Consider the following 576,716-nt stretch of genomic DNA (forward strand, 5'->3'; position numbering starts at 1 on the left):
GGGTAAATGTTGCTGGACTTCTGATCCCAATATGTAGCAGAGTTTTGAAATTTTGGTGTACATCACAATTATCTATGCACCTTTAAAAAATATATAGGCTGGGGCTTCCCTGGTGGCGCAGTGGTTGAGAGTCTGCCTGCCGATGCAGGGGACACAGGTTCGTGCCCTGGTCCGGGAAGATCCCACATGCCGCGGAGCGGCTGGGCCCGTGAGCCATGGCTGCTGAGCCTGTGCGTCCGGAGCCTGTGCTCTGCAACGGGGGAGGCCACAGCGGTGAGAGGCCCGCGTACCACAAAAAAATAAAAAGTAAAAAAATATAGGCTATAGATAGGGTCTCAAACCAGACCTCCAGAATCAGTTTCTGCCAGTGGAACTGGCATGTGTGAATTTTCAATAAGTTTCATAAGTATTTCTGATGTTCAGGAAGGGTTGAAACCTGAGTTTCCATGCCTTCCCTTGTAGTGGCCTCAGGGACAGGGAATCCTGACTCCATGCTTTGCTCTTGACGGTAGGAAAAGCAGATCTGGAACTTAGAAGCCTGGATACGTATGAGTGCTGAGGCTGCCTCTGCTGAGGATGTGCATAGAAAAGGAAAGCCGGGGTCCAAATATTGGAGAATACCTTCAGTGGTGGACCTCAGAGGAGAAAGCTTGCTGGGGAAGAAGACGAAGAAAAGACAATGGAAGTTGAAGAGAGCTCTATCTTACTCATTTCAGGAGAGTGGATTCTTCAGGGCGTATGCTACAGGAGGATGAGCACCCAGCAAAGGCAGTTGAACTTGGTGATCAAGAGGTTATCAGAGATGTTCAAGAGAGAAAATCATAATGGGGATAGAAGTTAGATTGCAGAGGTCAAAGGCCACTCTTCTCAACCCTCCTTAAGGAGATTTAAAACCAAAGGAATTTCTGATCCCCAGCCCGGATGTACTAAACTGGGATTTCCAGAAGAGAGGGCTGAACATCTGTCATCTGAATTTTTAGAAAGCTACACAGGGCATTTGGTAGTAAAGCCAGAGTCCAGGGGCCGGGAAGGAAGCAGAATGTAAGGAGTAGGGGCAGGAATATAGACCACTCTTCCAAAATGGTGGTAGGGAAGGGGGAAAAAACCAGATGGCAGAGAATGAGAGGTAGGTAGAGTGGGTAGAAGAAAACTTTTTGTGCTTTTGTACTTTCCCTGGAAGGAATCGAGCATGTTTGAAGGGCAAGAGTGGTTAAGACCAAGAGTTTACAGGAGCAACTAAGAAAGGGTAAATGAAGTTCTTGAGAAAATAGCATCAAAACCTAGCTTGGGGGGCGTGGGGGTGGGGAAGGTTAGATCAACACCGGATTCTTGTTTCATTGCGAAAATGAGCTGAGGGGAACCCTTAGGAGCCAGAGAAGTAATTGGTCCTTACCTGAGACTTTTGTCTTCACCTGTTTGAATGTTGCGTTTCAGTGTAAAGTCTTCAATCCACATCGTAGCATGGAAATGATGGACCACTGTCAGGCTTGAACGAGCTAAATGGGCCAGAAGGGGTGATGCTAAAGGAGTTCAGGAAAACCTGAGAAAGTTAACTCTTAGTCATTTCACAGGTTTATGGAAATGGTGATTAGGGAGAGTTTAAGCTTCTGTAGACTTTCAGGTCTACTAACAAGTTCCAAAGCTTCTATAATTCTCCACAAAGATGGACATTGATTCTGAACAATGATTTTTCATCACATTGGAGTGCTGAGCAGCACTTATTTATGGTCTCAAAGAAAGTTACCATTTGCCTCTAAAATGATCGAGTTTTCATTTCAGTGGAGTCTCCTTTCTCCTGCATTAAACGCCAGGAAATGCCGGGGTGCTGTGTATTCAGCCCGTATTGCAAGTAAATCATGAAAACTCTGGCAAACATAACTTACAGCTGTCAGCTGGCTTATTCTCAATGAATGGTTCTTTGGCAGTATGTGTTTAGGCTGGTGACAATGAGTACAAAGAATGGGATCGAATTTTAACACATGTCCTGCACAGACCCTAGCTTATTTCACCTGGCTACTTGTTCAATCGATTTTTCTAGGTGCAGCAAACATAAGAGTTCAAAGAAAATAATCTAACTATGAAGAAGTGATTTCTCACAAAAGATAGGGCAATGTGGCTGCTTCTTGTCACTGTGTTCACATCTACTCTTTTCTGCTCTTTGCGGGGGAGTGGGGTGGCGGCAATCATGCATACCACCCCTTTAATTGTATCAAGAATCTGTTAAGGGACTAAGAAATGCAGGTGAGCTTATTTAAACTAATGATTTCAGAATTAGGCCTAAATAGTTAATTTTGTTAGATTCTCTTCTCTTTCGTTCAACAGTTGGATTTTTTTCTAAGATAAAGTTAATATCCACCGGGCCCTTAAAAATATGTGAAATGGACACATAATTTACTTGTTGACTTTATGGTGTTTCTGAAACAAAGGTCCAGGAGAGAGAACTCAGAGAATTTCTCCCTGCTGCTTACGTTCGCTGCTGAGAACTGGGTAAGGCTTGTTACCACTACCTCCTGTGACAGGACGGCCTGTTTAAACTCGAGTCGGTGCATCTGCTCTACAGTAATGCCAAGGGATTCATGTGTGGTTATTTTAGATGCTACTCTTGTAAGAAGTCGCTTGTCCTCCAAATTTTGAAGACGTTATTGCTCAATTCGAAATAATTTTTACAAGTTCACTTATTTATATCATTTATTTATTCTGCCAACAAATTGAGTACCCTCTGCAACGTGCCATGCACCAAATGAATGAAAGAGATCCCGACTGCTGGGAAATCACTATCTAGTAGAGCAAGCTGACTTGTAAATGACACCAGCTTAATAATTAGTACTTTAGAAGTATTTGAATATTAGGCATGTTTGAATGGAGACCTACACTGTCCATGCTGGTGTGGCCGTTTAAGATGGGATTGCTTATCTCTGAAGATCAATCAGGAAGCCTGAAAAACTCTTTGAAAGGAAGTGCATTCACCTGTGAAGCAACTCATAAGCCCCGCCTCCCCCTCGCTCAAACCAGAGGGCAACGTCACGACGCAGGAACGTCTTTCTTAAGAAGCTGCCTCACCCTACTTGACCATCACTTCAGGTCTTTCCCTGTGATACGTCGCTTCAGTTTCAGTGGGAGAGGATTTCCGTGGTCAAACGCTCGTGGTAGGGTGAGTTTCCTTGGGTAAAAACCTGAGCCCTACAAATATCCAAAGTGAGGAACTGTGTCAGGAGGAGTACTCCATCCAGAGATTTATTTTGTTTCCTTCAACAGCCAAAGTGGCTTCTGAAGATCAATATGCCCTTTGTATTGCTGCCAAAAGCAAGCAAAAGTGCCAAATCATAAACTGTCTTCGGAGGAATAACTACAGGAAAGCCGGCCAGGCCCGAGGCAGCTGTCTGGCAGCCCGGCTGCTAGGAACCCGCCGCCCTTTGGAGCCGTAAGTCTTCACCTTGTCACCCCCGGGGTGACTTGGCCTCCCGGGCATCACGCGCAGGTGAGTGCCTTCAGAGGTGCAAGCTAGGGAGCCTCTCTGACCTGGTGACTCGGGTCACACGCTTGAGTAAGAATTTAAATATGCCGAAAAGCAAATAGTGTTCTCACTTTGAATTTCATTTCCCCGGGGGAGAAATGGGCCCCAGCCTGTTACCATCCTTTCCAGAACTGCTGGAGCGGGTCTGGTGGCTTTTCGAGGTTTCAGAGAAGGTACAGGGGGTCCCGGCAGTGGCAGAGATGTCAAATCCATGAGAGTGATTTGAAGCTTCTTTTGCAAGTAGCTAAATATGGTCTTCCATGAAGCAAATGACATTAAAATACTTTTCCGTGGGCATGCAGGTGGGGAGGAAAGGGAGGAGAGAAGCAGAAGCCTATCTCTCGTGAAAAGAAAACCAAGTCAACTATTTTAGCTCTCAGAATGTCCTCGAAAGAAACCAGGGTGATTTGCTGGATTTTGATAGAAATCTTAAGGAAAGTAGTGGATAGCTGGCATTGAAGTAATTGAAACAAACTTTAGAGTGGGCTAAATAACTTCTGTGAACAACCCCAGGGAACTGTTTTGCAACCAAAAAAGTTGTGTGACGTATGGCTTAAGTCTCTGAAAGGACAAACCTAGAAGTACAATCTCTGTTCTCACTTTGGGACCAGGTTAGCGTTGCTACTGGACTGGGGGTAAGTGGTGTGGAATGTGGTTTGGGCCCATCTTTCAGCTGTGTTAAATGAACCTTCTGGATTGGCATATCAGTGAAATAGAGGGGGTCTTGGATTTCCATGGTAAAGAATTTGTTTCAGCTGCTGCTTATTCATTCATTTATGTACTACCTAGTTAACTGTCTCCTACGTGCAAAGCACTGGGCTAGGTGAAAAAATCACCGTGAATAAAAGATCACAATCTGTGACCTTAAGGTCCCAACACCAAGTTGGTAGGAGACCAATGAGTGCAGTTGATGAGGAAATCAGGTGGTCTGGAACACAATGGGAAGAGCTTATTTGTCTTCAATAACTTATATTTTATCAGTAAAAGTTATTTACTGAGAATGAGGTGGAAATGGTTGGCCATTTGAGGAGCACTTGAAAGATTTGGAAAGGCCACAGTGAGAAAGGTGATAGGGTGGTGATCACCAAGGAATCTCAGAGCTGCCTAGTGGTGGAGAGGGCAGGTGCTATCAATAGGTAGCACTAATTATTTTTGAGATCAGCCTGAACCTTTCTCATAAAACTGCTCCGTGGCAAATAATGACCGGGAACACATAAGGAAGTCCTGTGGGCTGGAGGCCATTGAAGATGGTTGTCCCCAAAACAGGATGCTTCCGTCTTCTTAAGGGAAGATAACTCAGGAAACACGGTTTGGGGAATAATTTCCAGGCTTGCCAAGGGCAAAAAAGAGGTAAAAATGAACTAAGAAAAAGTCACTAGTGATGAGTCAACATCACAGAGATGAGAATAAGAACATAATCTTTCAGTGCACCACTGAGGCAGCAGAATATAGCAGAATTGTTGGGGGTTGTTGTAACTCTACGTTTAACCAAAATGTTTCCGAAGTGGCAGTACCATTTTACACCTGAACCAGCAATGTAGGAGGGCTCCAGTTTTACCACATTCTCATCAACACTTGTTAATTCCAGCCATCCTAGTGGGTAGGAAGTGCTATTTCATTGTGGGCTTTCATTTGCATTTCCCTTATGGTTACTGATGTTGAGCATCTTTTCACATTGTTAGCCATTGGTATATTTTCTTTGAAGAAATGTCTATTTTGATACTTTACCCACTTTTAGCTAGGTTATTTGTCTTTTCTTACTGAGTTGTAAGCGTTCTTTAAGTAGTCTAGATACAGTTCCTTATCAGATAAATGGCTTGCAAATATTTTCTCCCATTCTGTGGGTTCTTTTTTCATTTTCTTGGTTTCCTCTAAAGCACAAAAGTTTTAAATTTTGATTAAATCCAATTTACCTATTTTTTCTTATTGCTGGTTTTTGCTGTTTTATCTAAGAAATCATTGCCTAACCCAAGGTCATGTAAATACTCTTATGTGTTTTTTTTTAAGAATTTAATAGCTGTGGTTCTTAACATTTTGGTCTGTGATCCATTCTGAGTTAATTTTTGTGTATGGTGTGAGGTAGGGGTCCAACTTCATACTTTTGCATGTGGATATCCAGTTGTCCCAGCACAATTTGTTGGAAAGAACATTTCTTTCGCCCACTGAATTGTCTTGGCAATTTTGTCAAAAATCAATTGACCCTAAATGTAAGGGTATATTTCTGAACTTTAAATTGATCTATATGTCTGTCCTTATACTAGCATCACACAATCTTTACTGTAGCTTCATAGTAACTTTTGAATAGGAACTTTGGGAATTCAAATTTTCCAACTTTTGCCTATTATGGGCCCCTTGCATTTCCAAATGAATTCTAGGATCAGCTTTCCAATGTCCGCAGAAAAGTCAGCTGGGATTTTGATAGGGATTTTGCTGATGCTCTAAATCAACCTGGGAAGTATTGACATCTTAACAATAATAAGTCCTCTCTCTGATCCATGAGCATGAGATGTCTTTCCATTTATTTAAGTCTTTTTGAATTTCTTTCAACAATTCCCTGTAGTTTTCAGAGTATAATTTTTACACTTTATTTGTTAAATTTATTCCTATGTATTTTACCCTTTTAATGATACTGTAAATAGAATTATTTTCTTTAATTTTGGATTGTTCATTGCTAATGTATAGAAATACAATTGATTTTTGTGTATCAATCTTGTACTCTGCAGTCTTGCTGAACTCATTTATTCCTTTTAATAGATTTCAGTGGCTTCTTTAGAATTTTTCTACACACAAGATTATGTGGTCTGCAAAGAGAGAGTGTTTTACTGCTTCCTTTCTAATCTGGATACCTTTTATTTCATTTTCTTACCTAATTGCCCTGGTTAGAACCTCCGGTAAGATGTTGAATCAAAGTGGCAAAAATGGACATCCTTGTCTTGTTCCTAATTTAGGGATAAAAAATTCAGTCTTTAATCATTAAGTATTATATTAGCTGTGGGTTTTTGTAGGTGCTTTTTATCAGGTTGAAGAAGTTTCCTTTGATTCCTAGTTTGTTGAGTGTTTTCATCACAAGAGACATTGAATTGTCTGCATGACATGCACGCTTGTCTGCATGATCATGTGACTTGTCTTTTATTTTATTGGTATGGTATGGTATATTGGTATGGTATATTAAGTATACCATATATTAAGTATATATTAAGTAAATTGATATTCCAATGTTAAACTAACCGTGCATTCGTGGGATAAATCCCACTTGGTTGTAATTTATAATCCTTTATTTCTGGATCTGGTTTGCTAGCATTTTGTTAAGGATCTTGGCATCTGTATTCATAAGCGAATGGCTTGTTTTTTCCTGTGATGGCTTTGTCTGATTTGGTGTCTAGACTACGTAAAGAACTCTTACAGCTCAATAATAAAGGACAACCCACCTAAAAATGGGTAAAGGATCCAAATAGACATTTCTCCAAGGAAAATATACAAATGGCTGATAAGAACATGAAGATGCTCAGTAGCCATCAGGCAAATACAACTCAAAACAGTGAGATAACACTTGACACCCACTAGGATAGCTAGAATCAAAAAGTGTTGGTGACAATGTGGTGAACGTTTAGAGTGGCATTATAAGAGCCCCAAAGTAGAAACAACTCAAATTTCTGTTAGCTGCTGAATGGATAGATGAAATGTGGTATGCCCATACATTGGAATATTAATCCTCAATGTAAAGGAATAAAGTACTAATACATGCTACAAATTGGTTGAACTTGGAAAACATTATTTTAAGGGCACAGGAGACCACATGTTATACAATTCCATTTATATGATAGGTCCAGAATGGGCACATCTATAGAGACAGAAAGTGGATCAGTGGTTGCCTAGGGCTGTGAGGTGGGGGATGGGGGGGGAGAGGATTGTGGGGAAATAGGGAGTAATTGCTAATGGAGACAGCTTTTTATTTATTTATTGTTTGGTGAAAATGTTCTAAAATTGGTTGCATAACTTTGAATATGTGAATAGACTAAAAGACATTGAATTTTACGCCTTAATTCACATACCATACAATTTACCCCTTTATCTCAATAAAATGGTTTTGTGTATATATAAAAATTGATTCTGTGACCTAGACATCGTGCCAAGTCTTTCACATCCATTACATTGTTTAACGGTGACAGCAACCCTGTTAGCGGGGAATATTATTACCATTTTACAAATGAAAAACACTGAGGCTTAGAGAGGTTAAGTAACTTGTCCCAGGTCATATACCTTGTAAGTAACAGATTAAAGCGGGCAGTGTGCTTGTGAAGCCCAAAATTAACCATGGATCTCTTGTAGCTGAGGAGACATCTTATTTTAGTCCAACTTAACCTCTATCTACTGCGTTTTTTTCCATCCTTGGTCATACTCTTTGTATCAGCATAGGGAAAGAAAAATGGAGGCTAAAAGCTATTTAAATACTGTGAATAGCCTTTTAAATTTGTACCTAGTAAAGAAGAAACAGAATGATCGATGCCAGCTATTTAAGACGACAGCTTAACTCTGTGTTTTTTCTGTGTAGACACATTCTTCAAGAGAATTCACGTATGTGAACATTTTTAAAAAAAGACTGGAGAGAAGAGCTAGTTTCAGACACTGATTTGTTCTGCAGCAAATTAAGGCAGGGGAATAAGGCTCTCTTTTCCTTTCCTAAAACTCTTGCCATCTGGTTCTCAGTGTCCCTTTAACATAGTTTTCAGGCTGTGAAATTCTGTACATCTTTATGAGCTCAAGAATTGACCTTTGAGAGGGAAGTCTTATTTTATTATGCTGACACCACACATCATAACTCTTATTTTGCTTGGAGATCTCATTCACTGTCATCACCAACATGTGCAACAAGAGATACGTCATGTTTATGGCTAGAATATTCCTTTTATTTCCAGTTATAGTTTTCCCATAAAATCGCGACTAAAAATAATCTCCATGTGGTCATTGAATGTTATTGCTTGGAACAGAAACGCTAAAACAATTTGCTTATTTAGGATCCTGGGTGTTTCCCAACATTTTGAAGCACCTCAATCCTCCACGAAATATCCTTTCAGCCAGAGCAGTAGTGATGTAAGTCTGCGGCTTTTCTTTTCATGTATATTATGGGATTGTGTTAGCTGCATAATAGATTTGGTACCCCTCCCACGTGTATTGGAGTACACTGGGTAAATAATTCTATTTTCATTCTTCTCTCCTAGATATTTTATAGCTATGATGGACGTTCTTTCAGGAATTGTTCATTAAAAAATAAAATTTCCCAGTGGTAAAAGGCAGGGCCTGCACATTGTACTGAGATCCAGAAACTACTTGTATGCATCTTCAAACTTAGATTTTGTCTTCTACCTATCATCTTTTTCTATATGTACAAGTTCCCTCTTGAACTGGGTAAGCAGGCTGGGAGGGAGACCTTGCCCCAGCAGACCAAGGGCAGAGAAACAGAGGGTCCTTGGAGAATCCTCAAGGTCAAGCCCTGGGAACAAAATCCAAAGGGTTGGTGGTGGGGTGGGGGAGGGAAGCTTGCAGAGGAAGAAGCAGAAAACAAAGTCCAGTAGGGAAGAGCCTGGCAGAACTAACGGGATAGGGGCAGAGGAAGGAGTGATTTCCATAAATGCAGGCGACTGTCTAAAACTTGGTACTTGTGATCTGATGCAGTGAAATGAACATGGCTCTGGATTCAAATCTTGCTTAGTAAACTAGCTCAAATAAGTGATTTTACCCCTCTGCACCTGAGCTTCTCATCTATTAAATGTGTATCTTCATGATCACATCAACACCATTACAATAACTGTCTCTTCCCAAATACCTCTAATATGCTATTTTACATAGATAATTGTGTTTAATCATCCATACAGCCCAATGAGCTATGTTTTATTATCCCCATCTTGCAGATGGGGGAAACCAAAGCTCAGAAGTTTTAATTTGTTCAAAGTCCTTTCCTACAGCTGGAAAGTAATAGAAACAGGATTTTAATCCAAGTCTTTTGGACTCCATCGTCCCTTAGACCACTAGATTGGAATGACCTGGAACACGTGTAACCAGAGAAATCCTAGACTCAACTGTAGAGATGCATTAGCATCTCTGGGGATGGGGCCCAGAATCGTGCATTTGAACTCACCTCTTAGGCGACCATTATGCTCTCCATAAAAGTACTTGCTGCTCAAGGTGGGATCTGTGGTCCAGGACCAGCAGCATCAGCATCACCTGGGAGCTTGTTAGAAATGTAAATTCTCAGTCCCTATCCCAGCCCTGCTGAATTAGAATCTGCTTAGAGCGAACAGGATCCCCAGGTGATTCATGTGCATGTAGGTTCAGTGAAGCCTGTTCTACAGGGTTGTTGTGAGGATTAAAGATACTAAAGTGTCTGCCATGTCAAAAGTACCCTTTGTTACCATTCCCTTTTTTGATTGAATAGAAGGTAGTGTTCTGGGAGGGCCTACAAATATAGGGTTAGGGTAAATATCTGTTTTGCTCTCGCCTTCCTTTTGGGTCTGTGCCCAGTGCTGTTAGGTGGTTTTCCAGTATCTCCCACCCATCCTTCCTTTCCTGAAAGCGTATCATGCTGTACTTCCTCTACCTACCCTTTGGTATGGAGTCAGAAGGTATGGGTTTGACTCTCGGCTTGGCCAATTACTGTCTGTGACCTTGGGAAAATCAATTAACATGTTTGACCCTCAATTTTTTCAATTATAAAAAGAGGATGAGGAGGGTGAAAATACTACATTTTATCACACTAAAACCTAAGAGTTAGTCCTATCTGCCACTATCGTTAGGGCATCAACTGGTGACGTAAGCACGAAACATAGGAAGAGAAGAAAAGTATTAGAATCTGTATTTTCTTCTAAGTTTTAAACACTTCAACCTTTAAATTTATTACTCATCTGTTTTAATGACAAAAACCTGCTTTTAGAAACAGTAGAAATAATCTACAAAAAAAATAAGTTTAGATCTAAATTCACAAAACTTAAAATTTGGCCAGAATCTTTAGGAAATTGTGCCATCCAAATTCGTGACTTTTATGGTAGTAGAAACAACAATTAAGTGACTGTTTAAAATGATGGATTACGCTTCAAGATAAGTAAGGAGTAATAAGGAGGAGTAAGACTTGGAGATGAACTTCCTCTCCACAAATACATCAGAAATACATCTACATGTGGAACAACTCCTACAGAACACCTACTGAATGCTGGCAGAAGACCTCAGACCTCCCAAAAGGCAAGAAACTCCCCACGTACCTGGGTAGGGCAAGAGAAAAAAGAAAAAACAGACAAAAGAATAGGGACGGGACCTGCCCCTCTGGGAGGGAGCTGTGAAGGAGGAAAAGTTCTCACACACTAGGAAGCCCCTTCACTGGTGGAAATGGGGAGTGGGTGGGGAAGGAAGCTTTGGAGCCACAGAGGAGAGCGCAGCAACAGGGGTGCGGGGGGGCAAAGCGGAGAGATTCCCACACAGAGGATCGGTGCCGACCGGCACTCACTAGCCGGAGAGGCTTGTCTGCTCCCCCGCCGGGGCGGGCGGGACTGGGAGCTGAGGCTCGGGCTTTGGTCGGAGCGCAGGGAGAGGACTGGGGTTGGCTGCGTGAACACAGCCTGCAGGGGGTTAGTGCACCACGGCTAGCCGGGAGGGAGTCTGGGAAAAAGTCTGGACCTGCCAAAGAGGCAAGAGACTTTTTCTTCCCTCTTTGTTTCCTGGTGCGAGAGGAGAGAGGATTAAGAGCACTGCTTAAAGGAGCTCCAGAAACGGGCGCGAGCCGCGGCTAAAAGCGCGGACTCCAGAGACGGGCATGAGACGCTAAGGCTGCTGCTGCCGCCACCCAGAAGCCTGTGTGCGAGCACAGGTCACTATCCACACCCCTCTTCCGGGGAGCCTGTGCAGCCCGCCACTGCCAGGGTCCCGTGATCCAGGGACAACTTCCCCGGGAGAACGCACTGCGCGCCTCAGGCTAGTGCAACGTCCCGCACTCCGTGCCCCTCCCTCCCCCCCGGCCTGAGTGAGCCAGAGCCCCAGAATCAGCGGCTCCTTTAACCCGGTCCTGTCCGAGCAAAGAGCAGACGCCCTCAGGCGACCTACACGCAGAGGCGGGGCCAAATCCAAAGCTGAGCCCCGGGAGCTGTGAGAACAAGAGAAAGGGAAATCTCTCCCAGCAGCCTCAGGAGCAGCGGATTAAAGCTTCACAATCAACTTGATGTACCTGCATCTGTGGAATACCTGGATAGACAAGGATTGATCCCAAAATTGAGGCAGTAGACTTTGGAAGCAGCTGTAGACTTGGGGGTTTTTTGTATGTGACTGACTAGTTTCTGATTTTTATGTTTATCTTAGTATAGTTTTTAGCACTTGCTATCATTGGTGGATTTGTTTTCTGGTTTGGTGGCTCTCTTCTTTTTTTATTACTTTTTTATTTTAATAATTTTTAAAATTTTAATAACTATTTTTTAGTTTATTTTTTCTTTTTTTTCTCCCTTTTCTTCTGAGCCATGTAGTTGACAGGGTCCTGGTGCTCCGGCAGGGTGTCAGGCCTGAGCCTGTGAGGTGGGAAAGCCATGTTCAGGACATTGGACCACCAGAGACCTCCCGGCCCCATGTAATGAAAATCGACGAGCGCTCTCCCAGAGATCTCCGTCTCAACGCTAAGACCCAGCTCCACTCAACGACCGGCAAGCTCTGGTGCTGGACACCCTATGCCAAACAACTAGCAAGGCAGGAACACAACCCCACCCATTAGCAGAGAGGCTGCCTAAAATCATAAATTCACAGACACCCCAAAACACATCACCAGACGCAGTCCTACCCAACAAAAAGACAAGATCCAGCCTTATGCGCCAGAACACAGGCACAAGTCCCCTCCATCAAGAAGCCTACACAGCCCACTGAACCAACCTTACCCACTGGGGGCAGACACCAAAAACAACTGCAACTACGAACCTGCATCCTGTGAAAAGGAGACCCCCCAAATACAATAAGTTAAGCAAAAGAAGACAGAAATACGCAGCAGATGAAGGAGCAAAGTAAAACCCCCCCAGACCAAACAAATGAAGAGGAAATAGGCAGTCTACCTGAAAAAGAATTCAGAGTAATGATAGGAGAGATGATCCAAAATCTTGGAAATAGAATGAAGAAAATACAAGAAATATTTAACAAGGATCTAGAAGAACTAAAGAGCAAACAAACAATGATGAACAACACAATAAATAAAATTAAAAATTCTCTAGTAGGAATCAATAGCAAAATAACTGAGGCAGAAGAACAGATAAGTAACCTGGAAGATAAAATAGTGGAAATAACTACTGCAGAGCAGAATAAAGAAAAAAGAATGAAAAGAATTGAGGACAGTCTCAGAGACCTCTGGGACAACATTCAGTGCACCAACCTTAAAATTATAGGGGTCACACATATTTGACCTATAAATATCAATTAAGTCCAACTTGTTAAATGTGTCATGTAAAGCTTGTGTTTCCTTATTTTCATTTTGGATGATCTGTCCATTGGTGAAAGTGGGGTGGTAAAGTCCCCTACTACGAATGTGTTACTGTCAATTTCCCCTTTTATGGCTGCTAGCATTTGCCTTATATATTGAGGTGCCCCTATGTTGGGTGCATAAATATTTACAATTGTTATATCTTCTTCTTGGATCGATCCTTTGATCGTGATGTAGTGTCCTTCTTTGTCTTTTGTAATAGTCTTTATTTTAAAGTCTATTTTTTCTGATATGAGAATTGCTACTCCAGCATTTCTATTTGCATGGAATATCTTTTCCCATCCCCTCACTTTCAGTCTGTGTGTGTCCCTAGGTCTTGAAGTGGGTCTCTTGTAGACAGCATATATACAGATCTTGTTGTTGTATACATTCAGCCAGGCTATGTGTTTTGTTTGGAGCATTTAATCCGTTTACATTTAAGGTAATTATTGATATGTATGTTCCTATTCCCATTTTCTTAATTGTTTTGGGTTTGTTTTGTAGGTCTTTTCCTTCTCTTGTGTTTCCTGCGTAGAAAAGTTCCTTCAGCATTTGTTGTAAAGCTGGTTTGGTGGTGCTGAATTCTCTTAACTTTAGCTTGTCTGTAAAGGTTTTAATTTCTCCATCTAATCTGAATGAGATCCTTGCTGGGTAGAGTAATCTTGGTTGTAGGTTTTTCCCTTTCATCACTTTAATTATGTCCTGCCACTCCCTTCTGGCTTGCAGAGTTTCTGAGAAAGATCAGCTGTTAACCTTATGGGGATTTTCTGGTATGTTATTTGTTGCTTTTCCCTTGCTGCTTTTCATATTTTTTTCTTTGTATTTAATTTTTGACAGTTTGATTAATATGTGTCTTTGCATGTTTCTCCTTGGATTTATTCTGTGTGGGACTCTGTGCTTCCTGGACTTGATTGACAATTTTCTTTCCCATATTAGGGAAGTGTTCAACTATAATTTTGAACTCAAATCAGTAGAATTAGAAATGAAAAAGGAGAAGTAACAACTGACCCTGAAAAATACAAAGAATCATGAGAGGTTACTACAACCAACTATATGCCAATAAAATGGACACCCTGGAAGAAATGGACAAATTCTTAGAAATGCACAAAGTTCTGAGCCTGAACCAGGAAGAAATCGAAAATATAAACAGACCAATCACAAGCACTGAAATTGAAACTGTGATTAAAAATCTTCCAACAAACAAAAGCCCAGGATGAGATGGCTTCACAGGTGAATTCTATCAAACATTTAGAGGAGAGCTAACGCCTATCCTTCTCAAACTCTTCCCAAATATAGCAGAGGGAGGAACACTCAAACTCATACTGTGAAGCCACCATCACCCTGATACCATAAGCAGACAAAGATGTCACAAAAAAGAAAACTACAGGCCAATATCACTGATGAACAAAGATGCAAAAATCCTCCACAAAATACTAGCAAACAGAATCCTATAGCACACTAAAAGGAACATACACCATGATCAAGTGGGATTTATCCCAGGAATGCAAGGATTCTTCAATATACGCAAATCAATTAATGTGATACATCATATTAACAAATTGAAGGATAAAAACCATATGATAATCTCAATAGATGCAGAAAAAGCTTTTGACAAAATTCAACAACCATTTATGATAAAAACCCCTCCAGAAAGTAGGCATAGAGGGAACTTTCCTCAACATAATAAAGGCCATATAAGACAAACCCACAGCCAACATTGTCCTCAATGGTGAAACACTAAAACCACTTCCACTAAGATCAGGAGCAAGACAAGGTTGCCCACTCTCACCACTATTATTCAACATAGTTTTGGAAGTTTTAGCCACAGCAATCAGAAGAAAAAGAAAAGGAATCCAAATTGGAAAAGAGGAAGTAAAACTGTCACTGTTTGCAGATGACATGATTCTATACCTAGAGAATCCTAAAGACGCTACCAGAAAACTACTAGAGCTAATCAATGAATTTGGTAAAGTATCAGGATACAAAATTCACAGAAATCTCTTACATTCCTATACACTAATGATGAAAAATCTGAAAGAGAAATTAAGGAAACACTCCCATTTACCACTGCAACAAAAAGAATAAAATACCTAGGAATAAACCTACCTAAGGAGACAAAAGACCTGTATGCAGAAAACTAGAAGACACTGATGAAAGAAATTAAAGATGATACAAAGAGATGGAGAGATATACCATGTTCTTGGATTGGAAGAATCAACATTATGAAAATGACTGTACTACCCAAAGCAATCTACAGATTCAATGCAATCCCTATCAAACTACCAATGGCATTTTCCACAGAACTGGAACAAAAAATTTCACAATTTATATGGAAACACCAAAGACCCCAAATAGCCAAAGCAATCTTGAGGGAAAAAGTGGAGCTGGGGGATTCAGGTTCCCTGTCTTCAGACTCTGCTACAAACCTACAGTGATTAAGACAGTATGGTACTGGCACAAAAACAGAAAGATAGATCAGTGGAACAGGATAGGAAACCCAGAGATAAACCCACACACATATGGTCACCTTATCTTTGATAAAGGAGGCAAGAATATATAATGGAGAAAAGAGAGCCTCTTCAATAAGTGGTGCTGGGAAACTGGGCAGGTATATGTAAAAGAATGAAATTAGAACACTCCCTAACCCCATACACAAAAATAAACTCCAAGTGGATTAAAGACCTAAATGTAAGGCCAGACACTATAAAACTCTTAGAGGAAATCGTAGGCAGAACACTCTATGACATACATCACAGCAAGATCCTTTTTGAACCACCTCCTAGGGAAATGGAAATAAAAACAAAAATAAACGGGATCTAATGAAACTTAAAAGCTTTTGCACAGCAAAGGAAACCATAAACAAGATGAAAAGACAACCTTCAGAATGGGAGAAAATATTTGCAAATGAAACAACCGACAAAGGATTAATCTCCAAAGTATACCAGCAGCTCATGCAGCTCAATACCAAAAAAACAACTCAATCCAAAACTGGGCAGAAGATCTAAATAGACATTTTTCCAAAGAAGATATACAGATTGCCAACAAACACATGAAAGGATGCTCAACATTACTAATCATTAGAGAAATGCAAATCAAAAGTGCAGTGAGGTATCACCTCACACCAGTTAGAATGGGCATCATCAAAAAATCTACAAACAGTAAATGCTGGAGAGGGTGTGGAGAAAAGGGAACCCTCTTGCACTGTTGGTGGGAATGTAAATTGATACAGCCACTGTGGAGAACAGTATGGAGGTTCCTTAAAAAACTACAAATAGAACTACCATATGGTCCAGCAATCCGACTACTGGGCCTATACCCTGAGAAAACCATAATTCAAAAAGAGTCATGTACCACAATGTTCATTGCAGCTCTATTTACAGTAGCCAGGACATGGAAGCAACCTAAGTGTCCATTGACAGATGAATGGGTAAAGAAAATGTGGCACATATATACAATGGAATATTACTCAGCCATAAAGGAAACGAAATTGAGTTGTTTGTAATGAAGTAGATGGACCTTGAGTCTGTCATACAGAGTGAAGTAAGTCAGAATGAGAAAAATACCGTATGCTAACACACATATATGGAATCTAAAAAAGAATGGTTCTGAAGAACCTAGCGGCAGGACGGGAATAAAGATGCAGACATAGAGAATGGACTTGAGGACATGGGGGAGGCGGCAGGTTAAGCTGGGACGAAGTGAGAGAGTGGCGTGGACATATATACACTACCAAATATAAAATAGATAGCTAGTGGGAAGCAGCCGCATAGCACAGGGAGATCAGCTCGATGCTCTGTGACCACCTAGAGAGGTGGGATAGGGAAGGTGGGAGGGATACTCGAGGGAGGGGATATGGGGATATATGTATACATATAGTTGCTTCACTTTTTTGTACAGCAGAAACTAACACAACATTGTAAAGCAGTTATTTTCTAATAACATTGTTTAAAAAATAAAAAATTAATAAAATGATGCCAATCTAGTTACTGGATGTGTTTTATTTTAATTGGTATAATTGTTTTGCAGAAAGTTCTGCTTAATGTTATGTTTTTAAGTATAAACATCTCTCTTAATGCATGTTGAATAACTCCCTGTGGTACAATGTATGCATTAATTCATTAGTTCCAACATTAACTGGGTCACAGCTAACAATTGTCTACTGAAATTCAACTCAGTCAGTTACTAGAGGTGCGTTTTGGGGTTGTTTTACCTTAGGAAGGACAATAGGAAGTTGCATTACTCTCAAGGTGTGCTTAGCTGGTTTTTTTTTTTTTTTTTTAATGGTCTTTTCAGTGCCTTTTGCATGATACTCTTGGCTTTGGGTGGTATTTTGAGGAAGAGCTTGGCCCCGTCTGTATACATGGCCCAGTTCCCTTCTCTCTGGAGTACGCTTTTTTAGACAACTGTCTCCTGGAGCTTTTAAAGTTCACCTCTTCAAGGAGGCCTTCGTGGGCCACGGTACTGGGGTAGTTCTTCTTCTTTACATCTTCTCAGCACCCCTATTTCCTCTCTCTGAACTGCTTCATTGTAGTTTCTTAGGGTCAATGCTCCCTGGATCAGTGCTTCTGCAGGGGCTATTTGGCAACATCTGTAGGCAGTTTTGCTTGCCAAACCAGTGGCGTTGCTACTGGAATGTAGGAGGTAGAAGACGGGGATGTTGCCAAACCCTCTACACTGTACAGAACCGGCGGCTCACCCCAGCAAAGAGTTATCCAACCCCAAACGTCATAGCACTGACGTTGCTCCAGGTTGATTTGCCATCCCCAGAAGGACCCTGCCTTGGCCAAGCCTGCTTCGGCACCTCTGTTAACCTAGCATGCAAACAATCTCTAGGAAATAAGAATGATTCAACAAGTGTTTGTAGAATTACTTTTAATTGATTGGAGGAACGCATGAATGAAAAAGGATAGCAACTTTTCGTTTCGTACAGTGTTAAAACATGCAGGTCTGCTTTTAACCATAAGTATTGGTATGAGGGAAGAGCATATCAAGTTCACTGCTGCACTCTGCTTTTCAAACTTGGGTTGACAATAATGGAGCATTAGAAAAATGCATTGTTCGTGCAGTCTTGTGTATGAAAAAACATAACCTAAGATGAAGCAAGATCACTGAGCTGTGAACCTGACCACTGTGTTAACTTTTCCATCCTCTGCGTTGCTTATATAAACTGTGAACTGCGTGGCACCGTCAGCCTACATTGTGGTCCCTTGTGAAATACCCCATAAGGCAGGCATGTGCTCTAGGGGGTATTGTTGAGAATTTTGCTTATTATGTGACATAGTGCTTCTTATTAAGGGTTCATGGGAGAAACTGCCCTCTTGTTTCTACTGTGCTTCTGACTTGTTTTTGTCTTAGAAATGCTGTGAATTACAGAATTGACCGTTTCATTTGTGGCATTGGCTACTAAGAAGCTTAAGTATAAATTTATGGCTCATTTTCTTCAAGTGTATAGGGTATTACGGTACGCTAATCTCACCCCGGCTATCTTCTTTCTTTACATTTCTTTTCACTAAGGTTTTTATCCCCCCCTTCTCCCTCCCTTCCTTCTTTCCTTTCTTCCTGCCATGCTAACTGTGTCTTATAAAAAGTGTTTTTTCTTCAAAAGGGACATTTTGAGACATAATTTCTTTAATCTGTAAGTATCTGAGTGCTTATTTTATTACAGCTGTAGCTTTTTGACAAAGAAATTTACAGTATGCCTTGGACACACAAAACTTAATCAAAATGGTCATCATGAGTAGAGACAACCAGTATTTCTATCAGCTTAAGAGCAAAATGCATTCATGGCACTCTTCACTTGCTGTTTCTGGACCCAAGTCCCAGAAAGCATCCAAGGGATGCCCTGGAGATATCTAAGAGATGGAGGGAGAGGAGCGCTAGGTCTGCAGTAATCAAATTGTCTCACAAGTAATGCGGCCAGTTTCCTTTCTACTTAGTGCATATCACGGCTTGGCACACACTTTAACTCGTTCCTAACCTTTTGAGGTTTTGTTCAGTTCAGCTGGTTTGGCTGTCCCGTACTTAGGCTCGATGGGAGCGGGCCCTTTGCTAGTGGGGCCTCTCTAGCTCTCTCAGCCTTGGTTAAAAAAGTCATTACTATTGAAGAATAATGGATTTTTAAAATTCATCCCATTCCCTGTAAATTTGGGGATGGGGATGAGGTCTGGGACTGACAAGGATAAACAAACACTTACTTGTAATCTAACCACTGAGAGGCAGTGACTACTAACATTCTGATAAAATCTAGCCTTTTCTCCTACGTGTAAGGATCCATATGGTTTTTTTTGTTTTTTTTTTGTTTTTTTTTTTTTTTTTTGCGGTACGCGGGCCTCTCACTGCTGTGGCCTCTCCCGTTGCGGAGCACAGGCTCCGGACGCGCAGCCCCAGCGGCCATGGCTCACGGGCCCAGCCGCTCCGCGGCACGTGGGGTTCTCCCGAACCGGGGCACGAACCCGCGTCCCCCGCATCGGCAGGCGGACTCTCAACCACTGTTGCCACCAGGGAAGCCCGATCCATATGTTTTTTAATGAAAATGGGATGTTATATATATTCCTTTGCAACTGTTGGTGTTCTCTTGTTTGTAGTGGTATTATCTTTCCATGTCAATGAACGTTGTTCTACAGTTTTATGTTTGGTGGCTGGATGGTATTCTGTTGTGTGGATATATCATAGTTTATTAACCAATCTGAAATAGACATTTAAGTTGTTTCCATTGTAAATACTATTAAAGTATGGTGTGTGTGTGTGTGTGTGTGTATGTATGTACACACATGCTTTTTAAACAGCTTGATTCTGTGATGCAAAGTCAAAACATTTCATAACTTCAATTTAAAGTTTACTTGAGACAGAAATACAGAATTGGTCCCGATGCAGACTGACACAGCAGCGTGATTTTATAATATACATTAGTATTAATACCAGTTGAATACTCCTTCTGTATATTTAGTCGGAGAAATAATTACAAGTTGTTTAAGAAAATTAAACAATGTGGACAGCCTAATTCATCTGTGTATATAGCATACACCTGTCTAGGCTAGGTGCATAAAGTAAGTGCTAAATCTTAATTTAAAACATGAGTGTTGTTTCTTATAGACCAAGAATTTCAGAGAGGCATTTTTCCTTTTCAAGAAGAAGGTAGGGTAAATATCTTTGAGATTGAATTTCAGTGAGCAAATTGTTGATCACAATTAATCTGCCACTTTCAGGGCAGAACAGCCCAATCTTCTTTCGTATTAAAGAACTACGAGGACTATTTTATCTTCACAAATTACGGAAAAAGAGGTAGAGATAAAAGAGAAGGGGAGGGAAAAGACAGACAGATCCCCGCAGACCCCCCTGATTTACAGGTGGGATTCAAAAGTCCTGCTGTGTGAAAAAGGCACCATTATGAAGGAACTCTCCTCAAATTACTCAGAAACAACCCAAAAGGACTAGGGTCGAGCACAGCCTTTCAGTATTGTTGCACTGCTGCAGCAAATTGAATTCACTCAGGCTAACTTCATGCTAAGCCTCACTTCAAAAATGTTTTCTTGCCTGTGCCTCCCCTACCCCCCTACTTCCGGCCCCCCAACCAAATGAACTGGTTACCCTGGAAACAAGGGAAGGAAAAAAAAATAAGTGCGGTGTTCGTAAACAGCATAGCTAAAATAAAATAGAGGAACATTCCAGGCGACTCTGCTGCTATCTTGGTTTGGGGGGTCAGTTTTCTGCTTTGTAACATTTGGTAAATATCTTCTTATGTTCTAGCATAGTGTTAAATAAGAATGTAGGAATCAGAAAGCATCGTTTTAAATGAAAGGGCTGCCTACTGAATGGGAGGAGATATTTGCAAAAGCTATATCCGATAAGGGGTTAATACTGAATAGATAAAGGCACCTGGACTGTGGACATTAATTAGGTAATAATAATCAGGAGAGAAGGGAAATAAAACATTTCCTACTTTTTTAGGTAAAATTTATATTGGTGACTTCAGGAAAGGCAGATTAATTGAATAAAAATATCTGTTTATTTTTTATTTTATCATTTTATCCTTTATTCAGAGATCTTATCATTTGTAAGGTCTTTAGTATAAGCCAGACACTATTTTATGTGATTTAAATTAACACCACATCAAAAAAAAAAAAGCATTGTCTTGACGCTATGGAAAGATTGGATTTTTAAAAAGTTTTATTGGAGTCTAGTTGATTTACAGTGTGTTTCAGGTATACAGCAAAGTGAATCAGTTTTACATATACATATATCTAGTTTTTTTTTTAGATTCTTTTCCCATGTAGGTCATTACAGAGTATTGAGAAGAGACCAGACAGAAAGATTGGATTTTGACGGACACATGAGTTAGTCTGAATGGGTTTTAAGACCAGGTGTGAAAAAAATTTCCCCCAAACATCCAGGAGCTCAGGAAGGACCGTTTCTACCCCGTGCTGAGATTTGTAAGCAAAGGCTCTGGGAGGTTCGTCTTGTTGGGGTCTTTACTACTGTGGATTTGCAACGGGAGAGTGAGGTCAACATAAGGGCCTCGTTCTGGAAGCTCTGAGTCATTCTGTCTGCCCTCTGCTGTACCTTTTCAACTTTAGTAGCATTTTCCCCGCAGGGAGATGCTTACAACTATGTATCTTTACCCAGGAGTGGGTGCAGTGGTGGCTGTCATGGCACCTGAACAGCTCCCACTGTCCTTCCATCTCTGACCCTGTCCTTACTGCTGGAGAAATCTGGCCTTTTATAGCACATGCTAGTAAGACCATCAAGCAGATGTCAGTTGTTTTTGGATGACACTAAGATGTGGTATGTAAACGGGGCATACCATGAAGGGAACTTCGCTGTCAGACTCATTAAAAAAATTTTTTAAATTGAAGTATAGTTGATTTACATTGTGTTAATTTCAGGTGTACAGCAAAGCGATTCAGTTATTTATATATATACTTTTTTCAGCTTCTTTTCCATTCTAGGTTATTACAAGGTATTGACTGTAGCTCCCTGTGCTACACGGTAGCTCCTTGTTGTTGATTTTATATACAGTTGTGTGTATCTGTTAACCCCAAACTCCTAGTTTAACCCCGTCCCCACCTTTGGGGACCATAAGTTTCTTTTCTATGTCTGTGAGTCTATTTCTCTTTTGTAAATAAGTTCACTTTTATCATATTTTAGATTCCACATGTAAGTGATATCATATGATATTTGTCTTTGTCTGATTTATTTAGTATGATAATCTCTAGGTCCATCGTCAGACTATTTGTAAATTGTCTTTCTGTACGCTCTTTAGTATTAGAGTGGCTTTCGGCAAAGCTATCAAACCATTCTGACTTTACCGAAGAGGCAAATCTATGTTCAATACAAAACCAAAGGAAAAAGTCTCTCTGTCACATCCTTCTGACCTGCAGTTGACGCCAGCTTTTTTTCGGTGTCTCAAATGGAGGGAAATGACCTGAAGGAAAAGTGTTTGAAGACTGCTGTGTGTGTCTTTGTCTGTGTACTATGTGTGTATGTGTTATCTGTCCCAGGCCCCAGGGCAGGACCGGCTTTCCTGTGCCGGGAGCTCGGGCTTCTGCTGGAAAGCAGGTACACAAAGCCTTCTTTAACTTGTGTGCCGTAAGCGGTGAGATGAAAAACGCCCACTGATGGTTAACAGATCTGTCCCTAAGACGCCACTCCTCAGAACACGGCATTTGTTGACTCTGGGCGAAGCTTTTAGTATTTTCGGTGTCTTAAGAAATTTTGGACAGTAGCCCTTCTCTGGATGGTCATATTCCTGAGCCAGAAATGTCAGTTACCGGTTTTCTTTCTTCATCTGTTCATTAAGCCTTTTGTATATTTTCTCTCTGATTCCCAGGAATTAGTGATGACATGTGTAATTTTCATATCATTAAACTTCCTTAAAGGGGTAAAGCTGTAGTCGTTAGCAATTCTCCACTTTGTAAGGTTTCAAAGATCTGAACCAGGACGGTTCTTTATAAATGAAGTAAGCCCACAAGCTTCATTCCAAAAAGCTCATTCGAGGCAATAATTTTATCCATAACAACTTGTTAGAACAAATGAAATTGTTCTATGTGGGTTTCCTGTCTTCTGATCCATCTGCGAATGATGGCTCTATGGGGAATCTTCTTACCTCTGTTAGGGTAATGAGAAAACAAGTTGTTGGAAGGCAGAAAGCCATGAGCTAGGAATGAGCCTGGGCAAATCCGCAGAGCAAGTGATCACTTTGGGATAAATAAGTTGCAGGAAAGGAGACTCACCGGAACCCTCGTTCCGCTGGGCTGTCAGATGATGTGTCTCTGATTGTTTTCCTAGATGCCTCCACGAGCTCTGAATCTCAGCCTTTGGGCCCAGGAGGGTCTTTCCTGGTCCATTTTTGTGCCCCAGTTGAATTGCCTGTTCTGTGGCTCCCCAGAGGCCCATATTCCCTGTAGAGTCTAATCTTCACGTAGAGCTCTCAAACAGCTCTATTCTCTCTAGACCAGGGGTCCCCACTTCTCGGGCCGCAGACCCATACCGGTCCGCAGCCCGTTAGGAACCGGGTTGCACAGCAGGAGGTGAACAGTGAGCTAGCGCGGCTTCATCTGCCGCTCCCGGTCGCTCGCATTACCGCCTGAGCCATCCCCGCCCCCAACCCTGGTCCGTGGAAAAATTGGCTTCCATGAAACCAGTCCCTGGTGCCAAAAAGGTTGGGGACCGCTGCTCTAGAGGACGGTGGATCGGAGTCTCACCAGCATCTGCCTGTGTAGTTTGGAGCCACAGGGTGGCCTGAAATGGGCTTGTTTTGGAACCTGACATTGTGTGTTTTAGAGAAGTTTCTGAATTGTTCTCTGATTGAGACCCATCCTCAAAGAGAGATCGACAGATTTAGTATGAAATTGCATAGGGATCTGATTAGTGAAAATATCCCACTCCACTGTTTTTCGCTAAGTTCTTTGTGTCAGAATCTAATTCACACTGTATATACCTTTTCTTGTTCAGTAGGGACTATTTTCACTTCTTGGATGAAGGAACTGAGGCTTAGAAAGGTTGTCGCTTGCCCAAGCTTCCTTAGCTGGGATGGGAAGTCCATCCTGCCCACCCGTGCAACCCTGTGCATTCTTTTTTGTTTGTTTGTTTGTTCTTGTTTTTTTGGTGGTACGCGGGCCTCTCACTGTTCTGGCCTCTCCCGTTGCGGAGCACAGGCTCCAGACGCACAGGCTCAGAGGCCATGGCTCACAGGCCCAGCTGCTCCGCGGCATGTGGGATCTTCCCGGACCGGGGCACGAACCCGTGTCCCCTACATCGGCAGGTGGACTCTCAACCACTGCGCCACCGGGGAAGCCCCCTGTGCATTCTTTCTCCGGGTTATGCTGCCTCTGTTCCACGGTAGACCGCCCAAACCACTTTTCATCTATGACTTCCTGCAGTCCTGTCCTCCACAATGCTCATCTTGCAAGACCCCAACCCTGGATTTGCCATCCTGCTCCCAAAAGGGGGAAACTGATATCTGAGGGGGGGGAAAACAAACTATAAAACTATGCAGGGCTTCCCTGGTGGCGCAGTGGTTGAGAGTCCGCCTGCCAATGCAGGGGACACGGGTTCGAGCCCTGGTCTGGGAAGATCCCACATGCCGCGGAGCGGCTGGGCCCGTGAGCCACAGCTGCTGAGCCTGCGCGTCTGGAGCCTGTGCTCCGCAACAGGAGAGGCCGCGACAGTGAGAGGCCCGCTCACCGCGATGAAGAGTGGCCCCCGCTCGCTGCAACTAGAGAAAGCCCACGCACAGAAACGAAGACCCAACATAGCCAAAAATAAATAAATAAAATTAAAAAAATAAACCCAAACAACTATGCAGGTCAGTACCACTAAGATTCCTTCTCCCCACCTCAGCTGGACCCTCTGCATTACCCATCAATACTTTCAGAGATCCTTGGCCAGTTTCCACTCCCCACACAGAGGAATTCCAAACCATCACCACTCTCCTCCAGCCCCCCTTTTCACCTCTGAACTCAACAAAGCCTCAAACTTCTGGGAGAAACTGAGTCCACCAGAAAAATTCACCCACTTTACTTACAAGGTGACTTATAGCCACATCAATCCTTACCTTTGTATTGCCGGTTTCCAGGTACCAATTTCAGGCTGGGGTCAAACTTGTTAGCTGGGTAGCTGATGACATAACTTTATTCCCCATCAGATAGACCATGTTGATCTAACTGAGCTATTAGCCAGTTTTCTCTGATGCACTGGGGAAAAAAACCCTGTTAGCTGGATTGGACCTGTTATCTGGACCTTGTGAAACCCCTCACATCCTCCTGTTTCTTTTGGGACCTTGTTCCATTAATCAAACTCCCTCAATTCCTCTACCTTTTATTCTTTCACTCTTTTCACATGTCTTCCCCTCAGCCTAAAATAAGCTCGTGTCTTACCCAATCTAAACCGCGAATCAAGCTTAAAAAATCCAACCCTCTAACGACCATCAAGTCTCTCTTTTTGCACAACTACTCGAAGAATAATCTATTTGGTTGGTCATCGGCATCTTCTTTCTCCATTCTTTCACCCATAAGATTTGGTTTTTGTTACCACTCGTTCTTACCTGTTCTTACTAATCAGGATGCAACCAGGCAAAAATGAACAACTTCAGTGATTTGTGACAAAGAAAATATAAAGCAGGAAAATTGATTAGGTGGGTGGTAGAGTAACTGAGAAACCAGACAGAGGATGGTGTGGTGTCCCAGAGGTGGCCACAGCTGGAAGCTACTCCCACACTTGGAATGGAGGGACAAAGTAAAGATGGTGCTCTCAGACCCTGGCCGGCAGATGACCCTAGGAGGCATGACCCTTGGATTGGTTGGCTTGTCCTGTGGCAGCTGAAGACGTGAAGGGGATTCAGCCCACGTAGTGCCAGACACGCTATCCACAGCAGAGAGGAGAAGCAGAAATACCTGACCTCTCTGTTCCTTTCGTCTTTTAATCTCTCATCCATGCCAACCATTGACTATGCTCAGCCCAGCTGGAGACCAGCTGACATTGGAGCCTGCAAAGTGCAGCCTGCAGGTCCAGACATCTGGAACACAGAGTGAGGGGAAGGGTAAGAGGGGAGCTAAAGGCCGACAGATCCAGCACCAGCACGTCATGCAAGGACAACGGTGACTTTCTAGGTGCCAAATCGAGTGGGATTTTAGTTTTCCTATTATTGGAAATTTCCTAATTACACCGGTGATTACTCCCTCCTGGGAATTCTCCACTTTCTTGGCTTCCAAGAGACACGGTATCCTCATTCCATTCTGTCTGTTCCTATAGACTGTACCCCCATAGCTACCACTTAAATATCGGTGTTCTCCAGGATATGGTTGTTCATCCTCAAGGTCTTAACTCCCATGTGGATTCTAATAATTTTAAGATATGTATCTCTAGCCCAGACCTCTCTCATAAAATACAGATCTGTGTTGCCAACTCCCTGCCCCCACAGCTGCTTCAAGTTTAACAAGAACAGAATCAAGCTCATCTTTCTCCCAAATTTCTTATTTCATTCCCCTCTGTTTGCTGTCTCACCCAATGGATTGATTCACTACCCATCTGTTAAAAATGGTGAGTGGTCTGAGATTTTACCCTACTTATAAGCTAACAGACGTGCCTGACAGTTTCATGGGTGCTGGCAGATGACACAAGTCTCCTGGGTGAGAGACAAAGGACTTTTTTTTTTTTTTTTTTTTTGCGGTATGCGGACCTCTTACTGCTGTGGCCTCTCCCGTTGCGGAGCACAGGCTCCGGATGCGCAGGCTCAGCGGCCATGGCTCACGGGCCCAGCCGCTCCGCGGCATGTGGGATCTTCCCGGGCCAGGGCACGAACCCATGTCCCCTGCATTGGCAGGCGGACTCTCAACCACTGTGCCACCAGGGAAGCCCCGAGACAAAGGACTTTTTTACTCAGGGCACAGTAAGCGGCATGAGCTTCATGACTGTGTAGGTTTCCCTCGCCCCGCAAGACCCCCAGGGATGACACGGAGTAATCCAGGTGGATGCCGTGCACAAGTTGGGTTTGCATCACTGCTGAGGAACAGGGGGGCTTAGGACCCCCCAGCCTTTCAGAATGATCTGCAAGCAAGCCTGCACAACCTGTACCCCAGAGGGAGACATTATCTTAGCTAGACTGGACGGTAAAAACATCTGCTCTTTGCTCTGGGAGGCGGAGACTAAAAGTCTGGACAAAGGAGGGGCTCTCTCTTCTATGAGGAAATTGCTACTTCTTTTTCTATGCCTTGCTTTCCTTGTGACTTGTGTTTCCCTTACCCTTTGGTTTCTTGTCCATCTGAGCTCTACTCATCCTTCAGGGCTTTGCTGCCTGCCCTGCCACCCATCTACCTGTGTGATAGCTTTTCCTTCCTCAGCAATCCTAAGAAATTCCATATGTTTCTTTATTTTTGGTGTTTCTCATATGACCTGTTTGCCTTCTCATCCAGCTGTGAGTGCCTGGAGGGGCCATGTCTGATGTCTCTGTAGCCTTGTGTAGTCGGGCATCCAGTGGAGCTCAGTGTCATCTAATGATCTTCTAGACAGTTCGTTATGCTTCTTCCACAGCAATTCCTCTCTTTTGAACAATCAAACATTAGTTCTTGTTTCTTCTAAAATGGTCTAGGATGCTGAGGTTACCACATCAGTGTTTCTAGGATCGGTTGACATCACAGAAGCACCAAACTGGGAGGGCAACTTTATTTAATGAGACAGTTAAGATAACATGTAACATAGCCATTACTTTTTTTTTTTCCCCCCCCGGAGTACCTATTATTCCTAGTGTGCTAACGCTAGGTGGAACATCTCCCGTACTTCCCTAAAGAGAGAAAGTTAGTCCCAACCTTTCACCTGGTTTTGGTTATTTTACTTTCCTGTCAATAATTTTGAAACATGTACCCATTTTTATTACATGGATGTAAAAGAGTGAGTTTGGAGTAACCTGTCTTTAATCAAATTTGGATGACATTTCAGGAGATTTTGCAGTTGGCAAGAAGAGAACCTGGCAAACGCACATGCACCGACATTTCAAAATGGCATCAGTCCCACTTTTTATTCCTTGAGCAGAGTTCAAAGTTGGTCAGGCTTCCTTCCATTTCTGTAAATTCTGGAAATTCCAAAATTATTTTGCTCTAACCTCATTGGAAAAACCATGTAATGACTTTCCTAATGAATTGATAACCAGTCAAATATTTTGTCATGCATTTCACATAAAAAGATAAATCCCACCCACTGGAGGATTGATGGAGGAAAAGCATGAAACCACACTAAATCCCAACAATGGTGACTTTTATGGAATTGCTTTAGGTTTTATAGGAATCTGAAATCAATCTGTTATTCATAAAGCACATTACCTGGGTTTTTTTAAATATAATCATTCGGATGATATATATTAGGCAGAGCTTTTGAGTCAAGTTCCTGGAAAATTGCTTGATTACTGTTAAAACTGATTAAAACTAAGTTTTTTTTTAACCAAGAAGAAAAGTAAGAAATGAAATTTTTTTATGCTTCATAGTCTGGAGATATGAGCTGTTAAAACCATATCTTTAAAAAAGATAGTGAAAAATCCTACATGTGGCGGAATTGTCATCGTTTAGTATATAGATATTAAGCCTTTGCCAATGAAAGGCCATGCAAAGTTTAAGCCAAATCTTGAAGTCTGTCCCAAACTGGGTCTGTGTTATAGGTGCCAATTAATGAGTGAAACTTTAAAAAAATTTGTCATTTATCATTTATTTTTGGCTGAGTTGGGTCTTCACTGCTGCACGTGGCCTTTCTCTAGTTGCGGCGCACGGGCTTCTCATCGCAGTGGCTTCTCGTTGCGGAGCGCGGGCTCTATGCGCGTGAGCTTCAGTAGTTGTGGCACGTGGGCTCAGTAGTTGTGGCTCGCGGGGTCTAGAGTGCAGGCTCAGTAGTTGTGGCACACGGGCTTAGTTGCGCTGCAGCACGTGGGGTCTTCCAGGACCAGGGATCGAATCTGTGTCCCCTGCACTGGCAGGTGGATTCTTAACCACTGCACCACCAGGGAAGTCCCTAATGAGTGAAACTTTAGGTTGCTTAGGTGTTTCTGTGTATTCAGTACAACACAATTTAGGTGAATCTTTTTTTCCTGACAACTAGTGAATAGATTACATTGAGATTTTTGTTTGATTTCCTCGTACACAAATAAATAAGTTGTATACCTTTCACAACATCCTAGATATACTAGCTATTTGCTGTGACCAGTGCTTGTCACCCTAAGTCATCCTATAAATAGTGTGTTAAATTCCTTAAGACAGCTCTGTGAATGAATGAGAGGAAGAAGGAGCAAAGAGAGGGTGGGATGAAGAGGAGGGTGGTACATGCCATGGCCATCTGAGGGAGAGGCAGCCAGTCGAGACCATTTTGCTTTCTGGACTTCTACACGGGTATGAAAAATAATTCTTCTGACTTTTATCTTCGCTGGAAAAAGCCATACGTGCTTTTTGTAGAAAATATAGTTTGTAGAAAACAAAACTGAAAAAAGTGCAGTCTTTGTTTCCTTTAAAATAATCTTGAAAGGAAAAGTATTTTTTGTCACCTCACTATATGTTCCAAGGTCCTGGTTATCTCAGTTGACTCTGTCCTTAGGGACAGGCGTGCATAGCTTCAGTTTCCTTGGCGGGGTGGTTTGTTTTCAGGCCACAATAGCTGAGAAGCTATTTTGAAAATGCGCAGTATTAATCACTAGGGAGACTTAACTCAGAGAATCCGTAATGCATAAAAACTAATCATTACCATTTCTTTTTTTTTTTTTTTTTGCGGTACATGGGTCTCTCACTGTTGTGGCCTCTCCCGTTGCGGAGCACAGGCTCCGGACGCACAGGCTCAGCGGCCATGGCTCACGGGCCCAGCCGCTCCGTGGCATGTGGGATCTTCCCGGGCCGGGGCACGAACCCGCGTCCCCTGCATCAGCAGGCAGACTCTCAACCACTGCGCCACCAGGGAAGCCCTACCATTTCTTAAAGAAACACTGCAAAGACCCCTTTGATAGTGGATAAATAGTTTAATCCCAAGCTATAAAAAAAAGATAGTATATTATCTTCAGCGATTTACATAATGGACTAAGGCTTTACTCCTTCTTTTATATGTCTGTCTGCAAAATTTGCTGTCACATAAAGCCAGTTCAACGGAAGACTCCCCCTAGACATTTTACCTGCAATTAAGGTAGTTACCTCTATATGTGTGCTAGAATTTCCCCAAGTGTGGCCAGATGAGGGACTTAATACAGGCCCTGATAGTAAATATTTAATCATTTATTATAATTAGAAGCTCAGAGATACTATACAGATACAGCCCAGGAATTAAAGAAACACAAATATTAAGGTACAAATCAGTTTATTTTTTCATCTATAGCTGTGTAATTAAGAGTCAAGCTTGGGTTCTAGTCATGGTTTCTTGCCAAGTACTTGAAGTTCTCATGCTAATTACTATTCTGTAGTTTGGCTGATTTTTTTTTTTTTTAATTCTACTCATTGATATCAGCTCACTAGTCTCTTTGTGTCTAAGAGGATGGCTATCTATAGTAAGTGGCTTCTCCTCTCTGTCTTTTTTTTTCCCTCCCTAAAACTAAAAATATGGATTCTGTGATTATCCTTCCAGCCAATAATTATCCATGTTTATTTAGGGTATACTTCTAACATACTCTTTCTTCTTCGACAGTATTCAATTCGTGTCGAATAACTGACTCACTTAGTTCCTGTTGTTTTTTTGTTTTCTAATAGCCCTTCTTTCTGTTTACTGAATCTGCTTTATTTTTTAAAGGGTCTCTATCTCTCTATCCATCCATCCATCCACCCACATACATCCCCCTTTGTTTTTTTGTGTTTTTTTGCGGTACGCGGGCCTCTCCCTATTGTGGCCTCTCCCTTTGCAGAGCACAGGCTCCGGACGCGCAGGCTCAGCGGCCATGGCTCACGGGCCTAGCCGCTCCGCGGCATGTGGCATCTTCCCGGACCGGGGCACAAACCCGTGTCCCCTGCATCGGCAGGCGGACTCTCAATCACTACACCACCAGGGAAGCCCCACCCCACCCCTTTCGTTTTAAATGAACTCTTAAAAGGAGTATGATATTTTTAACTTGAAAGTTAAGAAATACAAGCTGAATTTAAGTCAAATGGTAGCTTACTTATGACAAATTAACCCCTGCCTCATACTTTCAAGCAAAGTATGACACAGATATTTAATGTTTCAAAACAAGAAAGTAACATTCTTATAAATGATTTTCTAGTTAGTAACAAATCTGACACGTTTTGATTCGTAGGGAATCTGATAGGATCCAAGGGTAAAAATAGCACTTTTGTTACGTAAATGACAGACTCAAACATTGGACTTTGATTTGAAGGAAGTAGAAATTTGGAATTTTTTTAAAGGGTTTGAGATCAGCAAGTCAGAGAATAAAGTGATTTAGGAGGGAAAAATGACAGCAAAACGGTGATTGTTTCAAAGACAAGTGATACGTACTAAAGGAAAATTCTAGTTCTCGGAAGAAAAAAGAATTCAGCCCAGAGCCCCAGGAATAGCAAAAACACGAATGTGTCGGACAGTTGTACCTGGCATAGGGCAAGATCAGAATGTGTAATCACTTGCCATGAAAGTAAGCAAATCTATCTGTCCTTGAAAAGAATATTGATCGAGTGAAGGTACGGAGTACTACAGGTTGAGCTGAATCACTGTTTTCTTCTGTAATCATGCAACATTGCTTTTAAAAATTCCAATGAAGGGCTGAATGTAGATTTGACAGGTTGGAATCTGCTCCTGTGCTGGGAATTATTAGAGGTATGCCTAACCGGTACATACCAGTACACACTCATTACAACACAGTGTACGTAATTGTTTAGGTCATCATTACCTCTAGAAGAATGCATAATTTGTTAATAATGCATGTTAATAAATATGCAACACATATATAATGTACATATGCATTCACATGCATAATATAAAAACGTATACGGACCATAGTATCTAGGACCTGTCAGTATTTGTACCTTCCAGAAGGTGAAAGTTCTTCAGTAAACTGCATTTCAGTAATTCACTTATGTTTAAAACAAAAGAACGTTTGCTTTTAGATATTGCATTTTTATGTTTATCATCTGGCACAAAGCTAGCTTTTTTCCAACCTGACTTGGGCACCATAGAGCGATCTGACCTGCATGTCACAGCTTCTTGTCTTCCCTCATCCGGAGGCGTCCCGTGGCTCTGTGTCGGGAAGCTGAGGTGGCCCCGGCCAATGGCTTTTCCTATTGCCAGCTAATCCCAGATTATCTGTGGATCCAAAAGAGAGCAGTTGGAGAAATGGAATCCTTCCAACTCCCAAGGCTGGTGCCATTCATCATTTCCTAAAACCATTTAATACTTAGCACCCAGAAAATTGTCCATTAAATTATGACAGCAAAGTAATTCCATACCCTCTCTTTCCAGCCACTTTAGCCCTGGACTTAGTCATTGGCACAGTCGAACATAAAATCAGATAGTCTGGGACACATGAAAAACAACAACAGTTCTGTGAAGATGACGCTCCTTGTCACTTCTCGAAATGGACATTTCTAACAACGATAAGGAAATCTCTCTGACAGGCAACTCAAGGAAATGTAAAGTGACAACAACGATACCAGTTCATTTTTTACACCTCCATTTAATGCTGGCCCAATATTACGTGAGAATTAATGGCTTTAACATCGGAATACCTACAGACACAAGCTCTTCTTTGAAAGCCAGTGACTCCTGACTCTCCCTCAGATTCAATTTTTATTTCTGAGCCCTGGAGAAAAGAGGGCTTCTTAGCCCTTCCAGAGTTCTAGGCTCACTTTATTTATGTGTTAATGCCAAATCTTTATACTGTAGGCTGCTATGTCCACCATTCTAACGTGCTTCTGTTTACTTTTGTACTGGGGATTGAAGGAAAACTTAGGATCCATTTCTGAAAGTTATCTGGTCAGCATATGTCTTCTGAGAACACGCTCACATCAGTGGAAGAAAGAACACTTTGCCTTTGATTTTTCATGCTAAAGGAGAGCTAGTTGGTCTGAAAAGATCATTTCCTCCACCCAGTGCCTGGTAAAGAGGAAACCAGTTGATCTGATTTAATCATTGTCAGTTGGTGAAGACATCACAAATGGATAAAACCTACAGAGATATCTAGAGCAGCGTTAAAAACAATAGGCTTGTGTTTCTCTGTAATGTTCTCCTATATATAAGTAATAAGGTATATTACTAAGGAGTATAGGGCGTGTATGCGGGGTGGGGGAATAAGAAAAAAATGATCCTAAATTATAAATTCAAGATTTTCGAAAAAAACAATAGGAGAAGAATAGGAATTGGGATTTACTTAGATTTTGCAATGGTCATCCTCAGATTTGTGCTGGATGTTCTGTCATCCTGGCTATATCATTCTGTTCAAGTACAAATAGCTGGGTCAGCTAAGACTGCTGCTTGTACAGTAGAACCAGGGGAGTTGCCCAAGATGCTACGCCAGTTCACAGACAAGTTAAAACAAGTTTGCATATAAAATGAGAAACCATAACTAATTAACACCAGGCAGGTGGCCTTGATGGAAATTTAAAATCCAACCCGGGTCAGCAGGGAATACAAACTTGGCAGATGAAACTGTAACTGAAATGATCCCCCCAAGACCCGCCAAGTGAGCCTTGAGTCAACAGCCCTTCGAAAAAGCTTCCCGTGCCAGTCATTTCTGGGAAGATAGAGCCAAGGACAAATGACTGTAAATCTTAAAATGAGCACGATCACATTAAGACCTCAGGGCCTCCGCCCCCGCTCCCCCAGCCTCCCTGCGTTCACGCGGAGTTTTCTTAAATGCCAGCATCATTTTGTGAGAGCAGAAGTGGGACCAGCCTAGAGGCTGCTCCCCACGCACTTATGTATTAATAGCAGGGAGGACAGTGTGGGGAGGGGCAGGGGAAGCTTTCAGCAAAGGAGAGGGTGTGAGGTTTTGCTGGAATTAGCTGGAGTGGAGAGGGAGGAACTATTTAGACTCCTGTTGAGTGCCAGAGCAAAATCAGATACCAGTAAGGACTGAACTCTCGGAGTAACAGCCAGAATAGCTGAAGTGTTGGGAGTGAAAAATAATTTTACTGCCATGTGATGGGCAAGAGAAGGAAGGCTGAGAAGGTGAGGATGAAATACAGAAGTAGAGAGAAGGGGTCTGAGGTGTGATTTCTATCACAAGGCCATGATGAGATGACTCAGCGATGGATTCCTGCTTTGCTTTCTTTTCCTCCCCGAGGGACACGTAAAATGCTGGGATGTCAATGCTGGAGGGGCCCTTAGAGATGATCCCGTTCACGGCCCTCAGTTTATAGCCGAAGAAGCTGTGGCCTGGAGGGGAAGTGTCTCACCCAAGGCCACGGTGAATTCTTCAGCAGAGCTGTCTGGAAACCCGAGACTTGAGTCTTTCCGTTTGTTGCCCTTTCTATTCAAGAGGAGCGAATGCTTTTACTGCTCCCTGTTCATTCGCTTTATTGATTAATTTCAAAGGCAAACAGAGATTCTGAAGAGAACTGGAGCTTGGGTAGCAATCAAAACAATACATGGATCATTCCCTGTGAACCGATATTAATTTGAAATTGGTGGGTTTTAAGGGGTCAGCACTGTTCTGAACTGAGCAGGGGCTTGGTGGAAAAACTACCCTCAGTAAGATTTTACTTTTTCCGATTCTGAAAACAATCGGTACACTTACTTGAGGAACTGAAAATACAAGACTGCTTCTTAGAAGCATCACTTATACTCTTACTACCGAGAAATAACCACTGCTAATATTTTGCTGTTTCCTTCCAGGTTTTTCTAACATATTACATTTATAAAAATTAAGATCATCATAGAATTTTTTAAAAATCAACTTTATTGGGTTAAAATTTACATATACTAAACTCATTTTTAGGGAAAATGTTGAGGTTCTGACAAGTGCAATTCAAGCCCCCTTGGCGCCTCGTTGCCTGTCGTCTTGCGCACAGCTGTGCCAGCCCTAGGAGCCTTCATTTCTCTCCTGGTCTCTGTCTCGGGCTCTGTCTGTGTCTCTCTGGCTGTCTGTGTCTGTCTCTTTCTGTGTCTCCAGTCCTCCAGATTCTCAACGTATTCATGTAGGGAAATCACGGACACTCCCTATCCCTCCTTTATTTTAATCCAGAGGTCCCTCTGCGTGGGCTAGTGGAGGAGTATACTGGAGAGGAGGAAGAAAGAGGCCCGATTATTTCCAACTAAAGATGTTATTTAGGTATTTTGCTTATCAAAGGACAGTTTTGCTCCCTAAATGGAAGTCGGATTCTCTGTTACCCTATGAGAATAATTTAGATATTTTCAGTATTTAGTCTTTTCGTCCAAGAAATCGGTATGTTTCACCAAGGTTTTATTTCTGTTGTTGGTTTTTTTTTGTTTTTTTTTTTTGCCCTAGAAACAGCCATTTCTTAATTCCCTTTTCTTCTGAGTCACTGTTCTCACCTTAATACCGTTACAGGTGCCCATCCAGTGGTAATACTGACGTTCGTGATGATATTTAGAATCTAGTGCTTGTAACACATCACATCACTTAATTCCCTCAGCACCTGTGTGAGATGAGCCTCGTCATTCTCATTTTGAAGTCGAGGTTATTATAGCTGGTAATAGTTACCAGCTATTTTGTCCTTATTTTGTTATTAATATATTTATAGACACACTAAGCAAATATTTTTGGTTTTTTCTTTCTCTTTCCCTCTTACCATCTATCATAAACATTATTAATAATGATGAACATTATAGCACAGTGTTTCAGTAACAGGACATCAGAGGAGAAGTATGAACTTTCCCCAAGAATTGGCATTCTCTTCTGGGGAAAGGGTTGGTGTGTTTTCAGTTATATGAAGGTTAGTCGCACTGTGGTAGGCGGAGGTATGGCTTTGTTATTCTCCTTATTTGGAGATTATGATTTTAAGAGACAGGTGCCCAGTGGACAAGGGATGGACTGTTATGGTCTTTTGATGAGTCCACTGGGCTAGGCTATCACTCCATTATTCAATCAAACGCCGATCTTGGTGTTACTGTGAAGGTGTTTTGTAGATGTGATTAAAGACCATAATCAGTTGACTTTTCTGAGGGAGATTGTCCTGAATAGTCTGGGTGGGCCTGATTCAATCAGTTGAAAGACCTGAAGAGCAGAGATGAGGGCTCTCTGAAGAAGAATTTTGCCTGTGACTTTATTAAGTTTTGTGAATAACTTACTGTATAGAATGAGGGAATGTGAGATTTTCAGGATTTTACCTAACTTGACATTAAAGTTACTCGTGTGTATGGAATTCAAGTTTTTTTCACTAACTTCCCTATAAATAACCACAGGGGCTTTCCTACCCCATGTGTCGAGACTTTCATTGATATAGTTCCTTGAGAAGGTATTCCTCAATTCATTAGACTGAAGGGGACTCTAAGTTTTAAAAAGGGGGGATATGAGGGATCTCCTGCTCTCAAAAGGCTTTCTAGAAAATTGTTGGGGAAGAGGCTTTTCACTGAAAGCTGGGAGGCTGAGTACTTCAGTGGTTAAGGAATGGATGCTCAACTAATCAGATGCAGTGCCCCCTCTATGAAAGAAAGGCACAATTTTTTACATTACATTTGCCATCTTGAAATGAGATTCACTGATAATATAACCAACCACACACACATTAAAAAAAAACAATAATAATATAATACCCTAACTAGGATGTAGCTGAAACTAAAGGAAAGCCATGTACAATAAAATAACACCTGTTTCTGAATGTGTTTGGGCATGGCTATGAGCAAAGAGTTCATGAAGGAGTCTGATGTTTGCCTAGTCATAGAGTTCCTGTCAATGGCACAGGTGCAAATGCAAACTGGAAAGACAAATTACACTGGTGGCTTGGTTGTCATGAGGAGTGATGCAACTGGTGATGTGGTTTTCTGATACAGCGAACAATTCTTGGTGGACTTCAGAACAAAGTTAATTACAATTTTTCCCTCAATTTACATGGCGGTTGCATTTCAGGAAACATAATGGGATCTTAAGATAGTGCAAAAGTACTTTCTTTGTATATAAAATTGGGTCATGTTCCAGGCTCAGAACGTTATAATAGGTTTTTATAAGCTCCGGGGAGCAGAGAATTTCGTTCACCCAGGACCCCTGAAAGAGGGGCTAGCACGCATTTAGCTTATATTTGCATGAATGTCTGAAAGTTTATCAGCTCCATGAAATTAGGAGGGACATTTGAGGATCACGCAGGATGAGGGACAATTCTCTGCTGTGCAGGACCACCCCACACCCTGCAGGACAGCTAGCATCCATCGCCCTTGCTCTCTAAAGCCAATAGTGTTTCTAATCGTTGCGAGAACCCCAAAAGCCACCACCACAAATTTCCAAATTGCCCCTTTGGGTGATACTGTTGAGAACCACAGAATTAAGTAACGATGTGGGTATGGCGTCTGTCCACCAGATGCCAGGGAAAACCCACTCACAGAAGCGATGCCTGAGCCAATGGCAATGGGGAAGCCCTGTTACAGGGACTGTCTGCTTTGAAGTATGTGCACGACAGCGTGGATATGGCACTGAGGGAAAAGTCAAAGCTTTGGAAAGGGGTGTGTGATGTGGGGCACAGCCATCACCAGCTCACAAGGACCTTTGTGCGAATTACAGAAGGGTCCCCTCTCTGGGCAGACCAGTTAGGATAAGGGCTCAGTCTGATCGCTGTTAAGAGCGTATGGAAGCCACATGGCCTGGCATGTGGAACTCTGCTTGGAAATCAGGTGCCTCTCCTGACCTTTTGGCCCAAGCATCCTTTTTATAGGACCCGACTTGGACTCGCCTTGCTGGATTTCCACATGAGAGAGAAGTCAAGTGTCAAGAGCAAAAGATAAGCCAATCATGGTGTTGAGAAGAGGACTAAAGGGATTAAGACATGAACAAGAAAGCACAGGTGAAAAGAGGATACATTTAATGAAATCTACCAACAAGTTGAGGGCGTCATCCCCTCATACTTTGTGTCATAAAGCTGGGTTATACTGGTGGCTTAGTCTATGTGGAATTCTTTGTGGAAGTTTGGAGCATGGATAATTGGTGCCCTTTGGGGTGATGAAGTCTTGAGGTGTTTGTCAGAATTCTACTAGCTAAATGTACAGTTAAATTGACATGTACCAGGAAATCTACTTACAGTGTTCAGTGGTGTATATATTTTGTGGGAAGAGTTATTCTTGACTAGGAAATCAAACTCCAAGAATCAAAGGGCCTTCCTGGGGAGAAGGAAACCAGAGAAGGTCTTTAAGGACATTTCCTTAAGGCCACCACAGAACCCATTGGCCTGCCCTGCCTTATGCCAAAATGTGCCCCGCGCTTTTGTGGCCCCTGACTGCTCACAGCCTCAGAATTCTCCCTCAACTTGACAAGCGTAGAGAAACGTGGACAGGTTCTTATTCTTTGTCTCTGGTTTGTTGATGCTCCATGTGGATCAGCCCCTTTGTTTGAACTGTTCATTTCATTGTCAATTTGTTTCATTTCCTTATGATTTTGTTAGCGGGACGATGTCTCATGTCATAGGTGGCCCACAAGGAGACACCCCAGTACCACCAGGAGGCCTTCTCCCAAACATACATAGGGTGGGTACATCAGTAAGGATAGGCTAAGTCATGCTGTGTAAAAAATAAAGTTGAAAATCTCAATGGCGTAACAGAGCAAATCTTATTTTTTGTTCACACAATGTCCCCTGCAGACCCAATCCAGTTCTCCAGGGAAGTGAGGGTTTAGGACTCTCGGCTACTTCCATCTCCTGACACCTCCATCTCCTCCTGTTCGTTGATCACCGTGGCATGGAAGAGAGTTATGGAGTGTCTTGACACAGCAATTTAATGTTTTAGCCCAGAAATGTGATATGTCACTTCTGCTTGCACCTAATTAGTTAGATTTGGGGGAATTGTCTTCCTGTGCCCAGGAGAGAAGAACCTAGTATGAGTGAGCACTAGGGACGAACTAATACCTGCTATAGATACCATAGCAGGTGTATTAGTTTGCTAAGGCTGCAATAACAAAATGTCCTAGACTGGGTGACTTCAACAGCAGAAGTTAACTTTTCCCACATTTCTTGAAGTTAGAAGTCCAAGATCAAGGTGTCATCAGATTTGTTTTCTACTGAGGCCTCATTATGTTTTCCCAAATTGCAGGGCACAGCTGACCTTTGGGTTTGTCCTCATTTGTACAAGTGGGATGCCTCCATTATGTTATTTGATGATGGCTGGTTGGACCGAGTCATACTAAAGAAGGACCTGGATGTAGGCTCTAGTCATGTCCTTAGAGACTATGGGTAGATTTTGGCAAAAACTGAAGATGGGGTAATACTGTTTTTCCTGTCTTCCTGCTTCTGCCATCAGCAACCTTTTCCAATTTTTTTGTGCTTCTCTCTTCCAGTGTTTAAAAAAGTGGGTTCATTCTTGTCCTACTCCCACAAGGAGGTGTATTTTTTCCCTAATGGGTTCCCTCACCACGGAATTTTAATACCACAGATATACTCTATATCTGTTTATTTACCTTATGTATATCTGTGATTTATACAAAAAAGAGTAAGGTGTTTTTTTTCATCCCCCAAGAGCCAATTTTTGCCCTCTTTGTCTCCATTGAAAATCCATGTTCTAGGGCCAACTGGATGAAAGAAAGCTTGTCCAGGAGTTGGTCTAAATTAGCGAGTGGAATGGCCAGCCCAGTGCTGTCTTCTGCAGACTTGAGATGTCAGCCAGGCACTCATATTGTGGCCCTGCACTGGTGCACAGATCACCCTGTAGCAGAAGGTCCACCTTTCACATATTTAGTGAAACAGAGCAGGGATTCATCATGTTCCAGCCTCTGGCAACCTTAAGAAGGATTTGCAAAATTCCTTCTTCTGAAATTCATTAGCTTCATGCCCCAGAGTGTGGTCGCCTCTGGCCCTTCAGGAGCGGGTGGTTTATTTGAGAGCGATATTAATGAGTGGTCGCAGCCATTCTGGGCTGCATTTATCCACATAAATGGATAAATTTATTTTATTTTTTTTCTCATGGTTTCCATCAGGAAGAGCTCTCATTACGTTTAACTAGCTTAAGCAGCAATTTCAATATTAACTCCTCATCAAATGGCTCTAGAGCCTCAACCGTGGCTAGTCGATGCCTAAAGCAATGTGGGATTCTAAACACACGGTCATCAAATTGCTTGTATATGTTTTCCTGAAGGAACCCATCCAGGAGCAAGGCTGCAACCCTTTATTCTTTTGCCTCAGCTTGTATCAGCTTCCTCACACTCTGTGATCTCTTCAGAAAGCTTGCTCTCCGAGGTCCTCACAAGGTCCTTGACCTGTACTCTGAAGCTCCGAGTGGGTCACTTAGTGTACTCTCATGTCAGTACTTCCGCCCCACTGGTGGCATCGGGATCTCCTAAAGGAAGCAGCCAGTTAGTGGGCTGGTGGATCAGGGACAGGAACCTTTCCTGAGGTCTGGATGGACTGGTGTCCTTACCGGTGTGGTGGGACAACACAGCATTGAGACTGTCTCTGCCACGATGTGTGGAATACCTGGGCTCTGGTTCAAATCCCTGTTCTACCACACCCTGTGAGACCTTCGAAATTACTTAATTTTTCTCTGCCTCAGTTCCCTCATCTGAAAATGGGGAAAGAATAGAAGCTACGTCACATGGGATGTTGTGAGGATTCAGTGAGTTAACACACGGGAAGCGTTTAAACTATGGTCTGGTACCTACTGAAGTGCTTGGTAGATTTTGGCTGCTATTCCTACCACCTACTATGATGATGCTTCTGCTACCCCTGCTGTCCTTCCCAAACCTTGTGAGTGTTCCTTCGTCCATGTATGGGGGATGGGAGGTATCTTTTGAGCATGTTTCTCTCCTTTAACTGTAGCTGTGACATTATGGATCCTCACCCTACTCATCTAAGTAAACAAAATAATAACTCAGAAGCATATATGTATTTGTCTCATTAAATTCTTGTTGCAGTTGCATTGTATATAGATCTTTGGTATCAGTTGTAACCTGAAATTAGATTGGAAACTCCATCAGGTCTGTCATTCATTCATCAAACATTACTGTGTGCCACTCCTATCACAGTGGGGATAGAAGACTGAGTCAGGCAGTCCCCCCTCATCAAGGAGCTTATGGTCATAAGACAGAATAATGTGTAGGTAAAAATAATTTTAATAATAATAATAATAGACATTTGCTCCTTGGCAGGCTGTGCTGAGCACTTTTCCATTTGTTTCTTAACTGACTTCTGAAAACAGTCTACAGCACAGGGAGGCAGAGGTCCTGGAGTTTAAGTAGTAAGTGAAAAAGTGAAGAATTAAACCTTGGTCCTTCTGACTTCCGAGCCTGTGGTATGCCCATTCATGACACGAGCCATGAGACAGTGTCACAAGGCTGCTTGGGGGTTCAGAGGAAGGAGAAGTCACTTCTAGCTGGTGTGTTTGTGGTGCAGGTGTGCTTACAAGGAAGGTGTGGTGGCAAAGGTAGCTTTTTAACAGTTCTTGCCTGGGACTGGTGGGTGGAATTTATCAATACATGGGAAAGAAGCATCCTATGAAGGGCCAGAATAGAAGCGCTAGACACTACCGTGAAGCTGGTCATTTCCAGGGCCCTGTATATAATTTGTTTTGACCAAAATAAAGGATATGAGCAGGGAAAGTCCAGCTGGAGACATCTTAGGTCCAGACTCCATAAGGCCTTGAATGCCACATAAAGAGTTTGCTTTTTTTTTCCTCACTAGGGTAGTCTGGGAGAGTAGAGAGATCCCCAGCCATCAGATTGGATGCCACTGCCTGTGAACAGTAACGTGACCACTTACCAGTCAGCTGGGGAGCATGCCTCAAACTCTCTGATCTTCAGTTTTCTTGCTGATGACCTCAGTAAGGGATTATTCATGCTTGTTTGCGGAATGGATGAAGGGACTACCTCATCCTACCTCATATTTTATCATTGTGAGAATGACAATAACCAAGGCAAAGCACAAGCTTAGCAGTCAGTACCTGGCAGCTACCATCGTTAATAAGTAGAGATGTGTCCTTGAGGTTGTTAGGCAATGGGGTGGCATCGGTAGAGGTTTTTAGGCGATTTCTCTAGCACATGCGTCTGTGAGGAAGAGGAACTACTGCAAGTGGGGCGCTCAGCAGGAAGCCACTGAGTAATGCAACGGAGAGAGAATGAGAACCTGAATGGAGGTGCCTGATATGAGGCCCTTGGTGTGTCAGGGGCGGGGTCAGTGCTGTTGGTTGCCTGTGGGTGACCAAGAATCCGCCCAGGAAGCCTCTGTGTCATAGTGTATCAGGGTACCCCCAGCTATTTCCTCAGTCCTTTTTAACCCATGGGATGTTTGCAGTAACGTAGGGTGAAGCTTCAAGACAGAACCTAGTTCTAGATGACTCTGACTTCCGTGCATTGAATGCCTCTGCCTTCGTACCCTGCCTCACGTTATGCCAATGAGCTTCAGCATAGCAGCTTCTCCAGCTTCGTTTCTCTAATTCAACGGAAGCCACGTCACTGTTGTGACTCGGTGTTTATAGCCTGGGAAAAATCATATGAATATGTCAAATCCAGTAATAGCCAGTAACTAGGACCAAATGGATCCCCTCAAAAAATAAAGAGTTTACCTTAGCACTTTGTTGATTTCTATATAACCAAGCTACCGTGCAGCCTGCGCCTTCCCACTTTATGAGTACTGCCCATGAGGGTTGCATATTTCTCATAAGAATGAATTCCAAATAATTATTTAGATTTACTATATAAATGCATCTTTGTTGTTCATGTTGTGCCTTGGCCACTGCATTTCTCTTTGAGTCTGGGACTGGCCTCTACCACTTGAACTGTTTTTTTTTTTTTTTTTCCGTGACTCAGTCACATGAACCTCTTTTGGCAAAAGCAAGAAGGAGGTTTGTAGGACAGGCTCTGTGAGCCCACCAGACGATGGAGGACACCTCGGCCAGTGAGAGGTCAGCCCTGTTTCATGACAAGGCATGAAATATCAACAGCTGGGATTTTTGTTCCTTAACCAAGTCAGAAGGAGGTGAGGCATGTTAAGACAGGGTTTTCTTTTTCTTCCTTCCTTCCTTCCTCTTTCTTTTTTTTTTTTTTTTTTAGATTATTTTTGATGTGGACCATTTTTAAAGTTTTTATTGAATTTGTTACAATATTGCTTCTGTTTTATGTTTTTCTGGTTTTTTTTGGCCATGTGGCATGTGGGATCTTAGCTCCCCCACCAGGGATTGAACCCACGCCCCCTGCATGGGCAGGCGAAGTCTTAACCACTGGACTGCCAGGGAAGTCCCTCTTTTTTTTTTTTTAAAGAAGACTGGGAATGTAGAAAAGCAGCAGCTTGGACAGATAGGAGGGAAGAATCATAAACATATCCCAGTAAGTCGGGGTCCTGACTTCCCTGCTGGAGCACTGCTCTGACAGCACTGGGATTACTGTAGCTGAAACCACTTGCATGTTATCTCAGAATCTGCAAACTCCGAAGGAAGCTAAAAGATTCCCTGAGTCTGCTACAACCGTGTGTTCAGTATCCCAGCCTCTCGTTAGGTCTCCTTCTGATCATGAGTTTTATTTGTTGGTTTACTGTTGTATTATCAACACTGACCACTGTAATCAACACCCGACACGTAGAGGTGTTGAGTCAAAGTTTTTATTTTGTAAAAAATTTTTATTGGAGTAGAGTTGATTTACAGTGTTGTGTTAGCTTCGGGTATACAGCAAAGTGAATCAGTTACACACATACGTACATTCACTCTTTTTTAGATTCTTTTCCCATGTAAGCCATTATGGAGTATTGAGTAGAGTTCCCTGTGCTCTACAGCAGGTCCTTCAAAGTTTTTAAAGTAAAAATTCCCAATGCTTGGACTCTTGTCTCGTTTCTCATGACCAAACCCTGTCCTCATACTCTGGTCCAGCGCTGAGTTCTCTGGCTTCTTACCCTGGCTTTGCTGTGGTCCATTCTTTGATTCCTTGGATTCACCACATCCTCTGGGACTCAAATCCTGCCGCCCCAGTGGTCTCCCTAGAGCCTGAAGTTCTTCTGCCTCTGAAGCACCTTTCCTCTGGCTGTTACAGATTGTTTTGCCACCAGCTCTCCTCTTCCTGCCTGCTCTCCAGACCCCTCCTCACACACCCACCTGCCATGTGGAAGCCCCTCCCTCTTCTCCACCACTGGGACCCTCTTCTTAGCTGCCCTGAGGGGTGGGGCTGTCTAACCTCTGACTCTGGCTTTTTCCACCCAGCCCATCCCCCCACTGACCATGACCTGATTTAGCAGTTACCTTAAAATCTGTGGAAGGCAGCTGGACCTGGGGAGATGGGTGACCAACAAATGCCAGACCTTTTGATGAAAAAGATTTATCTGTGACTTCCAAGAGGAAGAGAAATAAGAGAAAATTCTAAATCCTTACTACACGACCTTTTCAGAACATGTGCTGTGGGTCCCTAGTAGTGAGTATACTGTGATAGTCCCTAATCTGACCAGAATTAGTATTCAGGGATGCAGTTAAAGGAGGTTCCTATTCTTCTTTCCTCAGTACTCACCCTACGCAGCAGGACAATATCTGAGGATAACTTTCAATCTCTTAGTTGAGGAAATAGATAAAAGCCCTGGAAGGAAGCACCAAAGTTTGACTTTTTCTCCCTTGTACCATCTCTCCAACTGACAAAGGATAAAGCATCCAATACTTCTCACCGAGCCCCAGGATGACAGAGGAAGCTGATTAACATGGCCCTTTGGGTTGGTAACAAGGATCTGGAGAGCTAACCCAGCATGGCAGGGGATAGGCTGAGTTTCATGCTTTGACCCGGAAATTGCACCCCTAATTGGGCACACAGTTGCACTTTCATGCCATTTAAACACTTTAAAGAACCCGTACTCAAGACAGAAGGCTACTGTGTGTTTTCGTGAGGGTGCAGTCAGGGAGTAAAGAATGCAGGGGCTCTTTAAGCATAATTAGGCATTTAATCGCACGGCTAGGCTTCACCGATGGTTTTGCACACACATTTGATTATGATTCACTTGAATACATCCCACCGATGATTGTCTTCCATTTCTCTACAAAGAAAATTAGGAAAATATTTGAAACATTTCATTCTTAAGCCTTATTTCTTTAGTTTCTTTTTAGTTCTGACTTCCCTTCAAGTTTCTAGAGAGTTAAAACAACCACCACCGCAGGGAATTCCACATCTGACTCTTATAAAGCACATAAAACAGAATGTACATAACTGTGGGTAGTTTGCAATTAGAGCATAAGTATAGTACAAATGTGGTGTCTCTCATCTACCAAGAGCCCCCTTCTTGTTCTCTACCCATATTTTCAGATTGAGAAATCAAGGCATTGGACTCAAATCTTTGACCTAAGTCACTGAGTAGCAGAGACGGTTTGGGAATATAAATTGCCCTTGGCATCATGTTCTTGTCTGTCATCAAGCCAAGAGACCAGTGTAATGTGTTTTACTCCGTTCTTCAATTGTACATGTAAGGCAGTAAACAATGGCTAACCTCTGAGACTTGGGTTATACAGAAATACGGACTTGGATATTTTGGTCCAGTTTCTTTTTCATACCCGTCTCCTTGGTCACAGCACCAGAAAAATTCAAATGAAGACTTTGGAAATGGACGCATCTGTTTCCTTCATCCTTTCTGCCTTCATATTTTTGAGTACTTTGGGAATTTTTGCTTTTAGTCCAATTGTATGTTCCATACTTTTTAAATTGACATGTTCCATTGACCGAAAGCCACTTGAGTTGTGTTTGCTACACGTACACCACTGGCTGCTGCCTCTCCTGGTTTTTTATAACTCGGCCATCCTCAGAGCATTCTCTAAGGAGCCATCTTTAACCTAGTTTTGGCTTAATCTGACTTTGGCTTACCGCAGTAGTCAAGAATGTGTCACCCAGAGCAGACGTCAACCGAATAGAAGATCTTGAGAGGTGGTTAGAGTATGTCTGAACCACCGCCATGAATCTAGGGCTATTCAGTCGTTATTGCATATTCATCAGAGGTGGATTTATACTGCCTAGATAACAAATGCTTAATGGTAATATTAAACGTTGAGTTCTAATCTCTTCTCATTGAGAAATAAGTGAAAACTCAGCCAGATACAGCTGGCTTGTCAGGTTCTTAACAGGAAGCGTGTATGGGAATCACGAGCATGGGGGTGGTGGGCTCCTTCAGAATATGGAGATACAGGCCCTCGGAATCAGAGATTCCACACTGGGGCCAAAGCCTATATATTTGCAAAACGTTCCTTAGTGATTCTGATGCTTTGCTGTGGAGAAGCGTAAGGTGGGGAGAATAGTCTCTGTTCTGGTCCTTCCTGAAATATATTGTCTCTTGCCAGGGTGTTAGGTTGGGAGTCATGGAATTTGAAGACTTGAGTTCAGTTGGGGACTGCACAATTTGTTGTGTGAGCTTGGGCCCCAATGTCCTTACCTGTAAAGATGATACGGTCATAGGATCTGTTGAGATAAGAGAGGAGGTATGGGCTTCCCTGGTGGCGCAGTGGTTGGGAGTCCGCCTGCCGATGCAGGGGGACACGGGTTCGTGCCCCGGTCCGGGAGGATCCCACATGCCGCGGAACGGCTTGGGCCAGTGAGCCATGGCCGCTGGGCCTGCGCGTCCGGAGCCTGTGCTCCGCAGCGGGAGAGGCCACAGCGGTGAGAGGCCTGCGTACCGCAAAAAAAAAAAAAAAAAAAAAAAAAAAAAAAAAGTGAGGAGGTATGCTTAGCCGTGTGTCTGGTACCTACCAGCCATGAGTAGGGCTCGTCAAATGGACTCTTCCCGTCATTATCCTGACAAATTCATGCCCCACACATCTTGTCCATTGTCCTGTATTGGAGTGGTCAAAGTTTTGTATCAGGGTCCTTATTATAGTTTGCGGAGAAGTGCCATACCTTATTCCTAATAAACAATGTGAGAGTAATAAAAAATCATAACTTCCCTCAAATATGCTCTGTGCATTGCCTGCTGGTGCTTTTATTCTTTGCCCCAGCTCTCTGCCTACTCTAACCTCAGCATTGTTTGGCCAGCCTCGTAAGGGGAATAACTTCCCAACGGGTCTGGGCAGAAAGTGGATTCTCCCACTGGGAAGAGGCATGGTCATCCTAAAACTGCCTGTGGGACATCATCCTATAGGATGAAGGGTCAGTGAAGTTGACCATGTCATGTCAGTGAACACACTGCCCTGTGTGTGGGTGTTTGGGTCTCAACGTTTTGTTTCCCAGCTATATTGTCAGTTCCCCAAGGACAGCCTTCCCCTGTCCAGGCCTTCACGGAGCTCTGGGAACAGGGAATGTGTGTGCCAGGCAGCCCCCCTGGCAGAGGCATGGCTTGTTTATCATTCTGGTTTAAATTGCCTCTTTTATGTACCAGTATTTATACGTATAACAAATGGGGACTGGCTAATTATGTGGTTCTTAGTAGGAGTTGAGTCTCTGCTGGAACCAGCCCAATCTCTGCCCACTATTTATAGCCTTCATATGTCCCAAATTTTCCAGTTCTGATTTCAAATATTCTATCCCACTGTCTCCAGAAGTATACTTAATGCTCGTCAGACCACATGTCAGTTTATGGTTGAGAAATATAGTCACAGTACTATAACTGCCACGCCAAGCACCATATTTTCTGACTGTTAGATTGGAATCCTGCCTTTTCAAAACAAATTGGACATACTTAGGAAGTGTAAAAAAAAACCAAAAATCTTCTTCAAATATTCTTGGTAAGCAATTGACTCGAGGCCTCACCTAAAAACCGTGCAGATCTGAGATTATATGGCTATATAATAATAAAGAGCTTGATGACAATTGTCCTTGAGAGAGTACCTTTCACAGAGAACATGACCGATAGATAGAATAAACAAACAGATTGAATGATGATACAGAGATTTTCTTCTTACTGTAAACTACAGAACTCCGATCTGAGTGGGTTGTGTTTCTTCCCAGTCATACATGCAGGCAGAACTTTTTGCTGTATTAAGTGAGAAAGGGGCAGACTTCTAACGCTGTTTGGTCCCTTCTTTGTACTGGGCAAGATGCTAGGCCCTTTATCTTACTTAACCCTCTGAAGAGCGCCAGGGCACAGGTAGCATAATCTTCATGTCACAGATGGGAGAATAAAGACTCAGATTAAGGGGCTTGCTTGGGACACTCACGGGGTTAGAACCAGAGCTCAGGCCGGTGTGACTACAAAGTCTCTTTATAAATCAGAGCTTCTCACGTTACTCTTCATTTTCCCCAGAACGATAATAGATGAAATTTAACTGAAATCATATCCCATCAGCCCCAAGCTCCCCATTATGTTAAGAGATATTTGCCAATGTAGCCAGCATGATAAACGTGCCCTTGCTTTTGTCACAGCTTCCTATCTTGTGTGTCAATGCTGGGATGGATGTCTGTGTTTTGGGGGGCATACATGGGTGGGAGTGTTTGGAGGCCATGTGGAGAGATTGTCTTATCCAGGCTTGTGCCTTATCTGTGCTGAAGTCCTCTGGTGACTCTGCATGGCTGGACCTAATCTTAAAACCTGGTCTTTTCAGCGGCACATAACCACGCCCTAGTCAATGGGACTACTTCCACGTGTCTCAGAAACCAAGGGACAGCTTCTTACCCAATGTCTCCTTACCCCACATATCCCAACAGATAGCGCTAATAGAATCAGTACAGAATGGCAGCTGCTGGCTCTAGGAAACCGAAAGCCTTTTCAGATATGGTCACCTCTGTTCAGTCTATGGAAAATGATTTCAATAAAATGTTTAGAAGTCTAAAGATGTGGGGTGCAGCTTCTGTAAGAGGAATGGCTCTAGGGCCTAGAACGGTGCCTGATCCAAAGTTGATGCTAAGTAAATATTGTTGAGTAAATGAATGACTTAAGAACTCAATGACTCTCTTTCAAAATTTATTATGGAGGAGTCCATAGACCATTGCAGCATCTCATGAACTGGCAGTCATGATGCCCAAGGCAGAGAAGAGTCTTGATTAATCCCTTGTTGGGTATAGCCAGAGGTGGTTCATTTTCAGAGGTCCCTGGATGCCACAGGGAGCATGCTATCTGTGAAACCCAGATATCCCAGCACTTAGCAGGGTCCTGACATTTAAGAGGCAGGTCATAGTATCAAGACAGTATCTGGGGCTTCCCTGGGGGGCGCAGTGGTTGAGAGTCCGCCTGCCGGTGCAGGGGACGCGGGTTCATGCCCCGGTCCGGGAAGATCCCACATGCCGCGGAGCGTCTGGGCCCGTGAGCCATGGCCGCTGAGCCTGCGCGTCCGGAGCCTGTGCTCCGCAACGGGAGAGGCCACAACAGTGAGAGGCCCGCGTACCGCAAAATAAATAAATAAATAAATAAAGGCAGTATCTGAACCGTAGGTTAGCAATGGCTAAGAGTGTGAATTGTAATTCTGTTCTTGATTATGGGATATCCATAATTAGAAAAATTATCTATTAAAAAAATACTGCTTTAGACTTAGCTGTTGAGAGAGCCAAGACAACATGCGATCTTCCCAGCTACAATGATCACCTTATTGATGTTGCTGGAAGCTTTGCGTTATGAATAATTTTCTACCACCTCCCTCTGAGGATGCACTGAAGTGGCTTCTTGAGAAAACACTGGTAGGATTGAATGCTTATGAGTTTGAAGCTGCTGGAACACTCTAAACAAAGTAAGTTACCATTAGATAATCCAGAAGATTCTTGGAGAAACTGGGGCTGCATCTGGATTCAGCTGTTACATCTTTTCATTTTAAAACTAAAAGTATGCCTGCCTCTGGGGAAGTAAAAGAAGAATTTGAGCATAAAGTCCAATGAAATGGCCTCCAATCAGTCAGATATACTTGAGGTACTGCGCTGTTTATTTTAGCAGGAAAAAAGCAAACATATAGGGGCTTGTGGCCGTTTTTCTTCGCTGAACTGTAAGATAGATTATTTGAAGAAAGAAGAGGATCACAAGTTCTCGCCTTTCCAATATGGCTGAAAAACCATATTCGAATTGGATTGGAAACCCTTTCCACCACATGGCATTGTGCTGGTAAACTTTGGAGTGAATTCCTGCCCAGAAGACTGAGACTCCAGGCTTCACCAGTTATGGCAAAGACTGGAATTAAAAAAAAAAAAAAAATGGAGGCAGCATCCTGTTTTTATTTGCTCTGTATTTGGTAGGGCAGGATATATTTTAAACATCAGTTTGCTTTAAATGATACAAATGAACTTATTTACGAAACAGAAACAGACTCGCAGATCTTGAAATCAAATTTATGGTTACCAAAGGGGAAACGTGGGGGGAATTGATAAATTAGGAGATTGGGATTAACATATACACACTCCTATATATAAAATAGATAACTAATAAGGACCTACTGTATAGCACAGGGAACTCTACTCAATATTCTGTAATAACCTATATGGGAAAAGAATCTGAAAAAGAATGGAGATACACACACACACACACACACACACACACACACATATATATATAACTGATTCACTTTGCTGTATACCTGAAACGAACACAACATTGTAAGTCAGCTGCACTCCAACAAAAACTTAAAAAAAAAATCACTTTGCTAGAGTGAAAAATGAGGGTTTGTGGATTAACTCTTAATAGAAGCGAATTAAACTTTCCCCTTTACTTCCTGGAGGGTGGCTCCCGCCACAAGATGAAGAAGTGATCGTAATACCATGGGTCGGGCTTGACAGCTGCTAAGGGTAGATACTGTTTGGTTCTACACCCAGAGGTCTCACATAGAGGCAGTCACAGGATGGAGTTCCCTCCTGCTGGTAAACTACTATTCCATCTGGCAAGGAGGTTAGAAAGAAAGAGGGAAGTGGAGGGTGAGTACCAAGGAGGTGGGGTTATGTGTGCCGAGCTGCACTGTGCACTGGCCAGTGTCCCTTCTAAAATGGGCACCATCAGGCTCCCTGTTCTGCGTCAGTCATTTCCATCACTCTCCAATCCACCACAAGCCCAGAGTTTGAGGGTAAGGAAGACAGATGAACAAGGAATGGAAAACATGAATGTTTAAAGGGAAATTTATAACAAAATTGGTCTGGCTTTGTAAAAGGGACTGAACAATGATTGAATGATTTGACTGAGTTTCCTGAAAACTGAATTTCCTATCACCAAATTTCTTTTTTCCTCACCTTTAATAATATTTTGTAGCTGTTGTATAGACACACGTGACAAATTGCCTAAAATTGTATTTCTTTTTCTAAATTTCATTCAACGATGCCTCATTCAGTGATGCCACTATTCAGTGTAAGATTTATAAAACGTGGACCTTGTTTGAACTTGAAATGTGGGCTTTTTGATACTGATGATCCGATGGGTCCCATTTTGGATTATTAAACAAAAACAATTTTTTTTTTCTCATCTGGAGACACCAGCTGCAGATTTAAAACACCATGTGATGTTTGTAGCGTCCAAAAGGAGTTTGTTGGAAAATGACAAAGTTAGGTGATAGCTCAGCAGAGTGCCTAGGAGGCAGTTGGCGCTCAGTCAGCGTTTGTGGGATGAGTGAGTGAATGGCCAGGAGCATTTAGCATTCATTTAGGGGCTAAGCACATCAATACTCTTGACACAGCTATGGAACTCAATCAACTGGTGGCCTGAGGGAACACTTTACCGGTTACAATTTGTTATTGATACAACTCACGGACAGATGCTCATTAGAAGACAGGGAATTAATGAGGCCGAGGATCTCTGTTGAATGCCTCTAGGGGCCAGTTATCTTTGTTCTGTTCCAAGGCTGCATCCACAACCCATAACCTTTGCCAGCTGTCACACACCAGGGCATGCTCTTTGTCACACAGAGGCCCAGAAAGGAGATTGTGAGCAGATTAGCTCAGACCCATTACCATGTAAGAGGAATAAAACTACAGGCGTGCGCTCTTCAGAGAGGGCAGTTGCAAGAATTGAGTGAACGGAGAACAGTCTGTTTTGGAGCCGACAGGACCGAGGCTGTCACCACATGTTGCGGTTGTGTGTGTACGGTGCCTGGGCATGGTTGGCCGTAGACAACCTAGCCACATTTGCTGAACATGGCGTCGTTCCAAAGCCCTGACTCTAGCCAAAAGCTCAACACACGGAATTCAAAATGGACTTGGGCGTATTACTACCACTTACCCCTTCCAGAACCCCCCCCCTTTTGCTAAACCTATATATTTCGGATGATTCCAGCATTACCTAGTAACATTCTTGGAATAGTGGACTAGTATGTATATTTTCTTCCTGGCAAGCCTCACCTTGATCTGCATTATCATTTAGACCCCATCTGAAAACACCATTCATTTAAATAAGCAATAGAGACTGAAATAAAATTCCATTCACGCTTAACTCTCCGATGTGGTTTGGAAATGCTTTCTTCTTCAGCCAGTCTTATGTTACATGCTGGATGGTCTTTTCTTTGACCACCTCATAAAAAAGGGCTCATAAATACTTTTCATGTGTTATTTAAACTAGCAGTACTCCCCGAGGCACTACACTCCTATTTTTTTTTAAATCCTTTGTGTATTTCTAAAGCATTTCTAAACCAGTAGCAGAGGTAAAAGCATATTCTAACTTAAGAGGACCACGGTTCTATCACTATCGGGCCACAGATTTCCTTTACTGATAAAAAGAATTTACTTCTCAGCAAAATGCTGCCTGAGTTATATACTTTCTTTCTAAAAATAATCCTGTGTGAGCTCTAAGTGCCAAAGTTAGAATATATGTTTTTTTTGTTTTGTTTTGTTTTTTTGTGGTACGCGGGCCTCTCACTGTTGTGGCCTCTTCCATTGCGGAGCACAGGCTCCGGACGCGCAGGCTCAGCGGCCGTGGCTCACGGGCCCAGCCGCTCCGCGGCATGTGGGATCTTCCCGGACCGGGGCACGAACCCGTGTCCCCTGCATCGGCAGGCGGACTCTCAACCACTGCGCCACCAGGGAAGCCCTGAATATATGTTTCTTAATGCTCAGAATTGTGACTTTTTAGCACAAGGATGTCCTAGGATGTTCTGATAAACAAGAGCTTTATTCTCTCATAACGATCTATTAACTTCTATCTTCTCTGCCTCCTTATTCAGAAAAGTTGATGTTGCCTGGTGTACAGGCTCATTATGCTATGTGTGGCATGATCTTGACTTGGAGCTGAAATGGTCCATCTCCCCTTTCTAGCAGGTTAGCACTTCACTACCTTTCTAGGCCGGCACTTCACGGGTGCCCTGACTCACACATGTTTCTTTTCCCTCAAGTATCGTAGCTCTTGTATTTTCACTATGCTTGTCCTTCCAACTCTGAAATAAATTTTGGTTGGCTGTACTGCTGCATCCAACTACAATGATCTTCATCTCAAGTTGACGTGAATCCGCCATTGCTCCCTACGCCTTACTCAGGTCATAGAATTGTAGTATCTATTAGGGTTAGAATGGGACTGACGGACCATCAGTCCTCCTTCCCTCAAGTACAGGAAACGAAGCAAGGAAATCCTTCCTTCAGTAGTCCACACGGATACCCCTTTAGTATTTGTTTCCATCACTTTAAGAACAAGTCGTTTTCAGCTTTGCACGCTGTACCCTTATTGCTCAAACTGTAAGACATTCTAAATGTGGATTCTGCCTTCAACCCTCCGTTGGCACTTACTTACAAAGCTTACGAACTCAGTGGAACGTCGTGTACGTAATTTTGCTAGATTCCTTAAGGGTTTCAAAAATGTCAGCTCTAATGCTTCTAACTGCCTTATTTACAATCATACTTCTTCAGACTACATATTTCAACCCATATGAACTGATATGACTTCTTGACAAAATTCAAGGACCCATATTTCCGGTTGCCTCTTGGTCATCTCTACCTGGATTAATTTTTCTTTTGTTCACTTAGCAGATCTTTATTGATACGTTCCAGACATTATGCTAGGCACTGGTGGTTCAGATGTGAACCAGAGAACATCCCTGCCCTCTTAGAGTTGATATCTGAAGGGGTGGTTAGACAACAAATATATAACGTGCCCCATAGGTTCCTCAAACAAAATGTGCTTAGATGTTAACCTTTAAGCTTACTTCCTTTTTAAACGAACTCTTCACCCCCTGAAATCCTACATCAGTGCTTCTCAAAGTGCGTTCCCCAGAGTAGCAGCGGATCTGAGAACTCGTTACTGGGTTTGAACTTTGGGAAGTGGAGCCTAGAAATCTATGTTAATAAGCCCTCTAGGTGATTCTGATGCACGTTCAAGTTTGAGAACCTTTGTCTACAGGGAATCACTATATAGCAGTCCCTCGATATCCATGGGGGACTGGTTCCAGGACACCTGTGGATACCAAAATCCGCGGATGCTCAAGTCTCTTATATAAAGTGGTGCAGTACAGTCAGTTCCCCACATCCACAGATTCCATGGTTGGCTGAATCCACAGATGCAGAGCCCATGGCTGTGGAGGGCAAACGCTATAGCCTCTCAAATTAGAAATGCCATAGCCCCCTTGATTTCTCAGTCACTTTTTCTTCTCCAGTCACAAAGTCTTGTTAATTCTCCCTAAGAAATTGCTTCTTCCAGGTTTTAAATTCAGAAATTTCTCCTGCCATGAGAATCTGCTAGGTTTTAAATTCAGACCCTTATGTCTTGCCTGGTGGCAAGACTTCCTAACTGGCTTCTTAACCCTCACTTACTTTCTCATCCAATGCATCCTGCACACAGCCGACAGAGTTATCTTCCTGGGTTAAAAAAGAAAAATCTTGTCCTGCAAAACAGCAGAGATGGAACACAAATTCCTGTTGGCTTCTTGTTACCTTCTGGATAAAATTTAAACTAAGTGAGACACACACAGGTCCTGAAATTTGAATGGAACTGATCTCACAGCCTTGCCTATGCACCCTTTGTGCTTATTCCCTGATTTTCCCTAACCCCTGAATACGCCACCTCTCCATCCCCTTTTGTGTTTGTCTCTTGGTTGTGACTACACAGTCACCACATCCCCTCCTATCCCACAGTCCTGTCCCTGTCTTTTTCAGCTGGTAGAATTCTACTTTCCTTCCAAAACTAGACCAAAGGTCACCTCCTCTGTGAAGCCCTCTTTAACTTCTCTTGGGAGAGTTCCTTGCTCCCCTAACTCCCCACAGCACTTTGTTCATACCTAGCACAGAGATGTTCGGTGACCGTTTTGATAAATGAGAATGTGAGACACAGGCGCTATATGCTTTTTCCAAGGTCACACAGCTCGACGATAGCAGAGTCAAGAATGAACCAGGTTCTCTTGGCTACTAATCCAGGGTAATATCTTCTGTGTTTCAAAGCACCTGTTTGGTGTGTTGAGTGGTGGGGTACTGGGCAGTATTTCTTTAGACACTACTAGTGAAATCCAGGAGATTCTTCCTAATCCCACTTAAAGTGGGAGCTTTTGTCTTTGCTCAGTTGAGAGCTGGGGAAACTTGACCATTTTATGCTGCTGGAGTCTCCTGCTGAATTCCCGTACTCTCAAGATTCTCTTACAACATCTGGCCACTTTACAGGGCATTTCATGGAGCAAATCAATTAACATTTAAAAAAAAAAAAAAAGTTGGGGCTGAGAGAAAGAAAGAAAATATTTGAATGGTAGCATAGCACTCTCCAAATTCCTGAACTGGGATGGCTGACTTGCACCAAACCTTGTAACTAATCACTTCTACATAACACAACTTATTCTTAAACAAAATGTAAACATTTTATTTTCCAATTTAGATCATCAGATTCTTTGGACCATGGACAAATCATAGACATTATTTAATACGAGTACTCTTAGCTGTACCACTAATTTATCCTCTCTCTGGCAGTGGGGTCTGAGATCAAGACTGTGGGTTGAGAAATTACATTTAGCCGTTAAGACCCCAGGGGGTGGTTCTTTCGAGATGTAGTCATTGGATTCTGGCTAAACAGTGCGGGGGAATCTTGGCAGCGGCTCCTGCAATCACTTGAACAGTGCTTGATGTACTGAAAACATAGAAGCTATTTCTACTTGTGGAGTTAAATCCTGGTAAATTCACTTCAAATAGTTCAAATTGGTTGCTCCCATAGAGACTCACTGGTTGTACACACACACACACGATTGTGAAGTCGCTCATTTATCTCTATTTTGAACATGTAAACACCACAAGACACTGATATAGCTAAAGTACCTAGAACAGTGCTTGACACATAGTAGGTGTTCCATATATAGGTTGTCAAATTAATAAAGGAGTGTTATTAAAGAACAGTGTTGATGCTCTAATGGTCTGTTAACCTAGTGTAGTCCCCCTTTGATAAATTCTGTGATATTTTGGAAAGAACCTAATTGCTCTGATTTGAAGAAGTCCTCATCTGCAACGAAAGAGGAGAGCCCTTCTCTTACGGGGCCCGTGTAAGAATAAATGACATTTACAATGTGGCTCAATCAATAGTTAGCAGTTCTATGGAAATCGGCGTATTTAACTTGACTCTGTTTCTTTATTAAATGGGGCTTAACATGTCTGGCTTAGGACTCTCCCAGGGTCCAATAAGTCATAAACGTGACCGTACTTACTAAGTTGCAAATGTGAGGCGCTGTCGTCACACGCCTCTGCTGAGAGTTGACAAGCTGATGCCCTTCCCAGGCACTTACTCTGACCAAGGTGAAGATCGTTAAACAATATGACTTTGAGATCACAAGGTTTGCCTTGTCTTTATTCTCCTCTCAAACATAATGAAATGAATTTACTATTAAGTACCTTTAAAACAAAATTAAACGGTCTTCACTATCACTTAACTGATAGAAACAATGCTGAGAGTAAAGGAGCTGTGAAAGATCCAGTCCCCTCCAAGTATTCCAGTTAATGGGGAAGGGTTTCCCTTCTTTTATCCTCTCGGGGAACCTCTTGGGATGAGGCTTTTCCATCTAGTTATTTAACACACTGTTTTCCCAGTCCCTCCCCACCAGGCTCCCCCTGCCCCAGACATACACACACACACACACACACACACACACACACACACACACACACACACACAGATACTGAAGTGATACAGGCTTCAGACTTTGTTTTCTCTTTCTCCTTTCCCTAAGTCTTTTCCCATGCTGTGGATGGTAACGGGCTATAATCTGTTGAAAATGGGAACATAGCAATAACTCCAACAGGGAGCCTCACAAGTTTGAAAAATTGAGCCAAGCTGCATGATTTTCTAAACATTCCATCCCATTAATACCTTGTGGGTCTACAGGGACCTTCATCTAAATCTCTCCAAACACTTGCCCCAGTTTGGTTAATCCTCATTGTAGCCATAGTGAGACATTCCCACATGATGGAGGGGCCATGAATGAAGCCCCCCTTGGCCAGGAAGCTGCTCAGGAACCCGGGTGAGAAAAGGAAGCTTCTACCTTGAGCTCCGCTGTCTCTCAGCCCACGCAGGCATGGCCAGCAAAGCCGTGCAGCAGGACATGGGGAGAAGACAAGGAAGTTTGTTTCAAATCAAAATAAACTTTCAAATGGAACAAGAAACATATTGCTTTATTTTTCATAGCTGGAAGATTCTGTATTTGCCAAACGATGGAATCAAAAGGCTCTGTCTATAGTCAACTACTCTCTGTGGCCCCTGCCTGGAATTTTCCCCATGACCAAATTAATTATTAATAACGTTATTCAATAAACATTTACTGAACACATTCCAGGCACTTGCCCTAGGTATTAGAAAAAAATAAATGTGGGCAAAACTGTACCCCTTGCCCTAAAGGAATTTGCTGTGTAATAACAGAGAGACAAATAGACAAATTATTAAAATAACATGGGAGTAATTTACATGCACCACACACGTGCTTATGAATTCTTTCTTCAATCTTAAAAAACAACTTCTTTCAGGAAGCCTTCCCTGAATGTTCTCCACCTAAAATTATTCCCCTGACTTGCCCTAGGCTTCTATCTGTGCTTCCACTGTGGTTCTTCTGTCTTCTTACCTTGCATTACGTATGGTTATGTGCATACATTATCCCCTTAGTAATCTAAGTCTCTTGAGTAACTTGTGCACAACAGCCACTTAATAAATGTGAGTTGAATGAATGGATAAGGAACAAGTCAAGGGCTTCCCTGGTGGCGCAGTGGTTGAGAGTCCGCCTGCCGATGCAGGGGACACGGGTTCGAGCCCTGGTCCGGGAGGATCCCACATGCCGCGGAGCAACTAGGCCCGTGGGCCACAACTGCTGAGCCTGCGCGTCTGGAGCCTGTGCTCCGCAACAAGAGAGGCCGCGACAGTGAGACGCCCATGCACCGCGATGAAGAGTGGCCCCCACTCGCCGCAACTAGAGAAAACCCTCACACAGAAACAAAGAACCAACACACCCAAAAATAAATAAATAAATTTAAAAGAAAGAACAAGTCAAGACTTGGCCAATAACATAAGAGATGTTATACTTTAAAACAGAGCAATATAAATCTTTGTTCATCTCCTACACTGTTGATAGGAATGTAAATTTGTGCAGCCACTATGGAAAACAGTATGGAAGTTCCTCAGTAAACTAAAAATAGAGTTACCATATGATCCGGCCATCCTGCTCCTGGGCGTACATCCAGAAAAGATGGAAACTCTAATCCGAAAAGATACACGCACCCCTATGTTCATAGCAGCACTATTCACAATAGCCAAGACATGAAACAACCTAAATGTCCATCAACAGGTGAATGGATAAAGATGTGGTACATATATACACTAGGATACTACTCAGCCATAAAAAGAATGAAACAATGCCATTTGCAGCAACGTGGCTGGACCTAAAGATGATCACACTAAGTGAAGCAAGTCAGACAGAGAAAGACAAATACCATATGATATCGCTTATATTGTGGAATCTGAAATATGATACAAATGAACTTATCTGCAAAACAGGAACAGACTCACAGAGAAAACAAACTTATGGTTACCAAAAAGGAAAGGGGGTGGGGAGGGATAAATTACGATCTCGGGATTAGCAGATACAAACTACTACATATAATATAGGTAAACAACAAGGACCTACTGTATAACACATGGAACAGTAATTGATATCCTGTAATAAACCATAATGGGAAAGAATATGAAATATATATAACTGAATTACTTTACTGCACACCTGAAGCTAGTACAACATTGTAAATCAACTATACTTAAATAAAAAAATCTTTGTTCAATAAATATCTCTAGTAGCTGGTCCAGTGTAGACAGGGAGGGAGAGAGTGAAGAAGAGAGGGAAGGAGGAAGGACAAAAGGAAAGAAGTCTACATATGGACGATCTATAGGGAGTTTTTGACTAGATTAGTGAGAATTTTAAGGCAGTACAACCGATTAAAATGGATTTTTGTTCTTATAATTCACTTCAGCAGATAAACTGAACAACAAATGATGGGATTCCCAACTCATTCAAAGCTCAAATATCAACCCATATTTTGTGTGTGTGTGTGATTCCTATTTTTTTTTTTTTTTTTTCGGTACATGGGCCTCTCACTGTTGTGGCCTCTCCCGTTGCGGAGCACAGGCTCCGGACGCGCAGGCTCAGCGGCCATGGCTCACGGGCCCAGCCGCTCCACGGCATGTGGAACCTTCCCGGACCGGGGCACGACCCCGTGTCCCCTGCATCGGCAGGTGGACTCTCAACCACTGCGCCACCAGGGAAGCCCCCTATTCCTTTTTTGATATGACAAACTTAAAAGAGAAAAGCTTATGCCCTATATGCTTTCCTGTTGAAAATCAGTATCTGGTGAGTAAACTAGGGCTACTTTTAACTTTCTAAGGGTAAGTCTTTGGTGCTACATGAGTCAATCTGGATCCAAGTAAATTTGGAGGAGAACTTGTAAATAACACAAAAAGATATGAGGCACAGTCGAAATCACAAAACTGTATATATGAAGCAGAAAAGCTGAGACGTGCAGATAAAAATAGGCATAAGGAACCATGTTAATTGCTGGGAAATACCCAGCAGGATCCAGGTGTACAAATAAATGCTGGAGCCTAAGTGTATGGGTGATGACATAACATTAGCCATAATAGAATAGGCATGTGAGAAAAAAGTGTCCATTCATTTTTTTGGAGCTCCTTCCAGGTCTGGAAGCATGCTTACATAAAGCTTAGTAACCAACTGTTTCATTTTCCTTCGATGGATGCAGGACACATTTGGAACATAGAGCTGTGGCCGCCTACTCTGCTGGGCTCTTCTCATCTTACCAGGCTGGGGGGGGAGGCGGCTTTGTAATGGGGTTTTGGCCTGGTGGACTCGTGGACCAGACTGGGGAGAAGATGGGCTGCATTTCCCTGCGGGGAGGACGGTTGGAGCTACTTCGTCCGTATACTACTGGGATTCCCTTTCAAGGAATATCTTGGACTCAACTGTCTTTTTCCTGATGGATCATGTTTTGGATCATCGTTTACCAAGGATATAATCACGGGCTGTTAACATTTTTTTGGACTTTGATTTGGCCGGTAACGACAATGTTTCTGGAAACCTGTTTTCATTTACTTTCATTTCCTCTTTCCTGTTAAGCACATCACTGGGCTAGAAGAGCAGAACCTCAGATTTTTGGAACTCTTTGTGTTTGGTGCTGTTCTTTGATTCACCCTGGGAGAAGCCTGAGACACACTTCTGACTTGTATGGTTCCCTCCACGGGAAAGCCAGAATCCACACCCCGACCTGCCTGAGGTGGGTAGCACAAGCATGGAGACAATAGTCATTTCATACTATCGTAACATTACATAAGTCATTTCCTTCCCTTCTAGAATGTGAAGGGATATATGAGAAGCAAAGAAAAACTCATATTTTCCACAGGCCTCCAATTACCCTTTCATCTGCCCCCAAATATGGAGGGTGATGTTAAAACCTTGTGTGAGAATCTGGCAGGGTTTTGTATGTTCATGTTGTCTCTGGTCCGGTTTCTAAAACCATTCTGGTGATTTGGAAGATTTGCCAGCAAGGGCTGGTTGTTCCACAGAAGTTGTCGGTTTAATTCTTAGTGGTTTTCCGCGGTTGGTTTGGTGTTGCTTTTAAAGAATACAAAACATGCACGGCAGGATTCCTGCTTACTCCTTTTTGGCAAGTGTGTTTGCCATCCATGTGACAAACAAATTAGTGGCATCTTTGGAAAACACAGGAAATTTATGACATGAGAAAAACATGATACAAAGGAAAGAAGAAAAGTCTGAGGGAGTGAAACTCCTTCTCAGCCGCATAACCCTGTGAACCTGATGGGAGATAGCTTTTCTGTTGCCACCAAACAGCAGGTAAAAAGGACTGATTTCACTTTATCCATTCATCTAACAAACATCTTTGGAGCACCCGCTATGTGACAGCACTATTCTTACACTAATGATACGCAGAAAGCCCTGAGACATAGTGTGGGTTTGGTTCCAGACCATTGCAATAAAGCAAATATCACAATAAAGCGAGTCACACGAATTTTTAAATCTCCTAGTGCGTGTAAAAGCTGTATGTATGCTAGACTGTAGTGAGTGTGCAGTAGCATTATATCTGAAAAACGTGTATGTCTTAATTAAAAACATGCTTTCCTGCTAACCATCATCTGAGCCTTCAGCGACTCATAATCTCTTTGCAATAGTGACATGAACGATCATTGATCACCGTAACGAATATAACCGGAATAAAAAGCTTCGAAATATTGCAAGAATTGCCAAAATGTGACGGAGACATGAAGTGATCAAATGCTGTTGGTAAAACAGTGCCAACAGTGCTTGATGCAGGGTGGCGACAAATCCTCAATTTGTAACAAATGCAGTCTCTGCGAAGCGCGATAAAGCAAAGCACGGTATAACAAGGTGTGCTTGTAGAAGTTAAAAAAAAAAACAACAAAAGAAACTAGTGCTGTCCTGAAACTTCGTGTGGTGAAATCATGCAACAGTGAGGCAGTGTTCAATTTGAATAGAAACATGTTAGTGTCACTCGGCCTCCTTTTCAAAAGCCACCGTGAAAATAACTGGAGACTGATATGGTTTTTAAAAGAAAAAAAAAAAATGACAGTGACATGATGACCAATATCCCTTTTATTCTCTTCGACTTAAAAGCTGAGATCTTGCAGAATAGCTTCTGGAAGAGGCGGAATGGATGATGATGATAAAAATAAAGTGTGGAGGAGATAAAGCACAGGCTGTGCACGTGGCAGCATTTTTTCCGGGGAAGGATTTCTTGGTCCAGGCAGGTGTGGGCTTCCATCCCTCAATGTGCCAGCTGGACCACTCTTAGCAAGTCTTGGCCCTGAGAGTTTGTTCCCATCAGTGGGCTTTTGCTGTCCTGACAGACGTGCTCCATGCAAAAGCTTATCCCTGGCCAAAGGTAGGTGGGATACAGTCAAGCTCACCAGCTTCCGCCGCCCGCCTTCTCCCAGTGCCCTTGCTCACCACCATGCCCTCCATAAACCCTGCATCAAACCGATAAGCCCATGCATGGTCATCAGACTCTGGCTATCTGTAGACCACTGACAAAGTGATGAAAACATCTGGTGCTCACTGACAACATGAGTGGCAGATACCGCCTGGAGCAGCGAAGGATCGGAGAGCAGCTGGGCTTTGTAAATAGCTTCTCTCAGTATCCCCATCTCCCGGCCCCAAACAAGAAAAATAAAAATTAATGGACGCACACACGCTCGCAGTTTTTTCCTCTTTTTTCACCATCTGATAGATATTGGGACAGCTTTCATGTCCCATATACTTGCCAACCAGCTATTGCAGTGCTGATGATGTGTTGAAGAAAGATGGCTGGAATAGAATGAATTTGACATAAATACCAATAAACGCGACCCCTCCTTCCATAACATTATTCAGCAGAGAGAAGAGTTAATGCCATCTTTCCCAGCCTGATGCCCGAGTCAAAAATGATCACTAATTGGAATTTTTCAGTGGATCGAAACAGTCAACATCAAGCTTGTGCAAATGCCTTTTAATATCTAATTTCCCATCTCGATCATAAGGAAGTAGAGTCCTATCAATTCTTTTCCACCAGGAAAAAAGTTTCTCCTCATAAAGGAAGCGGGAAGTAGTTAAAAAGGAAAAAAAAAAAAACAACAAAACCCTTAAATAGCACACAATCCCTTTTTTCCTATTGAGAAAAAATCAAGTTCTCAGCTTGTTAAGTAACTTATAAATACAGAAGTTTTCTGGTTCTTCTCTCTTGGTGGCAGAGTGTCACTTTGAAGTCAGCCTCACTGTTGAGTGGGCTGGACATTGAGCTGATGAGATTTTACTGTTTTGAACAGCTGGTCAAATTGGAGGCCCCTGGAGCCTAAAGGCAACTGCTGATTTACAAGGATCCTGTAATATACGCAGCCGTGGCCGATGCTTTTGTTGTTGACTTAGGCTGGAGCAAAGGTGTAGATTTTGTGATGCCGTAAAAAACGTCAAGCAATTGATTTGAGAATATGTAATTCCTACAGGTAGCCCCTGCTAGGAGCCAGCATCTCGTGTGGCTCGTATTGGAGAATATTTTAGGAAGGTTTGGGTGTTCAATGTGGCCATACGTTTTCGAGGAGGCAGCTTGGGATGAATTGGCTGTTTACAGCTGGGTGGAGATGGAAAGAAGCCTTTGAAAATTCGAACTCCCTCCTCCTCTCCCTTCCTTGTTACTAAGGATGTCAAAGCAAATTCCAGAACTCATATCATGTTACCTCTACATCTGTGTACCTCGAAAAAATATAGACGTGTTCTTCAGAACATAAACATCATAATACTTTGCTATCATCTAAGACCTAGTCCATCTTGATTTTTTTTTTTTTTTGTCTTGGAAGTATCTTTTAAAATTAGTTTGTTCACCCCCGGGTCCAAACAAGGTCACACATTATCATTTGGTTGTTAAACCTCTTTGTCCAAAATAGTCTCCCCTCAGGCAGGTACTTTTATCCCCATTTACAGTCAGGAAAACGGAGGCTGCAGAGAATCCACAGAGAATGAGGGGAAACAGTGGTCTCTCAGAACGCAAATCTGTTCCTACACTGCTTCCCTCTTTTTCCTGGCAAAATCATTCTTCCTGTTGAGCTCGGGTTGATTTCTCTGAGTACCTTCCTTTCCACCTTACTATCTGATCCTAATTGCGCCTTAGGAGAAGCTCAGAAGCTCAGAGTTCAGCTCATACTGCTTTCCTGTTCCACGTGTCTGTAGCTTTTTCCTGAATTATTTCAGAAGAAAGAGTGGCCGAATCACAAAAGTTGTGCAGTGCGCCCTCGAGTCTGGAGGTGAGGTGCTGCTGTTTCCCTTGGTAGTTTCTAGAATTCTTCTGAGTGCTCTAGTCAGCTCCCCGGCTCTTTGTGGGAGAAGTGAAGGCTGCAGATAAGGAGAGAAATAAGGCAGGTTTATTTCTCTATTCTTTTAAAGAGTTAGAGCTTCAGTATTTAAGCCAGTAACTAGTCTAGGTGGGTATCAGGGACAGAATTTGTAAATTGTGTTTTCACTAGTACAAGTCCAGAAAATAGAACTTCCTTTCAGGTAGCAGCGAGAGTACAGAGGGGGAGCCCCTGCTGGTCCCCTCGCCTTGGTGGGGCGGTGGGATCAAAGGAAAACACAGGAAACATTTCACACATCCATAAAACCTAGGCTTTACCTCTCTTCATCTGGACCAGCATTCCATCTCTCCCAGAGGCAACCCTACCCCAGTCCCACCCTCAGCCGTGTCCTCGCATCCTGCCAAGAAGCGGTGGTTTGTTTGAAACCCCAGTGCCGGGTCTACCTTTGCTGCTGCCGCCTCTGGGGCTCCTCCGCTGATGCGCTCATTTCCCCTCAAGGCTCCCACCCCTCGTCCCTCCTGATGCTGAGCCCTGCCGTTGCCCCCATGCTGTGGCACGTTGCCCTTTGAACTTGCTGCGTGCTTTTACACCAAACAGGCCTGAGTTAGAGTCACCGGTCAGCCACTTACTCCCCATAGGATCTTGTACAAGCCCCTCCATCATTCCGGTCCTGCTGTAACTGCTTTCTGATGACAAACCCAGGATGGGAAGATCTAGCCCCTTGGGTTAGGACAGCTAGCCCTTTCTGATTTTTAGTCTCAATTGTCTTCGGGAAACTTTGGTATAAAATTATTTCCTTCGTTTTTTTTTTTCCTTTTTATCTTTCCAGAGTACTATTCTAAGTAATATTCTAAGTCTCTAGTTAATGGTATTTCTTTGTAATGACCACAGTTTTATTTAGGTGACCTAAAACACTAATTTCTCCATGTAAAATCTGACACTTCTTCTGTTTACCCCCCAAATATCCCTCTCTTGAGTTGCCATGAAGTCGTTATTTATTTTTATTATATTCCACATGGTCTCTTTTGAACCCTGCTTTTCTTATATTCTTATGTTAGGTGTGTGTGTTTCATTTCTCTTACTGGGCTGTGAGTCCTCTGGAGCAGGGTCTTATCTTAAAAAGTCTTGAACCAAAGCTCCCACCCACCTCAGAGTACCTAACAAAGTACTTCAAGCCCATAAAGTATTCGGTGCACGTTTATTAATGAATCTCTGATTCCTCAAGCACACTTTGGGAGCAGAGTGGTATTGATTTCCACTTAATCTCTAGATTTGAGTCTCATGCTAGTTTGGGAGAAGGGATGAAAGAGGAAGGTTGGAAATAGTTGGACAATTACCTGCCTCTCCACCATTCTAAGGCATCTTACTAGCTTATTTCATTCCCTTGTCTTGTTGACTAAATGTTTGTCTCCTGGGTTTCTTCTTCAATAGGTAATAAACATGGACGTACCTATTAAAAAAAGCCAGCTCCGTTTAGTCGTGAATGTCATGTACTCTTTTAAGATCTCAAGTCAGTATAAGCTCAGAACCAAATGTTTTTGGGGAAATCTCTGTATGGATCAGTTGTTGGTACCTATGGTGCCTACCTAGGAAGGTATTTCCTTGGTCTTAAACAGAGACTGTTGTAAGCAGTTCTAGAGAGCAAAACTGAGGTCTCTGCTGCACCCGAGAGTCCATTTTTGCTGAGTTTCCTTCCAGTCTTGTTGGGGTGAACTTGGGTGTGAGAGGTTAAAAGAGTGACTCTTCCATGAGAAAAGTTAACTAAGGTATTGACTTACCTTGATTTGAGTGTTCATGGGCCCCTCCCCACTGCTCCACATCAGGAGTCAGGGGGCTTCCCATGGCTAGGCTTGCCCCAGGACAGAAGGTCTAGAAATCCTCTGACAAGTTACCGGCAGACCCTGGGGGACCTGATTGAGCGCTGCTTGAAAGTGGCTACACAGAGTTAGCCAAACGGTGAGATTAGGGTGCAGTCCTCCAGACTGCCAAGTCTGCCCAAGACCCTGCAAGGAGTTACGATCTAACAACAGAGTTGGAGGGCACAGTCTCACTTCTGACACCAACAGCAAGTTTGGGGGGCACGTCCTTCAATCACCTTCAAGTTTGATAATTTGATAGAAGAACTCATGGAACTCACTGAAAGGTATTATACTCACAGCTGTGGTTTATTATGGGCAGAGGATACAGACCAGAATTAGTCAAAGGAAGAGGTGCATAGAGCAGAGTCTGGGAACGTCCAAACACAAAGCTTCCATCATCCTCAAGGACGTGTTACCCTTGGGCATCAACATGTGACAGTATACATGGAATATTGCCAACCAGGGAGGTTCACCTAAACTTCAGTGTCCAGCGCTTTTACTGGGGCTTCATTACGTAGATATGATTGATTGATTGCCCAGGTCATTGATCTCAGTCTTCAGGTCAACTGCATGATCTAAAGCCTTCACTCAGAAGTACGTGTTTGGTCTCTTTCAGGTGGCCAGGTCCCACCTCAGACTATTGTATATGGCTGGCCCTACCCTAACATCTGGTGTGGCCGGCTTTCTCCCTAAGCAAAGACCCTCCTATCAGGTACGACACTGATTCCCTCCCAGAGCCTGAGGGCAAAGGCCAGACCTCTCATTGGACAAGTCCACCTTCTTTACCAGACAGTGACTTAGCAGGTCTTTTTACTATGCCCAGCTCTTCAACCTCTGGAGCTCTTTTCCTGGCAAATCAATTAAAATAAACCAGCAAAGTTGTTACTCTGTAACACTTCCCTTTAACCCTTGGACCCAAACATCATCACTTGCCAGATTAATGTATATGACGTTGTATTAATTCACCTAGCACAGTATGTAATACAAAGTTGGCATTCAGTAGACCAGAAGTTCTAGTCTGTGAACCCCCTGAAATCATATGTAAAATTTTGCAAGTATGTTTACATTTGGGTTTGGGTGGGGGAATCATGGTTCAAATGTTTCATCAGATTTCAAAGAGGTCTGTGTTCCATAAAAGTTGGAGCCCTCCTGGCCTAGATAAAAGTGAATTCTCTCCCCACACATCACCACTGCTGGACTATTTCTTCATGAGCTCTTGGAATTTTGTTTGCTAAGAAAAGCGGGCACAGAGGAGACAGCGCCTGGTCTGGCAGTGTAAGGGCAGTTTTGCTATCTTGGTTTACAAGGCCTCTTGGGTTAATTCTAGAAGCATCAAAGCAAGCGTTTCTTCTGTCTTTCCTGTGCTCTGCAGGCCAAGAGTTTCTTGTGCTAAAATAAATAACTGGCAGTTTCATTAGACTCCACAGAAGGAAGGAAGAAGTTTATGTTTCATACCTTTTATATTATATAACAACATTACTATGCAAACTTCAATTCTTCAATCTGTTTAGTTTATTTAAACTTAAAAAACAGTACTAATGCTATAAACAGAATAAACCACATCCAATCCTGAGCATCTACAATGAGCATGCAGCCAGTAATATAGTCTCTGAAATAATAAACCACTTACCCTTGATGGCCAGGAGAGATAGATAGATACAGATATCTCTATATATCACCTTTAGGTTTTATTAAACTACAGCTGGCTCGGGGGTGGGGAGAGGTTCTACTTGTTTTAAACTATAGAAAAAAGCCCCATACACTTTACTTTGCACCCCTCGAAGCTCTTATATAATCATGGAAATTATGACGTGTTTGTGCCAGCCAGCGCTCAATCTTGTTTTACTTTGTGTAGAAATTTGAAGTCTGATCATAAAGAAGATATCTGTTTATTTGCAGTTTGTTCTGTTCAGTTCTTAAAATATCTTGATTTTTTGTCAGACAAGGAAATAAGTATTTGATGCTCTGTAATCCTGATTCATTCAGAGGCATTGAGTGCTGCCCAGCACGTGACTCAGTAATATATTCTGAGGAGGATACATATGACATGATTACCCTTGAAATGCTCACAGTTTAGTGGGGAAGATTAGTGGTTCCCAACACTCACAGCGTTTTACTACAGTTAATTGATTTACATGTTTTTGTTGTGGACGGTTTCAAAATCCCAATTACTTTTTTTGTTGTTGCAGAAATAGAAAAATCTATCCTAAAATTCATATGGAATCTCAGGGGATACCAAATAGCCCCCAGAAATCTTGGGGACAAAAAGAATAAAGTTGGAGGTCTTACACTTCCTGATTTCAAAACTTAATACAAACCTAAATTAATCAAAACAGCATGGCACTGGCATAAAGACAGAAGTATAGACAAATGGAATAGAATAGAGAGCCCAGAAATGAACCCTCACATATATAGTCAAATGATTTTCAACAAGGGTGTCAAGACCATTCGGTGGAGAAAGGGTAGTCTTTTCAACAAATGGACTGGAGAACCTGGATATCCACATGCAAAAGAATGAAGCTGGACCCTTACCTCACACCATACACAAAAATTAACTCAAAGTGGATCAAAACATTAACGCTAAGACTATAAAACTCTTAGAAGAAAGCAGAGGAAAAAACTTCACGACGTTGGGTGTGGCAATGAGACTGTGTTTTATGTTCCGGTACAGAAGAGCAGTCAAGTTGGGGGCTAGAGTCAGAGAGCTGGGCTCAAACCCAAGACCACCACTCCCTACCGGTGTGATTTTAAGCACATTGCCTACCCTCTCTAGGTCTCAGCTTTCTCATCTGTAAAAAGATGACAGTCATGGAACAATGGTGGGAATTAGATAAATTAATGCATGTAATTAATCAATGCTGGTGTCTGGCATACAGCTTATTATCAGCCACTCCTATCCATTTGGGGGAAGTGGGAGGCGACATAAGACAGTAGTTAAGTTGGGTAGGATTTGAAGTCATGTTTTATAGGTTCATATCCTAGTTCTATCTTTTACCACCTCTGTGACTTTGGGCAAATGCTTTACATTTCTGTAACTGAGGCTTTTTAAAAAAAAATTCTGAACGATGGAATTAGTAATAGTACTCAAAGTTGTAAGGATCAAATGCAATAATCCCCTTGTCCAGCTCTTAGAAAAGTAGCTAACACTCTCCAGTGTTAGTTCTTACAGCTGCTACAGTGCTCGGTACAGTATTGGACAGATAGTACGCGCTCATATAATGAACCATCGTGCTGCCCTAAACAAAGGCTTTTAGGAAGTGCTTAATGACATGGGTAAATAGTAATCATAAACTGTCAGGAAAAACAGCATAAAAAGTTGAATATGCAGTTTGATCTCAACTATGTAAGAATAAAAGCAGAATAAAAGTTTAAAAGTAACTTGTTGAACTATTAACGGTGGTCATTCCTGAGATGGAAAAGTCATGCATGGGTTTATTGTTTCTTTATGTTTTTGTGGACTTTTCAGAATTTCTACCATGAGCATGTACTTTGGCCATTGGAAGTACTAAAACGCAGTGAAATTAGCTGGAAAGAGGCATAGCAGTCCACACTGTCTACTGCCACTTGGCACACTGGCTTCTAGGAGTAGCTCCCAATAACCGGAAGAGTACGAAGACCGTGGCCTTGAGGAAGTGGGATCGTTGTGTGTGTGTGTGCTTGTGCACGTGGGTTTTGTCTCCCAGAGAGCCTGAAATATCCTTGAGGGCATAGACTCTTTGCCAGCCAATCCCCCAGGCTTTCCTTCTAATCCAGGGTCTAGCATAGATGTCCAGGGTCTACGCACTTATAGTCACTGAATACATCGTGAACCAGGAAATGGTATTGGTGGTGGAAGGAGAGGTTCAAGCCAAGGCTGCAGTGGCAGGGGGCTGACCTGCCTGCATGACCCAGTGTTCCTCTACCCCACAGACTGGGCAGGCAGAAGAGAAAGTAGAGATCATGGCAAATCAGAAAACTTCACCCCTTGGATTGGGCATGGCCCTCAAAACACTCAGCTTCAGGGGAGAAATTCTCTCTTTGCTGAGTACATGGTGTTTGAGCCAAATCTTGCCAAATGTAGTGATTAGAAAATAGGGAAATTTTTATTTTAAAATTTAAAAAGCTTTGAAATTATTTTAGCTATATCATTTTCTCATTGGAAACTTCAGAAAATAAAGACATTATCAAGAAGTTAGAATGCTTCAAAATTCCACCACTCAGAGATTACCACTGTATATATTGGTATGTATTAGTCTCTGTCTTTTACAGTGTGTGCTGTCTGTATCTTGACTTTTTTTTCTTGATGAGACAATATATTGTGGACAGCTTTCTATGACTGTAGGTATAGCCCTATATAATTTGTTTAATGGTTGCACAGCATTTCATTGCATAGATGTACTTCAATTTTTAAAAATCAATTCTAACATGTCCTGTGTGTTGGAGATGCAATGGCCAAAACAGACATGGTGCTTGCCCTCATGGGACTGAGGGGTTAGAGTGGACTTCAGACGATCAGACCCACACAAATAAAGTATGGTAAGTGTGATTTGGGGGTAGAAGGTTCTCTTACAGCACAGAGGCAGAAGTCCCCAGCTTACAGGCACATTTAAGTATAATTCCTAGTACCTCTATATTTGTCGTTAAGCATTCATTTTTTTCTTTTATTGAGGTATAATTGACACATTACAAGCAGACCTCAAAGATATTGCGGGTTTGGTTTCAGACCACTGCAATAAAGGAAATATCACAATAAAGCGAGTCACGTGAACTTTTTGGTTTCCCAGTGCATATAAAAGTTATGTGTACACTATACAATAGTCTTAAGTATGCAATAGCATTATGTCTAAAAAAGACAGTGTACGTGCCTTAATTTACAAATACTTTACTGCTAAAAAATGCTAACCATCATCTGAGTCTTCAAGTCATAAGCTTTTTGCTAGGGGAGGGTCTTGCCTCCATGTTGACGGCGGCTGACTGATCAAGGTGGTGGTTACCGAAGGTTAGGGTGGCTGTGGCGACATCTTAAAATAACGATGAAGTTTGCCCCATCGATTGACTCATCCTTTCAGGAAAGATTGTAGCCTGCAGTGCTGTTTGATGGTATTTTACCCACAACAGAACTTCTTTCAAAATTGGAGTCCAGCCCCTCAAACCCTGCAGCTGCTTTATCAACTAAGTTTATGTCATATTCGACATCCCTTGTTGTCATTTCAACAATCTTCACAGCATCTTCACCAGGAGCAGATTTCATCTCAAGCAACCACTTCCTTTGCTCAGCCAGAAGAAGCAACCCCTCATCTGTTAAAGCTTTATCATGAGGTGGCAGCAACTCAGCCACATCTTCAGACTCCACCTCTAATTCTCGTTCTCTCGCTATTTCTGCGGCATCTGCAATTGCTTCCTCTGCTGAAGTCTTGAACCCCTCAAAGTCATCCATGAGAGTGGGAATCAGCTTCTCCCAAACTCCAGTTAATCGTGATACTTTGACCTCTTCTTGTGAATCACAAATGTTCTTTATGGCGTCTAGGATGGTGGATCCTTTCCAGAAGGTTTTCAGTTTACTTTGCCCAGATCCATCAGAGGAATCACTATCTATGGAAGCTATAACCTTACAAAATGCATCTCTTAAACAATAAGACTTAAAAGTCAGAATTACTCCTTGGTCCATGGGCTGTAGAATGGATGTTGTGTTATCAGGCATGAAAAAACATGAATCTTGTACATTTCTATTAGAAATGTACACTGTCAATGAGCAGTCATACTTTGAAAGGAATCTTTTTTCTGAGCAGTGAGTCTCAACAGTGAGCTTAAAATATTCAGTAACCATGTTGTAAACAGATGTGCTGTCATCCAGGCTTTGTTGTTGCATTTATAGAGTACAGGCAGAGTATATTGAGCATAATTCTTAAGGGCCTTAGGATTTTTGGAATGGTAAGTGAGCATTGGCTTCAACTTCAAGTCACCAGCTGCATTAGCCCATAACAAGAGAGTCAGCCTGTCCTTCGAAGCTCTGAAGCATCGACTTCTCCTCTCTAGCTATGAAAGTCCTAGATGGCATGTTCTTCCAAAATAAGGCTGTTCTATCTACATTGAAAATCTGTTGTGCAGTGTGGCCACCTTCATAAATTATCTTAGCTAAATATCTTAGCTAAGTATCTTCTGGGTACCTCACTGCAGCTTCTACATCAGCACTTGCTGCTTCACCTTATACTTTTATGTTTTGGAGATGGTTTCTTTCCTTAAACCTCATGAACCAACCTCTGCTATCTGTAAACTTTTCTTTTGCAGCTTTCTCACCTCTTTAAGCTTTTATAGAATTGAAGAGAATTAGGGTCTTGCTCTGGATTAGACTTTGGCTTGAGGGAATGTTGTAGCTGGTTTGATCTTCTATCCAGACTACTAAAACTTTCTCCATATCAGCAATAAGGCTGTTTTGCTTTCTTATTTGGGTGTTCACTGAAGTCACACTTTTAATTTTCTTCAAGAATTTTCCCTGGGGCTTCCCTGGTGGCACAGTGGTTGAGAGTCCACCTGCCGATGCAGGGGACATGGGTTCGTGCCCCAGTCTGGCAAGATCCCACATGTCTTGGCTTTCAATATGCCTTCCTCATGAAGTTTAATCATTTCTAGCTTTTGATTTAAAGTGAGAGACATGTGACTCATCCTTTTATTTGAACACTTAGAGGCTATTGTACAGTTATAAATTGGCCTAATTTCTCAAAAAAGAAAAAATTGGCCTAATTTCAGTATTGTTATGTCTCAGGGCATAGGGAGGCCCCAGGAGAGGGAGAGAGATGGGGGAACGGCCAGTCAATAGGGCAGTCAGAACACACATAACATGTATTAAGTTTGTTGTCTTATATGGCCATGATTTGTGGCACCCCAAAGCAATTACAGTAGTAACATCAGAGATCACTGATCACAGATAACCATAACAAATATAATAATAGCAAAAAAATTATTGTAAGAATTACCAAAATGTGATACAGAAACCTGAAGTGAGGAAATGCTGTTCAGAAAGTGGTGTCAATAGACTTGTTTGAGGCAGGGCTGCCACAAAACTTCAGTTTGTAAAAAAAATGCAATTATCTGTGAGGCACAATAAAATGAAATACAATAAAACAAGGTATGTCTGTATATTAGGTTTTTTTTTTTTTTTTTGGTACGCGGGCCTCTCACTGTTGTGGCCTCTCCCATTGCAGAGCACAGGCTCTGGATGCGCAGGCTCAGCAGCCATGGATCACGGGCTCAGCCGCTCCACGGCATGTGGGATCTTCCCGGACCCGGGCACGAACCCGCGTCTCTTGCGTCGGCAGGCGGACTCTCAACCACTGTGCCACCAGGGAAGCCTCTGTATGTTAGTTTTAGGTGTAAAACATAATGATTCGGTATTTGTATATATTGCAAAGCGATCACAACGGTAAGTCTGGTTGGTATCCAACACCACACATAGTTACAAATTTATTTTTCTTGTGATGAGAACTTTTAAGAACTACTCACTTAGCATCTTTCAAAGGTGTGATAAAGTATTATTAAATAGAGCCATCATGCTCTACATTGCTCCCCATAACTTATTTATTTTATAACTGGAAATTTGTACCTTTTGATCCCTTCCCCTATTTCACCCACCCCGAACCCCTGCTGCTGGCAACTGACAATCTATTATTTGTATCTATGAGTTTGGTTGTATTTTTAGTTTTTTGGGGTGTTCGGGGAGGTGGGGGATTCAACACATAAGTAAAATCGTAGTGTATTTGTCTTTCTCTTTCTGACTTATTTTACAAAGCATAATGCCCTCAAGGTACATTCATATTGTTGAAAATGACACAATTTCATTCTTTTTTATGGCTGAATAATATTCCATTGTGTATATATACCATATTTTCTTTATCCATTCACCCATTAATGGACATTTAGGTTGTTTCCATGTCTTGTATTGCAAATAATGCTATAAGGAGCATAGCTTTTCTAATTAGTATTTTTTATTTTCTTCAAATAAATACCCAGAAGTTGAATGCTGGATCATGTGGTAATTCTATTTTTAACTTTTTGAGGAACTTCCATACTGTTTTCCATAGTAGCTGCACCAATTTAAATTCCCACAAACAGTGTACAGGGGTTCCTTTTTCTCCACATCCTAACACTTGTTATTGTCATTTTTGATGACAGTCATTCTGACAGGTGTGATATCTCATTGTGGTTTTGATTTATATTTCCCTGATGATTAGTGATGTTGAGAACCTTTTCTTGTACCTGTTGGCCAACTGTATGTCTTCTTTGGAAAAATGTCTATTCAGATTCTCTGCGCGTTTTTTTTTTTTTTTAAAGTAATTAATTTATTTTTGCTGTGTTGCGTCTTCATTTCTGTGCGAGGGCTTTCCCCAGTTGTGGCAAGCGGGGGCCACTCTTCATCACGGTGCGTGGGCCTCTCACTATCACGGCCTCTCTTGTTGCGGAGCACAGGCTCCAGACGCGCAGGCTCAGTAGTTGTGGCTCACGGGCCCAGTTGCTCTGCGGCCTGTAGGATCCTCCCAGACCAGGGCTCGAACCCATGTCCCCTGCATTATCAGGCAGATTCCCAACCACTGTCCCACCAGGGAAGCCCTCTGCTCGTTTTTAAAATCAGATTTTTTTTTTTTTTTTTTTTTTTTTTTGCTATTGAGTTGTGAGTTCTTTACATACTTTGGATATTAACCCATTATTAGATATATAATTTGCAGTTATTATCTCCCACCAGTACGTTGCCTTTTCATTCTGTTGATGGTTTCCTTTGCTGTGCAGAAGCTTTTTAATTTGATGTAGTCCCCCTTGTTATTTTTTATTTCATTGTCTTAGCTTTTGATGCCAAATCCAAAAGATCATCGCCGAGACTGATGTCAAGAAGCATACCACCTATGTTTTCTTCTAGAAGTTTTATCATTTCAGCTCTTACATTCAAGTCTTTAATCCATTTTGAGGTACTTTTCATGTATGGTATAAGGTAGTAGTCCAGTTTCATTGTTTTGCATGTGGCTGTCCAGTTTTCCCAAAACTGCTTGTTGAAGAGGCTGTCTTTTCCCCATTGTATATTTTTTGCCTCCTTTGTTATAGATTAATTGCCCATATATGTGTGGGTTCATTTCTGGGTTCTCTATTCTGTTCCATTGATCTATGGTGTTTTTAACACCAGTACCATATTGTTTTGATTATTATAGCTTTGTAATATAGTTTTAAATCAGGGAGCATGATGCCTCCAGCTTTGTTCTTCTATCTCAAGATTGCTTTGGCTATTCAGGATCTTTTGTGTTTCCATACAAATGTTTTGGAATCATTCTATTTCTGTGAAAAATGTCAGTGGAATTCTTATAGGGATTGCATTGAATCTGTATATTGCTTTGGGTAGTATGGACATTTTAACAGTATTCTTACAGTCAATGAGCATAGAATATCTTTCCATTTCTTTGTATCATCTTCATTTTCTTTCATAAGTGTCTCACAGTTTTCAGTGTACAGGTCTTTCACCTCCTTGATTAAATTTATTCCTAAATATTTAATTTTTTTTTGTTGCAGTTGTAAATAGGATTGTTTTCTAGTGTTGATTTGCTCGTGGGTGGGACCGGTTCCTGACACAGCTGGCTCTGGGGTGTCCCAGAGCTTGTGCTGTCCTGCTGGTGAGGAGCTGGGTCCCAGGGTGGCTGGCTGAGGAGTCCAGTGTATCTTGGAGTTGGTGTTGGCCCACTGATGGCCTGGAGGCAGGTGGTCCTGGGGCTGGTATTGGCCTGCTGTTGTGTTGTCTGGGTCCTGTGTTGGTCTGAGGTGTCCCAGTACTGGTGCAGACAGACTGGTATGGGGGGAGGACTGGGTCCTCCCAGCTAACAAGCTAGAGGGAGGATGCTAATAGAGCAGTTGCCAGAACCAGTGTCTTTGTGGTAGTGTTCTTGGGGCTCATCTTCCTGGTGCAGGAACCCTGGGCTGGGGAGCCTGATGTGGAACTTGTACTCCTCATTCCTTGGTGAGAAACTATGCAATTATAATTTTCCTCCTGTTTGCGGGTCTCCCACCCAGTGGTATGGCTCTCGACAGTACTGCATCTCCTCCCCTCCTACTTGTGTTGTTGTGGTTCCTTCTTTATATTTTTAGTTGTAGCAGGTCTTTTCTAGTACATTCTGGTGTTTCTCATCAATAGTTGTTCTGTATATAGTTGTAATTTTGGTGTGCCCATGAGAGGAGGTGAGCTTAGGGTCTTCCTGCTCTGCTGTCTTGGCCATAACTCATAACGTCTACTCTTTAATTTCTGATTTTATTTATTTGAGCCCTATCTTTCTCTCTCTCTCTCTTTTGGTGAGTCTAGCTAAAGCTTTGTCAGTTTTATTTATCTTTTTAAAGAACAGCTGTTAGTTTTATTCATCTTTTCTCTTGTGTTTTTAGTTTCTATTTCATTTATTTCTGCTCTGATTTTTGTTTTTACCTTCCTTCTACTAACTTTGGTCATCATTTGTTTTTCTAGTGCTTCAAAGTGCAAAATTAGATTGCTTACTTGAGATTTTTTCTTGATGTAGGCATTTATCACTATGAACTTTCCTCTTAGAACTGCTTTTGCTGCATTTGATATGCTTTGATATATATTTTTATGTGGACCATTTTTAAAGCCTTTATTGAATTTGTTACAATATTGCTTCTGCTTTATGTTTTGGTTTTTTGGCCCCAGGGCATGTGGAATCCTAGCTCCCTGACCAGGGACTGAACCTGCACCCCCTGCACTGGAAGGCAAAGTCTTAACCACTGGACTGCCAGGGAAGTCCCACTTTGATATATTTTTATTTTCCATTGTCTCAAGGTTTTTTAAAATTTATCTTTCAATTTCTGCTTTGGTCCGTTGGTTGTTCGGTAGCTTGTTTCTTCTCCACATATTTATGAATTTTCCAGGTTTCTTCTTGTAATTGATTTCGAGTTTTATACCATTGTGGTTGGAGAAGATGTCTGATATGATATCAGTTGTCTTAAATTTATTAAGGCTTGTTTTGTGCCTAACACATGATCTCTCCTGGACAGTGTTCCATGTGTACTTGAGGAGAATGTGTATTCTGTTGCTTTTGAGTGAAATGTTCTGTGTATATCTGTTGAGTCTATCTGCTCTAATATGTTGTTTAAGGCCAATGTTTCCTTACTGATTTTCTGTCTGGGTGACCTATCCATTGATGTAAGTGGGGTATTAAAATCCCCTACTATGGGCTTCCCTGGTGGCGCAGTGGTTGAGAGTCCGCCTGCCGATGCAGGGGACACGGGTTCGTGCCCCGGTCCAGGAAGATCCCACATGCCATGGCAGCGGCTGGGCCCGTGAGCCATGGCCGCTGAGCCTGCGCGTCCGGAGCCTGTGCTCCACAATGGGAGAGGCCACAGCAGTGAGAGGCCCACGTATCGCAAAAAAAAAAAAAAAAAAAAAAAAATCCCCTACTATTGTTGTTTTGCCATCTTTTTCTCTCTTTATGTCTGTTAATATTTGCTTTATATATTTAGGTCCTCCTGTGTTGGGTGCATAAATATGTACGAATGTTATATTCTCTTATTGGATTGACCCTTTATCATTATGTAATGCCCTTCTTTGTCTCTTATTACAGTCTTTGTTTTAAAGTCTATTTGTCTGGTATAAGTAGAGCTATCCCAGCTTTCTTCTGGTTTCCATTAGTATGGAATATCTTTTTCCATCCCTGCACTTTTAGTCTATGTGTATCCTTACATATGAAGCAAGTATAGTTGGGTCTTGTTTTCTCTTAATCCATTCAACCATCCTATATCTTTTGACTGGAGAATTTAGTCTATTTATATTTAAAGCAGTTATTGATAGGGATGCACTTATTGCCATTTTGTTCATTGTTTTCTGGCTGTTTTGTAGTTCCTCTCTCTTCCTTTCTTCTTCTCTCTCTCTTTCTTTTATGATTTGGTGACTTCCTTTAGTGGTATGGTTAGATTCTTTTCTCTTTATCTTTTGTGTATCTAATATAGGTTTTTGCTTTGTGGTTACCATGAGGCTTACATGTAACAACTTATATTTACAACAGTCTATTTCAAGTTGATAACAAATTTGAACACGTTCTAAGGCTTTTCATTTTTACTCTCCCTTACCACATTTTATATTTTTGATGTCACATTTTACATCTTTTTTTATCTTGTGTATTCCTAGCTAATTATTGGAGTTATAGTTATTTTACTACTTTTGTTTTTTAACCTTCATATTAGCTTTATAAATGACTAATTCATTACTTTACTATATATTTAACTTTACCATTGAGATTTACACTTTCATAGGTTTTCTTGTTGTGAATTAGCACCCTTTCTTTTCTGCTTAAAGAAGTCCATTTAACATTTCTTGTAAGGCCAGTTTAGTGGTAATGAATTTCTTTAGCTTTCGATTATCTGGAAATTCTCTCTCCTTCAATTCTGAATGACAGATTTGCTGTGTAGACTATTCTTGTTTGGGAGTTTTTTCTTTCAGCATTTTGATATGTTGTGCCACTCCCTCTGGCCTGTAAAATTTCAGCTGAAAACTCTACTGATAGTCTTATGGGGGTTCCCTTGTATGAAACAAGTTATTTTTCTCTTTCTGTTTTTAAGATTCTGTCTTAAACTTTTGACATTTTAATTATAATGTGTCTTGGTGTGGGTCTCTTTGAGTTCACCTCTGTGAAACTCTCTGGGCTTCCTGGAGCTGGATGTCTGTTTCCTTCCCCAGATTAGGGAAGTTTTCAGCCATTATTTCTGCAAATAAGTTTTCTGCCCCTCTCTCTCTCTTTTCCTTTTCTGGTACCCCTATTATGTGAATGTTAGTCTGCTTGATGCTGTCCTTTAAGTCCCTTAAACTATCTTCACTTTTTTATTTTTTTCATTCTTTTTTCTTTCTGCTGCTCTAACTGGGTGATTTCCACTGCCCTGTCTTCAAGTTCACTGATAATTTCTTCTGATTCATTTGGACTGCTGTTGAACTGCTCTAGTGTATTTTTCAGTTCATTATTATATTATTCAGCTCTTTGACTTCTATCACTGGTACTTTCTTATATTTTCTACCTCTTTTTAAAAGTTCTCACGGTGTTCATCCATTCTTCTTCCGATGTTTATGACCATTATTTTCAACTCATTATCAGGGAAATTACTAACCTCTGTTTCATTAAGGTATTTTTTCCTGAGGTTTTATCTTGTGGAATATATTCCTCTGTTCCGTCATTTTGCTTTACTCTGTGTTGGTTTCTATGCATTAGATGAAAGAGCCACCTCTCCCAGTCTTGAAGGTTTAGCCTTGTGTAGGAGATACATCTTATCATTCAACCCTGCTCTAGCTGTTAGTTGTCTCTCAAAGCTTTGTAATTGTCTAAGAGGCCTATTTTATTTTTAGTGGCTCCCAGTAGTTGAGGGTGCTCCAAGACCTATATCAGTGATCTGAAAGGGAAGATCTTAGCACTGAGATTCAGAGTGATTGGAAGCCTGAACTTCAGGCGACAGCTTTTAAAGTATGCAAATATATATAGTCCTGTGGGACCACAGGTGTAAGCTCCACTGGCCACCAGTGCCAGGCAATCTGGAAATGTCCCTTAGGTGACAGCTGCAAAAATTTGGGCTCCAGATGAGTGTATAAGTGCCTTTCTGGGAGATACTGGTAAGTTGTACTGAGGCAGAGGGAGAGTGCAAAGATGGTGTCCACTGGCCTATGTCTCCTGAGAGCACCTCCATCAGCCTCTAGATGTGTGCCAAACCTGAAGTCTGCCCCTCAGATTGAAGTTCTAGAACAAGCAAGTAGGCTTCATTTACAGAAAGACTGGGGTTGTGTTTCTGTCTACTGTCTGTGCAGTGCACTGGGGGTGGTAGCGAAGAACTGACTCTCCAGTTGTTACCGTCCTGTGGGATCTAGGAACACAAGCCCACCTGGCCACCAGAACCAAGTGATCAAGGGGTATCCCCTGGGTGGAAGCAGCAAAAACCATGGTACCAGATGTGTATAAAAGCTCCCCTCTAGGAGACACTGGTGCTCTGGAGCATAGCAGAGGGAGAGCACAAAGATACCATCCATCCTCTCCAAGATCTTTGGAAGGGATTACAGTCAGCCCTTAGATGTGTGTTTAATTAGAAGCCTATCCCTCAGGCTGCAGCTATGATGATAAGATAATAGGCTTCTTTCATAGAAAGACTGAGCTCCTTGGTCTGTTGCTTTTTACTGTGCCTGGGGGTGGGGTGGTGGTAGCCATTTAGGAACTTAAGGCTACAGTCCTATGGAGCCCCACTGGTCTCCAGAGCCAGACAATGTAGAGGTTCGCCTGGTGGCAGCCATAAAAATCAGGGCACCAGACAAGTATAAGCTCCTTCTGGAAGATACTGGTGAGCTGGAGTGAGGTGAGCTGGAGAGGGCAGAAAGATTGTGTCCATGGTCCTCCGTTTCCTGAGGGCATCTCTGTAGGCCTCAAGATGAGTGCCAAACCAGAAGCCTGCCCCTCAGGCCAAAACTTCTGGACAAGTTAAAGGCCTCTTTCACAGAAAGACTGGGGACCAGTTTCCATCGGCTACCTGTACAGTGCCCTGGGGGCATTAGTCTGCCAAGCGCCGTGCTCTGGAGCGTGGCAGAGGGAGAGCACCAAAATGGTACCAGCCAGCAGACCCCTAGACATGCATTCAATCAGATGTCTACTTCTCAGACTGATACTTTAAGATTTGCAAATATCTTCTGGAGGGGAGCTTTTATATGCATCTGGTACCCCGGTTTTCACATCTGGTGCCCAAATTTTAGGGGCTGCTGCCCAGGGAATGCCACTTGATCACCTGGCTCTGAATCCTGGATCCCACAGGACTGTAACAGTTGGAGAGACAGTTCTTGGGCTGCCATTGCTCCGAGCCCTTTGGTGGGTAAGTCTACACGTGAGCCCTTTAAGAGCTGTTTCTCAGATGGCTATAGCCTGTGGGTCTCATGGGCAGAGGCCCCATTGGTTTTCAAGGCTAGATTCAGGTCTTAGAAGTTGGGGTGCCCACTGTGGGGTTCAAACCCTTTGGTCCTCAGGGAGGTACTTCAGGTTTCGAATTCCCACAATTGTGGGCTGCTGTGTCGGGGATGGGGTTTATGGAGAGATTGTGTCCCAGCCTCTCCTACTTGCTTTCATGGGGGCCTTCTCTCACCTGATGTGTAGGAGTTGCTCAGCCAGTTTTTAGGGTTTTTTTCAGAGGGAGTTGTTCCACATGTACTGTAGATTCAGGGTGTCCACGGGAAGACGTGAGTTTAGGCTCCTCCTATGTTGCTATCTTGAACCAGAAGGCAAGCATTCATTTTTATGCTCTGACCATGATTAGCCCAGCCAGGTAATTATATATTTTTGCTCCCCATTGCATCCTTAGCTGTATTATCCCTAATACAACTTCTGGTGAATAAATGATGAAGAATATTTCTCTGAATAAATCCCCAGAAGTGGAATTTTATAGCAGCTTATTTAATTGAAATATAAGATACTACTGTATTTAATATGTAGAAGACATCAAAGAAAAATGCAACAATGGATTAGAGTTTTCGGGGTAACATAAAAATATGCCTGTTGATCTACACTATAAATCAATAGCACCGTCAACTGATAACTTCTGAAGGTTTACCATGTGATGGGCTGGATGCTCTGATGGTATAGGAAATGAGGCACTCTTCCTGCTCCAAGAAGTTTAAAATGCTGGGTAGGGGGTTAAGAAATATATATATGAGAACCAACTACTGTTTTGCAAGGCAACGGATAGTACTAAATAAATGGTATAAAGAGTATCTTCCTCAGTAATCAGAGGAGTGCAGCGTGATCCAGCTGTGCAGGTGCTGTCAAAGTTTTACAGAGAGGCTGCACTTCCACTAGTATTAACTCTCTCTTTCATGTCAGTCACTCTGGTGGTATGGGAAGGTATCGCGTTATTGTTTTATCATTTCTTTGACAACCAATGAAGTTGAGCAACTTTGTCTATCTTTAATCAGCCAGTTGGATATCCTCTTATATGGAGTGTCTGTTCCAATCTTTTAAAAAATCTTGTATTTTTTTGGTCTTTTCCATATTGATTTGTAAGAGTTCTTTATATATTCATTTTATGAGTACTTTGTCAGATGTATGTGCTGCAAATCTCTTTTCCCACTGTGGCTTGCCCTTTCATTCTCTCTCTTTTTGTAAAATTTTTATTGAAATTGTAAATTTGATTTACAATGTTGTGTTAAGTTAATGTATTGTTTACAATACATTGTAAGTTTGATTTACAGTGTTGTGTTAAGTTCTGCTGTTCACCAAAGTGATTCAGTTATATGCTCTTTCATTCTCTTAATGGTGTATTTTGATGAGCAGACATCTTAAGTTTAATTTAGTCCAAGTTATCATTTTAAAAATGGTTAATAATTCTTTTGTCCTATTAATAAATCTTTCTGAAGTTCATAAAGCTATTTTTTATATGTATTTTTCTAATATCTGTATTACATTTGGATCTACTGTCTTTCAGGATTTTATTTTTGTGTATGGTGAGAGGTAGGGTCAAGATTCATTTTTTATCCAAATGGAAATAAAATAGATAGGCACCATTTATTGAAAAGGCCATCTTTACTGTACGTACTGTCCTAGTCATCAGTGAAAGAATATATGCAGTTCTATTTTTTATTCTTTTCCATTTTTCCTTGTTTATTCTAGGGCCAATATCACACTAATTGCTATAGCTTTGTGATTGGTTTTGACATCTACTAGTATAAGTCTTCCTGCTCTGTTTAGTTTAAGGAATCAGCTTGTGTGTTTTCTCTCTCTTTGTAATATTCAGTCTTCTAATTTATGAACATGGTGCATCCTTCCATTTATTTAAGACTTCTTCAATTTCTGTCAACAATATTCCTTAGCTTTTAGATTTTCGTTGCAATTAGATAACACACAATTTGATGTTTAGCTTTTACTTTTTGGGTCTAAGGGCTGGCAAATCTTAGAAATACCTGTAGAGTTTTTAAATAATATGGAAATCCAGATCCTACCTCAGAACTACTGCAGCAGTCTCTCTGGCAGCAGAGCTCTGAGAGTCTCAAAAGCCTTCCAGATTTCACAATACTTTTGGTGGAAGTGTAAAAATTAGTGCAGTTTTTTTTGCATAATAATTTGGCAAATTTTCTTGCATTAAATAGTCATACCTGTTGAGCTTGCACTTAAATATCTAGGAAGTTAAATTATATGAATTATTTGTGCACATTTATAAATACCCATATAAACGAATGTTTATTACAGCATAGTTTGTAAAGGGAAAAGATAGCAAACTCCCTCAGTTTCTATCAGTGGAAGAGGTATGCTACTCACATATAGTGGAATACTAGGCAGCTGTGGGAAGTGAGGAACTAGATTTATAAATACTGAAATGGAAAGATATCTAAGATAGTTGAAATTGTAAAATATCAAGAAGCAGGAAATTATGTAAAATAAGCCAGTATGTACATACCTATGCATGCACACATTACACACAAATGTGCAGACACATATAGGCAGTCACATGACTGTATCCTCTGGGGAATCTGAAGCTTTCCTGCTTCCCGTCATCCCTCTCTCCTTAAGTTCTATAACTGAGCAGTAGTGCAGTCAGTGATTCAGAGTCAAAGTACATGAAACCCAGGATGATTCTAAGTGGAAATAGTTGGGGGTTTTGCCTGTGAAGTAGTCAGTGCTGGCAGGCAGGAGTCCAGTGGCATGAATTCCTAAGAGTTTGTGAGGGAAACGATGGTTCATTGTATGTTCATGTGGCGGTAGGTTGAGAACAAAAAATCCTTTTACAATTTTACATATTTCTCCATTTCTGATAAGTAGGCATGCTTATATTACATAAACTTTTGTTTTCCATGTTAATGTTTTTTAAGTATACCATTCAGTGGCATTAAGTACATTAAAATAGCGTGCGACCATTAGCACTGTCCATCTCTCGAACTTTTTCATCATCCCGAACAGAAACTGTACTCATTAAACAATAACTGGCCATTTCTCTCTGCCCTCAGCCCATGGTAGCCTCTATTTTACTTTCTGTCTCTATGAATTTGCTTATTCTAGGTCCCTCATACAAGGTTAGAATCATACAATATTTGTCTCTTGGTGTCTGACTTCTTTCACTTAGCATAATGTTGTTTAGGTTAAACCATGTTGTAGCATGTACAGAAACATTTAAAAATATTTAAAAGATCATAAATGTGAAAAAAATTCCCAAGTTCATTTTGGTACATGGCCACATTGGGTACCACTGAATGACATGACTTTCCAAAGTATGACTGATGCTGTCACTTGAGTCCGTTTGCCCTCCAGGCTCCTACCTGAGGCCAATAATCTTCCCAAAGGCCCGGCTTAGAGATCAGTTCCTCCAGGAAGTCTTCCTAGACATTCCAGCCAGAAATCTTTTCCGTTATCTGCATGTTTTAAACTATGCCCACTGTCATATTTTAATCCATCTACAGAATTTAAAATTTGGAGCCAGAATTTACAAAGTTTGAGATTCCCACAACCATTTCCTCGCCCCCCCGCACCCCCCCCCGCCCCACCATATCAGGATATCTGGCTTCTCTTGAAATCTGGAAAACCTGACACCCTGAGCCAGCATTCCTTCGTGGCAACAACTGGGTAGAGCTGAGAGGCAGCTGTCAGCTTCGTAGAGCCCTGCTCTCTTCTGACCATCCCCACCTCTTCCCTCCGAGGATGAATGCCTAGGGCTCATTGCAGTATACTTTTTTGCATGTTTTTCTTCTAGTGTAGGAAAACTTTTCTGAACTGTCACTATCAAATCAGAAGAAGGTTTTGTTGTTGTTGTTTTTAAATGAGAGGGCCCTGGGATTTCTATAATAGGTCTGAATCCCTCACCCACTTATATTACTTGCTGGCCCCTGTTGTCATTTGAGTTTGCAACCTTTGGTGAAATGAACTCTGGGCATTGGTGTGCAGAGCACATCTCTCTTGCCCTTCTATGAATTTCTCGCAGTAGGTAGAAAGCACTCCGTGAATGGTTATACATGACCATCCTATGTCATGCTTAATTTTTATAGCAATTTTGAGGCTCAATTTCTGAAACTGTTTTAGACATCATGCACTTTCCCCCCAGCTTTGCTCTTCTTTCTTTTTCCATCTGTGAAACTCCCACCTGTTCCTCAGTACAGATTAAATGTTACATTCTCCTAGGAATCTCCCCAGAGCACTCATCTCTCCAGTGACCCCTGCGCCCAAGGCCTCCAGTTCATTCTGATCCTTACCGTTCAAGCCCAAATCACCCAACGCTGCCTTTATCGCAGCAGCCCACCCTGACTCCACCCTGGGGAACATGAACTTCTCGGGACCCAGACCCTGTCAGCACCTTGCACCGGGCTGGGTGTACAGGGGGTCTTGAGTACATGTTGAAAGGTGACGTGTCAAAGGGAACTATTTTTTCAGCATCTCATTTTCTTTAAAGCCTGTTGTTGATGTCAGGCTGTTTGGAGCAGTCTGTTGTTTTTCCTGATTCCTGCATTTCCCTTTGTTTTTCATGGAACACGTAGCACTGATTTCCTGTAAGGCTTTGCAAATAAATATCAAGGTCAGGGGCTGGAAGCCTTGCTGGAGCTCTCATGGCACCTTTAGATTCCACTGGGCCAAGAAATGCTTTCAACCCCAGAGGGCAGAAGTTTTTCAAAACAAGACTGTTCCACTAAGGGCGTGTGCTTCCTCTATCAGTGCAGGCCCCCGCCCGCTTGCATTTTAACTACTTTGAGAAGAATGGAAGTTCTGCAAAACCTTTGGTATTTTTGAACCACTGAGTAGGCTAGGTGATGGGGCCTGCGGTGATTTCTCAGTGAGAGGTTGGTACAGACAGGAACATGGGGGGAGGCGGTGAAAGAGGCCCTTTCTGAAGAGCCAGCGGAGGGGCAGGGCCGCCTCCGCTCAGAGCCCCTCTCCCCTTCCTCCTCCGCATGCTCACCGGGACTTTGATCCCTGCGACTTCAGGGGGCCCCTGTCCAGGCCGCCTGCACGTCAGGGCTAGGGCAAGTACGGGGGGATCCTGTTCAGTGGTTTCGTTCTTTTTAACGTCCAAGTTGACACAACAAATCCTCCCTCCCTCCTCCTTCATACGCTGTCTTGATTTTCCTTCTCTTTCTTTCCTTTCTTTTCTTCTCTTCATCGTCGACGCTTTGCCATCCATCTGAGATGGGTGGCGTGCTTGTAAATGCAAGGGACACAGTCAAAGGGGTTTTGCATGGAAGGGCCTTGGAGAGGCCTCTGGGTGCCTGTTTCGTCTCTCCAAGGATGCAGCGTCCCTTAAAGGGAGGTGCGAGGAGTGAGCGTTCGGGGGACCCTCGTCCTCCTGCAGATACTGTTACCCGAAAACTAGGTTTGCCTCCTGGGGGGTGTTGAGCCAATAGATACAACCAAGCCAAAGACGGGGAGAAGGAAGGGTTTATCATTCCTTGCAGCCAGTAAGGAGAACCTTAGGGGTCTTTCCCAAAGCAGTGTCTCCCCAGAAGCAAAACTGGGGAGCTTTTAAGCTAAGGGTCCATGTATATTCATGAAGGGGCTTGAGCAGAGGAGAATTCAGCATAAAATTGGGACAAAGGTCGACAGAATCCGAACTTGAGTTGACTGAAGTCGGGAGGGTCAACTTCATCATTCTGTCCTCCCCAGGGTGGGGACCTTAGACCCTGCAGAACGCAGAGGTGTATTATTCTGTGTATCCCCTGAGGAGGCAGGAGGACTCTGCTTTGTCACTGCATATTGCTCGGCTGGCTTTTCTCTCTTCCTGCATTCCTTTGTTCCCTAAAGCTCATTGATTACTGAGACCTGTTCAAGGGCCAGCATGTGGCCAGGCTTAGATCACAAAATGCTGAGGCCAACATGGTTCCTCTTATGTCAAGAAAGCCATTCCTGGTTCTCTTTCTTCGGGGACCCCATAACCTGTCTGCTTACAGCACTAAAAAGGTCCTGTCCCCTGCCCCCTGCCCCCGAGCCCATCTCCAGGTTATGTTTTTGGAGGGTGATAGGAAGGGCCTCCTTGATAAGGAGTGATAAGGTGTGCCTCTGGGACACCTGCGAAATGGGTTCCATGTTTCTATCCCCAGGGCTGCCCTAGGACAGACCCTTCTTACATCTCACTTGGGTTACTGCAGCCGGCAGTTATTAAATATTTCTCTCTCTCATTGATCCGGAAGAGGATGAGGAACCTAGGAGCCTATCAGCATCTTATTCTTTTATCTCATCTAGGTCGATGAAAATGTCGTCCCCTCAATGAGACCTGTTTCCCCAGCCAACATTCATTGCTGTCCCCTCTGGGCTTCTATCATAAGTTAAAATTCTTTGCAACATTTGTCCCCCTAGATTTCCAGTGTCCTGGTCATCCAGTGAGGACCTCGTCACATCTGCCTTTTCTCACATTCTCTTTGTTTCCCCACTAGATGGCCAATCCCCTGGGGACACCCCTGACAGCAGGCAGAACTCTTTACTCACAGGAGGAGCCCCCTAGATGCTTGAATGGAATCGAGTTGGGGGTCATAAGGATTTCCGCATGGCCAACCGGGAATCGGAATGGCTTGGAAGGGAAAGGCCAGGATCTGGGAACTCACACTCCACACATGGCCCAGCCTTGCTGGGAGTTGCCGTGAACGGAGGTCTTTCCCATACCTGGTTGGCCCAAAGCAATGGTTCTTTACCTTGACTGCTGCTGGAGCCCCAACCTAGACAAATTCAATTAGAATCTGTAGAGAGGGGCTCAGGGAGTTTTCAAGGCACCCAGGCCATTTCAACGGGCAGCCCATTGAGGACCACTGACGGAAGGATATGAGAGCTTGAGGGGGCCTCCTCTCTTAGGGAGTTTCCCAGAGGTCCCTGCAGAGTCCTGCCAAATGGGGTGGCAGACAGAGGGAGGAGGTGGGGGGAGGAGGTGGACAGCACCAACATGGGAAACACGAGGTAGCTTATCTCCTTTCCCACCTCTGGGTCCTGGGGCTTTATGTCAAGCCACGAGACAAGGTGGGGCAGGCCACGGAGTGCTGGGAGCAGCAGAGAGGAGTGAAGAAAATCCATTTTCAGGATGGTCAGTCTAGCTATGGTCCCAGGCAGCCAAGTCCCCAAGTCAGACCAGCCGACAAACCCAGCCCAGGGCCACCAGGCGGTGTGTAGCTGCACACGCACTAACTCTGGGCACACTTGGTCCCCCCATCAGAGAGTTCTCTCGGAAGGGCTTCCCTCTGGCAGGGCATCCGTTTTTCTTCTGTTGCCAATAAAAATCCCCGGCGCTGTTTTTTCTCCTTCGCTTCCTTCTATTGCTTCTGACAGAGTTTGCCAGTTAGCTGAGGTCAGGATTTCCTTTTTACAAACAACCTGCTTTCAGTCAGTGGAGCCAAAGGTTTCCTAAATTACAGACCCTTTCATTTCTTCTGCCACAAGTTCGCCTGTCAGTTTGGATAATTGCACAGAACGGAGAGAAATGGAAACGTTTCTGAGAGACACTGAAAGAAAGAAGTGCTGTTGCTAACTGTCTCCTTTTGGATTGTCAGAAAACCATCCTGAGTGGGATGGACAGGGCGACGTGAGTCAGCTGAAGCTTCTGTAGCTGCAGAAAGAGAGTGTTGGGGGTCCCAGGGTCTGGAAGGAAATTTCTTACAGGTCTTAAATGAACACAGGCTGTCCGCGGCAGCATCTCCACATTGTGTTAAGCAAATGGCTTCCTTTATAGTCACTCGAATTGGGGAACACCCAAGCCCTTATCCAAATGTTTTGAAAAGCAACTTTTAAAAGTTATTACAGAATGTATGTGCATTGGACATGTGTAAATGCTGATTGGAAGACAAATTTTAAACCAGTCTCTGGAAGGATGACAGAATTGAGGTGCTGAGGTTTACAACCCAAAGCATTCAGACATCATTGGACAATTGTACCAACGGTGGACAGGATGCCAAATACACCTTGAAAATGGAAAGCCCTGGTGTGGAGCCAGGGAGCCCGGGGCAAAGCCAACTTCTGTTGACCTGAGAGCCCATGATCTTTTCATGATTCTGTGTTGTATCCAAGCGTCGCCTGGGGTTATGACTCTGCCTGATTTGGCTGTGACCTCTTGGACAGAGCATTTAACCTGAGTTTTGTAATCGGTGTAATAAAAGGGGCTCCGCTAGACACTCCTTAGGGCTAACATCTAAGTCTAGTTTAATGTGGAATCGTGGCCCCAGTGAAGGGTCCCAGGCTGTTTGTGCTATAATGCAGGAGGCTGAATGCAACCTGTTTCTATCCTCTTATCTTTCTCCTGTGAAAGAGGAATAGCCATGCTCGTGGGTAATAAAAGCACTAAGCCTGAAGTTTTACTTGGAAGTGAAGGACAGTTCACGCCCTCACCCCTCCCTCTCCTGGCCACTCTGACCCACACTCCCTGCGCTCCTATAGTCCTGTGGCCTTTCTTCCCTTCTCACCTTCCCTCTCGGCCTCTCTCCTGTGCTCCCCTTCTCCCCACTCTGCTCAGGCCAACTCTAGCCGGCAGGGCTCAGCTTCGGGGCGGCGTTTCCCGCCTGCCCAGGCTGCCCTGCTCTCCCCACCTCTCACGCCAGCAGGACCACTCACGGAAGCCTCCTTTATCATTGTGATTCTTTTTTAATAGCCACCATCCCAGTGCTTGAGGTCAGAAACTAGATGGCCTTTTTCATCCCGTTTCCTAGACTAGGTCAGAAAAATGCAGTCCCCTTGTAAATGGTCTGTGCCGTCAAAGGGCTGGTTCTTAAGTTGGGGAGAAAAAAAAAGTCTGAATACTTAGCATAGTAATGGGCAGCATTAAAAAATATGCCAAGCAGTGTCCCAAACACTTTACACATATTAACTTCCTTGGTCCTCATAATAACGGTCTGAAGTAGGTATTATTGTTATTCCCATTTTACAGGTGAGGAAACTAAGGCACAGGGAAGTTAAACAACTTGGCTAACTAAAATGGGAAGCTGGGATTCGAACCCAGGCAGTCTGCCTGCTGAGGCCAGGCTCTTAACCACTAGGTGTACTATCTCACAGTGCGGAGGAGACCCCTCACTCTGGGGGTGTCCAGACTCCTCTTGCGTCTCACTGCTCCCCCCATTCAACCCATTAGCCAAGTGCTGTCCTTGCTGTCACTAAAAATAAATCCAGGTGTCCTTTTCCCCACCCTAATCTGAATCTGGCTGTTGTTCTCCTGGACTGTCCTACTGGCCTGATGACTCGTTGCCCCACTTCTTCTCTCACCCTTCTTTAGCCCATCCTCCACCCAGCAGCCAGAGTGGTCATTCCAAAGTGTGTGTCAGATTGGGTCACAACCCTGTGTAGACCCCTCAGCGGCCATTTAGAATAGCGTCCAAATCCTTCACCAAGACTTTCCCCGTCTCCATTCCTTTCCCAGATCATCTCTTCTTGGACCCATGAGTGTGATTTTTCACTCCTAAAAGACAGTAAATAGAAGTCTTCTCCTCTGAGGACCTTTGCCTATATCTTCTGCCCCTCATCTTCACGTGCTGCCTGCTTCTTAGCAAATGGTCTCAGTTCACATGTCTCAGTCCATCCTTTCCAGGGAAGCCCTGTCACCTACCCATATTCCCTGTTTTAATTTTCCACAAAGAATGTTTCCAACTGAATGCATCTTATTCACTCATTCATTCAGTAATTCATTTGTCTGTTCCCACCTACTCTGATGTAAACTCCATCCTCGTGAGCAGAGACCTCTTATCCTCAGCATCTCGGACAGCGGTGGGGGCCTGGCGAGCCTTTATTTAAGGGAGTAGTCTGGACGGCCAGTAAGACTATGGACATTGGGTGAGAGAAGTTCAAGAGAAGGTGCTAACACTGTGCGCCATGGTGGGAAAGAAGGTTCTACAGAGGTGAGGGCTCTGGAGCTGGACACGGTTTGGGTGGATTAAAGGTGGAGGAAGTCATTGATGGCAATGGGAGAGCTCTGAGCAGAGATTTGGCGGGGATGCTTACGGGCTGTTTGGCCCATTAAACAGCCCAGTCTATATGTACTGAAGGTTTGTTCCTAAGACTAACGAGAGACAACATTGGGAAGAAAGTAGAGGCTGTACTTGGAAACTCTAGAATGGCAGGTAGAGAAATTTGGGCTCTAATCTATGGTTGAAGGGGAGCCCTTTAAGCATTTTGGCCAGAGTGGGGGGTCACGTTAGAAGTGGCGCTTTAGAAAATCCATCTTTTGACGGTATGCTCTCCATTTTGCCTGTTTTCCATACTTTCTTCACCTGAGACCTAAAAGTCCCTCTGCTCCCCACCCCTGCCTCTCTTTACAGACATTCCCCAAACTTTTCATTCTCGGGTGTCTGAACATGCGCACACACTTCCTTAGTGCGTGCTTGTGAAAAACGAACATCCTGGGCCTGATAAATGAGTCCGACCACTGCATGTTTGATGGTCACGTGTTTGTATGTATGAATGTTGTGTTTCTAAGCTTAAATCCCAGGAGGAAGCAAGTTGTGCTGTTTTATAGCTCTTTGTCAGTGATTAATCTGGCCAAATCTTAGCGGTGTATGTTGCGGGCGTTCTTTATAGATGAAGCTCATTTCTGTTGCTGTCCCTTGGGTATTTAAGTGGCTAAATCTATGCTCTGGCATCCAAGACACTTGATGCTGAATTCTGTTCTATACCAGATAAGTCTGAGCGGAGGTCTAGTTTATATATTTTCGGAGGAAGTAAAGAGCTTTTCCATTCATCTGTTCTTACAGTGATCAAAGAAACAGCTGTAATTTTTCTAGCTTAGCCCTCTCAAGGACTGATAAAGCCATTCCTACAGTTGCTCTGTACAACTTCCTTTTGTTGGACTATGAGTTTTCTAATGCAACCAAGATCCTGCTATTTCTTAGAACCAAGAGATGAAGAAAATACCGACAAGTCAAGGAGCTTACAGTACTTCACAAATCAGTTTTATTAATTTAAACACAAATTGAATGAAGAAAAATTCTGTACACAGTTGTGGACACAACACAACACACCTTTATACAGTAAGGGTAAGATAAACTTTGTCTTTTCAGTCTGCAGAGTACAAAAATGTAAAATGGAAAGGCTGAAAAATTGTCGACTTCTGTTTGCTTCAAGCAAAAGAGGAAAAACAAACTGAATTCAATGATTAAACGATTTTGAGAAATTCACAACTGACTAATTCTAGCAGCAACATGAAACTTCAGAAAAGGATAGAGCAGCTCTTTAGCTACTTTGGGTCAAAGCTGGTGTTATTTTTTTCCCCCAATATATACTATTAAAGAAAATTCATCCAAAAAGTAATTTCATGACAATGGAAGGCTTTAGATGAGAGAAACTAGTGTCTAGATAAACTGATGGATCCCTTTTGGAGAAACTTTATTAGGGTATTACAAAGGTGACAAATTTTATTTCCCAGGTTTATGCTTGTCATATAATACAGAATGGGGGTGAAGAGTAGCATAATTTTCTTGGTGATGATGACCGGGCTGTGTCCCCTGCTGGCAATGAACTTTCCTGGGAGGCTGGGGTGGGAGGTGAGTGTGGAGGAAAACAGAAGGAATGTGAATGTAGGAAGTAATACGAAGTTTTGCTGATTTCCAGATACGTGGTAATGTCCTTCCTTAAATATCATCTGAGCACATGAAAACTTTGCTAGTGTCCAACTCATGAACCATTTCATTAATAAAATATATCCATCATCTACATTCTTTCTGTGGGACGAAGCGTTTGAATAATCTTTTTCCAAGTAGTTACATATACTACATTAGGGTTGAAAATGAAAAAGTGAGGTTTTAAGAGGGCTTTTTTCCCCAAAATTATTTAAGACAGACACTGCTGTGTTCTTTTACCAAGGCCCTCCTAACAAACAGCATATAAAAAGAACTGATGGGAAAAAAAATTGGAAAACAAAATCTTATTGACACTTGACATCCATGCTTTTGGTCTTGACAACATGAGCTTAAAAAAAAAAATTCATTATCTACATATTTATACCCAGTACTTCGAGAAGGCACTGCACGTCTGTGCATATCCTGCCTCATACTTCACTATCAAGGCATTGCTACCTTTCAATATCATTTTCCTAAACAATATGTAAAAGAATCATCCATTATTACAAATTTACACCCAAAATTCTTTCTGTACATGATTGTCTCAGTGATGTACATATTATACGTTTAAATTAGACATATTTTAAACTACTTTGCAATGTGCTAAAATTCAAAGTACTTGCTGTGTCATGAGGCCAAAGCCTTCAGTCGCTTCTCTCATCATGCTACTGTCTCTTCAGTTATTTGATGTCAAAAAAGTCTGTTCGCATGAATTGTATGGTTCCTGAATTATACCTCGATAAAGCTGGTTTTTTTTTTTTTTTTTTTTTTTTAAGAAGTCTGTTCATAAATAAGTAGAGATGTACAGATGACCCTGGGCATGAGACACCAAAAAAGTAAACCTTTACAAGAAAATCCCCCCACTGGTAATCAGGAAACCCATTTCAGTCTTTGTTGTGCAATCAAGTTTGCTGTACTGGAGAAGCTGTTTAGGTCACACTGAAGATGCTAAAAACGTAAAGCGCCTGCGGGTCCTTTCTTCACAGGTTCGAACCATGTAGTTAATGTGGCCAAGACACGTTACACTGTGCTAGAACATTCTCATGGCTTATTTGCATTGGATTCACAGTACTAGAGTCAACAGCTGTTCTGAAGAAAGGGATGTGGTCCTTCATTTACCACAAGGGCAGAGGCGAGGACCCACAGCAGCTGGGCATCAAAATGTTGAAATCGCTAGTTTGGAGTCCGGCGCCGACTCGGGACTCAGCCTGCTGGATGTGTCCCTGGTCACAGGGCGGTTGTGTGGTTTCAAAGTGCTAGGGGGCTGTTACAGGTACTCCAGTTCCAAGGCATGATGTAGGGCCATGAGGTCCGAGTGACTGGAGACCCTCCAGAAGGGCATGGCGTGCTGCAAAGGGGCAGACAACGTGGTGAAGACAGAGAACACTCCCAGCACAGGCCCTAAAAGGCTGCGTTGGCAATCCAACATGCTGCCCACACCCCCTTATTCAGTACCGTGAAAACTGCCAGTTAAGATCTCAACATCACATCTGTTTAAAACACAAATTCAAACTTAATCCTCCCCTAAGAATACTGGACTGCATTTTAAAATGTAATTCAGGAGTCTGTTTCTTTTAAGAAGGTGATGGGTATTTCTTAAGCAGACCTACACTGCGACTTGAATGCCGATTTCAAGCTTCAAATAAAATCCAGTAGCTATGAACAAAACCTTGTCAAACATTTGCCTTTCCAAATCTGGATCCAGTGCATTTTTCATGCTGCAAGTTTAAGCGGTTTTCCTTAGTTGGTAGTATTTTATGTTTTGCAAAACTTAATTTTACTCCTGTAAGAAGCAACTTTTTTTTTCATTTTTTGCATTGACCCTGAAACAGGTTTACCATATGGGAAATTTTAACTGAGCATCTAAGATAGTTTTTTGGTTTTTTTGGTGGTAGTTTAAAACATCTAGAAATCTAAATGATGGGCATGTTTGTGAAACACCTGAATTAACCAGAGACAAGAAAAGCAGCACACACACACACAAAAAAGGTTACATCGTCCATGAGGGATAAAAACATGATTATAAACTTTACGGCTCAAAAAGCACTATACTAAGTATTTATGTATCAGCAAATTCTTTTTCTTGGTAAGAGAAAGATAATCATCACAGTTCAGAGAACACAATTCTATTAAGCCCACAGAAAACATTTTGGGTTTTTTCTACGCAAAAAATAATGTGAAGGCCTGAGTATAATTTGCAATTATAGGTCTAGGGAATTTTTAAACAATTCACACTATTAGGAGAAGATGGCATGAAAGCAAACAGAATTTAGAACAGAGGAGTTTTTTGGGGCGACTGTCTGTAAGTGACAGTAGGAGCTACTATTTTTGTGCAGATCATATAGCTGTTATCCTGGGGATGCAAACTATTGTTACTTATTAACAAGTAATCTGCTAAAAACATATACCACAGTCCAATATCATATGTAGACCTTTCTGGATTCTATACTATTTTGGAGTATCTCTATCTTTGTTATCCTTCAATAACTGTCCAGAACCAAGTACTAGAGATTTCTTTTAAAAAATTTATGATGTTCCACTTGGCAATTTTAGATCATAAAAGTAGACTGTACTATTTTGCATTCATTCATTAGTGATTTTTCGCATTCACAGGCATGGTGTAGAAGACATCCCCGGCCCACCCTCTCACAGTCTGTGGGTGAGTAGCAGAAATGAACAACATAACTGATTCACTTTGTTATAAAGCAGAAACTAACACACCATTGTAAAGCAATTATACTCTAATAAAGATGTAAAAAAAAAAAAAAGTTACAGTAAAAATACAAAAAAAGAGAAATGAACAACAACCATGAATGTTCACCTAAAAGGAATAGGCGGGGGTAATTCCCTTTGCCTGGGGAACTGGGAGAGACACTGGTAAGAGGAGGTAATAGTTGAGCTAGTTATGAAAGGCTGATCATTCAGAAGAGCACTGTAATGTCTCTGTGCGTGTGAAGGGGGCTGGGGCAGAGGACAAAGGAGAAGTTCATTGTTAGAATACTGGCTGTGTGAGAGAAAGACAGGGCTGTGACATTACCGGCTGTAGGAACCAAGTGGTGCAGGACCTGGTTAGCCCTGTTAAAGAGTTTATTAATAATAATGATAGTTATGATTAACATTTACTAGTGACTAATTAGTCACTAGTGACTAATTAGGGGAGTCAAACGTGTTAACAAGTAATTAGAACTAATATTGCAAAATAACATTTTCCCTAACTAAGCACGTACTGATGTGAAGCTTTTATGGATCTACAAGAGCTTCCCAGGGCAACTGGGTGCAAAGTAAACAATTTTTTTTCCTGAATCAATGTTTAGTGTGGAATATTTCTTATATGAAGACAGAGAGAGATGGTGGCAAAAGAGGAAAAGAAAAGCAGGTTCTAGAATGAGGAGACCTGGGTTATACTCTCAACTCTGACTTTTGTCATGATTCAAAGTCATGTTACTAATCTCCCTGGAGCCCCAGTTTGTTTATTTGCAAAATAAGGGTTTAGGGGAAATGACTCAGGGTTGCTTCTCGGTTTAATAAAGTCTATAAACTTTTTCATTAAAATATTCTATTACTTGTACAGCTCTGTAGCTACAGATTTGTAAAGTAATATACATACATATGATCCTACTGCCAAGAACCAGCAGGCAAGACATATCTGCTGAAACTATTTCATTACAATGTAAGGCAGTGTGGGACTAAGAATCAAATTGACCTTGCCAGAGAAATGAAGTAAGAAAAATAAATAAAAGCATCAGAATTGGAAAGGGAGAAGTAAAACTATTTGCAGATGACATGATTTTATATATAGAAAATCCTAAAGACTCCAAGAAAAAAACTGTTAGATCTAATCAATGAATTCAGTAAAGTTGCAGGATACAAAAGTCAGCATTTTTACACACTAAGAACAAATGATCTGATAATAAAGTGATTCCATTTACAATAAAGCATCAAAAACAATAAAATACTTAAAAAGTGAAGGATTTCTACACTGAAAATTATAAGACATGGATGAAAGAAATTGAAGAAGACACAAATAATAAATGGAAAGGTATCTCATGTTCATGGATTAGAAGAATTAATATTGTTAAAATGCCATCTACGGATTCAGTGTGATCTCTGTCGAAATTCCAATGGTGTTCTTTTACAGAAGTAGAAAAAACAATCCTAAAATGTATACAGAACTAAAAGACCCCAAATTGCCAAAGCAATCCTGAGAAAGAACAAAGTGGGAGGCAACACACTTCCTGATTTCAAGCTATATTATAAATGTATGGTAATCAAAACAGTATGGTACGGGCATGAAAACAAACACATGGAAAATGGAACAGAATCAAGAGCCCAGAAATAAACCCATGTATATATGCTAAACTAATATTTTACAAGGGAGCCAAGAATACTCACTGGAGAAAAGACAGTCTCTTCAATAAATGTTGCTGGGAATACTGGCTATTCACATGTATAAGAATGCAACGATTAACTTGAAAAGGACTAAAGACTTAAATGTAAGACCAGAAACCATAAAACTCCTATATGAAAACACTGAAAAAAATGTTTGGCTCCTTGACATCAGCCTTGGCAATTATTTTTTGGATATGACACCTAAAGCAAAAGCAACAAAATAAAAAATAAACATGTGGACTATATCAAACTAAAAAGCTTTTGCACAGCAAAAGAAACATTTGACAAAACGAAAAAAACAACCTATGGAGTGAGAAAAAAATGTTTGTAAGCCATATATCTGATGAGGGGTTAATACCATACAACTCAATAGCAAAACAAAAATAATCCAATTTAAAAATTGGGCAGAGGACCTGAATAGACATTTTTGTAAAGAAGATATACAAATGGCCAACAGGTACATGAAGAGGTGCTCACCATCACTTCTCAGGGAAATGCAAATCAAAACCACAATGAGATACCAGCTCACGCCTGTTAGAATGGCCTTCATCAAAAAGTTAAGAGGTAACAAATGCTGATGAGGATGTAGAGAAAAGGGAGCCCTTACGCACTGTTGGTCAGAATGTAAATTGGTACAACCACTGTGGAAAAGTGTATGGCAGTTCCTCAAAAAATTGAAAACAGAACTACCCCATGATTAGACAGTCTCACTTCTGGATATATACATGCCCAAAGGAAATGAAAACACTATGTTAAAGAGATATATCTGCACCCTCATGTTCATGGCAGCACTATTTACAATAGCCAAGACATGGAAGCAACCAAGGTGTCCACTGACAGATGAATGGATAAAGGCATTGTGATATATACATGATTGAATATTATTCAGCCATAAAAAAGAAGGAAATCCTGCCATTTGGGACAACATGGACAGACGCTGAGGGCATTATGCTAAGTGAAATAAGTCACATGAAGACAAATATTGTATGATCTCACTTATGTGTGGAAGCTAAAAAAACCAAAAAAACCGGAAGTCATGGAAAAGGAGATTAGATTTGTGGTTACCAGAGGCAAAGGGTGGGGGAGGGGAAATTGGATGAAGGTGGCCAAAAGATACACATTTCCAGTTATAAGATAAACAAGTACTGGGGCTGTAACATACAACATGATGACTATAGTTAACACTGCTGTATGATATATGTGAAAGCTAAGAGTAGTAGATCCTAAGAGTTCCCATCACAAGAAAAAAAATTTTTTTTGTATCTATAGGAGATGATGGATGTCCAAAAAACTTATTGTGGTAATTATTTCACGGTATATGTTTCACAGTATATGTAAGTCAAGTCATTAGGCTGTACACCCTTAAACTTATACAGTGCTGGATGCCAATTATATCTCAAGAAAACAAAGAATCAAAATGATATATTCAGAGAGAACTCAGCGGTAAGCTGGAGAGGGTAAATTGGGCCTGTATTGACTTTGAGAAATGGGCAAATTTGGTTAGGAAGATGGAGAGGGATGGGACTCCCAGTCAGGAGATGGTACGTGACAAAGGTGGGAGGCACAGAGTACTCAGTGTGGAGGAGATGGGGCTGGAATGGTGTGTTCATAACAAACACTAATAAGAAAGGAGATATTTTTTCCAGGTAGAAGTATGTTATGCAATGTAATGAGGCACTAAAGGAAGGATGGACTGGAGGTGTGGCTGGCTGGTAGCAGAGAAACTAGGCCAAGGAACAGTGGGAATGGAGTGGGTGCAACGGATGGGAGACACACTGTAAAGACGGATGGGAGACACACTGTAAAGACAGAGTTCTTGCTAATGGGGGATGGTTTGGAGGTAGAGAACACCAAAGCAAATCTGAGTGGGCGAACTGGTTTGGGACAGTAGAATTCATCTGCTGATATGCAGGTGGATGAAATGGGATACCTACATGGAGAGAGTCCATCAGGTAACTAGAGCCAGGGGACTAAAACACAGCTAAACCACAAATCTTAACAACAGTGATAGCCTAAACTGATGGGTATATGATTAGTTTATCAAGATTAGCATATATTGAGAGAAGTGGGCACCAAGACCTAAATCTTGGGAAGTAGCACACGTTTTGGGATCATTAGAACCAAAATATTCCCTAATGATAAAATAAGGACACATCCTTTGTTCCTCTTGCCCACATGTGCAGCTTTCCAAATCCCCTTCTGCCAACTTTCCTCCTTGTCTGGTATTTTGCATTTATCCCTTCTGGGTATACATAAGATCAGTAATATAAAAAGCTGGGTGTGTGGACACATGTAATTTGAATATTGCTGAATTATTAAAAATGTATTAAGAAAATGTTTCAAAACCATAAAAGCACATAACCTTTGCCCCAGGTATTGCACTTCTAGGAATTTATCCCACAGATATACTTGCCCACGCATGAACCACATAAAGACCACTCACGGCAGAACTGTTTATAATAATAAACACTGGCAACCACTGAAATGTTAAGCCCCAGGGGACTCGTTAAACTACAACATATCAAGGTAATGGAATTGTGATGCGGCCATTTATAAGAATTAGAGATGCAGAGCTCCATGTACTGATATGGAATAACTACCAGGATATATATTAAGTGAAAAAAGCAGGCACGGAAAAAAAAAGTGTATAGTTACCATTTGTATAAGAAATAAAGAACAGATCTGTGCTTTCCTATGCATATATTATCTCTAGAAAATTTGCATATGGAGGTACAAATACTTCTCAAATTGTAAATAAAGAGATATTCTGAGAACTCATGAAGCTTACTGCACAGCTTTGCTCTTTGACTATTTGTATATCTGTGTCTCCTCTGGACAGGAGTGAGCTCTTTAAGAGTAAAGATGAAATCCAATTTAAGACCTGGCATACAGTATGTGCTCATTAAGTTAAATGAACGTAATGGCTTTAGAGTAATAAAATTCTGTACTCAGTAATCCCTATGTCTCACTTAAATAAAACTAAAAGCAAAAACTTGCATTAAAAATGTTCTTTTAGAAAAAGAAGTTCTTATTTTTCTCCTAAATAAACTCACAATCAAGCATTATTAAGCAGATTCTCAGATTCATCTTGGTTTTCAGCAAGTTTTGGAATGCACATTGAAAATGGACATTTTTTGATGAAGCGTTTGTCATTATGCAGAATAATGGTGCTTGCCATCCCCCCTTCCCTCCATGTTATTCACAAGAGATTCATTTTAAGTAATTCTCTAAAAAGTAAAGTCAGAGTTATAAAAAAGGCTGTTTCTACTCTAGAAACCAAAACTGCTGTCAGTGTGCAGAAGACTATTATTTACATTTTGATTTTTAAAAAAATCATACATAGGCCTAATTATTTTCACTTGAGGAATGTTGTATTAGGGAAACAAAAAATTTTATGGTTAAAAAAAATAAGCATGGCAGATTTTGACAACAAAGACGTATATCAAAGAAAGATATCCGCCAGTAGTGAGATGGCTTCTCTGAATGGTCTTTCTAGGAACAAAGAGGTGCTCAGAGAAAACTCTTACAAGAGACCTTTTTAGAATTTGTCCATTTCTTCTAGGGTGAAAAAGGGAAAGCATTTCCTCTAAGACCAGGAACAAGACAAGGATGTCTAGTCTCACCCCTATTATTCAACACAGTCTTGGAAGTCCTAGCCACAGCAATCACAGAAGAAAAAGAAATAAAAGGAATCCAAATTGGAAAAGAAGAAGTAAAACTGTCACTGTTTGCAGATGACATGATACTACTATACATAGAAAACCCTAAAGATGCTACCAGAAAACTACTAGAGCTCATCAATGAATTTGGTAAAGTTGCAGGATACAAAATTAATACACAGAAATCTCTTGCATTCCTATATGCTAACAATGAAAGGTCAGAAAGAGAAATCAAGGCAACAATCCCATTTACCATCACATCAAAAAGAATAAAATACATAGGAATAAACCTACATAAGGAGGCAAAAGACCTGTACTCAGAAAACTGTAAGATACTGATGAAAGCTATCAAAGATGACACCAACAGATGGAGAGATATACCATGTTCTTGGATTGGAAAAATCAACATTGTGAAAATGACTCTACTGCCCCAAGCAATCTACAGATTCAATGCAATCCCTATCAAATTACCAATGGTATTTTTCACAGAACTAGAACAACAATTTTTACAATTTCTATGGAAACACAAAAGACCCCGAATAGCCAAAGCAATGTTGAGAATGAAAAACGGAGCTGGAGGAATCAGGCTCCCTGACTTCAGACTATACTACAAAGCTACAGTAATCAAGACAGTATGGCACTGGCACAAAAACAGAAACACAGATCAATGGAACAAGATAGAAAGCCCAGAGATAAACCCACATACCTATGGTCCCCTAATCTATGACAAAGGAGGCAAGAATATACAATGGAGCAGACAGTCTCTTCAATAAGTGGTGCTGGGAAAACTGGACAGCTACATGTAAAAGAATGAAGTTAGAACAATCCCTAACACCATACACAAAAATAAACTCAGAATGGATTAAAGACCTAAATATAAGACTGGACACTATAAAACTCTTAGAGGAAAACGTAGGCAGAACACTCCTGGACATAAATAGCAGCAAGATCTTTTCCGACCCACCTCCTAGAGAAATGGAAATAAAAATAAACAAATGGGACCTAATTAAACTTAGAAGCTTTTGCACAGCAAAGGAAACCATAAACAAGACGAAAACACAACCCTCAGAATGGGAGAAAATATTTGCAAACAAAACAACTGACAGGGCATTAATCTCCAAAATATACAAATAGCTCATGCAGCTCAATATCAAAAAAACAACCCAATTAAAAAATGGGCAGAAGACTTAAATAGACATTTCTCCAAAGATGACATACAAATGGCCAACTAACATGAAAAGATGCTCAACATCACTAATTATTAGAGAAATGCAAATCAAAACTACAGTGAGGTATCACCTCACACCTGTGGGAATGGCCACCATCAAAAAAATCTATAAACAATAAATGCTGGAGAGGGTGTGGACAAAAGGGAACCCTCTTGCACTGTTGGTGGGAATGTATACTGGTGCAGCCACTATGGAGAACAATATGGAGGTTCCTTAAAAAACTAAAAATAGAACTACCATATGATCCAGCAATCCCACTCCTGGGCATATATCCAGAGACAACCATAATCTGAAAGGATACGGGCACCCCAACGTTCACAGCAGCACTATTTACAATAGCCAGGACATGGAAGCAACCTAAATGTCCATTAAAGGAGGAACAGAAAAAAATGTGGTACATACAATGGAATATCAGTCATAGAAAAGAACAAAATAATGCCATTTGCAGCAACAATGGATGGACCTAGAGACTGTCACACTGAGTGAAGTAAGTCAAACAGAGAAAGACAAGTATCATATATCGCTTATATGTTGATTCTAGAAAAAGGGTACAAATGAACTTATCTACAAAACAGAAATAGAGTACAGATATAGAAAACAAAGTTATGGTTATCAGGGGGTAAGTGGTGGGGGAGGGATAAATTGGAAGATTGGGATTGACATAAACACAGTACTATATATAAGATAGATAATAACTAAGTAAGGACCTACTGTATATAGCACAGGGAACTTCACTGTGTATAGCACAGGGAACTTCACTCGATATTATGTAATGGCCTATATGGGAAAAGAAAAGAGTCTAAAAAAGAGTTGATATATGTATATGTATAACAGATTCACTTTCTGTACACCTGAAACTAATACAACATTGTAAATCAACTATACTCCCATAAAAATTTTGAAAAAAGATCTTTTTAGAATAACGTTGTTTTTTTAAAAAACAAAGGTATTTCTAACCTTTTCTCTTTGAAGGGTTTTTTTTTTTTTAATGATATGGATTATAGAATTAGATAAAATTACTGATGAAACTCCTGGGACTGTATTGCTAAAGAGAACAAAGGTGACAGAGCAGACTTCAACTGACCATAACAAAACAGGTAACTGGCAGAATACTTACTAGTTTTCATTTCCGGGCTTAAAAAAATAACTACCTCTAGCAAAAGAACATTATTTAGGGAGATGAAAGACATCTCTACAGGCAAGAGAGGAGAGTGTTGTATTAGATTTTTTAAAGGACACAGGAAATGAAGAGAGGCAGCTAAATGGTTAAAATTGATTTAGAAGAAATGCAAAATGTTTTGATTCACTGTTTGTGGTTCACTGTTAGTTTTATTTAATCTGAAATGCTTGTGAACCAAATTATAAACTAGAATTAATGATTTTTTAAATTTTAATCATGAGTGTAAAATTGGGAGAAAGAGAACACAACATAGTTCTATCTACCTCCCCAAAGGAAAGAAACAGTGCACACTATATTCCAACAATTAAAAAAAAGCATTAAAATGCTTTTTTTGTAAATCAAATCATATTTAAGATATGTAAGTAAAGTCAGTAATTTGAAGGAACTTTGCTGAATCTCACAGATATAATTGGCTTCAAATCCTAGTTTGGTGACTTTCTAGCTGTGTGAGCTTGGCCAAAGTATTTACCTTCCTGTGCCTCAGTCTCCTCATCTATAAAAGAGGTCTGAGGGCTCCTGCCTCATAGAATTGTTGTGAGGATTTAGGAAGTGCCTAAAAGAGGTTCTGGGACATAATAAGGGCTTTATAACTGATAGTAAGGGATAACAACCATCTCTTTATTTCTTTAGCTTGAATTTTCATATAGAGTTTGCTAAATTGTAGTCTTCCCTTAAATTAAATATTAAATATTCTCTATTTCTATGCAGAACCCCACACATTAAATATACTCATGCACTAAGTACTGCTGTTTAAATACTAGTTAACCTAGAAAGGCTAGACAGACTATAAGAAAGGAATGGTCAATTTGTCCCTCAGGATGACAGATTTATGACATCTGAATCATATGCACAGTTATTAGGAATCTGACTCTTTCTGAAAAATCTGTACACTTTACAAACACACATAAAGTTCTTACAACTCCTGGTTACAGTTTCATTAGAGTTCCCATGCTGGTAGCTCTCAAGGTGCAAAGAGTTCCTTTGTAACAGAGAGTACTGGACTGATTACATACACTCATCCCAAGAAATCAGAACAGAAAGCTGAAGCTACAAGCATTCATTTACAGTCAAAAAATTTAAAGAGGATGTTCGTCGTAGGCAGCTGCCTATTTCTTTTTGGTATAGGTGTGTGCGTTTGTCCTGAATAGAAAGAATAACATGTCCGAAGACAAACAGTGGAAATAAATTTAACTGTTCTTCAAAGAGAGCAAATACTCAGTACTGTTACTACTTTCAATTCTAACATCAAATCACGAATTCCTTTACTCTTCCCATCTTGTGTTCACCCACACAAATATCTAAGAAACATACTTGTGTTCTTTGAATTTTAGGTCATCACTTTCATAAACATTCTTCTGTCTACCACAAGCTAGAAAGCCACATTTTGGCAACCTTCTCTTAAAATTAAAATATTTTGGTGAGTACTAGGTGGAGAAGGACCAGCTTGGAAGGCAGATGGACACACCTTGGCCCTGGGCCATACTGGCATGAAATGCTGCTCTTCAATTCTGTGATGCTCAGAGGTGCAAATCTATTCCATGTTCCCATAGCCACTAGGAGGTCCTGTCTAGAAATGGCAGGGGATTCCAGAGGCTTTCTCAGGAAAAAGATTTGAGTCTGGATGTGCACCAAATATTCTCTTTAACTCTCCAGGGTTGAGTTTTGGGTACTCTGTTTAGTCTGGGAAAGATTTCTCTTTATGAAGACAGCCCAAAGGGCTAACAGATGTACCTAATGACAATGGTGGTTGGCCACTGGTGAAGCTGGAACACAGCATTAGTGCTTAGATGGCAAATACCGCTTAGAATCAAGCTTTAAAAAAATGTGTGTGGGTTTCTACCAGCACCGAACACACGTGGGGAGACTGGGCACATTGTGTATCTATGGGTGTAAGTGAAATCTATTATTTATAGAATTAGGGTCAGCTTCTATGCTTTTACTGGAATTCAGAGGCACTGAAGGTGAATTAAGTATTCTTGGACTCTATAAGGAGGCTGGCCACGTGCCATGCTTAATGCTGCATCTATGGGCTGGTGCCATTTCTGGAGTATACTGGAATATTCCAGAAGAGCTTGCCTCCTTTATGGAAAAGTGACTTCTATGAGTGAGTGTATGGGGAAGAGAAGAAAAAAATTATTCTATTGGTTAATCTCATAAAATAATTAATGCTCTTCAATTTAAGAAATATTAGTGCAGGGCTGTGCCAAGATTTAGGGAACTGTAAAAAAAAAAAAAAAAAAATGAAGACAGAGTCTCAAACAGCAATCAAGCAAAATAAGATCCCTACATCTCAGGAGCTCACACTTTACTGCTGAAACAGGCACATGTGCAAATAATTAATAATAATAGCTACCATTTGTTGCATACTTCATATGTATCAGGCTCTGTTTTATACCTGAACTAAATCTAATCCTTAAAATAGCCAATGAGCTAGGTGCTGCTATAATCTCCACGTACAGTTACGGAAAGAGAATGGTAAAGTAACTTTTTCAAAGTCACAGAACGGGTAAATGGTAGAGCTGTCATTCAAACCCAGGGTATCTGGCTCAAGAATCCAAGTTATTTACCAGAGCTTCTGCAATTAAAGTATAAGTGGTGCTACTATAACTGAGTTCGTATAAACAAAGGAAATAGAAAAGGTGGTATGTAAACTGGATTTTGAAAAATGAGTGAGACAATGACAGTAGGGCACTGGGAAGAGGAGCATTCCAGGCACAACAGCAGCAGGAAGGAGGTGCTGGGCGTGGCCAAAGGAGGGTAAGCAGACCAACGTGCCTACGTTGTTTCTAGATTGTGAAGACCCTGAGTGCCAGGCTAAGGAATGTGGCTCCTTCCTCCTTCCCCCTCTTTAAAATACAATAAAGGACATTCATGAGAAAGCTTTTGCTACGGGAAATGACAGAATCACACTTGCAGGGATGCAGAAGAATAAAAAGAAGTATCATGGGCAAACGGGGAGTCAAGGGACCTGCTCCTTTCCTCCTTTTCGAGCATCCCCAAAAGAGGCAAAGCATTGACCTCGTGATCAAAAGAAGGCACCGTACTCTAGGGCAGAAAATAGTTTTGCAAGCCAGCTCTGATTAGCTCCTAGAATCTTTCTGAACTGATGTCTGGAAGGTTCTTAGGCTGCATCCTGGCTCAGGTAACGGACGTCTAATCACCTGGCGATGTCTGCCATGGGTGCAGAAAGCGGCAGGAGCAGGCATGTGTGCTGTCTCTGTTCCGGATGATGGCTGCAGAACTAAGCCTCCTTTTCTGTTCCCCAAGTCTACTTTCTGTGAAGACCAACCGTCCATGACCCCCGAGCTTGTGAATACCACTCTTCAAAGAGCTCGCTTCAATAATGACTTAATTCTACTCTGCGCTTGGTCAGCGCTTATGGTTCAGAACACATTCATAATCTGTTTCAGAGAAATGGCATGTGTTTAAATGATCCGGTTCTGAAGATTCTGAGGAGTAAGAAAAATTAAAGGGCACAAGAGGCACCAAGGAGGAACACTCACCTTTTTCGCCCCTTGTTCCTCTTCCACACCGTCTCCTATGACAACATACACCACTTTTCTTCCAAACCTCTGAATTATCCTCTCAAAACAGCTTTCCTTTCCTAATGAACAAAAGTACATTGTGAAAAAATGTAAAGTTTGAGTAAGTCAGCACTCTAGGGCTTAAACTTTTTATATAAAATGCTTTTTCCATGCTCCTGATCCAAGTCTATCGTACTTGTGCAAACTAGGAAAAGAGTGCTTTTATATGCCGTTTGGGGAGCATGTAGAACAGCACAATACAGCAAAAACTGTAAATGAACGACCCATGTGGTGTCCTGTCCCTTGGGAATGGACAATTTTAGTACTTTCTCTCCCCCAAGACTCATTTATTAAAAAGTAGAATCTAGATCTCAGTAGAGCATTTGGTGGAAAAAGTATTGTTTGGAAATAGTACTTTTCCCCCTACAAGCTGAGACTAAATGAAAGCATGCCATTCTGGCAAAATATTTTAACTTGACTTAAAAAATGTTTCATGATCTATCAAACTCTGAATACAGTATCTGATCGAAAGACTGTTGACAAGGATGAACAAAACCGAAGGATTGGTTTTGTTACGGGAAGAGAAATCCAACACTGGACTTAGTTTATCCCTTCATTTTCAGGTTGGGATGCTCTTTGAATGAAAGACACCCTCCCCCGACCCAGGCCTAATGCGTTGACCTGAAATATTCTTGGAAAACTGTTTCTGAAATGAATGTCAGGTAATTTGGCGCCCTACAAGAGAGAGCGTGCTTACCTGGCCCAGACACCTAATGCTCAGTAAAGCGCTTTCCTAGAGGAAAAGTGGGATAAAGGTAACAGGATACCTGTACCTATCTATTATCTTTCCCATGTCAAGACTTAGTTTAGGCGCCCGTGGCAGCTACACTGTAGGCACGTCCCTGTAGTTAATGCGGCCATTGTTGCTTCTTGGAGCAGGAACTGGGGTTCCAAGTCCTGGGCTGCCAATAAGGTCATTTTAATGGACAATGGGACAGTTTATAGGTTTCAAATGTGAATGGCTGAACGGGGCCTGTACCTCTTTCAAATAAGGATCAGATATACACACGAACAAATTGCTTGTTTGCTTAAACAAATGTCTGCTTTATATTTGTATTTTGCACTAAAATCTCTAGTTTGCATCTGACAGAATGAAATAAGGCCAGCCTTCTTCAAAGGATGTCATTTCAGTGCTTCTTCAGTTGCCCACTAACCTGTGAAATATTAAATCACCTTGAGAAACAAATACAAAGGATGGTTTTCACTGCAAAAAATATGTAACCAAACAGTCAGATGTCATGAAACTTTCTTTCCCCGCTTAGAGGGAAATGTTTATGTGGCTTTGTAAAGTTTCCTTTTTGTGGAAAAAAGGAAGGTAAACTCAATGTTATTTAAAAGTAAGTCCCCAACCTTTCTGGCACCAGGGATTGGTTTCATGGAAGACCATTTTTCCGTGGACCGAGGGGGTGGGGGTGGGGGGTGGTCAGGGGCCGGGAGATGGGGATGGTTCAGGCAGCAACCCCAGCAATGCTTTGCTCCCCCTTCCGCCGCTCAGCTCCTGCCGGTCGTGTGGGGCGGGGAACCCTGGCCTACGAGGAAAATTCCTGGTGGTTTTCTGCATTGATCCCCAAATTAGATCTCATTTGATGGCAAAACTCGTAGCAACTTACAGGAGTTTCAATCCCTACTTTTTTTTTTATTAAAAATATCATGGAAAAGTGATTCTACCTATGGTTTTGAGATCGTTTCTACCACCGTACAATTTTTAAATCAAATTTTTATTCTAGACTGAAAACAATTAAAGAAGTCCAATATGGCAAACAAAATGCCCATTAAAAAAATACTTTCTTGATTGTTATTGTAACTTCCTATTATCCTCGCATTTTCAAATTATTTGGGATTAAAGTTCAATGTGCGTGACGTGTAATACGCTAATTGTTCTTTTCTTCTGGGAAGTTAAGTGCTATCCCTTCTGTATTATATGCTCATTTGGAATATGTTCTTTCTTTCATGTGCTGATAAACCTTTCCCTCGGATCCTTGTTTACAAAACACAATGATTCCTCTTTACTGATACAGATAGAATAAAGACCTGAGTTCGTGGAAACTGATTGCTATTTTATATGACACCATATAAAAATTCAAGTTCTACTGGGCTACTAGGAATTCTATTTGGTATACTCCTTTCGTTTTATAAGTATTTTCCAGTATTCTCTCCTTGGCCCTTCTCAGGAGGCATCAGTCATTCTCAAACTCCAACTATTTCCAACTTGACAGGGCTATCTGAATATCCCATAGGTTTTTCAAACTCACATTGGTAAGATCAAACCCTTATTATCTTTGCCATCAAACCTGATTTCCCCATCAGCTAACAGTGTCACTGCTGACCCAGTTGCCTAAAAGAAACCTCTGTGTCAGCCTTCTTCTGAATAAACAACCATTTATTCACCCATTTCATTCAACACTGACTGAGTACCTACCATGTGCTGGGCCCTGTAGCCACCATGATGAGTGAGATGGACAGACTCAGTTATCAAGGAGGCTATGGACAAATAACTGAACAAGCAATTTTTTAGTGACAATTTAGTAAGTTCTTTGAAGGAGAAGTGCAAGCCAAATAGATAGGGGTTCTGTTTTGCACCTTTTTCTTTAGCCAGAAACAACCTTCTTTCCACCTACCAGGATACTCATCCTCCTTTCCTAGGACTCACTTACATAACATTCATCTCATTAGGGCAACATACGAGGCCACTTCTGATAAGACCCAAGTCTACCTTTCCAGCAACAGCTTCCCATGGGCATTGCATATTAATCACCCGGGACGACTCACAAGTCCCTCAGCAGGGAACACATTTTAATTCCTCCGTCACTTTGCTCTCACTAGCCATCTGCCTAGTAAACTCTTATTTACCCTTCTCTACCCAGCTCAAATGTCATATCTTCCCTTTACTCTTAACTGACACGTGCCCTCTGCTGCCTCCTGGGTGGGAGTGAATGCTCTCCCATTGAAGTACACATTTGGGCACTTAGTGGTAGGACCCCTTAGGCTGTGGAAGGGAGTCTGCTGGACCTTGGAATCAGAGAGATCTACTTTGACCTTAACTTTACCAGCTGTTAACTTGAACAATTAAGTCTCTGCGCTTTAGTTTTCTCAGCTGAAAAATGGAAAGGCTTCAAAGACTGACTTTAATATGTAAAATGTTTAGTACAATTCTTGATAAATGCTTATTTACATACTACTTTGTCATATTATAGTTATTTTGATGTCTGCTTCCCCTGCTAGAGATAATGAACTCCCTAAGGAAAGAGCCATGTCTTCTTTTCATCCCGACTTCTGTCTTGTCTTGGTTTATATCTTAACTAAATTTCCCATTAGTCTTCTTTCCCAACTACATTTCCTTCTTGCAAGAATTTTTTTGATCCCCATAACAAAAATGGGAACTCAGTCATTTACACATGTTGTAAAATAAGGTGAAGAAAATAGTTCCAGTAATAATAATTTATTATTAGAGTTGTTTAATTAAAGCTGCTATGGGTTATTTAATTTCTACTTTGTATATTTCTATACAACGACTTGTTTAAGTTTATAAAATATTTTCATTGATGTTGCCTAAGAGAATAAAAATAAGATAATAATCTAGAAGTGATTCTAAGTTGCCTATAGCTAAAACGCGTAGGTTTTAATGTTCGCCAGTAAAGTAACATTTTCTGAGTTCAACTACATGGATTGTGCTTTATACTTCTCTTGATATCTAAAGCCAGTTTTGACAATAAAATGGGTTAAATCACTCTTCTAGTTTTCTGATATTCAGCATTCTGAAAAAAGTGGTCCTGTTTATCGCCTTTCATTGTTACTAGCCTGAAAGCAAAGGGTTGACTGTTAAATAAATTAATTAAAAAGCAGCTTACCAATTTTAGTGGCACTGTAAATATTTTCTATGGGAAACACAATCCCTAATCCATACAGCAGGACTTTCGCCAATGCTGGGATAAGCTGAGTAGTTGTTACTAAAATATTCACACAGTTCGTCCTGTGAGAATACAAAGAAAAAAAAAAAAAAGACAGTTGAAAATGAAATCTCCAAAACGAACATGCACAGCTTGTTTTCAGGCAAAGGCACTTTGTATGAAGTGACCTGGGGAGAACTTACCGGGAGTGAATGAGTGTGAGAGCTTTCAGGGCCAGTGTCAACCAGGAGTCTGTCAGGGCTTCAATCTCGGCCCTCAGCTGCAACCAGGCTTCCCTCTTAGCTGGACCAAGCAGACCTGTGGATTTAAAAGCACATGAACTACTTCCTCACTAACGTGTCTCATCAACTTTATAAACAGTAAACACTTAAAACTACTCGAATACTACCCTCAAGCTTCATAATATACTAAGCAATTTTTCACGTTATCATTCATTTGACAAATATTTAGCACTGTGGGGAACATCTATTGGTTTTGCATTCCTAGCATCCTTCTTCTGGCTACAGACGTCATCTCTTCTTTTGGGGGAGCCTACTCTCCCCCATCCTCCAACCGCGAAGATTGAGCAGAGCAGACCCTACCCTCTGGCTCCCAGAATAGCCATATGTCCTCAGCTTGGCTAGTGAAAGGCTGTTTTGGAACTTTTGCTCAATCTATTGGGAAAGACACTTTCCACCCCATGGAGGTGCTAGACTGGTAGCATGTAAGACTGGGTCTACTGGTAGGCACGTTTGCCACCTTTTGGGAGGCGGTAATTTTCCAAAGGAAATTACAGGCCAAAGATTACTGATTGCATCATCTGAGCATCTGGATTTAGCCATGCCAGAAACCAACACCACCTAAACTTTTCATTAGGTCAACATGTTCCTTTTCATACCAAAGCCATTTTGAACCACAATCAAAAGATCCAAGCTAATGCAAACATCTACCCGGTAGAAGGAGCTTTATGATTCGTTTTAAGTCCTTTAGGCAGGAGGTCAAGAAACTTACTCCAGGTCACACCATTACTAAGGAATGGAGCGAGGACTAGACTAGCCTGGCCGGGGCAGCTGGCTCTAGTCTGTTACTTCTGTCACTCAGTCACAGCAGAATAATCACTGGTTAGATGAAACGGCTCTCAAAAACAGCTATTCTATCCAAAAAAGTGTGATGTAAAAGTGTGTGGTACTTTGAGCATCTTATCAAGACTATCTTAACTAACCCAGTAACCTACTGGTGATAGTCACTTGCCTCCAACATTATTTTTGTAGGTATTGTAGATCTCTTTTACTCGTCTGTAACGGAAGGCCAACTTTCTCATCCAGTCTACACCGCCACGCACACCGGTTGCCAAGCATAAATTAGCGCTGGTTGCCGCAGCAGGAAAGCCATCTGTTCCAAAGTTATATGTGCTATTTAGATGCAAGAAAAGCCCAAAGTTAACCAAACAGAAACTTCATCTTAATAAGCTGAGCAAGTAAGCTATAACATGGAGCCCATCACTTCCCATTCATGGGCTCACCTTAGGTCTTGTCCATTGTCATCCGAAGAGACATCATCTATATGAACTTGGTCACATTCCTAAAATGCAATGAAAATGATACACGTTAATTTTCAAAAAGCATCTACATTTATCTACATTTTTTGGAGGGGGGAAAATCCACACAAGCCTGTTTAAAAAAAAAAAAGCCCCAACACTGTAATTGGAGTGTTTTCCAACCACGGCAATCAGTAGGTGGCAGTCTAGTTAAATTGACATTTTTACCTACTTCGGGTCCTTTTACACTATAAGAAACGAGGAATGTCATTAAGGACTACTGTTATTCGGGTTCAGAAAACACATTTTTGTGTTTAGAAAGGAAAGTGATTGATTGAAAACAATTAGCATATGTGTTTCATAAACCTCAGGTACCTGAAGACATCGTGCTGCTCCGAGCTGATTCAGTCAATGCCGAAGCGTAACTGAAACCAGACATTTCGGTAAATCTAACATGCTAGAAAAATTAAACCTGATGCTAACTGCCAATGAAATTATGACCTCTGATTGCTGTCGAGCCACACACCAACACAGCCTGAGGCCAGCGTGTGGAGGAGCCCAGACTAGAAAATCTGTTACTGGTTTGCCATTGATTTGAGAGATGCAAGTTTTATTCTGTGTGTGTGTGTGTGTGTGTGTGTGTGCGCGCGTGCGTGCGTGTGCGTGTGCGTGTAGGAAAAAAGCATGGGAGACTTCACAACCTAAATAAAAATAATCAAACCACGAGGTGTTTTTTTTTTTACTGTTTTTAAAACTTTTAAACTTTTTTTTACCTGTTTCACTATTATTACATATTCATTTTAAATATCGGATTGATGAGTTGATTATAGAATAATACGAGTTGAACAGACCTGATTTTAAAATCCCAATCCATGTGTAAAGTGTTTAGAATAGGTGTAACTGTGGGTTAAAGCTCAGTTGGACGGGTTCATGTTGATACACCTGCTCACATATAAGCACGCCCACATCTTACTGCTGTGTCCCCAGCCCCCAGCATCATTGTGGGAAGAGCAGACACTCAGTAAACGTTTGTTGAACAAATGAAGGCAAACTAATTTGGAGACAGACACGGTCCCTAGTCCAGAAACGAGTAACACACACTTGGCACGCTTTAATGTTTTGTTATGATTCTCCTCTTGGCAGTCAGCCTCCAGGTACCCCCAGAGGCCGTTCTGACACTTATTTCCATTAAAAGTTTTCGTTAAAAAATTTTTAAAAGAAAATTTCAGGCGTGCATCCTGTATTTTAAAAATGTTCTTCAGACTAAAGCTCTGGTTATCTTCCCTATAGAGTTAATTTTATAGAATCTAGCCTGTCTGTCCCTCTAATGCTTCACATCCAATGTATAACAAGATGCCATAGGTAAGCACCACAGGAATAGAAGGTGTATTTTTATGTTGCTGGTTCCTTCTGAACAAATTCTTTTCTCTCCATGGATTTGTGAGGAAAAGAGCAGGAGATAGAAGTGGAAAGAAACTCAAACCAGCTGTTCCTTAACAGAATTAAAATCCTGACCCCCCAACCTCTTCTTTCTAAAGCATCTATTTTCCAGGCAACCCTCTCCCAGCAAGCAGCAAGTTCCAAGGAGGAAAGGACTTTGACCTTGTAACCCTCCCCTGCTCTCCCGAGGTCCGTAACCCCAGATAAGAAAAAAAAAAAAGAATAAAAGTCTAGGAGGCCTCACAGGCAGGACTGTGAATTTAACATTTAAAAAAACAGGTCATTCCTGCAAAACATGTTTGGAAACTTCTCAGAGTTATTCATTATACATAATTCGGAGGGTGAAAGATGAATGATAGTTGTGTTTTTTCAACAACGTACTTATTCTGGGTTTAAAGAATTACTAAATCGTGACTTTCTGCTATCTAGCCATTTATCTAGCCAGAAATACAAAAATGACGCTGTTGGTAAACTACTCTTTTAGGGTGCGTGGTTAGTTACAACACAAACAAATGCAGAAAAGTGTACTCCCCGCAAACAAACAAAAACCCTAAAGCCTTAGCGCCGCAGTGGAGGATTTTTCTCTCTTGGGAGAGAGAACGGAGAGGAGGAGGAAGTTGAGAAATTAGAAGAGGAAAAGATATGTTAAAGAGAATTTAATTCAAGGAATCAACGGTGACCTAAAGTTACTTGGTTAATTCTAGGGGTGGGAGGAATTCTTTGCAAAAACAGGGTGTTAAGAGGCTTTTCTTAAGCTAACGCTCTTGAAAATCTCCATTACTAACAGAGCAGCCGTTATCTTCTAATGACTGTTGATGACTCTACGGTGGCTATTGTCCATCCACATCCTGTATTTGTTTTCTCCTGCCAGCTTTCCTTAAGACTTTTTGTTCCCAGGCTGAGGCCCTCATTTGAAGTATTGTTCAATATCTCGGTTCTCGCTAAGTGTCAACAGCTTCCAGCTTTTTTAACTGCAGGTAACCAAACTCACTTCACAGTGATTTGATTAAAGCAAAGTTTGGTGTGGTGGCAACAAGGAAATCCAGCTAAAAGCTGGAGAATTTTTGTAGAACAATTTTAATCAAAATAGATTTAAAAAGTCAAGAGCATTTTTTGAAAGAGCCTCGTTAGCACTTTTAGGAATTAAAACATCGTTAAAATGTCTATGTCAAATGTGTTTTTGGAATGGGTGCTCATTTTCCTTAACAATAGACAAGTACTGTGTCGCACAGACTTGGAATTGATAAGCTACATATTAAAGATGCATCCCCGCGGAGTCTCTGTATGAGTTTACAAATAATGGTATAAATGTCTTGGGAAACAAGCTATGTATTTAAAAAATTTTTAATGAGAAACTATAATATTATTTTTGATGCTTACCTATGAAAAACTTTAATTCCTTAAAGAATGGAGAGCATTAAGATACTGAAAGATCATTTCATTTCCCAGCAGAGCCCTGTTACGTGTGAACTTGTGCTAAGTGTCTTCACCCTCAAATTAGAAACTGCAGTTCCCTACATTCTGATATCCTGCAGTTGTCTCCTCTGTGGGGATGAGGCTCCCCTTCTCCCACTTTTCAGAAGCCATCTAGCTTTTTGTTTGTCTTCCTAAGAGCCTAATTTGAGGTTTTCATTTTTGCTTTCCAAATTTGGTTGCTTTTAGTTTCCAAAGTCGTCATAAACCGAGACAGTTCGGTAACTGAGGGAGGGAGCAGAGGGGGCTCTGCACCCACTGAAACAACAACAGCAACAAAGTTTAAATCCCCCACTGGTAGACACAGAAGACAATAATGGAAGCTTTCTGTATTTTCACGTGCCAAAATATATCCCTACAAGCCCTAATCTAATGCTTAATACGCAGAGTGCAGATATATAGAATTCCACAAGAAAATACGTTTTTATTCCTAAATGCTGAAAATGTACTTTTGAAATAAACTTCCAAAAAGTATGTGATAGGATTTTAAGGAGCATGTCATTACCGAATCCAAGTCTTGGGGTGGCATCCACGTGGGGGGCTCCCACTGCCAGCTCAGCCAATTTAGCGTATTTCACGCATTAATCAGTCCTACTGAGACCTGAGATGCCTAAGGGACCCCTAGCATATATGGGTGTCAGGCTTGGGGTCTCACTTGCGGACACAGAGTAGTGATTTTCTGGACTCCTGGCAGACTTTGCACTCAATACCCATCCAAGCAGGCTAATGGGTGCCTTGGATTAAAAAGGTGACCATTTATTTATTCACGTGTCTGATTATTTATTAAGGGGTGACTGTTCTGGGTATCGTTCTAGATGCTAAGGATACACCACTTAACGCAAAAATCCTTACCATCTTGGAACTAACATTCTAGTCGGGAGAGACACCCGAACAAGAAAATATGCAAAATGTACAATCAGACAGTAATAAGTGCTAAGGAGAAAAAATACAGCAGGTGAGGGGAATATGCAAGGCTGTGGTGGTATCTGGGGAAAGAGCTTTGCAGGCCAAGGAAAGAGCACGTTCAAAGGCCCTGAGGCAGGAAGGGGAAGAGTTACATGGGCCAGCAGGTGACAAGTGAGGAGCTGGCTCTGCCTTGGAAGTAGCATCAAGTTATCAGTCCCTGCCCTCAAGGCACCTACAGTTTAGCAGGAGGGCCAGAAGTTAATTTAACCAGCTATACATGTGCTAAGTTAATTACACTCGTGGTAAACACTGCAGAACCTCCCCGGAATCCAAAGGACTATCCTCTCGGAGAAAAGGGAACCCTCCTGCACTGTTGGTGGGAATGTAAGTTGGTACAGCCACTACGGAGAACAGTATGGAGGTTCCTCAGAAAACTAAAAATAGAACTACCATATGATCCAGCAATCCCACTCCTGGGAATATACCTGGACAATACTATAATTCAAAAAGATACATGTGCCCCTATGTTCATAGCAGCACTGTTCACAATAGCCAAAACATGGAAACAACCTAAATGTCCATCGACAGATTAATGGATAAGGAAGGTGTGGTACATATATACAATGGAATACTACTCAGCCATAAAAAAGAATGGAATAATGCCATTTTCAGCAACATGAATGCAACTAGAAATTGTCACCCTAAATGAAGTCAGAAAGAGAAGGACAAATATATGATATCACTCATATGTGGAACCTAAAGTATGGCACAAATGAACCTATCTACAAATGAACACAGGCAGACTCACAGACATGGAGAACAGACTTGTGGTTGCCCGGGGTTGGGGGCGGGGGAGGGAGAGGGCTGGATTGGGAGTTTGGGTTGGTAGATACAAACTTACGTTTGGAATGGATAGACAACAAGGTCCTAATGTATAGCACAGGGAACTATATTGTATATCCTGTGATCAAACATAATGGAAAAGAGCATAAAAAAAGAATGTATAGATGTACACGTTTCCCCAAAAAAAAATAAATAAAAACAAGGGACTATCCTCTTGCTGAATGGTGGAATTCTGTTTAGTCCAAGAGGGTTGCAGAGCTCTGAAAAACTGAAATTATAGTTTGCTAGATCAGAGAGGGACAGCCTGGCCCACTGTTTATTCTGGTTGCTTTTGTGATTAAAGTAATCAAATACAGACATACATGGTGGACAGCTAGAGGTGGTTCACAATCGCTGAAGCTGCGGTAACAGAAACAAAACATAGCTTTTTGATCCCAGACTGTCAACGCCGGTCCTCTACTTCTGAATGGCTGTGGGGTGGAGTAGGGGAAGGTGTCGCTTTTGGGGCAAGCCATCCTCCTCTCTAGGAAATACCCTAGACTTAGAGATGCAAAGGGACTCTGTACAGTTAGTGAGCAGGTCCCAGAGGTGAGGGGGAAGGTTCTTGGACATAGTTTCTTTTACCCTCCAAATTATAGATGTGAGAATTAATGTGGGACTGGAGAGGGATCAAGAGGCGGGCAAAGAGTTATTTGTTGTTCATGGCTTCCCAAAGGGATGTCAAAATCAGTATTTTTGCGTAAAGCTCTGTGTCACGTCAATCCTAAAGGAATATATAATTAACATTTTTAGTTAACCAGTTTTCACATATACCCACATCTCACAAAGAGATTCCAAGGAAGAGTCAGGCCAGCGCTGGGCACAGTTGTGATTAACCTTCACTAGGAAAATTTCACAATACCGAGTTAGATATTGCTACCGAATTAGATATTGCTAACGCATTTGGCCCACTGTTGCCATCCTGAGCTCAGTCCCTCCCTTTTCAGAAGTCCTAAAGCACCAGGGACGCACCATCCGTTGACATTCGGTTACCAAAGTGTCCCGTGTTGACACTTCGTGTCCCGCAAAGAGCGTATTCCTCCTTCCCTCAAAGTGACGGTGAGTGACTCTGAGTCGTTTCTTATACTTCTGTGGAGTTCCTGCAGAGGCAGGCCCACGGTTTCTCTTATACAGACTCCTATTTCTTGTTGAGTTGAATTACTGTTATTTGTGTAGAACACAAAATAGTATTTAATGTTATAACCCATTTTATAGATGCAAATAAATGAAGATTCAGAAAAGTTAAATAACCTAAGTGCTGAGACACTTATACAGGTCTTTGACCCCCATTCACTGTTTCTTCCCGGGATCCCTGGATTTCACACAGTGTAGACAGGTGGCCACGACCTGGGCCACTGGCGCCTCGCCCGTTGTTTCACGTTTAGGGGACCCCTGCTCCAGGATGCATCCTACCCTTCGTCTGCCCCACGCCCACCTGGGTCCAGAGTTTGTCACCACAGCCCCTCTCCCAGCCCGGAGCTCGGGATGTGAGTCCTCCATTCTCCAGTTCAAGCCCCGCCCCTTCATCTCTCCACCATGCCTCCAAATGGCACTCCAGAGAGAAACTTCCGGAAGGAGCGCCATCATGGGAACTGGGGTGGAGGGGACAGGGCACAATGGTAGGCAGTGAGAGCGTAGGTGTTAGTGTGACTTTGACACGTCCTCATAGGAGCCTTGAAGCCAGGAACAAGGATTTTGGCCACAGTCACGGTAGAGTTGAATGAGGGCAGTTGGCAACGATCAGGGAGGCGTGAGATTGAGCCTACAGGTGCTGGCCTACAGGCTCTGTTCTACCTGAGAGCCTCCTAGGAGCATCCTTTAGATAAACACCACAAACCAAATGACCAAAGTTTACCCTCGCCTGGCTTCCCTTTATGTTCCATGGCTTGTGCTTCACAGAGCGGTAAAATAAATAAAATTAGCAAGCTTCAGCTACTCCCGGCCCTCAGCCCAGGCATCTCAGCACTCGTGGGGCTGGATTATAAAATGTTCACATGCGTGGCTGGGGAAAACTGCCAACGTGTGAAGCAGAATTGAATACCAGGGACTTAAGAGATGCACAGGGACTCTGTGCAGTTAGTGAGCAGGTCCCAGAGGTGAGAGGGAAGGTTGGGAGCGGAAGCAAGCCACATGGGTACCGTCTCACGGCCAGGCGGCAAAGGCACAGTCTCTCTCAGAACTCTGGTTGCACTGTTATTCTGCCTTTTTGGTCCCTTCTGTCATTATTTTTGGCACTGCAACTCAAGCTGACCTTTTTCTGATCCGTCATCATCTCTGGCCTTCCAGGGCCGGGCCACAGACATGTTCTTTTGGACCAAGCCCCGGGAATAACTCCGATTTTGTGCAGGGGCTCATATGCAAAATATTAAGTTATGGCAGAATTTTTCTGCAAATATTTATTCTGCTTTGATACCATAGTGGTTGGACTTTTCCCCCCAAGCCTTTCACTTGTGCCATAATTATGTAAAAATACACCATACCATTCACATTCATTTAGGAAAATTAATAAAAAGAATTAAGACAGTTACAATGGGTCCTATTATCTGTGCCAAGCACCGTGACGTCATCGCCAGGATGTTGAGGCGTTTATACCCCCGAATCCGACACTAGAAACATAAACTCCAAATAAACCTGCAGGCTTTGAATAAACAGAGACACTTAGAAGACTTTGAGGCAGCCTGCATATTATGAAAGGGAACAATATAAAATTCTAAAAACACGTCTTTGGAGAAGTCGAGTTACAGAAGCCCTGATTCTGCTGACTGGAGCGGTATTTGCTCCATTTCCCAAATTTACCATGAGAAAACGGACACCTTACTGCCGACTAATTGTATCAATAACTTTCTTTACAAAGTAAAGAAGGAAGGAAGAAAGAGTCACCGGAGAACGAGCTATTTTCATTGTCTACATCAGCGAACGTACTGAGACCCCCTGGAGTTGGTGAAGGCCAAGGAAAGGACGGCTGGGTTCTTTCTCCCCATGTCTGTCATCAAGCAGTTACATCCACTGCTCTGACCTCCCCCCCTTCAACAATACAGATACTTGCTTGATACCTTAGACATCTACAAGTTACTAGGAAGTTTTCCTTTTATTCCTAAACATGAAAATGTTTAATTATACAGAGTACAGGAGTATTTCTAGTACTTTAGAGACAACTCATACAAATTGTCTGAAAGCTTTATTTTAACAAGTGATCAGCAGTGCTTGAAAATGTTAAAAAAAAAAAAAAAAAAAAAAAGACTCCCCCGCCCTGACCTGTGGATCTGCCCACACTATCCTCTTTCTCATAGAAAATCTAAATTGTACTGATGGCATTACGGGGTGACCAGTATTTGAGTGACACAGGTTTTAAGGGAGTGATTTCCATGGCGGCTTTTGGAAATAACTCCCGACTGCCTAGATATTTGCATAGCTTTGTTGGAAAAATAAGGTGAAATGGGTCATCCCTAGAGATTTTCTGTTATTCAGAAGTTTTATGTAGGGGGAAGGAGTGGTCAACAAACAAGTTAATTAATGACAAAGATGTGAAGAATCCTGCTTCTAATTCACTGACAATTAGAGTCAGCGCTTTGAGCTCGGTGGTTAAGAAATTCTGTCTGTACTGTACAGCACAGGGAACTATATTCAACATCTTGTAATAACCTATAATGGAAAAGAATCTGAAAAAATATATATGTATAACTGAGTCACTTTGCTATACACCTGAAACTAACGCAACATTGTAAATCAATTATATACTTCAATTAAAAAAAGAAAAATTCTGTCTGAGAGTAAATTCGCAGAAACCAGGGTTTTACTTGCATATTTCGCTCTTTTGCTTTAAAAAGGAGGCTGTCTGATCAACATGCTGTGTATTTAGACTTACTGATGGGAAATAATATGCTTGTAGTGTGCTTTCTATAGGTGTGTCCAAACCCTCACTGCACTTTCAAATGGATGCAATGAAAAGCCATAGAACTGCTGCGTCCCTGTGCCCCTCACCATGGACTGGCGGCAAGCCTGCAGCGCGGGCCACCTGGGAAGAAGGGTATCCGGGTTGCAGCCCGGTGACTCTGGCGCTCAGCGGCAGGACCTGTCATGCCTGTCTGGGGTGCTCCTTGTGACCTGCCGATTGCCTGTGCTACCCCACTACAATGCTTCCTTGCAAAAGAAAAGGGTGCAGGTTACCCAGGGCTAAGGCACGGGAGATGAGGAACAAAGGGAGTTTTTGAAATCATTCTGTTTGACAGTTTGGGAAACACCAAGTTAAGGAATTAAAATATAGCTGGACAAATTTATCTTCACATTCCCACTTTAAACTCAGCACAGCATCAGTGCCAATGCGTATTTTAAGTCAATGTTTAAATATCCCTATCTGTTTTGATAGGAATAGGATGACACAACTATAGAAGCCAGTAGGAAAAAAATAAAAACAGAATTTTGAATCTTAGAAACCGATAAGAGGAATTTTAACAACTATTTTTAAGATCTGGTAGTAAGATGCAACTTGTGGAGACACGTGCTGTTTTTAATTATTGTTTCTTACTTAGAAAAACAGTATTTTAATATATTTAATGTTACCATACCCTGTAGGGATTATATAAACGAGAGAGATATTTTACTAGAATCATGTTTACTTTAGCTAGGAGACCTAGGTACCTGTATTCAAAACCCAAGATTTGAATTACAGCAGTTTCAACAAAGGCAAGATATTAACTATTTCAATCTCATTCTGTTTAGATGAATATTCATAAAACATTTAGAGAATAAAATCTTTACTGAAAGTACCTGGAGATGGCATATTAAGGCAAAAGATAAAGGGCTTAGGCTACGTTTTCGTATATGTACGGAGTTATACTAAATATTTAAGATCACTAAATAAAAATTACAGGACTCTCAAGCTTCTTATTAACAATAATTAAAGAAAAGATGAGAGCGCCTTTTTAAATTTGTAATATTTTCTTATAATATTAATTCCTTTAAAAATGTGCTTATTAAAAGTAAGATGTCATAATACCACTGCAGCACGCAGAAGAATCCCAAAGGAATTACATGAAGCTGGTTCCTTCTTAGAGAGCGGTACAGCGTTAATAAATATGTCAGTTTCACTCTGCTTGGAGTTCCTTCTTTCTAACCATGAATACCTTCTTTACCTCATGGTTATATTAAATATATTTGTCTTTATTTACACCCTCCACCTTAGGGTGAGGAAAAGAAAGGCTTACTAATGAAAGCCAGAAAGAACTGAAAATGAGCTTTTAAAATAAAATGGGCTTATTTAAAATCGTTCAACAGTGTATCTCTAAAAGTAGTGGAATCATTTAATTGATAATTATGGCACATTATTACATTTGATCAAACGATATCAACACATAACTTTCTTTACTTTTTAAAAAATACACAATGAATAAAAAAAATAAAGTGAATAAAAAGCACAGAGTGAATGAAAAGGTATACAGTGAATGCCTAATATCTAATGCTACAAGATCCATCTTTTTTTGTTGAAGTTATGTTTTGTGCAACAGCACAAACTATATTTCAGTGCATTCTATACCCCTACCACATGATACTATACATAAAAAGTTTTGGCCCAAATACACAGCTTCATTTATCATTCAGCTAATACAAGAAGATATGGCATTTTACACATTTGCAGAGAAATCAGTGAAAATGTTTCATACCTTCAAATACAAAAATAGGGCAGTGCATCAGTGTTTGATATGTCAAATTGTATTATACAGCTTTTCATTAAAAGATCATACATATTTTTAATTATATCACGTAACTTAAAATCAAGTAGTAAGATAAAAGACTACAGGCTGACAAGGTACAAAATAATAATTCAGAGCCTTAAAAAAAAGGACAACTCAGCACGTATCTAATATAAATGTCATTCTTTGGAATGTCAGGACTACTCTTAAGAATAAGACATTGATTTATTGCTGAACTGATTTCTCCGTTTTCAGTGGGTTTGCCCATCATTTTGCAAACATAATTTGTCATTGGCCACAGTGTTCTTTGTAATTCCTGTTGCCTTTCTTTTAGATCTATTATTCCTGCTGAGAGTATCTACCAAAGAAGATTTTTTCACAGTGACACCAGCTCTAGTCTTGCTGTGAATAACCATATTCTCATAAAAATCATTCTTTTTATGGCAAACTTGCTGCTAGAAGCATGGAAACATACCCAAACCAGGAAACCTTTTATACTTTTCTGTAATCACTTTCTTTTAACCTTCACTGCCATTTGAAGAAAATTAATCACATGCTAATATATTCACAAAGCATTTAATTAGATGTTTTCATTTACATGGAATATTTCTGTTTTGATCACACATAAACCAATGAACTAAAGCTGTAATAATTAAACAGGTCATATTATAAGAGAGCTCTTTTTTTCTGAAATAATTTTTCACTCTAAAATTCAATATTTGCGACAAACAGAAGTTCCAGTTTATTACCGTTCATGTCTATCGGTTCCTCTTTATTGAACTGCAAACCATGTCAGGACAATTTTTAAGGACATATTTCAATGTAATTGATTTTTTAAGTGACTCTTTTTTGCAGGGGTGAGGAGTAAAATTTGAAACTTTAAAAGAGATCAATTTATTAATTTTAGTTAACATTTATCATATAGCCAGATGACTTTATAATGGTAAAAAAGAATCAGTTTTGTATAAAAGAATGTGTAGCTCGGAATAACATCTTTAGTTCATAAGCGAATAAAAATTCTCCAGGCTGATTTCCTCTGTTGTATAATTATTGCTGACTCCAGAGAGAAAAGTAGGCAGAAACGGACATAGGCACTTAAAAAAAAAAAAAGTTTCCCCATGAGCTTCAGGAAGGTTCCATCATCACCTTCCCTCACTGTCAGCCCCTCATGGGGGGAGTGAGGACCTCAGAGGAGGCCACTTTCCTACTCAAAAAGTTCTCTCCTCTCTTCCAAGTATCAGTGAGTCTGAAATTCCACCCGTGGAAATCATCCCTTTTCAATCTTCTTTTATAAGACAAAGACTTCTGGTAAGGGTAAATGACTTAAGCTCCATTACTTTGGTGTGAACTGTCCTATCTGGTAAGTTTCCTCCAGCATGGGGGCTCTGGTGTGCCCCAAACCAATGGGTGTCAGTAGGGGAGGGGGGAGGGGCAAGTGCCTGAAAACTAAGGAAAAATCTTGTTCATACTCATAGTCTCACTCCCTACAAAACCACCCCTTTTCCCATGAATTATATGTTTCAAGCCACAAAGACTATATTTTGGTTGTTTATATATTATTCAGGAAAACAGTATATTATACACCATTAATATAGCATTAATATGATCTATGTTACCTCTGGAAAAAATATCTTTAGAAAATATATAGGACACACAGTCTGTATTCTTTCATTCATTTTGTCATGTATTCAACTAATAATGACTGACCACCTATTTATATACCAGGCACCAAGCACACGAAGATAAACGAGATGCAGAAAATTCCAGTAATCCTTTATAAACATGGGGAGGGGCTGGAGAGAGAGGCTTTAAGTGAGTGTCACTATGATCTTTCTCTCAGAGAAGGAACTAGAATTCTCACAAAGCTACAAGAATGGAACGTGGGATTCATCATGCTTCTCGCCCTTCTCCTTTCAACCCAGCCTGTGCGTTAATCACCTTCAGATATAGTTTTCTCAAAGAAGGTTTTGCTCTCCCGGGAAACACGATGGGAGGGCGGGTGGAAATCCTCCAGTTAATCCACTATGGAGGATTAGCTTCTTGGGGGCAGGTAATACATTTCACTTCTGTTTCTGTCTGTCTCTGCCTTTTAACCAGAAGGTGATCAATAGATGCTTTGGAAAAATTAAATTAGAAATACGTTATATATTCCAATGCAAATGGGCATTCAAGGGCTTCAATAATGAGACTTAACCTTGCCTATCCAATGCTGTCTGTCTCTCCCTCATAGCCCATCTGGAGGAGGCACATGCCCCTCGCAGGCCAGCCTCAATCAGCCTGGCCTCCACTTCCCTCTTTCGCCAGATAACGGTTGTGTCTATTGCTTGCTGGAATGTCTTCTCTCTCCTTTCTCTCCTGTCAAGGCAAGATTCCTCTGGCAAGCTTTTTATTATTATTATTATTTGACCAATAAAATTGATGGATTCTTTTCTTTCTCAACCCTGATGTATGCTCTGGAGCTCACTGTCTGGATAACAGAAGCAACAATCATTAAGAGCCACTATGTGTCAGGCACGTATACTGCACGCTACGTCCAATCCTCCCTTAAACTCTATATTTGATGGATAAGGAAATGAAGGCTTACACAGATCTGTGTACCCCACCAGGTAATAAATGCTTTGAAGGAAGAGAGAGCTTTTTATGGGTCTTTTTCTCCCTATTTGTATTCTAAGTAGAACCTTATTCCCGCCTGTTCCTTTTCTGTGTGGACCGAGCACATGGACGATACTGAAGGAAACCTTCCAGATTACCTGGCTGCCAGAATTTAATATGAAAAAATGGGGCAACCCAACCAGAAATTAGTTGCTAACATTACTGCATTTTGTCATTGCAGTGTTAAAAATTTAGTAGTTTTATGAAAATAAATTTATTATTTTATCTGATTATAAATGATACATATTCATGTAGAGAACGCATGCAAAACACAAAAATATATAAAACAATAAACTTCAATTCCATCCCTCAGAAGGAGCCAGTCTTAAAATCCTTCCATTGTTCTTCCTGGTCCTACTCACTCAATTATCCAACGTGCTTCATGTTTTTCGTAGAGCTTTAATTTTGGCACGGGATACACACCCAAAAAGCCGGTAGAACCAGATACACGTTTTGTAGCTACTTTCCCCTCCACTCAACAATATGGAATAAACATCTTCTAATATCAATTAATCATCTGTATTGTCTTTTAAATTGCTGTATACTATTCCACGTTATGCATGTCTCATATTTCTTCTAACCAAGCAATGGCTGATAGTTTCTAATATTTTCTTAATTCCCTAATATTTAAGTAGGGCAACAACTGTCAATCTTCCTTACAATTCCATTTTAAGCATCTAAAATAATTAATATTTAATTATTAATTAAATTAATTACTCATTAATATTTAAGCATTTTTGTGCATAAAACAGTCATCACTTGATAAATGTTTAAGTGAGTGACCACGCTGATGAACAAGCTTAGACAGATTCATGACATTGATTTATCTCTTTAGGCTACATTATACTTTTCCTTACGTGATATTTTTAATCACTCAAATCTCTGAGCCTTGTTCACTATATACCTTCTGCTTAGAACATTCTTCTCTAAAGCCCACCCCACACAGCTGTTTATTCCTGTTGATCCTTTGTGACAGTTTCAACAGTCACCCTCATCTTTCTGAGTACTCCTTACTCTGAGCTTACGTGACTTTAAGCACCTTGAGAACATGACTTTCATCTTGTTTACTATCATCCCTAAAAAGTTTTACAAAATTCATTTGTTTCTTAACTCAAATATAAAGTTTAAAAATTTTCTCCTGGATTCTGGAAAAGCCCTTGTCGATTTCCTTAAGGCCTTGGCCAATTATGGGGTATGACTTCTGCTTACGACCATTTGAATAGGTATGTGACTGAAAGTAGAGTGAATTATTCATTTCTGTCATTTTGAATTCAAGTAATTTTCCTTATATTTTAAAGAAAGTAAAGGTTATAATTACTACTTTAAAAGAGAAAATATTATTTTGCCGCACCTCTACATGTTCTTATTATATACATGCTAAATACTGTCTTTCAACTGTTAATGTTCCAAGCTACTTACTTTTCGCTTAGTAGAAACATCTTATCTGCAAGTCCAGGGGGACTGCACTAGTATGTGTTTAAAACAAACAATTCCCACCAATTAAAAGGGATGGTATCTTGGATCTAAGAGGTCCCTTTAGCTTTTTGACAAAACACCAATACTAGAAGATACTTCTTAGGCCATTATTTTCGAAGAGACAAACAAAATCACCAAATACTGTTGATCAGAAACTGCATCCTCTCCGCCTGCCCCGGCCCTCTACCTGCCTCACAAAGGAGTCGCGCACAGTTAGCAGCAAGAAGAATCCAGGATTGAGAAAGTTTTTACTTAGAAATGCTGTTAGCATACTGGCCTGGCTGAGCCCAGATAGAGGCTCTATTGTAACTGCCCCGAAACGGGAGAAGACTCCAGGGACCACAACTTAAGCACATTTTGGGGAAGTTGAAGTTACAGGCTTTCTCTTGCACTCGTCAATTTTTTTTTTTTTAAAAAGAATTTTTTTCTCTACTAAGCAAACTTCCTATGAAGGTAAGCGAGTAAAATCTCCCAGATTGAAGATTACTGAGCACCTGTCAAGATGAAGAATCTAAACAGAAAGTCTGTCACAGGTGACACCAACAGGTCAATTTCTCAGGATTTTAAAATAAACTGACAGCCATCGGCCAATTACGTGAAAGCTGAAGTGGCATTTCTATTTGGCAAGAAGGAAAGGCACCCCTGAATACTGAGGCCCAGCGCCGTGCACCAGGCATTGGCTGGGGCTCCAGATAATCCTCTCTCCTAACTGCACTGTACCCCTGGGCCACCTCTGACGCTTGCCGGGGTTGATGGGTGAAGGTCGAGCATTAGTTTTAAGCGAGACCTGAACTTGCGTCACGTCCAAAGAAGCGTTCGCTCGTTCCTCAGACCACGCTGCCTCCCAGTGGCTTCATCCACAGAATAAGGCCAATATTTTATAATAACGATAAATGGAATATAACCTTTAAAACTGTGAATCACTATGTTGTACACCTGACACTTACATATTATTGTAAGTCAATTATACCTCAATAGAAAAATAATCAAAAAAGAGACTATGGTAAAACGAGGAAGATAGTTTCACAGGCAGGTCAATTATCAGTTTGCTAGAACGACCACTTTTGCTTTACATACGTTATTTAAGTTTCTGAACAGGGAATCAACAAACATTTAGGTTCTGTGTTTCCAAACAAAAATCTCACAAAGAGATCCCTGCTCTGAGATAACGTTTATCATTCAATACATTCTTCCTGAGAAATCGTAACCAATTTTATGGGTGTTGACTTCAAGCTCAATTCTCTCTTCTGAGCTTCAGACCCGCATACACTGGGGCTTGCTGTAGTTCGCCTGATGTCCAACACGCACTTCAAATTCAGCATCTCAAAATCGAATCTAGCATCTTCCTTCCAAAGCCAGCTAGTTGTTCTGGGTTTTCTATGTCTACCTTATTGTTCAGGCCGGAAAGTAAGATTCTTGTTTCCCAGCCCATTACATCAAATCTTTTCTCCCATGCTCTCTAGACGACTTTCTTAAGAGCTTTCCCATCTGCCCCCGTATTCTGTTCCTACAAACGAACCCTGGTGATTCCTAACCTATCTTACTGACACCTCTGACTTCACAATACAATTCATCTCCATAGCAATGCTAAACATTCCTTAGTGATTACCCTTGGCATTCAACATGACATTCAACTTCCTTAGCAGAGTGTACAAAGCCTCTCATGATCCGGCTTCGGTCTCCCTTTCTGTCTTCTTTATCTCACAACTGCTCTACATGTGCTCTGAGCTTTATATCTACTCAAACTGTTCCCAACTGCCATGCTCTCTCACACCAAACGTTACGTCATGGGGAAGTCGTATCTCCTGTCCTCTCTGCCTTGCCACCTCTCTCCCAGGCTGGGTTAGCCACCCTGCCTTTGGACTCTATTAAGATTCTTACGTGTCTCTGTCACTGTGGAGATATACTGTGCTCTGTTTTCTTTTTTTTTTTTTTTTCGGTACGCAGGCCTCTCACCGTTGCGGCCCCTTCCGTTGCGGAGCACAGGCTCCAGACGCGCAGGCCCAGCGGCCATGGCTCACGGGCCCAGCCGCTCCGCGGCATGTGGGATCTTCCCGGACCGGGGCACGAACCCGCGTCCCCTGCATCGGCAGGCGGACGCTCAACCACTGCGCCACCAGGGAAGCCCTCTGTTTTCTTGCTTTTCTATCTTCACCCCCCATCGTGGCTCTTTGAGGGCAGTGAATATATTTCATCTCTTCTCCTCAATGCCTAGCATAGTGTCCAGAATGGAGTAAGCATGAGTAACTTTATAGCACTGTAGCTCCTTTTCTGTGCAGTGTAGATACAGGCAACTAAAATATTTTTGTCTACTCAACAATAGGAATTTACAAGCACATGTCTGTCTGTCCATTATCTATCTGACAACCTATCTACCTACCCATCTACCTCCAAACCTTTCCAAGACAGATTTTAGCTTGCTTGGTGACCACTAACAGTAGAGTAAGATGTAGTGAGAAACAAAGCTAACAAATAATCCATTAGAGAAAACACGTTCGTTATTGGGGTCTGCTGTATGACAATAGTATGTGACAGCACCAACATGCCACTACTTCCTTTATGTTGTTGCAGAGAAATAGCCAGGTCATGGGACATGGCTAGAGAGGTTTGTGCAATGATATTTGGGATCAGAAACCCCTGTTCCCACCTTAGCTTTACCATCACCTAACCAAGTGGCTTTGGGCAAAAATCGCTTCGCTTCAACTGTCCACACACGTACACTGGAGATAAGAAGACTGAGTTCCCAGTGCTGACGGAGAGTCAAAGTCAATGCTCTGTACTGATGTGAGAAGAGTTTCCCTAAAGCCTGCTGCCCTTCTCCCTCCTATATCGCTTTGTACACAGCAAGGCTCTGCTCCACGCTGTAGACACCACCAGCAAGATCCAGGAGCCACCCTTCAGACACGAAGCAGGAAGAAGACAAGGAAAGGACAACTTACTAGCACAATCCATGGCCATGAAGCCAGCATCCTCGTTTTCCATGAAGGGACAGCACAGGGTGAGGGAAGCCAGATACAGTAGCTATTTAACTGCCCGAAGGAAACCTCCGCTCTTGGAACTGGGGGTGGGAGGAGCATGTGAATGAGGAAAGAACAAAAGGAGTACAGTACACTGCCTGGAACCATCTGCATTTGCAAACTGAACACCGGCAGAATTTCTGTTGTTTTTCTCGTGTGATTTCTGTTGGAATTCTACACGGGAATTTTGGCGCCAAACCACTTATTATTTCACGTGCTTCATTTCCTAGCCACTCCCTAAGTCACCCCCTCTTCTTGCTCCATGGCCCTACTCTCCAGTGTTTTGCATCAAAGATACTCGATAAAGAGTAATAGCAGATTGGACTTCCTTAGTGCCTCCTGTGGGCTGGAGCTAGTTCTATGCACTTAACAGGTATTCGCGTCTTGAGTCTTCACCCTGACCCTAGGAGGTGGGTACTATCACCATCCAACTTTACAGATGAGAAATTGAGGCACAGAGGGGTCCCTCAAGAATTAATGAACTTGTGACTTTAACCTCCAGTACCCCTAGAATTGTAAGATAACACACCACATAAATATAGGGCTTTGAGTTAAGTCGGAATAGTTGGTCATGATTATTCAACAACTTTCTTATTATAAGAAATGTTAACTATAGAAAAGAAAAAATATAAAGAAAACGTATCGTTTAGCTCATGGTAGCGCTTTCCCACTATCCAGAGGTAAATCCCTTTTTTACTGTAGAAATTATTTATTTTTTGTAACACTTTTAATGTGGAAACTCTTTTTATCTTCTTTTGGATGTATGCACCTTTTTAGAAAAACCTTAAATTGGATCTACACTGAATATCATTTTATATTGTACCTCTTGCACGTCCATGGTGTTTTGCCACTAAGGACTTTGAAAATATGACTTAAAAAAGGATAATATCGGGGCTTCCCTGGTGGCGCAGTGGTTGAGAGTCCGCCTGCCGATGCAGGGGACGCGGGTTCGTGCCCCGGTCCGGGAAGATCCCACATGCCGCGGAGCGGCTGGGCCCGTGAGCCATGGCCGCTGAGCCTGCGCGTCTGCAGCCTGTGCTGCGCGACGGGAGAGGCCACAACAGTGAGAGGCTCGCGTACCCCAAAAAAAAAAAAAAAAAAAAAAAAAGGATAATATCAAAGTTTAACCTCTTGGACAATTTCAGTTATTTTTAGGATTTGTGATCAGTCATTTACTTTTAGAAAGTTAATGTTTGCAAATTGTAAAAAGAGTAGGGTTCATTGTAGACTATTACTTTCAAAAATTTGGAAAAAATTAAAAAGACATAGGAGAGCCTTCCGTGTAACCAAATCTGGTGTTAGTACTTAGACTTCAAGTGGACGAGTCACGGTGCCTGCTCTCAAGGGACTGCCTGGGGGTGGGGTGCAGGTGTAGAAAGAGGTAGACAGAAAATCATAAGATATTACGGGAGGTATTTTTACAGTGAGAACAGCCTCCTCTCCCACTATGGTACCCCAGCTGCCTGCCTGCATCTGTACACCTGCAGAGTCTGCCTGCCTTCTTACTGAAGCCCAACCCTGTACCCGGTGTCCTGAATCCCATCCTCTCCTGCAACCCAAGGACTTCACTCCTTCCGCTGCTCCCTCCCTTTGCCACACCTTGTATCATCTCTACTGGATCATTCCCCCGACACCCAAACATGTCTAAATATCTTCTATTTTAACACTAACCCACCACCCCTCCCCCCCACACACACCTTGATCCTATGACCCTCTCCACATCCTACCCATCTCTTTGCATTTTGTCATTGTGGAAACTCTCAATCAATCTTTCCTGTTTTCACGGTGTCAACCCTCATCCTCTTTTCAACCCACTCCCATTGGGCTTAAGTCTTCCGCTTCACTGAAACGGCGCTTACCAGGGTCATTACCAGCCAACATTCTTGGCAAATCCAACAGCTACTCGACACAGTAGTGCAACCCCCTCATTCCTGAAACACTATTCCCTAGATTTCTGTGATGCCTTGTACTTTCCCACCTACTTCACTGTCTACTCCTTACCATTCTCCCTTGCAGGTTCTTCTTTCTTCGTCCTGTTTCTAAGTGTTTGATGCCCAGTCTTATGCCCGCTTCTCAATTTCCTCTTTCCCCTATGAGATGTTTTATCTCATGCCTATATGATTCCCAAAACTGTATCTTCACATTTGCCTCTCTCCTCTGAGTTCCAAACCTAAATGTACATAATCTCTTGACCTGAAGGTTGAATAGATATTTCAAACTTAATATGCTCCATGAAAAATATTTGAGGACAGCTCTTCCCCCAACCTCGCCACCCCAAAGCGCTCTTTGTCATCTCAGATAACGTGACCACCCATCCAGTTGCTCAGGTCAAAACCTAGTGGCCATCCTTGATTCTGCTTTCCTTCTCCTCCCACATCTGACCCATTAGCAGATTCTGCCGGTGCTTCCACCAAATTATACTGTAAATCCTGCAACTTCACACCACGTCCAGAACTGCTACATCCTCAGCCCAAAGCAACCGTCTCCTAACTGGTCTCATTGAGTCCAGTTCCTCATATGATAACCAGTCTATAGTAAACACTAGTCTATCATATTCATGCGTAAAACTCGCCAATGGCTTCCCATTGCAACTAGAAAAATTTCCAACTTCTTTACCACAGTCTACAAGGCCCTTCATGATCTGGACGCTGTCACTTTTCCCCCATTCACTCTGCCCCAACCAAACGAAGCTCTTGTTTATTTCTTGAAGGAGCAAACTGCATTCCTACCTCAGGGCCTTTGCACAGGCCATTCCCCTTCCAGAATGACTTCCTGCTGTTCCAGCTGCTTCCTCCCAACTTCCTGGTTTCTTCACAAATGTCCTCTTTTCAGAGACACCTGTTCCTGAATATTTCAGCTAAAGATGTCCCACTCTCAGCTAAAGATGCCCCATCTCAGCTAAAGAGCCCTAATCCCTTAAATTACACTCTGATTTTCTTCCTAGCACTTATCTCTACCTGAAATTATTTTATTTACATAGTGTTTATTTCCTACTTCCCCTCCACGAAGAGGGTAACCTTCACTCAATTATCGCTGCATCCTCAGCATCCAGAATTGTGCCTGGCACTTAATAGTTAATAAATATAGGGCTTCCCTGGTGGCGCAGTGGTTGAGAGTCCGCCTGCCGATGCAGGGGACACGGGTTCATGCCCCGGTCTGGGAAGATCCCACATGTCGCGGAGCGGCTGGGCCCATGAGCCATGGCCGCTGAGCCTGCGCGTCCGGAGCCCGTGCTCCGCAACGGGAGAGGCCCACGTACCGCAAAAAAAAAAAAAAAAAAAAAAAAAAAGAGAGAAAGTTAATAAATATATATTGACTATTGAATGAAGGGCAGAAGGTATAAAGAGTTTACGCAATGCTATAAGCGTCTCAGTTTTGAAGCACAACAGAGACACAGCATTTATAACCCCATCATCCAGACTAGCAACATTATAGTGTATTCACCTCCAGTTATTTTTAATATGTCATAAATGCTAAAATCAGAATTATACAGTACAATTTATTCTGTAGACTGCTTATTTTTTTTTTTTTTTTTTTTTTTTTTTTTTTTTTTGCGGTACGCGGGCCTCTCACTGTTGTGGCCTCTCCCACTGCGGAGCACAGGCTCCAGACGCGCAGGCTCAGCGGCCATGGCTCACGGGCCCAGCCGCTCCACGGCATGTGGGATCTTCCCGGACCGGGGCACGAACCTGTATCCCCTGCATCGGCAGGCGGACTCTCAACCACTGCGCCACCAGGGAAGCCCTAGACTGCTTATTTTTAAAGTTACATAATGGTAGCTTTTAAAACTGTATTTTCCTCCAGTTTCTTAATATGCCACACTTTTTAAAAAAATTAATAAACCTTATTTTTTAGAGAAGTATTAGGTTTATAGCAAAACTGACCAGAAAATACAGAGATTATTCATATACCCCCTGCTCCTACACACGCATAACCTCCCCTCGTATTGACATCTCACATTAGAGCGGTACATTTCTTACAACCAATAAACGTATATTGACACACCATCACCACCCAAAGTCCATAGTTGACGTTAGGGTTCACTCTTGGTGTAGTACATTCTATGGGTTTGCGCAAATGTCTCATGACATGTAGCCACCATTGTAGTATCACATAGAATAGTTCCACTGCCCTAAAAATCTTTGGTGCTCCAACTAATTCATCCCTCTCATCCCCAACCCCTGGCAGCCAGCTGATCCACAGTTGTGCCTTTCCCAGAATGTCAAATAGTTGGTCTCATAGTATGTAGCCTTTTCAGATAATACACCATAAATTTTAACATTAAGGCTACACTGTACTGAACAGTCTGTTTTTAAAACTTGAAATGGACCACGAATATTTTCCCTATATTTAATAAGCAGTCTGAAAACAATTTTCAATGAGGATGTATCATTTATCACTATTCATCTATTTTAGGATATTTAAAATAGTTCTATATTTTAGTGGTAAAAAACACCATGTGGGAGATATATGGGGTTGAGTGGACTTCTAGACAGCACTGGCCCTGAGTCACTTGTCTAAGCCACTCAGCTGTGTGGCCTTAGACAAGTTTTGTTTTACCAACTCTAAGCTTCTCTTGGCTATTCTATAAAATGGAGATAATAACAGTGCTCTTATCATAGAAATATCAGGCTATTAAGTGGAATAACGTATGTAAAGCACTTAGGACAAGTGTTCGATAAATGTTCATTAATATTGTATCAATTCTCTGCCTATAACTGTTTTCTTAGAAGTTAAAAGTGAAATTACTGAGTAAAAGGATCCATACATTAAGGTTCTGAATACATATTATCAAGCTACTTTTCTCAAAACGTGTACCAATTTCTATCCTTATCAGTAATGTACACAAGTGTTCCTCCTACTGCACTGTAGACCATATTACTGATTTTAAAGCTTTGCCAATTTGATGGGCAAGAGGCTGAACACTTACTCTCTAACATTTCTGATTACTAGAGGTGAAATCCAACATTTTCTTTTCTATGTGTTGAAAATTTGAATGCTTTTCTCTTATGAATTATCTGTTCATGTCCTTTGTTAATTTCTTTAGGTTTTTCTTAATGAGTTGCAATAATATTGATTATTTTATTGGTTAGAAATAGCTTTGTCTTTTAATATTATCTATGGCTTTCAAAAAACAGTGTTTGTTTTCTTCCCTGACTACAAAAGAAATTAGTATATATGTTATAAAGAATTTGGAATACACAGACAAGTACAAATAAGAAAATAAAACCTGGGATCTCAGATAGAAATAACATTAAAATTCTAGAGTACCTCTTTCCATCTGTTTTTCGTTCCTCCATTTATTTATTATTTAACATGTACTTACTGGGTGCCTTCTATGGGCCCAGCACTGTGCTAGAGAAACAGTAGTGCCTATATTTTACATAGGGTATATAATTTTTTAACAGAATCGAGAGCAAACTATGTCTGTGTGTATAGTCCTCAAAAAGGTATATATTATAGCTCAATGAATTTTCACAAATGGAACACAGTCATGTAACCAGCTCCTGGGACAAGAAATGAAACACGATCAGAATTCCATAATTTGGAAATATTTATAAATAGTTGCCTTTGTCTTTGACAAGTAAAAATTCCTAGATGTGCAATTAGCACAAATGGTATCAATCTTTTTAGGCTCTGCTTACTGCCAAATGGCTATCCAAACGTTTATTTCCTGTAGGCAATGTGAGATCTCCTTTTGATCTACCTATATTTTCTCCTTGATTTTTACTCTTTCACATTTTAACTCTGTAATTTACCTATTTCTGTATATAAATTGAATAATCCACTCCTTCACTGGTTCGTTTGTCTGGTTTCATTTAACACATATACAAAATTTTTCTACAAGTTGGGTCTGTGTCTGAGCTCTCTCTTCTCCCTGTAGTCCAATGTCAAAGCCGTGCCAACATAAATCTTCATATTATTGTCGAATTATAAAACATTTAATATTTGGTTGAGCTGGGTGCTCACTATTACTACTTTCTGTCCAAAACTTCTAGGTATTTTTGCCTATTTATCCTTCAAATGGACCTTACAACAATTTTGTCATATTACAGAAAAGAAAAGGAATGGAAGAAATCTCATTTATTCAAATCTTCCTTTAGATCCTTCAGTAGGATGTCAAAGTTTTATTCATATATTTCCTATAAACACTTCTTATATAGGTTACTCCTTATCTTTCCCTTTAATCTTTTTTTTTGTGTTATAGTTACTGCAGTTACTTAAAAATTATAATTTAATTAAATTTTCTACATGGGTGGCTAGAAGAAGGCTATTGATTTTTTAATTTAATTCTACAGTCTTTTACTTTTCTGAAGCCCACTGTAAATTCTAAAACAATTCCTGGAGATTCTCTTCAGTTTTCTATGTATATCAAATATTATGCAAAAAAACAATAATTTTAATCTTTCATTTCATTTCTTTCATATCTTACTGCGCTGCTCCAAATTCCTAGAACAATGCAGACTAATAGTAGTGACACAGGACATTCTTATTTTGTTTCCATCTTTATGACAATTTGCCTCTATTATTTTATTGCTAAGTACAACGTTGGCTGTTGGTAAAAGGAAAATATCTTTTATTATGTTAAACAGCCACATATTTTGACTCCTAACTTTCTGGTAAACATCCGACAAGGAAGTCTTGGAATACAGGTTTATGTTTCTATTTTTTTGCTTCAGATAAAATAAAGATGATAGAATCTTGTGAGAAATGATGAGACAGGAAGAACACATATACTTATTCATGAGTAACAATAATGGATAAAGTATGGGTATTGCTTCATTTTGATCACCAGTTACAATGTAGTTAAATTCAATACATATGTATTTTGTCTAATAATCATTAGCTGCTTGCAAACTTATTTTGCCTCCTAAACTGAGGGCTTTGGTGTTACTCTTACTAAGAAAATAGATGAGGTCAAGCAACCCATCTTAAAACAGAAAGGCAAGGTCAAGTCCATTGTCTTCCATGGGAAAGGACACAGAAATTGATCTTCTATCTGAGACAACAGATAAGAATTTAATCTAACAAATACTCATTAATGGTCAACATGTATAGGGCAATATTCTAGGTGTTATGAAGGATGTTACTAGGATTAAAAAAAAAATGGAATCCTTTATGTTTGCTAAATTTATCAGAAGAAAATTAAATACATATACAAAAGCCTACGTCCAGAGCTGAAAATGACAAGTGGCATACACACGCCTACGGGTACATTTATGTTTAGGCCCACACACTTTCATAGAGTTGTTTCTTGGCTGTGACATGCACTGAAAGAAGAAAACAGCTCAAGCTCTTCCAGAAGTGTCTTCTTTACAAGCACCTATGGAACCAGAGCATCCCGCGTCTACAAAGAAGCTTGACCCTGGGCATCAGAGTTCATTCTTGTTTAGCAACAAAGCACTTTCTAGGTGAATTATACGTTTCCACTCAAAAAGTCAACTTCTCGATTAGGTTACAACTTTTCCACTTTGGGAAGCACAAGCATTAGGTCACTACAGAACGCTTCGCTTGAGATCAAAGCTACTTAGCATTGGCATGACTGACATTCTGAAGGAAGATTTTTTCCTAGCTGAAAATCAATTTATAAACAAGATATATTAAAATGATTAACAGACGATAACCTAAGTTTTAGACTTATAACATATTATTGCAAATTTAAAGACTGAATGAAACCAAGGGGCAAACTAATTTCTTTGCTTTATAAGAAAGCTCATTATAGCTTACTTGCTTTAAATTATGGCATTACTTGGAGACTGTCCATGGTGCCTTTCCTTGGCCTTTGACTCATCAAACCCAGCTCTACTGAGACCAGAACCTTTGGTCCCAGGCCTTTTCTAAAGAGAAAATGTGAAAACAAGGAGCTACAAGAGTAGGTGATTGAAAATCAAACCTGGGACAGGAGTCTACATATCAAAGGCCCAAGAAAGGGCTGGGGTATTCACATTGTAAAGCTTGACACCAAAGAATCCTCTGGTCTGTCCCAACTAACCAACATACTGGGAGCGTGAAGGAGAAAGCTGTAGCACAGCTTCACACTTGACTAGGCGAACGTGGTGTGTACAACCCAGAAGACAAGAGGCGGGGTCCCTGCTACTTCCCAACCCTGACCCCTGTGGCCTGAGAGCAGAGACTCTTGGAGGTTACCATGTTGATAACATCAGTTAGGATGGCAACCATAACGCCAGTGAGATGATATTACTTAACACCAGACAGAAAGAGAACATTCGACATCAGCTTGTGCCTTATTTTTCTTTAGACTCATATTAATCTTGATGAAATATCGTCCTTTAATTGTGGAAAAATCCAGCAGAAGAATCGACAAAAGGCAAGTTAAACTGAAATGTTATCATATTCAGAAGGTCGATCACCTTTCAATAAAAATCCAACAGAAAGAGCTCTTTCTCCATTCAGTCAGAAAGAGACAGACTTTACTAAAGAAGCTGGAAAAAACCCTCCAATTTCATACTGTCATTCATAAAAAATGACTTCCATAATAAGCATCGTCGGATTGCACACGGAGACCTCTTGGTAAAATGATACGCAGGGTGTTAGTCAGACTTGGAAATAGGAAAGCCAGGAGTGCATGGAACTCAAGTCTAAACCCTTCTCTGGGTGGGGGGGAAATATTATTTCCTCTGATAATTGTGTCTCCCTGTCACTCATGGTCCTTCACATGTCAGACATTTTTAATGGTTCGAAAAACCAGCTTTCTCCTTTTTATTTATTTTTTCCTGAAGTGTCAACAGAATTAAATTGTGATTGCTTTTATTAAAAACTCTCACTAACTGAGCTGACAAATAAGACTTTTAAAACTGAAAACTTTTTTATGTCTTAAAATAGTGACGATACTTCTAAATTACTTTAAAACCATATCGAAAATTTCCTAAAAAATACCCTAATAACCATTTTAAGCAAATACTTTGATAACACAAGAACTGTTACTGGAATCTCCTCACGTAGTGTATTTCATTATTGAGAATCTCTTTTAAGCCACAGCTTGAACTAACCAAATTAGACAGAGTAGCTGGCAAAAAGTTAAGATTTTAAAAGAAAATGAGGCTTAAGTCAACAATGCGAGTTCAGAAATCACACTTCAAGCTGACCAACAGCTTGTTAATCTCCTTGAAATTACCTGTACTCTAGATCTTCAAAAGCTAAAAACATGTAATTAAAATATATTAAAATATTCATGTCCTTTACCACAGTACATTGCTAATTGGCATGTGAAACCAAGCATTACCACATCATTTTTGCCTGATGAGACAATTTTGGTTTTCTAAAGGGTATTAAGCTAATACATTTATTTTTGCCAGGAAATAATTTTACTCTATTTTGAAAGAAACTAATATTTGCAATGACCAGTCTCAGGTTTGCTGAATTACAAAAATATAAAATGAAGGATTGAAATAAGTATAAAAACCAATGTATTTTTTAAATATTCCACAAATCTAAAGCAAGTAAATAATTTCCGAAGCCAGAGACTAAGTGAATCTTTCATTTATACTTTTGCTTTATATTATTTGCAAGTAAAATAAAATCAATTTTGGGAAGGTTACAAGCTTAAATAATTTTTCACTATTGATTTTTACATTCGGTTGAATTATTCCTTCATTCTCTTTTCTACTTTACTTATAAGAAAGAGTCCTCATGCCAAGAGGAAAATCTGATATTTCAATATCTGTGTGGATCCCTAGTTCTTCTTTTTTTTTTTTAATTTGGGCTTATGAAAAAACTACATCCACTACAAACCTAAACTAGAACTTTTAATATTTACTTTTATTTCAGACCTTCTCTATATAGTTCAGTGTGAATAATGTTAGGAAACAAATAAAAATCTGGCTATATTATATCCAAACTGAGTTAGGAAGCTTTTCTGTCTATATTATACCAAGTTAACTACTTTGCCTAACTTCTCACTTTTTACCACATAGTTTTGGCACTGTACAGTCAAGCTTTGTCATTTTTAAGAGGGTAGAGTTTAAAAACAATAGAAAATTACTGCTAATTTCTTCTTGATGGATGCTATTAACACCTATTAACATCAGTAAGAGTAACAGGTTTGAACCCAAGACACTATCAGCCTGGTCTGTGTCGTTGGAAACAACCGAAACTTAGGAAAGGAATTCTAACATATTAGTAAAATATGGAATTTTCTGGTGCTGTTCTCTTATGAAGGGAATCACAACCATAAGGCAGAAACAGCTTTTGAAAAGAAGTATGATTATTAAGCTTTTAGAAAGGCAATTCTGAACTTGTCACTCACTTGGAATATTTCCACCTTAAAAAATAGTAATGCCTTACATGTAATTTCCTTAAGGAAAGCAAACACTTTAAAATGCAAAAAAAAAAAAAAAAAAAAAATTCTGTATTTCACCCTAAGTGTAAAAATAAATATTTCACTAAGGAATGGGGGAAAAATGAAGCACATTTAAATAATTTCATTGCACTGGAAGTTGCCAATTCGTCTGTGAGTAGTTTCATTGCAGATGAAAAGAAATCAAAATACAGGACAGATGTTGAACAAACCGCATTTAAGTTCTGTCACACACTGGCATTTTTCAAATGATTTTGGCTCATCTATGAAATAAGGTGCATTTTGCTTGATTTTGAAAAGGGGAAACATAAGGAAATATTTAAAGGCCAATTGCTGCCAATTAACTTTGATCAGTAAAAGTTCTATTTGAATCTTTCAGATTCTTCTGCTGTCTGAAATAACATACATTTATAAAATCTAGGAAAACAACAACTTGATGATTAATGCCTGTTGGCAGCCCTACCACAAGCTTGCTTAATAGCAGGATTTAAATAAACAACTATCTCTATTATGAAGGGAGTGAAATGTAGTTACAGGCATATTTTCTCATAATGGAGCTATGAAAACCAATATTCTTTATTCTTAAAAATGCTTCTGGGGCTTCCTTGGTGGCGCAGTGGTTAAGAATCCGCCTGCCAATGCAGGGGACACGGGTTCGAGCCCTGGTCCGGGAAGATCCCACATGCTGCGGAGCAACTAAGCCCGTGCACCACAACTACTGAGCCTGCGCTCTAGAGCCCGTGAGCCACAACTACAGAGCCCACGTGCCACAACTACTGAAGCCCGCGCGCCTAGAGCCCGTGCTCCGCAACAAGAGAAGCCACTGCAATGAGAAGCCTGCGCACCGCAACGGAGAGTAGCCCCCCCCCACCCCGGCTCACCGCAGCTAGAGAAAGACCGCGCCCAGCAACGAAGACCCAACACAGCCAAAAATAAATTAATTAAAAAAAAAAAAAAAGCTTCTAACCAAGATCAGCATGTTTGTCATTGCCCGTAACACACTGTATCATCTTACAAAAGTTTCCCCCCAGATTATAAAGGACAAATAAAATCATCAGCAGTTTGACATAAGGAATTCTGGCAACCCAAAGAGCAGAGGCCTGACTAAAATGTTATACGACCAATTGGGCCAGCCAGACAGAAAAGAATCTGACCCAATACGGTAAGAGTCTGACATGGACAGCATATGACAGGATCACAAATTCTGTTGGATTCTAAAGGTAACCCATCTCAACAGTGATTATGTAACTGAGAAATCTGTAGCTTCTGATAATCAACACAGTTTAATATAAAACATTCTTGACATCAACTTTTAATCCCTATCAATAATCATGTGGAATCGAACTTTGAAATACAGCAGCCAAAGTACGACCATATAATCAATAATTACTTTATCTCCTTATTCCAATTATATATTCAAAAAATAATATCCCATCGTTATTTTAGGACCAATCACCTATTTCCAAACATGCAACATGAAGAGTATATAAAATAATCAGAACTTACCTCCAAGTCGTTAAAAAATAGATGTGTGTCTGCCAAGTTGAAAATCATTTCTTCCATTCGTAGTCCAAGGGAAACTGAAGTAGGTGGATCCTAAAAGAAGAATTTTACAGGTCAAGAACATACATACTTCAGGGTACAGGAAATACAGTGTCATGCTGAGAGGGAGTTAGCATCGGGAAAGAACAAAAGGCTTGGGTTCCAGCTGCTTTTAGAGTGCGTGGTTTATTCTGTATTTGAACTTCAGTGACTCATTTTGTTTAAAAAGTACCTCTAAGGTTGTTGGTATTTTGCATAATGAAGAAAAAAATTGCTGCTTATAATATTGCAAAATATATAAAATCTAGGGTTACTCAGACACACAGAGTAGAGGAAATTCAGCTTCACACGTCTGTTTCAGGAGCAAGAAATTCAGTGGATCAGGAAGACATTTTTTTTATGTTCCACCTCAATCCATGAAGAGTGTCTAAAAGCACTGCCACAAATGTCAGAAAATAGATATAATATAGATTAATTTCAGAAGGATAGAAAATACCAATTTCACTCCAGGTGATAACTACCATTATTTTGTATTTATTCAGATTGCCCGCCAATTTTGAGTATACTCAAAATGGAAGTGATGGCCACTCTGACCAGCTGGCACCATGCCAGTTCAGGAAGCTGATCTTGACATTCATGTGACACTATCCAGTCATCAAACAGCCAGTAACACACACAGGGGAGCGCAGTGGCTTCTACCCGACGCTTCAAGCCTTCAACACTAGTGATAGACAGTCTGTCCCACACAACACACATCCTAATGACATCTGTTGGTATTGAAGGTGGGGGATATAGAGATGTTTCCAAGGTTTTAATGGTGTCACTATATTCCTAATGCATCCAACCCAGGAAGCAACACTGTTCATGGTGAATATCCTGCATAATTAGTGAAAAAGGAAAAATATTCTGTAGAGAAAGTATTCAAGGATATGTGAGTTTTTCAAGTTTTTATTGGCATTTTAATAGCAATACCAACTTTCACCTTTACGGCCTTTAAATTTTTCCAAAGAACAATAATTTCTGATATACTCTTTTATTATCACAGCAAACCTCTGGAATCTATGTGGATCATTTAATTAGAGAAACTGTAACTAGAGAAATTATGCCTTCATGTCGCCCACCCATCTAGCTGGGGTGTACTTTGTGTATCACCTGTCTTTGAGTCTTAGAGTGGAGAAAAACCCAGAGAAAATAAGTCTTGCTTTCTAATACTGTCCAATATAAACCTTGTACATTTTCTCTATTGTCTTCACTTCAAAGCTCAAGACTTGCCTGTGTTTTACCCCCTACCCTCCAAGTATCTAAAGTCCATCAACCTTGAGCCCCATCTTCTCATGGGCTTTGGGAGGCAGCGACAAATGGTGGAAGAAGAGCCCTAGACCCAGAGGTCAAGCCCTATCCTTGTTCTCTTAGTTACTTTGGTGTCTCTATCTCACTAAGCCTCAGTTTGCTCATCTAATAAATCAGGTGGCTAGATGGCAAATATGTTGTTCTCCCATAGAATAAAAAAAACACAAAAACTCTCCATCTCTTCATTTGTCACAATCATATGTGTTTATACACCTGGGAGAAAGGAGGGGCCTGGGATGGTGGAGGGGGCAGAGACTCACTGGGTGCCAGCCATGGGCCAATCAACTGTGGCCAGGGAGGCGGAGTCAACACCATCCCTGCACCACCCGTCCCACTAGCTCCGCCCACCCCACCAGCACACCCTCAGCTCCAGCACCAACATGGTTTATCTCACAGGAGTCCCAGAGATCGACAAGAGGAGGTTTTGGGAAAATATGGCAGGATGGTACTGCTGGTCTCAATTCCCCTCCCACCTAGGCCTTCTCTGCCAGCTGACCGGCAACGTAAAGGAGAGAGAAAACACATTATTGCCAAAAATCTGGGGTTAGATTGGCAAAGGGGCAAAGCAAATACCCCAGGGTTTGTAAGAGGGCAGACAGGAAATAAAAACACATAGGCCAACTGAGTGTCCAAGAGCTGTGCAGGGAGGGACAAATAAGAACACTTCCCTAAAATTTCCTGTACAATGATTAAGCCTTGTTAAATCTTCCCTGCTTGACACCACCTAAAATCTATGAAATTTCATAGGTTGTAGAAGAATTAAAAAACTGTTTACAAAATAAGTAAAGAAAAACTCTCATTGAATCTTGGTTTTATAGGAAATTGCTCACTTCCAAGAATTCCAAGTATCAATAAGTGTGCTGGAAAAAACAAATGCCCGAATACATACAGCCTAGAGCAGAATTAACCAGTAGGGGAAGTTCAAACAGCTGTTTCTAAAACAAAACACCTGACTCAGGTGTGTCCTCCTTCTAGTTGAGGCCAATAAAAATACGCTGACTTGTCTCATAACCACATCAATGAATCTTTTCATGTGGGCAGGCGAAGGAGACTCACTGCAATTATTTAATGGGCAATTCTAGAATTGATGTGCCATGGTATTGTGACTTCTGAAAAAGGATTATTTCTCCTTGATATGGTTGCTTATTTATACCACCATCAAAAGAATTACTCCATTGTTTGTGAATATATAGCCTACTCTAACTTTTCTTCATAAATTACAGTAATGTCTTGTGAGTTGGAATACTAATAAATTTTAAAGGCTTGTTCAGTCTTGTGGTCAAATACAACACAGATGTTGGCCTTATTTACCTTTTAATGTTTTTCTCTTTTGTTATTAGCTGTCATTCCTTAACAGTTTTCATACCTGCCACTCCACAGTATTGTTAGGAAACATTTACACCACCAAAAGAACAGCCTGACGATTAACTGAAATGAAAGAATTTTAGAATAGGAAGGGGATCTAGTTGAAAGCAGTGTTTCTCAAATATTTTTTAACCATAATCCACAGTAAGAAAAATCATTTTATACTATGATCTAGTAACATCTCTCTCTCTGTCCCTCACACACACACAGCTGAAATGTGAGCTTGGCAAAACGAGGCTTTCCACACCGTGTGGAGAGTATTCTGTTACTTTCCATCTCATCGCCCGTTAATGTGTCGAAGTCTACAGTTTGAAAAGCAGATTTCTAAAGAACACCTACTTTTGATTTCAGAGACAGGAAAACTGAGTTGCAGCCGTGTTATGATTTGCTTGTGGTAACAGAGCTGTTAGGGTACAAAGCTATCTCACCCTAAGTGTTTTACCTGAAAGGAAACTAGCCAGAAGAACAGATAGGTAACCATGGTAACAGATCTGCTTCCACATTCTAGCAACTGGAGTCCTTCTCAAATCAAGGTTAGATTTGATCTTCCTATTATAATAATCTTTCAATATTTTCATATTTTTCAAACATGGCTGATACAAGTCAAATGTCAAAAAAGCTAACACTGAACAGTTAATAAATTAGTCCTAGCTTGATGGTTTATTTTGGCATATATAGAGGAAGAAAGAAAAAACACATTTTTTAGACCCAAACTGAGACATTAAAATCACCATGTCTTTGGCTTAATCTTACTTTCCTTGTGCTTTGCAGTAACGAATTCCAGAGCTGTAGTTGTGAACTGGTGCCTTTTAAAACACCATTTTTTGCTACATCACTTTTGAAAAATTATTTAGAACTTCGCCTCCACTTCCAAGAAACATTTCATTTTAAGTAAACCTTGTTGCCAAATGTTTCCATTCTTTTCTGAACTTGACTCCTCTGTGGTATTTACCACTTCTAATTTCTTCTTAACATTTCTTCTTCCCTTATGTCTGTAATATCATCAGTCTTTTCTGGGCATCTTCCTAGAATCTGATTATCCATCCTCTATCCCTTCAGTGATGTTGGTTCCTAGGACTGTTTTCACCCATTCCTCATTCTATTCACACTGCCTTACAGACTCCAACACACTCATACCTTCAACTATCAGCCCATTCCCCTCTGTTGAACCTCAGACCTCATTTGTAGGCCCATATATCAATCACCTATTGGTCCTTTGCACTTGATGACCCATAGAGCACCTGAAACTCAATGGGCTGCAACCTGGATTCATCATATTTCCCACATCAAATGAACCACATGATCCTGCCCCTTGGACCTGGAATTCATACCTTCCTTATATTCACCACCATTTTCTTTTCTCCAGCCATGTGTCTCATTTGTAGCTATCTGTAGTAGCTTCCCTCACTGGATAGGTCTCCCCCGGTTACCGACAAGAATACAACCAAGTTTCTGTTCAACCCCCATGCTCAGTCCTGCATCCCACAGAACGCTTCTTTCAGTGCCCCTCCATCAATCCAGAGGCTCTTCCCCGACTCCTCCCAGCCGGGCTCATCAGCCACTGGGTACCACAGCTGTATGTGCTCTTGTCTATGTCAGAGACATATCCCTGTATCTTTCTCTCCATCCTTGGGACCACACACAATGCCTGGCACAGGGCTTTCCCAAAGTCTGGTGGAGGAATAAATGAATGAAAGAAATAAACAGCAGATATTTCAAATAATTGTAATGAAGAAAAAAATATCAAATTTGATCTTTAGTTAGTTATTAGTGTTTAGTGTCAGTAAAAAAAAAAAAAATCCTAGATACCTAGCTTAGGGGGAAAAAAGGACATTTGATTCCTAAAAGTCATTCTATCTACATAATATGGTATCAATATTAAACATGTTCATTCATACTTTGTACCTGATTAAAGAGCACCTCATTCTTAGAAGAGCTACTTACAAAGCCTTACTTATCTATTTGATGCAGTGAATAAGATTAACATAAGATCAGCATACAATTATTTATTTTAAAAATTTATCAGTGATATGCATTACATCTTGCAAAATATATTCTCATATTCTCTGCAGTCTAGTTCCCTAGTAAAAACTGAATAGTTCAGTGAAGAGGCTCAAACAGAGAAAATACAATCAAATGCTTTATCATTTTTCTTGTTTAATGAATAAACAGTGTAAACTTACTATAGTTCTTCTGCCCAGGAAATTCTACTAGCTGTTCCTTAACAAGACAAGACAGATAGCATCCAGCACCGCCCCTCACACACTCACACACACACACACACACACACACACAGGAATTAAATTTAACTCTGATCTTAAATTATTTTGATGTGATAGTAAATTGCAAAGCAACCTAAATGTCCATCAACGGATGAAGATATAAAGATGATGTTGTACAAATATACAATGGAACATCACTCAGCCATAAAAAGGAATGAAATAATGCCATTTGCAGCAACATGGATGGACCTAGAGATTATCATACTAAGTGAAGTAAGTCAGACAAAGACAAATATAATATCACTTATGTATGGAATCTAAAAAAAGATACAAATGAACTTATTTACAAAACAGAAATAAACTCACAGACATAGAAAACAAACTTATGGTTATCAAAGGGGAAAGGTGGGGGAGGGAGGGATAAATCAGGAGTTTGGGATGAACAGCTACACACCACTACATATAAAACAGATGAACAGCAAGGACCCACTGTACAGCACAGGGAACTACATTCAATATCTTGTAACAACATATAATGGAAAAGAATCTGAAGAAGAACATGTATATATATTCTATATATATATTCTATATATGTATATTCTATATATTCTATATATGTGTATTTTATATATATATATATATATATATATATATATATATATATCTGAATCACTTTGCTATACACCAGAAACTAACAGAACACTGTAAATCAACTATACTTCAACTTAAAAAAAATTGCAGTTGTCTGCTTTAAGTCATGAAAATAAGGTGAAGGAACTCGTTGCAATGCTAGGCTACCCAGGGCTGTTTTGTGTAAGTCAAAAATAGTTATGTCTATTGAAGAGAAAGCAACATTATACAGATAAATTAGACCCAAGCCTAAAACAATTGTTTTGCTCTCATCTTCTATCCAGTGATCTTTAATTATCCCATTCCCTCAAGATCTTTTTCTCCTGTTTCTAGAACACAGAGCTGCACACAGAGACTAAAGTTATTATCATCCTGTATTCAAATCATCAGCACCAGCCCTGGCCTGTTGTCATTCTTTTACTGTTCCTTGATTTTTTTTTAGCCTGATCACTGCTATTACACTAGATCCTCATGTGATGAAAATGCTTTAAAAAGAAGAAATTCTCGACAAAATCAGTGCACAGAAATGCCATTAAATTCATATGGAGTCTAGATTGGGATTCTAACTTTGCCATTTACTAGCTGTGTGGTGGGCAAGTTCAGTTACTTAAACCCCTGGACCTCAGGTCCCTCATCAGTAAAACAGGAATACAACAGGTTTGTTCGAAGGATTAAACTGGTAATACATTTAAAGTTCTGAACATAGCGCCTGCCAAGTATTAAGCTGCTGCTGCTGCTAGTAGGATGGTGGTGGTGATTTCTACTATCACTATACTACAGTTATAACAGCAGATCTGAACATGGGACACCATGTCTCCACTACAAAATCATGCATTAGCATTCTGCACTCAGATTGGATGTGAAGTTCATGCTTTTTAAAGATAAGGGCAACCCTAAATTCCTCATGCCAATATTTTTGAGGTGACTGTGTTTTTAAGAGACCAATCATCAGTAAAGCTGATTTGTGTGGATGTTAAATGGGGAACATGCAGTGTGACCACTCCTAGGAGGAGTGTCATTGGTTCTCCCAAAAGATCTCAACCAAGGTTCTCATCACTAGGAGAGATGACCCAACTCTTGCCAACTGGCAAAGGTGTTGTCCCATACTCTGAAGATCTAGGAACTAAAGGGGAGGAAGTGTCATTCAGATAGGATCCAAATACTGCACCAACTCAGTAGAATCCTAGAAGTGTTCTTTAAAAAATAAACCAATTACTTGCACAGCCAAGTAGCGTGATCTCCATGGGTGGGTCACATACCTGTTAGCTTATACCCTTTAATCATTAAAGGGTCAGATTCGTGAACAGGCACTTAAGCATAGCCCAAATCCATTGCTTACAGTCAATTAACAAATGACTTGGAAGAACAGGTCTTGGAAAAATCTTGACTCTGCCCAAGTTTATCAACAAATGGCTGGTAGTGATAAACGGCAATAAACGGTTAATTACTGAGGTACATTCCAAATTTAGTACCTTCAGTGTACAGTCCCTGAAAAACTTCAGTATTCACAAAATGATGTTATGTTTTCGCATTTGAGGAACAACATAATAATTCAGAGAGGTCTTGTTTGTGGTAGGGTCAAAGGATAAATTTGTGGGACTACTTTAAGAATATCAACATCATATAAAATTATCAGCTAACATAACAAGAAAGAAAAGTGGAGTCTTCTAGTATTAGTTCTTCCACAAATAGCAACTCTGATTGTCATGTGATTAACTACCAGGGAAAGGTATTCCATTTCTCAGCTCTCTGATGTGAGCATAGCATTCTTTCCCTAATGTAAATAGTTGATCACTTCCAAGTCAAGATTACAATGTATACACATTGTACATAAACGTCTGTTAAATAGTATTCTTACACTGAGATTTACAAGGAAACTGCCTGTAGATTAAATGCCTAAGGCTAGACTTAAGCCTCAAGGGGCAGAGTTGGATTTACCTTTGAAGTTACCCACCAAGCATCAAGCAAACCTATAGATTAATCACATTAGTTCACTGACTCAGAACTATGGCTGGTAAACTGAAATTCACTATGCTGTTGAAAAGATAATAAAGGAATGTGGCACCTGCATGAGCCACTGAGGCTATCTATCTGTCTCCTAGAGGTGACCAGGAAGCCTTAACAAGGATATGTACTAATACTGGAGAGATATTCAAGGAGAGAAGATATTTGAGAAAATCTCTAAATTCAGAAAGTGGTTTAGGTTTATCTCAACACTTTGCCTCACCAAAAGTAACTATGGGCTAGTTATTTGCAACAAGCACTGTCACATCTTTTTATTTCTGATGTGCATCCACATATACTTGGTTCTGCTGAGTTAATGAACTTGTGGTTTAACTCCCCTCCCGCCCCCACCCAAAACTCTAGAGTTTTCTCCTTCCTAATCAACTAACTTTGAGCCAATAAGAAAGGATTTACAGGATAATTACAATAGATTGTTAGAGGAGACTGTCCAACCAGCAAGCTGAAGTTTAAAACAAGAACAACCAGACATTACACATCTCTTACTGGAAGGATATACCTCACCTACGAAGTCTTAACCAAAACAAACAAACTAACCATTAAACCTGAATCTAATTAAGCTTCTGGATCTAGCTACTAATTCACAGGAAATACAGGGGACAAAAGAATATGTGACAAAGGAACACAATGGAGATGCAATCAAGAAAACCCAGTCTCAGACCCTCTATAAGACAGATGATCTGGTTATTTCAACAGAAATACTCAAGGTTAAAAGAAAAGATTGAGTGAGAATGTACAGCTTAAAGACATGTAAGAGACATACAATAAACTGTAAAAAAAAAAATTATAAAACCACTGGAGAAAAACACTTTACAAACTAGGAACAGAGAATAGAAGGAAACTATCTCAATACCACAAAGGACATATATGAAAAGCCCACAGGCAACATCATACTCAGTGGTTAAAGTCTGAATGCTTTTCCTCCATGACCAGGAACAAGACAAGGATGCCTGCTTTTGCCATTTCTAGTTGACATAGTACTGGAAGTCTTAGCCAGAGCAATTCAGTAAGAAAGAAAAAGAAATAAAAGGCATCCAAATAGGAAAGGAAGAAGTAAAATATCTTTATTCACAGATGACATGATCTTATATGTAGAAAATGCCAAAGAGTTTCTAAAAACTGTTAGAACTAATAAATAAATTCAGCACAGTTACAGGATACAAAATCAAGACACAAAAATCAATTGCATTTCTATATACTAATAATGAACAATCCAGGAAGGAAGTTAAGACAATTTCATTTAAAATAGCATCAAAATGAATAAAATACTTAGAAATAAATGTAACCAAGTAGGCAAAAGACTGGTATACTGAAAACTACAAAATGTTGCTGAAAGAAATCAGAGAAGACACAAATAAATGGAAAGGCAGTCCATGTTCATGGATGGAAGACAATATTAAGATATCAATATACCCAAAGTGATTTACCCTATCAAATTTTCAATGATGTTTCTTGCAAAACCAGACATAACCACCGTAAAATTCACATGGAATCTCAAGGGACCCCAAATAGCCAAAACAATCTTGAAACAGAATAACAAAGTTAGGTCTCACATTTTCTGATTTCAAAACTTAATTACAAAGCCACAGTAGTCAAAACAGTGTGGTATAGAGTGATATATAAAGACAGACATATAGACCAATGGAATACAACAGAGAGCTCAGAAATAAATTCCTACATACATGGTCAAATGACTTTCAACAAGGGTGCTAAGATTATTCAATGAGGAAAAGACAGACTTTTCAACAAATGGCGTGGGGAAAACTGGATATCCACATGCAAAAGAATAAAGTTGGATCCTTACCTTACACTGTATATAAAAATGAACTCAAAATGGATCAAAGACCTAAATCTAAGAGTGAATCTATAAAACTCTTAGGGGAAAAGCTTCATAACACTGAATCTGGCAGTGACTTCTTGGCTATGACACCAAACGCACAGGCAACAAAACAAAAAAATAGATAAATTTGACTATATCTAAAAACTCTGTGCATCAAAGGGTCCAATTAACAGAATGAGAAGGCAACATATGGAATAGTAGAAAATATTGAAACTCATATCTGATAGGAGGTTAATATCCAGGATATACAAAGTACAACTAAGCAACAAAAAATGAACAACCCGATTAAAAAATGGGCAAATAACTTGAATAGATATGCTCTAAAGAAGATATACATTAGAAACATCGTATCACTATGTTGTGCACCAGGAACTAACATAGTGTTGTAGGTCAATTATACTTAAAAAGAAAACAAATAAACTCATAGAAAAAATCAGATTTGTGGTTACCAGAGGTGGGAAGTGGGGGCATGAGGAATTGGATGAAGGTGGTCAAAAGATACTAACTTCCAGTTATAAAATAAATGCTAGGGATATAATATACAACACGATTAATATAATTAACACTGCTGTATGATATATATGGAAGTTGTTAGAATAAATCCTAAGAGTTCTCATCACAGGTAAAAAATACTTTTTCTTTTTTGTTTATTTAACTTACTGTGATAATTATTTCAAGATGTATGTAAGTCAAATCATTATGCTGTACACAAACTTATACAGTGCTGGATGTCAATTATATCTCAGTAAAACAGGAAGAAAAAAAAGCTAAAATAAAAAGAAGATATACAAATTGTCAACAAGCACATGAAAAGATGATCAACATAACTAATCATTAGGGAAATGCAAGTCAAAATCACAATGAGATACCACCTCACACTCATTAGGATGGCTACTATAAAATAAAAAAACTATCTGGAAAATAACAAGTGTTGATGAGGATATAGAGAAACTGGAACCCTTGTGTGCTGTTAGCACAGCTGCTATGAAAAACAGTATGGCAGTTCCTCAAAAAATTAGGCATAGGGTTACTATGTGATCCAGCAATTCTACTTCTGGTACCTGAAATAATTGAAAGCAGGGTCCCCAAGAGATATCTGTACACCCATGTTCATAGCAGCCTTATTCACAATTGCTAAAAGGTAAAAGCAACCCAAGTGTCCACTGACAGATGAATAGACAAAATGAGGCATACCCATACAATGGAGTATTATTCAGCCTTAAATAAAAAGGAAAGGAATTCTGACACATGCAAACAACATGGATGAACCCTGAAGACATTATGCTAAGTGAAGTAAGCCACTCACAAAAAGACAAATACGGTATGATTTTACTTATATGAAGTATTCAGGAGAGTCAAAATCAGATTATCACACTAACTGAAGTGAGACAGAGAAAGACAAATATATGATATCACTTACATGTGGAATCTAAAAAATAATACAAATCAACTTATTTACAAAACAGACTCACAGACATAAAGAACAAACTTATAGTTACCAAAGGGGAAGGATAAATTAGGAGTATGGGATTAACAGATACACACCACTATATACAAAAAGATAAAAAACAAGGATTTACTGTATAGCACAGGGAACTGTATTCAGCATCCTGTAATAATCTATAAAGGAAAAGAATCTGAAAAAGAACATATATACCTGAATGACTTTGCCGTACACCTGAAACTAACACAATATCGTAAATCAACTATAGTTCAATAAAAATAAATAAATAGCAGAGCAGTCAAAATCATAGAGACAGAAAGTAGAATGGTGGTTGCCAGGTGCTGTGGGGAGGAGAGGACGGGGAGTCATTTAATGAGTATAGACTTTCAGTTTTGCAAGATCAAAAGAGTTCTGGAGACTGGTTGCACAATAATGTGGATGAATTTAATACCACTGAACTGTATGCTTAAAAACTGCTAAGAGGGCTTCCCTGGTGGCGCAGTGGTTGGGAGTCCGCCTGCCGATGCAGGGGACGCGGGTTCGTGCCCCGGTCCGGGAAGATCCCACATGCCGCGGAGCGGCTGGGCCCGTGAGCCATGGCCGCTGAGCCTGCGCGTCCGGAGCCTGTGCTCCGCAACGGGAGAGGCCACAACAGTGAGAGGCCCGCGTACCGTAAAACAACAACAACAAAACACAACAAAAAAAACTGCTAAGAGTTTATCTTACGTGTATTTTACAATGTAAAATCAAAAAAAGAATCGGAGAAGTGTAACTGTTGATTAGACATTCAATGATATTAAGAAATTATTATTAATTTTGCTAGATGGCTAAAGTTCTGAGTAACATCTACTATTTCTAGTCTAAAAATTCTTTTAATGGAGTCTTAAATACATACTGAAATACATACAAATGATATAATATGATCTCTGGGACTTGCTTTGAAAAATAACCCTAGGGTAGAGCAGGATAGGGGAGGGATGTGGTAAAGGACATACATGCAACAAGATTAACTAGGATCTGATCATTGTTAAAGCTGACAGAGGTTACACTGGGTTTTGTTATACTATTTCATCTACCTATGTAGATGTTTAGAAGTTTCTATAATAAATTTAAAAAAAATTTATTCACTGAGTCCAGATTGGTTATCTTTTGGTGGTGAAACTATAGATTAAAAATATTTATTTTGAAAATGTAAAGCACACTCAAACCATACTTTTAAAATGACAAAAGAAATTTTTAAGTCAAAATTGCAAAAGTCTTGCAAAATTCCTCAGCATCTCCCTTTTATTGAAAAGATGCTAGGAGTTGCTTGGTAATCTGTACTCAGACTTAAGTGAGATTTGTCATATACAGAAGGATGTAGGTCAGAAGACAATGCTTTTCCTGTATTAACTCTACTAATTTTTTATCATATGGGATGGTCTTTTCCAGAAAACCAGAGAAACTCCTACATTCATAATGGAAGCCACAGGACCTATGTCTCATACGTTTAGGAGCAGCAGTGTCACACTGCAATGCTGATCGGCTGCAAAGGAGAATTCCCAGTGTAATTTAAGAAGAGCAGTAACCCTAGAAGCATCTCATTTAGCACCTCTGGCATTTATTTTTTGGTTGTGCAGCTCCTGTGGATCCTGATCTTTTTTTTCTGGCTCACAGTACTAGTGTTATCATTTGACATCCTATTATTGGCTCTTTCTTACTAGCTAAGTAATTGTAGCTATTAGAGAACACTTGTCACGAGTAATACAGGAAGACTTGTTTCCTTCCTAATATTGTTATTCCTTTGGAGATTCTGTGGTTTCACTCTTCGTGGATTTAGAGTGGCGTTAGCTTAGATCAGTTTTGCCCCAATGAAGGACTGCTGTTGAAGACTCATCCATTTCCTACCGACTGCCTCCTTTATTAATTTATAAGCTCCCTGAAGGTGGGAATTACGGCTAGGCACCTATTACATTGCTATGTATGTATTCAAGAAATTAAAAAGGACTGACATATATACACTATTATGTATAAAACAGACAACTAATGTACAACTGCTGTATAACAAATAAATTAAAAAAAAAAAGAAATCATAAAGGACTGACATTCTGAATGACTCATTGGTATCAGACCAGGAGATAAATGGTGACTCAGGAAGGAGAGGGGTGCACAGCCAAGTGTGTCTTAGGTACTACAGCCTGTATAACATGGGTGGTTTTGCGTGTGCAACTTGGAACGGTGCTATTTGGTTGGTACGATTTTCTGAATTACTTAATGGATGTTTTCAGTGATCATTACTCACAAGGAAACTACTACAGGCCAGAAGGCTAAGGAACTGCGTACCATCTACTGCTTCTACTATGATAAATTCTTTGGATGGGGTCTTAAATTTTGGTTAGTCCTAACATGGAGACCACATGGCATTAGCGTGGACTCTTACCCAGATGTGTGGGGAGGAGCAGCGGTGGGTACTTTCTGACATGACTTGTGCTTTATTCCAGGGACCAAGATGAAGTTCATGTTGCTCAGATTATTTCGTTGGCCATTTACGTTGAGAAATATCATAGTTACATCTGCATTGCTAATTCCAGTATTTGTACATGATATTTGATCTTAACTATCTGTAAAACTGTTTGGAAGGATGGGAGGCACTCAGCCCTAATTCTCATTTCGTGGCTTCAATGGCAATTTAATCTACTTTTAATGGCAAACACGAGCACCCCCCATACCTACCACCCCTCGAACTGAGAGTGATTAAAAAATGCTTTTCTTGGGCTTCCCTGGTGGTGCAGTGGTTGAGAGTCCGCCTGCCGATGCATGGGACACGGGTTCGTGCCCCAGTCCGGGAAGATCCCACATGCCACGGAGCGGCTGGGCCCGTGAGCCATGGCCGCTGAGCCTGCGCGTCCGGAGCCTGTGCTCCGCAACGGGAGAGGCCACAGCAGTGAGAGGCCCGCGTACCGGGAGAAAAAAAAAAAAATGCTTTTCTTAACCCATTTTCATTACTTTCTCAAAATTCTATTTTTGGCTCAGAGCGTCCATGGCCCTTTGAGCCTCAAAATAGATAGTTTGAGGAACACCTGTTTATCTCTTCTTGGGTTTTTAGAATAGGATCCAGAATGTTATTCTGAGTACAAAAATAAAATACTTTGTCCTTTCTCTAGAAACCTTAAAGCTAACCATTCATCTAGCCATAAAAATATCTTTTTTTATATGACTATTTTAAAAGATACATCCCAAGATTTTTAGTTTTGGTTTAACAATGCTCCAATGCCAAATATTACATTAGATCTTGTGTAGTCCAAAAAGAATAAGTCACTTAAGTTTTACTGTTAAAACAACTAAAAATAGCACCAAATGTTAAAAAGAAAGCAATTTCTCTTTATTGCTTAGATATACCAGTAAAATATTAAAAGAAAAAATTGTTCGTATTGTTAATATAGCTCTGGTTCCTATTTCCACACCCTTGAAATTTTGCCCTTTTATTCCTTTTCTTTTACCATCTTAGTTTTCTACACTGAAAAGCAAAAAAATTTAACAGTGAAATAAACCAAGCAAAAGTATAAGGTAATATACATTTATCCAATTCAAATTATTTAAGCTGAGACCTTTAAGAAATATTTTAATACCTAAGTCATTGTTCTAATATTAGATAGCTGCAGCATTCCTAGTAATAGGAATTCTACAGTAATAGTAATATAGTATAGTAATATAGTAATATTACTGTAGTAATTCTACAGTAATAGTGACAGGGTTCTACAAAGTACCAGTGATGCTGGGGGTTTATTTTACTGAAAGCCAAAAAAGTTAATTTTGCTTTTTAAGTTTTATCTATTACTATTTCCAATTTCCAAGTACCTTTTAAATACATGATAAATGTCTTTTGCATCTCTCCTATCTGAATACATACCCCACTACATCTATGTGATCAAACCTATACAGAATCCTGGCAATTGCTATTCTAATACTTTGGATCAAAAAGTAGAATCTATCATTAAAATGCTATTTAAAGAGTTTATCTTAGGCTAGAAAGACGTGCCAGAAGATGGTTCAACTATTTCAGAAAGTCTGACTAGTTCCCTGGGATGTGGTACTTACATTTTTAATTTGTGGACTAAAAGGTAAGGTTCTAAAAATTCTATCTGCTCTGATCCTATGTGGGCAGCTAAGCCTCCCCTGGCGAACAATTACTGGGATTGAAGTGGCCCAGTGAGATGTGATGCAAAGGATGTGAACAGGTTTTTGAGGATTTTTTGGTCAATGTGAAAATCTTGTAAAGTCTCCTCAAAGCAACAACAAATCTTGGCCAGTCTCAATCAAAGGAAAGAAAAAAAAAAATACCCATTTTGGACCCCTTAAGCAACTCCTTATTTAGAATGCTAATGTTACAGCCACAGACAGGGCCCAAATGCCATTTAAAATAAATTCTCCCCATTCAGGATCTTTTGTTTTGGAGAAAAAGAAGCTGAAAAACAGGAATGGGCAGGCACTCTGAGTCCAGGAGTGGCTTATTTTCAAGGCCCCATGCTGGTTGCTCACAAGGGAAGGATTAAAGATAAGATGAGAAAATTAGCTCCCTTCTTGGAGAGAAGGAAAAAAAAAAAAAAGCTAAAATGTTATTTCATTTAAAAATATTTCTAAAAGTGTTATGTAAACGATATGTACAACCTATGAGACCCAAAGATTCCACTGTTTTCTTTCCTTTCTCTAACCTGTCTAAGGTTATCTACCGTCAATGGTATATTAACTTTTTGCAATTTTATAAGGCCCTATCACTGAACAGCTGGTGTGAAATGCCAAGGTTTAGGAGTTGGGCATAGTTCTGATGCCAATTAAGAAATAATCTGGATTACCAGGAGAGAAGGTACACACATGAAACATAAATCACAGCTGAATTACTCACTGAATGATTTTAAAAAGAAAAAAGTCCAAACCTGTGGTAGGGCTAATCAGGTCATTTTTACTGATTAGATATGTGACACTCGACTGCTCTAATTTTCTCCTATTTAAGAGACTCTCTTTCAACATCATGAAAATAATACCCAAGTAGAGAATAAGGGTAAGAACTTCACCATTCCAAAGATGAATTGTGATTGTGGAGAAAACCCAATGAATCCCAAACATGGGACAGATGCCAAGACACGGTACAAAGAGGGAGGAAGGAGAAGAAAGCCAGAACAGATCCAGCCAAGTTGGGGCCCATGCAGTGCCAGCAAAAAGCCTACACGGCTAAATCCAATCAAAAGACATCTAGATTTCACTTGTAACAACTCTCCTATCTCTCTCTCCTTCCTAGTATTACAGCCATTCTCTTAGACCTTTATTATTTCCTGCGGGGAGGACTGTCATAATCTCTGCTATCACATCAATCTTCCAAATGGTACACGTCCATCATGTCGCTCTCCTGTTTCAATATCATTCATGGCATCCCCATGCCCACATCACAAAATCCTGGCATTCAGGGCTCCTGGCACCCCCCTTTTGAGGGCGATGGGCCCATCAGAAGACTAGATGAAATTCCTGACGTTGTCAGTTAATAGATGTGCTTCCTTGGGCCAATCATTTAATCTTCTGAGCCACAGCCTCCTCATTAGAAAAAAAAGAAGGAACCAATTGGATATTTAATCAATGTGACATGGCAGTGCAGACTGTAAAAGCTGAACAAAGGTGCAGTATTTTTATTACCATTTCAATACATATTCTGCTACTCATCTTCTGCAATTCCGATCCTCTATATATACTTAATAGATATCCAGCCACTTTGCCTCTCATTTCCCTAAACGGTTACACTCTCCTTCCACCTCTCCCAGTATGCTACCTGGAATGACAAAGTATTCACTATTGCTCACTCCCTCCTCTGAACCCCCCAAAGTAAGCAATAATAGCTCTTATTTACAAAGTGCCTATGAGTATTTTTCTAGGTGCTTTACATCATTTTCCCAACAGCCCTGTGATTGCTCCCATTTTATAGATGGGAAGATTAAGACAGAACAAGTGAGACTTGCATTATCTCCAAGGGGCTTTTCCAGGCCTTAGAGCAAGGGAGGTCCAAAGCTGGTGGTGGCAGGCCAGTACGGTGGTTGGAAAGCTGTGATGATTCATGTTTGTTCACTGCGCTCCCTTTTACATGTATGAACACGAAAAATAGGCTTCATTCAATAAGGTAGCAGGAACATACATTTCAGTCTATGTTATAGCCAGTAAGGAGGAAGAGGCCGCCAGTTAAAGGGAAAGAAAACCACTGTCAGGATAAGGGCAAAAAAAAAGGGACGAAGGAGGCTCTTTCAGCTGGAAATCCCTTTGATAGTCAAAAACATTGTGTTTTGGTTCATTTTGAGAGTTTAGGTTCCATGTCAATTCACAGTATCCAAAGGTTATATTGGGAACCCTAATTTATTTCATCATTTTGATCTAACTTGGCATTGATACACAAAGAAGAGAAGAAAATCAGGGAACAATCCTTTGGGAGTAAGTGGCCACTCAGCACACCTGTCACATAGCCCTAGGGCACTTCTCTGCTGGGATGACCAGAGCCACCACAAAGGCTTTGAAAGTGTGCTCTGGGTTTTACTCATTTGTCGAATACATCTTAGCTGAGAACTGTGGCTGCCACTGCCACCCATCCACCAAAACCCATTCTCTGTTTCTTCCTGGGCACACAGCTAGGCTACATCTCCTGGTCTCCTTTGCACTTGGCCGAGGGAGCAGAGGTTACGTACCCTTCTAAGCCTGGCCCATAAAGCCTGCCACTCGTGCTCCCCCCTGCTTTTTCTCCCTGTGGGCTAGAAAGCTGATGACAAGGATCACAGAAGCCTCAGAAGCTACACGGTGAGACGGTACAACCACCATCTGCAGTGCCAAAGCCTGCCTAAACCAAGCACCCTGGGAGATCCACTCAAGACCATTCAGTAGGAAACATCAATTTCTGTTGTGTTTGAGCCATGAGATTTGGGGCCTACTTGTTACCACCATTTTGCCGACCCTGACAAACTCATGTGCTAGCTTGTGCTTCACTGGGGCCCCAGATGCAGACACACAATGCCTGCATTGAGTTTACTGTCTAGTGAGCCACACTGTGGCCGTCACTGAATTGTCCTGATGTCCTGAAGGCAGGAGTAATATTAACTAACACAAAGTTCAGAGCGTGATCTAGAGCAAGGGCAGGCAAACCTTTTCTCTAAAGGGACAGACAAAAAATATTTTAGAATTTGCAGGCCATATACGGTTTCTGAGACAAATTCTTCATCTCTCTCTCTCTTTTTTTTTTTTTTTATATATATAACCCTTTAAAAATTCAAACAACATTCTTAGCTTGGAAGCTCTACAAAAACAGGCCACGAACCAGATTTGGCCTGTGAGATGTGATCTGTCAATCCCTGGTCTAGATTTTCAAAATCCAGTGGAAGGGTCATATTTCATGACATGTAAAAATTACATGAAATTCAAACTTGGGAACTATAAGTAAAGTTTTATTGACATTTATTCAGTTACATATTATCTGTGGCTGTTTTTGCACTACCAGGGCAGAGCTGAATAGTTATGACAGGATACGGCCCGCAGAGCCTGAAATATTTATTATCTGACCCTTTATCAAAAAAGTTTATGAAACGCTGGTCTGGAGGTTCCAAAAGAGAGATCATCCTGTTTGAGTAACTAGATCCTCTATAGCCCAAGGAGGACACTGGATGTCCGGCTGCTTGGGTGCCCTGCTAAGAACTTGACATCTCTAGCCACCATGGAAGGTGGCTCAACAGAGTTGGGAGTTTTAGGGAGTTCTTACCCTAAAACAGGGTAAGAACAGCTATCGTTACTGGATACCTAGAGTGTTCTGATGAAAACGGGTTAGATAAGCTGCTGTCAAATTTTTCTTTCATCAACTGAATGACCACGGCAACACTAGGGAGTTGTAAATGACCTCACTAGGGAGCTTCAGTTGATCCAAATTCACTATGACAACGGGGACCTTCCTAGAAGCCTGGTACGTTAGAAAACAAATGCTTAGACAGCAGATACAAGATCAATCAGTGACATATGCTGTTTTTATTACTGGATTATTGCTATTAATAAGGCCCTTCAAATTCATGACACGATTTACATCTTTTTTTTTTCCCCTCCAGCCTTATCGTGAAATCATTGGCACTTAAAGCGATCTTAAAGCAATCATAAGTAGTCAGATTTATGGATATGGAAACTAAGGCTCAGCATGTATAAACAATTTGCCCAAGGTCGATGAACTGAACATCAGAGCTTAGATCCGAGTCTAGCTCTATCTGAATCCAAATCTGATGCTCTTTCTATTACAACATAAGGCCTATCACATATTGGTACTTCAAAAATTTAAAGACACTACCATAATTTACTCACTAGCTATGCCAGGTTCAAGGAGTTTTTTGTTTTGTTTTGACAGCCAAGGTTCAACTACATTAAAATACAACTAATACATATTTTATGCCAGACATGATGCTAAGTGTTTTTCACATTTGGTCTCTACCTCTTCAGTTTCCTCATCTGTAAATGGGTTTGGCAATAGCAGTTTCAGAGCACTAAAGTTGAGTTAAATGAGTCCTGGGCACACAGGAGATTCTTAATAAGTAGGGCCTACAATTAAAAATGCTAAACTTTATGCTGTCCTAAGTGTTCACACATTTCGGATTTTGTATAAAATGAGGAGTGACGCTCAAGACTTTGAAGATCTATTCGAGCCCCAAAGGTGTTAAAGCAAAAATAAAAAGAAAGTATTAAAACAATCAAGATACTGGGTATCTTGGGAAGTCCTCCCACAAAAAGGGAATAATGCTTGGGACATCAGCACAATACTTATTTTAAATACAAATCTGGGGTCTGTGCTTTGATATCAACAACTAGATTATTACATCATCTATTTTAAAGAGAAAATTCAACAAAAAATATCAAGAGTAGTTTTCTTCAGTAAAATAGGGGAATTTGAATTTAGTTTGAAAGCAACTTAAAAAGAAGCATTAAACAAAAAAAAGCTAGGATAAAAAAAAAAAAAAGCTAGGATATTATTAATGACAACCTAATTTACAGTAACACCCATGGACTTCATTTCCCTAATATGCTCTTTCTTTTCTCTTCCCTAAAATCTGAACTGTAGCTAGCACCCTCTTTTTGTTCCCATCACCTTTGTTATAAAACAACACTTCCTTATAACACCCAGCAGGACTGCTTCCCACAGCTAGGATTACATGGAAGGTGGGACATTCTCAGACTTTTTTGGGGTACATATTGCTGTAACATGCCCTAATTTTGCATTATATCAACCAGATCCTGTATCCCCTTACTGAATAGCCTACTCATCCAGGAGCCCAAGCTACCGTGACTAAGCTACTTCTCAAGTATCTGGTTCCCATAGAGACTGGACAGCGATCACATTGTCGGGTATTCAATGCTTTATATGCCTGAAGAGTAAGGCACAGACACATGCTCCCTTGACAAAGCCCAGTAACATCCCCGAACCTGTGCTCCAAGAAAGGCGACCCGCCCCTGAACTGCTTTAAGATTTCTCTCCTGTGCCCCGAGCAAACAAGAGGGATGAGAGTTCTTGTTCTTATTTTTTTTTTTAATTTTATTTATTTTTTTATACAGCAGGTTCTTATTAGTTACCCATTTTATACGTATTAGTGTATATATGTCAATCCTAATCTCCCAATTCATCACACCACCACCCGCCTCCCCACCACTTTCCCCCCTTGGTGTCCATACGTTTGCTCTGTACATCTGTGTCTCAATTTCTGCCCTGCAAACCGGTTCATCTGTACCATTTTTCTAGGGGGATGCAAGTTCTGATCAGCTTGGTTATTATTGTTGTTTGGAAGAATCCTTGTTGAGCCACGGTTTTATAAGACGTGATTATCAGATCTGAGAGCAGTTCTGCCAGACTCTAAAGTTCTCTAATAAAGAGAACATGGAGCAAGCTTTCTTGCATGCCTCAGGCTACAGTTCAACATCCTCAGCAATAGCATCTTCAAAAGTCAGGAAGGGGCGTGTCCCAGCAATGAGACCACAGGCTGACCAAGAGTGCCCAGCTCAAAGAAGGTGTTTAGGAAGAAAGCAAGCTAATAGTGTCTGAGGACCTTCTGATCCTGAGCTGTGCACTGTTGACTAAATCTGACATCTCCTGCCCCGACCACTCCCCCATGCCCCAGGCTCACCTTCCAAATATCTACTTGCCTAGTCCAAGTGGATGTCTGATGGGCATTTCAAACCAGTATAACACTGAACTCTCCATTTTCCCTCCAAATTAGTCCTTCCCCATCTCAACAAATTTATGACTATACTCCCAGTTGCTCAGGACAAAACCCTGAGCCTATTACTTATTGCCCACCAGCACAGTCCAATTAAATCCTAATTCTCTATCTGCAATCGTAATAGGGAAGAACCTTTTGTATTCCACTACAAGCTCATCACTAAAGGGATGTCACCTATAAGCTTAAATTATACATAATGGCCCATCTCTGGGAACCCTGCCTCCCAGGTAATGAGTATTAAGCTAAAATACCTTGGTTTAGCTCACAGGGAACATCCTGTGCTGGCCCACCTGTGAATGACTGCAGGGAGGAAGGAATGAACACACCCCTTCCAGAGGCTGATGGGAACCAGCAAATGTTTGACTTTACTCCCTCTCCTTTCAGTATAAAAGAAGACTGAATTCTAACCCAGGCAAGATGTTTCTTTGGGACACGAGTCCACCATCTTCTCGGTTTGCTGGCTTTCTGAATAAAGTCGTTATTCCTTGCCCCAACAACTTGTCTCTCGATTATTGGCCTGTCGTGCAGTCAGGAGTACCAGCTTAGACTCAGTGACACAATAGAATCCATCATCCAATCAGCTTCTCCATCTGTGCTGCTAATGCATCAGATCACCCCCTGAAACCTCCTCTCTGTTCCCCCCCCCCCTCCCCGTACCATTAATTCTCCACACAACCAAGGTAGTCTAAAAATCTAAATCAGACCTTGTCACGTCCCCGTTCGAAGTCTTCCAAGGATTTCCTACGGCGCGTGCAATGAGATTAACCCTGCTGACCATGGTTGGGAGGCACTTTGTACCTGCCCTCATCCCAGCCCACACCTCTCTTGACTCTGCATCTCCAACACTAAGCTAGGCAACACTGGCCTCTTTGTCTCTCAAACAACAAACCCTTTCCTGCCTCTGTGCTTGCTGTTTCCTCTGCTTAGAACACTCTTTCTCCTGATAGGTACATTCTCAACTGGACCCTTCAGGTCACTTTGAAAGACCTCAGGCTCAAAGGGTCATGCTCAGGAAGATTTTCCCCAACCAGGCTTTCTGAAGTTGCTCTCTTCCCAACCCCCATCAACTTATAAACAAAGGGTAAGCTTACATTTAAACATCTCAAATCATCCATAGTTGAAAGAATATATACATTTGGCTTTGGGAAATCACAGAAGGTAAAACTTTTTATCACATGCCCTAGTATGAGAAAACTAAACATACAAACAAAATACTACTGGTTGAAGTCTCAAAATACTAATGGTTGACACTTGTAAAAATAAAATTCATGATATTTGTAATGTTTGGTTTAGATCTTGTCAAGAATCCGAATGAAAAATTCTAAGCTGCCAGTGGCTTCTAGGTTAGGTGTGAATTCCATGTGTAAACCAATAATTTATGGCCAGAGATTTACACGAGGTCGTGCGGTCATGGGATGTTCACCACCTCTCTCTAAACTGACCCCTTTCAATGGCTAACAGCACACTGATCAAGACAACTCTCTTTACATCGATTTGGCCTCTAGTGACAAAGCTTTTAAAGACTTGAGACTTTCTGGGTGGTTTTCAAATGTTGGTTTCCTAAGTGCATGCCCTTTTCAACACTCTTCCATGAGTTCCAGGAGCCAGCTCTCTTCCTTAGGAGTTAGTTGTAGGGAGATTAAAATTGTTCTGTTAAGATGATCTTCAAGACTCTTCATATTCATTGCACTTTGATATTTCAGGCTTTTAAAGTAGTAGTTTTTGTAGAAATAGGGATAGTAATAGTATTGATAGAAGAAATAACATAAAAAAATCACAACTAATATTTATTGAATCCTTATTATGTGCTAGTCACAAATAGAGACTTATTTTGAATGACTGATTCTATGACCTTATTTTTTTATAATCTGTGTTTTTGTTAATTGTCTTCTCATAGAAAATTTGTTTAATAAGATGGGACATATTGTGTTTTACATATATCTTATTTCTGACAGACATTCAAATGGTGGAATATTCTTGCTTTTATAAATGTGCATTTTTCCAACCCTTTTTTGGATTAGGTGTAGCTTTAGGGTTAAAAGAAGGAAGATTGCATTGTGAAGCTCACTGATCATTTCTCTACTTTCACCTTCAGACACCTACATATCAGGCACTCAATATGTATTTATTGAAATAACTATTTATTGAAAGAATGAATACCTGCATAAAATCTGTAAAGACAGCATGACCATTTTACATGTATCAATTTTAACATTTAACTGTGATACAAATCTGGAGTCACCAAGACACAAGAATTCACTTACTAAGGCTTCAAAAAGATTTAATCTTTAAATCTTTCTTTAAAGATTAAAAAGATGAAAAATATCATATTCACAGGATATTTCAGAAATTACTTAAACGCACTTTAAATAACATGATTTTTGCATGGGAAAGGTTTATGGAACCACCAGGCAATCAGAAAGGATTTCCAAGGTTTTGAGAAACCCAAATGCAGAGCATTGAAATTGAAGTTGTACTCATGGAAGGTGATCTATAACATTATTCTGTACCTATACCACCAAGATAAATATTGTAACGACTCAGAATTGGACGTATTAGTCCTTTGTCATTCAGAGGCCCAATTTTACAAACCATTCACGTAAATTTAGCTCCATAGCAAAGGGACTAACAAAGACATTCATAACACGTGCTTTGAAAATAAAATACTAACGCTGGTAATCACAGAAGACAATATCAAGCACAATATTTGCTCCATTGAATATGTTGGGAATAAAGAGAATAAAAGGATGTGACAAAAAAATACAACGCAAAATACCTTTCTATATCATCTATATATTTTACTATTTCATCCTAGAATAGCATCCAATCACCTGTATTCATTGGGGTCTGAAATAAGAATGAATGTAATTGCATAAAGTTTATCTCATTTTTAAGAGCCTAAAAAGAACTCCTTCTGTTCATATTTATATGTCCTTGTCTTACATATATATTTGACTATTTCAATAAATCAAGTTATCTTCCTTTTTATATTTTAAATGTATTATTTAAAGTTTAGCCACATTCCCATTTGGATAAAAAAACTCAATTCTAGGAATACTTACTCTAAAGAAATTAAAAACTGATGCCTCGTGGTACTCACCCTCCCGTATCTGTTGGCGTAGGACCCAGTGAGCAAGGAGTGGAAAACGATGATTGTCTCGTCCAAGTCCCAGATGAACACCCTCTACAAAGGAAGAACCAATCACTGTGTCTTTCTCTCGGTTGAGAAACCTGCTATTCAGCTAACTTCAACATGAAAAGATAGTCTTTAGATGGGAGACAAATGAAAAATGTGAATTTACTATTTTTTTTAAACACAGCTGTTCCAAAGGGTATCTCCTAGCTTTCCTCAGATATAACCTCAAATGAGGTGCAAGAGGATAAATACACTAGCAATACTGACATAAATACAGGAAAAAAGACTATCGGTCCTTCCTACTTCTGTAGTTTTCTTAGTCATAGTTCTAAAGAAATGAAACATAAGCTAAAATGAGTTTGTTTATAACTTCTAAGACAGAGAGCGGCAATCAATGAAAAATCACTCAATTGATCTTTTCCTTATCTCTGCTCTCTGTTCATTAAGAAGTGTTAAAATAACTAATCTTGTGTTTTATTCTTATCATGCCAAGTATTTTAAAATTGCACATAAGAACTGAAACTACATCATCTATTCACCTTAGGTTATCTGCTACGATGTTATCAAATGGATGATATATTGTTCCTGCCCAATTTTCTTCACATTTCAGAGCTAACAACTTAAGCAGACGCAACACACATGCTCCTGACACACTCTTGGGGTATTTGGAATCGAATTATTGAAGGAACTCATTTCAAAAAGGTCTTTGAGATACCACTAAAGGCCTCCCAAGCCTGCTTTTCTTCTTCTTACCAATCCCACTTACACCAGTACATATTCATACACACGAGTTCTGCTGGAAATTTTCCATCTTTTCAGCCAAAAGAATCATGTTTTCTACCATCAGTTTCACTTGGGCAATAAAAAGAAACTTAATTCCAGTGGATTCAAGGCTATGAAATCTATCACCCTTTAAAGTTTTATTTAATCCCTCCTGCTTTGAACTCCACCAAAATATGTCTCGTAAGGTGATAACCACTTCTGTTTAGAATATCCTGGGTTTTCCTTTCTCAATATACATAGCGTGTCTTTAATTTCCGAGTGGATTTTATTAAGCATTTTTCGTACAACACTGAATTTAAATGGCAATGACAGCAGTACAAGAGAATTTTGTCAAAGCAGGATTATATAATTTATGATGTTTCACTAAAGAGGAAAAAAATGCTTTACTACATAGTTAAAGTGGAAGAGAAAACAGAAATAAATAACTGCTCTATCTTCAATATGGAAAAAAAAACTGGCTTACTTATAGTTAATATGGAACAGAATGCAGTAACAAAGGCATTTGGACACCTTGCTCACAGCAGGTATACAGAATCACCAGTTAGCTACTAAAACACCTTGCTATTTACTCGGGCCTTGCCAATGACATACCTCAAGATCAGAATCTGGCGGAGGAGAAGGATTATTGTTTCTTCGGCCCCGTCCACGTGACTTCCCATCTGAACCTCGACGCAATCGATCAGAATCTGAATCTTTAATGGGTGTTGACGGGCTGTGGATTGTACTGTACTCTGTGGAAATACAGCAAGGACTTTCATCTCTTGTTCTATCACCACGGTGCCAAGATTATCCTTGTTTTAATCCATAGGGAAGTTGGAAAAGTAAAGCACATTTCATTCTGCTCAAATTCTACATTATCTTTTACAGACATCAGTAAATAATTTAAGAGATAGTTGATGCTAGACTTGTTTGGAAAGAACGTGTGACTAGAAATAATTAAAAATTAATGGAAGGTGGGAGACAACAGGTTGTACCAAGTGGGGGAGATTTTCTTTGTGGTTCTCTGTGGTGAGACAACGTACCCCCATCTCCAGGTCCACTTGCTTCTCTCTCATCCCACAAATAGCTCCTGGCCATACTGAGAGGTCCACACAATTGCCTTACCAGCCATGCTCCTGCCTACAGAAAGGTTTCTGGTTCATGGAACAAAATGAAAAGAAAAACCCCTGGGCCAGGGAAAATGGAATCAGATGGATTTTTCTTTGAAAATTTAAAATTCTCCATTTTCTCCCTCATTTTATGTGAGAACAAGGGAGCGGCAAGATGAGGAGAGCTCATGTACGAGCAATGCTATACTCTGTAAGGCATTCATCACAGGCTCTTCCTGTGTCTTCATCTCTTTGAACCGAATATCCCAAACCAGGCAGCACATTAAAAGTACTCATCTGGGAAACTCAGAAAAACCACAGAAATAATCATAGAGAAACCACAAAATTAAAAACAACCCCCAACCAGCTCAGAGGAAGAGCTGGGCAGTGGTTGTGGAGTCGGGAAGAGACTCTTATCCTGTTTCCGGAATAAACAAAAAACCCTCTACTCTTAGCCCTAGGTATGTTCTTTTCATAGTCCTACCAGTTCACCCATCAGACAGTCTCTACCTGCCCAAACTCCAGATGTGCCGGTGTGCTGGCTCTCCCCCAACCTCTTTGCCAGATCACTTTACTAGATATGGGTTGGAATCCTTCAGTCTAATAAGAGGAATGATTATTCTCACGAAGACGCTGATGTGACATTTCACCAAACAGAGAACTGTGGAGAACAGCTAAAGACGTGGTAGCCTTTATTAATGTACTATCAGCCTTGACTCTACCAACAAGGCCTTCCATGGGTCAAACTGTGTGATCTCAGTATTACCTCCAAGTTGAAGTGCTTCTCCAAAGCCTTATGAGTCAGGGTAGATAGGAATGGACTCTGACAGAGTAAATACTGTTTCTAAATCACATGAAACAGCCCTATGTCTCTTGTTTAACCTGAAAACCTAACTGATTCCTATCACTTTTAGATGTAGCTTTTGCATGTCCTCTGGCATAGCAAACAAGATGGCAAACTTCCTCATATAAACTGGATATGTGATCCTTGAACCTAGAAACCACCATGATGACTTACAAGGCTCTTGGTTAATTACAGCCAGAAAATTCAAAACAACTCCACTCAATGCTCAATTTGTGTTAATCGGGATGATTAACGTAAACTCTGAGCTGACTCATCTCATAGAGCTGCTAGAATACAGTGCCCCCTGGTGAACGATAAGCATTCTCTAAATCTATACTAGATCCTTGCAGAGGTAGATGTTTGTGGCATCTTCTCAAGGTGTTCCAAACCAAGCATCTCTCTTCCGTGTTTTATAGAGAATCAGGAAGTCCAAATGAATTTATTTTTTATGGAGTTCATTAGATTCAAAGTTGTGTTTTAAAGAAAAAGTCTTGACTTCTTTTTTCTTTAAATATTCTGTGATCTACATCTCCATACAGAATCTTTATAGCCACCACCCTATACAGAACACACACCAATCTCTTTTAACAGTTTCAAAACGGAGCTGGACTTCAAGTACTTGTCTGGAAAGTCTATCTTGAATGGTGCTGAGCTCTCCAGCTCTGGAAGTTCATATCTGAGAAGAAGCTAAAGACACCAAGCAATGTGTCTTATCGCATTAACTTATCACCTCAACTTCCAGATAGTTTAGAGATAATTTTGTCCTCAAAGTCGTTTATCTTACCTAAGTTTTCTAAGCCTAGATTTCCTCCAGTTGATTGCCTATTCCTTTATTTCTTGGTGTTTACTTCTTTATCCCTTTTTTAAAAACTCAATTAAATCTTTAAAAATACATTCCTTCTCAATTTGTTTGGAAATAGAAAAGCTATAATGAAATCGATTACTTACTTTTGTAAACCTCCCCCCAAAGAAAACAAATTCAATGATCAAAGTCTACGAGAAGACTTTTAAATCATGCTATGTAGTTTTTCCAGGTGAAGAAAAGAAGCCCTAAAAGATGGACAATCTGACAACTTATTAGAAGGAATATGAAATTTGAATAATGCAAGCTAGTTTTTTTCAAAAACTCCTCCTCTTTGTTTTACGAGGTAGAATTAAATGCTTCTACTCTCCTAACCAGCTTTCCCGTCTCTTAGTTCTCCTTCCTCCTACAAGTACAAAACAACAAATAATTTAATCTTCTAATCCACTAACATCTCATGTTTCATTAAAATCCTCTCTAAATTGTTCAACTTTACCCCCACTGAGATAACGGATGTGAAAACACTCAGAAGAGCATTCATTTCATTTAACAAACACTGACTGAACATTCACACTATTCCAGGCACCGTACTAGGAGCCTGAAGTATAATGATGTATACCAAACAGATATGGTTCCTGCCTTCTTGGAGTTTAACATTCAGAGGAAGGCAGTGATTCATGAATAAAAATGAGAGATCACAAAACAACTTGGAAAAGGTTATGAAACGGGAAAAGCAGAATGCTAGGTGACCACAGAGGAAGTGCATGTAGCTCAGATTTGCAGGGTCACAGAAGGTTCCTCACGATGGAAGACAAACATGCCAATAAAAAGGGTATACAAATGTGCTCCAAGTAGTCACATTAGCACGTGTGAAGGTGCAGAAAGAGAGAGCATTGTTGCAGAACTGAAAAACCATCAATGTGACCTGACTCTATAGAGATAGAGTACACAGATAAGGCTGGAGTGGCAGGCAAAGAATTCAACAAGGGGCTGTCATCAAATTTACATTTTTAGATGGAGGACTCTAGCTCCTGTGTAGCAAGGGTCCTGGAGACAAATGAAGACTGAGAAAGGGAGACCAGTCGGGAGGATAACTCAGTCATCCAGGTGATGCATATGCTGGTGGCCCAGATGCAGGCAGTGGGGATAAGGAAGAGTTACAGGTTCAAAGAGTCATTTGGGGGCTTCCCTGGTGGCGCAGTGGTTGAGGGTCCGCCTGCCGATGCAGGGGACGCGGGTTCGTGCCCCGGTCCGGGAAGATCCCACGTGCCGCGGAGCGGCTGGGCCCGTGAGCCATGGCCGCTGAGCCTGCGCGTCCGGAGCCTGTGCTCCGCAACGGGAGAGGCCACAACAGTGAGAGGCCTGCGTACCGCAAAAAAAAAAATAAGAGTCATTTGGCAGCGAAATCCATAACTAATGGAATAAAGAAGAAGGGGGAAGGTTGATGCCCATGCTAGCGGTTTGGCAACTAGGCAGACTGTAGTATGAGCATGGGGCTGAGGAAGGAGGGATGGAGGGAAAAACGTAGGTGAGAATTTGGTCCAGCTTTGGACATACTGAAATTGAAGGTCAGCACATTTTTTTGGCAAAGAATCAGATAGTAAACATTTTAGGCTTTGTGGGCTATGTGGTCTCTGTTGCAGTGACTGAACTCTGCCATTATGGTGCCAAAGCAACCCCAGACAGGATGTTGGCGAAGGGTTATGGGAGTATTTCAATAAAACTTTATTTACAAAGCAGATTTGGCTTGTGGGAGGATATAACTGCATTCATTAATGTAACCGTGTGACTATGAGATTCAAGTAAGTGACCCTGTTGTGACTGAGATTCAAGCAAGTGACTGTCACCTGACTTTTCTGGGTGGTATCACTTCTTCAAACCTGTTAAATGGTAAATGGTAAAACTGTGTAGTAAAGATAGTAAGTGAAACATGTTGCTGAACTAACTGGAGAACAAGGTCCAAAATACGGAGCTAATTTTGGGGGAGCTGATAACAAGCAGGTAAGGAGTTTAATATCTAATTTTTAAAAGGCCCTATCCCAGGTGCTAAGAGAGCTGAGCCATCATGCTGTCAAAACATCCCTATCTTGAAAATACAAACAAAGCAAGAGGAGGATAGGATTTTGTTTTTCTCATGAACACAGTAACCTGACATGCAAAACAGGTTACAGATTCTCCTCGGGTTGATACGGGCACACCGACACCTCCATCCTGGGAGGGATTCTGTGTTCTCGTCTCCAACAGAACAGACCTCCGTGCAGGCACCAAGCCTAACGAAACCACTGTACGATGGGCACTGTTCCAGGTGTGCGACCTTGGGGACACTTGTTGACTGGGCTCTTTGCATTTAGTGAATCTGGAGGACACAGTCACAAATGACAGTGACACTGCATGAGGAGCTAAGTTTGTTTATGAGAAAAGCAAAACTCAAAGGCCCTGCTTGCCATGGTCAAGCCATACTGTTCACTAAACAGTCAGTCCTCTGTATCCTCAAGGGTAGCACATCCACAGATCAAAAATATTTTTTAAAATTCCAGAAAGTTCCAAAAAGCAAGACTTGAATATGCCACGTGCTGCCAACTATTTACATAGCGTTTCCATTATATCAGGTATTATATGTAATCTAGAGAGGATTTAAAGTATAGAGAAGGATGAGCATGGGATATATGCAAACAACTACACCATTTTATATAAGGGACTTGAGCATCCGTGGATTCTGGTATGGGGCGGAGGGCGCGTGTCCTAGAACCAATCCCCCAGGATACTGAGGGATGACTGTACAGGAGAATTAGGAAATGAGGTGAAAGGGCAATTGGAAAAGGAGCACATATGCCTGGCACACCGAACACTTAGATTTTCCTTGACTTGCAGTCACCTCTGACACCTGAATCTGACAGCTATTCCCTCCCAGGTTCTCCCCCAGTCACCCAACAACACTCTGTAAAACGGATTCTCCTCTCCTGTAAGTCAGCCTGGAATCAACCTCTCTAGTCAGAGATCCTCAGAGTTGAAAACTGATACTCCTGGAAGTTTTCTGACAATGGTTTCTGACCAGTTTGAATTTGCAGCACACTTGGTAAGCACTGATACTTCTTTTGAGATAATGATTGCTATGTATTCATGTATTCATTGCTTCCTATTCATGAAGAGGAAAACCAGTCAATGTTCATTTTGACATGGTGTATTGAGATAGAGAGCTAGCGATCTTTTGTCAATGTGAGCATTATATATAATGTATATTTGTGAACACTGCATACAATGTACAGTAGACATTTATACATTTGGTGAAAAGACCTGATTAAATTTGATTAGGCTCTTGACTTTTTTTTTTTGCGGTACGCGGGCCTCTCACTGTTGTGGCCTCTCCCCTTGCGGAGCGCAGGCTCCGGACGCGCAGGCTCAGCGGCCATGGCTCACGGGCCCAGCCGCTCCGCGGCACGTGGGATCTTCCCGGACCGGGGCACGAACCCGTGTCCTCTGCATCGGCAGGCAGACTCCCAACCACTGCGCCACCAGGGAAGCCCCTTGACATTTATTTTTAAAGCTTGATAGTCTTTGACAGTAAAATAGAATAAATTAATGTTGTCACTTAAAAAAATACAGCTGACAAGGCTCGTGTTACTTTGGGAACAATTAAAGATATAAAACTGGATAACAAGTACAATTAGGTAAACTAATTGCTCTTGATCTAATGTTCTAAACTAATGCTCTTGATCTTTCTTGATGTTCGCTTATTAATAGATTGAAGTCATCCTGAATGAAAATGAAAATAAAGTAGTCTCAGACAATAAAAAACTCCCCGAAATTCCCATTACTCTCCAAACTCTAAAGAAATTCCAGTGGTGGCCTAAACTTCACGCTTGCACTGTCCGGTGACAGAGTCACTACCATAGAAGACAAATGCTCACAGCAGAGCACGGATGTATATACATACACTCATTCAGCTAACTTGCTTTTTTCTGCCCCCCAATAAAAGGGGAACAATGTTGGAAAGGTCTTCAAAAAGACCTTTGAAACAAGTCAATTTTAAAGCAGCTAAAAATTGGTCATCTTATCCTTGCCCTGGATCTAATCTTCTATTCATACTATTCTTCTCTGCTGGAGTTTGAGGAATGAATGGGGAGGATTTTCTTATGTCTTTTCTTTTTAAATTAGTCATTAATGCCACATCTATACTGATAATGGACTGTAAACTCCATTGCCGAGTTTCAGTTCTTCCCACCTTCCCCTTTCCACTGTTGTGATTTGGGGAATTCTGACTCAGGAGACACCGCTAGCAAATGTTTTTGGTGATAAAGGTTTCTAAACAGCTCATGCATCTTCCGCTCACTTTCTTAGAATGCTGCTATACCTTCACCTCTCTCCATCTGTGATGCCAGCAGCTTCTCTTTCGGATTTGATCTTTCTTAAACTTCTGAGAGAAAGGTAAACACATAATGCTATCTTCTCAGGAAGTCCTTGGCTCCAGCCAGTGCCCCTGGCCTACTGCCCACGGATGTGCTTGATCAGATTCGACTGGTAACTGCGTACCAGGCCAGCTCCATGGACTTGTGGCCTGAGCGGTCACAAGGCTGTGCTCAGATGGGCCCTGCATGTGGTTGAAGGCTCTGCTGTGTGGTTTTGAAAGTCTCCATCTATGAACAAAGGGCCTGCATTTTGTGCCCTAGGGCCCACAAACCATGTAGCTATCCTGCCTGTGGCTGCCACGAACAAATCCCTGAACCAGTGGAGCAAATGCCACTTTAGGATTATGTGCTGAGACCAAGCACCTACTTTGTGCCAGTCGGCGTGCTAAGCACTGGGGACCCAACTGAGCCGGATGGCGGTTCCTGCCTTCACAGAACCTCAGTGCTGCCTATAGTCATGACATACTGAGGCATCGCAAACGACAGCATGGGACAGCTTGACCCTCAGGACCAAGTCTCCTTCTAGCCTCAAGCAAGAAACCTGCCTACCTGCCCCCTCATTCACTGAAAAAATAGAAGCACCCACTCTCCACAATTTCCACGCCTGGGTAAACCCCCTGCCAGCACTTTTCAGGAACAGTCTCCTCCCCTCTCATTAGGATGGATGAATTTCTGCACTCCCATGGCCAGCCCCTCATTTGGGCATGAGACCCCAGCACCCTGTCACCTACTTCAGCCAGTGTTCTTCCAGATCACTCACATATGTATACAGGCTGGATATATTTCCTGCCTAAAAATACCCCCAAATTCTCCCTCTAGTTTCTGCCCCATTTCTCTATTACCCTATAGTGTACAGTGAAAGCAACTGAAAGAATTGTATTAGCTGCATCAATTTCTCCCTGCTGGACCACTCTTCTGAAACAGTTCACCTGCCCTAACTCTCTTCTCTTTACACACCAGGTCCTCCTTCCAGGCACTTCTGTCGACGAGATGCATTTTTAAATTTACTATTGTCTGTGTGCTCTGGTAGAAAGTAAACCCCCAGAGGGCAGAGACTTCATGTTGCTCACTGCTGAGTCCCCCGTGTCAAGAACAGAGCCTGGAACATTCTGGAGGCTCAAAAAACATTTGTTGTTGAATGAACTAACAACCTGGCACATGGACATCCCTGGTTCACAAAATGCACATGATCACCGATAGTCCGTAGAGCAAAATTTAGTTTTAAACACTCTCTTAAGGAATGTGTCACAAGTGAGTACTTGTCAAGGTGGCGTCACACTCAGGGAGGATCTGACAGAAGGAGAACTCAGACACACGCGGTTCCTTATTCCATCCTCTGGGTTCAGCTGACTTCATCCAGTACAGAGCTAGGGGTAGACCTTACCCTTCACAGTAAGAGAAAAGCGAGGTCATATTTGGGTTGAAAAGTGGAGGGTAGATTGAACAGGGCTTCTTCTAGGCTTTGAGATGACTTCTCTCATTCTACCTGCCTTCTCTGCCTCATACACTTAACCGGACCTGCCTTGACTTTTCTCAGAGAGCGTGTCACTTCTCTATGCCACAAGCCTTGCTTTGCAGTGATGAGAACAGCATCAGGTGGTCCAGACCCTGATGGGCTCCTGGATGCGGAGCTTTGGCTGCCACCTTCTCCCAGGTGTTTGGGGCTGGGGGAGGGGAGCTGCCCAGGACCCAGGCTTGGCCACATCAATTATGGAACCTGCACCGACTCTGAAAATATGACCTTCTTCTCTTTCAATGTTTGGGAAATAATCCACCTGTGGAGGGGGTGGATCCTGCAGGCTTTGGTCCATCTCCACTTTTCTCTAACTTACAGGACAGAACGTGGAAAACTAAGCAGTTCAAATGTCATCACAGTGGACAGTGTAACCTACAGATCCAGACAGTATGATCTGAATGGGCGTGGTAAGTTGTCATTTAAATAATTACCTGCACGCTGTCTGGACTTCAGCTTCTTCAACAGTAAAATGAGGATGACACCATTATGAAGAGTAGGTAAGATAATTTTATGCTGCAGTATTTTGTACAACATGTTAGTGCCGTCGTGTGAAGTGAATTGTTCAAAGTCACCTCCCTGGATCCAGGTGTCTTATTGGTAAAGACAGTCATAAAGTGATCTTCCAGCTTAGAAATGCTGTTCATCCTTCAGTGAAATGTAAGTATAGTTTAAGTTTGTTCTGATGGAAATGATACCATCATTGAGCTCATTGCAAAGGGTCTGTATCCCCAGCCTTGGATGAATATCCCTTCCCTATGCTCTGTCCCTCACTCATTCCCATCTTCTGATGCTGAGGATAAATTTTACCCCCTTTATTAGTTTTTTCCCCAAACACTTTACATAAGAAATCTCTGGTTCCTGCATTCTTCTGGAGCGCTTTGCTGCTTCTCCTAGCACTACATTGTTTCAACTCAACCTTTCTTAGGTTTGACTGTTCACACAGAATGCTCCTTAAGGACAGAGAATAACCCTGTTGCTCTCTGTATCCCCACTGCACCTAAGAGTACTTTGTAATTAAGAGATGCACAATGATTAGCTAAGGGCATGTTGGAGAACATCGTCAAATCCTCATTTACAGGTGGCAGTAGAAGAAACCACGCCTTTTGCCCTTTCTTCAATTATGGAACAGTGTAACAAAATTTAACAGCAAGATTAAGGAATAAATCTCAAGAGAAACATACTTCCCCTATAACCTTACTCAACGTCACAGCTGAGTCAAGGGAGGTAATTAGATGAACAAATGTACTGAAACGGACACATTAGGGAAAACACTAAATGAGAAGCTGGAAAGAAAAGGGATCCCTCAGATAGAAAATTCTTAGAACGCTCAGAACATTTAAAATGTCATCGGGGATGGAAAAGAAAAGAAACTACAGAAGTTGAAAATGATGTCAGAGGTAGAGAAAATGAACTCTGACCTTTGGGAAACATATTACAATTGGCAACATACTTCTTTATATAAATTAGCTGAACTGAAATGAATACAAGCCTATGAATTAGATGGGGAGGTATGAGACTCTGGGCAGAGAGAAGCAGAGATGGAGACACGTGTGCTCTTGGGAGGCTATTATTATGAGAATCCTGAAGAGGTTTTTGTGCATACATTAACCAAAATGGCAGCATTTAAAAGACGGTTGTCACGTCGTTTGCAAAACAGGTGCTTCCTGAGCCTGAGTAGTTGTGGTGAATCTTTTCTCTGGCCCTTATCCTTATTGAATCAAACATTTAAATTCTTTATTTTATTTTCTGAGTAATTTATAGCCTACCTTTCTCCAAAAAAGGGTTTAAGATACACACCAAATCTATACACAATAACTCCACAGCAGTCTTTTAAAACAATGAACGAGTGCATGAGACGAAACACTGGAGTGGGGAATGTAAATAAAATAAAGCTGGGAGGAGAGGGGTCAGCACAGGTCTGCTTGCCCTAAGTCTGCAGTCAACACAGGCAGAGGCACAAATAGTTCAAAGACTCATGGGGCGTATAAGGTGAGACGAACCAATTTCTCTACAGAAACGAGAAGGAAACACCTCATGGGACTGCTCATTGAGAGGGTGTGTATGATGCCAGGAACGTACCCTCCCGGTAAATAGAACAGCACGTTTCACAAGACTCTGACTCCTAAGGCTTATTACACTGGACTCCATATGGCCGACTCGGCGCTTCAGAGCACAGAACATGGACGGCAGGCATCTAGCTTATCTTAAGGGTAAAACTGAAAATATCTAGAAGAACGAGGCCATTACTTACCCTTCTGGCAGCTAACAGAAGCAAGTTTCCACTTGGGTGTTAGACGGCAGTGAGGGAGGAGGTTATACGGATGAGTTACTCGGAGGAGAGTGATTCTTGGCTGCTGGCTTGAGAGGAGGCTTGAACTTTCTTACTAAGTTAGCTGCACTAAGAATGGAAATGATATTCCCCTATGAAAATCAAGAGACATGTCCAGGGACGATTCCCAGATGGAAGGCCGCAGCCCTGAGGGAAGGCCAGTGACGTTCCTCCAAAAGCTAATTTAGGACCCACAGAGACCTACAAAGTAACGGGCCAACAAGCCTCCAAAGTGACATGCCAATTTTATGCTGGGAGCTTTTTAAAGTGGGAGCTATCTATCCTGGCGACAAACAAACAAACAACCTCATCAAAGCCTTGAACAAATTACATTACATCATATAAGACTCTCAGTGAATATTACCTCATCAAAGGATAAGAGAAGACTTAAAGAAACTTTGATAACTTCAAGTGACCAGTCCTAGAATCTTCCCATAAAAACTTGTGTAAAATAAGCCAAGGCAAGTATACTTGTTGACTAGTCTCACAGAAGTAACCAGAAGTCAGAGACCAGTAGGTATTAATTAATTTTAGAGAACTGCTTTGATTTCTCTATCTTCCTTGACTATTGCTTCCCTTTCACGAATTACTAACGCAGGTAAATTTGGTCCTCAGACAAGGTCTAGTGACTAAATTAAGAGAACTTTATCATCCCTGGAGTCAGGCCATCATCCACTCTCCAGTACTCTATGGAACGACCTCGTAGAAACATCTATCATCCTCTCCCACGCTTCAACCTCTGGCTTAAATCCCCGACAGCCATTCTATGTGAAGGGAACAGGTGAGACACACTTAGAGGGCTTTATCTCTGAAATAACCACAGTGCACAACACACTACAGCGAGGCTGGGGACCTTGCCTTTCTTGTCACCTCTATGTCCCTGGCACCAGGCGCAGTGCCTGGCACACAGCAAGCACTTGTACAGGTCTGTTGAACGCATAGCTGAAGAAATGAATGCCTGAAAGCCTAGTATCTGTCAGTCACTTTGCTGGCCACCACATAATTTCATTCCCTCGATTATCTTATACACAAGAGTGGTATCATCCTCATTTCATAGAAAACTGATACACTAAAGAGCTAAGTGATGTGCCCAGAGTAAATGACAGAACCAGGATTCCAAGCTGGGTTAGCCCAACTCCGAATCCCTAGGTACCACTCCAGTTTCTCTCAATTATATTCCAAGGAAGTGTGTGGTGCCCAAGGGAAGTTCACAGATATGCCCTGCGTGGGTGGGTGGAGAGTGGTACCCAGGCAGGCGTGATTAGGACACTGTGCCTTATATTCAATTCTCAGTGAGTATTACTGTATCAAAGGATCACAGAAGACTTAATGTAAAGGAACCCTGATAACTTTAAACCTGACATCTTGTGTCTCTAACTGACTCCACCTTGGAACTCATTAAAGGACATCCATCTCCATCTTCAGGAGATAGCAGTGCTGCCTGGGGCAGTGTGGGAAAATCCATACCACGTCATATCTCCCGAGGCTGCCACTCCAACTTGCCATAAAGACATGTTGCTGATGGCGGGCCACGCGGCTTTGGAAAAATTTAACCTTTTTGGATCCCTTATTCATAATCAGTAGAGTGAAAGTCTTAGGCAAAAGAATCTATAAGGTCACTTCTAACTTAAAAATTGTTCAACTGCTCCAGGGTAAAGTTACTCAAGTGGATTTGTAGATAGAAAAGAGTTGCCAATTTTCAAATCAGCTATGTTCTAAATATTTTTACATAAGCTGTCTGAAACTCAGAAACTATTTTCTCACAGAAACAATGGTAGACATGATTTCCAAACCAATCCATGATTATCAAGTCAATCAATAATCCAGGTGAAAACTGCACACACGCGACGTAAAACATTAGAAAACTGTACTCAAATATCGGCAGTTACGTAAAAGTGAAAAATAGAAAAATTTGTCTTACATAATGGTTCTGAAGAAAATGCAATTTTCATTTTATAAAGTTTCTAAAGGGGGTCACGTAAATATTTTCAAAAGTGTTGGAAGATGATTGTACTGGGTTAAGATGCCTGCTTTCACTTTAAAATGAACGGCTTTCCTTGAGACAAGAATATCATTATCCCTATACTTAACACACATCAACCGGGAGCTGTGAGTGGAGAAATAAAGAAAAAGTTCCCAAGGTAGAGAATGAGGCCCTTGCAGGGAAAGGGAAAGGAAAGGGTAAAGGGCCGTTGTGAGTGGCGTTTCCTAAGCAGGTCCACAGTAGGTAATTATTAAACAGGATAAATAGCGAGTAAGGACAGAACAGATGCAGGGAAGTGGAAGATAAGAAAGTGTACAACTGGTTGTAGGATCATTCAAGAGACCCACAAACTGATCTTATAATTCAGGAAATACAGTAAAAGATCACCTTAGATATATTACATACCATGTCCCTATAATTTCAGACAGACCTACGTTATTTTTATTAGCAAGTAGAGCTCATTCAAACATTGAACATATATTTAACTGAATGCCTCCTAATAGATGCCTTTGCTGAGTAATTATGCTCATATATACTATGAATGATTAAAGACAATGAACACCACATAGCTACTACCTTTTGTGACTCTTTGTTTACATTTTCATGTTTCCGCTTGTTTGAAATCTCAAACATGCTTTCCTGATTAAGAACTCAAGTTTGAAGCCAAGCTTCCAGAGGTTAAATCCAGCACTGCAGCTGACCTCTCCTTAGCTGCCCTTGCCTGTAAAATGGGGATAATGATGACATTGCCTATTCTCTGGGACCTGGTAGAAACAAACTAAGTCGTGCACGAACAGTGCTTAGAATGTTGCTCGGTACATAGTAAGTGCTCAGAATATATTCGCCATTGTTATATTTGTATATGAAATATAAAAAACAGCAAAACTACATATTGAATTTTTCTCTGTATATTACTAAGAGAAAAATGTAGGGTACAGAATAGTATGTACAGTATTCTAATATCTTTAAGGGAAAAGAAAACTAATTAAAAGTATACATACTTGAATATGCAAAAAAAAAGTGCTCAGGGGCAGGTGCTATGTCTATGTTTATATAAGCAAAGTGCATCTGTAGAAGGATACACAGGAAACTCTGCTGAAAGAAACCAAGGAGCTGGGTGTAGAAGATGAAAGGGGTTTTACTTTTCTCTGTAAACCCTCGTGGACCTTTATAATTCTATCCCATGCTCTTTTGTTAGTATTCAACAAATTTCAAAGACATTCATTAAACTTAAAATTTTTTTTTGGCTATGAAGCTAGGAATAAAACTGATAGCCATTAATCATCAAAACTACCTTTATTGAAAAGTTAATCCCAAACTCATCCACTAAACCATTCAATCCCAATTAAATGAGGTGGAGGGATGGCAAACACAGGTAACTTTCAAGGTCCTTTTCCCCAGCAATCTCCAATTAAAAAGTTGAATCAGTAAATTCTGATGTCCTTCAACTTAAACAAGGGAACTTATTACATTGATTTGTGTTGGCCCCATAGGATGCTTAATACCAATACTTTACAAAAACAATGACTCAATTAGCTACAAAAGAAGATGAAATAATAAATGTTTGGGAGGTTAGTAAACTAATTTAATTAGCTCTATAATGTATGCTTTCTGATTTTTATTATTTATATTCAAATCATCTGTTATGTAAAAATATCAGAAAGAATGACATACTGGAATCCAAGTGTACTAAAATTGACTCTATAAGGGATCCGGAGTTCATGCCAGCTAACTGAAAAAATTAGTGAAACCAGTAACGAGGCACAAAATGGGTAAATGCTAAAACACTGACTTTTTTGCTTCTTAGAAACGAGTCCAAAATTCACAGGTATGGCAATTCATTTTTATTACATTCCTGGCAATATAAAAAAAGAGTGAATTTTATTTCCAAGAATTTCATAATCTCATTAAGGTTAATGCTGTACATCCCCTGGGGGTAAAAAAAAAAAAAAAAATGGCATCAAGACAACCAAACACAAGAACGCCAAACAAACATCTGTTTTGTTTTCTCACATCTCAATAGCCTGGCTATTTCAGATACAAATATTTGTTTTGCTGACAAATGTTTCCAAAATGTTAGTTAAAATTGTTTTGCTGAAATAGTTGCTTTTCGAGCTGAACAAATTGCAAACTCTTCCAAAGTCCACAAGGCATCTGCGGAGCAAATATGGCCTAAAGATTTGCAAAACCGCTCACTTGGCAAAATATAGGAGTCAAAATGGAAGCTTACTGCAAACCTCAGGATCATATCTATAGCGAACAGACGTAGACATGTTAGGTAGTATAGATGTGGCCCAAATTTCCTACATTCACAGGGAAGACTGCCGGCAGTTTAGTTTTTCATCCTGTCACACTGAATTCCTGTGAGAGCTCAGAGCGCTCCTGCCACTTTGCACAAGAATGTTCCCCTGTTTTTCATGCGCTTTGCTCTACTTTCCTGGGCCTTGGCAAGGATCAAAGAAGCAAAGGGAACAAATGGTTTCCCATGCATATTGAATTCCCTCTTATACTGATTTTTCCTCTGTCACTTGAAATTCAATATTGGCAAGATTCCTGTACATCACCTTAACCAGTAAATTGTCTGCATGCAGTCAGAGCATGAAAAGGTAGATTTCAACATCAAGTTTTTTGTAAGAAATTCAAATGAACAAATCCTTTGAAGAAGGAACTTTTCTATAGCATCCGTGCTAAAGTTCGTTCCTGATACATAATTAGCTTTTATTTCACATTAACCTAAAATGATGATTTATCATTTACTTTTATCCCTCTCTCTCTGATTGCTTTGTACTATTTTAAAAATACGATGTTACAGGTGAATAGCCCTTTCATAAGAATTTGGCCTCAAAATTCCTGATTAAGTTAATAACACCTAACATTTACTGAGCATTCAAGAGCTATGTGCCTCTTTTTCCTCATCTGTAAAATGAAGACATATAGTACCTAATTCATGGTTATATTTATAAGGTTGAAGGTAATATAATGTAAAGCTCTAAACGTAGTAATTGTGTTTTTATTATGTATTATTATTATGATCACTGTCATAATTATTATGAGATGTTCTAAGAGATCTTGGACAAGAAAAATGTTTTCAAGTCAAATTATTTAAATATAGCACAGTAATTGGATTACAAATGAGTGCTCATATTTTGACATATGATAAAGAAAAACATTTTTTAAAGAATGGCTTAAGTGTTCTTTGATAAACATCAATTTAAAAATTCCTTCATGAATAACTCTCGAGTGGTTAAATTATTTTTTACCACTTTTAAAAAAAATACATATTCAATTATGTTGGTAACAACATGCCTTAAGATTTTAGGGTTCAGTACAAGGAAATAATATACTCTTTACACTTCAGTGGCTAGGAGGGATGAGGGTTTAGATATTAGCACAAAAGGGAAACATCCTAAAATGTCTTTTTCTTTTTTTATTTCTTACCTCTATGTTTTTAAACATAGAAGAAAATCAGTAACTTTGCAAAGAAAAATATTTTAAAAAGAAATTTAAAAGAAAATTTTCTTTTAAAAGTTTAAAAGAAATTTTAAATGAAATCCATCATTTAAAAATTAAAGTAATATTGGATTTAATTTTAATATTACTTAGATTTGGATAAGAAAAAAAAAAAGAGTTGACTGTGGCCAAAATTATCTTATATAGACAGTAGAATTTGAATGGACCATGTAATAATACCCTTCTCTCAGAAACTAAACACATTTTCTAAGAACTGAAAGCCATTTAATTAGGAGGATGTGCATAACTATGACTGTGACAAATGATTCTTACTGTATACCATCAAATTTCTAAAATTTTTCTCTGATAGGATGTTTATAAATATACACCTCTTTTAAAGGGAGGGCTTCAATGGTAATGAAAATAAAAATATTTTGAACTAAATGAAAATGAAAAAAAAAACCCTATCAAATATTGTGGTATGCAACAAAAGCAGTGCTTAGAGGGAACTTCATAGCATTGAATGTGTATATTAGAAAAGAAGAAAGACTTAAAATCAATCATCTAAACTTCAAACCTTAGAAAACTGGAAAAAGGGGCAAATTAAATCAAAAGTAGGCAAAAGAAGGGACTTCCCTGGTGGCACAGTGGTTAAGAATCCACCTGCCAATGCAGGGGACACGGGTTCGAGCCCTGGTCTGGGAAGATCCCACATGCCGTGGAGCAACTAAGCCCATGCGCCACAACTACTGAGCCTGCACTCTAGAGCCCATGAGCCAGAACTACTGAGCCCGCGTGCCACAACTACTGAAGCCCGCACACCTAGAGCCTGTGCTTCTCAACAAAGACAAGCCACCCCAACGAGAAGCCTGTACACCACAATGAAGGGTAACCCCTGCTCGCTGCAACTAGAGAAAGCCCACGTGCAGCAGCAAAGACCCAATGCAGCCAAAAATAAATAAATAAATATATATATATATATAAGTAGGCAAAAGAAATACTAAATAACAGAGAAGCCAATGGAATTGAAAACAGGAAAACAACAGAGAAAAATCAATAAAACTAAAAATTGGCTCTTTGAAAAGGTCAATAAAATTAATAAAACTCTAGAGGGTTAACCAAGACAAAAAGAGAGAAGATTAAACTTACTAATATCAGAAATGAAAGAGGGGGTCCATCATTAGCAAGCCCATGGACGTTAAAAGGATAATAAAAGAATATTATGAACAACTCTATGCCCCCAAATTTTCTAGATCATAACATTAGAGAAAACCTATGGTTTGGCAATGAGTCTTTAGATACAAAACCAAATGCATGTTCCATGAAAGAAAAAAAATGATAAGATGGGAGTTCACTCAAATTAAAAACTTCTGCTCTGCAAAAGGTAATGTTAAGAGAATGAAAAGACAAGACACAGACTGGGACAAAACAACATATGATAAAGGACTTGTATCCAAAATATACAAAGAACTTTTAAAATTCAACAATAAGAAAACAAACAACCTGATTAAGAAGTGGGCAAAACATCTGAACAGATACCTCATCAAAGAAGATACACAGATGGCAAATAATTACATCATATTTCATTAGGAAAATGCAAATTAAAACAATTAGATACCACAACACACCTATTAGAATGGCCAAAATTTGAAAACTGACACCACCAAACCCTGGTGACAATGTGGAGCAACAGGAACTCTCATTCTTGCTGGTAGAAGTGCAAAACAAAACAGCCACTTTGGAAGACATTTTAGCAGTTCTTATCAAACTAAACATACTTTTACCATACAATCTAGCCATCAGACTCTTAGGAATTTGCCCAAATGAGTGAAAACATATGTCCATACAAAAACCTACACAAATGTTTATAGTAGCTTTATTTATAATTGCCAAAATTGGAGGCAACCAAGATGTCCTTCAACGGGGAGTGGAGAGGCTGGCACTACTAGCTGAAGAGTAGGCACTATTTTCTTGAATCCAATAAGTAAATTAAAACATTGGTGAATGATCAGATAAATCTCACTATGTTTCTCAAGTAGATGGATTCTTACATATCTCCAGATGATGTAAATTGTATTTTATTAAGACAGTCAATGCATGACTAATAAACTCATTTTTTTTAAATGAATGCAAAGGCACTGTTTTTAGTTTTTAAAATTTGAGAGTAAGCTTTCATATGCAAGTTATGTTATTTTTAATGTATTACACATGCCTAATGAAAAGAGGATAAAGTTTTCAATATTTAATTACAAACATATTAAAATAAGTTTTGAACTTAAGATTCATGAGGAGGTACGTATTTATAAGTAATACTGCATAATATCATGGACTTGAAAGATAACTATTGTTCATACCAATTTTAAAATGCACAATTAAAAATAAATGAGTCCCTACATGTTTACCCTGAAAAAGCCTTACAAGGCTATCTTATTTGTTCATTATGACATAACGATTCTATGAACAATAAGGAACAGATATAAAGTATGGAAGAACTCATGTACTGTGGATTCATCTGTACTGCGTAATTCCATGAAACTGAAAGGCAGAAACCTGGTCATACATAAGATCAGATAATGACTAGAATTTAACTTTCCAGTTTTAGAAAATACTGACTTTAAACCCAATAGACTATTAAAAGAAAAAAAACACCTGAAATAACTTCAACAAAAATAGACATTCATTATTTTAACTATTTTTTATTTCAATCTTGAAACAAAAACATTAGGTTATATGTAATAAATCATTCCTTCTAATTCTTTAGTTTACTGATTTTTATGTACTTTATCACCAACACTTACTTTTCATCAAGAAGGATAAGTCTATAATTTTACACATGACTAGTAAGAAAGGAAAGTTAATGCCAAACAACTTAGGCTGAATCCACAATCTTACCACAAAGTTTAAAAAAAAAAAAAAAGACTAAATTTTCCTTGAATTTTTAAAGGAATCCACATTTCTTTTTCAATGTGTAAACTCACTGAACTTTCCACTCCTAACTATGTAAGACAAGAAAGGCTGATCCTTACACACGCGTTTTAGTGGGAAGCGGTGAATATAAAAAAAATCTGAAAAATACTATTTTCTCCCCATTTCAATTCATTCCTATTCTGTAGCCATAAAGATACTGAAATTGAAATAAGTACCTAAAACACTAAGCGTTTATTCAAATAAAACCTAAGATAGATCATTCAATCTTAAAATTATATATACCTTTCAAAAATTATAATTTCGCATTGTTTCCCATCTGGCGTGGCTTTGTGCCCAGTCATCTCCACTTCTCTCACACAGCATCCCTTTTATAAATAAAATTCACTCAGAACAGTGTCAAGTTTCAGAGATAAAGTTTTATGATATGTCCAAATGGCCTTTTTTTAAAGCTCTAATCAACCTTAATTTAAGAAACATGATTAAGTCTTCACCAGTTTGTTTTATTCTGTTCTCTTCACAACGAAAATGTCATGAATTAAGTAAAATTATTCTGCTGTCTCCTTTTCTCAATCTCTTATTCCACAGACCCTAAAGAGTTTTTCTATTTCTCATTCACATAGCTATCCTCATTTCAAAATTCCATTTGATCCTTGAGAAGCTTGCACGGACCCAGATGGTTCATGTAAAACACTGGGATACGATGGACGGTCCTACCAAATCAAACTTCTAAGGTTTCTCAAACCTTAGAAAACTAGAAAAAGAGGGGCAAATTAAATCAAAAGTAGGCAAAAGAAGGGACTTCCCCGGTGGCACAGTGGTTAAGAATCCACCTGCCAATGCAGGGGACACGGGTTCGAGCCCTGGTCCGGGAAAAACATTCTAGTTTTCTAAGTGCGAGAGAAAACGAAAGAAACCTAGTTAGAGACCAATTCAGGAAATTAAGCATACAATATTAAGAATTCCAGAAAGAATTAGTGGAGGGGAAGAAATGCTAAAAGCATAGCAGATAAACTTCCAGAGATGCAGAGACTTGCATTTGAAAGGGCCCCTCAAAGGTTGTGCAGGAGTACAAAAAATGCCCACCCTCAGATACATTGTTAAAAAGTTCACAGCAAGTCAGGAGTGGGAAAGGTTAGGCCAGGAGAATCACTATTTTCCATGATCAACCCGTTGATGCTATTTGATTTTTTTGAAAAACATTAACTGTTTCATGATGATAAACATTAAATTCGAGGTGATGTCATTTATCTTCATATTCACATGTCAACAGTTATAATTATAGGTCAGCATTATAGCTAAACATTTATACTTATGCATCTAAAAAGCTACATATATCTTGAAAATTGAGTATAGGTACGACTAAACAAAATCTCTATTTCATGTACTTTTGAAGTTATGCACTTTGTACTAAAAATTTTAAGCAAGTAAAAATAAAGCTAAGGTCACCATCACGCTGCTTGACTTAAGGCCTTGCCAAAACTTGTCAAAGGTGTGCGACCACTGTCGCGAATATATGACTGTGGAAAAATGCATCTCAACCACCAGAAACATAGCGTGCAGGACTAATAACAATGCACGTAATTACCTGCTGTGGGATCTGTCACTGCTTGGCTGGTGATGCCAGATGGCGGTTCCTGAAGCTGGTAAGTGGCATTCGTGGACGGCGTCGTTGGGCTGCTGTTGCTACTTGTCATGTAATGTGCCGGGTACGGCGAGCTGTTGTAATACTGTGCATACTGACCCTGGCCAAAGCTGGGATACGACGGATAGTCCTACCAAATCAAACCACACAAGAGCAACCTGTCAGAATACGGCTGCTGCTTAGCGTTTTCAGAATGTAACCGTGAATGTGTTTGCACTTCCATCTTCTCTGACTTCACAAAGGGACACACAAGCACACGCTGACTGAAGTGAGCAGACTTGCAAACCAGTTTTAGGTAAGATCAGATTCCCTCTTCATATTTCTATTCCATGTCTTCTAGGTAAAATTCAACCAATCTGAGAACCAAACGACTCACCATATAGAACCGCTAAAGAGATTTTTGAAGGAGGAAAAAAAAAAAACTATTAGAAGGCTTAAGAAAGGTCTCGCTTATAGTGTAATATAAATGGATCTTTCTTTACCTAAGAAAATCATCTGTTGCATTTCTTTAAATTTCAGAAGTTAAACTGGCTTTGAAAATTACCTGCTGTGAACTGTTAAATCCAGAGGAATTCGTGAGTGAATTATTTCCTGTATATAATCCTGATGATGTTGTAAAACTGCTACCTAAAAAATGAAAAGAAATACGGTTGACTAAGCCATGCCAAGTAATGTGCCTATAGGAAATTATTATTTAGATAAAGCAGGGTTGGAGTTCACTGCAAATGTGTTTGGTTTATCTTTGAAACCAGAATCCATTGCCATGGCTAAAATTTTGTTTTCTTAAAATGGTTGACAATTTTAGTTTCACTATACTACAAATAATTAAAAAGTACAGAGGTTTACATTTCTGAGGACATGAGGAACTCATATAAACTATGGACAAAATTATACATTTGTGCAAAAATATTAGACACTGAGCTTTCCATTTCAATTTGTAAAACACACCAGGATTTTTCATGTCTTTACATTAAATACGCTTATTGTAAAGTAACAGGATCAGACTGAATGATCTTTAAAGTTCCTGCTAGCTCAAAAACTATGATGCTACTTCCAAAAATGCAAAATGCTTTCCAACTTGTACTTGCCATTTGAATGGCCACCGAAAAAGCTGGTTATTTCATTTCACAGAATGAATGGAAGCACTTGACATATTGGATAAAAACAAAGATCAAATAGGAACATGACCAGTGTTTTATGTATTACATGTGCTGTGTAGGCAACATCCTGTTTGTTGAATGTCTCTGTGTCAAAAGATACAGCAGGCGTTGTACAGGATTCAAGCCAAAGAGCAAATCTTGGTCCCCTCCTTCAATGGATTTACTATCTTACTGTTTAACCACGCAAAGTGACAACACACCATTTTCTTCTTGAAGTATAGTTGATTTACAATGTTAATTTCTGCTGTACAGCAAAGTGATCCAATTATACAAACATATACATTTTTTAATATTCTTTTCCATTATGGTTTATCTCAGGAAATTTAATATAGTTCCCTGTGCTATACAGTAGGACCTTGTTGTTTATCCATTCTATATGTAATAGTTTGCAACTGCTAACCACAAACTCCCACTCCATCCCTCCCCTACCCCCCAACCCCTTGGCAACCACAAGTCTGTTCTCTATGTCTTTGAATCTTTCTGTTTCCTAGATACGTTCATTTCTGTCATGCTTTAGATTCCACATATAAGTGATATCATATAGTATTTTTCTCTTTCTGACTTACTTCACCTAGTATGATAATCTCTAGGCCCATCCATGTTTCTGCAAATGGCATTATTTTGTTCTTTTTTAAGGCTGGGTAGTATTCCATTGTATATATATATACCACATCTTCTTTACCCATTCATCTCTTGATGGACATTTAGGTTGTTACCATGTCTTGACTATTGTGATAGCACTGCTATGAACATAGGGGTGCATGTACCTTTAATAATACACTATTTCTGATGAACATTTTGGCAAAGATTTTTGAAAAGATCAGGGACTTGCAAATGTGTAAAAAATGGCATTCATACACAACAAATGGGAATTTAAATAAGACAAGCTATTGGGCTATTTGCTCATGATCAAGAAATTTTATATATCATTTAACCCAGCAATTTTATTGCCAGGCTATCTAAGAAAATATGGATTTGTACAATGAGGTAGTTAGTAAAGCTATTCTTCAGTGTTATTACTAATAACAAAACATAGAGAGCATCCCCAAGTTCTAAATAGGTGTTATTTGGAAAATGGAATATTATGAAGCTGTTGAAATAGTATCATAATGACGTTTAAAGGCACAGGAAACTTTTTCATACTAATTTGTTAAAATAAAAACTGAAGCAACAAAAATGTTCTTTGTGATCTCATTTGAAATATTTTTAAAGCATAAAATATTTCCAGAAAGCACAAAAATCTCAGAATCTATGGAGGGGTGCAATCTATGGTCACATAATATTCATGGAGCCAATGTACATTTTTAAATTTTCTACTCAGAACTGTGTTACTTCTGTAAACAGAAAAACCATTTTTTTAAATTAAAACTTTATGGCAAATGAGCAGTCTAGGCAGTAAATGCGTGGTCAGTTTAAGGAGGACATCTTCGATGCGAACTGCCTAGTCACAGATGCCTTCAGGTACAATGTGGTAGTTAATATATGCCAATTATTTACTTGCTACTGAACATTTAAGTACTGGCTAAAGAGTCAGAAAACAGTTTCCAGTTCATTACCTATGAGCTGTTTGGACTCTGGACAAATCACCTAACTGCTCTAAGAAATAATATCTCTAGCTGTAGAAACTCTATTTCATAGGCTTCTTAAACAGATCAAATGAAGTAATGTTTTGGAAAACATAATGAACAAGCCACAGTGACACACAAATGTTCGGAACCGTTACTGTTTATTCCAGTAAACGTTTCTAAAATTCTCCGCCGTATTTATCTTTTCCCTCTTTTGACTTTCCCAAACTAGATAAATATGACTTAATCTCTTTGCATATCTAAAATTCTTTTCCTACTTATTTATCAAGCATCTACGCACTTTGAAAACCCAGTCGGAGGATTTGTTATTTTTGGGTGTAGGGTATCCTTTCTGGTAGGTTCCAGTACTTTTTCGTTCAGCAGTTAGTTGTGATTCCGGTGTTCTTGTAAGAAGAGGTGACAGCACGTCCTTCTACTCCGCCATCTTGAGCTAATCTCAAGGATTTGTTACTTTTATTAAGAGGGGAAAATATTTCCTAAGATAGTTTTAAATGTAGTTATTACAGACTCATATTTGAGGTTTCCTCATCTGTAAATTTTAGGAACATCGGTTGTTCAAAGCGCCCAGAACACCTATCACAGATAAGCTGCGAGCTCTCACACAACCAATACTTGTTTCACCACAAACGTAGGGGCAACAACAGACAAGCTTTTCATATTAATGATCATTTGCACGTGGCAGCCACATACTTAATAAGCAAGTATTAAATATAGGGCTTGTGGTGATAATTACGTGAGGACGGAAGATACAGGCTTGGACTTCTAGGACTTACCAGGTTAACATTAGTTCTGTTTTTTTTTTTTTAAACATTGGACTTCATGGGCATATGATTCATTCATTATTTGTATATCAGTGAACAATTAACATTAAATCTGTATCTATACCTACATATCACAAACTTATAATGAGCATTTAAAAAATTCCTTATAAAAACTCAAATTTATTCTGGGTAAGAGTGTGAAGATCAATACTTTTGAAAACTGTATTATAGGAAATACAGGAAATTTTACAGGAAATTTTATAGGAAAAATTACTTTGGGTTATGACTTGTGACTTTCATTTAAACTACACATTTTTAGGTTATGACTTGCTACTTTCGTTTATACTACACATTTTTGAACAATAAATAGTGACCTCAATAATCCCCATCCACCAAGAAAATGAATTAAGATATAGAAAATATATTTTAAAAATGGACGTTTTTATTCCATAACTTATTCCCTGGAACAAAGTAGAAAAGACCATGGAAGCTATATTGGCACTTATAGGCCATTGGGGTCTGACCAAGTAAATCACTGTTCAGTACTCTAAATGGTACCCCAGTGACTTCCCAGACTTCATGCTACTTCGACGGCTGTACGTTAGCTGGAATTCAACATAAGTTATACTCATTTACTGGCTGACTGCACACTGAGATTCCATTCCATTTCACATGCAGGAGTTTAACAGCACTCCAGTGGCCTACGAGACTTAATGCAACTTCCACAAGGATCTAACTTACGTCAGGCAGAGATGGACATGCGGGAGAATCAGGCTCAGGCAGTATTAATTTTTAACCCCAGAATCAGATCTGCAGGGCTGCCCCACCCGCCTCCACGGAGGACTTAGGAAAGAGAGCTGGTAACTTTTAGTCCAGGCCACCAGCACTGGACTTCTTCAACAGCCTGCTTCCTGCTCTCCTGCCCATCTTCTGGCCCCTACAGCTCATTCTCCACACCAGCAGTAGAATACTTTCTCTAAGGTGCACATCTCATCTTCTCACTCCCTTGTTCAAAAAGTAACTGCCCCCTATTAGCCTCAGGATCAAATTCAAACTCCTTACCAGGGCTTATTTATTAGGCCCTACTCGGTCTGACTGTAGTTTCTCTCTTAGATTTCTTTGATCTCTTCCCAGGAACTCCCAGCCCTCACCCACCCAGATACACATTCCAGCCTCATACAAGGGAAGCAACACGCGGTTCTCTGAAGGTTACTCTTTGCACCTCTCCCTCCCTCCCCACTCCCGCTATATCCTGGCTAACTTCTAATCAGCTTCCCAATTCAGCACAGACTAGAAACTCCTTTCCTCAGAAAAACCTTCCCTGAATTCTCCTCTTCTCCTCTTTCCTCCTAAGCCTGGGTTACTGAATTTCTCTCTGTCTCCCTGTCCTTCTCTGTGATGTTTATATTTTATATATATGACATATATGAACAATAAAAATGGAAAAATGCATTGAATGCTTACTATATGTTAGGAATAAGTTCATCTTTCACGTGCTTTATCTATCAAAATAACTCCATACTATAGGGAACCAGAGGGTTAGGTTAGGGTAATATAGCTTCCATGGCATGGAAGTAAAATTAAACATAGCTCCGTCTGGTTTTAGCGTCTATACGATGCTCTCTCGTGTCCTCTTACCCTGTTCTGTTGCTTTATGGGAAGATCTGAAGTTTACTAAAGTGTTCCCAGGGATCATTCTACAAGGATGAAAAAAAACAAACAAAAAACCATAGGAAGCAAACACAGAATCAAAATAGAAGTGACAAGAATAATCATACTTAAAACATATCAAGGGCTTACTCTGAGCCAGGCCAATCAAGTATTTTACATGTTACAACTCACGAGCTCTCACAACCACCCCTCAGGAAGGCACTATTATACCCCATTTTACAGATTAAGAAGCTGCCCAAGATCACAAGCAAGTGTGGCAGACCTGGGGTTCAATCCCAGGCCATCTGGCTCCAGAGTTGAAGTTTGCCGTGTATTGCCTCTCAAAGTAACCAGGGTTCTTTTTCCTTTAATATACATTTTTTAACCAACCTATTCAACATATGGCTAACTATCTACCACGGAATCACCAGGAGGTGTTTGTTAAATGGCACAAATCTGGGCCCCTCCTCAGACACAGAAATCACCATCTTACTGAGGCAGGAGGGGTAGGATGTGACCTGAAAATCCACAGGTTTACTGAACACCTAAAGTCCCTGATTTCTAGCCACTATGTTTTAGTACCAATTCAACTGGTGTTTCAGCAACTGCTTCAAAAACCCCCACTACTATAAGTTTTGTTTTTACACTAAGAAAGTAATCACACTCACCAGGAATTTAAAGAATGGAAGCGTCTCAGAGACTGTTTTGGGTATTTGTGGCCCTTGAGCTGGGCTAAGGGACTAAAGGGTCTGATAGCTGACCTGACGCAGATTGGGTGCCAGTATTACCAGATGAATTTCACCGAAGCTTAGAACACCACAAAGGCAAAATAGCAATGACAATGTTCCTAAGAAAGCGTCCGTGTGTAGCTACTAAACCCACTTCCTACTCTACACAGGCCTGGCAGACGAGGCACATTTGTGTAGAAGGCCACCACGTACCAGACTTCAGCATGTATGCTACAGGGGAGAAAGGGCAGGACATGACCAGGAAAAAGAGACCTCCTGCTTCCATTAAGATCCATCCTCTTGAGAGTTTCTGTTCGATTCACAAGAGTCTTCACTTACAACGTTCGGTCACACAATTAGGCTTAGTATTGAGAATTCATTTATCAAAATAATATAGAAGTATTTTCCTTCCTAGATCCAAAAGATTTTACATGAAAAGTCACCTCTAGGTAAAGAGAACAGAAATATTCTATGATAAATTGTTTTACATTTTATGTAACAAATCATGAAAATTCCCCAAAGTGGAAAGAATTCCCATTGTAGAGTTTGGAATTAAGTTACCTTCCAAGCAGGGTGGCAGTGGTGATACTTTCTCCCCCACTAGTGAAAAGGAAATCTTATCTGTTTAAATAGTTCACTATTGTGAAAAATCATAGCCATTCTTCTTTTCTGGCATGGAGGGGAGACACTCATTTCCAGACTAGAACACTGGAAAAATCTTTCCTTTCAGAACTTCTCTAGGAGACAAAATTATTTTTCATTCCATTGTCTTCTTTTTAAAGTTGAAAATTTTTATATTCTGAATGGGAAGATTATATATGTTATATTATGAAAAAAAAAAACAACAAACCTTTCCAAGTTAGTTCAGTCCACAGCAACTACTGGCACATCTAATTGGCACGCTTACTACTCTAGAGGGTGTTTTGGACCAAAAGAAGTGGGTGTCATGAGTCTATCCTTTGAGGAAAGTTTAAAAACACACAATCTCATGAAAGCACCACCAGGAAACGTTAGCTTGTGTTACCTACATGAGCATCACAAGTTCTGACATGGAGCTGCTCAGTCAGTGAAAACATCTGATTAGACTGAGAAGGACAATACACAGAAAATACACAGAAAATGTAAGGAGCGTATTCCTGGTACACAGTGAGTATAAACTATCCAAAGGAGAAGATGTGAGAGTGAAAGGTTTATAGGGAAGTAGGGAAAGAGACTAAAGGTAGGTGACAGAAGTTTCTTGATCATTTAAGAAAAGGATAACAGTTCAGCAAAATGACATTCTTTATCAGAAAAACCCAGGAATCTGAATATTGATCATACCAATATTAGCATATTGGGACGTGGGAAATGTTATGATTCTGACTTTCCTTTTAAGGACTGGAGGAGGTGTTATAAATGCAAAGATATTTTTGTTTATATGACTAGGCCTGGAGATGGGGGTGGGTTAGCGTTTGGGGTGGACAGGTGGGGATGGAGGTGCCCAGGAGAGGAATATGCTCACCAAGCTACTTTCCAAGGCTTGCCTGTCCACAGCTCACTACATGAATTCAGGATGGGGTCCCCGCTATCCTGAAAACTCATCTTATTCATTCTTGCTCCTCTTATTTAATGCTTCTCTCCGTCAATCCCCATTTCCCATCCTTCATGATCTGGCTAATGTCCTATCTTCCCAATAAGCTTTCCCTGACTGTTGTTCTCTGCACTGATTTTACCTTCTGGGAACTCGAGCTCACTAATAATTGATACCATTGTTCTCAGAACAGCCTTCATTGGCCTTGCTTTTATCCTGACCATAAGTTCCTTAAATTCATGTGTTTTACTTATTCACCTGTCTCACATGGACAAGGAGAAACCACGTCTGACTTTGAAGGGTTTCGTGTAGGCTCCAGTAGGAGACAGAACTGGTACTTGAGTTTCAATCCAGGATGGTAATGACAACAGGGTCCAGTGAGAATACGACTGTCATAAAGAAGCAGGTGTAGTAACAAGAGGAAATCTTTTCACAATTGTGTGTGTGTGTGTGTGTGTGTGTGTGTGTCTGGTAATGATGGCAGAAGGCTGTTTGGAAGAGCGATTTGAAGGCCCATCTCTCAACTTCCTTATTTGTTTGGCAATGAAAAAGACAGTGGGGAAAGGAAAAATAACCAAATAATAATTGTTTATTTCTCAGATTTTATCTAAAGGACACACACTTTACTGGTTTCTTTTAAACTGGATGATATATGAAGGCCTAGCTTTAAAAATTAGATTATAGGGGCTTCCCTGGGGTCGCAGTGGTTGAGAGTCCGCCTGCCGATGCAGGGGACGCGGGTTCGTGCCCCGGTCTGGGAAGATCCCACATGCCGCGGAGCGGCTGGGCCCGTGAGCCATGGCCGCTGAGCCTGCGCGTCCGGAGCCTGTGCTCTGCAGTGGGAGATGCCACAGCAGTGAGAGGCCCGCATATCACACACACACAAAAAAAATTAGATTATAATCACTACTTTAGATGTAAATTACATGAAGAATATTAAATACAGGACTTAGAAGCACCTTCTGGAAGGATTTAAAATATGTCTGAATTTCCAGAAAGAAAATCCAGCAGGGTTTTAAATCAAATAAAATATTAAATTAATTAAGCATCATGAATTTCGAACCGCTCATAAAATATCACTGATCTAGCTCAGATATTGGTATTTCATGGGTACATGAATGAAAATAAAAGCCTTGCTTGCAGATAAAAAATCTCAAATTTCGAACACAATAACATCCTACGATTTACAGTCCATTTATATTTCAGTATTTCCACATCCATTGTCTCAGGTTATTTCCCATATCAGTATGTGAGGTAGGATCCTCGTCAGAGAGAGAATGGTGATTTCCTGGCCCAAGGACTCTGAGTCAGGGAATGGCCATTATCTCCACTTCCAGGCCACCATTTACCATTCTACCACACAAAACGCACCCTTTAGATGCTCTGATTCAGCGATGTTGAAAGTGAATTATATATTGTAAAAAGTCATATTTTTAATTTAACTTCAATTTTTTATTATTGAAGTAGAGTTGACTTACAATGTTGTGTTAGTTTCTGGTATACAGCAAAGTGATTCACTTACACACATGTATATATACATTCTTTTTCATATTCTTTTCCATTATAGGTTATTACAAGATGTGGAAAATAGTTTCCTGTGTTATACAGTAGGTCCTTGCTGTTTACCTATTTTATATATAGTAGTTTGTATCTGCTAATCACCTGTATGTGGAATCTAAAATATGATACAAGTGAACTTACTTACAAAACAGAAATAGACTCACAGACATAGAAGACAAATTTATAGTTACCAAAAGGGAAAGGGGTGGGGAGGACATAAAAGTGGTATTAATTTTTTTGCTGGAGAAACATCACAGACACACAAAGGGTAGAGACAAGGGCATCTGAGCAATTTCATAAATAATTATCTCATTTCTAAAAGACTTCTTCATTGTAACTCTTTTGAGGCTGGTAAATAATTTTAAAAGTAAGTTATATAGTCACCCAAGGATAGTGTATCAGAAATACTGGCTTTCTTCTTGTCACCATCAGGGGTTGCTATAGGGAAAAGGTGGTGGTCTCATCAACCAACCGTAACAAACAAGAAACAGTCTTGCTAGAAGACCCTGTGTGGCCACCCAGTTCTATAGATGCTAAGCGATCGTAGTTTAAAAATAAACCAACCCCTCCAAACCTTTATTAATAAATCCTTACTACTGTTTCATAGTTAAGAAGAACCCAGCCTATGTTGATTTATAACATGATTTAAAATATCAAATCAAAGTTTTGTGTGTCACTTAACCTGGAGAACACTGCCCAGCTATAACTTCAAAAAAAAAAAAAAAAAAGGTAACATGTAGGTCAAAGGTCTACTGAACAGAGAACAAGGACTCACATTAAAAACCAGAATCCCAGCCAACATAAGAATGCTGGAACCTGCTGGGGCCTGTCTGTATTTCCCATGTTTTAGAGCATTTTCTAGCACTTACTCGGCAAGCAGGATGCTATCTGTCCCTCGTGTATTTTCACAGAAGTCCATTTGCTTTCCTTCCCTGGCCTCTTTGCCATGGGCTATGTCCATCATCGGGCGCAATCTATGTGGCAGAAGTCAGTGGAGCTCCCTGCGGAAAAGCCTCTGAAGGCCAGATGGGCTATTTAAAACCAAAGTTTTCCCCTTTTCTTACAAGAAGGCTTTTAAATGACCAAGTTTTCCTTTTTATCTCAGTAATAGTTTTTCTATTTCAAAGACAATTTGTAACTAGGGTAATAAAGACTACAAAACCTTGTTATTTATCTTTCTTCATCTATTTCTCTATATTTTACTAAAAACCAATTCATACCGACAATAATTTGGGTATTGATCTCTGATTAATTTTCGCTATTACTGGATTTCAAAAGACCTCCATACAATTTTCAACACTTGTCATTTGAAATAACACAAGATGCCAAAAGAACTGAAACAAAATATTACTGTTAAAAAATCAACTTAAGCCAAAAAAAAATTCTAGAATGCAAAAAATTCCACAAACTAAAATATAAATGTGAGTAGAATGGCAAAGCAATTAAGAGAAATTGTGAACATCAATGCAAGCTGCAATAGCTTTTCTCCAATTGTAACTCTCATCTGTCATTTTATGCCAGAAAGTGCACATCTCGAAGGCTTTATCAGAGCAGATTATTTAAAAGGTTTAATAAATATTTTCTTAAAACCATATATTTGAAGCTAGGAAAAATACCATTTCTATAGATAATGAAAAAACTTTAACAGTACATTTTGGTAAGCAGTTTTGAGGTTCTAAAAAACTAATAACTGAAAGACTTCAACTATATATTTGAAAAGCTATAGACAGGCAGACCAACGGAAGTCGGGGTGGTTGTCCTTATTAGATTATTATTGGACGGTTCCCACTTCATAACGAGCCCCAGATCGGCGAGGTGCAGAGAACTGTGGAGCTGTCACCCTTCAGCGTCCCATTAACAAACCCCGTCCTTGTTTTTTGTCTCTCCTCACTGGTTGGAACTCCAATCTCTTTAACAGAGCAAACAACATTATATACAAAGACGGAGTTAGAATTCGTGTGATTTTCTCCTCTAAAAGAGAGCAATAAAACTGAAAGGAAAATAAACCAAGCGGGGTTTCCAGAGCCCTCTGGGTTTCGGGCATGCGCATCTGTGTAGTCCCTCCCATCTATCGTGGCAAATCCTGACACCTTCTTGCTGCAGAATGACAGGAATGTCCCCACCTCACTGCTTCTCTGGGGCAGTAAAACACTCAGAAAGGCATTCCACACAACCACCGCGATTCTGTGATGTCTCCATTCAGCTCCACCTACTAGTGTGAACACAGGGGAAGACTGCTTTCAACAAACTACGATAATAAAGTAACCAAGGATTTTACGATGCTAAATTCCAAATTCGTTTCCCCAAATGAAGAGAACTAGAGTTCTTATGAATCTTAACTTCCAACTGCTATTGTGAAACAGACCTCTCCACTCCCAGCAAAACATTTGTGTATTTCAGACATACTACCAAATAAAATGAAAATATGAGAAGAGATGGTCACCCCCTGCAACTGTCGATCAGTAGAACTAAGTTATTAGGGAAACCTGGGTTTGCCTCAAAGCTGAAGCTTAACCAGTTAAGAGACCAGACTTAACTTGAATTACTTTTCGTGTGAAAATTGTTTGCACTTCCTTATCTCAAACAGATTGCTAAACAAAATGTCATTTTCTTCCTATGACTCAGCCTCAAAATTTTGAACAGTTTCTTGTTTTCTGTGGTTGATGGTACTCTTAAGTCTATAGTGTATAGGATGGGGCGGGGGGTGGGTAAATGAATGAATGGGGATGCCAGCAATAGGTCTGGAACTTGTGTTTTTAAGAAATTATAACGAAAAGCTTGATTTCAAGTCAGATGCCTCTTTTACATAAAAGGAGAATAAAATTTGCTTATGACAAGCTTGGCAGATATTCTGTGAAACGGGTCAGTGAATCATAGGCTAAAGCAGTTTCTCCTAAGTTTCTTGCCCTTGGTACATGTACGCACGCACGTGTGCACACACACACACAGACATACACATAAACTCACACGCCCCCCCTTCATTCCTGTTGTCAGTGCCCTTTGATTGGCAGCATTGAAAACACTATCTACAGGATCTGCACGGTTGACCCAGGGGTCTCCAGGCACCCTCTGTCCGTCCACACTCCCTCATTCAACTCACTCATTTGCATGTTTGTCAATGGCGTGTGAAGAAAAATCTCACACCATCCATAACTTCTTCCAGAAACACTGAAGCTGACCCTGGGGAGCAGGCAGATGTCAAAAACTACCAGCAAGGATTTCACTTCCTCAGGGTGAACTCTACAGTTGTCCACGAACAGAAACATCTTGTCTTTCTCTGTTAAACTTAAGTTTCTAATCTTTCACTGGATGTACAAAAGAGATCCAATAAAAGCAGAAATAGAATTTTCCAGAATCTTGCAGCAAAGATAAAAGCAATCAGATTTTCCAGTCCCTGAGGTTTTACTCTGTGGGCTTTTAGTATTAGTGCATTTAAAAACTAGTGCATTTAAAAATCTGATCCTTGTTTGCCTTAAAACGGCATGTGCCAGATTGACCGAACCCTGCCACGGACATAAGTGTTGAACATTGGAGCTGGAAGGATCTAGAAGGTTCACCTGGACTAAACGAGGGCACCAAGGCTGGCCTAGTTCACAAGATAAGGCAGTGCCAAAATGCCCACAAATTACCAGTTCAATCTTTTCCTTAAGTGCCATGAAAATGTTAAAACACAGACAGTGCTCGGAAATGAGCTCTCTAAAAAAAGTTTTCTAAGCTCCACAGGCTGGTTTTTTTTTTTTTTTTTTTTTTTACTGCTTACATAGCTAGCCGTGTAATGCAGTACCTCAGTTCCCAAAGGAGCAAATCCACCCTTCGGGAAACATACTACAGGCAACTACATTTCGTTGTTTTTGTAGTTTTCTGTAAGCGCCTCCCCTATAGGTGCGGTCATTTAAGCGTATAGAAAACATGGCAGGGTCTGACAGTTCTAAACCATTCTCCATTTTGATGTATTCGTCAGCATTTTCAGATTCTTAACCTTCAAAGCCATTGCTCAAGGTCGTTGCAGGGATGAAATAATATATGTAAAATAATTAGAAAAGTGCTGGGCATATGATAAGTGCCTACGATAAACAGTAGCTGTTTTTTTGTGTTATGGGCAGCAGAGTTTTCCATCTCGATAGAGCATAGCTTGTCACGTTCCCATCTTCCTCCCTAATCTTGGTTTCCGAACTAAATAATTTGGTGTTTACACGGCTATTACCTCCCTTTTCCCCACCAGTTCCTCGCACTCAAGTCGCACTGTGGCCGCAGGGATTCGTGGGGCGTAAGGACCTGGTTGATGCCGCTTTCTTTCCCATCACTGCAGAGCTGAGTTTATTTCTTTGTCCGTGTGGCCCTTCTGTGTTACCCACTGCTCCTGCTTTCCAGCGCCCACCACCGCTGCTGCCAACACAGCCATTTCTCTCTTCTGATTTTCTTCTTCACGTTCTTGGCTGCTCTCTCTTGTTTCTTCTGTACGTTTGTATCGTGCACACAAAGCCTGACCTTTGTTGATAGTGATTCTCCTTCCTTGCCGGCACATGAGTTAGATCTGGCTCTTTTTTTGCTATGCTTATTTGGTTACTGGGTTCTTGGAGCTCTCTTTGCTGGTTATATATATGTGTGTGTGTGTGTGTGTGTGTGTGTGTGTGTGTGTGTGTGTGTGTGTGTGTGTGTGTGTGTGTGTATAGACACATATATAATAGTATATATATTAAATTTTTTATATTTATTTCATATAGAGAGAATTTTTTTTCCTCCTGGGGAATGGGAGAGAAGGAGAATTTAGGTAATGCTTCCTAATCTGGAACTATTTCAGAAGGCTGGATGATGATGATGATGATAATAACAATCACCCCTCCCCCACCACTACCACATCACTGCCACAATGAACACAGTAAATAAAAATAAGCCTTTGAATGGGACTACGTGCCAGATGTTGGTCAGAGTGATGTACACGGATAATCTCAATGAAACCTCACAATACTACTGTGGGAACAGATAATATTATCCCCACATTTGAGACAAAGAAATGGAGACATGAGACGTCAAGCCCCATGCTGAAGTCCCGCGGACAGCAAGGGCAGGGCCGTTGGACGGGCAGCCTGACTCTAGAATTTACGCTGTTAGCCGCAGAGCAAGATTTCACCGTACCTTTAAGCCCAACCTTCTAATCTCACAGAACCAAAGAGGTGATCATCAAAAATTTTTCCTGAAGTGAATCAGTATAACACCCACTGAGTCATCTGGGTTACTAGAAAATTCCTTCTAGTATCGTGAAATCCTAACATTATGAAATCTTAGTAACTAAATCTCTGAATAACTCATCATCATACCTTATATTTCAAAGGTAGATATTTAAAAGGTCAAAGGATACTGGAGAAAGTACTAGGTAAAACGCTCCCAAATCACTAAAAAACATATACTGTCATCCAGGATTCTAAGATCTTTTAACAGATATAAGATTGATATAAGCAAAAATCGCTGTTATTCATTAAGGATAATAGAATTTAGAGAATTTTGACAATAATTTCAGACACTGTAGAAAGTTTTATATTACAAAGAAGTATTGCAAAGACAAAGGTCAATAGATTCCCATGACTGGGCACAGTGGATAAAATCATTTCATCCACTTCATTTTCTACAACGCACTTAATATTTAAGAAATACATATTAATCAGAGTTTGCTTACTTATCCACATTTGACCATAAGGAGTTTACAGCCTATTACGTATCATCATCCAGCATCAGACTGGCAACTTTCAAGTTGATAGCGTATTATTCTTTGGCTTGGTGTGTGAAAGTCATATTTTGGATTATTCTGAAAATGAGTGAGGTGCCATTATAGAAATATCCATATGAAATAATACCTCAGTCATGGAAAAAGGGCTCTAAAATCCCACTGGAAAGGCCATTCAACCAGGGGACGCTTAAAAACACAGAAAGTTGTAATGCAACATCCCAGATGCAATGAAACCTATAACTAGAAAAGCAACGCTATATTGGCTATATTTGGTGCTACACATGTCCTTATTTCTGCTTTAAAATAGGCTTTTTTCCACCTCCAAATTAACGTTCTTTTCTCCTCTTTCACGTCCACTCCGCTCTCTACACTGACGCTACGCTTACAACTCTGACAGCTAGTTAGTCCTCTTAGGAACTTTCTTGCCACATAAGCTTTGGATCTGCGAGGACAGAAAGATAAAGCTAAGTCAAGGGCAATATTTCTCGAACTCTCTGAGACACACAGCACGCTTCTCTTCTCCTAATCCTTCCCAGGCTGAAAATTTAGCAAAATATAATAGTTATGTATGACTAAAAGAATGAGATGAAAAAAGAAAAGACACAGAGTGCATGTCTGATTTCACCACCATAAGATTTACTACGGATGTACCATGAAAGTTTCTAAACACTTAACTCGCAATTTCTGTACTCAGCCCATTGTGGATGGTAACCAAAGGGCTGCACATGGGCTCAAGCCAGGAATCACACGTGTAGTTATCTCTCCTCTCCGGAAGGCACTTCACCTGTTTCATTCTGACCTTTAGGATCCACTTCTCTTTAAAGAGACTGGATGCCTGGAGTAGAACGGAACCGACCATAGTGCCAGATTTTTTTCCCCATAACTCTCCTAAGACTCTGCAATTGCATAATGTATCTGTCTGTTTGTCTACTGTCTCTCTCCTTGACACAAATGAAAGCTTTAGGAGCGAACAGACTTTGCTTGCCTTATGATCCGTTTCATTACTAAAGCCTAAGACTATTCGATTCTTTAATGAAGTCTCATCAATTTTTGTTCTTTTTATCCCTTTACTTAACTGATATTCAGCATGTGGAGAAACACAGCTCTTTTCCAAGAGCAGCTTTCAAGTTTTGGAATCAAGCACATGAGTAATAACCTTCTAACACTAAATGCTATCTGTCATAAGGTAATTTTAATTTTGTAGCCATCAAATATATCAAAACTTTACAATCCATGCCTTTTTATACCAAAGGCAAAACCAAGTATGAAAGGATTAATGAATCTGGTCCCACAAAATTTTAGCTTCCCGTGCAGGAAAAAAAAGCTCTTAAAAATGATAAACCGGAAATACATCTATAAAACATTACTAAAGTTTAAGAGACGTAATATAAGAAATAATAAGAAAAGACAAACACCACCATGCAAGAAAAGAAAAACTGGTTTATCAGCTCAATTTTCTAAAAATACACATGAAAACAACAAGAGAATCTCGGACCTTCCAAAATGACAATTTTTTTAAAAAGTAAAATATTTAATGTGTTCATGCTAATTCACAGCCCTTCCTTGTGGAAATATATAACAAATCCCTAAAAGAGTTGAAAACAGTTTACCTAGCAATTCCACACTTAAGTTTACTCAAAGGAAATAATTAAGCATGCACATAAGATATTCATGGCATTGCTCCAGACGTCCAATAATAGGGGGGTTAAATAAGATATATCTGTGAAACCATGCAGCCATTAAAATGATGCCATAAAATAGATTTTATTGACGTGAAAAGGTGTCTATAACATATCTGTTACTTAAAAGAGCAGGTTGCTAAGTCTACCAGAGGATGAATGGATAAAGAAGATGTGGTATACACACACATACAATGGAATACTACTCAGCCATAAGAAAAGAAAGAAATTTTGCCATTTGCAGCAACAAGGATGGACTTGGAGGGTATTATGCTGAGTGAAAAATGTCAGCCAAAGGTGGACAAATACTGTATCACATCACTTATATGTGGAATCCAAAAAATAAAACAAATTAGTGAATATAACACAAAAGAAACAGACTCACAGATACAGAGAACAAACTAGTGGTTACCAGTGGGGAGAGGAGAGCGGGGAGGGACAAGATAGGGGGAGGGGATTAAGGGGTACAAACTATTATGTATAAAATAAATGAGCTACAAGTATGTATTGTACAACACAGGGAATATAGCCAGTATTTTGTAGTAACTATAAACGAAATATAACCTTTAAAAATTGTGAATCATTATGTTGTACTTCTCTAACTTATGTAATATTGTACATCAACTCAATAAATAAACAAATAATTTTTTTTTTAAATAGCAGGTATTTAAATCTACTATAGCTTGGCACTACTGAAAGGATGCATATCATTTGTTAAACTGATTAGCGGTAAAAACAAAATATTAGGAGAATGTTTAAATTATGCAAGAACAATTTTCAAGTATTTTAGACACATTTTCACGATAATAATCTGCTAATTACAGTAATGCCTAATCTTGAAACAGCTCTGACAACGTAAACTTTCAGCTGTCATCCATATGACTTGCACTTACATTATGTTTTGTCTATAGTTTCAAAATCAGAACCCAGGGATGCGTCCTTGGAAGCAATAGCTTGAAGATGCATTGAGTGGCTGTCAATTTGATCTCCTGGTCTTTGGCAGATCATTTAGTCAACACCTATCACATGCTCTATTTCCAGAGCCGTGATAATGAAAATGAAGAAAACATACCCCTTTGAGACAGGCTGATTGGCGACACCAAGTGCCAGGGTTTTTAGCATGTATCGTACTACAACCTCTTACATCATTGACTTTGCTTTTTTTTTTTTTTTCACTCTTTTTTTAGTTGGTAGAAGCAAAGGCAGAAAACTTCAATGACACAAAGAATTCTAGAGCTTTTTGTAAAAGAACCTGAGTGATCATCCAGTCTAACCCCTGGATGTTATAAATATGGAAATTCAGGCCTGGAGAGCAGGGAAGTAAAGAACCAGACTAGAACCAGGTATCTTGCCTCCAAGCCCAGCCCACTTTCACCATCATCCACTACTTACACAGAACATCACGTGCCACTTTAGAAAGTAATTATTGCCCCACAGGATTAATGAAAAGAGCAATGCCAGTGTGTATACAGACCTTGCATCTGGTAGCTGTATGGTGCCTGTCCAGGTTGAGGGGTCCCAAAGCTTGTCCCATAGCTGAGAAATCCTGTCTGTCCAGGTGACTGAGACTGTGACAATCCACCTTCAGTCTTGATGCCTGCCCACAATGCACCTAAATCAGTTAGTGATAGCTTATCTATCTGTTCATTTTCAAAAGCTGGTCCATATACAAAAACACTCCCACAACTATCCAATTACAAACGCTTCCCCCCCCCCAGTATTATCTCAATAACCAAGGCCATAGAGTGAAATACCCTTCACTGTAACTTCAATTAAAAAGAATAAAACCAGGATTATTACAGATTTCAATGCCTATCCGCACTATTCTTTTCTTTTGTTTTCCTGAATTCCATTTTCTATAAAATTTAACTCCAGTGATATCATTTCTATAATTAGTTGTATTGCTTTACAAGAGTTTAAGATCTTTACGGTCCAGAAATGGCCATAATTAAACTTGAACATTATTCTAAATGTTGTTGCATTAACATCAGAATCGAAATATTTTTTCTAAAAAGTGATTAATTAGAGTCTCTAGCCTCAACATTAAAAACATTTTTTTTCTTTACTCTTTCTACCACAAAGCTGATTTTAGTACACAACGCAGTTTGAGGTCAGAGGTAGCAATATTGGGCATAGAACTAAGCAACACAGGGGGAAACCTTCTCCCAGATATCCAGATCCTACCAGGCAGTAAGCACAAGAGAAGGATAATAATAAAGAACTCAATCCTATAGAACAGCATAGTGCTTTATAAACAGCACAGAGAAATTGACAAGTAGTTCTTTTTGTCCCTTATAGTTTCAGGTTTTTATTCAAATATAATTGTTTTAAGTGTAACATAAAGTACACTTTCTTTTCATCACATAATGTAAAAATAATGTATTTGTGGCCCCCCAATACTTCCCAAAGTGCCAGGCTGACATCCTAATTTCAGGACTTGGGTTTGGCGGTATCGTTGTACTAGGGCTCAGCCCTGGATCATAATTAAAGACACTCATGAAAGTTAACAACTGTCCTTAATTCCCACAGAGGGAGGGGATGAAAATTTCTGCCAAGGGAATTCACATTTTGGAATAATTTTACTTTTCACTTAAGATAAATAATATCTTTGGGATCTAGAATACACAGTAGTCTCACTGTTTATTTCCATTTTAGGGGAATTTCATCAGTAGAATGAAGTTAGGTAACTTTCCTAAGGCAGTGGAAGAATCTGACTCTTGGCGAAGAGAGCCTACTCTAATTCCTGAAGTATCTCTAAGTAACCTCATAATGGCCTTACATTTCAGTCTTAACACAACCTTAGCATTTTTTTTAAATGTGACTTTCCCTGTACAGGCAATCCCAAACCAATGAATAACCCACACTTATAAATGGTCCCTGGAAAAACAAGTGCCCAAGACAGGTGGTTAGATGGCTCTAGAAAACTCCCTTCCTTTTCATGGTGTCACAATAGAGATTTTCCCCCTTCTCTCTCCATTTGATGCTATAATGATCTGCTTTCAGGCTTCACCTGTGCCACCTCTGTTTTTAGCCTGGAGGCTCAGAATGGGCATCTTTGTGATAAGAACAGGTAAGGAAAAGCAGGAAGAGGTAGAAAACACCCATAGCCACACCTGTGTCCATAGCTTCTATCCACAAGCTGTCCAACTCATCTCACTGGTCGACTCCACGCAGATCCAGTGAAGAATGGCACAACCTCTTCCTCCTCGTGGACCCCTTGCTCTTACTATGAAAAGATTTGCCTATCTTTTCTTACTGGGTCTAGGTGAAAAGTCAGGGGACATAAGTCCTTGGAGAAAGTCTTCTAGAACTATCAGGACCTTAACTATCAGCAGTTAAAACCCCTAAACGATGTGCTCTTCCTTCAGAGCAAGCAATAGGGGAAGGCTGCCATATTTTTCCACGCACTGGCCCAAGAAAAAGAGAATGGCTGGTCGGAAGCACTGGGGCATCTCCTTGTCCTCAAGGTACGAAAAGAGAAGAAAGGAGGTGATCAGAAAAATACTAAGGACTGAGAATTATTCCCAGAAGATTTATAAGCATGGAAGGTCCTGGGATCAAAGCCCTTTACACTGAGACTCCCTCTCACCACCTCCCCGATCCCCACCTACCACATGAAAATCCCCATTTTTCCGAACCTCTGCTCATCTCACTCTACTGGAACAACTATTTCAGACAACAGGGCCACCTGTTGATGGTTTAGAACTAGAGAAGTCCCTACCCCGCAGCCCAGAAATTGGCAAAGGGCCCTTCCATGACTGAATGGGGAAGAGAAAGAAAAACAAGAGAGCTGTGTGAGTGGCAGCCAAGGCGGTAACAGGAATGGTACTCTTCCCCTGGCAGCACTGATAGGTCTACAGTACTTGAGTATTGCTTGTACTGGAAAATACATTTCTACTTCAAATAATCAGCTTACAAATAAATTTTGAGGATATAAATTGGGGACTGCCTTAACTCACATTATAGGACTGAAGTTACACAATTCAAATCATAGAATCTTTTCCCTCTTTTAGCATAAGAATAGTTTAAAAGTAAATTACAGACAAATTTAATGTATATTTAACGTTATTTTGAGAAACGACTAAAAGTCATGGAAATGAAAGATAATTCTAGAAAGTCCATTTTATGGCTGTTTTTAAAGTCTGGTTGAAAAACACCTCCCTAGATCACATTCAGTTGTGATCTTTTTAAAATAAAACTATGAATGTTGAAGTCATACATAATTTAGATTTTAATTTCTATATATTTGATAAGAAATGTATATACGGCCAATTTGATTTGGGGTAAAAACAGAACAAAAAAGCAAAAAATAATTTACCTTCTAATGATTAACGAAATGCTTAAAGAAGAACATTATTTCTTTCAATATACTGAGAAAAGTTTATGAAATAACGATAGCAGCAGAAGCATAACTAGAATATTGATCACAAAATACTCCACCAGTTTTTTCTATCAGTCTTGCTCCCAAACTTTCATGTATTTTTTTCTGGATCACTAGGTTTTATTTATTTCTTAATAAAATGCCAATAATCCATATTTTTCTCTTCCAACAAGCTGCAGTTTGTTTAAAATTACAACTACCATTCAATGGAAGTGAAGGTATTCTGGAATCCTAAGCTTTTAAAAAATTAAACTTTGAGGTTTGGCTGGATTTATTTTTAATTTACAGGTATTGACCCTGTAACAATTGAGTCAAATTACACTAAGATAAAGATAATCTCCAGGTGGGAAGGAACAAATAGGGATGTGAGCTTTAAATGTTTCCTGATTGGCCTCTTTAAAGTGCAGCCCAAGCCATGATATAGATCACTTTTCCTAATGGTTGATAATGCTGAAATTTGAGACTACTACCCCCCCCCTCAAGTTTAGAGCCAGGGTTTGTTGAACTGTGCTTGTACTTCTCTAATCATAGCTCAGCATCTGATAAATAGGAAATGAATCTTCACCCCAAAAGACTCCATTCACAGAAGTTTTATCAGAAATATGCACCAAAATACTTTGGATTCCAGAGCCAAGCGCTCAAGTGGCAAATTAAGAATTGAGATATAAATGGAAAAAAACCAAAACAAAACGAGAGCAAGAGGGTATGTGAACCATGGTATTTGCCACCTCTGACCTCAAGATAAGTAACTACCAGCTCTTCCAATGTTCATTAGAAACGATCATTTTAAGAATTTAGACACAAAAGGTGACCACCCTTTCTCAAGTGGCCCAAGAGGATCGTCTTTAAGTACCACTCCTGTGAAACTTTCACAGGTACAGGTGTGCCCACTAGGCAACATCAGTGCTAAAGCCGAGGGATTACTCACCATAGGAGGAAATTCCATAGGGCTGTCCCGGCTGTGGGTACGTGGCATAGGCTGTAGCTTGTTGCATTCCTGTGGTAAACTGTGTTTGCCCATATGCAGCCATAGTTTGTGAGGAAGGGGTAGGGAGAATATGTGGGTATGGTCTGCTATTTGTCAGAAATGACAGAAAATAGAAAGCCCATGCATTAGATGGAAACATGCAAGGTAACTGATTACCAACCAAATCACAAATTCCAGTTAAAGACTGTTTCTTAATGTAAAACTTTCAAGTGTAATACACAAAGAACCAAAATACTACAGTGTCCCTCCTAGGTGATGCTCCAAATAAATTTGCGTAAATACATTTAGGTCTCTATGAAACACGCTTTAGTTTAAATTAAGATGTAACGTGTGGGCACCAGACACGACTTGAAATAAGGTAAAAGACTACTCAGAAAAGTTATTAAGAGAAAATATATCTTACTTGGAAGGATAAATCTGTGGTGGGGAGAATTGGTGAGACGGTCTTGGGCTGAAGCTACTGCTCCCAATGGCTGGAAAAAGAAAAATAATGCACAATAATCCAAGCAAAATGCAAAATATAGATAAAGCATTGATATAGTTTCAACTATAGGTTGTGGCCACATGAAACCGTAGACCTTTTGGACCCGCAGAAATGGCAATTTCATAAGTCAACCTAACAGGAAGTTAAACCATATTAAGGAACCTATAGGAACTGATCAAGTGATTCGAATTTTAAATCAACTCTTAGAAAACATAGTCATAATATTCTTAAATACCTGTCAGTGATGGCTTTTACAGTGGCAATACTTTAAGAGCACAGGGAGTCCCGGCCACTGGTTGGAACCACCACGCTGAAAGGGGAGGGATGAACTTGAATTACAGGGCTGGGCGGGACCGGAAGGTCCTCTGGTCTATTGTTTGTGTTCAAGGGGACACACGCCCCTGAGACTGTGTTACCGAGAAATGCAGTCTAATCTCCTCTCAGGGAAGTAGAAATAGGACAGATCCTCATTTGCCTGCATTGATTCAGCAATTTTTTAAAAATAAGAATGCATTCCTACAACCATCTAAAATTTCTCAAGTTGCAAACTAAGCCCGTTTTTTCTTGCATGGAGATGGATATTCCTTTGCCTTTCAGTTATATATGCTCCACTTCAGCATTCAAGTCACAAAGTTTTTTTTAAAGAGATTTAAGCATTCAAGCAGAATCTCATTTCTTTTTAATCACATATACTTGATTCAATAAGTCTCAGAAATGCACGAAAGTCTTCTATCAAATATTCTTTTACAATCATTCTGAACTAAAGAAGCAAACAAAAAACATGTTTGTTTTTCTTTTTTTTTTTTTTTTTACTAACATGAGGCCTTAAAATGGTGATTCTCAGCTTCTTTCATTGCTAACATGGGCCATCTATTTATGTACATAAATATCGACACACATTTACATATATACACATTTACATAAATATATACATACACACACACACACACACATATATATATATATATACATATGTATTTCCCCTTTTCCCTTCGAACTCATCCTATGCTTTTCCTGGCTAAGATGCATATGCTTTGGGTACAATTATTATAAGATGTAATATGTTTATTTTCTTCTACGAATAATCACTGTCCGCAGAGGCTCTATTATTTATTCATTATATTCTACATTAAAACCTTTCATAAGCTTCCATGAACTCCAGGTTTTATACATTTTCATGATATCACATCAGTGCAGTTATGTTTCTCAAATGTAATTTTCTAGCTTGTGTTTGGGAAAACAGTGGTGGTTTTGGGTTAGAATCTCAAAACCTATGACTAATCCTTTCCCGGTAAAGCAAATAAGCCTAACCCAGTGACAAGAGAATAGATGAAGGTCAGCAGCACTCATGAGACCTGCCAGACTTCAACCCTCTGGCTGTTGGTCTGGCAGAGATGGAGGTCATATTAATGAGAGAAGGCAGGCCAGCTTGGCTGGTGTCCCCCATCTCTTGGCACATGTTGGGTCACTACTCTGTTCCAGGCATTGCACTCCATGCTGAAGATGCAAGCATGCAAAGACAAGTCCTGTCGTCGCACGTGGGGAGGCCAACATACAAATAGCTACGCGAGGATTAAATACAATTTATAGAAGGGAGAGAATGCCTGGACCACAAGCGCTGCCACTTGCCCAGGCCACCTGCGATTACAACCTTTCTAATCCCCTTTTCTAGGCCTGGAAAGAGACCAAGGGCAGAGAAGATTTATCCAGCAGAGCTGCTGGAGGGGTAATACCTTCCCTGGATCATCATAGATAGAAAGAAGTTTTTTAAAAATGAAACCACAACACAAATATGTACTACCACACAAAAAACCCCAAAGCCATCTGAAGATGGAAGCCGCAGAAATCCCTTTTATTCTTTTCTTGCTCTATCCCTGTGTTTTTGAAATTATGGGTCACAACCCATGAAAAGATTGTGAATTCAACTTCATAGGTTCTGCTCAGCAATTTTTTATAAACAAATAGAATAACAGAATAGAAGATATCAGGGTGATTGTACAGCATAAGGTAGGTTCCACGAAGCTCTGATTTAGATTATATGCATAATATATGTGTGTACACATGAAGAAAGATTTGGGAGGTTGCAGAGTGTGGTAATACAAACACAGTTTCTGGAATTAGAATTTAATTTCAGCTCAGATTCAAGATCCAACTCTTCTACGTGGTCTTGGTCAAGTTATTTGATCCCTCTAAGCCTTGACATGTTCTCATGTAAAATGATGGCAGTAATACTACCTACACCTCATAGGATGGTTGTGAGGAGTAAATGAAGTAATGACATAAAGCAAATAATACTGTGTTTGTGTAAGAAATGTTTAACATCTCAAATTCCCACTATCTTTGCCCCCACATTTGCCCTTTTACTGTATTTTTAATTCTACTCGATGGACAGCATCACCATCTATCCAGCAAAAGGCTTAAAAACAGGATTCTTTATCCCCATTTTATATATGGGGCTAGAAATTAAGTAACATGTCCAAGCAAATAAATAGGAAGGCTGGTATCTGAACCCACATCTGCCCACTCTTTCCACCAAAACATACTATCCCCTGACCCCCCTTCATAGAAACTAGAAACCTCAGAATCATCTCATTTTTTTCTCCCTCTGTGACTCTAAAGTCACCCATCTCCAATTCAGAAATACCCACTGAGCTGTGCTGCATTCTCCATCCCTACCCTCCTGTCCTGGGGCGGGTCCTCATTATGTCTCACCTGGACTAGAGAAACAGCCATCGAGCTACTCACTCTGCATTCCACCCACTGCCCTTTGACTCTCACTTCTGCCACCACACTGATCTTCCTTACCCGGAAACTTCTTCACGCCCATTCTCCAGTTTACAATCTCTCATCTGCACTTATACTATCCCTAGAAAAAAATTCCGAATTCCTTGGAAGATTATATAAAGATATTCAAGCATCCACCCTCCTGTGGGTTTAGGTTACACAGCATCCCTGGACTTGAGGACTGCCCGTGCGTGCCATGCATTTTCCTGTCTGTCTTGGCTGGTCTTCATGTCAGAGCCTACTGCCATGTTAATGCTCTTCTTTCCTCTGCCTGTCAAACACTCTTCCACTGGGACTAAAACATTATTTTCTCTTTAGGATAATATCTTCTTTCTCTGTACTTTTTGGAATGTTGTAAACACTGGCAAAGTTGCACTCACCACACTACATGATGGTTAGTTTATGTAGTGTATAGATGGTAGTTTCCTCGGCTACCCGTGAGCTTCCAGGGCCAAGGACCTCCTACTCTCCTTTGTTTCCTTGGCACCTGGTAGGGCCTGGCATGTGGTAGGTAATCAATAAATAACATTTGTTTAATAAGACTGTGAGGTTTAGGTCATAAGCAAAGTAGATATTTTTAAACCATAATAACTTGAAAGATGGTTAAATTATTTTAAGTTATTTATAAACACACAACAATAAACCTGATCTTTGGCAATGTAAATGGGTCGATAGTTTTCCTTATGAAATAGATGTGAATAAGAACCCATGATGCTGCCCGAGTATGTTGCTGCTACTTACCTGTGTGCACCTAAAATTACTGACTATGTAATGCCATGTAAACAGCCATACCCTTAGGGCTTTCTCTAAATTCAAACCCCTGTGATCTCTGTGTAGCCTAAAGTCAAGAATCTTCCACCTTCTACCTCAAGTACTTTTTTCCTTAATTGCCTAAAACACTTTAAACTTTTTAATAATAATCTAAGAATTCAGATTATTTTTTAATTTCATGAGACCAGAATAACCTAAGGCAAAAAGAATGCTCCCAGGCCATTTATCAAGGTAAATAAATTGTTTCTCTTACCATTAGTAAACTCCAAAGGCCACATGGCAGAGCCCTGGGCATGTAGGGACAACAGGTCCTTCTTTGTTTTAACACTCTTGTTTCCTATCATTGCATTCTTTCTCCTACCTCTCACATGTAAGTTAAAGAAGCTCCCCAAATCTTACTGCAGGAAGGGAGAGAAGGACCCATGGTGAATTAATATTCACAAGCTAGAGAATCCACTGAGAAAGTCGATAGAACTCTAAAAATTAGCAAGTCCTCAGTTCATGGCTCCCCTGGGCTCCCATCTCATCCATGTCAACATCATTCAGCTGGACACACAGGTCAAAAGCCTAAAAGTTAAGTTTTGATTCTTCTCCTTTCCTCATACCCTTTTATCCTAAGTCCAGTCAGCTCTCCCCTCCAAATATAGGCTAAAAGTGACAACTTCTCGCTCTCTCTCGTCTGCCACTCTGTTCCAGTCACCAACGTTGGCCGTGGCCATCAGAGAGGGCAGCCAGGGCACCGCCCCCTGACCTCACCTTCCCTCCCCTCCCAGATAGGATACTGGCACACTGCATCCTGCTTCAGTGTTTCCTCCAGGAAACACGTGGGCTAACACAGTCCTCTTCTTCTGCACCAGGAAATTCTGGTCTCCCTGCTTCTCCTTACCTTCTTCCCACCCTTCTCCCAAAGAGAATTTTCCACATGACAAACAGTGATCTCTTAAAAACATAAATTAGATCATCATGTCAAACCCCTCCTCGTCCTCAACTCCAAACCCTGTTATCCTGTTTCATTTTGATTAACCCAAACGTATTCCCCTCACTTCACTAAGACCTCTGCTCAGATGCCCTTTCCTTAGAGAAGCCTTCCTTCTAAAAGACACCCCTACCCACTCTTCACCATAGTCTTTGATCTGCTTTCGTTTTCTTCAGAGCACTTTTCACTGCCTATTTACTTATATTACCACTTACCTATTTATCATTTGTCTCTCCCACAAGAATGAAAGCTCCATGAGAGCAGGGACCTGTCTACTTTTTCACCTCTATATTCCCACTGTCTAGAACATTTCCTGGCCCACAGTAGGCGCTCAATACAGAACTGTTGAATGAATGAATCAGATCCCAAAAGGTAGATCTTTTCATGAACAATTACGAAAACAAAGAAATCATATTTGTCAGATATGATTTTTTTCTCCTCTAGAAATCTCCAATTTTCGAATACCCCCAGACATCAATGTTGAATGAATCCATATCAATTGACATTTTATTTAACAAATGAATAACAAATTTGGGCTTTGTGTAAGTGAGAGCCGCAGCAGGCAAAGACATTTTGTAATCCCTCAAAGCACATTATTTTTCAACCCCAATTGTTCTTAACATTTTAATCATTAAAATATTGCTTTTCATTGGTCAATGGTAAATGAGCAGAACGTCACTGTGTTTTAAAAACACAATAAACAACCTTGCATTTTTCAATTCAACCACATGCCTTGGAAAATCAACCTCTCTCCTCCAGTTTCCCCACACCAGGATACCTGGAGATTTCACTGGAGAAGAGTGAGCCTCACTGCCTCCTTAATGCTTTAAGATGCTAGGGTTCCTTGAAGGACAAAGGTGGAAACAGCTATAACCAGTGTCAGGATGACTCCATATCTTCCTTATCCTTGCTATTTCCTTAAGATACCCAGAATATTAGGGATGTGAATTTTTAAGTTATCATAGAGAAGGAAGGTAGGCATAGTGACCACAGAGGTGAAGACCATCTTGGAGTTAATTCTTGGAGATTGCTTTCTCCAGCCTCCTCTTCCTCTTATAAACCCTAAGTCCTATTTAACAGCCACTCCAGCAGGCCATGGTTTTCACATCTTTACTTATGAAAGGTGGGGGGAGAGAAGGAGATGTGGAGGAAGGGGGGGTGGAAGAGGAGGGGGAAGGAGAAAAAGAGGAGGAGAAGAGGAGGAGAGAAGGGAAGAGAAAAAGTAAAAGACAACAGTAAATGAAGGTCCATCCCCATGGTGCTCTGTGCCTCCTATGCCTTGACCCAGTTCCCCAGGTCACCTGATCCTTTCCTCTGCGTCCAACACAGACCATCAATCTATGGCAAATGAGATTCTCTACAGCTTCAGTCTCTTCACCAAACTATTCCTCCACCTTCCGCTAAGCCCTCCTCCAAGGCCCTTACTTCTCCGGCGTATCTTTTCCCAGTAGAGGCTGCTCATTTTCTCAGATTCCAGGATAACAAAGACCTACAAACACACCCTCCTTGTTGTTTCTTCCAAATCATTGTTTTTCTGCTCTCCCTCGAAACCCTCCCTTCTCAGAGGTTCCTGACAACTCTTTAACACTTCCATGAATGACCCACCTCCTAAGCACTTCCTGGCATTTATCAAAAAACTTTAGTATTTGACTGTGTCCCCTGACACATCCCAACATCAATCATCTTGGGTCATGCATCCAGCGCTTTTCTCACTTCTGTCTTGGCCTCAACTCTGGCCTTCTACGTCAACCAACAAGCTCAAGACCACATCCTGGACCTCTTTCTCCATTCCAGTCTTAAACCACAACAGCACTGATTGCATCTGTTTATTTACAAGCATGTACTGACCACTGCGTATGAGCTCCATTCTATGACGGCCACTGGGATTGTAAGTGTGAACAAGACAAACAGTATCTGTTCTCATAGGGCTACAGTTTAGCAGGAGGAGAGATGATGCAAAGTAATTTTTAAAGGAGTGATAAAGGCTGAGGAAGGGAAGTACAGAGAACCAACTCCAGAAGCATCAGGTGGAGGCCTCACTGAGTTCTGAGATTAAGGAAGGAACATCCTCTTTTTCCAGAATTTTCATTCCTTTATTCCCATCTCATCTATTCTCCAACCCATCAAGAGAGGCAGGCCCCCGACATCCTTATCCCCTCTCAATTTATTATCCCCTTCCTTCACTTTTTTCTGTCTATCCTAGATACATGAAGTTATTTGAAACTTGTCTTGTACTGGTATCCTCAATTTTCTTCTCATATTGAGTCACTTCAGAGAAAAAAGTAGAAGCCATCATTCATTCATTCATTCATGTATTCAATAATTTAGCTAGTAAATATCTGAGTGCCTAACACATGCTGGATACGTTTTCAGGTGTCAGGGATACAAATGAACAAAAGAAGACCAGATCCCTGCCATCTCAAGCTTACATTCTGGTGGGGGTGAGAGACCAGCAATAAACCTAATACACAAGTGGATGATACAGTTTGTAAAAGGTTCGAAGTGTTATTGGGTGGGTGGGGGATTCTGGAAGTCTATAGTAAGAGTTTTGTAACACTGAGTAAGGTGGTCAGGGTGAGCCTCAATGGTGGGATTTGAAGGTGGTGAAGCAGTCGGGCAGGTGCAGAGACGTGTTCCAGGAAGAGGCACTGCCCCTGCAGAGGCCCTCATTAGAGGAACAGGAGGAGGCAAGGGAAGCAGGCAGTAAGGTCTGATGGGGCTTGCAGGCTAATTGTAATGAATCGGCTTTTACTCAGAGATGAATGGGAGCCACTGGAAGGTTCGAACAGAGGAATCAGGCAGGAATTCCCTCAAAGTCTTGTCTCCTCCTCCTCCACTTCAAACTCATCTGCGTTACTTTCCATCAATCTTCCCTGATAGTTCTGTGGGAAAGTTATTCCTTTTCTAGGCTGACCCACTTCTGTTCTGAATTTAAGCCATTGCTGCCCCATCAGGGTCACCTCTACCTTTCACCCCTGCCTCTACAAAGTTCGTGCTGGCAGCCCCAAAACACCCTGACCTAAATGCCATCCCAAACCCTCCAGCCCTCTTTCTAACAGACTACCTTCTCTTCTTCTCCCTTCACCACTTATCGACGTGAAAGACATTTTTCTCTTTCCTGTCTCCACTTCCTCATTGTATTCATTAAGTCATTAATCCATTCAATAAACTTTACGAGCACATACTATCTGCTAGGAACTATGCTGGAGACACAGAAGTAGGGCATGTAGGCCAGCGGGCACAAGGGGAGATGAAGCCTGCTTGTCCACTGAAACTGCCATAGTTTAAATTCATCCATGCTTCTCATTTTTTATTTTCTTATTTTGAAATAATTTGACAACTGGAGAAACGCTGCAAAAATAGTAGAAAAACTTCCCAGGTATCTTTCACCCAAATTCCACAAATGGTAATGTTTTATGAGATTAACTTTATCCTTTATTCTCTTTCTCTCTATATATGTGTGTATTATGCACATATATAACTCACATTTTTTTGGAGTTGCAAATATGATGCCCCTTTACTCATAAATACTTCTGTATGTATTTCTTAAAAACGAGGAATTTCTTCCCCACAGTACTGTGATAAAAATCAGGAGAAACCATGATGCAATACTATGATTCACAGATACTTTCAAAAAAAATTATCTCTTTGCAGTTTAGTATGTGATTTTTAACTTGTACTTTAAAATGATTACTTTTTAAAAGTATGAATATTATACATATGCTCTGCAGAAAAATATGAAAAAGGCAGAAGGAATAAAATTCAAATTATATTCCACCATTCAGAGAGAGCCGACCATTAATTTTTATACACATACACACAGACACAAATACATACAAATAAATGTCTTTTTAAACAAAACTGTGATTATACGGAACATATTACTCTTTTATAATCTGCTTTACACTTAATATAAGTAAACATTTTCTCATGTCATTAAGTTTTTTTAAAAAACCATTTTTAAAACCTGTATATGAATCTATCATATAGAAGTGCTTCCTTGAAGTATCTTTCCTGCCTTTACTTCCATTTCAATACTCTTTTTCTTCTTCCCCAACCACCTGTGCTTTCATCTTATCCTCTACCCATCTCTTGTGTATTGGTTTTCCCTGGGTTCTGTCTTCAACCTTGTTATACCCTGCTAGCGTTAACTCTCCGTACACTTTCAGAATTTCCATTCCAGATCTTTCCTGAGCTCCAACATCTTCAGGTGCATGTTAAATCACCACTAACAAGCCCCAAACAGAAGCTACCACCTTTCTTCCTCAGTCATACCTCTCAGATTCCCTCACTCCTCCCTTTTCTCTCTGCTTCACTCATCCCCACCATGCTCATTGGTCACTATGACCATAAATTCTATTTCATAAATACGTCTCAATCCATCACCTTTTCACAGCCATTGCCAGCACCCTATCTCAGGTCTTCAGCACTTCTTGTGAAAATGATTGCAAAAACCCCTAACTGTTCTCTCCCCTTCAGTTCCCCAGCCTCCCCTCCATCCTGCCTGAGTCCTTCCATAAGGAAAAGTGATCACACAACCTGATGCCTCCCGTGGCACTCAGGATAAAACACACATGCCACGTGGAACACACCTGCCTGTTTAGACTCTGGTCCCTTCCTCTCCGTGCAGCACACCCCGCACTGCTCACACCAGACACACCAAGAATGCTGAACCATCAGTGGTGCCTCCAAGTTCCACACCTCCGTGCCTTGGTCTCCTCCCATGGAACACTCCATCCGTCCATCTTCCCCATCCTCAATTCTACATGTGCTTTATTCCTAACACATTCTTTAAGGCTGAGTGCAGGCATCCTCTCCAGGAAACCCTCCCTGACCACCCCACCCCAATTCGGTCTCTGTTGGGTCCTTCCTGGGTATTCTTAGGGGTCCCCGGGCCTCCCTCGGCATTATCCAGCTGTACTATGATGGCCTGGTGATTACTTCGCCCTATTAAGTCGCAAGGCAGGACCGTTCTCATAGACCTTTGAATCCATAATAGCACCAAGCACACTGCCTGACATAAGTCAAATTCTAGTAAATGCTTTATGAAAGAACTATGAGTGTAACACCTGTTGTTATCTCCTTATTGCCTCCAGCATAAAAGTTGTGCATTTGCATTTCATTTTATATCTATTTATAACTCCTCCTAATTGGAGTGTATGTGAAATGATCCCAAGAGCTAGACGAAATCCATCACAAACTTAGAAAAGTATAGCATTTCCGACGGAGAGGTCTCATAAACACAGCAAATCACTTGAAAAGGGTTAAAAAATTGAAGAATTACTTCTGATAAGAATGAGTTTTAATTGAAAGAGTCCAAGCTGGGTAATTTGGAAAAGATACAATCAGATCCTCACAGTGAACTGATTATCACAGTCACTTCCTTATCAGCAATTGCATCATCATGGAGGCGAAACTTGTATGTTTTGTTTGTTGAAGGCAGGCTTTCTCAAAAGGAAAGAGATTAAAAAATTAATTAAGGATCTAAAGCTGCTTGACAAAGTCTGATCTCTAGTTGACATGACAGTTAGGAGGATGCTGTGGCAAGTCTGTTTAGGGGCTATCAGAAGCCAAATTGTGCGTGATTAGAAAAATCACATAGGGACTTCCCTGGTGGCACAGTGGTTAAGAATCCGCCTGCCAATGCAGGAGACACGGGTTCGAGCCCTGATCTGGGAGGATCCCACATGCCGCGGAGCAACTAAGCACGTGCGCCACAACTACTGAGCCTGCGCTCTAGAGCCCGCGAGCCACAGCTACTGAGACCGCATGCCACAACTACTGAGCCTGCACGCCTGGAGCCCGTGGTCCGCAACAAGAGAAGCCACCGCACTGAGAAGCCCGCGCACCGCAACCAAGAGTAGCCCCCTGCTCCCTGCGACCAGAGAAAGCCCGCATGTGGCAACGACGACCCAACACAGCCATAAATAAATAAATAAATTTGTTAAAAAAGAAAGAAAAATCGCACAGATGAGAGACAGAAGGAAGGAGTCATCAACATAATAAAGATAATTTAGAGGAGACGGAGAACAATTCCCCTTTTGATTTTTTTCTCCTTTACAGAATACCAACATTTTCAGCAAACACTTCATCACACCGAACAAAAACATCAGAATTGCAAATATGTGACGCTGAGAAAAACTATACAGTATTACACAGATGATATCCACATATATCCACATACACATGCATACACACACATACATATACACACATATATTTGTATATGTAAACTAGGAAAAATTATGTTTCATATTACTGTGAAAATCTAATATTTATTCCTTACCTGAACCTGAGAAATTGTCTAAAGACCCGTCTGCTGTTGTTGAAACTATTTCACTGCTGCTCATTGGCTCTGTTTTAACTACAAAAATAAACAACATATATCATATATCCAATTAATATTTATAAAGGCACAGTAGAGAAGATATAACATTCAAAATAATTATAAGAAAATCATTTAAAAATCAATCTTTTCGTATTTGAATATAAATCAGATTAATATCCCTAATAGAGTCTTTTTAAAAGAAATTTCCATGTTAAGTTTTTCTTCCTAAGGAAACAATCTATTGTGGCAAGTTACCTTTTAATAGAAACACTTTAAAAGTAGTTCAATTCATTGTTGTCTTAAATGTTTACTAAATTGCTTACTAAAATAAATAACTTATGTCTCAAAATTTACATGATGTGGATGTGAAATTATTTCCTTGGGTTTGTAGCCATTCAGCCAAATAGAGTCCAAAGGATAGAAGAGAAAGACTTGAAGAAGTGGGAGATAACACCAGCTTTCATGATGCTCAAGGACAGGTGCACGCACACACACACCCTTTCTCAGTTATCCAGCATGGCTAAAAAACAGAGTGCTCACTTTAATGGACTGTTATTACCACCCAGCCACGACAATTCATCAAGGTCTGATGTACACTTAGTACCGAAACCACACTAAATATAAATGAAGCAGAAATAAAATCTTCCATTTCAAAATAACAATAGCAGACAGTTTGTGGAAAGCATAACCTTCAGTAAAGTCCCTTGGGTCTGTAAACTAAAAACATTTATCTTTATGCTATAGGTTCTCCAAAGCAAATCTACTATACTGATATAGTGAGGGGATTATTGCATCCCCACAGATAAGGCAGAACACCTCAGAACCCTATTTCCCCTAGTTTTAGCTTTTTTAAAATAATAAAAAAAAATAGCATCATTGTTTTCCCTAGAAACTACTAGTGAAGTTCTATCACTGGAATTTGCCTAGCCTACTTTGTGGAAGTTATACACCTCTATTAACAGGTTTTCAAGAAGAGTGTAATAATACTTTAGAGGCTACTTAAAAATCAATAACATGTTTCCCAAAATGAAGGCCCTAACAAGAGAATATTTGGGGTGGCTTCTCTCACCAAGTAAACACATTCTGGAATGGGAAAGGATGATGGAGAAAATGAAGCTTTTCCTTCTCTCAACACTGCCAATCTCTTATAAACATCAGGCAAAGGACAAATTCACCCTCTTGGGCCTTCAAATCTTTTACGAGTGCATAATGAGTAATTCTAAAATTCACATTATAAATAGTTGCAACAGATAGTCAGTTTCAAAAAAAAAATTAGACTGTCTCTAAACCAAGTTGAAAAATAAAACCAGTGAGTCCAAAGGGAATCACTTCCATTGATTGTTTTAATGTAGACCAAACAATAGTGTAACTGAAATTTTCTCTTTTCCACCAGTTGTTTCAGATTAGAAGTCTTAGTTGATGCTAATAAATTCTGATATAAGCCTATATTTCCCTCCTCTCTTCACGCCTCCAGGAAACCTAATGATTTTGCTCTTCATAACCATTATATAGCTACAGATTTAGGAAGGCAGGGACACCACTGCTGGTGCACGGTTTCATACCCAGTTGTCCACATCCTTATTTTACCCCTTTAAAAAGAACTCATATAACACCCTGTACATAAAAAACAATGGTTCTATTTCACTCTATACTGGACAAATTACCATGGGATCTGAACTCAGTATCAAATACCACACACCCAGAAAAAGATCAGAATTAGGCCCAAGGGGAATGGGTCCTACAAAGTGCCTACTATGTGTCAGATTCTTTGCAGACATTTTGATTAATCTCTTTAAACAATTCTACAAGTAGGTCTCGGAACACAACACACAAACTCACTAGTTACGTACTGCCTTCTTGTTTCACAGGCAAAAACTGAAATCAGAGGGGTTAGGAAATTGCCCAAAGTTACACAGTAAGTGGCAGAAATGGGATTTCAGGTTGGATATTTTTTATTCCAAGTCTTGAAAACTAGCAGTAAGCGGCACTTCCCAATAATTAGAGCTACTCGACAACAGAGCAAGGCACTGCCACACATGGTGGACACGGTGCAAGGCAAAACCCCTGCAGTTCTTGTCTTCCTAGAGCGTTCACGCTTCCAGGCTAGTGAACTTGCTGGAAGATCTCAAGCAGAAAGTCCACGCCTACCCGTCTGCCTGGGAAAGATGGTGAAGAAGAAATTTACAGTGTGAGATGTTAGCCCAGATGACTTCTAAGTCTTGGCCAAATCTAAGGTCTATGAATCTGTAGACTGGACTATAAAATTCACGAAAGCTTGACTACGCCAAACCATTCCTACTCCTGTACCCCAAGACCTACCCCAGCTACTCTCCATAATTAGCTTAATCAAGTACAGCTTTCACTCCCAAGAGGCGCATTCAATTATACTTGCAATGCCATTAAAACTAGGCAAAAAGAATAGGAAGGAAACGAAGAGGATACTTTTTCTTTTAGGCCCCCAGCCCATTGCTTTTTGCCATTGTTCAAATATACTCATCTATACACTAAAGAATAAAGACTCCCTTTTCCTGATGAACCCAAGTTTTTAAAAGGCTCACTGTTGAAGAGAAGAGGCAGTATATAAAGAAACTACCAGGATATTCGCGATTTTATCAGGTACTGTAATTGAATCTGTGATCACCAGACACCTGATGCTAAAGAGACTGGTGATTTATTGTGATGGAAAATAGTTTCTGAATGAAATCCAAATAAACAGAGACCACTGCTGGCTTTGTGGTGGCCAAGCATACACCCACCAGAAAGTTAAAAAGAATCATCTCTGGCCCCAGAACTTTACCCATCCTCACTAGCGCCATGACATTTATAAATATGCCATAGGTGATATAATAGAGCACCTTTCCAAAGCTTTGACTTTAAAAACACAACATGCTGAATTTTTTTTTTTTTAAGTTTGAGAGATTTCAACTGCTGTCATGTCTGAGACCAATGATCCCATCTGAGCTATTTATCTGAAAAGAAAAATCTGAGTGACGTGTTCTCCTCTAAATAATGGTAGAACTCTTTTATCTCCGCCATACTTTTTCCTGCATTACATGACTTCAGTCTATCAGAAAATAACAACTTTTAGTCTCTTTTGCCACCACTCAAGAGTCTCTCTTTTTCCTACCACTCCAAATTTCCAATCTTCCATCTGATACTTAAGGACCTACTCATCCTTTAAAAATATTCAGAAATTCTCCTTTACCCCTTTAATCTCCCTGATCCCCTCAACAGCTTGACCTGTCCATGTACTTTAGACCTGAGTTATACTGGGCAACTTGCTACCCTCCAGAAGTGCCACAAACTTCCATCTATCAATTTCTTTGCACTCTGGTTTTGGAGGCAAATAATCCAGCTACCTGCTATAAGACTTTGTAAAAGTTATATGATATCTTCAACCTTAATTATCTCATATAAAATATTTTTAAAGTAATATCTACAGTGATATATACATACACATGTGTGTGTAGGTGTGTATATATATATATATATATCTATATATATATATATACACACACACACAATGGAACACTACTCAGCCGTAAAACAAATAAAATCTTTCCATTTGTGACGACATGGATAGACCTTGAGGGTATTATGCTAAGTGAAACAAGTCAGAAGAGAAAGATGCCATACGATTTCACTTATATGTGGAATCTACAAAACAAAATAAACGAACAAACAAAACAAAACTCATAAAGAGAACAGACACTCATAGATACAAAGAACAGATTGGTGGTCACCAGAGGAGTGTTGTGGGTGGGTGAGATGGGTGAAGGGGGTCAAGAAGTACAAACTTCCAGTCATAAAATAAACAAGCCGTGGGACTGTAATGTACAGCATGGGGGCTACAGTCAATAATATTGTCCTGCATATTTGAAAGTTGCTAGAAGGGTGCATCTTGAAAGTTCTCATCACAAGCAAAGAAAATATCTATATTATAGAAATGCAATAAGGATCCATAAGAACGTAAGTAAAGAACCTGATACAAATAAGGAACTGAAACTATACTTATCATCATCATTAGTAGCAGTAGTATTATACCTACCTACCCTGAAAGCCCTTCTCCTGGGGAATAGTACCAGGGAGCAATAGGGAACAGAGTTAAAAAATATAATAAATAAATGAATGAATGAATAAGGAAGGAATAAAGAGTTAAAAGCACCAGCTTTGGAATTATCAGTTAAAGCTCAATCTAGCTTTGCTATTAACAGTATGAACCTGGAAAAACTACTCCACTTCCGTGTGCCTCAGCTTCCTTCTCTATAAGTGGGGATAACATACTCACGAGAAGATTAAAAAAAACAAATGCTTGAAAATCATTCAGCACCGTGCTAGGTCCAGAGGCCATGTTTTTCTAGTTACTTCTATCATTAGAGTGTCTTTATTAAAGTAATTATGAGGAATCAAAGCGTTTCTTCTGGGACAGAATCTGTTACAAACTTCACATTAAAGTTAAGCTTACCCTTTGAAAAGTAAATCAGAAGAATCTAAAGCTAAGTGACTTGTCTAAGATCAACCATTAGGGCAACTGCCTCAGGACAGCCAAAATCAAATCAAGGTAACTTGGCGGTAACTCAAGAGGAAGAACTAAATCATGATTATATTAAGTAAACCTATCTGCTAATCCCAGAGTCCTAATTTATCCCTCTCCTCCAACTCCCTTTCCGCTTTGGTAACCATAAGTTTGTTTTCTATGTCTGTGAGTCTGCTTTTGTTTTGTAAATAAGTTCATTTGTGTCATATTTTAGATTCCATGTGTAAGCGATATCATATGGTATTTGTCTCTTTCTGACTTACTTCACTTAGTATGATAATCTCTAGGTCCATCCATGTTGCTGCAAATTCTTCTGCCCATTTTTTAATTGGGTTGCTTGCTTTTTTGATGTTGAGTTGTACGAGCTGTTTATATATGTTGGCTATTAATCCCTTATGGGTCATATCATTTGCAAATATTTTCTCCCATTCAGTAGGTTGTCTTCATTTTGTCAATGGCTTCCTTTGGTGTGCAAAAGCTTTTTAGTTTAATTAGGTACCATTTGTTTATTCTTTTATTTTTATATCTTTACTGGAGTATAATTGCTTTACAATGTTGTGTTAGTTTCTGCTGTACAACAAAGTGAATCAGCTATATGTATACATGTATCCCCATATCGCCTCCCTCTTGAGCCTCCCTCCCACCTTCCCTATCCCACCCCTCTAGATCGTCACAAAGCATCAAGCTGATCTCCCTGTGCCATGCAGCAGCTTCCCACTAGCCATCGATTTTACATTTGGTAGTGTATATATATCAGTGCTACTCTCTCACTTCATCCCAGCTTCCCCTTCCCCCATTGTGTCCTCAAGTCCATTCTCTACATCTGTGTCTTTATTCCTGCCCTGCTATTAGGTTCATCAGTACTGTTTTTTTAGATTCCATATATGTGCGTTAGCGTACGGTATTTGTTTTTTTCTTTCTGACTTACTTCACTCTGTATGACAGACTCTAGGTCCATCCACTTCCTACTATATGTATAAAGTAGATAAACAACAAGGTCCTACTGAACAGCACAAGGTACTATATTCAATATCCTGTAATAAACCATAAGGGAAAAGAATATGACAAAGAATACGTATATATTATAACTGAATCACTTTTCTGTACAGCAGAAACTAACACAACATTGTAAATCAACTATATTTCAATTTTAAAAAGTGGTCAGGAGAACTAGACATTTTTCCGATGACCAACAAGCACATGAAAAGATGCTCAACACTGCTAATCATCAGGGAAATGCAAGTCAAAACCACAATGAGATATCACCTCACACCTGTCAGAATGGCTATCATCAAAAAGAACACAAATAACAAACATTGGAGAAGATGTAGAGAAAAGGGAAGCCTTGTAGACTGTTGGTGGGAATGTAAACTGGTGCAGCCACTGTGGAAAACAGTATGGAGGTTTCTCAAAAAACTAAAAATAGAACTACCATATGATCCAGCAATTCCTCTCCTGGGTATGTACCCGAAAAAAACAAAAACACTAATTTGAAAAGATCATGCACCCCAATGTTCACAGCAGCATTATTTATAATTGCCAAGATATGGAAGTAACCTAAGAGTCCATCAATGGATGAATGGATAAAGAAGATGTGAGATAGATATATATATATATATATATATACACACACAATAGAATGTTAGTCGTAAAAAGAATAAAATTTTGCCATTTGCAGCAACATGGATGGACTTGGAGGACATTATGCTAAGTGAAATAAGTTGGAGAAAGACAAATACTATATCACTTATATATGGAATCTAAAAAATACAACTAATGAATATATCAAAAAAGAAGCAGACTTACAGTATAGAGAACAAACTAGTGGGTACCACTGGGGAGGGGGGAGGGGCAATATAGGAGTGGGTAAGTGGGAGATACAAACAACTGGGTATAAGATAGGCTCAAGGATGCATTGTGCAACATGAGGAATATAGGCAATATTTTGTAATAACCGTAAAAGGAAAGTAACCTTTAAAAATTAAAAAAAAAAAAAAGAAAACACATACGTCAGTCATTACAATATTTCTGAAGAAAGAGGCTAGTGGGAGGATGGCGAACATGGCAATTGTGATAGAGGATTCCAGGAGAAAATGTGGGCATTTCTCTCCAGCACTGCTTAGTGGCCCATGGAAAAGAGAACCCTGTATTTGTTCACCATAAATTTAACTGGAGACAGAGCTATCAGATCACTGGAGCTTGGGGACTTTAGCTATAAAGATCATCCAACGAACCCATCATACCATGATTCCTTGCTCATCAAGCAACTTCTCATTAAAATCTGAATGTTGCAGTCACATTATCTCCAGGAAGATGACAGACTGATCAGAGGAGATAAGCACCCAGTCCATTTGCTTAGCTGTATTTCTCACTATAAATTAAGAGGGCAGTTAAAGCACGTTCTCCCCCAGAGGACAGCTGTGCCTGATGGACTGGGAGCCGGCCTCTGTGTTAAGAATTTGCCCAGGGGCTTCCCTGGTGGCGCAGTGGTTGAGAATCCGCCCCGCCCCCGTAGGGGACACAGGTTCGAGCCCTGGTCTGGGAGGGTCCCACATGCCACGGAGCAACTAGGCCCGTGAGCCACAACTACTGAGCCTGCGCATCTGGAGCCTGTGCTCCGCAACAAGAGAGGCCGCGGTAGTGAGAGGCCCGCGCACCGCGATGAAGAGTGGCCCCTGCTTGCCGCAACTAGAGAAAGCCCTCGCACAGAAACGAAGACCCAACACAGCAAAAATTAATAAATAAATTAAACTCCTACTCCTAACATCTTCTTAAAAAAAAAAAATAAAAAAAATTTGCCCAGGATTGCAGCAAAGGCACCAGCCTGGGTAAGCCGTAGATCCTCCCCAGGTAGTATCTAAGCTCATAACTTTTCTTCTAACTGTGACAGTACAGCTTGCCTTTGCTTGACACACGCTTGGTCTTCCTCTCTATTTTGTTTCCTACTTCAATGCTCCAGGACTTTACAAACTCTGTTCATTATCCCTCTACTACTCTTTATGATTCCTCTCTCTCTTCTATTTCAATGAGATTTACTTTCATTCCACTTTGGTAATTAAATACTCCAGCTACACCACTTCCTAGAACTGCACTGCCTCTAAATAACACCACCTTTTACCTTTTTCATTTGCTCACTTCTGCTGGACTAGCTCTTAATGCTCCTCAGAATATCCCGTCTTTCTAAACCCCTATCCATTCTCCCACTCCAACCACACCAGCCCAGTCTGGAACCCAGAACTCCCACCCTAGAATCCCAAGTGTCACCTCATTTTTCCAAGCATCTTTTTCGCCAAGCTCCATTCTCGGGATCGGCAATCTCTTACTGTTCACTCTTCGGCTCTGTTCTGGCTGATTGAGCATAGGAGAGGAGACCACAATTCACCCGCTAACTGAATCCACTAAAATGTATGCTTTCTGTATTCTTCTGAGTCATCCTGTTGCTTGACAATTCCACCTTTCCATTTCTTCTGCCTGAAAGTTTCCATCAAGCCTTCTCTACTTTACTCAAAACTCCAAACCGCACCTCATCCCCCATCCTCTTTAGCACATGTCCTCACCAACTATTTTATAAAGAATGTAGAAGCTGCATTAAATCTTTCAATGATCTTTCTACAACATTTCCCATCTTCCCACTGATGAATCTCAATAGAGGTTTTCTTTCCTCTAGCAGCGTTTAAATTTTATACCTTTATTCTTATGCCACATCCATACCTTCTCTGCAACAATGCTCCAATATTTGATTGTTTGGTCTCAACAACTTCAATCGTTCCATCTCGAGGGACTACTTCCTTCTACTTCCCCTAATTTTAAAAACAGGCAGCAGCACTATTTACAATAGCCAGGACATGGAAGCAAACTAAATGTCCATCAACAGAGGAATGGATAAAGAAGATGTGGGATATATATACAACGGAATATAACTCAGCCATAAAAAAAGAACAAAATAATGCCATTTGCAGCAACATGGATGGACCTAGAGACTGTCATACTGAGTGTAGTAAGTCAGAAGGAGAAAGACAAATATATGATATTGCTTATATGTGGAATCTAAAAAAAGGGTAAAAATGAACTTATTTACAAACCAGAAATTGAGTCACAGATGTAGAAAACAAACTTATGGTTACCAGGGGGAACGAGGGGGAGGGATAAATTGGAAGACTGGGATTGACATATACACACTACTATAGATAAAATAGATAACTAATAAGGACCTACTATATAGCACAGGGAACTCTACTCAATATTCTGTAATGACCTATACAGGAAGAGAATCTAAAAAAGAGTGGATATATGTATAACTGATTCACTTTGCTGTACACCTGAAACTAACACAACATTGTAAATCAACTAGACTCCAATAAAATTTTTTTTTAAATCCAATAAATAAGGCAGGTCTGCCCTGATTTTAAAAAAAACTTCTCTCAAGCATGATCTACCTCTCTCCCTTCTTTCATCACTAAGTTTTCTGAAAGTTTGCCTTCAAGTCCTTAATATCTACTCTGTCTTTAATCCTTTGAATCATCCCTTTATAGCTACTATTTTACTAAAAGGATTTTCCTAATTGCCCGATGCAAACTTTTTCCATCCTGATTTTCCTTAATTCTTCTGTGGAGTGGGCCTTCCTCTGACACTTTTCTCATCATTGACCAACACAACACAGCAGTGTTTCCCTTTTTTAACCTGTATATGTCTTTTTCTCTGGATTGTCTTCCTTTGCCTACTCTGTGGTTCTATAATTCTACCTCCTCATCTATCTAAATTGTCCCTCACAGTTATGTCTTTCCACAATTAAAAAAAAATCTCCTTCACGTAGACAACTCTCAAATCTCTATCCACATGCATGACTTTTTCACAGGGACCAATCTTCACATTCCAATTATGCAAGGCCCTTGCCTGGATCAAGGTCAAATCAACCTGCTCAAACGCAAACTCCTCATTCTATCCCTTTGTAATGGTCATGCCACTGAGACAGAAAGTTTCCTTTTCACCCTGATTCCTCCCAGCAACTCTTTCCTCACATTCCATTGCCAAGTCTATCATTTCTACCATTCTAATCTTTACAACCATTTCCCCCCCTAATTTCACAGCCACTAACCTAATTACCTTATACCTCTTCTCTTGGAAAAGCCAATTTGCTTTTCAGTCTCTACTCTATTTTGAGCAGAGATACTTATCTTTCCTTAGCCGAGATTTCAGCGAGTCACTCCTGGCTCTGAGGTCTAAGAGCAGGCTCTCCATTTTCTCCCAAATTAAGTTACCATTCCTTTATCGTGTTCATAAGGCCCTCTATACTCTAAGACCAAGCTTTTTATACTTTTATTTTTTCCTTTCCTTGCCAGTTCTTCCATACACATTTTACATTTGTATAACAAACGGTAACTTACAAGAATAGAAGAATATTACAAAATATAAGGTCACATCTAATTGTCCTAACTTTCCTGTGTAACACTTATTATCTCCCTTTTACAAAGAACCACATGTCCATATATACAGTCAACATTTAAACCAAACTGGTCTACCGAATGTTTAATGATTCCTCAAATCCACAGTAGGGCTAGTGCCTTTCCTTCTGACATTAAAGGTTCTACAAATTCCCGTCAAGCAATGTCCCACCTGCTGTGTGAAGTCTTGCCTAATCTACTACTCAGGGGTGATTCTTCTTTTCCTTGAGCTTGTACCTCATTTAGAACACATATCCTACTCAACCACATTTCACAGTCTTATCCGTTTGAATATATTATAAATTTCTTCACGATAGGAACTCCAGCTTTTTATATCTCTACAGAACATAGCACCATGCTTGACACATAGTTGGAACACAATATTCATTGAAGGAATGGATGAAGGTAAAAATGTACAACTGACTTTAAAAAACAGATTACAACTGACTTCATACCACTAGGCATATTGCATAAGGCAATTAAACACACAGTGTATGATCAAACAGAAGATTACATTTTATTCTTCCCAAAGTATCACTCTGTCAGTGTATGTGCAGGTTCTTGTAAAGCCTCTCACTTACAGGACACATGCCCCTCATGTTATTTTGAGCAAAGTACTCTTTGGAGAAGATACATTCGCATAAAGGAATATCAATCATTGGAATTTTTGTATGTTTAGAGAGAACCCTTCCTGAATCAGTAAAAAGAGAGGTAAATAAGTCACAAAGATTTAATAATAATTTGTGGGGCATGATCAGCCCAAGACACATGTTAGCTATTGCTGTAAGTAAGCCTTAAAAAGCCCTTTAAAGAGATACAGTTATGCTGTACAGACGACAAATAACCTATAAGACGAAAGTATAACCATCATAATATTAAGTTATAGTTTGGATTCAATGATAGTATCACTCACAGATTTAATGACTGCTCAAATCATGAGGCCAAAGTGGAAATGTATGGAGTTTTTTGGGGTTTTTTTTTTGCGGTACGCGGGCCTCTCACTGCTGTGGCCTCTCCCGATGCGGAGCACAGGCTCCGGACGCGCAGGCTCAGCGGCCATGGCTCACGGGCCCAGCCGCTCGGCGGCATGTGGGATCTTCCCGGACCGGGGCACGAACCCGTGTCCCCTGCATCGGCAGGCGGACTCTCAACCACTGCGCCACCAGGGAAGCCCGATGTTTTTTTAAAATGTGTCAAATGACTCAAAAAGTGGCATCAAGGGATACCAAATGCACATGTAAACAGAATAAAATTGTTACACGAAATATGAAAGTGCAAGATAGCAATATTCCCAAATTTATATATTTTATAGATCTCATTTTAGACATATAATTGAATTAATAAATTAAAGATTATAAGCAGCCATTCAACTCTTTCTTATCTAAAAGTGTGTATATATCTACCTCTGGTTAATACCCATTTGGAAAATGAGGTATCACAATCTGGAATATGATTATTATTCCTCTGAAAATTTAAAGTCATCCTCTTTTTCTTAAAAGAGAGTAGAAAAATATTAACTCTACAAAACGGCAATACAACCTTATGAAAACCAAACCAACATACACAGACTAAACTGGAACTTAAGGGTAAACATGGCCAACAAGAAATGTTATTGTTGCAAAACTCATTATTCACAGAAAGTATAGCATATTGGAGTAGCCCTGTGCAATGATTTATGTCGAGGTCTGGACTAGTTGACTCTTTTTGGTAAAAGAAGTGATACTTGGTAAGTGACGGCTGCTCCGGTAAAATGTCTCCTGCGATTTCACTTTCTTTTTTTTTTTTTTTTGGCAATTCTCATTCTTGCCACACAAGCTCAGGTTTCTAACACACGAAATCTTGGCAGATCAGATGAGCCTCCATTCTGTTGCACATCTCTCCCTCAATCCAACCTATCCTTGAAACTGCTGCCAGATTCATACCTAAGACACTTGCACCCTATCAATCCCTCGCTCAAAATATTCAGTGGCTTCTCTACTGGCTCCAGGATAAAGTCCAAATTCCTTAGCCTCGTATTCAGGGTCCTCCACCTCCTAGTTTGGCTCTAGATGATTCTTCCAACCTTATCTACTATCAGTTCCTCTTCAGCTCAACTGGTCTCCTCCCAGTCTCCCAAACGATCCTACCTTTGTTCGTATTGGTCCCTCATTTAGAATGCATTCCATCCCTTCTCAACCTATTCAAATTCTACCCATTTCCCAAACACTCAGCTCAGATTCCATCTCCTTCTTGAAGCCTGGCCAGACCTCAGCAAGCTGAAGAGCTCTTTTCTCTGAACTCTGAGAGCACTTTTGTTTAGATCAGTGGCTTCTAACCTTCTTGAGAATGAAGCCCTCTTTCTAACACCAAAACATTTCAGAACCCAAATGATAGCCTATTTTTAATCTGTTGATGGAGAAAGTACCCGATGACAAAAACCTACTGTGAATTTTCAGACAAGAAAATTTATATTTTCATAAACATAACAGAACGTCCGTACGTGAAAAAGAGTTAAAGATGGATGTGACCTATTAATTTCCTCATCCTTCCGACAGAGCTCTTCGCACAGAACTTGCTGACTTTCAGTACTAGCCCTGCAACTCCTGGGGATCTCTAAGCCACGGACTGGAAATCTCTGCCTTCATAATTTAATGGACACAACATGACCTTTCAGTTTTTGCCAAAATTTTTAAAAAGTCTTATCTCCCCCAACCAGACTGTGAGCTTTTAAAGGCAGAGGTAGTGTCATACTTCATTGTACATGTGCTGGAACCTGGCAGAGTGCTTTGTACGCAGTGAAAACTAAATAAATGTTTCCTTCCCGGGACACTTTAAGTATCTGAGGTTCACTTTTTTCACCAATATTTTATTACAAAAAATCTTCATACATACCGAAAAGTTGAAAGAATTATACAGTGAACAGCCAGAAACCTACCACCAGCACTTCACCATTAACATTTTAATCTATTTACTTTCCCACATCTATTCCTCATAAAACCACCTTATTCTACACGCATTAAAAATAAGCTGCAGACATAATATAGTTCCCCAAACACTTCAGCGCTCATATCATTAGAGTTCATATTTGTTTATGGTCCTTTTTTCTTTTAAGGAAAATATACATAATGAAACACACAAATCTTAAATGTGCCACTTGATGACGTTTAACAGATACCTATACTTAGATGCCAAAGCGGGATCTAAACATTTTTAGTGTGTTATAAGAATGGAAACATGGCACAACGGTCTGAAAAGGTTGTTCCAATTTTAAGAATTGAGTTAGCAATATAACAGTCTCCATTTATGGCATAGGCAATACTTACATAGAATTTTCATGTGGAAGAGTAGTCACTTTAAAAATAGCTTATATATATTGAGCATTTACCACATGCCAGGCGTTGTACTAAGCACTTTATACGCAATAGCTTATTTGCTTCTCGTGGCAACATCATGAGATATTTATTATAATTGTCACATTCGAAAGATGAGGAAACTGCAGCTTAAAGACGTTTAAAAACTAGCCTAAGGTCACACAATTAGGTTTCAAATTTCTTTGATTACCATACCTTTTATGAAACCACTGAAAAATCAAACGTTGTCCAATTAGGGTTTTATCATCCTTAATCATTCCTCTGATGGAGATCCGAACAATCAGTGAAGGGCACAGCAATAGGAAAGTCCCAGAAGAGCAGGGCACTGAACAAAAGTGTATCACTGTATGTTGCAGATTAGCGGATGGTAAAATAAACTAGTGTATGAAGATTGGAAGCAGATGAGCTGGCTTGAGTTCATAACCTCAATCGTATCAATCTGGAAAAATGGTTTACTTGCCTAAAGTGTAATCAACCTACCAAATTTACATCTCAGATCATACCTTTTCCCATTCTTCACCGACTCACGGGAGCACCCAGAACTAAATCCTACCCTCACTGTGTATTAATTGAGAAAGTACTTACTGAGTACCACAGGTACTCAGAGTACCTGCAAAGGCTATTAAGAGATGTGCAGATCTCACAAGGGAAGGAAGCATCTTCTCTTTCCATGGAAACACTGCAGTAGCCAGCCAGTACGCAGTAGCCATATGTTTGCTTAAAGAAATATAACATGTATTATTCTTTAATAATAGCTGCTATTCTTTGAGCATGTAGTATGGCAGTGACTGTTCTGAGCATTTTAGGTCTGTCCCTGCCTTTAAAGAACCTTGAGCCTCTACTAGATGAAATACACCCAGTGAAAAAGGTATAACCCCCATTTTACAGTGGGGAAAGCAGAGGCTCAGAGATCATATGTGATAATAACAATAACAACAAAAACAGCCAATGGATATTAAGTATTTCCTAGGAGTCAGACTGTTGTAAGTGCTTTACCCACTCATTTAACTATCCTCGCACCCCTACAGGTCAGTACTATTATTCTCTTCATTTTACAGACCGGGAAGCAGAGATAAAGGGCATCACACTTGCTAACTGGTAAGGGGCAGGGCTAGTATCCTGGCTTCCTAGCCTTCCCCCAACCCCCTGCTCTGGTGTCTCTCAAAACCCACATGTCAGTTACATTGTTAAACTGACCTCTCACTGCTGTGGCCTCTCCCGTTGCAGAGCATAGGCTCTGGACACGCAGGCTCAGTGGCCACGGCTCACGGGCCCAGCCGCTCCGCAGCATGTGGGATCTTCCCGGACCGGGGCACGAACCCGTGTCCCCCGCATCGGCAGGCGGACTCTCAACCACTGCGCCACCAGGGAAGCCCTAAACTGACCTTTTTAAGCCCAGGTTAGTCTGACTGCAAAATCCACCCTCTCACGATCATGCAATACTGCTCTTATATATATATATATATTTTTTTTTTTTTTTTTTTTTTGCCCCGCACGTGCAGGCTCAGCAGCCATGGCTCACGGGCCCAGCCGCTCCGCGGCACGTGGGATCCTCCCGGACCGGGGCACGAACCCGAGTCCCCTTCATTGCAGGCGGACTCTCAACCACTGCGCCACCAGGGAAGCCCTGCTGTGATATATTTTTAATATTATCCATTCTCTGCTTTCCTTAAGGCAAGTGTCAGATAGAAATTTGTGCTGAAAACATAATATATAAATAAGTACATGATTTTAGATAAAAATGCCCTCATAACTTCTCACCTGGAGTCTTTTCTCCCCACCTACCACCTGTTGAATAGAGTTTCAAAGTACTACCTAAGTGTATTTGCAAGACACAGACTCTATCACATCACTCTTCTGTTTGCAAGCCTTCAGGTCACCCAGTTCCTTCAGGATTGAATCCAAACTCCTGAACCTGGTACATAAGGCCATTCGTCATCTGTCTGCCATGTCTCTCAACAACCCCCTGCCCGCGCCCCCCTACCCCCCACACACAGCCCCCGGGATTAGGGATGGCTTTGCTACACCTGAATAATCCATGGCCTCCCTTTCTGCCTTTCTGGCTTGGCATCCAGTGGTTTTCTACCTCTCCTTCAAGATTCAGTTTAAGTATTACCAGTGTGCAGAAACCATCCCTAGATCACCTCAGTCATGATTAAGCATCCCTCCTCCTCTGGAGAATACAGCCCTGAGCATCAAGTATGGTGGTCATCTGATTATTGGTCTGCCAATCACAGTAGACCATGAACTTCTCCCTGGCAAGACTGGTAATTGGTAAATTTCTAGACACAATCAATAACTATTTCTTGAATTAACAAGGCAATAGTGGATATACAGCACGATATATATCCTTACATGATATGTATATTCTTTTCACTGTGGTGCATATACATCCTTGCTCCTGCAATTTTTCCCCACCTTAAAAATGTTGACCTCCAATCATGACTCCTTACCATCTATGTAAGGATACTAAACCTAAGTGTGCTAACTGCTTGATCTTTTTATCATTCAGCTGTTTCTTGGACTATGTGAAAGGTAATTCATCATTGCTGAATAATACTGAGTCCGAGTGGAAGTTTCCATTTATAAAACAGTTAATTAGTACATATCAAATGCAAGTTAGTTCCTGTGGAGCAAATTCAAACTCAGCAGCCATGCTGACTGCGGATGTTCTCTGGATGGACGGCCTATGGCTACTGTAGGAATTGGTCTGTACAATGATCATTTTCAAAAATTTGCAAAATGGGCTTTAGCTACTTATTGAATCTGTTAATGCTTTGTAAATAAAATCAGTGAGCCTTCTCTTGGAATCATTCACCTGCATTATTTACCTAGTAATATGCAATAACAAATATTTGTTGACTGTTTTCAGGGCCAAGCCTTCTGCCCTTTGCTAAGAACACGACAGTGAACGGCCTTATCCCTGCCTTAGGGACCCTTGAGCCTCTACTAGGTGAAATACACATATAAATGGAAGCTGTAGTTCCTTCAACGGGTAATAATCTTAGATAAAGTAACATAAAAACTTCTTAAGGCAGGTTAAGTATTTCAGTAAGTGCTAAGTTTTTAGGCTATTAGGAAGTCCTTTTTTTTTTTTTTTTTTTTGAGTGTAAAGGATGCAGGCTTTAAAATGAGCCTGACATGCCTTTGAATCTCTTTTCCAACACAGATAATATGCTGTGGAAGCATAGAATAATCACTTAAACTCTTTAAAATGAGGTTCAGAAAAGCTTAGGATAAAATAAGGTAGGTGGAGGGAATAAAAGACATCCTTAAATAGATAGTAAGAACTTAGTCTATACAGTTCATAGCCCTTATTTTGCTAAAACAGTATTCTCCCCACACAAAATTCCCCTTATCAGTAATAGATGCAGTGATAAAACAAGGAAATATTTTAGATTTTGATTTAGGTTAATCTTATGAAAGAAAAAATGTCTCTGTTGTATATTACAGGGAGCACTTTAAAATACATCCTTGGAATGTGTCTGGTAGAGTTCACCCACCTTTTTCAGTGTAATGGGATACTGGAGGCATGAAATAGAACTGAAAAACCTGCAAACCCAGCAAACTATCTTGTACATAATCATAGTAAGCTTTTAGTTATAAACTACTTGGCTGTCCTAAAGCTTAATGTAAATCCTCGATTAGCTTCTCAAAATTTATGTTCTCTTTTAGTAAAGGCAATATTTTAGCAGTCTTTGACGATGTCTATGTGACAGATGACTTCTTCCTACCCAAAGTGAAAAGGGAAAAATAGAAAATTTACAATTATGTATATATTCTTTCTATTATATTGTAAGTTTGGAGGCAAAAAGAAGAGAATGAATTATTCTTGGACCTTATTCCAAGTAAGCAAGGTGAGAATAAGCACACACGCGTGCACGCACACACACACACACACACACCACTTTTATCTATATACTGCTCACCCCAAAACATCCTTGGGCATCCTAAAGAAATTAGGGAATTACTTAAATCAGGGAATTCACGACCAAAGCGATAAGGATTGGCCTAAATACTGGCACTCACTAAAGGTCTGCACATCCCTCTGGGGGAAACCAAAGTTTCTCCCAGAGATAGGATGTCCTTAGGAAGTTATACATACTTCTGTTCCAATGAAAGTTCTGGCCCAGCTAGGGGAGAGGTGCCCCAGAACTGTAATTCTCTGAACTATTAGATATTGGGAGTAGACGAAAACTGTCTACATCGAGTCGTTAGTTTATCAAGAAGCCTGGCCCTCTAGAAACTCTGAGCCTAGTTTCAGGCACTATTATAGTTCCTATTCTTACTGTGAAAGATACAGTTAGTGATATGTAATTGGCTAGAGTATGTCTGCCAACCTGCAAGCCCTACACATGCCAACCCTCTATTCCTCCCACTTGACCTCTTCCACTCCCTGTCATTCTCTCTCCTCCTGTTCCTAGAATGTAGCATGCATGTTCCCAACTTATGGCTTTGGAAACTGCTCTTCCTATGGAGCCCCCAACATATGCCATTTAAGCTTCTTCTTTGAGTTTTGCTTGGTTACTATAACCTGGTTCTTAAAGTCAAGAGAAATGTGACCAAATTCATCACCCACTTCAAAATATTTTCTGAGGCCGAAAAGACTTACTCTGAGCAGTAGCAAAACTGCAACCACTTTTAAAATTTCACAGTAATACTGCTTCAATCCAAATGTGCATATAATAATGACTATTATAATGAAAAGCAGAGATGACTTCCCAACTCCGTTTGATCCCAGAGAGGCTTAACATAGATGGACGGCTGGTGGAATTATAATTAAGTCTAAAGCTTTGAAAATGAAAACTAGTAAGAGACAATCCCCTAGAAGTTAACCTATTGATGCAATATGCTACATGCACACGACACAAGGAAGAAATCTCACACACTCATGCACAAAAGAACTTAAAAACCAGAGTTCGACTACCCTGGGGAGTTGTCCTTATAATGAAGTCCTTTTGTCATCAAAGCCTTTGCCATTGGTCCTTTTACAGCTCTGCTGTTTGCTAGAGAATAGTGTTCTCCAGTCATGAGGACGGTGGAGGTACCAACGTTTAGTACGAAGGTATTAGAAAAGGTATTGGCAGATGGTGGAATCATGTATTCTCTCCCTAGAGTGATACAGTGATTTGAAAACCCAGGCTCTGGACTCAAACAGAACTTGATTCAAATACCAGGTCAGATACCAGTGGTACCAATTACAAATCATGTGTCTTTCAACTTGGCATTTAACTTTCGGAGACTCAGTTTTATTGTACATGAAACAATAATGGTACTCTAGAAGGGGCTATTATTTACACATGGTCTAGAAATTCACAGAGCACTTAGTAAGTTCCTAGTGTGTTACAAGTTTTACTTATCATCCTCACGGCAAGCCTGATGTGAGACCTGCTGTTATCCCCACTGTACAGATGAGACTAAGCCACCCAGAAGTTAACGTGCCTGAGCTCACACAGCCAGCAAAAGGAGCTGGGATTCAAACCTAGTGTCTCAACCACTATGCTGGCGATCTCAAAGGATTTTCTGAAGACTAAAGAAATGAATCATAGAGAATGGTCAGCTTAGTGACTAATAAGTTATTCTTAAAAATTAGCTATTATTTTCATTAACTACCAACAAGCATGTGAAAATTATTCTCATACACTGTATACGCAAACATTAAATCCTAACAAATTATTTTTTTCATCCTTTCACAGCTTTTGCTAAAGAACAATATGAAAGAGGCCAATTCTGTGGCTACAGACAGACTCTAAAAATGTCACTTAGAAACTCCTTTACTCACAATGTCCCTTCATCTTCCAGAAACTAAATCATGTGCAGAATGTAAACAACAATAAAATTAGATTACCGTTTTTTCTACTGACAACAGAAAATTTGACCGCAAATATATAAATATAGCTTTTAAAATGTAGCCTCAAACCAGAATGTTATACACATTCACTCCAGTTTACATATTTTTCGTAAGTAAGAGTTCTTAAAAATACTCTAGTTGGATATAACTGTATTTTACGAAATTTAAATTACAGTGAGGAAAACAAATTCAAGATACTGACAATTTGTTTGCATTCTAAGCTTTGTAGAAAGGATAAAGCAACTTTCAAATAACTTCTGATAATAGAAATTTGTAAAACTGAATTAACCTATCAGCCTAAAATATGGAATACGCAACTAAATCAGTCTTAAAATGCAGAAAATTTAGCCACCTAATCCAAGATTGCATCTCTTATCATCTGGGAAATCTGATATACCAATTCAAAATTACTACTTGAATTACCATCAGAATCCCTGAAACCCTATTTGTAGTGAAGATTCCAATTGCATCTGGTTTTATGTCACTTCAAGACAAATTCCTCTGCTTTAAGACAAGTTTAGCCTCTTCTTGAGTTTGCCTCTAAATTTACAATCAAGAAAACTCAGAATGAGAGCTTTGAGTTCTGCTTGCTCACAACTCCTTTTTGCCCTTCACCACTCCTCACCCCTAGACAACCAAAAATAAACACTCACACTAGCAATATATGAACTGACCAATCTTATGCTCCCGTGGATTTAAGACAAGCAGAAAAAAACAAAGATGGAAAGAATCACTGCTTTGCAAACAAGGCCTTAATTAGGTACGTAAATAAAAATCCTTTTACTGCTGGAGCCCTAGGTCCTTCTGAAGAAACGTTTCCCAACTACGTCTCACACTGACACAACACAAACGTCAACACGCAGCCTCTACCAAAGAGAGGCCGGAACGTATACCTACACATTGGAAATCCTCTCAGGTCCGACACTCATATTTATCTAATAGGAGTATCACCACCCGAGAGCCTATGTCTTAAAAATTAAGCTTTAATAATCTAATAAATTCCTCTTCCGTTCTGTCCCGGAAGACGAAAAGACTAGAAGAAAACAGTTATAAAAGGAAAGCCACCACTGATGTTTCCATAACCATTCCATCAGTCTCTCCAGGTCAAGCTTTAATTGTTGAACAGTAATCTAAAATAGTTATTAACTCATCTGGAAACATATCACTTCTAACAGTGCTTTTCTTAATGCAAGTCAAGCATTCATTTATGCTATTTTGTATTTTTGCCTCTTTATGTTTTCTAGTTCAAAGATTTATAAACTGGGTGAAACCCACAGTTCACTGCAACAATAACAATTCACAGAGAGGTTGGAATAGAATATAGAAATACGAAGAGTTGAAACTTTTGAAATCTGAAACATTCAAACAACGAATCTCACTAAAGAACATTTCAGCTAGGAAGGAGAAAAGCACAATATGTGAGGCTACAGCTCAGTGTCTTTCTGTCTTTATCCCTTAGATGAACCATGAAAATAAGCACTAGCCTGTGAGGACAGAACCTACAAACACTGAGTCTTATGATAATTTGGCAGCCAACTTAAGAAGAAACTTAATATTCTCTGCCTCTCCACTCCATTCCCTTCTTGTTTGTTCTTCAGATGAAGTTATGGTTTTTGATACAGGAGATGTTCATGTTTTCTTAGCCTCATGATAGGAACAAGTGGTTGCAGGAAATAAAAAATGGCTCTGGTGAGAGAAGACAACCTATCTAAGTGGGTGAAGGGCCAACAACTATGTAAACTCAATGGAAGTTTTGTTGACCTAATTAAGGAGACTCATTGCAACTGGGCTGCAATAAAGTCACTTAAATATCCATCATGGCGGGGATAGCTAGAAATACTTGTTATGGACTTAGGGGAGGTGATTGATATTTTAAACACTCTTTAAAAAGTTAAGGGATTTCTTGTTTTTTTCATTCCTCTAATTCATTGGTAAATACTGCTGGTTTCAAAATAAATAAGATTTCAAAGAAGGAATAGGAAAATCTATAATGATTCTATTCCAGGAAAGCTTGTCAGCCACTGTGAATTCACTGATTTTTAAGCTGAACTCCTCTAGTGGTGACTGAGAGAAAAGACACAATGCTTATGCAACATGTAAGCAGCATGATAAATTGATTCACAAACTTAATAATAACCCAGAACTTTCTGATATCGTTTGCATCTGAACAGACATGTAGCATAGATGGTGAAGAAAGCTTGGGTCCATGTTTTCAAACTGTACACTAAAGTAAAACTGATGCCCCAGTCGACTGACTAAAATTTCATGTATTCTTTGGATAATTTATACTGGTATCTTCTCACTTCACTTTCTACCATAACCTTTGCAAAGTATACCAGTAAAGAATGCCCGAAAACAGAGTGAGGTAAGTAACTGGGTACCTGTCTGAAATAGGTCTAAAGAAAATCCATTTCTAAGCCATAAGATAACTAAGTTTTTTTTTTTTTTTTTAGGAGAGAAAATAATTTCTAAGTATTTCCCAAATTGATGGTTCAGCAGATTATGCAGTTATCTAAGACATTTTCTTAGTTTGGATTTATTTTAGTTACGCAAAAGTCTGATCAAGTACATGTTACTGAATACAAACATGACATCAAGCTATGAAATATAAATATTCAGAAATAGTATCATTTCACATGTCCTTAAAAAGCAAACCACGCATCACTCACACAAAGCCATCCAAGGGGGCAGTCTCCAGCACGTACTCTGTTTCAACATTGCCTGGTTCTTCTTTTGTAGGAGTTGATTTGCCAGTAAAACGATGACAAAATGAAAACATCTTACCCCTATTTCATTTCTTCATATATAAGAAAATTAACTCAATTCATAATTACTCCTACCAATATGTATTGGTCTATTCTATAAATCAAAACAATTTAACATACTTGGAGCTTCTTTTTTTTTTTAAGTTACTTTAAATGATTGTCTTATTTGGACTTCACGTGATGAGAATGACTGTTACAGGTTCCACCTCTGGTGCCCTGGATGCTGCCCTCAGCGGCCGCCATGCACGCTGACACTGGCATGGGGCCTACCGGTCCAGGGCCCTGCAGTGGTCTGTGTGTCGGTGCACACACCCGGTCCAGTCCACACTGCAGCAGCTGCCATGCTCACACCTGAAGCCAAATTCCAAAGGAGAGGAAAAAAGGACTGCTGGTTTTATTTCATCTGCTCTATAAAATCTTCCTAATGCTAGGATGACTTTCCTATACATAACTGAAATTTCTTTTGATTGCCTATCGAATGGGCAGAAACGAGTTTCACGTGTAAAAGGAACCTTTTCAGAGATTTTTTTTTTGCCAGGTCAGCAAAGTTTTCTACTTTTGACAGGGACCATTTTCCCTAGAATGAAGGTATTTACTCAAAAAGAAAATACAGACTACTTACATGTAAAAACAATCACTGAGGCTGTAAAAGTTATCTCCTATCAGAAACACTGATTTTATATTGTATCCATTACCAGAAATTTCACATCATTATCAGTTCAAAAGGCTTCCCTCACACATACTGGAATATTGCACCAAACGAACAATTTTATGGCATTTGGGGTTTTTTTGCTGTTGTTTTTAAGAACTATGATAAAAGATCACCATGGTGATTGAGAAATGATGGTTAAGGGTTTTGTTTATGGATGGAACTCTAATGTAGATAATTCATCAAACTTCTAGTGAAACTTATGTTCTAAGTTCATCAAGGTCCTAAGGCTTAGTAAGGAATAAATAAGCAAAAAATATCATCTGTGAAGAAGAATATTTTCAATAGGCTAAGTAGAAATAAATACAATGCAATATGTAACATACCCTTCTATGAAGTTTTAAAAATATGTATAGTACCTAAATAAACGTGCACGACAGCTAACGATACACACAAATAGCTTTACCTATATGTTTAGACTTAGGTATATATGGATTAAAGTAGGTGTTCCTATTTACATAAAATTTACATAAATATTCATATGTATTAATTACACAAAAATCATTGTAATAGTACTGTTTGAAGTATATACTTAATCTTTAAGAAAGTAAATGAATTTCATGTTATCTTCCAAGTAAGGTCGTATATTTGTAAACAATAAGTATTTTTTTTACTTCTTTATATTTCAGTGGCCAAAGCCACAAGAACATTAGGCACACAAATTATTTTATTGATATTTAGAGACAATCCAGTCCAATGTTGCCTTGAAACAAATTTGGTTATATTTAGTAACAAAGGGAAAGTAAAATAAAGGAAATAATCCAAATTTTCATGGCTCCTAGAGCAAAACTATTGCAGATTGATACTGTGATGTGGAGAATGATCAACAAGAAGAAAAAACACACTCAAAGCTTAAATATGTCATGCATACATATGCATCTGTGTGAAATAAAACCAGTCTGTGTAATGTCATAATAACCTGGTAACATGCAGTCCCTAAGTAAGGGTGGATACTGATTCGTAAGTCAAATTACCTAAACAAGAAATAAAACAGTGGTTTCATGGATTTGACAACTGAAATCATAACCACCTAGTAACACAGTGTATACTGATGAAGAAACAAGGTGCAAAGTAAACAGTGAGAAGGCAGACACTCACCTTCGGTGCCATTGGGAGTCATGGAATTACTATTTATATGAGAGTTATCGAGTTTGGGGGATTCACTACTACCACTCAGACGGCTATGCGGGCTGGTTAGATCCTGCATTTCCATAGACCTAAAGACAAGAAGCCTTCCGTTTGACAGATGTACCAAATTCATAACCCCACTATTTAATGCGCTAACGACTTGACACCTTCTTTGAAACACATTCGCACAAAAGTCCCATTGTATCTATCTTCTTCGACTCAAAATAGTTTGTCTTACGTTATGAAAGGATGGCTGAAGTGAAAACGTAACGTGTACTATTACAAGATGTCACTGGCCTTACCTATTCAGCCAAACATTCATATAGTTTTTTTTTTTAATCTCTTTTTCTCTCCTCCGATAGCTCATCAAGTCCCAAGATCTAATGAGACAATTCCATCTATTTTTATTATCAAAGAAAACAGATCATCAAGCTTTTCTTTTTAGGTGGGAAAAAAACCCCAAGGCATTATTTTTCTAAAAGACGAAAGTGTAAAATTGAAAAAAAAAAATCACTTTTCTATGGAATCTCTTTCATCTAATAAATTAGCACTAGGTACTCCCTTATAATTTACCGCCCAATTGTAATTTAATGGGTCTCCAAACCAAATACCACACTTGAAGCCTATAGTCCAGTGACAGGGAATAAGTTGTCCCTGATGCATGTGTTTACTCTGGTAAACTGCTTAATTGTTCCTGTCTCCCTTGAAACAAATGCAGCATTAAAACATCCTGATGTCCGCTCACTTGTTTGCTTTGTGGATTACATACAGCCTGCCCAAGTGAGGAGGGAGCAGGCCAGCAAACTGTGAGTCCCCAGCAACATGAGTAGTCAGAATACCTCAGCTGTCACCCACTCAGGGAAATAAGAACAATGCCACTTCCCTGCTCAAATTGGGCATTTTTACAACACAAAACCAGCGAAATCCCCCCGAAAGTGCTTCCACTCGGCAGTTGCGTATGCCCCACAGGGTACAGAAGCCACTATTCATGTTCACAACTTCAGAGCCATTCATTTATATTTGCATCTTTTCCTAATGAAGAGAGGCGAGCATTTGTTTAAAGTGACTAAAAACACACCTAGGTACCGTTCTGTTTTCTGACAGCCAAGTGTTTGAAAGTCTAAGACCCATTCACTTTATTTTAAACTTTGTGTTTTTCTTAAAAAAAAAAAAAAAAAGAAAGAGAAAAAGGAGGGGGGTTAATAGGTATGAAGCTAAGACTGTCTGCTCATCCCGCCAGGCCAATAAAAGCTACAGTCGTTTTAATCTAGAGGCTGCACTTAAACTGACTGTAAACGTCAGTGTTTAAAACGGCTTAACGTGAACCGTTTTACTTCCAAAGTGAGTTTTGACTTCCCCAAGTCTTCTGGATTCAAATGGGAAATGGCTTAAAATCCAATTTTTCTCCCCTAATTCTCGTGACACATTCACAGTTTTCCTAACCCCAGAAACTAGAACCCCTAATCATTTTCAAACCCAGGATCCTCTTCCCTTTCTACATATTTAACAATTTTTTACAGGCATGCACACACACACACACACAAATGGTTAAGTAATTTCCAACCAAGGCTATTAATAGAAATAATTAAGAAATACTAGACAAAAATAGATAGGGGGGGTCACAGAAAGGTAATCTCCCCAAATGTCAAATATCAACGATATCCTTACCTGCAACTTGAGGAAACAGCAACATCTGAACTGGTTTGAGATGTTTGCACCTGTGATCAGGGGTAAAAAATTAGAAGCTGTTGTTACTCTGCTTCAGTGTCAGTTCTTAATTATACAAAGCACGTGGCTCAGGGCTACAATGCTCTCTTTTAACCAAAAGAGAAAAAGGAGGATACTGCAGCGGTGAAAGGCATATTGTCTTTAAGTTGAGGTCTCCACTGTTGTTTCCTCCTCCAGGTCTGCCCTCCTCCTCCCCTTGTTAGGGGGGGAAGGCAGCCAAATGACGGGATAGTGATTCATCACTGGCCTATGACAGCTGCAAACGGGATTACCCCTCCCCCAATCAACATGCAAAGCAGCCTTATTCAGGCAGCTTGGACAAGGTGCTTGGGAAAAAAAATAGCTATTAGCAAAATGAGTGTGTTTCACAGCAGTAGTTCAAGCATTAACCCTCCAGCATCCTCAGAAGATCTTTCATCTTCTGCTATCACCAGCTGAAATAGAGTTCCCGCCCATGCCTTTGACACCTGACAGTTCTTATCCTTATCGGGATGGTTTTCTCCTATATTTACTATTGAACATTCACCAAAACGGCTTCTCGGCCACTTTTCAGGCAGTGCCGGACTCAACGAGAAATAGCAAAGGCAAGTTCTCCTCCCCCAAAGTCCCATCGTGGAGCAATGTGCTCACGTACCCAAGCAAATTGAAAATTCAGTGAATGTTTAAATTCAGGGAAATCCACCACTGCCTGGTGAAACAGCAAAAGCCGTTCGCTTTTGGTTTAATTTTCCACCTTTTAAACCAGGAGAGAGAATGGATAGTTGAATAATCAATTCAGTGTCTCAGCTGGCCAGAGTTCTGGTCTCTTTTGTCTCCAGATGAATCTGTATTCGGCATTTCACTGAACAGCTAACTTCGCTTGCAGGCTTTGCTAGTCACTGCCCTTCGTCCAGAGACAGCAAAACTGTCAGCAGGTGATAAGCTCAGGTGAGGGTGGGCTGCTGGCCCACAAGCTCAGGCTAACGCCTGCCTCGGAGGTAAAGGGAATTCTGCATAACGTTTAAAATGACTCAGAATTCCAAATCTTTGATGTGTATTTTCATTCAACCGGAACAGACATCAATTAGGGTTACAGAACAAAGATGAAAAAACTGAAGCATCTCAAATGGCATTGAAGTTATCCAGCCAACCATCTTCTGTTGAGTCCTGTTATTTTTTAATTATGATTTATGAAATTAAAAAGTACTACCTTTTCGGCAAGAATAAAGCATCGTTAAAGCCTAAATATCTTGGTATAATGTTACACGAAATTTCTAGGTATACTTTTCTAAAATATGTGCAGGATGAAAAATAATTTTAAAGAGATGCCTGAGTACTCAATAAAAGTTTCATTTTAATGCCTACAGATAGGTCACTTGGTGATAACTGGCTTCTGATATTTTTTTGAAATTAATGTTCTCACACAAGATTAAATGTTTTTCCTTTAGAAACTGCAGCGATATACCTCAAGGATAAATTTCCTTTTTTTCCCTCTTTTTTTCCACTTTTATACACCTGGAATAAATTATAGGTGAGAACTAACTTAATTTTAAGAACTCTCTTGGCTTAATTATGTGAAAGAGTATGTAAAACATACTTTCTGTTACATATTAAAATACATTCCTATTTTAACCTTGGCTAGATAGTATCATCTTAAAAACCTAATTTTAGTTTCCTTGTATACTTTGAACGTTTGATTATATTTATATTTGAGGTTTAACCTATCCTATTTAATTGCAAAGTCAATCTGTTAATTAAAAAAATGAACTTCAAAATGAGAATCATTCTAACACGCTTTCTCACTGAAAAAAATGCATTTTCACAACAAGGTACTTTTTTTTTTTTAGGCTGGCTGGACTCAGTCTCTACTGTACTTCGTACACTACAATTTTTGAACCCATATCCATGATCTTCATTTCATTAAGTATACATCAGATATATTCTTCTGTGTCTCAAGGATTAGTTAAACCATGTGTTGTGTGTTACTGTTTTTAAAAATGACTCTTTAATCAAAATAACTTTAAAACAACTAATCCTCACTTAGGCTGGTCAGCTGAATCCACATCGTGGTCCAGGAAAAATAAATCTACTCTCAAGAATGCGAATGCAGACAACAATTAGACACAGATGTGAGCAAAATTAGTTACAGTTTACAAAACGCTACACTTCACATGCTTTCAGTTTTTTATGTGTAGTACAAGATTACAGTGCAGTAAGAAAACATACTCTTGTAATGACTTATCTAAAAAGAACACCTATTTCTGATTGGCGTTAGTTTTCTCTTACGTTTGCCAATAGCTCTGGAAGGTTCTAGGTTTTCGAGGTCTAAAAACATAATGTGCTGCAAAAATAATTAATTAGGCGCCTTTCCATTCAAAGAGAAAACAAAATATTTCATGGTTTTCAGAAAAATGCTGTTAGGCATTCAGTGAGCTCATATTCTCTGCCTTACATCCATAAACCTAGTATGTTTCTTGTCTCCCCCTAATCTGGTATTTTTAATTCAAATGCTCCTAGGAGTGCAAAACTATTTCCCATAACATTATAAATGGTCATCTTAGATTACAATGAAGTCATTTCACTTTAATGCTTTTTAAAACTCTTTGTAGAGAATACCCAGTGTAGCGTACTGACAGAGTTGTGAAAATACAGAGAAAAAAAAAGAGAGCAGAACTTCTTAGAATTTCAATTCAAGGATCCGCAACTAGTAACTTTGACTTCTGATTAGTTAATGAGGTCTTTTAAGTTTGCCTTTTTTCTAATTAAATTTCTAATTCTTCACAGATGTAACTTTTGTTGATGTTCAATTTGTCTCTCTCATTTTGTTAAACCTCACATAGTACTTCGCCAATCCATTGAATAGCCACATTAAATCTGTTAATACCATGCTCTTCAACCCCAGAAATTATTTCCAGAAGGCAAACTTGCTTTGAGAGATCATCAAACAAGACTTAAGGTACACATTTTATCACATTTTTCCCTACCACAGAGCTCAGGATGCAGAGCAAAATTCATGACTTTTGCACTGTTTATTATACTTTGCTAAATTACAAATCAAAAGCATCTGACAGAAGATCATGTATGAAGCCAAAAAGTTAATAATGTTCTGTGAAAAGTAAACTGTAAATGGAAAGGGATTCTAAATCTCAGCAGCAGAGAGCAAATAAAATGTAGGTACTTGTTTAAATTATGGGTTTTCCATTGGCTTTTTTGCTTGCTAGAAGCAATTTTTATAAAATGACTATAATTTTAAACTTTTTTTTCAAACTCAAAAGAAATTTTCAAAGTGAAAGTACTGAACTTATCTAAATAAATAGAGTTGGCAGGCGAGCTAGTTTTGCCCAACCACAGATCAACCTGAGTACTCCCAAATTTGAAAGACAATGGCAATTTTCTAATCAGAGTGTATTTTATAGGAAAGAAAATGTGCCTTAGGCAGAAGCCTGCTTTTAAATCACAACATATCCTTGCTAAAATGTTCCTCAATCAACATTTCCAACGATGGTGTCAATGATGTAATAAAAATCTAAACCTAAAATTAAAATGAACTTCCAGGAAGAGGTAGATGTCGTTTCAGTGTTAACACTTACCTCCTTCTTTATCAGACTCCATAAAATGAATTCTTTAATACCCTTACTGATTTTAAACATAATATACTGTATCACTTTTTAAAGTATCTTGTTTAAAGAAAATGACAAAATAGAGTCCCCAGGAAAACAAAAACAAGTATGTGAAGGACACCGATTCTACCTATAGACTTGATGGATTGTTTTCAAAATTAGCATTTATTTAAGATGTTGAATGTAATACTTTCGATAGCTGATTAAATGGAAGGGGCTTTATTCTCACTGAGAGTGTTTTTTTCCCCAAGGTATTCTTACAAAATAAATTTTCGAATTCAAGAGGAAATTTTCTTTTGAGAAAATCATTTATTATGTCTACCAAACTCCCAGAGCTGTTGACTTCCCTTTGGCATTCTAAAACTGAACAGTGGCTCAGTTAGGCTGCTCTGTCTGTCACCGCGAAGAATTTTCAGGATTGAAAATCCATGGCTGTTTGCTCACTTACTGAACACTTTGGGCCTTAGGAGAACTCAAGCAGCGAGAAAGTCAAATAGCAAATATTTGATAATGCAAAAAAGCATGACTACTCGTGTGTGCATGTCTTCAAATCCCAAACGGTGGGCGAAGAGACCCACAAGCCTAGAATAAAACCTACTGGGAGAGACACATCAAGAAAACAACCCCCAGCCTATAAAACTACACTATGTGCTTAACTAGCGACTTTTTGTATCCCTTGTCATTTTAAGAAATGAAACATAAAAACACTTGTCTACATTCAGTGACAGCTCTGAATTTACTGAATTCGTGCAAAAGCTGTGCTTAAATGTTTCAAAAACTCCTCCCAAGAAATATAACCCCATGAGTCATTAGCAATTCATATACTGATTTTGAATGACAAATATTTTAAGTGGTAATTCAAAAGTTTAAGAACCTTGTTTTTAATTTCAAGGTCCATTCAAGTCCTGTTAAATGTCAATAAGTGAGAAATATATTAATTTGGCAAATGTTTATTATTTCACCTTTTGAAGATGAGCCCTTTAATATAATGTTTGGGAAATTTGTTTATTGAAACGAAAGGATTTCCTTCCTTAAAAAGTGGTTTCAATTTATTTTTGTTATCTGTTGTCCTTTGAAAATGTTAATTCCTTCCTCCTTTTCTCCAATCCCACTAAAACGTATAGGAAAAGTTATCTGTGTGTTGCAATGGATACAGACAGATACCGCTTTAATCAATATCACACAGTAATAGTTGAGGTTTGTGCAGAAAAGATATGAAGTGATCTCCCTACAAGAATATAGCCATGCAATATACTTATTTACATAGAGCACAACAAAAGTCATCATTAACAATTAATTTCTAATTACCTCTTAATGATTCTAATCGCTCAGCTAATTTGGGGGTTAAAACTTATACTTTTACGATGGAACCCAGTGGCCCATAAAGCACTGGGTACAAAGTGTCATAATCTTCCCCACGCCCTAATGTTTTTCTTTTAAAACAAATCAAAACAATAACTCAAAGCGCTCTTGTTATCTTCGGCTTTGCCCACAGGACAGCTGTTGTCATTCAGAACAGTTTTTCAAACAGTCATCTTGTACTTACAGCGCTTACATCTGCTGCATCCACCAGTTTCCTGGGCTCCTTCGAATTTTCTGGTTTAGCAAACCTCCATTCCTGACATAGTTTTGCTCCTGGATAAGGACGCGGGAGGGCTCTTAGGGGCTCTCGGCGGAGCCCGGCGCTTCGGGAAGCGGAGCGCGTCCGCGGGGGGAAGCGGGGCCGCGAGGACCGCCGCCTGGGCGCCGCTGCAGGCTCGGGCTGCCGAGCGACTGAGCGCACACGCTGGCCCCGGCGAGAAAACCGCCACACTGGACGGCAACAGGAAGGCTCAGAGTCGGAAGTGGCACTGGAGAGTTTCTACCTCGCCCCAAACTCGCAGCCATCAGCTCCCACCGTTCTGTTTAGTCACCGCTTTGAGCCCCGCGCTCTTTTCCTCTAAACAGCAGCAGCTGATAGCATCTGAGAAGCCCAGACAAAGAAACAGCACCATCTCATCCCTCGATTTGTTGGCGCAGCCTTGTAGGTCTGCCCGTGGAGCCTCGGGGCTTTTTTTGTTTTTGCAACGCAAACCACAGCTATTCTCTTGTCCTATCCTTATTGGTTTAAATGCAACAATTGAGAGGAGCACTGCTCTCTCTGACTCAACCTTGCTGCTCCGAAAAAATTTATTATGTAAATGAACGCGCCCCATGCTATCTGAATAAACAGCTGTGTGAGAATCGCTTCTCAGAGACACTGTCAACACACATCTCTTGCTACAGCAGCTACCAATTACGAGCTTTGGGGAGTAGTTACACGTTATCTTTCATACTTTTCCAAAACTTGTTTTCAGGCCCTGAAACTTAGGGAATCGATACTTCCCCCCCCACCCCAAAATTTTTTTTTCCGAATGTAACAACTAACAGGTCTGGGGAAAATGAAAATTAGAATGGCCATTTCCATATTAAGTAAACAGAGGGAGAGAAAAAGCAAACGTGTAAGCTATTATCAGTTTAACAAGGAAAGCCTGAATGTTAATTCTGCAGTGATTTCTAGAATGGCAAGTTTTACAGGAGCAATTCTTTTGGATATGAACCAGATAATATTTCAGTATTGATATTTTAAAATGATTTTGGGGGAAAAGATTTATTTTACCTAGAACTCTTTCCTTACAGTCTGTTCTTTTAAAAAATTCTAACTAAACTCAATCTGTGCATGGAAGTCTACAATGCTCACCTAGGTAGTTGAGCTATTCAGATTATGACTAAATTACAGTTTAAAATATTTACTTACTATCATGTTTTAGGCAAATAAATGACTTCAGTTATTAAATCAATAACTTAACCATTATATTGATTTCAAACATTTAAAGAAGGCATCACTTACATGACTAATTATTATACTGCTTTTTGCCAGCCTTATACCATAGTTCAAATACAAATGTTTATTTTTACTCATCATAACCAATTTTGTACTCTAAAATAGAATCTTTATACCCGTTGGATTTTCCTTAAAACTGTTTCATCATTAACAGTAATACTACTCTATGGATCTAGTCTTTTTATTAGTAATATAAGCATCTTCTTATTAAGGCTCCTGCCTTGGTATGAAAAAACATTTTAAAATTCACAGTTACTTGTTAAATGATTTTATAATACATTTCAGATCATCAACTCATAAAACAGACAGTCTCACCTTTACTTTACTAATTTGTAAATGAAAGCACCATTCCAATGCAAACAAAGAAAAAACTTCTAATGACCAAAATTCAATATGGACTCCCCACCCCCTACCCCCCACCAAGGATGCCAATCTAAATTCCTCAGAAGAGAACACTTTGTCAAACCTAAGAGACTGCTTAAACTGCAAACTCACCTAGGATTTCATTTTGTATGGTACTGGCAAGGAATCATGGGCTAGCCACCTACCATATTTGGGAAGCAAGGTCAAAAATCAGTTGTTTGCTATTGGATCTGTTCATGCAGCCGAAATAGAATTACGTTACCACCTACGGCTCTTTCCCAGACCAGAAGTATCGGTTATTCGGTATACTAGAGTATATATGCAGAAAATAAAATACAGCATGTAATGGAGGTCTCTAGTGCCGTGAGATAAAATAATTCAATCTATGATATCAAAGACCCGCACAGTAACTGCTTTTGCTATCATATTTATTTCTAAGCTCCATAAGATATAAAATTTGAGATGCTGTTTGGAGAATTCAACCGTATTTGAAACTTTAAGCTATTGTGGCCATGTTTCCCATAGTTTAAAAATTATTTTAGGTACAATAAGATAAAATATTATTTTTCTGACCCATGAAAGATTATACTGGTGAATCTAGAAGACACAAACCATATGAAGTCAGCAGGAATATCGTGTAATATGTCTGACTTTTATATAATCAAATTTACCACATTATATTAGTTTTTATATTGAAATTCAATTATTTTTATTTATATAACCAAACAAGAGCCATTAAAGAAATGATGCATGTCATTATGAAGAAAATGACGAAAAGCATGGTGAATGTAATGTGAGCACTAATTGATATGATATAGGTCACGCGGCATAGTTATGTAACAAAGAGCTTAGTCATCGGCTACAAGAAATGTCCATGTATACCACTTATTTATTTTTTTAACTTTTCAAAAGTGTGTATCACTATTAAATGCTTTCCTTTTCCTAAAGTAAAATTAGATGGCCTAAAAACAATCACATGCATATCCATAAATTTTGTCTGGTTACTACTTCTGAATATCAAATATGTAATAAATACCATACAACTCACACCAAAATAAGTTATCCTCTGATAAATAGCAAAAATGTAAGCCATTACTAAGAAGACCCAGTTTGTAGGGTACTGTTAACTTCCTATTTCTAAATTTTCACAACTATAATTACATGACTTAACCATATACTTTAAGGGTCAAGGTGTTCCTAAATAAAGTCATACCCATTACAACAGAAATTAGGAAAACTTGCTGAAAATCCGCCATTAGTAAAAACAGGTGATAGTAGAAAACATTACTATCTGATATTTCCTGGAAAAATTTCAACACATAAACATACGAATAGGAGGAAAAAATTTCTAATGTGCCTTTTCCACACTAAAACAAAAATAAATTTTATCTGGAAAAGGAAAACGCTTGCAGTAGTCAACTGTAACAAAATGTTTGAATACCCTCAAAAAGGACGATATCTTTCATGTATCTCCAAACAAGTTTTATCATACAGAGCAAACTGTTGTCTAGATATGTGCCTGGTTATATAGAAGTCTGCAATCTTGACAGAAGTTGTTAGTGCTGTTCAATGAACAGAGAAGTTTAAATAAAGGCATGATTACAAAAATAAATGTGCCTAATTAAAAAAGAAAAAAGACATGGGTAGATGTAAGGGATCCATTAGAACAATCGAAAAGGTAAGTTGGAACTTTTCTAAAATGACATGAATATACAGCTGATTAATCCAATTAAATACAACAAACACTGAGAAAGCAAAAGCTAAAACATGTCTCCCTTTCCCTTTTTCCATTCCAGGAACGATGATACAGTTCTTGAGCAGCTGTGAAGTTTCCAATAAAAGATAGACTCAGAAGTTTTTTTCTTCTAGTTTTGTTCACCTTTAAATCATTTTAGAATTAAGCATGCATGCAATTACCTGGTCTGATGCCCACTATCTCTTACCTCTCTGTTTCTACCATTCTTTTTGAAGATTCTTACTCAAGAATAATGGTACAGTAAGTTGCAAAATATAATTAGCACTTAAAGATCAGTGCTTTTTCTTCAGAAGCGAAATCCTAGTTATTATTTCTTCCACATTCTTAAAATCAGTAATACCTGGAAATAGTCAACATTTTGTGATTTAAACTGCTCAAAGTAGAACAGCAAATATTCCAAAAGACTGTACTTCCAGTGCCTCTGCTTCCAGATAACTCTTTTTCTCGTGGTCCATGCCACGGCTCTACATTCCTGGCTTTTAATGGAACCTTTGGAACAGTGTCTAGATGGCTGACATTACCATCCTTGCTGGCATGTGGAGTGGTCACTTCCACGACCTACTCTTTCCCAGTGGCACGAGACCTGCAATGAGGGCCCTGCTCCCAGTAGCCTTCTGCGGAAACGTAACCAAGTAAAACATCCTCTATTTATTTTAAGAATGATATTAAATCCGCCAAACTGAATGTCTACCGGTATTTTGCTAAATGTTTCCCATTCAAATTCCAAGATGAATAGCTTTTAACAGCAAATTTAAGGAGGCAATTACTAACTATTCCCTGTACCATGGAACATCATTGTAATAAAAATTAGATCCTTTATACCAACACAATATGGAAATATAACCTATTTCCTGGCTCCCTAATAAGCACATTGGGTATTACATATGACTAATACCCATTTATTTATGTAGAGTGGGAGACGTGTTATCATATGTAGTAATGACTGCCTATAGGATGTTTTTTTTAAAAATTATTTTTCTTAATAGAAAGTTTGAGCAGCACTTCTTGAAACTAATAATGATAACAAAGGCAGCAGCAGGTTTTTAAGAAGAGGGAATGGGATGATAGAGGTACTTAATCTAAAAACAAAATAGGACATATTGGGTTTTCTCTTTTAAAATCAACTGATTTCCCAAAATGGCAAAGAGAGTTACTTTTTCTTCCTTCTGCCAAAAATATGTAAATAATTGGTCTTGGGATCATATGCTTAATCTGAGCAATAAGCTATTTTGCTTTCTCAAACTAAAAAATGGATTTCTGTTGACATGAAGCAACCTAGAAAACCCAGGTTGTCTCTTCAACATTTTTTTCTCTAAGCCATGGGCAAAACCCATCTTGTCAACACCTCCCAATACGTTTAAGAGGATCTGGAAATTTGCTCTGTGTTTTCCAGGTTTCATGACAGCTGAGTTCACAGTTTTTAAATTCTTCGGAAATGATGACTTTCTCACGGAAGAAGGAAGGGAATTAGCGTTTACTGAGTGCTTACTCTGTGCCGGCATTCTATATACATTCTTCTTTCTTTTTTTTTTTTTTTTTTTTTTTTTGCGGTACGCGGGTCTCTCACTGTTGTGGCCTCTCCGGTTGTGGAGCACAGGCTCTGGACGCTTAGGCTCAGCGGCCATGGCTCACGGGCCCAGCTGCTCCGCGGCATGTGGGATCTTCCCGGCCCGGGGCACGAACCCGTGTCCCTTCCATCGGCAAGCGGACCGTCAACCACTGCACCACCAGGGAAGTCCTCTTCATTCATTTTTAACACATAATGTAACAGCTTATCTGTATGAATCCTGTTTTTTAAAAATATGCTTCCCCCCGCCTCCACTATTTGTTCCGGAATCTGCCTTCTTTCTCTAGCACCATCAAAGTTACCGCTAAACAGTAGATGGGGCACTGGGACATCACTGTGTCCTGGTTGTATCATCATTTTGGAGCAAGGTGACACCTATTAAAGTTAATAAATCCAAAAGGTGTGTGATATATGGAAATGATATATTTAATAGAGAATAGACATCATCACTATATAATATCTGATTATTTACAAACACATATTGCAAGTTAATTTGCTGGTTCAAAAATAAAAGTACATACATTAAATGGTCAATTGGGGCAAAAATGTGATGAATCCTTAAACTTGAATGATCAAATCAGGAGCTATATATTTTTTTCTCATTATTTACCAAAAAATGTGAATTATCTTCCTAAAGCAGGGTTATAAATATTCCCAACTTTTTCTTTATGTTAAAAAGAGCAGCTGAGGGTCTGAGTTTACAACAAGCTATTGTATGGACAGTTCTATCAAGTTCTTCCCTGTTGTAGTCCTTAATTTTATTTATCCAATGTGATATTGCTTGGATCGTAATAGCTATTCCATCATAAGCACTTGATTTATTCATCGAGGAAATAATTACATTCAAAATGCACTCCAATTCTCCTTATGTATTTGGAGGTGTAGTTTAAGTACTCAGAATCAAGAGGCTCTATTATTGCTACAAAGGATTTGCCAGGAAGGGGATAAATAAAAAAACCAAAATCTAATAACCTATAGAAATATTTTCTTCCTTCAAACAGCATTAACTTTCCCCCCCCTCAGGCTCCCAAATCGGAGAAAAAGAGTAACCTCTAAAGCTGTTTTAGACAGAAGGTCAGAATTCAAAGGATTGGTAACTTAATCCACAGGGTGCTGCAATCACATTGCTATTGGAAACACAACCAGAAGCACCATTATTCTAGATGTTTTTATTAAGCAATGTCAATAGGTATACAGTCTAGAGGTTTCTCTACTGTAAAGATTCATACTTGCAGGCGATCAAGTTGCCTTGGGTTTTTGAATTTTACTTTAGAATGCTGTAGAGTAAGAAAAAGTAGGCTGCATTACATGCTAAGGAAAACAATAGCTTCAGTTTGTTTGAAGAGTAAGAGTACCTTTTTATGGCCAAAATGTAAACAAAGCTTCAAGTTTTTTAGTCTTTGGATGCTCATAATTAATAAGAATTCTTATTTCAGATGGCCTAATGTTGGGTATATTAGACTGATCCTTTAACTTTGTAGTTCATATTCTTTGAAAAAACAGAAGGCTGGAAGCATCTGCTTGCTTCTTTCAGGGATTCTGTTGTAATATCATCGATGATCTGGTTTACCTGAATTGCAAAGTAAAACCAAGTCCAGGATCAGGGTTTTTTCCTGAAATCGTGTATTTTAAATGTGCATGATTCTTAAAAACAACACCTGGTTGATAAGGAGTTACAGGCTGGTGGCTTGTTTTTTTAATCAATATAAGGAAAAACAAATAGTTTACCAAGAGGTCAGAGAGCCAGTAAAGGAGACCTCTACCGCGCGGTTAGCATCGACAGCCCCTGCTGAAAGATCCGCAAAACCCCCATTAGCTCCGGCCTCCTGGGAGAGCTGTTCACTTTCCTTCCTGTCCTTGCCTGAGAGGACAGCTCTTCCTCACCAGCAGAAAGTGGCTGGAGAGGGCTAGGGAGGAGGTGCGGGAGGGCCAGGACAAAAACAAGAAAGAAGTTATTCAAGACAATAATCAGAAAGCCAGCTGGATCCTAGGCCTTTTTTAAAGAAGGAGTGTCTGTGACTTAGACATTCTAAAGGAGAAAAAAGATAACATTTTTAGATACGCAGATTTTTGTATGTTTTACATTTACAGTACTGTTACTAGTATACTCATCTCTTTGGGGAGGCACTGCATTTGATAAATTAAAAAAAAAATGACCTAACTCTCCACAGATAAATTAATTCATGATGAATTACTGAAGATTATTTAAAAGGAGGAATCTACATCTCTGAGCTTTCTGTTTACAATTTCCCAAAATCATGCCTATTACTAACCAATGAATGACCTAGATTTGAAAAAAGATATTTTATTTATTTATTTTTAAATTTTATTTATTTATTTATTTTTCGCTGCGTTGGGTCTTCATTGCTGCGTGCAGGCTTTCTCTAGGTGCGGCGAACCGGGGCTACTCTTCGTTGCGGTGCCTGGGCTTCTCACTGCAATGGCTTCTCTTGTTGTGGAGCATGGGCTCTAGGCGCATGGGCTTCAGTAGTTGTGGCATGCAGGCTTCAGTAGTTGTGGCTTGCAGGCTCTAGAGTGTAGGCTCAGTAGTTGTGGCACACGAGCTTAGTTGCTTCGTGGCATGTGGGACCTTCCCGGACCAGGGCTCAAACCTGTGTCCCCTGCACTGGCAGGCAGATTCTTAGCCACTGCACCACCAGGGAAATCCCCAAAAAGATATTTTAAATGAGATATTTCATGTGAAGACCTCAGGAAGCAACATATGATAATCTTTATTTCCTTCCCCTATGTTTCCATCTTCTTTGATTGTATTTCTATTACTGTTCAAGGTTTAAATGGTGCCCTTTTCCATAAATGTGTAGAATTATTAAAATCTATCTACAGTTCAGAGGGTACTACTCACTAGACTAAAACAAATGCACGACAGATTCAAGTTCTAATTCTGGCTTCAGCATGGGTTTTTTCTGTGCCCTTTGTGGTCATATCACTTACAGTGTCAATTTATAATCTGTAAACAGGCTAAACAATAAAAAGGATGCAGGAAGGTTCCACAACTTTCCAAAATGGCATGGGGATTAAAAGGTTTACTGCTATGGGAAAGCTCCTACGGATAGTAAAATAGCAATAGAAAACTGAATTTCAAATCAATTTAATTATACAAGTATAGAATGAGTGCCCAGACAGGGCATGGTTGAGTTTCCAGTTTTAGCACAGCTTGGTACACATAATAGGTACTCGGTAAGTTTTATTCAAATTAATTAATACATGCATACTTGGCTACTTGAGGGAACATGCCAGGGCTCTGTGAAAGAAAAATGATTTCCCTGAATTTTCTTTGCTTCTATGTTTTCCTTTATTTTCCTTACATGTTGTTATATTTGTCCCCCGTTGGAAACTCTAAAGTTGGACTTATCATCATAACAGAGTTAATGTTGGTCTCACGTTCAAAACATACTTAAAATACTTTATGGAACAAAACTGAGTCATGGAAAATGTGCTAGAAATTTGCCGTCCTAACATTCGGGAATAACCAAACTCTAAGGAAATTAAGAAATTAGAAGAGACCTGAAATCACTGTATTCACCTGGTATATGTGTTTGGGTGAGACAGGAAAACGGAATAAAAAGTTAACGTTCAGTTTTTTATAAAGCTACCATACACTGTACTTTAGTTACACCCAGCATATTTCTCCTGAAGTGCCCTGTTACTCCAACATCAGTTTATATTTCCTTTTCAATTCTTAACCAAAAAATCTAGAAAAATGAATTTTAAAAATGTAAGGATACACAATAGAGTAAAAGTATCTTTAAATAAAGTCTGCATCCTCTGCCTTTCAGAAACACCTCATTGTAGATGTATCCAACAATGCTGTCATTTTTAAATTTTGCACCTTTTAGACTGTTCAGAAATCTAACTAACCAAGCTAGTCAGCCAGCCGGTCAGTCATTCAGCAAATTTATCACGCATTTAGTATGTGCCAGAAATGTGGGCACTAGGAGATGAAGCAGTAAACAAGACAGACAGAATTCCCACTTATCATGTATGCACAAAAGGGAGGAGATAAATTAAAAGGTGGCCAACTGGACATGAGCATTTATGTTTTGCTTTCTCTACAAGCCCCACTAGAGCAACACTAAATAGAGTTTTTTAAAAGTATAAATCCCAAAGAACTAAAAGGGAAGGTAATAAAACAGTAACACATTTTATAAGTGAAAAAACAGGCAGACCACTACTGACTGCTAACTGACTTAGCAGATCTGAGAAAGCTGAATCTGGTGTTGGCAGTGAGAAAAGCTGAAAAGCATCCCAATTCACACCACCAACTTGGATTATCTATGTCTGAGGAAAGCCTCTACCAAGAAATGTAGAAACCAAATGAATAGAGAAAAGCAACTTGCAGGAAACAGAGATCAGGCAAAAGGAAGCAAAACAAAAACAAATTCTCACTAAACTGATATCCCTCAAGAAATAAGATACTGTAACCATGAAACAAGAGAGGAAAATAATAATAATTATAATTTTTTTAAAAAGAAGAACATCCAACAACAAAAAAGAGCCTTTAGAAATAAAAAGTAGGATAACAGAAATGTGTTATTCAATGAGGTTTGGAAAATAAAACTGAGGAAGTTTCCCAGAGAATAGAGCGAAAGAGACAGAAAATAGGAGAGAAGAACAGAAAATATAAGAAAATGGGGAGCTGTAAGAAAACCTAGTGGTCCAACATCCAAATAACTGGAGTTTCAAAAACAGAGCAGAGAAAATAAAGGGTAAAATTTAAATAAATAATTCTAAAATATTTCCTAGGACATGAGTTTTCAGAGCTTAATATATACCAAACAAAACAACTGAAAAAAAAAATACCAACTGATATTGTTGAGAAATTTCAAAACACCAGGAGAGAGGGTAGCGCCTATAACCTTCTAGAAAGAAAAACAGATCACATACAAAGCATGGGCCATGACTTCAAACTTCTTAATTGGAACATGTATTTCTAGAAGGTAATAAAGCAATGTTTCAAATTCCTTAAAGAAAAATAATTCTCAACCTAGAATTTTGTATCCTAACAAACTTTATAACAAGTAAGAAAACTGAAGACATTTTAATTAAAGATATTTGCCAATATGTCAAGTCTCAAAAAATTTATTTTCCAAATATCCTTTCTCAGGAAGCTAAGAGATGATACCATCTCTTGATATCTATTGAAATCTGGAAGCAAAGTTCCTTTATGAAATAAGTAAATGAAATAGGAGAGAGAAGTCTCTAATCCCTGGTGTTGATGAAAAAGAGAATTTCTAGGAGGATAGCTCTGAACCAGGCATAGCCGTCCAGATTGAAGAAGGTCAGGAGGCACCAGGAAAGTTTTCATCAAGATGAAAAAACTGATAGAAGAGTAGATACATCTGAATATATGGAAAGGAGAGTTAAACAATCAGAGAGAGTATGAAGTTGAATTACTAAAAAGAGTTGTAGAATACTACATGCTGTGGCTGTAAAGCGCATACGTGTACGTGGTGTTATTTTTATAGAATTCTTTGACGTGTAAGATGATGTACATATAATTTTGACTAAAATCAATATATTGAAGAAAAATAGGCATTTTCCTGCTCCTGTGTGTGTGTGCGCACGCAATGGTTATCGACAAGCAGAGAAAAGAATTCCAGTAAAATTTGGTAGAGAAGGACATGAGGGAAGTGGTTGGTGCTATGTCAGCTAGTCAAGGAAAGCCCCTTGGGAGAGGAGTCACTTGAGTTGAGACACAAATGATGAAAAGGTGATAGACTTGTAAAATCTTGGGGCAGGTGGGCAGGGGAGAGGAAGGTGGTCCACACAAAAGAAACAGCAAGTTCAAAGTGAACAGCTTGACAAGTAGGAGGGAAGAAAGAAAGAACCGGAGGACAGAGAACATGAAGAAAAGAACAGGACCAGGGCTGGTGTGGAGCACGGGGCATTGTAGGCTAGGTAAGGAGTTGGGATCTTACTCTAGGTGTTATAGGAAGTTACTAGAGGTTTTTTTTTTTTTCTCTTTCTATTTTATTTTGTATTTTTTGGTTTGCTTGCTTCTGTTTTGCTTTTGAGCAGAAAAATGCATGATCTGATTTATACGTAAGAGAGGGCACTCTGGCTGCTGCCTGTAGGTGTAGGATAGACAACAGGAGACCAAGAACAGAGGCAGGGAGGCAAATGAGGGGGCTACTGCCGTAGTCCAGGTGAGAAATGGTGATAATCTAGACCAGGGTTTTATGGGGAGATGATAATGTAGTCAGATTTAGGGCATATTTTGGAACTAGAGCCAACAGAATTTGTAGATTGGATGTGGGTTTGAGGCAAAGAAAGAAATTAAGGATGACTCCAGTCTCTCCACGCAAACAATAAACACCCCTGATTTGACTTTCATCTCCATTCGTTTCTTCTTTCTGCTTTCTTGCTCATACAATAACATGACATAAACACAAAGAACATGAATAATTAGAATGTAAATAGTTGAAAGTTAACTGAAAGTTTTTTCATGACTATCTAGTTGAACTAGCTAACACATCCCCTCCCCCGCACCCACTCAGTCCACACCATCCTGTTTTCTGTCACCCATACCCTACGCTCACTCCTGTGTCTATGTATTTGTTTATGTTTCCCCATACCCACCAGCCTGATATTAACGTCTTTACCCCTCGTTCTACTCAGTCTACCCTTTATCCACTGCTGGCTTCTGTCTCACTGAATGGTCAATAACCAACAACTAGTAACCTTACCTGGTATTCTCTTGGGATCTGATAAGTTTATCATATAGCTCCAGGAATACACAGAAGTACGTTTAAAAAAATTTTTAAATGGGGCTTCCCTGGTGGTGCAGTGGTTGAGAATCTGCCTGCTAATGCAGGGGACAACGGGTTCAAGCCCTGGTCTGGGAGGATCCCACATGCCGCGGAGCAGCTGGGCCCGTGAGCCACAACTACTGAGCCCGCGCGTCTGGAGCCTGTGCTCCGCAGAAAGAAAGGCTGCGATAGTGAGAGGCCGGCGCACCGCAATGAAGAATGGCCCCCGCTTGCCACAACTAGAGAAAGCCCTCGCACGGAAACGAAGACCCAACACAACAAAAAAAATAAATAAAAAAAAAAAAAAAAATAAATAAATAAATAAAAAAAAACTCCTAAAATAAATAAATAAATAAAATAAAAATGTATATATATGGGTTATATTTTACAATAAAAATGTAAAATGTGAAGACATGAATGAAGAAAGCAGAGCCTTTTACTGTTAATACTTAAAAGTTTGAGGATCAGTAAGGTAATATATTTTATACTCATTGGGTTCTGTATATTCTTAGTCAACTTTTTAGGATATTGGAAATCTTTACTGCATCTTGAAATCATAGACTTGTGATTCTAATTTGAAATGGCTAAGGGAATTTGATTAATTAAATGGAGTTAATGTTTAAAGAAGCTTCAATTGGTTAAATAGCTAAGTGAAAGCAATTTTTCTTATTTTGTGAAAAATAACCAGATTTATAAGTAAAATAAGTTCTGTGAGTTGACTCTTTAAGCTTTGGGCTAAACAACTATTTATTAAAACACAGGTGAATATGTGAATTCCTTTCTATACACAAAAGTCTTCTTCAGGCATGAAAACCCATCCCAGTATGGCAGAGAGAAGGCAGACAAGAATTCCTGGGTCTCCAGTGGGGACACAAAAGTGTTAAGAAACTTGATCAACTAAGTAAAGTTTCACTTTTGTGAAAATGAGGAGGCCACTAGTAGGTCACTTGAGCCTGGAGGCCACTGTGGGGACCGAGGACTTGAAGAATAGCGACCAGCATGGCGCTGGACAGGACCACACAGGACTAGCCACACCTGTGCCTGCTACCAGGCAGGCTTCACGGCAACCAGAGGATATGTCACGTGAGCCACAGGCAACACCCAGCACAGCACATGTACCAGAGATGCAAGAGCTACAGCTACCCCAAGGCCATCCCCAAGGCCAGGATGGTACATGAATGAGTCCCCCGGGTACTTAGATCACCCCAGGGAGAAAGGTGAGCAAAGGCGTTCCAGAGAATCCAGAACTATCAGGGATTACATCCTCAAAGGACCACCTGTTCACCTAAGAGATTCTGTTACCCTGAAATAGACACGTTTAAGGATTTTTGTTGCTGTTACTGTTGTAATTGTTGTTAGGTTTCGTTTTGCTACTGTGTGTGCTTGGAAGCCGAATGCCATTGATTGTGGAAAATAAAATTAACTTTGATTTCACGTCTGAGTCCTGCATAAACTGTAACAGCACAGCCCTAACAGATGACATCTTCTAAGCTCCAAACCCAATCTAACCACAACACACTGACCACACTGCCACACTCTCTTTATAAAATACGAATGTCATCATATCTCTGATTTAAAATATCCTTCATAGATTTGAAGGTGAAGTTCAAACTCACCAGTTTATCACAGGGGCCCTGGGTAATCCGGCACAAGCCTCCTTCCTCAGCCTGAAGTCCCACCCTGCTGCATACCCCTGCTTCCTTGTAGTCATTCTGAGACACAACTAGTTCTCAAACCTGACGCACAGGTTCCTGCCTTTGTGTTGTTCCCTGTGCCTGAAAATTCCAGTCCTTACTGTATATCAGAGTTCAGCTCAGCATCCCTCTGGACATACTTCCCTTACAATCTTATCCCCCTGTAGTGTCACCAGCTAGCTTTCCCATAAACACTTGGGATACAATCTGAACTGAAGGAAACTCGTATTCTTAGCCCCAAACCTGCTTCTCTATTTCTCTCTTTCACTTGGGGACACAACCAGTGAGCCAAGCTGGACATGTTAAGGTTTTCTTGGATTCTTCCTTCTCCACATCCAAAGCCAGTGCCAAGTCAGCTGATGCCACCTCTCCATATCCTGCACGCAGTCTCCTCGGGTTCTGCCCTGTTTCCGCTGCCCCAATCAGGCAGCCTCCCAGCTGGTCCCACTGCGTCCAGTGTTCTCTTCCATCCACACTGCAGGCGGCGTCGACTTCAGACACTGGGACTCTGATGATTTCACTGCAGTGCTGAAAATCCTTTAACAGCTGACTCCATTCTCAGAGATTAAAACTGAATCCATAAAACAGCTTGGGAGGCTCTCCACCGTCTAGACACTGTCCACCTTTCCAGTTTGGCCACCAGGATGACCTGTTTGCCCTTTCTGCTCTAGCCCTAAACTGTCCATAGTTCCCCCAGGACACATGCTTTTCCTCAAGACACCTTTACTCATACTGTCCCCACCATTTGAAATGCCCTTGAAACCTTCAGTTAGATACCAATTAAAAGCAAGCAAATTAGGTCCATGGTAGACCTCCAGGTAAGTTTCAGTAGGAAAAAAAAAAAAACAGAAGGAAAGAGCCTTTTGCACTTCCTGTCTCTGTATTAACCCCTAACCCCACCTTGTGCCTAGTCTAACAGGCAGGCTCAAGTATTTTCCATGCCAACATGATATGAAACTGCCCGTAACTTCTTTTCACTCATCTGGAAACTTGGTACATGAGAACATTGGGAGAAAGAGGAAAGAGCAGACTATAACCAGGGGCCAGGTTGAAGCCAGGGACAAGGCACACACAGACAATGACTTCGGAGCAAGTGGTTTGGTAAGGTTTTGGTTTTTTGAGAGACGGTGAAAAACTAGTATTCACTTTTACCAGGGCTAAGGTAAACGTCTTTTATTAAATTTACCCTCATGGTGCTATCTCTAAAGCCAGCGTTCTACAGATGTGAGTACCAATCGTGCAGACACACATTAGTGCTTTGGTTCTAAAATTGCTTTGAAGATTTCCCCCTTTCTCATCCTCTTAGAGGAATCTAAGATATTCCAACATACAACGTACTCATCCTCAAATGCTCCCTCACATGCAAGTGCGTGCGCACACACACACACACACACTGCCCCCCGCCCCCATCACACACACTCTGGTGAGCAGACACCATTTATAATTGTCTCCCTCCGTGTGTCATTTGGGATTTACTGGTATTTTCACTAACAGGTTGATTCTAGACTCTTATAATATAAAAAGCACTTTGTATACACAACATGGGCACAGATCCAAAGTAATGTCTTTAAAGCCTGGGGCACTTTAAAATTTGTTTTACATCAAGCTAATCATGTTATGAATCTGCATTTTCATTATACATCATAACCATCCTTATTTTTACTAATGACATACAAGATGAGAAGAAACAGAACACATATGTTAAGGCTACCGTCTGATCTCCCATTTGAGTAAAACTAGACATTTTAGTAGAACCACAGATGAATTACATAATATTTATGAAGGGATCTTATAATAAAAATGAAGAAATCAAAACCAGATGAAAGTAGATAAAAGCTTTATTTTCGTAATTAAAATTATATTATAGTGAATTGAACTAGTACTTATACAGTGGTAACAAATTACCATGTAGAATATCGTATTACTTTGCATTACTAGTTGCTAAAATATACATAAATTTGTAACATAAAAAATATCTCAAGATTTCCTACCTTAACAGGCATAAATTAAATTAAAAAGATCAAGTGTCCCAACTGTTGTCCAAATGGTTAAAGGTATATTAGATGTAAAGTATCCACCTTAAATAGTAAGTATATTAAATTTAATTTTATATTCACTTCACATGTATTTCAGCACACAATATTATTTTATACTACAAAGATTTCCTTCTAATTTTTTAAAGTTGCAATTTATCTCCTTAAAAGGTATGCATTAATAGGAAACAGATAAGCCATGTTTATGTTTTAAAGGGCCTGGCATTTTCTCATTGACTAGTAATGGAAATATATGCTTGTTTCTTAAATCACTGCACAAAATAAAGCAGAGCTGGTGATAAACTAAGGAATCTACATAGCATGGACAGTCAAACTAGATAAGTATAGACAAAAGTTTTCTCTGATTACTCACAAAGTCAGATGATCTGTAAGATGTTACAGAAAAACACAAACTTTTTGGCTAACCCAATATATCCAAGTTAGTTACAGAATTCTATGATTTGGTGGCCTATGCTTTCTAAATTCAGCAATTCTGTGCTTCAATATCTGTATTAGGTCATAATGTAGAATAAACTGAAAGCTCATAGAAAGCACGTAAATTTCTAGGCTCTTACGAAAATTCTATAATGAAAGAATAATTTTAATTTTTAGTATGAACAGAAAATTTGCACCATTCCACATTTTGGAAGAATGACATAACTAAATGGATGTGGCATGTCAGACCAACGTGAATAAAAAAATCATAATTAAAAAAAATTCTAAAGCCAGTTTTGTGGGGAGGTGCACCTTTGCTTAAGTAACTTTTCTTCCATGGGTCGGTTAAATGAATATATGATATCCGTAGTTACACTGTTTTCTAAGATTACCTTTTTTATATCAATTTTTATCACCTCATTTAAGAAAATGCCAATTAAAAAGACGTATCATTTCATTCTCAGCTCAACCAAAATTATAAATTCTGACAATTCTAAATGTTGGTGAAGTTGAAGCAACAGGAATTCTTATCCACTGCTGTTAGAAGTATGAAAAAGTATATCAATTTTGTTAAAAGGAAAGACACTCTCACACCCAGCAATTTCATTTCTAGGCATATTTCCTAGAGAAACTCCTATACATGAACACAAAGAAAAATACACAAAACACCACCACAACATTATTTCAAATAAATATTTTAAAAATACATATGTATATATATACACTTGAAGCAAAAAAGCAAGTTTAAGGATGATAATAGATAATAGGCTATTTTTTACTTAAGTTTTAAAACACGCAATAATAAGTGCCTATAGATACAGATTTGTAGTAAAACTATAGAGACATGAGTGGGAATGATGAACACCAAATTCAGAATAGTAATCAACTCTGGGAAGAAAGGAAGGAGATAGAAAATGAAGAAAATGAACCATGGGATTCAATGCCTTCTTTAATGTTTCAAAAAGATACATGCTCCCTAATGTTCACTGCAGTACTATTTACAAAAGCCAGGACAAGGAAGCAACCTAAATATCCATCAACAGATGAATGGATAAAGATGTGGTACATATATACAATGGAATATTACTCAGCCATAAAAAGGAACAAAATAATGCCATTTGCAGCAACATGAATGGACCTAGAGATTGTCATACTAAGTCAGACACAGAAAGACAAGTATCATATGATATCGCTTGTATGTGGAATCTAAATAGAAGGGTACAAGTGAACTTATTTACAAAATAGAAGTAGAGTCACAGATGTAGAAAACAAACATCGTTACTAGAGGATAAGGGGGGGAAGGATAAATTGGGAGGTTGGGATTGACATACACACTACTATATATAAAATAGATAACTAATAAGAACCTGTCGTATAGCACAGGGAGCTCTACTCAATACTCTGTAATGGCCTATATTGGAAAAGAATCTAAAAAAACCAAAGAGTGGATATATGTATATGTATAACTGATTCACTTTGCTGTACCCCTGAAACTAACACACTGTAAATCAACTATACTGCAATAAAAATTTTAAGAAAATAATGTTTCATATCTTGAAAAAGAGAAAAAGACATTTGAACAATACAAAACTATTATATTTTGGCAATCTGGGTAGATGTATGCAGGTATTAATTATATTACTATTTCTAATTTTCTGTGTATATATTTCCAATTTTTAAGAGCAAAACAATTACTTCTTCACCCTAATAAACATTACTAGAACATTTATTACTATTTTTAAATACCTTTTTAAAATTCACTGTATCTCAGAGATAGCAACTACAATTTTAAGTGTTTTCCACTTCATAATCTTCTCCAGATCTTTAGAAGGGCATCGAATTTCCCAACCTCACTAAGAGACAAGCTTAGACCTCTGATGATACACTATCTGATAAGGTAATTGGTTGTCTTCATGTTGCTTACATGGTCCGTCTGCATATATTTTAAATTGGTGTGTCTGTTCCACGTTGAACATTTTTAGGAAGGTTTATTTAAATAGCTTAACCTCTCTGGACAGGTCTCTTCTTTTCTAAGCATTGTAAGATCCAGGGTGGGGCTGATTTATCCCTCCCCATGTCCCACTGCCGATTCACAGTGGTACTTTTCATCCTTTAGGACTTGCCTCAGGTGGGGCCGACCCTGGGTTGCCTTCTCTGACCAACTGAGGCCAGGTTGGGGCCCCTCCCTGGAATTTCCTTTGTTCCCACAAATATCTGGATTGAAGAACTTTTCACCCTGCTGTCTGGTAGATAACTCTATCTCCTCTTCTGAAATACAGGCTTCCTAAAAGCAGCAACCAAGTTCTGCTGTTACCTTTTCAAGATCTCAGTGCAGTCCTATATTTACTTGATAAGTGTTTCCTGAATGAATAAATGAAAGAAAGAAGCTGTAAAAACACCAGTATCAATCTTTCCCCACTAGTATTATTCTTTAGCTGGTGCTTTTTACAAAGGCGAAAGGCAAAATCATCGTTGAATCCTTCTCTTAGGAAATGGCAATGCTCCCCAGAGGGAGAAATACCACTTATTCTTGAGTCCAAGTTTTGAGCATGAAGGCATATAGTTTGCAACGCTTTGACCTGAGAACTAATGAGTAGTTCTCAGAATGGCATATGCACAGATGCAGTGATTTTTAAGTAAGTACTAAATACTCTTATACCAAATTGTGGTGAGTAGACCCCCATAGACATAGAATATTAAAATATGATCCAGGGACTTCCCTGGCAGTCCAGTGGTTAAGACTTCGCCTTCCAATGCAGGGAGTGCGGGTTCGATCCCTGGTCAGGGAACTAAGGTCCCACATGCCTCGCGGCCAAAAAAGCCAAAACATAAAGCCAAATGACTATACACATTCTGGAGCAGCCAGGCAGTGGGCCAGTGGTGAAAACAGATGAGCCCAGGCCTCAATATGACAGAACCCCCTGTAACCCTAAGAGAATAAGGGTCGATCTCATACTAGCCACCACAGAAGACAGGAACTGGGAGAAATATAGGTACAGAGGGAGCAAAGAGTTAAGAAAAGAGCATTAAAAGCATTTTATCTGGGGCAGGGGGAGGAATAAATTGGGAGATTGGGATTGACATATACACACTACTATATAAAAAGTAGATAACTAAAAAGGACCTACTGTACAGCACTGGGAACTCTTCTTAATAGTCTATAATATTCTTTTTAGAAAGAATATTCTTTTTAGAAAGAATCTAAAGAAGAGTGGATATATGTATATATATATATATATACACCATATATATATATATATATAAAACTAATTCACTTTGCTGTACAGCAGAAACTAACACAATGTTGTAAATCAACTATACTTCAATAAAAATTTAAAAAAATTTTACCTGTTACAGTAGCTACTGATTATACAGCAAGATCTTGACTTTATATATGCTTTATTTTATTCATAAAGTACTTTTCCCCATGTAATCTCATTAAAGGCCACAACAGTCCTGAGATTAAAAAGATCAGGTAACATTACCTGTTCTACAGATGAGGAAACTGAGGCTCAGGGAGGCTAAGGACAAAGAGGGAGTGTCAGAAGTGATGCTGAAACCCAATATTTTTTATATTTAATACAGTCTCTTTTCAAAATGTGGTACTGTCATTCTCCCTCAGTTAATTTCCCTCCACTTAAAAAATAATGCTTCTAAGTGAGTATAGTTGAAATGGAATTTAGAAAAATTTGAAACTCTTCTATAATTGAATAATATCTGTCTGGGTTAAACTTAGCTGTATAGTTTATTTCTAATTGCATAAATATTCAAAGATAAACACCTAAAAGGAATATTCAAAGCACTGAGCGGTGTGGTTCTTATTACATTAACAGAGATCAGGTGGGTAAATTCCCATTTAATGCTTCGAAAATCTGTCCCCGACTTTTTACCATTTAGGTAGCTCTAAAGCACACTCCTGCTTATTTTGGTTTTGTAGTGAAAAATACACTTAACTTGTATTACTCTCACATCACTTAGAAAGATGTTGCCACTTTCCAGTAATGCTAATTCTCTCATTTAGGTCAAATTATTCCATCACACTTCTTTTAGTTTCTTTAATTTTACCATCTTCTGAATTTCTGAGCCTCAAAAATCTTAAACTCCCATGCATCTAAGATCAGCAATGTCTCTAAGACCTGGGTCAACACTAATCATGTAGGTGGCAAGCTTCAACGCCTTCAGGAACCAGTTTGTGTGAAAGAAAAATGGGGAGGGGACAGGGCACAGTGCAGTGCAAGCTCTTATGAATGGGTCACTTCCTGTTCAACCCATGTGGGTTGGTGTCATACAGGAATATGGACTTACTGTTACTGGATCTTCAGAGTTTTTGAGAGAAGCCAGAAATCTGTATTTTTTTCCATAAGGTTACAATTAAAAATAACTTTTTAAAGTGTATGGACCAACATTTTCTAGAGCAATCGGCATTTGTGGACCTTGAGTTTACAATTGCTGACTCAGTTTTCTGTTCCAACGTGCAGAATGGTGGACCCAAAGTCAGATTTCAGTAGGAAAGACTGTATTCTTCCATGGTTACAATCCAATTCCTAGGCAAGTTGAGGAAAAAATAGGATGATATACACATAATTAGAACGTTAGAGCGCGACAGAATGACTAAGGAGAAAGAAATTGCTGGCTCATGTCAGCATAAGTGAATGTTGATGAGAAGCCAAGAATAAGGAACTTGAAAAAGGAAGAGATGTAACCTTCTATTTTATGACAATCTGATATAAGGAGTCAAAAAATACTTGGAAACAGAAATTTTTATTCTGAGTCAAACTACTTAGTATCATCTTATTGACTGATGGCTTTGTGAAATGGTTCTAGACATGGATTGGACAGATGGGGTTAGTTCAATTCGTGTCAATAAACATCTTATGGTCCCTCATGTGGGCCAAATTCTGCCAAGTGCTGAGAATACAGATGAATGAGACACATTCCCTGCCCTCACAGAGCTCATCATCTAATAGGTGCATGATGCGATAGATTTATTTGAAGGCCTTTAGGGAAGTATAAGAAAAGATTGGGAGGCACAGAGGAAGCAGATTGTGAAAGTCAATGATGACTTACTTCAGGTGATCATGGAATTAAACATTGAAGAAGGAATGGAAGTCATTCAGGTAAACTGAGAATGACAAACAAAACAGCCTTTGCAAAGGGATGGACGATAGAAGTAAATGGTGTCTGTATCAATGTACAATCAGAAAGCCACTTACAACATTTAAGAAAAAGAGGAACTTTGCCATCTATTTTAGATAGATAATCCTGATGGACTTTGTAAAGGATAGAATTAAGAGAGACAAACATGGGGTAGAAACACCATTAAAGTGACCATAGCTGTGGTCCAATTGAGGGATAAGGACCTAGACTAGCGAAAAGAAGATATAAGTGTTTTTAAGAGAAAAGGGAGAGATCTGAAAAATATTGGGGAGACGTATTATCGGAACTGAATGATTTATATGATGGTAGAGTTGAGGGGAAGCAATGCCAATGACTCACAAATTTCTACCTTTGTTTCATAGTGTAGCTAGTGGTCGTGTCCACTACCCTACAAAGCGATCAAGAATAAAGAGGAACAGGTGTCACGGAAGGTGATACATTCAGTTTGGATGCTCTAGGTTAGAGGTGCCTATGGGATATTCAGGTGGAGATTTTCAGTTCTAAATCTTGGGGATAAGATGTGAGCTGGAAACATACTTTTGAGAATTCTTAGAAACAAAGTTGGTGGTTAAAGCATGAGAGCAGAGAGAACATTTAGTGTGAGTCTGTAACGAGAAGAACATAGAAGCCTAGGGCAACACCATTACTTAACACAGATGAAGAATCATCCGAGAAGTGGAAGAACTAATAGAATATGTGACAAGGTTTCAAGAAGGGAAGAAAGAGTATTGTACAGCTAGTACATGCCAGGAACTGTGCTAAACCTGCACACACTGTCCATAATCCCGAAAGTTAGTTATCATTATATTGTACTCATCTTCCAGTCAAGGAAACTGAACTACCCAAAAAGGTAAAATATCTTGTTCAAGGTCACTCAGGAATTAAGACACCTGTAATTCAAACCTAGTCCTGCCACATTTCAAAGATTGAACAATTTCTACTTCATCATGATGCCAGTGATCCTCAAGGTCATATAATGAAGTGGTCAAGGGTGAAAAGTGTCCCAGATTTGCAATATAAAGGCCACTGGTAATCACAGCTAGAATCTCTAAGTATCTGGAATGACTGGCAACTCAGGAAATGGAGTTAGCAAATACATACAACTCCTATAAAAGAGCTTGGCTATGATGATAGCAAAAAGAAAATGGAGGGGGACATGAGTTAGATAGTGAGGGTGACCATAGTTATTCAGTTGTCTATTAAGAATTTTACAAGGTGTTCACTATTATAATGGCTAATGTATCATTTAATACAGAGAGAGATGGTGAAAGGACTTTTCCAGAACGATGACTCTACTGATCATCTCTAGCTAGCTTCAATCCCAGCTATTTAGGAATAGGAGCTAAAGAGAATGATAATATTATCCAATCTTCTAATAATGCCACATGAAACAAACAAACAAAAATACAGAGTTCCGGGCTTCCCTGGTGGCGCACTGGTTGGGAGTCCGCTTGCTGATACAGGGGACATGGGTTCGTGCCTTGGTCCGGGAAGATCCCACATGCCGTGGAGCGGCTGGGCTCGTGAGCCATGGCCGCTGAGCCTGCGCGTCCGGAGCCTGTGCTCCGCAACGGAAGAGGCCACAACAGTGAGAGGCCTGCGTATCGCAAAAAAAAAAGAAAGATACAGAGCTCCTATGACACTCTGATGCTGAAGCCCTATCACACATGTTCGGGGAGAGGAAGTGAGCAGGTCTTTCTTGGCACTGTAGCTCAGATCAGAGGAAGTATACCTTAATAAGTATGAGAATTATAGTCAAAATCACCTTGGAAATGAACTGAATTATATAAGTCAAGACGTACGCAGACTGGTCTTGGTTATTAAACATCAGGCTGGCAACTTCACAGCATCCAGCTAGTTCCTGGGTATTTGGGAAGCCAGCCAGTTCCTACACACAAGTCCCTCTGTAGATGAAAAGATGTAGAGCATTCCTCTTCTGGGCTCCCCTCACCCCTCTGCACCAGGATGCCTGCCAACCTGGTTCACTTCAGGACTTTACCAAGACAATTAAGCAACAAAAGCAACAACAAACAACCAAAATTAAAAAAAAGGAAGAGAGGAAAAACAACAAAGTTTCTCCTACCTCCCCTGCCCTTTTTTATGGGGGAAGATACATCCCTGCCAGGAAACTCTAATGATCTTTTTACTCTTTTTATTCTAATAGGATTTAACATTCAGTAAATCAGTACAGGGCTTACTTGTTTATCTTCTTCTTTACTTATTTGAACATACTATAAATATTTTAAAATATAGCAAATTATATTTACATTATTAAATCTCTGCTTTAGAGCAAACATGTTAGGCTATGTGTTCTCTCTTCTATTAATTATTAACAACAACAATATAAAAACAGTTCCATGTTATGCAGGTTAACTAAGACCTGAAACATATCAGAAATCCCCCTTAATGAGATGTATTAAAAACACTACATATAACCAGGAGCACTTGGCAAGATTTTCAGAAAGTGAATTGGCAAAGCAGATTCTGTATTACTTAAACAGCTCTTGTCAAAGGGGTCAATCTAGATATTTCATGTTTTGTTACTGGGCTTGGCTCCCCCCCCATCTTTATTGAAGTATAACTGACAATTTTTTTTTATATCTAAGGTGTATGACTCAATGTCTCCATACACTTATGCATTGTGAAATATCACCACAATCAAGCTAATTAAGGTCACCATCACCTCACACAGTTACCATTTTCTTTTCTCTTTTACTTTGTGATGAAAACAAGTATGGGCTCCCTCTTAGCAAATTTCAAATACACCATATAGTCAGTATTGTTAACTATAGTCACACTGCTGTACATTAGTTCTTCAGAAATTATTCATCTTGAATAACTGAAACTGAGTATATAAATGAATTATGAATTTTAGGATTGTTTTTTCTATTTCTGTAAAGAATGCCATTGGGATTTTGATAGGGGTTTCACTGAATCTGTAGGTCACATTGAGTAGTATGGACATTTAAAAACTATTAATGTTTCCAATTCATGAACATGGGATGGCTTCCACTTATCTGTCTTCTTTAATTTCCCTCACCAATATTTTATAATTTTCAGCATACAAGTCTTTTACTTCTTTGGTTTAGTTTACTCTTAAGTAGTTTATTCTTTTCATTGCTATTGTGAATGGATTGCTTCTTAATTTCTGCAAATGATTTTTGCCTGCTGATTTGGTATTCTTCAACTTTACTGAATTTATTAGTTCTAACAGTTTTTGGTGAAGTCTTTAGGGTTTTCTACATATGATATCATGTTATCTACAAACAGATGCAATGTAAAGTTGGGTTGTTTATTTGAAATCTTTCTTTTTTAAAATGTAGGTATTTATTGCTATAAATTTCCCTCTTAGTACTGCTTTTGCTGCATCCCACAATTTTGGGTATGTAGTGTTTTTGTTTTGTCTTGAGATACTTTTAAAATTTCCTTTAGATATCCTCATTGATCCAAAGGTTATTTAAGAGTGTGTTGTTTGGTTTCCACATGTTTGTGAATCCTCCCATTTTCTTACTGTTATCAACTTCTAGTTTCATTCCACTGTGGTCAGAAAAGATACCTTGAATAACTTTGATCTTGTTAAATTTCTTAAGAGTTGTTTTGTAACCTAACATGTGATCTATCCTGAAGAATGTTCTTCATGTGCTTGAGAAGAATGGGTAAACTTCTGCTTAGGTGGAAAGTTCTATATGTATCTGTTAGGTCCATTTGTGCTACAGTGTTGTTCAAATCAACAGTTGGGCTTGGCTTTTAAAGGTAGAAAAATCAAAATTATGAAAAAGTTCTCAAGCAAATGATACTAACACCTAGAAAAAATTGATGTCAAAAATATCTGATGGTCCATGTATGAGTGGAAGATTAACATTAAAATTCTTTTGAAACTGACTTTGATACAAGGTTCTATTCAATTGGTCTCTTTCCCTTGTGGTGTCCACCAGACTTTTGTATTATAATGCTAATAGTTCAATTTGAAACTGTGAAGGTCTCTAGGTCAATATTCAATCCTCTGCATTTCCCAGTCTATCCGTCTGTTTAATTAGCATTATTTTACATATATCTTTTCCCTAGTAGATGCTTAATTTTTTTGTAGTATTATTGAATGTATAATTTGAATGCTGTTATATTTACCAGATGATTTTTTTTGCATTTAGTGATGTATTCACAGCAGTTTTTCTCCTTTAAAATTTTGATGTAAGGCTTCCCTGGTGGAGCACTGGTTGAGAATCTGCCTGCTAATGTAGAGGACACGGGTTTGAGTCCTGGTCTGGGAAGATCCCACATGCCACGGAGCAACTAGGCCCGTGAGCCACAACTGCTGAGCCTGCGTGTCTGGAGCCTGTGCTCCGCAACAAGAGAGGCCACGATAGTGAGAGGCCCGCGCACCGCGATGAAGAGTGGCCCCCGCTCACCGCAACTAGAGAAAGCCCTCGCACAGAAACGAAGACCCAACACAGCCAAAATAAATTAATTAATTAATAAAATAAAATAAAATAAAATTTTGATGTAGTGTCATATATGTTAATAGATTTCCTTATGTTAAACAATTCTTAAATTACTGGAATAAACTTGACTTTGTAATGGTGTATTATGATTTTAGTACACTATTAGATTTGATTTGCTAATGAAATTCCTTTAAAGTTTGAAAATCTTGCATTTACAAATGAAATTGGTCAATTTTGCCCTTTTTAAAATTTAGGTTTTGATATTAATGTTAAGCCAAATCATAAAATGAATAGAAGAAATTAAGTTTTTGTATAATGTGAAACAATTTAAAAGTTATAGGAATTATTATTTCTTTAAAGACAGAGCAACCTAGTCTGGTGTCTTTTCTCTTCAATTTTTTTTTTTTTCCTGCACAATTTCTCTTACCTCTCCTTAGAATCTTTGCATTCATTTCAACTGTCTTTACCCCATCTAGCATAGGTATAATACCTTCTCTAAAATCTTTGACTATTCCAATATCTCAACTTAGAATTGGCATTTACTGTTTGTTTTTTTCCTTGAGAAATGGTCACATTTTCCTTATTCTTTTTATGTCAGGTACTTTTGAATTTTATCCTGGACATTTTGATCATTATGTTGTGAAACTCTGGGTCCTGGGAGAATGTTGGTTTTTTCTTGTTTTAGGAGACAATGAATTTGGTTAGCCTCAGACTGCAAGTTCTATCTCCTTTTTGGGTGGTGGTCCCAATGTCAGTTTAGGTTTCAAAGCTTTTGCTATGCTGCTTTGGTACATGTGTGAGCCACTCAGGGGCTAGTCTGGGAATTGGACAGTGGTATATCTAGTAGTGCAATCCTCAAAGCCTTTGTTTTGTTCTTTTGGATCTGTTCCAAGCATGTTGAGCTCAGATGTGAGCCCAGAATGCTTGCATTTATACACAGAATTAGGGAGTCCCCTTTTCCAACTTTTTCCTTTCTGGGATCCCACCACACTAAACCTCTCAGGGGCCTCTTTTATCTATCTTCTGACTAAAAAGATAGTTTCTCTCAGAACTGCAGCTGCAGCTCCTTGACTGGAGCCTGCCTGTGGTCAAAACAGAAAGATTAAAATAGGAAAAAAAAATAACAGGGACTTTACCCCACACTTTTCAGACTACAGGGGTCTGTTTCCCCAGTTCCTATGGACAGAAAGACTGGATTTTTCTGAGTTTTAGCAATCTGTACCTTCTATTCCCGTAGTTCCACAACTGGGGCTGCTGTCAGGAGAGGGAGGGATGAAAAAAGGGAAAAAATCCTGAAAAATTTACCTCCACACTCTTTGGCTGCCATTGGTTCCTTTTCCTGGTTTTATTGTCAGGAAGGTGAGATGGTTCCATTCTTTCTTCCCAAAACTCTGCAGCTACAGAATCATGACTGGGAGATGATCTTCAAGTTAAAGCCATGAGAGAAAAGAGAAAAAAAAAAAATGGGACTCACACTCCTGTGTAATCCGCTTCTTAACTTTTGACCTTCCTTTCCAACCTTCTTGCTTTTATTTACTTTTCAGAGTTCCAAATGGTGACTTGTTGTATTTTGTGCAGAGTTTCCCTTGTATCAGTGGCAGAGACAGGCTACAGTGGGCTTACTCCATCTTGGTTGCCCTTGGAAGCACTAATGCTTTTTAAAATACAAACTTTTATTTATCTTTTTAACCTGCTTTATGGTTTTTGGTCTTCTCAGGGTCTTAGTTTCTTCTTTAGTCCATGTTTTTAGTTCATATTTTGCTGGGAAATCATTCATTTTTTCTAATTTTTCAAATGTATAAGTTTAGATTTACCAAAAAAACCAAATGTTTTCGTAAGCGTATTTCTTCCATATATGTGGTTCTATCTCTTCACAGATAATGTGGCATATCTTTGTTTTAACTCCCTTTTCAAAAAATCAGGCATAGCAAAAGTTTCTCTGTTTTATTAGTCTTTTCAAAAAGCAGACTTCAATTTCATTATTTTTATTTCTTTAACTTTAGTCTGTATGAATTACTACCATCCCAGTATTTTCTGTTTATTTTGTTATTTTTTCATTACTGCAACTAAATAGTTTATTTTCCTACTTTATTCAGAATAAAATCATTTAAAGCTATAAATTTAAAGCAATAAATTCATGCTTATAGACTATATTTAATTCACATGATATATTTATTTGCTTTTTTTTTTTTGCGGTACGTGGGCCTCTCACTGCTGTGGTCTCTCCCATTGCGGAGCACAGGCTCCGGACACGCAGGCTCAGCGGCCATGGCTCACGGGCCCAGCCGCTCCGCGGCATGTGGGATCCTCCCGGACCGGGGCACGAACCCGCGTCCCCTGCATCGGCAGGCAGACTCTCAACCACTGCGCCACCAGGGAGGCCCTCTATGTACATATTGAGAGTCCGCCTGCCGATGCAGGGGACGCGGGTTTGTGTCCTGATCCGGGAGGATCCCACATGCCGCGGAGCGGCTGGGCCCGTGAGCCATGGCCGCTGAGCCTGCGTGTCCGGAGCCTGTGCTCCGCAATGGGAGAGACCACAGCAGTGAGAGGCCCACGTACCGCAAAAAAAAAAAAAATTTTACATCCTAACATATATAATAATGTAATTCAAAGCGAGGTATCTTGAATGGGAGTGATGATCTAGGTAAAATTACTTCAGAAGTCATATGAAATTTAAAACGTTCAAGAATATCCCTCAAAATTTTGAATTGAAGACTAAGGCATGACTTGATTTTCCAGAAAATAAAAGTTAATATCAGATTACTTTAATTAAAACGGTGAGCTTTTGGCATAGGAATAAACACAGAAATTAGTGAAACAGAAAAGGAAGACCAAAAATAAATCCAAGTATAAATGGATATTAATTTATGACAAAGGTGACATTTCAATTCAGTGGAGAAAGTAGAGTTTACTTAATAAACAGTGCAAGTATAATTGGCTGGAAAAAAAAGTACAATTTTGCTTGTACACTACACAAAAATTAATTCCAGATGGATTAATAATTCAAGCATAACTTATATTAAAAATATTAAAAAAGAAAACTAGGATACCAATTGTACAAGTTTTGACTCAGTATTATTTTCCTAGGCAAAACAGGAAACTCAAAAGGTGTTAAAGGAAAAGATTAACATAATTGACTACATAAAAGTTTTAAATTATTGTATAGCAAAAGACAGCATAACTAAAGTCAAAGATAATAGACTGGGAAAATGTTGGACAGAAATTGGGTTAATAATCCTAAATAATCAAAGCACCACTTATTGATTAGAAAAAGACAAGTAATCCAAAAGAAAATTGTTCAAAGAATATGAGTGGGAAATTGGCAGAGAAGGGAATCCAAATGGCCAATAACTTACAAAAAGCAATGCATCATTACCAGCAAACCAAAGAAACTGAAAAAACAAATGGGTGTGTAAGGTGTAACAGACAGTGCTGGTAGAGTTGTGAAGAAATGAAAATTCACATATGATGATGGTGGAAGAAAAAAATTGCCACAACATCTTGGAAGCATAAATTGGTAGTATTTATTAAAACAAACTCTGAAGTTTGCAAATGCTGTGACCAACAATTCCACTTTTGAGAATGCATCCTATTGAAGAAGAAGAAGAAAAAAAAGACTACTACATGAGAACTGCTACTGCATCATTTTGGTAAAGGTAAAATGGAATCTACTTGATCATCAGAGGAATATATGGATAGATCACAGACTCGAAAAAATTGCATGCTGCTTCTAAAAAGAATAAGATAGAGCTATATCTATAAACCTGAAGGGATATGCATTTTCAAGTAAAAAAGCAAGTTAGACTTGCTTTTTTGTATACTATACCATTTTTTGAAAATAAAACCAGAACCTAATAAATAATATATATATTTAGAAAAGGATGGAGAAAGTTAAGAAAGCCTACAACCCAAGCTGTTAGCAACTGGTCACTTCAAGAGGATGGGAATGGAGGGGAATTGAGGGAAGGTTATTCACCCTTTCTTTAAACATATTTGGATTGTTTCACTTCTTAAATTGCATACTTGGCTTTTTTAACTTTAAAAACAAACATTAAAGTAATTTTAAAAATAATTGTTCTTGTTGGGGTACAAATTATAAGTTAATCTGGCTATAGCACAGTGATTGGGAAAGAAAGAAAGCACTGTGAAGTTAGGTTGAAAATGGTGATGGGGTTCAGATTATGAAGGACTAACATACTTAGCTCTATTCAGGAATCTTCTGTGTTAAAGAAAGTGACCTAATAAGAAATGTACATTTAAAAAGCAATAACATTTTGGAAAAAGAGTAGGAGATTTTGGAGGTGTCCAGATCATACAGCTAATAAAAAGTACCAGTATGGAGAGGAAGGAGAAATATGGGAATAGTGTTTTTCAAACCACTGTCAGAACCTATTAATGGGTGTTGAAGTGACATAAATGGCTTGCTATTAACATTTTTGAAAAATGAAGTAGAAAATAAAATATCAGAGGGCATCACCCCTAATAACGGTCAACATCACTCTATGAATTTTTTTCAGGCATATAGATGTTCACACATACAAATGTGTTTGTACTGGATTGTGATGGGAAATATTTCCAACTGTGGTTTGCAGTTTAAAAAGTTTAAAAGTCAGGGCTTCCCTGGTGGCGCAGTGGTTGAGAGTCCGCCTGCCGATGCAGGGGACACGGGTTCGTGCCCCGGTCTGGGAAGATCCCACATGCCGCGGAGCGGCTGGGCCCATGAGCCATGGCCGCTGAGCCTGCGCGTCCGGAGCCTGTCCTCCGCAACGGGAGAGGCCACAACAGTGAGAGGCCCGCGTAACGCATAAAAAAAAAAAAAAAAAAAAAAAAAAAAAAAAAAAAAAAAAAAAAAGTTTAAAAGTCAGCTGCTTTTAGAGGTAAAAATGACAAAACACATCAACTGATTGTGAAGTAAAGGAAGAGAGAATCAAACGATGTTTAAGGTTCAGAAGTTTAGAAAATGAAAGAAAAATATACTCTATCTTATTTCACTTGGCCATAGCCACCTCCAGGAATCCATATCTTTAATTAACAACTACTCCCAGATGCCAGAACAAAATTAGGATCCAGGCCAATTCTTAAAAATAAAAGTAGTATAGAGGTGCCAACCTGGTATCATATCAGGCATTCCAAGAAGGTAAATGGCTATAAATAGGCCCCCTGTTCCAGGACTTATTATTCTTTCATTATTGCATTCTCTTTTCTGAATCATGGTCCATTCCAGTCCAGCTCTGTCTCTGTCTCTGTCTCTCTCTGTCTCTGTCTCTCTCTTTTTAAACAAGAGATTCCATTTAGAACAATGGTTCCTTAAGTCATCCCCACTCTCATCCTCACTTTCCTCCTCACTTTCTCCTCTCCTCTCCAACCTTTGTCTGGGTAGCCATCTCTTTAACACACAGAATGTGGGCCAGTCAGAATTAAAGACTGGACCCCTTTCTCCTTTGAGCCACTCACTGTTCCCAGGAAAGGTGCCTACAAAGCTGTTATCAACACTTAATTCCCTACTAGTTCACATGGTGATCTCTGTCTCCTAGCACATAAAGCCCTTGAATGTAGGGTAAGCCTTTTTTGGTTTGTTTTGCTTTTATCTTTATTTCCTCAGCACCTAGCACTATGTCTGGTACACAGTCTGGAATAGGTGAATAAATGAATACATGCTAAGTCACCCACTAAATTCTAACTGCATAACTTTCAAGCTTTCACTTCATAAATGTCTATCTTTCCTGTACCTTAAACTTCTATCATCTGGATCTTTCCCCTCCTTATTCAATAAGCATGTATGAACTTCCCATATTAAACTATTTCCTTCCTTCATGTCACTGCACAACATTCTGGAAAACTAGTCAAGTTTTCTGCCTTCACTTTCTTAACTCGCATTCACTCCTCAACTCTTAAAATATGGCTTCCCCTGATCAAAACTTTAGATCCAACTGTAAGTTACAAGAAATACAATTGACAGAGGAACATATTAAAATACAGCATAGGGGAGGTGGCCAAGATGGTGGAGTAAGAAGACGCTGAACTCATCTCCTCCCACAGACAAACCAAAATTACAACTACTTACAGAGCAACTATCTATGAAAACAATCTAAAGACTAGCAGAAAAGATTTTCCACAATTAAAGACATAAAGAGAGAACCACAATGAGAGCAGTAGGAGGGGCAGACATTGAATATAGTCAGGACCTACACCCCAAGGTTGGCAATCCACAAAGAGGAAGAATATCAATTGCAAAGGAGCAAGGAGGAAGGGGTCTGAGCTCCATATTGGACTCCCCAGGCCAGGGATCCTGCACTGGGAAGATGAGCCCCCAGAATACCTGGTTTTGAAAACCATCAGGGCTTATGTTTGGGAAAGCCAGAGGGCTATAGGAAACAGAAACTCCACTCTTAAAGGGCATGTGCAAAATCCCCACTCTTCAAGCGCAAGTGTAAAAGAAGAAGAAAAGAACAAAAAAGAATGACAATGACAGCCAGAAAACAATCAACAAAATGGCAATAAGTACATACCTATCAATGATTACTTTAAATGTAAATGGAATAAATGTTCTAATCAAAGATATAGAGTGGTTGAATGAATAATAATAAAAAAAGGATCCATATATATGCTGCCTACAAGAGACTCACTTCAGATCTAAGGAAACAGACAGAAAGTAAGAGGATAGAGATATTCCACGCAATGAAAATGAAAATAAAGCTGGGGTAGCAATACTTATATCAAACAAAATAGACTTTAGAACAAAGACCATAACAAGAGACAAAGAAGAACATTATGTAACAACTGAAGAATCAATCCAAGAATATATAATGATTGCAAATATATGTGCACTCAACATAGAAGCATGTAAATACATAAAGCAAATATTAAAACATAAAAGGAGGAGCTGAAAAAAAAAAGGAGGAGCTGATAGTAACACAATAATAGTAGGGTACTTTAACACACCACTTACATCAATGAACAGATTATGCAGACAGAAAATCAATAAGGAAACATTGGTCTTAAATAACACATTAGACCAGATGAACTTAATAGATATATATATAGAATATTCCACACAAAAACAGCAGAATATAAATCCTTTTCAAGCATTCATGTAACATTCTGCAGGATAGATCACATGCTAGGCCATAAAGCAAGTCTCAATAAACTTAAGATTGAAATTATATCAAGCATCTGTCCCAACCACAACAGCATGAGACTAGAAATTAACTACAGTAAGTCCCCTACATACGAACCTTCAAGTTGCAAACTTTCAGAGATGAGAACGTGCATTCACGTGTCCAATCACGTAAGTTAGTTCACATGTCGGGCATACATTGTCATGTGTGTGCATCCTCTACAAGTGGTTGTGCTTTTGTGTATGTACAGTACTGTATAGAGTACAGTAGTACAGTATCTTTATTTCAAGTCCAGGATGTCTGGAAACAAGTGTAAAAGCAGCAGTGATATAGCTGGTACTGCTAAGAAGCGCCAAGCAATAACAATGGAAACAAAAGTGAAAATAATTGAGAGAGTGGAGCGACAAGAGGAAGAAGAAGTAACAAGAACCAAAAAGATTCATGATGTAGGAAATGGCAAGGGAATTTTCTTTATCTGAGGAGGCACTGTTAGTTTTTGAGGCACAGGATCCGAACATAGAACGGTACATGAATGTTGCAGCAGCCATTCAGAATGCAATCCTGTGCTACTGTGTTATCTATGATGAGAAAAAAAGAGCCTACCCAGACATCACTGGATCATTTTTTAAAGAGGGCAGATAGAATTGAATGCAGCAAGGAACCAGAACCTGTGCCATCAACATCACACGTGAGTGAAATTGCGGCTTGCCCTCCATCTCCTATTGCTGATGATCCATCAGCTCTACCATCTCCCACTTCCTCTCCCTCCTCCAGTCAGTAACTCTTCTTGCCTGTTCACTCGATGCCAACCCCTGTATGCCAGCTACTGTACTGTACTACTGTACTTTGCAAGGTACTGTACTGTAAGATTAAAAATGTTTTCTTTATTTTTTGTGTTTTTTTATGTATTATTTGTGTGAAAAGTATTATAAACCGATTACAGTACAGTACTATATAGACGATTGTGTTAATTGGGTACCTAGGCTAACTTTGTTGGACTTACGAACAAATTGGACTTAACAAACATGCTCTCAGAATGGAACTCATTCATATGTAGGGGATATACTGCACAAGAGAAAAACCACAAAAAAACCACAAACGCATAGAGACAAAACAATATGCTACTAAACAATCAATGGGTCACTGAAGAAATCAAAGAAGAAATTAAAAAATATTTGGACAAATGAAAATGAAAACACCATGTTCCAAAATCTATGGTACATTGCAAAAACACTGCGAATAGCAAAGTTTGTAACACTACAAGCCTACCCCAGAAAACAAGACAAATTTCAAGTAAATAATTGAACCTTACACCTAAAAGAACTAGGAAAAGACAAACAAAACCCAAAGTTAGTAGAAGGAAAGTAATAATAAAGATCAGAGTGGAAATAAGTGAAATAGAGACAAAAAAATAAAAATAAAATAAATTAAAAAGGTCAGTGAAACTAAGCGCTATTTCTTGAAAAGGTAAAATTGATAAACCTTTAGCCAGATTCGTCAAGAAAAAGAGAGGGCCCAAATATAATCAGAAGTGAAAGTGGAGAAGTTGCAACTGACATCACAGAAATGCAAAGGATCACATGAGATTACCATGAACAATTATACATCAATAAAATGGAAAACTTAGAAGAAATGAACAAATTCCTAAAAATGTACACTCTACCAAGACATAAACAGAAAGAGATAGAAAATATGAACAAACCAATTACTAGCAATGAAATTCAATTAGAAACACACAACTTCCAACAAACAAAAGTCTAGGACCAGATGGCTTCACAAGTGAATTTTACCAAACATTTAAAGAAGAGTTAACCCCTATCCTTCCCAAACTGTTGCAAAAAATTGAAGGAGGAATGCTTCCAAACTCATTCTATGAGGGCAGCATCTCGCTGATACCAAGACCTGATAAAGATACCACAGGAAAAAAATTAAAGTCCAATGTCACTGATGGATGTAGATGTAGATTCTTCAATAAGGTATTAGCAAACTGAATGCAACAATCCTACCATGAACAAGTAGGATTTATCCCAGGGATGTAAGGATGGTTCAATACTGGCAAATCAATCCAAGTGATATACCACATTAACAAACTGAAGAATAAAACTCACTTGATCCACTCAATAGATGGGGGAAAATCTTTTGACAAAATTCGACATCCATTTATGATAAAAACTCTCAACAAAATAGGTATAGAGCCAACATACTTCAATATAATAAAGACCATATATGACGAACCCACAGCCAGCATCATACTGAACAGTGAAAACCTGAAAGAATTTTCCCTAAGGTCAGGAACAAGACAAGAATGTCCGTTCTCACCACTTTTATTCAACTAAGTATTGAAAGTCCTAGCCATAGTAATCAGACGTGAAAAAATAAATAAATAGAAGGGATCCAAATTGGAAAGGAAGAAGTAAAACTGTCACTATTTGCAGATGACATGATACTATATATAGAAAATCCTAAAGACACTATCAAAAAACTAGTAGTACTAATAAATGAGTTCACTGAAGTTGCAGGATGCAAAATTAATATACAGAAATCTGTCACATTTCTATACACTAATAACAGACTATTAGAAAGATAAATTAAGAAAGCAATTCCATTTACAATTGCTTCAAAAGAATAAAATATCTAGGAATAAATTGAATAAAATAGGTAAAAGACTTGTACTCTGAAAACTATAAGACACTGATGAAAGAAACAGAAGTCTGGACAGCAGATGGAAAGATATAATCTGCTCATAGATTGGAACAATTAGTATCGTTAAAATTAACATGCTGCCCAAGGCAATCTACAGATTCACTGCAACCCCTACCAAAATGTCAAAGGCATGTTTCACATAACTAAGACAAATAATTGTAAAATTTGTATGAAAACACAAAAGACCCCAAATAGACAAAACAATCTTGAGAAAGAACAAAACTGGAGGTATCATACTCCCTGGTTCAAACTATACTAGAAAGCTACAGTAGTCAAAACAGTATGGTACTGGCACTAAAACAGATACATAAATCAATGGAACAGCAAAGAGAGCCCAGAAGTAAAACCACATCTATATGATCAATTAATCTATGACAAAGGAGGCAAGAATATGCAATGGGAAAAAGCCTCTTCAATAAATAGTGTAGGGAAAACTGGATAGTTACATGCAAAAGAATCACACTGGACTACTTTATTACACCATATACAAAAATAAACTCAAAATGGATTAAAGACTTAAATATTAGACTGAAATAATAAAAGTCCTAAAAGAAAACATAGGCAGAGGAGTCAAGATGGCGGTGTGGGAAGATGTGGAGTTAGCGTATCCCCACAACTAGGGCACCTGCTGGCTTCTGGTGGGGGACTCTAACCCCCAAGGAGACAGGAGGAACCCCAGAGTGAACTGGTAGGACGTAGGGGGACGGATGGGGAGGAGAAGTGGAGGCCAGACAAGATCAGCACCCCTGAGACCAGGGAGATCAGGAGAGGCAGGTGGGAGGGACTCTCCAGGAAGACCAGGAGAGGATCAGAGGGTGATTGCCTGGCCCACTGAGGCCATGGAGCCTGCTGAGTTCCTAAGCCAGTTCCCCCCGCTTCCAAAGCCCCATCTAGGCCACATGGGTCCTGGGGGCATTAGAGGGAGGCTGGGGAGATCAGGAGAGGCAGGCAGGAGGGGCCCTCGGGAGAAGCGGGAGAGGAGCAGAGGGCTATTGCCACACCCACATGGGGAGGCTGCTGTGCTCCAAGGCCAATCCCCTGCCCTCCAAACCCCCCTCCAGGCTACGTGGGTCCTTGGGGGCATAGGAGGGAGGTTGGGGAGATCAGGAGAGGCAGGCGGGAGGGGCCCTGCAGGAGCAGAGGGTGATTGCCCCGCCCACTCGGACATGGGGAGCCTGTTGAGCTCCCAGGCCGGTCCCCTGCTCTCCAAGGCCCCCACTCCCCACCCCCTCATTGGTCCCGCAGGCATCGGAAGGAGGCCAGGGAGATCAGATGAGGCAGGCAGGAGAGGACCTCCCAGACCCCAGACGGGAGGAGCAGGAGAGGAGAGGAGGACATTTGCCCCACACACTCGAGCCCAGGAAGCCTGCTAGGATCCCAGGTGAGGACCCCTGCCCTCTGAGACCAGGGGTGGGGGGCACGCCTGGGCCCCTTCTCTTCCGTGAGCCTAAGCCCCACCCCCCACAGCCCCCAGGCCCTTTTCCGGCCCTGTGGGTCCTGAGCATTGGCCCCGCCCACCACCCAAATCTCACTCTTGCTTAGGCCCCACTCTCCACAGCCAAGGCCTTTCCCCACCTCCTTTTCTTTTTTCTTTTCCCTCTTCCTCTTTTTTACTATTGTGGTACTGACGGACTTTACGGTTGTTGATTCATCTATAATTTTATTTTTACATTCCTTCTAACATATCTGTTAGCTTCCTAGTCTAATTTTATTTCTTACTTTCTTATTTATTTATTTATTGCCACCCCATATGGCTTGCAGGATCTTGATTTGCGAACTCAGGGTCAGGTGGAAGCTCCTGCAATGGGAGCTCTGAGGCCAAACCACTGGACTAACAGAGAACCTCAGACCCCAGGGAATATTCATCAGAGTGAGGTATCACAGAGTTCCTCATCTCAGCACCAAGACCCAGCTCTACCCAATAGCCTACAAACTCCATTGCTGGAAGCCTCAGGCCAAACAACCAGTAAAACAGGAACACAATCCCACTCATTAAAAAAAAAAAAAAAAGACAGCAAAAAATTATGTCACAGGTGAAGGAGCAAGGTAAAAACCTACAAGACCAAATAAATGAAGAGGAAATAGGCAATCTACCTGAAAAAGAATTCAGAGTATTGACAGTAAAGATGATCCAGAATCTTGGAAATAGAATGGAAGCACGGATTGAGAAAATACAAGAAATGTTTAACAAAGATATAGAAGAACTAAAAAACAAACAAACAGATGAACAACACAATAACTGAAATGAAAATTACACTGAAAGGAATCAAGAACAGAGTAATGGAGACAGAAGAATGAATAAGTGAGCTGGAAGACAAAATGGTGGAAAAAACTGCTGAGGGGCAGAATAAAGAAAAAAGAATGAAAAGAATTGAAGACAATTCAGAGACCTCTGGGACAACACCAAATGCACCAACATTCAAATCATAAGTGTCCCAGAAGAAGAAGAAAGAAAGGGTCTGAGAAAATATTTGAAGAGATTACAGTGGAAAACTTCCCTAACACGGGAAAGGAAATAGTCACCCAAGTCCAGGAAGCACAGACAGTCCCATACAGGATAAACCCTATGAAAAACACACCAAGACACATATTAATCAAACAAACAAAAATTAAATTCAAAGAAAAAAATATTAAAAGCAGCAAGGGAAAAACAAAAAAATAACATACAAAGGAATCCCCAGAAGGTTATCAGCTGATTTTTCAGTGGAAACTCTGCAGGCCAGCAGGGAGTGGCAGGATATACTTAAAGTGATGAAAGAGAAAAACCTATGACCAAGATTACTCTACCCAGCAAAGATCTCATTCAGATTCATTGGAGAAGTCAAAAGCTTTTCAGACAAAAAAAAGCTAAGAGAATTCAGCACCACCAAACCAGCTTTACAACAAATGGTAAAGAAATTTCTCTAAAAGGAAAACACAAGAGAAAAAAAAGGCCCACAAAAACAAACCCAAAACAATTAAGAAAAAGGTAATAGGAACATATATATTGACAATAACCTTGAATGTAAATGGATTAAATGCCCCAACCAAAGGACACAGACTGGCTGAAAGGATACAAAAACAAGACCCATATATATGCTGTCTACAAGAGACCTATTTCAGACCTAGGGACACATACAGACTGAAAGTGAAGGGATGGAAAAAGATATTCCATGCAAATGGAAAGCAAAAGAAAGCTGGAGTAGCAATACTTGTATCAGATAAAATAGACTTTAAAATAAAGACTGTTACAAGAGGTAAGGAGGGACACAACATAATGATCAAAGGATCAATCCAAGAAGAAGATATGACAGTTATAAATGTTTATGCACCCAACATAGGAGCACCTCAATACATAAAGCAAAGGCTAACAACCATGAAAGGAGAACTCAACAGTAACACAATAATAGTAGGTGACTTTAACACCCCACTTACACCAATGGACAGATCATCCAAACAGAAAATAAATAAGGAAACACAAGCTTTAAATGACACACTAGACCAGATAGATCTAACTGATATTTATAGAACATTCCACCCAAAAGTAGCAGAATACACTTTCTTCTCAAGTGCACATGGAACATTCTCCAGGATAGATCACATCTTGGGTCACAAATCAAGCCTCAGAAAATTTAAGAAAATTGAAATCGTATCAAGCATCTTTTTTGACCACAATGCTACGAGATTGGAAATAAATTACAGGAAAAAAACTGTAAAAAACACAAATACATGGAGGCTAAACAGTGCACTACTGAATAACCAAGAGATCACTGAATAAATCAAAGAAGAAATAAAAAAATACATAGAAACTAATGACAATGAAAACACGATGACCCAAAACCTATGGGATGCAGCAAAAGCAGTTCTAAGAGGGAAGTTTATAGCAATTCAATCTCACCTCAAGAAACAAGAATAATCTCAAATAAGCAATCTATTCCTACACTTAAAACAACTTGAGAAAAAAGAACAACGAAAACCCAAAGTCAGTAGAAGGAAAGAAATCATAAAGATCAGAGCAGAAATAAATGAAATAGAAATAAAGAAAACGAAAGCAAAGATCAATAAAACTAAAAGTTACTTCTTTGAGAAGATAAACAAAATTGATAAACTCTTAGCCAGATGCATCAAGAAAAAAAGGGAAAGGATGCAAACCAATAAAATTAGAAATGAAAAAAGAGAAATCACAACTGACACTGCAGAAATTCAAAGGATTATAAGAGACTACTAAAAACAACTACATGCCAATAAAATGGACAACCACGAAGAAATGGACAAATTCTTGGAAAGGTACAATTTTCCAAGACTGAACCAGGAAGAATTAGAAAATATAAACAGACTTATCACAAGTAATGAAATTGAAACAGTAATTAAAAATCTGCCAACAAACAAATGTCCAGGACCAGATGGATTCACAGTCAAATTCTATCAAACATTTAGGGAAGAGCTAACACCTATTCTACTCAAACTCTTCCAAAAAATTGCAGACAGAGAAACACTCCCAAATTCATTCTATGAAGCCACCATCACCCTGATACCAAAACCAGAAAAAGATATCACAAAAAAAGAAAATTATAGACCAATACCACTGATGAACATAGATGCAAATATCCTGAACAAAATACTAGCAAACAGAATCCAACAGCACATTAAAAGGATCATACACCATGATCAAGTGGGATGTACCCCAGGGATGCAAGAATTCCTCAATATATGCAAATCAATCAATGTGATACACCACATTAATAAATTAAGGAATAAAAACCATATGATCATCTCAATAGATGCAGTGAAAGCTTTTGACAATATTCAACACATATCTATGATAAAAACTCTCCAGAAAATGGGCATAAAGGGAACCTACCTCAACATAATAAAGGTCATATATGACAATCCCACAGCAAGCATCATACTCAATGGTGAAAAACTGAAACCATTTCCACTAGGATCAGGAACAAGACAAGGATGTCCACTCTCACCACTCTTATTCAACATAGTTTTGGAAGTCCTAGCCACAGCAATCAGAGAAGAAAAAGAAATAACAGGAATACAAATTGGAAAAGAAGAAGTAAAACTGTCACTATTGCTGATGACATGATACTATACATAGAAAATCCTAAAGATGTCACCAGAAGACTACTAGAACTAATCAATGAATTTTGTAAGGTTGCAGGATACAAAATTAATGCACAGAAATCTCTGGCATTCCTATACACCAACAACAAAATATCAGAAAGAGAAATTAAGGAAACACTCTCATTTACCACTGCAACAAAAAGAATAAAATACCTAGGAATAAACCTGCCTAAGGAGTCGAAAGACTTGTACTCAGAAAACTATAAAATACTGATGAGAGAAATCATAGATGACATAAACAGATGGAGAAATATACCATGTTCTTGGATTGGAAGAATCAATATTGTGAAAACGACTATACCACCCAAAGCATTCTACAGATTCAGTGCAATCCCTATCAAACTACCAATGGCATTCTTTACAGAATTAGAACAAAAAAATCTTACAATTCGTATGGAAGCATAAAAGACCCTGAATAGCCAAAGCAATCTTGAGAAAGAAAAACAGAGTTGGAGGAATCAGGCTCCCCGACTTCAAACTATAGCACAAAGCTACAGTAATCAAGACAGTATGGTACTGGCACAAAAACAGAAATAAAGATTAATAGTACATGATAGAATGCCCAGAGATAAACCCACACACATATAGGCACCCAACTTATGACAAAGGAGGCAAGAACATACAATGGAGAAAAGACAGCCTCTTCAATAAGTGATGCTGGGAAAACTGGACAGCTACATGTAAAAGAATGAAATTAGAACACTACATAACACCATACACAAAAATAAACTCCAAATGGATTAAAGACTTAAATGTAAGGCCAGACACTATAAAATTTTTAGAGGAAAATATAGGAAAAACACTCTTTGACATAAACCACAGCAAGATCTTTTTTGACCCGTCTCCTACAGTAACAGAAATAAAAACAAAAATAAACAAATGGGACTTAATTAAACTTAAAAGCTTTTGCACAGCAAAGGAAACCATAAACAAGACGAAAAGACAACTCTCAGAATGGGAGAAAATATTTGCAAACTAAACAACAGTCAATGGATTAATCTCCAAAATATACAAACAGCTCATGGAGCTCAATATAAAAAAAACAAACAATCCAGTTAAAAAATAGGCGGAAGACTTAAATAGACATTTCACAAAGTAAGACATACAGATGGCCAAGAGGCACATGAAAAGATACTCAACATCACTAATTATTTGAGAAATGCAAATCAGAACTACAAGGAGGTATCACCTCATGCCGGTCAGAATGGCCATTATCAAAAAATCTAGAAACAATAAATGCTAGAAAGCGTGTGGTGAAAAGGGAACCCTCCTACACTGTTGGTGGGAATGTAAATTGATACAACCACCATGGAAAACAGTATGGAGGTTCCTTAAAAAACTAAAAATAGAACTACCATATGACCCAGCAACCCCACTACTGGGCATATACCCTGAGAAAATCATAATTCAAAAAGAGACATTTACGGGCTTCCCTGGTGGTGCAGTGGTTGAGAGTCCGCCTGCCAATGCAGGCAACGCGGGTTCGTGCCCCGGTCCAGGAAGATCCCACATGCCGCGAGAGCGGCTGGGCCCGTGAGCTATGGCCGCTAAGCCTGTTCGTCCAGAGCCTGTGCTCCGCAACAGGAGAGGCCACAACAGTGAGAGGTCCACATACCCCCCCCACAAAAAAAAAAAAAAAGAGACATTTACCACAATGTTCACTGCAGCACTATTTACAATAGCCAGGACATGGAACCAACCTAAATGTCCATCGACAGATGAATGGATAAAGAAGATGTGGCACATATATACAATCGAATATTACTCAGCCATGAAAAGAAACAAAACTGAGTTATTTGTAGTGAGGTGGATGGACCTAGAGTCATACAGAGTGAAATAAGTCAGAAAGAGAAAAACAAATATTGTATGCTAATGCATATATATGGAATCTAAAAAAAAAAAAAAATGGTGCTGATGAACCTAGTTGCAGGGCAGGAATAAAGAGGTAGATGTAGAGAATGGACTTGATGACATGGGGTGGGAGGGCAAAGCTGGGGCGAAGTGAGAGTAGCATCAACATATATACACTACTGAGTGTAAAATAGTTGGCTGGTGGGAAGTAGCAGCATAGCGCAGGGAGATCAGCTCAGTGCTTTGTGAAGACCTAGAGGGGTGGGATAGGAAGGAGGCTCAAGAGGGAGGGGATATGGGGACATGTGTATGCATATGGCTGATTCACTGTGTTGTGCAACAGAAACTAACAAGGTACTGTGAAGCAATTATACTCCAATAAAGATCTATTAAAAAAAAAAGAAAGAAAAGAAACTAATAGATAATGAAAAAGAAAACATAGGCAGTATCCTCTTTGACAACAGTCTTAGCAATATTTTGGAGGATCTGTCTTCTCAGGCAAGGGCAACAAAAGTAAAATAAACAAATGGGACTACATCAAAAGAAAAAGGTTTTGCACACTGAAGGAAACTATCAACAAAAGAAAAAGGCAGCATACTGAATGGGAGAAGACATCTGCAAATGGTATATCCTATAAGGAGTTAATATCCAAAATATACACAGTACTCATAAACTCAACATCAAAAAACAAACAACACAATTAAAAAAATGTGCAGAGGATCTGAATAGACATTTTTTTTTCCAAAGAAGACATACAGATGGCCAACAGACCCATGAAAAGAGGCAGAACATCACTAATCAACTGTGAAATACAAATCAAAATCAAAATGAGATACCAACTCACACCTGTCAGAATGGCTATTATCAAAAAGACAACAAACAACAAGTATTAGTGATTATGTGGACAAAAAGGGAACCCTCATGCACTGTTGGTGGGAATGTAAATTGGTACAGCCACTATGGAAAACAGTCTGAAGATTTCTCAAAAAATTAAAAATAGAACTAGCATATGATCAAATAATTCCACTTCTGGGTATTATCCCAAAGAAAACAAAAACACGAATTTGAAAAGATAAATAAATGCACCTCTATGTACACTGCGGTATTATTTACAACAGCCAAAATATGGAAGCAACCTAAGTGTCCATCAACAGATGAATAGATTAAAAAAAAGATGTGGTATTTACACACGCATTGGAATATTATTCAGCCATAAAAACTTAAATCTTGACATTTGCAAGAACATGTTTGGATCTACAGAGTACTTTGCTAAGTGAAATAACTCAGACAGAGAAAGATAAATACTCTGTGATCTCACTTATATGTGAAATCTAAAAATAAAAAAGAAACAAAAACAGGCTCATAGATAAAGAGAACAAATGGCTAGTTGCCAGAGGGAGGGGTTGGGGGAGGGTAAAATAGATGAAGGGGATTCAGAGGTACAAACTTTCAGTTATAAAATAAATAAATCATGGGGATTTATTTATATAGCATACGGAATGTAGTCAATAATATTGTAATAACTATGTGTGGTTACTAGACTCATTGCGGTCATAATTTCATAAGGCATGCAAATGTCAAATCATTATGCTGTAAACCTGAAACTAACATAATATTGTACATCAACTATATTTCAGTTTAAAAATATCAATAAAAAAATTGTAAAGCAATTATATTCCAATAAAGATGTTAAAAAAATAAATAATTAAAATAAAATTAAATACAGCACAGGGCTGGAACCAGCAACATCCAGACTATGACAAACTCTACAGAACAAATGACGAATTTCTTTTAACAAGACATAAATGGAGGGAGGGGAAGTAAACATAGATTTTAATAATAGCAAAAAAAAACCCCGCAATTCATGGATGTTTTGTTTTAGTTTTTGTTTTTGAGGTACGCGGGCCTCTCACTGTTGTGGCCTCTCCCGTTGCGGAGCACAGGCTCCGGACGCGCAGGCTCAGCGGCCATGGCTCACGGGCCCAGCCGCTCCGCGGCACGTGGGATCTTCCCGGACTGGGGCACGAACCCGTGTCCCCTGCATTGGCAGGCGGACTCTCAACCACTGCGCCACCAGGGAAGCCCATGGATGTTTTTTGATTCAAACAAATTTTAGAAAGCAATTTATGACATTCATGCAAATTGTGGAAAATGGCAATTATATGTTAGCATTAATTGGATTTTTGATGATATAAATAAATTATTATTCATTGATTTTAGGTGTATTGACAGTATGATAATTATACATTTTTAACTGATCTTATCATTTAATGATACATGCTGAAATATTTAGGGATGAAGTAATATGATGGATGAAATTTGTTTCAAAATAGTACAGGGGGTGGTGGATGGAGGTATATATGAAAAAAGGCCATGAGTTGATCATATTAAATCTGAGTAATGGATACATGGGGGCTTATCATGGTGTACTTGAAATATTCCACAATAAAACGTTAAAAAGAAGCATGGCTTCCATCCCCAATATCCTGTTTAAAACTGCTTTGGGTATGATCGCTAATGACCAAATTGGCCAACTTCATGGGGGTCTTTTCAAGTCATTATCGTGGTCCCTGTTTTCTTGACTCTGTTACCTACCCCATCTTGACTTCAAGGTCACCTCTCTCTGCATTCTCCTCTATTTCTGCTGTCCTGATCACAAAGCCTGTTAGGAATATCTTTTGGGGACCGTGCTAGGGAAGGGGACTCCAGGACTGAATTAGAGGGTCTGAGATAGACTCGTGTGAAGCAGCAGAGTCAGGCTGAGAAAACAGAATCGTCATCCAAAGCCACCGTCATAGGTAAAAGTGCCAAGGTTCAATTCTACAAAATGAGTGAAGGAGCAAAATGGAAAAAACTTGTAAAGGTAGTTGTTTGGAGGTTCCGAAGTAGAGCAGAATCAAAAAGGAGGAAAAAGTCAAAACGATTATCTTGACAATGTCAATACAAGTGTGTTCTGGAACGCCCTTCTAAGGAGTTCTCCGGCACCTATATGGTGGAGGTGATGACTGCTGCAGGTGCCACTGTGGGCCAGCAGCCCACCTCTCCAACAGGAACCACTCAAACTCCTGCATGACCAACTCCCAGTACCCCTGGATATTCAGCAAGTATTTGAGTGCCTTCCACAGGCTCAGTACATTATCCTAGTTCTGCTTCTCATTTTACTTATACCAATTGTTCTTAACCATTTTGGGGGCATGATCTCCTTTGGGAATCCGATGAAAGGCACGAACCATTTCCCCAGGATAAAATGCCCATAAACACCTATGCACAAAATTTGGCATGCCATTTATTTTATTGCATTGGAAATTTACTTCAAATATGCAGACTATAAAACAATCTTTATGTCACAAATCAAAAGCTAGCCATTTTTGATGATGAGAAAGGAAAAACATCTATGGTATATGCAAAAGAAAAAGTAACCTAATTGTGTTCAAAAGTACATTCGAATGTTGCTAAACTTGACAGCAATGCTGCCATTGTTGTATGGCTCTTGATTCGGTACATTTGTGTCATCTTTAGATAGTCAATTTTGAATTTCCGTTGAGTTAATAACTACTGCTAAAATTCTTACTCCTAAAGGTAGGCAGCAAGAAAGGAATTATTTTGCTTTGTCACTTCGTAGGCTGAAGGTAAGTGTTACAAGTTGGATTTCCTAGAAAGTAGAACCTAAGATGATTAGCACTTGGTCAATTTGTGAGAGGGTGCTGTTGGGATCAACACTGTGGAAGGGTAGGGAGAAAAGCTGGATGAGCAGAGAAAGAGATTGACTGCAAGGCAGCCTCCAGGAAGGCCTTGGCCACACCAGGGGCAGGCCCTTCAGAGGTAACCTGAGTTGGGACTAGAAGCAGGGCCATTATACTCCCATATTAAACAGTCCTTGGATGCACTCTGCCCCAGGAAATGTGTGCCATCGGCAAGGCTGTGCTTTGCAGTCAAGGCAGCTCTGAAAGAGAGCTGACAGCTGATGAGCATCTTCCCGCAGCCCTGCTGGTGGCAATCCCAGCGGCTAGGGAATACGTCTTCATTCCTAAAGGGGGGTCTGGGTGGCACACGACAGTGTCCACTACAGGACGCTTCTATCAAGAAACACCAGAATTCTCTAAGACTCCTTGAACTGAATTCTTATCCCATCATTTCTGTGTCCAATTTATACTCCATCTTTGACAAGGTTTGCAGTCATTCTAATTTTGGCTGCAGAGAAACGGCTAGAGCGTTATCACTCTTTTCTCTGCCCACAGACACACTTTTCCAACTAAAATTTCACATGAAAACCCACCTGAAATTCCCTCTCCTAGTTTTCTTAGACTGTTTTCTAAGAGTTCCTTCAGATTCTTGAAAGAAAATATTTACCTCAGTCATATATGTCAAAATTTTATACAAAGTATGTCAAGCTGGGTTGGAACTCTGGTCAAATATTCTACGAGTGGCTTCCCGATTAACTCAGAGGAAATGAGATGTCCATTGGATGGTTAAGGGCTTTAAAGCCTTGACCTCTGGAATGCCTGTGAACATCAGGTATTCTGGTGTTCTGAAGAAGCAGAGAACACTCTTATATTGTTTTCCCATTTCGGAACTAAACTTCTGGAAAAGATAGCGATTTAATCTATAGCTCTAATTGAATTCATGACTCTCATATAAGATGATTATTTGGAAAACCCTTCAATAAAACAACAAAATCTGACAAGTTCTGTAGCATTGCAGACACTCCATTGATTCACAGAAGATCAATATTTTTTTCTAACCAAAAACTTATAAAATAGAAGCCCTTTTTTCATGGCATCAGTATACACATAATAGAAGAAAACCAGCGAAACTGGGTGCTCTGAGAGGCATCAGATGTTTTATCCAGTCGCAATCTGAAGGGAATCAGAGAAACATCAGTGATTCATTAGAAGGTGACATTCTTTGATGAAGAAACCTCTTCAGTTTTCTTCCTCTGCTTCTTTCACCACTTCCAGAGCACTTAAAGTTCTCACTAATTTTGACTCCTTTTATTTGGAAACAAGGCAATCAACCTTATAACAACAATAAAGCTACTAATTATTGAGGACCTTCCACATGCCACATATAGCTCTAAGTGTTTCACTTGTATTATCTTAATTAATTCTCACAATGACACAAGTACTACTATATCTCCCATTTTACAGATTCCCATTTGTAGATGAGAAAATCAATACCAAATGACGTTAATGGTCAGCCTACACTCCCATAACCAGAGAGTGGGAAGCCTGGATTCAAACACACACGGCTGCCTGACTTCAGAGTCTACCCTCTTAACTACACTACATGGTGTTTCAAGCATCTCTGGGGGACAAATCATAGTTAGGGAGTCATCCCAACATTTTTTAATTGAGCCTTCCTCTCACCAAAGCATTCTGCTTTGTACACACACACACTCACACACACACACACACACACACTCTGATTCTTTAGTTTCACTGGCTTCATGCTTCCATCAATAGGACAAAGAAGCACTGGGGATCCTTGCTGTATGTTCAGCAACAAAAGTAGAACCAAAGACAGCTGAGCTCTGTTCCACTTTTGGTAACATTTTCCTATTAAGGCCAGAGTCATTACAAACAAGACAAATTTCTATGATCATAATAGCAGGATCTATTATTAACCCCATATATTGGAGAATATACCTGATATCAAAATATGGGGATAATGACAAACACACATTGCTTGAGTATACATATTTCATATCTATGTGGAGTGTGTATTAGTTATTCTTTGTATGTCTCCTCCTCACTCCAGACCCATTCTCTCCTCTTCTCCACCATCTCTCTCGCCTCAGAAGGCTGATCTCTACAGACTATATCACCCAACCTCCCATCCGATGGGCTTCAATTGGACTTGGCCAATAGTAAGCACCAGGAGGATGGTCCGAGGGCTAGAAGAGCGAGAGAGGGAGGGGTATTTTTCCTTCTCCCTCCTGCTTAGCGCTGTGGTTCTCCCAGGGGCTGCATTGCTCCAGGACCAGAGCTCATCCTCAACCTCCCCTCCTCCATGGTGCCAGCGCTCTTTGGACATCCCATGGCTGCCAGTCTCTTGGTGCCTGACGATGCTTATTGGTTTCCTTAACCTTGCCTACGTCTGCGTAAACAGCTCCTTTATTAAACGCACTTCCTTTGCATTATCTGAGTGGAATTCTGTCTTCTGCTAGGACTCTGATCCAGAGTAAAAGAGTACAATGCTCCTCTAATAAAAAATATTGAGATGTAAAAGAAAAACAGCAATTTTTAAGATAAAAGGAAGAAAATGAAAGAAAACCATCATTAGGAAGCCTAATTCATAACTCCCTTAAAGCCCACGTTTGCCAAGTTAAAACCACTGCTCTCTACAGCCTTCCAGAGCAGTCGTCATCCGTTTTGAAGATTTCAGCTCAGCTAGGTGCTCTGTGACGACCTAGATGGGTGGGATGGGCGCAGGAGGGAGGTCCAAGTGGGACGGGATATATGGATACATATAGCTGATTCACTTCACTGTACAGCAGAAAACTAACACAACATTGTAAAGCAATTATACTCCAATCAAAAAAAAAAACAAAACAAAACCTTGCACTCAAAATGTGGGTCCTTGGACTGGCAGTCTCAGCGTCAACTAGGATCTTGTTAGAAATGCAGGATCTCAGGCCTTCTCCAGACCTACTGAATCAGTATCTGTATTTGAAAATATTCCTCAGTTATTCCTACTCATATAAAAATTCAAAAAACATCAGACAGACATAATTTTATATCTTTAGTTCAGTGGTTCTCAACCGGGGACAATTTTTCCCCTCAGGGCAATTGTCAATGTCTGGACACTATTTCTGGTTGTCACGACTGGGAAGTACTATTGGCTTCTAGAGGGAAGACACCAGGGATGCTGCTAATCATTTCTACAAGGTACCAGACGGTCCTCTACAACAAAGACTTATCCATCTCAAAGGTTAATAATGCCTAGATTGAGAAACCTGCTTCACTCTATCTCCTATGCCCCTTGGCCCCAGTTTGACTGCCTAAAAGATATATCTATCTTGATATCTGGAGATAACTCAAATCACATTCTCTTCCAATCACCATCATCATTCCCAGAGCTCAATAAGCCTTTAAGCCAAACACGGCTGCTCTCCCAAGCTAGAAAGCTGAAAGTAATCCTGAATGCCTCCCTTTACCTCATCCAGTCACTCATAAAGTCTTGTCACTCCTCCCTCTTCTGATACTACCTTCATGCATCATTCTTGCCTCATCCACAATGGCAGCCTTTAGCTGATTCTCTGCCTCTTGGCTCTCCCAGGTGAGGCCACTCTTCACAACGATACCTGAGCCACTTCCCGGAGGACTTTCTAATTCCTGTCGAAAAAGCTATTTTGATCCCCAACACTTAGTGCTGTAGTTGCAGAATGTCACCACTGAATATGATTACCTTAGTTCACACAGCATTTTTAAATTGGGGAATTTCATATAAAATTTCACTTTTTCAGATTCTCTTTTAAAAAATTAGAAGTCGAATCAACCCTGAGCTCAGAGGTCTCATAAATTGTTTTCTGCTTCTCTCTCTTGATGGGTCATGAGCTCTTCAGTTTCCCCACCTCACCCCTATTCCCATCATACCTGAACCTATATTTTTGCTTGACCCCATTAAACACCTGCAGGATAACACCTAAAAGCCTTAAATTTGACTTCTAATGCTGGTCACACACATGGGTCCTAATTTACCTCTCCATCTCATCCTCCCCCACCCCCAGCAATCTAAAAGGACTACTACATCATTATGGGTATTCAAACATATACATTATTTCAGAAAATTGAACAAATTCGTTTCTTTCATTTATCTGGCAAAGATTCATTGAATACCCTATTATATCCCAGCCATTGTTCTAGGCATAGGAGATACAGAAGAAAGAAATACAAAGACAAAGGCCTCTTCCCCCACGAAATTCATCTCTGGTAAGAGAGGCAGAAATAAACAAATATGTCAGATGGTGATGGGTGCTATGAAGAAAACAAAGCAAGGATGAGGATAAAGAACCATAAGGTGCGGAGAGGACATGCCACTTTACACGTGGTGGTCAGGGAAGACCTCTTTGATAAGATATAACATGGGCAGAGAGCTAAAAGCAAGTAGGGAAGTAGGCTATGGAGATGGCTGGGAAGAGCAATGGGAAGGCCTTGAGGTCTGAATATGCTCCAGGTAACTGAGCATCTCCAGGGTCATTGCTGCTGGAGCGAAATAAGCAAAGGGGAAAGAGGTGAGAAATGAGACCAGACAACTAGTTAGGGAATTGGACTATGTGGAGCCTTGTAGGCATATGCTGGGTAGCTTTTATTTTACCCAGAGTGAAATAAAGAACCATTGGGCAAAACTTTAATTTGAAAATATACACACACCCCTATGTTCAGAGCAGTACTATTTACAGTAGCCAAGACATGGAGACAACCTAAATGTCCATAGACAGATGAATGGATAAAGAAGATGTGGTACATATATACAATGGAGTATTACTCAGCCATAAAAAAGAATGAAAGAATGCCATTTGCAGCAACATGGATGGACCTAGAGATGATCATACTAAGTGAAGTAAGTCAGACAAAGACAAATGCCATATGGTATCACATATATGTGGAATCTAAAATATGACACAAATGAACTTATCTACAAAACAGAAACAGACGCACAGACATAGAGAAACAGACTTGTGGTTGCCAAGGGAGAGGGGAGTGGGAGGAGGGGTGGATTGGGAGTTTGGGATTAGCAAAGGCAAACTATTATATATAGAATGAATAAACAACAAGGTCCTACTGTATATTACAGGGAACTATATTCAATATCCTGGGATAAACCATAATGGAAAATAATATGAAAAAGTATATATATATGTATAGCTGAGTCACTTTGCTGTACAACAGAAATGAACCCAACATGGTAAATCAACTATACTTCAATAAAATAAATTTTAAAAAAGAACCACTGGAGGGTTTTGAGCAGAGTCATGACAATAATGTCTCCTTTTAAAAGAATCACCATGGCTGCTGTGCAGAAAACAGACTTTAGAGTGGCAAGGGCAGAAGCAGGGAGGCCAATTAGGGAGCTATTGCAATAGTCCATCACATTATTAAATATATATGTGTGTGTATATATATATATATATGTACATTATATGTAATCAATATGATATATATTATAATTTTTAAATAATACGCTTCCTACCATCTTAAGACAGTGCAAATCAAGCCAGAAGAATAATTAATTACATATTGATGGGAAATGATAGGAGAACCCATGCCATGAATTGACATTTATCATCATAACATTCACTAAAAAGTCACTCCATTGTAAAAAAAAAAACATTTTGTCTTAGAGACACTCAGTTTTCTTTTCATAAAGATTGTCAAAATGATTTGTCTCAGATTTGCTTCAGTTGGGTGGAGAGCAGGTGGAGGGTGACAGTTGTAACCAGATTGGCTCTGAGTTAAAAACTGTTGAAGGTGGAAGATGGTTACCTAAGGTGGTCCACCATACCATGCTATTTTTGTATATCCTGAAACTTTAAAAGATTCTTAAATCAGCATTTAAGATACTACTAATATTAACATATTTAATATAGGATTGCTACAAAACTTCATGATTTAAATGCGTACTTTACTAGCTCTATAATTATTCCTATATATAAAATTTCAGCTATATTTGATATGCTTGGTAGGTGCATAATAATAGAAAAGTTCTCTAAGATGGGCTACAAACTATATTAGGAGCACTTACGAAAACTGGAAGTCTAGCAGCAATTCTCTTATCTATTTTTCACACATAGTCATCTTAATCCTTATTATAGCAGTTTTTAAGAGGGCTAGATACTTATTCACATTAAGGTCTGCTAGGTATAGTATCCTAAATGTACTTAATAAATCGCACCCTCCTTGAAAAGAAAAGGTGATGGATTGAAAAATGTTTAGCTCAACCATGCATAATTGATAGGTTCCCTAGTGCAAATAAGTGTCTAATAAATAATTAAATTTAATCTCATTATAAGAGTTTTCATAATGAGATAATTTAATTAAATGAAAGCCAAAGGGTTTCTGAGGGTTGGAAGATGTTAATGTTGCTATATTTGGCTAATGGTCTGGGGATGCTATGTTGAAGAAAGTAATTCACATGGGTGCATGCATTATTTAATGCATCCCTCTGAGATGGAAGAAAGGACAGATCAATGATAACTTGTCATTTTATCATTGCTTACAAAGCACATTTAAACGACCTAAGATATGTTAAAGGTAGAAAACATGCAAAAATGGACAATTCTTTTAAAGGACAAAGTAGCTACATTCATAATATTATACTGGAAGTTTTGATTAAGATACACATTTTCCATGCACTGTTATTTCTCCTTTTGATCTATTACTAAAATGAAAAATAAATAAAATCTCATAAGCTGCTGTACAATCAGGTCAGACCTGGCTCTAAGTGAAAGTAATAATGGATACAGCATGTATATCTGATACTAAAAAATTGATAGCTGAGTCATGAGGGACCCATTAACAAGCTTTCTGAGTGAGCAGAGTTTTGTGCTTCAAGTCTCCCGAAGCACTTAGCCAGACTAGAATAGTAAAATTGTAGTCTAAGTAGTTATCTCAGTTACAGGTGATCAGTTATGAGTTAATATGAATGGTGAAAGGCATCATTCTTCTATCAGATATTATTTTTAAAAGCATCATTTTGTGAGAGGTAAAGGTGCAAACACCACAAAATTTGAGCCAGGTAACCCAGGCAGGGTTTGTTTTTTCCCCCTTCCAATAACATGGTGAATACCATTGTAGAGACCAAGCACACTCTTGATTTTAAGTTAAACGTAATTTCATGTGGTGACCATGTCCAAATTTGCACTTAAAACAGTACAGAATAAATTAGGAATTTGGGAGCAACATAGACACATTACTATATATAAAATAGATAACAAGGACCTACTGTATAGCACAGGGAACTATACTCAATATTTCATAGTAACCTATATGGGAAAAGATATATATATCACTTTGCTGTACACCTGAAACTAACACAACATTGTAAATCAACTATACGTCAATAAAAAAATATATACAAAAAAAATCTTTCAGCCAGAAAAAAGAACACAAAAACCCAGCACAGAACTAACCCATTGGCCTTAGAGCACAGCGTCTATATCTGGGGCAAATGGCTCATCCCCTGAAACCTGAGTCATGGGGCTCTCCAAGTCTTGGAAAAGAGGCACCTTGTTTACAGGGTAACTCCTTGTTTTCATCAGGGATAAGGAGATTGATGAGCAGTGGTCGCTACTTCAATCCCCAAGAGTGATCAATCAATCCCCTTAATGTTGGTGCTGTTGCCATGAATCCCATTGAAACTTTGATGCATCTTTCTCCCGGGTAGGAATTTATAACAGGATTATAGCTGAAAGGACTTGTGACATCTCCTAGTTCCAGTACTTCAAGGCCAAGAAAGGTGACTTGCTCAAGGTCATCCAACTGTTTATTAGCAGAACAAAATTGAACCTCTAGATTTTTGGAGTACCAGTTTAGGGATTATTATTTTTCACTATGCCAATTGGCCAAAAGGATTTTTTAATGATGGTGACATAATAGTCAGCGTATCTCAAAATTTATATCCATCACTACAAGCTCGAGTGTGTGCGTGGTGGGGAGGGGCAATTTGTGGATGGGGAAGTCCTAAAAGCTTGAGGAAATAAACGATGCAGCTCTGTGAACAATTGTTTGATGGTGGCAGCGGTCAACCGTGGGTTACACAAATACAGTGAATTGGCTTTAACCAGCTCTTCACTTGGCCTCCTCCAAACTTCCTCCCTGCTTGCTAACCTTCAATTAAGACATATGGGATGTCAAAAAGGTAGCTGAAACACTGAACTAATGTGCTCTTAACAGCTGCTGCCACTGCACCTGCAAAACGAACAAAGGCTTGTGTTGTCCGCATGAATATGGGTGTGCAAAGGGTGAAGGGGGACAGGGCTGACCCTAAGATTTCAAAAGCAGGGGCATCAATATTCTAGGTATGTTGCAAAGTGTTGAGAGAAGTGATTACCCATAACTATCAATTTTTAAAGGAGATTTTTCTATAATGGTCAGATACCTCCTTTCAGATATTTTTTGATATGAATGTCTGGTTTCACTTAATGTAAAGATGAGTATTCTGTATTTGTCAGTTTCTTATGATGTAAACATCCTTTGTTTTGAAAGACTCTGAAAAAAAAAGTGGTTATTTTGCTTTTGATAAGGAAACCTCCCAGTTTTATTTTGTTCTGTTTTACAAAGAAGTCAGTGATAATCTGGTGAGTTTTTCTAGGGAAGGACGGAAGTCCTTTAGTACAACTTTTCTAATCCATTCTTCCTCTGGGGACACTAAGGGTTTTATTTTCTAGGGCCGCGGTCTCTCCAAAAACTCTTCTGTTGATTACTGGTCTTTGGTAATGGAAATGGGAATATTTGCTTCTGTTGCTTCTCAAGCATAGAAAGTACAGTGCCTTAGGCAGACATACTCCGAATCTGTTCATAACTAGAGTTCTGTCTGTGACTGGTTGTCAGCACATTCTCAGGGAAAGGAACTTGTACACAGACACCTACCTTTACTAGAAACAGTACCGTGAGACATGTCTGATTAGTCTCATTTTATACTTGAAGATTCTAAACTCAGAGACCTGCAGAAATCTCATCCAAAATCAAATCACAAAAATAAATGGCAAAAATCAGAATCTAAATCCTGTTTTTTTTTTAAATTTAAAGAATGTATTTTTCCCTTCATTATAAGATGCCAAAAAATACTATTGTTCAGAAAGGCATTATGTTTTCCTACTGTTGTGGTTGGGGAGAGGCGTGTATCATTGCTACCAGTTCAAAGTTTCAATCTCTTACAGGACAAAACCAGGCTGAAAAAAATATTCTTAAAGACTGGACTTAACAGCACAGGGAACTCTACTCAATATTCTGTGATAACCAATATGAGAAAACAATCTGAAAAAGAATGAATATATGTATTACTGAGTCATTTTGCTGTACACCTGAAAATAACACAACATTGTAAATCAACTATACTCCAATAAAATTTAAAAATAAATATCATACAACATACAGGAATAGCCTCTATGACAAACAGTACAGACCAAAAATGTCAATATTGCTGAGGTGGAGAAACCCTGATCTAGACTATTGAAGAATAATATTAAAACTTTTATCTAAAAAATCCCAACTAATCTCTCTTATTTTATAATTATATTGAAAATATTATCTGAAATAAATCTCAATCTTTCTCCATTAAAAAAAAAGACGGGATTTAAATAGTGACAATAACATACTGTTCTAAACATCTGAAATAATTTCCCTTGACAACAACAGTATAAATAGGATTCATGCTCATTTCAATGACCTTAATTAGAATGTGACTTTCATGATCGTTCTTGGAATGTTTTTATCTTTATATTCTCGGATCCATCCCATTCTAATGGGATATTATTTGTTTTATTCTTCAAATTTGTGAAAGAAATCCATAAATGATTTTATTTCTTTAGGATATCCAAATAATAGTAGTAATTTTCAACAAATGTATATGATTCCCTTGATTTCCTTGTTTAGTGATCCCCATTTTCTTCACGTTGCAGACTGTAACTCTGCATAAAGGATTAGTGATATGTGACAGACAAGGTAAGGAATGGAACACATGTCTCCTTTGGTGACTTCATTTTATATAATTCGTGTATATAATACTTCTATTTGAAAATGTCTAATGAAATCATTTTGATATTTTCCCCTGTATATCAACTTTTTTTAAAAATAAAATAGTTAACAGCAAAATATAAAAAACTCTTGATTTGAAGGCACACATCCCCAAATAAGTCTACTGCATACAAGTTTTTCCAGAAACTATATAAGCAAGACTTGAAAAGAGCTGAGTAGATACAGGTCTTGGGTAGCAGGTTAGGATCACTTTCTAGCTAGGTGAACTATTTTTATTTTCCTCCCTTATCTTTTGCTAATGCTTCTATTTTTTTGTTGTTGTTGTTGTTAGCTTAGACTGATGTTAAGAAACAGCCTTATATGTTTAGAAAAACGGTCTATTCTTTATGGAAGTTGCAATCTTCTTGCTACTTTCAAATATAAAACAAAAAGTTTGATGGAAGGACCTAAAAGATACCCACTACTTCCTGAGCACCACCAATTCCAGGGCCAAAGATTTTTCAATAATAGAATGTTGCCAAAGAAATACACATCTTGAGAATCACATACGCAATCAGATTTTCTACAACAGTTATAGTCAGATCCATGATCTTTAATTAATATATTCAGTCCTACAATATACTTAGGTCCTCCCAAGTCAAAATTCAGTGATTCAGATAGTAATGTTGATTTATAAAATATATAAGAAAGATTGTTGGTTCTAAAATTAAAATTTTAGAACCAACACCCTGATTGCACTTAAAATGTCCTAAAATGCTTTGCCTAAGAAGAATCTGGGACTATTACATCCATGAACAGACATCATGCATGGGATATTTATATGAAGATGTAAGTTTCCCCAAATCCAAGGCTCACCCAATAGATGAATGGATAAAGAAGATGTGGCACATATACCCAATGGAATATTACTCAGCCATAAAAAGAAATGAAATTGTCGTGAGGTGGATGGACCTAGAGTCTGTCATACAGAGTGAAATAAGTCAGAAAGAGAAAAACAAATACCGTATGCTAACACATATATATGGAATCTTAAAAAAAAATGGTTCTGATGAACCTAGGGGAAGGACAGGAATAAAGACACAGATGTAGAGAATGGACTTGAGGACACGGGGAGGGGGAAGGGTAAGCTGGGACGAAGTGAGAGAGTGGCATGGACATATATACACTACCAAACGAAAAATAGCTAGTGGGAAGCAGCCGCATAGCACAGGGAGATCAGCTCGGTGCTTTGTGTCCATCTAGAGGGGTGGGATAGGGAGAGTGGGAGGGAGATGCAAGAGGGAGGAGATATAGGGATATGTGTATATGTATAGCTGATTCACTTTGTTATACAGCAGAAACTAACACACCATTGTAAAGCAATTATACTCCAATAAAGATGTTAAAAAAATAAAATAAAATGGGAAGCTCATTCAAATACAAATTTATTAGACAACATAAGTATTCTGACTGGGAATGTTGATCACAGTAAGATGGCAGAACTGGTGAATGTCATCATATCTGCACAGCTAGAGAAGTGTGTTTGCAGTCTGTACATTTTTTTCTTGCTCTATGTGATCAATTCTAGTTCCCCTTGAACTTTCTGCCTGCTAAGGGTTTCACTTTAATTTGTATAAGGTGAGAAGTCTTTTGTGACATTCCAGGTGTCTGTCCTCACCCTGGCCTGATGGATGGTTTCCTATGGCCTGCCAGGTTACACTTGCCTTCCCAGGCCCTAGACTGGGAGCCCTGATCAGGCCTCTAGGTAGGACCCGTCACCAAAACTCCTAAAGAAAATTCCCCATAGAACTTCAGAGAGGAAAAAAGAGCTTCCTGAGTCATTTTCTTCATTGTTTCTAGAAAAAATGTACACTTTAACAAATTCTTGAATTGGGAGAGGTTGAGAAAGCAAACAAGACACTTTTGAAACAGTAAAATATCATTTGTAAAAATAAGATAATTCTAATGAATTTACTAATCTAAAAAACAAGTCATCCTTATTTTTCAATAAGCCTATGACATTTTTACATGGTGTTTAATTCTTACATATTCTGAAATGTGATTAAACATCTCTCCCACAACACACATGCAGTGGGAAAAGCCTTCTGTGTACAACTGATTAGTGGGAAATGCCCCTCATCTAAGCACTTTAGTATCTATAATTACCTAATTTCTTTCCAGATTTGGATACTCTTGGATCATAGCTTCTTTAAAAAATGAATTCTCCATTAAATCTTTACTCTGTGTGTGTGTGTGTGTGTGTGTGTGTGTCTGTGTGTGTCTGTGTGTGTGTAGGTGAATATACTTGTTCCATTGGGATCACTGGGATCATGTCTTAGTATTCTAACCTAAACAAGCATGCTTGTTGGAATAGTTGGAAAGAGAGATAATATTCCTGGGAATCGATGGACAGGCTGGCACTGCTATGAGGCATGGCCAACGATGGGCAAAGAATCCAAAAAGGGAAGTTCTGAGACAAACTCAGCTCTAGGCTGGATGTCCAAAAGTCTCAAGGGAGGTGTGGCAGAAAAGGTGAAAAGGTCCTGATTAAAACCAGAGACCTCATGAGGCTGAATTTGATACAACACAACTTCATATTTCTTTTACTGGGATGTTTGGACTAGGGGAGTGAGACTACGGAAGGAAATATGACATCACCCATTCTGGTGCATATTTTATAATGTTGAATAATAATGAGTATGCACTTATAAGTTAATTAACTTTGGCATGGCTTAAATTGACTGCTGCAGGTAATTTTCCTAGTATAGGATGCAAATCATAGCTCTTAATAATGTGATTTTGTAACTTCTAAGAGAACTTTAAATGGCAATCTGTTCATCCTCACATAGAGATATTAACAAGAAAAGTAGTATTATCACTTACATGTGAAGCACCCTCAAATTGTAAGAGCTAAGTGAGGATGGGAACCACGTCTGGATGGCAGGATAGTAGATGTTCAAGATGTATCTGATGTACAAGATCTAGCATTTGCCAAAGAATCTGGCCAAGGGAAATATCACTGAAGTTCAGATGAGAGAAAGAGTCAGGGGACTGGGGAGGATGAGGTATGCAGGGAACCACCAACTCGGGACAGGTGAGGTATAATCCCCCTTGCTTTCTGACTTCTCCAACATCCCCCTAACTGGGTTAAACAAATAGGTCTGCAAAATAGAGATCTGGTTTACTCAAAACCAAGTAAAAATGTTCATCATGTAAAAGATCAATAACTTATCATTTTGCTTTATGAATTAGATTGATTCCCAAATCTAACCTCTTTTAATATGGCAGTGCTTGGACTTTTAATTATTAGGGGTTTTTTCTGAAATAAAGAGTTGTTTTTAAGAAAGTGACTTTTTGTGTATGACTGAAATTTTTGTCCTACTTAAAACACAGAATTTATCCTTTAACCCTGAAGTTTCCTAAAGGAGAAAAGAAACAAACAGGAAGAAAGAATGAGAAATTTAACACCCTGACCTAAAATGTGCGTGTAATGGATCGTATAATAGTATAAATCACGATTGCAACTTGTGAGATACATGTGATTTGTAACAGAGTATTAAGCTGGTCTGCTTTGAAGCACTGTCTTTCCTTTCCCTTCTTCAGCGTGACTGATCTAAACTTAGAAGTGGTTTTGTAGCTATGAGTTTTGTTCTTTTGAAACATTGCCTTTTTTTTTGCCCCCATCTCTCAGTTGAGTATTGAAGGTGACCTTGATGTTGCTCAGATGGGAATTTCAACGAGGCAAGCCCTGCTTAACTATGACAGTTTGGGGATGCTTTCCTCCCTCCGTTGTTTACTTAGCTTATTATATAGTCTCCCTGCTGTTTAATGACCTGGTTGTAGTTCTGTTTTATGGGCTTTCTTTTTAAATGATAAAGATTAAGAACAAAAGAGGATAAATTTCCTGGGCATCAAACAAAAATATACAGAGAAATAAAAAGACATGGAACACAGTAAGAAAATACCTCCATTCAGAGCAGCTGATTACAGTCCGAATTGTCTGTATTTTCATCATTGTCTAACTGGTTGTTACTGAATAAATCACACACTTCTCTCACCTTGTTGTGGACTAAGATTGTGTCTCCTTTTACACCTTAGATAATGCATAGTGAAGTCATTGACTTAAAAATTAATAACATTCCATTGTGTATATGTGCCACATCTTCTTTATCCATTCATCCGATGATGGGCGCTTAGGTTGTTTCCATACACAATGGAATATTACTCAGCCTTAAAAAGAAATGAAATTGAGCTATTTGTAATGAGATGGATAGACCTAGAATCTGTCATACAGAGTGAAGTAAGTCAGAAAGAAAAAGACAAATACCGTATGCTAACACATATATATGGAATTTAAGGGAAAAAAATGTCATGAAGAACCTAGGGGTAAGATAGGAATAAAGAGGCAGACCTACTGGAGAACGGACTTAAGCATATGGGGAGGGGGAAGGGTGAGTTTTGACAGGGCGAGAGAGAGTCATGGACATATACACACTAACAAACGTAGTAAGGTAGATAGCTGGGGGGAAGCAGCCGCAAGGCACAGGGATATTAGCTCGGTGCTTTGTGACAGCCTGGAAGGGTGGGATGGGGAGAGTGGGAGGGAGGGAGACGCAAGAGGGAAGACATATGGGAACATATGTATATGTATAGCTGATTCACTTTGTTGTAAAGCAGAAACTAACACACCATTGTAAAGCAATTATACCCCAATAAAGATGTTTAAAAAAAAAAAAAAAAAAAAATTAATAACATGTTAACACACAAAATGCTTTATCCGCCTCTTCCCCTACCCCCGACCCAATTTTTTTGTTCACTATTTTTTTCTTGATTTCTACCATTGTAGTCTCTGGCACACGTATGGTTAAATAGAATGCCAGGTGCCGTTCAATATATATGCTAAAAAACTTTTAAAACCCCAAACAAGGAAACCTAGTGCATCTCAAAACGAGTTAGAGCTGGAGTAGTAATATAATTTATCCTTTCAGAAAAGGGTCATGTGAGTGAGTCTGTATTGGCTTGTGACCATGTTTCCATTAAACGAATCAGATGAGATAGGTTAGCAAAAGTTTGGCGCATGGGAGAAAATACCGCTGATTGATGGACTGAAATGGGTTGCCCAGAAAAGCTTTGTTTAGTGGGGGTTTTTTTTGGAGGAGGAGGGTGACAGGGGAGGTGTGGATAAACATTTTTTAGGGGGAAAAGGTATTAATAAAATGTACTTAATATAACATCAGTTGCTGTTCTAAAACATTAATAGGACCCTGTGTTATGTGACATTGATGCATTAAAAAAAAAAAACTAATGAAATGCCAGAATAAGATTTATGCAATAGTTACAAAACTAAAACTGTCTCATGAATTAAAGTTTGTATAGAAAAAAATTAGCAATGAAAAATACATGAATAAAATCAATTTTCAAGGCTTAAACTTTCAAATGCTCACTTTTATCTAAATGCAGAAAAAACTGGGAGAAATTTTTGGTACAGAACAACAGGAAGAAATATACTAACTTTCTCGAACAAGATCCTGCTGTAGCCAATTCTACCCCACTGTCTGGGCTAGTTACCTCAATCTGAATAAGAATCGCTGTTAAATTTAACAAAGAACATCTGTTTTTCATTTGAGGTGCATTCAAGTGTTCATTAAAGTGTCCTAACTGCTCTTTTCTTTTTCTATTTCACAATGGCTTTCCTTTCTAATACTATTGCAAGTTCAGCATGTGACTTAAAAAACCTCAGAGTCATTGTGGCATTTCCTTTGAAATATGCCAGGAGAAACAAGGGAGAAAGCTGGAATCTCTAAGTTTAATAACATTTTACTACCATTCACCTTTTCCATACTTCCTAGGGGTGTTTATTTTCTGCAATTATTCAACTAGGCTTCACTGAACCTGAATACCCCAGAGGCCTTCAACTCCTGTCTGCAGGGAGGCCCAGGAAAACTGAGCTTGAAAGTGAGTTACTGGTATTAGCCCCTTTGATGGAAGTATTTGGTCACCTTCTATAGGAGGAGAAATCAGTTCAAAATAATTTAAACGCAATGCCTCAGACTGCTTTATTCTGCCAAATTCATTTGAATATATAATTTATCCTGAATGTCAAAGTCATTATTTTTCAAACATTTCCTTTGTTTTCTAGAAGGCGTTAGCCCACTGAAATTAACAGATGAACTTGGATACTTATTTCCTTGAAGAAACAGAAAATATTTTATAGACTTATAGGGTAGACGCATCAGATTTTAACCAATAAACTGCATGTGAATATAACCCAGACTACTTTCTTCTTAGTAAATGATTAAAGATGTTTCATCACTGAAGTACACATCTGGGTTGATTTGAAAAAAAAAAAGTATATTTTTAATCACACTTTTAAAATGTTGCTAAATACATCTCTGTAATAAAAATCTTTGTATTCTAAATAATTTAAGTCAAAGTATAATAATATACTACATTGGTAAGCACCTGGTAATAGGAGAAATGTAGAATTATCTTGTGGTTGAAAAAGCAGCACAGAAATCGTCGATCCCGGTATGAAATAGATCTTTGTCAAAGATCACTTATCTAATATGATGAATTGTTCAAAATGTTATAGATGGAAAAACGAAGCCTGACTCATAATAAGCTCTCAATAAACATTGGGCACTCACAAATGTTTATCGAATAGAGAGGTAGAGGGGACAAGCCAAGAATCTATCATCATTCTATTTCATGGAAAAGGGACTCATGCTATTTCCTGATAGCACTTCTAATTCCTTGCCCAATTTGCTCTTTTGAAATAATTTTTTTCCAGCTGTATTGAGATGTAACTGACATACAATATTGTCTAAGTTTAAAGTATACAATGTGATGATTTGATACAAAGATATGTTGTGAGTGGGACATTTTGTATAGAAGGGATAGGATGGTTCTCATATGTTTACCACTGCTGCTATACTAGTCCTACTGATTAAAAAGGTGAACCATATGGGACTTTCCTGGCAGTCCAGTGGTTAAGACTCTGCCCTTCCACTGCAGGGGCCGTGGGTTCGGGAATTAAGATCCCACATGCTGCCCGGTGTGGCCAAAAAAAAAGGTGAACTATAAATTAGCAATTATTAAGACTTTCCAAATTAAGTTTTTTAGATCATTTGGGCAAAAACCACCCTGTAATTTAATTTTGACATTATCAATATAATCAAGTACTCTATGGAAATTAGTTATGAAAATTGGATGATTGATATATATATATATGGCTTTAAAATGCAAGTAAGTTAGTGCTAGTAAAAATAACAAATATTCATGAAGCAATGTTTTGTTGGTATGGCCTGAGTCACTGTATAAATTTGAAAGAAATAAATATATTTTACTTAAAATATATTAATCCTATAATAAAAACCTTACTTCACAGGTTTTATCTTCTCTGAGAGGTTCAATAATAACTAGCCTTTATCGAACAACTTATGTGCCAGCAGCTTTGCTACATCCTTTACAGGTATTATCTCTCTTCCTATAATCATCAGGGAGATAGCATTAAGATAAGATAATTTTTATCCTCATGTTACAGCTTCATGAGAGTGATGCTCAGAGAGGTTAATACAATGCCCAGAGTCACATACAACCAGTCCATGGTAGGGCTGTAAGCCTTAATTTGCAACCTGCTAACTATACCTGAGTACAAAAATTACCCTGAGAAATCAGTAGGACAATGGAATAAATTAGGTAAATGAATACTGGGAAACCTACATTAAAGTCTTGAAATAGGGGAGATATGAAAAAGATGGAAGTCATGAATCAGTACTGTTTGGAATCGTGCCCTGCATCATCAACCCTGATTTGGGCTAAGAACATCCAGTTGAGTCAAGCCTAGAAATAACCCGTGGTAAATAATTAATTCCCTTAGGAGAGGCTGGAGCCAGCCCATCTGGGATGCTGGCCAAGGGGTTGTTATCCCTGAAACCAACTGGGGTGGGAGCTGTAAAGGTTCTTTAAGCAGCCAGAAATAGAGAAGCGAGAGGATAAAAACAGAGTCCTTGTAGAGTGCCGAGTCAAAAGCTACCTAAGTCATTTTCAGATCCAGCCCAAAAAGTGAAGTGGGAGAAGATAAGGAACAACCATAAAGCTGGAAGAGAACAGGAAGCTGAAACAAAACCTGCAGAGCCTAAGAACAGAGGACAAGAGACTTTGGCTTTTATTAAGTGGATAAAGCCTTTGCAGAGTCAAGGTAGATACCTTAAAACCCACAGGATATTAAGAGGAATTTTAGTCTAGCTTTGATAGATATGGATAGCTTAACATATAATGTCTAAATAGTCTTCCCTCTAATATTAACTCAAATACTAGACAAGAAATCTATTACTACCTATTTGTTGTATGTGGATCATGTTCTCAGTCCTCTGTTAAGTGCAAAGACAAAGAGAAAGGAAATAAGATACAATCCTTGTCCCTTGGCCTTCCATTCTGGCTGGGAAGAGAGGAATAACCTCCCTGCCTCTCTTCCTCCAAACTTTATAATCACTCAGTGAGCATCTCTCTCACTTGACCCACAGAGAGATCATGTCAACTCACTCTGCCTTTGAAATGTCTCTTGAACCCAATACTTTCTTTTACTCTCCCTTTTCCACCACTCCAGTCTGGGCCCACAAGCCTAGACTAGCAATTCCTAATGTTGCTCTCCTGTGGATGACTAATTCCATAGGATATTTAGAGGCATTACTCTGCCAACTACAACAACAACAAAGTTTCAGGGGTAGAAAAGTGTAGGAAACACAGGGTTAAACATAATTAAACAGGTGTCTTTACTGAGGAACTGCTTTGGGCCTTTAAAATATGCTAACTAGCTTTGAACATCCCCAAGAACACACTACAGATGGTCCCAACTTATCATGGTTCGAGTCACAATTTTTCAACTTCATGATGGTGCAAAAGGGATACTCATTCATTAGAAACTGTCCTTTGAATTTTGATCTTTTCTTCGCCTAGTGATATCTGTACAATACTTTCTTGTGATGCTGGGCAGTGCAGTGAGCTGCAGCTCCCGGTCAGTCACAGGATCACAAGGGTAAACAACTGATAGCACTTACAACCATTGTGGACCCAGACAACCATTCTGCTTCTTACTTTCACACAATATTCAATAAATTACATGAGATAATCAACACTTTATAATAAGAGAGGCTTTGTGTTGGAGACTTTGCCCAACTGCTGGCTAATGTAGGTGTCCTGAGCACGTCTAAGGTAGGCTAGGCTCAGCTATGATGCTCTGTAAGTTAGGCGTATTAAATGCATTTTCAACTTACGATATTTTCAATTTACCATGGGTTTATCAGGATGAAACCCCATTGGAAGTCGAGGAAGACCTCTGTGTGACTTAACCACGAGTCCCTTCTTTTGAGGAAAATTTTCTTCTGAGGAAACTCAGGATGACACTTTGGGAAGCATTAGTCTGTATGACAGAAATAGATTCCAAGGAGTGTCCTCCTCACTCCCCTCCCCAAAACGATTGCACACATTTCCACCATGTTTTTCCAAAGGTATTATTTTGGATATGTCAGCTACCTAATCACAAATTTCAGAGGCTCCTCTCTGACTACTTAATGAAGTCCAAATTTGGCAACCTGTCAAGACAGGTCCCCTCCATTCAACTCATATTTCCTAGATTATCCCAGCTTCCACATACTTGTGTGTTATCTATATTTCATGGAGTAGAATTACGCCTGCTCCACTAGTCTTGGTCTTGCAAAGTGTTTAAGATTTTGCTTAAGCATCATTGGAGTTTCTCAGAGTTGCTTCCTTCTTTGAGTTTTTTCCATACTTATTTTAGGAACTACATACATTCTGTTTCCCCTAAATAGATGATAAGCCTCTCATGGTTAAGAAACATATTTGTTTTTTGTTTCATTTTGTGTTATTTCTATCTCAAGGACCTAGAAAAAGGCTCTCTACACATAGACGTAAAAGATGACAATATAAGAAAAATAATAAACATAAACTATTGTATTTTAGAACCCAGCAAAGCTCTTTGCCAAACATCTGCCTAACAAGAAGGCTGGATGCAGTGTGCTTTCAGAATGCCTCACCTAGAAGGGCTTGTGGCCATTATATATCCAAATCCAGCATTCATCAATAGGATGCTATATTCATTTTCTAGGGCCATCATGACAAAATGTCAGAGATTACAGAGACTTCAACGACAGAAATTTATTTTCTTACAGTTCTGGAGCTAGAAGTTCAAGATCAAGGTGACTTTGCTTCTTCTAAGGCTTCTCTCGTTGGCTTGCAGTTGGCTGCCTTCTTGCTCTGTCCTTGCATGGTCCTTCTGTGTGCAGGTGGGTGTCTTAATCTCCTCTTCTTATCAGGACACCAGTTAAATTGGATTAGGGCCCACACATATGAGCTCACTGTACCTTCATTACCTCTCTAAAGGTCTATCTCCAAATACAGTGCAGTCAGATTTTGAGGTGCTAGGGGGTTAAGACTTCAACATATAAATTCTGGGGGGACAAAAATCAGCTCATAATAGACGCCTTTGAAAAATGGATTCAGATGAGTGGAACCAACCAGACTGAGAGATTGAACAAAGACTAAAAGAAGACAATTAGACATTGGAAGAACCACCACAGTACTACTCAAATTTTCATTTTTGAATTGCCTTAGTTTTCTGTTAACTTATATTATTCTTTACTCCAGAATAATGCCTGGTGCCTGGTCATAAAGCTTTTGAAACTAAAAGTGATTACCTTCTCTGTTTCAGGAAACATATAAGCTAATGTCATAGTAAAGAGACACAGACTATTGCTAGGATTGATCAGCCATGTGGTTGAATACCAAACTGCCCACACTCCGGAACCCTACACAGAGGAAGCCCATCTTTAGTCCCAACTACTGTAGCATCTGGAAGCATGGAAGCGATATATTTGGGAATTTTTCCTTAGAATTTCACATTTTTGCAGAGCTCTGGTATCTAGAAAATAATAGTATATCGTACATATGAAAAGGTAGGGAGAAAGATTTGAGGAGGAAAAAAAGAATATGAAAATTTCAGGACTTTTTAGTTTCTTCTAAGACTTCTTAGACTATTTCAATATGAGGAATTAAATAAGGATAAGAATATACTCCAATGTCACTTGAATAGTTTAAAATAAAACAGAGACAACTTCCTCTCTCATGGAGCTTACCTTCAAATAGGGAGAAAGGCACAAAAGAAACAAGGGAAATACCTAGTACATTATTCTAGTGCAATAGAAACAATAGTTCCCCACTGGAACTGAGAAAGTTGCAATTAAAATGGGGACTGGGGCAAGTAAAGTTTCATGAAGAAAGTGCCATGTGAGCAAAGGCCAGAGACTGGAGAGGGAACAAACTGTGGGGATGTTAGGGAGCGAGAACATTCTAGAATATGGGAACAGCACATGCAAAGGCCCTGAGTGGGAGTGTGCTTGGTGGGTCTGGGGAACAATAGAGAGGCCAGTGTGGCTGAAGTAGAGTTAGTGAGAGATTGTGAAGGGCAGGCAGTGATGTTGGAGAGTACCTGGGGACCAGATCATTCAGCGCCTGAAGGCCGTTGTCTATTCCTCTGAGTGATGTGAGAAACCATGGAGGATTCTGAGGAGAGGAGTCACAAGAGGAGACTTGCATTTTAGGTGGGACACCTCTGGCTATGGAGAACAGACTAAAGCAGATGGAACCGGCAATTAAGAGGCTACTTTAATACTCCAGCTGGGAAATGGTGGTGGCTTGTTCCAGTCATAGCAGTGAAGTTGCTGAGAAGTGGTCAATTCTTGACTTTCGTAGGTAGACCCAACTGATTTTGCTAATGGACTGGATATGGGGTGTGAAGGGAAAAGCAGAATCAATCACAACTCCAAGATTCAGGGGCCAAATCACCTGAAAGATGGAGTAGCCATTAAATGTATATTTAAATATTTGCACTCCTATGACTCACTCCCAATGATAGTAATAATTTTTTCAGATATTATTTAAGTTGCAAGTTGATACTTTGAGAAATGACATGCCTTAGCACCTAGCACACAATTTCACACATAGAGGCACTCCAAAGTTTCCTTGGTAAATACAATAATAAAATATGTGTAAGTAATAGCAAAAAGCATTTCAGTTTTCTGTAAACCTGTCTTTCAAAGGACATTCTTTGCACATTACTTCAGTGATAAGAGGATTCTTGCAGCAGGAAAAGTTTTATATAATTGGATAAGTTATGGCATTAATTCAACCTGAAAAGCTATTCACGTTGGTTCTTTGGGTGAAAGATGAGTGGAATAACACAGACTTCTTACAAAAAGAAAAATTAGAGGTTACTTAGAAAGTTGAAGAAGGTTGCCAAGGAAACGAGGTCTTTTAGAAATCTGGTGACAATGCCTCACCATGAATGCTATACATTCTAACTGTGAAGCTGTTCAGCTTCTAACTAAATACAGGTAGATGTGAGTTCTTAGGGATAGTTAGAGGTGAATTAACTCAGCAGCCATATATATAGAGAAAAAATACTGTATGGTGATCGAAGTTTTATTAAATTTGAATAATAAACCAAAACAGAAGAGTTGAGTATAATTTCTAGAAAAAGTATGTGTGCAATTAAAAGCCTAAATGTATTTAAAGAGGAAATTCAAGCTTTCTCAAAGCGACTTTACCAAAGCAAGCACTATTTAAGTAAAAAAAAATTTTGTGTGTATATATATATATATATATATATATATATATATATACACATATACACACACACGTATGTTTTACTCAATAGTATGCATATATATGTACACAAACATACACACACAATACATGCCCAAGTAGTTTCTCTTTCATAGAATCATAAAAAACTTCACAGTTCCGAAAATGTGGCAAATTCACCTTTCAAGTAAGCAAAGTCAGTTTCTCCAGATTTATGCTTTCATCTATCTAATTCTTATCTATCATTCAAGGCTCTGGGAAGCCTTCTTAGATTTTTCCAACCCACAAAGGTTCTTCTCTGAACTCACTCTATATGATTCCACTTGCATGATCCATAATCACATGCTCATGATATCTCTTGTATTGCAAGACTATACTTTTAACGTGCTTTTTTTGTTTGTCATTTTGGTGTTTAACCCGTGCTACCCAAATGAACTGTGAGCTTCTTGAGGGCAGAGTACATGCGGCTTATTCCTTATTAGATAATTATGTAGTGGTATATAGGGGCATTATGATGCTTTAATTGAATATTTAAATTGATTCACATATAGTTGGTAATAGATTCATTTTCTTCCTTTTAATTGTTAAAATTATCTATGGGAATGTAGGCTTAATAAAAGTCAGCCTCAAAATAAAGTTTTATCTTAGGGATAAAAATGTATATGGAAATGATCCAAACACTTAAATAAAAATTCTGAGGGAAAAAAAGCTAATATTAAGTTAACCAGAAGACTATTTAGACTCTTTTCTGTTTTCCTAACCACATTTATGGTATTTTCCATGCTGCTTAAATCTCAAACATATATTACTAGATATAACCATAATTAAAAATAATATATTTAGTGTTATCCTATAAAGGGAATTTACTGAATTCTATGGAGAGGATCTCTGGTCATTGCTTTTAGTATCAGTCCCTAAGAAAATCTCCTGACTCAGAGCCTTCTCTCAGCAACATTCAACCCACCTCAATAGGGCATGGATTCAAATACAGCGAGTCTAGAGGCAGTAGTCTGTAATGCCAGTTTAGGAACTGTCTCTCCACTCCACGGCTAAGAGTTTCCACTAAACTTAGACATGATGGATTTTCAAGTATCTAAATATAGAAATATATTTCTCCCGTATCACCAAGGTCATTTTAACTTTAGTCCTCTAAATCTTTTGCTCCATATTGTCAAGAGTATTGACACTCAACAAAGCATTTTTTAAATCGTAGTGCCATAAAATTGCAGAGCTGTAGGAATCTTCTGGCAAAACAATGGGAACACCTGACTATTCCAACACCTTGACAATAGAACCTAAACATCTTAAATGATGTGAAATAATGTACATGAGAATAGCTTATAAACCATTAAACTTTATGGAAACTCAAGTTCAGATGACAGAGCCCACAGACTACCCAATGCAAGATTTACATTTCATTCATGCATATTTACAGTAAGTAAAACTAAAAAAAAAAAAAAAAGTTTAAAATAACCCATTGCAAGGAACATACCCTAAGAGGGAACCATTATTTATTTGCCTGATGTATATATATGGTACACTTACACCACGCCATTGCTCTTCCCCAATAGTACCATTTAGTACAAACAGAGAAATAATTTGTTTAGCTATATAATCAGGAGAGGCTGCACACAATAAAAGAAAGCATTCTGGTTTTTAAATGAATAAAAATTGACTGTGTCCCTATAAAAACGAAATTGGCAGAGCGCTAACTGCATTTCACATAAACATCTGTAGCAGGCTGCGCCTCTCCGCTGTGCTGTAATGCAATATGGGACACAGGAGTAAATGCATCCTCCAGATGAGTTCAGCGAGCTTTTCTAAAAGCGCCTGATAAGATTGTAAAAATCGGATTAGCCGGGACTGCTAATGACACTTAAAACAAAGGGGAATCTTGCAACAAAATTATTTTGCGCTTCTCTCTTGATAAATTATATGCAAATTAGTGTTGATTGAAAAATGTTTGCCTTGAAGGTAAATTCACAGTAATAAAGGAGAGGTCATCCTGCCTCCAACACAGTACCTCTCATCAGGGGGACTTTAAAATTAACCATGTGATGTCCTTTCTGTAAACTATTTCGAGAAACAGTGTGATGATGTTAGAGACATTTATGTTTTATCTTCAGTGCATTCCTGAGTATTATAATCATAATATGCATGATTTTACATGATGTTTAATTCCAGGTGTGTGTATTATGTGCACGTGTTTCAGCTTTTGTGTGTATACACTTTATATATAGTATAAGCATATATCCATATATACATGTATATACACACTATATATATTATATATATGAATATATACATATACATATATGCTTTTAAGCTAACAAAGTTTTCCATTTTGTTCAGTCCATTAGTTGGAGAAAAAGCTGTTGTTTCAGGATTTCTTAGGTTTCTGGATAGTTTCATTCTTGGCACACTTTTTTAAAAATTCAGTCCTGATGGTTCAAGTAAATATTTTTATGTCATTTATCCCCTCTACTAAAATATCAGTGGATTGTGTTAGAAAGCGCAGAGTTCAAATTCTAGCTCTCCCTGTGCCAGATTTAAAACCAAGAACATATTTATGAAGGAACAGCTTTATAACCAGAAACCTGAGACATCCTTGAAGCCTCAGTTTCTCCACCTCGAAAATATGTAAGATAAGATATAGGTCTTTAAAATGGGTAAGATTATGCATTTCTCATAACCAACTCACTTGATCATAATCAAATGGTCTTTGGTGGATTAAATAAATTAATTTACATAATATATTTATGTATAATAAACAACTTAAATCAAGAAATGACATAAGTAAATTCAGACATTTACTACTATATACATAGCAGTGTTGCTGGGCTCTGAAGAACGCCAGAGACATAAGCCACAACTCTTGTCCTCAAGGATCATCAAATTGCATAGAAGAATTACAGACACTTAAGATAGTTAATAAGATGAAAATGAGTGATACAGGCAGGAAGTGCTGTCAGGGTCAATCAATGCAGAGAGATGAGGGGTGATGACTTCCTGAAGAATGTGAGGGTTGTTAGAGTGATGCCTGGAATGTGGAGGGTGTACACAGGTGGAGAGAAAGGAGGGGGCATCCAAGTGGAGGGCCCGAAAGGAGCTGCAGTATGCACGGAGCATGCAGGGATGTGGCCGAGACTGGCTTAGCCACAGTGAGATCTCCAGGCAGAAGGAGAATAGCAGGAGACAGATCTCTAGCTGCAGCTTATCTGATGACGTGGCAAAACTTGCAAGGGAGGGCCAAGTCTGTGTATTAAGATTTGAAGAATGTCTTCATTCATCTTACAGATCCGTGCAGTTAATGAACTAGAAGGAAAACCTTGAGGGAGAAAGGATTGGCCTAAACAGGCAAAGAGTCAAACTCAAACAGCCAGGCTACACTGGATCAGCTGGGCTTCGAGGAGCCAGCCAAGCAGGGAACCAAAGACAAGGTCAGAGATTTTTCATACAAGGATATTCAGTCATTGAAACAGTGAAGCCAGTGAAGGCCTAGACAACTCTGTAAGTCCAGACCTCAGAAAGGTTAACATGTCTTTCCACGCTCACAATAGGAGGTGGCACCAAAGCTAGGGCTAGGACGCAGAATGCTTAACCACCTGTTCATAGCTCTTTCCCAAGGACCACCTCTCAAGTCCCCTGCTCCCCTGCACTTAGCCGCTTTACGTTTTGAGCTTGTTTGGTCTCCAATGATTGGAAAGGATTGTGACCGGGTTGTTACTCCAGCTACTATAAGCTGGAGAAGGGGATATGTGACACACTTAGGAGTGCCTGCTCTAAGCTGAAGTTTGACAGTCATGAATTAGTTAGGATACTGGTCATCCAACTTGTCTCCCAGGAAACCCCTTGATGCTGTTAAATGTCTTTTCCATTAGACCATGATTCTGGAACACGTACTTCAGGGTAGCTTCATATTTTCCAATTAATTCACTCAATAAATACTCATTGGGTTCCTCCATCACTCCTTGACTTCATGGAATTACTTGGCTTACCATTCATTCCGGTGTCAGCGGCATGGAGGTAGCATTGTAAAGCGTGATGGCTGTGTAAATCCTTCCCATAACGATACTCAGTTGCAAGAACATTTGTTAATTTCTATTTAGAAGAAATAAGAGAAGGTCATTTGAGGCAGATTAAAATTGCCCGTGAAAATGATGGAGGTGTGAGGCCCTAAGACAGGGACTGATCATTCTGCCTGGAGACAAAAGATATGGAAGTAGAAGCCAATTGCAAAGGCCCTGGATGGTAAGCTAAGGAGGTTGAGTTTTCTATTTAAAGCTGTAGGAAACCATTGGAAGATTTTTTGATGGGGATATGACATGATCTGTATAGTGCTCTAGAAAGATCATTCTGGCAGTGGTGACAAAAACAATCATTCTGGAAGATCTTTGAGCAACAAGGGCAGGAAGTGGCAAGGGCCCGAGCTAAGGGAGGGCTGGTGAAAATGAAGACAAGGGACACAATCAAGAGGGGTTTTGGAGGAAGTCTTTATATGACTTGATAACTAATTAGACCTGGGAAATGGATGAGAGAGAAGTACAGGATGACAAAAGTTCCAACTCTTGGGCAAGCAGGTCAGGGATGGGCCATTTTCTGAGATGGGCAAGACTAAACATGCGACAGATTTAGGGGTGTAATGATGAGTTCAGGTTCAGACCTGCTGAGTCTAAAATGTGGGACATGCAGGTGAGGATGTGCAGTAGGTGCCTGGATATGAACTTGGAGCTCATACATCAAGTTCCTATTGGTCATCTCTACCGGGATGTCACTAAAGATATAATCTTTTGAGTTCTGAGTTTCTAAATTGTAGTTAACACATAATACGGATAAAGTTGCCTAGGAAGTGTATATAGAAAATAAAGGAATGTATAAATGAGAAAGAAAGAAGAAGACCCAAGTTCACGAGATGGAAGCTCCTACTAAGATCCCTAAAAGTGGAAAGAACAAATTAAGATTGCCCTCCTAGGGATACACACATGCTTAGGAAGAAGCCCACTTAAATCCACATGTGGACCATTTTACAGAGCAGGTTATACTGATTATGAAAGTCAACCTTTTTCTGGCATTCACTGAAACCACCAGTAAGTCCAAAAACAGACCCAAGTACATATGCACGAAGGAGAGGAAAAAAAACCGAAAGGAACTTCAAAGATTTGGGGCCTGAGTGACAGGCCCCATATCACAGTCATAACCAGGAGTTTTCATAAGATGTTAATATTGTATATAAACAGCAGAGTGCAGTAAAGAGAGATACACCCATAATTTGCTTTGGATTTACCTACATATTGAAGACAGTTAAAACCACCCAAATCAGACTGAAAGGCTAATCTCTATGTGTTTACTGTAAGAGCAATGGGGGCAAATCTAGTGTTCAAACAGCCCACACTACAGCTTTCTATCAATGGACTTGAAGCAACATAGTACGGTATCTACACAGAGAATGAGAAAAAATATTGGCTTACAAATTGGGTATTTCTGGCTTCAAAATCCAAACCTCTTCTTACTAACAATGTGACTAAGGACAAGTTAATGAATTTGTCCAAGTACCATTTTTCTAATATTTAATTCAATCTAATAATATAGTCCACTTATAGTTTGTTGTGGATGAGGATAAAGTTAGATAAATTATAACAGTTAATATTTATTTAGCTCTCAGTATGAGTAAGGCAAAGTGCTGACACCTTTACATGTACCATATTTTCTAAAATTTTATTTTATTGAAGTACAGTTGATTTACAATGTGTTCATTTCTGGTGTATAGCAAAGTGATTCAGCTATACATGTATATAATAGTTTGCATTGTACCATCTTTTTAATTCTTACAACAGCTCTCTGAAGGAATGGACTGGACCATTAATCAATGGGTCTCATGGGAAAAAGACATTTCCTTTCAAAGACATTTTCATCCTGAGACAACTGAACGGCTTCCTAGATAACAAGATTCCTAGATAACGGAATCTTATTTTTACAAGCTATCATAACATATGTGCACGTGACCTTCTCCAAGTTTAAATAGAAAGTGATTAAGATAGAAGCCTGTATCTCAGAAGCTCTATAAGATGTATGCAACTTCTGGTTCTGCCTCTTGACCAGAGGGTGGCCGTAATACAATGTGGACCATTTTACAGAGCAGGGTGTTATTGACGGTGGAAAATCACAGGGCTAATACACAGAGTGGGGTCCTGTGTACCCTGTTTAACATGTCCTGGCCAATTATGTCATCATAATACTTTATCTCTGAAATACTCGTCTTTATGTGCTTACAATTCACTTTTTATTCTCCTGTGCTTTACACTCAGAGGCAAACGAGAGCCAGTACAGGGCACTTGACTATATACTCTCAACTAGTGAGAATTTACCACACAGCAAATACTGTTAACCAACCCAGCTATCTACTAGACTATTTTAGATTGGTTACCTATAGTAGGATCTGTCACAAAGAAGCATAAGAAAGAATATCATGCTAGGTGTCAAAAACAGTTTCAAGATAATGGTCCAGGATAGAGAGAATGATGAACAAGCCCTCTGACATCACATAGACTGGGATAACTGATCAACAGTTCTATGATTCTCAGCTGGAGAAATCTATGGCCAGAGACAGGTAAGAGATTTGAAGAAAATGAAAGAATTGTTTTTACTGTGTAATATGCATCTCCAAGAGAACTGTGCTATACGGATGACACACAACCCTACCCAGTGCTGATTTCATAAGCACTCCCATTTCCAAGATACTTCACCCATTGCCCACCTGCCAAACCAAACTGGGTGTGCACATTTAGTGTTTGCCCTCACATATCACTGAATGACATGACTCTGTCATGTGTCCACCCTCAAAACGTACAAGTTCTGAGACTCCTCAGTAAAAGTTATCTTACCATCTAAGTTTTGCCCTTATGTAAAGGAAAAATTTTTTTAAAGTCTACCAAGACTAATGACATTAACTCTGTTTTCTCTAGGAAAATGAGACACACAATCTCAAAATTTGATTCCAAAAGCCTCTATACCCTGGATTCCTAATTATGTGACAAAATTATGTTTTCCATAAATATCTACTGACTAAGTGAATAGTTGGTTTGCTACAGGTATTACTTTCCAAGGAGAAGAAGAATTCGTTGTTGTGTTTATTCCACCCATTCTGTGCCCAAGTGACCTCTATCACATAAATTGACCTCAACTTAGGTGACCAGTGTACATAAAATGAGATCTCCTCCAAGCAGAGAATGAAAGCCCAATCTTCCTTCCTAACAAAGGAGAAGTGGCTCGTGAGCAGGATAAGTCAGAATGGGAGGAGAAGTAGACTTCCAGGATTAGATCTCAACATGAGCCCACAGTCAGGCATTCGCTGTTCTAAGGAAAGACTTGTGGAGACACAGATTCAGAAAAGAGGGCAACAACAAGAGAGGTTAGTTCAAAAGCAGAAAACACAGTCTTGTTCATGTGCCAAGAACAGAACACATGATCACAGACAAAAAGGCAGCAGAGACAGTGACCAAGAAAGATTTTGGTACTAAAGACATAGATCATGGTATTGAGAATTTAGTCAACTAAGATGAAGATGTAAGGAGGTCCTGCTTCTAGTATTAGGTGGGAACCAACTGGTACCCAGGTGAGCAGAGGGCAAACTTGGTGCTGAGGACATAAGCATCCTTATGTGTTCCTTGCTCACAGTACTAATTCCACATGGAGAATCTGGAAATATAGGAGACAAAATTATACATTTGAACTTATACCCTTAGACAGGACTATGCCCTTAACCACTGAAGTTGGATTTGAACTGTCTGCCCTATTAACTAGATTTCACATCGTGTGAGGTAGTGATAGTAAAACTATCTTTAGAAAAATATTCCTCAAGATGGCCATTACCAATCTATTTGTGGAAAATATGTAGTTTAAGTGCAATTTTAAAATGTAATATTTTTTTTTCCAAGAACTAGAGATGTTAATTCAAACCATGTGTGAAACTGGAGAGAAATGAAACTCAAATCAGACCCTATCAAAAAAAGTCTCTGTGTTTTCACAAGATAATTAACCCACTGTTTTAACATTGCCACTACTAAAAAACCTTTTGTTTGGTTTTATTTTATTTAATTAAATTTTTAAAAAAATTTTTATTTATTATTTTTTTGGTACATGGGCCTCTCACTGTTGTGGCCTCTCCCATTGCGGAGCACAGGCTCCGGACGCGCAGGCTCAGCGGCCATGGCTCACGGGCCTAGTCGCTCTGCGGCATGTGGGATCTTCCCAGACCAGGGCACGAACCGGTGTCCCCAGCATCGGCAGGTGGACTCTCAACCACTGCACCACCAGGGAAGCCAGGTTTTATTTTATTTTAATTTATAGATTGTGCATGTGTTTTGAAAGATTTTGCATGTGCTGCTAGAATCTGGCTGAGTTCAGCAGTTCAAAATCCGCCTTTGTCATCCATTCTTCTTTTTTAACTCCCATTCCTCATTACCGCTTTTACTGTACATTGCTATACTGCATGATTTATTCTGGGAAAAGAGGTTGGATTTTAAACTTTGTCTAGTGATCTAATAGAAGTTGAAATTGATAGCTGAAGTGGAGACTCTATTAAGAGAAAAATCAAAGACTGACTAATAAAACACTTTGTAAGAAAAACTATCAGTGAAGTAAAATGCAAAATTAGACTCAGACTATGCTGAAGACAAAATGATCCTTTTGTCTGGCTTGATATCTAATGACAGTAATAATGTAAGCATTAGGAAATTATTTTTTAAGTAATGACATTAATTAATATTAATTTAGGCTTTTATTTTGTAGATGTGTATTTTGCTTTAAGATTTTTCTCGTTGTCACAAATCATTCTAAACTTTTCAGAAATTAAGAAGCATGTGAGTGGTACAGGCCTTCCTTTTGCAATCGTAACCTCCTTTCTACTCCCATTTAACTCATTTGCTCTCCAGAACTACACACTAGGAGAATACAGCTGAATGCAACCAGTAACCAGTCTTAGACAGGAGGCCTGAATTTTGTGCTTCCTCCACCAGAAAAGGCAGTAGCCCTGTTTATCTTTTGTCACTCACTCACTACTAGGTCTTCCATTTCTTTGGGGTCCTCAGCCTCCCCAACTTTCAACCATCTAATATATATCTTGCCTTACACTATTTGCTAAATGGCTAGTGGTTATCAACCCCAATCCATTCTTTAAAAAGTCTGAAATATAAGCAACTGCAAAGTCTGCAAAAAACCCAGAAGAACCTCTTCAAAAGCCCATTCTGTGTATGCTCCAGGAATTTCGTGGCATTTCATCTTTTCACTAAAGCTATTTCACATGACTGACATTACCACGTAGCTGAATAACTATCCCTGGTTGCCTACATTTCTAGACTATTCAGATTAATCTGATTTGTGCAGCTTGCATTTAAGGGAAAATTTCTATCTAATTGCATTGAATTAAATTGTAGTCACTCATAGCTCTTGAATGCTAATGTATACAAAATGAACTACAAAGATTCCCACAGAGGACTTCACCAGGGTAGAGACTGCAATTTGTGGCTGTTGGATTTACTATAAAGTTATAACTGTAAGTGTATAAATTAAAGTGGAATTCCATTTCTCGAATGCTCTTTTAACTTCCTTGAAATGATTTCACAAGTCAGCAAAGATCATGAACTAAAAATATGCAAAGGAAGACATGACAACTGCCAATAAACAGGAAAAATGTTCATTTGCATTAATCATCAGAGAAATGTACCTTATAATACTATTATCACCCATAATATTGGGAAGAATTTAAACCATATTTTTAATGTGATGAGCATAGAGTGAAATTACAGATATTTTTGTTCACCGATGATGGGAATAAAAACTGATAAACTGTTCTAGAAAATGATGTGGCACTGTGTTTTAATAACTTTCAAAGGGCACATGATTTTAGATCTAATAATCACACACGTGGAATAATTCCTAATATATACATGTTCATCTTAGCAATTAGCATAATAGCAACTATAAAACAACCAAAATATCCAAAACTAGAGAAATATTTTAAAAATTTGGTGTGAATGGATTAAATATCATGCTGTCATTTAAAATTATATCTTCAGAAAGTATTTAATTACATGAGAAACTTTCAAGGTAAAGAAAATAAGAGCAGAATATAAAACCATATATGACCTGAGAAAAATATGTAAATTAAATATACACACACACATATACACAACGCCAGAAAGAAACAGATGAAACATCAACCTGGTTATGGGTTTATGAGGAATATTTTTTGTTTATTTTTCCAAATTTTCTTTTTATTTTTTCCTCTTATAATCAGGGTTCTTCTTGAAAACTGTTTGTACGTATTTTTATCTTTTACCAGAGATGAGAGGAATTAGAAGCTTCCTCATCTGGAAAACTATCAGTTGGTAGAGTGGACACATCTTTACTTATTACCTTTTCTGATTTATGAAGCTTTTAGTCTTCCAAAGTCAAGTCATAAGAGATGTTTCACCAACAATGAGCACAGGCACTAAGGGTACTTTAAGTCATGAACATGAGTTTGACTCATTTCATCTCTTAATTATAGGCTCTCATGTGGTTAAAGCTTAAATCCAATATTTGGAAACTGTAAACTCTGAATGTCAAAATGTGCATAATTTGCAGTTTCAGAGTAGGGAGTAAATGCCTTGTTCTGGCTGTATATATTGATATGTTAGTTTAAAAAGTACAAGAGAGACTAGAGAATATAAACAAAAGGTGTTTTAAGCATAGAAAATAGAGGGAACCTCCCCTATAGTGACTGTATCAATTTACATTCCCACCAACAGTGCAAGAGGGTTTCCCTTTTGTCCACACCCTCTCCACCATTTATTGTTTTGTTTTGTTTTGTTTTGTTTTGCCATACGCAGGCCTCTCACTGTTGTGGCCTCTCCCATTGCGGAGCACAGGCTCCGGACGCGCAGGCTCAGCGGCCATGGCTCACGGGCCCAGCCGCTCCGCGGCATGTGGGATCTTCCCGGACCGGGGCACAAACCTGCATCCCCTGCATCGGCAGGCGGACTCTCAACCACTGCGTCACCAGAGAAGCCCCACCATTTATTGTTTGTAGCTTTTTTGGTGACGGCCATTCTGACCGGTGTGAAGTGTTACCTCATTGTAGTTTTGATTTGCATTTCTCTGATAATTAGTGATGTTGAGCACCTTTTCATTTTTGTTGGCCATCTGTATGTCGTCTTCGGAGAAATGTCTATTTAGGTCTTCCACTCATTTTTTTGATTGGGTTGTTTGTTTTCTTGATATTGAGCTGCATGAGCTGTTTATATATTTTGGAGATCAATCTTTTGTCAGTTGCTTCATTGCAAATATTTTCTCCCATTCTGAGGGTTGTATTTTTTATGGTTTATGGTTTCCTTTGCTGTGCAAAAGCTTTCAAGTTTAATTAGGTCCATTTGTTTTGTTTTGTTTGTTTTGTTTTTATTCTCATTACTCTAGGAGGTGGGTCAAAAAAGATCTTGCTGTGATTTATGTCAAACAAGTGTTCTGCCTGTGTTTTCCTCTAATAGTTTTATAGTGTCTGGCCTTACACTTAGGTCTTTAATCCACTTTCAAGTCTATTTTTGTGTATGGTGTTAGGGAACGTTCTAATTTCATTCTTTTATATGTAGCTGTCCGGTTTTCCCAGCACCGCTTATTGAAGAGACTGTCTTTTCTCCGTTGTATATCTTGTCTCCTTTATCAAAGATAAGGTGGACCATATGAGCATGGGTTATCTCTGGGCTTTCTATCCTGTTCCATTGATCTCTATTTCTGTTTTTGTGCCAATACATACTGTCATGATTAATGTAGGTTTGTAGTATAGTCTGAAGTCAGGGGGCCTGATTCCTCCATCTCTGTTTTTTCTTTCTCAAGATTGCTTTGGCTTTTCAGGGTCTTTTGTGTTTCCATACAAATTGTAAAATTTTTTGTTCCAGTTCTGTGAAAAATGCCATTGGTACTGAATCTGTAGATTTCTTAGGGTAGTATATTCATTTTCACAATATTGATTCTTCCATTCCAAGAACATGGTACATCCCTCCATCTGTTTGTGTTGTCTTTGATTTCTTTCATCTGTACCTTATAGTTTTCTGTGTACAGGTCTTTTGTCTCCTTAGGTAGGTTTATTCCTAGGTATTTTATTATTTTTGTTACAATGGTAAATGGGATTGTTTCCTCAATTTTTCTTTCTGATCTTTCATTGTTAGTATATTGGAATGCAAGAGATTTCTGTGTATTAATTTTGTATCCTGAGACTTTACTAATTTCATTGAGAAAACCATAGTTCAAAAAGACACATGCACCCCAGTATTCACTGCAGCACTATTTACAATAGCCGGGACATGGAAGCTACCTAAATGTCCATCAACAGAGGAATGGATAAAGAAGATGTGGTACATATATACAATGGAATATTACTCAGCCATAAAAAGGAACAAAATTGGGTCATTTGTAGAGATGTGGATGGACCTAGAGACTGTCATACAGAGTGAAGTAAGTCAGAAAAAGAAAAAAATATATCATATATTAATACATATACATGGAATCTAGAAAAATGGTATAGATGATCTTATTTGCAAAACAGAAGTAGAGACACAGAGGTAGAGAACAAATGTATGGATACCAATGGAGATGGGAGGGGTGGGAGGAATTGGGAGATTGGGATTGACATATATACACTGTTGATACTATGTATAAAATAGATAGCTAATGAGAACCTACTGTATAGCACAGGGAACTCTACTTGATGTTCTGTGGTGACCTAAATGGGAAGGAAATCCAAAAAAGAGGAGGTATATGTATACATATAGCTGATTCACTTTGCTGTATAGTAGAAACTAAGACAACTTTATAAAGTAACTATACTCCAATAAAAATTAGTTTTAAAAAAAGAAAATAGAAGTTTAAGAAACTTATATCAGTGGTATACAACCCTAGTTACACATTTGAGTCACTTGGGAACTTTCAAAAACTACTGATGTACAGGTGAAAACCCTAAAATTTTGACTTATTTGGTCTAAGATGGGCCATGGACTTTGGAATTTTTCTTTTAAAGTTCCTAAGGATACCAATGTGAAGAACAACCGTGATACTTCCTGACACTTTTAATATTCATTATCTGGACAGAAATTCACTAAGTATTTGTCTTTTCATCTAAACCTTTAGTGTAATCCTAAGGGTTTCTTAGAGCCCTTTACATGACCAGAGTTTGCCTTCTTTTCTCATTAGTCATATTCCATTAACCACCAAACAGGTAAAACAAAAACAAAGCAGAGAGAGGGAGACAGACTCATGATTAGCATTGCAAAATCATTTTACGTGTTCTGCCCTCAGATGTGATATGACTTTCTTCTTGACGCCATTGGTTTCTCTCATGCTTATCATGGTTGTGGCGATCATACATATAGTCATGGAGAGTGTTGGCACACTCCTCTATTTTTTATATATGCTTTCCAGATGTCTTCACTTAGCATCTAAATATTGTTTATGTCAGTCAAATGTTCACTTACATAGCTTATTTGAGAACTAGGCTGTTATTAGTGAGACTGGTTTCAAATCCTGGTTCTGTCACCAACTGTTGATGGTGATCCTATCTGTAAAATTGCTAAATTGATATCTCAGTGGTATCCTCCAGCTTTAAGATTCCAAAGCAATGACTTTATGTGATGAGCTTGTCTAATACTCTTATATTCACAGAGATTTTGGAGGGGTGAGCAGGGGGCTAGCTTTAAAACCTTTTCCTACTCTAGGCTTAGTAAGAGACCTTCCACATTTCTCTGACATAGTCTGGGACTTCTTCCAATGTTTTCCAGTGCTCATTATGGCATGCCTTTGCTTCATACCTCAATTCCTATTAACTAACATTTGCTGGAGAAATCTCAAAAATCTGGTAGAATTAGACTACGTGACTAAATCCTTATATGCATTTCTCAGTTCCTTAACTGTAATTTATGCTTTCAATTTCTGCAAAACCTCTACCTAACTCAATTATTTCCTCTGTTTCATATCTACACTGGCTTTCAAAATATTTTCAACTATTTTATCTTTAAGTTTTGTCATAGTAGGCTTTTTTAACTCCCCCAATCGGCCACCATCGATCTTCATTCTCTTCAACAACACAGAACTCTAAAACATCTACGGATGTGCCTTGATTCTCTCATTTCCATATTAGCCGAGGTCTACACAGGCTTATTATTTATACTTTTATTTTTTGCTATTTTTGTTTCAAATGAGTTTTCCTTAACATTCCTTGTTGATTTTTCTAATATAAATATTCTCTTTTTAAAAAGCTTTTCCTCCCTCCCTTTTTACTGTTTTCTTCATATTCATGTTAAATACTGTATTATTCATGGTACTCTGACAGTAGAGATTAGTTATAGGCTTTTTATTTGTCCTTCCAACACTGCTCTTAATATTTTTTTATATTCCTGGTCAAAATCCTTCTCGTTTGTCCACTTAACTTCAGTTATACTTTTTCTGATTATGCAAAAGTAACTTTCAATTTGGATATCCAATTATCTGGCTTTTGGCAAATAAATTAATCCTACAATTAAGCCCATTTTCCAATTCTGCAAGCATATTCCAGATTATCAGCATATGAAATTAGAGAAGTATCTCTCCTAAGGTTTTTGAAATAGATTTAAATGATTTCCTTCACCTCCCTCATCTATTCATTAAACTATTCATTCAAAAAGTATTTGAGCATTTTTTTCATACCCAGTATCTGTGATACAAAGAAAATAAGATGTCCACATTATCCAGGTGCTCAGTTTAAAATGAGGAGACATATGTGAACAAATAATTACGTGTGGTAAAGCTCAAACCACCAAATGTGACTCTCAACAGAGGCATCCTGAGGGGCTTTAGAAGAAATAGTCCAATCTCCATGACCTCTCTTAGATCAAGTAAGTCAAAATTTTAGGGATTTGACCTAAGCATCAGGAGGTTTTTGAAGTTCCCAGGTGATTCAAATGTGTGGCTTGGGCTGCACACCCTTGTAGTAGGAAAACAAAGCAGAAAGTACTTATCTCTGCCTGGAGTGAGAAGAAAGTAAGGCTTTTTACAGGGGCCAGCAGTGAAAGGTAAGGACAGCACATCAGGCTTGGCAGGAAGGAGGGGAGGAAGCATTTCAGGTAAGTGGAAGAACAGACGTAAACCCAAGGCAGGAAACACTAACACGTAGGTCAGCGTAGCTGGAAGACAGTGTGAATGAGGTGGAGAGGAGGAGACAATCATGCAAAGATAGGACTTAACTGGATTGTGAAAGCTTTCAAAAAGTTCACATTTTGTCCTACAGAAATGAAAAACCATTGTGGAAACTTCTTCCTACTGCAGGGTTTGCCATCATGGCCAACACAGGAGAAGCCCCCAGGAGAAGCTGATTCAGTAGGCTTAGAAGAGGCTCAGATAGCATTACTTCAGTAAATACCCCAGGTCATCTGATGATCCTGTGAGTTTGGGAAACACCAACTTAAATAATACAATCTCTAGGGGATGGGAGAGTAGCTGTAGGGCCGTTAAAGTCTTTGGCTAGAAATTAACTTGGAAGTTTGGATTTTGTGTTAATCATATTATCTGATGAAATCTAGAGCTTACGCAGGAAAAGGAGGATATGCAAATAAAAGAACTGGCTGTAAATATGATATAGACTAGTGATGTCCAATAGAAATATAATGTGAGCATATAATTCTGTTTTTATGTAATTTGAAAGTTTTCTAGTTGCCACATTTTTTAAAAAGTAATGTATTTTATTGAACCCAGTATACCCAAAATACTATTATTTCAACGTATAATCAATATCAAATTATTAATGAAATATTTTATATTCTTTTGTTTACACTAAGTCTTCAAAATCTGGGGTGTACAGCACATCTCAGTTTGGGACTCACAGCCCTTCAAGTGCTCAAGAGGTCCATGTGTCCAGTGGCTACTGTATCAGACAGCACTGAACTAGACAAAAGTTACATGGTTTTCTGCCCCATGGCTTAAGAAGCCAAGATGATGAGCTATGGTGGTGAATCTCACAAGGACAGAGAGAAATGTGTTTCCCCGTAGATTTACTCACTTGTTTATAAACAGTAGAATGGACTGCCTTGTAAATCCAATGGGTTCACTTTCACTGATTAACTCTAAGCAGTGGTTAGACCACAATCTTGGTAAAATGTTGAGGAGGGGTTCACGTATCATGACACAAAAAGTCGGATGACATGATCTCTAAAGTTAATTCCCACTCAGACACTGCAGGTCTGACACACTGTATTTGCAATCACACATCAGGCTTAGATTATTTCTTGACATATATATATTCTCCCTGTCTCTCTCACACACAACGTATATACACATATATTTACATGTATGTGTGAGTGTGTATCATTTACTCAACCACAATACAATCTCAAGTCTTCTATTCCTAATGGTCTGCCACAATCATCATAGAACAGTTTAAAAATGCCTTGGGGGGGCTTAATTTCCAAAATATACAAACAGCACATACAACTCAACAACAAAAAAAACAAACAACCCAATCAAAAAATGGGCAGAAGAACTAAATAGACATTTCTCCAAAGAAGAGATACAGATGGCCAACAGGCACAGGAAAAGATGCTCAACATGGCTAATTATTAGAGAAATGTAAATCAAAACTACAATGAGGTACCACCTCACACCCATCAGAATGGCCATCATTAAAAAGTCTACAAATAACAAATGCTGGAGAGGATGTGGAGAAAAAGGAACCCTCCTACACTGTTGGTGGGAATATAAATTGGTGCAGCCACTATAGAAAACAGTGTGGAGGTTCCTCAAAAACTTAAAAACAGAGTTGCCATATGATCCTGCAATCCCACTCCTGGGCATATATCCAGACAAAACTATAATTCGGAAAGATTAATGCAGCCCAGTGTTCACTGCAGCATTATTCACATTAGCCAAGACGTGAAAACAACCTAAATGTCCATTGACAGATGAATGGATAAAGAATATGAGGTACGTGTATAAAATGGAATACTACTCAGCCATAAAAAGAATGAAATAATGCCATTTGCAGCAATGTGGATGGACCTAGAGATTACCATACTAAGTGAAGTCAGTCAGAAAAAGAAAGACAAATACCATATGATATCACTTATACATGGAATCTAAAATATGACACGAATGAACTTACCTATGAAACAGAAACAGACTTACAGACATAGAGAACTGACTTGTGGTTGCCAAGGGGGAAGGAGAGTGGGGGAGGGATGCACTGGGAGTTTGGGATTAGCAACTGAAAACTATTATATACAGAAATGGATAAGCAACAAAGTCCTATTGTATAGCACAGGAAACTATATTCAATATCCTGTGATAAACCATAATGGAAATTAACACAACACTGCAAATCAACTATACTTCAATATAATAAATTTTAAGAATAAAATAAAAAATTCCTTTGGACCATGGTTGAATTTGTAATGAACACGCAGTCTTTAATTCTGGCCTTCTTGTCATCAACCCTAAATCTTTCTCTCCTTCTTGGAATCCTCTAACCTTTATATTTTCTCTAGTGTGAAGAACATTTCTCTGTAATTTAAAGCTGATGGAGAGTACTATGTAATTGGGATTTAAACTCATCAAATGTGCCTTTTATGATCACCATCGCTATGTAATTATTACAAAGTCCACTATGCAGACCTTCTTTAGGTAGTTATTCATGTAACTTTTTATTTACCACATCTAAATGATCTTCCTCCGGGCAATACTCTCCCCCATCACTCCGCCCAAGCACTGCTCTCTATTGTTACTGTGTTCTTCTACATTCCTTATTCTCCCGCCTTCACCTGTGGGCCTCTTTCCAAACTCTTCCCACAGCCATTTTCTAGAAGTTACAAATTTGATACTGACCTTTATATTTCAAAAATTCACACACTTTTCTGGTACTGATTTTATGGCTTTTTCCTTCATGTTCTTCCTCACCTTTAGTGACAAATATTCATCACTGATTACATCTTCCACCTCCTTTCAAGAGACACCTTTCTGAGCTGCTACAGTCTTTTCAAATCTACTTCATTAGAAACAGCTGTCTTTCTCTTTTTTTCCTCAGATTATGCCTCTTACACAAGTAAAGGGCACTCCAAAGCCAAACCAAATAGGCAGTGCAATGTACCCAGTTGGCCTAACAGCTATAGATAGAAAATAACATTTACAATATGTTTGCTGTGTTGTCATACTCATGGTACCTGGGTAGTAAGCAAATTACATTAACAATTTTTAAAGCTTTTGCAGTGACTTTATTTTTTTTTCACTCCTGACCATTTTCCCCAACTTAACTGATAAATATAATTATAATATATTTAAAGTGTACAAAGTAATGATTTGATACACAGTTAACCCTTGAACAACATGGGTTTAAACTGTGTGCATTCACTTATAAATGGATTTTTTAAAAATAAATTCACACTACAGTACTACTATAATCACAGGTGGTTGAATCTGAGGATACAGAACTGCAGATACAGAGGGCCGACTGTAAAGTTATACACAGATTTTCAACTACAAGAGGGTCGGTGTCCCTAACCCATAGGTTGTTCAAGGGTCAACTATACATATACATTGTGAAAAAATGCCCACAATCAAGTTAATTAACACATCTGTCACCACAAATAGTCACCTTTTTTGTGTGTGTGAGAATGTTTAAGATCTATTCTCTCAGCAAATTTCAATTATACAATACAGTACTAACTACAGTCACCATGCTATACATTAGATTCTCAGAACTTACTTATAACTAAAAGTTTGTACCCTTCTACTATCAACCTCTCCCCATTTTCCCCATCCCTAGCCCCTGGCAACCACCAAATTACTCTGTTTCTGTGAGCTCGATTTGTTTGGTTTTGTTTTGTTTTTTAGATTCCACGTATGTGATACCATGCAGTACTTATTTTTCCACCTGCCTTATTTCACATAGCATAATGCCCTCCAGGTTCATCTATGTTGTCACAGATGGCAAGATTTCTTTCTTTTATTAGGCTGAAATTTCTATATGTATATATTTATATATATATATATATATATATTATATTTTCTTTATCCATCAATAGACACTTAGGCTGTTTCCATGTCTTAGCTATCGTGAATACTGCTTCAATGAAAATGGGAGTGCAGATGTGTCTTCAAGATAGTGATTGCCTTTCCTTTGGATATATACCCAGAAGGGGGATTGCTGGATCATATGGTAGTTCTACTTTTAATTTTCTGAGGAACCTCCATAATGACTGTACCAATTTACATTCCCACTGACAGTGCACAAGGGTTCCCTTTTCTCCACATCCTTGCAACCACTTGTTATCCTTTGTCTTTTTTATAACAGCCATCCTAACAGATGTGAGATCATATCTCATTATGGTTTTGACTTTAATTTCCCTGATGATTAGTGATGTTGAGCATCTTTACATGTACCTGTTGGCCATATGTATGTCTTCTTTGGAAAACTGTCTATTTGGATACTTTGCCCATTTTTAATTGGGTTATTTGTATTAGTTCCTTGTATATTTTGAATACTAATCCCTTACTGGATATGTGGTGTGCAAAAATTTTCACCCATTCCATAGATTGCCATTTCATTTTGTTGATGGCTTCCTTTGCTGTGCAGAGCTTTTTAGTTTGACATAGTCCTACTTGTTTCTTTTTATCTCCTTTGTTTGTGGTGTAAAATCCAAAAAATCACTGCCAAGACCAATTTCAAGGAGCTTATCCCTTATGTTTTTTCTAGGAGTTGTATGGTTTCAGGTCTTATGTTCAGGTCAGGATCCATTTCGAGTTGATTTATATGTATCATGTAAGATAGGGGTTCAATTTAATAGATTTGCATGTGTATATCCAGTTTCCCAACATCATTTTTTAAAAAGATTATCCCTTCCCTATTGTGTATTTTGGGCACTTTTGTCAAAAATTAATTGACCATATATGTGTGGGTTTATCTGGAACCTCTATTCTGTTTCATTGATCAATGTGTCTGTTTTTAATGCCAATCCTATACTGTTTTGATTACCATAGCTCTGTAACATAGTTTGAAATCAGGAAGTACGATGCCTCAGTCTTTGTTCTTCTGGCTCAGATTGCTTTGGTAATCTGGGATCTGTGTGGTTCCATACAAATTTTAGGATTTTTTTTGTTTGTTTCTCTGAAAAATGCCATTGGAATTTTGATACAGATTATACTCCATCTGTAGATCGCTTTGGGTAGTATAGACATTTTTACAATATTCATTCTTCCAATCTGTAAACAGACTCTCTTTCCATTTATGTGCGTCTTTTTCAATTTCTTTCATCAATGTTTTACAGTTTTCAGTGTTCAGATCTTTCATCTCCTTGGTTAAATTTATTCTTAAGTCTTTTACTCTTTTTGATGCTATTGTAAATGGGATTGTTTTCCTAAAGTCCCTTTCTGATAGTCCCTTGTTAGTGTATAGGATACAAATGGACTTTGTATATTGATTTTGTATCTTCCAACTTTACTGATTAGTTTATTAGTCCTAATAGTTTTTAGGTTTTCTACATATATGATCATATCATCTGTAAGCAGAAACAATTTTACTTCTTCCTTTGTGATTTGGCTGCTTTTAATTCATTTTCTTGCCTACTTGCTCTGGATAGGACTTCCAGTACTATGTTGAATAGAAGTGTCAAGAGTGGTCATTTTCGTCTTGTTCCTGATCTTAGGGGAAAAGCTTTCAGCTTTTCACTGTTGAGTATGGTGTTTGTTAGCTGTGGGCTTGTCATATACAGCCTTTATTACGTTGAGATATATTCCATCTATACCTAATTTGTTGAGAGTGTTTTTTCATGAAAGTATGTCGAATTTTGTCAAATGCTTTGTCTGCATCTACTGAGATGATTATGATTTTTATCCTTAATTTTGTTCCTGTGGTGAATTACATTTATTGATTTGTGGATATTGAACTACGCTTGTATCCCAAGAATAAATCCTAATGGATCACAGTGCATAATCCTTTTAATGTACTGTTAAATTCAGTTTGCTAATATTTTGGTGAAGATTTTTCTACCTATGTTTGTCAGGGTCATTGGCCTGTAATTTTCTATTCTTGTAGTACCCTTGTCTGGCTTTATTATCTAGGTAATGCAGACCTCATAAAATGAGTTTGGAAGTGTTCCCTTCTCTTCAATTTTTGGGAAGTGTTTGAGAAGGACTGGTATTAATTCTTCTGTAAATGTTTGGTAGAATTCACCAGCGAAGCCATCTGGTCCTGCACTTTTCTGTGTTGGGAGGTTTTTGATTACCAATTCAATCTCTTTATTCGTAACTGGTCTATTCAGATTTTCTATTTATTCATGATTATGTCTTGGTAAGTTCTGTTTTTAGAAATTTGTTTATTTCTTCTAGGTTATCCAATTTGTTGGCATATAATTGTTCATAACAGTCCCTTGTGATCCTTTTTGTTTCTAAGACATCCATTGTAATGTCTCCTCTTTCATTTCTAACTTTGAGTCTTCTCTCTTTTTTCCTAATTAGTCCAGCTGATCCTTTCTTTTGTTTGATCTAGCCTGCTGTTGAACCCCTCTATTGAATTTTTCAGTTCAGTTTTTGTATTCTTTACCTCTATGATTTCCGTTTCGTACTTTTTTGTATTTTCTTCCTTTGTTGACATTTTCACTTTGTTCATGCTCTCCTGACCCTGGTGACCATTCTTGTGATCATTGTTTTGAAATCTGTCAGATAAATCCCTTATCTCTGTTTCATCAAGGGCAGTTTCTGGAGATTTATCTTTTCCTTTTGTTTGGAATATATTCCTCTGTTTTTTTCATTTTTCTTCACTCTTTGTATTGGTTTATGTGCATTAGATAAAAAAGCCACCTCTCCCAGTCTCGACACGCACACCTCATATAGGAGATGCACCTCATCAGTATGCCCAGCCCAAGCTCCTGGTTGCCTGTCAAACCTTTGTGATTGTCCAAGCTGCTGTTTCTGTTCTTAGAGACTCCCAGTAGATGAGGGGGTGCCAAATCCCAAGAGTGTCCTAAAGCAGATTACTAGTTGCCTGCTCCTTCAGCTCCCCAATGCAGGATAGTTGGAAGCCCAACCTTCAGGCGGCAGCCAGGAAAGTCAGGGTGTTAGATATGCAATCTAGTGCCTATCGGAGAAATCTGGAGCTGGGTATTTTGGCCTACTCATTCCGTGCTGAGTCAGAGGGAATGGCCACTGAGAGTGCTTTTGTGCCCAAATAGAATTGCCTCTTTGTTTTCCGTGGTCCTTGGGGACTTGGGAATGCTGTGTGCCATTAGGTCCCAGAGCTAGGTGATTTGGGGGCTAGGCCCTCAGGTTGCAGCTGTAACAGTTGGGGTGCTAGACGTGTGGATAACCTTCTAAAGAGAATTACTGTTGGAATAAGCTGGAGAGAGATAGCAGGGAAGATGCCCACCACCCCTTTCAGGCTCCCAGGAGAATGCCAGTCCACTCCAATTCTTACATAAACCACACTCATGATGTATCATCTACAAATTCCACTTTAGAATGGAATTAGAACTTTGACACTCATGAAACAATCTAATGTAGTATGCTTCTAGACAATTCATTGTTTTCCTTCTTTTGTTATTGTTATGACCACACCTAATTAGACAGTAGCATTTTTAAACTAGTCTTTCCAAAGAACTTCAACATAATGCTACAAATAATTCATTCCTTTCATATAATTTCATTGGTTTGCACAATATTTTTATATATATATATATATATATATATATATATTTTTTTTTTTTTTTTTTATGGTACGTGGGCCTTTCACTGTTGTGGCCTCTCCCGTTGCGGAGCACAGGCTTCGGACGCGCAGGCTCAGCAGCCATGGCTCACGGGCCCAGCCACTCCGCGGCATGTGGGATCTTCCCAGACCGGGGCACTAACCCGTGTCCCTTGCATTGGCAGGTGGACTCTCAACCACTGCGCCACCAGGGAAGCCCAATATTTAAAATTTTGATGACAAGAAATATAACTGTCACAAACAGGTTCGGGAGCAATTGACTCTCGGTAAGCACACAACTCAACCAGCAGCAGGAAAAGTGTGTGTGTGGACATACTACAGAGTATTATGTCAGTCCGTACATTTCACAGAAGGAATGAAACACGTTAGTCCCTCTAGGTAGTCAGATAAATCAGTGGTCCCCAACCGTTTTGGCACCAGGGACTGGTTTCGTGGAAGACAATTTTTCCATGGACCAGGAAGGGGGTGGGGGATGGTTCAGGCGGTAATGTGAGCAATGGGGAGCGGCAGATGAAGCTTCGGTCACTGGCTCACCGCTCACTTCCTTTGCGCGGCCCAGTTCCTAACAGGTCGCGGACTGCTACAGGGTCGTGGCCTGGGGCTTGGGGACCCCTGAGCTAAATGATGATCAGTTAGGAGAGCTTCTATTCCAGTTAACGTTTTAAACAAGATCTTTACTACTCTTTTCCTTAACTTTTCAAAATTTTATGCTGTATGCAGGATACCTTGATGGATTATAACTGCTATAGCCTGCTCTATAGAGTTTTAGTTTCCCTAAAAAGATTGTTAAAATACAGAGAAACTGTTTGTTAAATCTTTATGCAGCCAATAATAATATTTAAAACTCCCAATTTAGAGGTAAATTATCATACTTTTAATGATTATACAGTCAAATAAATATTTGAGTCAACTATATTTGAAGCACTGTTCCTATTTCATTCAGAAAATTAAAATAATTTTAATTTCGTCGTTCAGACATAATTTTTTCAGAGTTTCTATTGGCAACTTTCTATGTCTATTTTATTTTTCTTAAAATTTAAATCATGACGTTTCTACAACATTATAGAAAATTTATGAATAAGGCCAAAGTGGCTGATATTCCACAACCAAATGAAAAAGTAATTTGATTGTTTATTTTACCTACTAGTCTTTTCATGTGTGTTTTTCTATATAACAATGCACAAGTTGTATATCTTGCTTTATGTCTTCACCTAATACTAAATCACAAGCACTCTCATGTTTTTATGTGGTCTTCATACTTTTATGTATAATTGCTGAAAAGAGTCCAATGAGAAGAAGTAGCTCAGTTCATTTAACAGCTTCTATGTTCAACATTTATATTATTTTCAATTTTGAGAAATCAGAAATAATGCTGCAATGATGATCTTTATCATATAACTTTAATTCTTTTTAGGAAAAAAATATATCTAGGATAAATTCTCCAAAGTAGGACTAATAGTGCAAAGGATATAAAGTTGTTGTTTTTTTGCGGTACGCAGGCCTCTCACTGTTGTGGCCTCTCCCGTTGCAGAGCACAGGCTCCGGACGCGCAGGCTCAGTGACCATGGCTCACGGGCCCAGCCGCTCCACGGCATGTGGGATCTTCCCAGACCGGGGCACGAACCCGTGTCCCCTGCATCGGCAGGCGGACTCTCAACCACTGCACCACCAGGGAAGCCCTAAAGTTTTTATGATTTTTAATATTTATTACCAAATTGCTTTTTGTTACAATGGATTTATATCCATAAAATATAGTACCACATATATGGTTTTTTGTATAAAACGCTGTAAGAAAGTAGATAAATTTTATAATGTTCAGTAATGTATAATAGAAGGAATAAATACATAAAATACAATTGTGTGCATTTGATAACATAAGAGAGATGGAAGAAAGTAAGGGCATACAGAGTTTAACTGCAGAGCTATTTAACACAGCTGCAGTACAATAAATTCTAATTTGTTCCCATCTTAACCAGCATTGGATATTATTTTTATTTTTTGCTAGTTTAAAAATTTAAAAATAAATGGATAAAGAAGATGTGGTGCATATATACAATGGAATACTACTCAGCCATAAAAAAGAATGAAAGAATGCCACTTGTAGCAACATGGATGGACCTAGAAATTATCATAGTAAGTGAAGTAAGTCAGACAGAAAAAGACAAGTACCATATGATATCACTTATATGTGGAATATAAATTATGACACAAATGAACTTACCTATGAAACAGAAACAGACTCACAGACATAGAGAACAGACGTGTGGTTACCAAGGGAAAGGGGGAGTGGAGGAGGGAAGGATTGGGAGTTTTGGATTAGCAGATGCAAACTATTATATATGGAATGAATAAACAATAATGACCTACTGTATAGCACAAGGAACTATATTCAATATCCTGTGATAAACCATAATGGAAAACAATATGAAAAAGAATGCATATATGTAAAACTGAGTCACTTTGCTGTACAGCAGAAATTAACATGACATTGTAAATCAACTATACTTCAATAAAATAAATTTTTAAAAAAAAATAAATTTTTTTAAAAGTTAAAAAATACACTTAACCACATAGTTAACATAATTTAAATTAATATGTGGTTATGGACATTTACATAGAGCGTAAAACTTAGGAAAAGCAAAGGGACATTTAAGAGAAAATCAGGAGACTGTTTCCCTCTGGGATGGAGGTTGTAAGGGTGAGATGTCATGGGGGGGCGGGGTAAGCCATGATACTGGTAGAGTTCCCTTTCTTCACCTTGTGTACTCAGTACCAAAATTGTTTTTATTATTTTATGCATGCTTTTGCATATATGATCTTTTTCACAATAAAAATAACTAAAAATCAGATGCATGGATAATAGCCCATCATTCTCATCTTTTGTTTGCATTGCTAGTATGCATTATAGAGAAGGTAGTGATGATGGCTCACGCATCCCCTGTGGGTGAACATCACGCAGCCCTCCTGCAGACAGGAGGTCTCACGGGCACATGCACCCAGTCCTTCCTGAGGCTAGAGATGCTAGTGGTATCCCTGATCCCCTGCTCACAGCAGCAAAATCACAGCAACTTTCCTTTCTTTTCTAAACGTCAGCAGTGCATTCTTTACCCAGAAAAAGTTATATTGCTCCTTCACTCATTAAAAGTGAAAGGAAAACAATTTTACATCAGGAAGAGATTTAAACCAGAAAAAAGAACAGGAAAGCCGGGAGGCAGTTGCAGAGAGAGTGGGTACAGTGCTGCGGCTCCCCACCGCCGAGCCTTTGCTGCCCGTCCTCAAATTACAAGAACCGCACCAGCAACACAAAGTCCGTGGCTGATATGTGGGAGGCTTGTGAATGCTGGATTAGAACTCACTCTTATAAATTAGATCACTTATTCTGAAGAACGTGCCAACTACATGCCCACTTTCTGGTTAAAATTTTGATCATGTGTGTCCCTCCACCATGACTGCACCACTGGCCTTCCTGTATTATGATTAGTTGCATTGATGCCATTTGCCAGACTGTGTTAAGATGCTCAGAAGTTCTTAAGCGCTTAAGTGATGAGAAGAAAAAACTTACTCACTATTAATACAGTTTCCTTAGAGAAAGTAGGAATTCCATATTTTAGGCTTCACAACTCACAGTAGTATTAGAAAAGCAGTATTCACCTACCTAAGATAATCCCTCAAATCTCTTGGAGATTCCAGATACTAATTGTAAAGTTAGAACGTATTTATGAAAAGTATTTTGAATTCAGAAAAAGTCAAGGCAAAATTATTCACACATTTAAATATAATTATCTTATATCTTACGTATTTATCCGTTTATTCAAATATTTATTGACCACCTATTATTTCCAAAGTGATGGAAAGACACAAAATCTACAAAACGAAACAAAAGGTCATGTTCATACTTCATAGAAGGAAAAAAGAAAAGAATTTACATATGAAAAAATAGTCTAACAAAACATCCTGCTCTAGATGGGTAGCTACAGTCTTGCTCTGAAAAGATATGCCTTTTTGCAGTGAAATCGTTTTATTTTATTAAAAGGCTAATCAAAAGATTTTAGACTAGGGCTAGCAATATTTCTAAAACCATGTGGAGATTAGCCACATGAAAAGCTGTGGTGACCTCAGGATGACCATGAAAATATGCAAGCAACAACTTCTTGCCAACATGATATTTATGTCAGAGCACATATGGAAGGATCAAGTTTTTGTGCCTACACAGGCGAGCACAAAACATACGCAAAGCAATGCTTGTTCGTGGAACTCTGGCATTTGGAGAAGAGGACAGTACTTAATCAAATTTACATTTTGCCCTGAGTGATGTAATTTGCAGTACTGTGTGTACCTAAAGTAACTTGACTCAATTATATTCAAACCCAAAGCCTTCAAAAAGAGAATGATAATATCATGCAGTGATTGCAAAATATCAACAAGAATACATATCATTTTATGTAAGCAGGTGTAGAGACACAATTTTTAATCAACATAGGATAGCTGCACACACTATAAACTTATGACCTCAGACATATTTCTTAACAAAATGTTTCCCAATGGAGCACTTTAAAAGTAGTTTTCTGAATTAAACATGTTATTGTTTTCCCATTAAAAGGGAATAAAAGTAATTGAGCAAGGAAAATAGATTTTTGTATATTTACAAGCAGAATCTCTGAAGAAAAAGCGAACCCCTGGAAATTAAGATTAGGAAACAAGAGTCTTACACTGTTGGTCTTCAGAAGTCTTCCATCTATCCTTCTTACCACTGGGGTTTGGATAAAAGCCATTTAGACCCATGGGTTTAAAAATGACTTTTTGCTTAAACTTTGATGCTTACTAGCAATGGGATTCCTACATGTACCTTCAAACACTTATTTACATTATCAGATGAAATACCAGTTGGGAATAAATAGGTACACAGCCATATTCTAAACCATTTCAGGCTTTTTAGGTTAATAAAGTTGTAAATTTATTTCATTCTGGTATGTTGGAGCCCAGTTCTTCTCTCAAAAGTAATAATCAGCTAAATATGGGAGATAGAATTATATCTGCTTTAAAAAAGATATCATGATTTTAAAAATAAACATAATTTAAAATACACATTTTAAACATTCATTTTATTTTTGGAAACATACAAGAAATTAATGTTTTCCAGAGTCTAATATTTTTAAATATCCCTCGTGTTTAAGACAGTGTCTAAAGAATCAGGCATTAGAGCCATCTTAGCTGTTTGCCAGCTAGGGTACTATTGCAGAGTATTAAATGTTTTATAAGTCAATATCCTTCCTTTGTGGCATATTTCCTTCTGAGAAGGAACAACAATAAAGGATTACTAGTACCTAGGAAAAGGAAATGAGTTTACTTATATTCTTGTATGTTTTTATTACTTGTATGCTGTATTTACCAGGTTAAATACGTTATAAGCTATTCCCTGCTTCCAAGGAAATTTGGCACCTTTGGAATCACAGATGATCTTTTGTGTCTCTAGGGTATCATTTAAAACTCACTATTTTGTAATTAATTTTGGGAGTTTCTTAAATGGTCCTAAGTGCCTGCTCTTACTTAACTCATCTTGAGACATTAGTAGTCCTCAAACATGTGTGGTTCAGAATTTTATATTTGGTGGTCCTAGTTAAGCCCCAGAGACTAGCAATCCCTATAATAAAACTGATATTTCATAAGACTCACAGGATTCAATTAGCATAGAATCTGAATTGCTTCCTTCTCTGGGGAAAGGGTCAGAATTCAGATCATTTAGATAATGTGAACACAAATAGAAAACAATTGTTGCACAACTGACTTTTACAATTCATTTCAGAAATGACAGAGGCATTTAATCCTTATTTTCTGAATGTATGGAGAGTTTGATATTAAAAATTCTACACAAAGCAAACTATAACATAAGCCGATTGATAAATATTGACATTATACACACACATAATTTTAACATAATGATCGTATATGTGTGTATAAGGATTGTATTTGTATAAGATTTTGTGTTTATGTGTATGTGTGTGTGTAAACTAAACCTGGGGCAAAAAATAACTGTTTTCTCATAAATAAAACACAAAAATTATTATCTAGTACTCAGTTTCTAGATTACTTTTGTCCTAGTTATAGTTTTACCCCTGAGTAAAGTATTAATAAATTTTGAAATCGTTTCAAATTATTTGATTATGGACACATTCTCCCATAGCACAGAGCTTCCAACCTCCCAAAGTATAAAAAGAATTTTGTTTTGTTTTGTTTCTTGCCGTGTTGTGGTTGGTTGGATATTGGGGAAGGATGGGAGAAGAGGATGTTATCATATAATGGAAATGAAGTCTCTGGAGTTGTGGCATACTTGTGGTTATCAAACATCTAAACTTTGCTTTTGATTTCAAATCTTGCAAACCCCTTTTATAGGCCACTATTTCTCCATCATAAACTGGTCATTTAAACTGGCCAATGCAAAATCACCCTTTGTATGCTTATGATAAGTCTTGCAAGCCTCCTCCAAACACAAAAGCAATTCTGCAGAAGGATCCACTACTATTCCCTAGGAACTAAGAATCCTGCTTGCGCTGGGAAAATTAATAGAAACAAAGATCATTTAGAGCTTAATATATGTCTTATATTCAACCATAAAAACATTTATCCCACTTTGCAACTGCCTTTCTCTCTTTTATGAAATCGTTCTGTAAGATTGTACTAGTCTAATGTTTACAGCTTGGTTTCTTTTTTCACTTTAAAACAAGGCATTCAGCCAACTTTAAACACTGCCTACTTCTAGCCAATTGTCCTTTTTTCACTGTCAACATTTTTGTTAAAGAAAAAGCACATGACCTTTAAAAAGAAGCTGTAAGGCTCACTCCAGTCAAGTAGCAGAGAAATTCTATTGAGATGGTGGTGATGTCTAATAGATAGTCACTGCAGGTCATTTCTTGGAATGGTGTTTCCCAAATTCTTAATTTCCTCCCTGTAGTTTTGGTTGCTGATTTAACCCTATATGCAGTTTTGAATTGAAAATCGGGCAAGGCCATGACCATTTAATCATTAATTATAACAGATAAGAGGTATGAAACACTCCACTATCTAAATCCCCTACAATGCATAATCCCATTTAATCCTCACAATAATCCACTTAGGGTAATAATATTATTTTTCTTTTACAATGAAAAAATTGAGGCTCAGAGAAACTAAGTATCTTACATAAGGTAATTGCCAGTCATTAAGTGACTTCATGGCCAAAGTACAACTCAGGTTGCTTAAGTCGTGTACTTTAACCAGTACACTGCATGTATTGAGTACACATGTATTGAGCACATTTATTTTAGATGTGGCTTTGGAAATATATAAGCATGTAGATGTGTATGTGTACATATGTATGTATCCATGTACACATGCATGTATGCATGTATCTGTGTACCTATGCATATATTTTTATACTTATTTATATTGCCAGCTTACTATCTTGACAGAAAAAGTAAAACACAGTATAATAGGGGGAGGGGGAAGAGTACATAACTGTTAAATTAATAGTGTAAAGAAATGGTTTTTATTTTTTTTTTTTTTTTTTTTTTTTTTTTTTTGCGGTACGCGGGCCTCTCACTGTTGTGGCCTCTCCCGTTGCGGAGCACAGGCTCCGGATGCGCAGGCTCAGCGGCCATGGCTCACGGGCCCAGCCGCTCCGCGGCATGTGGGATCTTCCCGGACCGGGGCACGAACCTGTGTCCCCTGCATCGGCAGGCGGACTCTCAACCACTGCGCCACCAGGGAAGCCCAATGGTTTTTATTTTAAAGGAACTGCCAAACTATATTCCAAAGTGATTGTACCATTTTATATTTTTACAGCTATGTATGAGATTTCCAGATGCTCTACATCCTCTAAAGCATTTGGTATTGTCAATCTTTTTCCAATTTGTGTTTTAATTTGCATTTCCTTGAGAATCGGTGATGTTGAACACTTTTTAATGTGCTTATTAGTAATTCATATGTCATTTCTGTGAAGGGTTTGCTTAAATATTTTGTCCATTTTTATACAATTATATATTTTGTTATTATTGAGTTGTAGGAATTCTCTATATATTCTGAATATAAGTCCTTTGTCATATGTATTTGTTATGAATATTTTCTTCAAAAAAAAAAAAAAGAAATGGTCTTTAAATATTTTTCCAGAGAGACATACATGTAAAACATACTCTCAACCAAAATGTTATAGCTTAGATAAAAAGGAGCCCAGGGCTTCCCTGGTGGCGCAGTGGTTGAGAATCTGCCTGCTAATGCAGGGGACACGGGTTCGAGCCCTGGTCTGGGAGGATTCCACATGCCGCGGAGCAACTAGGCCCGTGAGCCACAACTACTGAGCCTGTGCGTCTGGAGCCTGTGCTCCGCAACAAGAGAGGCGCGATTGTGAGAGGCCCGCACAACGCGCTGAAGACTGGCCCCCGCTTGCCACAACTAGAGAAAGCCCTCGCATGGAAACGAAGACCCAACACAGCAAAAAATATATAAATAAATAAATTACTAAAACTCCTACCCACAACATCTTCTTTAAAAAAATAAAAAGGAGCCCAAATAATGTCCAATTCCATCTTGATGGCTTTAAATAAAGGAAGGCAGATACAAAGTAATAGCATTATAATATGAATCGATTGATTCATTTATTTATTCAATAAAAATTTATTAAGCAAGAGAAATAATGATGAAGAAAAATATATTAAGGCCCCTGCCTTAACAGAGTTAACAGTCTAGTGGAAAAAACAGATATTAATCAAATAACCCCATATGTGAAATTCCAGCCAAAGCCAGTGCCATAAAAGGAGCCGGCCGTAGGGGAGGTACTTGTCAGGAACGTCAATAAAGTTTCCCTTGAAGTAGCAGTACTTGCTTATAGATCTGAAAGATGAGGAAGCAAAAAGGAGCTGGAATAGTGCTTCAACCAAAGAGGACAGGCTGTTCAAAGACTCCGGTGGAAGGAAGCAAAGCAAATGGGAAGCACAGAAGATCTGTAGGGCTGTGAGGGGATCAGGTTCCTGTGGATGTTGGGGGGCTGGGCAGTAGAGAGCACAGCATTAGAGAAGGCAAGAGATAGACAGGAGTAGCTTCCAATCTGTTCCAATCCATAAAAATATTAGTACAAGTCACTGGAAAGAGCAACAAATTATATGCAAATATCATATAACTGATGCTATCATAACATGCAAATTGAGAACGATTAGTATATAATGAGTTCACCAGAATCAGAGAAACGGTGTGCACCAAGGATCTCAGTGGGAGGGTGTGTCTTCATGAAGAGAATGGGACTTCCCTAGCCTTACAAGAATGGGTATCCATCAGACAGATGGAGAAGAGGAGAAAAGTAGGGAGTCAAAAATGACCAAGGGGGGAAAAAAAGAAATGACCGAGGAGTGGTCATTTACTGAATGAAAACCTGATCATCCAATGCCTTTACTCAGAGTGGACCGGTGCTCTCTCAACCTGGCAAATGCCGGTACAAAGGCTGTTGAAACTCCAGTCTGCATCTCCTTTGTTCATACTTGGTTATTTGGGCTCCAGCCCATCATATTTAGTTCTGGACAAAATCCTGGCTGCTGGCTCCATCTACCAGACCTGTCCAATAGTCTCTGTGTATGTTGTGTTGGGGGCAAGGGGTTTAGGAAAAGAGGAGCTCAGATTCAAATGGAACTTCTCTAGCGCCTTTCGGTTGGGAACCACTTTCCAGATGAATGCACAACACTGAAGGGCTCCAGAGGTGAAGATGAACGGAACATACAAGCAAGAGCAACAGTAGAGGACTACATATTTTAAGCAACTCCACCCAGCAACTGTGCCATAAAGACATCCAGCCATCCTACAGCACCATGTTGTTTTACAGTATGACAGAATAAAGCTTTTTCCTAGAGAAATACATGATCAAGATCACAGCTATCATACACACTCACTGTCAGCTTTACAAGTTGTTTTCAATAACACCCACAATCAACCTTAAGAAACTATCTATTAGATAATGATATATTATATAAATTTGTGAAAATGATCATGTACCTAAAACACTTCACTATAGAACGCAGAGAATAATTTTTATAGTCAATGAAAAGACATGCACTATTTTTTATTTCTCTCTTCTACATCAAAGATATGTAAAGATCATTTGTAATTAAAAAGAAAACCTACATGTTTAGCAATGGGTGACTGGCTAAATAAATTACAGTCCATTTGTACAATGAAATAATCTGTAATGGCTATTCAAAAAATGAAACAGATATTTATGTGTTGACATGGAACTAACAAGAGACTATTTAGTTTAGAAAAACAAGGTACATATAGTGTGTATCGTTTGGGTCAAACAAGGCTAGGTATACGTATATGTATGAAAGTGTTCTGAAAGGTAAGTAAGAAACAGTTTGAATGGTTGTCTGAGGTGTGGGACTGGAGGTTTAGAGCTAAAGGAAGGTTTGATTTTCATTGATCTATTGTCCTGTTTGAATAATCTGCAACCATGTGCATATGCTTTTTTAAAATAATAAAAAAAGCTAAGCTTGGTTTCAAATGTTAACTATTTGCTATAAAGACATAGGCAAAATAATAATAATAATAATAATGGAAAACCAGAAAGAACTAGGTAGTAAATCACAGTGAACTTTCTGTTGTTATATTATTGCTTCTTGCTCTCATCTGTCTCAAAGTCTAATTCTATAGACTCAAAATAAGCATGACAGTAAAATTGTTGGCAGGCAAAGACAAAAGTTTTGGTTCCTCCTCCAATTTCCTTTCATGGCCATTAAATTCCTCCTTTCCAGTTTGCATAGCTGGGCAAATGGTTAGAGATTGGAAATTTTTTTTTATAAACAAAAATCCTTGCTGGCTATAATTTTCATTTGTTTATTTTATTACTCAGTCTATCCTGAAATAGAACCTTAAATTATTACCCATTTTGTTGTTGACATAACTAAATTTCAAACTAATAAACAAATTCTTCAAGACTTTTTTAGTCTTCACTAGATATACTCTTAAGGGTCATAGAATAGTTTGAAATTTGGTTTCCCAATTTAAAATAGCCATTCAACAGAATGACTGCTCTAAGTCATGATTCACCTGAAATTCTCATCCAGAACTTCATGGTTAGTGAACTGATACGGTCTCAGCTGATCTTACAAATAACAATGAATGAAAAAACCTGAGTCTTTGGTCCCCTCTTCCTACCCCAACCCCTCAATCCCTCATACCCACTTTAACCACGTGATGTTCTCCAAACCTTATAAATCACAACATTCTTTGCATTACCTGTTGGTCTCAGAGTACAGAGCTTATATAGAAAATTTACAAAACTCAGTTCTTCTGGGACAAACATGACAAAAATTCAAAAGTGCTTTTATCTTTAAATCACCGTGACCTTCCTATAGCCTAGATAAATTCTAATTAAGGGATAATTATACCCAAATCTCCAGCTACATTAATTTACCAAAGATCAGCAACACAGGTGTATTCATTTCTCAAATATGTTTGAACTGTACACTTAAGATTTGCACATTATCTGAAAGTGAAATTAAGAAAACAATTCCATTTACTATAGCATCAAGAAAGAATAAAATACCTAGAAATGAATTTAACCAAGAAGGGGCAAAACTTGTATACTGAAAACTACAAAACATTATTTGCAAGAAATTAAAGAAGAGATAAAAAATATATAAATACATTCCACATTCATGGATTGGAAGACTTGCTATTATTAAGCTAGTCTTTGAACTTGCTTAGTAACAGCAAATTTTAATGCTTTCCTTACAGAAATGGACAAGCTGATTCTAAAATCATATGGAAATGCAAGAGACCCAAAACAGCCAAAACAATCTTAAAAGAAGAGCAAATTTGAAGGACACACACCTCCTGATTTAAAAACTTTCTACAAAGCTACCACACATTTATGGTCAATTGATTTTCAATAAAACTGCCAAAACCATTCAATGAGGAAAGAACAATCTTTTCAACAAATAGTGCTGAGACAACTGGATATCTACATGCAAAAAAAAAAAAAAAAAAAAAAAGAATTTAGAACCCTATCACACATCATAACTGAAAATTAAAATCAAAGACCTAAATGTAAGAGTTAAAATTATAAAAACCTTAGGAAAAATAAAACATAGGAGTAAATCTTTGTGACCTCAGGTTGGCCAAAGATTTCTTAGATACAAAACAAAGGCACAAGCAATAACAGAAAAAAATAATTAGACTTCATCAAAATTAAAAACTATTATGCTTTAAAGTCCATCACCAAGAAAGTGAAAAGACAGCCTACAGAATAGAAGAAAATATTTGCAAATCATATATTTGATAAGGGAATAGTATCTAGACTATATAAAGTCTACAATTCAACAATAAAAAGACAAATAATCCAATTCAAAAAGGGCAAAGAATCTGAGTAGACATTGTCCAAAGAAATATACAAATAACCAGTAATTACATGAAAAGATGCTCAACATCATTAGTCACTGGGGAAATGTAAATCAAAACTAGAATGAGATACCACTTCACTCGCACTAGGATGGCTATAATTTAAAAATTAAAACAAAAAAAGAGGAAAAGAACAAGTGTTGAGGAGGATGTGGAGAAATTGGAACCCTCATATATTTCTGATGGACTGTAAATTGATGCACCCTCTGTAGAAGATGGTTTGGTTTTTCCTCAAAAAGTTAAATATAAAGTTTCCATATGGCCTGCCATTTCCACTCCTAGGTACATACCCAAGACAAATGAAAACATTTGTTCACACAAAAACTTGTTAAAGAATGTTCATAGCAGCATTATTTATATTAACCAAAAGGTAGAAACAATCCAAATGTCCATTAACTGATGAATAAATAAGTAAAAGGTGGTATACCCATATAATGGAGTATTATTAGTCCATAAGAAGGAGGGAAGTACTAATACATGATACCACATGGATAAACATTGACAATATTATGTAAAATGAAAGAAGCCATACACAAAAGGTCACATATTTGTATGATTCCATTTACATGAAATGTCCTGAATATGTAAATCCATAGATAGAGAAAGTAGATTAGTGGTTGCCAGAGGCTAGGAGGAGGGAGGAATTGGATGTGACTACTAATGGTTATGGAGTTCCCTTTGAGGGTGATGGTAATGTTTTAAAATCAGATAGCGGTGATGGTTTCACACACTGCGAATATACATAAAACTAAATTGTACCCTTTAATATAGTTAAAATGGTGGGAAAAAAGATTTGTGCATTTCACTCTATGTAAATTATAACTCAATAAAGCTAACATGGGGGAATAAAGGTCAGCAACAACTTTTTTTTTTTTGCGGTACATGGGCCTCTCACTGTTGTGGCCTCTCCGGTTGTGGAGCACAGGCTCCGGACATGCAGGCTCAGAGGCCATGGGTCACGGGCCCAGCCGCTCCATGGCATGTGGGATCTTCCTGGACCAGGTCACGAACCCATGTCCCCCGCATCGGCAGGCGGACTTTCAACCACTGCGCCACCAGGGAAGCCCACAGTTATTTTTAAGAAAGGTGAAGAGGACTTCCCTGGTGGTGCAGTGGTTAAGAATCTGCCTGCCAATGCAAGGGACATGGGTTAGATTCCTAGTCCAGGAAGATCCCACATGCCGCGGAGCAACTAAGCCCGTGTGCCACAACTACTAAGCCTGTTCTCTAGAGCCTGTGAGCCACAACTACTGAGCCTGCATGCCACAACTACTGAAGCCTGCACTCTAGAGCCAGTGCTCCGCAATAAGAGAAGCCACCGCCATGAAAAGCCCATGCACCACAACAAAGAGTAGCCCCCGCTCGCTGCAACTAGAGAAAGCCCTCACGCAGCAAGGAAGACCCAACACAGCCAAAAATAAATAAATTAATTTAAAAAAAAAAAGAAACGTGAAGAAAAAAGATCAACATCCAACTTTATAAACAGAGGTATCTGCAGACATCATTTGGTATAAATGTACCAGTGCAAATCTATCACTGATACTACACTGAAACAGCACAAGTAGTGATCGTCCAATAGAGCTATCTATATAAACAAAGAGGTGAGAAACAATAAGTGTAATAAGGAAGAACAAATCTGACTCCATATTGGATCTGTTTCTTTTACTTTAACCTTTGTATTCTATTGCTTTGGCTACAAGTTAAGAATGTTGCCTGTAGCCTGAAATATACAGGATAGCGCATTGTCAAGGCTCTGACCATTAAAGGTATAAACACTTTTCTATTCATATAGAGATAAAAAGTTGCAGAATAGAGAATAACATTTGTCTCGTTGGAGGTTTACAGGAACATCAGGACCTGACCTGCAGGGACAGCTGCAAGAATAAAGGATCCCAGCACCAAGAAGTCTGCAGCCACCAGCCACACCCCTCCCCTTTTAGAATAAAAGAAGCCTGCGTTATAACTTGGGTAAGATGGTTCTTTGGGACACGAGTCCACCATCTTCTTGGTCTGCTGATTTTCTGAATAAAGCCACTATTCCTTGCCCCAAGAACTCATCTCTCAATTTATTGTCCTGTCGTGTGGTGAGCAACATAAGCTTAGACTCAGTAACACAAGGGAGTAGTATGATCATACTGTCTACAACAGTCACTTTAAGAAATGCTGTCTTAGGATGTGGAGAATGGACTTGAGGACCCAGGGAGGAGGAAGGGTAAGCTGGGATGAAGTGAGAGAGTGGCATGGACATATATACACTATCAAATGAAAAATAGATGGCTAGTGGGAAGCAGCCGCATAGCACAGGGAGATCAGCTCAGTGCTTTGTGACCACCTAGAGGGGTGGGATAGGGAGGGTGGGAGGGAGACGCAAGAGGGAGGAGATATGGGGATATATGTACACATATAGCTGATTCACTTTGTTATACAGCAGAAACTAACACACCATTGTAAAACATTATACTCCAATAAAGATGTTTAAAAAAAAAAAAGGGACATGGGACACAGTCAGGAGTAGATCACTTTCACTGAATTTCCTTGTCCAAGATTCACTTAGGAAGGCAAAGTGTGTTATTTTGAGGGGCATTTGAAGAAAATGGTAACTTTAACGTTACCATGGAAGACTATGTATTAAATACTACAAATAATAATTCTGTTTAATAAAGTAAAAAAAAAAAAAAAAAGAAATGCTGCCCTTGGGGAACCCATGGATACCATGAAAATGATGGAGTGAATGAATAGGGCTTTATAAAAATTAAGGTCTTACTTTAATGACCTCTTCCTATTAACAGCCAGAGAAGGAGCTAGCAAGAGAAATACTGTCTGCAAGCCGTGGACACCAGCCATATAAAGTGCTCTGAAGATCCTTCTCCAGTTATTGTGCTCTGACCTCCAGGAAACAGCTGCCAAACCCCGTGCAGGCTCATGGCTGGGTGAAAGGAGGCATGTGAGGCCTTCCACGGAAAGCCTAATTAGTCATAGCGTCCTGGGCAGAGAAAACGCAACTATCCCACAATGTGGCACTTTATCAGCAGATTGATCAAAACCTGTGAATGGGTGGGTCACTATCTTCATTCATCCATTCGACAAATATTTACTGAGCACTGCCACGCACCAAGTACTGTGAGGATACAAGAAAATAGTTATTTTTGCATAACATTCTTTTGTAGGTATCAAGAAAAATGCAAAATGGCAGGGTCCTCCGCTTACAATCTTGCAGTGACTCCTCATTTTTCTAAGAACAAAAGCCAAAATCCTTACAATGGCCTATGAGCCTCCATGTGATACTGGGCCACTCCCCACTCCAGCCACCCCTTTCACCTCTCTGGCCTCTGGCCTCACCAACTTGTCTAACTCTCTCCCCTCCATGACAGTCAGTGGCCTCTTTGCTAATTCTCCAACACACCAAGCATGCTTCTTCATTCCCTCGTGTTCCATCCACCTCAAAAGTTTTCCCCTGGGGCTTCCCTGGTGGCGCAGTGGTTGAGAGTCCGCCTGCCGATGCAGGGGACACGGGTTCGTGCCCCGGTCCGGGAAGACGCCACATGCCGCAGAGCGGCTGGGCCCGTGAGCCATGGCCGCTGAGCCTGAGCATCCGGAGCCTGTGCTCCGCAACGGGAGAGGCTGCAACAGTGAGAGGCCCGCGTACCGCAAAAAAAAAAAAAAAAAAAAAAAAAGTTTTCCCCTGATTTCCTCATATTCACCTTCTTTACTTCCTTCGGGATTCTGCTCAATTTACACCTTCTTGATGAGGCCTAGCTACTCTGTCTTATTTAAAATTACAGCCCACCTGCCCCATCATTTCCTATTTCCCTTACCCTGCTCGAATTTTTTTTTCTATGTTCCATTTTCACACATTATCAAATTTCCTGATTTACTGTGTTTATTGTATTACCCCGCTCCCTACTGTAAGCTCCACGAGGGTAGGGATTTATCTGTGTCTGGATTGCTCACTGCTGTCTCTCCAGCGCCTACAGTAGCACATGCTCCATAAATATTTGTGAGATGAACAGAAGTGATCGATTCCAACACCCTTAGAACACTTTCATTACAAGAAAGTCCCCCTGGACTGGCTCTTTGGGGACACTATTTTCGTGCATCTGAAATCATAGCTGTATTCCCATGGCACCAGCCACTACACTCAGCCTCTGAGATACGAAGATGAAGACACCCTATCACTCAACAGTGGATAGCATTTCCCCAGATACCTGAACACCACTCAACTGTGCTTCCCATCTCCCATTAATACCTGTCAGTGAGCTATGTGGGCGGACAAAAATGATTTCTATGTAAAATGTTTCTTATGTAATGGTCTGCATCTTCCACAAACAGATCTAAAGAGACTGGAAACAATGAAATGGAAGACAGTTGTTTCTACTCTTTTTTCCTAAGTCGTCCCTGATTCTTTATAATCCCTGGTATTTCAAGCAAGATATGCAGTCACTTACAATTTTCATTTCCTCCTCTTGTTCCTATTTCTTTCACTCTCAAAAAAAAAAAAATAAAGAAGAAAAAGAAAAGAATCCCTGGTGCTTTACTCCTAAGTAAAGTTTATCCATAATGTATGGTTAAAGTTTCCTTGATTTTGTTTGTAATTCTTGTCTAATCTCGTACATTCACAGGCTAAAAAACCCTGAGGCCATTTAATCACGACAGTTCTAATCAACAGGTAAGACTTCATTATTAAAATGTTCATTTAAAAATGTGTGAAAAATGTAAATGGAGATTATCTGTATATGACGTGAGATTATCAGGATACAAAATGGGGCAGAATAAGCACCTTTGTTTGCCTTTATACAACAGAACAAAAGCAATACCTTAGCTGAAAGCAGACGCTATTTTCTATTCTCGTCACCAGTTAAGTCACTTGTAGATATGCATTGTCTTGAACCATTTCAACTAATCCCACTGATTTGTCTGTAAAATTGAGAGATTAAGATTAGCCTCTGAGCAATTTATTTACCTTCTAAAGTGAAAAAAAATTCAGGCAACTTCAACCAAAAAGTAAAAATCCCATGAATGCCTTTCTTGTTTTCAAACCGGAGCTTAATTTCTCAGTCCTGTGGAGTCCAAAATAATGTGTGTCAATGGACTTAGCACTAAGGAATTGAAACATTATACCTGGTTCACTAAAAAAAAAAAATCAGGAGAAGGGATAGCTTAAGCTTCAATTTTAAATAGATCTTTAAGCAAAATATCAACTTGTTTAGAATATTCTAAAGCAAACATCAGTTATTTATAGCTACCCCATACAAATTCAAAGATTTTGACTCTATGCATATATTAACTATAAAAGGTCTGATGAAATTTCTTTGAGTAAAAATGGCTTTTCTCAATGGGCAAGAAAATTAGATTTATTTCTCTGATGAATGAACTTTCAGAAACCAATGAGGCAGCAAATGCACACAATATATATTTGCATTTGAATGAACAGTATTTTTTTGTTAAGAAAGAGAGGAAGCATATGCTCACCAAGGCTGTCATCAGTTTTAAGATGAAAGTCACTGAATGACCAGAAACGCAGTTACACCGTCTCCCATACTGTAGTGGAAATAATGATAACTTCTAAGCTGTTGTACTGACTACAAGAACCTAGCTCTTGATTTTCTTCTTCAGAGTCAATTCACTAATCCTCCAAAAAATATTTTCTGAGTGCCTACTACGTGCTGGGGCTATGCAAGATGCTGGATGTTGTAAGGAATAAAAGCGATACTGTCTTCGCCTTATGGTGTCTACACTTGGTCTATGCATAACTGAACCCATTCCCTTTACGTGATGAGCTTAATATACAATTGTAAAGCAAGTTGATCAACGAGAGTCCTCTGTTCCATTCTGCCGCCCGCTTCTCCTGTAATCCAGCTGGGCAGGCCTGCACACGGCCTGGAGATGACCGGCAGCAGGTGCTACATGGGAAATGGAAACCAGGAATTTATCTTCTGATGCAGGAAAAGGGAGGAGGATGAGGAAGTGGAAGAAGAGATAACGAGGAAGAGAAGGCAAAGAAGGACAAATAAGAAGGAGAGGAGGAGAAGGAAGACGGGAAGGAGGAGGGGGTGGGGAAGAAGGAGGAAGGGAAAGGAGAGAGGAGGAAGTGGGGGGGAGGAGAAGAGACAAGATATTTTATTTTATTTATTTATATATATATTTTTTCTTGCGGTACGCGGGCCTCTCGCTGTTGTGGCCTCTCCCACTGCGGAGCACAGGCCCCGGACGCGCAGGCTCAGCGACCATGGCTCACGGGCCCAGCCGCCCCGCGGCATGTGGGATCTTCCCGGACCGGGGCACAAACCCGTGTCCCCTGCACCGGCAGGCGGACTCTCAACCACTGTGCCACCAGGGAAGCCCGAGACAAGATATTTTAGTGGGTGGTTTAGTCTCAGACCTGAAAACTGGGTTAAACCACACAAAGTTGCTTCCATTTTTATAACTTTCCTGTTTAGACAGTTAAGAGAAGACCATACTTTCTTTATCAGGGCATAGAAAGGATCCATGAAAGAAAATACTAGTGAAATAGACTTCATTAAAGTTCAGAGCTTCTATTTGTCAAAAAAAAAATCGTTAAAAAAGTGAACAGGCAAGTGACAGATAGGAAAATGTATTCACAAAATATGTATCTAACAAAGGACTTCTATCCAGAATTTATAAAGAACTCCTACAAATCAATAACAAAAAAGATGGACAATCCTATATAAAAAGTGGGCAAAGGAACAGATACTTCCTCAAAAGGCAGTCTGAATGACCAATATGTACATGAAAAGGTGCCCAACATCATTATTAATCAGGAAAATGCAAATTAACCCATAATAATTTACTCAGGAAGGTCAAAGTTACCTACCAGGAAGGCTAAAATAATCTCAAGTGGTGTTGAGGGTGTGGAATAATGCGGCACTCATACGTTGCTGGTGGGAATTTAAATTGGTTCAGCTACACTGGAAAACTGTACCATACACCTGTACATTTACCTAACCTATCACCCAGTAATTCCACTTCTAGGTATGTACTCAAGAAAAATGAATGCGGTTGTTCACCAAATGATACATACAAGTACGTCCACAGCAACTTCATGCAGAAAAGCCAAATACTGGAAACAATGAACTATCCACCAACAATAGAATAAATACGTTGTAGCCTATTCATATAATGAATATGAAACAACAATAAGAATGAACTCCTGACATATCCAATAACATGGACAACACTCACAGACAAAATATGGAGCGATAGACACCAGACACAAAAGAGAATATACTATTGATTCCTATGTATATGATACCAAAAAGAGGAAAACAAATCCATTGGTCAGAGTAGCTGTTACCTTTGTGGATGAATATCAACCGGAAAAGGGGATACAACGGAGATGCTGAAAATATTTTATCCCTTCTTAGTGATGTTTATAGGTTTGTATATAAAAATAAAAATCCATGCTCCCACCATGATTGTACCTCCTAACCGGTCACCTGGTTCTCTGAAGCCACAATCCACAGGATTATGTTCCTCTGCTCAAAACCCATTGGTGGTTCCCATTTCACTCAGGGTAAAAGTCAAATGCTTTATAATGGCTCACAGTAACCTACACCATTTGGCCCCCACTACTCTCCTCATTTATTCTGAAATAATAAAGCCCTGTCTAAGGGCTTTTGCCCTGGCTGTTCCTTCTGCCCGGACTGTTCTTCCCTCAGATACAGAGAGCTACAAAGCTCACTCTCTCACCTCCTTCAAGACTTTATTCAAATGTCATTTTCTCACTCAAGCCCTACCTCATCTCACTCAAGCCCTGATCTTTTCCTGGTTAAAACTTCATAGACCTCATTTAAGTTTGTGTGTATGTGGCAGGAGGGGGAAGCGGGGAGGGGGTTGGTGGGCTTAGGGGGGTGGGGAGGTGAAGGGGGAGAAGGATTGACTGGACCCAATCACAGTCAGATTGACAACAGTGGAGAAGAAATGGAAAAGAAACTGAAGTTTTCTGAGTTTTCAAGAAACAAATATATTTAGGTTTTTTTTTAAAAATGCAGTTTTTTTCAATATGCAAAATCCACTCACATTCTTTCCCCTTTAGTCTTCAGCAAGTATGTAGAATATACAAGAAAACTTTTTATGTGGCCTCTGGGGAAGCTGGGGAAAACCAGCAGGATGTGGGAAGAATATGACCATATCCTCAGTAGTGCTAGTGGGCTGTGTGTGTGTGTGTGTGTGTGTGTGTGTGTGTGTGTGTTTTCCTGAGTATGCAAACATATAGGATAGAAGGCAAGGATTGAAAGTAGTGATGTAACACAAAAAAATGGGCCTGGATGCTAAGTTAACAAGAGCTTTTCCTTCATTGTATCCTTATACTGACGCCCAGACACAACAGAAGGATTGCTTCTCATTTCTCCTTCAAGCTGAGGAAACGAGTTTGGCTAATTAAGTTTGAGGTACTGGATTGGGTGTAGGGAACAAAGGGTGAATAAGAAGCAGAATGAGACAGTGAATTGTTTTCTTCTGTCATGGGATAAAGTTTAGCAAAAAAGAGAAGGGTGTCTCAGCCCTAGAATTCCCATATATCTGAAATTTCCACAGGGTCTATCACAGACATGCAGGGGCAACTTCTGAATGAAACTTGAGACACACACTTCAGTCCACTGGTCGACCCCACTGGTCCAGGAAGATAATTCTGCATGACCTGATTACCTATTCCTACCGGGAAACAGGAAAAGACTGATACTTGTCTCAAGAGTGTTTTAAGAGACGAAGGTGTGGAAAGACCTTTCTGTTTCAGAAAAGCCACGTCCTGTGGAAAAAGACAAACAAGAGAGATAGCGTGTTGTAGTCAGAAAAGTACAAGAATCAGTTTTGCTGAAGTGTGTATTGCAGAAGAACAAAGGACAGGAAAGTGAGCATCAAATTAGTCGATGAAAGAGAAAGTACATACTAACTGTAAACTTCCAGGCAAAGCGTTCCATACTTCTTTTATTAGCTACCGCAGAGGGTGGTCGTGAGGACCACATGAGTCAATGCACTGGCTGTAATGGCTTGGTTTTGCTACTGTCATAAGTGACTCTCAGCTTGATACTTAGAATGAGGGGACCCCTGATCTAGGCACCGAGCATGTCCAGGCATGGAGGCTGAAGTCCCTTGGGGGTCGTCCATCTGCTGCAGGGTGGTGGACACACGGGAAGGGTACAACGACTTCCCTACCCCTGTGCGTGGCTCCACACTTTCGTTATGCAAATGATGTAGCCAGCCTGTAAAGTGAACTGGGCATGCAGGGAAATCCTCTTCACTGGATGGGAAAAGTTATATTCCTACCACCACCAAGAAGGAAGCACAAACCTTCTCGGCCCTCAGCAGGGTTTGAAGGCAACACATTCTACACAAAGGGATCCGTTTCCACTCACTTCTCAGGTACCTTGCAAACAGAAGGTGATGCCAGCAGTCCTTCCAAATGGGCCGAATGACCCGGTGGGTCTATAGTACTAGTGATATCTGTAGTGGGAAAAGATGCTACATGGAGTATATGGCCAGCATCAGCAGAAGAATCCCAGCATAGAGCCCTAGTATCTGAAGCAAGGCCATGCCACCTGTAGCAGGGAATTATTCATACATCATTCAAAAGCAGCCCCCCACGTTCTGCTGGGCCAGGCAGAGACAAAGCCCCTGACTGTGGTACCTTGTCTTCTGGAGCTCCAGAAATTCTCCCTGGTAACCATACGACAGTCTAGTCTGCTTGTCTACAAAGAAGACCCTTAAAGAGCTGGATTTGCTGTCCAGTAGCAAATACTGACTCTCCATTGTCACCTTATTGCAGACTGCTGGGAAAGCCTCAGGGATCTATTACACCCCCTCATCATGCTGCCCACCTCGCCGACCCTGAGGAGCGCCATCTTACCACACCCGTCCCTTCCATTTACTGGCTGAGAACACAGGCCTTGTCTCCACAATGACCCGTCCCAGGGGAACTCTAGAGTAGATAACAAGTGCTGGGTTGGGAGCCATGCCTGTGAATTCTTCACAGGCCACATGCAAGCCATACACAAAGCTCTGTGCCCCTTTCAGCATCCTTCAACTGTGTGTGCCAAGCCCCCGAACAGCCTCATAGTCATTCATAAGTGGGACTGGATTCCAAGTATGAAAATTTGGGGAGGATCTCACTGACTGTTGTACATTTCAATCCAAACTGCTTGTTGGTACATTTTAAAGTTTGTGTATTTACTGTTGTGAATAAAACATAGCTTTTGAAATTCAAGCTTAGCAATGTTACATAAAGTGTCAAGACGGTTTCCTCCAATGAAAGATTCATGTAAATAAATATTTAAATGATCCGATATGTCATGTTGAGAAAAACTTGTGATTTTTCATCTATGTGTAAGTAATAAGAATTTTATTTTCATATTTCAAAACATTTCCATTTAGTTTGGCAAAAATCAATCCATTAAATACAAATAATGGGTTCATTCTAAAAGTCGTGGGTGACATAACACCGACAGAAAGAGCTTAGGAATGAAGAAACATCACAGACTAAGAATTTCAAATCCCAAACCCACTGTTTTCTCAGGTCTCTAAGTCATGTAAGAACTTTTAAACAAGATAAGAACAGACTTTAGAACAATAAAAGTACAAGTGAACAGAAGAGTAAACCAATTGAAAAAAAAAGAATTTACTGGTTTTAGAAGCTGCCATCCCAAGTTCTTAATTAGCACTGGATAAATGGATTATGGTTTTTATTTTTCTTTGTACTGTATTTTTTAAAGTGTATTGGGTTTTAAATTAAAACCTGCAGAGTTATTCTCTTAATCCAATTACAGGGGTTTTTCACTGAGGTCCAAGCCACCCTAAGGGCTCTGTGTTTGAGTTTAGGGCTTTTATGTGTCTCCTGGAACAGGTAAAAAATTCTGTTTGATGTCCTTTTTATTGAAAGAAGAGTCCATAACTTTTGCCAACTTTTTAAGAGACCTGTGAAATTCCCATCTTCCCTCCAAAGAATAGGATCTCAGAAACAGAATTTAATTAGTGCGAGCGGTTTGGGGGGGAATCACTGTAGTATCGGGTTTCGTGGTTTGAGGGGTAGGGCTGAGCCATCGCAGCAAGTACTGAACGCCTGCTGTGGTTAAAGACTTCGGACTACTACACCTGGTACTGAAACACCATGCCTGACTTGGAGAAATTCTCTTTATAATGGTGGAGGCAAAGTCAGAATTCTAACGGTGGAAAAAAGTGCTATGCAAACACAGTGCGTTTCCTTCTGATGGTGAGACCCTACACCTAGAGGCATTCTTGGGTTGGTGCCTCCGATCCCTCAACAATCCTGGGAGGTACACAGAAGAAACCAAGGTGTAAGGAGGAATCATTCTCTTTCCCTCATGCTCCTACTATGATCTTTAGATCATGAAGCTTCTGCTTCTCTCCCCCAAGGAATACGTTTGGGAAGAACCTGCGGGGTCCTTCCTCTGCTGCTGGGTCACGTCTCCTCTCGCTAGCCGACAGGTCGGGAAGGAATTGGCCACGCGCAGAGGATCTTTTACTCAGCCTCTTCCCTGCTGCTTTGTTCCCATACTCCTCTGTGCAACCCTGCCTGGGTCAGAGCCCAGATGCCCCCAGCCCAGGCCAGGCTCTCAGAGGCAGGTCTGCAGGGCTGGCGCTCTTTCTCCTTCTGTCCCCAAAGGATGCGAGGGTGGGGTTCTGAGTAAGCACATCTGCCCTGCAGACACAAACTCTCCCTCCTCAAGAGGGTTGTCTCGAGGCCATGCTGGGGAAGGGGAGAAAGAGGATAGATATTAGAGACACCAACTGTGTCAAGTGACGTCCCGTTTTCTAATTCAGCCTGGTTGGTATTAAAGGTACTATTTTATAGCTTTATCTTCGTGATCCTATGTTACTTCTCAGGGAGTTCCAAATTCAGGGGTGGGAATGAGGTCTGACTCCTTGTTGTCCCTTAAAATTCCAGCAAGAGAGCTCTATTTACAATAGCCAGGACATGGAAACAACCTAAGCGCCCATCATCGGATGAATGGATAAAGAAGATGTGGCACATATACACAATGGAATATTACTCAGCCTTAAAAAGAAATGAAATTGAGCTATTTGTAATGAGATGGATAGACCTAGAGTCTGTCATACAGAGTGAAGTAAGTCAGAAAGAAAAAGACAAATACCGTATGCTAACACATATATATGGAATTTAAGGGAAAAAAATGTCATGAAGAACCTAGGGGTAAGATAGGAATAAAGACGCAGACCTACTGGAGAACGGACTTGAGGGTATGGGGAGGGGGAGGGGTGAGTTTTGACAGGGCGAGAGAGAGTCATGGACATATACACACTAACAAACGTAGTAAGGTAGATAGCTGGGGGGAAGCAGCCGCAAGGCACAGGGATATTAGCTCGGTGCTTTGTGACAGCCTGGAAGGGTGGGATGGGGAGAGTGGGAGGGAGGGAGACGCAAGAGGGAAGACATATGGGAACATATGTATATGTATAGCTGATTCACTTTGTTATAAAGCAGAAACTAACACACCATTGTAAAGCAATTATACCCCAATAAAGATGTTTAAAAAAAAAAAAAAAATCAGATATAAAAAAAAAAAAAAAAAAAAAAAATTCCAGCAAGAGTTTCATTGACGCTAAATGATTTTTTTTTTTTGCAGTACGCGGGCTTCTCACTGCTGTGGCCTCTCCCGTTGCGGAGCACAGGCTCCGGACGCGCAGGCTCAGCGGCCATGGCTCACGGGCCCAGCCGCTCCGCCGCATGTGGGATCTTCCCGGACCGGGGCACGAACCCGCGTCCCCTGCATCGGCAGGCGGACTCTCAACCACTGCGCCACCAGGGACGCCCGACACTAAATGATTTAATCAGCATCACACACCTAGTAGGTGGTTTGTCAGGAGTAACCACATTTTCTCAATTCCCTTCCTTTGGAAAAATGTAATACCAAGAAACAATCTTAGAAATTCAAGTGTATTATTGGGATAACGTGACAAATTATTTGAAGTGAGGACTAATCCAGAAAATCTTCCCAGGTGTAGTTCACATATTCTTTAAGAAGCAGCTCTGATTTCACTTTCTACATCAAGTCTAATTACTTACTGTGGTTAGTTAACATTCTTAGGCCTCATTTTCATCTGTACAATGAGGAGTTTAAGTAGATGATCTTCAAACATACTTCCAGTGTGAACATTCTCTAAGTCTTTGAGCCCAAACCAATCTACAAAGATCTGTAACTTTTCCTATACTTGTCTACCATACAATTACTACCTTATTCTTCACTGTTCTATTTTCTACCTGTACCTATAATTTAAGCATTTTACCGTAACATTATACTGTACTATAGGTTCTCATTTGCATCCGTCTTTTTTCCACCCAACTCCTCCAAGAGCTCAGGATCTTTTGTTCATCTGAAAACAGTAAGGCAGTACCGAGGCAAGACACAGACTGGGAGAGGGTATTTGTAATTCGTATACCCAACAAATGACTCATATTCAGAATGTATAAAGATTCCTACAAATGATTAAGAAAGAGACAAAAAATCCAATTTTTAAAAATTGGGCAGGGCTTCCCTGGTGGCGCAGTGGTTGAGAGTCCGCCTGCCGATGCAGGGGACACGGGTTCGTGCCCCGGTCTGGGAAGATCCCACATGCCGCGGAGCGGCTGGGCCCGTGAGCCATGGCCGCTGAGCCTGCGCGTCCGGAGCCTGTCCTCCGCAACGGGAGAGGCCACAACAGTGAGAGGCCCGCGTAACGCAAAAAAAAAAAAAAAAAAAAAAAAAAATTGGGCAAAAGGAACTAACCAAATGACCTAAGGCCTAAGAAAAGTTATTCAAAAGGTATTCAACTCACCAAGAAAATACAAATCAAAATCACAGTGAGATAACACTACACAACCACCAGAACTGCTAAACTTTTTAAAGATTAACAATACCAAAGACGTAAGACGACTGGAAAGCTCCAACACTGCTGGTGGAAGTGTACGTATAATGGTTTTGGAAACAGTTTAGCAGTATCAGCTAAATCTAATCACGCATCCACCCTATGACCAGCAATTTCAGTCCTGGAAGAAATGAGTGCATATGTCCAACAAAAGACATGCACAAGAATTTTCAGAGCAGTTTTATTCATTATTTTAAAAAAGAGAAACAATCCAAATGTACATCAAAGGTATAAAGGGTAAATAAATTGTGATACACTCATATAAAAGAATACTGCATAGCCATGAAAAAGAATGAACAACCTCTAAATATTTAAAAAAAAAAACAGGGATAAATCCTCAGACAATATATTGAGCAAGAATCAAGAGAGTAGATATTATATGATTCAATTTATATGAAGCTCACTGAGAGGCACAATGAATCAATGGTGCTAGAAGTCAGAACAGTGATGGGTGTTGACAGGGCAGGAGGACAAGGGACGTTCTGAGCTCCTGGAACTGTTCTAAATCTTGATCTGAATGATAGTTTTAAACTAATGTGTACCTATGTAAATATTCACCAAACCATACACTTGAGATTTGACGTTTACATACTTTACTACGTGTATGTTATGCCTCAATTTTTAAAAGCCAACAAAACAGTAATAAAAGCCCAGATTCACAAAACAACATTCTTGAGAATTAACTGAAGAGCATCCACCCACTGATTTCTTGATAGTCTAAATTTTACTCTTGACTAAAAGCAGATCTACACACCTCTTCAATTGCACTGTGTACATTTAGCTTCTAATTCGAAGTTTACTGAACTAAACTTTAGAGTTACCTCCTATCCATGTCAAGGGCTTTGTAAGAAACAAAGTGAAACCTGATGCTATTTTCCTATAAGGACATTGTTTGAGAACATTTTCTACCATTTCCCCTTTATGGAGGAAATTCTGTCAGTGCTCACGTCAAGAAAGCTGTTTCTCTTGAGCAACTGGTATGTTTTTACCTGATGGATGCTGTTAATTCTGTAGCTGAATTTCCTAGTAGTCAGAACAAAAAGGGAAAATCCCCATTGAGTTGCTAGTCACTCCTGACTTTCCACCTACTGTTCAAGCCATTCTCTTTTTGAACTTTCTGGAATGTTCATCTTTAACTTCTTTTATCCTTGGCTTCATTCTATCTCCATCCTTACTTTCACTACACTTCAGTTTCTTTATATGTTTATCCTACTGGACTCTTACTGTACTATGTAACAACCACTACAAATGTTCTGTTTTAAAACGAACAAAAACAAATACATAGATGCATACATAACACATACGTAAGGACATTACTGTTAAATACTGTTCTCCCCCTCACTGACCTTTTCACATAAAGCCTGTCTTAGCCCTTCAGCTATACTCTAGGCTCCATGTGTGAGTTTTTAAACAGTTTCAGGTAGAGAGTAGGGGCATAAAAGGCACCATTTAACTGCTTCTGTGCAATTAGACCTAATGGCAATGGTTTCAGATCATGTGGTGTGGGGCATGAACACATTTTCCAACCATGAAAGAGCGCTTGCTCTAAGCCTGCAAAAACTCGCACACTGTTTGGCAATTGGGTTATTTTAATCACAGTGCCACGGAAAACGACATGCATTTTAATCAACTTCAGGTGACAACGCTACAACCACATCATAGCTGATGCTGACTCCAAACCATCTCAAGAATTACTTCCAGGTTTGAAGAACTGGCCACTTAACTAGGCCAGTTAGGAGCATAGCCTGCCCAGCTGCTTCCCAAGCCCGACCTTGCAGGATCGGGGCCTTGTCATTAGGAAGATTTTGAGGACCAAGGTGCGAGACCAAGCGTGATCTCTAGGACTGGATCCCAGGCCCTGGGGTGTAGGCACCTCCCAGAGGCTACCCTCTTCCTGGCAAGAATTTAGCTTCTCTGCCCTTCAGCACAGTCAGCAAACAGCACCAGAGTTTTGCTTGGCACTTCCTTTTGACAACATCTTACAGTTTACACAGCTGGTCCTCTATTATAAAAGTTGTGGGTGACCTTTAGTACATAATAATGCCTTCAACTTTTGAGAAGCTGGTTGCCATTTTTGCCCACTGACCACAAGACTTCCTGAAGGGAGATGTTTCTGCACCATCAAAACTGACTGACAAGATTTCTTGATTTGTTTAATGAAGTAACCATGGGGTAGCTAATGCTAGAATAGTTATTTCAGAATTAAACCTTACTGGTTCTTTGTGTGAATGTTATTCTACACAGTAAACAAAGCCATAAAAGCTTCTATAATTTATGTTTCTAATGAAATAATTAGAAAATTGGTTGTTTACAAACAGATACTTCACATATATTATAAATATTGGGAATATTGGATACACCCATACCAGTGTTTATAGAAAACACAGAAGTACTTTAAATAAAATATTTGATGGGCTAGTGTATATATATATGATTATATATATGCGTATAATATATATGTATATATGTAGATTGTATAGCATGTATATGAGAGAAGGGTATGATTTAGGAAGTTTACAAAGTAAACCTCCTTTGGGAAACTATTGTATAATTATGTTTTAAAACGTGTTTTAAAACACACAGTGAAAATCTTTAACAGCTTTAGGAAATAATTTTTTTTTTTTTAGGAAATAACCTTTAGAAGCAAAAATCAAGTGGAAAAGAATCCACAACATGAATAGCTGTTTAGCAGAGAAGGTTGTAACCTGTGAAAACTTAAAGATTTTCCATTGAGGAAGTGACGTGCAGGCTATAAAGAAGCACTGACTAGAAAAGAGTACAGTTGTCCCTCAGAATCCCGGGGGGGTTAGGTCCAGGACCATGCTACTCCCCCCTCCAGGATACCCAAATCTGCGGATGCTCAAGTCCCTTATATAAAATGGCATAGTATATAACCTACACACATCCTCCCATATACTTTAAATCATCTCTATATTACATATCTAACTAATACAATGTAAATATTATGTAAATAGCTGCTGGTGCACAGCAAATTCAAGTTTTGCTTTTGGGAACTTTCTGGATTTTTGTTTCTGAATATTTTGATCCCTGGTTGGTTGACTCCATGGATGCGGAACCCACAGATACGAGGGCCAACGAGAGAAAGGGAATGAGTAGCTAAAACACACGTAGAGGTCTGGCTACTTCAATTGGCTACTTCTGAGGTATCCTCTGATACTTTGGAAGGATTGATCCTTCTTGAGAAGAAGGTCATACAAAGTGAGTCACGCTACTGACACTCAAATAATTGGAGAATGAATAAATTACTGACCGAATAGAGTTCTAAGTAGAGTCTCAAAATATCAGGTCTAAGGGAAACTTAAGCAATCATCTGGTCCCATTGCTTCATTTTATAGAGAATATAGAACACACGTGTAGCCAAGTGGCATCTGCAAGACTGCACAGCTAAGTCGTGGCAGCAGTAGGGCTAAAACCCAGGACTTCCGCTTCCCAGGTCACTATTTTCTGCATGTCACTGTGTTCTCTTTTTATTTTTAAAAGAAAGCAGTAAGAGAAAAAGAAGTGTTGTCTAAGGAAGCTGAACCCTGTAGTTATTTGCTGGACCTGGAGAAAACTAACTCTTCATTCTGATAGAAAAGGCTCAACAAGAAGAGAGCTCTTAACCAGAGATTAAAACAGGTTGTCCTGGGCTGAATTGTGTCCCTCCAAATTCATATTCCAGAGTCCTAACACCTAGTACCTCAGCATTTTGGAGATAGGGTTTTGAACTAGGCAATTAAGGTTAAATGAGGTCACATGGCTGGGCCCTAATCCAATATGATTGATGTCCTTATAAGACAAAGAGATTAAAACACACACAGGGCTTCCCTGGTGGCGCAGTGGTTGAGAGTCCACCTGCCGATGCAGGGGACCCGGGTTTGTGCCCCGGTCTGGGAGGATCCCACATGCCGCAGAGTGGCTGGGCCCTTGAGCCATGGCCGCTGAGCCTGCGCATCCGGAGCCTGTGCTCCACAACGGGAGAGGCCACAACAGTGAGAGGCCCGCGTACCGCAAAAAAAAAAAAAACAAAAAAAAAACCCCACACAGGCATAGAAGTAATACCATGTGAAGACACAAGGAGAAGATGGCCATCACCAGGCCAAGAGAGAGGCTTCAGAAGTAACCAACACTGCCAACACCTTGATCTCAGCCTCCAGAATTGTGGGAAAACAAATTTCTGTTGTTTAAGGCACCTAGCTCATGGTACTTTGTTATGGCAGCCCTAGCAAACTCATACACAAGTATTGACAACTACAGTCCCTTAAGAGTCAGAATGAAACCTGCAATCCCAAATTCAGTTGTGTGGTGATTACTAACAGTAGATGAAGGTGTGAAACATTTGTTGCTTCCTGTGACTATATTTAGCTTATTAAACGTATAACCAATTTATAGTTATTTTAGTTATAATTTGCATTTCTATTTAACAAGCAAATTTGACTTGACTGTACCCAGCATCTAGTTCATACCAACCAGCATGTTACGGGTAAGGAACTACTGGACTTATCTTACTCTGGATGGCAACTATCAGTCTTACAGGAGCTATGATCCCTAAGCAGGATGGCACTGCGTTTCAGGTCAAGTGCCAACTCTAATCCATGTAATAGGGGGATGGCTGGTAATGCCTGTAGCAATAACCACCATAGGCACAGGAGGGGTGACGGCAGCACGGATGCCCCAGAGAGTGGTACATCCAACTGCAGACCTGTTAACTGCAGGTTGGTTCCCTTTTATGTTCAGCTATTTTTTGAAAATTGTCTTAATAGACTAATAATGAAAACAACATATTTTCAGTGGAATAAGAATATGTAGAGGCCATGCCACATAAGGAACAAGCTCACCACCCCCCTCAGGAAGCGAGCGAGCAAGGGAACCTGTTCCTTGTTCTAGCTCCCCACTGCTGCAGCAGGGGCTCCAATAAAGCCTCGACTGAAAAAAAAAAAAAAAAAAAAGAATATGTGGAAGAGATGGCAGCAGGAGGAGACAGGAATGATGTGTCCTGGGCAGATGACACGCCCTGACTGAAGAAGGATAGTCTTCACAATAAACCAACACATACACATATGTTCTTTAGGAACAGCTATACCTCTTCCACTACGCACAATCTTTTTTTTTCTTCCACTAACCAGCCTCACCGCTCTAGGTCCATGGCTGAAGATACTCACTTAACAGCTAAAAGGCCTGGAATTATACCATTGTAGGTTATCAAGTAAATGGTAATGTAATAGCTATTGGTATACAAACACTAAAACTGTCCATAAGGAATTTGCACCTTTCTTACTACATAAAAATACCACAGGAAATTAACTACTAAGAGAAAACTGTGTCATATGAGCTTTCTGAAATCCTTCTTATTCAATACCACATGTAAAGATCACTTTATTCCCACTGGGAGAGAAACGTACTTTCATTCTTTGGAACATTTTAAATACTGTGAGTTTCATTATATATTACACATGATATTTTTTCTGAGTGAAACTTTCTGTAGGGAATTTCAAGAGACCACTTCTGTTTACATAGGATTGGACTGGATCAATTATAGAAAATTTCAAAATAAAATTCAGTTTAACTTTTTGAAGGTTGCCTTATATATTATAATTACAGTATTCCAGAACAGCTTTGCACATAATTTCAAAGCTTGTCTTTGTAGATCTGAAATTAGATAGTGCTTCATTTCACAGATTCCAAACAAACCTCAGAAACAACAAAATTATAAGACAATCATAAAATTATAAAAACTGTTGGTTTCTTGCAAGCAAAAATGCTTTACACTGTAATGTAATTCACTTAAGAGTTCCAGTTTGCTTATTTCTTTAGATTATACAACTTCTCCTCCATTTAATCAATGTATTATTTTAACCAATTTCAGCAATGTAACATAATGCTGTATTAACCAAATGAAGACATAATGAATAATAAGTTATTAAGAAAAATTCATTTTACTTGTGCATTCAACTTACTCTTATGGCCTCAGCAATGTATAACCTAGCCAAAGTCAGTATTCTTTCAAGTAAAGCATGGAGGCAAAAGAATTTTAAGAAAAGTTGACCATTAGCTTCAGTCACCATATAACATTTGTGAATAATTTGCTCGGTTTCAAAAAGTGCAAGAAAAATGCTGCACATTTGAAATCTGGTGAAAGGTAAATGAAGACAAGGCCTAGAGCAAGCCTTACATGCCAAGGGTTAGAAAGGAAGCGAATACACAGCTGCTTTAAGTCAAGCATTTATAATCTAAAGTATGTAGAAGGAAAACACCCTGTAAATAACAGAATTAAGCATGAGAAACACATATGTGAATATGTTTAAGCCAAAGTCAATAAAATATCCATTAAACAAGTTCACAGAAAAAAATTGAACCATAAGTTTTGAAACTTGTATAAGGTTCATTCCACTTCTTAAGGCCAAAGCAATACTGTATTTACAAACACAGCAATAGCAAGCTCCCGAGTAGCTTATGAATATTTTCTGTGCTTCTGGAAGATACTACAATACAGAACATACTCAGGCAAACCACGAAGTTGAGGCTGATGACCTTGCAAATTTATACTTTAAAAAAAGAAAGGAAATAGAGAAAAACAAAACCCACATATTAGAGAGATAAACATTGGTGGTTCTCTAAAATTTAACTGCTGTGCAAGATAATTCTTTTCTGCAATAAAATGCTTGAAATATTCAAAATTACTACCACAGTACGGCTACAACGATTTTTTTTTTCAACAATAAAAACAATAGCAAACAAGCTGTGGCAATAGCTCTGATTTGATGTGAAATTTATTTTGAGAGTTCATTAAAATTAAATTCTAGGAATTATTGGAACTACTAGCATTTATATTTCGTTTTAAGTCAACATTCTGTGCTGGTTATTTTTTCTTCTCTAATATAATTAACTCCTCAGAAGTCCTCTATTTTTAAAAAAAGCCATCCAAATGACACGCATGATTCAATAATTAGTGAATATGAGCGGCCTTCCCCCGTGATGGCACAATAGCTTACAGCTCCCTCCCAACTCTCACTGTGACGGGGGATGCCCTGCCAGGAGATCACTCTCCCCAGCAATGGCCCCGCAGGCACTGTGGGCACATTGTTTACTTAAAAGTAAAATTTTGCGATGAATGAAAAGTGAATTATTATTCCTAAACACTGCTTTTATTCTGACATAACTCAAACCAAGATTTTTACATTTTTAAGTCAAATTAACTTTTTTTTAAGCTCATGAATTAAGACACTCTAATTTTTTAAAAATGTTCCAGTGAATGATTTTTAAGAAAAGGTCATATAACTAAACTGAAATAATGTAGAGGCAAATCTGATAATCCCCAATTCCCATAAAACTCAACACCTGCAGTCTACGTAATAAATCAGTTTGTGAATCTAATTGCTCTTGTTCCGCCTGCTTCCATGAGCCTGTATAGCTAAGCTAACACCATTGTCATAGCCTTAATCACAGCCGGGTTTATTTTTGTTGGCAGCCTTATGCAAATCATTGTATTATGGGTCTTTGCACTTAATTCACTCAGATTATACCCTGATACCGAAAACAGGTTGTAAAACAGGAAGGGATCTTCGAACTGTTTAATTAACTATGAGTTGTAATTTCTATTTATGTCTAACGGAAATGTTATAGCTCAAACTGTGTTAAATATTCATAGGCAAACAGATTATTCTGTTTCTAATTTAAAATACTTAAGCTTGCTGTAATTTAGAAGTTACAGTTACCCACAGAGAGAATATATCAGTATTTCTTCAGTGTTTTAAGCCAATTTCTCTTATTCTGTGAACTAACCCCTGAAACTAAAATTCATCAACAAAACACTAATTTACTAAATGGTACCTTAGTGACCTAAAAGAGTTGCAGCGACTTCAAAATGGCCGCAAATTCTACCCTCTGTCTTTAAATCTTTTACCACACAGTCTTTTCAGGGAACCACAGGGAAACCAGTTGTATCAGTCAATTACCACCAATTATTGTTGGTCCATTAAATTCTCAAGAGCCAGAAAAATCTGATATCTATCCCACATTGTTTACCTCTTTCACTTTTTCTAGTATAGTAAACTTTCTAGAAAAGATGCAAAAGGAAAAAAAAAAGGTAGAAGGCCCACCAATTAAAATTCAATCACAGGACATTCTTTTTCCCATGAAGGAGCCATTGCATATCGGCATCAAAATATGCTCGTATTTAGAGTAGAATTGCTTTCAAACTTTTCCTTTTCCCATTGTGACTAACCTGGGGTCTCAGAACTTTTCTGGATGCTGTTTTCACACCAAATGAGAAGTGGTGGGTAAAAAAGGAACAAGAGGATAGGAAAACACCAAGGACATTCATTCTAGGAACGTTGATCATTTGGTGAACATAATGCTTACGAGCATTAGCTACTGAACCATACTCTGTCTATCAGACCACATGGCTGGAGAGGCTCAACGCAGGGGTACTCTCGGGATCTCTCTGCATGTGAGGGGAACAGAGTCCCAAAGACCAGAAGAGAAATCAGGGAAGACATCTTCTACCACTGGGCAATCAATCTCCATGTCTGTTACAGTATATGGAATCTACATTTATGGTAAAAAGGTAGCTAAAGGACTCGGAAGGTCACTTGAGTGAATCATCAGAGACTACACTGCGGTCACAAGAAGAGCTAAAACAAAAGTATCAAAAAAGAATGATCTGTAAAGCAATTATACCCCAATAAAGATGTTTAAAAAAAAGTTAATAAATAAGCCAAAAGTATTGTATATATAAAAAAAAAAAGAGTGATCATTCACTGGACTCCAAGTGTCCATCACCTTCACGCCACTATTGGGCCATGACCTTGGAAGCTTCCTGCTCATAATAGTATCCATTATCCTCCCAAACAGGGACCCAGTTGTTGTTTAAGTTTAATTTAGATAAAGACAAGATGTCTTCCTCCGGCTGTAGAAGGAGAAGCATATTCTACATAGAAAGGGCCAGGCCTCATGGATACTGGGATACTAATTCAACCAGTGGTAGAGTATGGAGTCGGGGATCCTGGGCTTAGGGATTTCCCTCACACCCTAAATTAATGCCCACCAGCACATATGGCCCAACTCTACTTCCAAACGAAAAGTAGACAGTAGATCAACTCTTGTCACTAGAGTCAGACCCTCATCAAATCCCAAGTGGTCTTTCTCCCACAATGACTTCTCTTTATACACCTTCAGTTTTATAAGATGTTGAGCATGTTATCTATAATAATTTATAGCAGTGGGTCGTCTACCGTATGCCAAATAATGACTGTCCCGAATGCATGATATTTATGTCTCACAACGAGACTGTGAAGCAAGTACTATTGTCCCTATTTTATAAATGCAGAAACTGAGGCACAGAGCTGCTAGTAACTTACAAGAGACTGCTCATTTCTAAATGATAGAGTCATGATTGAATGCGCTCCGATTCCAGGGCCTGCTGAGAGCCATTATGCTATGCTGAGCATATGAAATTGAATGAGATTCTGTCCCTGTCCACTGGGACACCAGAGATGTTTTGCTTGATTGTTTATTTGCTGGTTTGCGGGAACAGGGGTGAGTTGAAGGCTAAGGAAAGCTCAACAAATTATTTAAGTACAGAATGATATGACTGTAACAGATTTATGAATGGGGCATTTAACTCAATCTGGATTATAAAATACAGAGTGAGAAATGGGCTGAAGTGTCACTGAATAGTTGAGATGGTCAGGCCATGAAGAACATCCTGTGTGAAGGACCTTGGGATTTTTACTGTAGTTTTAGTAAAACTGTCTTTTAAATAGACCATTCTGGTTGCATGTGCCAGATATAAAAGGGGCAAGAATGAGGACAGATGGATAAACTGGTCATTACTGAAATAATCCAGTCAGGGAAATTTAAGGAGCAAATCCTCTGAAATAGGGTGGCGGTAATTAGGATGGACTTGACCGTAAGGATTGAGAATTATTTTGAAAGTCAAATTAGCAGGATTTGTTGATTGGATTTAAAAATGAGGAATTGGCAGGGAGCAGTAAAAGATGACTCTTAAGGTGAAGGAGAATGGAACAGAAATACACAATGAGGTCAGTTTCAGGCATGTTGAATATCTCTCCATGTCTTGTGTACAAGGGATAGGGATGCCCAGAAAGCATCTGAATGTATGAATATAGCCCTCAGGGAAGAGGTGTGAGCTTAAGATAAATGTGTGAGAATATTAATATATTTGTTCTGATCCATTGTAACCATCTTAAAAGAAAAAAAAAAAAGATCACATATGTTGCCAGGAAACTAATATGCATAAAAGCAACCTAATTTGAAAGACTGACCTCCATGAATGAGGAAAATAGAAACCAGACATGGTTTACAACCTCTACTGTTGTCAGAAGCTACAACAACACTTAATAGCTAGGAGACGACTTCTTGGCATATTACCAGGATGATTCTTCTGGATTTTTCATCCCTCCCTCAAAGAGCCCTCTTCCCTTCTCCACTGTGTTTCAGACACTGTTTTGTCCTTTCACTCCTAATTTGCCAGTGGTATCCCGGTATTCCTCCATTTGGGATCTTCCTACTTGCTGGAGGAGTCGGGTGTATACACTTAGTAAAAAGAAGAGGAGATCACCTGCTTTCAATTGGTTTTTACTCTAAGTAAGCTGCCAAGTGGCTACTTTAACAATAAATGTAGGTGCTTTCTTCAATCTTGATATTTCTATATTTTTGCTTCAATCAAGTCTGTGATCCAAATGAGGGGGAATTATCTATATTCTGCATTTTATTACTGCTTCGCTATAGCATAAGAGTTTTTATTCACACAGATACACACACACACACACACACACACACACACACAGGGAGTTTTATCATGACTTTATTTTCCACGGTAAAGAGTAAAGGTGGGACTTCCCTGGTGGTCCAGTGGTTAAGAATTTGCCTTCCACTGCAGGGGCTGCGAGCTTGATCCCTGGTCGGGGAGCTAAGATCCCACATGCCTCCCAGCCAAATAAACCAAAACATAAAACAGAAGCAGTATTGTAACAAATTCAATAAAGACTTTAAAAAATGGTCCACATCGGACAAAAAAAAAAAAAAAAAAGAGTTAAGACGTTTACAAGCAACTTGGATTCCTCATCTCAGCTGAACATTCAGAATCTTTACATTTTAAGTCAGACCCAAACTTAGGCCAGATAAAGAGAGGTCTAGTGGTGTGATTTGATGAGGGCTGAGATATTTTGTGCCAAAAAACTCCCACCTTAACCTCTACCCATTCCAATTTATGCTTACCTTCCCACCTTGGCCTGAACTTGGTGTTAATCCATAAAAGGTCACCACTAAAATGTAAATATGTCATCTGGAGTAATAACTTATCCAGCCATTAAGTTTTATTAGCATACTAGAATAAACTTATCATATTAACCTACAAGTCACTTGATATGACTTTAAGACGATAGTATAGTATATTAAACTTGGCTGGTGGGACAGAAGGAAGAGAATGGTCTACAATATAAGGCAAAGTCTGGGATAAAAGGAAAGCAGGGGGTCCTGGGGGAAGGGGGACAGGGGAAGGATGTCAAAAGAAGAAGGAATAAACACATTTACCTAGAGCAACCTTGCCCAGATGATGAAAAAGCACTTTCGCTTTTGAGTCTCTGCTTTTTTGAGATGACTTAAAATATGGTCATTATTTGCCTGAAATCCTCCAGGAAACTTTGAATTAAATATGTACATATTGTACTAGTTATCTTAGAAATGTGATTGAGCTGCAATTATGTCAGTAAAGCTCTAACTACCAAAAGAAAATTGTACGGCATCCTCTATCATGCCTGGACAAATTTAGATGATTGAAAGCATAAACCAGGCCATATTTTATACTACTTCGACGTAAAGCAAAGGAGGAAAACTGAGTTCACGCGTGCTGGATGTCAAACAACTTTGGGCTTTGTAGTGGAAGTAGCATGCTCCCTGGGGGAAATGGACACTCGGAAATACAGTAGCCATCCTGCCACAGCTACACAAAGTCAAAAAAAATGGTCCACTGAGTACTGTAGAACTCCATAGGGTTTGAAACCATCCAACTTGTAAGTCAGTTTTTCTGGAAACGTCAAATATTGTGCACTTAACTCTTTTAGCTACAGAAGTCTTCCTCATAATTCTCAGGCCCAAATGCTGGGAAACTGTGGATTTATGGGGGATGGGGTGGGTATGTATAACCAGAACAACAGCAAGCACAGCATCTTGTCTCTTTTAATACTAGGAATTTTCAGACTCAATGAAGCTCTCTTAATTCTAGGACCTACTAACAGGATCCTTCATTTTATGAGACGAGCATGTCAAAGTACCTAGGATGGTACCTTATATATGCTATGTGCTTGACAAGTGTTAGTAAAATATGAACCCAGGAAAACAGAAAGATTTTTAAAACACATCTCTCAAAAAACTTTCATCATTGGGATCTTCAAAGAATGCAACACCAGATTATTTCTCTCCCCCTCTGACATTCCATCAGACTAGATGATATAAAAAGGATTTGATGAACACTGGATGACACGTGTGTGAGCCGTGTGATGCTTCCTAGTCTATGTACATCTTGTCTTATGCCTGCTTTTCAGATCCTTTTCTTTCTCATTATTTTTCTCGTGCTCCATGTATTCTTTTACAGGGAAAGAAACTACAAGAGTTCTCATCACCCACACTGGCAGGGCTAGAGTTTAGGAATTCTAATTCACTCAAGGTTTCTTTTAGGATTGCCAGATTTAGCAAATAAAAGTATAGGATGCTTGGTTAGATTTTAATTTCAGATAAACAATGAATAATTTTTAGTATAAGTTATGTCCCATGAAACATTTGGAATGTACATATACCAAACAAAGAAAAATTTAGCTGGGCATCCTGTATTTTCATCTGGCAATACTAATTATTTGATAAAATCATAGATTATGACTTAAAATTTAAAACTTTACAGGTAAGGATCCTCAAGCATGGTGATAAAGAGATTGGTGTAACTCAAACTGACAGTAGCAGCCTTAACAACTACCTAGACCTCTAAACCCCTAGTCAAGAGCTCTTCAACAATCTCGCCTCTTTGTAAAAGCATCTGGTTAAACTTATCCACTTGCCTTTATTTAGCTGAGTACATGTCATTACTAGCTTCCAAGGGTAGAGGGCATTTTTTTTTTTTTTTGTTATACGCGGGCCTCTCACTGTTGTGGCCTCTCCCGTTGCGGAGCACAGGCTCCGGACGCGCAGGCTCAGTGGCCATGGCTCACGGACCCAGCCGCTCCGCGGCATGTGGGATCTTCCCGGACCGGGGCACAAAGCCGCGTCCCCTGCATCGGCAGGTGGATTCTCAACCACTGCGCCACCAGGGAAGCCTGTAGAGGGCATTTTTATTACACTGAATGGTTGGTTCTGCCCCTGCTCCCACCATTATAACAAGGCCTTTGTTTGTAATAAACTTGGTAATCAGTTAACTATTACCTTCATCATAGCACTTCTGATATTGAATTACAATTGCTTCTATACATATATTTCTTTCCAACAAGAATATATACTCCATGAGGTCAGGAACTCTATTCATCTCTATGTGCTCAGTGACTAGCACAGGGTCCTGGTGACAGTAGCCTCTCAATAAAGACTCTAAAAATGGTGAAACAGTTTAAATAAACAGATACTGTTCAAAGTGAAAGAGACAGCTTTCAGTACTCCCAAATAAAGATGGGAAAGCCAGAGTATAGATCTGTCCTTGAGGTCTACATACTTGGAATATCGAAAAGCACTCTTTCACAAAGTAATCCTTGATGCTGTGATGGTTGATTCTATGTGTCAACTTGACTGGCCACAGCGTGCCCAGATTAAACATTATTTCTGGAGGTGTCTATGAGGGTGTTTCCAGATGAGATTAGCATTTGAATCAGTGGCCTTAGGAAAGTAGACTGACCTCCCCAAAATGGGTGGACATCATTCAATCCATTGGGGACCTGATTAGAACACAAAGCGGAGAAAGGAGGAATTTGTTCCTTTTTCCTGCCTCACTGTTAGGCTGGGACATCTCATCTCATCTTCTCGTTCCTTCTGACTAGGGTTTATACCATGGGCTCCCCTGGTTATCAGGCCTTCAGACTCAGGACTTGAGATTGAATCTCACTACTGGGATTGCAGGACTTCTCAGATTCCATAATTATGGGAGCCAAGTCCTTATAATAAACCTCCTGCTGGCTCTGTTTCTCAGGAGAACCCTGACTAATACAATGCCATTGTTGGAATAAATACACACTACATGGGCCTTGATGCTAATCTGATATTAGAAAGATTTCCTCTATGACAAATGATAGCCAATGTTGAAGGTTAGTAATGCACCCATAAAGCACAGCAAAAAAAAAATTTAAAAAAAAAAAAAAAAAAAAAAAAAAATCTGGATTTGAACCCAGGTGTATCCAATTCTAAGCCCATGTGCTTAACTACCTACCACTCTGTAGGGGTCCTACTGGTGAGGTCACATCTCAGTGGTGCCTCCAGTTGTTGGATATTTCAATATCAGCTACTCTTTGGAATGAGAGGCACCTAAATGATATCAATAGTTTTCATAGATAACATGATCGCTTCCTGGCTTAAATAGCTTTTTTTTTTTTTTGCTGTACGAGGGCCTCTCACTGTTGTGGCCTCTCCCGTTGCGGAGCACAGGCTCCGGACGCGCAGGCTCAGCGGCCATGGCTCAGGGGCCCAGCCGCTCCGCGGCACGTGGGATCTTCCCGGACCGGAGCACGAACCCGTGTCCCCTGCATCAGCAGGCGGACTCTCAACCACTGCGCCACCAGGGAAGCCCCTTAAATAGCTTTTTAATGTATTTATTCTTTATGAAATCATCTTTTAGGAGGTTAATGTGTTAATGCATTTGCTTTACCCTGCATCTCTTTCTGGTTGGGTAACAAATAATACAGATCACATTTTCATTTACTCTAACTTGTAAGAATTCCAATTTAAAATAAAAGAAAAGTAACACTGTAGAAATAGAATCACTAATTGAATTTCTAAGTATAGGGAGATTTTTGCTGGTGTACAGCTTGTATTTAATTGTAACTGAGTTTTACTCAAGTCATTAAAAAAAACTTTCAAATTCATAAATCAAGTGAATTTTAAAATATGTAAAATACAGGTACACTATTTAGATTTTTTTCAAGCCCCATTTTAAGATGACTATCTAATTTCTTTATAAACCACCCAACGAATTTTCTATTATTCTCTGCTTGATGTATATTTTTGCTACTAAAACTCATAGTTAAGTTTACATCTATTTTTATTTTTATTTTATTTTATTTTTTTTTTTTTGCGGTGCGCGGGCCTCTCACTGTTGTGGCCTCTCCCGTTGTGGAGCACAGGCTCCAGACGCGCAGGCTCAGCGGCCATGGCTCACGGGCCCAGCCGCTCCGTAGCATATGGGATCTTCCCAGACCGGGGCACGAACCTGTGTCCCCTGCATCGGCAGGCAGACTCTCAACCACTGCGCCACCAGGGAAGCCCTACATCTATTTTTAAATCTCTTATAAAGTAGATCTTCTAAAACTTGTTCAGAGAAAGAGAGACAAAATTTCTCCCCTATTTCCACAATGATAAAATTCATCAGATTTTAGATTTTCATCCGATTTAGTTTCAAATATTCCAGGCCTTACTTTCACATCCGTTCTCAGACTTTAGTGAACATCCAAATCACCTGGGACGCTTATGGATTCCGACTTCTGGCCTCCACCTCCAGAGATTCTGCTTTGGTAAATGTGGGGTAAAGTCTCTAAGTGATTCTGTATATAACTATATCTGTATATAACTATATCTAGGCTGGGGGTGATTCTGACACAGGTGGACCAAAGACTTCATTTTAAGAAACTCTTTTCTGTCCCCCGCTATGGTACTTCACACAAAAATAAAATAAAATGAAGATTAATGTGCTGGTTCTCAACACTGGCAGCACATCAGAATCTCTAGGTCTGGAGCCAGGCCAAGTGCCTTAGGTTTGGTCTAGAGTCAAGGCTGAGAACCACTGGCTCAAAAAATATGAGGAATGACTACAGGGTACTGTGACACAATTCCTTAGGTTGCCTGTAGAATATGTCTTAATAAGCAAACCCTGTATTTAGAAGTAACAAAGGCAACAAATACGCTTTTATTAAATTTCTTCATTTTTTCATTCCTTAGCAACTTGTAACAGGAATAGGTGACTCTTGGGGTGACCACCCACATAGGAGAAGCCATGTTCTCCCCTTGGTGTCCAAAAAGACTGTGAAGTTTACGAATGATTTTACAGCAGCAGAGTTTGCCACCCTCTGCATTCCATAATTTTCTGATCTAACAGATTCTTGTGGGTGCTTCAACAGCCATGGCCAGCTTGGAGGACCCAGCCAGCTCCTTGCTCAAATATCAGTCCCTCAAATGCCCTGGAAACCAGGAAAGCAGAGTTCATTCGCACCGTCAGCTTTGTTACCCCTTCCGAACTTCCTGTTGGATTATTTTGTATTAAAATAGAGAAAGTGAAAAGGTGGAATCTTCATTCACTTCCACACAGAGTAGTAAAACCCCACTACCGTGATTAGATGTGCCAAGAGAGATCCACACGCAAAAGCATTTAAAAAAGGAAAGAAGTCGACTTGCAAAGAGGGTTTGCAAAGGAAGCCAGCCTTTAGAAGTACCAATTCAAGGCTCCACTTAATTTGTGAATTCAGCGAGACAGGGTGGCCCTGGTTTTGTTTGTTTACCTCAGTATTCTTTACCTCAAAGTATCCTTCTCCCTGACTATGAGACATGACGCATATCCTTCTCCACCACTGCAATAGGGAGGCAGATGTTACGGGGGTTTCTTCTCAAACCTACGTGTGCCTATTACACTGGTTATTGTAATTTTGCAATTTTAATTATACTCCATAAAATGCACTCTGTGTGTGAAAGGAGTTTGCTGTTGTTGTTGCTTAAAAACTAATGCTTAGGAAAAGGTCTTTGATGAAAGCAAATTAAAATATTTTCTGTAACCATATACCAATATAAATTCCAAATGGATTAAAGATTTAAATGTAAAAAGCGAAATCATAAAAGTACTTGAAAAAAAACCCTTTGGAGAATTGCTTTACAACCTGAAAGTGGGAAAGTCTTTTCTGACTATGAAGCAAAATCTTACAACCATAGAAGAAAAGACTTCATAAATTCAACTGCATAAATGTCAAAAGTGGGCATGACAAAATATCAAGCAAAAATAAAAGACAAGCCACAGACTGTGCAAAAACATTTGCAGATTGTGTATAAAGGGTTAATCTCAACATATTAAAAGCTCATAAAAATCCATAAGAGAAAGACCAACAAACAATAGAAAAGAGAAAGGATAAAAATTCATAGAAAAGGAACAGTAACTGGCTCTTAAATACATAAAGAGATGTTCAACTCCACCAACAATAATAGCAACAATAATAATAGCTCAAACATACCATGTGCCAGATACTAGTGTAGCTCTTTACATATGTTAACGTATTTAATTATTAAAGCAACCCTATAAGGTAGTTAATATTCTTTTCAATAGAGGCATAGGAAATGGAGGCACTAAGAAGGTAAGAAATTTGCCCAAGGTCACAGAGCTGGTAAGCGGTGGAGCCCAAATTTAGGTGCTCTTAAGCATTATGCATACTTCCTTTCCTAATAAGAGAAATGCACGTTAAAGCCACATTGAGATTTTGACAATTTTTCCCACTCTCTGACTGACAAAACTTTCAGTTTGATAATACTGTATACTCTCTAGGCAAAGTGGAGAACACAGGCACTCAGCAACACCGCTGGTGAAGTGAAAGCAGCTGCAATACCTACTGAGGGCAATCCAACAGTGGCTATAAAAATTACAAATGCAAAAAAAAAAAAAAAAATTACAAATGCATATGCTCTCTGATCCAGCAATCCCACTCCTGGGAATTTATCCTACATATATAATCGCGCACATGCAATATGACATGTTTCTAAGATCATTATTCACACAGCATTGCTTGTAATAGTAAGAAAAATTAGAAAACCTCCAAATGTCCATCATAATGGCATAGCCATTCAATAGAATACTATGAATCTGTAAAAGGAATAAAGCAACGCTCTGTGTGCTGATATGGAATGATTTGCAAGATACAGTAAATGCAAAAAGCAAGGTGCAGACCAGTGTGTATAGTGAGCTGTCTTTTGTACAGAGAGAAGAAATAAGAATATATATTCATTGTGCGGGAAGGGAGCAAGAAAACACGATTCTGAATTCCAAACCTGAGTCCATCCTCAAAGGAAAAGCCTTAGCCTAATATCAGAACATTGACAAATAAGTATACCTTATGTCTTTTAAGTTAAAATAGAATGATAAAATATGAATTCACTACATTCTTATGCATCTCTAGCCAACTTTGTCAATGAATCTGATCATGGTTTGTTGTGTTTAAACATGACGCTCTGCCTAAAGGACCCTACACGTCATGGTGCCCAAGTAGGGTGACCTATGTCTCTGTGCTTCTGCTTTGCACTTTCTCCTTTGTTTGGACTCACATCTCTCTTCATCAAACAGAAAAACTTATTATCCAAACTCTTCCTTGGGTCTTCAGTGACACTATAAACATACAGAACTCACCAGAACAAACTGATTTTTCAAAAGGGCACTGTTTCGGGTTATCCAGAGAAAATATACTTTGTCACCCTTATTCTACGGTACCTACCGAGGTGGCCAAAATATATTACTATACCATATTTCTCATAATAGACTGTTTTGCCTGACTTCTTAAAGTAAGCAAATATATCATTTTGCTGGAAGTAGCCTAAATCACACAACTTTGTAAATATTTTATTAAAAAAATAACAATGCTATTATTCCTCCACATAAGGTCAACTTTTTATAATTTATGCAATAAATTATTTATTTTAGAAACTACCTTCATACAGAAAGAAGTAGACAGTTTGTCACTTAACAAAGCTACTTTGTAAAGTATGCTAATGTAGGAAGAAACTCCAAACTCCAATATCTTACCTGTCTGGAAAAGAATTTTTGAATTTCTTAAACAGAGGAAACTAATTATTTGGCACTGGACTACACATGCTCCTTTCTGAGTGAACTTCAATGCGTTTCGACTTCCATTACCTCAGATATAAAGCTCAACAGCATCTTAGCCAATGTGGGTCAACAGAATGTAGAAAGAAAATACCTCTACATGTTTCATTAAGGATATGTCTACAAATATGCTATAATTGTACACAAACAGAATGCCATTTTTTATTTCAAAATTATACTTAGAGAAGGTTTAAATACACAGCATTTTTACCATACACTTGCATCTGCTCCACTGGAGAGTACAATGTCATTGTCCTTAAAGATAATGAATCACTTTCTGGTTTAAAGTATTAACACTTTAACAGTACAAAGAAGAACGTGCTATTAACAAAGAAAGTGCCACAAGAATTCAGAACCAAAACACAGTGTTCCTAGCTGAGAGAATCACAGATAAGGGGCATTATATTTTGGATTGTTGTCCTGTAACTATACACTATCTTACCATCCCACAATAATTTATTATTTTAATCTATAATAAAATATGGTATTGTTTTATTAAAGTTGGGCTTGAGCATGTGACTTTCTTCGACCCATAGGATGTGAGTAGATGTGACACTAGTAAAATCCTTAAGCATGCTTGCTTTCACACTTGTGCTGTTTCAGGTAGTCATTAGACCCAGTGAGATAAGAGACTTATGGAGCAAATCTGACCAAAACAAACTCTAAAGCAAACACAGCCAACCCACAGTCTGAAACAGAGCTGCCCAGCTGAGCCCAGCCTAGATCAGCCAAACACAGCCAACCTGTAGACTGTTGGCAGCAGAATACATGTCTGCTGTCATAAGCCATGGAGATGTTGGGTTTGTTTGTTATGCGACATTATTGTGGCATAAACTGACAGATGACAGGTTTTGAATTGAACATAAATATTTAAATGTAAATATGTGAAAAGGAGAAGAAGGGCTTCCCAGGCTGAAGAACCACATTAGTAAAGACATCCCATTATTCAGTCATTGAGATCTGTCATTCTTTCTTTGCATTATTTCTTCCAACTCTTCCTTTCTTTTCATTCTAACTGCTTTGACATCTTTGAAGAGGATGTTGAATTCATCTTCATATCTCACCTACTACCGTAGGCATCTCCAAAGGAGTCTTTTGACTTAGTCTCTTTAAACTACCCTGTCCATAAAAGCCAGATTCATGGTGCTAAAGAAACTGAGAGTGTAAATTTCCTATTGAGAAACCTTCAACACAACCCCATGCAGACTGAATTAATTTGTTGAGCTATTCTTCATTTAACTAAACATCTTTTGAGTACCTACTATATTCTAGCATTACTACCAGATGTATGCAATAAGAAGCCAAAATCAGATATGGTCCCAGCTGAGTAAGGAAACCAACTATTTCACAGCTATGAGAAAAGACCGTGATTGCAATGTGCAGAGAGCACAAAATCAGGGAACATAGCACCCCATGAAGTCTTCTTGAAAAATCACTCTACTAAAAATTTCAAAACAAACAAAAAAGAATGACAAATACTAGGTTCACTGAAATAGCAGACAGTATTCAGTACTTAAGATTAAACAACTATTAGGATTTTCATAACAGAATGTTATAAACCTTGACAATGTCAAAAGAATAGCTAACAAAAACTGTCAGATGAGAAAGAGGAAGTGGGCTAATTTTTGTCCTCTTCTCTTAGCATGAAGGTAGTTTCTAAAATAAATAATTTATTGTATGAATTATAAAATGTTGACCTTATGTGGAGGAATAATAGCATTGAAGAAAGGTTTGTTTTATGCACATATGCATCAAGAAAAGTCTGGAATGATACATATCTGATACTATCAATAGTTATTTTTCAATAGGAGGTGATCGAGGTGATTCGTTTTATTTTTAGTTTTTTTTTTTGTATGAGGAAATTTCATTTTCAATGTACTTGCCGCTGATCCTCCTTTCTGGCAGCAAGGTAAAAAAGAACAATGAGGTACATATTTTTGGTGTCTAGTAAAAGAAAGCGGAACAAAATTGTCTTGGAAGAAAGAGAGAGACCAACAAATGTTAGTTGAGTAGCTACCATAGGCCAACCACTCTATCGTGTATTTCTTGCAACTCCATGACATTTTACTAGCTAATTTTTCAGACAAGGAAGGCCAGGTAAATAATGTGATGTGGATCACAAAGCCAGTCAGTGACAATGGCCAAATGAGAACCCAAGTCACATGACCTGAAAGCCATGCTCTCCCTCACCAATCCTCTCCTTCCCAATTTCTCAATCCTAAATCTAAGAGAAGTTAATCTCATTTGTCCTTTTAAAATAAATAAAGTGTTCAGTTGCTGGCTCTGTAAAAGTATGCAGTTAACCACAAGCTCACAATCAAGTTGAATCTGAACGTCAAAAGAATAAGTTAATTAATTATGTGATAGCACATTTTGACTACTGATACAGTTTATACCAGGACACTACCATGACAGAAAAGTGCCAAGTCTAGAATTATTAGAATAAACGATGGGAAACAGAAAGTTATGTAAAGCATTTCTTAACTCAAGCCTTTTTTATACATTAATTTGCATTCTACTAACTTTGACGATTCTTATGCAGTGGTAGCAAATGTAAAGAAAACAATTAAAAGCAAACAAAACTTTTCAACAGTAGTCTACTGAGCATTATAGTCTCTATTAAAACTATAATTGTATACTCTAAATACTCCCAACAGGGCAGTTTGCAATTCAAACTTCCTTTTGAAGTTAATTTATTTTCTCATACTTGGCAACTAATGATGAATACAATAAACTAAGTATATCTCTATTTGACATATTACGTACAGTATAAAACCTACACAAACACATCTTTTCAAAAGGCTGAGATTAATAAATTAAGTATGTTCCTACTTTAAATAAACAGGGACCAAGATGTAAAACATAATCTCAATTAACTGTAATAATTAGCCACTCTTTATAGCTCAAGCTGGCCATTAGCTAGTTACACACAGATGAGTATAATGAGTATAAATAACCAATAGTCACAAAGTCCGTTTTTTTTTGGTGCCTCTCCCAACACTTACCGTTTGTCTTTTCTCATGTCCTCCCTTATCCATTCATTCATTCATTCAAGCAAAGTTGACGGAGTAGCCACTAAGTGCTAGGCAACGTGACAGGCTAGTGATTAAGAGACAGGACAGGTGCTCCTCTGAGAATTCACAGTTCATTGGAAGAGAGATGTGTAAATAGCTAGTTGTAAATCAACTTACTAAGAGCCACAGTAGAGCTCTTAAAGGATCACAGAAGAGAGAATCCAACTAGTTGAAGTTACCAAAGCAGACTTCACATAGGGGTTGGCCTTTGACTTCGAAATAGGAGGAGGAGGCTTCTGCCAGGCAGAGAAGTGGGCACAGAATGCATGAAGCAAGGGAAAAGTATAGCTTTTAGAACCACGACGGTTAGTACAGGTTGATCCTCAGCCAGTAACACATAAATCATTATTCGCTACTATGCAAATATAAATATCCTATGGCCAAAAATATAGCTTTTTTAAGTGCTTCTCCCATGTCCTACGATGTCACGCTCTCTGGAGAGGAGGGACCTATAGAGACCTATAGAGACAGAGCAACACTGCAGGGAGTTTAGGATCAGAAGAGGAAGGATGGGCTTTCCATGGACTTCCCCTGCATGGGAAAGTCCTTTCTCCTCTGAAAATCCTCCTGCACTCCATCTCCCTCTACTTAACTCTCTAACTCTCCCAACTCAGCCAAACTGCTCGAAAGGGTAGTTGAATCTCAATATCTCAGTTCCCATTTACTTATCAACACAAGTAATCTGGATTCCACCCATCACTATCCCATCAAACTGCTAGGACTAGTGGCTTACTGTCCACTGTATACCTTTCAGTACCTACGCATCTTAATCCCTCAGAGAAACCTGGCACCACTGACCGTTCCTCTCCTGCAAGTTGTCTCTCTATCTCTGGTTCATGTACCTCTCCAACTGTACCTCAGACTTCATACCTGGATCTTTGTCCTCTCCCTGGCTCTAATATCCCCTTAAATCTTCTCTTGTTTGGTCCTTTTCTTCCTCAACACGCTTTTCCTCTGTTACCTCACATAATGGCTTCAGAATCATCCACTTGCTGATGGCCCCAAGCCTATACTTTTAGGCCAATCCACTCTAGAAACCCACATCCAAATTTTCAACTGTCTACACAAATCACCTGCAGATCTGCAAAACCTCTCAAACTGCCCAAAATTGAACTCATTATCCTCTGTCACCTACAGTTAAACCTACTAAGATGAACTCTTCTCCTGCATGGAAATCTAAGTATTTAGAAAAAAGAGCACTCAATCCTCACTAAGTCTTTTATTACCAAGTAACTGTAGTGTTAATTATCCAGAAGTCAAAGTTACAGTAATTTCAAACAGAAAGAAATGATAAACCTGTGAATAGTACTGAGAAAAAGAAAGTTATCATGAAGTCAATTAGCAGAACCTCAAAGAAAGAATCAGCTACCTTCTACCTAGGGCTCCTCGTTGTCATGTGTCAACATAAGGTAACATTTATGCAATGATACACATTCATATTACAGTGATTTTAGGTAAAGAAATAGTATTACCTTTTAAAGATAAAATATGGCTAAGTCCCATTGAGAGATGTTGTTCAGAACACAGAGAAAAATACCAAATAGTCATCTCCAAAAAGAAAATATTTATATGCATTTACTAACCATGAGTATGAAGGATTTTCATATTTCAATTACTTAAATTCCTGATCAACATATACAATCGCTGATTCCTAATGGAAAATATGTAGGATAGTGAATATAAAGCTAACTATTATTGAAACTAACCATTTCCAAATGTCTTTTAATTCCTCATCAGTAAAAAAAAAAAAAAAAAAAATGAGCAACACGTATCTATACATTATATTCAAACAGTGCTTTACTAATATATTATATATATAAAACCCACACAAATTAAATATATGTTTTTTAAAAGGATGAAATTAAAAATTAGACATTCTATTTTCTTCCCATGACTCAAGGGCTAGTAGACATTCTTCTTTGTAGTCCACTGGTATAAGCAACTATTACCCTCTAATTTTCCGCCTACATTTTCCTCTGCACACGTTTCTCCAATCTCTGCCATGTACTTACATAGAGTCTTGGTTCTTATTACCAAAGATAGCTTAATTTCCCTTCTACCTAAATTCATCAACATTGCTGGCCCCAGTCAATCATTACTTAAACTTCTCAATTACCTTCTTCTCCAAAGGCTATTTCTCACAACTTATTAAAGAGCTGACATTTTTTTTTTTTTTACTCAGAATTTCAGTAGCCAAAAGAAAAACTTGAAGATGATATAAAGGTGAATGGCAATACTATTTTCTCTCTGTAACACCCAAGAATAATGTGAATGTCACCTCCCATTAGAACACTCTGCTTTCAGAGAATATTCTTATATTTATCACGTACTTTGGCTTTGCAAGGGCGGCCAATCAAATGGAAAACTGGTACAAAACGATGCAACTTAGAGAAAAAAGCTCTGACAACTTCAGTAATGCAAATGTTGAGCTCCAATCACCCCAATTCAAAACTAGCAAACAAGCCCGAGAACAAATCAAAATCAATAAAATTACTATTTATTTTTCATTTAAATTGATTTAAGACATACTTCACCAGTTTAAGAATGACCGAGTGCCAGCAACAGGATTGGCATCCTTGTGGCCACATCAGTACCTAAATTACTCTGTAATTCTCCCAAGCTGTAAAATAAAGCCTAAATCCATAAAGTCGGTTAGCATCTACTCATAGCCAGAACTCTTAAATAGATATTACCTAATCCTTTTTTCCTAAATAATGCTATACATTAAGTACATTACTGCGTTATCGGGGACATGGAACGTACTGTGTAAAAAGAAGCATTTCCTATTTCTACCTTAATGGGCAGTTATTTGGCCACCAATCCCTACTTTTAATTCATTTTTTTTCACCAAAATGAGAAAAGGTATTTTTTCTTCTGCAACAATAAATATTTATGTATAGTATAACCAAGGAATCTCTTCAAAATCACTTTGATCTACCCCTCTGACCTGGTCATCAAAAAACGTTTGTTACACCTGGATACTCCTATGCTTCAGCTCATGTTACAGTTTGCTTTAAAGGATTAATGGCCTTAAAATCTACTAATGTTTTGAAAATTTGACAAATATGAAATATCTACTCAGTGTTTCTAGTAAACCCATTTAGTTGAGTAGACTATTTTAAATTATAACCTCCTGTTTGTTTAATAAAATTAAGATTGTAATATAGAAATATTTTAGATGGCAATAAATCAAAGCAGTTAGCCTTCTCTTTTTTTTTAATACTAAGAAAATAATGCAGGTATAGGTGATGAAAATGCAGCTGTTTGACTAAAATATATCCCCTGTAAGGTTTTTTTAAGGGTATAATAATTTTGATTTTTGCCAGCAATCTAAGCTTAGTAAATAAGCTTCTGCTATATATACCTTGGAACTTTATTCTCAGTCTGGTTGCCTTCCTGATTACTAAGTCTTTCTAAATTAGAGCAAGCAATTTCTCTTTGTTTTACCTAATATTTGAAAATGGCAAAAAAATCCCCTGGGTCACTGAAAATTATGCTTTCATTCCAGCCGCCTGTTTCAAGTCAGTCAAAACATTCCAGACTTCAAAAGGAGGCTCTGCCTTCTTAGGCCATTTTGGTGTCCCTCTATGGTTGGCCTAGGAGGGATCGGTTATTTGGATAAATTAATTTCTGGAGCCTGCTGGCCTTCTAGAAGACCTCAATGTCTGACTGCAAATTAGTTCTACTGAACATGAAGAAATCCCTGGACAGGCTAGAAGAAATAAATGGTGATAAAATCTAATACTACAATGTTTGTAATGTGATTTTATTCTGCTATGTAGCTTGTAAGCACAGTTAATGTTGAATTAAATATTTTAAATTTTTCAAAAAGGGCCGTAAAAGCAGAAAATCAGATCAGGATCCAAGTCACAGCAAAAAAAAAAAAAAAAAAAAAAAGGCTAAAAGCCAACTTTAAAATAAAATTTCCAGCAGGAATCTTTTATGAGAACAAACAAAAATGTCCCAGTTTTCCACAAAATCCACTATATTTTTACATTACAGATACAAAACCCCTAGTCGGCCACCCCTCCTCTGAGACAGGAAGTCATGCAGTTGAATGGTGCTTTAGCGGGCCGTGAATAAACTGTGAAGCAGCCCCTGAGTACCGACTTGTACAAGTGCCTTAGGAGAGCTTATCCTGAAGGAAGAGAAGTCCCTGAGCCAAAACTAACAAACAGGGCCCCTCAAGCGGAACAATGGCCCAGAAAACTCAGCAAAAAAGAAAATAAACCTCGTTGGCAGTTTGTTTTTGACTGTTAAGAGCTTAGCTACAACTATCAAGATTTTTAAGAAGGTAAGAAATTTCACACATAAGGCCTTCTCACAGCTGCTTGAGAGTTTATAGTGCAAATGTATCATCTTGTCTTGCCATGTCTAATCCACTTTAGGAGATACTTGTATCTTTTCTTTCCAAAGTAAACAGAACCACACCTCAGAGAAAGAGATGAAGAAAAGCTTCCTTTCCTCACTTCCACACCCCCAGGCCAGAGTTCAGCTTGAGTAAGCTGAATCTAGTTCCTAGTCAATTTGTGCTAATTCTATCAAAGAGGTAATGAAGATTAGAAATAAAGACTGAAGCTGGGAACATTTTTTTTTTTTTTAGATCCCAAAGTATATACATATAAGATAAATGAACCCCAAGTACGGTATTTTCAAGAATTTTTAAGAAATTCACTAAAAAACGCACATCAGGGGGCTTCCCTGTTGGTGCAGTGGTTGAGAGTCTGCCTGCCGATGCAGGGGACACGGGTTCGTGTCCCGGTCCGGGAAGATCCCACATGCCACGGAGCGGCTGGGCCTGTGAGCCATGCCGCTGAGCCTGCGCGTCCGGAGCCTGTGCTCCGCAACGGGAGAGGCCAAAACAGTGAGAGGCCCGCATACCGGAAAAAAAACAAAAAAACAAAAAATACCCTGCACATCATTCTAAAATGTACATAAGGAATTAACAGTTAGCTGTATGTGTAGTTAGTTACAAATATATCCTGGTTCCCAAAGTTCCATTAATCTCAACATGTAACTACATTTGCAAAAGTTTTAAAAAAATATTTATCATGAGACTGGACATAATAGATTAATTATTCCCCCAAACTTATACTTGGGTCCCCTCTTTAAAAAAAAAAAAAATTTATTTTTAACTCAAATTAAGCCAGCATTACTTGGATTTGAAGCAAAGAAAAAAATGTGTATATAGTATAATTAATAATAGATGGAAACAGTCTCAACAATGAGAAAAAAAACTATAAAAATGGCTGAATATGATGCCTTCAGTCATATATCCCAAATCTGTGCTCAATATCACACACATTTCAGTAAAATGGAATTAAGGCTAATAAGATGATCATATTTGTGAATTTTATTCTAATTTAACTGAAAATACTCATAGACTAATTTTTTTTTTAGATTTGGAACTACATATGGAAAGCGATTCATGTACATATAAAGAAACAAGAAAAGTTCAAAGACTGTTCAAAGAAAAACGAAGATTCGTCAGTACATTCCCTGCAGAAATTTATAAAAGTAGAATGCGTGAAAAAGCAGGCATTTATTAACTGGAGAAATCATTGTAGAATTCCTTTACTTCTGTAAAACTTTAGATGGGGGGAAATACGGTCTCAACATAGTTTTTTAAACCATCAAAATCTAAGCTTTGTGTTTGCTAAACATTTCACAATAAAGCCCTATTATACTTTTCTTTCAAGGCTGCACATATTTTCAAAGGTTTTTATTACTTATTCAACAAGTTATTAGTTAGATTTTGCTTTTTAAGGTCAGATTTGTAACTATTGATCTGAACTTCTGTTAAAAAAGAAAGGAAAAAGAAAAGGGAAAAGAAAAGAATAGGAACAAGTTTATTACTCTGAGTTAAATTATAACCATCTAAAGCTTATACTACTTAATCATGGGTCAATACGTAATTTTGTTAGATATTATAAAAAAATAAAGGAATAATTCCTATATTTTGGAACTCACAGAGTGCTTGAAAAATGGCAAGAAAGAGCAGAAGTATTTCTAATCTGTATGTGCTTTGTGTGAACCTTTCTGGAAAAATATAGCACATTTTCTTCAAAATTATATGTTAACCCCAAAGGAACACAGAGAGCATTATGCATTTTGCCTACTTGAATATGGAAAAACAACCTTGATCCTTACAGCCCTACTTCCTCTTTCATTAAGCACTAGGTAATAAATCATGGATTCACTAAATCTCAGTGGTGAAAGGGATTTTAGAGGTAATCCAGTTCTACCTTGTTCCCATGCACGAGTCTTCAACAGATTATCACCAAGTAGTAATGAGCTAAGGCTATATGTGTGACATACTTAGAACAGCAGTGCTACATAGTAAGTGCTTAATAAACGTTATTTATTCTTTTTAGTAATAGTCAGGCACTGCATATCTCCAAGGGCCTAAAGCTGATGCCTCCCAAGAAAATCAGCCCATTTCATCTTTTCCTGTAACTTGTAGTGTTTAAGGACTATCATTGGTTCAAGGACTCAAAAATTACAATGTATGGAGAATTCAGCTACCAATGCAAACAACTTTTTTGGCAACAACTTAAAAGGACTCAGAACAAAATCTCAATTTAATATGTAATATTTTATAATATAAATGCAGAATACATTTACAATTTTAAAACTTTTCACTGAACTATAGGATTATAAACTTTATTTTTTCCAAATGTCCTTCATATTATACTATCTTTTCTCATTTTTCAAGGTAGGCGAGAACACTGTAAGATTTTCAAGCCTGGCCTTCCAAAGTAATACCAAAATCTATTCAACTCTTATTGGCAGTATAGGTAAAAGCCACTATTTTCAGTTAAAATTGCAGCGGATCACCTTTGTCCCAACAAGTTAAGACAGACTTCAAAGGACTCTAATGCTCCAGGTAATGAAGAAGTTCACCATAGACTCATGGCCACGTATGAATTAGCCCAGTACTCCCCTTGCTGCCATTGCAGATGGTTCTGTGAATTACAGTCCCCATTCAATATCACAGATAGATCACACGTTCATTTGAAAATTTTTGGCAGCTCTATTGTTTTAAGATGGTAGCCTGACTCACAGTTTGAATTTAAAATATATAAATAAAGGGTGCGTCAATTTTGATTGAAATAAGTCACTGTATTTAAAAAACTACCCTAGGGCAAACAGAAAGATAACCTTTTTTTTTTTTTTTTGCGGTAGGCGGGCCTCTCACTGTTGTGGCTTCTCCCCTTGCGGAGCACAGGCTCCTGACGCGCAGGCTCAGCGGCCATGGCTCACGGGCCTAGCCGCTCCGCGGCATGTGGGATCTTCCCGGACCAGGGCACAAACCCGTGTCCCCTGCATCGGCAGGCGGACTCTCAACCACTGTGCCACCAGGGAAGCCCCAAAAGATAACCATTTTTCAAAAGACAAAGTGAAATGCTAATTGATTAAATTAAAATATAGATCTGATTTTTAGTCCATAGTAAATGATGAGTCTTTTTTTTCCAAAATAATTTGGCATCTTAGCAAACAACTAATTCCAGTGTCTAATGTGAACTTTAATAAAAGTCAACTCCATGGATGAAACTATTTTAAGTTGCCTGGGTTCCATTTTGCCACCAACAGTTTCCTATTTTGAGAATACAAGTGGTTAAATGCAGGCATAACTAACTAATTATGAACATTTTTCAGGGCATATAGTTTCACACACCTGAAAACAAAATATTTTTGAAGTTTTTAAAGTTAACCCTCCCAGCCTACCAGATAAGGTCAGGTAAACGTATGTTTTTTAAATGTTTCAGGGAATCTTCGATGGACAAGTCAACTAAAAATCACTAATGTAAACACCAAGGTTAAAAAAAGTAAAATGTGTATTTGATCATTATTTCCTATGCCAAGAAAATCTATTTCTTTTATTTAAATAGAAATTAGAAATGCAATTTTAAATAACATATCACTTTAATCATAAACAATCTAGCATTTATCTTTTCTTTCCTTGTAAAACATGACTGATATTAAGGTTAATATGTGGTTACCCAAAGCATAAAATTTTATTCTTGAAAAACATTCGAGATGGCTATCCTTTGAAAGAAATACAACAGCCTCATTAAAGAAATAAATAAGCATATACTATATACCTTGCCAAATGATGTTTGATATAATAAAACATTTGAGAATTTCTAGACATCAAAATAAATTTCAATACATTTTAGGATTCCTAAAAGGAATTTTAGTTTATACAGTATTTAAGTAAAAACAAGAACTAGTGAATGAACAGCCATCCATTTCAATATCTGCACAGCCCATTAGCAATTATCTCTTGTGTCCCCTTATATTATACCACACCATATTTCAAAATGAAAAAAATAATGAAATAAAATCAGTAATTAAAAAAAAAAACTTCTCATTTTTCCTTTCTCTTATAAAAAGAAGGGAGAATTGTTGAAAAGGACACAGGATTATTTTTTTTAAACATTACCTGGAAGAAGACAGATGTATTTACTGTTTTCTGATAAACACATAACATGTGTACATATATTGCTTAATAAAGGCACGCCTGTTCTCCTTTTGGTCCTCACAACAATTCTGAGATACACAGGACTGAAATATCCCATTTTAGAGATGAAGACCCTGGCTAGAAATGATCAGAGAGATTTGCACACACTCCAGCTAGAACTTCAGCCCCAGCCTCCAGCTGCCTGCCAAGTCCATGTTCCCTCCTGTACCTCACAGGTATCCACTGACTTGAACTGATGAGAACATAAGCTCAGTTATTGCCTTATTGATGCGAGATGGGAGTATACGTTCATAGCGTTGCAAGAATCAAAATTTTTAAAAACAAGACACTGTTAATCTGATTTATGTTAAGTTTGAATTTGGGAGAACTCGCAAAGAAATTTCAAGAATTCCTTTGAAATTTAAACATTAATTGAACTAGTTTAACCAAGAACAGCACTTTGGAAAGATTTCTTCAATGAATAAGATTTTTTTTTTTTTTTTGCGGTATGTGGGCCTCTCAGTGTTGTAGCCTCTCCCGTTGTGGCGCACAGGCTCCGGATGCGCAGGCTCAACGGCCATGGCTCACGGGCCCAGCCGCTCCGCGGCATGTGGGATCTTTCCGGACCGGGGCACGAACCCGTGTCCCCTGCATTGGCAGGCGGACTCTCAACCACTGCGCCACCAGGGAAGCCCATGAATAAGATTTATTTGCAAAAAGCACGTGAAATTTTTGGTATGTGATTGTCAGGTTATTTTGCCCACCTACTTTCCTATATTCACATACAGTTAACATGAATCTATATTGTTATTTTCTTTTATAATCCTATTTTCATAAAAGAACATATGTAAGAATTTACTTCATTCTCTGCTTAAATTATCAGAAATTTTCCATTAGTGGAGGTCCAACTAATGAGGTTTCACAGCAGTGATGTTTGCTTTCAGTGGACCTCTACTTTCATGAAACCTAATAGAGCAGGAAAAGCTCTGAGTCTGATTCTGGTATGTTTCCAAAGATGCTTGGGTCCCTGGAGCCACGTGTAGCAAAGTGGCCAAACTAGCATATGTGAATATTTCTCTCCTTTTACATAGCAATTATATTCATTCATTCAACCAAAGATTTTTTTGCATCTACAATGTGCAAAATAGAGAGGGCTGAATGTCAGAGGGAGGGTGATTATTCCTCTCTCATATTCTCTGCCCTCAGAAAACTCACAATCTAGAAGGCAAGCAGATTTGTAGATAAGTGTGGACAATTTAAGATAGAATAAAATATATTTTAATTAGCAGTTCAAAGCATTTATTGTGTGAAGAAGAAAAACTTCTGTTTGGGGGAACAGAAAAGATAAATAAATCGACATGTGGATGTCCCCAGGTTACAAATGAAATGAAATAGGAAAAATTAGAGTTTTATTAATTATATTTATATGATATTTATATAAATACTGAGTAGAGATAATTTTAATGCAAAAATAGGTTCATGAGATCACTGTATTAGTTATCTACAGCTGTGTAACAAAATTACCCCAAAACTTAGCATCTCAAAATAACATGTATTTATTATCTCACATAATTTCTGAGAGTCAGAAATCTGGAAGCAGTTTATCTAAGTGTTACTGGATATCAGGGCTCTCATGAGGATGTACGTTAGCTGTCTGCTGGGGCTGCTTCATCTGAAGGCTGGACTGAGGCTGGAGGATTCACCTCCAAGAAGACTCCCTCACATGGAGAGAGGAAGGAGAAGGCTTCAGAGCCTGGCACACAGGCCTCTCCACAGGCTGCTTGAATGTCCTCACAACATGGTAGCTGGCTTCCCCCCAGAGTGAGTGATCCAAGAGAGAGCAAGGAGGAAGCCACAGTGGCTTTCATGACCTAGTACCTACAGTGGCACACCACTTCTGCTCTCGTTTCTACTTATTAGAAGTGAGTGACTAAGTCCAGACCATACCCAAGGGGAGGGACTCATCTCAAGGAGTTCATCATCAAGAGACTCCATGTCTTAAAGGGAGGAGTACTGTAAACATATTTTTAGATCACTACAAACACATTCAGGAAGGTGATACAAAATGTAGGAGTGCTTCTTTATGTATTCCAAGCACCTTTTTAAATTAATCATAGAAATGTAGTTGATATTACATATAAACAAAATGATATATGTACAGAAGAAATGTGGACATCAAAGAACCCTTATCACAACATCAGTGCCAATATAAAAATATCCTATGGGCTCTACAAATAAAAATATTCATTGACTGAGGGATGAAGGAGATTGCAAAAGAAATGATCAGGAGACCTTAGAAATGTGAAGATGCGTCATATGAGGGTTCAAATGCAATCCTGGAACTGTGGTATTGGATCATCAAACTGAGCACTTGTTGGGGTCGCAAAGTTGCTCCGTGTCCTGATGGGTCCTCCTGCCCATCCCTTGGCAACAAATACATATTTATTTTGTGATGCATAAACTTTATTAACTTCGATTATCCAGTACCATAGGAACATGAATGGATTCACACTTTGTTAGAACCAGAAGAGAACTTCTCCTCAGTTCTTCATTTTATAAATGAAGAAAATGAGGCTCAAAGGGCAGAAATAAGTCAAATCCAGGATGATGGAGCAAGCCTGATAGAAATAAAATGAGAAACCTTGACGGAGGTGGGAGCGCAATGGTAGACTGACCTGCAAGCGCTAATGGGAACAAAGGCGGGGATCCTCCATTTATCTGCAGGCATTAATATCGCCCTGGGGCTCTGTTCTGTATTGTCAATACTTTCACACCATAACACATGCCATAGAGATCTTCTAGCCTGTAAAGCCCAAAATATCTATCTGATCCTTTAAAGAAAAAGTTTATTGTATTTTCACTACAGTGAAATGGCTTTCTCAGAGAAAGACAAATATTATATGATATCACTTATATGTGGAATCTAAAATATAGTACAAATGAACCCATTTACAAAACAGAAACAGACTCACAGACTTAGAAAACAAACTTGTGGTCACCAAAGAGGAGGCAGGGAGGGATAAATTGGGAGCAGGGAATTAACAGACGTGCACTACTGTATATAGAGCAAACAACAAGGATTTACTGTATAACACAGGGAACTATATTCAATATCCTGTTATACACTATAATGGAATAGACTTGAAAGAAAAAAATAGATATATACATAAAATGTATAACTGAATCACTTTTGCTGTACACCTGAAACTAACACAATATTGTAAATCAACTAGACTTCAATTTCTTAAAAAAGAAATCGATTTCTTATTCTAGCCCACACTTTTGGTAACTTTTCAACATCACAGCTCTAGACCAGAAAGTGGTTTTGTTTTTCTTTTCAGTATTTAAGCTGCCCTTCCTACTTCCAAAACAAAACAAAACAAAACAAACAAACAAAAAAAACAGAGATCCCAAAGTCTGTGCCTTTGCCTCAGAAAGAGAGATGCAAATGCCATCACTGCTAACTGCTCTGCTCATACATCCGGTTCCAAGCACCATGGTCACTGAGCTCTCAGCCCCATGCATGTTTAAGAGTGCAGGTCAGAGGAAGGTCAGAGGCAGTGAGTCTAAATGGTTAGAGCCCCTTTCTCCTTTTTTTCCAGCATCAGCCACAAACAATTTTCATCCTTGTCACACTCTATTTGTTTGATGCATAGGGACCAAGTGAGCTATCCCAGGACACAAGATGCCGGTCACCTCAGATAAACAAACGTTTACAGAGTGCACGTAAAGGGCTTGACATTGTGTTTGGCTTAGAAATATAAACAAGTCACCGTCCTGGCTCTGGAGCAATTTTCCTGTCTAGGTTTTATTCTTCACCTAAAATACCCAACTGGTAATACAGCCTGGTACCCAATTTGAACTTTAACAGCCAGTCTCTTCTACACTCTCAGATCGCATTCCAACCTGGGCTCTTTTAATGGGCCCAAACCAGCCTTGCCCATGCAAAGGGAAGTACCGTCTTATTCCTTCCAGCATGGTCTGACATCCCAAGACATCATCTCACCTTAACCGTGTGAATGTGGGTCCATTACAATTCAGTTAAGAAATAGTATCTCATCCCCCTAGTCAAATCCATTTTAATTAAATAACAATGAGCATTTTTAAAGCACTTACTATTTGTGTGCCTGGCATGGTGGAGATAAGATTAGTAACATCAACAAATGCTAAGACAGCATTTCCTGTATGTCAGGCACGATTCTAAGTACTCTCACACATATAACCTCATTCAATCGTGTCAGCCACCCTGCGACCTAAGTCATTACCATCATCCCCGTCTACAGACAAGGAAAATGGCCCCAGTGAGGCACACAGACATGCCCGACATCACACAGCCAGTGAGTATCATAGCTCAAATCTGAACCCAGGGAGTCAGGCTCCGAAAACTGTGTTCTTATTCACTAGCTGTCGTTCATATGCTAGTTCTAATCCTATAAGAAGGTACTCTTATCCCTTCTTTACAAATGAGGAGGAACTGAGGCTGAGAGAGGTTTAAAAACTTGCCCAAGTGCTGGGCAAAGACTGAAGCAGATATGTCTGACACAAAGTGTCCTGCCCTTGCCAAAAAGATGCCCCACAGGGCTTGATACTAGTGGCCAAATATATTGCTTTATAGTTTACAAAGTGCTTTGGCATAGGACATCTTATATCTTCGTCACAGAGACCCAGCAATGTAGATCTAATTATCTGTAATTATAAAAACAAAATTGAGGCTTAGAAGTTAAAATAACTTTCCCAAGGTGACTTAGTAAGCTGTGGCTCAAAACTCGGTATTCTGATTCCAAGTCAAGGTTTTCTTCACTAGGCCCAACTGCCTTCCATTTTCAAGTTAGCAACTACTTGCTGTGCACCCATCATAGCCAGTTTAGCCCCAGTTCTAGGCTTTACTGCCTGGGGCTGAAAATGCAAAGCACCGCTTCTGTCAGATCAAGTGAGAAGAGAAACTAACTTATTAGGGATCCAACTTATAAGTGATAGTTGTAACAAAGAACTTACATCATCAGGAAAGAATTTTTATATATATATATATATATATATATACACATATATATTCACCAGTAGATATTTCCATCAAAATGATTAGCATGTAGGTGATGGTACATCAAAGGCTAAATCTGTAAGATGATGTGATAGGACTAAAACTGTGGTTTCATACCAGTGCCTCCCTGAGTACAAACTGGGGGTTTCTTGAAGGTTCATGGTGGGCACCTATTGGGTGGTCTGCTCAGTTCCTTCTCTGGGCATCAGCCACAGAATCATGACTCATAGAGCACCAAGCAGTCTTTCTTTCTGCATGGTGGATGGTTCAGTAACATGTAAACCATGGTCAGCAGGCAGCCAACGCTACACAAGGGGAGTACAAAAGCCAGTCTACGAAGAAAAAGAGGACTGAAAAACATATGCAGAGAAAAATGGAAAGAAAATTGCTTGAATTTCCTTTCTTAAGACTTTCCTTTTGTTTAAGTTTTTCTTAAGACATTTCTTTTGTTTGCTTAAACCAGCTCATGGGAATTCCACTACTTGCAACCAAATAAACTAGAGTTATTCAAAGTGCTACGGTGGAGGGAAGTGGGATGGGTAGGCAAACAGATAAGGTCTGAAGCCTCACATTCTTCTTGGGCTTTGTTATGGGTTGAATTGTATCCCCCCCCAACCCCCTCCGAAAAAGACAGGTTGAAGCCCTAATCCTTGGTATCTGTGAATGTGACCTTATTTGGAAAAAGGGTCTCTGCAGATGCTATCAAGTTAAGATGAGGTCATTAGGTTGGTCCTTAAACCAATATAACTAATGTCCTTACAAGAAGAGGAGGAGAGACAGAGGTAAGGGGGAGAATGCCATGTGACAACATGGCAGAGATCAAAGCGCAGGAGCTGCAAGCCAAGGAATGCCAAGGATTGTTATAGAGGTCTGGAAGTTAAGAAGCAGCAAGGAAGAATTCTTCAACAGCTTTCAGAGGAAGCCCTGCCAACACCTTGATTTTGGACTTCTAGCCTCTGGAACTGTGAGACAATAAATGTCTGTTGTGTTAAGCCACCCAGTTTATTGTACTTTGTTACAGCAGCCTGATGGAACTAACACAGGCTTCCAATAAGACGCTCTTGATTTTAAAAAGGAAACTGAAAACTACTGAATTCTATATTTTTTAATTTATCTAAAACTTTCACTTACGTAAAATATCTCACTCATGATAAAGGTGAATAAATGTAATCTTGACCTAATTTATAATTTCCCAATTAATTTGACTTATACAGATGTAATGTACTATATAATGTAATGTACTATATAATGTAATATATATATATATATACTACTTTTAGAAATCTCTGCTTAACACTGTTTTTCTCTCTGTTCATAAAATATATATTTAACTTTACCATTTTGGTTAAAAGTCACTTTGCCTTTTTAGAATGTCCAAACATAGAAATAAGGTACATACATATTTTAGTTCATGGTTTTCTTGCAAAACCCAGCATCTCAGCAAAAACTGCTGTTAGCATTTCAAATTTACCATAATCTAAAGAAGATGCAGTTTTGAGAATACAATGGAGCCCAAACATATAATTATTCCAAAAAGCTCTAAAATATCACCATCTGAAATTTTTGTAATAAAAGTAAATTAACAACCTACCATTTATAATAAAAAGCTCCTTTAGAGTCTCAGGAGACCTGATTCCCTCGACAGCTAACAACATAAACAAACATATGTAGTGTTGGTGTTTATAATACCTGGCACTGGTATAATGGTTGCATTCAAAATTTTTTATTGTGGACTTGAAGGCGGCCAGATAACTTTTTATCCATGACCACACTTTTTTAGCGATATTTACAATAAAAGTGCATGAGAGGTGTATTGTACTTTTCAGTTATCAAAGAACTTTTAAATACATGACCCCACTTGACCTACAAAATTATAATTTTAAATAAGAGAAGGTAAATATTATCATCTCTGTTTTCTAGTTGAAGAGACTGATGCTTGGAAATCTACCCCAGATCATACAATTAGTAAAACTTAAAACCCAGTCTTCGTATTCCATATCTAAAACGTAGTTTTCATGATACCAGGATTCCATCTAAATCAGACACAAGGTTTAGGTAACTGCAGAGCTCACAGCTTCTAAGGAAAAGATAGTGATTTATTTTTTACTTCACTTTTTTAAAAAGAGTTTGTAAATGCTTTTCTTATCTTGACGTAATTTCCCTGTAGAAATCCTCATAAACTAAAGAAACTGAAAGATGCAGCTATAGCCTGGCCCTTTGATGTCTGTGTTTCAGAGGTGTCTACCTCGGAGAGGCCAACCATGGACCTACGGAGAGAGAATGGGGCCGTGCTTATCCAAATGGGACTCCTCAAGAGGGGATACTGGAGTGGCTAGAATTATCACCCAAATGATGTAAAGCCCCACAAATGTCCTCCTCTCCTTTTTGTCTTCATGAGGCAAGTTGAAGAGTCCACAAAACCTACAAGATCTCATGAGCTACTTCTTTCTAGATGCAGAAAACACACAAGCAGAAAATTCCAGAATAAGAAATGTGGAATTTCTGATTTAAATGTTTTGCCCAGGACTGTATCTCTTTAGGATCAAAATGAGAAGCTACTTCACCTCTGCCCCTGGTCTCTGGTCACATGAAAGATGTATTTCCAAAGTGCCACTATGATCAGGAGGCTACATCCTAGGAATATTGGGGGTACAGTATACTGTTGTGTTCACTCCAAATATATTGACTTTTTTAAGCAAAACTTTGAAAGATGAATGTGGCAAACAAGGGATGGTGCAAGTCACGTTGGGAAGTACAAGAATTACTGGTACCAAGTCTCCTTTTAATCCTTTAGTTTCCTTCAACAACAACAAAAAAAAAACCAGACAACCCAACTGAAAAATGGGCAGAAGACCTAAATAGACATTTCTTCAAAGACGACATACAGATGGACAACAGGCACATGAAAAGATGCTCAACATTGCTAATTATTAGAAAAATGTAAATCAAAACTACAACGCAGTACCACCTCACACTGGTCAGAATGGCCATCATTAAAAAATCTACAAACAATAAATGCTGGAGAGGGTGTGGAGAAAAGAGACCCCTCCTACATTGCTGGTGGGAATATAAGTTGATACAGCCACTATGGAAAACAGTATAGAGGTTCCTCAGAAAACTAAAAATAGAGCTACCATATGATCCAGCACTCCCACTTCTGGGCAGATATCTGGAAAAGACAAAAACTCTAATTCGAAAAGATACATGCACCCCAAAGTTCATAGCAGCACTATTTACAGTAGCCAAGACACAGAAACAACCTAAATGTCCATTGACAGATGAATGGACAAAGGAGATGGGGTACATATATACAGTGAAATACTACTCAGCCATAAAAAAGAACGAAATAATGCCACTTGCAGCAACGTGGATGGACCCAGAGATTATCACACTAAGTGAAGTAAGTCAGAAAGAGAAAGACAAATATCATATGATATCACTTATATGTGGAATTTAAAATATGACACAAATGAACCTATCTACGAAACAGAAACAGATTTACAGACATAGAGAACAGACTTGTGGTTGCCAAGGGGGAGTGGAGGTGGGGGAGGGATGGATTGGGAGTTTGGGGCTAACTACTACACATAGAATGGATAAACAACAAGGTCCTACTGTATAGCACAGGGAACTATATTCAATATCCGGGGATAAACCATAATGGAAAAGAATATAAAAAAGAGTGCATATATGCGTATAACTGAGTCACTTTGCTGTACAGCAGAAATTAACAGAACATTGTAAATCAACCATACTTCAATAAAAAAATAAATTTTCAAAACTTCTTCAGTTTCTTGTGTTACCTTATTGCTTTCAGCTAAGCTCTAGACCCTCTTCCCATCTTAAGCCTGTTTCCGCACCTTCCTAAGAAAAGGGGAAACCTGAGAGCCAAAGAAAGTGAGCCTGGAGGAGCCCACCTGGGGCCCAACACATAGGGACCTCTGAAAAGACTGCTTGCCCTTCGTGGTTGAGTAGGCAGGGGCCAAAATGCCCGGAAACGGCTTCTCCAATGCCACACACTGTTTGCCCTTGAGAAACATCACTCCCTAGCTTTCTACTTCTGAGGCAGCCAAGTATCTTTCAAGAATAAAACTGCTTCACTCTTCACGTTTCAAAACACCTCCAAATAATATGGAATGAGATGGCCCAATAAACACCATTTTGTTAGGACAGGTACAAAAATCTTAATCATTCTATTCTTGACCTGTTTTTTTAATTTGTCTCAAATCTTAGTTAATTTCTTAAGTTTTAAATGAGAACTGGCAGAATATCAAAACCTCAAAAGAATTTCTGGAGCATTTATTGGCAGAGATTGTTAAATCTGTTCGTGATTCGCCAACACTGCAACTTGCATGAACGTTGGGAGCAAAGTTACACACAAGTTACACAAAGTTACACACAAGGCAGAAAACAGTAAGTTATTCGTGCATTTATTTTTCACTTATTTTATAGGCACTCCGAAACTATTCTTCATATAATAAGAACATCATCGACTATCACAGGCCCATAACATAAGTTTAAAAGGCCAAACAAACAACTTAAACGTGTTAAGGGTGCTTTTCCTGTTTAGGGTGAAAGCTACACCATACACAATGATCCCGAGAAATGCTTTATGTGAATTACCTCACAAGATGATTTAGGAGAGCCATGAAATACACTCTGTAACTGCACACAGTATGACTGCAGAAGCACCTTGATAGCATGTGACCCTTTGTTATTAAAATCCTAATCCATTAGCAGTTACTGCTTATTACATAACCACCAGAAGGTCTTGTAAAACACACATTTACAGAAACCACAATGTCATTACTAAAGATCACACTTCCGGTTTGTAATAATTCTATGGTGAACAAAGCTGAGCTACAAAACCACAGGTCTAAAAGCATCTTAACTGATGAGAGACCTTTAAAGGCAAAGTCAAAAAGTGCCACCCCAAATACTGCTATGGAAATTTTCTAAGGAAACAACTGTAACTTACTGAAATAGTCTTTTTTAAAATTAAAATCCGTTGACTTTTTTAAGTTCGAAACAAAGGCTATTTATAAGATGAACTCTTATTGGGAATATTTGTTTATGAGCCAAAGGAAACTTTTTTTCTTCCCGATACGAATTTGAGGAACATTTCTGAACCCTTTCTCTTGTGCTCACAAGATAAACAAACAAAATAAAACCTCAGGTTCTCCTTAATTTAAAGCCCACTCAAGAGTTTATCAAACTGTGAAACTACCACACCACCCACACATTTTATTTTATTTTGCTTTTTTATCACACATTTTAAAGATACACGCGCACACACACACGTATACATCAAAACAAATACATACAAAACAATCCAAACTTAGACATTAATTTCAAGTTTCACGAGACAAATCTATGTTTTCCCTGAGGCAAAGGAAAATGTAAGTCTAAAAATTTTGTTAAGCGTATTGGTATAATTAAGTAATACTAAAGGTTGGCTTTTTCCTCTAGATCTCTACTTTTGATAACTGATACCTTTAAAAAAAGATATAAATTAGGTTAGGCTGATGAAATAATGTACTACTTAATTCATAACTTTAAAAATCATTAAAAATTGGTACAGAGCTTTTGAGGAATTTCCAGACACTCAAGTTACAACAAAAATAGTAATTACGATTTTAAGAGTAATAACTCTTGCCTTAGGACTGACATTCTGTTTACTTACAGACTGTCCATTTATCCCCTGGGGGTCTTCCATTGAAGATTTCTTCTTCCGAATTATATATGGGCTATTAGCTACACACTTCTTCAAAGGGTTCCAACACTCCAGCACCTGTGATGAACAGAGCATCAAGCCGCCGTATTAATTGTGTGGCATGAAATTAAGAGCTGATCTCTACGTCTGTAGCTTTCTATTTACTAGCATGTATACACAAGTCAAGAATGCTTACCTTCACTGATTGAATCTTTAAAATAAATATTATGGGCTCACTGTTTATCACAATTTACATGAGCCAAATGTGGCCAAATTATAGCTCAGTGTGTCTGCTGTCAGCAGCTGTGGCCCAAGGAAAAAAAAAGACTGAAGGGGGCAGACAGAGAGCTTTCTACACGCATTATTTTTGAGCCAACAGTCCAAGAGCCCCCTGTTTTTTTTTTTTCTTTTTGAATTCGGTTTCTCCATGCTATCTATCAACGTCAGCTGTATCACAATGCCAAGAGGAAATACTAACAAAGAAATATGATTGTAGTCTGAGCAAGGATAAAAGAGAAAAATCTAGAGCTGAGTGTTTTACCCTCAGGGCAAGGATATTATTATACCATTTCTTAGCAAGTTTACTTTAGGTCACAGTTTCACAGTTGATCAATTCTGAACCTTCAGAGACTCAACACCTTCGAGAAGAGCGGGGTTTGGGCATGCTTCAAGACATGGACGATAAATTTAGTATTTTGAAATATAGTCTATGTTTAGCTATCTGCAAATAATAACAATATAGCCATCTAGCTACCCATTCTCATTTCCTAACTCTCAGAATTAATTTTCATACTGATGCTCAAATGAGGAACCAAAAGAAACTCCCAGTTTTTCTTGCTGGGTCTTAGCAACTAAGAAATTAATCTACACACCTCACATCAACTTCAACACAAATAAATAGACATGTAAATTTAACCAAAAAAATAGACACGATCTTAATATCACTCAAGGTAAAATTACAGAACAGAGAACATGTAGTAGTGTAAACTTTAGTATCACTTCTCGTACAGGTACTTAAACTTCTGCATGTCAGCATGGTAGGAAAAACACCGCAGTTGGAAGTCAAAAGGTCTGAATTCAGGTTCTGACTCCGCCACTAACTAGTTGAATGACCTCGGGCAAATAATTTTGGCTCCCTGAGCCTAAGTTTTATTATCTGTGAAATGGGAGATTTCAACTGGATGATATTATATATTTTATATTTATAATTTAATGAAAGTATGCATTTACACACTAATTGTCAGGTAAAATACTCCAAGCATGGCTCATTTGGGATATAATTTTGAAATGCCAGAGTAATTCTCATTTATGATTTTTTGCTCACAATTATCAATGCTGGAAGACATATGCCTTACCCGCCATTAACACAAAAGTGATGCTTGCCCCCGCTCTCTGCAACTAGAGAAAGCCCTGGCACAGAAACGAAGGCCCAACACAGCCAAAAATAACTTAATTAATTAATTAATTAAAAACAAAACAAAACAAAACTCATAACTAACTAACTCCTAAAATTTGGAGAATCCCTATTAAAGCGGAGTGTTTCTGTAGTTTTAACAAAAAAACAATGTCATAATTTCAGGTTACAAGTAAATAAAAATCATATGGATGTATTTAAGTTCTGCTAACCCAAGGAAACACAATATACCACTCTATTTTGAATTGCACAAAATTTCAGAACCAAATCTTAAAATCCACCGGCATTGCTTTTAGAGGATTTCTTGCATAATTAGGGAAGAGATATTACAGAAACTAGATTTTTTTCATTGCTTCCGTTACTCTCTGGAGGCACGTTAACTTTTCCAGGCGATAAAGTAGCATTTTAAAATAATGATAATAATTCTGCCTTACATTGGGCAAACACTTTACAGTTTACAAAGTACCTTCACATAAATCGCCCACAGTGCACCTATATGTGCTGAGACAAAGTCCGGTCTCATTCCTCACAGAAGGGGGCAGGCCCAAGACAAAGCCCCCTCTGATTTCCCCTAAATTCCCATCCTCTCCATACCTGTCCTGAGAACATGTTTCAATCAAAGTCTGTATATTTGATATTCCAGGATTATTTCCCATGTGTTTCTTTTCCATATTTCCATATTGAACTTACTGAACAGTTTAAGGTATTAAGAATGGTCAAGTTACATGAGCATGAAAGGTATTTCATTCGTAATTTTATTTCTTCTGAAGATGAAACTATTCTGTACTAAATACTCTGTTTGTTATTGTTTCCTGGCCTGAAAAGAAAAGACCGAGATTACTGAGAAGCCAAACAGTCAGCATTCATCTAGTTCAGGTAGATGTCTCCACTAAGGACGACTACCACTCAGAAATCACAAAATCACAGAGACCCATGGACTTTATTTACAAATCCTCCCGCTCGCTAAATCAGCATAGTTGTTTCCAGATTTCTACATGTCAATCCAAACCATGAAATATATGCCATGACTGGGTCTACTGATATCTAGGAGCCTGGCTCTGGTAAACCCTTAATTCCCTTGTTGGACTTGATCTTTCATGGTTTATAAATAAGCCTGCCCCCATTATAGCTCTTATCTCATTATTTCTCTACCTGTCCCCCCACTAGACCGTAGCTCCATGAGGGCTAGGACCATGCCTTACTCTCTTGTTCTGGTCACATATGGCATTCATTAAATATTCTGAATGAGTGAATGAATGAATATTACCGATACATGACAATTTTTGAATACATGGAAACTCTGAGCTAGAATTAGATGGGCGGTTAAATGGTGGTGCTATCATTCAGTCAACTTAAAAATGATTCATCGAATTTTAGGTCGTCAATATTTGTTCAAATACCCTAAGAAACGGGCTCAAGCAGAAACAGGTTAATTGGTTCATATCTATCTACCTACCTGCCTACCTACACATTATGTACATAGGGAGCAGCTATTCATAAAACTATATAGACCTATAGAGTACTTAGAGGTGAACTTCAAAGGGACTTTGTTTAAACCAAGGAGTGGTTCCTAGAAAAAAAAGGAGTAGAAGAATGTCCAAGGAGGCTGATCTAGGTATAGGACGGTGTTGGTGTGGGTAGGTGCACATTGATGGAAGGATCGGTGACATGAAATTTGTTTCAGGAGATCCGTGGGGCAGTACCGGCAGGAGGTGTCTTGATATCAAAAGTACCCCCACATGTCTGGATGCCATAAGCCTGGTGGCGGTTACCCATCCATACGCCCATCCCCAGCACTCACCACGCCAAAGCAGGGAATTGGGTTAATTACCCACTTGTGCATCTATCTCCAAAGACGAAACCCTTTATTTACGCACTCCTGAGTCAACTCTTTGGTACCCTCCAGAAGTAGGGGGTGGGTTGGAGTTGTACACAATGGAAGGCCACCTTTCTATTAGCCACTCAAGTGCGAGTTCCCTAATAAAGAGAAAAGGGACTGAGACACATCCTGGGGCTCTGCCACCCAAATTCAACACTCCAGAGTCAGTTATCCACTCTGAGCATAGAGCAAAAGCCTGGAAGCCTCTTCTCGGAATGGGTTTCACTAACCACTTAAGGAGGAAGAAAAGACCAACTGAACAAAACAGTGAGAAAAAGCTGTACAGCTGGGCACATATTTCATATTTGCTAGTTGCATGAGGCCACCTAAAGAAGATGCTCTTCCAGGACAGACAGTGGTAAGCAACCCCTTCCAAGGCCACCAAAGCCCACAGGTGACAGGGAAGGGGCACCTAGAACTCTTGACTTGCATTCACAGCCCCAGGCCATAGGCCCATCTTGGCATCTGCCGCTAGCAGAAGCGGGCAGGTGGCAAGAAGGACAGTGGGAGGCATCCCGGACAAGGAGGAAACAGGAAGTACTGGCTCTGTTTGAAATGATCTTTCCAACACCTGAGGGAACTATGCCTTCTTCGGTCCCAATCCCATGGACTGTTGAAACACCATGGAAGAGTGAACTTTACTACAAAGACTCTTCTGACACAAGATTAATAGAAGCCTTAGGAACTTCATTTTGCACTCTTGGGGGAGTGGGCTGGGAAGGGGCTGAAATTAGTGTAGACATACCAGCGAATACACAATGGTAAAAAAAGTTAGATTTATACACTGATAAAACAGACTCTACAGAAAACACCAAAACAACATGACAATCTGACAAATCTTGCAATCACACAAAATCCCCTTTGGGGGCTCAGAGGCATTATGAAATTGCACCCCGGGTGATGGCATTACAATGATGCCTATAGAGTTCAGTGACGCGTATTTGGAAATGATATTTTATGCCCCACTGCAACTAACAAGCTTACTGTTAAAATACAAAATAGTTCTAAATACAAAAACGTTAACATATACGAGACAACACATCTATTCCGTGCATTCCTGCTATAATTTAAACTCTCCCCAGGATGACAATTTTTCTCCCCAATTCTACAAACAGCACTTGTTACTTTAAAAAAGTACTCAAGAGCTTTGAACCTCAAGCTTTCCGGATTCTGGAAATCCATTTTCACCACCCCACATACACACTTCCTATTCTTTTCCACCCATTGGCTAAAATCAGGCAGTTGAACAAATAAGCAACTGCACCTCATCTTACCTGTAAACATTTGTTACTTTTACTTTAGTTCTAGCTCATCACAAACATCCCATCTATTGTCAGATCAAAAGACTGGGAGAAGAGAAGTTGGGATAAGTGTGCAAGCGACAGAGGCGTGAAGCAGGCAGAAAAAGGCTCTAGGCAGGTGCATGGAACAGACTTTCTAGATTGAAGAAAAACAAGGTGGGGCTGGAGGTGAGGATTGATATGATTGGGAAGAAAACAATCTTTTTAAAAACTTTATACATCACGTATATTTTAATTTTTCCTGCTGGGTTTGAAAAATGGGTTACAGTTTAGATGACACATAAATCATCTCTAATGAACCAGAGACCCATCAGACACTGTTAATAACTTGTGGCTCCTTGGATGAAAGAGTATTTTCATTACAACACACCATCACTTTCATCTTTGCCTTCTCACCAAGTGTTGAGTTTTCTAACATTCCTGAGAGGCAGAAGGAAACTAGTGGTTGAACATTGCTTTGTAGAAAAGAAAAGGGCTATTCTGAAGTATGTCCCCAGAAGACTACAACTGCAGATTGAATAAACATATCAAATCAAGGGGTCTTTAAGAAAATTTACAAACAGAAGCCTGCAGTGAAATGAACCATTGGATAAATGACCTCCAGAGACTTCTTCAACTCACTATTCCATGGCTTCAGAAGCCATAAGCAGCTGTGGCTGAAGGTGGCCTCTGCTTTCCTCACCTTCCTAAGAAATACGGTTATATCGAGGAAAACAGAGGTTGAGCACGCCCAGGTGAGTCAGATTCAGAAGCTAGATTCTCTTTCCAATTGTTGTAAGGACCACATCCCAACCACGGAAGCTATTATCGAAAAACAAGTTCAGCTCTTTACACTGGTGAAAGTCTTCTACAGCTGGAGATGTAGTTTCTATAGAAATAAATGTCGACACCAATTTGCTTTTATAGCTTTTCCACTGATTTACTGGCACTGCCGTTTTAAAGTTTTAAGTATGAAGCCCATCCATTCTTTATGGAACTTCTGAATAAATATGATCAGATTTCTGTTTCCACCATATGCAAGTTCCTTCTGTCTTCAGAGGAAGAACGTAAGGCAACCCAATGAGCTGACATTAATTAGGAAAATGATGACATGTGTTTATTCAGTAACTAAAGTTGAATTCAAACGATGTTTTCAAGAGCATTAGACCTACACATTATTTCAATGTAGTACTTTCTACATTAACAATATAAAGAAAACTCTAAAGAAACACACCTGTAATTCCATCAACCCAACTTGTCTGTATGTGTACATAGTTTTACGTAGATATAATCAGAGCAAATCCTCATGCATGTGTTTTTCTGGTTTCTCTTAACATCATTTCATAAGTATCTTACAGTCTGTATCCTTATCATTTTTAATGCCCATGTAATATTCCATCAGGGAGATATTCCTATAAAGTGGGATATTTGGAGGTTTTTTTCCCACTCTTTCACTATAGCATATAACACTTGAATATCTTTACTCAACAAGTTTTTTCCTTCTTTTAACTTATTTCTTTAAGGATAAATTCCAAACAATCTAATTACAGGATCAAGAGGTATGATAGCTAAAACTAGTAATTCTTTTAAAGTGAAGTCAAATTCACTCATGCAGATTTTTCTCTCATACAACACTGGCCCTAGTGGAAGGATGAAACATAGATTTCGTATTTTAATATAGTCAAATAAAGTTGCTACAAAGGAACTTGACAACATTCATGAACCTCCCTATATCAGAGGTTACAGAATTTTTGTGTTCATGGAAAACTTTTGAATACCAAAGACCATGGCAGGACATTTGAAAGCCTTAACTAAATCACTGGCGTAGGCGATCACCGTGCTGATAAGTGTAAGCATGGTTATCACACACTCGTCAACTGCTCTTTCTTTTGCTGAACACGGCTCTTTGAATGGAATCTGCTCTCATAGACTGAAGACAAAAAGTCAAAACGGGGAGCTATACTCGGTATTTTCTAACAACCTATAGGGGAAAAGAATCTGAAAAAAGATAGATATACATGTACATATAACAGAATCATTTTGCTGTACACCTGAAACTAACACAACATTATATCAACTATGTTTCAATTTGTAAAAATCTGAAAAAAAAAAGAAAAAGTCTTTAAACAAAATGGTGAAAATGCATTCCAGTGAACATGGGATCTTTTGCCACTGTTCTAATCATTTTCCCCTCTTATCTTGAGCAAGGTAAATCACCATGTCACGTGACTTAGTCGGTTGAGTCTGACAGCCATTGTCAGAAAATAATTTCTACTGAAGCACGGAAAGAGTCAGTGCTGCCCGCGGATGACGACTGATGGCACGCCCGAGGTGGATTTGAGAAACATGGGTGTGCTATAATAGCACAATGCCCGAGAACTACAGGCCTATATATCTTACATGTAATAAGGAAATTCAGGCATCTAAGAGAAAAATCTAAAACGTAATCACACGTGATAAATTCACCTAAAACTTCACCAGGCTGGCATATTAATTCTGCTGCAGCTACTGAATTTGGGGCATTGCTAGGCCACAATGTATCACAGAAATTGTTTCTCAGTTTCCCACAACTATAGTTGTACTTTTTTTTTTTTTTTTTTTTTTTGCGGTACGCGGGCCTCTTACTGTTGTGGCCTCTCCCGTTGCGGAGCACAGGCTCCGGACGCGCAGGCTCAGCGGCCATGACTCACCGGCCCAGCCGCTCCGCGGCATGTGGGATCTTCCCGGACCGGGGCACGAACCCACGTCCCCTGCATCGGCAGGCGGACTCTCAACCACTGCGCCACCAGGGAAGCCCTATAGTTGTCCTTTTAAAATAACTTATGCTCTTGCATAACTGGTAGCAAACGAAACTGGTTCCATTCAGTGGTTGCTCGCTACTGTCCAAACAGCTATATCTAAATGATGAATTTTCTTACTTTATTCAAAAGAAAAGGGGATCTGAAATATCTACTCCTTTGCTTTTACATAGAAAGCTCTACCATCGAATGCCTCTGAAGATGCTAATAAAACATCACAAACCTCATCCACAGGGATGGAAAGCAGGATATTGCTTGGAGCCAGGGACGGAGATGGGCGTGGGGAGGGATTGGACTATGGGGCGGCATGAGGGAACTTTAGAAGTGTTCTGTATCTTGAAGGTCGTGGTTACATGGGTGTACATAATTGTCAAAATTCACTGAACTATACACTTCATAAAGTTGATTTTTTAAATTTTACTTTATTTTTTTATACAGCAGGTTCTTACTAGTTATCTATTTTATACATATTAGTGTATATATGTCAATCCCAATTTTAATGTGCCACAGTTCATATTTCCTAACAATTGTCAACATCTTTTTTCCCCCAGTACCATTAACAAACGGTTTTGAGAGTGACTGCCTTCTTCATTGGAGATGATAAGTTCTTGCCCCTCCAAGTCAAACATGATGTCAGTGCTGGTGTTCACCCACCAACACTCCTCTCTGATGCACGTGACATTTATTCCTGCTTGACTGTTTAACCCACAATAAGTTCAGCTGTCAAGAAAAAGCAGTTTTATTCATAAAAATAAGGTGAAAACATATTTCTCAGATTCTGACATTTCTTTTTCTTTCACTGCTAAAATTCAAAGGCAATTTGAACCACGGATAGAGGCAGAGACTTCAATATTCAGCTCATTAGGTAACGTATTTACTACAGGGGACCCACGTTCCTCATTAGACCTTAGAATGCATGAAGATTACATGTGTAGTTTAGGAGGAACTGGAGAATAAATGCCTCCCTGCTCCTTTACCTTTGACAATCACAAGCAAAGATTAGCAAAGCAATGTCCTCATTTCCTGGATGCTGACTCTTATTTTTAGTTGCGTCTCGACCAGAGTAAGGATTGCTCGATGCAGAATAAGACTGCAGGGCTGCAGTCTCAGAGGCCAAAACACCGAAAATAAAGACGGTAATGCAGGAAGCATTAAGCTGTCAGAAAAGAGGCGCTGACTCAGGATTTCTTTGGATTTCACTCTTTTCTTAAAATCAAAGGACAGGGCTTCCCTGGTGGCGCAGTGGTTGAGAGTCTGCCTGCCGATGCAGGGAACACGGGTTCGTGCCCCGGTCTGGGAAGATGCCACATGCCGCGGCGGCTGGGCCCGTGAGCCATGGCCGCTGAGCCTGCGCCTCCGGAGCCTGTGCTCCGCAACGGGAGAGGCCACGACAGTGAGAGGCCCGCCTACCGCAAAAAATAAATAAATAAATAAAAGGACAACTTACATTACAGCGAAACTTGAAAAGTTTAAGAAAGTTCTCTCCCCTTAATTCATTAAGAAAACAGCTACTGGGTGGTACAATGTGATGGCAATACACATGGTATGGGATGTTGTGATGGAGCCACAGAAGGAAGTTGTAGAATCCAAATTCCATCTAGGGCAGGAATCACCCGAAACCTCTTTGACTGATAGCCAACCTGCTCCTGCATGAACGCTTCTGGGGACAGAAATTCACCAACTTGGCAAGCCATTTGGTCTACAGCTGGAAGGTTTAACCTTTACGAGGTTTTCCCTTCTACTGAGCCGAAACAGACCCATCAAAACCCTCTCTTCTAGGGTCCATTTTTCTTCTGCACAAGCACAGATGTATTTTAATATGCCCCTGATACAAAATAATCCCTGAAACATCTGAAGATTTCGATGACATTTCCTAAAATTACAATCAGATCTCCTCTCTAGGCTCAAAATTTAATTACTCATCCTTTTAGAAACAAGTTACTTAACTTTCTGATCCCCCTCCACAGGACATGTCTGTGATCAGTGGCCTCTGGATCCAAACACCACTGGCACTTACTGAGCTTAGGGATACACAAACGCTTCTGCAAACGACCCGAGGCATCCATTCGGCTTTGTATAATATGCCAACCTCAAAACCATTCCCTTAGTTTCCTTCTTTCAAGTCACTGACAGAAATGATAAAGGAGAGAAGGCCCCCTACGGCTAGTCCCAATGCGTCCAAGGGTAGAGGAAAGGACTACGGAAAACTCGGGGAAGCTGGGTAGGGATTTAAGTCAGTAACGAGCACTCATCAGCTCTGCAATCTTGGAAAAATTAATGAACGTCTCTGAGCTCGTTTCTTCATCTACGCAATGACATCAATACCATCTAATGGGATAGAGAAGATTGATAATGCGTCTTACACATAATACATGCTCAATGAATGTGTGAGTGGATGATAACAATCATTTTGTAAAGGATGAAAGGTCATAAAACTATAATGCAATATGCTTAATCGTCTCTAGTTTTTATGTTCAAAAATTATCATGGAATAGGATGACTGGACACTTTTCAGAGCTGCATTTCAGGTTACTAAGATAACAATTAGTAAAACAATATTGCTCTTGTTGTGTTCCCTCTGTTTAATTACCTTTTGTGAACATTTTGACTTTTTTATAGGCTACACAATCCCACTAATCATTTTTTTATACTTCTTATTTTGTAACATCTTCATTAACACTTTCCTCTGCCTTCTCCCCAAGGCTTTCTTCACATGTTCCAAATTGTGAAACTTGTTAGCTTTTGCTCTCTTCCAAATAGGGAACAAGTCTGATTTAGTCTGTTTGGTCTGACATGGAAGTCCTTTCCAATCTGTCCCCAGCTACAGTCCCTACACATCTGTCCTGCGTCCCAGGTCTCTCCTGCTCATCTGCAGCTACACCAGACCACTTCCAGATGCCCTTGGTGCCAACAGCTCTCTGCCTGGAGGATGCACCTTCCACCCAGATTGCTACACAGCCTTCAAGGCCCATCCAGCCCTGCTTCCGGGAAGCCCAGTCCATCTGTGTTTCCCCATCTGAGCACTAGTCATTTTAGGTCACAACTGTCTACCAGACCACTCCTTCAGGGCAGAAACCATTTGAATCCATGTAACAAGATGTTTGGTACATGGCACGTTTCCCAGTGTTGGCTGAATGAGCAGCTCTGACTAGAGACAGAGGATTCTTAGGGTACTAAGGTCTCTGAACAGGATGGAAGAATGCCTTCCTTGGCCTCCACAGAGACAGTGCTCCTCCAGTAGCCTTGCACTTCCCACTCCTAGCTGGGATCCTCTGTGCTGACAGTCGCCACTGATTCTTTTGAATATATAATCCACTCACATTTCTTGACAGGTTTGAGTCCTTCTCCTACCCAAATGTTTTCAAGAAGCGTTGAGTTTTATGAGATGACTTACCTAGCTAGCGTTAGTCAGTCTGGCTTCCAGAACAAAAAACTTGGGTGGATCTTAACATGAAGGAAACAATGAAAGTTGTTTATACCGTTTGCATTATTCTCACCACAGTTAAAGCAGAGATTCTGTTTATTTTTCCTTGCTTTCCTAATTATTCTTAGAATAATAATAATGCCTCGCCGTCGTTGACCTCCTCCAATTCATCTGCTACTTCTTCTAACCGGTCTCTGTTAATTGGACCAAACAACCCACTTTGGGCCAAAAGAAGGGACTCCGGGGGCCAGAAAGCACTAAATATAAATATTCGTTTGTTCAGCCTACTCCCCGAATATTTCCTACCACTGGAGCTTCAAACGCAAGCACACGTCCAAGACGGCAATCACAACAGCAAATGAGGCCAAGATGACGCCCCCCACTTCCGTCCCCATCAGTCATCACCTCCCTCAAGGAAAACCCACCGACCCTAGACACATCCCTCCACGTGCAGCGCCCTGATGCCGCGGGGCCGGGGGCGACGCCGGCGTCCCCTCACTGCTCTCCCGACGCGCGTCCCCATTATTGCGCGCGCGCCGCCGCGTCCTTCCAGGTGGCTCCGCGTACCTGGCGGCGGTGCCCACGCCGAGGAGGCGGCCGAGGAGACGGCAGACGGGCCGCGGAGCGGGCGCTGCGTGCGCGCGCGCGATCGTCGGCGGGGGTGGGGGGGGGGGGTGGGGGGGTCGGGGCGCCGCGCCGCCTGCGCCCCCTCCGCCGCCCCCGCCCCTCCTGGCCCGGTTGGGGCCGCGAGCGTCACGGTCCCGGGCTCTCGGCCGCGGCCTCGGCGCCCAAGGGTCAGATTTCGTTTCACAACAAAGTCTCCCGGTCATCGCAACCCCACTGGAGGCCAGAGCCGGCCGGGCGGCCCGGGGCAGGGGCGGGAGCGCGGCCGCCGGGGGCGAAGGTGGGAAGGGAGCGCGCGAGGGGAGGGTGACCAGCGACTGGGGGCCGGCGGCTGGACTTACTTGGGTCACAGCTTCGGCGACGCGGGGCCGAGGAACCGGTTCTTCCAAAACCAAACCGAAAATGGGTAACGGAGAGGCCGGGGCAGCGCTAAGAGGGGTTCTGTGTCGGTGTTTAGGGCCCAAACGGCTCTGGCTTCCAGAAATTCTAGCCAGTCGAAGCTCTTTTCTTTCTTTCCTTCGGAAATGCGCCTGTGCCTCCGGGTCGCGGGGCGCCCTTGGCGCGGCTCTGAGTGCGCAGCGACGCGGTGGCCGGCGCTGGCGAGGGGAGCCCTCTTCTCGGCACCCCCGGTCTTCCCAGTACCCCCTTCCCCGCCCTTCCCCGCCCCCCTCCCTGGGCCCCGACTCCCCTCGGCGCCCGAGCTGGAGCCTGGGCCTGGTGCCCACGCCCCGAGGGGTGGCTCCGCCGCCTGGGCCCTCGCAGTGTTTCCACTGAGGCACAGGGTGGTAGCGTTTGCTCTGTTAACGCGGGGGAGATAGGTGTGCAGGAGGTGGCCCCGAAGGAAAGGTGGGTGGAGTGACACAGTGATTTTTTTTTTTCCTGGTGGTGTGGGGAGGATATAAAGCAATAAGCCGTCAGACTGAAACTTATCAAAACATCAGAAATCAAACAATTTTGCAAGTGGTCTTAAAATTATGTACTGTTCTTAGAGCTAGGGAAACCGAGGCAAAGAGCGGTAAGTGGATTCCCCAGAATTGTGCATGGGGGCCTGGACGAAACGTCCACGTCTAGCCCAGTATCCTCGCTACTAAATGTTTTGTCTTCCTTGGCATCAAGGAACCCTTTGGGAGGTTAGGGGAAAGTTTCTGTCACCCCAAAGTTCTTTTGTATCTGTGACTTAACAGGGGCCAGAGAGACTCTTGATTCAACGCGTAAGGTATTTCAGCATTGGGTGAAGCATCCATTACAGGCCGGTAATCTGAGCTACTCCTTCTTTGGGAACTTCCTCTCACTTGATTAGGATCCAATCACAAGCAGCGAAAGATATGCAAATACTTTGATGATTTGCTCTTATAAGGACTCATCGGCCTCCAGTGAGCCTTCAAATGTTAGCACTTCTCTCTCCCTCTCATATGAAATCCCTTTCCCACCCCCACTCAATTATTCACATCAAATGAGATAATGTAAGCAAAAGGCCCTCAGAAAGTATAAAGCAGGGCATGAATACGGGTATTATGGTACAGGCTCTTTCAGAATCAGCTAGATTCACACGCTTTGCTGTTGTTTCTATCAGTCATCGAGTATCTGTTGACTTGTAGTAAGTACTATGAAGCTCTAGTCAGAACAATGAGACCTAATCCTTCACCTTCAAAGACCACAGATTATAGATTGGAAGATAAAACCAACACACAGGAGATAATTGGAAATCTACACAAAGACTGATTTTTGATCCTGACTGTTGGATGTTTATATGTAGGCAGACCCGGAAACTTTTCAAAATACGCCCTGTGTGTTGGGTGAAGAGGACTTCCGGTAGAAGTCAAAGCATTGCTAAATTATGTTAGCCCAATAAGACCCCAGTACCTTGTCCAAATAGAAACATTAGCCACACCAGCCAGCTGTTGAGGATGGCTTTGCCTTTTTGAATTCATTGCTTATCATTTCTACCCATTCACAAATATAAGGAATTTCTAGAACATAAAAAAGCGAATCTAGAATCTCTTAAAGCGTATGTGATCAAAAGTATTATTTCAGGAGGGAGCAAACAATAACCCAAAACTACCAAATATGTGTCTGCTAAGAACTCACCAAAGACAACGAAAGTTTCTCTTGTCAAAAACTACAGGCTTGTTATTTATTTGAAAATCATATTTTGAAAAATCAATGTAATTCAGAAGTAACATACAGTCTAAAATGTTTATGTTTGAATACAAGGAGTCTTTTGATCCTTAGCCCTGGTCTTTTCTTAAAATATATATACAGAACAACTTTCAACCCAAATGTCCTATCATTTTAATTTTTTAACTTCTCGAAACCTAGATTCATATGGCCTTTGGATAAAAACAGATCTAAATTTTGTACCAGTTTCGGAATTTGAAAGTGTGGAGAATTATTTCATTATTGCTCTTTCAGAAATGCCATGTGTTTAAAATATTGGCAATCCTAGATTCAGAAGATGGAGTCATGTTTAGACTTTTCTTTTAAGGAAAATTGTTATTTGGGCAAAGTACATTTATTTTAGCGCAGTATACAAATTCTTCCTATTCTCCAAAACGGGAGTAGCGGGAGCCAATTTATCGAGGATAATGTATTCCAGACACTTGCTGGAATAAACAATGTTCTTGAGCCCCTTAGATGCACAGCCAGTAGGGAGCTGTTGACTACTTGAGGTTTTTACACATCTCTCAGCCAAATCAGAAATCCAAATCCTAAATCAGTCACAGGCACATGGTGTGGATTTACGGTCCTGCCTGGGCATAGGGTCACAATCTGCTAGTGAATTATACCACCCAAGATAGGTTTATTTTTGACCTAAAATATACTTATTTTTTTCATTTGACATGAATGCGATTATAAATAAAATTTTCAATAAAAACTTAAATGTCCTTTGCAACGCCAAGTCCAAACCCAATAAAACATATATTCACAACTCTCCATTTGAGAATATATATGAGAGTCTATATTCATCTATGGATGTGTATATAGAGATATATTTATCTGTTGAATTGCCCTGTGAGTAACTAGTAAATGCCATAAGGACTCAATTACGTATCTGTTAGTTTATATTGGACTTAGAACATTCAGCTGTTTACATGTCATAAAATGCTAATCCTAACTGCTAGCCTAACCTACACTGTGTACAATAAAGAAATGACAAAGTTTTTTTGCACAAAAAGGCACAAAAATTCCTTAAGTGTAGAGTTATCCTGTGGCTTATGGCATAAATATAGAACACATGTGACAGAAATGTACATTGATATCAAAGTTTCAAATACAGATCCACACAAGGCAGTGGGCAAAAATCAACAGGAGTTTTGTAGTTCTTTGAGTATCTGTATTCTGCCTGTACTGACAGGTATGTTATGACTAGTCCTGATTCAAAAGACTTTTGTCTTTCTCTCCCTTTCTCTCTCTCTCTCTCTCTCTCTCTCTCTCACACACACACACACACACACACACCACGTTTTTAAAAATTCCTCTGTTATTTAGTTTGGCAATGTAATTTCATATTGAGAAACTTGTCAAATGCACCTAATGGGAGTTTTCATAAGGAGGATGTGAAGATCCAGCCCACAGGTTTAAGTCAAAATTTACCCCTAAGCATCAGGGAGAGAAGATTGGACCATATGGGAACAGGCAAGAGGGAAGCCAACTCTCCAGGTGTGAGTTGGAAATGCTCTTATGTACAGGAACCAGTTAAAGAAACTTTTAAAAGACCAGTCATTTTCCCTATACTGGCCTCTCTTCTTTCACTCAGTTAAATCACTTAGTACTGTTAGGAACCATGTTAATTCCTTCAGTGTAGAGGCACCTCGCTGAAGAGCATCAACTTAAGGTACTAGAATAATAATACCAAGAAAACTTACCCACAAGACTCAAGGCATGGTCCCTATACTCCAGGACCTTTATATATAAAAAGTACATGTGCTTTTTAGTTTGCTGGACTAAATGCTTATTGCTCCCCTAAAAAAACGTGTGAGATAAACCAGAGAGGTCTACTCACTACACAGGAACTTATTACATGAACCATAAATTTTTGACTTTTCCATCCAATTTCTTGTTACATTAGGATTGGTTTTCTAAACCATTTGTTGTTGACTCATGTCAGGAAATATATTTCCCCCTATCAAGACTTCTAAAAGGACATCATCAAATGCTTTAATCACACCAGGGATTTTGGATGTATGCGGTGAGAGGACCTGGGGTGAAGGGAACAAGTTTAAGTTTACTTTCATCCTTATGCACTTCTAGCTTAGGACACCAACTGAGGGGTGCAAGACTAGGATTCTTGGCCAGATTTCTACTAAAGCAAAGACTTGGGATAATTTTCAGGTGATGTTTTACCCATATCCTTTGTCTCATAAATCATTACTATGGTAAACTTAATTGTATATTTCACTAATTAAAAAAAAAAAAAAAAACCCACACCTGTTCTGTTGATCTTTTCTTTTTAGGTGAACCTTCCAAAGTGGTTGAGATGTAATCCGTCTGCATATTTAACTAACTTGCCTGTTTTTTCTTCTTATCATTTTTCTCTCGGCATATATATGCTTTCCATTGTCAACTACTGTTATAAGATGGAGCTTTCCTGAGCTTCCAGTTTTCTTTTATCCAGATCATTCTACTCATTAACATATCTGTTTGTGAGCTGCCTTTACCTTTATAAAGAGAGGATATTTAACAAGTGTTTTGGGGGAATATGATTCCTCAATGTGGAAATCACTTGTTTATCCCTCCACCCCAAAGGCAGTGGCTTGATTGTTCCTTTTAGGTTCCTATAATATCACATGACAAACAAGCATCAGATGTATTCTTCTTTCTCACAACTAGGAAATTTAAGAAATAGCACCTCTTCCTCCAAGAATAAAATTGCAGGTGCATTAAAAATATATATATATACCCAACATAATTGTTCTTCCAGTGTAGTTTAGAACAGAACTGCATGCTTCATAAGTAAACTCTAATGGCCAGGAGAATGTAAATATCTGGGAGTTTGACTCATGAAGAGTATGGAGTTGGACCTCTGGTTTATGACTTCTAGATTATATTTCCGCAGACACACTACTTGTACTTATCTAGGTTAAATCTCATTTGCTGTTTCCTAACCATGTATTTGGCAGATAGCTGATAGTACTTTTATTGACTTTAGGTTTACCGTTGTAAATTACTGTTGAACTTTTAAAAAACCTATTCCATTTTGTGACTTCTGTCATCATATGCAAAAATAAAACTAAGCAGGTACACTCTGATTTCAGAAAGCCCAAGATAAGAATGCTTGGATTCATTGAAAAGATGTAATATAAAGGGTTATTCTATAAAAGCATAGATTGTGGGCTGAGGCCCATTTAGACGAAACAATCAGCTCTCTATTGGCCAACAATACGCCTGAAGAATAGCACCAGAGGTAGCCATAAAGATAATTTTCAAACTGCCTTGCCTTGCATGCCAAGCCAAGCACCATCTAAGTGCCAAATTTAGTGCCAAAGGAGTAGTGAAAAGGAGAGAGCAAACAATCCACTGTTTGTTTGGTAAGCATAAAATATTTAGAGAAAAATTATGTTTCCAACACTGTAATTGTCTTTATTTCTTAACATGTAACAAGAGGCACTGAAGAGATGTTCTTGGTAATGGAAACCTGACATGTCCTTGAATATTAGATATTCAGAGAGCTGAACTGCTGATTGAGGTTGACTCTTTTGTTCCTGTTTTTGTTTATGTCTGTTTTTTCCCTTTGTTTTGTTTTATTCTTTGCCTCCGTGTGGTTTCTCTCCTAACACCAGACATTTTGTTTGCTTGCTTTGTTTTGATAGGGTATTCTCTTTTATCTACCAAATGTCTGATAGCTTAAGCTATCCTTCAAGGAACAACACTTTACATGGCTTTGTGCATCATTTAAACCAGTGCTTTTACATGATATTATATCTATATGTTAACTGAATCATAGCCAAAACCCACGATGTTTATAGTGAGTATGAAAGGAAGGAATCTAACAGATACTTTTCATCATTCAGTTTTCAGAACACACAGCATGCTGACTGACAGCTCATGGCCATTTTCCTGTTTGTCCCAGGATTTCATATTTTAATTTGCTGTAGATTCATTTTTAATTTGCTGTAGATTCATTTGTCCCAGGATTTCATATTTTAATTTGCTGTAGATCCTGAAGTAAATGGCGAGCCCAATAATTTGCCTAAATCTAACACGATACAGATATTTCCCTTCAAATCATAAAATTGATTTATGTAGGCAAGAGGAAAACTCAAACCACTTCACGATCAGCTAAGGAAACCACTGGAGATCAGCTGGGGCAAAATGTTTGTTGGAGTGAAAAAGGAGTTATTCTTCCGTATGTAAGAAAACAACATCCCTGTGGTCACTGCAGTGTGACTGCTTATAGCAATTTTTTCATCTTTGCTGTTATGTAAAATTTCGCAGCGGCCTCAAGTCACTCATTCAGTAGGTTTGGGTGTTGTTCCAGCAACACGGGGAATACGAAGACTGAAGTTCAATCAGATGCAATGACATCGTCGGAGGCAAAACGCACGCACAGAGCGTTTACCTGTACCCTGTGTCGTTGCAAGTGGATTTCCAGCGAGGCGAGGCGCAGCGGGGGGGGATGAATATCTGTTGAAATTTAAACGTGGGCTAGAAATGCTAATCGAACCGTTTGCCTAGGAAAGAGGGGTTCACTGTTCAAGAAATACTGCGAACGTGGCTGCGAGGAGCTCATTTGACGTGAAAACTGAGCGAGAAAGCCTGAGGAGAGGGACAGAGCGAGAGAGTCTGGGGTCGCGCGGGGTCTGTGGCGACGTGGGAGGAATCGCAGGACCAAAGACCGTGGAACGACTTGAGCCCGGTTCAGATAGTTAAGCGAAATTCACCTCAGGTAGGAGGATTGTCTTTGTCGATTTCGCCTTTACATTACGGAAGTCTAGCTCCTTTCGTAAGACTCGTCTTTTTCCTCCAGCCCAGGACGCTGCACATTTGCATTTGAGGCAGTCTCGGAAAAGCCCCCGGAGACTCTGGGTTGCTGGTACCGTGTGCAGGCGCGTCCGGTCGCTCTGCCTGCTGGCTCTGCAGTTCGATTTCAGGCCCTTTCCCCCCACCCCCTCCACCTCGGCATTGTTTTTCTGACTACTTGAGAGGAAAAAAACAAAAACTATCTAAGAAACTCGAGAAGAGACTATGGGATGTAGAACCGCACACGTGGTCCTGAAAATTGGATAGGAGGATGGGGGAGGTGAGGAGGAGAGAAGTGAAACTAGAAATTACGGTACAGCTTTAGAATTCGAGAATCTCCCTTCTTCTTTCCCAATACATATTGTTTTTGGTTCTTCACAGCCGCACTTATCCAATAGAAGTGGAAGAGGGACAGCGACGCGTCTACGGAAATAAATGTAGGAGCAGCTTCCCCGGTGGGGATTTTTCCGGGAAACTTCAGAGAGAGATGCTGTTCCCCGGGCTGTTTCCAAGTAGGAGTAGATTATTTCCCGCAAAGACTATGAACAGTTCCTTTGTCCAAATCCAAGATACAGAAATGCATAATATCCCTTAAACAAGACATTCGAATTTCATTTATTTAGAGAGATCTGAAGCCCTCAAGTATCAGAGAAGTAAAGATGAAAAGACACCTCTTTAGGATATATTTTGGGTGGCTAAACAGGTAGGCAGATGCGTGAAAGAGAGTGGTTTTCTTCTGGAAGGTGTTTTGCTTCCAAATGTACCTTCTACTTGCTAAAAGTATGCATGATTGTAAATAGGATCTAAAGACAAACTTTTGTCAATGTAGATGCACCGTTTGATCAATAAGATCGAACACAAATTTTCTTTGGGAAGGAGAGATAAATCAAAGTGCTACCGCTGATATCTCAATCAAGATTTAAGAAAAATTGTTGCCTCCATAAGGACGTTCAGTTTTGTTTTTCTTTTCTAACATGTCTTGAATTAAACAAAACATGTTAACAAGATTGTAACGAAAACTGCATGATGTAAACATTCAAAGAAAGAAATTCTAGATTGATTATATTCTGGGACCGCAAAGATTTTATTACTAGATATCGCTGAAGTAGTGGAACCAGAGGCCGTGAAAGTAGGACTCTAGGGGGGATGGGGGGGGGAGAGGGGAAGACTTTGGAGAACTTTCCCCCAATTAAAAAAAAAACTCCATAAGATGTAAATACGATAAATTGAGCTGAATTTTATTTTTCCAGGATTAAAATACGTATTCAGTAGGTTTTGAGGGCCAATTGCCAATTCAAGAATGTATTGGAATAAAAACTCAAGAGCAAAAGCCAGATGCCTGTGGTTTATGTAAACTACATAAAATCACGGGGTTTTCATATTTAGATGGATCATGGACGGATATAAAATGATAGATAAAAAATCAGTTGTTACGGCTTGTCGTGGATTTTCAGGTGCTTATTAATTTTCCTAAGTTTCTAAATGTTTTCATTTACAAACACTTGTCTAATATTTTAAGCTTCTGAAACTGCAACAGGCACCATTTCCTTATTTCCCTTCTTAGAAGTACATGGGAAGAGAACCAAAGAAACACTTCTAAGTGAAGCGCGTCCTTACTGCCTGATCTCAGAACAATGGGAAGTGTTTGGCCACTTCTGCAAGGATGCTGGGTGTGGGGGGAGGAGGTGAGGGGACTTCGGTTGCGGGCCGTGGTCCCACCTCCTTAGCAGGCTTTGAATAACACCCATCTAAGCACCATTCTTGGGGTGCAATGAGGGAAAAGGAGAGCGCTCGTTCGGGTGGGAGAAGTAGGAAGTGGGGTGTGAGGGGCTTTCTACCCCGTCTTGGTGAGGAGGGTGTATCAGGAAAGCCCTCTGGGACTGAGGGGTCCCCCGCAAGGTGAAGGGGGTCTGCATCGAGGCCCGCGGGTGGAGCGGGCGCCTCCGCTGCGTGCGGTTCGCTCCTGCCAGCGGTGGCTCTGGCCTTCCGCGCGCCCGCCGCAGCCGCGAGCGACCGGGACTGGGAAACCCGCTCCCTCCCCGGAGGCGCCGATTACCAGCAGCTGCTTCTGCTTAGCCCTGCGAGGATCAGTTTGCCCGAACCCACGGCCTCTCACTGGGCTCCATCTCCTCCCGCCCCTCCCTCCCCTTCCCTTCCCTTCCCCGCCTCCCCCGCCAGCTTCGCGGCGGCCCGGCCCGTCGACGCCGCGGCGCAGACCCGCGCGCAGGTTCCGAGCTCCGGGATGCTGCAGCTGGGGGAGGGAGCGCGAGGGATGAGCCAGGAGGACCACGAGGCTTTAAGCCCACCGAGGGAGGTTAGAGGAAGGCTCAGCGGCGGTGATGTTAGGAGGCCGCAGGCGGGAAGGGCGCCGGGCTAGGCTCGCTGGAGACCGCTGCCTCTCACCCGCCAGGGCGCGCCGAAGAAGGCGCGGGAGGCCTGGGCGAGAGAGGGGGGCCCGGGCCCTGCTCGCCACCTGTAGCGTCGGGGAGATCGAACGCGCGGAGAGGGTGCAGGGGCGCTGCTGTCCCGGCACGGGGCCCCGGGGGCTCGGGAACGGCTTGCCCGCGCCGGCACTGGGAGTGCGCTCTGTGACCCCCAGAGGCACGGCTCGCCGGGGCGGCCCCCTCCCTCGTCTTCGAACTCCACTTTCAGCGTGAGCTAGAAACAGACACCCGAGAGGCGAGAACAGACGCTCACAAAGGTTCGATGGAAACTGGGACAGGAAAGCCAACGCTGGGGGGTGGGGGGAGGCGCCGCGATGAGCGCGGGACCCAGGGCTCGGCTCTGCAACGCCGGGGGGCGCAGGCCCGGACCCGGCCACCGCGGTGGTCCTGGCTCCACGGGCTGGAGTCGGTTCTCCTCCCAGCGCCGGGCGAGAGTGGGACCCCGGGCCGCAGCAAGAGTAGCCCGGTGAGGACTGGCCGGGCCCCTGGCCCCGGGCTCGAAAGGGGCCTGATGCCGGCCGGCTTGCTGCAGAGGCCTGTTTTGACACCGAGGATGGTCAGATAAGTAAGAATACGCTTCTGAAGAGAGGTTACACCTAGGCGTGCGGTAGGATTTTGGAAAACAAGCCTGCGGGGGCTGCGATGACTTAGATTCCCGCACCCTCGCACAGCTGTGTTTTTCCGGCTTAGCCCAATAGTGTCTTGCCAGCCTAGAAGTGACCGAAGCAAAGGGCCTATCGGGTCCTTCTCCCCGCCCACCGCCGAGAGTAGGGGGCTCATCCGTCAGCGGAGGGCACACCCATTCGCGCCTGTGTCATATTTGACAGCTGGAAGGGATCTCAGTGACCTTGTAGTCATCCAACCCTGCAGCTGTATGGATGAAGAAATGACATTCCGAGGGGTCAAGTGACCAGTCCAGGATGACACGGCTGTACGCCCAGCCTCTGGAATAATGCCTAGCGCAGGGCGAGCCATCAGTCAATGTGTGTTCAGTGAATGAACACCCAGCCAGGTGGTCGAAGACTCGGGATCCGAACCGAGGTCGGACTCCCAGTGCGCCCTCATTAACCGAAGCGTAACCACGTGCCAGGCCGTTTCCCGCGCAATCCCGCGCGCTGCAAGGCCAGGCTACAGCATCCCCAAACCCAGACGCTCCTTTGCCCACAGATTCCGGCGAACGGAGCCCTTCGCTCTTCTTTACTGATCTCTGAGAATCCGCGATCTCCAGCCCCGACCGTACCCCCTCCTCGGTTTTCATTCCGCAGTTCTGCGGACTCTGCTGTGGTCAGTATCATTTCCTCAGCATCAGGAACTGCCGCGGCAGAAAATGACAAGGAGTAAATTCTCTCTCCTCGGTCTCCTTTCTCCTTTAGGAATACCACCCTGCACCCCTGTTTTTCCGGCGACCTACCTCGGCCAAGGTGCGTTCCAGGGCAGGGTTGGAGCTTTTAAAGGTCATCTGGGGAGGCTTTAGCATCCCTCCCAACACCCCCGCAGTGAACATACAATCTAAGTGGAAAATAAAAACCTGTGTGCAGTACATCACAGCTTGAAGACCCTCTGTCCCCCAACTCCCAGCCACACTCCAAGCCAATTGTTGCCCTGAGCTAAAGCCTCCTAGAATTTCTGGGGCCACCACTACTCTGGGGGAACCGTGGGACACAGTTCCGGGAGGAAAGGTGACCAGGCGCGGGAAAGCACGCAGGAGCCCGGACCGTCCGTCCACAGTGTGACGGGAGAAACACCTTTGCGAAGGCGCTTGAGAGGCTGTGATTCCTCTCGGCCAAGGTACCACCTGAAGACCAGTAGGGCTTTTTCCAGATAAAGACGCGCTTCCCTAGAGGGCGGATTCGCCAGTTTTCTGGAGATGGAGAGAGATGTGGGGCATTTTCGAAATTTAGATCAGCAGCTTACAAACCACTCTTTGACAGAAAAGCATGCGTAAAACTCGACACGCGTTAGAGAAGCACCTGCGGGAAAGACCCACAGGACTTGGCACATTAAAGTATAATGATCATTGAATGAATAAGCGTGACCCTATGCAATAATAACTTCACGTTCTCTCCTCTGGTGAGCCTCAGCAGCTACCATTTTCCCTGTTTTTAAGACTGCTGTGGGACCCACAAAAATAATTTCAACTTCCTGACTGTCAGCCTATTGAATGCAAGTGAGATACGGATGGTCTGACATTGAGGTTCCTTCAAACACTGTTGTCAATATTTTCTGAGATTAACTCTGCTCATTGTGATCAGAGAAACAGGAATCCATGTTTATATGCACAATTAAAGGATGTAAAAAGTAAGATACAGTTATTTTTTTGACAGTGGAAAGAAACTGGCTTCTTTGGAAGAAAAAATGGCTGGGGGAGATGCTTTCAGATCTCTTTACTGATAATGAATTTGGGCAGTACATAATGGCTAGGGAATTGGTCACTGTAGCAGAGAAATCATAGTAGTAAAGCTATTTTCATGATGCAACTATCTTTTAAAAATATCCCCAATATATTGCTGTACCCATGTGTTCATACAGAACCCCACATCTATTTTCTAATATTAGCAAAAATTCCAGAAAAGATTACAACTCATTTAGGGGAAAAAAATGAATAATGGCATTTTCAAAGACGTGTAGACACGTGCAAATCTCTCACTTCCCTGAGGTTAAACCTTTGCTTTGCCACACACTTTGTCCTCTTAGAATATTTCCAAGTATACTTCAAGCAAGCATTGCCAACATGTGAGTCGAAGCAATATAAAGACAAATCTCCCTTAGCCAGTCATTCCGTGGAGTCTGTGGGGATGCACAGCGCCGTTAATTCCTCTGAGCTCCATCTGTGGGAATGATGAAACTCAGCCATTATGGAAGATTATGAGGTTAAATTAATTAGGTTCTTCCATTATACTGCAGTCTTTTGGAGATGCTTGCCATTTTCCCTTTAAATGTCATTATTTCTAGATCTAGTTAGCAGCTGACGCAATTGAAGAGGAGATAATGTAAATTTAACAATACAAATAACACTTTCTTTCGTGTATGTTGAAAGACGCATGAAGAGAGAACCAGCCACATTGTACCTGCCTGCCATAAACAACCAATGTAACTTGTGCTTTAAAAGGAGAAAATAAAACCAACCAGTGTGCACTTGGATTCTTCAGTGAATTCTTGAATCAATACTTTTGTTTCATGTTTTCATGTTCTCAGTAATGTTAACATATCCAGTTACAAACTCTTGCCAGTAAGAAAGAAAATATGCCCTGCTGTGCACCCTCCAAACACTTTTAAAGAATCATGCTTTCTTTTCATTTGGAATTATGATTGTGATTGTCTGCTGTATCTTTGCAATCTTCAATGGATAATAAGTAGACACACTTAATCCCCTATGCTAATCACCTGAGTTGAAAACTAGGGTCACATCGTCAGGCCCAATAACCTCTCTGATCTTGTGCAAAAGGGGCACACATAGGCACAAAAATAGCATTAATTATGATATTTATTCTGCAACTGCAGAAGCAGATCAGAAAGACCAGTAGGCTAATGATCTATACAGCAAGTATTGAAAACAGATGTAGTCCTGTTGCATTACAGAGTGAGAATGTATTATTAATACGTGATGAACTGCACATTCCTAATAAAAATAAATGCAATATAACAACGTCTTGATTCTTTTCAGCCTTTCGAGATATATTTTATTAGTTGTATAGTGAATACAATCTTCGATAATTCAATAGCCAATATTTCTGGGACCGATGTTTAAACAGATCAGAGATCATAAATAAAAGCCCTTTGTCCACAAAAAAACCCCACTTTTGTTTTCTTTGCTCGAGGTATTTGCAGCCTTTCTCTGTTTCCTACGAAATGGCTAAACGTTTTTAATTGTTCGTAAGAGGCACTTCGAGACACGATTCGGCGCATTGAAGTCGCAGCCCGTTTGGGTGCAGGAGATCCGCCTTCGGCCTTCTTTGGTGGATTTTCCCTGCTGGGTGGATGGGCGTTGCAGTCCGGGTTACCCGCCGCAGCGTCCTCAGTTCAGACATCTACTCAAAGGCGTGACGTCGCCACCACTCCCTCCTCCACTCTGGGGTGCCTGGGTTTGGGCGGGCCTGGCACTGGTGCATTTACTGTGGTTCGTGCAGCCTCGACGGATTCCAGGTGAAGAAAGCTGGCAGCCAGGGCTGCTGAGGTGCGCAGAGAACGCGCGTGTCCGGTAACATCAGGCTCAGGCACCCGCAGACGGTGACAGCGCCGAAAGCGGCCTCTGACTTAAGATCTTAAACCCTTGTCCCAAATGAACGTGAAAACCTTTAGGTGGTATCAGTAGCCCCGGAATCTAAAAATGCAAATGTATTTCGAACTGCGAACGTCTCTAGCTTATGGAAATGTACAGTTTAGGAAATGGTAATTGGGTTGAGAATAGGGGACTGTACAATTAAGTCTAAAGGTTCCAGCTAACCAAAATATCTCATAAACACTGCACTATCGGATAGCCCAGGGTATGCCACCAGCAATCAGAAAGCCACGGCGTCTGCCCTATCGTTTTTTGCCACCTTCTCTCTTAATGTCAGCGTTCCCAAATCGACATTGTTCGTTAATTAAAAAAAAAAGAGACTCTAGATTTGGGACCTTCGAAAACTTTACCCTTCCTGAACTACTAGAGATATAAACGTTTACTAAGACTGAGGTAGTCAGATCTGAGGGGGGCGGGGAGGGAGGGAGAGGGGGAGAGAGGGAAAGAGAGAAAGCAACATTTTAAAAGTTTGCCCCTCCTCCCTCTCTCTCCCTCTCTCTCTGTCACTCCCTCTCTCTCCCTCTCTCTCTCCCTCCCTCTCTCTCTCTCTCTCTCTCTCTCTCCCTCTCTCTCCCTCCTTCTCTCCCTCTCTCTCTCTCTCCTCTCCTTCCCTCTCTCTCCCTCTCCTCTCCCTCCCTCTCTCTCTCCCTCTCCCCCCTCCCCTCTCTTCCTCTCTCTCTCTCTCTCTCCTCTCCTTCCCTCTCTCTCCCTCTCCTCTCCCTCCCTCTCTCTCTCCCTCTCCCCCCTCCCCTCTCTTCCTCTCTCTCTCTCTCTGTCCCTCTCCCTCCCTCTCCCCCCCCTTTCTGTCCCTCTCCCTCTCTCTTTCTGTCCCTCTGCCTCTCTCTCTGTCCCTCTCCCTCTCTCTCTCCCTTCCCCTCCTTCTTTCTCTCTCCCTCTCCCTCTCTCTCTAGTGGAGGAAGGGGGAGCCATAAAATTCTCTGCAGCACATGCTATAAATTGCATTTTGCTGAAAGGGTTAATACTTAATTTAAAATCAAAGGATATTTTCTTGACCATTTTAGCTCTTCCTGTTCATCTGGGAGAAAACCCAGGTGGCAAATTTAATGTCATTCAGCAAAATTTTCCACGTAGCCTTGTTCAAGGCAAACATCTTGAGTGGAACAGGTATTATTAGATACAAATCGAAATCTGTTTTTGTTGACAGAGAGGCAATTAGCATTCATTAAAATATTCAGAACTTTAAAAGTGGGTTCAGTGGATATTCAGTGGAGGGAATGGAACGGATGAATAATTAAGAGCAGGGTCACTGTTGGTAAAGCTCTTTAGGATACCTTTGGACAATCTGATCTCTCAAGCAATATTCAAAGTTGGTTGGGAGATCAACCCTTGATGCTTTTGTACTGTGAGATAGAGTTGAAGAATTAATCCAGCACTTCTGGAAAGACAAGGAAAAAACATGGTTTCTGACACTTAAAGGAATTAATCACTTTGAGTTAGCCTAAAAAGAAAAATATGAAGACTCATTCTAGGAAAGTTCTTAATCTTTTCTTATTTGTAACATGATAGGAAATACTTTTAATAATTGCATTAACTGCTTTCTGATTCAGACATATTTTTCATGCATTATCACAATAATCTATTGTTTGAACACATTTTTAAAGAAATTCTGTAGAATGCAAAAGGAATTCACCTTGTTTTTAAAAACAGAAACAAAAATGATCCCAGTGTAGGTAATACCTTTTTTTTTTCCACAAGAGATGTGATGAAACCAAGCCTCAGAACAGTTTTTAATGTTGATAGAGCAGACTTGAAAAAACTTGTCCTATAAATCAAGCTGTTCTGGGGGCAAACCCATGTTGTTTTTAAACCACAGAGTGGGTCAGTGGGTGTGGCAGTGCACACGGTTGAATGGTGAATGTATAGATTAAAATACATTTTGCCACACTAGTTTCCAGAGGATTGTTTTGGCCTGGTGTTCCAAACCATGAGCCAAAACTTTGGTCAGTATTTTGACAACAGAGCCAGGAAAAACAAAAAAGCCTTAGCCTGTGAAAAAGAAATGAAGATGTAGTGAAGGAAAACAGTAGTCCCTCTGCCACTGCCTTACTCAATCCATATGTGGGCTTAAACACAGGAAATACCCACCATTCACCGCAATCAAGCCAGAGGCTTGTGCATCAGAAAGTGCCTTGTGGAACTAATTGGACTCTATTAAGATTGTCATTGACATGGGAAAGCATTCTGAAATTTTAAATCAGAACATGCAATGTACACAGAAAAAGATAACAGTCACATTGTTGATTCAGGACTACAAATATAGGCATAATACACACATGGACATGAAAGATCTGTGTGCCGTGTTCAGTGATATACTGTATTAATTATCATTCGGGAGTATGTTTGTCTTCCTTCACTTTAGATGTTTGCTTTGCATCTACAATCTTTCCAGAATGGGCAGATTTCACTGAGTATGTTCTGGCACCAGCTCAGAGCAGAGAAAATCTAAGCAATTGAAAATAATAATCAACAAAATTCGTGGTACTTTTGCCATAACAGCAAAGTTTACAGAAAAAAAATATATAGTTTGAAACAATGAAACTTCAGGGAAGTTTTTCACTCATGAGGTTGGACAAAACCACATGTACTATAAGTATGCATGTGCATACACGCTAATCTAAGTTTGCCAACAAATCTTTGGGAAAGAGTATACTTCAGCATTTCCATTACAGATGTCTTTTCAAATTACCCAAATATGGTGTATGTTGGAAGCTTACCCTCCTTTTGTTCTTATAGCCATCATATTATTACCTTGAGGACGACCTACAGTAGAGTGTATGCGCTCAGTTCTGACAACGATCTCAGTGTTGTGGCTGTCACTCACATTTGTTTTATAGACAAGGCGAACTTGTTGCTAATATTCTTGGGCCTAAGATCTGTATTTGGTTTGCCTTTTTAGAAGTATGATTTCCCACTGTTATGAGGAACATGCTATATTTCATCCCCCTAAAATTTTTGGAAGGCATCACATTGCGTAGTCATTTGGGTCAAGATTTCTTTTCCGTGAAGGTTGACAATAACCATAGCCACCATCTATTTCAGAAGATAATTGATGATTAATATAGACAAGATGATCTCTTACCCAATTTTGAGTCCAATGTTTAACTGCCATTTTTTAGTAGGAAGTTTCTTTATTTTGTTAGTTTCAAAATGTCTTCTTTGTCATGGGTCACTTCTGGTGTAGTTTAGCATTTCTCCAATTTCAAAAACAAAATGATTGCAGCTAGGGAGGGTATGTAATTTGTGTTCATGAAACTTAGATTTACCATGAAGATATTGCCAAAGGAAAGGGAAAGCTGGACAAGCAACAAATCATTGGAAGGCTTTGATGTGTGTGTGTGTGTGTGTGTGTGTGTGTCTGTGTCTGTGTGTGTGTGTGTGTCTGTGTGTGTGTTTAAGTACCTTCATAATCTTAGTATAATGAAAATTGAAATCTGATCACCCAATTGCCAGGTTCTTTATACGAATTCTGAGACCTAATTCCAGATCTTTATATGAATTGACTCAATCAGTCCTCACAACCATCTTTTGGAGTAGGTGAATTTATTATTCCCATTTTATGACAAAACTGAGTCATAGAGAAGTAACTTGTAGAAATCAGAGCATAAGTAATTTCTTGGCAAATGATAAAACACTGGTTCCACTGGGACCTACACTAAGCTATAAAGTGTGCAGAAAATATTAAAAACAACTTTTAAGGTGGTTTAAGTGTCTACAAAACTCCACCCTCATTTAAAACTTTCCTAGTACCGGAAGTAGTATGCAAAAATATCAGGTGAAAAATAGGCAAATAAAGATAAAAAATAACTACTGTGGAAATATATTATTAGATTAGTTTGAGATAATGTCATTTCCTCCCATCACTCCATTGTATTTCAAATATACACGTCATGTGTATACGCTTCATGCCAGTTGACAATCATAAAAGGGTCTCACTAAGACAGGGAGACGTAGGCGACCTGTAAGTGCATTAGTATAAACACTTCTGTTTAGCCACATAGAGAAATTCTCTTCAGTGGAAGAGTAAAGTACTAGCCTATACAAAGGGAGAATGGAAGAATATGGATTTTACTTTTTTAAAAGAAGTTTTTAGCTGAGTATAGTTGATTTACAATGCTGTGTTAGTTTGAGGTATACAGCAAAGTGAATCAGTTATACATATACATATATCCACTCTTTTTATTTTAGATTTTTTTCCCATATAGGCCATTACAGAGTATCGAGTAGAGTTCCCTGTGCTATACAGTAGTTCTTTATTAGTTATCTGTTTTATATATAGTAGTGTGTATATGTCAATCCCAATCTCCCAATTTATCCCTCGCCCCTGCCCTTATACCCTGGTAACCATAAGTTTGTTTTCTACCTCTGTGACCCTACTTCTGTTTTGTAAGTAAGTTCATTTGTACCCTTTTTTTTAGATTCCGCATATAAGCGATGTATGATATCTGTCCTTCTGTGTCTGACTTACTTCACTCAGAATGACAATCTCTAGGTCTTACATTTTTTTTAAATAAGATAATTTTAAGGGGGAAGATGAGATTAAGGAGACGGCCTGGTACAGGAGAAAGAGCTTTGCTCTGAAGTCAAGCAAGGCTGTGATATTGCACAGGGCTAGGGCCTCAGTTTTTCCATCTGCAAAATGGAGGTAGGACAATCTCTTGGTTTTTGAGCATCCGGGGTGACAACGTCCCCTTAACTGGTTTAGCAGCCTGGTTTAAGGCAGATGCTCTGGAATTAGACAGCTGAGTCTGAATCCCGACTCTGTGAGACCAAGGTAAATAAATGAACCTTTTCAGTTTGCATTTCCTCTTCTGCAAAGTAGTTATGAACACAACCACCTTACCACACTGTATTGAGAAATAGATAATGTAGATTAAGCACCTAATAGAATTCTTGGCGTAGAGTAAATGCTCAGTGAGTGCCAATATAATTATTGACATTACTTGAGAAAGAGTAAAACAAATCAATAGGATTTGAATTCCCTTTCTAACAATCCCTTTAAAAAAATCTGAATAGGGCTTCCCTGGTGGCGCAGTGGTTGAGAGTCTGCCTGCCAATGCAGGGGACACGGGTTCGTGCCCCGGTCCGGGAAGATCCCACATGCCGCGGAGCAGCTAGGCCCGTGAGCTATAGCCACTGAGCCTGCGCATCTGGAGCCTGTGCTCCGCAACTGGAGAGGCCACAAGAGTGAGAGGCCCGCGTACCACAAAAAAAAAAAAAAAAATCTGAATAATAAATTTCTGTTTTCCATATAGTGGAAGCCTAGGTTCTACATTTCCTTTTTATTTCCCTTTGTGATTTTTACATTTGAACTTCAGCTTTTTTCACCTATGAAATGGGTATATATCCCCTCTAACTCTGTCGTGGTTTAAGTTTTGAAGATATCATTAAGCCATCTTTACACGGAATTGAATTTCTTAAAATGCAATCTCTATGGTACTGCACATAAAACTTATCAATGAACTGACATTTAGTTAGACATGAGCTATAATTTTGTTAGGCTAAATTCTTAACCTCAGAAACCCAGGGAGTAATTTTGCTTCATTGGCTTGAATAGGATGATAATTTATCCAAACAGCTTTAATTCTAAAAAAGTAGTTTCAGGACAAATGTTTCCTTATTTGAAAACCCATTGTGTATATACATATAATTTTTAAGCAACAACTTACAAATGCCAGTGGAAAAGATAAGTGAAAGAAAGTATAAGATAATATTTCCAGACTTAAAGGAAGGACTGTCAGTTGAGAATGTCATGGATGACAGCTACACTGTAAGTCACAAGGCACTTTGGACAGTACCTCTGTGTTCTTTATATCCTGACCTTTGTTATAGCAGACTTGGAGTGATCTTGACTAAAAATCACTCCTGAGGGTACAGTGAAATTTGCTCGTTAAACTATTTTAGTGTTTTTTCTGGATATCATGCATAACATGCTGCTGTCTTTCTGTGGCAGAACCCAAAGCTAATAGCTTTTACTGATTCTGCAGATAAATATCGTATGTCACCACTTATTAAAAATCTGTTCTAAAACCCAAATTCCCATTAATCAACATTGTTCTTTGTTTTCAAATAATTAATGCAAAAAATAACACTTAAAAAAACCTTATAGAGAATCTATAGTTGGTTATGGATAGAAACTTTTAACTCGAATATTATAATTTTATAAACTCATATTTGGCCCCTATATATTTTCTTTACTTCTTTTAAAATATAATCTTAAGTTCTGTCCTGTAGCTCATTTGTCTCTGAGTAACCTGACCATATATTTTATTTTCTGAACCAGGATATTTTGAGAGTATTATCCAGAACAACAGGGATTGTCCTGGGGAAAAACTGAGGGAAAGTCAGCCTATCTATAAGCATAGTTTTAATCAACCTAAGGATTTAATTCTGTAGACTGTGGAATAAGTTGGTGGTTTCAGGGGAAAAAAGCCACAATTTTTATCAATTAATACCCATATTCATACCAGAGCATATAGAAAACAAATATACAAGGATCTTTAAAACCTAATAATTTTTCAAATTAACAAGAGAGTTGTCAGAAATTCATATTATTCCATGCTATTTGTTGTCCTTTGAATTAGCTTACATGACCATTTTTGGAAAATACTAAAAAATGAATACTAAATCTAACCTTTTCTTTTTGTGTTATATCTCTGGCTTTTAAAACAATATGTTGCACTTATGAGGTATTCAGTAAATATCTGTTGAATGGATGAAAAAGTGAACCAAGATGTTTTTGGTTAATCTGGAACTCTCTGGATAATTCAGAGCTAATCAACAAACGAAAAAAATTCCTTATTCCAAATTTCTATGTAAAAAGAAAACCACATTCTACCTCTTTTTGGAAGCTACACATATATGAATATGAACATATTATCTACTAAAAAATCAAGCCATATTGACACATTACTGGGAGAAACCACACAAATCATTTCATAGACACAGGAATGCTACTTCTTCAACAAAATGAGCAACTTTGCTGTTTTGTCTTAAGGGAGCTGTTTTTATGACTAGCATGCTCCTTCAAATTCTTGAGAAATAAGTATCAGCTAATAATGTCTTTTTTCTTTCCTTCACCATGAGACAGTTATTTAGCAGTAGCTTTTTCATATTTAGATATTATTTAATACCACAAACTAATTTCATCCTCCAGAAAATAAGAATTTTTTGGTATGCCTCATTTGAGAAGCATTATGTCCAGACAATACAAATACTTTATGACATCTTGTTATCGTAGGGTCTCAAGGTTGGACAGCAGCTTGGAAGGTATGTGTTATAAACACTTGACCATCCATCTTCCACTTCTCAGTCATTCCTGAAATAGCCTTTATTTTCTTGTCCTTGACCCAGCTCTGAGACTTGAGAGACAAAGAAACCACTTTCATGAAGTACTGGCAAGTAATTGTCTATCTTCTAACACCTCATACTACTCTGGACCTAGGAGTGGTCCTCCCCACTGCTGCTCTCAGATTATTAGTCATCTCCTGTTTGAAACCCATCCCATTTGGCTAGGCCGTTCTTCTTCCAACTTCCCAGCCAATGGAAGACACTGGCCTTTGGCTATGGTCCTTTTCTCTTCCTCAAGCCCTGCCATCATCTTGAGCTACTTTAGGACCCACAGTTTCAACTGCCATAATCAACGCCTCTTGGTTCCTCATCTCCTCCTGACCTCAGTCTCCACTCCACTTCTGTCCATCAGGCCATAACCTCACATCAGACACTGTCGTCATCAGCAATTTCCCTAACTCCAATATCACTAATTTTGGAATCCATATGTGACCATGACCTTCCTGCTTTCAGCTTGTCTGTTCAACTACACCCCATGAGGTGATGCTTCTTTCACCTCATTTGGCACCTCTAGGTCATTGACAATTTCACTTTATACAAATATATTAGCCTTTGACTATTTTAAAAAATTTCATTCCTATCCAAATTAGAGCTTGCAAGCCATCATTCCAGTAAAAAAAACAATCTTTTCAATAACGTAAAGTTCCTCCACCTCTTATCTTTCGACTGTATTTACCTACAAATCACTAGGTTTGGTGACTCCAGCTATTTATTTCCTCTGTGTCATATAACATGGCAGCTTGGTTCTACTATATTCATGGCCAACTTCAAATGGGCCCTCACCAATGCTGCATTATTTTGATCAAATCACTTTCTCATTCTCCTTAAACCTCTGATCTGACACCTCTGCCCCTTCCCTAGCAGATGACCTCACCTCCTAAGTTACAAAGAAAATAGGAGAAACCAGAGAGAAACCTGCTCACGTTTTTTAGTTAACACCAAATATACAAAATTACTTTTATTCATATCTATTTTATATTCCTTCTCTCTTTCAAAATAACCTCTAACTTTTCATCTAAAGCTAACTCCTCTGCCATTTAGGTGGTTACTGTAGTTGTCTAAGTGGGATATGATATCAGCCTAGAGTAAAAGGTGATAACTGGTTACACTCAAGGTATTTTCGTAAGGTAGGATACACAGCACCTTCTGGTGGCTCAAACATGGGTGTAATACAGGAGAAAGAAAAAAAATATCAAGATTGACTCCTATGGGTTCTGCTCTGGCTATAGTGGATTCGAATTTATCAGACCATGCACTAAGAACTGGAGAAATTGGATAAAATATTAAAAACATGGGTATAAAGTCATCATGGAACCACCAAGACAGCCAAAATATGAAGTTCCAAGACCACTCTCCTCCCCCAAAAAGAGTATGTACAGAGAAGTAACCCAACATTCAGTGCTGCTTTTCACCTTGAGACGTTTACAGATCCACATATGTTCTGAAAAACTGAGCAGAGCTCTCAGCACTCTCATGGAGCTAGGGAGACAAAAGTGGAAGTTTCGGACTCATCAAGCCAGAGGGGCCTGGGAAAACCTCAGATACTCTGTTGGGACCACTAAAGGGCTAAACTCTATGAGTAAAATTGAACTAAAAATGGGCCAGGCTTCCTAAGACTGAAAATCAAATCAGAATCAGCTCAAACACTGATGTCTTTCAGACTTTTTACTACTTCCTGTTAAACGCAAAAGCAAATTCTCTAAAGGAAAATATCATCCAGATCCTCAAATGTCTGACATTCAACCAAAAATAAACAAGCATATCAGGAAACGTAACTAAATAACTGAAAACCAAGAAAGTAATAGAATATAAACAGACCACTTGGAGATTCAGTTATTTGGGTATCTGACATGAACTCAAAAAACAAACAAACAAACAAAGAAAAAAACACATATGATTTAAAAAATAGACTGCAAGATGGTGAAGCCCAGAAGATAACTAGATATTAATAAAAGTATTAAACAGAAATTCTAAGGCTGAAAAATAAAATAAATACAATTAGAGACCTGACAGCAGGTTTAAAAGCACACTAGACACAGCCATAAAGAGGATTAAATGAAGTGTAAGGCAAGTCAACACAAATAAAGCACAAGGAGACAGAAGTATGAAGAATGTATAAGAGACATGTGAAACATGGTGGGAAGATTCAGCAAATTGGTTTTTCAATTCCAGAAGGAAGGCAAGGAGAATGGGGCCAAAGATTTGAAGATACGGAAGTCAAAATTTTCCAAAATTGGTGAAGCCATAAAAGTTATAAATTTTATAATGACGTATAGGTTTTTGTCTGAAAACGTGGGTGAATAATAATGACATTTACTAAAGATGTGTAACACTGAGGAGGAGAGGCTTGAACCAGGGTGGGATTAGAGGAATCAAGAATTCAGTTTTAGATATGTTAATGTCAAGATGCTTATTATATCTTGAAAATGTTGCATAGGCAATTTGATACAGAACAGATGGGTGAAAAAAATCAGAACCCATAGGTTTTTGTTCTATTTCTACCTACCAGGCTGCTTTGCGACAGTAGGCACATTACTCTCAGTTCCTTTCTCTACGAATGACTTGTCATTTTTCATTAGGGCTTAAAAACTTTATTAAAATACAAAGACTATTTGAGTACTTAATGTTATTTTGAATGTGTATTCAACATAAATTGTGGGATATCTGAAATCTGGTTTTTGAAGAAATTTAGCTGCTGGTGATGAGCCATGAGGAATTCTGGTATGGCTCTGTTCATTTTCTCATTAGAGCTTTAGTGGACTGATTCAGTCATCTCGTCTTGCATTTATTACTCTCTACTCCATGCTTTTCTCCTTGTGGAAATTTAAGGGATGAATTTATTAGATCCTAAGTACTTTGTAGCTGGTTATGATTGTGCAGTTCCCATTGGCATGATTGTAACTGATGATCAATGGAGTTCTTCAGATTTTTATAATCAATGATATGTATCACCCTTTTTTTGACTGAATGTTAAAGTTAGAGTGAACATAGGGATAGGGATGGGGAAGGTTGGCTGTATCACAAGAGAAAATCTTGCTGAGGAATCCTTAATTCAAATATTAAATGTGAATTAAATTTAAAATTTAGCTTTAAATCAAACCAGCCTGAAATTAAACTAGTCAAATTATAATATAGAGAGAACTAAAAAAAAAAAAAAAGATGAAAGGTAAATGTCTCTGATAGTTAGATTTAGGATTTGATTAATAATATTGACAGTCAAGATGGATGTATATGTTATTTAAAACAGGAGGAGATCACCTAGGAAGCAGGCCTAGAAAACTGAAATTTTGCAAAGATTTAGCTCTGGCCACACTGATACTTAGGATCTAATTCAAGGAAGAGATTCCAGCAAAGGATTCTGGGGAAGGACCAGTTAGTTGAGATGGGAGAAAAATTCAGGAGAGGTGGAAGTCCTGGAAAGCAAGTGAATAAAGCAAAATTTGATCATTAATACTAGATGTTACTGAAATGTCAAGATGAAAATTGGGAATCCACCACTGGAATTGTAAATTTGGGAGTCCCTGGTGACCTTGAGAGGAACTGTTTTAATGAAGTGATAGGGATGAAATTATGATTTGAATGGGTTCATGAGAGAATGGGAGATTTATGCCCTGGTCATGGTAGCCTAGGTCGTTCATTTCTTTCCACTAAGAAAACTCAAAAATGGATGAAATATTTGTAAAAACTTCTAAAAGCATAAAAGAGCTGACAAAATATTGAATCACTACAAAGATACTATAAAGGAGGAGATGCAAATCCAGGGAATGGAAATCTGCAATATGGGGCTGTTTTTGCCCTGGGGTATCTATTAATATGAAAGAGTGAGCAGTACATCTAGTAGTTTCAAAGAATTGGGTAGCCAGAGTTTTAGTCTAGAGTTTTCCAAGGGAGAGAGGCTTGTTAAATCATCATATACTTTGGGTTAGTGCCCTGAAGGGATGCATGCTAATAAGGAAAAAGGAAGGAGTAAAACAGCTTTCACGCTGATGCACACTTAAACTCATTTTATTAGTCCAGAAAAATATAAAGTCCTGAAATTAGACGGAAATGATCCTGGATTGTTATTTTTCTCCTAACAAACTGTGTTTGGCAGAGGGAAGAAAAAAAAAAAAAACCCTCTCACATGGATAGACAGATAGATAGATGATAAAGAAAGTGTAGTAAATCATTAAAAAATGTTAAAGGTAGAGTCTAGGTGGTGACTCTACAAATGTTCACTGTAAAATTCTTTAAATTTTTTAATATTTTTGAACATTTAAAAAATAAAATGTGGCAAAAGAAGACAGCTGTCTCTGGAGGAAAGTAATATCATCTTAGGTCTCAAATCATGTTCAAAATTTATTTTTCAAATACAATGTGAAACAGACAATAAAATATAACTAGGCATATGAGAAGACAAGAAAACATGAAGAAGAACCAGCACAAACAACAAAGAACAGAGACCTACAGATATTGCACACAGAAAAGGCACCAGACATAGACTAATAAACAATTATGATTTCTATGTTTAGAGAAATAAAAGCTCAACTTAAATTCAGCAAAAAGCTTTAAATTAAAATGGATATTGTGGATGTGAAATGAACCAAACAGAAGTTTAGAACTAAAAACTGTAATAACTAAAATTGAGAACGCAATGGTTGAGTTTAAGAACAAAATAAACTTAGCAAGAGACAAACAGTAAGCTTGATGGTAGCTAAGAATAAACTGTCCATTATAAAGCATGGAGTGACAAAAAGATGAGGAATACATGAAAGACAGTGAAAGACAGTCAGCTCAGTGAGTTGGTCTAACACAGATTCAATTGGGGACCTAGAACTAAAGGAGGTGAAGAGTGTAGAAGACACAATATTTAAAGTGATTCTGGACTAAAATTTTCCAAGGGTTTTGAAAACTATCCATCCACAGATTTTAATTGCTTAACAAATCTAAACTCACAGAAAATAAAAAGAAACCTATGCCTTGATACATCATAGACAAACTGCCCAAAACCAAAGACAAAGAGAAAATCTTAAAAGTATTAGGGGTAGTGGTGGTAGGTGACAGAGTATTTCAAGAGCAACATTAGACTGACAGCTGCTTCTTGATAGCAACAAAGCTAGAAGACAGAGGGATGATATCAATAATGTAATGTATGAAAAAATCTCCTGCCAGCCTAGAATTCTTTATCCAGCGAAAAATCCTTCAGGAGTCAAGGTGATACAAAATATTTTCAAATAAAAAATGAAAACAGTTGTCACCAGAAGACCTACATTAAAACAAATACCTAAGGACTTTTTTTCAGACATAATCAAAATCATCCCAGTTAGAAGAAGAGAGATACAAGAAAAGATAGAGAGGGGAAAAATGATAAAATGCAGGTAAATATAAATAAATACAGTAAGGTCAGCAGTTGACCAGGCTTAGGATTCGATAGGTTGAATAATTAGAGCTGGCTCTGGGATACACGGGTGATCCCTAAGTGTCTGGTACCTGGCCCTAGGGAGATTAGAGCAGAGGACTATTAACTCCTAGAGTATGAGTGTTCAGTAAAGAAGACAGCTGGAGTATGGGCTTTGGGTTGGTTGGTATACATATGAAAGGTATGCTTGCAGTGGAGTCTTTTGCTTCTCTAGGAATTAGCTGGCCCTGGGAGGAGTAGCCTCACCTCTGTCAGTGAAGCCCCAGATGCCTGAAAATCAAGAATCCAGAAAAGAAGAAAATAGAGTTAATATAGGTGCAGGCACTTTTCCTGGCCCTGGTGATCTGGGGGCACTGTTCCCTTTAATATTTTCGGTGGTTCTTTCCCTGGACTTGGGTAGTTTTCCTCAAATGCATGTGTTGATCAGTACCCAACTGAGTACTTGAGACAAACCTTTTACAGACATCCAGAGTGCCTCCCCATTGCAGTGCTCTTCTCTTCAGTACTCTGCCTTACAGACCCTAGCAACTCTGCTCTCCTTGGCTCCCAGATCCATCTCCACACCTCAGAGATACCATCAGCTTTCCTGGGGGCTCCCCTGCAAAGGCTTACTGACCTGCTCTAGGCAGTAAGCGGAGGTCACTGCAAGTCCTGACACCTTGATTTCTTGCCTCTCAGGGAGCACAGTCCTTAGTTTCCTTATGTCCAGAGTCTTTAGAGATATTTTTTCATATATTTCATCTAGTTTTTCAGTTGTTTCAGGTGGGAGGATAAATCTAGTCCCTGTTGCTCAGTTTTGTCTGGCAGTAGAAGTCGAACATCAGATTTTGATGAGGTACATATTATAATTTCTAAGGTAAGAACTAATAAAATATCTTCCCCCAAATATAATTTCCAAACCAATAAAGAAATAGATGGAAAAGCTAATTAATCTAAAATAAGACAAGAATGGAGCGAAAAAGTAATAGAGGACAAGCAAAACAAACAGAAAGGCATAGTAAAATGATAGATTTAACCCAAAATATATTAGTAATTACATTAAAAGTTAAATATACTAAATTATGTCATCAAAGGGCAAAAATTATACCAGATTAAATAAAAACTATGTGCTGTTTTCATACATACAGCAAGAATAAAGGTTGACAAGAAATGAGTTAAGCATTTATCTCAGGTAGTTAGAAAAGAACTGCAGCTCAATCCAAAAAGAAGAAGGAAATAATAAAATAAGGCCAGACATTAATGAAATAGCTATCATGAAAAAAAATCCAAAAGACCCATGGCTATTGAAGACGTTAATGGTGTAATTTTAAAACTTCAACAATAACCCAAACAAACAAAACAAAACAACCCTTTGGAACTAGATGGATCATTGGCAAACTCTACCAAACATTTATGGGAGAGTTAGCACACCAACTTTTCCAGGGAATTGAAAAAGAGGGAACACCTCCTACCTCATTTTTATGAGGCCTGCCTAACCTTACTACTCAAACTGGCAAAGCTTCTATAAGAAAGGGATAATTAAGGCTAATATTACTCAAGAAAATAGATTCAAATATTCTAAAGCAAATATGTGCAAGTAGAATGCAGCAATACATATATATTAGACAATGTATTATGACCAATTTGGATTGATTGCAGGAATGCCATGTTGGTTCCACTTATGTATTTATAAAATGCCTCAGTGAGGTTTGTCTCATTCCTTTCATAGAATAAAGGAAAAAATATATGGTTATTTCAATAGATGCAGAAACAAAATTCACAATCACTTATGGTAAATATTCTTTGCAAACTGGGCATAGAAGGAACTTCCTTACCTACGAAATGCCTGTAGCTAACATCACACTGTGAATCACATGGTCAATATGAGTTGGCAGTGTGATGTAGCTGCCAAAGCACTGGACCCGATCTTCTAAGGAAGCACAGTGCTTTGCTCCAGGAAGGCAAAGTCCTGCTTTATTTACTCTGCTTAGGTGAGACAAGACCTGGGATATTGTGCTGGTTACAAGGGGCCCTAGTCTAACAGGGACGTGGGCCAACTGGAGAGACCCAGAAAAGATGGCAAAGACCAGAAGACATGGTAAGTGAGCAACGATGAAAGCAACTAAGGAGAAGAAAGAACTTAACAAGTGGCCAGGGTTTTCTGGGCAGGAGGTGTCAACTTAATTTGAGTGTCTTTGGAAAATAGAACTAGTACTAGAGAAGGGTAGTTAAAGATAGATGCACTTAGGAACTCTACAAAGAAGAACATTTTAACAAATAAAACTCTCTGAAAATAAAAACCATCTGCTAAATTCTCTAATGCTGTTAGTGTTTATGAAGAGTCTGGATGAGCCCTCAGCAGGGGTATTGCAGAAAGGGTTGGGATGAATTCGCAACATCTAAGATGATTTCTAACCCTAAGATTCTCTAATTCAACAACCATAGATGAGAACTTTAGCACTTTTTACCAAAAAGCCATTGCAAGTTTACTCCATGATGCCTTTTGGTTACAAACACAACAGCCCTACCAGAGTGGCTCTAAGTGTTAATGGCTTTGTAGCTCTTTTCTGAATTTTGTTAGAAACCACTGCTAAAACTTACTCTCCAAGAGGCTATTTTGCTTACATCATCATTGATAAACTCTAAAGTCATTTTAATAAGACTCTAGGTCAGTCAAAATAATGTTGCATATGGGTACTTAGAAGTTCATCACTTAGCTTCTACTTTTGGAATCAGGATACTTAATAAATAAAAACTCGGGGAAATTGAACTGGTTTCTCAACATCCCTGAATTTGCTTATGACTTCCTGAACTTTTCTCCTCCATTATACTCAGTTTACATATCATGTTTCTTCTCTTGAGACTGGCTTTATTTCCAAACTGACTTTCATATTTCTCCCCGCCTTAACAGTTTTTAAATTAAACGACAGCAAAAAAAAGTAGCATTTAAACAAAATTTCTCATCTAAATTTCCTGAGAATCATTACTTCCTTAATGTACATCTAAGTTATTTGCCTAAATATGTCTTACTTGAACTGCATTCTTTTAAATTTGTATCTCATTTCTATGATTTCATGAGTATATGAATGCATCATATTGCTAATAGTTTTTTCTATATATAAGCCCCATTAGAATATCTAGGTGGTTTTAATGTCTTGGTAGAGAGTTAGGGAATTTCTCTATTTCCTCCTACTCATCAGTTGTTCTTTCTCAGCTCAGTAGGGAGAGAGGGTGATTCACAAAGAAAAGCCTGTAAACCAGCTCTAGTCAAAGACCTCCGTGGCTTTGTGTCCAATGTCTGAAAGCCACTCCTGGTCTTATGTTTTATCTCTTCAGAAACATCTAAGCACTGAGATAATGGTTAATGTCAAGGCTAGCTCTCTAACATCTAAATCCTAGTAATGTATCAAAAGGATTTATACACATGGGTATCATTTTTTCCCATCTTTTGTGATTTATGATTTGTTCACATTGTCATGCTTAATATCACCTATGTTTCCCCAGTTACAATTCTTACTGTATTTCAGCTATGGCTGAAGGAAGCTTAAGAAAAGAAAATATTTGCCCACTTCTTTTAAATACATAATTTTATTTTAGCAAATAAATATTAATTACTTTCTTCTTTATTATTTTACTGATTACTTTATCAAGCTTGCATTTTTAACAGGGCTAGAATAGAATAATTATATGTTTTTAATACTGAGATATTTTTCAAGTGTAACTAAAGATAGTTTTAAGGATTACTACTTTTCAGGATTTGTTTTTACCTACACATAAATTTTAATATTACCTTATGGGTGTAGTCTTAAGGAACCCTTCCACATTTATTTTTAAATTTATTTAAAATTTTTATTATAGCTATCTATTAGAAAGTATGTTATTACAATGGTTAATATAAATCTTAAGTGGTGCTCAATATTTTAAACAACACACTAGTAACCCATCAAGTGATATGTGTAGGGAATATTAACACTTAAAATATCAACTTATAGATTTTTACATGAGTTCTATACAATTTTCACAAATTGAAACATTTGAAAGACGAAAATCAGGTATTTCACTAATACACATACCTAATTTTCTTCAAATTCATTTATTTCGAATTTCATCAATTAGATTATAAACACCTTTATTATAATTTTCCTAAATAAAGTTGTATTCTATATAATAAATTACAAAGCATTCAGAAAAAAAATTACAAAATGCATGGGTGTTTTATTGTAACCCAAGATTGGGTAGAATTTGGTACAACGCTAATATGTTAGGGGTCCCTTCCGAGAGAGGTTAGTTACTAAAAATCTAGAAATGCTGGAAGCAATTTATTATGACCTGGTCCTATAGCATGGACCCTGAAGGCTCTGTTAGAGCAATAATGAACAATTAAAAATCAAAAAGTGGTTAGCAAGCCAATACAATCAAATTTGACCTTATAGTAATTTTATGTTAAAGAGACCAAAACTACACTTAGGAGCTGGGTTTCCCAGACCATAGATCAAGCTAGGCTTTTTCCTATCTTCATTTAATAAACTGTTGTCCAAATAAATAAAAGGTGAACGAACTTTCAGCAACAGGGTAAGTTTTTAGAGAGGCCGATAAAGAACATTTTCCCCATGGGACATATAAAAATAAGGTAAAGAATTTTTGTGCTGCATCCTTTGCAGTAAGATTTGAAAATGACATGAGGAAATATAAATATCTATTACTCTAACAGGAACAATAAAAATGGACTCAAAATTACACAACTCAAGATTCAAGACCAGCACTAACCACAACAGTGTGAGACAGGGCTACTTAAAGTTAAATTTTAATTAATCAAATAGAGTTTAAAATTCACTTCCTCAAATGCATTTTGCAGCATTTCAAATGCTCAGTAGCCAAATACGGCCAGTGGTTGTTTTACTGGACAGCATAGACATAAAATATTTCTATCACCATAGGAAGTTCTATTGGACAGCACTGCTCTAGAATAGAAGAGAGGAAAGGTACGTGTATATTAAAGGGAAAAGAGCCTAAATCTTGTGCATGGACAGTATCCATAGCACAGTTGGTCCTTCTTTTCCTCCTTTTTTCTCCTTCAATTTTTATTTAACCAGAAGATCCGTACTTTCCAAAAAGTTGTCCTCTGGTCCTTTTAAAGCAATAGTATATTTTTGCTGAGAGCCAGCATTGCTGACAAAAACTGATCAGTTCTTTAAAAACATAGCCTAAACTTTACTAATTGGCAAGGCACTGAAAAGGCATGCCAGTATTAGAGTAGTAGAACTGGTTGACACTAAACCTTTATAGTTGTAAGGGAAAAAAATCAATAGTACAAATTGTACATGGGCATTGAGATGAATATCTTGGTTACTGAGAATGGATTGGATCTCCATAGCCTGGACTCCCTTAGATCTCATTGCTGTCTTCAGGAAGAGTTCTGTGTGGTCAACCAGGAAGAGATGAAGCCACATAATCCTGCAGGTTGTTCATGGAGGGATGTCCTCGGGCTCGTGACTTAGGAGAGCAAGTGAACCAGAGAATGGGTTGGAGTAGGGGGTCGAAAAGGCTCTTTAAGACAGAAAAAATGCTACACCATGTAAATTCCAACCTTCAGAAACCCATTCCAGGAAAACCACAGTGACTCAGCAGGAAGAGTGCTTATTTGAAGAAGTATCTCTAAATTGGAGACTCCCAAACTCTGCATTTGATTAAACACACTTAAGAAGAAAACACCCTCATTTTGTGTCGGCCTATTAGCTTGAAATGATTAAAATGATATCATTACCACTTATAAATTTTATATCTCCCTTAAAGATTACATTTAAAAAAACACTTAAATGATACCATGCTGCCATGAAAGGCAGTTTCTCCTCTCACTGAAATAATATTCCCTTAGGGTCAGATTTACATCTCGTGCAACGCCATGGGAGAATTAGACTCCAAGAAAGCCAAAGAGAATCCTCATAGAGTTACATAGGATGAAAATTTGGCTCAGACATTATTTTTTAGATAGAAACTGATAAACAGAATAAAAGTTAAAATATACAGAAATGGGGATCCGAGGTAACAATGCCAAAAGAAAGGGGCCTTTTGTTGTTGTTGTTTCCAGGATTTTTTTTTTCCCTCCTTCTCTGTGCTATTTTGAACAAATTCTCTCCTGGTCTCTTTTTTGCTGGTGCTGTTAGAGCTTTGCTAATATGAAAAACTAGGAATTCAAACAAAAATAAAATGGTTCCTCGTCTTATTTACGCTTCATAACGATGAGCTCTGAGTTGCATACTCTTTATGTGTCTCAAACTGTGATCTAAAAGTTGAGACTCCATGCTGAAATTATTCCATGGGACATGCTAACCACAGGACAGCAAGTACACAGAATGCCTCTTCTACGCTCTTCAAGAGACATCACCCTGTGCTGGGGCATATTCATGCTTAGAAAACCAATGAGGTCTCATGCTTATTAGAATTGCAAATGTGAACCTCAAGATGTGTATGTTGCAAGTGTACAAGTGATGAATTTTATTCCTTTTTCTTACAGATCACTTTCTTGCTTGTATTTTCTTTGCTTTATTGCTGTCATAAAATCACCGAGTATATTTTTGTGGTAACTCCAAGAACAGCTGAACGGTACTCTGTTTCACTTGGTACCATTCAAATAGCCTCAAGCAGCTCTTTCTCATTTCAAAAATCCAGACTCTGTAGTTCTCCCTCACTCTTGTGAAAAACATAATTTACTTTCGAGTTGCATGTAATATTTCCATGTTACATATTTTGGGCTGCTTCTAAATTACTTTTTGATTGATATTATTTGGCTGAAATTCAATTCCACAACCACAAACCATTGTAAAGAAGGTGGGAAATGCTGTTTTATACCTGCATTAGGCATATTTTCACATACTCCTAAAATGCTAATTGCTGATTTTAGAGACATAAAGCTAATTAATCCCATGAAGTCTGTAAAAGAATTATTCAAAGCTCAAATCATTGCCTTATTTCTGTTGCAGTGGTACCTATGAGTGGTACCTATGCGTGGTTTCTATGCACTGTGGTTGGTACATTTCAAATGTCTAGGTGTTTTTCTGATGAAGAAGACAATTTTCCTCCAGCTTACAACCCAAAAGACCAGACCACTGTATTCAGAGAGTATCTACCACATGCAGGACACTGCTCTAAGCCCTTATATGTCTTACTGTCTTCTTTAATGATCATAAACACTCTCTTATTGTCCCCACTTTGCAGATAAAGAAACTGAGCCCTGGAGATGTTAAGTGACTCGACAGGAAGCGGGGGAGGTCTCACAGCTGGAAAATGGTGGAACGGTAATTTGGTCCCCAGATAATCTGACTTCAGAGAATCTATAACAATGGGGAAAAAGCACATCTGGATGTTTAAATCATCATGAGAAATGGTAAGGAAGTTTTCGTATTTAGTTGCTAATTACTGTTTAATTCTCATTGACATCTACGACACAGTGATGGTTTATATGTAAGGGTTGAAAGGAATGATGCTGAACTTATTGGACACCCGCCATGTGCATACCCCTCTGCCAGGCACTTTATATGTTATTTCATATGATTAGCAGGAAAGTTTTAAAATGCTGTTTGACTTCCTATTATGCCAAAATAAAGCTACTTCTCTTTTAATATTCAAGTTTCTTCTGCTAAATTATGTTGAAATATACCTGAAAGAAGAGATTATTGTAAAAGTATCACTAAGATTAGAAACAAAGGAACGATTGAATTCAAAGATTAATTGCCTATTTTCAACATTTGTCGCAATATGGAGACAGTTGAGATATATAAGCATATCATATTATGGTAATATATAAGATTAAAAAGGTGACAAAATATTTTTAAAATGAGGAAGACATAAATCTATTACCTATCAATCTATCTATAAGTCTATCCATCTGTCTGTTCATATATCCATTCACCCTTTCATCCATCCATTTTATTTTCATACAAGAATCTTTGTAGAGAATTATGGTTTCTGTCACCTTGTGCCATGGATGTGTAATAGCTCCAAATTTCTTTTTGCGGATAGACTTCAATCCATAATAGTTATGTGGCTTCATTAAACTTTTCCAAGGAAAAGATGACAGAGAAAGAAGTTCTCTATTGGAAACATATGGTTCAGTTTTTCTCTCCTCAAGTTCCCAGAGTCCCTCTTAGCATTGTCACTTCTCCTCGGGCTTCCATCTATTCATCCCAATGCAGCCTCTGGTCAATTCTAGAACCACCATCCTACTCCAGTGAGAGTTATTATTCCATATGAGCAGCCTGGGTGGCCAGCTGGAGCAAGTGTGAATGCCTATCCCTGTGTAGGGGAACAGTGTGGAGGAGGCTAAGGGTAGGGCTTCAACCAAAGACTTGTTTGAATGAAGGGACTCAGGGAAATCTAAGAGATGATGGTGGCATGTAAGAAACATGTGCATGTATCAGGAAAAGAGGAGGAAACTGTTCTCTTGCCCAAAGACAGTAAGCACTCACTCCTACCTTCTCACTGTGGGGAACTATAAGAGGCATTTTCCATCCTTGTTAGAAAGTTAGCCAGGACAAGAGTTGGTTATCCCCTCTAAAGTGTAATAGTAAAGGCAGGAATGTTGAAATATCCATATTTGTATCTACAAGGCTACCATATTGTCCATGATTATACAATCGTGTATAAAGCACATTGTTGTTGCTTTATACATGATTGTATAATGAATTACCTAGAAATCTGGAGAATCCTGGAAATAGCCCACAGTATGAAGCAGCATGGTAGAGCATTGAGAGTATTGTCTTATCAGAGGTTTAATCTCTGTGCTACCCTGTACTAGCTCCATGGACTAGGGTTGAAATTATTTTATCTGGCTGAGGACTTTTCCTAAGATGTAGTATGTAGATAAGTATTATTGGGTTGTCGTGAGGATAAAGTGAAACAATGTGGTAAGAATAACTAGTATTTACTAAATGCTTATTATGGGTAACATATTGTTCTAAGTTTGTCGTGAGTATCTGTGGGGTAGGTATTATTTTTATTTTTACTTTTTTCAGATAAAAAAATGAGATCCAACTACCCAAGGTTTCACAGCTAGTAAGTGATGAGTTAAGGTTCAATCTCAGAACTCTAGAGCTAGAGTCCACACTCTACCATTGTGGTCTACTGCCACCCTGATTAACTATTGCTATAAGAATATATGCAGAGGGCTTAGCACAGCACCTGATTCACAGTTAGGGGAGAAAAACAATTCATTCATTTGGCCAACACTTATTATCTACCATGTGGTAGACACAGTCCTAGACACTGAAAGTAGAATAATAAGACAAAAATCCCTGACTTCACAAATTTTATTCTAGTATGGGAAAAAATGCAAAAAATACATTAATAAAATACGTGAATAATTTTAAGTAGTGATTAATATCGTAAAGGCAATAAGATACATCAATGACACAGAGCATGTGTGAGTGGTAATGGGGAAGGCCATGTTAGCTCACATAGTCAAAAATGACTGAGGAAGTGATATTTGACCTGAGATGTAAATGGTAAAAGGGAAACAGCCCTGCAAAGACCTGAGCGAAGAATTTTCCAGCTAGAAGAAACAGCACCGCCAAGGCCCAGAATGGGAATGAGTGTGGGTTTGAGGAACCTAAAGAAGGCCCCACGCATGTGGGGTTTGGGGGTGGAAGGTAAAAGTTGTAGGCAATGATTAGATTACTAGGAACTTCAGAGCATGGTGAATGGTTTGGAACTTTTCTTGGTATAATGGGCCACTTGGGGATTTTATGGAGGGTAGTGATATCATCTGGTTTAGCTTTTTTTTTTTTTTTTTTTTTGCGGTACGCGGGCCTCTCACTGTTGTGGCTTCTCCCGTTGCAGAGCACAGGCTCCGGACGCGCAGGCTCAGCGGCCATGGCTCACGGGCCCAGCCGCTCCGCGGCACGTGGGATCTTCCCGGACCGGAGCACGAACCTGTGTCCCCCGCCTCCGCAGGCGGACTCTCAACCACTGCGCCACCAGGGAAGCCCCTCTGGTTTAGCTTTGAGCATATCACTCTGACTGCTAACTGGAGAATGGAGGGTAGGCTGCAAGGAAACCAATAAGATGATACCAAAGATGATGATGGCTCAGGCTAGAGTTTTGTGACGCCAAGAAGTGGTCAGATTAAGGACGTATATTTGAGGTAGTATTGACAAGACTTGCTAATTCACTAAATGTAGATATAAAGGACAGAGAGGAATTAAGGATGATTTTTAAGATTTAACATAAATAACTAGGGGAATGTTGGGATGAGGCAGGGAGGGAGAGTGCATGGGTAGAAGAACAAAGAATTCTGCCTTAGGTATGTTATATATGAGCAAATACGTAGCAGCTATCAGCGGTCTACCTCCCAAGGATGTCATCGGGGGGAAAACAAATGTGGTTTGCAAATGATATATTAATTTGAATTTAAATTTAAATTTTGAATTGAATTTAAAATGCAGTTGGATTGGAATTTAAAACTTAGCTCACTGAATCTATGTTCTGAGAAAAAAAGGAGGAAATTCTTATGAGATTTTATATTGATCAGATTTAAGTTCTTAGAGCTCAGAGGTAGGAGCCATCAGGCAGAAAGTTGATCCACAAATCCTACAAATCCCCTTAGTTTGTAGTCCCATCATCCCGATCTGAATTCACTGCTGCCTGACAGCTGGGACCTCAGGGAGGTCCTAGTTTGAGAGCTGAGTAACCTGGGTCTCAACTTGCCACAGCCACCATGACGGGGGCTGCTCTCCATCCCTACACCCTTGGTCTTCAGTCTTTGGGACAAAGATTGGATTTTCCCAGGGAGTGAGTGCAGGGGTGGTGATCGGTGTGGTAGCTCAGTGTCTTTTTGTACTTTTCTAGGGGTGGAAAGGACTGCCAATAACTGCCTCGTTGCAAATTTAGCCTAATTTCATGACAAGGGAAATTGGCCAGCCTGCTTTTGTAGGTGGTCCACTCCCCGTTTCCATGTCTCCCATTTGTGTCTTCCCACCTTCATGAAGGTGGCATGACCAACTTGATACCAAAGACACCAGGGCAGGCTCCACCTGCAGCACCATCTGGAGAATCTGGCCCAGATCTTTCTTTCAAGTGTCTAGGAGTGACCATGGTGTGACTTTTGTCCAGACACTCAATTTAAGAGTGCCTTAGGTGAGTGGTTTTCTGTGGAATCCTGAGGGAGAGGGGAAGCCAAGCGTGAGCAACTCCGGGCCTCCCGCCTCATGTCTGCCAACAGCTCCCAGTTTTCTGTTTTAGATTTCGGAATTCTGAATGAGGTTACGTGTGGAACCGCTGGAGGAAAAAAGAAATGTTTGAAAAGCACTGTTTAGACGAATAGGCCTAAGATTTTCAAAACCAAGCCGACAGATTAGATCTGTGCCTTTCCTCTAACTTTAATTTACCTCAGAAACATTTTGCAGAGAAGTAAAAACAGATCTGGGAGCTGAGGTGCAGAAATATTGTCTGGCCCCCCCTTATCTATATACAATTTATCTGCACAAGTAGGGAGGGAAGAATAACATATCTTTCTGCCTTTGGCTCCGAGGGTCGGCCTGGATTGTTAAAATTTCTTTTGGCTCTGGTTTAGCCTAAAATCCTCATCAAGCTCCTATGATGTTGCCGAAAAAAGATTTAGTGATTGTTGCTCGGTCATTTACAAGTTTTCTAACCACTGGTGTTGACCTCCACGCATGTAGTAAGAATAGGTAGAAGAGCTGATGGTTTTTTTCTTTCTTTCTTCCTTCAAATTACTGCTGAGTTTTCGGAACCACGGCTCAGAAGTCATCAAAATAAAAAATTTCCCTCCGGTAATCTTTGTTAGGTCCAGAAGATGTGAATCAGCTTGTGGGTTTACCAGGATGATTTATTGTTTTCTGTGGAAAACTAGAGAGTTCGGTTAGGCCAGCAGCTTCCTTCTGCCTCTCTCTCCTCTTACACTCTAGCCCCAGCCATTGTGTAATTGGGTTTACAAAAAGAAAAAAAAAAAAAAAAAGAACATGGAAAAGTTTCTCAACTGAACTAACACACAGGGGACTTGTACTGCATCCAGAAATCCAGCAAGTCCTTCGGGAACCTGGCAGACAGATTCTGGCGTCAACAGGGCACCAAGCTCCAGCTCCAGCTAAAGGTCTACAAACAATGGAGCTGTCCAGAGAGCCCCGAGGCTCTGATACCTGGACCTGCTTACAGATACCGTTTTCAACGTCTGGGCTGGGTCCCATCAGTTATATCTATAAGCTGTGTTTAACAAGGCCACCATTAATGAGGTTCTGCTGTGTGCTCCACGAAGCCTTTTTTCTTTTTTTTTTTCAATTTAGTTTCTCTGGGCTGTGCATCTCAGGATCCTTATGCTCTTTCCAAGTTGCTATTGAACTGAACTAAAGTAACCTTGAAGGAACAATATAAGTATAGCCAGACCTAATGTTAATTGCTTGGACTTCAAGGAAAAAGTTTCCAATAAGCTTCCTTTGAGTGCCCTCGCTCCCAGATGACTGCTGGACGCTCCTTCCCAGGACACCACCCTGCCCCCACAGTCCATATGGTTTACTACAGGGGTTTCCCATGTCCTTATATGACCTCACACCACCGCTTAGGGGTAACACAGGGCCCTTGGTGGTAGCCCATCCACGAGCCACAGTTGATGGATTAATCGGGGAAAAGATATCACCTCCAAGTCTGTTCTCTGGGCTAAGTGTCTAAACTTGAGATAGAGATGCAGAGAGGTCCTGCCTCTGTGGGTGGAAGATAAATGCTGGGAAACCATGGGCAGCTATATTTTGTGTCATTTTAAGAAGCTATTTCATATCAAGGGCAAAAGAAAGTGATGTGCAGGGAGCAGCAGAGATTGGGGGCAAGTGAGGAGAATGGTTTCAGTTGTCCTGGGACCAGCTCGTCTCTAGCCTTCCCTGACCTCTGGTATTCAATATCTTGTTTTATTTTATTCTACTTTATTTTATTTTATGGTTAAGTACATTTCTTTCAGCTAATTGGAGGTTTGCTTCTGTAACTTGCATCTGAAAAAGTCCTACTGAATATGCTCTTTAGTACGTCTTTGGGGGAACTTCTCCTTTCAGAGGCTATATGACAGTTACCAGTCAGTCAATTAATACTTACTTGCCTACGAAGACAAGTTTGATGTGAAGCATCCTAGGCAAGAAAAAGACAGCGTTATGAATTTGGTGAAGTTTATCATTATTAGATTCTATTCCCCTTACTTTTAAGAAGCTCACTTTCCTAACTGTCTGACCTAGGCTTACGTTACCAGATTGACTGAAATTGATTTCTCAGCATTTCTTTCCTCAGGCTTTATGTTATCCAAAGTGCTTGATTTAGAAAACAAAAACAAAAACCTAAGTCAAATAGGCGTAAGCAAAGAAAGGAATTCATTGTTGCTTATCACTAAAAAGTCTAGGGTATATCTAGTGAGAAAATGTTCAAAAGTGCTCAACTCTTGTCATCAGGATTTGCCCCTCTCTGTTCCCTATATTGGTTTAATTCTCAAGCAGCCTCTCTCCTCTTGGTGACACGATGGACAGAAGTTCTCAGTAGTTGGTGAATTTTCCCTCCCAGGGATATCTGACAATGTGTGTTGACATTTTTGATTGTCACAACTGGGGACAGGGGTGGACAGTGCTGCTGGCACCTAGTAGGTAAAAGCCAGGGACACTGTGAAACATCCTACAGTGCTCAGCCCTTTCACCCAACAAAGAATTATCTGGCCCCAAATGTCAATAGCGTTAAGGTTAAGAAACCCTGCTTGAGGCATTCTATCACCAATGAAAGACAGCTTCATTGTCTAGAGAGATTTAGTGGAAGTTCAGGACTCATTGGCACTGGTTAGCTCAGCCTGGGTTATAGGTACATCCCTGAGGAAAACTCTGTGGCCAGAGGGTGGTTGTACCCTCACAGGCAGGTCTGGGTCCAATACCCCACTGGTTATTAGGCAGGGAATTATTTCTACCCAAATCCCGTGGACTTAGAGCGGGGGACGGGTGGTTCCCTAAAGGAAAATAATGATGTTCTTGCCAGAGAAAGGGTAATTGATACTTGGCTGTCAAGAAAAACAGCATCTACTAGAGTATCCTAGTTGGTTACCAGTGATTGATTCTATTAGATCAATGCCTGTGACTGTGCACATATGAGAGACCCTGAGAAGAAGGATGCCCTGGCCATTGTGTTCCTTTTCCTCTTGATCTGCGTGGGCTCTAGAGACAGTGTCCCCTTGTTTTTTGGTTAACCTAGAAGATTAACACCGGTGAAAGAACTTGCGTTAGGAATGGTCGGTCCGTGGGGTAGAGTTTAGGGAGCAGGTGGTAGAGTTTAGGGAGCAGGAGGGGCTTTTAAATTATCATTGACTTCTCTGCCTATACGAAGCTGAGTCACAGCCCTTGTAGCGGCTCATTGTGATAGGCAGAATGCTAAGAGTCCCAACATTTCCCAGCCTGCTGTACACACACTGCATAATCTCTATGAGTAGGATGGGTTTTACTTCCGTATTTAGGTTGTGTTATACACACCATACATCTTAAAATGGGGAGGTTATCTGGATGGGCCTAACCTCATCACACGAGCCCTCTAAAAGCTGGGAGTGTTTTCAGTTGGTGGAAAAGAAGAAGTCAGAGATTCACAGCATGGGAAGGATTTGAAGCACTGTTGCTGGCTTGAAGATAGAGAGGGCCAGGCAAGGGCCGTGTGTGTGTTTGTGTTTGTGTGTGTGTGTGTGTGTGTTTCCTCTAGAAACTGAAAGTGTTCCCGTCTGAGAGCCAGCAAAGAGATGGGGATGTCAGTCCTATGATTCAAGGAGGTGAGACCTGCCAATAATCATGAACTTGGGAGAGAACCCTGAGGCCCGGATGAGAACAGCAGCACCGGCTGACACCGTGATTTCATCCCAGCGAGACCCTGAGCAGAGAATCCAGCCATGCCGTTCTGGACTTCTGACCTAGAAAAAAGGTGAGACAATATATTTTTGTTGTTTAAACAGCTAAGTTTTGGGTAATTTGTCATCCAGCAATAGAAAACGGATATAGTAATGGATTAGCTCAAGATTGCCCATTTCCATTGCCACCTAATGCTCAAACATTGCGTGGCAAAATGGCAGAGGTAACCCTACAAGCAGCAATAAATGCTGCAGGAGGACAGGTTAGATTATGTAAAATGTTACTTGATTTGAAAAGACCACACGTGGATTCAAGGTAGGAAGGACCACAGCTATTTTTCCCATCCATGAATCCACGAATGGATAATTAGCAGCATTGTTCTACCTCCTTTCTTTGCCCTTTCCTCTCGTTGAGCTCCAGCTACGATAAATTAGCCTTGGCTCTCTGGATTTGCCTTGTAGTCTCACATCTTCCCGCTCTGGGTCAAGCTCTTTCCTCTGCCTGAGATGTTCTTCATCCCTGACTTTCCCTGGTAAACTTGACTATTCTTTCAAGGTTTGGCTCAAGTGTAATTTCCTCTGTGAAGAATTCCTCCTGTTCTCCAGCTCGTGGTGCAATAAATGTCTTCGTCTCTCTGTGCTTCAGATCTCCTTCGTCGAAGATAAGGATTTTGGGAGCAGGAAGTCCGACCTGATTGCTTTTGGTAATTCTCATGGCCCCTGAGCCACGAGAACATCACGGGATTGTTGAACAGAAGTCTGCCCCAAGCCTTGGTGAGTTATCACTACGGCAGGTCATCGGTTGGAACAGCTGGGGATAAGACCTCTTGAATGGGCTTTGCTTTACCATGTCTCTTGGCAGCTTTGGATGAGGAATCTCGTGTCCCCCGACAGTATCAAGGTCTCACCATCCCAGCAGGCGATGCTGCTTGGATGAACTGCTGGGGCAAGGACATTTTCCCTTGCCTTCACTGAAACTGTCAATAAAAATTAATTATTTTCTGCAGAAGTTCACAATTCCTGGGCATCAGCTTCATCACAAGGCACACAGTGTGCACAGAATCAATTTCTTGAATGAATAAAAGCAGAGCATGATTTCATAAAGAATTTCCTATGCTCGCTCACCTGTGAACACAATTCTGGTGTTTATGTATTTGGAAAGTGTAGTGTACATGCCCCCAGGGGTCTGCAGGCTGGGGGCAATAGGATGCATCCCTGAGAAGGGCTGAGAAATCTGCCTGACTCAAAGAGTATTGGTAGGGACCCCAAGCTCTAGGCTGGCACACAAGAGGGATATTTATTTTACTTCATCAGCTGTTGACTATGCCTCAGATAGCACCGTTTGTGGGAAGAGACTGATATCTTATTCTTGGTACTGAAAAGAAATGTCAGCTCAGGTTGTTTAGTGCACTTGGGACTTACTTCAAATATATTAGCAAAATCTAGCATTCTGTTTTTTTATTGAAGTACAGTTGATTTACAATATTACATAAATTTCAGGTGTACAGCATAGTGATTCAACATTTTTATACGTTATACTGCATTTAAAGTTATTACAAAATAATGGCTATATTTCCCTGTGCTGTACAATATATCTTTGTTGCTTATCTATTTTACATATAGTAGTTTGTATCTGTTAATCCCATACCCCTTTCTTGCCCCTCCCCTATTCCCTCTCTCCACTGTTATCCACTAGTTTGTTCTCTATATCTGTGAGTCTCTTTTTTTGTTGTTATATTCACTAGTTCATTGTATTTTTTAGATTCCACATATAAGTGATAACATACAGTATTTGTCTTTCTTTGAATTATTTCACTAAGTGTAATACTCTCTAGGCCCAACCATATTGTTGCAAATTTCATTCTTGTCAGGGTCGAGTAATATTCCATTGTGTGTATATATATATACATATCATATCTTCTTTATCCATTCACCTGTTGATGGACACTTGTGTTCTTCCATATCTTGGCTATTGTAAATAATAGTGCTATGAACATTGTGGTGTGAGTATCTTTTTGAATTAGTGTTTTCAGTTTTTTCAGATATATACCCAGGAGTGGGATTGCTGGATCACGTGGTGGTTCTGTTTCTAGTTTTTTGAGGAACCTCCACACTGTTCCATAGTGGCTGCATCAATTTACACTCCTACCAACAGTATGCAAAGGTTCTCTTTTCTCCACATCCTTGCCAACATTTGTTATTTGCGTTCTTTTTGATGATAGCCATTCTGACACGTGTGAGATGATATCTTACTGTGGTTTTGATTTGCATTTCCCTGATGATTAGCGAAGTTGAGCATCTTTTCCTGTGCCTATTAGCCATATATATATATATATATATCTCTCCTTTGGAAAGATTTCTATTCAGGTCTTCTGCCCACTTTTTTGATTGATGTGTTTGGTTTTCTGATTTTGAGTTGTATAAGCTGTTTATATATTTTGCATATTAACCCCTTGCCAGTCATATCATTTGCAAATATTTTCTCCAATTTACTAGGTTGTCTTTTTGTTTTTTTTTTTTTTTTTTTTTTTTTTTTTTTTTTATGCGTTACGCGGGCCTCTCACTGTTGTGGCCTCTCCCGTTGCGGAGGACAGGCTCCGGACGCGCAGGCTCAGCGGCCATGGCTCACGGGCCCAGCCGCTCCGCGGCATGTGGGATCCTCCCAGACCGGGGCACGAACCCGTGTCCCCTGCATCGGCAGGCGGACTCTCAACCACTGCGCCACCAGGGAAGCCCTGTTTTTTTTTTTTTTTTTTTTTTTTTTTTTTTTTGCGGTACGCGGGGCTCTCACTGCTGTGGTCCCTCCCGCTGTGGAGCACAGGCTCCGGACGCCAGCGGCCATGGCTCACGGGCCCAGCCGCTCCTGCGGCATGTGGGATCTTCCCGCACCGGGGCACGAACCCGGGTCCCCTGCATCGGCAGGCGGACTCTCAACCACTGCGCCACCAGGGAAGCCCCTGTCTTTTTGTTTTGTTGATGGTTTCCTTTTCTGTGCAAAAGGTTTTAAGTTTAATTAGGTCCCATTTGTTTATTTTTGCCTTTATTTCTTCTGCCTTAGGAGACAGATCCAAAAAAAATATTGCTACGATTTACGTCAAAGAGTGTTCTGCCTATGATCTCTTCTAGGAGTTTTACAGTTTCAGGTCTTACATTTAATCTATTTTGAATTTGTTTTTGTATATGGTGTGAGGAAATGTTTTAATCTCATTTTTTTCCGTGTAGTTGTCCAGTTTTCCCAGCACCGCTTACTGAAGAGACTGTCTTTCCTCCATTGTATATTCTTGCCTCCTTTGTTGTTGATTAATTGACCATTAGTGTGTGGGTTTATTTCTGGGCTCTCTATTCAGTTCCATTGATCTGTGTGTCTGTTCTTGTGCCAATACCACAGCATTCCATTTTTTAATCCATTAATTCTGCATTCAACAAATATTCACTGAGTGCCCACTACATGAATACAACAGGGAGGACAGGCCTTTGTGATGGTGTCTCGGAGTTTTCTTCCAGTAGGGAAGAGAGACATAAATTAGTATAAAAGTGATACTGCAACAGGTACTTCAGAAGAGAGGTTCCCAGGGTTAGGAGAGATCATAAGAAAGTTTGACTGAGTCAGGGAGGTGAAGGGAAGCATCTCAAGGAAAGTGATGAGAAGGAAGAGAATTTCAGGCTGATAAAAGAATGTGTGCACAAATCTGTGCAGCGGGACAAAACATAGGGATCTCAAGACGCTGAAAGAAGGCTGGGGTCCCTGGAGTGCAGGGAAAGAGCAGGAGGGGAGCATGAGAAGGGGCCTGGAGGGGTTGTACCATGGCATAGATGTTGGGCTTGATCCTGGGAGCAACCGGAAGGCTTCAAGGGTCTGAAACAAAGTGATATGATCAGATTTGCACTTTCAGAACACTTCCTCTGGTTGCAAGGTGGAAAATGGATTGGGGGAGGCCAGCGTAGATGCAGTAAAGTAGGTAGGGGACTACTGTGGCCCTGATGAAAAGTGATGGCAGATTGGACAAGGGTGAGAGTGGAAGAGATATATTCACAGGAAGGGACTTGAGAACTATTTGGTATATAGGTGTGCATTTTCCCAGAAAAAGCTATAAAGAACGTTTGTAGAGTAGATCAGCTTCTGATTCTTAGGTTGAGAACTGAACACTTTAATACAGAGTTTATATATATATATATATATATATATATATATATATATATATATATATAAATACAGAGAGGGAAAAGGCATTTATTTATGCAAAAAAGACAAATTTTAAAAATAATTTAAATAATAAATTAATAATAGTAAAAATAAGATATCTAAGACATTGCACTAGGCAGAATTACTGAACCCTCAAGGCACCAAAACAATCCTACCTCATGTGGCTGGCACTGAATACACAAGCTGGGTAGAAAAGGCTTATAAAATGGAGACTTTCATGTGATTCAAAGCTTTCTATAAATGTGTAGCCAGAATGTAATGTGATGGTTTACGTTATTTTTTTTTTTTTTTTCACATGGGACTCCTCATGGCTAAGATATTTCGGAGGGTACATGACCATTTCTAGTCCTGAAAATAAAATCAGTCTAGTCGAAGTAAATAATTATCATCAAGGAAAAATAACTTATTTGAAGTAGTCAGATTCTAGTGAAAACATTCCAAGCCCAACAAGCAATTTTGTTCCTGTGTTTACCCTGGGACTCCATTACTACACCACAGAGACATGGGTCTTCTGTGTGTCTCTGTGCAGAGATTTAATTAACCATGAAGGTGCTTGATGGTGAGGAATCCTGCTTATTCATGGTGTTTTAACATCTATGAAAAGGAAATACCATGGTTTTCAGGTCTGGTCACGCAGCCATACGTTTCCATTCAGAAACAACTGGGAGGGGGTGTATTTCTTAAATAAATAAACTGATTGAAAATATGTGCGGCTGCCCATGAGATAAAATGACTGACAGTTACTGTTCTTTGATTGATCAAATGCTGATTGATTTATTCAGCATTTGCTTATATGTATATAAGCAAATGCTGACTAAATGAGAATATATTAGGATCTTACCCTGAAGCAAATATTTAATCAGGAAACATCTTAGAAAATAGCTGAACAACTTGAAATCACAAACTCAAGTTAGACCACTTGACTGTAGCTTCAAAATATGTGATACAGATTTATCCCCCCGTGAAAAGTTATTTTTTGACAAGAATAACCCCAATTTGGATTAACTAGAGGACTGGAAGAGAGAGACAGAAAAGCCACATGTGCCTCAACCACCCATAAAATATGAAACAAAAACTATACATGTAAAGACTAGATTTCCAGTGCTTTCAACGTCTAAAACCTGTTTGAAGAGGGCACAATGCCATTTTCATATGGTGCCATGTGTTACCTGGTGGTCATTTTTCCCAGCACTGGATCCATTTTCAGCCCCATGAACCAGTCACTTTTGTTTGCAGCCGTCAGTTGGTCTAGACAGACAATTCTTTTGAGATTCATTCTCTTTTGATAGGTTTATCAGATTTCCACCCCCATTTTTCCTTTATAATTTTCTACTTCCTCCTGTCTCTCCTGCTTGCACATGTGATATAATGACATTTACTGGTGAAGGTCATTAATGGCCTAAAGTCTTCGAGAGCAGCGGAAAGACCAGGAGAGAAGAACGGTGTATGGTGGATTCAGCAGGCCTCCCAAACTTTCCTGCTGGGAATCATTCCTTCTTCACCTACCATAAGAATAACCACCCCCTACCTGACTCCCAGTTTCCTGAAATATTGAATCCCAAGGAAAGTCAGGTCACCTAAGAAGCAATGCAATGAAAGGGTTAGGAGCACATTCTCTGGATGATCCAGCGCCTAGGTTCGAGCCCTAATTTTGTCACTGCTTAGAATTGCAATCCTAGGCAATTGCTAACCTTCTCATATTCACTTTCCCACCTGTAAAAGGGAGAGTAATTGTTGTGAGGATTACATGAAAAAAGAAAAAAAAAGCCTAAAGAGTTCCCCGCACAATGCCCAGCATATTATAATCAGCCAATAAATATTAGCTATTCTTACTAAAGGTCAGAGATGCAATCATTTGAACCCCAGCAGGGAGACACTGGGAGCACGGCGTATAAAATTCTGTATTTCTACTACCTTGTACAGATATTTATTTGCTCTGGCAAGCTTTATTTTGTATGAGCACATACAAGAAAAGGGTTCTGTCGATAGAGGGAATTACTTTAAAAAAATAGAGTAGCGAGAGCTTTAATCAAGTTGTGCTCAGGCATGGGGATATTTTTTGTTTATTTTTAGAGCAGGAGAACTGTGCTTTGGTAGTCCTGTCCCGCCGGATGTGTGAGATATTTAAAAATCAATTCCAGAAACCAAAGCAGTACTGTTCAAGATGCGTCAAGGGCCAGATTTGAGCTACACGGTCAATGTAAATAATGTAAAGGCATAAGTCACACTTTATGGTAAGCCGAATAAAACAGGAGTCAGACAAGCTAATCAAATAATTAAAATTAGTGGAAAAGAACTGGTTGACAGCAAGAAGTCCACTTCTGTAGACAAACCACTTAGCTCTAAAAACATATACACATTGATATATGATGGCTACAAATGAGCTTGCGATTTTCCTCTGAAAGTATTTGAGCAGGAAATAAAACCTTTTCCCAGTGGATAAAATAACAGTCGTTTCTGCCAATCTAAGCAAGGCAGATTTAAATTTTATATGTGTCCAACTGCTTGTTCCCCCTTAGCTAATAACCTGCATGGTGGAGACATTTCAAATGAAAGGGAGTTCACAGCCCCAGAACCCAGCTCGGAATATATCTACCATGCATGTAAACAAGCAAACCATTATGTTTCTTACTGAGATAAAGAATACAATGATAAGTGGGGACTTTCACAAAACAAAGAGCTTCCTATTGGGAGTGTGGATAATCTTCCAGAAAACCCTGTGTTTTGGCAAATCGCACCAGATTAATCTATTAGGCATCTCCTTTCATTATCAAATTTCCGCTGCCTATCACAGCGACTGCCTTATCAAGCACCCCTTTTTCAAAAGCAGCCCCATTCCTAAGATTTCAGATGCTGGCCGTCCCCGCTCAGAAAACAGGTGCCCCTACTGTTTGCAGGCAGCAAAGGTCTCTGCACAGAAGCCTGGGAAAGGGCAGGGCTATCAGACTCTGTTCTACCTGAAGGAACAGGTAACAGAAAACTGTTGATTCAATGAATAGAACTTAATTGGCACACATTAGCCAGAAGTGAGTGTTGTTCCGAATTAAAATTCCTTCAAAATTTCCCACTGACAAGAAAAGCTTAAAAAAGAAAAAAACGTAGAAGATTGTTTTGTGATTATCAAATGGACGGCTCCAAACAATGGAACTATTCTTTCCGGAATTCTTTTGTAAACGTCATGTTCACCCAAATTCATTCTTCAAATCAGGTGTCGAGGTTTATGACAACTTCACAGAGTTACCCATGGGGCCTAAGCTGTTGGGCGCATTGTCTATATTCAGGAGGAAATGAATTCCATGGTTCTACAAAAGACTAATATTCCAAGTCAATTAGCATGATGTATCAGGTTTTCTGGTTTTCAGCGTCTCCACTTGCCAGCCCGTCTTCTTTCCTCACTTAATCAAACTAGGCATGTGGTTTCCGACCAGACCTTTTGTGTGCTATGCCAGGGTCACCCACCAACACGGGGCAATGAAGTCCACTGCTAACCCAAAACTCAGCTTTCCTGGGGATGCGCCCGAATACGCATGTGTAAGCACCAGATTGTTTATATCACAGATAATATTCGTAGTCTAGATATATGTCATTCTGATATTGAAAGTTATTTGCAGATGGTCATTCAGAGGAGGACGATTATTTTGTCTCGCTTAGTCGATAGCGTTAGGATTTCTTCAATGTCTTCTTGTCGAATCTGTCCACAGCAAGTTCTGGTCTTGCTAGTATTATCCAGGCCCGTCTGCATTCTCCGGCAAGTAGAAAGACTTCATTCTCTGCTCTGAACTGAGCTCTTAAAAACTTGGCCAGCGTGCGCTTTACTGTAATAAAATCAAGGCGTTCAGGAAGGCCACCGTACTGACAACCGGAAGATCCAGTCTGCTTGCAACTCCCCTGCCTGCCGGCAGGATGGCTCAGACATGGGTGCTGGCTCTCCAGGGTGGTAGGAAGCAATTGATAAGCACATGCCTTTGCTTCCGGCCCTCTACAGCACCCGCTTTGTTTCATCTACAGATGATTAAATGGTCTACAGGGCGATTATGAACTGGAGGAAGGAACAGCCAGCTCTCTCCAGGTTTCCTCAATCAGCGTGATTGAATTTCTCAAAGGCAGAAAAGCAGTAGCGGCAGCAGTTTCGGGGACTTTTCTTGGAAAATGTTCCGGCAGCTCAGAATTGAGCCTTTTTCATTTAACTACTTTCTGTTTCATTTTATTATGTGCAAATTGTGGCTTAATAGATTTACAGTTGCTATAAACTCTCAACCCTCAGGGTAGCCCAAGTGGCTAGTACTTAATAAAATGACTGATATGAACCTAAGAAAAGTGATAGCTGCAAATTCTAACCAGAGGTGGAATAAACTCCATTTTAATAAACGGCATGCCAGGACCCTACACTCTTCCAGTCAAGGGGTAGTATTTTCATTGCCCCTTATAAGTGATAGAAAAATATAAGGTATTCATTTGGGGGGAGGGGGAATAATGGGAAAGTGCTTGAGAGAAGTTGAAATAATTATTTATCGTGTCACGATTGATAGGTAAAGTGCTATTCCTTAAAGATATTGGTGTGGAAATTTATGCAGTAGGTAAATATGTATATAAATAAAAGGTTTAGAAAGTTTTATTTTTTGAAAAATCAGAGATTGGAATGAATTCCTTTCCTCCCTGCATATAAGACAGCAATAAAACAAAACAAGTCATCATCCTGTAGTCCAATACACTACCTACTCTTTCTGTGGCAGCATCTCCATCACGGGTTACCATCAACAATGATCATAGATCAGAATCTCAATGGTTGAGTCACTTACCTAATATGAATGATGTTTATAGATATGTTGAAATAATCTGTTACCCAAACAAGGCTTTGGAAAATAGCTTCTTTAAAACTGTGCAACTCATTCGGGCAACTGGCTTATAAAAAGAATCACTGAATAGGTGTCATAATACCTGCGTATGGTTCCTGAAGCGAAGTAACTAGCCACTTGACCTTGGACTTAGTAATTTAGGCTTCATTTTGGATCGCAGGGACTCAGGTTTCTCATGTGTTAAATGGGCTTTCATCTTCCCTGATAATCTCATGCCATTTCAAAAATCCAAAAAAAAAAAAAAAAAAATTCCCAAATCCAAAAACAAAAGTGAAATAGCTTTGATAAGTACAAAATGGTATACAAAGGGCAAATTAATGTAACCATAACACTCTGTCAAAAACACATCATTGGATTTGGATTGTAACACTGAAAATGTGGCCTACCAGAGAAAGGACGTAAACAATTTAAAGGGATAAAATCTTCTACATTATGACCTAAGTTTCCAAGAAAATCACATCAGCAATGACACATATTCAGGATTCTGTAAAGGGATACAGCCTTTTTAAGTGTGAGCAACCAGTGGTTTAGAGACTACTGTTTGAATGCTCACAAATCCAGGGCTGGTTAAGTCTGGACCATTTCATGACTAAACAGAACAAAGTGAGTCCTAATTTTACATGACTTGTTGGAAACACACACAGATCAGTAAACACTGAATAATTAGAAGGTCATATGAAGGCTTCATCGGGATGATCTAATTTCTCTTGGTATCATTTATACTAAAGGAATCTTTTTGCCCTAAATTGTGTAATAAAACCTATGGTCAGATACTAATGTTAGGAATCTGAGTTCAAGCCACTAATTTAAATAAAATAATCTTTAAATATTTAAATAATATATTTTACTACAGCATAGTTTCATTGACTAATTTATTTTTCCTTTGAGTGTTTTCCAAAGGAAATCAACTTAATCTATTAGAGACTGGATTAAGTAATTAGCAAACTATTCAGGTTGGTAATTGTCATTTCAACTTTTAGCAAAATCTGTACAAGGAGGAAAAGGATGTGAAATTCAAGGCAATTAGGTTCCTAGGTTTTCCAAATTAGTAAAAGACTTGAAGCAGTAGGGGAAAAAAGGAAAAGTTACTTTATACATTTTATGGCAGGCAGAGGATGTGAAGCTGATTTTAATAAATTTAAATCCATTACTATGCTTATCTGAAGAAGACTGGCATTCTGTAATTCATTTGGAAATAATTAATAATATGGATACATGACCTAACCCAAATGGGGCAATGAAATAATTTAAAATGTTTGGGTAAAAAGGTGTTAAAGCAAAACCCAACTGTATAGAATGAGAAATATAAAATGTTTGCTGAGTAAATTATTTTATCCACAGTTCCTCTGAATTGTGCTCAAAATCCCCAAGACGTTTTTTAAGATGTGTACATAAAACATTTAAACATTAACGTTAATGCCTACGTATATTTTTCTTTCGTCTACAAATTTCTCATCTTCCTAAAATCAAAGAAATATATAATTATTCAGTGAGTAACATCATTTGGCGGGGAAAAATCATCTCTTTATGACATGCCCTTGAAATAACATCTGTTTAGTATAATGTAGATAGGAGAACAGTCTTTAATTCATCCATCCACACAGCCACTTAAAGTCTAAGAATATGTAAAGTATAATGTGATTTGCTGCATTTTTGTTGTGAAACATAATATTAAAATGGTTCAGAAGCTCCCAAATGTAATTTTAAAATTGCACAGACTTCTACACTTCATTAACAAATGACAGATGTACAGATAATAAGGCCCTAGATTGGAGAACATGCTATTGAGCAGCTGTTAGCACAACGCAGCAAAGGAGGCCAGTTGCAAATCTCATCAATAGTTCTACCAGTTTCCACTACTTGAATGAAAAGTGATAATGTATAGATCTCACAGTCATTAAGAACTTTCCGTTACTCCTTTAGGATTAATTTGCGTTGACCCACAATTTTGTATTTGCTTAACACAAGCCATGGGTTACTTTGATGTTATCTGCTTCTATAAACAGTAATATACAGTCCTCTCCTAGGCTAAAACAGCTCTTATTCCAGTGAGAATAGACGGTATTAATCATTCTGAAGTCCAAGAGTGCTGATCATAAATCGTATGTGGGGCCCTCACTCAGTACCTCCCAGGACTCCCATTTATCAGTAATTCCTCTTTTCCACCTGCATATAAACATATAACGAGTAATTTATCTCAGAACCTGGGCTCTGTGATCTTCTTCATGTCTGGGAGACAGGAGAACCATTTTGTCAACAAATAAATATTTATTCTCCTAGCTTTTGAAATAAAGATCTAAATTATCTGCCATTTCTAAAGCCTGATTCCCTCAAGTGGCCAGAATAGAAAATGCATGTCTTGCCTTTAAGTTTCACGTCTATGAAACAAACTGGATGACGGCAGATAAAAGGAATCATTTTTCAACAATGTTAAAAATAAAAGATAGTAGCTTTAAATCATGTCTGAGATATCAGCACAGACTTATTTTTATCATACATTAAGACTAAAAATGCTAGTCTACAATTTATGAACTGTTGGGTCTGGAAAAATGTCTGGAGAGCATTATTTTTTTTAAATGCAAATCTGCAAAGATCTGCAGAAATATTTATCTTAAACAAAAGCTGAACAAATAACTCAGCTCAAGATCAATACAAATCAAAAGAAAGCACAGAAGTTAACTTTGTTTCACAGATATTAGCAAAGTCTCCCTTCCATACCACCCAAATTAGCAGCTAGATCTGAGAAGGGGTTGAATCTGGTACATATATTTTTAAGGGAAAATACCCTCATAAAGTTTGGAAGAAGATAGGCAAGGGGAACAATAACCAGAAAGGAGACTCGATGGAAACCTTTAACTTCAGGAGGTGTTCATTTCTTCATATGGCCTCATTTGGTAGCTTTTGGGATTTTCCATCACATAAGTGAAAGAAGGCAAACCAGTACACACAGACTCCAACTCTGGAACACAGAGACATTTCTGCAACATTTCTGGTTTCATCCCAAGCTTAGCTTGGATTTGTGAATTTCAAAGCTCTCCCTGTTTCATTGTGAACACGTGGTTTTAAAATTTTGCTGGGCTCCAAACTTACCAGTATGTGAGTTTATTTTATGTTAAGCACCTTAAAAATCCAGTCCTTAAAATGCTAATAGAAACAACAAAAACATAAATAAATCATTGCAAAGAGCCAAAAAAATCCAATTTAAGAAGGTAAACCTAAAACAGTTTTGCCAGAGTGCAAATGGAAAGGATTAAACACTTTGTAAACACAATCTTTTCTTTTTGCTAAAACTATAAACTCCACAACTTTTTTAAAAACATGATCTAAAAAACAAAAACAAAGACAGAGTGTGGAAATATGTGATTCCCCAAATTATTCTACAGACTGCCATGTGACAGTCCCTTTGGTGGATTAATTTAGTTTGTGCAGAGTTCTGCTATCAAAGCTCAACTTTCTTGGGATTACTGTAGTTCCTCATTAGATGGGCCCTTAAAATGTGTCTGAGTTTGCCGTTTGTAAATTGAATTGTTTGTGGAGTTGAACACTGAACTAGCAGAGTCAAGGATAACCTGAATATTCTTGTTCCTATCTAGGGATGGCCCCTGTTCCCTACAGGTTGTACTCTGAACGACACAAGAGCCTTACTAACCAAAATGTCTCCCCTAAACAGGGGCCATGGTGTTTAACATTCCGTCACTAGGCTCCTTTTGGATTCTTCTCTTTGATACCGTTTTGACAAAGCATAACTCCTGGGAGTTACAATGCATTCCGTTAGTGTATCCAAGATGCTGGGGCGAGAGGGAGAAGGCAGGAGCTCTAGGACACTGCATAACCTCTTCACAGATCTCTCTGTGCACATATAGGCTCTTCTCACTCCAGTTCCCTCTCCCCACTTCTCAGACTACTGCCAGTCACTCTCCTACATACGTCGAAACATCTCATCCCATCCATTATCTTTTGCCATTCCCTGCACAGCTGCTTAGACCTTCACATACAAAATACACATGCGTGCACGTGCGCATGAATGTGTGTTATGTCTTAATGAACTTCTCATCGTGCCAAGCCCTTTCATCATTCTCTACCATTTCCTAACTCGTTTGTACGTATATGCTTATTTTTTCTGCCTGCAGTTCCCTGTTCTGCCTTTTTTGCTGGTTAAACTCCTACCTCGTCCTTCAGGATCCGGTTCAAATGACATTTTCCCAGTGAAATCGTTCTAAGACATTTATTTATTGTTTATTCATTTATTCAAGAAATATTTATCGAGTACCTCCTATGTGCCAAGAAGAGTGTTAGGTGTGAGGATTATAATGGTAAGCAAAAATAGACAAAATTTTTGAGAAGTTTATAGTGGGAGAGACAAATATTCATCAAATAATCATCCAAGCAAATGAAAATCTTTACCTGTGTCAGTCAGTGCTATGGAAGTGAGTTTCACATGCCATGATCCAACAGGCATTTGACCTACTGAAGGGTTTGTCAAGGAAGACGTTTCTGAAGAGGTAATGTTTGTGCTGAGAGCTGAAGGATGGATTCAAGGTAATAGGTGAGGAAGAGGGGGATAAGAGTGTTCTAGGCTGAGGGAATAGCATGTACAACGGTTGGGGTGGGAGGGGTTACAACAAAAAGAAGAGAATAAAAATAAGCCAGAGTTGAGTTACGCAATGATTCCTTAGATAAATCATTAAAAGTGCACAGAATAAAAGAAAAAGATAGATAAATTGAACTTGCAAAAATTAAAAACTTTTGCACTTCAAAAGACACCATCAAGAAAGTGAAAAGATAACCCTTAAAATGGGAGAAAATATTCACAAATCTTATATCTGAGAAGTGACTTGTATCCATATAAAGAGCTCTTACAACTCAATAATGAAAAGACAACCCAATAAAAATGGGCAAACGATTTGAATAGATATTTCTCCAAAGAAGATACACAAATATTCAATAAACACAAGAAAAGATGTTAAACTTCATCAGTTATTAGGGAAATGTGAGTCAAAACCATGACGGGATACCACTTCACACCCACAAAGATAGCTATAATAGGTAGACAGTAACAAGGGTTGACAAGAACGTGGAAAAACTGCAACATTTGTACACTGCTGGTGGGAATACATGAAATTGTGGAACTACTTTGGAAAACAGTTTTTCATAAACAAAAAAACCCACAGACATCATATGACCTAGCAATTCCACTTCTAGATATCTACCCAAGAGCAGCAAAAATATATGCCCACACAAAGACTTGTGCATGAATGTTCAGAGTAGCATTGTTTATAATACTCCTAAGATAGAAACAACCTAAATGTCCATCAGTTGAGAAATGGATAAACAAAATGTGGTCTATCCATACAATAGAATACTATTCTACAATAAAAAGAAACGAAGTACTGATACATGCTCACAACAGGGATGACCTTCAAAAATATAATGCTTAGGGAAAGAAGCCAGTCACCAAAGGATGCATATTATATGGTTATATTTACATAAAATGTCCAGAAAAGGCAAAAATGTAAGGATAGAAAGTAGATTAGGGGTTGCCTCAAGGAATAACTGTAAATGGAGGTAAGGTTTCCTTATAGGGTGATGGAGATGTTCCAAAGTTAGACTGTGATGATGTTTGTAAAACTCTAAATACACCAAAAAATTTTTAAATTGTTCACTTTAAACAGGTGAAGAGTGACTATTATGGTATGTATGTATTATCAATAGATTGTATAAAGTCGCTTAGAAAAATCATAAGCCTGAATGGCTGGAACCCAGAGAGTGAAGAGGATACAGGGGGACACCAGAGCAGGGTGATCTGGGGTCTTGCAGGCTGCCATGTTAAGGAGTTTTGTTTTTATTCTCAGAGGAGTAGAAAACCATAAAAGGATTTTAATCGGGGTGAGCAATGATGATGTAATTGGATTTGCATTTTGAAGAACACTGTGGTTAAAGTGTATGAAACACTTAGATTTAGAGGTAGACCAGGTAGACTGTGTGTGTGTGTGTGTGTGTGCGCGCACACACGTGTGCTCACCAAGTTAATGTTTCTAACTCCAGAGCTACCATATTTGATAGTGATTTACCCATTTATCTATCCATCCACCCATTCTTCCTGCAGTTCTGGAAGGTGGGAATGATGTCTTGTTTACCCTCGTATTCCCAGTACCCAGCACTTATCTGGCATCCAGCGGGCTCTCGATGATTATACGATGGATGATGTTGAAAGGAACACAGGGGAAGTTCAACCTGAGCTCTACCACTCTGTTATTTGATAGGCTGCTTGTCTTCTGTCCCATTTGGTAGTTTTGCAAATGGAATAATAGTTTCATCTCTAATCAGAAGGCTCTACATCCCATTTTGCCCTAAACTCTTTTGGAACCAGTATTTTAGGCACAAATAAGTAAGTAAATTGTGATAACAACATATTCTCTGTGTGCCTCCTGCAGCTGTTCAAATATTGGCAACAAAATTCTAATTTAGGTACTTTGCAAATTTTGTGTACTCTCAGCTGACAGTCTTGAGAGATTGCTTCCATAGGTTGAATTTGATTTGTTAAGAGAATAAAATGTTGGTAAAATTGATTATGCAACCTAAAAATTGATGTATAAAGATATATATATATATATATACTAATAATATGACAGGCAAGCATCTTTTTTTGAGAGTCTCATAATTGATAGTACACTGCAATTCATTTTTAAAGTAAAGAAGGGAACAAGATGGAAAGAAACTTGTAACATAGAATATGTAAAAACGAAACAACTCTCATCCTGTACCCTGGAGACAGTCCATGTTCAGCCTCATCACCTACATTTCACATATACATATGGTGTTTTGAAAAAGAACTCAAGTCCAGAATTAGGAGCATGAGACCCTGAATGGTCCTACGCAAGAAGTAAAGACCATATTCTGTTGTATAAAGAGTTATAAACAAAGGCAAAAACAAAAACAACAAAATCTTTTTGAAAGTTAATTGGCCAGAACTATCTCCTATCATTTTATTTATTTAAAAGTCAATTTCATATGAATTTGACAAACTTGGAGTAAATTATGCAAAAGAAAATAACTGGCTTCAAAAGAGTCCCACAGCACATCTCTCTGTATTCTTTTCACTATTTTGATAGAACCTCTATTGAGTCTGTGCTCCTACAAGTGAAGACTTGGGGTTCAGTGTAATGTGTATTACCTAGGTAAGTTACTGGTTGCCCTATAGTTTTTTTGCACACACGATTCATGACCTTTTGGGCACAGAAAGCCAGATAGACACTGAAAAGAATTTGTCCAGCAACCATTTCAAAATCAAATGTTCTGTTTAATTTTTTAAAAGTCCAAATTGACTGGTTATCTAAATTGACTGTTTCTGCCTTCGTATCTAGGGAGTAACCATTGGTGAAATTTTTAATTTGCTGTAATTAACTGGGCCAAAATCTTTATTGTTTTAACCGATACAGCCTTCTATTTCATATAAGTAGTCTGACATTTTCAAACCACTTTATTACATTTTGGAGAACATTTTCTAATTTGCTTTTCTCATCGAGCTCAACCTAGAAGGACTGCCTGGTGTTCTAAAGTTTAGATGTTTCTGAGAAATTTGAAAGACAAAAAAGGCAAAAGAGGTAAAAATATGTTTCTTTCATGTTGCTATCACTCAAAAATAAAAGCAGATTCCTCTCAGACTAGACCCCTACCCACAAATCAACTTTGGGAAGCATCAAACAGTAATATAATTTCAAAAGAAAATTTCTTAGAAAATAACATAAGCCATTATGATTGTATTGCTAAACAATTTGGAATCTATCTGTAGCACAGAGGTTTTATAAAGTCCAGGTGCTGTTTTAAACATTTTAACTTTAATAATTTAGATTATAGGAATGATATAAACCATCTGCATCTTCCTGGTTGTAAGCAGTGAATTTCCTTCTCACAGCTGGCCTGCACTTAAATTCTATAAGCCAAGGGGGCCAGCAAAACCTCCCCATGTATGGTAGCCATCTTTTGTAATAGAATCTGAAATAAGAGTATGTTGTGCAGAGTTGTGTTATATGGTCTGAAACTTTAATAAATCTGTTTTGAATGCTGTTTAAACATTATTTTGTACTTTAAACTTAAGTTGTTGCAGTTTAAAAGTCAGGAAGATTTTATGAAGACCCCATATTTTGGACTACAAAGGCTCAAAATTTTTCAGTAGTCATAAAAGTTCACATTTTAGCCACCCAGAGTAAAAAGACAAAAAAACCAATCCATTAACACGTGTTGAGAACAGTCCACCAAAAGTTGGTGATACCTCAGGCTGTCTGGTAAGGCACACTTAAGCACATTCTTAATGAATGCTTAAAAAGTGCCATTAGAATTGGTTGTCAGGGAGAGATGACACAATGGGTCATGAAATCTTCCCTTGGCTGGCAATGAACAGAGCCATCACTTTGGACATCTCATAAGTATCCGGGGAGAGAGTGAGTTAAAGGCAAGCCAGAATGGTACTCACCTCTGCAGCCTGAGACCACCTTTAGCAAGTGGGAGACACGTCGGGTGGAGCAGGATAATGCTTACCAGGATGCAGTCAAGTATCGTGGAGAACAGTTCAAAAGAGGAATGACCAGTGTCAGCAAACAGAGCAAGGGCGCTGAGTCAGCGTGCAGAATCAGTAGTGAGGCAAGAGTCACCAGGAATGGGAAGATATCACAGGAGAGAGGGGTAGCACTTGACGTCATGCTCTGGGATCTCACAGCAACATCTTGGCCAGCAGGTCCTCTCCCTAGGAGGTACTTAGGGACTTGTCCTTGGGGCCAGATAGCAGCATGGGCCAAGCAGCCACTCTGCAATGCTGAGATTTGCACGCTTCTGTCGTCCTTGTACTCATGCAGCTTGCACCTCTATATGCCAGACGCTGTAATTTCAGGCAGGTAAAAACAAGACTGTTCAGTAAAAGGAAATGTCTATTGGAAAGAACAATTCAGCGACTTTATGCAATGATGAGTTCTGGGTTAATTTCAACATGTCAGGGGAAAAAATGATCTAGCCATGCAGGATAAAACAACTTTGACAGCTCAATGGAGGTTTAGTGTGTCGTGGCTGGCGGCAACCCGACCGTGGTCAGCTGCATGAAAAGGGAGCCAGGTGCTCTCCTGCTTCAGGAGAGGCGTGGGTGCCCGCATGATTTTGCTCAAATACCCCAGCAGAGTACAAGACCATGACCATGGCCTGTATGGCGAAGGCACACTGGTCAATACAGAGAAATCAAGCCACTGAAGAGCCATGTGATGCCATCACTATATAGGTATGTGCACACATGTACGTATATATACACATATGTATACATGTATGAGTGTATACACATACACTTTAATGATTTTGCAATTAGAAAATACATGATAAGCACAGGGAACTATATTCAATGTCTTGTAATAACCTATAATAGAAAAGAATCTGAAAAAGAATATATATACATATATATATATATATATACATATTTTAAATGCTGTGTTAGTTTCAGGTGTACAGCAAAGTGATTCGGTTATATATATACTGAATCACTTTGCTGTCCCTCAATAAAAAAGAAGATACATGATAGAAATAAAATTAAAACCATTAATACCCTTTTAGCTCTGAACTTGTTGCAGAGTGGAAAATACATTTATCCACTGAAAAAAGAAATACTGAAACTTTAATTTCAGAAAAAAACCATAACTCAGTTCAATAAATATTTATTGAGCACCTGCTATGTACAGGGTAGGTGTTACAAAATGATGCATGAAACATGTCTGGCCAGAATCTAGTGGGCCTCACCAGAATCTAGTAAGAGAGCAATACTTATATAAAGAATAATTATATAAAAGAGGGTGAGATGAAGTGTTTACAAAATGCGAGTAAGTTACTGGGGAGGATGGGTTTATTCATAGTATTTTGGTAAAACATCAGCGATGTGCGGTCTCACGTGTGTCTCTGTTGTGCCTAATGCCTAACGCCATAGTGGAAATAACTGAAGCTGTCCAGTTCAGGTCGATTCAGTCATTGTGGGCTGGAGTATAGACACTTGCGGTAAATAATCTACTCAGGGCTCAGGCTCAGTTATTGGAAATGTCAAACTTCATACTGAATTTCCTCCTCTCTCAAGGAACCTCAGGAGGTTGTCTGAGTGTCTGAGTGTGTGTATGGGGCCTTGTCTGGATGCCGGGATGCTGCCTCTTTTCTCTCTGGTCTCTGTTGAGATGTCTTCTCCCCTGTGGACGATGGTTCTGGCCTTTGTCCTGCAGTGTCTTGCAGCTGCTGTACCTGGCTTCGTCTGCCTGTGGGCAGTGCCAGCACCTCCTGCTGTCTGAGCCCCAGGTTCTGGAGATCTGAGTCCTCTGCACCTTCCTCTCCTCACCCAGCACTGAGGATACCCCAAATGTGTGTGTGGGGATACACACCTGTGGGATGTCCCCCAAGCCAGGTCTAGGGCATCGGGGACAGAGGTTGTTGTTATATTGGGCTTTCTCTCACCCTGCATATTTCATACTGCCACATTTTCTTTACCGCAACCACCCCAAACAAAAGTTGGAAATATTGTGAGGATGCCTCCTTGCAGAATTCCAGGTGGGAAGTGGAGTCAAAGTCTCCTCTGCTCTCAGCATCCTTATCCAGAACTCCATCTTGGAGCTTCTCTTGCTCTTTGTAGGTAACAACCCTGTGACCACGTTCAGTCACAGTCTGGATTTCCTCTCCCTTTATCTCCAGCCTCCTCGGTTCGGACTTGGAAAGAGTGAGAAAATGACACCGCACCCAGTGTGCTCTCCTTTCTTGTTTAAAGACCCTTTCTTGGTGTTTAAAGACCCTTTCTTGATGTTTAAAGGAAGTGTTTGGAATTTAGGAAAATCTTTTACTCTCAAAAGCCAAGCTCTTGCAAATCAGAAGATCTTTGATTTCAGACTCAGGTACCCGATTATTGTCTAAAATTGCCTTCATATTTTTGATTGCATTCATTCTCCCTAGAAGCAGTCAATGGATGCCTTAGGTAGTATGTTCCATCTAGCACATTCTTCCAGGTGGGTGGGTTATCTGCCTCTTTCATTGTCTGAGTTATTTTACAACTTGGCAAGTTGTAGAAAACTGATGCAATGCAAATGATTCTTGTTAATTGAAATGTAAATAAAGTTTGGTGGAAATGTGCGCACGTGTGTGTGTGTGTGTGTGTGTGTATGTGGATTCTCCTTTGTGCCAGTTACAACAGTTAAACATTTTGCTCATTAATGAATGAGTTAAAAATCTTTGATATGCATTCATTTTATATTTGTATGAGAATTATTTTATCTTTATAAACACTTATGCTTTAACAATTTTTAATCCCATTTAACTGATGAGGGGATTTAGATTCAAAGAAATTCATCAAATTGCCCAAGGTTAGACAAGTAGTAACTGATAGAAGCAAAACTTGAACTTATATGTTTGCCCCAAATCCAAGCTCCTAAATGCTTGCTGTATTGCTCCATGACTAAAACAAAGAAATCTAAAAAATATCTTAAAGGTTCTCAGACAGGTATTCTAAAAATAAGAATTCCAAAAGTTTCACAAGATTAATTTCCTTTACTACGTTTGTCAACACCAGTTTTGTGTCTCTGTTGTGAGATAATCTAAGTTTTCTGCATTGCAATTTTAAAGCAACGAAACTCATTTTCACACGTGTAATTTTATAGATAGTACTCCCTACCCCACAGGTTAAATGACTGTCAGAAAAAAAAAAAAAAAAACTATGGCATTTCTGGACATATAGTCATTTCTCAAAGTACATTTTTAATGTACAAAGTACAATGCTTTGTGGAAAAAACTAACTATGAGTCATACCTAGGAAGAAATATCTCCAATTTCTATGCCACATAACTAAATACTCTATAAGGAGATAAGGAAAAATAACTTAAATTGTCTCCGGAGAGAGAGTTGGGTTAGAATCACCTCAAATTTATTTTTGAGTAAAAATTCCTAAACATCCTGAAAACATTCCCCAAAACATCACCTACATCGAGAAACAGAACAGAGTCCTTTGAGAAAAATAGAGCAACATTTCAGCTGTGTCATTTGTCAGCATTTCATAGTGCAACAAATATCACGTTTATTCAACCACATTTCAAATAGACCCCCCGTTTTCTTAAAAAATTCACAATTGTATGTTTCAAAAATGTTGAACTTTGCTAAACAAGGCTGACCACTGATGTCAATTCATATTTTTAAATGAATTTTTAAAAAATCCTAAGGAGTGATAAATGAATATCTCAAAAAAAAAAAAGATTAGTCCCAGAAAAGTTTTCCTGAAAGGAACTGTGTGATCTTTATTTTAGGAATTCTTTGGGAAAAAAAAAAAAAAAAAAAAAGGAATGAGTCCAGTACTCTTAATTTTGGGTATAGGATTGAATAAGTTTAGAGGCATCAACTGTGTACTATTCCACCTTGTTTTTCAGCCTGATGGGAGAGGGAGGACGGATTGTGGCAGACACTGGTGATTGTGATTGCCTCGCAATCATTCTTCCTACCTAAAAGAACTCCAGATGTTATTCAGGTAGTAAGTGGAGCCCCTTGATCTCGTTGAAAGTACACCCCTCCTCAGACCCAGGGGAATAAAAGTCATGACTGGTTAATGAACACTGGTATAATAAGTTGGGCCCATCTATGCCCCTTAGCCAGTCTAGGTGTGAATGTGACGTTTAGTTTCATCAAAGAGATATAATGGAGATTCTGTTGGGACTAAAAATTAGACCTAGGTGAAAATAGCTTTTTGCTCTTGTTCCTTTTTTCTTGCTTGGGATGCTAGAACAAGGTCATGATGACTGGAGCTGCAGCAGCCATTTTATGACCATAAAGCTAAAAGCCAACATGCTGAGGACAGTAGGGCAGAAAGGATAGAAGGAGAGTAGTACCTCGATGATATTAGTGAGCTTTCAGACCAAGCCTGGAACTGCCCACCCACCTCCAGGCCTATTATGTGAGCTAATTCAATGTTTTTATTGCTTAAGTTACTCTTAGTTGGGTTTTCTATTGCTTTTGCCGAAAGCATTCCTAATACGTTCTAGTTTTAATTTCCTTACACATGTCTGCTTTTAATTTTCATGGCCAATTTTTCAATAGAGCAAGTATGTTGGGTCTTTCGTATCATTGTTCATATCCTGCTGAAAAAACCATTTTGTACTGTGAATAGAAATAGAAACACTAAGGGAATGGTACCAAATGTTGCCATTTGCTTGCTATTCAAGGCCAGGCCCAAGGCCAACTTTAGATCTAATGATCTCTTCCCACTGGTCAGAGGGAGTCTTAGCAACAGGGACCATAATCACTTCCACAGCTGGCAAATTTGGTTTCACTGGGGAGGGAGGGTTTTGTGTTGCCTCCAGTTCCAACCAGTCCACGCTGCTTAAAAGAGGTGAAGACTTAATGCCAGAAACACCAACAAAGGAAGAAAAGCTTTCCTATGGCCATCCACTTGGAACACATTTTTAGTTTTTCCCTTTCTGTTTTGGACAAAGTAGCCAACCCTGTGACCACTAGAATCAACCAAAATTCTCAAAAGTGTTCAACTGCTGATTCACCCCTTAGTTCACCTACCGCTCAACAATGGATTAACTCACTTTGGCCGAGTTTTCAGGTTCCTCCCTAGCATGATCACAACACACTTTTGAATGTGCTCTGAGTTGGAGCTTGAGCCCCTTTCCACTGGAGGAGAACACGGAAAATAAGAATCCATTGTGTATCTATGTCTTGACTTTCCTATCACATATTGAGGAATTCCACACAACTTGGGATATGATATATTGCTCTTTTCACCCTCTTGCTCAGAGAATTTTTTTCTATTGTGAAACAATTCTGTAACTTTATGAAGCTCCTCAGGAGAAAAGCAAATTCATTTTAAGAAATAGGGAAAAACAATCTCTAGGGAACATAAAGCAGCGGAAGACTATAAGGAAATGTGATATTTCTAGGAATTTGGAAACGTTAACTTTTGTATTTGATGTATCACTGAGATTAGAGGCCCATCTTCAGTTTCAAACCTGCTGGGTAACTCTTTCTATCATTAGCCAATAAACGTCTCCTTCGTTACATTTTTGTGGTGCATTCCCAGGGTTATAGAGTTTCTCTTTGAGTTTTTTCCCAAGGCTCTACTGCCTAAGGAAGGAAGGAGTTAATGCCCTTGGCCATCAGCAAAAAAGTTACAAGCAGAGGGAAACTACATGATTGAAGAACTGAACACTTAATTACATATAGAGGTATTAAAAGAAAAATTCCTTGAGCTAGCAGACCACAGGACAATGGATCAGCAGTTTTAGAATCTATTTCTGACTCTTTCGTTGACTCAGGAGACTGGGAAAGCCCTATGTATCTGTTTTTCAAAACTGTATTGCAATCCTCACGTATTTGGATAAATGATGCTTACTGAGCACCCAGAATCTAGTGACTTTTCACCAGAGTGGAAAGTAAAATGATTTTTGTCTTCAGACAACAGGGAAGAACATAATATGAATTCAAACATCATCAGAAAACATTAGCAAAGACATATACAGGAAAGAAGGAATAGGCTCTGATGCTGGAGATCTTCATTTTAGGGCTCCTGCAACCGTTTTATTTTCCCTGTGAGTCTGTGCATATAGAAGGGAGCTAAGGTTTATGGAACATCATTTCCATGTGCCCAGAACTTAACATACTTTGTTTGCTCTAAAGCCTATGGTAGGTATTGTCTCTGTCCCACAAATGGGAAAGCTGAGTGGATTTGCTTAGAAAGTTTGCTAAAGGTCTCAGTATGGGTGGCTCTCAAGCTTGTACTTATTTCTTTTACTTCATGGACCTAAAAATGTTTCCCAAAGGCAAATGTTAATGCCAACCAGTTAACATTGCTTTCTTGTTCTCTTCTCCCTAATTCGACTTTATCTCTTAAATTCCAGAGTTAGATCTGGAAATACAGGGATTCCTGGACTCCCAGAGTCAACTGTGCGTGGCTCACGTGATCAGATAGTCTAATGGATATGAAAAGCCTCCTAAAGAGAGGGAGGTCCTCTGGCAGAGGTAATTCAGACTGGGGACAGCTCAAGGACCTGGTGGTTTTCTTGCCCTTGCAGCAGTCTCTGCAAAAATGTGTCTCCCTAGCAAGTGGTCTGTGAATGACAGGCCTTCCCTCTTCTGTCTCTGCTCCTTTTTCTTATGTAGTTGGCAGCAGAGTTTACTATCGCCTGTGCCAAAATCCCACTTGGGATCGGCAGGACTCTCTAGCTGTAAAATTGTAAAATCATTTGCTCCTACATCTTCTCTGACAGATTTCCATACCATCTCTTGATTATGAGGCTGCCCTAACTTTCACATACAAGTTCTAGCTCTGCTCCAGGACCAAATACAATCTGGGGCAAACTGTGGAACACTGTGCCAGTCAGTGTCCAACCAGAGAAGCAGAACCAGTAGGAGATAATATATAAGACATTTATTACAAGGCATTGGATTAGATCCTGGTGAAGGCCAGCTCAGTAAGTCTGGAATCCATAGGACATGCTCTCAGGAAGGGCAGGCTGGAGCTCTCTGTATAGGCTGAAGCTGCTGTCCAAAGGTGGAATTTCTTCTTCATCAGCTCTGCTCTTAAGGCCTTTCAGCTGCTGAATCTGGCCCACCTGGATTATTTCAGATTATCTCCCTTAAAGTCAAGTAATTATGGGCTTTAATCACATCTACAAAATACCTCACTGCAACACCTAGAGTAGTGTTTGATTGTATAACTGGAGACTGTAGCCCAGCTAAGTGGCCCCATCAAAAGTCCATCGCAGACATGAAGTATTAGGTTGTATCAAGTTTTCAGAAGCCAAAGGATGGCATGAAAGTCCTAGGCAGGTGAGAGGGCTGCAGCAGTAGACGGGGGAGGTGGGGAGGGGAGGGACAAGGTAAGGGAAATAAGTACCATGTCAGAACTGTCCGAAGCAGGCCCATACTCTACCCACCCCCACCCAGAGCCAGGCAGGTGGAGCCCCTTTGCTGGATAGTGGGGCTCTCCTTCCACTCCCAACAGATCTCTGTCCCCAACACTGTATTTACTAATCACAGTGACACTTGACATTCATAAGAGATTTATTATTATAAACTAATTCTTGTTCTGTGGTGCCATAACGGGAGATTAGGCAAGTGTGTTTCAAGTTAAATATGAGGCAAACTGCAGCAGAGGACACGTTTGTTCTACAAAGTAGACACCGAATCTAGAACAGACAAATATGCAAAAATACTAGTGGAGAAATCCAGAAGAAAATACTAGATCTCATTGACCCCCAAATACTTTTTCTTCATCGAACATCTTTTCTACTGCACTTCAAAATGCTTAGCCTGGCAGTCAAATCCTTCTATTAATTAACAGTACCTTTCCTCTTCTGCCTCGTCTTGCTGAAACACTGCATCTGTCATCCACATCTTACTGCTTTTGAGCTGTAAGAATCTTGTATGCACTTTTGGGTTATGAGCTTCTCAGGGGAATTATGGACTTGAACTATGGACTCAGGAGGTGAGGACGATAGTCATGGTGGAGCCATGAACTATTCTATCACCTCAAAGAAGCTAACAGAAATTGTACATCCATTTTCAAACAGTCTACTCAGGTTGCCAAAAATAAATAAACTTTTTGCTAGAATTATATTACTTCTCAGGAAAATAAAAAACTGGCTGGAGAAGGCAAATGTAACATTTGACAATTTTAGGTAATGGAAAATAATAAAGTAATGGAAAAAATAATCAAATGAAGAATGAAGATATAAATGACACAAGAATAGCAGATCTTTGATAATTGTTGAAACTGAGTGATGAGTATAGGGGAGTTCACTGTATTATTGTTTTTACTTTGTACATATTTGAAAATTTTCATAATAAAAAATTATAGTGGTAGGATTAACAGATTGGAAGGTGGAGTTGAAAAGAAGTTCAGCTTCTATAATGGGAGTTTAAAGCATGCTGTTGAAGATTCACGTATTAAGAGTTATAAGTTTAGGTCTACCAGTTAAAGTTATATTGATAAACAGGTGCAGAACTAAGGTCAAAATATAAGTAACAAAATTGGTGAAAGGATGGGAAAGGGAGAGTGATTACTGTAAAACAAATTCTTCATCTGGCATAGGAAAGATTTACTAATTTCTGTTAAAACTTGGAAGTCAGAACATAGATGTACACATGAATTGTTTAGCGTTAGGGAAACAATGACCAGAAGGACTGAATAAAATATTAAAAACAGGGCTGGAGACGTCTGTCATATTCTATTCATTAGAAGGAAGCAGCTAGAGTGTGTGGCCAAGATGGTAGAGAAGGCCTGAGCTCACCTCCCCTCACAGGTCACCAAAATTACAACTATTTTCAGAGAAACTACTGATGAGAAAGACTGGAATCTAGCAGAGAAGATCTTCTACAACAAAGAGATAAAGAAGGAACCACAGTAAGACTGGTAGGAGGGATGGAGACAGAGTGCCCATTCCCCTGGTGGGTGGACCGCAAGCAGGAGGATAATTACAATTGCAGACGTTCTCCCCAAGGAGTGAGGGGTCCAAGGTCCACACTGGGCTCCCCAAACCCAGGAGTCCTGCACCAGAAAGATGAGGCCCCAGAAAGTTTGACTTTGAAAGAGAGGGGGGCTTACTTTTGGGAGAGTCAGAGGGCTGTGGGAAATAAAGACTCCACTCTTAAAGGGTGCACACAAAATCCCACACGCTCCAGGATACAGGGTAGAAGCAGTAATTTGAAATGATCCTGGTTCAGATCCACCTGCTGATCTTAAAGAGCCTCCCGGAGAGGCAGGAAGCAACTGGAGTTCACCCTGGGGACACAGACACTGGCCTGATGTCAGCCATCTGCAGAAGCTTCTCTACCATGAGGACACTGCTGCTGGCAAGCACCGCTGTGGAATTCTCCCTCTAGCTTATGAGCACCAGGACCCCTCCCCACCTACTAGCCTGTGTGCACCAGTACTGGGACACCTCAGGCCAAGCCAAGCAATTAGCTGGGCAAGGACACGACCCCCACCCACCAGCGGGCTGTCTTCCTTAAGGTCCCCTGACCCCACAGCTACCCCAAGACCCAGTCCTGCACACCAGTGCATCAGCACTAGCCATGGGACCACCAGGGCTCTGCAGCCAGAGACCCAGGGACCAATTTCCACCCACTAGTGGGTGGGCACTAGCCCTGGGCCTAGCCTCACACACCAGCAGGCAGACACCAGACTCAAGACAACTGCAGCCCCATAGCCTGCCCATGTCAGGACCCAACTGATGCACCAGCAGGCCCGCACAAGACCTAGAACCCCCTGGGCTCCAGCCTTGCCAAGAAGCAGGCCAACACCAGCTCTGGGACACCTCGGGCCCCTTAGCCAATCAACCTGGGATACTGTCTCACCACCAGCAGGCCAACATAGCTTTGGGACAACCTGGACCCTGCAGCCAGCCATGTAAATAACTGCCCCCACCCCCCACAACAGGAGGCCAGCACTAGACTGGGGACCTCCAGCCCTGCAACCATTCATCCCAGAAGCCAACTCTGCCCACCAGTGGGCCAGCACTAGCCCTGAGACCCTGGGCTCTTCAGCCTGCCACTTCCTGACCCAGCTCCACCCACCAGCAGCTGGCAGCCTCTGCCCAAGGCAGGACCTGACAAACAACCAGACCAAGGGCCAGCCACACCTACAAGACCACCCACAGCAGTCAACCCACCACAACAGAAGGGTCCATGCAACCCAAATAGGGGGAATCCCTACAGCATATAGCTCCAGTGACCAGAGTTGGGACACATAAGTTGTTTCCTACAAAAGGCGACTTCTCCAAGGTCAGGAAATGTAACCAACTTACCAGATACATAGAAGTAAAAACAGCAAATTAGGCAAAATCAGGTGAAAGAGAACTATGTTCCAAATGAAGCAATGGGACAAATCCCCAGAATAAGAAATAAGTATGGTGAAGATGAGCAATCTACCCAGTAAGAGTTCAAGGTAATGATCATAAAGATGATCAAAGAACTTGGAGAAAGACGGGATGAACACAATGAAAATTGAGAAGTTTTTAACAAGAGTTAGAAATATAAAGAAGAACCAGAGATGAATTATACAATAATTGAAAAAAAATAAACTAGAAGGAACCAACAGTAGACTAGATGATACAGAGAAATGGGTCAGTAATCTGAAAGACAGAGTAGTGGAAATCATAGAAGCAGAACAGAGAAAAAGAAAAAGAATAAAAAGAAATTAGGACAGCTTAAAACACTCTCTAGGACAACATCAAGTGTACTAGCGTTTGCATTATAGGGGTCCAAGAGGGAGAAGAGAGAGAAAGAGAATGGGACAGAGAAATTATTTGAAGACATAATAGATGAAAACTTCCCTAACCTGGGAAAGGAAACAGACATCCAGAACCAGAAAGCACAGAGAATTCTAAACAGGATCAACCTAAAGAGGACCACACCAAGACACGCTGTATTTAAAATGGCAAAAATTAAAAATAAAGAGAGAATATTAAAAGCAGTAAGGGAAAAGCAACAAGTTATGTACAAGGGAACTCCAATAAGGCTATGAGCTGACTTTTCAGCAGAAACCCTGCAGGCCAGAAGGGAGTGGCATGATATAGTTAAAGTGATGAAAGCAAAAAACCTACAATCAAGAATACTATATCCTGGTGGGATGAATTGGGAGACTGGGATTGACATATATACACTAATATGTATAAAACAGATAACTAATAAGAAAAAAAAAAGTAAGGTGATAGCAGGTAAAGCCTGGAGCTTTTGTAGGAGGAGGAGTTGTTGCCCTACCCTCTGTGCCTAAACAAAACACTAACGAGAGGCAGCAAAAACAAACACAATTTTGGCTTATGTCATAGAATAATGACTCAATCTTTAATGGTCTAGGGGGTGATCATAGAGTTTTTGTATCCACACCCCTTCCCTGTGTTTGTCAACTGCATCATATAATAGTTTCTATGTAAGAGAAATTTCTAGGAAGGAAGAACTCCAATGACACACTAGTTGACAGGTCTTATAACAGCAAAACACTAAACTTACAATTTTAATTCTTTGGGATTGAGATCATTCAATGTTAAAGATCAACATTCATTAAATAAAGACCCTAAAACAGTGCCTGACATATATTAAATGGCAATAAATATTAACTATTACAATTACTATGAAAAAAAAAGAGAATACTATATCCAGCAAGGTTTTCATTCAGATTTGAAGAAGAGATGAAAAGTTCTACATCCAGGCTTCCCTGGTGGCTCAGTGCTTGGGAGTCTGCCTGCCAGTGCAGGGGACACGGGTTCGATCCCTGGTCCAGGAAGATCCCACAAGCCGCAGAGCAACTGAGCCTGTGCACCACAACTACCAAGCCCCACAATGAGATGTCCGCACACTGCAATGAAGATCCAATGCAGCCAAAAATAAATTTAAAAAAAAAAGTCCTACAGACAAGCAAAAGCTAAGCATTCAGCACCACAAAATTAACTTTACAAGAATTGATAAAGGGACTTCTCTAAGCAAAAAAGAAAAGACCACAACTAGCAATATGAAAATTATGAATGGAAAAAATCTCACTGGTACACATATAAAGCTAATAGAAAGGCTAAAAAACGAAAGGAGTAAAATCATCTATATCCACCATAAGTAGTTAAGGGATACACAAAACCAAAAGACATAAAATATAATGTCAAAAACAGTAAACATGGGGGGGGCAGGTAGTAAAAATACAAGATTGTTAAAATGCATTTCAATTTAAGAGATCAATAAACTAAAACAACAATGTATATATATAGCTATATATAAACCTCATGGTAATGAAAAACCAAAAATCTATAATAGATATGGACATAAAAAAGAGAGAGGAATCCAAACACTAAAGATTGTCATCAAACCACAAGAAAGCAAAAGAAGAAGAAATGAACAAAAACGAACTACAAAACAACCCGAAAACAATGAACAAAATGGCAATAAGTACATACCTACCAATAATTACTTAATGTAAATGGACTAAATGCTGCAGTCAAAAGACACTAAATGGCTGAATGGAAACAAAAACAATATCCATAAATATGCTGCCTACAAGAAACTAACTTCAGATCTGAAGATACACACAGATTGAAACTGAGTGAATGAAAAAAGTGTTCCACACAAATGGATAGCGATACTTATATCAGACAAAATAGACTTTAAAACAAAGACAATAAGAGACAAAGAAGGACATTACATAATGATCAAACGATCAATCTAAGAAGATACAACAGTTATAAATATATATGCACCCAACGTTGGAGCACCCCAATACATAAAGCAAATATTAATAGACATAAAGGGAAAAATTGACAGCAACACAATAATACTAGGGGGCTTTAACACACCAATTACATAATGGACAGATCATCCAGATAGAAAATCAATGAGGAAACACTGGCCTTCAATGACACATTAGATAAGATGAACTTTATGTATATATATATATATATATATATATATATATATATACACATTCCATCCCAAAACATCAGGACACAGATTCTTTTCAAGTGCACATAGAGCATTCTCCAGGATGGATCACGTACTAGGCCACAAACTTAAGTAAATTTGGTCAGGAAATGTAAGAAAACCGAAATCATATCAAGCATTTTTTCCAACCACAAAGCTATGAGACTAGAAATCAACTACAAGAAAATAAAATGCAAAAAAACCCAGACATGTGGAGGCAAAACAATATGCTACTAAACAACCAGTGGATTACTGGAGAAATCAAAGAAGAAACCAGAAAATACCTAGCGACAAATGAAAATGAAAACAAAACTATTCAAAATCTACGGGACACAGCAAAAGCAGTTCTAAGAGGGAAGTTTATAGTGATACAAGCTTACCTCAGGAAACAAGAAAAATCTCAAACATTGTAACTTTATACCTAAAGGAACTAGAAAAAGAACAAACAAAACCCATAGTAGAAGGAAAAATATCATAAAGATCAGAACAGAAATAAATAAAATAGAGAGTAAAAAATATATAGAAGAGACCAATGAAACTAAGAGCTGCTTCTTTTAAAAAGATAAACAAAACTGACAAATCTTTACCAGACTCATCAAGGAAAAAGAGAAGGCCCAAATCTACAAAATCAGAAATGAAAAAAAGAGAAGTTACAACTGATACCTCAGAAATACAAAGAATCATAAGAGATTATCACAGACAATTAGACAATAAGATAGACAACCTAGAAGAAATAGACAAATTCCTAGAAATGTACAATCTCCCAAGACTGAACCAGGAAGAAATAGAAAATATGAACAGACCAATGACCAGTAATGAAATTGAATCAGTAATTTAAAAAAAACCTCCCAACAAACAGAAGTCCAGGACCAGATGGCCTCACAGATGATTTCTACCAACATTTAAAGATTTAACACCTACTCTCAAACTATTCTGAAAAATTGCAGAGGAAGGAGTGCTTCTGAACTCATTCTATGAGGCCAGAATCACCCTGATACCAAAACCAGACAAAGATATCACATACAAAAAAGAAAATTACATGCCAATATCACTGATGAACATAAATGAAGAAATCCTCAGCAAAACATTAGCAAACCAAATTCAACAATACACTAAAGGCTTATACACCATGATCAAATTGGATTTATCCCAGGGATGCAAGGATTTTTCAATATCTTCTGATCAATCAGTGTGATACACCACATTAAAAAATTGAAGAATAAAAATCATATGATCATCTCAATAAGTGCAGAAAGGACTACTGACAAAACTCAACATCCATTTATGGTAAAAACTCTCAACAAAGTGGGTATAGAGAGACCATACCTCAACATAATAAAGGCCATATATGAGGAGCCCATAGATAACATACTGGATGGTGAAAAACTGAAAGCATTTCCCCTAAGATCAGGAACAAGACAAGGATGCCCACTCTTGCCACTTTTATTCAATAAGGCATTATTATTCCTAGCCACAGCAATCAGACAAGAGAAAGAAATAAAAGGAATCCAAATTGGATAGGAAGAAGTAAAACTGTCACTGTTTACAGTTGACATGTACTATACATAAAATGATAGATGACATGATACTATATATAAAAAGTCCTAAAAGGACCACCAAAACACTACTAGAACTCATCGATAAATTAGGTAGTTGCAGGATACAAAATTAATATACAGAAACATGTTGCATTTCTATACACTAACAACAAACCCTCAGAAAGAGAAAATAAGAAAACAGTTCTATTTACAATTGCATCAAAAAGAATAAAATACCTAGGAATAAATCTAACTAAGGTGCTAAAAGACTTGTACTCAAAAATCTATAAGACGGCTTCCCTGGTGGCGCAGTGATTGAGAGTCCGCCTGCCAATGCAGGGGACACAGGTTCATGCCCCGGTCCGGGAAGATCCCACATGCCGCGGAGTGGCTGAGCCTGTGAGCCATGGCCGCTGAGCCTGCGTGTCTGGAGCCTGTACTCCGCAGCGGGAGAGGCCACGACAGTGAGAGGCCCATGTACCGCAAAAAAAAAAAATCTATAAGACACTGACAAAAGTAATTGTAGTTGACATAAACAGGTAGAAAAATATACAGTGTTTATGGATTGGAAGAATTAATATTGTTAAAATGACCATACTACCCAGGCAATCTACAGTTCAATGCAATCCCTATCAAAACACCAATGACATTTTTCACAGAGCTTGAACAAATAATTCTAAAATTTTCATGGAAACACAAAAGACCCTAAATAACCAAAACATTCTTGAGAAAGAAGAACAAACCTGGAGGTATCATGCTCTCTGATTTCAAACTATACTACAAAGCAATAGTAATCAAAACAGTATGGTACTACAAAAGTAGACACATAGATCAATGGAACAGGATATAGAGCCCACATTTATATGGGCAATTAATCTATGACAAAGGAGGCAAGAACATAGAATGGTGAAAAGAGAACCTCTTCAATAAATGGCATTGGGAAAACTGGACAGCTACATGCAAAAGAGTCAAACTGGACTACTCTATTACACTATGCACAAAAATAATTTCAAAAAAATAATTTTAAATGTAACACCTGAAACCATAAAGTGTCTAGAAGAAAACATAGACACTAAGCTCTTTGACATTATTCTCAGTAGTATGGTTTTGGATATGACTCTTCAGGCAAGGGAAGCAAAAGAAAAATAGATAAATGGGACTACATCAAACTAAATAGCTTTTGCACAGCAAAGGAAACTATCAATAAAGCATAAAGGCCACCTATTGAATGGGAGAAGATATTTGTAAAAGATATATTTGATGAGGTGTTGATATCCAAAGAACTCATACAACTCAACATCAAAAAATACAAACAACCTGACTTAAAAATGGGCAGAGGATCTGGATAGATATTTTTCCAAAGAAGACATACATATGGCCCACAGGCACATGAAAATGCTCAACATCACTAGTCATTAGGGAAATGCAAATCAAAACCACAATGAGATATTATTACCTCACACCTGTCAGAAAGACTATTATCAAAAAGACAACAAATAACGAGTGTTGGAGATGATGTAGAGAAAAGGGAACCCTTGTGCACTGTTGGCAGGAATATAAACTGGTGCAGCCACTATGGAGAACAACATGGAGATTCCTCAAAAAATTAAAAATAGCACTACTATATGACCCAGCATTTCCACTCCTGGGTATTTATCTGAAGAAAACAAAAACACTAATTAGAAATGATATATGCAGCCGTATGTTCACTGCAGCATTATTTACAATAGCTATGATATGAATGTAATCCATAGATGAATGGATAAAGAATATGTGGTATATGCATATAAAGAAATATTACTCAGCCACCAAAAAGAAGGAAATCTTGCCATTTGAGAAAACATGGATGGACCTAGAGGGTATTATGTTTAGTGAAATAAGTCAGAGAAAGACAAATACTGTGTGTTTTCACTTATATGTGGAATCTAAAAAACAAAACAAATGAACAAATATAACAAACAATTATAGATACAGAGAATAAACAGGTGGTTGGCAGAGGGGAGGGAGTGGGGGGAGGAAAGAAATTGGTGAGGGAGATTAAGAGGTACAAGCTTCCAGTTGCGAAATAAATGAGTCACAGGTATGAAATGTACAGTGTGGGGAATATAGTTAATAACTATGTAATATCTTTATATCTAACTGGACTTATCCTGGTGATCATTTTGAAATGTACAGAAATATCAAATTGCTATATTGTGTAACAGGAACTAACATAACGTTGTAGGTCAATCATACTTCTAAATCAAACAAACAAACCATAGAAAAAGAGATCAGATTTGTGGTTACCAGAGGCGGGCCAGGGTTAGGGGAGGAATTGGATGAAGGCAGTTAAAAGCTACAAACTTCTAGTTATAAGATAAATAAGTACTAGGGATTTAATGTATAACATGATAAATACAATGAACACTGCTGTATGTTATATATGAACATTGTTAAGAGAGTAAATTCTAAGAGTTCTCATCACAAGGAAAACATTTTTTCTATTTCTTTGATTTTGTATGTACATGAGATGAGGGATGTTCACTATATCTGTTATGATAATCATTTCATGATGTAAGTCAAATCATTATGCTCTATGCTGTAAACTTATACAGTGCTGTATGTCAATTATACCTTAATATAACTGGAAGGAAAAAATAAATAAAAGAGGGCTGAAGATAAAGAAGAGGGGGAAAAGAAATAAAAAGGCTATTCTTCCCTGATCAAAACCACTGATTATTTCTTGAAGATTATGACGTGAATTTTGAGGATGCCATGCATATTAGATGTGAGTACAGAGGAACAGTCAAATCTACACCACGATTAGCATGTGTTGTTTCTTAACTCATAGTTAGATACATGATTTCATAATATTGTGACCCTTTCCTAAGTGTAGATTGTTAATAATCTGGAATACAACAGAAATAGAAAAGTTGTGGGAACATAGATGGAATGAAATTTTTATTGGATAGCAATAAATATCTTATAAAACACAAATCCTGGGGTGAGGAGAAGGAATAATAAAAGTTGTGCCTGGTAGTGAAAAGCTTAAAAACTATTGCAATAGATAATGTTCTTGCAGTCTATTGGATTTGTTCTGATGTCACTTTTTTAAAAAATCTTATTGCGAAAACCTTATCTCATATCTTCCACACCCGATCCCTAGTAAAAACATATCCTGAAGATATTTTGGTTTGTATGATTAAAAACAAAACAGAAACCCACTAGAAATCCAAAGATCGCAAATGTTCAAAACGGGCAAACAGCTTTAAAAGTACTTTCTCTAAATACATTATCTGACATATTCTCAGAAATATAGGTAGAGTTGTTTTTATGCAGAAGCATCTGGGAACTCTGCTCAGAACACCTCTACCTTTTCCTGGCCGCCCTGTCACACCACCTGTACTGAGCCCAAATGCATGATCTTCTTCCCTCTTGGGCTATTTGGGTATTCTGTTTATGCTTAAAAACCTATGCATGCTTAACCTCAATGTGCTGATGTTAAGGACTTGGTCCTGCCTTCAGTCTATTTATTTATTTTCTAGCAATCAATTCAAACAAATTGAATTCACAAGTCTAGGAGATGGGACTTTAATTTTTTGGATTCCCATGAGTTTTCTCGCTCAATGACAGGGAAATTGAGGCAGGAATTATATAAGCATTGTTTCTGGGAGAGTTTTCCCTCTCTCTATCCACCCCTTTTTTTCTTTTGCATCCAAAGATGAAGACATAATCAATTAATTCACATGGAATTATATCACCAATGATGAAATGCTATGCTACCCCAAGCAAGGGAAGGAAGAAGAGAAGAATAGCAGTTTTTGGAGGATGGAGGCCCCTTTTTGTATCCACATTAGAAACTGCCAACTTTCTTTTTGGATAAAATCTGCCATGAGTAGAGTACATGCCCCCCTACTTACTCAGATCCTTCAAAGCTCAGCTGAAGACATTACCTCTTTGGCCTCTTGCCTGACCACCTAGAGTGATCTTTCTCTTTCTGGAATTATTGTAATATGTGTGGTCTGAAAATAATCCAGCTCTTGATATTACATAGGCTTGTATGGCTCACTAGCAATTTGTATCCTCTTTTCTTTTTGAGGGAGAACATATCTCTGCTTTCTTTTGCACCTCTGAACACAATTGGCATTGAAGACCATATAGAGTAGACCAAGTTTATATACTATTCGTCCTTTCCCTTTTTGATGCTCCACCCACATCTGCTATCCTGGCAACCTCCCATCCTACGCCTTTATTTCCTAACTCCTTTTTCTGTCAATATGTAACTTTTCTGTGTCTCCTTCCTTTAGAGTCCTATTATCTGCTCTCTAAGAGGGTGGTTAATATCTAATTTGGGGCCTTAAGATGCCTTGACAGCCTTTCTCAATAATATCTGCTAGACGGTTAGCTAATCTGCAGAAGGTCAGGCCGCTGTCCTGGAAAAATACCACCAGGATAGTTAGTATCTGTCGACTTTCTTCCTCCTCCAGTGCCCCTCATGTTAACAATATAGGCTAGAAATTGCCTGTTTGGCACCAAGATGAATGGAAAGAGCTGCAAATAGATGAAAGCTTACTTGCGGTACCAAATCTCTCTCCTATTCATAAAGTTCAAATTAATAGACTGAACAAGACTGTAGGAAAAGTGGAGAACATTGGAGAACAAGGCACTTTCAAGAAAATTCAAGCTCATCAAACAACCATTTATGAACATTTGCTGTGTCATTTAAAAAGACTCCTCTCTCTGGGGCCTTGAATAACCAGTTTGTATGAGTTTTCCCACCGGTACACTGAGAAGGTTGGACTAGACATATATGGGGCTTTCAAATTTTATATTCTACAAAAGTCACTTTGTAAAGATTTCTAGGCAATGTTTATGTATACCCTTGAAAGTAAAACTACAAGTCATTAAAATCACATAATGCACATATCCTATAATGGACTTTGCATTAAATCTCAATTCTTACCTTCCTTGGTCTGAATTACTGAGGGTTTATTCTATTTTATTGGAGCGAATTCCTTTAGTGTTTGCAACAAAGCAGATTCCCGTTTTTTTTTTTTTTTTTTTTTTTTTTTAAATTAATTCATTTATTTATTTATATTTTTGGCTGTGTAGGGTCTTCGTTTCTGTGCGAGGGCTTTCTCTAGTTGCGGCGAGCGGGGGCCACTCTTCATCGCCGTGCACGGGCCTCTCACTGTCGTGGCCTCTCTTGTTGCGGAGCACAGGCTCCAGACACACAGGCTCAGTAGTTGTGGCTCACGGGCCCAGTCGCTCCGTGGCATGTGGGATCTTCCCAGACCAGGGCTCGAACCCGTGTCCCCTGCATTGGCAGGCAGATTCTCAACCACTGCGCCACCAGGGAAGCCCCAGATTCCCGTTTTTATTGGCTTGTTACAGTTTGGAGTTTTTGAAAAGAATTTGTTCATATTTTAGAGAGCTAGATGGCCAAAAATTTGAAAAGGGCTAAAGAAGACAGTCCAAGAGAAACGCTTTAGAACTCTTACTGAGGCTATCCTAGCTCTTTACAACTTTCAGGGCATCGTACTTATTCTGCTCTAGTGGCACTTTTACTTTGCCTTAATTATCTGTATGTCTATCTCTCCTATCAGACTATCAGCTTCTTGAGGAGGGAGACTACATATTACTCACTTTGTACCCACTGAAGAACCTAGCATAATACCTTGCACATAGTAGGTGCTCCACTAATATTAATTGAATTCCCTTAAATTATAACTGTAGAATTTCAGAGCCACAGGAGAACCTCTGGGATCATCACAAACATTTTGCAACTAGGAAAGCTGAGGCCCAGAGGAGGTAAATCATTGACTCACGGTGATGCAGACGTTACTAACACAAAGAACCATATATGTTTCAGAGCCACTGGGATCCAGCCCTGTTTGCTCAGTTTCAGAAATAAGAGAGACCCAACTGAATCGTCCCTGTTCTGGATGGCCCAAACCATGATGTGGTCACACTTGCAAATGCAAGAAAACACTTTGTTTTTCTTCTGTCCTTTCGGTGGCTTGATTCATGCTGTAGCATTAGCCCACTTTCCTGTTGTTATAGTCACTCATTTCTTCCCCCAGCAAAGAGTCTGCATTGTGTTGCATACACGTGTGCCTCGGAGGAAATAGTGTTTCCATAAGAGATGGACGGTTCCTGAAAATAAAGTCTGTTGATAAGCTTAGGATGTTGCAATAGACCAAATCTAACAGACTTTTAAGTGAATGTTGGTATAACCTCTCCAGACCCCAGCCCCACATTTCATGCCATGTCCACACGTCACCAAGCTCTACCAGGCTGGTAGGTCAAAGCGGAAGAGGCTCTTTAAAACTAGCCCCCTATGGTTTTGAAATTATATTGCTTGCTGTTTCCTGCTATAAAATGCTGAGAGAGCTAAAATATTTTCAGATGTGAGTTTTCATAATAACTTCCCTTCTTCTTACTGCAAGAGTAATATAAGTTCATTACAGAAAAAACAAGGAAATACAGATAAGGGGGAAAAAACAAAAATCACTGGAATCCTACTACACTGAGATACTGAGATAACCACAGCTAACATTTTGGTATATATGCATACAGAGTTATGTATATTACATACTTCTTTATGTAATATTAAATATCTTTCCTTGATAATACATGTACATAAATCTTTGTTAATGTTCACATTGTATTCCAGTGAATTGATGTACCCTAGTTTATCCATTTTTTTCCTGTTGCATGTAGAGATTATTCCCAGTCTTTCCATATTGAATGACAACATAAGCATGTTTAGTAAGCATTATGTTCATTATTTTTTCTGCCTTTAGTTGTTCTTGTTTTAGTATTTTAAAACACTGACAAGATCATTTTTAAAATCTGTGATGTAGCATCATTTTTATAAGTTAAAATATAGCCAGAGATTTTGCTGAAATGATCCTCTTAGGAAATATTACATATGAATAGGTACAATCTGTTTCATTGTCATGTGTCTTTCAGTAATCCAAGCTAGCTCATGCTGACTGGGAAATAAAAGAATACTGTGGATATGCTGAGAATTTTCATATGAAATTTTCCTATGGGCTTTTCCCCAGCACAATAATGTTTTACATCATCAAATAATCGTAAAGCACAAACTACATGAGTGCCACTGACCACAAGCTGCAGAGGTATTCGTACCACATGGATGCCCTCGTACCTGACAACCATCCTCTTAGCTCGGTTTTAGCTATATGCTCTGTCCTTGAAGTCCTTGCTGTGATGTCCTCCTGACATGTGGGCATTCTGTCCTGGCCTCCATAACTCAGTAACCTCAACCTTTCCTCATTTCTTTTTCCACCAAGCTACATTCTCCATTAAAAAAAAAAAATTCAATGTCTTTTAGCTGTGCCAGTATTTTTTTTTTGTCTTAGTGCATTAGTATAATATTATATCTTACCTTTATTTTTTTAATTTTACATCTTTATTGGAGTAGAATTGCTTTACAATGTTGTGTTAGTTTCTGCTGTATAACAAAGTGAATCAGCTATATGTATACTTATATCCCCATATCCCCTCCCTCTTGTGTCTCCCTCCCACCCTCCCTATCCCATGTGCCAGTATTTTAATTAGATTATTATTTTCTTTGTTGATGCTCTGATTACAAAGTTGCACAGGTTTTGAGTGATCTATACATAATTTTCTTTTCTTCTATTAGCCCAGTTATTTTTAGTACAATTTTGCAGGGTGTGGAGTTATTCAGAAATGCATATATTGTGTTGAAGCCAAAACCTTTATCTCATGCTCAGCCTTCTGAACAAAGATAGCAGAATAAAACCAGATCATTAGTAATTCCTCCCCTGATACCTCACAAAATGAGATTCCTTTACCCCCAACCAAAAGGAGAAAAACTAAAAAAATAGAAATACCAATAGCAAGCTGATAAGGAAACTGACAAAACTACAGGACATGAAATTTAGAAAAAAAATCAGTATTTCGATGTGGTTTCCAATCATCACCCCTGTGCTTCCAAAAACACAGTATCAGGGAAAGAAAGAGAGACAAGAAAATCCAAAGGAATCTTCCTTACATGCCCCTGTGTGAAAGGAAGTATCCTAAAAGAATGAGTATGCAATTGTAAAAATTAGAGAAAAAATTCTTAAGAGTAGGAGCCCCTAGCTACTACCACCAGCAGCTTACCAGAGATGTGAAAAAAATTCTGTGTTCAGTAATTTTTAGGAGATCGTGCTCTAAACTTAAAGATCCAAAGCAGGAGTATGCCCCCAGGGAATGAAATACACCTCAACTGGGGCTGGGGTCAGGGTGGTACTGAATCTGGGACAGGACAGTTACCAAAATCGGGGGGGGTGGGGGTGGAGAATAGCGCTTAGGCTATCTAACAAAAGTTGTTCAGTTTACAAAAAACAGGTAATACCATAATTTCCCAGTTTACAAATGGTCTCTTGGAGTGGGAGATAAACAGGGATCAGGTAAAAGAAAGTGGCATGCAGAAGAATTTTCCACCTGTAACAAACTTTTTGGAAGTCCTGAATTGGGCTGTCAACTTGGAATATGAAGATAATTAGAAACTACATGGTAATCATGCAAATAGTTTGTCTCACTCTCTCCCTCCAAAAAGAACAAAAATATATGTGTGACAACGTCTCTAATTTACTTAAGTACAACTGAGTTGCATATGGAAACTTTAGATTATTTTCTCTATAACTGCTCTGATTTTCTTCACAAACACTCACCCCAGTGGGTAGCAGGGGAAAAGTCAGTAGAGTGTACTGATTCAGTAATTATCACAGATCAATAGGTAAATACTCAGTTTCTTTATGTTATAGTTGCCACAGGTCTTACACGCAATGAGAAGTCCAACCAGGAAATGTTATAATTTTTTATTTTTATAGTCATAAATTTTTTTTTTTTTTTTTTCCGGTACACGGGCCTCTCACTGTTGTGGCCTCTCCCGTGGCGGAGCACAGGCTCCGGACGCGCAGGCTCAGCGGCCATGGCTCACGGGCCCGGCTGCTCCGCGGCAATGTGGGATCCTCCCGGACCGGGGCACGAACCCGTGTCCCCCGCATCGGCAGGCGGACTCTCAACCACTGCGCCACCAGGGAAGCCCTAGTCATAAATATTTTACAGATCTTTCAGGGAAAAAATAGTCTGTCATTTTTTTACCCAGATATTTACCATTTCTGTTAGTCTTTCTTCATTCTTGATGATCCATGTTTCCCTTGTCTGAAAAAAATTTCCTTTAGCATTTATTTTAGGTCATATCTGCTGGTAATACATTCAGTTTTCAATCATCTGAGAATGTCTACCTAGCCTTCATTCCTGAAAGATATTTTTTGTTGAACATAGAATGACAGTTCCTGTCTTTCAGCACTTTAAAGATATGGTTCCACTGTCTTCTAGGTTCCATGGCCTCTGATGAGAAATCCAGTCATTCAAATAATTGTTCCCCTCTATGTAATGTATCATTCTCTGGCTGCTTTCAGGATTTGTCTTTATCACTGGTTTTTAGCAGTTTGATCATAATGTGACTGGGCATGGTTTTCTTTGAGTGTATTCCTTTGGGGAGGGGGTGTGGGTTCTGAGCATCTTCAATCTGTAAATTGATTTCTTTCACAAAATTTGGGAAGTTTTTGGCCAATATTTCTTCAGGTATCTTTTCAGGCTCACCTTCTATCCTCTCGAGACCAATGACACCAATCTTAGACTTTTTGTGATTGCCCCACAAGTCCTCAGGATCTGTTCATATTTTTCAATATTTTCCCACTTTTTTCTTTTCCAAATTAGATTATTTCTCTCAAGTTTGCTGCATCTTTCCTCTGTTCTCTCTGTTTTGTTATGGAGCCCATCAAGTGAATTTTCTTGTTCCAACTATTGAATTTTTCAATTCTAAAATTTTCATTTAATTCTTTTTCATAGTTTCTACTTCTTTGTTGAGAACTTCCGTCCACTCCTTTCAATTGTGTTCACCTTTATCTCACTTTTTAAAGACTCTAATAATTTAAATGTTTGGGTCTTCTTGGTACTGGCAACTGTTCTTTGTCTTTTTCCTTGGAAATTTGCCATATATTCCTGGGATTTTATTTGTTTGTTTTTGGTATATAATTTTGGATTGTATGCTAGGCATTTTGGATATAATCTTGTGAGACTTTGGGATCTCTTAAAACCCTCTGGAGAATGTTGATTTGCTTGTTTGTTTTAGGAGACAATAAGCCCAGCTGTGTTCAGCTCACATATTCTGTCTTGCCTTCCCTCAGTAGTGGTTCCAGTTAGGTTTTCAAAGCCTTTGTTATGCTGTTTTCGAATCTGCTCTGCATATGTGTCACTTAGTGTTTAGTCTGAGATTTGGGTAGTAGTTTTTATCATAGCTCAGACCCTAAAGCCTTTGCTACATTTCTTTGCTGATGCAGCTCAGGGGTGAGCTTGGAACTTGGGTTGGTTGATATATAGATAGGGGATCCCTTTCTCCAGCTCTGTCCTCTCTGAAATTTCTCCCACTCTCTCTGGCTTTCAGAAGTCCTTTTTCCTAGCTCTCTGGCTAGAAATCTGGGATTTCTCTCAGATATTTAGCCCCTAGCACTGGTTTCACCCTAAGTGCTAAGCAGTGAGATAAAGGAGAGACAAAAATAGCAAAGATGAGGTTCCCCTACACTCTTCAGACTGCAGGGACCCCCTCATCCCAATTCTGGCTAGAGAGATGCATTTTCTTTTAGAGATGGTAGGTGCCTTTACTGCCACCATCACTTGGCAATGCAATTCCATCACTGGTGCTGCCCTCAGAAAAGAGCTGAAGGAGAGAGAGAGGGCAAGAGAAAGAGGAGGGGAGAGGGAGAGAGAAAGGAGATTCCCCCCTCCTACATACTTTCTAGCTCACAGGGTCCCCATTTCCCTGTCCTCTTGGAAACAGGGAGGTGTCTCTTGGAGGTCTTGCTGTCCACACTGCTACTCTGTTCCAGGATATCAGTTGCCCTCACGTCAAAGTCAAAAGATAAAGGAGGGAAAAGAGCTCAGTAAACTCAGTGCCATCCTGGTCATTCTGCAACTTTTGACTTCCTTCCCGAATCTGCTTGCTATTGTTTACTTTTCAGAGTGCTCACATAGTTGCTTTTTTACTCTGTCTGGAGTTGTTAGTTGAAATCAGTAGAAGAGATAGGCAGTAGTCGGCTTACTCCATTTGGCTGGCACAAGAAATTCCTCATCCTCTTTATGAAAAATGCCCAGCCTCTTGGATTTTTCGTCTCTATCTCCTGATCCCAGTCCTCTCCATGATAATCTGGGGGATTGGGGAGGTGTGTGTATCTACGTGTGTGCTTGCATGTGCATGTGTGTGCATTCTGCATAATCTAATGTTAACAGTAAAGTACAGGTCCTCATAATCCCTTCTGTGTCCTCTGGATACAAGCAGATAGGTTGATATGGCTCTATGAACCAGGCCTTTGGGTGCGGCTGGTCCCATCTGGCATTTTGGGGACAATGGTTTGGTTCATCCCTGGAGTCCATGGTTCCAGTTATTTCCCACTGGTGTCAATAGTCCCCACCTATTTCATCCTATATCTTGTGATCATGAACCTTTCCTGTACCCTCTCTAGGTCCCATGAGAACCATGAACGTGCCTTGGGCTCACTCACTTACCTGTCTGCCTTGACACCTCCTCACATTGGCTCCTGCACCATGTCAGAAGTTGCCATGTGAGGGATTCTTCTAGGGGCTTACAACCTCCCCTGTGTGCCCAGGGAACCAAGTCACCTGGCCCAGTCTTCTCGAGGGATTATTTGAAGAGCATATTGTAAAGGGTATTCGTGCATCACAGGTTGTCTCTAACTTCAGACCGGTCCCCACTCTGAGATTCCATGATTCTGTAAACTTGAGAAGGCAAGTGAGTACCCACATTCCAAGCCTTTTAAGACTGAATTAGTAATTTTGCTCTTGTCCACTGCTTTACTTTCCCATGGAAAAAATGAGAAGACTAGTTAAGGTAATCACTGTTACCTTTTCAGTTCTAACATCCTCTGATCCTGTAATCTGCTATATATGATGATTTTATATAATTGAGTTTCAAATCAATTCGGCGAATATCCACTCCTTGTCAACTGCATACCAGGCCCCATGCAAGGTACCGAGACTGGGGTTTCACTCAATCTCCTCAGGCTCTCCGTCTGAGGGGAGCACATACCTGGTCATAGGGATGTGTCCTCAACCTGGTTTTATACCTGGTTATGGGGATGTGTCCTCAACCTGGTTTTACACTGTGTGAAAAAACAAAACTAGCACATTCCAGTATGCACAGTTTCTATAACTGGAAGGGTTCTAATGTTCTCTCTGTGCTGACCGATGTCACCAAATAGTTACTTGTTAGCTTGGTGTGCATTTCTTCCTTGAAGAAGGTATTCTGACCGGAGTGTGAAAACTTCAAATCCAATTCCATGACTACAGGGACATGAAGAGGTGTTACATTATTCTAAACAACCATTCAGATTCATCCTAAAAAACTAAATCTCAAAGAATAAATGGAAAGGTGTCTCTTTAAGAAGTTGTGGAGAAATGACATGGTGACAGATTTCTGCTTCCTGTTGAGATGAGTAAAGCATGGTATTCCTTTATTTTTAAAAATGAAACCAACATTGTTATATGCGAAAACAATAATCCTCTCAGATGCACCCTCTCAGATGCATTTATTTTCTGTTGTAAAGTGATATGTAAAAAATAACTTTGTTGTAAAGTCACCTGTTGTTGTAAAGTTTATATGTAAAACATGAGATTTCAACTAACTACCCAATACTAAGATAATGACATTTTGCATTTACTCAAATTAAGTTTTAAGAATAAAGTATGGATTTTCTATCACTGATTTTCTCCACCATCCCATCTCTGTTTTTATTCACTCTGAGTACTGTTTATTGTATGCAGTCATGGGGTGGAAAGTAAACAAACCGAGAAGATGCAGGTGTGTGATGTGATGAAATCTGATAGAGCCCACAGTCCCGAAGGAAAATAAACAGGAGCCATTGATTTAAATGAACTTAAATGCTGTCTGTAACCCTAAGGTCATTATCCTTCCTTTACCCCTTCCATTATCTCCTACATACATGCATTTAAGTGACACATAAACATTTGAACTTACAGGTGAATTGGGAGTAATTCCTCAGAAACTTAATAGATCTTTGCTCATCACAGAAAATTCAAAATTAATAAAGCCAAGTGTGCTAGCTGATTAAACAATATCAACAAGCAAACTTTGCCAAAATTTACCACCTATGATAGAATGCTGATCCACTGGGGCTGTTTTTGCATTACTACTAATTTTTAAAAGGTACCTTTGAGAAAGCATTGCCACCGAATGAAATGAAACAAGTCTGATCATTGCGTATATGATTACTCTAAGAGAATCACAGATAATTTAATATACATTTCTTTCAGTTGAAACCAAACTTGCCTCAATTTATAATAATTCTCTACTGTTTCCTACTCTTCAACACAATAGTTGTTCCGAAATTTCTCATTTTTACTTTTTGCTGTGACAACTTTAATTTGAGTCAACAATCTTTGGCCATAGTGTTTTGAAAAAAACGTATTATCCCTACATTAAAAAAACTGTCTTCCAGGGCTTCCCTGGGGGCGCAGTGGTTGAGAGTCCACCTGCCGATGCAGGGGACACGGATTTGTGCCCCGGTCTGGGAGGATCCCGCATGCCGTGGAGCGGCTGGGCCTGTACCCATGGCCGCTGGGCCTGCGCGTCCGGAGCCTGTGCTCCGCAACGGGAGAGACCACAATAGTGAGAAGCCCGCATACCACGAAAATCAAAAACAAAAACAAAACTGTCTTCCAGTTTTAGATGGTGTCAGGTAGTAGTCCCTGATGGAGCCACTTTTAATTTTTATTCATCTATCTATTGCATTTCCCAAATCAGTATCCCATGGAACGCTGCAGGATGATAACAAGTGCTATAGAGTTTTCTCTAGGATATCTGTGCCCTTTAACATGCTAAGAGGAATAGAGGAGTCTACGGTGTGAGATTTCTTATACTTATTTAACTACAGCCTTTCTTTGTTATCACCTAGTAATGCCTCTAGAAACAAGTTTTTTAAGTAACAATATTTACGAAAGATTGAACAACAAAGATGTAGGAAAAACTAACAACATACCAAAAACTAACATAATCCAAATATTTCTTGGTCTTCCCTTAAGACTCCTATCAGCATAGTGTCATATTCTTAAGAAATAAAGCCTAGGGGCCGCCCTGGTGGCGCAGTGGTTGAGAGTCTGCCTGCTGATGCAGGGGACACAGGTTCATGCCCCAGTCCAGGAAGATCCCACATGCTGCGGAGCGGCTGGGCCCGTGAGCCATGGCCGCTGAGCCTGCGCCTCCGGAGCCTGTGCTCCGAAACGGGAGAGGGCACAACAGTGAGAGGTCCGCGTACCACAAAAAAAAAAAAAAAAAAAAAAGAAATAAAGCCTAACCCTCAAATGTCTTTCAAAGTAATGCATATTTTTTTCTGAAGTCCTTTAAGGAAACTGAGGTGAGGGTGGTATAGCACAAAATACAGCAAAACTTCCTAAAAATCCAATTTATATCCTTCACCCTTTCCCTAATTTCTGTGCCTCATTGCATCACCACAAATCTCTCTCTAACCTGTTCCCTGTACCCAGCCCCCATGGTCCCTCTCAAATATTTTCCCCCTTTAAGTACTCGCAAGCTCATTAACGCTGAGATCTACCTCATATGCATCCTCATCTATTTCACCCTTCAGCCAATCAAAGGGAAATTTCTTTGGACACATCCTATTTTAAAGACCAGAGAGGGGAATTGCAAATATTAACCCAATAAGAGGATTCCTTGGGGGAGGGAGGATTAACTGGGGCCTTTTATTTTTTTTCTTGTTCTATACTCCCCTAAGAAAAATGAAAAATGAAAGTACATATTTCTTTTACCAGTTACTCCTACCCCTTTCTTCCTGGGAAGAAAAAAGGGATAGTTGTATTTCAGGGCCAGTTGGAAGCAGAGTTTCCTGGAAGATAATTTCTCTTTGAGGACTAGGCTAGTTTGAGGCTAGAAAATTAGTGTGTTTAGTCTAAATAGGGTGGGTGGGAATGGGCCATGGCTGTGAGGCGCTTTGGAGAGCTCAGAGGAAGCTGGCCTGAGAAGCCTGAATACTGCTGACATCAACTAGAGCCATCAGTAAGTATCCCACATAATACCTTCTTTAAAAAATGAGGAAAGGGCACTCTTTCCTCAAGAGTCCATTATCTGTCAGAAAATTTGGATAGTACACATTTTATTAGAACAAGAGACTTCACTGCCATTTGATAAAAATTTTGTCATAATAACTATGTTGTATCTATGATGTCAACAGTGCATATGGCGCCCCCTTGGGTCATGCAGTAGCCAACCTACACATCTCTTCATGGCGGCCCCCGTTCTAGCCTTGGAAGCTGTGGTGAGGTCTCTGCGCTGTGTCTTTATCACTGGGTAGTAACTTGATGGCAGAATTGGGAGCCTAACTTGTGTTTGAGAGGATATTCTGTAGCAGAAGAAGCAATGCGGCTACTAAGAACCAAAGAACAGGCCCCTTCCTCCAATTTTCAAGAGAAAGTCCCAGGATCCAGCCCAAAGAAAAGTGTGGAGGAGGCCTATAGGAGGAATTTCCTCTGATAGTAAGATGAAGAGGGTTCCATTAAAAAAAGTAATAAAAGTGGCTTGCCTGTGCTTTGCTTCTCCTGAAAGAATAGGGGAGGTGTCATCTGCCTCCTGACTCTGTAAAGGGTATGCAGCCTCTAGGCCAGGGACATATAATACCACTGACTGCCACTGTTCTACCACCCAGGTGCTGGGATACTCTCTGTAGATAGGTAGGCTAGTGTACAGTTAAGAGGATGGCCCTTAGAACCAGACTTCCCAGGATCAAGTACTGGCTCTACTACTCACCTACTGCCACAAAGAGCTTGACTGTCTGTGCCTGTTTCCTCATCTATAAAGTGAAGATAATAAGAGGATCTACCTTATAGGGTTGGTCTGAGAATTAAATGAGGTTTTCAGGGAGTATATAAAATATATAGAACATGGCATGGTACCCAATATTGTTGGTTCTTACTATTATTATCCTTGGCCAACTTAATCCCAAGCACTTCTATATTCACTGGAAAACTGAAACTCCCAGGAAACTGTAAGGAAGAAAGTTAAGGGTGTGGGTGGGTTAAGTGGGAGAAAGAGAGACTGAGGAGGTTACTGCTTCCCAAGAGGTATAGTCCCCACACTACAGTACAGAAGGCAAAGACAGAGAACGATGGTACTGCACATGCTAGGGACTGAAATATTTCAATTATTTGGTTCAGTGCTTTAGAAACTAGGAGCAAAGGAGTCAATGATCCTACCCAGAATAGCATGACTCTCCTTGGTAAATGCCCAAGAGCCAGTAACACTGGTCTGGAAGCCAGGCATTTTATCCTGCCCTCTGCTCTAAAGCTAGAAAGGTATTTGCCCAGGACCTAAATGCACAATGGGAAAAACCAAGGAAAAGTCAGTACCTAGTCTTTTAGCAAACATGAGATCTCACTGTGGAATCAGCAGAGAGTTGGAAGAGCAACAGCTTATGGAAGACCTTATTCAATGGCAGACACTATGGCAAGCCCTTCGGTGGATTATCTCACTAAATTCTCACAACAGCCTTTGAGGTTGATACTCTTAATGTCCAGTGTCACATGGTTATATGTTAGTGCAGAAGCGGATTTAAGATTTACCAGCAGAAAGTGGAAAAGGCATATTCTTTTCTGTTTCCGTATCAACCAAATCCTTATATTTCTTTACCTGTTTCTTATGAATAAGGCGTAAAGTTTTTATTCCTAGTATAGTTCTTAAAAAATGCTACTCTTTTCTTTAATTTTTTTATATCTAACCAAGCTATAATCTACTGAAAACTTTCCCAATCCCTGTGTTATTCTTGCTTTTGCTAGATCTTTCCCTACTTTGATTTCTTATGAAGCTTGAAGTACAACGTTTTGGGCGATGAGCCAAAGAAAATATGTGCAACCTCTTTCCTTTTCCTTCTTTAAACATCTCTGGAAACGGGTGTAGTTTAGTTTAAAAATTTCCTTTCCTAATTATGTTCAAATTTTTGTATTTTTGCTATTTTTCCTGTATAACTTCATTAGCAAAGAGGAATTGAAAATGGATACAGTCTAAATCAAAGATTTTTCTTACATAATTGAGTTGCCCTCACAGAACTAAGGATAAAAATGAAGAGAAATTTATTATGGATACCTTTGCGGTATGTTGTTTTATTAATAAGTCTTTCCATTCAACAGGACTGGCTTTAAATTCCAAAGGATTAATTTCCTCTAAACATATTTAAAAATGAATTTTCCATCTTCTACCCAATTGCTCCCATACAGAATCTTCTGTTCAAATATCAGTTTTCTGGGTCCCTAAACTTGGGATCCTATTTTATTCCTTCTCTTGCTGCATTCAATCATTATCAAATCTGCCTATTTCTTCATACATATCTCTCAGTTTTATATTTCATGCCCATTGCCATAGCTACCACTGTTGCCCAAGCATCCATCACTGCCAGATCCCGCACCTCTGTTACACTGACAGTCTCTTAGCTGGTCCTCTTTCTACCTCTCGATCTGTCTCAATGTATTGTTCATACAGCTGCAGGCTTGGTCACCCTAAAACATCAAGAGCAGGCATTTTGTAAATGAATTAAAATTCAGCTGTAGGAGGAAAGCACTCTTTTAAAAATTAAAGTGGACAATTAGGTATATGTGAATATGTTAGATATCGGTGGAGCTGAAGCTGAGTGGTCTAAGTGAGTTTTATATATAATTCAAGTTTTGTACATGATTAATAGCAGGGGAATCACTGAAGAGCGGGAGGAGGGTCCTGGGTGAACAGGCTGCAGTTGCTGGGGGGAGGAATGAAGTGTGAAGCCAGGATCCGGTTCCTCCCTTGGCCTTTTCAGCTTTCCCTTTCTTCTTTAGTTTTCCCCTCTCCTACTATTCACTCATTTCCTGCTCTCCTCCTCAGTCTCTTTTTCTACTTCTTTCGCCATTTTATTCTTTTTCCTTCTTTCCTCTCACTTTTTCCTCCCCTCCACAAGGACATGAATTCACTCCTCCCTGGGGCTCTGGGCCTGGCTGTGCAGGTTGTGAGACCATCCAGCTCCAGGGCGTGAGTCTCCGTGAACGTGAGCCACTAGAGTTGAGCAGTGCACAACCTGAAGAGAGGTCTTATGCAGAGGTCTGCGATACAGTCGATTTTAACTGGTTTGATGGCACACAACTCTTTGACGCATCATAGATGATGTCAACACAGACGGAACTGAAGACTGGGAAAATGAACAAATTCCTCACTCCTGTGACACCGCCCTATCTAATTATCTGTATTTATTGAACACCAACAGGGTGCAAGGGATCATTTTGTGGTGCTGGGGATACCACAGTGAAGAAGACAAACAAAAATTCCTGAAATGTGACAGAGAATGAATGAACGAATAAACATATAAATAAATATAACATATCAGATATTAACAAGTGTCATGAAAAAAATAGGGTGTAGAAGGGCAGTAGGGAGCATGTGTGTTCCTGTGTGGGTGTGGAGGGACTGCAATTTCTATGAGATGGTCAGAGAAGTGACCTCCTCACTGAGAAAGTGACACTGGAGCATTAGCTGAGGAAAGTGAAAAATCGATACATATTTGGGAAAAGAGCACTCCAGGCCCAGTGAACAAGGTCAAGGTCCCAGGCAAGAGAAGCCTGACACCATGTTTGGTGATGAGATGGTCCCTACTTGTGACTACAAAAGTGACTGCAAAAGATGTGTGACCTGATGGTATTGTCAGCAAATTTCAAATATTCTAGCTTTTGCTACTGCTTCCCTTGAGCCCTCCCTGGTGTTTTGTTAAATGCTTCAGTGGTAAATACAAGTTTGCCAAGAGGATGATATTGAACCAAGGGCTTCAAAATGCTTCGTCACGCATAGAAGACCTAAGTAGACGAGTCTCCAAACAAGACATACAGATGGCCAGTAGGCACATGTAAAGATACTCAACATTGCTAATTATTAGAGAAATGTAAATCAAAACTACAATGCGGTTCCACCTTATACTGGTCAGAATGGCCATCATTAAAAAGTCTACAGATAATAAATGCTGGAGAGGGTGCGGAGAAAAGGGAACCCTCCTGCGCTGCTGGTGGGAATGTATATTGGTGCAGCCACTGTGGAAAACAGTACAGAGTTTCCTCAAAAAATTAAAAATAGAGTTGCCATATGATCCAGCAATCCCACTCCTGGGCATATACCCAGACAAAACTATAATTTGAAAAGATATACGCACCCCTGTGTTCACAGCAGCACTATTTACGATAGCCAAGACATGGAAACAACATAAATTGTCCATTAACAGATGAACAGATAAAGAAGATGTGGTATATACATACAATGGAATACCACCAGCCATAAAAAGGAATGAAATAATGCCATTTGCAGCAACATGAATGGATCTAGAGATTATCATACTAAGCGAAGTAAGTCAGAGAACAACAAATACCATATGATATCACTTATATGTGGAATCTAAAATACAACACAAATAAACATATCTGTGAAACAGAAACAGACCCACAGACATAGAGAATAGACTTAGTGGTTGTCAAGGGAGAGGGGGGTGGAGGAGGGAAGGATTGGGAGTTTGGGATTAGCAGATGCAAACTATTAAACATAGGATGGATAAACAACAAGATCCTACTGTATAGCACAGGGAACTATAATCAATGTCCTATGATAAGCCATAATGGAAAAGAATATGAAAAAAAATATGTATAACTGAATCACTTTGCTATATAGCAGAAATTAACACAGGATTGTAAATCAACTATACTTCAATAACAATTTTTTAAAAATGCTTTGCCACACGAATAGACCAATAGCAGCCTTACTCCTTTATTCAGTTACTTAAATGGCAAGTATTTATCAGGTTGCTACTGCACGCCAGTAAAAATACTAGGTTTCAGGGCTAGTGTGGCCAACAAAAGAACACTATTTTCCTTTGGGGTCAGACAATAAGATGATTATGATAATAGTAATAATAATGGATTGTTAATAGCACTGGGAAGAAAATAAGCAGGGTTTGTTGATAATATAAAATGAAGGGAGTAAAGACAAGCTGGTCCAAGAATGCTTCCCTTTAAGCTTTCTTGCTTAAGCCACATACGCCGTTAGGACATTTGCGTTAAGGCATCCAAGGCGAGGGGGAGAAGGCTCCAGCCCTGCGAAGAGGGGAGGGAAGAACATCTCAGGCACTGAGTGCGTAGGCAGGACCCAGCAGGGCACGTGGTGGGAAGGGACAGAAGGTCCAGGGCCCAAAGCTTGCTTATCGAGAGGGAGAGCCTGATGCGGTGAGGTTAGAAAAGTGACAAGGGGCTGGAGCTGGAGCACACAAGACTTACAGGACATGGAAAGGGGCTTGGATTTTATTCTCCATTCAACTGGAAGCCATTGGAGACTTTTAAGTGGGGAGAAGCATGACCTGATCTGCCTATTTCAAGATTACTCTAGCAGCTGGATGAAGATGGGCTTGGAGGGGAAGTTGAAATAGGAGGACCAGTGAAGCGGTCATTGTGGTTACCTGGGAGGGATGCTGGAGCCGGGAAGATGAGGAAAGTGGGTACATTTAAGATACATTTTGAAGGTAGAGCGGACAGGACCTGCTGATGGATTTAACAGTGGGAGCGAAGATAAAGGAAGACGCAAAGATGACTCCCCAGGTTTCTGAATAGAGTTGTCAGTTCCTAAAATGGGGAAAACTCAGGGGGAAGGGGACAGGTTTGGGGGTTCCCTGTGGATTTCTCCCAGTAGATACCACCCACACAGTGTACGCTTTATTTGGGATTGTGCAGAACCAGTCCATTGTAGAAAGGGGCAGACGGTCTTCCATCTCTGTCAGCCTGCTCATGGGGGCCTCTGCTGGCAAGCCGGGTCCTCTAAGCATCCCTGTCATTTGTCCCCGGCACCTGCCTCCCAGGCCCCAGCCTGCAGGCTGAGTGGGCAGCTCCAGAGTGCACAGGAGGGAGGTGGGTCCTGGCCCGGTATGCAAAATTGTGAGGGCAGGGATGGGGTTCTGCTTTCTGTTTTTGAGGCAAACTAACCCACTTAGATTGACAAGGACCTCACAGTCAAGTTTCACTCCAATATTGCCCCCTCCTGGGGAGCGCAGTGAAAACCCCATCTTATGCAGAAAACTGAGAAGCAGAATTTGGGGGGGTGGTTCCTGCCCACAGAACTCATATCCAAGTCTAAAGACTCAGCGAACTGCTCACAGATTGCTAGCAGGATGCAATAGGACACAACATGAAGCACAAACTCTGCTAAATAGCCCTGCTTTGTGAAGAGTTAGGAAATATGAACAGTGAATACCAGCCTAAATATCTGTGGGAGGATGATTACAGTCAAAGAAGCAAATAGTCCCCTGCTCATCATCATCATTGTTGGACAGAGTGGCTCTTAGTGTTGATGATTTATGATTGATGTTTTCAGTAAAGAAAAATGTCCCAACTCGGACATTTTAAAAATGAATTCACTCTGTTTTAATGGCTGCAACTCCTGAAGTATGGCGAAAGAGCTCGGTTTCAGTTATAAAATTATTTAGAAAGTACTAAATAAGTTGTTCAGTAATGTGACTATTATAATAAAGGAGATTAAACGAACTTTTACATTGAATGTGTGTTGAATACATTAATAAATACATGCTAAAATAATACAAATTATTCTTCTCTAGGATTTGGGATGCCAAGATCAAGCTAACTATATTCTCTCTTACGTACTCTTCCCCCAAGCACACTAAATACAGCTTGAAATTAAAACTCTTGCTTTCCTATTATAGGAAGACATAAAGCTACTTTAAGTCAGGTAACGAAGGTGGTACAGTTAGCTATGTGGGAAAAATTATTGCTTTCATCAATAATATTAAGACATTATTTATAGGTAATACTCTAAGAGCAATGGTTCTGAATTTGTTTGGTGGATTGAAACTCAATTCTGCAAAGGACCTTTGAGAGATGGTGTGAAGATAACACTTCCTGGAAATCTTGCAAGCATCTGATAGGTACTTCCTGAGTCCTGGACCACTGAGGTGGCCACTAGGGGCCGCTGGCTTCAAGAGAGGGTGAGAGACTCTGGAGGAGCCCTGGGTCCTTGTGGAACAGGCCAGGGCCTGAGGAGAGGGTACTTCCGCAGTGGATCAGCTAAAGTGTGGTATCAGAGGTAAGCCCCCAAAGAAGGCTGGACTGATTCATGTGTAACTTTTTAGGCTTTTTTTTTTAATTTAACATTTTAAATGAGATTTCTATTTAGTTTTTAAATAGGTAATTTATTCAGTGATTCAAAAGGACAAAAGGACTGATAGTAGCCTCCCAATGTACATTCTTGCTTTCTTCCTTACTTCAGCCCCAAACTACATTTCCAGAAGCCCCTTGAAAAATGTGTGGCCACATTCCCTAAGGTCCAGTCAGTGACCTGTGGTCGGAGTGTTGGGAAGGAATTCTGGGAGGCCTCCTGGAAAGAGAGAGACTTCTCCTCCCCTCCTCGTCCTGCTTCCTGGAAGGGGGTCTGATGCTGGTGCCATGAGGACACAGGTCGCAACCTGAGAAGGGGGAGGGGAGAGGCTGAAAGAATCTAGGTGGTTTTAAGTTTATGGAACTGTAGCTTCAGCCCTGGAGTGCCTACCTCTGGACTTCTTTCACATAGGAGAAATATGTTTCTCTTCCCTGTTTAAACCTCTGTAATTTTCCTTTTTCTTATAAATGCAGCCAAACTTAATTAGAATAATGAAAAGCCTCCCTTTTACCAAGTTTCCAAACAATGTAATTCTCTCTCTTCCAAAGATATTTTAGCTGGTAGCATATACAAGTGTGTGCGTGTGTGTGAAAGCGTACGTATCTTGGGAAATGATTCATATCAATACATGAAGGGTCTCCTCGTTCTTTTTGGAGGTTGGAGATTTCAAATGGATTGAAGTACTATAGAGTATTGATGAACATTCAGATTGTTTCCAATCTTTGGCTATTACAAATAATACTGCAATACATAACTTTGTACCTCTTCCATTTAGATCCTGAGAGTTTATCTACAGGATAAATTCCTGAAAGTCAAAGCACTAGGTCGAAGAGGATGTGCATTTGTAATTTCGACAGCTGCCCTTTGTAGATATTATACTGATTCATCTTTCAGTAGCAACATGATGGTGCCTTCCACCCCACATCCTTCCCAGCATGGTGTTATCAAAGAAGGCTGAATTTACATCCTTTTTGGAGATACTTGGGAAAAAAGGAAGGAAAGGATGAGGGAAGAAGAAAGGGAGGAAGAAAGGAAGGTTTAAGTTGAGATGCAGTGTAAGTTTTACTTTCATAACTGTCCATGTTGCATGGAAGGGTGTGCAGGTGAGGGGCGAATTGGAAGAGACAGGCCTTTAGTTAACTGAATTCAGTTTTGTTATGGAGAAGTTGTAAGGATGACCATGTAGGACTTAATCAGATGACTTAAAAGCCAAGGAGTGAATTGTGGTCTATGCGAAGAATCTGTCAGAGATGAGTCTGTACCGTGATTGGCATGTTTTTGTTGCTGAATCTTAAGAGGTACGGTACTCACACGGATGCTGTGGTTTTGAACAGAAGAGCTCTGTCTCTCCAGGAGTGTCGGAGGTCACCAGTCAGGAGGCTTCATGCAGGGAGTGTTGCAAAAGCCAGGGTGGCCCTGAACAAGGCTTCACCTCCTATTGGAATACAGATTGGCTCGGGCCAAATCAAGTAACGAGGCACCACCCAGAAGCTGTGGGCCTGTCCATCCTTCTCCCCCTGCTTTCACTGCAAGGCCCTTCCCCGGGGATCAGCACTCTTGGGCTCCAGGAGTGGGCTGTAAAAGCCCTCACAGCACCGGTGAGGAGCGCAGGCTCAATGGTAATGACCGCCATATAAGCGTTAGCACTTATTAATGGGCAAGGAGCGGTTCTAAACACTTACGTTATATTAACACACTGACCTTCATCACAACCCTGGGAGTAGCACTAATTATCATCATCTCCATTTTACGGGGAATTGAGGCCCAAAGAGGTTAAGTCAAAATCTCACAGCTATTAAGGGCTGGCCCTACGATTTGCCTCTAAAGTGTCAGGATCCAGAGTCTGTGTGCTTAATCCCACACTATAATCTCATGACATTTTCCTGGAGGCCTCTGTTGGCAGTGCTAAGGCCAGATTCACTGCTGGTTTCTTAAAAGGCTCTATGTATGTGGTATCTCTTGTAGTGTCTGATAACCAGTGTTTTTCTCCCAAAAGCACAGTGGCTTGAGGGGATGATTAAACAGCTTCCTCCATTGTGCTCAGAGGAGGAAGACCCAAGAGGATAAGCACAAGGGAGGAAAGAGAAAAAACAAATGAGCCCAAGAATGGATGGAGGAAAGAATCAGCACCAGAAAGAGAAGGGAAAACGAAGCTGTGGAAAATGGAGCAGAAAATGTAATTGCATTTTCAATCCTGGAAATAACAGCAATCGTTGGGTTTGTGAAAATGCATCCAAACTCAAGGGAGCCATTGTCCACCACGGTGGGGCCCCCCAGGGAGTGACAGTGACTTGGGGTTCACATTGCCTAGAATAGGACTTGGCACCTAGTAGCTGCTCAATAAAAGTACAAGGAAGAAGGGACATTTATGAAAAGGACGCAGGAAATCAAGAGGAAAGAAGAATAAAGCTAAATATGAATCTAACATCCAGGCCTAGGAAAGTACAACAAATAAACCAGGAGCAGAGATGGGAGGTTGTGCTTAAATTCAGAGGCCACATCGGGATGCTTTAGGCTACAGGCTTCAGAAACTCAACTCAAAAAGCCTTGAAATTCAGCACAAGGAAAATATTTATCCTCATCTCTGTACCCCTAACATCTAGGTTTCAACACCACTCATCAATTCAAACATTGCCAGTTTATCAAATCTGTATTTTATATTGATACTGTAATGATTCAATAAATGGAATTGATAATATTGGGTATCTGTTAATCCCATACTCCTAATTTATCGCTCGCCCCTTTTCCCTTTGGTACACAATACTATATATAAAATAGACAAGGATTTACTGTGTAGCACGGGGAACTATATTCAATATCTTATTATAACCTATAATGGAAAAGAATCTGAAAAAGAATATACTTATATATACACACACGTGTATAACTGAATCGCTTTGCCGTACACCTGAAAGTAACACAATATTGTAAATCAACTATAGTTCAATAAAAAAAAAGTAAATAAATGGAATTGATAATGTTGAGGCCAAACCAAAAGTCCTGAGTAAAAAGCAAGCATAGAAGGAATGGAAAAGAGTGATCAAGTCCAAAGAAGACTGATGACACACTGACAGCGAAACATCCTTTCTGGGACACCTGCTTAATCCAATGGTCCAGGAAGGCACACGTGCACAGCAGCTTTGCAACACTGTCAGGTTTGTGTGGCAACCCATCAAAACTAGATGCTAAGTTCAGTTCACGGCTATCAAAGTTTAGGGACGCTTAGTGACTCACTTAGTGTGTAGTCCTTAAGCATAGATTAAAAACAACATTCTGTGCAAGTATGAGTTCTTCACCTGGCACAACTAAAGAAAGGGCTTGGATTTTTTTGTTGGTAGCAGAGAAGGACTCTCCTGGCCACATGGCTGTTGATTACACTTGGAGAATCACTGATATATGAAGCCTTATTCCTTATTGAATAAAGACTTGAGCTATTTAGAAATGTTGTCAGTCAATGTATGATAACTTATATCCTACCATGCAGTTAAGTTGTGGTGAGGGTTTGAAGAAGCAACCAATCAAAGTGTGTTCCTTTGAACGGGGCAAAATCCTTATCTCACAATACTCAGGTGTCAGTAGGAACAGTCAAGTAACAAATTAAAAACTTAAAAGCTCTGTGATCTTAGTGCATATCGTTGTAAATATTTGTGAGTTTGTTCCTTTTCTGGTACCTGTATTTTTAGCTGAGTCATATACAGAGTCCAGGAGCTGCCTGTGAGCGGAGGACTTTAGAACCCCTACCCACCCCCTCCTAAGCCACACAAAATAAACATACAATTAAGGAAAAGTAATGCGCTTCCAGGAACATTTCTCTAGTCCTCCTTTCCAACCCAAAATTGTGGCTCCTAAACTTATTTATAAATATTCTGAGATGACTTGGTGTTTAGCTGTTATATGCTGGACACCAACACTATTATAGCTATTCCAAATCTATGGTCTTCAACATAAGGGATGCTATCAGAATACTACTATATAATACACATCTTGCAGTTGTCATCATCTTTACAGACACAAGGAAATAATAAACATTATTAAATACTGAAATTGTGATAAGCATTCATCAATAGGAATAAGCAAAATTTTCATAAGCAAATGCATATCCAAGTGTCAAAAGACAAACAGGGAATTTCTGCTACTCATATTTCTCATAGAACTGTTTCTGTCATCTGTAGAAGTTATCTTGTTCTTCTCCCACAGTTACCCATTTTCATTTCTAGAAATCATTGACAAACAGTAAACAGAAATCATTTCATATGATGTAACTGTGCCGCAAACCAACCCTACGACTGAAATCGTGTGGTTTTGGAAATAATGCCTGTATTGAGATATAACACCATGGTATGAAACTTACTGCTAAGATGAAAAGGATGCTGTAGAGGGCAATATTACATATGGCAGAAAACACTGGGATTTCTAAGGAAAAACTTAGATTTGTTTTGAGAAAATATAATTGTATGTAATTTATTTTGTCTTTGCTTCCTGCATTATTGAGATTGAGATGCTTAATCTTAGGAGACTTTTATGGTAAAATGATTAATAAATAGTCCAAATGATTCAGGCCTTGATATATATATATATATGTTATATATATATATCAATTATATATAAATATATATAAATATCAATGAGGCATTAAGTAAGCAAACCCTTAAAAAGCTGAGAGGAAAACTGATTAGGTTGGGACCTCACAGATGTTAAAACTAAATACAAAATGGAGAGCAGACTTGCAAATTACCTGTGCAGGCAAAACCATTTAAGCCACGTAAGCAAAGCTAAATCTAGCTTACTCATGAACATAAGCAAAACTTCGGTAATTTCATGAACATAAGCAAAACAACTTATATAAATGCCTCTGATAATCATAAAAGAAACTTATCTTCCTAAAATTGGTATGAAATAATCCTTTTAAGAAATCCCCTGCTTAACCCCCACTCTAATAACCAGTCATTATAAAGATTAAACAACTTTCTCATTTTCACTTTCTAAGCCACTCTGCGATGTTACAGCCCTGAGCTTCATATCGGTTTTAAATTTGAAAGCTCCCAGTTGGAAAACTTCTTCTATGCGCAATAAACTTACTAAACTCTATTTACTGATACAGTGGTTTTAATTTTGCTCTTTCTGGATTTTTGAAAAGAGGCTACAGATTTCTGGAAGAATGAGAAAGGACTGAGTCTCATAAACTGTTTTATGAAGCACTTAAAGACAAGAGACTTGTGACTGAAGAAAAGAAAGGAAACGGAGCCAAACATAGATGCTGGCGAAGGAAAATGAACTGTAGTTTTAGGATTCCCAAGAAGAGGGGTACAACTTTGTGATAATATTAATGGCTTTTGACTGTTTAAGTACCTTCAAATGATTGCTTGGAGCCGGCGGTCCATTTGTTTTGGGGCAGCGAAGTTTTCCTTTATCTTTCAGAGTGCAATAGACGCTTTGAAGTAACAAGGTCAACTTCAACCACTTTTGCCCAGACTCTGTGCAAAAATACTGGCCTTGAGTTTCCAGAGAACATGAAGAAGTCATTTCAGCCAAGCTTTTACCACCCAGAAGTCCTTTTAAAAGACTTTCAGAAGCATCCCGAATTTGCACATTACCTCCTTGACCTTTGGAGCGTGAGGTCAGAGCTGGAGCACGTGTTTTCAATTGTCTGATAAGATACATCGCCTCAGTCTTGGCCTGGTGGAAGGTTAAACCACCTGGTTTCTATCTCTTTTTCTCTAATCGTTTGGCATTAGGCAAGCCATGAAAATGTTATCACAGCATTTTATTCAAGTCGCTACCAAGTCGCATGATGAATGGGAAAAAAATAAAAACAAAGCAGACAAAAGGAGACTTTTCTAACAAAAGCCCAGACTCCTAAATAAATTTTTTCTTTTTTTTTTTTTTGCGGTACGCGGGCCTCTCACCGCCGTGGCGTCTCCCATTGCGGAGCACAGGCTCCGGACGCGCAGGCTCAGCGGCCATGGCTCACGGGCCCAGACGCTCTGCATGTGGGATCCTCCAGGACCGGGTCACGAACCCCGTGTCCCCTGCATTGGCAGGCGGACTCCCAACCACTGCGCCACCAGGGAAGCCCTAAATAAATATTTAAAACAAACAAACAAACAAAACCATGACTCTTGGTTTTCTGAGAAAAATTTAACAAAAAATTTTGCTAAGAAGTTCGTCTCTTCTGAATAACTGACAAGCTTCCTTTTAACAATGGAGATTATGAAATCCATTCTAATTTTCTTCTGGCCTTGGTTGCTAGAAAGATTACACTTAAATGTATTGTTTAATGACAGTACCAGAATTCTGTACTCCATTTCCTATACAACGATCTCTCCTTTCTGTGTGATTTCGTAATGTTTACTTTTTTTTTTTTTTTTGGTGGTACGTGGGCCTCTCACTGTTGTGGCCTCTCCCGTTGTGGAGCACAGGCTCTGGACGCGCAGGCTCAGCGGCCATGGCTCACGGGCCCAGCCTCTCCGCGGCATGTGGGATCTACCCAGACCGGGACACGAATCCGTGTCCCCTGCATCGGCAGGCGGACTCTCAACCACTGCGCCATCAGGGAAGCCCTGTTTACATTTTTGAATTCACTATTATCTAGTCATTTATATTGAAATGTTATCTTAGAAGTTCATCAGGTTAATTGAATATAACTTAATTATAGCAACAGAAACAAAAACACAAATACAAATAAGCGAGCATAAATTGTCCTGTTAACTCTAAAATGCTAAATTATCAATGACATTGAAATATAAGTCACACCAGAGGACCTACTTTTTAACTGACCTTTTGGGCCATGTGGAAAATAACCTTAAGTACTCAAAAAATATATTTACTACCATCTAAGATTCAAATACTTAAGAACATAATGGAACCTGAGGCTGACATCGGGTAGTAGCTATTATATTAGGGCTCTTTCAATTATGTGTGGAGCATTCAACTCAAACCGACTTAAGGTAAAAAGAAAATACATTGGTTCATGTAACTGACAAACACCAGGGTGAGCTTGAAGTACAGCTGGATCCAAGGGCTACTACAGCTGTTATCAAGTCTGCCTCCCTCCCTTCCTACCTCCCTTTCTCTCTCTCTCTCTCCCTCTTGGTTCACGTTCCCCTCCCACCTTGCCCCATATTCCCTGGAAGTCAGCTCTCTCATGATGGTACAATGGCTGCCAGCAATAACTACCTTATAGTGTATCTACTCATCAACCCCACGAGAAAGAGAGATTCTGTATTTTTAACAGGCCAAAAAAGTCCTGCTATTGAATCCAGCTGGTGCCAACTGGTTCACAATGTTTTACTTGAACCTTGTCTAAGTCACATGCCCACCTATGGGCACAGTTCCACTCAAACCACATGAACGAAGAATAGGGGATGGGTATTTTCGAGGGGAAATCATGGTACTGTTATCAGAAGACATAAGCAAAAATCACAGATGTCTGCCACAATATTTCACTCAACCAGACCCTTTTTTCTGACTTTGTTTTCCCAGGAACTTTGACTGCTACTAAACTGTTAAGATTGATCAGTGAACTAGCCAGGAGAGAAAATCCTCATCCTGATTATTCACAGGAGACTCCCATTAATCCCAGATGAATTTATTAATGAAAACTGTTAATGAGTGACATAGACCAAATTTTGCTTTTTACCACCAGAGTTGTGCCGGTATGACAGCTTATTCAAATACTTAACTCCACACTGTGTGACAACCTTGCTAAACTCTTCCATATTTCCTGTACTATTTATAAAAACCTCCAGTTTGCTTTTTGCACACCCAATGTTTTCACCTGTTTTTTTAGCCAAGATATTTTGGGGGGTTAGATGGGAATTAGTACCTACTTGATGAATCCCTTCAATCTCTTACTCATCTGAATTATTACAAATAAATGAGGTATATTTAAAAATAAAGAATATATTTTTCTCTAATAATACCTGTTGAATAAAAACAAAAAAGGAATTGAAACACATATTTATGGCAAAAAAAAATCAGATCAATTTAGTTACATTATGTGCTTGAGGTTCTTCAGGAAGACAGGAAACAAAGTTCCAGAAATGTTTGCACCTCATTGAACTTTACTTAGTGGTTTTGTTTGTGTGGGTCACGATGTCAGTGTAGAATGTGCAGCCCTTGAACAATTAAAACGAAAAAGAAAAAACTCAGAACAGTCTGGCAAGGCAGCAACAAGCTAGGTCTCTATAAGCAAAGGAAGCCACCAGCTTTTCACCCTTCCAGCCAGCAAACATTTACTGAATGCCTATTCTGTGCTGCAGGTTATGCTGAGTCTTAGTCATAAAAAGAGCTCAGGACACTTACAGTCTACACAGATAATTCAGGGGCAACAAACAAATAATAATAACCATCACAAAAAATTAATGTAATCATAAAGATGAATTCTGGGTGCAGACAGACCCAGGTTTGGATTCTGATCATATCATGTCCTATCTGGGTGATCTTAGGGAAGTTACTTGACCTTTTAAAGGATCTGTTGGGAATTCCCTGGCAGTCCGGTGGTTAGGACTCTGAGCTTTCACTGCCGAGGGGGCGGGTTCAATCCCTCGTCAGGGAACTAATCCCACAAGCTGCACGGCGTGGCCAAATTAAAAAATAAAGAAAATAAATAAAGGATCTGTTTGCTGATTTGCAAAATGGAGACAAGAACACCTACTTTGTGGGGCCAATGGGTATATTAAATGAGGCAACGAGAGCAATCACAGCAAATATTTATAGAATCCTTAACACTTGGCCAGTCAGTGTTAAGTTCTAAGTGTTAATAAGTGGCCAGTCAGTGTTAAGTTCTAAGTGCTTTAGCTACTTAATCTTCACATAACCCCACGAAGTAGATACAGTCGTTACCAACTCTGTCATAAACTTGGGGAAACAAAACACGGAGAAGTTAAGACCTTACCGGAAGTGGCAGAGTCAGGACTTGAACCTGAGCGGTCTGGCTTGGAAGCCCAGGCCCTTTGTGGTTGATCTGGAGGTTTGCCTTCAGATCCCACTTCAAGAAATGGCTTGTTGACCAGAAGCAGTGGGTTCAGGGGGAAGGTCCCCTCCAGATCCAGGCTTGACGAAGGGCTCCCTCTGCTGCAGAGAGATCCCTTAGGCAGGACCATACACGTCCTGGGGAGCCCTGGTGAGTGAGCAACGTGAGATTACGAAGGTCACTCAGAACACTCTGACAGGCGTATTCAACCCAGTGCTTCCTGCCAGGTTGGCCGAGGCTTTGACAACTCTGCACCACCATTAGACCTCTAACTCTGCTCAGTCTTGCTCGTGTTGTCTTCCTTTCACAGTGAGGATCCCTAATCCAATTACATGGCTGTTTGAAGTTGTCCCACACCTCACTGATGCTCTGTTCGTGTTCAAAATTCTTTTCTTCTCACCGTATTTCATTTTGGACAGTTTCAATTGTGATGTCTTCAAGTTTACTAATCTTTTCTTCTGCACTGTCTAATCTTCCCTTACTCCCAATCAACGCATTTCTCATCTCACACATTATAGTTTTCATCTCTAGAAGTTAGATTTGGGTCTTTATAAGCATCTCCCATGTCCTTATTTAACTTTTAAATATATTGAATACAGTTATTGTAAGCCTTCTAATGTCCCTGTTTACTATATAATTCTAACATGTATATCTATTCTTGTTTGGTTTAGATTGACTGATTTTTCCCATTATGGGGCTTATTTTCCTGTCTGACAGTTTGCATGCCTTGTAATTTTTGATAACATACATTGTGAGTCTTACCTTGTTGAGTGCTGGGTACTTTGTCTGCCTATAAAGCTTCTTGGGATTTGTTCAGAGACACAATTAAATTACTTAGAAACAGTGTGATCCTTTCAGTTTTTGCGTTTGAGAAATGTTTGTTCTACAGCTGATTCCTCCCCACGGTTGAGTGAAACCCTTTTGAGTGCTTTACGGCCCATGTATTATGAGGTTTTCCAGTCTGACTGTTGGAAGCAGGCACGGCCCTGGCCTTCTATGAATGCTGGGCACTATTCCCTCTAATTGTTCCTGGTGGTTCTTTCCTTAGGTGCTTTCCTCACACAAATGTGCTGATCATTACTCAGTATTTGAGGAGGACCCCTGCAGATCATTTGCTGGTGTGAGTCCAGTGTTTTGCAAAAATTATATTATATATTTTGTCAGTTGTTTTAGGCAGGAGGGTAATTCTGGTTCTTGTCAGTCCATCTTGGTCAGAAGTGGAAATCTTACTCATTATATACTTCTTAAACATATAAAAATGTGTTATGAAAATATGAAGTAACTTAAGATTTTTGGAATTCAAGAAAAGTCCTGGAAATTCTGATTTCTTTTTCCAGTAGATACTGTGGTATTACATCTAGATCCTTGCCTCAGGGCCAGTTAATGCATCTCCTAACTCTTGAGAGTATCAGCTGCTGAAAGCTCACAGATGTGCCCCTCACTGAGAATTGCCTTCAGACACAGGGAACAGAGAAGATGTCTGGTATTCAGCAAAATACCAAGTGTGTCTCTTGGCACTCCTGCGCCTAGTTTTAATGTTAAATGGATGAGTACAGTCACCACAGCCTGTTAAACGCTTGGAAACCAGGGGCTAGACCCCTCAAAGATGAAAGTCTGGATTATTGCCCCCCACTCCCCGACTAACTGCTTAGTCTAGCAGAGGTGTTTGCCAAGGGGGAGAGGAATCCAGAGTTGGTGGTGAGGGGATGAAGGATGAGTATCAGTTACAGCTTTAATTAGAACTGCTGAGGGGTCTATAGTTCATCCTCTTAACCCCAAGTATCCCAGGAAATAAGCCCAACCAGAGTTTTGGAGGCCCTGTTCCCAGGTAGAATAAACTTATTATAATAGAAAAGTAGATCTAGGCAATACAAGAGGTGACTATAGTTGATACCATGGCGCTCCACAAAGATTCTACCTCTGGGCCAAAGAACCATCCCCAGTGGCTGTGAATATTGTCTGCTGATGCCTCACAGCTGTGCCCCTCACTGGGCATTGCCCCCACCCCTCCCTGGCTGCAGGGACCTGCCCTACCCAAGGTTATGTGCCTTCCCAGAGGGTGGCCCATAGCCAATAACCAGCTGATATGAGGGTACAGCCTGACCCCCTTTCCCTCCATGGGAAACAATTCTGGAAAGCCATTCATTCAGCTGCAGAGCTGAGCTAGAGAGATTGAGGGAAGCTGTCAGGTGTCAGAGTAGCCAATTAAAGCTATAAGCCAGGGCTTCCCTGGTGGTGCAGTGGTTGAGAGTCCACCTGCCGATGCAGGGGACATGGGTTCGTGCCCTGGTCCGGGAAGATCCCACATGCCGCGGAGCGGCTGGGCCCGTGAGCCATGGGCGTGAGCCTGCGCGTCCGGAGCCTGTGTTCTGCAACGGGAGAGGCCACAACAGTGAGAGGCCCGCGTATCGCAAAAAAAAAAAAAAGCTATAAGCCAAAAATGAAAAAATAAATCAATCACTTCCTGTGATGGTCTAAGCAAGAGGCTAAAACCAGTCAGAAAGCACTGACTCCCTCTGGTCTATCTTCCCCATAGAAGGGCATACTGGTTGAGGGTCAGCGGGATCCGTGCTCATGTGGGCATCATCTCTCTCCTGAGGGAGCCCCAAACAAAAGGCTCCAGCAGTTTCATGACCTCTGGGGTCAGAGGGGGGAAGGCTACAAGTAGAAATGTACTGGGATCTGAGTAAGAGTGGGGAAAGTTGTATTCAAAGATTCTTCCATTATAAACAAGATGTAGTATATATATATATATATATATATATATATATATATATATATATATGATGTGTGATATATATATAATGTGATAGATAGAAATGATGGAATATTACTCAGTCATGAAAAAGAATGAAACCTTGCTATTTGTGATGACATGGATGGACCTAGAGGGTATTAAGCTAAGTGAAATAAGTCAGACAGAAAAAGACAAATACTGTATGATTTCACTTATTTGTGGAATCTAAAAAACAAAAAAAACAAAACAAAAGAGAAACAGTCTTACAGTTACAGAGAACAAACTGGTGGTTGCCAGAGGGGAGGAGGGTGGGGAGATGGGTGAAATAGGTGAAGAGGATTAGAAGGTACAAACTTCCAGCTACAAAGTAAATAAGCCACAGGAATGGAATGTACGGCACAGGGGATATAGTCAATAAATATTGTAATAATTTTGTATGGTGACAGATGGTAGCTAGACATCGTGGTGATCATTTTGTAATGTATAAAAATATTGAATCATTATGTTGTAAGCTTAAAACTAATATAATATCATATGTCAACTACAATTAAATTAAAAAGTAGCTTCAAGGAGTTCAAGCAGAGGACCTCCCAGTGCATTTCTGGTAGAAAATGCATATCTATTCAGTTTTGTGAATATGAGAGAGTAAACTCGAACAACTTTAAAATAATGATCTAAACAGACATTTCACCAAATAAGACTATGAATGCTAATAAGCACATGAAATCATTATTTATGAGAGGAATTCAAATTAAAACCATATGAGAGAATACTACCTACCCACTAGAATGGCTGAAATTTTAAAAGGCTGACAGTAGCAAGTAGTGGCAAGAAAAAGGAGCAATCAGAACTCTCAAACCTTGCTAGTGGAAGTTAAATTAAAAAATGATATAACCACTTTGGAAAACAGTTTGGCAGTTTCTAATAAAGATAACCATATAACTAGTGTATGATTCAACAATTCCACTCATAGGCCCAAGAGAAATGAAAACAGATGGCCACAAAACTAATCCATGAATGTCAATAGCTTCATTTATAATAGTAAGAAATTGGAAGCAACGCATCCATTAATAGTTGAGTCAATACACAAATCATGGTATACCCACACAATGGAATCCACAATGAAAAAGAACAAACTACCAATACACACAAACATGGATGAATCTCAGAAACATTATACTGAACGAAAGAAACCCAAATGAGTACCTTCTGTATGACTCCATTTATGTAGAAATGGGAATAATGGTTGCCTGTGGGCTGGTGGTGTTGACTGGAAAGTGGCAAAGGGGAATTTTATGGGATGATTGAAATGTTCTATATTTTGATTTGGATGATGGTTACAAGGGTGTATAATTTATCAAAATTCATCAAAATAAAAACTTAAGACCTGTGCATTCTATAATGACAGATTTTTTTAAATACATGTAGTTGCCATTAAAAGGTTAAAAATTTAATTCATTCATAAAAACATTTTTTGCTATTCTAACATCCTTTGCCTCTCATCAGCCCTTACAAATAAATCTCCACCACAGAGCAGAAATGTTAGAAGTTATATTGCAAATGGAGCACATTAAGTATTTTTAAAACTTAAAAAATGTGGCTTATGAAGAATTTTATGCAGGTCACTTATTAATATGTTAAATATTAACAGATCTATGGTACTATTCTGGACAATCAAATTTCCTTGATATTAAAATGAAATCAGCATTTTTGTCAGGAAGGTATTTTAAACTTGTTAGGGGAGTTTTCATAGTGTAAACTTAAGATCTGGGGTATATAAACTATACCTCATTAAAATTAAAAAAACATAATTTACAAATAAATAAGTGAGAGATCTACCACCTGCCTGTAACTGACTGTGTTCCCAGGTCTGTTCTAGCTTAACAGTGGTTGAAGCATACCAACCATGGATTATGGGAATCTTCAGGCCTCTACCATAAGTACACTTTGGAGCAAATAGTTCCCGTTTCCCATTGAGCTGGTTGACCTCTGTTGGAACTACCCTACCGGAAAAAGGAGATAACCAGTGCATCTAATGAGTAGATGCACTGAGTTGGGGACAAAGCCTCAGCCAGGCCAACTTGGGTTGTGGTCAGCTCAACTAGGATGAAGCTACTGAAATGCCATAGTGGCCTGCACTAACCAAACAAGTTTTTTCACCTCTTGTAGGGAATCTGCTATCAGGCTACAATGGCAGAAAAGTGGGGAATAAATACCAGTAATATATGGGAACTCCCCGAGTAAAGTAGGGACAGTCTGAATTAAGTCCTCAGTAGACAGTAGAGAATAAGAAAGGATTTAAAGTGAAAGGTTAGTGGCAGGGAGTTGGAAAAAATGGAGATAAAAGGTTTGGGAACCAGAGGAAACTATGGAGGGGTGATTTAAACGACCCCCTCACCCCACCGGCAGATGAGCTTGTGATGGAGGACAGTGCTGTTTGGGATACTCTGAGTTGCCTTGGACAGTGGCAGGAAGTCATTTTGACAGAATGTCCTCTTTTTTAAACCTGTGATTGCACCACGCAGATGTAGCCACCGTCTGTGATTTGTGAACCCTTCAAAGTCGTATTTTAAAGGGAAAGAATTATAAACGCTAGAAATCTTGAATCTCCCTTTGAAAAATAAACTAAAAGTAATTTAGATTAAAATATACTGATTAAAATTGCCTTGTTTCAGATTTTGAGGCATGCCATTTCTTTCTGATTATTATCTCTCGGTTACTTAATATAAACCACCCCTAGATCAAGAGAATCAGGCAGAAATTTTGTGATAAAACTCAGGAACTACTCACAAACAGTCAAAAGCAGCTTCACAGATAGACTCCTGAAAACATCTAATAAGTCTGTCATAATCAGCACATGATCCTCAAGAGATGAGAAGAAGAAACAGCTGCTTTGTAGCAAATCCTAACTACAGTAGGGATTAATTCTAAACTCATGTCACATTTAGTCAGCATTCATCTGGGACAACAGGGAATATCTTTGCCAGGCTAAGGGCAGTTATGTGTTTGTCAAAACAGATGAAACCTAAAATGTTAATTTTGTTTTTCTCTCAAATGAATATTTCTGTAGAACGTGGAATCTTTTAATGTTGGAATAACCAGTGAAGAAAGACATCTAACAGTTCTGTGTTCTGCCTTTCCTGTTCGACTTCACTGTTTTAAATCTGGTGTTAACTCACTTTGAAAATTCTTTAGTGGTGATAGTGAATCTTTCTCCTGCCTTCTCTCCTTTATTTGTCTCTGTAATATATACAGTCTTCATAATCAAACATAATGGTACCAGTGGGGTTTCTCCTTACGGGTATGACCATTTTTGAGGATAACAAAATTGTAATTAAGACTCATACTTTTGGGTTCTAAGAACCTGAGTTTGAACCCCAGATCCATCAATGAGAAGCCACGTGCATTTTCAACTTTAAAAATGTTTTTGGATGTCAGTTACCTCATCGCTAAAATGAGAATAATAATAGTGATTTCTTTACATAGTTGCATTGAGATAATTCATGTGAAGGAACAGTATTAGCACATGATAAATGCTAAATGAATGTTAGCTATGATGGTGGTGGTAATAATGCCCAATGCTCTAGAGGTGCTTTTACACATTAACTGCACACGAATCACCTGGAGGAGGGGTAGTTAGAATGAATTTTGATTCAGTAAGGCTGGTGCTGGGTGTGAGAGGCTGCCTAGCCAATACATCCCCAGGTGATGCCCATGCTGGTCCATGAACCACACTTTGAATATTGAATAGCAAGGACCTTTTTCCCTTACTGTTACTGTTACTGTTGGCAATCCGGTCTGTTTTCTGATTCAGCGTCAGGCATATGTGATACTGGAAATCTGTCATTCTTCCTTCACTTATTAGCTAGAATATCTCTATAAAGAGAAACTTTCCCTCATCTACTACTGGGTTATCCAAAGGTATAGTTTGCATAGGAAAGGCCAGTATTCCAAGTCAAGAGTTGATACTTGAGCATCATTCAACAATGACCAATAATGATATCTTTAAGAACTCATATATCTAAATGTGCTTGAAATGCTTCAATCCAATTGCAATTATTATCCGAACCCATTTTTGACCAGTGGGTAACTCTTTGAGTTGATTCCTGTGATCTTCGACGTGACCAGAGTCTTCTTTTATAGCTTCATTGCAATGCGTAGCATAATAAATGATCCAGATTCATCATGTACATTTCTTTCCAAGACCTGGAAATCATTGAAATCTCCATTATCTTCCTGTTAGTGGGAAACTGTATTTAGAGGCTATAAGTTGGGCACTGAGAGTACTCACTGCTACTGGGTTGGTCATTATTTCTAGGTCTTTTCAGCAAACAAAGCTAGGAAAATTTTTGTTTTAAATAAAATTCATCATAAGTTTAGATGACACTTCCCATCCAAACTGAGGACTGGCAGGATGTTTATTTAATCTTTTTGATCTTAAGTCTGAATCTCCTTTACCCCATGCCCAGAATCTGAGTTCTAATGACATAGAATGATAGAATTAGAATAGCAAATACTTCTCATTTGCTTTCTCCCATAATATAACCACAGTAATTCCAAAATAACAAAAATATTTACTACCAACCATATGATTAATGAAAATAGTGTAAGATTTTTTCTTGTAGTTTCAGACATTTTTCTGCCAACATATACCATAGTAAAGATTATAACCAAATAACTGTGTTTTTTTAGCCACTTTGAACTTCTGGGTGGTTGTGTTACCAACCAATTCATCCCATTTTATTTTTATTTTATGGATTTTTAAACTAAAATTTTTAGGATTAAAACATTAACATGGTCCAAGTCAAACCTATAAAATAAATCTAGCTTCTGCCCTACCCTATTTCCTCCCTTCCCCAATATGCAACCACTCTTTTCATTTTATGTTTGCTTTCCTCTATTAATTTTCTATTTATGCCATAACAAATTACCACAGACTTAATGGCTTTAAAACAACACAGATTTGGTTTCTATAGTTACAGAGGTTAGAACACTGATAGCTTTCACTGGGCAAAAATCAATATGTCAGCAGGGCTGTGTGCCTTTCTTAAGGCTCTTTGGGAAAACCCATCCCCTTGCTTTTTGCAGCAAAGATGGCTTTTGGAGACCATCCACGTACCTTGCCTAGTGGCCTCCTTCCTACATCTTCAAAGTCATCCATCATGCATTTCTCTGTGCGTTAGTCACATCTCCCTTTAACTCCCCTCTTCTGCCTCAATCTTGATCCTTGCGATTACACCGAGCCAACCCGAAGAATCCAGGACAATCTCCCATCTGAAGGTGCTTAATTTCACTACTTCTGAAAAGTCTTTTTTGCCACGTAAGGTAACATACTTCAGGTTCAGGGAATTTGGCTTGATGTAATTGGGGAAACCATTATTTGGCCTGTCAGCTCCCCACTTTCTTAGATGAGTAGGTGCATACTACACACATTTTATCCATCTTGCTCTTTGCACTTGACGGTACATCCACTCCATAGTAGGGTATAGATCTATATCCCACTTCTTCACTCTTTACGATGCTACACAGCATTCTATCATGAGCGTATACCTTGATGTATCTAACCAGCCTCCTGTGAACATTCATTTTTGTTTCTAATTTGTGCTATAACAAATATCCTACTAAAAATGGCCCGGTGTGTTTATATTTTTGATTCCTGCCACTGTACCCATTGGATAGATTTCTAAAAGTGAGTTTCCTGAATCAAAGAGTAAAATAAGTATGTACTTTCTCTGGAGACTACAAGATTCTTTCCAAATGGTTCTGTCATTTGCATTCACACCACAAATGTGTGAGAGCGCTATTACATTTGAATATATTGCCAAACTTTTGGATTTTTGTCAGTCTCAGCATACTTCAAATTTCCATTTCTCTTATATGAGTTATTCGTGTCTATTTTCATATGGCTAAGAAACAATTTAAATTTCATTTTCTTTGTGTTTTATGTTTGCATTTCCAACCTGTTTTTCTATAATATTTTCCATCTCCTTTTTCTCCCTTTTGGAAAACACTTTATAAATTAGAATATCTCCTGTTCTGGGTTATAAGTTGCAAATATTTTTACAAGTTTGATTCTGTCTTTTTACTTTGCTTACTGTATGTCTTCCTAGTCAAGAATTTTTATTTTTATGTAATTAAATTTATCTATATTTTCCTTGATTACTTCTGGATTTTGATTCACTCCAAGGTATAAATGAATTCACCTTGTTTTTCTTTTTATATAGATAACTTTTTCCTCTTTATTTTTATTTTATTCTCTTTCAACATCATTATTGGAGTATAATTGCTTTACAATGGTGTGTTATTTTCTGCTTTACAACAAACTGAATCAGCTATACATATACATACAACCCCATATCTCCACCCTCTTCCATCTCCCTCCCACCCTCCCTCCTCCCTTACCCACCCCTCTAAGTGGACACAAAGAACCGAGCTGATCTCCCTGTGCTATGTGGCTGCTTCCCACTAGCTGTCTATTTTATGTTTGGTAGTGTATATATGTCCATGCCACTCTCTCACTTTGTCCCAGCTTACACTTCCCCCTCCCCATATCCTCAATTCCATTCTCAAGTAGGTCTCCGTCTTTATTCTCGTCTTGCCCCTAGGTTCTTCATGACCATTTTTGTTTCTTTGTTTTTTAGATTCCATACATATGTGTTAGCATACGGTATTTGTTTTTCTCTTTCTGACTTACTTCACTCTGTATGACAGACACTAGTTCCACCTACCTCACTACAAATAACTCAACTTCATTTGTCTTTATGGCTGAGTAATATTCCATTGTATATATGTGCCACATCTTCCTTATCCATTCATCTGCTGATGGACACTTAGGTTGCTTCCATGTTCTGGCTATTGTAAACAGAGCTGCAATGAACACTGTGGTACGTGACGCTTTTTTTTTTTTTTAACATCTTTATTGGGGTATAATTGCTTTACAGTGGTGTGTTAGTTTCTGCTTTATAACAAAGTGAATCAGTCATACATATACATATGTTCCCATATCTCCTCCCTCTTGCGTCTCCCTCCCTCCCACCCTCCCTACCCCACCCCTCCAGGCTGTCACAAAGCACCGAGCCGATATCCCTGTGCCATGCGGCTGCTTCCCACTAGTTATCTACCTTACGTTTGTTAGTGTGTATATGTCCATGACTCTCTCTCGCCCTGTCACAGCTCACCCTTCCCCCTCCCCACATCCTCAAGTCCGTTCTCCAGTAGGTCTGTGTATTTATTCCTGTCTTACCCCTGGGTTCTTCATGACACTTTTTTTTTCTTCTTAAATTCCATATATATGTGTTAGCATACGGTATTTGTCTTTTTCTTTCTGACTTACTTCACTCTGTATGACAGACTCTAGGTCTATCCACCTCATTACATATAGCTCAATTTCGTTTCTTTTTATGGCTGAGTAATATTCCATTGTGTATATGTGCCACATCTTCTTTATCCATTCATCCGATGATGGGCACTTAGGTGTTCCATCTCCGGGCTATTGCAAATAGAGCTGCAATGAACATTTTGGTACATGACGCTTTTTGAATTTTGGTTTTCTCAGGGTATATGCCCAGTAGTGGGATTGCTGGGTCATATGGTAGTTCTATTTGTAGTTTTTTAAGGAACCTCCATACTGTTCTCCACAGTGGCTGAACCAATTCACATTCCCACCAGCAGTGAAAGAGTGTTCCCTTTTCTCCACACCCTCTCCAGCATTTATTGTTTCTAGATTTTTTGATGATGGCCATTCTGACTGGTGTGAGATGATATCTCATTGTAGTTTTGATTTGCATTTCTCTAATGATTAATGATGTTGAGCATTCTTTCATGTGTTTGTTGGCAGTCTGTATATCTACTTTGGAGAAATGTCTATTTAGATCTTCTGCCCATTTTTGGATTGGGTGTTTGTTTTTTTGGTATTGAGCTGCATGAGCTGCTTGTAAATTTTGGAGATTAATCCTTTGTCAGTTGTTTCATTTGCAAACATTTTCTCCCATTCTGAGGGTTGTCTTTTGGTCTTGTTTGGCTTCCTTTGCTGTGCAAAAGCTTTGAAGTTTCATTACGTCCCATTTGTTTATTTTTGTTTTTATTTCCATTTCTCTAGGAGGTGGGTCAGAAAGGATCTTGCTGTGATTTATGTCACAGAGTGTTCTGCCTATGTTTTCCTCTAAGAGTTTTATAGTTTCTGGCCTTACATTTAGGTCTTTAATCCACTTTGAGCTTATTTTTGTGTATGGTGTTAGGGAGTGATCTAATCTCATACTTTTACATGTATCTGTCCGGTTTTCCCAGCGCCACTTATTGAAGAGGCTGTCCATTCCTGCCACCTTTATCAAAGATAAGGTGTCCATATGTGCGTGGGTTTATCTCTGGGCTTTCTATCCTATTCCATTGATCTATCTTTCTGTTTTTGTGCCAGTACCATACTGTCTTGATTACTGTAGCTTTGTAGTATAGTCTGAAGTCAGGGAGCCTGACTCCTCCAGCTCTTTTTTTCATTCTCAAGATTGCTTTGGCTATTCGGGGCCTTTTGTGTTTCCATACAAATTGCGAAATTTTTTGTTCTAGTTCTGTGAAAAATGCCAGTGGTAGTTTGATAGGGATTGCATTGAATCTATAGATTGCTTTGGGTAGTAGAGTCATTTTCACAATGTTGATTCTTCCAATCCAAGAACATGGTATATCTCTCCATCTGTTTGTATCGTCTTTAATTTCTTTCATCAGTGTCTTATAATTTTCTGCATACAGGTCTTTTGTCTCCTTAGGTAGGTTTATTCCTAGATACTTTATTCTTTTTGTTGCGATGGTAAATGGGAGTGTTTTCTTGATTTCACTTTCAGAGTTTTCATCATTATTATATAGGAATGCCAGAGATTTCTGTGCATTAATTTTGTATTCTGATACTTTACCAAATTCATTGATTAGCTCTAGTAGTTTTCTGGTAGCATCTTTAGGATTCTCTATGTATAGTATCATGTCATCTGCAAACAGTGACAGCTTTACTTCTTCTTTTCTGATTTGGATTTCTTTTATTTCCTTTTCTTCTCTGATTGCTGTGGCTAAAACTTCCAAAACTATGTTGAATAAGAGTGGTGAGAGTGGGCAACCTTGTCTTGTTCCTGATCTTAGTGGGAATGCTTTCAGGTTTTCACCACTGAGGATGATGTTGGCTGTGGGCTTGTCATATATGGCCTTTATTATGTTTAGGAAAGTTCCCTCTATGCCTACTTTCTGCAGGGTTTTTATCATAAATGGGTGTTGAATTTTGTCAAAAGCTTTCTCTGTATCTATTGAGATGATCATATGGTTTTTCTCCTTCAATTTGTTAATATGGTTTATCACATTGATAGATTTGCGTATATTGCATTCCTGTAATAAACCCCACTTGATCATGGTGTATGATCCTTTTAATGTGCTGTTGGATTCTGTTTGCTAGTATTTTGTTGAGGATTTTTGCATCTATGTTCATCAGTGATATTGGCCTGTAGTTTTCTTTCTTTGTGACATCCTTGTCTGGTTTTGGTATAAAGGTGATGGTGGCCTCGTAGAATGAGTTTTGGAGTGCTCCTCCCTCTGCTATATTTTGGAAGAGTTTGAGAAGGATAGGTGTTAGCTCTTCTCTAAATGTTTGATAGAATTCGCCTGTGAAGACGTCTGTTCCTGGGCTTTTGTTTGTTGGAAGATTTTTAATCACAGTTTCAATTTCAGTGCTTGTGATTGTTCTGTCCGTATTTTCAAGTTCTTCCTGGTTCAGTCTCGGCAGGTTGTGTATTTCTAAGAATTTATCCATTTCTTCCAGGTTGTCCATTTTATTGGCATATAGTTGCTTGTAGCAGCCTCTCATGATCCTTTGTATTTCTGTAGTGTCAGTTGTTACTTCTCCTTTTTCATTTCTAATTCTATTGATCTGCGTCTTCTCCCTTTTTTTCTTGATTAGTCTGGCTAATGGCTTATCAATTTTGTTTATCTTCTCAAAGAACCAGCTTTTAGTTTTATTGATCTTTGCTATCATTTCCTTCATTTCTTTTCCATTTATTTCTGATCTGATCTTTATGATTTCTTTCCTTCTACTAATTTTGGGGTTATTTTGTTCTTTTTTCTCTAATAGCTTTAGGTATAACGTTAGGTTATTTGAGATGTTCCTTTTTTTTTTTTTTTTTTTTTTTGGTACGTGGGCCTCTCACTGCCGTGGCCTCTCCTGTTGCGGAGCACAGGCTCTGGACACGCAGGCTCAGCGGCCATGGCTCACGGGCCCAGCCGCTCTGCGGCAGGTGGGATCTTCCCAGACCAGGGCACGAACCCATGTCCCCCACATTGGCAGGCAGACTCTCAACCACTGTGCCACCAGGGAAGCCCCTGTTTCTTAAGGTAGGATAATATTGCTATAAACTTCCCTCTTACAACAGCTTTTGCTGCATCCCATAGGTTTTGGATTGTGTTTTTATTGTCATTCGTTTCTAGGTATTTTTTGATTTCCTCTTTGATTTATTCAGTGATATCTTGGCTATTAAGTAGTGTATTGTTTAGCCTCCATGTGTTTGTAATTTTTTCAGATTTTTTCCTGTAATTGATATCTAGTCTCATAGCATTGTGGTTGGAAAAGATACTTGATACGATTTCAATTTTCTTAAATTTACCAAGGCTTGATTTGTAACCCAAGATATGATCTATCCTGGAGAATGTTCCATGAGCACTTGAGAAGAAAGTGTATTCTGTTGTTTTTGGATGGAAAGACCTATAAATATCAATTAAGTCCATCTTGTTTCATGTATCATTTAAAGCTTGTGTTTCCTTAATTATTTTCATTTTGGATGATATGCCTATGGGTGAAAGTGGGGTGTTAAAGTCCCCTACTATGATTGTGTTACTGTCAATTTCCCCTTTTATGGCTGTTAGTATTTGCCTTATGTATTGAGGTGTTCCTATGTTGGGTGCATATATATTTACCATTGTTATATTTCTTCCTGGATTGATCCCTTGATCATTATGTAGTGTCCTTCTTTGTCTCTTGTAATAGACTTTGTTTTAAAGTCTATTTTGTCTGATATGAGAATTGCTACTCCAGCTTTCTTTTGATTTCCATTTGCATGGAATATCTTTTTCCATCCACTCACTTTCAGTTTGTATGTGTCCCTAGGTCTGAAGTGGGTCTCTTGTAGACAGCATGTATATGGGTTTTGTTTTTGTATCCATTCAGCCAGTCTATGTCTTTTGGTTGGAGCATTTAATCCATTTACAGTTAAGGTAATTATCGATACGTATTTTCCTATTACCATTTTCTTAATTGTTTTGTGTTTGTTATTGTAGGTCTTTTCCTTCTCTTGTGCTTCCTGCCTAGAGAAGTTCCTTTAGCATTTGTTGTAAAGCTGGTTTGGTGGTGCTGAATTGTCTTAGCTTTTGCTTCTCTGCAAAGGTTTTAATTTCTCCGTCGAATCTGAATGAGATCCTTGCCAGGTAGAGTAATCTTGGTTGTAGGTTTTTCCCCTTCATCACTTTAAATATGTCCTGCCACTCCCTTATGCCTTGCAGAATTTCTGCTGAAAGATCAGCTGTTAACCTTATGGGGATTCCCTTGTGTGTTATTTGTTGTTTTTCCCTTGCTGCTTTTAGTATTTTTTCTTTGTATTTAATCTTTGCTAGTTTGATTAATACGTGTCTTGGCATGTTTCTCCTTGGATTTTATCCTGTACGGGAGTCTCTGTGCTTCCTGGACTTGATTAACTATTTCCTTTCCCGTATTAGGGAAGTTTTCAACTATAATCTCTTTTTTTTTTTTTCTTTTTTTTTTTTTTTTTTAAAATTAATTAATTTATTTATTAACATTTATTTTTGGCTGCGTTGGGTCTTCGTTACTGCACGTGGGCTTTCTCTAGTCGCGGCAAGCGGGGGCTACTCTTCGTTGCGCTGCGCGGGCCTCTCATTGCGGTGGGTTCTCTTGTTGTGGAGCACAGGCTCTAGGCGCGCTGGCTTCAGCAGTTGTGGTACGTGGGCTCAGTAGTTGTGGCGCACGGGCCCAGCCGCTCTGCAGCATGTGGGATCTTCCTGGACCAGGACTCGAACCCGTGTCCCCTGCACTGGCAGGCAGACTCCCAACCACTGCGCCACCAGGGAAGTCCCTATAATCTCTTCAAATATTTTCTCAGTCCCTTTCTTTTTCTCTTCTTCTTCTTGGACCCCTATAATTCGAATGTTGGTGTGTTTAATGTTGTCCCAGAGGTCTCTGAGACTGTCCTCAATTCTTTTCAATTTTTTTCTTTATTCTTCTCTGCAGTAGTTATTTCCACTATTTTATCTTCCAGGTCACTTATCCATTCTTCTGCCTCAGTTACTCTGCTATTGATTCCTTCTAGAGAATTTTTAATTTCATCTATTGTGTTGTTCATCACTGTTTGTTTGCTCTTTAGTTCTTCTAGGTCCTTGTTAAACGTTTCCTGTATTTTCTCCATTTTATTTCCAAGATTTTGGATCATCCCTACTATCATTATTCTGAATTCTTTTTCAGGTAGACTGCCTATTTCCTCTTCATTTGTTAAGGTTGGTGGGTTTTTACCTTGCTCCTTCATCTGCTGTGTGTTTCTCTGTCTTCTCATTTTGCTTAACTTACTGTGTTTGGGGTCTCCTTTTCACAGGCTTCAGGTTCGTAGTTCCTGTTGTTTTTGGTATCTGCCCCCAGTGGGTAAGGCTCCTTCAGTGTGATGTGTAGGCTTCCTGGTGCAGGGGACTAGTGCCTGTGTTCTGGTGGATGAGGCTGGATCTTGTCTTTCTGGTGGGCAGGTCCACGTCTGGAGGTGTGTTTTGGGGTGTCTGTGGCCTTATTATCATTTTAGGCAGCCTCTCTGCTAATGGGTGGCATTGTGTTCTTGTCTTGCTAGTTATTTGGCATAGGGTGTCTAGCACTGTAGCTTGTTGGTCGTTGAGTGGAGTTGGATCTTGGCATTGAGATGGACATCTCCTGGAGATTTTCACTGTTTGATATTACGTGGAGCTGGGAAGTCTCTTGTGGACCAATGTCCTAGACTTGGGTCTCCCACCCCAGAAGCACACCCCTGATGCCTGGCTGGAGCACCAAGAGCCTGTCATCCACATGGCTCAGAATAAAAGGGAGAAAAAGAAAGAAAGAAAGAAGAGAGAGAGAGAGAGAGAGAGAGAGAGAAAGAAGGAAGATAAAGTAAAATAAAATAATTTTTAAAATAAAAAATAAGAATTAAAAAAAATTTTTAAGTAATAAAAAAGAAAGAAGAGAGCAACCAAAACAAAAAACCAATCTAACAAGCACTAAAAACTTTACTAAAAAAAAAAAAAAAAAAGGACAGACAGAACCCTAGGACAAATGGTAAAAGCAACGCTATACAGACAAAATCACACACAGAAGCATACACATACACACTCAGAAAAAGAGAAAAAGGGAAAAAATATATATATATATATATTGTTGCTGTCAAAGTCCACCTCCTCAATTTGGGATGATTCGTTGTCTATTCAGGTATTCCACAGATGCAAGTACATCAAGTTGACTGTGGAGCTTTAATCCACTGTTCCTGAGGCTGCTGGGAGAAATTTCCCTTTCTCTTCTTTGTTGGCACAGCTCCCGCCTGGGGTTCAGGTTTGGATTTGGACCTGTCTCTGTGTGTAGGTTGCCTAAGGCCGTCTGTTTTTTGCTCAGACAGGAGAGGGTTAAAGGAGCAGCTGATTCCGGGGCTCTGGCTCACTCAGGCCGGGGGGGAGGGAGGGGTACGGATGCGGGGCGAGCCTGCGGCGGCAGAGGCCGGCGGGACATTGCACCAGCCTGAGGTGCGCCGTGTGTTCTCCTGGGGAAATTGTCCCTGGATCCCGGGACCCTGGCAGTGGTGGGCTGCACAGGCTCCAGGAGGGGAGGTGTGGATAGTGACCTGTGCTCGCACACAGACTTCTTGGTGGCGGCAGCAGCAGCTTTAGTGTCTTGTGCCCGTCTCTGGGGTCTGCGCTGTTAGCCGCGGCTCGCGCCCATCTCTGTAGCTCCTTTAAGCAGTGCTCTTAATCCCCTCTCCTCGCGCACCAGGAAACAAAGAGGGAAGAAAAAGTTCTTGCCTCTTCGGCAGCTCCAGACTTTTTTCCAGACTCCCTCCCAGCTAGCCGTGGCACAATAACCCCCTGCAGGCTGTGTTCACGACGCCAACCGCAGTCCTCTCCCTGCGCTCCGACCGAAGCCCGAGCCTCAGCTCCCAGCCCCACCCGCCCTGGCAGGTGAGCAGACAAGCCTCTCGGGCTGGTGAGTGCTGGTCGGCACCGATCCTCTGTGCGGGAATCTCTCTGGTTTGCCCTCCGTGCCCCTGTGGCTGTGCTCTCCTCCATGACGCCGAAGCTCCCCTCTCTGCCACCCGCAGTCTCCACCCACGAAGGGGCGTCTAGTGTGTGGAAACCTTTCCTCCTTCACAGCTCCCCTCCCCGAGGTTCAAGTCCCATCCCTGTTCTTTTGTCTCTGTTTTTTCTTTTTTCTTTTGCCCTACCCAGGTACGTGGGGAGTTTCTTGCCTTTTGGGAGGTCTGAGGTCTTCTGCCAGCATTCAGTAGGTGTTCTGTAGGAGCTGTTCCACATGTAGATGTATTTCTGATGTATTTGTGGGGAGGCAGTTGATCTCCATGTCTTACTCTTCCGCCATCTTGAAGCTCCTCTTCCACCTTGTTTTTCTTCTAATACTTTTACAGTTTAATTTTTACATTTAAATACTTGAAACATTTGGAATTTATCCTACTGTAGAGTGCGAGAAATGGATTCAGATTCACTTTTCCGTATGCTATCCCGTTACTTCATTTAGATGTTTTTTTATCTTCTCTGTGCCTCAGTTTTCTCAACTATAAAATCAGCTGATAACTAATATCCAGCCTCATTAGACAAAGTAACATCTTGCAAGAAGTACAGATTTACGTATCATCAGAGTAGTCAGCTGATTTCGGAATTCCTTTAATTCTAAAATGCTAAAATATCACTGACCTCAGAATTTAAATGAGATAATGCATATGTAACACTCAGCATGATGCCTAGCACATGGTAAAAGCGTAATAAATGTTATCTATGACGATATTGATGATGACATAGAAGATAATTTAGTGGTTCTAGCTCCTTATTCTTGTCCAAGGTCAAGTCACCCTTGACATTTATTATAACCTTAACCTTTTACTCTGGTGGCATGCTGTGCTTTGGTCTTATTTTTAAGATGCAGTATCTAGTCCTTTTGCCTGATTTGCTAACCTGGACACTCTTCCTTGATCCCCGTTCTAGCCTCTGGCTGAGTTTCCTACCTTCCCCCTGGTACAAGAGCCCTCCCTTTCTTACTGTTTCCAGTCCCTTTCTCTGAATTCATCAACTTCATGAACTGACTCTACTGATGCTATCATCTGGATTTCTGAAACTGACTTCCCCTCATCATCTTTTTGGGATTCTGTCTAACTTGGGGGGGAAATCCAAATAATATGTGTGAAAGCTGCTGACTCTTGCTCACCTGGAATCAGCTGCCCTTCCCTTAGAAGCCAGGTTTTGCTTGCCAAACTCCTCTTTGATGAACATGTAGCTGATTCAGAGTCTCTCTTCTCTCCTCCCATCCTGGGCAGGGGTGTTAAGTGTGTTGAAATGGCTTCGCCAGTTACCAGGCATGTGGTTAGAATAGGGATTGTGTTCCAACAAGGCAGAGCCTAAGATGGAGGAGATTATACTTCGGGTAAAGGATCCTTACCACTTATCTGGAACCAAAGGGTTAAGACAAACTAAGCCCTGTAGAAGAAAACAAAAGCTAAGACAGAGGGCTACAAAGTGAAGAGTTCAAAGTTTGCAAAAGATGTGATTGTTTCTAACATCCAACTGTATGATATATGGCTGCATCCTGCTGGCTCAAAGGGCCAGATAGAGAGGACAGTCATTTTCCTTAATGTTCATCTTACCTGATGATTAGCGTTGGTTAAAAGCACATTCCTCATCCATACGTCCTCCATGTTATGTGGAATGCCTGCTTTTGTCACAAGACAGGACAGTGTGTTTCAGCTGTATAACTAATATCCAGCTTCACTAGACAAAGTAATGTCTTGCAAGAAGTATAGATTTATGTATCATCAGAGTAATCAGCTGCCACTGCATTGTGATTTTGGAATTCCTTGAAGACTTCCTTACTGAAAACATCCCTTCCTTACACAGCTCTTTTCCAGACACTTAAGTGTCCCATGTCTATTTGCAATGTATACCTCCTACTTGAATGATGACACCTCCATATCTACCCTTCCCCACTTTCACTGTCTTGATTGCTGCCAGAACAACACTGAAGATCTTGAAGATATAATTAATCCAGTCTCCTAATTTAAACCCCAATGAATGGTTCTCCTCTGCTTTCAGAATTCTTTGACCTGTTGTTTCAGAAATACATTTATGCTCAATGCTCAGATGAAGTGCCACGTTTATTTATTTTTAAAATCAACCCACACCAATCTCAACCCCCACTGACAAGGTTGTTGAGAAATCCAGTGTCTGTAATTTTTCATACTTCGTGGTTCATGCCTCCCACTTTGCACTGTAATAAGATTCTAGGACTTAAACAGTTGAGGCTACATGGAGGAAGAAGCCTCTGAACACCAGTCTTCCTGGTCATGCTGAAGACACTCATTGTCTAGGTCTGCATGGTCCATTCAAGGACTGGTAGTCCTCTGGCTCCATATTAAGCTTGGTCTCCAGGGCATTTGATGAGGCCTTGGAGCATGGACCCAGCCTCAACCTGGACTTATACAGTAGTCCACAGGAAGTCTGACCTGTTTGCAAATGACCTGGCGATAAGACCCTACACCTTTTCATATGCATTGTTTCTGGAAAGTCCACAGATCCCGGTTACCCTGAAGTCATGAAGTCAAGAACTGGTGTGTGTGTGTGTGTGCGCGTGTGTGTTTTTCCGTGTACCCTCAGGACTGCCCGCCTCATCTGAATGCCAAGTCTAGTAATATGTTCCCATAGGTCAGAGCCCCAGAATCAACAGCACAACACCTAACTGCCCATTCTTTAAAGAGAGGGGAGCAAACTACCCTTTGATATTTTATGAGAGCTTATTCTAGCAAAAAACAAAAGTGATTAAAACAAAAGCAAGCACAGGATTTTCCTATACTCAATTATTAATTGATACTTTATCTAACCTAACTGATTAGAAGATACATCTGATTAGAAGATGTATTAGAAGATACATCACTGATTAGAAGATACATCACTACTTTATGTACTACTATGAAAGAAAAAGTGCCAGTTAAACTGTGGCTTAATGCTTTTTTATCACTCAGAATTCTTAATTTATATTTACTGAAAGAATGTTTTCAGATTTACTTGCTTCTCTAATGTCAAATGTAAGCCCTTACTCTGTTTCTGTGACTTTCTGCATAAACAATAATCCATTTTGCTTCAAAACTGAATTATGTGTACTTTTTAAAAGAAATGTGAATGCATTAACCCAACATGTTGCACTTTAACTCAACTGAAACCTGCAGCAGCTATGACTGGGCTTGTATACATGCCAACAATCACAACAACATCCCAAATGACAGTGACTGCAAGAGGCATCCCAATCTCAGGAATGTTAAAATGTGAAAGCATGTGCATCTGAGAATTCTTGGAATACAATACACCTCTTTGTGTACCTATGTATCTGTGTGTCTACATCTACAGCATAACTTTTACCATCCACTTCCTTGCATCCTGTATTCCAGCCATGCCAATCCACTGACAGTACTTTGCATATTACAAGCTATTTTATGCCTCACGCCTTTCAACCTACAGTGCCCACTTTCTGGAAGTCCCTCGTCCTTCCTCCTCTTGGCTGTAAGCTCAACTCTTACTCATCTGTCAAACCAGAGCTCACATGTTTCTTCACTTGAGAAAACTTCTCTTCCCCATAAGCATAGCTCCCTCCCTCATGCCCCCCTTGAACATTGTACCCATTTTTATTCCTGCACTAACACAGAGGTTGGGAATTTCCTTTGCTCCACTAGAACTCCTGAAGAGCAGGAGTTGTGTTGTTTACATTTTGATTCCATGATGCTTTGCACAGTATTAATATATGATAGGCACTAAAAAGATCTTCAGTAAATGATTGGATAGTTTCTCAGACAGTCATCCTTCAAAAAGAGGGGTGGTTTCTCCAGAATGGGTTGTCAAGGACAGTAGGACAGAGGAGGATCCTGGTTAACAAGAGTGGGTAGAATCATGAGGCTAAAGATAGAGCTACAGACAAATATGTCAACTAGTACAAGATAGTCACGAGCCAATAGCATGTTCTTAGGTCTGATTTCAGCAAAACTGCTTTTAATAGCTAAGCAATTACCATTCTGGGCATGCTTAGTGGCCAGGGTGAGGAAAAGAAAGAGGTTACAGTGTTTGGTGAAATCTTATCAGTTAAGATTTTCTGTTAAGCACAGAGTGTTCATAATTCTGATTTTCATGCATAGTTTAATATCAGCTTTATTAATTTTATCAGGTTATTTTTCTTGACCTCCTGCTTGTAAAAGAATTCTAAATGAACAATGTAGTTTTACATCCAAAGAAATGATGTTCTTTCAGATGTAAGGCATATGTTTCAATGTTACTTTGCTGTTAAAAAAAGTAATATCAAAAAGACTTAAACAATATAAATGTGAAAGATTCCCAGTTTATAATAAATATTCTGCATGCTATTATGAAGATCAACTGACAGACCAGTATTTATTTAAAATGGCTATTGACCGTGTTTTATCCTCTTTTGAAGGATCCAAGATACTCAATATCTGCTAAGTGTGAGTGTCTCTTAAATAGAAATTGCATAGTACAGACCTCATCCAAAGTAGCCGTTTGGATGCGATAAATTGAGTACAGAAGAGTTTACATTTCTGAGCTCTTCTGATCTGTGTGTACACTAAATATGACAAGCTTAAGTAAATCCAAAGTGGATAATATTTTTAATCTTCTGGCTATTTAAGTAGTAACTTTACAGTCTGTGTTTTAGTTTCAAGCAGAAAATTATATACAACATAGATATACTTTATATTTATCACCAAAAAATCACATACACTATGCCACCTCATTATATTTAGTATATGGGGAAAAAATTGAGGAAACAATTTTTTGAGTACAGTTGGTAAGTACTTGTGTGCCAAGGATGAGTTAATGTATATTTATACAACCATTTTCTTGTTATGGTTTCTTAATTTTAGGGGTGGTTAATTATATAGATAATAATTATAGGTATAGTTGAATTTAAGAGAAGTCAATTTAATATATATGTGATATCTAGGAAATGGGAGAAATCTGCTGTGATTTACTAGCTTTTAAACATTGTGTACCAATTACACAAAAAATCAGTTAATACAGGGTTTTTGCTATTGAAAATCTGCTTAGAGCCCTCATGTAGAAATGTCACTTACAAATGAAAATATGAACATACATCTCTTAGATTTTGTAATTTAAAAATGCAATTAATATGGTAGTCTATTTCTAGTTTTTTGAGAAACCTCCATACTGTTTTCCACAATGGCTGCTCCAATTTACATTCCCACCAACAGTGTACAAGGGTTCCGTTTTCTCCACATCCTTGCATCATTTGTTATTTGTGCTCTTTTTGTTGATAGCCATTCTGACAGGTGTGAGGTGATATCTCATTTTAATTTGCATTTCCCTGATGATTAGCAATGCTGAGCATCTTTTCATGTGCCTGTTAGCTATCTGCATTTCCTCTCTGGAAAAATGTCTATTTAGTTCTTCTGCCCACTTTTTAATCGTTGTGTTTGTTTTTTTGACGCTGAGTTGTATGAGTTGTTTATATATGCTGGATATTAATTTCTTATCGGTCATACCGTTTACAAATATTTTCTCCATTTCAGTAGGTATTTTTTCATTTTGCTTATGGTTTCCTTTGCTGTGCAAAAGCTTTTAAGTTTAATTAGGTCCCATTTGTTTATTTTTGCTTTTATTTCCTTTACTTTAGGAGACAGATCCAAAACAAATATTGCTGTGATTCATGTCAAAGAGTGTTCTGCCTATGTTTTCCTCAAGGAGTTTTATAGTATCCGGTCTTACATTTAGGTCTTTAATCCATTTTGAGTTTATTTTTATATATGGTGTTAGAGAATATTCTAATTTTACATGTAGCTGTCCAGTTTTCCCAGCATGACTTTTTAAAGAGACTGCCTTTCTCCATTGTATATTCTTGCTTCCTTTGTCAAAGATTAATTGACCATAAGTGTGTAGGTTTATTTCTGGGCTCTGTATCCTGTTCCATTGATTTATGTGCCTGTTTTTGTGCTAGTACCATACTGTTTGGATTTCTGTAGCTTGGTAGTACAGTCTGAAGTCAGGGAGCATGATTCCTCCAGCTCCTTTTTTCTTTCTCAAGATTGCTTTGGCTATTTGGGTTCTTTTTGGTTTCCATACAGATTTTAGAATTATTTGCTTTAGTTCTGTGAAAAATGCCATTGGTATTTTGATATGTATTGCATTAACTCTGTAGATTGCCTTGGGTATTATGGTTGTTCTAACCATATGATCCAGCAATTCCACTCCTGGGTATATATTCGAAAAAAACACAAACACTAATTCAAAAAGATACATGCACCCCAATGTTCCTAGCAGCATTACTTTAATTGCCAAGATATGGAAGCAACTGAAGTGTCAAGCAATAGATGAATGGATAAAGAAGATGTGAGATGTATATATAGATAGATAGATAGATATAGAGAGACAGATAGATAGATATATAGATCTCCATATACACACAATGGAATACTACTCAGCCATAAAAAAGAATGAAATTTTGCCATTTGCAGCAAAATTTGGATGGACTTGGAGTGCATTATGCTAAGTGAAATAAATCAGACAGATGAACCTAAATACTGTATTATATTACTTATATGGGGAATCTAAAAAATACAACAAGCTAGTGAATGTAACAGAAAAGAAGCAGACTCACAGATATAGAGAATAAACTAGTGGTTACCAGTGGGGAAGGGGGAGGTGCAATATAGGGGTGGGGAGTGGGAGGTACAAACTGTTGGGTATAAGATAGACTAGAAGGATGTTCTGTACAATATGGAGAATATAGACAATACTGTTTAATAACTGTAAATGGAGCATAACAATTAAAAGTTGTATAAAAAAATAAAGTTAAAAAACTATAATTCTACTTAATAGCAGGTATTAATTCAGAACACAGATAACTCAAACAGGAAACACATGTAGATGATGAACATATCCTTAAATTATTGATAATTTTATTATATCTTTTTTTAACATCTTTATTGAAGTATAATTACTTTACAACGGTGTGTTAGTTTCTGCCTTATAACAAAGTGAATCAGCTATACGTATATAAATATCCCCACATCCCCTCCCTCTTGCGTCTCCCTCCCACCCTCACTATTGCACCCTTCTAGGTGGTCACAAAGCACCCAGCTGATCTCCCTGTGCTATGTGGCTGCTTCCCACTAGCTATTTTACATTTGGTAGTGTATATAAGTCAGTGCCACTCTCTCACTTCGTCCCAGCTTACCCTTCCCTCTCCCCATGTCCTCAAGTCCATTCTCTCCATCTGTATCTTTATTCCTGTCCTGTCCTTAGGTTCTTCAGAACCTCTTTTTTTTTTAGATTCCACATATATGTGTTAGGATACAGTATTTGTTTTTCTCTCTCTGACTTACTTCACTCTGTATGACAGACTCTAGGTCCATCCACCTCACTACAAATAACTGAATTTCCTTTCTTTTTATGGCTGAATAATATTCCATTGTATATATGTGCCACATCTTCTTTATCCATTCATCTGTCAATGGACACTTAGGTTGCTTCCATGTCCTGGCTATTGTAAATAGTTCTGCAATGAACACTGTGGTACATGACTCTTTGAATTATGGTTTTCTCCAGTTATATGCCCAGTAGTGGGATTGCTGGGTCGTATGGTAGTGCTATTTTTAGTTTTTTAAGGCACCTCCATACTGTTCTCCATAGTGGCTGTATCAATTTACATTCCCACAAACAGTGCAACAGAGTTCCCTTTTCTCCACACCCTCTCCAGCATTTATTGTTTGTACACTTTCTGATGATGGCCATTCTGACCAGTGTGGGATGATACCTCACTGTAGTTTTGATTTGCATTTCTCTAATAATTAGTGATGTTGAGCATCCTTCCATGTTGGCAATCTGTATATCTTCTTTGGAGAAATGTCTATTTAGGTCTTCTGCCCATTTTTGGATTGGGTTGTTTTTTTTTTTGATATTGAGCTGCATGAGCTGCTTGTAAATTTTGGAGATTAATCCTTTGTCAGTTGCTTCATTTGCAAATATTTTCTCCCATTCTGAGGGCTGTTGTTTCATCTTGTTTATGGTTTCCTTTGCTGTGCAAAAACTTTTAAATTTCATCAGGTCCCATTTGTTTATTTTTGTTTTTATTTCCATTTCTCTAGGAGGTGGGTCAAAAAGGATCTTGCTGTGATTTATGTCATGGAGTGTTCTGCCTATGTTTTCCTCTAAGAGTTTTATAGTGTCTGGCCTTACATTTAGGTCTTTAATCCATTTTGAGTTTATTTTTGTGTATGGTGTTAGGGAGTGTTCTAATTTCATTCTTTTACATGTATCTGTCCAGTTTTCCCAGCACCACTTATTGAAGAGGCTGTCTTTTGTCCATTGTATATTTGTGCCTCCTTTATCAAAGATAAGGTGACCATATGTGGGTGGGTTTATCACCATATGTGGGTGGGTTTATCTCTGGGCTTTCTATCCTGTTCCATTGATCTCTATTTCTGTTTTTGTGCCAATACCATACTGTCTTGATTACTGTAGGTTTGTAGTATAGTCTGAAGTCAGGGAGCCTGATTCCTCCAGCTTCATTTTTCTTTCTCAAGATTGCTTTGGCTATTCGGGGTCTTTTGTGTTTCCATACAAATTGTGAAAGTTTTTGTTCTAGTTCTATTATGATACCTTTACCTACATCCCTTTTAAAGTTAGTGGACACAAATTTTTAAAGGAACTAATGTCTAATGCATCCTTTTAAGAAAAATACTTCTACCTAAGGAAGCTGGCAGTGAAATTACATGGCCTCATCTCTCCAGCCACAGGGTTGGTTATGTGGCTCAGTTTGGCTAACCAGACACTTTTTTCCAAACTACAATATTGTTATAGGTACAGTCTTAGGACAAAGTCTGTCCACTAAAGTTATTCCGTGGACATTTGAGACAGTGAAAGAGAAAGCAAAAGTGTGAGAGAGAATATAGTCTGAACTCTGTGTCTAGCCTCTCTTGAAAACTAACTGCATTATTTTTTTAAAGATTTTTTTTGATGTGAACCATTTTTAAAGTCTTTATTGAATTTGTTACAATATTGCTTCTGTTTTATATTTTGGTTTTGTGGCTGCGAGGCATGTGGGATTTTAGCTCCCTGACCAGGGATCAAACCCACACCCCCTGCATTGGAAGGCAAAGTCTTAACCACTGGACTGCCAGGGAAGTCCCCTAACTGGATTTTTTAAGTTAAAGTAGGCAATATATTTCCCCACTCTTCTTATTCTTCTCTGTCAGTCTGATAATTTATCATATATTGTTTCATTTTTTATTTCAAGTTTTTTTCCTTAAGCTATATTGAGTTTCATTTTAATTGAAATATATCCCAGATGTTGTGAAGTTGAGATAAACCCCTGATACCCACCCAGATTAATGACCTACATAATAATGAAATAAAATAATGATAAATTTTTGTTTTAAGCCACTTGATTTTGAGTAGTTTGACAAGATGGAAAAAATTGATAACATGATTATTAAAGACATTTTTCTTGATTATATTCTTATTTTCCTAGTATTCTGTTCTTCAAAGACATTATTCATGCAAACAAACAAACAGAAAACACACCTGGTCCATATTAATAATAAATCACTTACTAGCTTTTTGTTAGCTTTATTACCGTTCCTAAGTACTATAACTGAGAATAAAATTGCATTGTTGGCTGCATCCAGTAGAAATCACTTCTATCACCCCAACTTTTTTATTCCACTGCCAGGAAATACCCAGACTCTACACTTTTCTCTTTCCTCTCCATGTATGTACAAAGTGGTACCATCTTGGTGAATATTTTGCATGCTATTTAAAATTTTTGCAATATACTGTGATCATTCCCTTGCCTATAAACATTCTCATATAAATGAAAAAAGTTGATAAATAGCAGTTATGCAAAATGGAACTTATATTAGGGTCTAATAAATTTTTTGAAAAATTAGGTATAAATGCAAAAGAGGATAGAGTGAAAAATAATTCAGTGAAAAAGAACTAAGTAAGGCTGCAAGTTGAGGACAGTAACAGAGAGAACCACTTCAATACATCATTATTATCATCGCCATTATTCTTTTGTTATGTGTATATAAGTATACATAAAAGAATGGAAAAGGGAGTTAATAACAATAAATACATTACATATTCTATTATTTAATACTATATGTTAAAATGTAATTACACTGTCTTAGTCCATTTAGGCTGCTGTAACAAAATATCATAGTCTGCATGGCTTAAAAACAACAGAAATTTACTTCTCACAGTTCTGGAGGCTAGGTCTAAAGGTGGAGCACCAGCTTAGAGGCAACATTCTAAAAGGGTAATATGCCTTCAGGCATATACGAATTTTCAGATTCAGAAAGTATAATAACCCAAACAAAATAAATAAAAATAGTTCTACACCACTTACATTGTAGTGAAACAGAATATTAAAAACACAATTTAAAGGATTAAAAGAAGAAACCAAAATGAAAAGATAGTTAAATTAACAGCTGATTTCTCATCTGCAACAATGAAAGAACAATGAAAAAATATTTTTCAAGTGCTAAAAGAATATAACTGTCAACATAGAATTTTATAGTCAGTAAAATTATCTTTGAATAACAAGTGTGAAATCAAATCACTATCAGAGAAACAAAAGCTGGGAGTATTTATGACTTTGAGATTATCCTAAAAGAGCTTCTAAAGGATCTATTTTAGGCCAAAGTAAAATCATTTCAAAACAAGGTCAGAACCTCAAGAAAAATGGTAGGCAAAGAAAGTGGCAAATATGAGTGTAAATCTAAAAAAAAAAAAAATGACTATATAGCACAATAAGAACAATGTTTAGCCTGATGGTTAAAAAAAGGAGAGAGAACCAAAATACTTATACAATAACATGTGTGCTGGGATGTGGGTAGGTGATCAAGTTGACCCATTCTAAAAAGTCATTGTATTACTTGAAAAAAACTCGGACTGTGAAACTTCCATACTATTACAAAGAAAATATGGAATAAAAATTTAAAAACTCAATTTACATCAAAGAAGATTTTTAAAAAGAGAAAAAAATAGTAGGATAGATACCAAAATAATACTGCAGTAGAAACAAATTCAAATATATCAATAATCAAAATATATTATTTTGAGATATACTTACATGTTATAAAACTATGAAAAAACAAGGGAATGATAGACCAAAATTTCATGATAATGTTTCACTGGGAGTGTGAAAGGTGAATGCTATCTACACAAAGACCTTCAAATGTCATAGGCAAAGTTTTTTTTCTTAAGCTGGGTAGTGGATACACATATGTTTCTCTTTTTCTATCTGTCTGACTGCGTCTCTCTCTCATTTTATATATATATATATATATATATATATATATACACACACACACACACACGCATGTATATATACACATATATGTAATATTTATTTTCATGTGTTTTAAAATATTTCATAATAAATTTTAAAAGAGAAAAAACTATAAATTGTAGAAGAGTCAGAGAAACATAATCATGGCAGAATTACTAGAGCATGGCAATCTTATTTTATGAGGAAAGCATTCAGAATTATAGTTTAAAAATACTATTTTCAGTTCTAAATGAAGTTATTAAGCTTGTCAAGTTTTATTTTTAAAGTTGCTGTTTGAGATCTTTCTTGGCTTCTCTTCTAGTGTTTATTTCTACTTAACTGCCGAGAACTTATTCTATAAATCTAATTGGATCATCACCTTAGGGCACCTTATAACATTCTTTTCTTTGTAAGAAAAGAAACTGAAATATTGTTCATTATTATTTCAAATCAAATCAGTGGTGTTTATTCCAGTCTCTGAGGTGGAGTTCTCCTGGCCTCTGCTGCCAGGGAATACGGAGGTTGCAGTTGTGTAGAATTGAGACCTTCCTACACAAGGCAACTCTTGTTTCCATTTAAATGCACCTCTTCCCTAGCAGAGGGGCATAAGTACCCACTTAAACATGCTTTGAATTCTTTTTGTCTTTTGTTTCTTCTGGATCCACCGCCTGCTTGATCTCACCCTCCCTCAAGACAAGTACAATCCAAGGTCCTTGCTGTAGCTGGGGGTTATGGCAGTTTGATGGGATAACTCTTCTTGCACTGCTGTGGCCACCAAATGCACAGCTAGTGTCTGAAGAAACAAGACAGCACTCGTCAAAAACGGTTCAGAATGCAGCTTGTCATGACCCTGAAAGGAACAGTTCTCTAAGACGAAACCGAGGAGGAGCGATGAGAGCAGGAGAAGGTGAGTAACAGAAATGTAACCTAAAACTACACAGCTGAGGTCCAGGCCTAAATGACGCGCAAATGTTGTAATGCTGCCCGTGAAATCTCGCAAGACTTGGTGAAGTTAATTCCTCTGTTTGAACAAGGACTACTTTGAAATAGTCTGAAAAAGCTAATGTTGTCTACACTTTTAGGAAAAACTAGCTTCTTTGGGTGATGTATTCTAATGCCTCACAACCGTCATGATTAGGAGTGGGAATCTCAGGGCAGCCACTTGTGAGTTGTGGACATGATCTAAAGTCAGTTTCCTAACCTGTAACATGGGCCAGAGATAGCACCTATTATATAGTAGTAATCTATTATATAGGGTAATATTACCCTACATAATAGCACTCCATTATGTAATAGTGTGCTTGGGAAGATTAAAAAACATACTGCAAGCAGAGTTCTCAACAAATATTAGCTATTCTCATTACTGATCTGTTAGAGCAGTGTTTTCAAGCTTATAAAACGTAAAGATCCATTTTAAAGGAAAACAATTCTAACAGACCTCAAGTTTTTATTCATATGATTTTAATACTTCTCAAATATGTATGAAAATAAAAAACCTAAACTCTGTATTTCTATAACTATTACGCAGCTATAAGCAAGAGTGTTTTTTTAATTATTATTTTTTGTTTTATTTTGTTTTGTTTTGTTTTGCGGTACGCGCACCTCTCACTGTTGTGTCCTCTCCCGTTGCGGAGCACAGGCTCCGGACGCGCAGGCTCAGCGGCCATGGCTCACGGGCCCAGCCGCTCCGCGGCATGTGGGATCTTCCCGGAACGGGGCACGAACCCGTGTCCCCTGCATCGGCAGGCGGACCCTCAACCACTGAGCCACCAGGGAAGCCCAAGAGTATATTTTTAAATTAAGCTCGAACCCATGAAATCAATAAAATTCAAATTAATAATATTAATTTAATGTTGTTTTGTTGAAAATGATACAAGGTGCTAGCACAAACTCTTTTGACATCTTTTGAGTTTGGCCTGCCTTAATTACCATGTGCTATGTGATACTTTCAATTCTTCCGTTATTTAAAGTCTATCTGAATTATTTTAAAACCGCACGTCTGAACACCAGATTGACATACAAAGTTCTCCTCTTTATTTTCTTAGCCTGAAGTTCAGAATGAACATAGTGGTAGCCAACACTATTGAACAAGCACAAGCACTGAAGCTGAGATGCAAAGGCTCACTGAGAGATGGTCATCCAGGTGAGCCAGAGAGGGCTTCATTAAATTTTTTTTAGATAATCATCTAAATAATCCTGTGAAATCACAGGATTAAAATATTCTCATGGAAAACTTGCAAATTTCCCACATGAGCTAAACGGACCTCGGTTGAGAAACTTTAAATTAACATATCTTTGTTGAAATTGAATAATCATTTTTTAAAGTGCTAGGGATATAGCATTACATAATCGTTAAGCAATTTTCTTGATAAATTCCATGAGATCTACCAAGCGCAGAGCATCACTTTCCATTCTATACCTTTTCACTGAAAGCAAAAGACATTTCCTTCCCGGGGCAATAACAGCTCTTCCTGGCATACACATTAATCTGAGAACTCAGAAACTTTGACTCAGAATTCTGAATGCTAATGGTTGTGAGTATAAAATGAAGTAATTTATGTGTCATAGCTAATTAAGATTACAGTGTTTCAACACACTTAAAATTTAAGTTCAAAGAAATTTTAGTGCTTTGGTCTGATACTTGGTGTCAAGGAGCTTTTGAGAGTGCTTCCTGTCTACAGCAATTGGCATGCAGTAGCTCATTCACCATATCCTATAATTAAAATAGAATAAAACTTCACCCTTACTTCTTTGGAGTACTAAACTTTTTCAAAGATAATTTAGTCATGATTTGCTACGATTTTATGAAAAATGGAAACTTATCTGGTTAGGATCTTTTCATTAGGAAATGGCTTTGATTGAATTGAGCTGTATTTCTGATGTAGATGAAATATGCAGGCACAAGTAGAAAGGAAGAGAGGGCAACCACACGGAGAAACAGCACAGCTTTATCCACTGGAGCTAAAGACATTCTACTCTGAACTGGTGTATATACCCTAACAATGTGGGCACATGTACACAAAGAACTATGTATAAGAATAGTGATAGCAAAACATGCATAATAGTTGAAAACTGGAAATGACAAAAATGTCCAAGACAGTACAATGGTTAAATAAATGTGGTCTACTCATATAATGGAAAATTACACAACATGAAAATAAACAAATTACAACTACATACAACATGAATGAATTCCACAAACAGTATTGAGTGAAAGACACCAGACACCAAATAATGCCTTCTGTATGATTTCATTTGTTTTACACTTACAACAGGCAGACTAATCTGTAATGCTAGAAGTCAGGACAGTGCTTAAAACTTAAGGTAGAGAGGGCTGATTGATGAGCTATGAGGGGGTTCTAATATGGTGGCAGTGTTTTATTATTGAACAATACTTACTGAGTGTTTATGGCTGAGTTCCTTAAACACTCAATTTCACTGGTGCAATGGGATTATGTCCACCTCAAGAGGTCATTGTGAGGGTTAAATAACAATGTACATAAAGTGATGCACATTGTACCTGATATATAATAAATGCTCAAACAGCTGTAATTGTCATTGCTATCATGATCAGTGTTATGCTGTGCATACAATACGTTTTGAAAACTTATAAAGGTAACCATGCTCTTAGAAGTACTTTTTTGAGTCTCCACTTGGTGTTATACTATTCTCAAACACTGAGGTACATTCCTGAAAAGAGCCCTATGAAACGAGCTATAAGGGTGTTATTGAGGGCATTGTTTATTACAGTACATGTGTTCTTTTGGTAAGGAACTACAGAAGAAATTTCTTTCTGATCTCAACAGGAAAAGTGTACTTCCCCTGAGAAATGCATTTTGATTATTGTCCAAGTTTAATCTTACACATCTTGTGAATCCTCTAAATAGATGTATCTTTCTTCTTGGCTTTCTATCAAATCTGTGTTCTAACGTTATCAAATGTGAAGAGACAGGATACATTTTCTGGATAAATTCCATTTTCCTTAATTACTTGTTTTTATTTTGTTTTTCTCTAGTACTTACAGAAGCTATCTGAAATTCTCTTTGGAGTAAGAGGAAGGTATAAGTTAATAAATGAAGAAAAAACAAATGACATTATGTTGCATTCAGTTAAGGAAATCTCTGCCGAGACAGTGGTATTATCACAGTTGACCTGCCATCAAAAATGTCCTGAATAAATGAATAAAATAATGATTTGGCATTTGGGGATGGCTCCATAAAGAAGTGGAATCTGAACAAGGTTTTGGGAAAATAAAAGTCTGTGGTATGAACAATGGGCTGGAAAGGATTGAAATTAGAGACAGAAGCAAGAATGGAGCTAAAGCCAGAACGACAATGTGAATGTGGTCAACAGAACATTCTACCAGAGTGCTCCAGAAGTTCCGAGCAATAGATGTTGGTCGATGATAGTGATGGGGGACCAGGGTAACAGCAGTAAAAATGGAGAATAAGGGGCAAATTCAAGTAAAAAATTAAAAGTCTTAGTGACGAATTATACAGAAAGTCCAAAAAATGAGAAATCAGGAGTGACTTCAAGATTGTTTTGCGCTTAGAAGTATGAGAGTTTTGAGGTACAGCCAGCTAAAGAATAGGCAATCAACCAGCTCATGAGATGCATGTAGAAATCTAGAAAATTCATTCCTTTCTCTAATATAAATCATTTACAAATTTGTGAATTCTGACAATGTAGGTTTTGCGTTATGTACATTAAATCACTGAAATGTAAAAATGCTCTTTTTGGGTTAGGAGGAAGCAAAGACCAGTTAGGAGTGACCACTGGATAGAGAAGGGAAAAAATTCCACTGTGATTTTAGTACCTTAAAGACAGAACAAAATACAAAAGCATGGTTTGTATTATAAAAGTCAATAAAACCATTGTTGCAATGATCTACAGTCATTATTATTATTATTATTATTATTATTATTTTGCTGTACGCGGGCCTCTCACTGTTGTGGCCTCTCCCGTTGCGGAGCACAGGCTCCGGACGCACAGGCTCCGGACCCGCAGGCTCAGTGGCCATGGCTCACGGGCACAGCCGCTCCGCGGTATGTGGGATCTTCCCGGACCGGGGCACGAACCCGTGTCCCCTGCATCCGCGGGCGGACTCTCAACCACTGCGCCACCAGGGAAGCCCTACAGTCATTATTTGTAATCGATCTGTTTATTCAAAACTATGTATTAAAATAAAGTACATGAAAGATGTAATAGTGGACAAATGAACAGTCCTTGGGAACTTATATATATATAATATATGTATGTAATATATATTATATATTGTATAATAGCTTATATTTTGGGAACACGAGCCTAAGTAAATACCTATATCTGAAAATAAGTCATAATTTCTATTAAAGGGTTTGATCTTATTGATAAAATGGCTTCCATTCTCTCTTGTGCCATAAGAAAATATTTCCCACAAAAATAGAAGTTGCTGGGGCTTCCCTGATGGCGCAGTGGTTAAGAGTCCGCCTGCCGATGCAGGGGACACGGGTTCGTGCCCCGGTCCGGGAAGATCCCACATGCCGCGGAGCGGCTGGGCCCGTGAGCCAAGGCCACTGAGCCTGCGCATCCAGAGACTGTGCTCCGCAACGGGAGAGGCCACAACAGTGAGAGGCCCACATACTGCAAAAAAACCCCAAAAAACAAACAAACAAAAAAACAAGTTGCTGTCTCTTCACGACTTTTTTGGTAAATTTAAAATCACATTAATATTCACAAAGAGTACTACTAAAATAATGAAGACTTCTTCCTTATTGATTTTTCTGAAAACTGCCTTCCATTTTCCTTTCACACTTCATGTATAATTGGGAAGGAAAACTACTAAATTGATAAATTCTACAAGGGGAGAATATATCTTGAATATGAAGTGTTATTACTGTTGACAGTCCAATAAGAGAGACACAATGGAAAAATTTATGGGAGTTCCTGAAATTGGCTGAAGCAATTTTTAACACACTGTATTTCATTCTTGGACAAAACTAAAGCTCTATTTCTTACACTTTTTTTAGAAGTCAACATATAACAGGCAGTAGATACTTATCCAGAAGTTACTTGGTGTTATCCAAGTCTATTTATCTTTAAAACTCAAGTATTTGAATTTTAGGACTTCTAACTGGGATGTCTGGCCATTTCATAATTCTAATAGGTTTATTTTACAGAGTACGTATTTTATAGAATATGGCAATAAACCTTCCATAGTTGCTTAAATGCCTTATGTCTTCAGTCTGCCATTAGAGGGTACCTGGTAGTTACATCTTATTAGGGTACTATGTGTTTGCTGAGAAGACAGGCAAATTTTAATTAATTTAAATGAAATGACCTTGAGAACTCGCCTGCTTTGTTTTTCAGTTGCCCCAAGTTTCATTTGACTTTTGCATCATTTTTTCCCCTGTGTTACAAAAGTTTCTCAGAAAAAGCTGGAATCACTTCCCTCAGTGTCTGCTTAGCCCTAGTAAAAAAGTAAATCTTATTTTTCCTTTGCTTGAAATACATGTATCAATGAGTCCTTTCACTTAGCAGTCCTGAAGGTCCAGGATAAAAACTGCAGCTTGAGGTGGAGATGTTGAGATTGTATTTTTAAGAACATATCTTCATTCTGAAGGTGAGGAAGCCAAGTTTAAGTGAATTTCCCAGAGCAGAGCTAGGTTTAGAATTCAGAAGTTATACACAAATAGTACACCAACAATGAATGCTGGCCTCTTCATTCATATTTTTCTAAATTCTGCATATTTCCCACTTTTGGACTTTATCCTTATTTTTCTCTACATATCATCATTGCAACCAATATCTATTTGTGGTCAGATTAGGTCAAGAGTACTCAGTAAATTGAGAAAATTATGCTCTGAGTACAAAATATTTTGTTCTTCGTAGCTTAAAAAATCATCTGGAGCATACTGTTAAATTTTAAATTATTTTAGTCTATATTTTTATGTTTTACATTGTGTTTGAAAACATTAAAATATGTGTCCCTCGAAGATATTTTTCGGGAACAACTTTTCTTCCAGTACTAAAATTATAACAAGAACTGGATTATTTGGAGAAATTATAGTGGGTCTTTTTTCATGTGTGGTACCCTTCCTTCCTGTTATTCTTGAAAATACTCTCAGACACAACCCCAAACCATGTGCACTGTTCAGTCCATTGTTCAAAAATAGTATATGTTGAGCAAGTGTTTGCTTAGTCTTGAAGAGGTAGAGGAAAAAAGCCAATTGACCAGTTTGTAGAGAGGCTGCCCTTCAGTTGTTGGGAGCTCTTTTTGTCCTTGTTATTCTCACATTTGGATAGCTTTGATGAGGTTACACTGACTTCAGAATAAAGTTCAAATCTGGCTCTTGTCTACTCTTCCAGTGTAATTCCCCACCCCGTCTGCCTCTGCCCTCACCCTCTACCCCAGGTGACAGATTCACCTGCCACTGGGCTGGTTAGGTGACACACCTGGATGAAGCAGTCCAGGGAAATGAGCACATGTACTTGCTTGAGCGGTGGCTGGGGAGAACTGGAGAAGGTCCATGTGTCCAAGGTGGGACGGGGAGCTGCTAGTCAGCTCTGTCTACTGTTGCCTGCAAGAAGGAGGATCCAAGGTTGCTAGACCCTCTGCTTTTCTTTAAGAAAAGGCAGACTGATAGCTATTCTAATTTTGCAACACTCTGATTTCTTTCTGACATTGGGCAGGGTATTTTTTATTCACTCTGCTTCCATGTTGGTGAACCATTCCCCATCCTTTGACGGGCAGTGGGCGACTTGCTGAGCTGCACCCTAGCAATCCTGATTACTTGGAATTTTCTCAGAAAGCAGCATATTATCATGATGCTAAGCTTTGGTTCATGTTTCCTCTACCTGCAATGGCCTCCTCCGCTTATTCACTTGACAGCGCCCTACCCACCCATTCTTAAACACTGGCTCAAAGACAATTGTGGACAAGCATTTCCCACCCCCTCTCCTCATCTGATTTCCAACAGTCTTGCAGAACTGTTCCTTTTTTCCTATGTTTCACTTCACATTGTTCATACACTGGGGGAGGTGCTCCACTGGAATAGGCTTAGCTGTGACTAGTACCCATCTCCCCCATGAGCATGTAAGATACATTTTCTTCCTCTTCACATCCTTGGTGCTTTATACTTGATGATTTATACACTGAACAACAGCAAAATTGGCCAGTGCTTGTTGAAATAGCATATAGAGTAAAGGGTTCTCACAAACTTCCCTGCCTGCCTCTTCATCAGTCATTTCCTACCCATATCAGAGCAACAAAGCCCCAACAGTCTCAGTGATAATAGTCTACAGTTCAGATTTCAGAGTGACACCTGCTCTGAGACCATATTTTCATAACTAGCGGGGCCAATTTCCGCTGTCTCATGCAGTGTGAATATACACACGACCCTGCTTTCAGGTGGCTTCCATTCTGGGGGCGAGACCAGAGCATTTTATTTCAATACTAACCATCATTCAAGTACCCATTCAACTGGTTCTAAAAGCAGATCAGCCAACACTCCCCTCTCCCATCCTTCTATTTGTTAGGTGCAGAACCCGAGACCCAGGAAGTGAGGCAATTTATCCAAAGACACACAGCAAGTTAGTGTTAGAAGTGGCTGTCGAAATCATTTTCAATGATCAGATTCAGGGAAAAAAAAAAAAGCTCCAAATAGCTATTTCTTTTCTCTAAAATGCAGCCAACAACTTCCTATCTCTACACACCCTACACACCCAATATGCGCACACACACTCATATGCACACACACAAATGTTTTTAAACATTAGGGGTCAGCCACTCTTACCACATTTTTATTTGTTTGATCTTTCCATCATTTTGTTTGGCACCATCTTAAGTTTTGAGGTGAAGTTGGCTCTCAGGCCACAGGCTTAGGCTTGTTTTATATCATGGAACTTTAAAACATTTTGTTTCTAGAACAAAAAGCGATATAATTCAGTTATTGGCAAGTACTGGGGTAATTTTAATTTTCTTCTGTACTTTTTAATATTTTCAATACAATGGTATGCTCTAATTTCATAATTGAAAATAACAGGAAAATTTGTTTTTAAGAAGGAATACAAATACACAAATGGTCAGTCTAACTAATAATGGACATATCACATTAACCATTTAACATATTACTCTATGGTCTACTTAGTTTTTAAAGTGGCCAAACTATGTATGACCTTAAAATGGTTGAACTAAATTCTATTACAATCGAGACTGAAGGATATTTAAACACAAATATATTTATGAGGCAATCGTGGGAAAATAAAATGTACCCACAAAAGCCCCACAGATTTTCATAGTTTGCACACAGGCAACTCTGCTCTGGTTCAGAGAGAATTGCTTCAGGGCGTGCTTTATGATTTCTTGTCAACAAATTATACGTGCCAGACTTCTAGGCCGAAGCCCAAGTTTTCTCATTTATAGAACGTGGACAATAAGGTCTACCTCTTCCTTTCCCCCCATGTCTGTTGGAGACACATCAGCTCTTAGAGGATAAAAACACAATAGAGGGCTTCCCTGGCGGCGCAGTGGTTGAGAGTCCACCTTCCAATGCAGGGGACACAGGTTCGTGCCTCGGACCGGGAGGATCCCACATGCCGCGGAGCGGCTATAGGCCCGTGAGCCATGGCCGCTGAGCCTGCGCATCCGAAGCCTGTGCTCCGCAACGGGAGAGGCCACAACAGTGAGAGGCCCGCGTACCGCAAAAAAAAAAAAAAAAACCCACAATAGAGACAGCAGGTTCTATAACACTGAGTTAGAAAATATTTATATTGTGTAGAGTTGGTTTGAGGGTGAGAAAGTGTTTTCACCATGTGGAAGAATCCTGAGAATATAGCAATATTCATTTATTAATTCAATAAATATTTTTGATGTCTAAGTGCCAGACTCACGCATAGGCCCTGTGACTCTGGGAATAGGAAAAGGTTCTTGCCCTTGTGGGATTTACAATCTAGCGGACAAAACAGATGATAAATAAGGAAATAAACAACAGGTAAGATAATTACATAATAATAGCCCAATTAATACAAATGATAGCATAATCACATAATTATTTTACAGTTAACTACAAAAAATTAATAGTGCTTAGTTCTATGAAGGACACTGGGTGCTGTGATATAAAGTAACAGAAGGAAGCTATATAACGATTGTGCTGACCATAAACATAATTCTTTGTAGGTCTTATATAGGTTGGGGTAGCTGTGTTTTGCCCTTTAAAAACGGGAGTTGAACGTTCAATGAGAAATTCTAACGAAACAAAATTGGCTGCAGTAAGAACTAATTACTACTTACCTAAAAAGAAACATTTTTTAGTATTAGGGACATTTTGTTTCTCTAGACTTAGCTCATCTTTTATCACATACATACACACAAGTAATCATTTTGCTTTCCAAGTTTTTGCAGCATCTTCGACTTTGATGGAAATCTCAGAAAATTGCTGAGCCTTTACTCAGCCCCTACTGAGCCATTATAAACCCATTTTGTGAAAGTAACAAGTAGAAGGATGGGTGGAAAAAAGAAAAACAAATTTTGTCACTTGTGAAATATGCCCAGATCCAACCTTCACTAACCCCATTGTGTAAAACATTCAGAATATTATTGAGACAAAGCTTACAAGTGTAAATATACTTATTCTCAATGAAATCAACACCATCCGACTGATTTGTAACTATTCCCTTAATGCTGCTATAAACTTTATTGCAGTGAAAACACTGGTTCTACAGATTGCTTTCCTCTTCCTCAGGATGTGTTTGACCTCTGTGGCACTGCCACTATAAATCTCATGGCCCAACAACCCCTTGTCTGCAAGTGATTTCAAGCACTATCATAAAAATGAAACAGACAGACTTAATTTGAGTTCCAGACTTGAGGAAACTCAACTAAAATATTAGCATAATTTTGCTGAGGACGGAGGAAATTGTTAAAATGTGTGTATTAGAGAGTGTCTGCAACTCGATCCATCTTTTTTCTGGCTCTTGGGTGCCACCCAGTGATTAACTTCGCGGCAGTTTTCCGAAGGGATCTGTGGGGCACAGACAGCCACTGGTCACAGGAGACAGGGGCAGGGATGCTAGGGGTGGTAGGGGCTGAAGTCCTAAATTAAATTTAGAAATTAAAATAAATCTCTGTTTAGAGAATTTTGTCCCACCCAGAAAAATCTGGCCATTGATGATGTGTTCCTTCCAGACATCCAGACACCGTCGATGATCTGGTCCGTGAATAAGGAAAATCAGGTCTTTAAAACACAGACTGGGTGTACAGCCACCTGGGTGAGAAGGGGAGCAAGAAGCAACTGGCTGCCCCTTCCTAACCATCTTGGCCGTGCCTATCCCGTGCTGTCCAGTCCCTCGCCCCAAGTCTATCCTGAGACAGAGCTTTAAAAACCCTGCTTTATAACCACAAAGACAGGAGGCTGATTCAACCAGGTGATTCTTTTCATCTCATACTTACTAGAGTGTTTCCTATCCTTATAATTCATGGGGTGGAGATAAGAACAAACACTGCCCTTAGCCTCGCACTCCACAAAAATCAACAGCCAGCCGGTGTCGTGCTTATTGTTTTCAAACGGAGTTTTCTCTCTCTTTCTTGCATATAAATTTTGTGACACAATACATTTTACCAAAGATTTGTGTTGCTTTGTGGAGGTAAAGCAACATATACTCAACTTAATGGGCCTTTTGTTTTCCTCTAGAAAAATGTAATGAACTTATAAAGAATACTACTCTATATATTATTTTTATTTTTACTAGTATGTATCGTATATTACATATATTTTATTATATATTTTGTAAAATATTACATATACATTTTATATTTATTATGTGTATAATGTATAATATTATCTACTTATTTTATCATTTGTCTTGTCTGTCCTGCACTAACTTCTTAAAGGTCCACCAAGGCCATGCCGAGGGCAGGGACAAATCCTATACAAAAGTATGAAGGTGAGATGGATTCCTCAAGCTGTTGTGTTTTCTCCTGGCTCAGCAGCTATCATCATGGTTACTGAGGGAGACAGGATCAGAGGACAGACCGTTGAGAAAGAAAAAGGAAATATATCCTTCAAAGGACTAAGAAGGTCCCTATGAACGAGGTGGGAAGGGCGGCCCAGATTCTAGGATGGGAAACGAGCATCGGCATTGGTCACCCAGTCTCCACCACGTACCTGCTCCCCAGCACCACCAGCCCACCGCCGGTGCTCTGGCTGCTCCCTCTGCCCTGGATCTACAACTTGGCCGAATAAAGCCAAAGGGTGGTTGCAATGCTAACAGTAAGTCCAGATGTTGGCCCGAGGCAGGTGGGGCCAGCGAGAGCTCATCTGCAGGAAGTAGGAACCACCAAGATGCCCGTGAGCTGAAGAAGAGATAGGTGCCAGGCAAACTGGGGACAGACGCAAACAAGTTCACCCCAAAGAAAACTTTAGAGGAAGCCATGGACGTGTGGTCTTTCAATTCTGTGTGATTTGAAGGGCCTGGAAGTCCTCTCAGCCGGGCCTCTGTCCCACCCGCCTTTTCCTCCAGGTGGTCTTCCTGGTGCTTCAGGAGGAAAGAGGGAGGGGAACCATGTTCCCAGACCCTCTTAGCTATATGCTCCCTTCTCGCAAGGAGGCTGCTCTGTCAAAACCAAATTGATGATTAGGCCCGGACACTGGCCCACCGAAGAGGAGCCCAAGGCCCTCCTGATTCTAATTTCTCATGCTGGTATCACAGCAGCAGGAAGATGAAATGCTTTAGCCTATGATGGGATCATACTCTTTGGCCAATTTTAGGCATTTATGGACTGTTTACATACACCACGCACTGGGCCTATGCCATCTAAAACTTAAGATCTCTACATACCTATTATTAGCAGTACTCTTTTTCTTATATAGTTGTATAAACTGTAGCCAGCAAGGTAAGTACTTGCCCAACCTGTGTTGCTGGTAACTAGCAGCTAGGATCCAACTGGCAATTTAACCCCAGAGCCTTTAGTAGCTCACTTTTTGTTACAATACCTGAAATAACATATATTAGAAACTTTAAAAACTTGCAAATAAAAATGATTTGTCTTCATATGGATTAAACAAATAACCTAATCTTAATATATATTAAATAAATATTAAATAAGCTCATTTCCATTTTTTAACACCATTATAGCACCACTGTTTTTGTAAATGCACTCTTGACTTCGTATCAACTTACAAATATAATTTTGAAACACGACTAGCTGGTAAGTTGGGTACTATGTACAAAATTTCCTCGGAAAACTTACCAAAATTGTTACTTACCACAAAATCTGATATTTTAAATCTGTAATTTCTGAGATCCATTCCAGCCCTCTTTATTTATATAAACATTCATGAAGGTTAATTCTTTTACCTCATAACTGCTGGCAGTCAAGAGTGACTTAAATAGAAGCTTTGGATTCATCCAGCGCTTAAGTTAGTACCTCACTGAAGCCCCAGGTTTCTGTAGTTTAACTCATGAAAGAAATAACCTTACTCAGTGATTTTTAGCCTAGGCGTTAGCAAGTCTCTGATTCTGAAATGAGACATCCAGTGCACATCTCATTTTTCACAGGCTTCATCCTCATGCATCCAACTAGAAGAAACTGGCCCCTAAATTCATCCTCAAATAACTAATACATTAATATGTTGAGTGAAATTGTTTCATATTATCTAACTAGATATCAAAAATAATGAGTTTGAGTCAAGCATAATTATTATTTGTCCTTAAAATTATTGACCAAAACATCCATTTACTAGTTGATCACTGACAGCAGTGGCTCTCCTGGAATGAGATAAAAGATTCAACTGCCATCATATTAATCGATGAGTGTTTTTCCTGTTTGTTATTGGAGAAAAGAAAGATTCTAATTCATCTAAAAGCTTCAGTAGATTGTTGTACAAACTTCCAAAGGAAGAGCTGGAAAAAGCCTCATTTCATATCATTTAAAAAAAAATGGACTGTGTCAAAAGGTCATCACTGCTATTCTAATATTCTGTGTTGCACTGCAACAGGGACTCAAAAGGAGAATGATATATACCAGATTGATGATGAACTACACAAGTGGACCTGAAGTCATAGAACAATATTGTGGTACCCGAATGCTCATCTGTGCTCTGGAAACAGACTCGTTCCTGGGACTCAGAAAAGCCAGGACCTGGCTCCCTTTGGAGATGGTCAGATCTCAAGGGCCCAAAAGGCCTACTGCAAGACAGTCAAGGATGTTCAGGAAACAGAAGTTCAACTACCAGCAACTAATCCCAAGGTTTACAACTTTGGAATGGGACAAATGGACAAATGAGACAACCACACAAATATCCTAGGTCAGCCACTTTTTCACTGCTTTAGAGAAAGTATTTATCTTCCTCATGTCTGCTCAAATATCATCATATCAAAGCTTTCCTTGATCACTGTCCCTTTCTGTCAACTCTCTACTCCCTTATCCTGCTTCAGTTGTCTTCAGAGCGTGAATCACTACCAAATATATTATTTATATATTTGTTTACGAACAGTTTCCATCAGTTAAAATGTAAGCTCTGTTTATTACATGTGGTCATGTAATAAGCATTCAGTAACTAACTGGTGGATGAATAAACTTTTGGGGGGGGTGTCTCAATTTATCTCTCTGTAAAATCTTATTTGTCGAGATTAAGCAAGCCTTTTCCTTACACAGAATGGGTACTTTTCTGCATATTTCTCACATGGGTTAGAGGAAGAACAGCTTTGCTTCTAGAAATCTCTGAATCTTATATCCTCTAATCTACGTCACCACGAACATCAAAACCACAGTCATATTCTTTTATGGTTTGTGGATAGATAAGATGGCCTAATCATTTAAGTCATTTATTCACTCAGCAAACATTTATGCAGCATATATGGGGCTATTCTGATACTCTGAAGATTCCTTTTAGCTTAGGGTCCTAGAATGCTCCTGAGATCAGACTGCTGTCTCTCTCGAGTTCAGCCTGAAAAACTGAAGCCAGCATCTACAGTGAGGGCCCTTTTTATTTTCCACAGCTTCTTGTTGGCATGAGAACTATGCTATTTTATCTTTCCCTTACTTAGAGTGAACCTCACTCCTTTATTAAGTTACTTCATCTAGAAAATCTTGTTTTCCTACAGGAAAATTACCCAAAGAATTTGATTTCAATTGAAGTAGCAGCAACACTTGTTCTAGCCCAACACTCCTTAGCAAAACCTCTTGTTTGTAATAGAAACAGGCAAAATTAGTGAAGAAAGCAACCACTAAAATATGGTCTTGTCTTAAACGCTCATGCAGCCATAAATCTGGATTGAGTTAGTCAAGGTACCTACTGATATGCATCTCAGCAAAACAGATTCTTTTCTTCATTTACGTGGAAAGAATTGTAGCGTCATTCTCTTCCAACAATTGCTCTCATGATATCCTCAAGTCATTAGCACTCTCATCTGGCTAATTATTTCCTGCAGAAAGATGAGGGATGATGGTGACAACCTGGGCAAGCTACCCACGAATTCCTAAAATCCAGTTGATGGTTTTCAGAAACAATGGCACCTGAAAATCCGTAGGTTGTGAATAACTGGCCCTGATTTCATTTTAGTATGTTAAGTCTGAGATGTAAGGGAAAGAAAGCATTGTGAACCATGTTGGCTGATTTATCAGAACACAAATTCATTCTGCAAAATTCCTATGGAGTCTTGGCCAAGATTTCTTAATCCACTATCATGGAAAAGAACATGCCTTTGACAAAGTCATGATGCTTTCCAATCTTTGCTTTTAAGCTAAGATATTCCAGATACCAAGATAATGCAATGGCCACCTTCAGCCAAAGCAGTTTACCCACAAGTGGAATGTTTTATGGCCAAAGTAACTCATGCATATCATTTGGCGACAGCTTTAACTTCTCTGGTAGTTTCTTTACTAACTACCGCTCCATAGAAAATACAAGATGCAGAATCTCAAAATCTTGAATAATCTTATGATTTGGTTTGTCATTAGAGATGAACCACAATTTATTTTATTATTAAAATGTCCGATGATAGTGGCACAACATGATTTGGATATTCAGTGGTAGACTGAACACATCTGAATTTGCTATTGTTCTTTAGAGTTGTGGGTGGTTTTTCAGTCAGAAGCCCTTTGCCAAACATACAGCAGAAAGGCGGGGATAGTCCAGATATAATTTTTGATCACTATGAATTTTAATACAAGGCCTTGGAAGCAACTGTAGAACTTCCTGATCCTGACAGAAATCATTTTGTCAACTTGTATTTGGGTCTGTGATTCTAGTCTGTCTGCTCTTTTTCTTGAATAATGAGTAATACACATTTTCTAGTGTGGTGTAGGAAAACATATTTCCAACACACTTGTACTAGGGCCCTCTCAAGATTTCTTGGTAATGCTAAAATGTTCTATAGCCATAAGTTTTACATGTGGGCTCTACTTTGGATATCAGTTTTCAAAGAAACACTGTTTTATATTAAAACAAAATTATTACAGAATAAAACAACAAATTTAAATGTATTTTAAGGATTAAACATGAGAGTTTGAAGAAATACTGACCTTGCCGTGCATCCCTTCTGGACAGGCCCTCAACCTAGAATCTATGTGATCCTATTTCTACTGTTGGGGATATTAAATAGGAAATGCTCAGAAGGACTGTCATATGCTAGAATGTGAGGGATAAGAAATCTTAATGTGTTCCCAGACTTCGAACTGAATGACCACTTCACAGTTTAGAAAACTCTCCTTAGACCACAATCCAACATCATGGAATGCCTTTTCCCTGCAGGCAATAATGAGGCTCTACAATGGTTGCCTTTTATGGAAGAAAAATGTGGTAGAAAGTAAATAGTACCAGAATGACATGGAATGCTTAGTTTGCTTTTGGAGGAGGTACATCGTGGTTTATTCCCTCCCCCTTTATCTTGAATGAAGTAAATATTAATCGTTCTGGGGCAATGATTTAATGTCACTATCACAGTTCTGATTTTATAGTTTTCTTTTTCCACTGATAGGTCAAATCAATGTAGGACTTTATAAAATATTTCTGTGAGTTTATTTTCAGTTGATGCCATAACATAATTCACCCAGTTGTCCTGTAGAGACTTTGAATTCATCACAGCCCTAAATCTTCTCTTCTTCCTGCATGCTAAGGGTTGGCAACTTTTTCTGCAAAGGCCCAGACAGTAAAAATTTTAGGCGTTGCAAGCTATGAAGTCTCTGTTACCAACTCTACCAACACTCCTCAACTTTGTAGCAGGAAAACAGCTACAGACGATATGTAACAAATGGGCGTGGCTGTGTTCCAATAAAACTTTATTAACAACAATATGGAGGCAGGTGGGGGAGACAGTAGACTTTAACTGAGGGGTGTGGTCTGCTAATACCTGTTCTATGCTCTTGCTTAGTGGAATACTGTCCATTCACTCCCTATGACCAAAGTTCTCCCTCTCCATTCATAACCAAACAAAGATTAAGTCAATTATTTTACCTCCTATATTAGTTTTCAGTAGACTTTAACTGAGGGCTGTTGTAACAAATTAAGATGAACTTGGTGGCTTAACAAAACAGAAATTTATTCTCTCACAGTTCTGGAGGCCAGAAGTTCAAAATCAAGGTGTTGGCAGGGCCATGCTCTCTCTGAAGGCTTGAGGGGCAGAGTCTTCCTTGCTTCGTCCTGGCTTATTCCCAGCTTCTCTGGGCTGCAGGCAATCCTTGGCATTCCTTGGCTTGCAGCTGCATCATTCCAACCTCTGCCTGCATTGTCACATGTCCTCATGTCTGTCTCTGTGTTCAAACTTCCCTCTTCTTATGAGGACAACATTCATGTTGGATTACAGCCAATCCAATCCAGTATAGCTTCATCTTAACTTTATTACATCTGTAAAGACCTTATTTCTAAATAGTGTCACATTCATAGGTTCTGAATGGACATAAATTATTTTTTTTGGGGGGGCACTTCCTACTTTCTAATCTGTCCCCTACTATCTCAGCTACCACAGCCCTAATTCAGACCTTTATCACCCCTCATCTCTCATCTGATTATTCCAACAGCCTCCTAATAGGTCTTGCCTCCTACAATATCTAGAGTGACCTTTCTAAAATGCAAATGTCACCATGTCTCTCTCCTTTTAAAAATCCTTCTTGACCCTGTCATCTCAGCAGTGGTTCTCCTTCTTTTTGCCAACAAATATGATGGATGAGTTTCCTATATGACAACAACCTATTGGGTGTTCCACATGATGTGCAGACTAACTGCACCTCCACTCAATTACATCTGCTTTAATTTATACAGAAAAGTAAGTCATTTACATTATTACCATTGATGACATTACTTTCAAATCACCACTGATTGTGCCAAACAATGCTTTTCAACTCTATGGCTGAAAATCACTGGGATTCTGGATACAAATTTCTTGATGGGACCTTACCAGCTCCTCTTTCTTCTCTTTGTCCTCAAACAACTGGCCAACTGTGCTGCTTCTCATTACTGTTTTACTCATACTCACTATTCTTGACCTTTTTTCTGGAAAAATACAGACTCTGCCTTCAAGCAACTTAAAGATAACACAGTCTCTGGACCAAGAGATTATCATACTAACTGAAGTAAGTCAAACAGAGGAAGACGAATATTGTATGATATCACTTACGTGTGGAATCTAAAAAATGATACAAATGAACTTATTTACAAAACAGAAACAGACTCGCAGACTTAGAAAACAAACATGGTCACCAAAGGGGAAATGGGGGGGGCGATAAATTAGGAGTTTGGGATTAACATATACACACTACTATATATAAAATAGATAAATAACAAGGACCTACTGTATAGCACAGAGAACTCTACTCAATACTCTGTAATAACCTAAATGGGAAAGGAATCCAAAAAAGAATAGATATATGTATATTTATAACTAAATCACTTTGCTGTACACCTGAAACTAACATATTGCAAATCAACTATACTCCAATATAAAATAAAAATTTGGGGAAAAAAAAGATGGTTTTAGAGGACAATGTATGAAAATGTGAAGCAAATAAAGCTAATTTTTGCTTATCTGAAAAAAGAAAAGATAACACGTTCTCACTCTATCCTTGTCAATTGGAAGTTCATTGGTATAGTTGCACAAGTCCAACAAGTACAAGTGTATGTTGGGGAATAATGTGAGCAGGTACCTGAATCAGGTCTGTCCTGGAAAACCCAGGACACATGGCTGCCCTAAGAAAATATAACAATATACTAACAGTTTATTTATTTATTTATTTTGCGGTACGCGGGCCTCTCACTGTTGTGGCCTCTCCCATTGCGGAGCACAGGCTCCGGACGCGCAGGCTCAGCGGCCATGGCTCACGGGCCCAACCGCTCCACGGCATGTGGGATCTTCCTGGACCGGGGCACAAACCCGTGTCCCCTGCATCGGCAGGCGGACTCTCAACCACTGCGCCACCAGTGAAGCCCAAGGCCGTTATTTTTAATATGTTAAACAAGACCCTTCATGGCTTGTTCCTGCCAACATGTCAATCGCCTGGGAGGTGAGCCCAGGGTCTGGCCCTCAGTATTTCCTGAGAAATATTTATTGAATGAATGAATCAATCAATGAGTGACTATATGGAATTTTTACAACTTCCAGAAAATACTTTAAAGTAAGCTGTAGCTTATTTCGTCACAAATAAGTCCATTTGTTGGAGGAGGTCATCAAGAGGATGTGACCACTGGTTGACCCTGGAGCTGGACCCAGGTAATCAGAGGCTCCTCACGCCTCCCCTGTCTTTGGAATGTGCACTCTACCTACTGTTCCCACAGTGGGAGCCATTCCAAGGACACAGCCTTGGGAGAGTAAGGTGCTGTTGAGACCATCTGGATTGAATACATGACTGAACCCCCTTAAAGCCTCTCTATAAACTTTTAAGATTTGGTGGGCAAGTACAGAAAACTACTCATTTTGCGGCCACTCAAGACCAGCCTCATAAGTTCCTTTGCTTGTTAAACCTACCACCTACCAACCTGGAATGGTCTGCCTCTTTCTTGGGTCTCTCCCTGCCCTCTGTGTTTGGGGACCAGTTTCAGATTACACCTAGGAAGCTCCCGGAGGTCATGACCCAACACCTTTTGGACAGATGAGGAAAGTAAAACACAAAGAAACTAAATAACTTGCCAAAAGTCACACAGCGTGAACTCTAGGTATTTCTGACTTCAAATCCTGCTCCATAAAAGAATAATACATCTATTTCACTTTATCATTTTAAATGTTCTAACCAAGGTATGCTGCTATAGTCAACTTTAAACTTTCAAAAATCATTGACCTGTTAGTAAGCTTATGTAAGTTTGAATAAGAAACATCTAATGGGCCCCATAAGATACATTCTGCACTTTTAACCACTGAATACATGGAAAGTAATCGTTTATGTTCAATTCATTCATTCATTCATTATAAAACTGTTAATAATCGAATAACCATGTCTCTACCGGGACTTGATAATGTATAAACATCATGGTTAAGTTACATGATGTTCAAAGGTTTGAAAACATGGCGCACAAAAGTACATTTTCTCCTTCAGTTTCTACTTTAGTGCCTACTTGACAGTTCTTTATTATTTAATGTTATTAAGGTTCTTAGGTTAAAAAAAATAGTTGCATGCCTTCGTCTGGTTGTGACTAATGCTTTAACAATGGTTCTAAGAAAGACAGGACTTGTCTGAAGATGATGATGATGCAAAGATAAATGTCTAGTAACTTGTCAAATTAAAGGAAAACAATTGTAGACCATCAACTAAACTATACCGTACAAGTTATCAAAAGAAACTGAACCCCAAACTGACAGGATCTCTGATTACTACTCAATGCTAAGATTACACAGTCAAGGGAAAAATACAAAAGTAAATATTTTCTCCTAGTGTAGGAGAAAAAGAAAAGAAACAGATTTAGAAAAATGTATTTTTTATTTGGATAGGTAGCAGCACACAAAAATCAGCATTATTTTTCTTTTCTGTCTTGATATAGAATTCAAGCTGCTCTCTGCTGTAGACATAAGCTTCATGTCAGTTTGCCAACAGCATTATAGAGCACTGTAGGGAATACTGTAGTGAGCCTTGCTCTTGTGGGTGGATAAAAAAGAGGAATGTAGAGACCAAACTCCCTCAGCTTCCCTTCTTACTTCCTGGCTTTCCTGTCCTCAAAATTTCCCTGCATCTTCATCCAGCTTCTCCCCCACTTCACCTCTTCCTCCTATTCCATTCTAATCTCTCTACCTAATCCCTTGTTCCCATCCTGAAACACTGGTGAATCAATTAACTGGCCCCCACCCCATCTCCATTCACATTTGTTAACATTTCCCCTCTTCAAAAGTCCCTTCCATTCAGCCTGCCAACATGCTATTGTTTTCCTATCCAAACACGGCTTTCTCTTGATCCTGCCATTCTCTCCAACTCTCCCGTGCTTCCGTTGTTCCTCCTTTGGGCCACGGCCAAACTTCGGGAAAGATGATTGTCCACCACAGTTGCCCAGCACCTACTCACACCACTGATCCGATTCTCCCAATTTCTTGAAATATCTCACTTCAAAACTCACTTACTGGGACTTCCCTGGTGGCACAGTGGTTAAGAATCCGCCTGCCAATGCAGGGGACACGGGTTCAAGCCCTGGTCCAGGAAGATCCCACATGCCGCAGAGCAAAGAAGCCCGTGCACCACAACTACTGAGCCTGCACTCTAGAGCCCGCGAGCCACAACTACTGAGCCCACGTGCCTCAACTACTGAAGCCCACGCACCTAGAGCCCGTGCTCCACAACAAGAGAAGCCAAGAAAAGCCACGGCAATGAGAAGCCCGCGCACCGCAACGGAGAGTAGCCCCCGCTCACCGCAACTAGAGAAAGACCGCGCCCAGCAATGAAGACCCAAAGTAGCCAAAAAATAAATTAAAAAAAAACAAACTCATTTACTTTGGCTTCTATATGACTCTAACTCATCTCTCCTGCTTCTCTTACTTCTCTGACCACGCCTCCTCTGTCTCTTCTTCCACGTGACATTCTTTCTCTACATGAATGTAGTCTGTAAGGATCTGGCTCCTCCACATCTGTCTCTGCGGCCATTTCCTTCCTCTCTTTCTTTGGTTTAGCAATCTCATCCAGTCTCAACTATGAATCCATATAGGTAAATAGCAAACCTTCTGCTT

General features: G+C 39.4%; 1 protein-coding gene and 1 non-coding gene across 12 annotated transcripts; one reads left to right on the forward strand and one right to left on the reverse strand.

The window, feature by feature from the left end:
- Window positions 1–25,093: 25,093 nt before the first annotated feature.
- LOC116742834 lies at window positions 25,094–25,185 on the forward strand. Its single transcript, XR_004346605.1, has one exon. It is a non-coding gene; the product is annotated as a small nucleolar SNORD12/SNORD106 (small nucleolar RNA).
- A 66,647-nt stretch (window positions 25,186–91,832) lies between these two features.
- EYA1 (EYA transcriptional coactivator and phosphatase 1) lies at window positions 91,833–422,224 on the reverse strand. 11 transcript variants are annotated; one of them, XM_032609847.1, is made up of 19 exons: window positions 422,004–422,224; window positions 410,214–410,321; window positions 245,985–246,034; window positions 244,287–244,405; window positions 220,494–220,571; window positions 209,596–209,665; window positions 209,133–209,278; window positions 205,298–205,435; window positions 187,949–188,031; window positions 187,348–187,534; window positions 167,007–167,146; window positions 165,597–165,680; window positions 141,341–141,430; window positions 111,966–112,024; window positions 111,695–111,855; window positions 110,647–110,761; window positions 110,405–110,526; window positions 106,476–106,576; window positions 91,833–93,863 (listed from the first exon to the last, which is right to left on the reverse strand). In XM_032609847.1, exons 2-19 carry the CDS (start codon window positions 410,244–410,246, stop codon window positions 93,783–93,785), a joined length of 1,857 nt encoding a protein of 618 aa, XP_032465738.1. In that variant the 5' UTR covers window positions 410,247–410,321; window positions 422,004–422,224; the 3' UTR covers window positions 91,833–93,782. The 11 variants fall into 11 exon arrangements, with proteins under 11 accessions (XP_032465738.1, XP_032465744.1, XP_032465745.1 ...); XM_032609853.1 differs by lacking the exon at window positions 141,341–141,430 and having other exon boundaries at window positions 205,298–205,420; window positions 209,133–209,275; XM_032609854.1 differs by lacking the exons at window positions 410,214–410,321; window positions 422,004–422,224 and adding an exon at window positions 251,190–251,611 and having other exon boundaries at window positions 205,298–205,420; window positions 209,133–209,211.
- Window positions 422,225–576,716: the final 154,492 nt, after the last annotated feature.

The sequence above is a fragment of the Phocoena sinus genome, chromosome 17, assembly GCF_008692025.1.
Source record: "Phocoena sinus isolate mPhoSin1 chromosome 17, mPhoSin1.pri, whole genome shotgun sequence".
NCBI lineage: Eukaryota > Metazoa > Chordata > Mammalia > Artiodactyla > Phocoenidae > Phocoena > Phocoena sinus.

Coding starts and splice junctions, on each gene's coding strand:
- EYA1 (XM_032609847.1), bottom strand. CDS start 410,246: ATGGAAGACCCCCAGGGGATAAATGGACAGTCT. Junction 167,147..187,347: donor AGTGACAGATCCCACAGCAG/GTAATTACGTGC, acceptor GTATTTCCACAG/AGTACAGTACAATCCACAGC. Junction 111,856..111,965: donor GACAATGGACAAGACCTAAG/GTGAGCCCATGA, acceptor GCATCTAAATAG/CACATATAACTTTGGAACAG.